The sequence below is a fragment of the Harpia harpyja genome, chromosome 16, assembly GCF_026419915.1.
Source record: "Harpia harpyja isolate bHarHar1 chromosome 16, bHarHar1 primary haplotype, whole genome shotgun sequence".
Lineage (NCBI taxonomy): Eukaryota > Metazoa > Chordata > Aves > Accipitriformes > Accipitridae > Harpia > Harpia harpyja.
Window position 1 is genome coordinate 29,104,811 of NC_068955.1, and position 530,570 is coordinate 29,635,380.

At 40.7% G+C, this 530,570-nt stretch overlaps 5 protein-coding genes and 4 long non-coding RNA genes across 19 annotated transcripts in view; 4 read left to right on the plus strand and 5 right to left on the minus strand.

Annotated features, from left to right (window-relative positions):
* DBX1 (developing brain homeobox 1) overlaps positions 1-2,395 on the plus strand; it is a 4,667-nt gene extending 2,272 nt beyond the window's left edge. Inside the window, exons 3-4 of the mRNA XM_052811315.1 lie at positions 444-646; positions 1,022-2,395. Of these exons, the coding sequence (XP_052667275.1) occupies positions 444-646; positions 1,022-1,396 (578 nt within the window). The 3' untranslated portion in view covers positions 1,397-2,395. The remainder of the gene's footprint in view (positions 1-443; positions 647-1,021) is intronic.
* Positions 2,396-13,780: 11,385 nt separating this feature from the next.
* On the minus strand, positions 13,781-441,113 carry NAV2 (neuron navigator 2). 9 transcript variants are annotated; one of them, XM_052811152.1, is made up of 39 exons: positions 440,513-441,113; positions 182,650-182,767; positions 175,880-175,932; positions 159,809-159,881; positions 151,996-152,263; positions 150,384-150,452; positions 146,976-147,133; positions 127,176-128,274; positions 124,298-124,410; positions 120,644-120,752; positions 118,295-118,684; positions 103,110-103,232; positions 70,101-70,239; positions 64,538-64,829; positions 62,911-63,613; positions 58,494-58,961; positions 57,371-57,436; positions 56,160-56,204; positions 53,812-53,972; positions 51,515-51,703; positions 46,332-46,384; positions 44,192-44,215; positions 43,998-44,072; positions 39,378-39,461; positions 38,663-38,774; positions 38,023-38,168; positions 35,216-35,388; positions 32,322-32,475; positions 31,629-31,788; positions 31,033-31,133; positions 29,166-29,261; positions 28,839-29,007; positions 26,602-26,837; positions 25,338-25,492; positions 24,777-24,848; positions 24,096-24,292; positions 23,536-23,654; positions 18,663-18,866; positions 13,781-17,544 (listed from the first exon to the last, which is right to left on the minus strand). In XM_052811152.1, the coding sequence occupies exons 1-39, from the start codon at positions 440,585-440,587 to the stop codon at positions 17,419-17,421; spliced, it is 7,167 nt and encodes a 2,388-aa protein (XP_052667112.1). In that variant the 5' UTR covers positions 440,588-441,113; the 3' UTR covers positions 13,781-17,418. The 9 variants fall into 9 exon arrangements, with proteins under 9 accessions (XP_052667112.1, XP_052667107.1, XP_052667110.1 ...); XM_052811147.1 differs by lacking the exon at positions 440,513-441,113 and adding an exon at positions 248,390-249,490; XM_052811150.1 differs by lacking the exon at positions 440,513-441,113 and adding an exon at positions 191,063-191,157.
* LOC128152643 (uncharacterized) lies at positions 329,492-333,008 on the minus strand. Its single transcript, XR_008238721.1, has 2 exons — positions 332,897-333,008; positions 329,492-329,799 (listed from the first exon to the last, which is right to left on the minus strand). It is a non-coding gene; the product is annotated as an uncharacterized LOC128152643 (long non-coding RNA).
* A 3,773-nt stretch (positions 441,114-444,886) lies between the features above and the next one.
* Positions 444,887-457,775, plus strand: LOC128152804 (uncharacterized). 3 transcript variants are annotated; one of them, XR_008238764.1, is made up of 4 exons: positions 444,887-445,218; positions 451,709-452,509; positions 452,637-452,697; positions 454,715-457,775. It is a non-coding gene; the product is annotated as an uncharacterized LOC128152804 (long non-coding RNA). The 3 variants fall into 3 exon arrangements; XR_008238762.1 differs by having other exon boundaries at positions 451,709-452,697; XR_008238763.1 differs by lacking the exon at positions 452,637-452,697.
* Positions 457,776-474,347: 16,572 nt separating this feature from the next.
* Positions 474,348-486,163, plus strand: E2F8 (E2F transcription factor 8). Its single transcript, XM_052811071.1, has 13 exons — positions 474,348-474,433; positions 475,115-475,390; positions 475,703-475,859; positions 477,046-477,351; positions 478,017-478,178; positions 479,648-479,785; positions 480,104-480,313; positions 481,195-481,279; positions 481,572-482,088; positions 483,359-483,577; positions 484,462-484,591; positions 484,706-485,022; positions 485,745-486,163. The coding sequence occupies exons 1-13, from the start codon at positions 474,395-474,397 to the stop codon at positions 485,916-485,918; spliced, it is 2,730 nt and encodes a 909-aa protein (XP_052667031.1). The 5' UTR covers positions 474,348-474,394; the 3' UTR covers positions 485,919-486,163.
* LOC128152621 (uncharacterized) lies at positions 483,338-498,929 on the minus strand. Its single transcript, XR_008238717.1, has 3 exons — positions 498,840-498,929; positions 483,549-483,638; positions 483,338-483,449 (listed from the first exon to the last, which is right to left on the minus strand). It is a non-coding gene; the product is annotated as an uncharacterized LOC128152621 (long non-coding RNA).
* On the plus strand, positions 489,899-505,166 carry CSRP3 (cysteine and glycine rich protein 3). The gene is made up of 6 exons (XM_052811072.1): positions 489,899-490,000; positions 496,302-496,433; positions 500,858-501,026; positions 502,352-502,487; positions 503,180-503,273; positions 504,451-505,166. The coding sequence occupies exons 2-6, from the start codon at positions 496,322-496,324 to the stop codon at positions 504,528-504,530; spliced, it is 591 nt and encodes a 196-aa protein (XP_052667032.1). The 5' UTR covers positions 489,899-490,000; positions 496,302-496,321; the 3' UTR covers positions 504,531-505,166.
* On the minus strand, positions 491,766-497,628 carry LOC128152622 (uncharacterized). The gene is made up of 3 exons (XR_008238718.1): positions 497,527-497,628; positions 497,342-497,401; positions 491,766-491,900 (listed from the first exon to the last, which is right to left on the minus strand). It is a non-coding gene; the product is annotated as an uncharacterized LOC128152622 (long non-coding RNA).
* A 914-nt stretch (positions 505,167-506,080) lies between the features above and the next one.
* ZDHHC13 (zinc finger DHHC-type palmitoyltransferase 13) lies at positions 506,081-523,869 on the minus strand. Its single transcript, XM_052811073.1, has 17 exons — positions 523,768-523,869; positions 522,847-522,989; positions 522,311-522,433; positions 521,755-521,832; positions 520,365-520,509; positions 519,010-519,074; positions 518,277-518,439; positions 517,135-517,260; positions 516,674-516,807; positions 515,772-515,872; positions 512,950-513,074; positions 511,839-511,901; positions 511,365-511,458; positions 509,876-509,959; positions 508,298-508,455; positions 506,798-506,895; positions 506,081-506,283 (listed from the first exon to the last, which is right to left on the minus strand). Exons 1-17 carry the CDS (start codon positions 523,792-523,794, stop codon positions 506,148-506,150), a joined length of 1,863 nt encoding a protein of 620 aa, XP_052667033.1. The 5' UTR covers positions 523,795-523,869; the 3' UTR covers positions 506,081-506,147.
* Positions 523,870-530,570: the final 6,701 nt, after the last annotated feature.

Consider the following 530,570-nt stretch of genomic DNA (forward strand, 5'->3'; position numbering starts at 1 on the left):
AGATTAATATAAAAAGATGAATACTGATTGATCAAAACTGCATCAGAAGAGGAGCGGTTTTGTTCGAATCAGAAAAGTCCTCATTTTCATCTCGAGCATAATAAAGCGCCTGAAATGATAAAAGCGCCTGAAAAAAATCAAATGCTTCTGAGCAGGAGGGAAAGCTTTTTTATTATACCTCTATCTTAGCCGGTACGCCTCGCTTTGCCTTTTCAGGCCGAAGACCTTTGAATCTCCCAACAAAACAGGCCACTATTGATCCATTTTACACGTCTGAGTTGATAGATCTAATCCCAGCGATCACTGGCTGAAAGGGGGGGCTGCTTAGTTAAGCCTAAAGCTCCTTTTCACAGCCCCAGGTTGATGGGTGCCCACCCAAAGGGCAGGGAGGGAGCAGCGGGGGCCAGTCCCGCTCCTCTCAGCTCCGTGTGTCCCCCCCACAGCCGCCTCCACCGTGGTCCCCATCCCCGGCACCTTCTCCTGGCCGCTGGCCGCCCGCGGCAAGCCCCGCCGTGGCATGTTGCGCCGTGCCGTCTTCTCTGACGTGCAGCGCAAGGCGCTGGAGAAGATGTTCCAGAAGCAGAAATACATCAGCAAACCCGACAGGAAGAAGTTGGCAGCCAAGCTGGGCCTCAAGGACTCGCAGGTGAGAAGGGGCACTGGGTGGGGAGAGCTGGGTCCCCCCCTCCACCCCTAGAGGCAGCTTGAGGGCAGGGGAGGAAGAGGGGACGGGAGCAGGGAGAACTGCCGACAACCAAGAGAAAGCCCAAAGCAAGTTACAGGGCCACGAGCATCAACGCAGCCAAAAAAGCTGCACGATTCCCAGCTGGGTGAGTAGGATGGGACGGACAGCAGCCTTGTTGCCCCCCCGACCCCTCTCCTAGGGTCCCCAAAGGTCAGGGTTTGCAGTTTCTGTTAGCTTGGGCAGGAGCAGGGTTCCGAGGGTGCAACCAAAAGGCCTTTCCTGGTCCCTGTTTTACTGAACCATTTCATTTCTGTGTTGCTTCGCCCCCCCCCTCAGGTGAAGATCTGGTTCCAGAACAGGAGGATGAAGTGGAGGAACTCCAAAGAAAGAGAGCTGCTCTCTTCTGGTGGCTGCAGAGAACAGACCCTCCCCACCAAGTTCAACCCTCACCCCGACCTCAGTGACGTAGGCAAGAAATGTACAGGAGAGGAGGAGGAGGAAGAGGTTCCCCCCGCGTGTCCACCCAGTCCCCGGCATCCCTTAACCTACCACCAGTCCCCAGAACACCTACACCTGAGGGACAGACTGGACTCCCAGATGTCTCCTTCTCCGTCCCATTCTAGCAGCCCCAGCAAACCTTCAGACTTCTCAGACTCAGAGGAAGAGGATGATGAAGGGGAAGAGGAAGAGGAGGAGATAACAGTCTCTTAGATCACCCTGCCTGCCCCTACCATCACATAGGGACATTGCAAAGATGTAAATAAACCAGAGTGCTATAAATTGAAGAGGTGATGTCCCACCCAAATGTCCACATACTTCTCCAGTGCAGGTTCTTTGTCACATAGCTGCAAGACTTTCTACTTATAGGTATTCCTTCCACCCCCCCCCCCGTGTAGAGGTTGTCATATTCATAGCATCCACTAACCTTTTCATAACTCTCTCTGCTTAACAATCAACATTTGCTCAATTAGCTACCTTCTCCTGAAGGCAAGCAACGGGCAGCCTCTTGCTTTATAGCAGGGAGGAAAGTATATAGGGGGAAACTTTCCCCCCCCCAGATAAGAAACAACAAAAACCCCAATATAGATGCTGTGGCCGATTTCACTACCTTTCAAGCAAATTTCCAGCTACTGTTAAGAGTTCAAAACCCTGAAGACTGGTCTGACCTAGCAGCCCTTCTCTCCAAAAGTAAATAACACTGAGGGACACAGACCAAACGCTGCCTCCCTCCTCACCCCAAACAGCACAGTAGTTGTGCAACGGATCCTTTGAAATCCCTGGAATGATTTCTAAGGTATAATGTAAGTGTGCCTTCTTCTGTAATGGAGACCTTATATATTTATATGTTTTTCATTTTAATTTATGCATCAATATTATATTCAAAGCACTGTCTAACCCACCTTTTTGCCCACAGGCTTGTGCTTATTTTCCACTTTGCTTCTGCTATCCATGGTGTGGACAGAGGAAAGTGGATACGCCTCTTTGATTTTTGACTGAACTTTGCTGTCTTTGCACAGCTTATATGAACTGTACACTATTTTGTACACTTACTCTGTATGGATGTTTTATACCAAGGTTATTGTGAATGAATATAACAATGGCTCAACAAGGTTTCTCTCCTTTTTTTTAATTAAATGACAGCTAAACTACAGACAAATGTAGCTGTTTAATTTTGTAACTTATAAAGAAACGCTTTTATTTTGTATTTTACCATGTACAGACTTTAAATATGTATATATAATAAAGTGAATGATTGTCAAATAAAAAAAAAAGTAGATTTCCAAGTTTGATCATGTAGTACTACTTGGTTCTGGTTTACAGGTTGTTGTAGGTTGTGTCTGGGGCCAAACAGGGAAAGAAAAGAAAACTATCTTTTGTCAACAGTGGAGTGATTCAATAAGAACTTATCAGCTTCCAATTAAATAACCTTACAAGAAGATCTACCTGCCTTTTAACTAGGGAGAAACTCAACCAAAGGATTAAAGATTTTCTGCAGTTAAAATGAATACAGGTTCTCCCTCCTTGCATTCAAATGCAATTTAATTTCTGCTGGTGTTACCCTGTGCTCCCCCCTAAAGCCCTTCTGACTCTCCTCCTTCCTTCAGTTATTGCCCAGGGAGGTCAGGGTGTGGACACTTGCCCTGCATCACCCTGCTAAGAAAAATACTACAGTTTGTAGGCTGGGAGCATGTGATTAGAATATTTTATGGGGTAGAGAAGCAGAATGGAAGAGATAGGCTTAAAAGAACTCCTCAGCCTTAAGTCCAGTCAAGGATCACTTCTACAAAGCAAGGCAAATCCATAACTACCTGCACATGTTTTTAGATGCAAATACACACTACAGAAATGTCAATGTTTTCCTCCTTGCATATAGGCATCAGAGTTCTGCTGAAACAGAGATTTCATTACAAAGTTAGCTTATTTTCTGCTCCACAGATTCTGACTAATGCCCACCACTCACAACACGCCAAAGCAAAAGAAAAAAATGCAGCAGACACCACCTGAACGGAACTATCCCTGTGTGCGCCGATTCACTACGCTGCCACAGCCACGAGGAAAAGCACATAAGGGAGAAGGGAATGATTCCGGTTGGAAGGGACCTACAACAGTCATTTAGTCCAACTGCCTGACCACTTCTGGGCTAACCAAAAATTAAAACATGTTATTTAAGGACATTGTCCAAAAGCCTCCTAAACACTGCCAGGCATGGGACAGCGAGCACCCCTCTAGGAAGCCTGTTCCAGGTCTTTAACCACTTTCCAGTTAGGTAATTGGACACACCTAAGCCAGGACACATCATCAGTTTAATCCCCTTCTACCTCCCTGACACCTTACAGCCATTAGCAATTGATAACATACACCTGAGACAGGGCAGAGTCTGGGTAAGGCACATATAGCATTTATCCCACAAAACACAGTGAAACAGCATAAGGGTTTGGTTTTGTGGGTTTAAAAAAAAAAAAAAAAAAAAAAGCTTTTCCAAAAAACCAGCACATCTCCCAAGCATACCCAAAACATCACACAAATGCACATTAAACAGTAACTGGCACAAACTACCCGAGTGCTCATCCAGGATCAAATAAAGGGGCTGTTACATGCATTATCAACAGCATATATACAGGAGGCTGTATTGTTATTCATCTATTGACTCTTTAAGTGATAGAGCACCCCATGACAATTATTTATAACTTAAATTTTACTAGTCCAGTAAGCATAAGACCATAGTTAAGTAACTTATAAAGACAGATCTAATTCAAACCACATATTTTCTTTTAAAATTCATAGGCTACTCTAGAGACCACAGGTACCATCACACATAACACTCAAAAAAAGAACATGTTCAAAACAAGAACAGGTATCACTTATACATAATCCCTCCTGATTCGGTGTTCAACAGAAGCTACTAATCATCTTACACCCTCTGCTCTTTACAGCTTGCCTGCACTTGTAACGTTAGCAAAAATAATTATTTCAGACTACTTCTTTCAGCATGAGTGCTATTGCATCTTATTCTGCTAGACAAATAGCCTTACTAAAGGAAAAATAACCTGGAATTGCCACTTAACAGGCAACCCTTACCTGAAATGTGACATTTGTTAATCTTTTTTTTTTTTTTTTTTTTTTCCTTTCAAGGGACTTTTTTTCGTAGCAAAAAGAACATTGTATGACCACCAAGCACAACCATTTGAGATTCAGGGATACCTTAATATGAAATTAAAGACCTGCTTTTTCACTTACCAACAGCTGCCAGACTGCATCTGTGACTTGCAGAAAAAGAGTTTCCCCCCCCTCCAAGGCTTCCATTTTATACTCTGGATGGCGAAGCCAGAGTTCACAACTAGGATGTGATGGCTCATGCGGGACAGCTGTGCCAAGAGAGGTCCTGCAGAAGTAGCTACCCTTTCTGAGGTCTTATGTCAGAGGCATTAAACTTACTCGCTTACCTCAAATGTGGAGAGATTCCAGTTGCTTTAGGAGGACCTGATGACAATTGGGTTTGTTCCTGCTGTGCAGGACACTGGGAGTTCAGCTTGGGTGTATTTGTAAGAGCAAAATGTTTCTTAATTTGCTGTTAATATAAAGACTGTCAGAGGCCACCTCCCCCTATTCCCCAAAACTAGCTAATCTTGGTGAGGCTAATGCAAAACTGCTGGCCCTGGAATTTATTTATTTATTTATTTATTTATTTTTTAAATGCAGCTCTCTGTATGCTTTGGGAAAGGAGGAAAGGTGACAAGAAGAAGCCTTTCCTGGCTCCATGGAGACGGAAAGATTTCCATATTGACTAGTAGCACCCACAGTTTTTGAAACTCTGGTACAAAGTAATCCCGTATGTCATGCACTCCCATAACAACTGCTGTTTTATGATATTAAAGTGCTCTTTTTAAAGACCCAGCGGCCCAGAGTGGGCTTGTATGTCTAGTCTTCCTTCTCACAGCCAGGGTGGAAATATCTGACACTGGGGGACGGGAAAGGCAGAGAGGGGGATTTATCTTTGGTGACCATGAGCTCAGGGCAGCAAATTCTCCATTATTTTATCCCTTAAGAAACCAGCTGGTTCAACATCTGTGCCTGCTCTAACTCTGATCTCCCCCAGCGTGGGAGAGTGGCTTTTGCACAGGGAAAGAAAAGAAAAGAAATCATTTTCTCAGGGAATCTGTGCCGTTGTTACCTGCAGAGCTGTACGGCAGCATCCTCCGCTGGCAGCCCCGGAGCGTGCCCGGGATGCACGGGGCCCCGCTGTGCCCCTCCGGTCCCCCTCCCTGGCTGAAAGGCTGCTCAACCAGCACCCTGCACAAATCAGGGAGCTGGAAGTATTTTCACCTGTGCCACAGCCGGGGCAGAGAGGGAAGGCAGCCTCCTGCACAGCCCCATACCGGGAGCACTGAGCCAATATTCCTGTATGCCCATTGAAAAAAGACTTATCCATACACGTAGAAATCATCTAATAAGCCACAGATATTAACACCAGATGTGGGAAAACATGTATATCCCATCTGTATGAAATACTGTCTTTCCTAACAACAGTAAGCAAAAAATTGTCACCAGCCACCCTGCATCTCAGTACTGCAGAGCTTGAGAATGCCACAGCTGAGCCAAAAAAAAAAAAAAAAAAAAAGAAAAAAAAAATTAAATTGGCTCTTTTGAAGAACACCAGTCCTCCAGGAAAGTTTGAACGTTACAATCATCTTAAAGAAATAGAGCCCAGGATGCAAGGCCATCGTTTCCAGAAGCAACCAGGGCACCCTGAGGCTCGTGAAAGATTAAACCCCCACCAGTGCTAAATCCCCATCCTAAGGAAAAACCAGACTTCTTTGACGACACCCAAGCGCAGTCCTCAAAAACACCGATGGCATTTAAAAATCTTTGCCTGGGAAGTTTAAGGCAGAGTTTGACACAACAGCTATGGGCTCTACCATTGTCAAGAGGAACAAGGCACAGTCTCACTCCTGGTTGTGTTTCCTCTTCTCCCCAGCCCACGCACATGCATTGGCACAGAGCTGGGCCTGAAGTGACCGGTTTGAGGAGCAGAAAACTGATCTGTTTTCTTGATTTGCTTTGATTTCAGCTGGTCTAGCACCTGGAACACCTTCACTAGTGTGTCAGAAGTGCATGTGGCGCAAATGCCCAGCGAGGATGGGAAAGAGGTGTAGAAGATCATCCCTTCTGCCAGCCCTTGTTATTAAATGATCTTAATTGTACATCTTTAGGGCTCTTTTGTATTTTTCAACCAAGACTGAACCTGATCTAAATAAATAAATCCTTCAAACTCCAAAACCCATATCAGCATCACTTTCCCAACCCACATGACAGGGATATAACACCAGGGAAAGACCAGCAGAGTAGCCAGGACCTCACAGGAGTGCCTTTACTGAACATGGGCAAGTGCTAGGTGTGCTGCTTTTACCTAGCTTTCCCTCCCTTGTAATCAGCAAAGGCTTAAAATACATAGAATCATAGAACAGCCCAGGTTGGAAGGGACCTGGAAAGATCCGCTGGTCTGGCCTTTCATGGGAAAGGGAGCCTAGATGAGAACTATTACCCTGTTCAATCACATCTTGAAAAGCCTCCCGCTTTTGAGGGCTCTACCACCTCCCCGGGGAGGTTGTTCCAGTGAATGATTGTCCTCACTGTAAAACAATGTCTTTCTTACACTGAGATAAAAACCTCTCCCAGTGCAACTTGTACCCATTGCCCCTTGCCTTCTCCATGTGAAAAGAGGGCGTCCATCCTCTCTGTAGCTGCCCTTTAAATACTGGAATACTGTGATGGAGTCCTAGCCAAGTCTTCTCTTCTCTGGGAGAAGAGACCTAACTGCTTCAAGCTTTCCTCATAGGGCAGGTTCTCCAGCCCTTCGATCATCTTCATGGTCCTCATTTGGACCCTTTCCAGTCTGTCCATATTATTTTTTAATTGTGGGGACCAGAACCGGACATAGAACTCCAGGTGTGGCCTCGCAAGAGCTGAGTAGAGTGGGATGAGCACGTCGCTTATCTCTGCTAGTAATCTGCCCACGCAGATGCAGCCCAAGGTGTGATTTGCCTTCATTGTGCTGCTGACTCATGTTCGGCTTGTCCAGGACCCCCAGATCCCTTTCAGCAAGGCTCCTTCCCAGCCACACAGCTCCTAGCCTGGGCTGGGTTCTTTGGGTTATGTCATCCCAGGTGCAAGACCTTGCACTTGTCTTTTTGTTAAACTTCACCCTGTTCTTGCTAAGCACGCTCTTCCAGCCTCTCCAGGTCTCTCTGTAAGATGGCTCTCTTTTCTGATGTGTCCACCTCACCACCTGGTTTAGTGTCATCACTTGGCGAGAGTGCTTTCAACCCCATCACCCAGGATATTTATGAAGAGGTTGAACATCACGGGGCCCAGTACTGATCCCTGGAGGACCCCACTTGTGACAGGCTGCCAGCCTGAGTAAAAACCATTGATCACCACTCTCTGAGTGCTGCCTGTTAGCCAATTTCCTAACTGATCACCCAACCAGTCTGTATTTTGTCAGTTTGTCCAGGAGATGACTGTGGGAAACGGTGTCAAATGCTTTGCTGAGGTCCAGGTAAACATGTACTGTGCTTCCTATGTAGACAGAAAATGTTATTTTTGCTGTAGAAGGTGATCAGGTTAGTCTGGTATGATTTGCCTTTGCCAAATCCACCCTGGCTTTTCCCAACCACTTGCTTTTTTTGGTTTGTAATAGTTTCTAGGAGGACTCGTTCCATTACTTTCCCAGGGATTGAAGTAAGACCAACGGGTCTGCAGTCTCCTGGGTCCTCTTTTGGGCCCTTCCTGTAGACGGATCCAACATTTGCCCTGTTCCAGTCATCAGGGATATCCCCCGATCTCCACAACTTTTCAAATATTATAGACAGTGGCCTTGTGACAATGATGTCAGCCACTTCTCTTAACAGCCTGGCTTGGATTCTGCCTGGGCCCATAGATGTATGTGGCTGAGCCCTTGCAAGAGGGTGCAGACCAGCCCTCCCTCCACTACTGGTGGGTCGACACGTATGTTGTTGCAGCTACTTGAGGCTGTGAGCTGGAGTCCAGCTCCACCAGTGAAGACAGAGGCAAAGACAGTCTTGAGAACCTCTACCTGGTCAGCATTATTTGTAACTAGTTTCCCTGCCCTGTTTAGCAATGGACCTATGCCTTCCCTCTGCTTCTGCTTACTGCCCATGTAGCTGAAGAGCCTGTTCTTGTTGTTCTTGACATCTTTGGCCAATTTCAGTTCTAGCTGAGCCTGACTACAGCTCTGCATGCCCCAGCGAGGTTCTTGTAGTCCTTGATGGGTGTTTGGCCACCTTCCCATAGCCAGTATGTGTCTTTTTTTGTTGTTGTTTTTTTAAGCACACCCAAAAGCTCATTGCTAAGCCAGGGTGGTCTCTTGTTCTGCCTTCTCCCTTTCCCATTGTAGGGGATGGGCTGTTCTTGTGCTTCCAGGAGGCTGTTCTTTAACTCCCAGCACTCACAAGCTCCTTTCCCCTCCACGGATGCTTCCCACGGACTATCTCACAGCTGAGCTCTGAGCATACTGAAGTTGGCCCTTCTGAAATCCAAGGTCTTTGTCCTACTGCTGGTCTTCAGTGTGCTTAGCAGGATCTTGAACTCCGCAACGTTACGATCGCTATATCCAAGGCTACAAGTTTTACTGGGTTGCTAGCAGTAAATCTAGCACTGTGCTGGTCCTAGTTGGCATGTCCAGCATCTGCAGCAGGAAGAAGATGACTTGTGCACCACTGTGCAGAAATAGATTCATTTAATAGTCAAGACTGATGGGGGGGCCAGGCAGAGAGCGGTAAGCTGAAAATGGTGGAATTACGTTGCCAGAAATACTGTTGTGGATGAGGCTCGCACAGACCTGAGCTTATGAGGTTGTTCCTCCCCCACTGGGTTTGGGCTTTGTGTCCTAACATCTGTTTTACACTGGGTGGTGCTGGTTCATTATGATCCCTGTAAGAAAGGCACTCGGCCTCAGTGCGGTATCAAAGTGCGATTTATTACAGCTAACACTGTAAGACGAGAATAGCCGAGGGAATCTTGTGCCCCTTTAGATGGTGGGAACCCCGAGTGGTGTTAGCATCGAAGGGGCCTCCAATCTACACACCCCACGCTAGTTACACCCCATCCATATGTGTGGTTATTTGAGCTATTATAGGATTTTTTTCCTTACAAGAAAACAACTCTATTCATCATTTCTGCTGTCAGATGGGAAGGATGTACTCATGAGAACTTCTTGCTGCATGGGTAGATAAAGGCAAGGACGCACGGGTGGCTTAATCCCCAGTACCCAGCAGGAGCTGCCTGCAGGCTCCTCGGTTGGAATGGGCTGGCTGAGTTTATCCTACGGACAAGGGATTTGTGCAGCACAACACAGGTCTGAAGGCCAGGCTGTTCTTGCAGCGTAGGGCAGCACAGCAAAGCACAGGCCGGGGTTGGGTTAACTGTTACGTGGATCACCAGCTCCTTGATGTGCAATGGTCCTTCAGTCAGGATTACTGCAAGATCTCACTGGAAGCACAAACTCTTCCCATCTGCCTGTGGATCCCATCTCATATTAAGGTCCTTCAGACCTCCCAATTGCCCAGTCCCACACGGGTGAACTTCTTACAGGAGCAGGAGGAGGAATTACCCATGCTTAGCCAGAGCATGGGCTCCATCCCTTGTAACTTACTTGGTCTCCTTGCGGCTCCAGCTGTCGTGGTTTGGGTCCAGTCGGCAACTAAACACCACGCGGCCACTCGCTCGCTCCTCCCCCCGCCTGGTGGGATGGGGAGAGAAAATATAACGAAAGGCTCGTGGGTCGGGACAAGGATGGGGAGAGATCACTCACCAATTATGGTCATGGGCAAAACTGACTCGACTTGGAGAAATTAGTTTAATTTATTACCGATCAAATCAGAGCAGGGTAATGAGAAATAAAACTCCAAATCTTGAAAACGTCTTCCCCCACCCCTCCCTTCTTCCTGGGCACAACTTTACTCCCAATTTTCTCTACCTCCTCCCCCCCAGCAGCACAGGGGGATGGGGAATGGGGGTTGGGGTCAGTTCATCACACGTTGTCTCTGCCGCTCCTTCCTCCTCAGGGGCAGGACTCCTCACACTCTTCCCCCGCTCCAGCGTGGGGTCCCTCTCACGGGAGACAGACCTCCACAAACTTCTCCGACGTGGGTCCTTCCCAAGTGCTGCAGTTCTTCACAGACTGCTCCAGCGTGGGTTCCTTCCCCGGGCTGCAGTCCTTCAGGCACAGCCTGCTCCAGCGTGGGTCCCCCGCGGGGTCACAAGTCCTGCCAGCAAACCTGCTCCAGCCTGGGCTCCTCTCTCCACGGGGCCGCAGGTCCTGCCAGGAGCCTTCTCCATCACAGGCTTCCCACGGGGTCACAGCCTCCTTCGGGCATCCCCCTGCTCTGGCGTGGGGTCCTCCCCGGGCTGCAGGTGGAGATCTGCTCCCCCGTGGACCTCCCTGGGCTGCAGGGGGACAGCCTGCCTCCCCATGGTCTTCCCCACGGGCTGCAGGGGAATCTCTGCTCCGGCGCCTGGAGCATCTTCTCCCCCCTCCTTCTTCACTGGCCTGGGGGTCTGCACAGTTCTTTCTCTCACATATTCTCATTCCTCTCTCCTGGCTGCAATTGCACAGGGGTTTTTTTCCCCCTTCTTAAATCTGTTCTCCCAGAGGCACTACCACCATTGCTGATGGGCTCGGCCTTGGCCGGCGGCGGGTCCGTGTTGGAGCCAGCTGGCGTTGGCTCTGTCGGACACAGGGGAAGCTTCCAGCAGCTTCTCACAGAAGCCACCACCCCTGTAGCCCCCCCCGCTACACAAACCCAACACACCAGCAAAGGAACAAATCAAAAGCACGTGTGTCTGAGCAACCTGATCTAGTTGAAGATGTCCCTGCTCACTGCAGGGGGGCTGGACTAGTTGAGCTTTAAAGGTCCCTTCCAACCCAACCCATTTGGTGATTCTCTGAGCAAGGAAGGAGAGAAGAACATGGATTTCTTTGTGTGACTAAGCAAACGGAGATGTCGATGGGGAAGTATTTGCCTACAGTCAGTCCCACTGCCGTTGGCAGAGATGAGAGTTGTCCTCAGCTGCTGTGCTCTGCTCTATCCCCGCCAAAGTCTTCTTCTGATAAACAAGGAAGGGGCAGGAATGACTGTGGGCTTATAGGGTCCACGGGCAGGTGCTCCTCTCCTGCCGACACACTGCAAATGTGTGCTATGAAAAGCAACCTCACATGGGTCCTCCCTGTGCCGAGGGGGGCTATAAATTGTGGAGCGGAGAGAACCAGACCGATTGTCCACATTAAAAGCTAGAAACCAAGGAAGAGTAGGTGTTTCCATACCACGAGCCCTCGGTTATCACCTAACAGAGATGAACATCAGGATCGTCAACGTCAGCGAGGTGGTAAAATGAGGCCGTGCACAGAAAGTGCGGAGGAGAGGATGGGAGCCTGAAGGGTTTCAGGAGGTATTTCCTCACCGGTTCTTGAGGCGACTACTTCAAGATACCGATGGAGCAGGTCAGTGGAAAGCAAGGGTGTAAGTACACGTGACAGGCTGCAGACTCAGTTCCTAAAATGACTCCAGGGAATTTCCCTTTCCATTGCAGAAAGGAAGTCAGCACCGATCCTACGGCACTGAGAAACGTTGAAGTGGATCCAGAAAGGATATGAAGTAAGAAAGAAGTAGGATGTTGGAAACAGAAAAGCAGGGCAATAAAGGTTAAAGAGAAGATGACTTAAAGGAAAACAAAATGTGAAGATGAGTGTACAAGACAGTGTGCACAGAGCAAAGAACAAGAACACAGGGAAGGGATGGGGCAGCAAAAAAGGAAAGAAAGGGAAGAAGAGCTCCTGAGAGATACTAAGCATTTTGGTGCCAGCCCAGTATTGATTCAAACATTGTCCAAAATCAGGGCTGGAGCGTTTTCCAGGGCCAATTCTAAAACACGCGGTTCTGTGAATCAAAAGAATTTTACAGAACACAGAAAAATCTGCTCGAGCACGTCCAAAACTATTCTGGCTCTGGAGGACTGCTGTGGAGGGACAGATGAAGCCCACATTAGAGAAGATCAGCTCCGAGTTACAGTTTGCTCTGCTGCATTATTAGAAGACAAGTGAAGAGTATTTTAGATGAAACTAACCTGAATGCAGATCATCATTTTTCAGCAGGATTTCTCTTTCAAAACTTTTTCTTTGATATAGGTGAAACTGTCCTACCAACATCGATAGTTCAAATCAGACAGTAGGGGACAAGATAACTACAAGGAACCATCAAAAAAGCAGAAATATGAATAGAAAATAGTCTCCAGGAAAAAAATTAGTACGTTGAGTATTATCCCTTATACTTTAAGTGCAGAGGGTTTTGGATTTATCCTTTCTGAAAAGAAAGCACTCCCCCCGCCCCTCGCCTCCGCCAAGTTAGAGCAGAGTATTTATTTGAAAGAAAGGAGGAGAATAGATCCCTACATGTTTTTCCTGACCAACGTAAATTTATTACTGTATAATAGTAGTGTCTCTATCAAATGGGTGAAGAGGAAATTGTAATGATGTGTGGAATGCGTAGGTTGCCCAGAGAGGTTGCGGATGCCCTGTCCCTGGAAACATTCAAGGTCAGGTTGGACGGGGCTCTGAGCAACCTGATCTGGTTGAAGATGTCCCCGCTCATCGCAGGGTAGGTGGACTAGATGACTTTTAAAGGTCCCTTCCAACCCAAACCATTCTATGCTTCTATGAACCGAATTGCTTAATGCCCTGAAGTTTCCTCCCTTTAAATCAATTCCGCAGAGAAGAGAATGAAAATAGTTTGAAAGACCTACCAGAGCAAGTGAAGAGTTGTACATGGCCTCAAACTTACGCTGGGGCACACACACAATCTGGATCTCGCCTTGGAGATCGAAGCGATGCCAACAATAGTCTGCCTTTGCAAAGTTACCTGAAAAATTCTGTCATGTTTTTTCTGCAGATGAAAAAAATGTCATGGTTTTATTCTAAGTGACCAGTCTGATCTGCCCAGGGTCACCGAATTAAGTACTCCTAGAAGTTCCCCATCCCTGGAAACATTCAAGGTCAGGTTGGACGGGGCTCTGAGCAACCTGATCTGGTTGAAGATGTCCCTGCTCATCGCAGGGGGGTTGGACTAGATGACCTCTAAAGGTCCCTTCCAACCCAACCCATTCTAAGAAGTTCATTCTGCAAAGCGTGTTCAGAAGAAGCCTAACACACTCAGCCACCTGCAGCCCTTGTGACCCACAGGGACTTCTCTGGAAACAGAAGCTGGTACCAGGATTTGTCCAGCCTGCTGGCCACGTATTGACTGACTTTTGAGATTTATGCAGAGACACTCTAAATGGACGGACCGGTCTTGCCTTGAGCAGATCTTGATGGATATTCTGTGCCAATACTAGCTATGGGAGAGAACAGTATTGGTGTAGTCCCTCTGCTAAATTTCCTCCTGGATGTGGGTAAGGGCTGTTGGCATCTTTTCACAAGTACTTACAAGAAGCCAATAAAAACAAGAAGCGAACCCCACAATCTTCAAATAAAAATAGAAAATGTTGACTAAGAAGGGACAAAAAGTTCCGGGAAGCCACAAATCTGAATAAATAAGCATCAATTTTATTGAATCATGAATAATTTAAGACTGGTACAATCATCAGCTTTATTCTCCATGACACAGGGGGCGGGGAAGGGGGAGAAACTGGAGGGTGAGAAAGGGGAGGCATGATCTCAAACAGACCATTCACAAATTCCAATCCTAAATGAGAACTGAAAATTAAATAGGGAGAGGAGCAAATGGAAAACATCATAAACGTACACAAAATACTCAATTCCTAGTTTTTCTCTTTAAAAATGGCTAGAAAAAATTCATCAAAATGCAGCACTTTTAATCAAATATTTACATTTCTATGTTACAATGAAAAAATGTACATCTTATAGAACATATTTCATAAACTGTTCCACTGGAAACGACTAGATCAAAACAGCAACCTTCCATTTAATATCGACAAAGAAAGATTTTTTTGCTTTGTTTTTTGTAGTTTTTTTCTTGAAAGGAAATTGCCACATTTAGACAAGATTTCATACACATAATATCGAAGTTAAGCATCAACAATGAAATATCAGTTTGCTTCTTTCAAAATGTACAAAAAGGTTAACCAACCCCCTCCCTCCCCTTCCCCAAATAAACCACATCTCATTTATGGCCTGTATCATTCTTGGCAGTTCTGAAGGAAAGAAAATGGTTTATACTTTCAATTTATAACTCAACGTGAATGTTGCATAGAATCTTGCATTTCTTTCTTGTTGATTTTTTTTTTTTAAACAAGCCAACTTTGCAAGGAAAAAAGGCAAAAAAAAAAAAAAAGGAAGCGTTTTGAATAAGCCTTAAAGGAGAACAAAGTCAGTTAAAGAAAGACTTAATCTATGAAAAGTCTTGATAAAAACTAAAAGACGTGTGCACAACAGGTAACCCTGCTTCCCGAAAGTTTCAGAAAGACGCTGAATATTGTGATGCTTAGAACGACTAGCCTACTCAAAATTGCCTCTCACTATAATCCAAGCTAGTGTCAATAAAAAAATAATAGATAACAGAAATTCCTTCCTGAGCTTAAGCACAGGATTAAAAATGAGAAAAAAAAATAATACCCCATTTCCCACAAATAAAACACCATTTTAAACATGTCTTATAGCACTCAGTTAAAGGTTAACTGAGACATTTTCTAGGATATTAAGTTCATTTAAAGCCCTAGCCCTGCAACTGTTTTTTGTTTGTGGGTTTTTTTTATTATTTTTTTTTATTTTTTTTTTAACAGGCACATGCTCTATCTGCATGGATTCAGTTGGGGGATTAGGTACCAAAATTCACAGTAGTAGCAGGTAAAGTCAGTGCTGGGAAGCAGAATTGTCAAGACTACTGGAAAAATTAACCTCTCTCAAACTCGTCATTAGCATGCTATGTATTTGATTCCATACAGATTTATTCCATTTTTTTACAGTACCAAGAGCTGGATTAGGAACATTGGCTGAGTAACCCCTGGTATTTCATTCAGCGAAATAATGAAATAGAGTTCAAAAGGTTAAAACAGTAACAACACCAAGCTCTTCCCCCCATCATTAAAATATTTAAATTTTTCTTTTACAATATTTTTCTTAAAAAAAAAAAAAGTCATCAGCACTTAAAAGTTGTAACAGGAGCAGATTCAAGACCAGCTCAGTAAGACAAAGTACAGTTATATTACAGAAAGTCATGAGGTATAATAAAACGATCCTCTCAAGCTGAGTCACAGAAGCAGGAACTTGTCTGTTATATTACTTTAAACCCACAAGCTCTTAAAAAAGTGTTTGCAGTAAGTTTTCTTTCTGTACATTGAAGAACCAGCATATTCCTGTAATTTATTAATGACAGCATTTATTATAGTTGAAAAGCTTTTTTTTTCTCCTGCATGTATAAAACAGCTCTTCAGTGATTTATTAGCTGCAGATTGATATGAACCTGAAAAGTTATCTCATTTCCCTCCTTTTTTGTCACATTTAAACAAATTCTAGTATCTCATACAAACAATATTCACAGCAACTTATGATATTCCAAGAGATGACTTTAGCCCTGTTTCTTTAAATAAAATCCCATAATATACAGCACTAATTTAATCAAACACAATTAGTACAAAATAAGGCATCGCTTTAAAAGTCAGCACCAAAAGACAGCTGGAAAGGCTAGTACAAATCAATATTGAGGAGTGATGTTTTTGCTGAGGTACAGCTGACGTTGTGGTGATGGTGGTGTAAGCATTTGCTGCCGTAAAAAGGAAAGTGCAATTCTTTGGGAGGTGTTCTTGTTCCCCAACAGAAGTACAAGCCTTAACACTGATAGTGTACGTGTGTGCGTTCGGAGAGGAGGAGAAATAAAACCAGGTTCACAGCTCTGCCAAAACTCAAAAGCATGGCCCAGCTAAACTTAAAAGATGCAGTACCTTCCCTCCTTTTTTTTTCCAGACCTGAATACTGCTAAAATACTAATTTTTTTTTTTTTTTTTTGCAATTAAAAAGAAAAGTCGTGGAAGTAAATGTTGTCACTAGAGTAGCACTGGAACTGTCACAGAGCTGAGTTTTAATTAACCCACTTATGGTTGTGCTGATTGGAACGAAACCTCTGAACAAAAGCCCAAGTTTTTAGAAAACGGCTGTAACATTTCATGGCAAGAATTAAAAACTGAAAGTCCGATTAATCCCTTTTCAGGGGTGTAGCTCACCTCCGCGTACAGGGCTCGCAACGCCTGCGCACTGCCGAAGGTCCTTTGGAGCTGAAGGACTTCACGGGGCATGGCCCTTTCGCTGACTTCTGCAGAGGAGGGAAACTCACTCTCCTCAGTGTAAATAAATTGGGTGTAACGCCGCTGAAGTCAACCGAGTTGGTCACGTGGATGAAAGTGGGAAGAGAATCAGGCCCTGACTAGCAAAGGGCTACCTGATCTTTCACTTGTAGTAGGATTGATTGTTACACAGTGTTTGAAAAAACCTGATTTGTTCAGACTGTATATATATTTTTATATATTCCTATTTATATATATATTTTTATAAACACACAATGAAAGAAAGCCAAGGTCTCAGACTGGCAAGGAGAGCAGCGCTTTTTCTTTTCTTTTTTTTTTTCTTTTCTCTTTTTTAATATTTATTCAAACTTCCCTGTTTTGCAGCTTTGCCTTTATTGAGTATTACTACCAAGGCAAGCGATATTGTTATAGCACCAGAACTATATGAAGCTGCGTTTAATCCGCAAAGCTGATTGGTAAAAGTCCAGCCCTCACCTAAATGTGTTTGGTCAGAAGCAGCATAGGCAAAAATTTCCTCTCCCCTCTCCTTCCGGACAGTACATGGCACAAAGCTGTTTGCTTCATAGCTGTGAAGTTCCCCCGCCCGCCCCTTCAACTTTTAGTCATGATGATTATTTTTAACATCTTCAGTATCTTAGGCATGAGAGCTTACAGCAACTAAACAGAAGAAAACAAAGGAATAGTGCAGTTCTCATCATCATCAAAAGAAAAACAATACAAAGGTTGCTTGGGTTGCCTGCACCCAGGTTCAAGACTGACTCCAAGTGTCTTGTTGTTCTTGCAGCTCTAATACTGAGATCCCAGCCCAGCCCAGGAACGTGTTCTTTTCGTGAGTCTGTGATCAGGGTTCTTGCCGAGTGGGAGAGAAATAATGGAAACAACCTCTTTCTATCCGAGAAAGATCACAGCGTCGACTCCAGAGACGAATCGAGGATGTCATCGTGATGGCTGTTGCTGTTAGAGTCACTGTCGTAACTCTGGGGACTTGAGTAGTTGGCTGCTTCTTGCAGTCTCATGAGCATGTTCATCTGCAAAGGCACAGAAGTTCACAATTATTTGTAGCCTGAGGTAGAAAGAGTACCAACTCCATATGAAAGCTACAATGGCCTTCACTTTGGCAGTGGGTAACAAAGGAAAGGAAGAAACCAGCGGGGTAATTAATATTAAGATTAAGCTATTAATTAATGTTAAGATATTCACTGGGATATTAACTGTAAATCATATTATAGTAGCATGCCAGTTAGTCATAAAAAGTATGCTTTTCCAGTAAAGGTGAAAATGAGAAGACTGAAGGGACTAGTCCACAGCCATACTCGATAGGATTCTGCAAGCATCCTACCCCTGTCTTCCTCTGACCCATGGAAATACGGACAGATCAGTCAAAAGAGGCAAATCCGAATGTCCTAATATCTAGCTTGATATTTGTACAGGTATATATGAGCGTGTAAACACCGTAACACGCAATCTATACTCCCAGCTGTACAGAAAAACGTACACCTCAACAGAACAGCTTCAGGGCAGGCAGTCTGCACAGCAGCTTCGGCAACTGTTTCCCATTGCAAGAAGATGCCTATTTAGTGTTACCTTCAAGCTCAATTTATACATTCTATACGTGTTGGCATTTCCCTATAGGCTTGTGTGGTATTTCTGATTCATAAATCAGACACCAGTCATGGAGATTATTAGTTCATATATTCTTGCAAAATCTCAATTTTCATCTGGTGTCAAGAATACAGCTCCTAAAAGCCACGTGAAGTAAAGCAACAAGCCTATTTTGCGATTGTGGCAAAACAGGCTAAATGAAACGGTTCCACTGTGTTATTCAAGTATGTGTAACAAGATCACGTATTTAATTCCGCAGTGTAGAAATTAAGTTTATTACACACATCCTCAGTCACTCCTCAAAAAACGAATCCTCAAAATATCCTCAACAAATGAATCTGAAAAGCTTCTGCCGCTGTTTCTTGCAAAACCGTACGGGCTTTCTGTGCGAATGCATTCCCCGAGCTGACTTGACGACTTCCCCAGAAACGCTGCCTTCTCATTCTAAAACACCCAGCCGTCCTTTACTCTTTTAATTCCTGTTTCTAATCCCTAGAAACAAGGGAAAGGAAGCGGTTCTGCTCTTTCCAAAATGACAGCTTACCAAAGGATCTCCTTCAGCATCGCTCACTGGAACTTGTTTGCTGGTCGAGCCTTCCCGAGACATCGAGTAGCCGTCAAAGCCCACGTCCTCAGGCCGCAGCTGTAGCAGAGGAGGCCACTCGTGGTGCTGGGGGGTGGCTGCCCAGGGGTACGTGTCCATCACCCATTTGGCAGGATCCTCCCAGGGCGCTCTCCTCCCGTACAACTGGAAACGCATAAAACAGGGGTAAAACGTTCCTATCAGCCTACCATTTCCTAACCAAAATGAACGTGGCATGAGTCTTGGATGGCAGAAGACACTTGCAAGCAGGGCTGAACAAAACCAAGCGAGATTTCCCTTACCCTAATGACATACACAGTTCTAGCTATTTTTGATGGCAACTCATTTGGAAGAGGCTGACCGCCGCCTCTGAGACTGCAGTGCCCTTCTCTCGGCACCAGTTGAAGAAAGGGAGACCTGAAAATAACCTCGCTTAATAAAGTTAACTTAAATAAAGTCAATACGCAAAAGAGGCCCTCAGTGTTGACACCCGGATCGCACCAGCAGCTGCCTGCCTTATCTACGTTTGCCGTCGTCGTGAAACCGCCATCGGTGGAATGCGTAGGAGGAAACGGGAGACCTGTCATCAGGCAGTAACGACGGATGTCATAGCAAAAGGTTTTCAAGTCAGGGGAATTTCTTTGTATTCAACCAAGAAAAAGTGCCAGCAGGATTTGTCTGTGGTCACGTTGCTATTTCAAGGAAGCAAGCTCCGTTTCAAAACCTTTTTCTGTTTTGAACAGACTGTGTTACTGAATCCCAAAGTATTCTTCTTGTTGTATTTAGTTAACATTGCCTTCGTTAGACAATAAATTAATTTTAATGCCACATGACTTTCAAAAGCATAACTACAACTTGAAGCCACTTGAAAACTTTTACTTCTGCTTTATAAATCTCAGCCTAAATATCCTTCAGCAACTGGAGTTCACTCCCTGCATTTTGAATTCGGAGAACTCTCCTGCACAACGCACAGGGGAAAAGCAGCGGTCTAAAAGAAATTCATCAGCTCTCTGACAGATCTATGACTATCTCGCTTTCCTCACCGCTATTTCTTCTTGGGTTTTTTGTGGTTTTATTTTTTGCACGCACAAAGTATTAAATGGCTCTGAATGAATACCAAGATCTGCTTTATTCTGAAGCAGAACGGAGCGAGTCCCAGGGCGGAGCAGAGGTGCCCAGCAGATGGTGCTAGGCAATCTTAAACTAAAATCTTAAAGCCTCTCCCACAACCCAAATACTCGGTCATCCTTGAGCTCTACTAGATTATTTTCCCAGCATAATGTCTCCAAGCTGTGGTAAACCAGATCTCCTATTTTAATCTCATGCTCGAATTTACAGCAATACATGTCAGTTGCTAAGTGGAGAGGATTTTATATTTTTTCACATCTTTGCTACCCAGAAGGTCTGTGTGGATCCTAGCTCATTTCTGGAAATCAGCTAGTAAGTAAAATTCCCATTTCAATATATGAAATCACATATCTTTGGCAGATGAGACACTGAACGACTAACTCACTATTCCCTTCCTCGGCAACCAGTTCCGTCCATCCCTTTCACACGCGCGTTTTCTAGGGAGCAATTACGGGGGCAAGGATGGAACAGGTTGCTTCACAAAGCACCAAAGAGGAATGACTGGAGTACGAGTGAGGGTGGCTGGAAGCCACAGGGACTCTGGGTCCTTTTTTTGCTGGTGCTGCATTCTGTATCGATACACCACGCAGGAAGAACTGGGGTTTTACATAACCCTCTAATTTTCACATCCCTGTTTTGAAGAACAAAAAACCTCAGCTCCAATGGGAGCAATTATTGTAAGGATCCACTTGGCTCGCTTGTCTTTGACCCAAAATAGTTCTCTAAATGAGAAACAGAAATATAAAAATAGTTCAGTTTAGATCCACAGAGATCAGAGTGAAATCAGCAGTCCACCCTTCCTTTCTGGCAGGCAATTTCATGAGAGAAGATGTGTTCTCGGAGGAGCCTTTGTGGGTGTGGGGGACAGAAAATAGCCCCAAATGAAACACACATTTCTAGCATTAGCTTGTTAATTAGCACAGCTCTGCCTACTCTTCGAGTACTGAAGTCTCATTCTTATCCACAGACTCGACAAAAGAGAAATTCTAGACTAAACTGAGAAATTATTTCAATGGAAATGAATTAGTGGAATTTGGGGAAATGAGACTGAAGCAGATACAGAATCTGCAGCACAAAGTGAGAAACTGAAAGCCTTACACTTGGAACGCAAGTCATTCAAATAACCTAAGGAAAGATGCAGATATAGAAGGCAAAACAAGCAAGCAAAAAGATGGTTTTATTAATTGTTGTTCTTTGTCTTCATTTCTCTTACTAATTTTTCAATGCTTTCCAAACCTACTCGTCAGCCGGTAGGAGAGCTTCAAAACCCAGTACAAGGAGCCCGAAAATCTCTGTGAGTATCAGTTTTCTCCTTTCCAGGAGGAAACAAAGTCACATGAAATCTTTACACTTGTTTTAGGTCAAAAAGATTATTGGCTCCCATTACCTTCCTTTATGGGAAGTTTTATGTAAAACGGGTCTGCTGTTCTATTTCTAGCAAAGCTCCTCTATGTGTGTTGTACTTTAGGCCCTATCATGTTCCTCATCTCTAAGAGCCCATCACAATCGTCCCAAAGAAAATGAAGCCTCCAGGCACCGACAAATTTCAAATGGCAAACATAGTTTGCACAAATTTTAACCAAAACTTGTTGAAGAATTCATGTTATTTCACAGATTTGTGAGAAGCCGTTAGTAAAAGCTGAGTTTTCTATGACAGGGTTGTCTTCTCTCTGTTAACATCTATAAATCTCTGCTGTATAGATAGCAAACGAAACCCAAGGTGGTTGTTAACCGGACAATGTGAAGTCCATGTCCCTGCCCCGCTTTTTTTTTTTTTTTTTTTTGAGTACTTCTTCAAGTACACAGGCTGATGCATTTTCATGACTTCTCCATTCTCTGCAGAGTACTCCATGCAGATGAGAGCTGAACCTCTAATACAGAAAGGGTACCGCATAGAAAAGAAACGTAACAAACAAGTAAATCAAAACAAACCCCCAGTATTTTCCAAGAGAAGTCTTTCATGCTTTTTTTTCAACATATCTTAATGGCGAGGCACCCTGACAAACACTGCAATGGCGAGCCCTAAGCAGTAGCAGAATGGAGAACTGTTGTTCACAAACATGAAGGAAGCATTCTGCAACACAACTGGTTCTCCACGGAGCTCATACTTGCAGTTATTTCATGTTTCGGAAAGACTTCAGACGCAGAGACATATGTGATGAAGAACCTATTACTTCTCTAAGTAACATTTCATAACTGTTAATTGTTCTTACTAATAACAAGCTGTGTCTTGCTTATAGTTTGAATTTTTCTAGTCCAAACTTGTCAAACAACCACTAGACTTTTTTTCCTTGCAAGCCTAAAGCAGAAGACTCCCACAGACCAAGTAATATTTTAGCTTCCTCTTGAATAAACTGAATAGTTTGAGCTTCTCATATCTGTCATTGACTAATGCTTCCTGTATCTCAATGATACCTATTGCTCTTTTCTGAACCCTTTCCACATTTTTATCTTTCTAATGAGTCTTTCTACATACAGAAGTACTACCTTCTTCCTACCTTTATCAGATCTAATTATAGGTTATGCCCTCAAAATGGCATTTGTCCTCTTACCAAAACACAAGCTCCCAACGCATTGCCGTAATTTCCTATTCTCCATGTACCTTTAACCCTTTTCTAATCTTCCAGACTCTCACTGTGATCCACCTTTTTATTTCTGTATGTGTGATCTCGTGTTTAGCTCTATGGAAAACAAAGTGACTTGAAAATCAGCCGTCTGCCAACAGACGCTGCAATGGGAAAGCTTCAGGTTCCCCCACCTATCCTGGCTCTTCATGTTACCAAAATACAGGGAGAGCTTTCTCACAGAAAAGGCTGTATCAAAAATAATTACTTTCATGTATGCAATGCCCAGAATTTACTGATATTTGATTACGCGGTCTCCAAATTTGTCTTCTAAACTACGTGCTGCCATGCTTATTTTGTGAACAGAGGACCGAAGAATAAAAAAAGGTCATTTTTTTTCCATAGTTGCGTGGCAAGTCAATAGCAATCCTCTGTGGAGTCCTCCTCCTGATCCCAACAAGCTTAATAGTCGTACAAACACTAAGAATTGCGTGGCAATGCATAAAACTATCCAAATTGCTAGAGTATGAATCAGTTACTAAGTACCAGCAATCAATGCTGATTTCACTATGGCCTCTGAAAGAATTATGAAGGACTCTGCTAAAAAATTCATCCTGTAGACTGAGAAGTAATCAAAATGTCACTGATACTGATCCTGTCACTCATTAATACGTTTCTCTCATTAATACGTTTCTCTCCATACACAGCTTTGTTCCTTCTCTGTTGAAAGATGTGATTTACAAAGGAAAATCCATTAACGAAGTTAATGACTACAAACACGTTCTTCACATGCACCGTACAATTTTAAGGTGTGCTTCTGGAACAGATTATTGAAGATACTTGGGTGTCTAACTCCCCCCATTGAAAAAAATCAGTAGTTTGGCATCTAAACACTTTTCAAAAAACTGATTTGGACTTTCGGTGCCTCCACTCCGTCTTTCAAAATGGTTAGCCCAGTGAAGAGAATAATTCTGCCTGAAATAAGTGACAATTTAGGCTACGTTTTCACAGACGTGCAGGTATTCAGCGTGCAAAGTTCTGTCTACAGAAAATGTTGCCGTTATTCAGGTTTGTCCAGTGCTGGGTTGTCTTTTGAATAGATACCATTCAAGACCTATGGTTTTTCACTTTTGCCTGCTCACCTGTAGCCCTTCTCTAACTGCCTCCAGAAGATATGGGATGATGGAGTAGTTCCACAAGTCAGTAAACCAAACTCTAGAACCATCTACATCTATCGGACAGGAGAGGAAGAGCCGTGGACCTGGAAAGGGAAATTCAGATATTACACTCAAATCACAATCACGATATGCATCGAAATAGGATCAAAGAAAAACTTCCAGCTCCCTGGAGAAGGAAGCCGAGGATGAGAGAACGTAAGTTGCTGCCTGGTGAACTGCTCTTCCTGAGCTCAAAAATCCTCTGAATCTAGTTGAAAAACTATAGCCTGCAAGGTGAGAAAAATTAACCAGATCTCATAACACAGTTTGTATCCAGGACTTAGAAAGAAGTCCTTTTTTCTTAGGGGAAAAAAAAAAAAAAGTTTAGAAACTTCTTGTACAGTTTGCCTGAGAGTACGCTGACATCTAAAAGCGAGGCTTTAAAGAAACTTTTTTTAGCTGATGTAGCACAAGGAAATGTACACAGATGCACCTGATATATAAGGAAATAAAATACATATATTTACATACGCCTGGGCACTTACCAATAGTAACATCAGAGGAGCTGTGAGCCTCCAAGAATTTGTTCAGATGTTGCCAGACCTTGGGAATCCAATCAATAATTTTAACCAGTTCTGCATTTCTCATCCTGCCGCTGATCTCTGTTTCAATTAGTTTTCTTCTCAAGAAACGGCCAAGAAAGCCTTTGACCGGCTCAGTGTGGTTAGCACATAGCACCCATCTATGGCAGAACAGCAGAAATGTCCATTATTTCTCTTTCATGCTACTGAACATAACTATTCTGGACTAAATTTCTCTTATGATTTCTAGATTACCATCATGATCAAAATGGGCTATCCCAGTCACATATGTTTCTTAGCAAAAATTATTTTGGAATCATGAGTTCACTAGATGAAACAATTTGTATTGTGTATTGTTTCAGCTTATTTCTCGTTCAGTATCTGCTTTGCCTATTACCTTATTTAAAATTTGTTAGAGGATCAAATATCTTAACGTTCCTCCGAAAAGGAAAAGTTTTATGAACTGTAGTTACTTTAACAACAGCATCATAACAAAGCTGCACATGTTAGGGCAGCAACTACTAGCGAATGGTATTTCTCTTTTAGTTTGCTGTTACAGCTGATAAGAACAATTTCAGATGACTCAGTAGCCATTACTGCTTTGCCAGCCCACAAACATAAATGAGAAACATGAATAAACAGTACCTGAAATTATGGTGAAGTTGAAGATTAGGTGTTGAGGAGGTGGCTTGGTTCATCGTGCCAATAATATACGGACTATTAAAAAAAAAAAAAAATCAAGTAAATAAAACTTGGAAATTTTGAGAAACAACTTTTTAGTAAGATCTCAACGTTAGAAAAGGTTATTCAAACCTCTTTTGTCAAGGAAGTGTTTTGTAGTTACTTATAACCAGATTCTCTACTGAGAACCTGACTTCAGAGAACATCAAATTCTGAAAGCAAAACAGAAATCTCAGAGCAGGATCGTTCACTAAAAATGGGGCTTTAGTATTGAAGATCCATTGCATGAAATGAATGTGAATTACCCAAACCCTCTACTACTTTTTTATGACTGATTTCAGAGGAATTGATCATTTTATGAAGAAAAAAACCCTCTGCAGTGCTTTCCATAATGTGGACTGTCTGGCCATCTCGGTCCACTTTACCAAATTAATCTCGAGTTTGGTTTTGCGATCGCATTTTGCAATGGCAGTGGTCTGACTGCAGTACTGAAATCCGGAGTGTGTTCTGATATTATTTCTTTACCATTTGTGGTACTTGCAGTTTAGAAGTCCATTAAAGATCTCTCCTAGGGAGCTAACGTGATGCAAATTATCCAAAATGATTACAAGAGGCATATCCACAGCGTTATTTTCACTGTTACACTGGTCTGCTAGGTTGGACAGGTATTGGCGGAGTTCCTGCGAAGCACATAGAAAGAAAAGAAAAGAAAAAAAAGGAAAGAGAATTTTCATCATATTCCTTTAAAATCCAGTGAAGATGAATAAGCTACTTTGTGATCTAAAGCAAAAGAGCCTGCCATCTTACAAATGCACACATTTTCCACGAGAAAACAGAAGAATATGGTTTTCCTTCTCTTTTGTAGGTTATGCTGAAGATTCAAAGACTATATCAGAAATCCTGTGTGAGATAAGGGCTTAAAGGGGGCTAAGATTTTGCCATTTGGTTTGTGTTTTTTTCATTCGCGCTGTCCTAATCTGACACTCAGAGGTCTGAAACGTATTTTAATTTCTTTTCGGGAACTTGTTCAACTCTCTATATATCAAACCAAACTTTGCATTCCAGCTAGGTTTGTTATATCTTCTTGCAACTGTGCTTCGATCAAAATACAGCTGATAAAATTTATCTGGAATAAAGCATCCCTCAGCAGAGCCCAAATTCGGATGCCTTCGGTGATGCTGTGAAAGAAGGGTGAGCTTCAGGAAAATGTGCCTAAGGCCAACAAATAGACAGCTTTTTTTTTTTTTGCCTTTTTTTTTTTCTTTAATCTAGACATTCACTGGAGGTATATTCAGCAAAACCAGCAGCACATAAAAAAGCAGTGACCTGCCTTACCGGCACAGGAATGTGTCTGGACAACAGTCACTTCAAACGCAGCATATGCAGATTACAACTGCTGATACTTGCAGCTGCAGAAACTCTTGATGGCCTAGAGATGCATTTGAGGGTTTTTGGAAAAATGCCCACGTGCAACAGGGATTGCTTAAGTTGCTGGGAATTTTATGCAGGCGTTTTAACTTCCTGGGCAATTCTCAGGCTCCTAACCACTTGAAAATCATGACACCTTTAGGTGTTTAAATATACACCTGGAAGCCTGCTATTTCAGGCCCCTAATCAGGTGAATCTGCAGTTCTGAAAACCTTCAATATTATTCCCTTCGGGATTAACATAATGCTTTAAAAAGGAAGGTAAGTTTAAAATCAGCTTTTGATGGATTAATAAACGAGGAGTCTCTCATTTTTGATACAGGGTAGCATGAATTGTGCGAGGATGATTTCTGTGTCCTCACCTTACTGGATTTATGGTCCACGTTGAAGGTTGCGATAATGCCATCGGCCAACTCCCTGCCCTCTCTAAGGACCATATACTCAGACAGACGGTTTGCTAGGTAGGTTTTACCAGTGCCGCTGGGGCCAGATAAGATAATCCGCCTGTGTTCCATCAGGAGAGAGACATAACGCTGCAGTATAGGCTTTGGGATCAGTGATTCAAACACCAGACCGTCCAAACTGTTCTCGCAGATACCTGCAACAGGAAAAGATTCCTCAGTTAGAGGGATTCCCGATTTTTACCTGAATTACCTGCATTTTTAAAAGGTTGGGGTTTTTTTTACTAAGTAGTTGCAAAGCTGCAAAGCAATCTCGTTAGTGGAGTTTGAGCAAATCAAGATTAGTTGAAATGACTAGATAGTCGAAGCGGAGAACTGAAAAACGTGATTTTGTGAATGTACCTGGGCCCAATAATAGCAGGAGAAACCCCCAAAATAACACTTAGAAACAGCAGATTTAGATCCCACCTGACCAAGCTGTTGCTCACGTCAGAGATAAATCCCTTCCCCACCGTGGTATCCCCCACGGTCAAGAGGAACACACATAAAGCTGGTAAAACAAGTGCAGAAGTGACCTGTGGGCTTAGCCTGGATCCTCCTTCAGCTTTCTGTTTTCCAAGTACTCAGCTGCATCCTACGGTGTCTAAGGCCCTATGAAAGTTGCCACACTAAATGACTCCAGGCCACGCTTTTCACGCACAAACCATCCATTTTGCAGTATTTCGCCGTGTACGGTACGCATTCATCCAGAATTTACCTGTTTACTTTTGAATCACTAGACAAAAAAAGCAGCTATCATCAACTCCCCCTACTTTCCCAAACGCTTGTAATTAAACTCCTTCTCTGTATGCTGATAGTTATCTCTTCTAACATAAAACTCCTACTGATAAGCATTTACGCAATGTCAGCAGTCACTTTAGGCGGAATTGGCTCAGGGAAAATACACAGCGCTTCAAAATAAACAGCAGAAAGGGAAGTTGGCAGATCACACAGAGAAATGTTTGCACCTCAGTGGTTACTTGGAATATTAAATATTTATATAGGCAGCTTTATAACTCAAAGGTATATGTGATTTTCCATAAATTGATTAAATACACTTCTATTTTATTGAAAACTGTTATCACATATGAACCTTCAAAGTACAAGTCAAGCCAATGCAAGTTAAATATAAAAACAGGTTGCAGCTTTATAGATATAGCTAGTCCTTAAGCAATATTTCAAATGAGATTATACTATTGGACAACGTATTCCAAGTAAGCAGAATACCCTGGGTTCACATGAAGCTTCAGCAAACTGAGATATTTCATGGCTTATTTTGTCTTCCTGCCCACTGATTTGCTACCCAAGGTGATTTGATTTTTTGTACCAATATTCAAAAAACCAAAATACTTTCAGTCAAATGGCACAGCCAAACTTTGAAGTCGAGCTGCAGAGTGTTTGGCAACACTCAAATACTCTACTACTGTATGCAGATCTATGCTCGAGATTTCACTGGTGTAACCTCGAGCAAACTGATGTACATTCAAAATGCAGCGGGTGAGGATTTTTTCCCTCAAATCTAGTTTCACAGTATAGTTTTCATATAAAAACGGTTCCCTGAGAAACCAAATGAGAAATATGAGCATTAAGCTCTTATCAGTATGATATAATGAAATTGATGAGATTTCTGAAAACCATATGTTTTAAAAAAAACCCCAGATTTTAAGGTGTCCCGTGAATTCTGGGATCCCTCCTCACTGGTGCCTAAGGAGGGACTCTTCAGGGAGACCAACCGAGCAAGTTAAATCAAGAATTTTTTTACTCTGCACGAATGAAATAACAACTATAGCTGTTACAAAGAGGTAACGAAATTCTGGGGCTTTATTCATTTGGAAGGTACTTTGCTGTTCAGACAACTCCACTACGTCCCTTGTGGTGTGAGGTCTTCTCCAGGACAACTCCAGGCATCAGTTCAAGAGAAAACTGCTGCGTGTATAATTATTCCTACTGTTACAGGTTGAAAATTTGCTGCATTTATAGACTTAGCATACTTTAAGTGCTGTCTTTATCAAATAAAAATAGAAGGACTAGTAAATAAAAGGCAGGGGCGGGAAAAAGAAACAATAAAAAGTTTCTACTCCTCTGAGTTTCTTGACACAGCAAGCTTTGATAAAACTGTAATTAGCGAGAACTACAGCAGACAGGTCAAGCGTAATTACCTTTGATGGTAACTGAAATAGTGTTGTTTTCTCCAACCAGATAGCCACAGGGCAACAGCTCAGGTGTCTCCGCACTATTAGTGCGTTTGATTTCTCCAATGCTGTAGCCCAGAACACTGTCTGAATTCAGTCCCAGCTGGCTCACGGGATCCACGTGAATGATATACTCCTAGGGTGAAAAAGGGACGCGAAAAGTCAGGCAGCGCTGAAGTCTCTGTGACTTTGTTCTATGGTATAATAGTAGTAATCGCAGCAAGTTAAATATTGCTTGGTACCATCAAAATCTAATAGAAGAATTCAAGCACGCAGCAAATTGTACTCACTAACCTTAAACAAGCGTCTTACGACCCCATCCAGAACATCCCATTTGGTCTTGCCACTGACTCCGATGCAGCCTATGAGGAAGGTGCGAGGCCTGGAATCCTAAATGCATAGAAATGTGAATTTAAGTTATAAATAAACCCTAACTGTACCAGACAAGCCCATTTAATGTAATTAAAATGATGGCTTTCTTTTTTTCTTCTTCTTTTTAAAATTATGGTGCATCTTTACCAGTCTATATGGTGAATTCCGAACGCTATATGAAATCCTTGTTTTCTACTGAACATTTTCTACAGTGTTGAGAGTCACAAATCTTAAGTGGTACTGATGTTAAGTAAAAGGTATTTATTAATCAATCCATGAACAATTCAAAAACCTCTGAGAGGATTACAGCTTAGCCAAAAGACAGAAGGACTCTTAGGAAAATTCTAGGCAGAAAAGTTCACGGCTTGTTTGTTTTTCCATGACTTCACAGTCAAATAGGTTGCATTTGCAAGGCTTATCCTATTTACTTCTAGAAATGCTGCTGTGGACATAGAAATCCAAATATATCAATAGAAATTATACATGGTTATATGTATAAATAGTTATATATAGAGAGAGTTTTTTATATATATATATTTGTATATAACAACTTCTGTGTTATGTTTGGTATATCACAGCATTTTGTTTCTGACTTCAAAGGCAGATTAAAAAAAAAACAGAACGCACCTCATTTTTCTATTCTATAGCTGCCCTCACTGTGAAACATTCATTGAAAAAACCCCAATTTCTATCATAAAACTTATAGTTCAACTAAAAGGTCAGGGAATCATTTCCACACGGTAACTTTATTGACTGCGTGCACAGTGGAGTCCAACAGAATTAGCAATTTAGTTTTACTGTCCATCTGCTTATCCAGGGCTGTAATTATTAATGCAAAATTGGCATTTAATGGAAAGATCTGCTGAGTCAGTTTTACCTCTAATTATTCAAATTTTTGTCCCCCTCTTACAAAACACATCAAATTATTTCTTAAATACACTTTTACAGATACTCATAACATGAGATAGCAAGGTCAGTGCTTGGTAAAGATTGTGTCGTACATTCATGCATGCATTACACACATGAGGTGGGCTGCAATTTTACTGTATCAGAAATGTATTTGGGTATTTAGGATTCTTTCAATTACTTGCGAATGGACAACATCTGAAAGATGTCATTCAAAATGGGATTGTTGTACCAGAGAGGACAACTTGAACTAGAATGATAAGGTATAGATCTCCCGGTCTGGATCGATTAAGTTCTTCCAGAATATCGGCGCTTCTAGCACTTCGGTGCGCCGTCTATCGACACATTGGATCATCTTCATTATTAGTTAAAATTTTACTGAAGTTTAACAGGAAGGCCCAAGTGCTTTGTGCAACTTTTAAGATACCAGTCTTAAACAGATGCTATACCAAGGTACAGATTAGTCTGCTAAAGTCCTCGACGCCGAAAGAGCAGCCTGGTTTTCAGAAATACTACTGAAAGGCTTGAACTGTAACGTTATCACCTACGCCGCGGACACACGGTCTAGTCTAGCAATCCTGCGTTACCGACATGGTTCACAGCCAGTGCTGATGGCACCAACAAGAAACTGCAAAGTAAAAAGCTATTGCAGGTGACTCCATGAGACAACTGAACTGGCGGTGTTGGCTCTCAGCAGTTCCAAGGAAGCGGGAGGGAGCCGAGTGCCTCGTCTATCACTAGCGATACACCAGCGAACTATTTTGCTGAGAAAATTTTAAGAAGTCTTTTGCAAATAAGAGCCTCCGAACCAAACCGGATTTGAATTCCCTGGCACATTCCAAAGTGACTTTTATTTCCACGCTGGGGACGAAACACAACTCACCTCCTTCCATTTCATTTCATCCTGAAAGTTGACAACTATTTTGACGTGCCTGCCTCCTTCTTTCCTGGCAGAGCCATCTCCAGTGTCATCTAACAGCATGTCTGTGAACAGAACACATCAACAGCTTCACAGCTGTATCTTAATAACAGTGAAGACTATTCTGGTTCACGCCAACACGTTTATTGCAGTCAAACACAACGCATCTGGGCTTCGCGTGCCCCGAGGTGAAACACAAGAACCAGGTTTACTGACTTCCCTACCAAGTATCAGTATCGCTCTTAAAAAGAGAAGGTCATTGAAAATTATTAGTCAGTTACTCTGTATTTTCCTTCCTACGATATATCCCCTGGCAAATGTACGCCATTAAATGGCTTTAAACATGACTCTTCGCAGCTGAGGTCATAATTGGACAACTCCGATCTAGGGTGTAGCAGACCTATGACGACATTTTAAAAGAAGGCTTCGTGCCAGCTCCTGACATATTTCCACACCTCAACTGTTAATAATTTTCATGCTTTCATTTTTCCATGGCTAACCAAACCAAATCTTCCAAGTGCAGGATAAAACCTGCCCACCGCCTTTCTCATTAAACTCACCGAGACTGGTTGACTCCGTGAGGTTCAAACTGTGTTGAGAGAGACCCACTGAATGTCTTGGAGAGGATGAAATGGAAACCTGAGACTGAGCCCTGCTGCAGCTGCCGTGGTTTTCAGATTTCAGCCGATCATTTTCTGCTTTTAATTTTTCAATCTCACTCTTGAAAAGACAAGTGAGGAGTTAGAAGGCACAGTGAAAACACACTTAAAAGACAGCAACATAAGTACCTTAAGAATAAGTAACAGTTTAGCAGAAATGCCATTTTCATAGCTTTTTAATCTATTTTAATAAATTAATGATTTTAATTATTACAATGTCCCTTCCATGAAACTTTTCAAAGTATCCTAGAAAACACAAATACACGGGAATTCACTAAACACTGAAATGCAGCTACTTTAAGGCAGAGAGCATGGGAACGTTTTAAGAGGTTGCTGACGGTCAACAAAACTGATCTCTCCATAGGTTTTTAGGGTTGAAACAGAGCTGCAGAGTTGAGGGCAGCAGAATTCATGTGTTCGAGCTGACTTTTAATGAAGGAACGAGGTTTAACACTGGCACAAAGCTAAATACAACTTTTAGTAAGCATTCAAAAACTTCAAATTTACCTTCTTTCAGGTCTTTACTGTGTGGCAGGTTGGCCAATCTTTTACACATCAACAGAGACTGCAATATTTGGGGTGGTTATTTCTTACCTGCATTCTGTTCATCGCCTCCCGAAGCTGGTCAAGCTGATGAGCAGAGCTAAGGGCTTCCAGACGAATATCGGTCAACTTCATCTCCTTGTCTCTCAGCTCATTTCGTAACTGCATGACCGTTTCAGCTTCACTGTCGGTGCATTCAGAAATACTGGAGAAGATTAAAAAACAGACATTGAACGAGACCATTTGTTACTTTTCGGATGGTGCTTCTCCAGCATTTATTAGTAAAGGGGGAATAAAACCCTTTTATTCTGCAGGAAGCAGGCAACAGTGTCGGCTTATTGGATTAGTGATACCATAAATCAGATATTAAATAGGTCATGGAAACATTAGAGAGTAGTGAAATAAACATGTCTGAGGGTTATTTTTCTTTAATCAGCATCTGAAACGGAATTCTGGAAATGACCCACTATTGGATAGTCTTCATTTTTTTCATGGTAGTTGCCATAAAGGAAAACTTCTAAAGCCAAAATCTAAATAAATTAAGGGGGTGCAGGCAGTAACAGCAGTTGGTTGGAGATTGATGAGTTTACAGACAGATTTAAAGCTCACCAGGTGCGCACAGCTGGGTTTCCCTGAACTGTTCTGGAGGGCTTTGGAACTCTACACCTATTCAAGCGTGATAAATTCCTGCTCGCTTTAAAGCACTCATGCTTAAAAAATTTTTGGTGGCGTTTTCCTTCCCTCCTCCCACAAAAAAAAGATTCTGGGTGAGTAACATTTCAGCACAGTCATAAGTGTATCTATATAAAGATCAACTACACAGCTGCATGCTTTGAGGGAGATTTCATTTAAAATGTCTCTCCCTAAATCAGGTTAATGAGAGATGTTTTCCCCATCAAAAAGCCAAAATACACAAGTCTTACTTGTGCTCTAGCCCTCCCTCAGCTCCCATATTTACTCTTTTCTCCAGTTTAGCCTTTTGGCTTTCATGTCAAGACGAGACGTACGCACACAGCATTTTGACTGACGATAGACGGGATCATCATTTGACAATTTTCTGGCCTTAGATTTCTAAAGCACAATTTGCTGTAGTCACCAGAAACTCACTGAGTGAGGCTCAAGAGACTGGAGAAGCTTTAAAAAAAATTCACGGGGGATTATCTTCTGCTACTAACATTTCATCGCTATTATACGGCTGGAAACTATTGCTATTGTTTTCACCTCTTCATGTGAAAACAAGCGATGGGCAAAACTTCCAAGTCTGGGTACTTACTCAAATGCATTTGATCTAAAATCAGGCTGGAAGCTTTGCATGACATCTACAAGGTCGTAAGGCTGTCTGTTAATTATATGTTTCACAATACTGCCTCTTACAACTTTCTGTTATTTATTTATCCTACGCAAGTGACGAAGCTACTCACAGAATTAACATAAAATCTGTTTTACAAAGTTTTCCAAGCACATTCTAAATGTGAGTTGAGACTCAAAACAGTGCGGTGAGACAATTACTTACTTCACAGGTGGCCAAAACGAAGCCTCAAGATTGCCTGTTACCTTCCCACGAACGTAAAATGAGTTAAGCAGCAGAGCAGAAGTCCTGACTTTTAAGTCTACATCTCATTCTCACACAAACACAAGCAAAAGGGTACGGTTTGGTCGTACAGATGAGCGTGTACGATAGCTTGCTACTACCCAGAGGAGCACATTTGTTTCTCACTCCTCTTGCCCAGCCTGCTCCGGGCTGTGCTGCTGTCATGCCCCCACGCTTACGCCGGCTCTGGCACCCAGCAGAGTCTGATCAGACCCCCGAGCTGAGCCAACCCAGCAACCTGGGGAAAAAAAAACGTTCACGTTTCTGTCAAATTATTTTTCACATAATTTAGCATGTGGCATCGGCTCAGTGGAGTTGCCTGAGAAGTAGCAGAGCCAGTGCAAGGGAAGGACCAGGCCCAGGTGACTGGGGAGGCAGAGAAGAAAAGAGGAGCGGATCGTCTCCACTCATCAGGCGCAAGCTGTTAGATGAGTTCAGCTGTATCGCTAAACTGTGCTGTTTGATTTCCAGTAAATCCTTACCTTATCTCAACTTGTGAACTTAACTGGGAACTCCTCATGGTGGATTAGTACAGTATGTACTGCCTTTAGCCAACAGAGAAACGAAATCTCAGGCTTGGCCTGGCGTGTTTCATTAACAGCAAGAGATCCAATTAATACTGCACTCCAAGGTCACTCTGGTTATAGAGACTCCTCACACTCAGCACGTTCTGCTGAGAGAGCACCCCAATGAAATATTAAATCATGCTACAGTAACGATGCAGTGATTTTTGGCTTCCTGGACACTGGAAGGTACTGTGTTGGGAGTCAGTTATATACCTTTAATTCCCTTAACGCATAAATTCAACTTCTCAGTCCTCTGCTTGTAATCTCCTCAGACTACAGAACATTCAAAATAGGCAGTAGGTGAAAGCGTGATCTTTGCTCGTTCTTTTGCCAGTATGACAGGGTTAAGGATTTCACCCAAAACACAGCCCCCCCCCAGCTCTGGGAGATAACGTAAGTGATGCTTGGGAGTAGGACTGAGCAGTGACAACACAGCAGCCCTGACCTACAGGACAATCCTGTTTGGCCCACTGTGTCATCTGCTGTGGCCTCGTGGCGAAGAGCTGGTTTCAGCAGCGCACGTAGCTGAACAGCTATCAAGCTCTTGGAGCGCTTATACAGATTTGCAGATTCTTACCCAGAGGAACCAAAAGGGACAGGATGGTGTGGGGTACATTTTGCCTCTGCTTGGTTCTGTAAAGCGGCGTAGAGGTGTCCTGTAAAGCTAGCATGGAAAACACTGGATCTCTCCAAAGCATGATATTTCTCTTTTCCTCTACCAATGCAGCAAGATGCCTTTCGCTCCATTTTCTATTTAAAAAGTAAAAAAAAAAAAAAAAATCACTTACAGAGAGTTGGAATGGGAAGCTCTCAGCAACGGTGTTGAAACAGTAGAGTTGTGGTGTGGTAGCTTTGGTGAAGAAGGTAATGAAGAATCAGTCATCTCCTCAATATCCGAATGAGAAGATGCTGACTTGGGAGATTTCTTTTTACCAAAAGCTTGCTTGAAGGAGCTGCGTAGCTGAAAAAACAAGACCACAACAGTAGGCACATCATTAAGAATGAAACCAGGCAAAAAAAGCCACAGAGTAAAAACTCTCACATGCAAATACTCCAAATGATACAGCCATACTCACATATATTTTAATATGGGTAAAAAAGAATAAAAAAGCTTTTTTTTCCCCCTTAACTATTTTATGAGATTAATAAGGTCAATAGGACTGGATATCAATGCTTCCTATTTTTAAGATAACTATTTTATAGCAAATTCTGTTCAGCGCAACAAGCTTTACAGCGACGTTGTAACAACTTGCAGCTATAATGTAACGTGGCTCAGACAAGGTTAATGATGCTGAAAGGGTTAGTGATGTAAATGGATGGGTTAGCTTTGTACCTCGTAGTTTAAAGTAGGTCTTCCTTACCTCATTGACCTGCCGGAAGAAGCGCAAGCAAAAGGAAGTGGGGGAAGGAAAAAAGACATGTTTTAACAGATAAAGCCAGTGATAAGGAAAGCTTCGGATTTCTGAGACAAACATGACCAATAATCAACAAAGACCAACAGTTACTTTAAAACTGGAACCCTGCATTTTCCAAAACCAGGTGTTTCAAACAACGTACGGTCATTTTTTGCGTTACTTGAGGGAGACGCCAGACCCCAAACTCTTAACTATTTAAATTATATTTTCTCCTTAGCTCCGACAGAGAGTTTTGCCTAACAGCCAAGTTAACATTGTGTTTTTCCTTGCAGGAACAGGTACTTCACCAGGTGAAAAGACTGAATCTTCTCTACCTACCTGCAACTAAAAGGACCTTTTTTAATGTGACTGCCATTTTTCAACCAACAAAAAGAATGAATATGTATGTGACTAAACTGACATTATCCCGAAGTTACAGTTCAACAGTTAGTGTTCAAGAAGCGTTTGTACAACGCTTTTAGATATACGGTTTAACTTTGAGGTTGCCCCGTATGGAGTCAGGGTTTGGCCTTGATGATCCTCACGGGTCCCTTCCAACTCAGGACACTCTATGAACACCGTTTAATGTTATCGCAAATTACATTTGCAAACAGCCTGGCTTAATATGAGATGAAACTTATTTTTAAACTAGACAAAGACTTCTACAGTGAGAAATGTTGAAAGTCTGATGTTTCAGCTCTGAATGGACTGCTGCATTGTTTCTACATATAACAAATAGATCTTGGCTGAGAACTTCATCAGTGTTTGTGGAATAAACAATGTGCGAATCAAACTCAACTTCTGTTTTCTCACTAAATGACTGATTTAATTTTCAATCTTCATTTTACAGCAATGATGTACTCATTTTTAATACCAACATAAAAATACTGTCCTGTTTCTTCTACTACATGGAAATCTTATTTATTTCTCTTTATAATAAGGAGATGTTTCTTTAACCTTCTTTAAAAATAGTCATCTGAGAAGCGTAGGCTGATGTAGGATAATAGCTACTAGGTTACAATAACAAAGAAGAGAAGCTAAAGCAAAAATTTAAAAAGTGTTTATCTTAACTAAGGTTTAATGATTACAGAAAGTTTGTGTCACAAATTAAGAGTCGCTAGCAATTTAAAACTTACAACAATTTTCTTCGTCTATAACTAATGTATAACCCAGCACAAGAAGGATTTAGAGATGACATTGTTTCCATTCAACCAATTATTTAAGGGGCAGAGTGGAAATACTGCTGTTATGAAGGAGCTGGCAAGATACCAAAATGAAACCACTGGGATAAGAGAGAAATAAAAACAAGAACCTGCTCAGGAAGCTGTTTCTTACAGTTCAGGAGTTTCATAAACATTTCTGAGAGGACATCGTGCAAATACAAATCAAGCTTTTACCAGCTCAAACCACATTTTGTAGCTATACAGATTTTTCTGTACACCCAAAAGACCCAGGGAGATTTAGATTCAGTGGGAAGGGAGGGGTGGATTGCTTTACTGGCTACGATAAAGGATCTAGGGACTTTAGTCCAAACCACAATCAGACTAGGTCACTAAGGCAGTTATGGTCTAATCCAAAATGGAGTTTAATATAATGTACCTTTCCTCCAGTACAGGGTACCTTGTACACAGTACATGATGAGCAAAGAAGGAAAAATGGGAAATGAAAGGTAAGCATTGCAAAATCTTGCAAAATAAACGTCCATCACAATAAATTTTTGAAGATTGGTATATTTTTGTTGTAGAACTCCGCAGTAACGTTCAAAACAGAGTTCTGAAAGTGTTTAACGTGTTCACTTAAAAGAAAGCCCTATGAGCCAAAAAGAAAAAAAAAAAAAGTAAGAATGATCTCTCATTGTGGATTTGTTTTACTTTAATGACAGACGTCGAGTTTTCCCTAAGGGGTTGGACACCATGTTACTTTTAGCCAGAATTGATCTTTGACAGCTATTTCTAATTTAAGAGTGGCCTTTTGGCTGTTAAGCTAAAATTCGATCCTAGGCAGAGTCAACATAAGCATATACATCACTTACGACTCAATTAAGCCTTCAAAAGGCAGTTTACACAGGATTTAAACAGTGCATAGTCCTTGTGCTGACCTGTTGCGTGAGGGGAGGAAGGAGGAGCCGAGCGGCTAGATTTCACCGTGCATGTTCTGACAGTTTTATATAGAACTCACGCAATCTGTTAAAATACACTCACCCAGTTCTTCCTCTTCTTTTTCTTTGAATCACTCTCAATGTTGCTTCCCACACTGGAGTGACTGGTAGCACTGTTTATACTGGAGACGCTGTCTGAAGAGTGCTGCCTTCGGATCCGCAGGTCTGTGGGTTGAGCAGCTCCGGGTCCTGAATAGGAACGGAGGTGGCGTCAAAATTATGTAAGAAATTTGATGTAAGTGTAAATTACTGGGATAAGTAAGGGAAGTGAGATAAGACAGGACCGCATTTAGACTTTCTGTTGGAAATTACTGAAAACGTCAAAGAAAATAAAGCCAAGCGCCTGATAGCTCCGCAACGGGGATCTCCGCTCCCTGCTGCTTCACATCAGTGTCTAGATGGGTGAATTACTAAATGCTTATAGTAAATTCAGTGAGCTCACACTGAAGGTGGACAAGCTTTGTGGAAATGCCTTCTCATGTGTCTAACACATGCACTTACTTCTGTAGAATTTATCACACTATTTACACAGATACCCATTTCAAATCCCCCCGATACCAAACACGTACCTAGAGCGCGGTCATGAGGCAAAGCTGATCTCTGACGGTTACATCAGCTATTACCAAGAGGACTAAAGTCTCATGAGCACGGCACTGTTGCTACACCTGGTGCTTGTTTCTCACCTTTGCAGTTGAGCTCAGGTGTGTTGATGACTCCATTGATGGCAGCCTGGGCAGCAGCATTTTGCTTCTTCAGTAGTTCAATAGTCTTCCTTAACTCATTCAGTTCTGAGTCCTTGAATAAGAAAAAAACCCGCGATACATCAGAAAATGCGGACGGTATCTAACTGCTCCAAAGGAGCCACATTTCAATCCGCGCATTGGTAGTCGATAGAGAATTTATGGAATATATGTATGTACGAGAAGATGAAAAATGAGGTTTCGTGTACCTGGGGAAGCACACTCTCGATAGCCTGCAAAATAGCTTGGTTATTAAGAGACAAAAAAAATGTACATGCTCTGTAATACAGAAATATGTATATTCAAGTTTACTGTCCAAAACCCCAATGTTGCCTGTCTTGCAAGGATTTTTCTTGGTGTTTCTCTTGGACATGCACATGTGTGGATGCATGGGAAAAAATTTATTACAAAAATATGCAATACTGAAGACGTGTTCCAAGTCACAATTTATAGGAATAACCTGATCAGTTGTCACAACATCCCAGTGAGGAAAGTGAGTCTTTTATATAAAATTTTTATTACATTTTACTCTATTACCACAATTGAGGAAGCTAAGGCAAATGGTATATGTGATCCCCCCCCCCCAACTACAGAAGAAGCACAAGCAACGATGCTAGAAACAGAAGTTAAGACTTCCCCAAATACTTTTCAAGCTTGCCTTTTGTTCCGCTGTCATTGTCAGGCTCTGCAGTCGGATGGTCATGTTCCCCAGGCTCTGCTCAAATGCTGCCACCAGGTGAGCCTGAAAGTTAAACCATATAGAAGTAGTTTGTCCTCTCCCCCCAAACAAGAATATTTCTGCAGGTGTTTAACTGGACCACCTAGTGCACTGCATTGTTTGTTGGGTAAATGATATGGAGAAAATAACGCTGATTAGAAAAGGTCAAATGAGTAGAGCATACGTTGTGAAAATGCTTGCAAACAAATTATCAGGAACAATTTAATTGTGGAAAATTAGAAGTGCCGAAGGTAACAGACCAATTTCAAAATTTTAGAAAATGACAGCCCTTTCATGTACAACCACAACAAGCAGCACACTATGAAACGATGCAGTCCTAGGCTATAAACCATGCCCTGCTCGGCAGCAGCTACTACCAAAAGCTTTAGAAAACACAGACATAGGAGTAGTACCGTGACCTGGTGCATCAGGAGGAGATTTCCTGGAGGTGGCTCCTCAGTCAGCTGCTACATCCACTTCTTTGATACCATGATTTCAATAGCCAGGACAGTTATCTCAAACATACTCTAACAGAGCAGCAAACAGGAATTTTTTTTCCAGTCGGGAATTCTCATTTATTCTGTAAAATGGGCAATCCTACGTCCAGAATACATAGAGAACAAAAACACCTCCCTAGGAGTTAAGGTCTTTTGAAGAACCACATCCCAAACTAATCCAGTTCATGTACTTTTCTCAGTTGTTTAAAGCTGCTTGGATTTTGTGATCAATAGAAAACACGTTTCGCCACTTTGTTGAAATAGACATATTAGATTCAATTTTTTTTTTTTGAAACATCTCACAGATTAAATAACTGAGGCTTTTAAAGGACGCTTTAGGGAATACACCTTGTCACCTGAAAGTATTCCTGAAACCAAAAAGGCGTGGAAGGACGTCCTTGGTTATCTAGCCACATCCCCAAGCTATTGCAAGCAATGACATGAAAAGGCCTCCTCTCACAAAATGTAGAGAGGAAAAAGAGACAAATCCATCCACATTTCTAAATATCTCCTGCTGTTCATTTTTGAAATCAGACTTGGTCTTTGAGTTTTGATGTGGGCCATATAAGGTTCTTAGTGATAGCTTTCAGGTACCCTCACGCAGTAAAGGTAACTCTCGCCACAAAGCTTTTCACAAAAAGTTTAAATCTTTTCCCAAAGAATATAGAAAACCCCCAAAACGTCACTCCTAAGTTTCAGAAGGATACCCTAAAGAGTAAAATGAAATAGAAAACAGTAAATAAAATACAAGGCAAGTTTTTAGATAGAGGAAAGCCAGGCAGAAACTTCCCTCCAACTAGATCGCTCTTTTCCTTGTGGATATTTAAGGCAAAAAGATGCTGGAAGTCACAGAGGTGGAGATTCTCACTGTGCTACCCCAACAGGAGAACTCTGAGAGCCAAGTCAGACAGTTCAGTCCAGAGATGCCTTCTCTGCAGAGAGGCGTAAGGATGGAGACAGGACTACTGCAGCTTTGTAGCCAGTCTGCCAGATGCTTTATCAGCTGATATACCCACCTCTAACTCAAAGACTTCTCCAATATTTGAGTGCACCTTGCTTGCAACCAAGGGCCCTGTGCTAAATATCATCCAAAACCTCCTGTTGCTTGGCCAATTACCTTTCTTCTTTTCCTATGAAGCACCGAGAACCCAACGTCGATTATATTAAGGACATCAGCTAGGAATTGAAAATGGCTGGGAAGTAACAGGAAGGAAAAGTAGATTGAGAAAATGGAAAGGAACTTCATAAAAGGGAACTATGTTTCAAGTGCCACGACACGGCACTGTATTATAGATACACATGTATATGTATATGCATGTGCACAAATAACTGAATACAGGCATAGGTCATTATATATTTGTCTCAGCCATAATAATCTACACTAACCATAGAAAATAATGTTTTATTTCTCTATTAAAAATAATACTATACACACCATGGCAAGTAAAGTTGTGCAAAATCTTTCCAAGCGGAAAAAGACATTCTCTCACCTAAATATATACAGAATAGCAAAACCTTTCACAGAGCTGTTCCAGACTTATTCATCGGCAGCACACAGCTGACTTATCCTAAATAACTGTTCTCACATCCGCAATGCAAACAAACATGAGCAGTACAATAACATGGGGATGCGCATCTCTCATTCCCATCAGCCCCTATGAAAATAAGCAGAGCTGAGACTGTGAGAAAATAGCAAAAAGTAATTTAAAGCCTCAAGCTACACATGTATGAAGATCTAAATATTTATTTTAAAAACACAGAGTGCAAAGCTTCTGTTGGGGCGGATGAACAGGGAGCAACAAAACTGATATTCAAGAATCCTCAGGGATACTTCGCAAAAGCAAAAAATAAACAGGCAAGTGGGACCGCACGGATTAATAATGGGACACAAACCCCTAATGCTTTGACCTGAACCTTAAGAAAAAGTTGCTCTTTCAAAACCGGATCAGGCACCTTGAAATTATTCCTATGTGGAAATTGTTCAGTGAGCTATGAAAAGAGTTATCTTCACTTCCTAGCTGGAGCAAAACCTTTCCAAATTCTTGCCCCTGATGGCCTGAGAGTGTGCTGCAGTGTGTATACAAGAAAATTCAGGGGGAAAAAAAAAAAAAAATTAAATAAAGAGATGAATTCAAATTGCCTAAGTTAAAAGCATTTCATCAAAAAAATCTTGCCTAGAGGAAATGTCCATAAAGCAGCATCTTAACAATCAGCATTTATTAGTCTTAACTTTTTGGGGAACAGACCTGGCCTTTTACATGGAAAAAGAGTATGTTCCCTGAAAAGAGGTGGCTAAAGACTGAAACATATTACTAGGACAGTTATAGCAACATCTCTGCAGCAGACTGTGGCTGATTTATGGACAAATAAGGGGCAGGTCCAAGTCTAAGAAGTTTAAATAGCATGAATAAAACAACCCTAAAATTTAGCAAAGTGAACGAAGCAAAAATGGAATATTATCAAAAGAAATGATGCTAACTGTTTTGGGGGGGAAAAAACCCCACACCAAAACCCACCAAAAAACCAAATGACCCCAAACCAAACCATAATGTACAGCAGCAGCATATATTAACAACTGTTCTCTGCAAAGACAGCGGTAGTAACCATACACAAATTCTTGGGCAATTTAATGGCAGCTGGGGCAGGCACACGGGTAGCCTGGGCTACTCACTACTCTTGGAGACACGCTACTAACTCCTGCGTTGAGTAACAGCCTACTGAATCCGAACACCGCATGAAGAAGAACGCAACAAAACTAAGGCAGAGCTAGATGAGTTGCACAGCTGACAAGTTCTCTGTTTGAAGGACACAAGCTCGGTTATTTAACGAAATGATAAAAAAGCTATGCAAGAGAATCTGGTTCTTACTGTCTCACATGTAAAAGAAGCTTCCGGATGAAAACCAACTCATGTATCCAGTCCCCTTTGTATTTGAAAGGCAAACATAAGATTTAGTTTTTGGAAGATTTTTTAAAGTTGTTCTTTTCTGCTTGGGAAAGCGACCGAGTGGTTACATGCAGTAAAAGCCCTTTTATTTGACTTCTCTACTAACTGTGTTCTTGGTTTTCCTTTTCCATTTTGCAAGCTGGATGAAGCACTGTGATGCCTGCAGTGAACACCCCAGTAGATTTCCCCCTGAATCCTTCTTGTAATAGGTGTTACTGCTCAGACGAAAGCTGTCCTTCACTGTGCCAAGTTTCGTATTCCACCTATTCAGAGAGCTGATGGACAGGAATGTCCTCTTCAGTAGCACGTGTTCTGATGTTTATTGATTCCCACAAACTCGGATGTCAGTGTGATCCGATTTGCTGACTATTCATCTGTAGCTTATTTACTCTAGAATTGCTTATTTTTCTAGCAAGCTTCTGTTTTGCAGATTTCTGTTATCTGCGACTACAGCACAGAACACACAAATAAACTTGCTCAGGGTCATACACAGTGTTGCCTCAATGCCTCCTGGCTTCCAAATCTTTTTTTCCCCCGAGTGTCTTACATTACATATTCATCAAATTCCTCAGAGGAAACAAGCAGAAGTATTGTTACACTAGTTAAAAACCAGGTATGTCCACTCTTTAGGCATAACTTTAAATTAGTTCTCAGAGCCCCTTAGGCCACTATTACCTATCGTGCCATTAGCCCACATCTTTATGCGATAGCAAAATATAATGCATTTCAGTCCACATTTCTACCAATTTTTATTCCTACCAATTATAACCTGTATCATCTGTATCTCGTCCCACCCAAATGTCAAAGCAAGACACTATGTACAAAAAAAGACCCCGTCTTCAATGATTTTCTCAAGATCTGAAGATGGTTTACATATATATAAAGCCAAATGAATATTATAATTCAGTAGGACAGAGGATGTTATTTTTGGAAGGGTCCCACATGCATGCAGTTATTTTTTTAAACACATAGGTAATGTGAACCGAACGTCCAGGACATTGAACTCTTGAATGAAATCTTTCCGACACGAAATCTTTTTGTCACTTATCAAAACTGGGGTGGTAATTGGTGCATTAAATGCATTCCCTGTTAGTGTTTGTTCTGAGAGTTGTACTCACGTTGGCAGTCAACTGAGTTGTCAGAGCTGACACTTTTTCTTGGGATGCATCCAACTCTCTTCGTAGCTTGCGAATCTATATATTTTAAGAGAGCACTTTACTGCACCATAATATGGAGAAATAAAATAGCAAGACACGGAACGCAGAGTGTCTTGACAGAACATTTATGCCTGTCAAACGTGATGTGCTCTTACCTCTGACTGGCACTTCTCTTCAGGCTATAAAATAAAAATGGAAGAAAATACATGAGGATATTACGACATGACCAGCCTGACAAATTTATAAAATTTTTCAATTTTTTTTTTTTTTTGCGTTTCAAGAACTCTAATGCCAGTTCCCTATTTTGGATTCCCACATCCATATTCAATCTAAGATAATCTCCTTATTTATCTACTCTTCAGGAAAAAGAAAACAGGCTGCTTGTACAGTACTTCTTCCTGCAGGAAAGAATTTGGGCTCCCCTTCCCAGCCTGCCTCCCAGTGCACCTCTGAGTATGAACCATGGAAGGGTGAAGTCCTGGCTCCACGCGTAAGAGACTCCACGAGGCTCTGAAGAGCCAGGACTGTCACAGAACATGGCTGATCCTAGGCAATTCCCTTCCTCCCATGCTCAGCTCTCCATGGGATGGAGATCACATTTTTGCATTCCAAAGTGACGTGGAAAAAAAAAAAAAAAAAATTACTCCCACTTGGGTGCTGCCTAGGCACTGCAGTGATGAAAAACTGAGGACACACAGCTAGTTATAGGAGGATGCCAAGTGGATGTACCGACCATCCGTTGTGGTCTGCATGATAAAATTGTGGCTATTATGGCTTGTTTCTAACCAAAGTTATCAGCTAAAGAGAAGTATATGGTAGGAAGTTACAGACTCCACCGTCCTTACGTAAACATGTCCACGACCAGCCACCATGAAAATTATACCCATCAAACCACACTATTAAGAGCCACTCGTGCTTGGGCAGCAAGCACAGAAACCAGAAGCTTAGACAGCAGCTGCTGAGTACTCTCCTTGTGGCTCTCAGGGTTATAAACAACAACCCAGAGGAAAAGGTCTGTTTTCCATCCTTCCAATATGTTATGTGTTTTGGCTTCATACGGACCTTGCTTGAGGCAAGGTCAATAATGAACGGCGATATTTTCAATTTATTATCAATGTCTTAAGGCCATGTTACACATGTAGCCTCCTAACAGTGAAACGTGTATGTGAAATAATGCTAAATAACACTATACTGGCTTGACAGACTTCATAGACAGTTATACACAACGTTCCAAGAGCAAGTTCTTCCACGTACTCTTGTATCACATATGCTTGTTTCAGCTGTGGATGTGTGGTAAGCATGAAGATGCACCATACTTGCATAAGAATTTGCAACTGAAGATCCTGTTCAATTAACACGTATTTCAGAAATAATTATTATCCACTGTTTTTTAAAAGGGTCGTGCTTTAAGAAACCCCCAAAATTGTGATCATAGCATGCCAGGAATACATGAGCCACCTTTAATCTGGCCAGCTTGGACATTAACAGCAGTGAAGCCACTGGGAATTAACCACCAGTGCCGAATACTTCTGTACAGTCTTGTGTGGGCTGGAACCGGCTGTGCCCCTGGCTTGCTCCAGTTAATCCCAGCTAGCTAGAGAAAAGCCAGGCTAGACAGGGTCTGCATGTTGCAGCCTCACCTCCCCATTACAGCACAGCTATAGTCTTAACTTACAAGGTCTTCCATAGCATATGCTTAAATGGAAAATCCTTCGTGAGACTATTAGAAGAAAATAAGCAAATGCAACCTGCATTTAAAAAAACCCTGTATTTTCAAACTCCAGTAAGCCTTATTTTAGAATCAGGTACCCTGAATGAATACGTACTTTTGGAGAAAATATTACTGGCATAGTGAACAAATCTCTTCTTTAGAATTATTAAAATCTGTGTATTAAAACCCCTTACTTCCTTAGTAGCAAATCATTAATACACAGCTGGAATGACTTTATTCAGCAAATTTTGAGGTACTTTTGGTAATGAAGTTCAAATCTCCTCAGATCTACTGAGTTCCTTTGTAGCAAAACTTTTTTAGTGTAGTTGTAAAATACTGACTCAAAAAATAAATTGCTGCTTTTAGGCCATTACCGTCTGTGTTTAATGAGGATACTGCTAAATATCCACAGGCATCTTTATGAACATAAACATTTCTTTCGTAGCTAGCATTCAGAACACAATCAAATGAAAAGCGTTTTTTTTCCCCTCCTCCTTGAATGGCAAAAATAATTAGCACAGTAAGACCAGTCAATTCAATAATTTTGATTAGTAAACCCAAATTGTTCATTTCGTTATACTTACTGTCGAATAAATAGACGACGTACTGGATACCAAAGAGAGAGAAGAACCATGCACTAAAGGAAAGAAAATAAACACAATGAATACAAATACAGTAACCACACAGTGGAATCATCATAGATCATCCACTGCCAATGACCAGCCTAGTGAAGAAATACTTTCACAAATTTCATCATCCGTCATAAACTTAATTACATTATTGCACCAATAACGTATGGTTTGAAGAATGCATGGCCAGGTAATACAATCCATAAACTTTGACTTGGTAAAGCTGTTTTAACAATTTAATACTACTTGGTTTTGGGGAAAATGAGGTGTGGTCAAGAAGATTAAAAAGAAAAGTTTCAATGAAGATTTGTTCAGAAAGAAATATTTCTCTGGACAGCTTATCTTAAGACCCTTGCAAAAGGGCTTACTCAAGATAAAAAAACCCGACAAACTAACTGAAATGCAGAAGAGATTACAAAAGTAAATCTAAGTACTTCATCTTCAGTTTTCGATGAGACTGAGGGGGCGGGTTTTCTTCTTTAAGCAGCAGACCAAGATGAAGATGTCCCGAGAAGACCACGACACCCAGCTCCAGTATGTAACCAGATGCTCCAGGAGAAGATGTGGAGCACCCAGGGAAGAAACCGTTGTCTAATTTTGGGGCTCTGAATTGTCCTCTGAATGCAGCTGTATCTTCCTTGGGCTGACTACGAGGGAGCCGTATCACATTCCCTATTCCCTGCAGGGTTTTTTGGTCTTTCTTTAAAGCAATGACATTTCTTTCTCAAGGCAAAGTTCATTCTCTCATAGAAAAATTACCGGAGTGAAAACATGGCTACAGAACCTTTTCTGGAAAAGAATCTGTTTCAGGCAGTTTTTACATTTAAACATACATTCAGGTAAAAGATATACATATACATTGATTCTCAAGGTTGTTACCATCACCCCGATGTTAGGATTTACATAGAACATCATTTTATTTTTGATTACGCTATTAAAAAAACTACCTGAAGCTATTCTTTCTGCTACTGAAACATGCAAAATTACCTTTCCTTTATTTTTATTTTTAGAAACAAAATACATTTAACTGAAACTTTCATTCAAACTTCAGGTAACTTCATACAAATCATATGAAATTGTGTTAAGTCACTTCTTTCATCTAAATCCTCCAGCCAAAAAAAAAAGTTTAGAAAAGCTGCCATTTTGCTCTAATTACCTACTGCAATTCTCCTACATTCATAATAAATGGGTTCTGCTTTCCCATTGACATTATATCCTAAGGCAAGGCTGGAAAGAGAAGTAAACAAAGTCTAAGTTGGCTTCTGGAGGAATTTAAGACAATTTAAAAAACCCACAAGAAAGTAAAAAAAAAACAAAAACACAACTCACACCCATTTGCTTTTTCTGGTTAATCATATTTTCAATTAAAATGATCTTTATAGTTAGATGTTAAGGACTGTACTGCATTAAGAACATAAAAATAACTAGCGTGAGTCAGACCCAGGGTCTGTCTAATCGTGCGCTCCATCTCTGGCTGCAACCGCAGCGCATGTTTAGGGAAAAGAATGCAAGGAGGAGGCAGATACTCAGTGATTTTTCCCCAGGTACACCTTTGCATCTTCTGGGAATCAGCAGATGGAAATTCCTGACATGGAAACTGCAGTCAGACCATTATTTTTCATAGTCGCTGTGACCTCTCTACCATTAACTTCTCTTCATATCACAGATGCTATGCACTTAAGATCTCCTCATCACTTTTTTTTTTACCTGCATTTTGCCCTTAGGGCCGCCTTTTTCAAGATGGAAAGCCCAAAGCGCAGAAATATTTATTGCACAAGGCCACCAATGGATTCATACAGAGAATATAATATTATTTTCTGGTTTGCCTCTCTATATTCTCCGTTGTGCAGTTTTTACTAATAGAGACGTATTCAAAAAACCAACCATACCAACTGGCCAGAGAAGAAAAGGATCTCCTTTCAATGGATTGGGACGCGCACATTTTTGACTTAGCATCAACTGGAATTTTTAAGATCACATTGGGACTTTAACGGAGGAAAGAAGACTCAAAACAAAAAAAGGGAAAGAACATATCACTCTGGGAATCATACTCCTGCCTTGTAAAACAGCACCACTGCATTGTTTGAATGTGTATATAATTTGAGATTTCTACTTTCAAGGACAACTAAGGAGTTAATATTTTTGCGCAATTTCTTTTTAAAGTATCTGCAGATGGCTACTTTAAGGCTATTTAATTAGGAGCCTGAAGGCAGTTATGCTCTTGATGTGATTCCTGGTTTTTGCAGTTAACATGCATCTGCACGCAGGCTACAAACCCAAATTGTTTTGGAGCTATTATTTTAAAGCACTATAAACGCATATGCAAGCATGTATCATTTTTAATGTTAGAAGAGAAACGGTCTAGCTGTGATCAGCTGTCTGAAGAGTAGAAAAACCAACATGTATTGCAGGCAGTAGCACAAAAAGGAATCAAAATTTATATCCCCATGACAATGAATTTAATTCCTTTCTCTCTAGGAGGTTGAAGTGTCAGGGTGGAGCCACTGGCAGCACAGCTCCTGGGGAAGACTGATGGCCAGGGAAGTGGGGAAACTGGAGAGCCAAGAGACCACTTCAGTTTTAGGCTGTGTTTTTTCCCCCTGAAGTTCTGGATAGTTTGGAGGCTGTTTCTGCTGGCACCTCCCCAGTCCTGAAACCCTTCCTGTCAAAAGAATTACGTTCTGCAAGGCTGACTAACATTTCAACCTACATGCTGTGCTGAGAGAACTTGACTGTACTTCACACTATGGAGACAAAAGAAAAAAAGCTTTCAAGAATAAATCCTGGCCCTGCTGAAGTTAATAATAATAAAATGTCTGGTAATCTTATGTGCTAATAAATAAAGAAGCAAATTGGTAAGCTTTATTTAAGACCTGCTTCATTGACACTGGCTGATTGTATAAAATCAATTTGTTCATTAACCACAAATTTTATTTCTAGAATACTTTTTGATCTATTCTCTCAAGGTGAAGGTGAATAATGTATTCATACTTTTTGATCCATTCTCTCATTCTGTGAAGATGAACTAGATCCACACGTTTGAAAGCACAGGACAACACATATGCTGTATTCAGAACCACTTGCTCACTTGTAACTTGTGATTCCCTGAGAAATAAGCAGGAGCTAATAATAATCAGGCTATCCCTGCCTTCTGTACAGCCAGAGAAGTGACAGAAGACCTTTAACCTGAAGACTAAAATACAGAGACTGCACCTAAACACTCATCCCATGTGGTAAACTATTATTATCCTTTTAGGTGCCAAAAATTTAGGAAAATCTGAAAGGGACTTCTTCAGCATGTCCATTGTAGGGTCAAATTCCTTCCTCGCACACGAAAGCGATCTTTTCCCACTGCTTTCAAGTCCACAACTTGGTAGAGTTTTCTTGGACTTCATTTTTATGACTTTTTTTAAGTGGGTGAAAAGTATGTTGTAGAACGTTTCACCTAACTCTTCCTTTTTCCTTTTTTTTTAAATGGTTCGTCCTTAAACATGTAATACTTATTAAATATTCTTCCAAACTAGACTCTCTCCTGGACAAGAATTTCTGAATTATGAGAGATAGTGTAACCTCCGACTTGCCAAAATGGATTTGCTGCAATCTTAAGCACACTTGAAAGACTAAGGTCACAATTTTTTTGAGGATGTTTTCAAAAAAAACTCGAGAAAGTTTTGCTTTCAGTAAATCAGCTAAGTGCAACGCAGATGCAGTGATTCAAATTCCTTCACAGATTGTATTACGGAACTCTTTAGTAAGAGCAGGACTGTTCGTCACAGAACGGAATTCAACTGACTAAGTATCTGGCAATCTTTGACCGATCACGACCACCTAGCTTTCTGAGAGCATGGCACAAACAATGGTTAATTCCTGCAATGACAGTTTTCAGCCCTACAGCGTTCCTCTAATAATTTTCAACCCCCAATGAAGACCATCAGCCATTGGCCTCTAAAATACAATTAAATGTAACGGAGTTAGATTGGCTAAATTCAATAATGAATTAGCCCTGAATCTTTCCGGAGCCATATCCAATATGAATTTTCTACCTCTTCCAATGGCAGAAAATGGATGGGATAACCAGTACCTCCAGGAAGGCACCCTGTGGCTCCTAAAAGCCCCTACAAGCACTTAAGTGTGGCTCCCACGCATGTCTGGCTCCAGGGGAGCAGCAAAAACAGGGCACTGGTATTAATACTGCGGAGTAAGCGCAAGCGCAGGTCTTCAGCGGTGGAGGAAGCAAGCCAGCAAAGGCTTGTGTGACCTGTAGGGATAAAGTACTTCATAGCCAAGCAAGCTCCCAAAGCTTGCCAGAAAGGAGATTTAAGACTCAAAGAGCTAATGCTGAAAGAGCTTCCTATGACCTTCCCATGAACCACTCCCAGAGCTCACCCCACGCTTGACTTCTCCAAGTGCAACACTTGAGGGTTTTAACGTGTGCTCATAGCTACTGCTGCTACAGCCGTACGGTTGCTTGATCAGTAGCAACCAAACTAATTATTTATTTATAAGTAAATTACTTTTTCTTTTTCTATTTACACAGGCTTCTTTTATCAGGTATGATTACATATTTGAAAAGATGACAAAGAATTAAAAAGAAGAGCCTAGATGTTTTGAAGAATTACTCGGGTCCCTTTGTGGAAGCGGCGTGATATCAACGCAAGACGTTCAGCAGAAATGAAAAGTAAAGACAATTTGAACAGAGATTAAATGCTGGAAAAATTGACCGGGATAGAAACAACAGTGTGGCTAACATCAGTTATCTATACTACAAACAGAAGTGTGGAAGCCCAGGTTCAGGAGAATAGCCCTCTTCAAGGAAACACTTTAATATGCTAAATCCAAGCATGAACTAGAGCCATTTTGAGATCACTAAAAATGAAGCACAGGATGTGTTTAGACAATTTCTTGGAGAGTGATGGCCTAGGTACAACCCTTACATGCTTTCCTATGTCCCGCCAGAAGGATCACGGAACGAGTATCATCAAAACAATGACGACGAGGACTAAAGTTTTGTCTAACACTGAGAAAACTGTGCTCTGAAATGACCCCTACGCTGAACTGAAAAGCACCAAATTTCTACTTGGTTTATGGGAGAATGCCATCTTCTGATCATTTCCAGCACCATCACATACTTTACTGACCTTCTTCAAAGCCATCGCGGAAAGAGCCAGACCGGCTCATTGTTCTGCTTTTCTCGTCCAGGGACATGGAGCTGTTCCTGAAGCGCGTATCGCTATAGGGGTCGTAAGGACCATCTGCATTGGAAAGGCTGTGGGTCCGTAGCATGGTTGGATTTGACAGGCTCATCTGGGCTGCAGTGGTTGGGCTCGCTATAAAGTGAAGAATAAAAACCAATTTATTTGCGCAACCACAAATTTTCATACCTAATTTTTGTGCAGCTACCAAAAAAAATTATTTTTTTCTTTAAGACACAAATTTTTGATGTCATCCTCTCCAGGCTTCATTATTTTTCTAAATTCAATGAATTCAAATAAGAGGTATGCAAATCAAGCTAGCGAAAGAAAAAATTCAAGTAAGTAAGGTCATTTTGAACACTGGGTGATATGTCTATGCTTCTACAGACAAGCTCAGTCAACTCACTAACACCTTGCAGGCATGAACTAATTAACCCTCATTTAATTTGGAACAGTCCTTCCTCAAAAAGGACTAAAATGCCTGAAGGAATTTAAACTAGTATTTTGCCTATATAGAACAGGCCTTACGAACTACCTCCTTCAAAGCCTTCAAGTTCTCCAAAAATGACATTTTTCTCTGTATTTAAGTCACAGATTTTAAGAGCTTTTGTTTCCTAATAGTTGTATATTTCAGAATTGTTTCTTTCCACTATGAGGTCCTAAGAATTACAAAATACCCATTTTGCCTCAAAAGCCAATACTCTCCCATCCACTGTTTAGAGTACAAAATGTCTATTCCAGTTTCACATTTTTTTAAAGAACTTTTGTGCTAAGATTACACCTGCTATTTACTAAGAACTAGTTGATTTGTGGAAAGAAGAGAACAACAAAATTGCTGTTCAACTGGCTGTTTCTATATACACCATCAACTGATACAGACTATTGTAGGAGATACAATAATTCAGTTTAAAGGTGCTCAACTTTCATTATCAACATTTGCTATTAAATTGAATGCAGTGTCCTCTCTTGACTCTGGTATCTCCAAGCTCTTTTCTCAAGGACACAGAAAAATACCTTGGTTTTTTTGTTAACTGCTTGTGGTCAAATAGCTTTTGAAGCTTATAAACGTAAATAATCTTCAATATTCTCCATAAAGAGTTAACCTTCTGGGCCTAAAACTACACCTTTTTTTTTTTTTTTTGACCATTAAGGTACTTTCATGAACTTTCATGAGTTTGTTAGCTGTTGGCAATATAATTACACTGTGTATATTCAGCTGAAATTTTGTTAAGTGTCAGTTTATTTAAAGCTGTTTATTTAATCTGTTTCTTTTCAGCGCACTCAAAGAAAGGCTCTAAAATGTCACTGCTGCAACTCAAAGCTGCACTAGAAATAAGTGACCGCGTACGCTGCTGCAAATTCACACAACGCAGGAAGTTCACAAGTATAGGCTTAACTATTTTGCATATTACTTCTGTACCGTTCTAGAAAAGATGGAGGGGCTTCTGAAAGTCAAAAAGAAACAGAAAACGTCTGTTCGACATAGTATTTTCCAAATGTTACTTAACTTAAAGACAATATATATATATACACACACTGTTAGGATTGCTTTACATACCTAAACAAATTGCAAAGGCAACTAAGTAACACTTAATCTTCACGCCAGAGACGAGCACTACTACTAGCGCTTTAAATTAGTTTATTTCAACTGCTGATACGGTCAAGTAAAATCTGCAGTGCTTTATGGGTCCTGGCAATCAACTTTTATTGTTTCCTTCATTTAAAAAGTGTTTACTTTTATCAACGTAATTAAGTGAATGAATGGCATTTTTTTCTGACTTAAAATTTTTCTGACTTCGATATATTATTTCAGACGGAGCTTTGTGCCCTTTTCCAACAAACCACTTGAAAAATACATACAAAGATAAAATATCTTAGACTGCACATACAGTAAGTAACATGCTTGGATTTTAAAGCAATATTACCAAACAGGTAGGCAATGTCTCAAGTCCTTTAAACACACCAACGTGTGATATTAACAAACAGCTCTGCTGAATAGCTCACAATTTAAATTAAGGCATCTGATTACTCCCAGAGAAGTATTTTTAAAAGCGTTACTGCAAGTATGCCACCTTTGGGCATACAAGATAATAATGCTAATTAGTCACACTCATTTCAGTGAAAGTGCTTCCTGAGGTTGAACCTGGGACTCAGAGCTGTTGAAAGAAAATTATATTGTGTAATACGCTATTTTCAAGACACACAATGTATTGCTGTGATTATCCAAACAGATAATTATTCACCAAGCTGTGAGAAGTTAAATCTAGTTCCAGAGGGTGATGTTATGCTGGATCCAGATGAAAATGGAGAATTGCCAGCAGTATCCTGAAGTCCTCCTGCTGAATGGGATCGTAGCCATTCTTTTGCGTCTTCTTGATTACGGAGTTGGGAGGAGGGAGTATACCTGCAAAACCAAACAGTTCTTCTAAAATGAACTTAAACATTTATTTAAGATTAAAAAACAACCACCATCAAATGTCACAAGACTTGGGGAGGGAGAGAGGGAAAGAAAGATAGAAGAACTCTCATACGAAATTTAAGGATTAAAATGATATAAACCCAATACAATTCTGAATTAAGGAGCTATTTCAAGCTGTTCCTAATTCATTCCACTTGTGTTTGGGGAAAAAAAAGCCCAAACCTCCTTTCCTATGGCTCCAGTGGTAACCAAACTAGCAGCAAACAAAAACCTACAGATAGAAGTTGTGTACTGTAGAACAAAATATAGTGTGTGTTACCTATGTATGACTGAAAAATAAAACCACGATTTGGAAATCCTTTCCTTTCTTTAGGTTATGCCAAATTTCTATCACTATTTTAATATTCCGGCGCATCGCTAAGCTTATCTGGCTTTTTGTCACATTACAACCAAATTCAAGTCAACAAAGCCACTACCAGATTTTTAAACAAGTTGTGACCCAATAATTCATATTCCAGAGATATTAATATAAAGGTCTGTGGAGGTGTATCCCATTTAGTTCAAAACTAATAGCATTAACTCATCATAAAGGAGACTATGTTCAGCCTTTTCGGAAGGCAAAGAAAATAGCGGAGACGTTGTCTAAGCCAACATCAACGGCAAAACACCCGCTGGCTTCAGCTTAAAGTTTTAAATCTGCTTCTGTATATGCCTGAAAAATAGGTATGTTACCACGGGTGTTATGTGAAATACGTGACAGGGTACAGGTATCAACAGAAAGAGCATCACGGAAACACTTGTCTGCTGATGGATTTCAGTGTCTGTCTTACCCTATGCCATCTGCTTTTGAGAAATATGTATGAGTTACTAGCTTTCCTTCCGAAAACGAAACACTCGGAGCCTATTATTAGTCGATATTATCTATTTAATTAATTAGATTCCCTCCAACTTAATACTCTACAGTAAAATATCACTTATTAAGAGTATTTTTCAAGCAATGTGAGCGCTACAATAAACACTGCAAAAACCCAAACTACCTTCAAAAAACACTTTCATTCTTCTGCTTATGCCTCAACATTTAAGTAACAGTGCCTAACTATCTGCATCTCTTAAAACTTTGCACATATATCAGTTTATTAAGAAAGGGACTTTAAACAATCATTTTACTTGATTTACTTGTACACACTAAGGACTTTTTTTTTTTTCCCCAGCATTAATACCTACCTCTTCAGCACTCAAATGTCTCAGTCTTAAAAGAGAGTCTTTATTAGAGACATACTTGAGAACCACAGAAACGTTTTAAACAAAATGCCATTTTAAGAAAGGCTTTTAGCACTCGACTTCATGTGACAAAGCTGCTGTGAAGAACAACGTGTACAGGACAGAATAAATTGCAGCTGCAATTTCAAGGCATCAACTCAGTGATCCTTGAAGCTGCATTAAGCAATTCTGAAGCCTTTTTGTCTAAGGTATCTTCTGGAAATTCTGAAACACTTAAAGCATTTAATTAATACAGCTAATGTTGATTATCTTGCTAGAATTGCTTGTACCAATGGAAAAATCTTTTTGGGTGCAGTTTTTTTATGTTATAAAAATCACGACCTTACAGCTATACAAAATACATGCGAAGACAATTGCCAAAAGTTTGTTTGGGGACTTTTTTGTTCTTTTCTAGAAAAGCAGAAGTTATCTCTAAGAGCCCTATATATTTAGGTATTCTGAGGCAAATATTTTCTGTAAATTAATATGTCCAATCTCATCCTAAAAGGTTTGGCATGATATTGAAAACCTTTTCTATTTGTATATCAACACCAAGGTTCTCTGGGTGAAAATGATCTCAATTCATTCCATGTAATAGCCACAGAAGCTGCAAAATTATTGTTTTCAAGTCAAGCCCAGTGATGGTTTACGAGATGCTTTTCAGCAATTCAGCCAGCAAAAGCCACAGTTCTTGCTCAAGCGGAGAAGCCACTGGATGGAAAAAAGCACAGTGGTCAATGGCCTTCTTTGAGGATTAAAGAAAGAAAGAAAGAAAGAAAAAGAAAGAAAGAAAGAAAGAATATTGTTGCCACCTCTCGCAAACTGCGACCATCACCACCAGCCACAACAGAAACACAAAGCAAACTCCAAAGCCACAACAAAAGCTGTTAAACCGTGTGGAAACACCAATACCTGAGTCCCTTCTTAGGCAAAGTGTTCCTATCAAGATGTGGGTCGCTGCAGAAAAGTTAAAAGAAAAGAACTTCAGAGAAGAACAAAAGGGAAGGAATAAGATCAGGACGAAGGACGGACAAACATCTGCATCACCTTTTCAGAGGAAAAGGTGCTGGGGCCTTCCTACAGAAACATGCAAAAACCTCCTTACCCAGGTGTGGATTTGCACAAACATGCATCTGGTACCATGCCAATGAATCTCATCTGTTCACAACGTGATCTTGATATTTCTCCTACCCACAATGAACAAAAATGGCTCTTTAAACGTCAAATGGATGCTTCTTTCAGCAGACACCATTTAGGGAATGCAGCTAATTACTGTTACGCAGCTGCAATGTATAGCAGTAAAAATGATTGAGCCTAGACTGTTTGAATTTTCAAATCTTAGCTTAAATTCCATTAGCGAAGTAAAATGAATCTATTAGTCCTCCAAAATGCAAATATTTATGTTTTTGCAACTGAGGAACTTGTGACCAAGCAGAGTTTGTTCATTTGTTTTTAAAGAAAATATCCACGTGCTTAAATGAATAAATTCAACGACAATCCTTAGAGCTAAATTACACCATGGGAGTGATTAAAATCAGAGCAATGAGCAAAAGTGAGCTAGAATGTTTAGATATGGGTCGTCTTTTCCGAACTTTAGCATTCGACTTTAGAAGGATGAATGTACCCAAGTCCCTGAAAAACACTCATGAGCCAAACTGCAATAAAAGACTGACGACACTGAATGACACGGGGACTTCACGACAAAAAGGACAGGCCTGAAAGGCAGTGAGAAAAGCAGCATGCCAGAGGAATGCTGAAATGCTAGTGAGAGTTCAGATTGGTAGAAAAAAAAAACCGGCAAGATTTTCAAATTGCCTTTGGCAAAGAAATGAGGGGGAGGCGGCGGGGAAATACCCCCCCAAACCAAAAGATGTTCCCAGTAACAAGAGCAACACCAAAAACATGCCAACTCTGCCGTATGCCATTCTCCAGATTGATTTAGGTAGATAGACGGGGTGTTTGAGGGGACTCTCACTGGCATGTCTTTGTGTCAGTTCACACCTGAACGATGAACACAGCAGAGGACTCAACTGAGCACAGTCTGTCACAAAACAATTTGCTTCACTGAGATGGGCAACAAAACCTACAGCCTTGTGCGCACTCCTGTCCTGAGACAGCATTACCTGTCCTGTCTCCTGGGCAAAGTATTTCGGCAGAATTTGGGACTAGCAGCAGGGGAAGAAAGAGGGCTGGAAGAATCAGTCCAACAAGACAGAAAACAAGAGAAGGAACATTAGAATGAAAAGAGGAGAGAACAGAAAGGAGTTATAATAAAACACAAACAGAAACCCAAACTGTCAGAACATTATAGTCAGCGGTAATCTTCTCCATGGAGATGCAACTACAAAAATTTTGCTACCTGACTACATAATTACACGTCAGGATATAGCTGATTTCCAACGCTTGCAGGGGTACTACCGCCTTCTACAACAGGTCTCTCGGAGGGCACGCGTTGCAAGTGATTGTGTGATTTATCCCGAAGTTAGCTCAATGTGCTGTTAATACAGCTCTGATACTGAAAAAGCAGTCCCGCTCCCTCCTCCCTGCTCAGTCTGTTCCCAGCTCCTACTCTGTGTCCACACGGATACTGATGATTCTCATCGTGTAAGGAGCTGGGGAACTGATCAGTCTGAAATACAATTCAGGTGATCATTTTTCAGTTGGATCCATCTCCCAGTCAGGTTCTCTAAGCATTCGCACGAATTCCTGTACTGAAACATTGTAGGGAGCAGCTGGAGATGGGACGGGGCAGCAGGGAGAGGCCGAGAAGGGATCAAGTGACTAAGCAGACAGGGACTTCTCTTTTCAGCATTTCTTTCAGTTTGAAAGCTTGTCAAATATTATAAACAAGAGGTTTAATAAGGAACAGTTGGCTTCTCAAATCAAAATGATAATAACGATGGAGGTTTTTTTGAATATCACTATCAGATCAACTAACAGGAGATCTTTGGAAGGACAATATATGATGCAAAATTCAAATATTAGGTATAATGTGGTAGCAAGCAAAGTTGTCACATTGGCTACCACAGCAAATTAAAAACCTCACCAGAACCCATCCCTCTTGCTCTGAACTGGGCTCCTTGCCTGGAATGGCTTCTTTCTACGTTCTAGTAATACCATTCAGTATTATCTTGTAAGAAGCCCAGCTTGATTTGTACACCTGCAGTGTTGGCTCCTGCTGCCAGGACTTCGTTCACATTTGAGACACATACAAACTTAATGGAAACGAGTGAAAAAAACACTAACCTTTCAGACAACGTAGTCTTAACGCTGTTGGTTCGGACAAAGGGAGTCAGAGAATCATCTTTAGAGGCTGGAATCAAGCCACTGGAGGAATTATGGCTCAGCCCACCTCCACTGCTCAGAGAGATATCAATGGATTCACAGCTGGTATGAAGACTGCTGACCGACTGATATCCAATGCCATCCTTGCTAACAGCAGAAGAGCTACTTGCGTTGGTACCCCACGTTAAACTGTTGGAAGGAGCTGAATGTGCTGAACTGGGACTAGAAGCTAGTGGAGATTGGTTCATATCTGTGTTTTTACTATACAGAGGACTGCTGCCCCCACTGCTTAGCATACCACTGCCAGATGGTGAATCAAGATTACCCTGCTGGTTCATAGTAGCGTGAGGATTGGAGATGACTACCGAATTTTTCATGTTTTCAGCTGTTGTGATGGGAACTTGTTTACTAGGCTTGCTGCCGAAAAGTCTGTAAAAAAAGACAACGTGAAAAATACATACAATGGAATATTAAATGCAAGGCTATTTTATATTTAGACCATATATCTTAGCTTCAGAAAACCAATATTAAGTAAATGATCCTACATTGGACATATGCAACTATAAATTTATGAATATCCTTGTGTTCACTCTGCCTTCAATAAAGCCCGGAGACAATTACGATAGCTTCAAATCTATCTTAGGTGTGTCTTCTCCAAATCATCAAATACTACTTTCACAAAGCTAAAATACAGCTTCACAGAACTAAAATACAGCCATATCGTCTTCTGCTCCTCAAGGAAAAAGGGTACCAGAGAAACACAGCATTGATTAATCTCAACCATGGAATATTAGAGGTCGAAAGCTTGTTGTCCAGGTAAATTCTGTGCAAATCCCCAAATGCTCTGCACAGGAGCAGCATTTTCTGGGATTAACAGGAAAGATATTTACTGATACCGAATGTACGTTTGTCTCATTTCAGGAGCCAAGCTGGCTGGAAACTATTTTTTTTTTGTGTACAATGAGATTTTACCTGCTTTGGTACCCGGAGCTGGCTCAGTAAAAGACTAGCTGAGTGCCAGAACTAGTGCAAGGGAGGGGATACAAAAGCGTGGTTGGAGGAGGACGACTGCAGCATCTCTAGTTTGCATCGTTGTTGCCTGTGATGCAACTGCACTGCCAATGAAGAAGAAACTTCACTTCCCTCATTAATAGTCAACGGGAAAGTTCTCAGAAGTGCAAAAGTGTCTTAGAAGTAAACGTGCTTAAGACTAGCTTATCAATCATTGTAAAACTGATCCTCAAAGTTATGAAGGAAGCGTATCTTTTGACTCTAGCTTTGAACATCCACCCCAAAACGTTGCTTCTGTTTCTGCCACTTAGCTCCTGCAACTGCCTTTGGAACCTTAGTTTTCCTCACACCCATCTATATGGATTTGCTTTTTTCTTATCAACAGTGTGGAATGTTGGGGATGAAATCTTTCAAAGTGGTTATCTATCGGACTGTAGTCCTCAGAATAGAGGACTACAGCACTTCTATACAAGAGCTCCTAAAGACTTACGGGTGGGTATGCGCCGAGCAGAACTTTCTCTGCTTTTGAGTATGCCCGGGTTGTTTGTACAGCACATGCACACTAAATCGCTTTGTCCAACGCTTCCCAGAAAGCCAGGCTGTGTAATATAGCTGGGCACCCAACAGCACACGTGCAGTAAGCCCAGTGATGCCCAGAAGCCCTGTACTTACTGCACGGGAGCTACCTGCAGCTCCAATGTACCTGTGCAAGATGCCCGGAACGCATCTCAACTTGGATGGCTGCTGTTGCATACTTGCCACAAAGCACCTGGACAACACTGCGGGATCAGGCTAAGATGCCCACCTACATCTATCTCATGATCCATCACTGCTCTGTGATCCTCTCGGCACCTGATGTAGACAGACATTCGCAAGCCAGCGCGGATCTGGCAAACTTGGTTCATCTGGACACCACATTACACCTCACTGATTAGGAGACCCTGACTTAGACGAGTCAGTCTGAATGATAAAACCCATTCCTACGGGGATTTAGAGACTATTTAATGTTATTAAAGCGAGTATGAAGAAGAACGTCAAATCGTACTGCAATGACATACGGCCTTCAGCAGCAGTACCAGCTCAGCGTATTCCTGCTACTACGCCATTGCATACCACCTCTTCAGTTGTACTGGGGGAACCGTACTCTTGGATGTAGGACCCTAGAGCTTAAAAAAACCCCAACCACCCACACAACAGTTTCACAAGCTGTTTTTAAGCTACGTAGTCTTCCCCAAACTGTTTCACAGCACCCTAATACAACTGAGAGGATGCTGCTCTGTGGCACGAACAGAACCATGTTGCTGCTAAAGGCAGTGTCTGGTTGAACCCCAACCTCCTAACAAATGCCTTCAGAAGAGGATGTGGTCTGAGGAGCATTCCTTTCAGTCCAGAGAAAATCCAACCCAGCAAGACAGTCACATCAATACAGAGATTAACTCTGGAAGGACATACCCTACAAGGAGGGACATCTGTTTACTCCTATCTACCATTATGGACAAGAGATTGACATATCCGAGCTGGTTCTTGGGTCATGCACGTCTCCCATCAACAGAGAAGCAGTGTATTATATACTGCTAAACATGAAGGCCCAATTTAATAATAAAATATATCAAGATAAACGATGGTTTCACTTAAGGGACATGCCAGATACGTAATACCGGAGCTAAAGGGAATACTGAGAAAACAGAGACAGGGATGGCCCTCATAGCAGAATTATAGAATTTCACTGTTTATGACAGCATAGAAGTTATGTATACTCACAGACTTACAGGTAGATCTATATCATTACAAAGGTATGGATTCTAATTTATCGTATAATATTAAAAATTTACAGGGCCAAGAGAAAATATGCGAAAAAAATGTGCTACTCGTCTCAACTGACTATGAAAATTAAGCTCAAAATCTTCTTTATTGTCATTCTAGAAACCAGTAATAAGCAGACGAGGCCCAATTCAACTCTGATGCATTTCAATACGTGACAATTTAAACAGTCTAGTGAAAATTCAAGAGCGGAATTGTAAATCAAATGAGGGAATAGTTAAATTGAGCCTCAGTGTCTTCTCTTTGAAGTTTCATGTATTTCTAATGTAGTATTTCAATTACATAGCTAGCGATGTGGCTTTCCACTAATTAAAAAAAAATTTCCAATCAAATTTCAAGATTAATGTGCCTGAGGCTTGCAACACCAAAAATCTGCATTTCTCGTGGGGTACACTACAGAAATGAAAGGTCTATTGGAGCTTTTCTTTTTAAGCAGCCATTGATGAAAATGAAATGTTCTAAAGGACATGGCTTATCTAATGAAAACCAGGAATAAAAGGGAGTGTCTTGAATTATCCTCACATAGGCTCTTCAAATCAAACCACCCATCTAAAAAGAAACAGTTTACAACTCTTTACAAGTGTTAGCCTAAACTGCCATCACAGCCATTATGCTTGCGCTGGTGCTTCAGATGGAATGTGGCTTTCTCACATCACTGGAAGCAGGATGATGTAGCATAACTGTATGGGTATTATGGGCGTCAAGACAAAATGAAATGCAAAACACTGCAACTTGAAAGAGACAAGCTACTCAATGTCAAATTAAATTGAAAAATAATATTAACGGAACCTTTCACCAATAATCAAGGCTTTGATGCACGCTGCATCAACAAATTAATTCCTGACCAACTCAACGTTCATGTTAAAATAACGTGTGGGGTAGTTGTGGAGAAATAGAAGACAGATAAGATTTTTGTTTAAAAAAATATTACTAAAATAAGAAAATTCAACCCAGCTTAGACAGTAACTTCACTTCGGGTTCTTCTACACAGGCGAATAACCTGACGTTGAGTCTCGCAACACACTGGCCTCATCGACACAACTGAAAGATTGGTTCCAGTTAGGCATGTGAATCTAAGCACGGCAGGTCGAATTATGCCGTCGTCATCGTGAAAATCTGAAATAACTCTCTTGTTGTCAATTTATAATTTGATCCACCATTGGAGTATTTCCAGGTTTGTTACATATACATTGGTGCGAGAACTCTTTGGTAACCTTCAGGTAAGAAAACGCTTACTCCTGCGATATCTGCACGGATAAAGCCTTCAGGTATCATTCTTTGTAACAGAGACTCGTATCACAATTGTCAAACTTTCTGCCAGACAGGTTTCTTTTTCCCAAATGTTAAATTTTTGCTGCTGTCACGTGATGTACTGAGTATTTACAACACTGGCCAACCAACGTGAAATTAAATGTAGATACAAAGACCTTGATGTAGGACACTAAATAGTAAGTGCTCCATAAAACACAGCCAGGCCTGGCTCGAAGAGTCCTGCTCATTCAGCTCCGACTAACATCATTGCACAATCAACGAATTTATTGCCTACCTGCGCAAAGTGGGAGAGGCCACATCGGGGTACTTGGCTCCTTGCTGGTGAGTACTCTGAGCTCCGCTAGAAGCAGTCTGTGATGCAGGGTTCACTTTAACAGAATTACATGAGGCCACGCTTTCGTTGTCAGACGAAATCCCTTTCTCTTTATCAGTCTGATTGACTAATCCTGGCAAAGAGTTTCCAAGGATTACCTTGGCAGGCTCTCTCATTTTAGGGACAGGCAAGCCAGCTGACTTGCTGCTTATGTTGGAGTCTATGCTACTTGTGCTAGATCTATTCCCAGCTCCACTTCTGCTACTGGATTTACTGGGCCGGGGTAAACTACGATACTGAAGATTAGTTCGGGCACTAAGCGCTAAGTAGCCATCATCCTGGTTCTGTGAGCCATCGACACTAGTCTTCCGGCCAGTGGTCCTACCCATGAGTCCAGATGACTTTGGGATTTTTCCCAGGGTAGCCGATCTACTGGTGATAGTTGCCCCACTGGCAGTGATTATAGTCATGCCTACGGCTGACCCGCTCTGTTTCTTAAATCCAAATGTATTAGCATTAGCAGCAGTTGTTCTAGAGTTACTTGTGGGAAGCTTTTTGGATTCATCACCACTGCTGCGTCCTGCATCTGATGGGGAACGTTTAACATGTCCAGCTTTAGGAGATAGTCTACCCTTTTCTGATACCTTGGCGTCATCAGTTTTCCCTACAAAAATAGAAAAAGAATTCTAATATTTAATGACTTGAAAACATCAAGCAAATGATGAAACTCAAAGCAGCATGAAAAGCAAAAGCGTGTTAGCCACCAGAGTGTGGTTAAAAGTTATGATCTAGTCTGCACTGCACTTACATGCCACTCTAGTGAGTTACACATGCAGACTTGCCAGAGAGAAGTATGCGGTGTGTTTGCCCTCAAGAATGTGAGAAGCAGACCAGTCTTATGTAATAGTGACAGATAAGAGAAAAAATGTTTCCCTCTGTAGCTACCACAGATTGGTCCCTTTTTATCATTAGACAGAAGTAGTGTTAGGCCATTAGTATAATTTTCCTAAAAGGCATTGTTCAAGAAAGTATCTAACTTCAACTTTTTCATGTACAATTGTGTACACGACCAAATAAAAGGAAAGGTATTAACTTATATTACTTGATTATGCAAATTCAATCATTTTCATTCACACATCTGCAAGTGCTAAAATCACTAATACATTTATAAGAAAATCCAGAACTAAATAGTGTTTAGTATAAATTAACATGCTGGTTTGGGGGGGGGGGGGGGGCAGGAAAAATCTCCTCAACCACACATACTGTATGTTCTTAAAGTTTACTGTGACTTCAAATGCTGAAATTACATTATTTATTCTTCATACGGCAATACTGTGCCCAGTAAATAGCTTGGCTTAAGTCTAGAGTTGTCACGAAAACAACTTTTGCAGTGTACTAATCCAAAACAGGCATTTTCAAATGAACAGAAATAGAAATGTGGACACACAAGATACTGCATAGGTCAAAACAATACCTAAAAATAAAGACAGGATTACCTGAAGTTCAGGTTCTGCCTCAGCAAAGTATTTAAACTGTTTTCATACCGAACACACTTTCTGGCTTGTTTATATCTTACACCTTTTCTCACCTGTTCCAGGTGTCTTTAATGTGCCTGAGGTGGTTGAAGGTTTAGTCCTTGGTGTGGTAATGCCAACCTGAGCCGACATGCCCCGTCGCCAGGAGCCCGTCTGTGAAATAACAGTGTTCTTCCTACCAGAAGTGCTTTTATCAGATTCATCTGACACATCAGAGGGATTCCGCCTCCATTTAGATCCTGGCTCCATTTTTATGCCGCTATCAGATCCTCCATCTGATTTCTTGACTTCATCACTGGACCATAAGGAATTCCGTTCAACCTGGGAATGCTTTTCTGCATCAGTCTAGGACAGATAAGGAATTGCAATACAACCTTCAGAGCAAGCCTTTCTTTTAAGAAGCTTCATAAATGAGAACCATCAAACTGATTAACCAACTCAGCAGTCATCTCTAAGTACCGACAAACCTAACATGCCTTTGATAAAGGAATGTCACAGCAAGAAATGAACCCCAGCAATGACATTTTTTTTTTAATACGCTAAGGAAAAAAATACACGAAACCTAAGAGCCATGCCCCTTAGAATAAATAAATGTAAAAAAACAACGAAAAAAACCCTCACTTGATTTATAAAGGACACATTCAGCTCCATGACATTTATAATCCTCCATCTCGAATTTCTGACAAAGCCTTTTACTGCGATGCCAAAAAAACATTTCAAACCTGTGCAGCCAGCTTTCCTTTGTTCCTGCTGCTTTCCTATCTCTTGTCTGGCAATCTGATCACCAGAGCACGAGGAGGCAGCTTTTTGAACAGATCTGAAGCCGTGGAATGCTGTTCATTCTAATCTAACATAGTAGAAGGACACCCAAGAACTGATGAAAAATGAATCCCCAACAACTTTCTAACAATACTCGAGACTGACTTAAATACATAACTTACCTTAGCTTTTAATTTATATTCAACCTATACAAACTGGGTTTTTCCCTATTCTTTGCACAGACTAATTGTGCTACCAGTCTTTTATGGAGAATTTTGCAAAGCTCAACATGAAATATAAAATATTCTCATTAGCAAGCCTTTGCCAAATTCTCAGAAATGCTTAAATTACATCCATTACCCTATATATATATATATGTATATATAATATATTCCCCATACATTAGCATTTTCTATGGCTAACGATTACCCTTGCAGAATTCTACTTCTCCTGTCAAATGCTGTTGATTACTTTGGGCAAATTTTGTAACACCACAACCGACTATTTTGTGATCAGGCACAAATGACGAATATCCACACATTTGGCCCTGATCTGGATAAAAAAAGTCACAGATGAAGCGTTCTCCAACCATCACAGTACCATGAAATTCAACATTAGATCATGAAGCTCCTGGGTATGTGTTGGCGAATTCTGGTAAGGTGTTGAGTGCCATTTCTTCCCTGCAGCCTCAGCAGAAGAGGGATGTGCTCAGCACTGTGCAGTAGTCGAATGGTAATCTCACTTAAAAGGAAATTATTTTACATACTCCAAAGCATTAGAAAGCCCACAACCTTTTACTCCCTTTGGATAATCAGAAAAGCACAGCACAGGAAAGGACGCACGATCGTTTACCACGCTTCCAGCAAAATGCTATATTTTATTTTTAAGTTCCTGAAGTATGTTTCAAGTTTATGACTTTTCTTTTCCTACCAGATCACACCATTAATATTAAAGAATCTAGGGGAGTTGTGGTTTAATTTCCTCTGCTTTTTATGGTACTTACTTTTTTTTTTTTTTTTTTTAGAGCCTGAAAAACTAGTCTAAGCGATCAGTATGTGAAAGCTGACACCACACATCACAATGGTCTTTCTTCGGTCATGTGAAATAGTTAGGGCCTGGGTTATTTGTCTGCATATTGAGTCATCAGACTAACAAGCATTCACTGAATTATGGATTTAGATATTATTTTCTTGTACTTTTCTCGTGCTATGCAAATGCCGGTTCCCTGCCTTTCCATTCGAAGAGAGCAACTCAGCATAGGCTTGAATGCAACACTGCTTTCTAGCTTCCTTCTTTTCATATGGCTGCAAGCTTTGGGGATGGTTACCTTTCTATTTATGACCATTGCTTGGCGTGCAATAAATTCACCGTGTGACTGCTTCTATGTCCCGTGTTTCTCTACAATCACCGTTTCATGCAAACATCTCCTCCGTTTACAGATCTTGGAAGAGAGCACAGGCAAGAAGTAACAATTAATTGACCAACAAAACCACCTCGACATCATCACTCGCATGCTCTCATGTGAGCGATGTATCTTGCTTCAAGTACCTTGTCTGGAATTGCGTATTTACACCGTTAGCGTTCCAGAGCAAGAAATACAGCTAGTTGCTAGTAAAGGGCTTATTCTACTTTTGGTTGACTATGAAATAAATATTCCTGTACCTTGTAGTTCCCCTCCTTTACATCTCTCAAAATAGTACGTTCTCAACAGAGAGAACAGCATTACAAGAAGTCCTCTTATCTTTGCTCTCTTCCATTTCATTCCACTACCACACTCACAGCCAAAAAGTTTTTCCGTAGCCTTTGAAATGCTGCACATCCACCCTTGAAGCCCTCTGGCCAGAGATGTTTCTGTTTAACGGTAAACACTGAGAACAGCATGAGAAACATGACTAAGGAATCAAAACCAAAACACGGTGAAACCTGGCTTCGGGATTGCAGCTGAAACTCCACCTGCCTGAAAGGCCTGGAGTGGGTGAAAGTGGAAATACTGTTTGCTGGAGGTCACGGCAAGACATAGCGAGCACGAGCGGGGAGCAAAGCCTGCCGCCCGACTGAGCTGGAGTAGCGGTAACCACCAGGATTTCTCAACTTATTCCTACAGTTTTGTAAATCTATTCACGAAGCTGTGAACAATCCAAAGCTATCTTTGCTCCAGCGAAACCAAGAAGTTGTCTTGATCCAACAGCTTAAAGATGCTGCTGTTTCCTATTTAAAGGAATCGTTTCCTTTCCGTCTTCTGATCTTTTTAGCGTTACATGAACAAGTTCTTTAGTTGATCTCTTCCTCTCCTCCATCTTATTTCAGTTAAATAAGTTATTTTCAAATGCCCACCAGATCTTAATCTCTCCTTAAAACACGTGTATGATGTGACTGTAAAGGCATACTATATGCAGTGCCGTGTAAAAGGTAACTTATCTAAGTCCGTGCAATGTAAGGGAAAAATATTAGGGCCCCAAAAGTTGTATAGCTACATGAAGTGGTTTGGTACTTGGCATAACCAGAGCAAGACGCGGGAACATGGTAAGGCAAGTTCTGGTTCCAATCGCTAGCTTGTTCAGATCCAACTTGCGAACATCTTCATAGCATTGTTACAAAAAGGGGCTACAACTATGAATGTCTATGAAGATGGAGTTAATATCATCTCTAAGTCCTGCTTCTCAAAGATGGAGAAACTACAGCTTCTGGAGTATGGGGTACTCGGCAGCTGAAAATCAGTTTCTTAGCAGAGACTTTTTTCCTACTGCAACCACATCTTCTTCCTTTGCAGAGATGATCCTGCATAAGTTACTGATTTTATCGGCAGACGCTGACATGTTAGGGCTCTCTCCCTTTGATGTTGCTGTATTATTTGTCTGGACTCCCAGCTGCACATGTATTAGCTTCAAGCACCCTCTTTAATTATCTGAAATCCAGCTTCTGTACCATCTCAAAAAGATGTGGCAGAATCGCAGCAGCTTAAGAGTTAAGTGCCTGCTATTTTGGAAAACCAAAGCAGGGGACACCCTGAGAAGAGAAGTCCACATCCCTCTGCAGATGTTTGCCAGTCCTTTGTGGCTCACCGCGCCCAGGGGAACGCAAACCTGGGCACAGGCCACCATACAGTACTCCAGGTAAGACAGAAAAGGGATATATGCGGCATTCACTGTGTCATGAGCTCTGGGCAGCAAAAAATCAACCCTGCAAGCTACGCGTGGTTCCATCACTCCGAGTTATTTTCCTTCCCTTGGTTAACAAGATTAGGATATTCTGTTCAAATGAAAACGAAGTATTTTATGAACAATAATTTGCAGGTAATAGTAACACCTAGAATAAATACTGTCAGCCATGAAAACTGAGGAGAGAAGCAGGTCACAGATGCATGTCAAAAAACTGCAAACACAACTTGTACGTCTTGGCTCCCAGCTTCCTTTGCTAACGACTACGCTCCACTGCCTGTACAAGAGTCAGCTGCCTTTCTTCTGGTGTATCTCTGCACTCTCTTGGATGCTGTAATAGTTGTGGAGGGGGAAGAGGAGTTCGTCAACACAGATTTTGATCTCTCAGAGGTGTTTCCAAGAACCTGATTCCATCGGAAGATAGAAGTCAAATGAGTTTCTATTTTTTTTTCTTAGGTTAATGTTTAGTCACGTCTCCCTTTTTCTTCCTTTTTTTCCAACAGTATTACAACGCTGAGACAGTAACAATTGTCAAAAAATACTTCCAGTTGTCTATGTTACTCTCTCTGTTACGTACTGAAAAACACACTTGATAGATCTTAACTCCTCTCAACTTGTATGGGACTTGTATTAGCAGTTTCAAGCACACATGCAGTCGCCGATACACAACCAGAGGCTAACTGGAAATCTTTAATGTAGGCTCAAATATGCACTTCGTGGCAAGGGAACAAAGACTAATATATGCTTGCACCACAGTCTTGCAGGCAGAGTAACACTTCACAGCAACCACAAGTCTAGATTAAAACTGATAATAAAACCAGATTGAGGGTCCAGTCATGAAAAGGACTGGAGAAGAATAAAGAGGAAAGAAACACAGGAGGAGGTCATACCTACATCCCTCTCCTCTACCTGCTGCAACGCCAAGTCATTGCATCCCGGTTGCTTTGACACCCAACACCCGAGTCCCTTGAGCAGGTGGGTGTACAAAAAGCAAAGCTGGACTTCTTAGTCTGGCACTTTTCCAAACAAAATTCTATACAACCGGGGAAAAAAGCAGTTCATATTACAGCAAACCTCTGTATTATGCAGTCTAACTGATGAATGAAAAACTGTTGGATACCTTCACTTGTTTTACCCTCTTTGGATGTGTGGTGTCTGAGCACAAAATGTACACTTATGCTGCCGATGGATGTAAAATTTATCCTCCTATGAAATGCTGCCAAAAATAGAAAGCCTGCAGTAACACGCAGCCCCGGAAGTTTGAAATAATCTATTTCATTTGCCTAGCACGCTTACGTTTCCGATGGAAGTGTAAATAATCTTCAAACTTTCATGTTGACTTAATTAAATTCTACTATTTAAGAAAAAACATAATACCTTTTCTAGAGCTAAAAAAAACAAATAAAATATCCCACCCACTGATGCATGTTTTCTGTACAGCAGCGCGGCTAGGTAGGCAGAAGCCATTTGTTGCCACACCACCGCAGCAGAGATGCCACGGATTCCACGCATAGAGGAAATATTCCTAATTGCCACATACGATAAGGCGGTTACTACTGCTCGACATTGCCTTTTCAGTGATACTGTCCGTAATGAAGGCTCTCTGCGTGTGCAAGTTCATCCAACCTAAAACAATTGTACGTATTGCACAGAGAAAATAATAAATATCAATGTTGCTTGTCTAAGCCAGAAATCTTACCTGTGCATCTAAGTTTTTGCGGGAGGAGGCAGGTGTGTTGGCATAGGAGCTGATAGAGGAGCTAGTGTTAATGTCATCGGTACTGAGATTATCTATGGTGTCACTGATCCCACTGCTGACAGAGCTGCTGTCATCCCAGCTGGAGAAAAAGCACAACAAAGGTAGAAAACAAGGGTCAAAATACAGAACATCATTCAAAAGGAAAAGTATTATTTCTACATGCCTTGTCCTACTTGCGGTTGCCAAATGAAAACGGTCTGCTCGTTTCCCTAAGTTATCTTCTTTGCACTTCAAGTCTAAATTCATACAGCTCATCCACTATATGGTTGCCACAAAGCCTAACGTATACCATCATTAAGCCAATAGCACCAATGATGCAACTCTTCCTGACTCAACCAAAAGTCTGTACGAGTAGACAAACTTTCAAGTGACCCTTGAAATTTATCCCTGCAGTCCCAGAGCAGGGGAAGGTGGTGGTAAGGCGGCATCTCCAGGTAGGCACGGCACTGACTCGCTAAGCCGTAACGCAGAGATGGAGCTTAAACACAAGGAAAAAATTTACCCTGAAGCAATCTTTTGTACCTGGTTGTTACATAGACCTGGGCGACGACCTGGATCTACCATCGACAGCATCACCGGTCTCGGAAATTTCTAGTAATTGAAAGTTTAGTTGTTCGGATGGTACATAACCCTCCTGAGCTCTACCACACATCCTTTTCAAGGAGATCTGTTAACAGCTTGCTGTTCAGGACTACCTTCTTCCAGCATGTGAGAGCTTCAACGTTTTCTAGTAAATGAGAAACGCATAACTGGAGGTTTAGGACACAGAAAGCACCAACAAAGAACGTCCACGCCTGAAGCGATTTGAGTGTTAGAACAGACAGAATCAAAACGATCCAAAAGTCAAGCCAGATGCTCCACTCCTAAAATGCCCGTAAAAATAAGCTGCTTAAGGAAGAGATTTATGAACTGGTTTACAAGGGCTCCATCTCCAAGAACGATAAAGCTGGGATTGAAACACTGTCCTGTAAGTAGCTCTGTGAAGACATTTCAGTCCACTGATGGATAACTACTGCTGGAAATGCATAAATACATATTTCACAGACCATTTGCGAAAGCTAATGGTGAGAGCTTATCTCCCGGCAGTTCTCTAGCTATTTACGACCACAGCCTCAGATTTTGGGAGCTCCAGACTCTCTTCCCTATTGCATTTCTGTTTGCTTTACAAACTTGTAACAAAGAGATTGCAGTGAGGTTTTTGGTCAGAGAGTGAAAGCCAGTCACAAATTGATACACCGCACATTTGACATATGCATTTAAAATGGAACTGCGTGTTGTGTAATTGAACTATGTAAAGAAAGGCAATTTATGTCCGGTTTCTTGAATTTTATTCATAGCTCCACCACTGATTTACTATATAGCCTCACTGTATAACCTTTGGCAACTTTGAAACGAAAAGCATTTCTTTTTTCTCGCTTAGCGCTACAAAACAGCTACCCGTATGGGTTTTAATGATGCTTTCATAATTTTTAACTGCTTTTTGCTTACTTGGGAGTATTTTCTTCACCCGCATCTACCTAAGGCCTTTCAGGGAATTGAGCACAGCTGAACCAGCAGCACAATTTGCTGAACCGCATGAGCAGTAGTGGCCACGGGGAAGCACTCCCCTGCGCGCCCGCAGAAAGGGTTATCGCTCGCAGCTGCTCTTTGCTACCGCTTTGTTCCCACTTACGGTCCTCATCAATCTGCCAGCACGGTCATTTGTGCCAGTTCTCCCCGTATCGCTGCAGACGAGGCCAGCTAGGAAGCTCAGATCAACAGTTTCGGCACGCCGGATTAATTTTGCCTTCAGGAAATTTGGGAGCGCTCAGCCAGGCTGCTCTGCTGGCAGAGGACAGGGAGGGACAGGGACCGACACCGGGACCAACCGCTGGCCCCTGCTGCAGCCTGCGATTCGTGGAGCCTTGAGGTGGCCCTTCGTCTGGTGTCCTCCAACGTATAAAAACACACTCCTGCCAGTTCTGATTGACTTCCAGGAGCGTCCCAGTTACAGGCAGGGCCCTGGCTTTGCAGAAGGATTTTCCAAACACTATTTGGTAAATTCACAGACACTCCAGCTCTCCTGATATAGCTATAGTCCACAGTGGTGGTGATGCTACAATTTAAAGGAAAGATGTCATTTTTTTTCCTAGATTTGCCTTCACCTGGATATTTTTAAGGAGGAATCCGCTGTAATACAAAACAGAAGTACATGTTAAAATGAAACTCCCTACACAATGTGAGACCCACTGAGTCTGAGCAAGCCAGCCAGCCAGATTCGACACAACAGTTTTCTCTGCTATCTTCCAAAGTCCTCCTCAGCATAACTAAATGAAAGATGTGCTGACCTTACAAAGAAATCCATGGGATGTGACTGGCGGGGGGAAATATTTTTTTCCCCCCAGTGCCTAGTATGGAGAAATTGAAAACTTGGAAAAGAACTGAAAGACTTCTCCGAAGCACCCTTTTTTTTTTTAGAGTAGGCAGTTAAATATTATAATGCAAAATATTGAAAGTTATATTACTTCTACATTTCAGTTTTTAAAAACAGGCCCTATAACTGATATTTACCTCTATTTCAAAACATGTAACAGAAATCAATTAGAATTCCTAGATTTTATAAGTCTATAAATAAGGTTACAAAACAGTTATTAAAATAACTGCATAAAAGAATACGCTCCTGATTTTCCAAAGTTTTGTGTAGCAACTAACATCTTTTCTATTTCTGAACCTATAATAAAATCCCACTAAAAATAATATCAGCAATGCCAATGTTATCCATGTTTAACAGTTTAATTTCCTTCTTATGGAGATATGGCAAAGCCCACCCCCCCAATGCAATAATGTTCTTGTGTGTGACTCGGTTCCATCTGTAATGTACAGAAACATTACCTTTCCAACCATTAGCCATTCTTAAACTATCACAGGCCCCAGCTCATCAGCATGTAAAGAATGCATCTAATGTTAATCATAAGTAGTTTTACTGGCATCAGCCAGTCCTGTTGACTTCGGTTGGGCAATCTAAGGCATTATGGAAACATTTGAGTGCCCTTCTGAACTGGGACACGTGCCTGAGGACAAAGGTAGAAACATGCACCTGAATACATTGATGGTTGTGGCTTCCCCTTAAATATATCCCGGCCTTTTAGTCTTTTATGTTCTGATGGAAAGTATGAACAACACAAACTCTGTATTTTCAGGTTTACTAATCTGTTACTAAATAAAAATAGATTAGCTATTCTGAGGTCCAAAGATAGAGGTCTAGCATTTTGGCTGCCAGAAGCTAAGCAACACAGCTCTTGTAGGCGCGCTGATGACACCAAGCCATGATACCGATGCACGCGGCTGTTCTGACAAGGTAAGGTGCTGTGTCAGCTAAAACTAGAAATCTCAGGTTTAGCTTTGTTTAGAAAAACCACTTCGGTAGCGGGGTGGGAGCGGTCAGTCTCTAGCTAGAAAAACAATAGAATGTAAGAGAACAAGAAAACACAACATCCTAAGAAATAGAAAATAATTTTGAAAACCCACATAAACCATTATTGACACTGTCATTTGGAGTAACGCTAGGGACAGTTTTAATGGAAGTGAGATGCGTGTAGAATTCACTGAAGCCTGTAACTTAGATGCCAGCGCAAGCAATTTTAAGAGCGTACAACATAGTCTGCTAAAAAAGTAACGCAATTAAAGCACATATACTGTTTACCCTGCTGTCAACGATGCATTACACTAAAAGCTCTTCCCCCCAAGAAGCCCACGACACCGTATGTGGTGTAATATCTAACAATATAGGACACGCCACTCCGTGTCTGTATCTGCACATGGGTGAAGATTGCAGCTTCTCGAGAGGACAGCATCTGTTAACAAATTGAGGTATCTCTATTTCACGTTGCTCTTGAAACAACCCCAAGCCCTCCACATAAATTAGTTCACTTTTACCTTGATCCAATGCCTCGATGGTTAAAGTCAAAAGCAAGGAAGCAGAATGGGGAATCTAACAGCCCTAATTACACTGTTCTTGGCTCCCAGAGCCAAGATAACATCTTTGTAATTTAGCTGGTGCAATTAATAATTTCTGATGTCAGCAAAAGTCTACTCAACCATAACCTGAAGCTGAAATGTTTGGGCTTTCCTTTCTCTATTTGATCAATCACCTGAAACTTTACTTTGATTACTGAAAATTACAAAAAAAAATGTTAAAAGTGTATTCTATATGAAAATTACACAACCACCCACTTAAAAACCATCACCGCCATCACTTAAAAACTCCCACAAAGCTGCCTCCTGCTCTCTATGAAACTGAGCACCCGAAGCACCCTCCTCTCCCTCCCCTTCTCAGCCTGCTCGCCCTAATGCGACGAACAACGTTGCTACCATAGATTGCCCACATACAGCACCAGGTCAACCCTTCAAAGCTGCTTTTTGAAACAGGTTTGCAAAGCGGTTAGGCTCAGACTTGTATTTTTCCACAGTCTATCAGCACTTTTCCATCTTGCATAATCATCATCAACGGAATTGGCTCTTCTTCGTCAACTTGGACAGCACAGCACACGAAACCATCCTGCAAACCCCAGGACAGCCCCCCTTGCTGCAGAAATCTTCCCCCTTTTCAAGTCCAAAGCAAAGGAGTCATTAAACCACTACTAAATAAAGCTATTGTTAAAGGCGGAAAATGCACCCTTCTCTACGGATGGGTGTGGATTTTAACTTTGCTGGATCTTCAGTCAAAACCAAAATTACAATGAGCTGCTGAAAAATACATTTGTCCAAGACAGGACCTTGGGGCTCTACAATAGTTCAAGTGGAAACATGGTAATTATCCTCTTCTACCTAAAAATTTAACTATTTATGAGTTGATAGGAGAACAAATAAAACCCAACAAAAAAAAAAAAAGGTCAAGGTGTAAAATGATTGAAACTTCACAGCATCTTCAAAGAATTAAATAGAAAAATAAAAAAGCCAGAAAAATGTAAATGTGCTATAAAGCGAGATACGAAATACTGCGATTTCCACTGTTTTCTTCTGGGATTTCCTACAATACTGACATCACTGTGTCAGAAATCCAAAAACCATATACAGACCCTTGCATGGTTTTCCTTTCAAATTGTTACGCAAGGTGACAAGTAACTGTTCGCAAAAGAATGGATGGAAATCTACTTCAAGAGAAGTGAATTTAATTAACGTGTTTTACGTGGTTATTATTCACCCCCCTTCTCCATGTCTTCAGTTACTCTCTTCTTATTACATCTCATTACAGATATTTTAAAATAAACCAGTTTGTTTCTAACCAAAAGGTGGAGCCCAGGGACAGGACCGTTACCTTGAAACACTTTGTAAAGCCAGACCATGAAAAAGTGAAAAGTAACCCAGGCAAAATGAATACAGACCACTTCCAGCTGTTCTTTCTGGAGCAGAATCTAATCCTTTTAATGACATTTTTTGGTGCAGAGTTAAACTGCTGTAAGTGTGCTGTGAGCTATTCAGACCGTTTTCATGTTCAGTGACTATTCGGTTTACCGCCAACAAGCTGAAATGCAGCTCTCTGTCAAACTCTGTTTAGAATTCATCCAAGATAAAGTTTCAGGATTTACATTTAAAATACCTATTTGTAAAAGAGAATAACTCACAGAAGAAAAGTATCAACTAGTGTTGAAAAACGGTGCGTAAGGAAAGATTTGTAGAAGCTAGGAAACTGCACATGCTCTTCTCATTTAATCTTTTTATATCAGTGCTAATAACCTTATAAAAATAACACTGGATTTTATTTTGTCCCTTAAAACCTGACCAGGAATTTGACCAAGCCATTGTCAAACTTGAAGTGAACACAGCTGAGCACACACACATAGGAGCTGCTAAACCTAGCTAATCTCAGGCAGTTTACCCTTTGAAACACTCTAAAGCTTCATGAACGCAATCGGACTTTCTACGAAACTCATCGTCTCCTGCTCTAAAGCAGAAATTCCACTGGCACCTTCTCCACCTGCACACGTTTTGCTCAGAGACCCTTCAGTCCTTCACTGTCTAGAGTCACTAAATGCAGCAGCCAGCACAACTCTATTCAGTTGCAAAAAGGTTGACTGGTGGAACTCGTTTTTTTGGCCGTTGTTCACGACAATGGTTCCTCTGGCATTGCACAGCCTCGGGGGGAGGCGAGAAACCAGAGCAAGGCATCGCCTTTGACCCAAGTGCTGGAAGAACACAAACTCCCAGCTAGGTCTGAAAAATTTAGTGTAGAGTGCTCCGACCAGCTACCAACCCCTTTTTCCTGGACTCACGACCTAGAAACCGTATTTTTGGTGTTCCCCATTTACTGTTCTGTCTGAAGACTTACTGAGTTTATAAAGCAGTTTATAGACCTGCCCTACGCTGGGTGCGCAGAGGACCCCTGCGGCCAGTGGCACCCTCGCCTCCCTTCTTTGAAGGCCATGGGATCGATACTCATCCCTGATCGCTTCGGTGTGACTCTATTGACTCCAACTGATTTGCACCAGTGAAAGCTAGAAAGAAAATCAGTGTCTTCCTATCACTATAAGGCCAGCGTTAAATCTTGGTTGTTACTACGTAAAAAAAGATGCTTTGTTTGTTATGCCTTTGTTTCCAAGACAGTAAGAAGTGCTGAGAAAAGTCTTCTAGTACAAGTCAGAAATCCTTGTTTACGTACAAGGTGCTCTCCAGAAAACAAATCCCCGTAAACCATACAGCCTGCATGTGACACGGATGGGACTGAACAAATCTACCGCGGTCGAGCCAAAGCCGCCGGGGATGCTGCAACAGACCGCCTCAGCTCCCTGCGCTGGCCCTGGAGCGAGGGACCGGGGAGGAGTTCCCTGGCAAGGATGGAGGTGTGGATCACCACTGCCATATGCCTTCTCCTCCCTCTTGGCCAGGCCCCAGCCCAAACACCTCCCTCCCTCCAGGCAGGCGGAGAAGGTGCCCTGCCCAGAGGATGGAGAGTTATGACAACCAAACACCCGATTGTGCCTCTTTCTTTCCCCTGCCTTACTTCCCAGTTTATACTTTCTTCTCCCCCAAAAGCAGAGACCTTCGGGATCACGTCACCTCCTCGTACAAAGGCACTATTTAAAGTTACGACTTAAAGAAGGGGCGGCACTCACTGAAAACACTGACATGGTTTCTGACACCCATCTCCCACCTGCACGCTCCTCCAGCACTGGACTGAACTGGTGAGAGCTCAGCAGCTCACCAGCACTTACCGGTACCTGGCAGCCTGCTTCACGAAAGGCTCCAATACACAATAAAAACGGGCTTAAACACAAGAAGAAAAAGAATAGAGGAGCTAAATTCTTACAGGACTGACGTAACTAAAACACGGAAGGAAAGGAATGAAGGGTAGTGTGGAAACAAAACTGCGCAAGATGCATTGAAATTCCCTGCTGCTGGGTGCGCTTCTGAAAGACTCGCGGGGCTGGACCCACCTGCCCCTGCGGCCGCTTGCCCCACGGCCAGGGCCACTTGCCCACCCGCTCCCCCAGCACAAATGGTCAACTGGGACCACTGGGCAGCCTCGCCCAGGGAAAGGTGGCTACTAAACACACCCACAGAGCCAAAACCTCCAGCAGCTGGCAGGTAGAATATGGCTCCTTTGCTTCCCAGTCTGGTTTTAATCCCTCCTGACACCATAACTCCACTAGTGACACCAATGCAAAACTTTTAAGGTCTGTGGGCTGCAACCCCAAGCAAGAAACATGCAGGCACAAAATAAAGAAGTCATATATATATGCATGAAGACTCGAAGCAATTCTCAGTCACCGTTGAAGTTCTTCCTCACTCAGAATACACTGTAAACTTCTACATAAACTGATCAAGGCAAAAACCTGTGCACAGCAAAACACAGATTTCACACATGACAACTGCTCCTCTCTCACACAGCAGTATCAGCTGCAGCTAAGGACACGGAGACAAAGATAATGCATACGCTTGCACACTCTTCTCCCAGCAGAAAAAAAAGGAGAAACCCACAAAATTTGTCTTTCCGAACGCATTACAGCCTGCTGACATACGTCTTAAAATAAAGCTGAACTTGGCAATAAAAGGTGTTAATTTGATCGCAGGGCACAGCACTGTCCCTCAGGAAGCCAAACCACTGAAAAACACCCACCGTTATCTTGCCAGTGATTTACAGAACAGACAGAAACATAATCAAGTGAAATACTTTATTCTTTGTGATACGGGGATGTGCGGAAGATGTCAGCTACTACCACTTCTGAAAGCTGTTTTTTTCCTAGCAGAACTGCAATATCCTAAGTAGTACCTGTAACTCCTGGTTTATGCCAGCCTTTAAAATTAGGCTTATTTGAAAGAAACTGTAAAAGGAAAAAGATCTTCTAACTTCACTCAGACAAATCAGGAAGCCGACAGAAATCTGCACAGGAGTGAGAACAAGAACTGCATATTATGTCCTAAAAAGCAAGTGCACTCTGGGCTGTGATTTGGCCTGAAACAGCCTCACGCACGCCTTTGTTTCCCTTCACAGTGAGCTCATTCCCATAGAGGTTCCTCCTTTGCACAGAAAGCAAACTTAGAGTGCTAAAATAGAACAAAGCCCCATAGTTTTCTGAGGCGAAAAGCCTGTAACACTAGTGGAAAGATAGCCGGTTCGATCGCAACCTGTGAGACGCTAGTAATTATCGATAAACCTCACAGAATCCTGAAGTTCAGCCAGAAAAAACAAATACAGTAATAGCTCTCAGTTCTCACGCGGGGAATTTCCTATTATGTTAGTCAAATATCTGTAATCTACTACAAATATACTGATTTCATGTAGCATACAGCGATTCAAATGAAATAGTGCAGGGAGAAAACTTCTCACATTTACTCCATCATCTAAGGTGTTTCCGTTGCTGCCAGCATTTACAAAGCTAAACCTAATTCCACAAAGGCATAACACAACATACTTCCATGCTTCCAAAAGTGCAGAAAATCTCTTACCTTGCAATATTCCCAGGCCAAAGCACTTCTCCACCTTGTTGCCCATGAAGAATTCCAGCAAAGGGGCTTAGATTTATTTTGCAGGTTGATACCTTCATTAGGCTACCATCCAACACCCCCCTAAATAAAACAGCTTCTAACTTGACTATCTAGGAAGAGACCTGAAAAAAATTTGGAGCAAGGCTGTTTTCCAACAGAGCCCTCAACATTCAGCAGCTCTGAAAGACACTGGAAAGTAAAGCCTAGCTGGAAGGTGATCATCAGAAACTTCCCCTAGAAAGAAATCTGATCCCTCAACAAAATTAACCTCTGAAGTGCTGAAAAAGTGAGAGGTCAAGACTTTCTGCTGGGACTAGGTCATCTGTGAAAAGCTGTAACCTGATGGCAGTGAAGCAGACAGACCGGGTGCCTCCAGATCACATACCGTATCGTGTGAAGTAAAAGCTCATGTCAGCAACCCTGTACTTGAAGGTACTAAATGACAGTATTTGATCTCAGCTAAAAGACTACAATCTCTAAAAGCACATTTCCTACTCTGCTTTTATAGAGGGATTCAACAACGTGACTGCTGAAACAACTAAAGTTTTATGAGAATGTAGCAGGAGACGTAGCCCAAATGTTCTAACATAAAATATTTGGAATACCGGTAAAATATAAAATTCTTTTTTGGGGGGAGGTAGAAAAACATTTTCAATACAAATGGTACTGAAAATAGCAATTTATCCACTGGTATTCCCCAATAAAGACCTTATGAAACAGGGACAAGATATGTAAGATTTATCCAAGTAGGGATTAAACACATTAATCCTTACTTACAGTTGTAAAGTAAGGGGCTTATTACTTCCCTTTATTTCAAGTAGAACAGAGATGGGTATTTATACGTATTTGGCTGATAAACATTTATGGTGGTCAGCATTCAAAACTCCTATTTTAGCCTAATATAAATACTTTCTGACAGGATTCTTCCCAGACCTCTGCATTCTGCCGTACACGTGGGATTTTTTTTTTTATTCTAATATGGGAAATTACACCAGCTCTCTTTACGGTGGGTAGCGGTGCTTAGAGGCACTAACTACCCTTACGCTAGCTGCTGCACGAACGTAACCTGTAAACATTAGAAAACCTGTACGACAGTGAGAACTGGAAAGCTGGTCACATCTAGCCCATATGGACTCCTCACTCATGGAGCATCCTGTGCGCTAACGGGCACAGAGCAGCAAACGATACAAGTACCCCCAAAAAGAGAAATACAACAGGCATGGTAATAATAACATAGACGATGGAAAACACAGCGGTGTGGGATAGCCTTGACTAGGTGGGCACGGAAGGCAGCACCGGAGCTTGGAGAAGAAGACTATTGCGAGAGGTCAGGCTGCCCATGGGTGGATGAAGAACCAAGAGACTGGTTCAAGGTCACTGTGAGCAGAACGGAGCCGGTGGGAGAAAAGCTACAAGTAGATGCGTGAAGAGTCTGGGGACAAGGAGTTGGAATGGGGAAACCGAGGTCAGGGGTGAGGTCTGGGAGGGTGTTCTGAGGCTGAAGACGGACATCTATCAGATGTAAAGCCACGGTGAGGAGATAAGATGAACCTGACAAACAGTTGAAAGTCAGGGAATTGGACCGCAAAATGGAGAAAACGGATCGGGAAAAGAAGTCTGAGCTCATGAAATTACAGTAACATGCACAAGGAGAAGGGATTAAATTCAAGATAGAGCCCAGAGTATTTATCTCATTTTGTTATTTAAATGGGGACACACAAAACACTGAGTCTTGCTGTAGCTGACACAAGTTACCAGCATTGACCAACACACTGACTTCCAGCCAAGTGGGAATACGCAAGTCCATTCCCGTTATTACAGAGAGATTTGTTCACTAAGCAAGAAACTACATTTCTAATCCAACCAGGGTAGATTTCCCTGGTTGTCCAGGTTACAGATGAGGGATCCCGTCATGAAAAGGAGATAGGCAGCTCTTCAGATGGAGGAAGTGGAGAAGACAATACCGCGCTGTCGTCTTAGCCTCACCTCAAGAAAACCATCAATCGTTCGGCCCAAAACCAAAGAGAAGAGAAGGAAAGAGTAGTCCGAAGTCAACTATACCCATGTATTTATTAACTCTGTTCAGCTTGGGTACCCTATCTTAAATAAAACACATCTTTTCACACAACACCGTATTTTTGGTTTAAAGAGTTAAAATGCAGTATTCAAAGGTTATAAAAGAAAGACTTGGTGGAGCTACTCTGCTGCCAAAACCTTCAAATAAATGAGTCGCAGTCTCAGCTTGCCTTTCTACGCCGGAGTCTATATTTTAGCGGCCACGGTGTTACTATAGCAACACAGAGGACTGGTAATTTAGAGGCTGGTGGATGTGACAACTTGCAATTTAGAACAACACTAATAATAAAAGCGGCTTGGGAAAAGCATCATTTAACACAAATGTTTGTGTTTTAAAATAAAAAAGGCCGTTGTTTTTTGGTTTTTTGTTTTGCTTTTTTTTTTTTTCAACTGGATGATTATCTATACTAAGTTAGTCTGGTGGTGAATAAAAGATAGAAACATGACTCTTCTGCTTTTTGGTACGTCTGCACCCTAGAGTGCAGCCAACCCACCCCCCTCGTGATGTGCATGTGTATAAATGCAAAGCTGCAGATGTCATTACCTTTGCTGGAGATTAGACAAGAATCACACAGCTTTTTAAAAACAAAAGTATGTGTTATCCGTAACGAAAGTGAGGGTGAGGATACTCAAGGACTATTATTAATCCCTTCTTGCCTCTGCTGAGTTTAACTGGTATCCTTTATTAACAAATCCCGTAAACTGCTCCTCATTCATTACTTTAATCACCGAACAGTTACTAGAGATAATTCTCAGATATTACAGATACTTAAAAGAATTACAACTGGAACAGCAAAGCTTCCTCTAATCTCTAACATCCTTCCTGTCTTCATCAAAATAGCTCCCTCAAACATGATGTTTCTTAATTATCTGCTCACAGAGCTGTATAGGAAATTAGCGACTGACTTGTAACTTAATGGTAAATAAGAACAGCCAGAAATATTCTGAGTCCAAGAATAATCAAATCTGAAATTGTAACCTAGGGAAAAAAAAAAGGATCTGAGCATCCCATCTGTTGAATCACCAGCTCCAAATAAAACCAAAATCACAAGATGAAGGTACAGCATTACTCTCTGTACACCAATCTACAGCCCCATTGTCCTTCGCTTTCCTGGCAGCCCTTACACTGCAAAGGAGGAGGGATTTTGCAACATAATACCCATAACACTAAATACAGAGGGATATTTCCAGATGAATTTTACATGTAGCAATAATCATAGTTTTATGGGTCAGGAAGTTCAGAAGATTAGTGTGTTATGGCTGCAGTTTATAAAAGTGTTTGTGTTAGAAGTTTCGCATAGCAATCGGGTGAGATAAGCTACAAACAGCTTTACATTAAGTTCTTTTATGGTAGTTTAAGTTGGGGAGAAGTAAAAAGACCCCAGGTATTAATTTACCTAAAGAACAGCTGCTTAGAAAAGGCTGCAAAGTGTCCTAATACTTGGCGTAATAAAATCATTGCACCTCCAATCGCTTGTTCTTTCTCCCCACACTCGTGTGCTATTCCCATTAACCTCAGTAAGAATCACGTTCGTGGTCTGAACTCAGCTAAAACTGTAGGCAACAAAAAAAGACTTATCAAAGAAATGTGCGGTTTGATTCTTATTTGAAAAGGCCCAAAACCGTAATTACGGGTTTGCGTTCTAGGTTAAAGCAGCACAAATCTTGCTGCATTTCAAACTCTCCCTTAGAGAACACCAAAATGCCTGAAAATTGGGGGTTTACGGCAATACGTTAATTTCCTTTGTATTTTTTTTCTCATTAGCTGAGATACATCAGTTAGGAGCTTATAAAACGTCTGCATTTGATGACTGCAATGATTATAAAAGTAACGCAAGCAGCATAGACTGTACAGACACTGCGCTTCCCAGTCTGTGTAAGCTGTTTTATAACGTGTGGTATGAAGTGTCTGCCACATTTCACCCGGGAAGAGACTCCACTACAACGGGGTAAACTGATGACTTAAAATAATCTCAACAGTAATTTCTTAAGCCTTCTTTTTCTTTCTTTCCTCCTAAAGAACGCTAAGTTTATTTAATTGAGGAAAAATATATTTGTAAAGCCAAAACATACTCTGAGCAGACTCAAACATGCTTTTGAACACACTTCTATGCTTCTAACTTGAGCACATTAAACAAAAATATACATTTTTAAAGTACTTCTATTGATTAAATATATGCATGAGAAAATAAAACCAGACTGCTGCACCATTACAACTGTTATGAATCACACTATAGGGCTACAATTCCATGTATCAACCTAAACAAACTATGTTTTCTGTTAAAGTAAATTTAGAAAAAAAAAAACAAACAAACCAACTTCTTGTATTCATATGTAATTGCCAATCCTGGGAAGGTATTTCTAATTAACTCCAGAGGAACATTGGAAGCAATATAAACCCACAATTAAGAGAAATGGTAGCAAATAGACCCTCGCTGCTACAACCCTGTGAAGTTGTGGCTTTTCATTGTGGTTCCAAAGGGAGCCTGGGAACCAGCAGAAGCGGGTCTGGAAAAATGAAGATGCGTTTTTTAATTCCCCTCAATCTGCTGAACAAAAGAGGCACTAAGTTTGCAGACTGATGAGAGATATGTGCTGTGAAATACTCTTCTTCACATTCTTAAACCTCGATGGTAAAAGTCCTCTCTTGCCTTAGAGACTTCCCTGAGAGCAGACAATTATATTATGGTGGTGCTGTCTGGATTTACTGATTTTTAGAAGTGAACGCATGAAGCGTGGAAAACTTTAGGATTTTGTTAAAATTACTCATACAGGTAGTATCCTACAGAAGAAAGTAAAAGGGAATCATCAGTGTGCGCTCCTGCATGGATACATATGCAAGGCACAGGAACTGGCCACTCACAGATTTAGGGAAAGATGGTGAGATTTTTCTAGTCCCCCGGCAAGTCCCTCGCCACTTAAGTCAACGGCAAAATTTCACCTGACTTGAAGAGTAGGGATTTCAGCCGTGAAAAGACTGTGCATACGCAGAAAAGCCAAATATGGGATAAGATTAATGATTTGGAATAAGATTCACGATTATTGCATTGATAACGCACTAGGAAAATAGCATGAGACAGACTTAGCATCTAACTCCTAGGAATTTCTTTTCATTGACCGACCGTTAAAGAAAACCACAGCTTCCTCTGACAAGGTGACATGCATGCCTGATGGAGAACAGCAGACTATTTATGTATGTGTAATGTATGATAAAAAATGGTTTTATAACATTTTATATTTGCTTCAAAGATTGTTTAAAAAATGCCACTAGCCTACAGGGAGCACTTGTGTTGACACAAGTGTGAGGCATACTTTTCACTACACCCACTTCAAACGAATAAGCATATCAGAGTGAATAAACACAAACGGCTACTTTCTAGTGGCAGTGGAGGAAGAAAAAGGCAGGCAACTGGAGATAATCCAATAAAAACGGAGGATGCTGAGCAGCAATGCAGATCGCACGCTATTATCCGAGAGGAATTCCAAATGAACGCTAAATCCAGGGGTTATACTCAGATGATCCAAACTTTTGTTTCTAAATTTAAACACGTTACCAAGTCTCAAACTCCTCCAGTGAGAAATGCTGTCAATGTATTTACTACATACACATGTATATGCTTTCATATCTATGTTTTCTATGCTATCTAATTTTTTCCAGATACAGCAAATAATCAAACAAAAATAGATATAACAGGGCAAATAGCTTGTTGGTAAGAACAGTCTATACAAAATGGAAAAAATCTGATCTTAAAATCCAAACAGTTAATGTAGTGAAACATAGGAATGAAATATCATTCCCGTTGTTTTAAATGCAGTTTTCTTTGTGTCCTTCTCCAAACCATAAAAACCAGTCCTCTTTCCAAAGAACACAACACTGCCAATCACAGATTTTAACACACACGCCACTGACCAAGGAGAAAAATTTAATTCTTCCCATCTAAACTGCTGAAGAGAATAACAGTTTACTTCTACATTGTTATAAGACTTTCTTGTCTTCTGCAACCGTAAAGATTTTGATCACAGCTTGATCCCTAACATACGAAGTTGTAAAAATAGCGTAGCTGGCACGATTGCTTTCTTCTCAGGACCCTGAAAAAATGCTTTGGGATGAATATATGACAGATGTCCTTGTGTGATTTACAGTTTGTTTTCGGAGCTTTCTAACACATCTTTGTCAACAAGCAATATAGTAGAGAACAGAAACATCAGATACGAAAGAAGCTATACAAATCTAGAGTCTAGGAGCAAAGTTCTTTATGGCCAATGAGGTAGAGAACAGCTCAGAAAAAGATAAAATTTGAATTACAGATTCTGTTTCAGCCAGCAGGACCAGGGGACTATGTCACAGGACGCATTCAGGCCCAAGAAGGATATGCCAAGCGTAGTATCTACAGAACTACACATATAGATACTTCTGGTTGAATAAGCAGCTCTACCGGTAGTTGTAGTATGGTTTTGAAAAGTCCTATAGAACTTGATTTACCCTCCCATGCGCCCCCAACAAAATACTAAAATCATTAGTGCTTAATCAATAGCCATCATTAATCGTCTCATTGCAGTCGTCAATCATCCTCATGGCACCCACTGTAAAAGCACTGCTGTCAACTACATGTATCTTAGTCAAATGCGGTTCAGTTATGATCAATAGAGTTTGCCCATCTTAATTGCTTCAGCCTCCCCCTAATCAGATATATCTCTGCATTTATTGTTGTTTATTGTTGCTGTGGCTGTTAAAAAGCTAATACATCCCACTAGAAAAGTAAGCTCATTTATCCTAATTAACGTAGAACTATTAAATCGAGCTAGCATCATTATAGCTTGATCTTTAATGTTTGCAAATCCTCTGTATTACTGAGTCTATAAACATTCAAACCACACAAAAACTTCAACCGAGTAATGAGCAAAGAACAAAGATGCAAACTCTCAACTTCAACAAAAATTAATTTTCCTTTATTTTGAGAGTCCATCTGCATTTTTCTAATAAAACAAAGGGATCTACTTCACCCTTACACCACAAGGATGTTCCAAAGATCGTATCCGAGCCAAAAGACATGCCTCCCTCAGATTACCTTGCAAAATCTTTCCACTCTTTCGAGCACGCTTTCCCACGTGAATTGCTTTTTTCTTATTCTTACTGGTACTGTCTGTCAAATAGACTAATTTGCCATTTCCAAATTCACAGTAGACAGTTAATGCAATATAGAACTTCAGACATTTCTCCTCCCTGCCACTGTTACCTATGCCTCGTTAAGAAAACCACTAAGTTTTCTTTAAATTTATAATCTTCCTAACACAAAAGGTAATGGAATCAAACCGCTTACCTACAAGACAGCTAGTGCGTACTTTTAAACAAAAGTCTTTCCTGGCTCTAGATTTTATGTTTTTGTGAATAATGCCCGCAACTCTTACGGAGTCAATATTTTTTGCTCATTTAGAGGTAGACATTCTTAATTAAGCAGTAAGAAAACCCCAAGCTTGTCAGATAAAGCACTGAATTTAAACTAGTATTTGAAAATTGCAGCTGATGAGAAGTATGCCCTCCATGAAACTCCTTACCTCACGAACACTTGTGGCAATCCCAACTTGCCCACGTGAACTTCTGACCTTCACTAGCCCTAATAAAATTGTATCTGTAGGTCACCTGAAAAGACTAATGAACCTTCAGATTAAAGTATTGCAGCATGCATTTCAGGTAGCTAACATATCAGCTTTATGGAAGCTTGACAGGAGGAAATTTCAACCGGTAGACTTGCTCTTACCAAAAGGTCAACATTTTATCTGCAAGGTCAGTAAACCGAAAACTTATTTTCCATTGCTCAAAAATTATTCGCCTAGAGGGAAAACACCCTTCTCCTTGCAAACCCAGAAAGCCTCTAAGAGTGAGATGTTCTGCTTTTATTCCACCAGAAGGACAAGGTGACAATCGACACGTCGTTTAGACTCCGCAGCAGCGTACCAATTGGCTTTGCCATGGTTGCCCGTGCTACTCAACAACGGCTCTGCTAGCTCAACGCTACCTAAATCTGTCCTTTCACAGATGCTCGGCAGAAGCTACCTCAGAACAACGGTAGCGACCATGAGCCTACCGGTGAGGAACGTAAGGCTTCCTCCCCACAGCAAGCTACTCGAAGCAGAGATTGCAACTAGTACACGACGGGGCAAATCCAGTTCACGGTTTCCACACCAGGGATGAAGGTTAACGTAAACACGGTGGATTGCTGCAATTACAGTGCAGAAGAGCGTGGGGCTTGGGAAGCAGAGGGTCTGCAGAAGGAGCAGCAAAGTTTAATGGGTGCATAACAACTGAATATTGATGTGGTGAGCTATTGCATTTAACAGTTATTTTCTTTTGAAACCGAACTACTAATTCCAAACATCTGTGCCTTCTAGGGCCCAGATTATCTGATATCCAATATCGTTATCTGATACCTGAAAAATTAATCTGGTAATAACTTGTAAATTATATTCTTACAGTTTCCTAACAGGTAAATATTTCTATTATAAACGTTATGAACTATGTTAAATATTTAGTCTGGAATGCCAGATAACAACTCTTAGATCTTTTCCCAAGATACTATAGGCTTGGTTTCTTTTTTTATTTCATTATAAAGTAATAAGCTGAAAGCAGAGCTCAGTGGTGTCAAAATCCTATCAGAAAAAATCAGTACAGCTATAAATACAGAAGGCATAGCTACACGGGGTTATGAAACATGGTTCAGAGATTCCTGAACTGGTGCTGCATTATGCTTCACAGATGCACATCTGAAGATACTAAAGTGGGTCTGGATGCAATGCAGATTCAGCATGACACAACCTCAGCTGTCACATCGTTACGTTTTATAGGGCGTCACTCATTTCTACCGCTAGGCACTCTCATCCAATGGGCCAATTTCTACTCGTCTTACTCATTTAAGTTAGTAGGTCAGGAGGACAAGTGGGAACTTTCTATTCGACCTAATGAAATGAGAAACGCTAGGCATCCAGAAGACGCGTGGGAAAGGAGGGAAGAGACAAAAGAATACGTGGAGATGCCCTTCAGATCCAGCTCACCAAAAGCCCAGTCTTCCTAACGGTCAGAAATACCACGGTCACAAGATGCAAAGCACAGATCTAATATAAACATGGCTCTGATTCACGTGTTCGAAAACTTTTCAGGGAGTAACTCTGCCCACGCTATTCCACCTCTCCCCAGAGCCAGGTCTCACCCGTCCTCCCCCAAGTGGCATGAAGTCAGTATAAAACTACTAAACTTCGTGCTAAGGCACAGCAATATGCACCAGCATGCACCCAGTAATTAGTCAACACGGGGTTAATTATTATCACGCATCATTGCATTATCATGCATTCGCGCACCCTTTTGTTTCATTTTATTTTCATTATAATCAGGTGCGAGGACAGATGTTGTCAGTGCCAGAAGTGCCACTAATCCTGGGCTTCTTCCATACGTGTGTCTCTGGTATGCGTGGTTATCTTCAGGGTCTATCAAGGTCGGTATGCTGCTGTTCATTGTATTAGCTATTTATTTGCACTCAAAAACTTTGCAATATTCATTATCGTGATGCATCATTTTACAAATGAAAGTGCGAAGGACAAAACCCAAGATGTGCATTATTGGCTATATGCACAGTGTAATTAACATGCATATGATCTGTATGCAAATCATGTTATTGAAAATAGTGACTATTAGCATAACAAGTGCTTATTATTTATTGAGATGCAACTCAAGCAGGCATCCTGCTGGGGTCTAAACATCCTTCCTTTAAACAGCACCATCTTTTCTTTCTTCCTTTACACATTCTTCTCTCCTCTTGATGATTAACAGCACAGAAAACAGGGAGACTCCCTTCTGTGCCTTTGTTTAAAGGGGGAAATCTTGTGTGTTTAATTGCCCTCAAGCATCTGATCCAGTTCAAAGCTCAGCGGAGCCTCTCCTATGGTGCTACATTCCCCTCCCACCCCCATCTTACTGAACTGCAGGCTGTTTAAATGATCTGGTAATATATGCAACCTCACCTACATTATCTCTCTCTATTTCTTAACTGATAACAAGTTAAAAGCAGATAGGCTGCTTTTTTCTTTTTTTTTTTTAAAGGAATAAAATGGGAATAAAGTAGGAGACAACAAAAGCTCAACTGTGGCAAAGCCGCAAACCTTTTAAATGTCATGCCATCCTTGTCAGATGAATTTAACCTTTTAATCATTCCAGCCATGAAATGTAACAGGAAAGCACAATTTTACCTTTTTTTTCCTCGCTAGATCTGTCTGAGCAAAGCTTTCTTGCTGGATCAGTTCTGTTAGCCCTGTCTGCTGAGAGGTCTGTATCACTGGTGCTGGCACTTGTTTCCTCGCTCCACTCCCTACCCTGCAGAAGTCTTGAGGTCCCAGGGTCTCTGCAAGACTCTTTAACCTTTCCTAGCATTTTTGTAAGAGCAAAAACTTGCAAAACACTTCCTTGCCCAGTAATTCCTTCCCCAGCCCCAGCCCTGCTGGGTTTTGTGCCGCATCTTTGTTCTCTCTGCGGCTACACCCTCAGCTTCAGAGATGGCTGCGTTACAGTAATGAAATAATTAGCAGGGGGAATGATTTCAATTATTTATCATTTTGCCAAAATTGAGCTGTTTGGCCTGAAGTTTTCCAAGCTGCATGCCAACCTAAGGATAGACTTTGGTCCCAGTTAAATATAGCACAACAATTCTGAGTATCATTAGACAATATACATGATTTTACTATTAAGTTATATCGATCTTCCCTGAGAAACCTTGTCTTGCAATATAAATTTTTTATTTGGTTCTGGAGGACCCTGAAGAACAGGGGCAATAAGTCTAGAAGGGAAGCTGAGACTGTATGCGGAGAGCAAGTGGAAAAAAAGAAAAGGAAAGGGAAAACAAATTTAGGTGGAAACTCGAAGTCGAAGGCTGGGACCTGCTGCACAAAAGCAACAGAACTGGCACAAGAAGCCTCAAGTGGGCTTAGAGAAGGAAAAACTTGGTGTGGGACAAATTGGAAGGCAAATATCAGAACTGAATTTGTCTGTAAAAACACATTTTGATACATTCTTGCATGATGGGATTTTTTTCTTCTTTTTTTTTCTTTTTATGACTCCTATTTGACTGCAGGAGACAGATCTGCTGCAGAGGGGGATCACTGCTCTGCCGCGATGATGGCTGTTACTTGGGGAACTCCTTCTGTTAATGCCATTTTTCATATGCAATACATGTATAGGCCCAACTTGTTCGCTACCACTCATTCCTTCTTTGAGATCCTGAGAACTTAGTAGGCCTACCTTCTAACCAAACACAACACCACAGCGGTGACACAAAAGCAGCTTAAAAGCAGTAATGGGAATCCAGTCGGAAATTTATTTTGTTAAAAAGAGATTTCAAGGCACTCTCTCCCCCCCCCTCCTTTGGCAACCTTTAGATAAAACTCTCAAACTGCCAGTTCTACTACTGCTACAGCAATGTTTTAGAGGTGGTTTGGAATTTCTTGATTAAATATCATTACATATCCTGTTGGTTTATTAAAAAAGTAACTCTTCACAACACTAAGAAGACTCCCTTGGACCCTTTGTTAATTTTCATAGTTAAATCATCTGGGGGGGATGTGGGAGTTCAAGGACTTCAACCTTCGTTCTTTCCATCCCACTTCCGTGACCTGATAGCTCCACAATAGCCAAGAGTCCAGTTAACACCTTTCAGTATCTTGTGTTGATATTATTTCCAGCAAATAATTTGGCAAGAGAGACAGAGAGAAATATTCTTAAAGAAACAACCCAAATAGGGCAGGCCAAAACTGAGATCCCTGCTCCAGTCAGGCACAGCAGAGACCTCAACTTGACTTTTTACATTAGAATGTTAATCACTGCATCACTACTCTGTAAGGGAAAAACAAGAACAACCCCCAAACCCTTATTTTCTGTTTTACCCCGGTGTAATAATGAAATGAAAATAATTTTAAACCAGCCTCTCCTCTCTCTGTCCTATTTCAGCGTTGGCAGAATGCGGCCATCTTGTTAAGGCTGAGCTGTGAAATGGTGTCTCACTTTGCTATCAGAGACTTAGCATAAACTAGTACTGATAAAGTCAGCTCTATTTCAGTGAATTCCTCTGGAATTAAGGAGCGGTCATTGGATATCTTTGTTTAGAGACTTTAATGAAGTGAGCTTCACAAGGGATGATAGGATGAAAGGATCAAAATCGCTAGACGTATCCCCCCTCCCAAAAAGAAAAAAAAAACAAAAACCAGATTACTAGTTAGATTAATGCAAGCATTCATATTTTGCATCCTAACAGGCACACCTAACAAACTACGAGGAAAGTCCTTGCCTTCAGTATGAAATAAACAAAGACTCATCTGGAAAACCCCTCCTTAGTTATTCTCACCACTTTCCCTCTAATGCGTGATTGTGCTTTGGTTTGTATAGATTTGTAAAGACACAAAGGGCAGACTTCCCAGAGACTAGTTTACAAGGCAGCAAGTGCCAGAGAGGTCTTGCTTATAATCACTCTATGTTTTCCTTGTCTCCCTTGAATCCATTCTACTTAAGTTATAGCTACAATTCACTACTATTCCTGAAAATGTCCAAAGAAAATTTTGTTCTCCTCCCATGATCTCACCCAGCCTTGCTTAGCCAAGTTGTAAGTTACCCTTGGCTCTCATTTTTCTCTTTCTAAAATAATCCCTTGTTCCTAAACGATTCGATAACATATACATTGCCATAATAAACTTAACCGCATCGCCATGTATTGCAAGCTCCCTCATTCCAACGGTGTGAAAATCTAAGAGTAAATTAGAGACTGATGTCATTAAATAAGAGGAGAACGTATCTAATGTGGGGAGTGACTTGAAGATTCAAACATGTTTCCTGGACAAAGTCAGGTTTCAGTAAGTCATTAAGGACACAGGTAGACACAATGAAAGCCCACCGCTGAAAGCACAATGCATCGCTTGGAAAGAGAAGAATGGCTGCAAGAGAAAACAACTTGGTAGCACAGAGGGGATGATGTAGGACAGATAAAATAACTGGGTCAAGTATGACTGGAATCGTGGTGGTGGAGGGAGGGGAAAACGTATTGTATGACTCACAGGAAAGAATGATTATTTTACCAGTCACATGTTTAGCTCATTCCAGCTAACCTAAGTTCAGCCCATAAAAACATGGTGAGAGAGAGAAGCAGAATGTCGCTAAAATCGAGAATCAGTCAGAAGCTATTGCAGAAAGGGACCCAAACTCTAAGCCACAGCATGGAAGACACCTCTGATTCTACCCTCTGGATGTTGGTGTTGGAGGCCAAACCACCAGCATGCTTTGACCAAAAGGAATGACAAGCAACTTCATGCTGCCACATGGCACATTTGCTTTTAATCTATATTAATTAAAAAAATGGCTTAGTGGTTATCATTAGAAGCCAACAAAGAATTTCAAGAGAAATTAGAGCACAGAACTCATACCCTGACTTCTGTTCAAAATCACAATCTTCTGATTTCAGAAAGTTTCTGTCCTCCTTTTGCACACACATTTAAGACATTAGATATGTATAAATGCAGATTCTTGCCACCACCTGATCTGTCGCATGAGTCCTTTGGTTCAGAAATCTCTCAAGGCACAGATGGATAAATTCTCTATCTAGGAGTAGACAAAGAATACACACAGTCCCAAATAAGGATTAAGTGCAATATAAGGCTTTCCTGGATGAACACAACCTCCGTGAACTTCAGTTGGCACAGGATACTCTTATTTTTTTCCCACAGGCTCGTGTTGGTGACGCCTCCTTCTTCTTTTCCCTCTCCTCTTTTTCCATAGAGATATACAGTTGTCTACAAATACATCTCTAGCTATTTCCTGATAATATTCTGTTCATCCCTTCTGCATTCAAAACAGTTCCAGTTTTGCAAATGCAACATTATGTTTCAGTCATCTCTGAAAGTAAAAATTAAATCTTTGCATAAAAATGCAAATGAAACATAAAACTATGCATGTGCACATCAGATAGTATCAAATAACATCAATAGTTTCAAAGAGATGTTTAAGGCATTAAGTCATGTTATGGAGAGTATTTCTAGCTGCAAGTTTCATAACAAGAATAAATCAATCTTGACAATGAACATGAAAGAGGGAATAAAACCTTTTTGAACACTCAAGGTGGTTTGCTCATTTCCCCCCAACCAAAACGAACGAATTAGTTGATATATATGAAAATTAACTTAAACTAACAACATAATCAGAGAAGATAAACTTTAAAGTTAAAATTAGATTAAAAAGATAAAAATATTACTTGGGGCTGATGAGAGCACATGGTAACTCCACAGTAGCTGCTGAGCCAAGCCTTTGTCAGTTAAGAAACAACAAAAAAAAATATCATATAGTTAAAAAGAGCTGACCTCAGCCCTTGGACTTTGCTCAAGCACTAATCAGACTTCCAACATTTAGCGCTGATCCTCTGGCTACTTATTGACCATATATACCTGGACACACATAAACGTAGCCTCTAGCAGTGTGGTAGTTACTCAGGCTCCCTGTGCTAACTCTGCACACAGGTTTCGCACTCTTCCCATGCCACTTACGTCAAATTAATTAGTCTCAAATTGCAGCAATCAGTGTTAATAAAATTAGATGTTTTATTTTTAGTAGAGAATAGAAAAAACTTTTACTAATAAAAACAAATTACACACGTTCTCATAAGACTGCTGTAACAGCACAATGTAGCTCCAAGAGTTTCCACCGTAGAGTGTGCAATTATTTGTCCTGGCCAAATGTGTATTTAACTGTATATACTTAAGCAACATAAGACTATCACGTGAAAGTCTTAATGCCTGTTTATATAATAGCAGAGCGTTTTTAAGCCCCATGGAGCTGCGTTAACACTGGGCTGTTTAAGCCTCGGGATGTCAGGGCTCAACTCGGAAAGATCAGGAGCAAAGCAACTACTTGTTCTGTGGAGTCTCAACTTCACTGTGAATCCTGTTAGCTGCCACAAAAAGGTCACAAAGGCACCTTATCATGATGCTGGAAAATCCCTATACCATGAGGAAGCTGAGGAATGGAGAAGAGGAGAGTAAGACTTATAGCCACGCCACTCCCTCAGCACCCCTACTGCAAAATGCAGCACAGCTGCTCTCCACAGCTGGAAAGTCCTTCCAGTGGGGACAGATGTTCATTCTACACGGTCCGTAGCCCTGACTTCTGCACTTCTGTCTGTTTAGACATACACGGGAAACGTGACATTCCCTTCTTTATGAAAACCCAGTTATAGTTGGTAGATAAGGTCCGTGAGAGGAGGGAAGAGAGCGCACCTCTTTCCGAAGTGCATGGAAACAGGGAGTGAACCTTCATTTTATTTGAACATAACTTCTGCCTCGATGAGCGCCAGGTCAGGGACGCTTTCTTTTCTTTTGACATCAGTCAGCCCAAAAGTATCCCTCTTACTTCATTACCTTCTTAACACAGGAGGTTCCATTTGGGACAGTTGAAGGAGATGACTGCTTATGAAATACACAGCATTTTAAATATGAGCTCAAAGTTGTGGATACCTTACAGCTTTTCCTGCTATGCTGCAGATGTGGACGTGTATTGGACATACAGGGCTATTAGCACCATCTAGCTTTAAACATTTTAGTTAGCCATCCAGATTAGGAGTCTCATTTCCCTGTAGATCCCAATGGATCAAAGCATCTGGATATCCTGAATTCCTTGGAGGGTTCTCACTGATGATATAGAGGGTGTCCCCTCACCCCATCTGCAGTACCGTGTTTGAAAGCTCTTCACTGGAGGGGACGAGACTGGGAATAAGTGACTGAATATTCAATAAACGTAATCAACAGAGTAAAGAAAAAGAAACAAAAAACTCCAGCAAAGCTCAGAAGAGCATGCGGGAAGACACGTGCATCTTATATTTGGACTCAGAATTTTGATATCGTTTTCAAAACAATACAATTACAGGAAACATTCAGCCACTAAACAGAAAGCTTAGATCCTGGCTATTAATATTCCTATGAACATGTAAGCTAATACTAATAGAATATTATTATAATCACAAAAGCATACATAGCTGTAGAACAGAAGCAAAAAAAAAACTAATGAAAAATTCTAATGAAATGTACAATTATCGACAACTCCAAAGCCCCAACAAACTAAGCAGGGCAAACAAAGACCAAAGGGAGGATCTTTAGGTTTTCTGGTAATGAGACATTTAGTAATACACACAATATTTGAAAAAAATCATCTGTCTTGAAATTTGCTTTACAGCCACCATGAGCTTCCACGCCTGTCAAACAGCCCCAAACTGGGATTCTTCTTTTGGAGTCTGACAGCTGTCTGCTATTAGTTTTATCTATTCAATCTCCAAATCCCAAACTCGGAGGTTACTGGTGTAGGTCAGCTGTGAGACTATGTTGACTCTCTTGCCATTCGACATGGAAAACCAAATAACAAAGTCTGCACTATGTCAGCAAGAATTTCACATTCTTCGGTTTGTCATGCAAAGCACAAAGACCCTGATACAGTTCAAAATGGTCTTTGTATCTACAATCTTGTTTACCCTTGGAATACAAGCTTAATTTCCCACATGCCTAAAGTGTTTTAAAAGCCACTTCATACAACAGAAGAGACAGTGCTAATCTCTGGCAATGGAAGCAGAAATATTGAAGGTTTCAGAAGAGCCTCCCAGTTGGCAGTTGTTAGATCAACTTCATACTTGTACGCACTAAGTGGATGTGTATGAAAGGAAACGGCACTTCAGAAAAACCTAGTTCCAGTGGTGTAGGATCATGATTTTGCCATCCCTAGATGCAAATTATTCAGCTGCTTAAATCAGGCAGTTTTTCCTATTTCTACAGGAAAATCAGTATCCACAACTTTGGAAAAGGTAGGGTCCCTCAGCTGTACACACGCAGCAGTGCAACCTTCTAGGGGAAGTGACAAACTGTCCGTAGTGGAATATATGGGCAAAAAGAAGGTCCTAATTTAGCCATGACGAGTTGCTTCCTTGAGGCACCTGCCACCTCCCATTAGCTTCGTAGTGAACTTCAGCTCCTGGCTTAAGCATTTTAATTAGATGCTAGAGCAGAGGTATAAACACCCCCTAAAATATAAAGGACCGCAGAATCAGAATCACAGCAACAGAAGCAAGGGGCATGACACGAGGAAAAAAGTTTCAACCAAAAATGCAGTTCCTAAAGCCAAGATCCAGCCTATCCCTTCAGTGTTTACATCTAAGCAAAACAGCAATTCTGAAGACGCAGTTTGAAACTAGTGACAGTCAAGCACGTAAAGATTGCCTGATCTACTGATTTTGGAGGGAACAGCTTGCAATTGCGGGGTGTTTTGGTTGGTCGGTTGGTTTGTTTTTAATGTCAAGTGGTCGAGCTCTACCTCCTCATTGGAAGGTAGTTCTTGAAAAAGGCAAAGAACTGCTCTCAACTGCCTTGTCAGCCTGTGGAGCTACGAAACCAGGTATTAGTTAGAAGAGAAGAATAGGGTAATTCTTGGCTTCTTGGATGCACACAGGTCCTAAAGGCAGTAAAATCTGCTTTTTTTTGTGGCCATGGATACATGGAAAAGGGACTCTCCCATACGAAAACAAATTGTGTTTTTACAAAAAGTCAGTTCACTAACAGGCACAAAACTGCTTCAAGTACCACCCCATCCCCCCATCAATCATACATCCACTATTGCTACCTGACGTGATAATCTAGAGCCTGGATAGAAACTTTTAAACAAACACAATCTCTGCTGAAAAAAGATCTACTTCCTTAAGTCATGCCCTCCTCAAAACTCTTTCTAGCCTTCAAACAGCTCCCAGCCTCACTACGTTGATTGCTGGAAGCAAAATCTTTGCTGACCATTATGCAATGAGTAAAATTAGACCAAGCCTGAGAAACAAACAAAACTTTCCAACATATCTCCATTCCATCATGCCTCCCTAAACAGAATCGACACTGTCACCAAATCCTGCATAAGTACTTCCCAGAATGTCGTATACTTCATCCAGCGTACCATATGCATCCCCAAAAGCATGTGCGTGGAAAAACCAACGAAACAAAAGCATTACTGCACCCACTGAATGAATTCACACGCGAGCCATGTAGTTGAGAAGAACTTGGTTACCCAAGGGGGGCAATTCTCACAGTCACTTCATCTCTGACCTCTTCCTTCTCATCTTCGAGGGAGTTCTACAAAGCATCTTCAAAGAATAAACCAGAGTATTAAAATAATAACTCTGCTGGATATTAAAAACCATAGATTCAATAAAGAGACAGCCTTTACAGCCTGTAATAATTTTCTCCCTCTCCCCAGTTAACCCCTCCACGCTACACAGGTGATAAATCATCCATCTTTCTTTTCTACAGCACACAAACATCGTAACATGCCTTTCCTTGCTAAATCTTCCTCTGCTTCATAGGTATTGTTGGTCTTAAGAGTTAGTCTAAACTACTAATACACCCTGGTAAATTTAGAGCAACTGTTCTTCAACTTGTATTTAGCAATGAAAATTCTTGCTTCTGTTTTAGACCTGAAGAAAAGCTTACGTGGCCAGCAGTCTGTCATCTTTAGCCCACCGAAACGGATCTGCCAAAAGACATTGCTTCCCTTGACTAACCTTGCCTTGTTTGAAAGTAAAACGTCTTTTTTTTTTTTTTTTTCCCCCTTTTGGTACTGCTAATTTCAGCCCTCAGGTATACCTTTGCTTTCAACTACTATTTGTTGCTTAACTTTGCAATTACTTTATGTAACCTAAAACCACTTTGGATTATAGCTTGTAAAAAGATCCCTTGGAAAATAAAAGTATATGGTATTGTGATTCTAATCAGCAGATCCCAAGGCCATAAACTTCAAAGAATCTTTGCAATGTGAATTTCCCTGTTTCTGCGAGTCAGTTTTCAACATCAGTGTGGGATTTTTCAAAGACAGAGAGATAGGTATCTATAGGCAACCAAGGTACAACTTGCATATTTAGAAGCAGTAGTATTTTTTCTAACTTAGTGATAAAATCCAAACAGATGGTCAAGCAGAGTGGAAGATCTGTTAGGCACGAATAATTTCGCCAGTCCTGTGACTTTGCTGTTGAGCAACTATATACGGGCATATATTTACAAATTGCAGAGACTCGCAGCACAGATACGGCGAGCGATGAATGCTCGGGTGTTGGCGCTTACTTTTTGATCTATATTATCTTAAAACAGTTTAGAGACTTTTAAATTACTTTCTAGAAAACTATGCTTATTTGGTATACAGGATCCTTATATAGGGGTGTTCCACTGTCCTAGCAAAGAAAAAAAATGGGAAAGGTAGAATTTATAAATTATTTTAATCGTAACAGCTGAATGCAAGTACAATAGCCAGGGCTTTCTGGACGTGAAGGAATTGTGAACTGATGGCCTGAAATCTTCGGGGTAGAGTGGTAACAGCTTGGCAGCAACTCTCTCAGCTGAGGTCTCCTGAGGTCTGTGGATGATTTCAATGGATACAGTCACTCCTCCTCCTGACAGAAAGGACATCCTCCCTCCACAAACCCGTTCACCCAAAATACCAGATGAATCTCCCTGCAAGTTCATTTACTGTGAAACTCCACAAACACTTATGTCAACACTCCTGAGGGAGCATTGCAGGAGCAGGAGATGCTGTGGGGGAAGGAGATGATGGGAATTCCACTGCCATTACAATGCAGGAATATCTATTTCTATGTATTTTTACAACTGTTGCGTCCATCTGAAGTTTTAGATACAACCCAGTCATGTTTTAACATTTAAAGACTATCCAGTCTATGTGTCTATACGAGTCTATTCCAGACACATTTTCTCTGTTTTTCCCCTTTTCTTATGCATCATGCTACCACTGCTAGAGTAGCAAAACTACAGTAATGATAAGATGGGTAGTAATGGGGTAGCATTGCTAACGGATATTCTCTGTGAGTGGAGGATTTAACTCCTCATCTGCAGAACCAGGAATTGCAGACCCCTTCACTTCATTTTAGCTGCATTGTCTCAGTTAAGAAGAAAAACTGAAAATACTCGCTCAGGACTTAAAGCTGTCTTATCCCACTACAAAACTACATGAAGAATATCTTAACGAAAACTTGCTTTTTTTTTGTTATATTGTAACATTTTTCCATTGTCTACAATAAAGTAGCACCTAAAAAGAAGAAAATTTGATGCAGCTTCTGATGCGATACCCATCACCACCATGTCTGTAATTCTGCTGTCAGTGGAATTTGCCTTCTTCCAAAAGCAGTGACATCTCCTTCTCTCCCTACTTTTCAGAACAGGCCAATATTGCCCCCAACTTGATGACTTGCTTCGACTTGCTTTTCAGCTCTTCTGAAGTGTGATCCAAGTTCCCATAGTTATGAAGGCAGTCCAACAATCTCCCTCCAGCACTGAACACTAACCCATCTTTTCAGTAATCTATCACTGTAGCAGGATTCAAGAAATTAAATTGCAGTTAGTGAATTTAAACTCCAGTCAAAGGGTTTTACTCCACGAATGAATGTGAAGTGTTGTCTACTACCTGAGCCAAGAGACATATAAATAACCTTAATCTGTTTTTATAAAACACAAAATAACAGCAAAACACTACTCTTCAGCTATTTTTGAAAGCTGTGATTTTTACCATTTGTAGAAATTACTATAAATCATAGCACCTGAAAAAAATCTGCACTCGATAACATTCTTATTAACAGTGATAAAAATCCCTGCTCTGCATGGCATGTCCTCTGGCTTTCTGCTTCGCTTCCAATCCTTTCCTGTCCACCTCCTCTCCTGGTTCCAGTCTCCTCTGGGATTATCCAAAAATCTTGCCAAAAGCAGGAAACGCTGCCGACTGCCAGGAGCCAGCTTCGGTCACAAGTCCTTCTAAGAGTTAAACTGAATACAGTCTTGTTTTTAACTAAGAGCGTGACAAGACTGTCATTCTAGTCATCATAGATCTGAACCATGATACAGAAACACTCTTGAAGAGCATGCTCCACACCTGAGCAGTGTTTTACCTACAGTCGACCGATGCCAAAGCTGTTGGAAGTACCAAGACAACGTAACCTGCTCTCTGAGGAGACGGGGCCTTATAGTCAGAAGCTGGGAAGACATTTTTATGCCTTACACCCTTATGCAAAGACATGTAATTCACGCAACCTCAAATTAAATTGTAAAAGTGAAACAATCCAAGTTAATCGTGCTTGCAAGTAGTTATTTAAGCACTGCATCACTGAGGATTTTTTTAAAAGTCACATCGATATTTCCCTAATAACATCATTAAAGTTACTCTTGACAAGCTCACGTTCATTAATATAGTCTCCCGTCCTATTCACAAGGATATGGTAAATCAGCACAGGTCTGAATTATCTTCCCTAAATAATAGGTTATAACAAGTAAGCAATTACAGAAACATTTACTCAAATCTAAGTTTTGAATTTCTTCCCTCTTATCTATATGTATTCATAAATGCAAGTTACATATATTAAAGTAAGGGCAGAATTTAGTGTCAGACCAAGCAGCTGCGCCCGACAATGTGAAATCAACTGAAATAACCAGATGGTACACACCAAGTCCATATATATAGAAGAGACAAAACCATAGGTGGCTAATTTGCAACCTTAAAAAAAAAAAATCACAAACTAAATAAAAAGGCATTTTTAATGCCTTTTTTCATTAAAAATGCCTTTGTTCTATGCAAACGCAAATTGTCTTGAAGTGCATAAATAAGCTCAGCTGTGTTGTGCAATGATTCCATTAACCTTGCAATCAAGCATTAAATTAAATTGCCTTGTTTGGATTTCCCTGCTGCAGGGGAAAATGTACCTTCTAAGGTCTGTGCTTTACGTTACGAGAGCCAACGAGTAAAAGCTTCACGACTAAACTTCTACAATTAATAACACAAGAAACCAAACAAGTAAGCATATTGCAAAAATGCCTCTGATAACTTTTTAATGATTAACCTTGCACTCAAAGGTTCATAGCCTTTCACACTCATTCTCCCATGCATTCAGCCAACATGTGCTTTGAACGAGTTAAATGTAATCTTCATACGTTTTCTAGGTGTACCAATAAAGCAACTCAGCACTCCTGCTTGCTGCCTCCGTTCACAGAATGAAGAAAGTGATTTATTACTGCGCCGTTTTATTCAACTCCTTTTCCTTATGCCAACTTTCACCCTGGAAAACTGCTGCTCAAACCAAGATTAATTTTTTGTTTAAACTGCACATCACGATCACCCAGCAACCAAAGAGGAGCTATTTTTAAATCACTGCCCTATTGTTAAAGTCTGATCTCCTGCGTAAGGTGAGTAGGCTCACATTCAAAAGAGAAAAGACTAAATCAAAACAACACATAATAATGGCACCAACTCCGAGACCATGGGTAATTTTTCTGTGATCCCGTGTTGCAGCTAAATTGCCAGCCATACAGAGTCTTTATTGTGTGTAAAGTCCGTCCCCTCCATGTGAACTGAAAGAATGATTTTTCAAAGCTGAAACAATTGACATAACCTAAGGATTGCATTTCAGCGTGTCACAATCCCATTCTAAGTGGAATATATTTGAACACACAAATAATCTCTCTTGTCGAACGTACGTAATTGCTCCTGATGTGTGGTGTCTTCAGGGAAGGAGCTTAGCAAATAAAATGAGAGAATAATTTACATACCAAGAAAAAGTGTTGCAAGCACAGAAAATATAGGACGGGGGAAGGAATCAATGACGAGGAACGCATCACTAGCTCTCCAGAAGGCTGACTCGTTACTTAAACAATAATATAATTTATATTAGACCACTTCTGTGTTGTAAATAGATAGCTTTTGCTAATGTGGCAATGTTCAGAAGCCGCAGGAACGGACGAGGGTGATACTCGATTAGTCTTCAGTCGCATCACCAGGCAACAACGCCTTCACCCACAGTCAACCAAGAGCGAGTGCTGTTGGCTGAGTACGGGTTTCAAGTTGCAAATTTCAGAAAGAGATACAAGCTCCTGAAAAATCCAGGCATATTTTACAGCTGGCAAGCATATGTTGACTTAGTAATTGAAACTGAGCTGAGATTCTCTGAGAGGTCTTAGTTCTTTTGTTTAGACTTACCATCCTGCTCTTTACTAATATCAAGAGAACACCAAAGCAAATTTAGTATGGCTTTCTTTGAAAACAAGGCTAGATTCTCCATCACTTGTATTTCCTTAGTAATTCATTCATCACTATCAACAAAATAACAGCCATATCAAACTCAGTCAACCGCATTATGTCCCAGGAAAGACTTATCAATAACAAAACAAAAAGAGAAAAAACCTTTAGTTCAGAAATTGCTTCAAACCTGTAACTCAAAATCTGTGTTTTATACTTAGAGGCCCCTCATGGAAGAAAAAGGATACGGTTCACTTCCTACATCAACCGTAACACCAGGCTTTGGGTTTGGAAGGGAAAGAAGCAGCTATAGGCCATTAAAAGCAAAAGTATTTAACCCATTTATCTCAGCTCTAACAGAATATAAGTCTCATTACTGTCCACCTCCCCAGCTTTCTTTATGATCGCACTCCCATAAATTATGGATTTTTAGTCCCCTAATTCTTGATCTTTGGCCCTGATCGTTCACACTGAATCACTGGACTTGGAAGAATCAGTGAAAATCAGAAGAGAATTAGGTCTTTTTTATTTCAAACATCATGAAAATAGAAGTTTTACATTTTCTTGTGTTGCGTCCTGTCCGCAAAAACCCAGGTGAGATTTCAGCAAAGCAATCGGAAGACATAAAGTCAGTATTTATCCTGACACCTCTGCGAACATAAACCCTAAAATACTCTGGAGAAGCTTATATGCACGTGTTCAGTATCTGAATTCCCAAAGCTATTTAATCTTAGAGATCCCATATGCATTAGATAGAGCGTGAATCAAATGCGCCACTATGTGTGAGCATTTGCTGGATGAGACTTTACCTGTCAGCATCTCCGAGTCCCAGTGAAGTATTACGCTGCATCGTCTCCCGCACCGCAGCCATGCCATCAGGCAGCCGGTTTAGCCTTCGAGTGTAGAGGCCCAGACCACCATCGGTCATATACCTTTAAAACAGCAAAACAAAATGTCATGTTTCGTAAAACAATAAAAATTTAGCTATTGTAGCTCCTATCGTTTGCACGCTTTTAACTGTATATTGCAATTTCCCCACTTTTCGCTTGAGTTAAGAATATTACTCAGAATATGAAGCAAGGAAAACTTTATTCTTGATTAGATCAGAGATATTTTTTGCCTCTCATTGCTCTCCATCACATCTTGCACTCTCTCTCATCAACAAGAATTGAATTTCAATGTAACTGTGACAAAGGAATACTACTTAAATTTCATTAAGGATGCCTAGATAGAAGTAATTTAATATTTGTGAATGCTATCATTAATGATCCCTTCCTGTCCCAAAAATGCACAGTTTATACCATCCTGAACTATTTCGTGTGGGCTAAACCAACACAATTGAAATCTCAAACTTTTTGCAAGTTAACTGCAAAAATCACATTGAATTCATCCCAGATTTTGTCAATGGTCCACGAACAATGAGTATCCCAAGATTTACTGCAAGAAATCAAAGTTGCAGCATGAATGAAAAGTTTTTTCAACCTTATTTTGGCTCCTACATTGTACTCCGTCTGCAACTGTGACCTAGAGACATCTGCATTTAGAAAGTATTACTATTCTTGGATATTAAGAAGCGCCAGGTATATATATGATACTTCGCAAATTGCTAAGATGGCACCTTTCTTACTTTCTAGTTTCGACAAATAAAAAAATGAATCTTAAATTGAACAGAAATGACACATGGTGGACAAGAATGGATAGATGTTGTTGATCACCAGGAACAACTCCTCACGATAACGCGGGTTGTGTCATCCAGCATTTTTTCTGAAGTCTACCAATACAGACAGCAATAGCCATCATGTAACATAACTTCAGGATGGGGGGGTAACCGAAAAAGAAAGTTTTAAAAACTTTACAACTACCCAGCACTTTGGTGTAGTTTATGAATAAAATCTTTTAATATATTAATGCTGAAATTAAGAAGTCACTCCAGTCTACCCTTCTTGAATAGCTTCTCAACAAGCTGCCCTACATCAATATCTCAATAAAGTTTTACGATATTTTGTGGCATTTCACGACAGTAGTAGGTAAACAAGTTCCAAGCGTCAAAATAAAACAGGAGAATTTTTCTCTTGGTTTAGCTTCGTTTCTTAAAGTATTTCTGACTACAGATACATACGAGCTAGCTTTAAACTAGAAAGGCAAGTCCCATTCGCCTCTCAAGATGCTGGCACAGAGTGAGCTCTGTGCTACCACCACCAGCTCGTCAGCCCACGTACATCTATCTATGCGAGCAGCACCGACAGTTGTGTAAACACGCCATAAAGATTTTCACACACCTGAGACTGAAATAACTTTAACAACTCCAGCAATACGGCCGCTGTCTCTGGCATACCACTGGAAACGTAACATACCTCACCGAGTTCGGAGCTGATGGGATTGTATCCTCTCAATCCTTTAGCCACTCTTAGCAAATCGACAGCAGCCCACAGAATAATATCCAGATACACAGGACACCTTCCTCTTGCTTAAGAAGGCACAGAGCTTTTTCCCTAACAGCGAGGCACCCTCACCCGCAGCAAGAAAGGACAGATGCTCCTAGCTGCAGCCAGCAATGCCTCTGCTGGCGAGGTGGTACTGCAGCAGATGTACTTTACCCAAGTCAAATTCGATTGCTACTTTTATAAAAATGGGATGGTAAAGAGTCAAGAAGCCTTGCACAATCTGCTGGTTAGCTTTTCAGTTAGATGGATAAATCTGTACGGGGCCTTCCCAGGAAGGACCGAGGAGTCTCTCTGGGGAGTCTAACAAAGAGGTTGCTAAGCCCATCAAGTCAGACACGAGAGGATTCTCCGTTCAGCAAATCCGCGGGGACACGATTCTCCAAACTCGTAAACAAAGACCGTAAAAAGCATGAGGAGCAGTTGCTCTGTAACCTACGTGGAATTCGCCTTAGGTCTAGCATTCTAACTTTTGTTTGACATAGTTTATAAATATTTTATCGTGGAAGAATATTTTTTTCCTTAAGCTACTAAAATAAAAGAAAGGGAAGGAAAAGGAAAGTGGAGCTTAAGACCATATTGTTATTCAAACACGCAAACAGCATTTTGCAAAAACATCTAATGTACATACGCTAATTGGTTTATTGCAGATACTTGTCTGCACACGAAACATGTTTCTGTATGAATACCCATTGGACACGTACTGGAAAATGCAGCTTTGGGCTTTGCCGTCAGATTTCTGGCATATGACGAGTCCTTTGATAAAAAAGATCACCTACAGCTAAAATAGATAGTTCTCCATACTTATTACTGAGAATATGTGAAATGAAATGTATTACACTTAAGAGTCAGCCATGCTGAAATCAACGGAAAGCCTTTTCACTAGCATCAACAGATTCCACCCTCTACGTAGAAGCTCAGCAAGCTGACAGATTAGAATAATTCTGCAGTTGCATCTAACTGAAAACTAACGGTCAGATTTTCATTGGTTTTAAGCACTCATAAATCTTACAGAAGCCAATGGAAGCCGGATGCCTTTGGCACCTTTGACAACTAGATCGTGAGTTTTTCTAACCAAGACCCCGTAAAAAAGCACAGACATAGACGATGACTTTTACCCGCTATACCAATAGGACAAGTTTCTTACATGCCAGAACAACACAAGATGGATTTTTGTATTTTGAAACAGGTTTGTGTAATCACGGATTGAAAGGTTTATATCTTATTTTTATTACACGCCATGTCCTCTCCCCAGGAATGTTTAATTCCAAAAAGGTGCCAAAACCAATGATGCCTGAAGTCCTGCATGCAACAGTGAGGTCAAAAGAAGAAGGAAAGGTACTAGTTTCTAAATTCTGTGGAGAAAAAACGCACCTACAATAAATACACTTTAAAATAAATGAACAAAAAAAAATTCTCTACTATCCATTGGTTAGTACAGAAAAGATTAAAAGTGACTGGTGCCACAAACCTCCAGCCGTTCCTTTCTTTTCCTTCCTCTCCATCCCTTCAAACTGCCTTGGCTGTCATCTCAGAAACCATCTTGCCTTTATAAATACAACATCATTATTGCTGCAGATTTTTGCTTTATGAGAAAGGAGAATATAATGAAAGTATATTTTTCTAAAGACAATCTTATAAGCTTTTACTCAGGGAGGAATAAAACCAGGAAATATTATCCTGCCTGTGTATAATTCTAACAGCACTCAACGCTATCTGAATTTATTGCCCTATCGTAGATCTACACAATGCGGAATGCCAGTATACTAGCCTCTCCTCTACAACAACCCACTGCAGTCCAGACTATTGTATTAGGCCAGTTATTGATGAGGTATAATTTTGTTGACTTTCTTATTAAAAAACCTGACAAATTTCTACTAGATGCCTTGCTAGATTCATGAATCGTAAGAACTCTGCAAGCACATTCAGTGCAAAACCAAGCACTTGGAAGTATTTTTCTACCTGCCCCAAAATAAGAAAAAGTTTAAACGTACGATCTGGGAAAAAGCGTAGTATCCAGACTCTGTAACTTTTATACAGATGGGTAAATTCTACATGTTCAAAAAATCTAATAGCTCGGATGCTTTAGGAATGGTACCAACAGCCAATGGGGAATGACTGCCTTTAATGAAGTCGAACATAGTAACACGTAATGAATGGACAGCGATGACACTGGTTAAAAGGCGTTTCTAATCTTTTTGGAAATTAATGCTCAATATTCATCTCTATAGTTTTACTCTTCATCAGCAAGGAAACAAAATTAACCAAACTTCTTTGAATGTGAAAAGGTTCAGGTTAAACAAGAGCAGTATTATGCACTTCTAACACACAACTGGAACTTGCAGCCCACTTTCTAAGTGACACTTTTTTTCTATAAGAAAGTGGCTCCCTGCCCTGTATTACAGGCATAAAGTAATTTGCTTTGGAGTTCCCTGGACAACCTGGACCTTGAAACGCCTCTTTTCTTTAGCCAAATACACCCTTTCTGTGCCTCTGAAATTTTGAATACCGTAATAAGTCCTTCCAAGTGCAGTATTTTTAGGGTATTTCTGATGCTGAAGTGATTTATTTCCCTTTCCTGAAAGGCACGCTGAGGAAACAGGAACGGGTATGCCAGGGATCAGTAAAATCCAGCAGTCTGAGTCACTTGACTTCTGTCCACACTCCCTACCTACCCACGTATACAGCCAGCCAACAGCACACCTACTTTTATGGTCTGACAACTCTACCACTTCATATATATTCATTTCACTCCTTAATGTATGAATATGAATTTTCCAATTTTGAAAAGAGATAGCCGAAGGACAGGCATTCTTAACTTAAGTATTAGGAAAAGGAGGAGCAGCAGGTAAATCAGCAGAGCACAACAGACCGGGCAAGCCTACCTGACCTGCTCAGCATCACGTGGCTCCATAATCCCAAACCCACAAGCAGGAGAGCAGCAACGTGCCCCAAACCCGGAGCTGACTCTGGCATCCAGGTGCTCCCGCCTTCCTCTTGGCGCTTTGGATTCAAGCTTAGTTTGGAAATAGCTGCCCAGGTGCCTCCTGGCAGAAGACTTGCCCAGCAACCCAAGTGAAACTTGAAGAAACAAAAAGCTTGTAGGAATTACAGCTTTTGGATTATTCCGTGCATCAACATCCTCTTTGATACACAAAGGCGTTCTCTTTTAGCCACAGCAATAACACTGTTATCCTTAATGTTTTCCTTTAAATGTTTATTTTCACTAGGCTTTACCTGCCTTGTCATTACAGTCAGTTAAATGAGATCAAGAGGCTTAACAAGCTTTGAGTTTCAAAGAAGGACTCTAACTTTGCCAGTCGCTAAAAAACAACAGCAGAAAATTCTCCACTGCTGTTTCTGAAATATGATAAATGTAATCAAAAGGATCCTGTTATTGCAACCAGGAATATGTTCTAAATCCGACTTAAAAAGAAATGCTAGCCTAACGGCAGGATGACAACAACCCCAAATTTCTCAGTTCAGCATAAATTTGGTCTGCATTTTCCATCATGACATTGGAATTAGACCATATGATCTTTCTCCGTGTTTCCCCCCCAAAGTCTTTCATCCATTACTCTTGTCTGACCACTCTCCGTTACAATGCCCACCGCATCGGCACAGTACTTGATATCTCTATAACCAAAGGGTTGAGCGTCTACCCTGTCTACAAGCCTGTGGCTGGTTTAAACGCCATTCTTTGACCCACCTGAATTTCAACAAAGGCGTTCAGGAACAGGATTAGGTCCCGAGCTTTCAGGTTGGGACTGCTAATACAATGCCCAAATCCCTAACATTAGACCAAATATTACATTTCAGGTTCATAGAAGCACGAACCTATCGCTCATTTCATTTAAAATTTTATTTTATATTTAAGGCAGCCTACAGTTTATATATTAATAGACTTTTACCAATAATCAGTGACTATTTGCAGTTAACATACTAATGAATGAACTATGAATTGGTTTGAAGATGCTCAAACCCAAACATGGAGTAAACCCCCAAAAAACCATAAATGACTTGCAGTCTCAAAAATCCTAATCACTGCTGGGAAGAAGGAGATACCTGTTCCACTAATAGGTAAGACAGGAAAAATGAGATTATGCAAAACTTAATAAGGATATTTTAGTTTCATAGTTTACTTGGAGAAACTGCTCACCTATAAACCACTAATAACGTGAATGGTAGCTGCTTATTCACAGAGTCCAAACTAGTCTAGAAGCAAAACAAGTTCACCCCCATTAACTACTTAATCCCCAGACCTTTTTCTGGGGAAAAAAGAAGAAATCTACAGAAAGAAGTGGCTTCTGTGAAATCAGTACTTTTCTATTTGGAGATGTAATTAAACTGCCTGGCACATAAGTCATTCAGGAGCCATCAGATAGCAATTTTTGGGCACTGCTGCTCAGGGCTAAATTTATTTCTACCTGTCTTCTCAGCTGGGTCTCCCTTTCAAGAAGTCTGCAGGCTTGTTACTATAAAACTTGCATTTGCTAAGGGAAGGAATTCCAAGGACAGCATAGCCAGTAAGGGACTTGAGAGGCTGCTGCCACTATGAGTCAAATCTCATACATGCCCCCACGTCTGTTCCTTCCAGGACAATGGTTTCTCATCGAGTGTCTGAAGAAACTGGTTTCCTGTGGAATTAGCAGTCTTAGATGTTGTTTAAGAGAAACCGTCAGTATGTAAGAGAAGAATATCAGATCGAAAGAAAGCATCTCTCGCATCACTGCATCCATTCCTGTTCCAGAGAAGACTTTTCTAGTATATGATCCTCTTTCCAACACTCACTCAGCCTGTCTGCCAAGTGCACCTCAAGCTTAAAATCACGTTCCTCTCAGGGAAAAGGCTTGCTCCACCATCGCTTTTAAAATTCTTTTACACATCTAGTCAGCCCATCCAAGATGACGACACGGATTAGGCACTGAAAAGCATCCATTTAAGGTAACTGGACTTTCAAAAGCTAGGGTTAGTAGAATAAGATTATATTGATATTTTTATATTAAATATAAATATTATTTTATGTTCTCCTTGCTTGCCTCAATTTCTCTCCCTTTCTTTAGGCTGTTAATGAGAAGAAAGGACAGGTTAAAACTTTACTTATTCCTCTTCATCTATCTTAGAGCTGAATGGCCCTTCAGAAATGAATGAAGCACTGCATCTTGAAAGAGAACTCTGGCTACGGCAATGAGACTTCAAATGCCAATATTAACTATTAACAGTCCCCAAAGCAGGCTTCAAAGAAGCCAGGTGATTAACATATGTACAAGAAGATAGCAAGACCTGAGAAAACTCATGGGAAGAGACTAGGACAGATCCTCCCCAGATTTCACAGAGGAATTTGGGCAGTGACTCTTCAATGACTTTGCTAAGAGACGCGAGGTCTTCATTAGAGCATTAGGACTTCATTAGGATTAGAAGAATTTTTCCCCTTGTAACCAAACGACCAGTAAAAGCTTAATTATTTTTAAGATGCAATTTCACTTAACTATATTTATTGACATTTCCCACATTTTTCCCAAATTATATCTTTGAACTAAACCTGCTCAGAATTAATCTGGTGAGACCATCAAGTTAATCCTAAATTGTGTGATTTAGAGGCCTTGGCTCAGAGCTGCGAGCATTGCCTGTACGCAGGAGTCAGGCCATAGCACATGTTAAGTCTGAGGTCTATGGCAAAGCCTCTCTAGCCCCAATCTATGTCCAGCATACCCACATTAAAGGTACAAAAGCACAAAAGACTGTGATGGGTTAACCCTGGCTGGATGCCAGGTGCCCACCAGAGCTGTTCTATCACTCCCCCTCCTTCTCAACTGGACAGGGGAGAGAAAATATAACAAAGAGCTTGTGGGTCGAGATAAGGATAGGAGAGATCACTCACCAATTACCGTCACGGGCAAAACAGACTCAGTTTGGGGAAAAATTAACTTGATTTATTACAAATCAACCGGAGTAGGGTAATGAGAAATAAAACCAAATCTCAGAACACCTTCCCTCCACCCCTCCCTTCTTCCCGGGCACAACTTCACTCCCGGATTCTCTACCACCCCCCCCCCAGCGGCACAGGGGGACGGGGATGGGGTTTACGGTCAGTTCATCACACGTTATTTTCTGCTGCTTCATCCTCCTCAGGGGGAGGACTCATCACACTCTTCCCCTGCTCCAGCGTGGGGTCCCACCCACGGGAGACAGTCCTCCACGAACTTCTCCAACGTGGGTCCTTCCCACGGGCTGCAGTTCTTCACGAACTGCTCCAGCATGGGTCCTTTCCACAGTGTGCAGTCCTTCAGGCACAGACTGCTCCAGCGTGAGCCCCCCACGGGGTCACAAGTCCTGCCAGAAAACCTGCTCTGTGGGCTCCTCTCTCCACAGATCCGCAGGTCCTGCCAGGAGCCTGCTCCAGCGCGGGGTTCCCACGGGGTCACAGCCTCCTTCGGGAACCCACCTGCTCCGGCGTGGGGTCCTCCACGGGCTGCAGGTGGAGATCTGCTCCACTGTGGACCTCCATGGACTGCAGGGGGACAGCCTGCCTCACCATGGTCTTCACCACGGGCTGCAGGGGAATCTCTGCTCCGGCGCCTGGAGCATCTCCTCCCCCTCCTTCTTCACTGACCTTGGTGTCCGCAGGGTTGTTTCTCTTACATGTTCTCACTCCTCTCTCCGGCTGCCGAATACCGCCGTCCCAACTTTTTTTCCTTCTTAAAAATGTTATCACAGAGGCGTTACCACTATCGCTGATTGGCTTGGCCTTGGCCGGCGGCGGGTCTGTCTTAGAGCCGGCTGGTATGGGCTCTGTCGAACACAGGGGAAGCTTCCAGCAGCTTCTTACAGAAGCCACCCCTGTAACCCCACCCGCTACCAAAACCTTGCCACACAAAACCAATACAAAGGGTAATTAACAAAAAAAAAATTGCTCCCTTCTCTGTCTGAGAGGATTAAAATCCACATTACTCATCTCACAGAAGAATTTGTCTGACAGCCAGACTAAATGCTCTCCAGAGGGTGGAAAAGGGCATCAGGCATCCAACTTGCTGAAGCTGGGCCAGTGGGCAGTGAAACCCAAATGGGTCACTACACTGGGAAGGGTCACCCGTATGAAGGAGAGTACATCACAGCACAGCACAGGCACTTGGAAGGAGGAAGGATTAAGCCCTGGGGTTCCAATTCCCAGATGGTTTCTGAAGTTTACCCAGTCTTTCGCTAACATAAAATGAATGACCCATCCTGGGAGAGGTGACCAGAGATGGTAACCTGACAAAATGAGGTAGACAGGACTGGAAAACACCCAAGAGGTCAATCCTCTCAGGTGTGCAAATGTCACTCTGGACCCCAGTGAAACACGGGTGGAAACTGATTACTTAAGGGAGGACAACGATCACACCCACCAAGCACGGGCGGCCAGGCTGGAGCAAGCTGAAGATCCACCAGAATCAGGCTGCTGTTCAACAGGGTTTTGCATATACCAAGTTTGATTTCAATGCCTAAATCCTTTCTCAGAATCTATTTCAATGAAAATCATAGAAATAAGCTATAGAATAAGCGATCCGTTTCGCGTCATCCTCTTCAATTTTGTTAGGGAGAGGAACGACACAGGACGAAGGAGTAGTAACGAGGGAGTGCTGCTTCTCCACAGGTTCTCAGCAAGGTCAGCAGCGGAGGAAGATTTACTCCACAGAGACTTTCGACTCCCTCATGCCTACTCCTTTCCTGCAGATGATCCACATCGACAAAGTGTGTATGATTGCATCTCCCTCTACTGGCTAGCCCCAGAGCAGGACCATATTTTGTCCTTCAGAGGCTGTCCTTTTGCTCTAATTACAAAAACCTGTTGGCACTGAAACAGCAGTTCAAACCCTGTGGAGGTGTTTATTACAGAAACAAGCCCAGAGTGGGATAATGGCTATTAAATGGTATTTTGGTAGTCATTGACAGTACGTACAAGTACGCAAAAAATACAACACACCACAACTTGTGAGTTCGTTTCACTGACAAACACTACCTATGACCCAACGTGGCCCTTTTTCGCAGTATACTGAATAAAAAGCTTGATTCCAGCTGACCTCTAAGGTTATGACTTATAGGCCTCCGATGTCTTCCTATACTGAATCCTACACTGCAAGAAAACTTCTATGAGAGCATGTTATCTGAGATTTCATTTATGATAAATGATCAAAAACTGTTTTATTGATGGAGCTGACACCAGAACTATTCCTGAACTGGGTGCAATATTTAAGAATATTTTAAATAACATACAACATTAATAATATTGAAAATGCTTATGGAATATTCTAATCATGTCTCCTGTAAAGATCTTTAAGTACAGTTCTTGGAACAAGAATATTGTTTTATTTTAAACACTGCCATCATTTTTTCTTTCCATTCTCACAGCACCAGGACATCCATGACTTTAAATCCAAAAGCTAGTTCTGAACCAGTTTCAACATAGTTTACTAAGAAGTCGGGTTAAGGTTTCCTAATACCTTTTCGTAAAAGTCAAAATTTTGAGTTTGCTTGCCTGACCTCTTCGTTATTTGTGTTAATTATCTATTTACCGTATATAGCTACTATTCTGCAACGTTCAAAAGATCAAAATGTAAGAAGCCTGTCCTAGCAAGACAGAAGGCAGTTCAAACAAACACTCTGCTCAAACAGAGAAGAAAAATAAAATAAACCTCCAAATGATTCTTAGTCACGTTGAAGTGTTATAGCCATATAAGGAATGCAGTTTTACCCATCCACTGTATTTAGATGGAATCTTATCACTGAAATCATACCATTTAAAGAGCACTGACCAGCAAAATGACTAACCCACTGTAACTCAAAGCGTACAGAAAAAATACAGTGGTAATCACCATGGCAAAAAATAGGTCGGAAAAGACTATAGCTACCATTGAATCAATGTACAGGGTGAACAGGTTCTCATTCAGACCATGATTAGCTCAGCCACTCTTGATTTCTAGCTAGCCACGCGTTACGGGGAGCAGCAACCATTCCTGTTGCTGACAGCTTAGAAGGAAATGGTTTCTCTCTACTACTGTTACCAAGAACAAATTCTCATTAGCAGCAAACTGCATAGTCCTCCTTTTCTTTCTCTAAAACCTTAGACCATGTGAAGGTCTGTTACGCCACATACGAGCCTGACATCTGAAAAAGATGCGTCGCTGTCTGATAAATAGAACAAAATCAAGCAACTGAGCCGCAAGAATCCTACAAATATCAATGACACTTCAACATTCAGTGAAATCAGTCCTCAATTTCAGCTCTTCATATCAAACTCTTCTTTGCCTCCAAACAGATGTAACTCCTAGATTTCAGCCTACAAAAGAACTCTATTTCAATGATGGTTTTGGTCCACGTTACTCAAGGGTAGACAGGCCTCCGCACCACAAAGATGATTTCTACCTAGGGCACAATGCTTTTGTGTGGGTTTGATCGACCTGAGCAGAAGCAGAGGGTAAAGCCTAAGCCTGATTCCCCAGCCCAGAGTGGCCTGCTCTCCCTTTTCGCATCCTTTCATCCATGTTCCCAATTCACCCGCTCGTAGAAAGATCCCTGGGGAGCACAAAGGCTTGAATAAACAAGCAGGAATCATAATCCCATGAGCATCGCGCACACAGACACATTAAGGCGTTGTGAAAACAGAGATCTGGAACGGGAATGTATCGGCCCCAAAGCATCAAATAAATGGGGAGGTTAATAAAACGGTAAAGTGTCTCCCCCCGCCCCACAACAGCCGCTGCACCCGTGGGAGGTCGCTCCAAGGGGAATTTTAGCATAGGGCCCCTGAACATCGTATGTAGGCTGAGCCCTTCTGTCCTCATCTAATAGCTGAGGGAGCAGTTCACTGCTAGGCTGGCTAATTGAGGTACGAGAGAGTCACTAGGTAACTTCTCTTAACGAGATACTCTCAAAAGAACAAGCTGGGCATGCCCCAAAGCCCAGCCTGGCATGCAGCACACCACGGTCCACGCACGGGGCCGCTCGCATCTGCCCTGCCTCGAAGTTCAGGCTCTAGGGTGGCTGAGCTGTCAAATCATCAAATCTACATTTTGTTGGAACATAGCTGGAAAAAGCCATGCTTCTGCAAAGAATTGTTTTGACGAGCTGTGTTTGTGGACCCAAAGCCGTTTCCTGAGAAAATTTGTGACCAGCACTAATCGGTATATCCACGCTGTTAATTCTGCATAGAAAGCCGAAAGCACTAGGGTAATGAAAACAGGGGCAGAGGATTAATTAAATTAAAAGAAAAGAATTTTAAGAGGCCTTTCTGACCAACAGCTCTGGCGCTCCATTCCAAGGACAGATAAAAAGGAAATTTAGGAATGTGGACGCTAGTAGCTAGAGGGAGACTGAAGCGGACAAAACCTTCCGAACAAACCCAAAAAAGCCATGAGAGTTAACGTCCCCACCTGGGACAATCTTTGGGGTAGATGGGTGAGACAATTCTGGGCTTTGAGGTGCCACTTTCTGAGGAGGCTCTGAAGCCCAGCCAGCCGCCCAGGGAGGTGGTTGGGTTGGGTGCGAGGGTTCCCACCTCACACAAATCCTAGTCCTGCTGCTTTGTCGTTCGGTTGATGTTTAAGCTCCCACAATAAGACAACTTCTTACCTTTGATCCGCCCCTGGAGACTTTCTTAGTTTAAGAGAATTTTCTGCCCGTTTGGAAAAGATACTCCTTCTAACCCTATGAAAGCAATCCTGGTGTCTGCCAGAGCTCTGCTTGAGCAGACTTACTGAAGAAGGCCAAACGAAACTTCCCATGACCCAGTACATTTCAGAGAAAGCATCAGGATCACAGGGCTAAAATAGTTTATCTTGGCTATTGGATTTATTTTGGCTGTAACAAATATTTTGGCTTCCTTCCCTATCAGTTTGCCAATGAAAACACAGATCCAAGGTTTTCAGACTGCAGGATTGTAGCAATTCTGAAAAATGACAAAGTGAAACACATACCAGCTAATAAAGAGCTATTCATGCTATAAATGCCCTCTTGTGCTGCTTTCCACATACTGTAACTCAGCTTCTGGAGACATCAGGCCTGTTCGCCCTAACATTGATCTCAGAGAGCTGTTCTGCAGCAAGTCACACGGATGCTTTCTTTACGAGCAACCTCTCTGATTTCTAAGCGGTGTATTATTCCTCTCCCACAAAGACACGACGCTATCCTCTTTTTTTTATCATTGGGAATAAACCGACATCGGGGACAATAACTTACGAAACAGGCTACCAAAACATCTGTTGATACTGGAGATGGTAATCCAGCATTATTAGGTGTCAGTGAGATTCACCAAAGGTAACACCCTCATTTTTTTATCTCTCTTCATTATATCCAATGCTGTTATTGCAATTCGATACTGCAATACTCCCTTCTCGGGGAATCCACACGCACGATTTGTCTGCACAGACTATGTAACCCCAACATTGTGGGGCTGCTTCCAGGAACGCTCCCTCCAAACGCCCACCGATGCAGCAACGAGAAGACATCCAAACCGCCCAACCTCCAAACCCTGCCCACAACCTGGAAACGGAGCTGGATCTTTCTGACGATGGATTGACCTACAATACACATTCTGCCCTTCCAACTTCGCCAACGACTACACGGTGCTATATAAATCAATAAACCGACTCGCTTCACTTAGCAAAAATAGGGTTCTGTAGTTAAAGGCAAAAGATGCGGAAAAGAAAAAGATACTTGTACACATAATTCTTCTTGTCCTAAGAACTTTAAATTGAGATCTCATTTCTCAATCTGTGGCTGGTTATATGAGTAAAAAACTGAAAGTCACCTCCCTCCTTTAAAAACTAGTAGGAAACAAGAGTCAGGTGCTCACTTAAAGATGTTCTAACACCCAAGACTAGGAGTGAGGTGTTGTGGAGCGTATGACTCTTCTGCTAAATGTTACGTTCACCATTCTTGGTACATAAGTCACTGCTTTGGTGACAGAGGTACCAACTGGCAAAAACATTTTATTACATTATTAGTCCCTTAGACCCAGAATCCAAAGACCACTTTTGTATTTTCAGACTACGGAGACTTCCGTTTTTTACCCTACAGGATGACCAGACAGACACAGAAAAGGAAAAGATACACAGAGATGAGTGAAGGCACAGATTTCTCTGGAAATACCATTCAAAAACTCAACAGCTTTCGTACTCTTTCCTTTTCCTCAGCCTGGAATCTGAACTTTATTCACTAAGTAAAGATCTGCAAAGACTGGGGCTCCTCTAGGATATGAGCAGCAGAAGCCTGAACTGACACAATTCTGCCAGCGATGCTTCTCAGCTCATACTCCAGGTGTTTTATAAAAACCATGGTGCTACTCAGAATTTATTTTCCTCAATTCTAGACCAAAATTACAGCCACAAGTCTGAATAAAAGTCATAGTCCAGAGGAAAAGCAATAACTGTTACTACAACAAACATTGCAAAACTCAAGTGTAAGTTGATTTATTTGAGGAAAACACAAGGCGCTTTAGTGATATGATATGCAGTATTAATGCAGCAACAGTTACTGGTGCTTTACCTGAAATCAAATTTTAAACTGGCTTTTGCATCAGCTTCTTTACTGTATGCTTCCCTAACAAAGAATTAAAAAATAAAGCGTCTGGCTTTACAAAAAAGACAGTGTGAAAAAATCCAAATATTCGCAGTGGACAGAATTAATGGACATTTCCAGGCTGCGTAACTTAACTGGTTAAGTTAGTGAAAAAGCAGCAGCTGGATTCCAAGCTTTCTATTTCAGTAAGCGACACTTAATCTTCCAAATAAGCCAATGCTACAAGAAATGTCACTTATAAACAAATTACAGAAAAGCAAAGGATGTAAGACGGCCTGACAGGGAAAAGGCTGCCACAAAAATAAATATGCCACTTACATCTCAAAGATCAGTTTTAACATCAATCTAACGCTGACGTACTTGAGCTAAGAAAAAAAATGACAGTACTTTCTAGAAGGAATTGAAAAGAGACATATTGAACACTGACTTCGGAGCAAAGAACAAATGCTTTTTCCAATCAAGGCAGAGGCAAAATAATGATGTAAAACCTTGTTAATAATTGTCTATCAGTTCATATTTCTGCACACTAACTTGTTCTTTAGACTTTATTTTGCCTTTACAACTATTTTACCCTACACAGCGACATACACTCATTTCCTTCCCGTGAACTGTCCCTAAAAGTTCAGACAGCAAAAGGCTTTAGTAAAAGTACAGAAAATGCCTCACTTTCTCCATCTTGTGGGCATAAATGAAAGTTGCAGCATGTGTCTGACTCGACGACAATGAACCCTGACTCAGGAAAACATTTAATCACGTGCAAGGGTGTGTTCATACATGGGAATATTTTCTTAACATGCACTTAAAACTTAAATCATGTGCTTGAATCCCACCGACTAAATTAACTGTGATAATGAGCTGTCCCTCCAAATGCTCATTAAAACTAGCAGAATATCTTTGGGCTTTTTGTCTTTGTCCAAAACAATCACGGGAATACAGCATCATTAAATACAACCGACGAATCACATAAAGTATAGTATTTAAGAAGACAAGACACTCACCCACTCGTGATGTCATCCGCTCTGATGTTCTTGCTCAGCACATCCCCATCGCTCATATAGCCAGTGGCATCCATGGCGATGCCTTCCAGATCGATTTCGTCACTTCCCTTGTCCGAGATGTCCACGTGGCAGACGCTGCTACCGCGAGACGCTAGCTGCCTCCGCAAAGGTGCCGAATACATGTAACGTCCTGCCTCCGCGTTGATGAAGCGGCTGGCGTTCCCTCGCGGAGGATACCCGTTTCCCATTGACGGAGCATCGCCTGCCTGCAGGCGAGGGCTGGACTGCCCCAGTCTCCACGATAAGGGGGTCGGGCGGCCCGTCAAGCTGAGGATGCTGCGGCCGCTTATCTCGGTAGTGACGTTGGTGTCAAACGTAGTTTCCAACGTGCTTCGAAAAAGAAATGCGTTCGATTAAGCGTGGCCTGCTATAGGGAGCGCCGTGAGATTTCAGGTGATTGCAAGACCCTACACCCTGAACACTCACCAAGTTACACACTGTAAGTAATAGCATTAACGGAATTTACCTGCTACAACGCCTTGAGAGAGTTAGGTCCGTTCCTCCAACACTGTTCTTAAATAACGATACTCTTGCACCCAGGCCAAGTGTTCAACATATACGTGAGAAGACTTAAGCAGAAACTTTTTAATGGGTTATCCACAGTATCAAAGCATAACCTTTCCATCTTCAGTCATATATAACTCTATTATAGCATGGTTTTGCCACTCCAGGCAAGGGAGTGGGATATTAAGCTGACTAAAGGAAAACCAGCTGAAGTACCATTTTTCTGATACATTTTCTTTTTTGGCTGCATTCATGAAAAGTCCTAATGCTCTGGAGACGTGTCCAGCACCAAGGCGGTAGCTATTTCTACGCTGAGGAAAGGATTAAATGAAAAAATAAGAAGAAGGGCAAAACAAATTTGTTTTTCAAAATATATTTTGTATATTCATGAATTGACTATATTTTTCAAAATATTGATAATATTTATACAGAGCTGTGGTTACAAAAGCATTTTAGGTCACAGCCTCGAAATACGGTTTTTGAGAAGCATCAGCTGTATGAAAGCTTCCATTTCCTGCGACTGAATGTGTGAATACATTGCATCCCTTCCAACGGTAACGCTAGTACGGTCTGCATATGGTCTGAGGACGCTGCGACCACTTATCTCGGCAGTGACATTGGTGTCAAAAGTAGTTTCCAATGTGCTTAAAAAAAATAAATGCATTCTATTAAATGTCGACTGCTATATGGAACCTTAAAAATGGGACTGCTACACCATGAGATTTCAGGTGATGCGCATCGATTGCAAGACTACACCCTGAACACTCGCAGCTTAGTTGCGGCTAATTTATTTGCAGCTAATCCGTAGCTGCAACTCCTCTTACCCACATGAGCTCCTCTTTTCCTTTCCTGCTCAACTGACATAGTGTTACTTTTTTTTTTTATTGTGGATATTTGTTAAAATAAGCAGCATTGTACTATTTGCAATATAATGTTATATATACGCTGCAAAAACCTTTGTATCCTCCGGTTATAGTAATCAAATCATCATGAGCTGTCACATTAATTGAAATGTGAAAAGAAAAAGAGCATGGGGAGTTCATCTTTGCAAGCTCTGCCTCAGTTTAGATACAAAGCCAAAACACAAAGTGTTCCCTCAGTGAACTCATTTAGGGCTGAAGTCTGTAGCACTGAGCTCTAAGTAGGACCCCGACCTCATTAGGGGCCAAACAGCTTATTCTCTCGAGCCTCCCGTTCAACACTGAAAAGATCTGAGTCACAGAATGTTTAAATGTAATAACAGCCTTTGTTTATTTAGAGCATATTTTAAATACTGAAGATTTCCAAATGCTGCTTTACAAAGAAAAAGCAGTTATATACATGGATGACTAATACTATTAGAAAAATTTGTTTGTCCAAAGATTGGTGAGGAATTCAAGTTATGCACTTGATAAAGTGGGTCAGGCACAGTTCACCTGCTCATTTAAACAAAATGTTACACATAGGGGAGAGGGGTGTAATGCACTGAAGTTGTTCAAGAGTAAGATGAAGAAACATTTTAAACTGTAACCTATATTCAAACATCACCTAACACATTTAACAAGCACTGACTATTCTCCACCTTTGATTCTATATACAACCTGCCACCACCAATTACTCATCATACAGCTCAATAAACACTGAACGTTATTCAGAATCTGTGCTTTAGAGACAAAAAGTACAGGATCAGTATCTTCCACTGTCAGCGTTAGCCATTTTTCAAGGACGCAACCCAGCCAGATCTGAGAGATGTAAAGTAAGAGCACCATGATTTCCATTTTCTCGTAAACAAAGTCATGCCATTACCTGTGAGTGACCTGGGTTCCCCGTAAACTGGACATCGTTTCCTCCAAGTTCTGTCGAAGATCGGCAATGTTTTTCACAGTTCGTAACCGCCGAGTTTCTGGATCCTCTCCTACAGGGAAAATCAACCATGAGAAAGGATAAGGCGGGAAACTGCACAGAACTGAGCTGTTACCTCTGCCTGAATCTGACTCAAACACATTTTTTTCCTGACTTTCTGTTATTTAACACTCTAAACTGATTACGATGGAGATACCATTCCCCTATGGCAGGCACTTGCCGTTGCCGCAGCCGGACTGAGAATGAGCTCTGCACTGTTAACTTTATTTCACAGACTGCCTTTGCACCAGATGTTTCTGTATTGTCATTTCCCTATATGACCCAATTTAAATTCTGGTTAACTTTCAACCTCATTAGAAGACACACTCCATCAATACCACCCTTTCCATCTCATATATCGACACAATTAACATCAACCCAACACAGCCAATTTCTCCAACGCTGTATTTTCACTAGATCTTCTTTTTACCATTTTAAATAGATCTCATTCTACAACAGCAGCTTTCCAATAAACTAAATTGTGTTGACTGGGTGCTCCATGCTGAGTGATATTTTAGATAAAATAGCAGAAGTTTTTGCTTGTCAACATCACAACACAGTTACCGTTACTTAAATGTGCTACGTGACACGAAGTTGGGGGATGACCTTTAGTTTCCCTTGCATTTCGAAATCCTCTTCTTTAAGTACTCTGTTCTAGAACACATTTATGTCCTGTTCTTTAACTCTAAGAGTAGAGTTTATATAGACAAAAAAAGTCCTCCCAGTGCCTCAGCATAATTTGTTTTCTAAGAATAAATAATTTAATTAGCGCCTCAGCATAATTTATGTACTTGCCTTCAGCTGTCCATTAAGAAATGCTTTGGTTGCTAACTCAGCTGAGCTTTATATGATTAAACCTTCTAAGAGGTTGAAGAGGAGTGAATTTCTAGTAGGGCCAAATATTCTTTGTAAGTTGAATGCTGAAACAGAAAACCTCCAAAAAGCCGTCACAAAGCTTCTGTCGGGCACAGAAGGCAATGATTTCATTCTAAAGGGTTTACAACTCATGACAAAAGGAAATACTACAGCCAATTTAAAACTTTTCAAATTTTGTATCTGCCTCCTCTGCGCAGGTGATGCATTCTCAAGCTGCCAGGATACTGTTCATCCATATGACTGCTAGTTTAAATGGCTATCTATATATTATGCAAATCAGAAGTGTTAAGGACCAGACAAATAAGCTGTTGTTGGAACTTTGCACGTTCTTTGCTTTAAACTTCACGTTTCCGAAAGATGCCAGGTTGGTGGCACGGAAAACTCAAGCCACATACTCTTGCCTGCAAAGCAGCAGTAGCACAAACTACTCGTCAAAGTGCTGGGGCCCCGACTACGGGGGACCTATCTAGGGAGGGGAAGATAGTCATTAATGTTTATACAATCATTAGCCCTTCTGAGACAAACAACAATGGCTAAGGTAGTGTCCACATTAGCAGTTTTTTATTAATGGGTCTCTGCTCCCTGGGAAATAATCTCCCCGAGATACAATTCACTTGGGCCAAACGGTCAAACAGTTATGATGTGGCTGGACTGGAAATAGCCGCCTAACAAGACTAATTCCTTTAGCCAACGGGTCTCTGGGACAGAAAACATTTTCTACACTCATGGATCTACAAATTTTTGCAGTAAAGAACATAAAATATTTATAGACCTTTAGCCTAACAAAGGTCGCAGTGCTCTTTTACAGATCATTTGTCTCATAGGTACTGAGGCAAACGGTAGGTAACTTCTTAAGAAAACATACATGAGACAAGCTAGACCAATTTCTGTTGAGATCACTCTTACGCCTAAATTGATACCAAATTTTTACTTGGATGACATTCAATTGCTTAAATTATAAGCATACTTAAAAGACCGACATTGCATAGTGCCACTAGAACTTAATTATTAAATCACTTAGCTCTTCGTGAACAGGCAGTATCATTAAACTATTCAGCTTCCAGTTTTCTCTACCTGTGCTCTCTTTTGTTTTATATGTGTTTTTCAATTAAAAGCATCGATACCTGCTGTGTAGACAGGGAAGAAATCTGTCCCTTATTTCTTCTCATTTATTTGGGTTGAGGGACCATTTTGTTTTGTTTGCTCCTTTTCCCCTAAGACCCCTTTATGGACTGCTGCTGCCTGTGGGGTTTGGCTGCACACAGCTGGGTTTTGCATCTCCATTGTTTGAGGCTGTCAGCTGTCTTCCATTTTTGGATCCTCAGACTTACATATTCTACTGGAATAATAGTTGGTATTTACATAACATCTGTCATTAAAGACTAAAGACCTTTTGTGATCTATAAACACTTCTCAGTTTACAGGCTGAAATACATCCAGGCTAGGCAATACGACGATTAAGAGGGAATACTGAAAAAGTTTAAGCAGCTGGACACTCTGTGTTTCTTACTTTGAACTGGCTCTCGTATTTAAATATGAACCCAAAAACGTTCTCAAGGATTTTATCCCTCGTGCCATTTATTTGCCTTTTAAATATTTAATCCACCTATACATAAACCATACACACAGATATGCTCATTTATGCATTCCTGCAGCCCTTTTCCTACCCAATGACTCTGTCTCTTGCCTTTGCCATCAATACACGTGCACACAGGTATAAACGCAGCATTGACAGAATTTGTAATGCGGTATGAAATTAATCCAACTGTGCAACTTTTAGCCACATGATTTTTCCAAGCAGGACAATCAGTTTCAAAACTCACATTAAGCTGCAAGACACCAAGACTAAGTAGATGAAAAAAAACTGAGGTATTCTACCGACGAGATACGCTGCAACAGCATGCAGTAAGCAAAGTCACAGACATTGCTGAAATTGGAATAGGAAGAGACTTGACTGTGACTTTAAAAACACAGTTTAGATCTTTAGTACAATATGGTTGCTAAAAATTGCTTTGTTATATTGATAAGCTTAAAAATTATTGCTAATTATCATACACTTCTTACAGTAACAGGAATTCTAGATAAACATATAAAGTACTTTCTAATTTAGACTGCTAGTATTCTAATCACAATCAGTTTCAGCATCTGCGTGCTGGACATAGTAAACCGTAGTTGGATTTTGGTCTCCTATTGCTGCAAAGATCACTTCTCAAATTGATCAGATTCACATGAGTGAATACGGAGCTTCCTCCAAACCTATAAATGAACTAAAACACCATGGAAATTAACTTAATCTCTTCTGTAAGCTCTGAAGCAAACTTTTAAAAAGTAAAAAATAAATATCAAATGCTTGGAAATACTTAGGATCCTTACAATAGCTTAATCCTAAAAGATGCTGCACATCTCCTAGAAAAACATTAAGTACCCAGCATTCCTAATGATTTCAAGAAATTTGGGGGGCACGCCGTTGTGCAGAACTTGAGCATCTAGTATTCAGATTATTGACACCTGGTTTCCATTGCTGAAGAGCTGAAACAAATACTGTAAGTAATAAGAACTAAAGCATTAGGAATAAAAGCAAATTAAATCCCCCCCTAAAGAGGGAGCTCCTGACTTCAAACTTGCTTTAGCCCATTCTTACTTAACCAGACCACAGTCAGTAGGTCACGTTGCAAGACATACCTGAGAGGTCTTCGAGAGCAGGCTGTCCAGTTTTGACATAAAGAGCAGAATCCATGCTGACCCCTCCTGTGCCGGCCTCAGCTGTTACATTCCCTTCATTGTCTGTCTGTGATCTGGAAGGCAAAACAAAATAGAGATGTGCAGTCCCTCGCCATCAAAAGTATCTCAAGTATAACAACTAGACAACTGCACCTGCCGTCAGCCACTCTGTCCCTCTCTCCAGAATAGACCAGCAGACTGATTTTACATAATTCATTACTCCCATGTTGAATTATGTCATAGAAATGGAAACAAGCACTCGGCTGTAAAAAATAAAAAATTCATAGTCAACAATAGGCTTCAGACAGGGTCTTAAGACACTTGGGTTTCCAGCTACATTGTAATTATCAATAACATCAGTTGTTGTGGCTAGTCTGATTCTCTCTAATAAAGTCTGTGTTGGATGAACGTAAAGCAGGTATTACGTGATGGCATGTTACGCTCCTGCTACTTTCCCTTCAATAACTACCAATGTCTCTCATTTGTATTTTAAAATGAATGACTGGGTAAAACCAACTTCAGACTCCAATTTATTGTCTGACATTGTGGCTGTCAGGTAATGAAAGGTGATGTTTTAAGAATCTCTTGTCAGATTTGAGTAACATTTCTTGACTCATTTCATTTTACTACTTGCACTATGTTTTGCCCGTAGAGCCACATCAACAAGCGGCCAGAAGTTCTCCCGACCAAAGGGTAAGTGCTGTATAAAAGTGAAGACGCACCAGGGAATTACTATTGCAATATGCTTAATTTCAGTTGACCCTATATGGAATGTAGAACAGTTTCTCATGTCTTTTACTTTTAAAAAAAACCCCAACAAACAAAAAGTAAGTCTACAGGCAGCTGAAAAGTTTAGAATAAAGTAACCTTAACTGATAGCAGAAAAAACCTGAAACTACTCCTGCAATGCATTAACAAGTGCATTTTGCAGATTCAAAAAGTGTCTGGATAGTAAATTTATAATAACGCTCTATGTTTGCCTTGCAAATCAATACAATTTGACTTTTCTCTTTCCTTTTAAAGCCAGCAAGATTACACAGTTTGGCCGTTCTTCCTCCAATGATGGAAAGTAAACATTATTTTTTCAATTTCTCAGCATTTTCTCCAGCTGCCAATAGGTAGTTTCCTTACTGTTTTTTGTAAAAAGCCAAATACATACTGCCTAGAGTTTACCAGTATGTTTAGACTATAGAAAATGTATGGATTGCATCTGCTTTTACACTTTAGATGATGATATCTATGTTCAAACTAAGACGAACACCAAGTAGAGTGCTTTTTACCTTATCTTTTGACAGGACACTGTAGTAATCAACCTAACAACCCAAAGCATCATGAACACGTTTTTGGAGGTTATGAGGGATAGGCAAGAAAGCAATCAGTTTGCAATCACAATTTTCTACTTAATTATGGATTAAAATAGTACAAACTGCACGCTGGCAATTTTTAACTAGAAACAAATCTCCGAAAATCTCACCTTCAGTAGATCCCACCTTCAGCAGATCCCACCTTCAGCCAAAGATGCAACAATAATGCTGATGTACGTAGATGAATGCAAGAGCAAGGGGAATCGAGAACATGTACTATTAACCCAAGTTTTAGTCAGATGAATTTTTCCCAGTTGGTTCCTTCTCATGTGACCGCATCCCAGAAGGACACTTGGCATTTTATTCCATACACACAGGGAGAACACTCAAGGGGTCAGAAGACTCAAGGGTCTCTCCTCCTATTTTGCATTCCTACATAGGCCTTTGGCATCCCTCTCCTTCAGGTTGACTCCATTTACATTCACTTTTATTTAAAAAATGTGGCCAACCATTTCTTACACTACATCTACCAAGAGATCAAAGGTAAAAATGCGTATAGTGGAACTGAAAAAATGATGGGAAAGGGCGACAAAGATGGCCAAAGCTTATGAACAGCATCTCTACAAGTGAAACCTAAACAGGCTACAACACCTTAGCCTAGAAAAGATACATCTTAAGGGAGGGAAGTATATGATAGAGATCTCAAATCATGAGCAGGAAGAAGATGATGAAGACAGAACAACCGCTTGCGTCCTCTTCCTATGAAAGAATTAAGCGGTGTCAAAGAAAACTAGGAGATGGCCGCCAAAGCCAAAAAGCCCACCATCTGACTGAGGAATTTCTTGCGTCACGGTCAGGCTCGGGAGCATGTCCTTAGGAAGCTTTGTTATCGATTTCCCTCTCGTTACTCTTCCCTACGTATCCTCTACTGCCATTGTCAAACAGAAGATGCTGGACTAGATGGAAGTTAGTTGAGACCCCACACGGCTGCTCTTTGGCTTATCTCATTCAGGGTTAACGCACAGAACGGCAGACTCTGTGCCTGGCCTTACCTATACTAAGGGATTTTCAGTTTTGTTTTATTTTTTTAAGATTTCCCATTACCACTTATAGCGAGGCAGCTCCGCTGCTGTTAGCCACACTGAAGAGAATGAGCGTATCTATGTCGTAAGTCGGCACCGCTACAGCTTTTAAAGCTACGATGCACAACCCAAACCTAATCCACGCAGTACAAAAACAGGTGAGAGCAGTACCTGGTCAAGAAGGTGTTAGCATTCTCATCTTAACTGTTAGCAGGGTCGGGTACAAGAACTACCCACCCTCCTATCTACCACAACTTCTTACACATCTTAGCCTGACGGCCCTCATCAACAGTTTTTGTGTAAATGTATAAATTCTCTACTCTCTTAAAGCAAGAAACTTTTACGTGACGTGGCATCCACCTCGCTGCCTCACCCCGCTGAAGGAGCGTCCAAACTGAAGCTTCCTATCTAAGCGTCAAGTTCAAAACGGTCCGTTGGAGAAGTTCACCATACCTGTACATGAAGGGAGCTACCGTGGCGGTGTTCGGGTGGCTGTATTGCTGTTGGGGATGAGGTAGCTGAACGCTCACAGTATTGCTCCCCGTGGTGTGTGTCGTGGCGGCAGGTCCGTTGACAGCTTGGCTGCTGCTGCTGCTGTTGAGGCCTCCTACGCCTTTTCCTTCTGAAGAGGCCAGGCTGGACGAGGAGCTGGAATGCCGGCTGTCCAGCTGAGACTTCTGATGAGAGAGCCCTGAGCCGGCTTTCCCGCTGCGGCTTCTCTCGCCTTCCTTTGCAGGAATGGGGGCACTTGAGGATTTCCCTGTGGTGTTTTTCATTCCTGGTTTTGGTATTCCACTGTGCGAAGGGGCAGAGGCCTCCTTCTTGGCACTATTCAGCTTTCCTCCTTTAGGGATAAAGCTTGCGATCTTGGAGGACTTTTTTGGCATCTCTGTTGTTGCTAGTGCTGTCTGTTCTTCTTTTGGTTCCTCTTTCAGGTCCAGCTTTTCAGTGATAGATGTTCTCTTCGCGATGTCTTTGCTTTTATCCTTTTCTTTCTCTTTCTGTTTCTCTTTATCCTTCTCGTTACCCTTTGGAGAACTTTTCTTATTAGTTAGTGCCCGGCTAAAAGTCCGTTGTGCAATTCCCTTGAGTGCAATTTTGGGACTACTGGACATCGATCCCGGATTGTTCACATTCTGATTCGCGGTATCAATCTCTTCGCTTTCCTCAAAGCTGAGAAGCGTCTCCAGCTTTTCACAACTGTTGTCCCGAGACCCCGGACACTCGAGCGTTGTCCCTCCTGCTTTGGAGCCTCCTTTGCTATTGAAGAGTTTTAATTTTTCAAGCATGGATTTTTGACCGTTGGGAGTTGTTTTGGCGATTTCCGAGGGTGGCTTTGGAGGCTCCGATATAGGCTGCTTTACGGACAACATGGAAGACGTAGCTGTGTGCTTAGCACTAAGAGACTTGCTGCGCCAAGGTTTAATAGCAGAGCTGGGCTGAGGGATGGCTGATGAGTTATTGCAACTAACGGTACTGCTGCAGCTTTGAACTGAGGATGAGACATTTTCATTCATTCCTGTGGGCTGGGAGGCTGTACTGTCCGTGGGCTCTGGAAAAAAAAAAAACCAACAAAAAAAAAACAAACCCAAAAAACCAACACAGTAGTACCTGATATTATAGCTAGTCCGAGATTCTTTCTGTAATGAAACATAAGGAACTTTACACTAATAACATTAAAAAGATAGGCACATATTAGTATTTTCAACATCGGTATCACTGAAAGAAAATAAAAGCCAGTTTTCTTTTCCTACCCAGCAGAACAGCAACAAGCTTCTACTATGTAATTTACATTTACTTGCTGTTTCAAGAAAAAACGAATCTCCTCCAATTCAAACCAAAATGTGTTTTGCAATGTGTTCTCCGTTATTAAGTTCATAATACTTTTTTACTAGCAAAAACACAGCACTATTTTCTAACTAAGGGTTCCCTCTGCTTTTGGCAAAATACTTGCTGTCCAAGTTCGATTCTTAGAAAAACCTCAAACGTATAAAAAAAAAATGTAGGAGTAAGGAAAAAATGAAAACTGAAGTCCTTTCAGTTATTGGGGGCGTGTGTGAGATCTTCATATACAAAAGGTATAAGAAAAACTCCATGTACAAAAATAAAACCAATTGTGTCCTTAAGCAATGAACCTAAATTAAGCATTACCGCATATCTTAATCCAGCTGTAAGAGCAACTAGTGGCAGTAACTGTACAACCCTCCCCCCTCAGAGAAAGCAAATCTTTTATTTATTTAGTTCCTTCTGATGTTATTTGTTCTTGTTAAGAAATTAGTTCAGAGCTTAAAGAGAGCTTGAAAAATCACACTCACCTACCAGTGGCCACTTCTCCTCTGAAGTTTCTCTTTGCAGAGTTTCCTTTCTGGAGACGTTACTCTCTCAATTATCACAAATATGTTTTCTGTTAAACTGCTCATGTTTCCAATTAACTTTTGTCATCTATGTCTGTTCGCCTGCCCAGCAGCCTGCTGGGGATTAACGGCTCTTACCTATATTTCCCTGCCCTCTAGCAATAAAGTAAACTGTGTATAGAGCTGCATTTTTTTAATTCAAAAATCAACAGCAGTTGAGAGCGTGCGTTTTCGGCAGCAGGAGCAGCCCTGTGAATTCAGCCCTGTAAATCATGAGCCGCTGCAACCACACAGGGACTGTTTTCCTTCACTTTCAGCTGCTCAGGGAAGATACGGCTCTGTTAACTTCCCTCCTCTGATCCAAACCAGATCTACTAAAGATTTAAGGCACATACATCTTCCTGACTTAGCCTAGAATCGGGTTTCTAAGAGTATTAGAGACTCCTTAATAACAAACTCAGTCATTTCACGTGGTTACGGACAAAATGGGATAGCAAGAATTAATGATACTTTTAAAAGTATTACTGAAGTCAGGAGATTTCCAGGACTCCGTTATTAACCAATAACTATTACGCTGGCCCGTTTTGCCAGTCCTTTTCCTATGGCAAACTACCCAGATGGGCTGGAAGGAAGCAAGAGCTGGATTAGAGACACTGAAAGGAATCGTACTTCTTTTAAGCTAGTGCCAGTCTGCTGACTTCCAGGGCATTACTCCCGTTTTACTCTAGTACAGAAGGAAAATCAAGCCACCAAATGTCCCAAACACCAATGCCACCTGGTCCTCTAGCTGCTCTGTTCAAGCCTGCTAAATTCAATCGGATGGGTTAAGGAGGACTGAAGAAGCGATAGCGTAGGAGTCGCAGTGACTCCCAGAGCAAGGGGAAGCAGTGACCCACCATCACAGCACCCTGCCCACAGACAGCAGAGAGGAATGAAGGTCTCAACTACTTCAGAAGCTGCTGGAAACGTTACTGCCTCTGCTTTCAAAAGCTCTGCAGCATTGCTTTTTCCTTCACGCCTCTTCCCATACACCGCTGCTTTGTTATTATTTTTATTTCCTGTAGCCCTCCTACCCATCAAAATCTACTTCCCATTGCAACACTGCACCATGCTCCTTTTGTAAACTCAGAACAAGCAAGCCTTTGTCTCAGCCTACCTTCCACAGAAGACGCCCAACAATGTAATGAAAGCTTCACGAAAATCCCAACTGTGCATCATTTACGATTAATCTGTATAGTTTCCTTTAAAAAAAAAAAAATTGCCCATCTCAATATCAGGATACTTCTACAGAAACCGGAGAGTCACGGTACTTTCAACACTAAGTTCCTAATCCAAATGCATTCTGGCCTAATCACGCTAAACAGATCTCAACACAAAGGGTACCCATGCCCATAAATCATCAGAACTGCCCGTGTGTGATTCATGAACATGCCTCGGATGAATTTACAACTGGGTCCAGGGATGAACCTAACGTACTAATCGATATGGGCAGGGAACCCTTTACTTCCTCAGAAAAAACAAGTTGCAAGGAGTAACGGGACCGCGACAATATAAGGGTGACAAAATGGAAAATTACTGGTACGGGATGCAGCTACAAAGCAGAAGAGCCGGTTGCGCACTCGGTTAGTACAACGTATGCAGCAACGTAAACCCAGCTGGGGGTGAAACGGCATTCACTCTGAGCACGCGGCCAACGGAACAGACTCGGAAAAGAAACTGCGTTCTTCTCAAACAGGTTCTTAACGACAGTTTGAAAAAAATACAGGCAACGCGCGTGTCGGTATGAACAAAGCCATCCTGCGTTCCCCAGAACTCGGAGCCTACGCGGAGTCCTCGCGTGAGCTGTGACCCGCGGGCCGAGGCACACGCCAGAGACAAGAGTTACCCGAGGACCGGGCTGTGGTCCATAACCTAGCCGTAAATTCTGATCCATCTCACTCCGCTAGCTGTTAACACACTGCAGGTCAGCTGTGGGAGCGGAAACGGGAGGCAACGCACATCAAAACAGGGTTCCTACCAGCTCTACAATGTTTTCCTGGTAGTGAATAGGAAGCGTTGGCTCATTTGGGACGTCAACTACATCCTAACAGCCCGGGTGAGTGCTCCAGTCCACGGACTTTTGGGGAAAAGGCTTTGCTTGGATCAAGTGAAATGGCTTGTTTTCCAAATCCAAAAGCATTGTTCAAAATTCATTTCCCAACAAAATCCAGAACTTATTCATTTCTCCTTTCTTTGAATGTTTTCAGGATTTTTTTTTTTTTCTTAATTGTTTGGTCATGGAACAAAACACACTTTTTTCAGTTTGTTTGTTTTTAAAACACAGCGTTCGCTTTATCCCCAACTCTCCCACATACACCCTCCTGTTTGGAACTTAATTTTGCTTCCATTGCCAGTGGTGTAGGATGAGTACAATGTAACTCCATTTACAGAGTTGCTCCTCGTTTACAGATATGTTAGGGAAATCATAATTAGGACAACAATACTATGACTGTAACATTTAAAAAAAATTATATATTGGGAAGCTAATGTAATTTTCAGAGTCTCTACCTAACATTTTCCAGGAAGTGAATTCTGTGAACATTGGATGTTACACATCCGAAATGAGTGAAAAATATTTTAAAACTCTTAAATGTACATGTTAAGCAGCTACACTTTGTGAAAGGACAGAAAATATTTTCTTACGTGAGTGCAGTGGATTTTGATTCACACTCGGGTCAAATACAGTGAAACTGGAAATTCAAAGTCCTGCAATTTGTTGGTACATTGCACCATGCAAAATTAAGAAAAGAAATAAAAGGTTCACCGTAAAACACACTCATGAAAAATGTCCTCAGCTTAAGAAAACCTCAGACTTCAGATTCTCCTCTTTTCTTACAAACAAGTCTGCTGGCTCTTTTACTCCTCAGACCAATCTTGGTAAACGAAAGGGGTTCTGCTGCCAGAATGTAGATTCAAATGCTAGGTTTCCTAATGAAGCAGTAACATCAATACGTGGATAACACATCAGCATGCAAAGGGGAAAGTTTTATTCAGCATAGCATAGGCCCTTCTTTCATGAAAAGGAGAGCAGGTTTCATGCATCCGATTAATAAGCTTATTATTTCCCATGTGTTCCTTTGTGAGGGAGATATTTTCTTTCTTCAGCAACCTCCATTAACTAAAACTGACCATAAAAGAAATGTTTTCAAACCCAAGCTACAGTCTACAATAAATAATGATCGCTTTCCTCTTTTCAAAGTCAAATCTTGGCCTGAAATCTATTTTGTTCGTAGTGTTCCTGTTAAAAAAGATGTTGGTGGTCTAGTTCCAATGCCAATACGCACTGTAGCATGGGTAAATCTGATTTCAGCTGCTCCTGCAAAGTCTTAACTGCATCTGCAAACCTACCCATTTGTGATGAAAAAAAAAAAAAGAGTCTGAAGGCTTATGATTTAATTCTTCCACTGAAGTCTTTGAGAGCTTACGTTATAATAAGGTCAGGAGAAAATATATGCAATTTCCCATCATTTGTCACGTTCACTCTAAGCAAGCGGACTTTGATTTGCTATAACTGAAAACTTTCAAAAACAATCATTATAAGCATGAAAGGCAACACAAAGACAAAGGATGTTCTCATAGTTACTTCTCCTTAGGAGGGTCAAGAACTTAACAGCATTTTTATTCATTTTAGAATGAACAAGCTGTCATTTTTTATTTCACAGCTATGGGAAAAATAAGAAGTTCTCATGAAGAGGGATATCTTTTAGTCCAGCCCACAGATTAGATAACCAAGCTTAAAGCAAATCCACAACCAAATTCTAATTTAGGAAGTAAAAGCAGATCTGCTCTATGACTTTATAGTGTCAGAACTGCAGAACCCACTGTGGCAGTTTCATCATTTCCCATCTAGAGGAATAACTGGTGAGTCTTGACCCTTCCTATCCACCCACCAGAAGACTCCTTCAAAGCACTACAAATAAGAGTCCTACTGGTTTGGGTTTGTGACCACGACACCTACAGAGGAAAGCTTTTTAGCCGAGCTATTCTCTTCTTCAGTAATGACTTAACACGCTCAGCAAACCCCTCAAGTATGGAAATGCCTGCATTTCTGCCGGGAGCTAACTACAAAAATCACAATCTTTCCATAACCCAAACCACGAGCAGGTAGAGCAGAACATTCCCAACAAGAGCAACCTGGCACACAGCCCTTCCTCAAAATAAGCACAATTCTTCTAGCCCCCAGAAGTTTGTATTTCAATTGTAACACTGTTGACCGGAGAGAACTATGGCTGCGTGGAAGGGACTGGCTCAGGGTGGGCAAGAGGCACGGCCTCCACCCGCAGAACGACTGAAGCTTCGTGTTGTCTCTTCTACTCTGGACCACAACAAAAAGCACCAAAAACGTTTTCTTTAAGCAGAGATTGCCAGATAGGGAAATTCTGCATAACCTGAGAAAAAACCCGGAGAGGAAACTTTTTGCTTTGCTGAGGACAAAAACTTCACCAAGCTGAGCAGAATTGGCTCCTTCAGCTTTTGTCCACTGGCTTTCCCTTTAGGGGTGATTTAATTTACTGTAACACGAGACAAAAATTACCTTTACTCCTTGGTATTTTTCTTTCCTTCCATCATATCTACTTCTTCAATCCCAGTGTTGCAAACTTTGTAGCTTCAATAGCAGTTCCGTATATTCACAGAAATGTGCCGTACCTCTGAAAACCTGCACTGAAGCCCGTGGATATGTCAGTAACTCAACTTCCACATTGCTGTAAAGTCGCCTTCGTTCACACGGAGCTCCAGTACGTGAAACAACAGTTCTGCTGTTGACTGGTTTACGTCGCCAAGACTCAGCATTTTTGCTGAGGTGAAAGGAAATAGAACTGGAGCACAGGCGATCCTTTTCTCATTGTCTTGACGTAACTGACTCAGACACTTGAATTCCTTGTTGTTTTTGTTTAGTTACTGTAAAATTCAGAATGCTGTCCACATGACTGCCTAAGAAAGAGGTTGGAGGGACCTCTATCGACCACATACCGGTTAGATGATCATATATATAATGAAACCAAGTTTACTGTGCCATTCAAAACAAGTCGCACTCTCCATTTAATACTAGACAATGTACCATTCTTGTTCATTGCTCTCCGTTTTCTTCTCATTATTTGTACAGTCAAATCCCCCAAGATTTCTCATGACAGAGTTATTCAAAAGCATTAATGAATTCCAGGCAGGGAGCTGTTAGGGAGTCTTTCATTAGATTTTATACATAGCTGGAGTGGACAATACGTACACTTAGCAGCCTTGATCTGACACGTCTCTCCTACAGGCAGGTTATATGAAAGAGGCCATATACACGCAAGTGGTCGGAGAACTGCACTTAGGGAATATTGTCCATTGGCCTATTTTGACTATTAGTAGTGGCTCCAATCGGGGCTTGGAAAGGCCATGGAGGTAGAAATGGAGGCAGATTTTTAACAGAGAAGGGACAGGCAATAGGAAAAAATATCTGAGAAAACTCCCACCGATCAGTCAATATGCCAAGCTAAACTACATTTTAACTCAGAAACGTCTTACTCTGCTCAGTGAGAAGTCATACAACTGCCCAGCTGTACACAGTGGTGAATACCAATGCACTCTCAAACATGGATATTTAATGTTTGAACAGCAGAGTCGAACCAAACCATACAGAAATACCAACACTTTACCATCATCTATATTTACACCTATGTATGAACACACATAAATATGCAGAAATCTATTACATTCTTATATCAAAACCAGCTGACAGACACATACTACTGTTCATACTGGGGTCTTCTTCAGTTCCTCTCTCTGGTCAATGAAACTACTCTACAATCTGTAGCGGCAGATCTTTCAAACCAGGCCAACACAGGTAACGATCTACAACAGTAACGAAGGGTTGGGCCACGGCTTTATGCTCATCATAACCACTTCAGAGGCAAAAGGCTCAGCAGAGAAGCCACCCAGGGAGGCCGGACGATGCTCTTACCCAGGGAAAGGAGGCTTCTACAGATGTGGTAGAAACATGCTGGCACTTACAGAAGTCTGGGATGTAGCACCACTGCCGTTTGCTTTCCTATGATTTAATAGTGAACTTTCATTTCCATGGCTGTTCTTCTGGCACAATTCGCTCAGCAATAAATTTACAAGAAATTGTAAATATTTATTTTAAAAGGAAACATCTAGGAACTGCAAAGGCCATGAAACGCTGAGCCAGATCTTCAGCTGGTATAAATTAACATGGTTCCACTGTCTCCAATGCAGCTATGCAGATGTACACTGGGCAAGAAGCTGCTTCTCAAGGTTACACTTTACTTCAAAGCTCAGGATTTTTATCCTCATGAACCGTATAGTTAGGAACGTGTCATTTGCTATTTTTTTTAGTTGTTTGTTTGTTTGTTTGTTTTTTCCAAAACATTATTTAAATACATTTTTGGCTTGTTTTAGATGTTCCTAAAGCTTACACCAACTACGGCAAAGTTCTGTGGTCTTGTAAAGCTCTGCTTCAGCCACGATGAAGCCTTCAGCCAGCCTTTGTTTAGGTAAAAGAGGACATATTTTTAAATGCCAAATTCAGCCAGTTGAACAGTTGTAAAATTAAGCACAAATATGATTTACTGCATATTTGTATCTTGTCCTATAAATGCGCCATACTGCTTGTTGTATTCTGACAGTTTTTAAGCTGTTTTATGGGCACATACCCAACATGAATATGTCACTAAAGATTCACTAAGATGAGCTAATCTTTCAAAAAATGTATTTGATTAGAAAAGTGGAAGGATGCAGGCAATACCCCAGCATCTCTCTCTCTCTCAACTGCCCGAAGGTATTTTGTTTGATGCTAATGACGTTCATGAGGGTCATCTTATGACATAAGCCAGTAACCTTACGTCCGGGGAATGTAGAGGCATTAATACATTTGGTAAATTGGAGAAATAGACTGAGTCATTAAGATTACATTCACTGAAGTTGGCTGAAAAGTTCTGTGCTTAGAAAGGAGAAATTGAATGCCTAAATATAAAAGGTCAAACAATCAGCTATGCAACTGTACTGCAGAAAAGAAATAGGAGTTACAGTAGACCACAACCGCACACCTCTCTAGTGTGACACTAAGGAAAAAATAACGTCATTCAGGAATGCATTATGAGTATCATATATAAGACACAGAATGTCATTATTCTACTCAGCGCTAGAGTAAGGCATCAGGTGGAGCGCTGTGTCTAGCCCCAGCACCCCTCTAAAAGAGACCGACAGACTGGAAAAAGGCCAGACAAGATCATCGAGATGTATACGCGATTTATCACAAAGAACCTGTGAGAAGGTGGTTGAAATAGTAGAGATTGTTTAGTCTAGAGGAAAGAAGACTGAGGGGAGACATTGTAAGCCTTCAAATATATGAAGACTATTATAAACAGGACAGCGATCAAGGAAGAGCAGCAACAATGTGCTTAATTTTTAGCCAAGTAGAATCCTGGGTTTATATTTTTTTGAAAAAGCTACCTTTAAGACCAAAGGGACACTGGAAGGGATACACTTACGGAGATCGTCAAGTCCCTGTCATGAGACATTTCAGAGCAGACTAGCAAACACCTCTCAGGTATAGGTACAGTTGATTTTCCTTCAGAGTTGGAGCACAGACTCCCCAGGTTATTTACAGATGCAATTCTATAAATGTATAATGCATGCTGCAAACTTGTCATAATTTTAAACACAGTTCTTTAAACAGAGGTAAAACCAGAAGGCATATCTACACTGCAAAGTTATGACTCAAATTTGTGTAAGGACATCAAAAGTAGTTTTAGACTAAGGGACGAGCAAAACCCTAGAGATTCTCCCGGGAAGAACAAAACAAACCACCAGGTTTCTCAGAGTATCTTTCTGATTATCCCACACTCCTTCCTTTCTCCTCCTTCCTTTCTCTCTCTGTTTTTATTTTTTCTCTTGGCCACATCAAATTCATGATCACTGTACTATATTCAAGGCAAAATAAATCACACTGAATATTTGGTAAATCTCTTCAATGCAAGTTATATTTAGAAAACTGGATAGGGTTATTCCAGCATCTGCTTTTTGGTAGTGCATACAGCAGAACAATAGAAAATACCAACTACTCTGGTTATGGATTTGTCAAGACAAATTATGTAAACTTATTTTATCATCAGTCTGACTTAGATGGAAAACCCTCAGTCAGTAAAAACAGAGCGTCTCTCAACCGCCAGCACAGATGAGCACGGAGGCAGCATCCTAAACACTGAGCAGAATATGCTGTTTGCTTCATACCTGACCTAGATGAAACACTTGTACATTTTTTTTTAAAGGGTGGAATGACTGAAATTTGTTAAATTATCATATTCTCAGTTTGTTAGGCCAGTCACATTTATTTCCCGGGGAAAATCTGAAAGTGTGGGTAAACTGGTTTCAAACTTTATAGACTTAGGCCTCTCTAAAAAAATAAAACCTTTTCCACTTCTGCAGTCCTTTTGATCTTAGTGACCTTTGCACAGTCTTACCAAGTCAACACTTCAAAAGTAAACATTAGATTCATTCAATTTTCTAAAGAAAGACAAACCTAAAGAGAAAACTAAAACTGAGATGAATATAGAACAGGAGTGAAAGTACTCCAAAAAGTCAAACGAAGGAACTTTTTTCTAAATCTATACAGACACAATTTTCAGTCATGAAGAAAGTTATAACTGCCAAAAAAAATTTAAAAAAAACAAACAAACCCCAAAAACCTTTAACTTACTGCTATCTGTTGCATGAGCCAACTGTTTCATTCTATAAAATCATTTCCCAGCTTTCTGACATCCATACACTCTTCATCGATATGGAGAGGAACCTTTCCATCTCAGGAACTCCGCGTATTTTTCCTAGTCTCTACTAAACTATTAAATCTTTCTGCTGCTGCTCCTGGTTTCAAAAGCCTTCCTCACTCCACTTCTCCCCCACCCTCTCTCAGCAGCCTCGCAGAACTGGGCGCAGCTCTAGTCTCCATTGGCACAGTTAAATCCGATTTCAGTAACGAGCCGGCAGTTTGTACCAAAAGGGTCAATGCCTTTTCAATATCAACTTCAGTATAGCAGAGTCCTCAGTCGAAAGTCATAGCCTATAAAGGACATTGGTCGAGATACCAGGCTTAATATTTCACATTTCTGCCTTATTTAACACCACGTCTGTGTGCCACCAGATGTTGCAGTGACTGACTCAACAGAAAGCACCATAAAACCAGGGAGTCCTCCCCATCGCAAATTAACTTTGTGGGCTTGCACGAACTCTCTCTTCTATTAGATACCGCGCACCTGAACGCTTCAGGACTTTTCAGTCTTTGATTAGTAAAAGATGTCATTCAAAATGCTGAGATTTTTAACAACTGTTATAGACACATATATATTATAATTATATCATATATATATAACAACTGTTATATGTTGTTATAACATATATATACACTATATATATTATATATATTATATAATATATATATATGAAATATGTTGTTATATCGTTGGTAGCTTCTATTAGCTCCCAGCATTGCAATGACTTTTTAAACAAACCAGGAGGACACCACAAGTAGTTTTCAAATTGGTTTAAAGACAGTGTCCCTACCGGGCTCTCCAAAAAACATCCCTTTGTTACTTCAAGCTAGTTTCTGCACATGACAGTAATCGACCGCAGACGCTGATGAAGCTTGAAAACCGGAGTTATTCAGTACAACGCCAACAAAAGAACTTTCCTCGATGCTTAAAACCAAGGAGTTGACCGGCACAGGCTCTGCAGTAAGCCACCTGTAAGACCAAATCTAGAGGTCCTGCTTTTATTTTAACTCTTCTTATTCAGCCAAACAATCCTGCCTAATAACTCCTCTAGCCTGATTACTAAAACGGACAAAACCACAGAGGACAACTGCTATTGTAGGCCCAAAGAGATCGATTTACCAACACTGGAGTGTTATTATTGCCTCCTACGGCTGAATGAAAAATTTTAGAAAGTGGTTATGAGCTGTAGATAATCCAGCTGGTATCAACTGGGGACAATAAAAGTTGTTTATTTAAACTTTTTTCTTCCAGAGGACAACAGTCATTTGACGTGAGTTCACATCAGCCCAGGTTGGTCATTACCACGTCCAGCTCTGAAACATTCACACCGTAGCTGACAACTCCATCATCACCGAACAGAAACAGCTAGTGCTTTTGTTTGCTTTAAATACAACACTTGTTATCCCCATCACCTCAACCATTACATATGGAAAGGAATGGCTTTTTCTTTGGCCAGGAAGAGGGGGAGACGAGGCGGCACTGAGCACTGGAACAGGCTGGCCATATATATAACTTCCACTTGGAAGAGACGGTTCAGCCATCCCAGTAACCTTTTGCCAGCCCCAAGTCAAGCTGGCTCCACGCCACAGGAATCGAATCCGATGTCCCAGCGCCCGGGCCAGAGCTGTCATGAGAGGTATCCCTCTACCTGCAGCCAGAAAAAGCCTTCGCTTTCACATTCAGGCTTCTACGCTGAATGCTACTATAAACGGGTAAAAAAAAAAATAAAACGTTAACTCTCTAACAGGAATTTCTATCATGCTTTACCAGTCTCGGATCTCTTTTATCACCACTTTTTAAAAATTCTTATGCTATTATTTGGCACAAAGGCAAAAGCCTGGGTTTCGTCTCTGTTTATTATTATTAATGTATTTGGAGTGGAAAAACTGCATGAGGTTAAAAAGAACATGAGGGTTCCAAGTGAGGAAGCTTGTGCAACATCACTTGACCATCCTGTACTCGGTACAGGAGCCAAACCCAGTCATGCAGAACATCAAATATTTCATCTGATTTTATGTGCAGCTACAGAAGAGGGCTTGCCCTCCAATTTCATGTGTTTAAATGAAAGATTTTTCATTCAAGAAAACTACTAGGATCATCTGAGTTGATGTTAAAGATAATATGGTTCAAGGAATTTAACTCAGTAATTTTTGAGCCAAAACTGTAACCTCTGTCTGAACATCAGCTCTGGGCAAATATTAAATTTTGACTCATTACGTCCGATTTAATCTCTTGCAACGGCTAATCATCCTCATTCTTAAAATTTCTATCCAGCTTGTGGTCTGAATTGGGCTAATTTCAAATTCCAAACAAATGGATACTCGTATGCTATCTGTCGAGGTAATAAAGAATCCTTATTACTATAAATGTCACTACCTACATGTATCTTGTAGATAACAAGGAAGTAACCTTTCTTTTAGCAAAGAACATAAATTAACCTTTTAAATACCTAACTGCAAAGGAGTTTTCCAAACCTCTAATTATGCAGTGCTCTTCTGTATGTTTTATCAGCGTCTCTCTTTTTCAAAGCCCATCTGAATACTGCTGAAAATTTTAGCATTCAAGATATTACCCACAAGAACTCTGAGTTCTGATCTCATTATGCACACTTCTCACCTTGCTGCTCGTAAGGACAAGAGTTTTCCCCTCTATTTCTAAAGTAGCATTTTTAAATTGAACCTGAGAGTTTGACATAATCCAAATCTGCCACTTTTTTTTAAATGACTTTAAGCGACACTTAGCTCAAGACAAGCTCAGTATCACGTAAAACCAAGCCATAAGAGTGTATTCCCACGTACTTTTTGTATCAATGCAGGAGTTAATATGAAACATTTGAGTCATTAGGAGGAAAAATTTCAAGTGGTTCGGTTCCAGATTTAGGATTTTCTACTCTTTACACAAGTGGACATTTAAATAAACAAATATGGATTTCACAGGAAAGTTGACATAAAAAACTATGGTTTGTATCAACTTCAGTAAAATAAAAGATTACCTTGTGGCCAACTCTGGACAAATACAACTACTGTCTTTTTTTTTTTTTTTTTTTTAATTGGTGTCTGCTATCTAATTCAGACAACAGGTAAGTACAAGCACCCTAGAGAATCCCCCGGCGGCCTTCTGAGCAGTGCACCTCCAGGAATCAGCACCACGTGGATTGTCATACGTCTAGTGTAAAAATCTCATTGCAGCTATATAGATTTAACTTTGAAGAGTCGTTCCTACTAAAGCTATGACAAGATATGCCATGCCCTCTTGAACTGTACCGATAAATATAACCGCCCACATATAAAGCGCACACATTTTTAGCACGCGTTTGGCATATGTAACCATACACCAATAAGGCTGATTTGCTCGGCGGAGTGGAGGTTACGTTTCCTTGCTAACATTTTACTAACTTGGTAGTCGGTCCTATTTTGATAACACGAAGTTAAAAAGTTATAGGAAAGAAATTCCTTAGCTGTCCTTTGAAATGCCTTAATATCTCTTCCTATTTAACTACTTTATACTTAATAAAAATTTTAAAAGGAAATAATATTTAAAGGTTTCTAAACGTGGTAATTTTATACCTGCCAGAGCTCAGAGCTGGACTCAAGTAATATTAGCCTCTTACTGCTGGCTCCATACAGTTCTGATCCATGCAAAATTGTCACTGCAATGAGACCCTGTCTCTTTGGGATCTGCAGGTCCCCGTACTTCCCTCTGTCTCTATGCCTCTGTACTGGAAGTATTTTAGCTGTGTCAGTAGGGTAAATATGTCTGTAATGGGTATAGTGCAGACTGGTTTGAGTATCACGGCACCACAGTGCAATACGCACACCTTTGCACAACAACAGACCAGAACTGAGCGTCAACATAAGGGGAAAACGTGGAACGTTTAAGGCAGGCAGGCATGTAGGACACTTACAAAATATTAGAGCTTCTTCTAAACAGGTAGAACTATCAGTCCTGAAGCACACTTCAATTTTGCTTTGCCTCCCCCCAACCCCCGTCACCGAGTCCCTTAAATAAATCACTGATAATTGTCAATGTCCAGTATACTTTTAACACTCTAAGAAACTAACCAAACATTTAAATTGTAGAAATCACAGAACAGTCTAGGTTGGACGAAACCTCTGGAGGTCATTCCTTCCAACCTTCGGTTGAAAGCAGGGCCTTAGATGAGGTTGTCCAGGGCTCTGTCAAGGCAAGTCCTGAATACCTCCAGCAAGGGAGATTCCACCACTTCTCTGGACAAACTTCTCCAATGTTTAATCCTTCTCATAGTGAAGAATTTTACTCCTATTGCCTGACAGAAATTCCCCTAAAGGAATGTGCGCCTCTTGTTCTGTCACTGTGCATCCTTGTGAATATAGTGACTACCCTTTACATGTTAAAAGACAGTGATTAAATATACACTGTGTTCCAAGTTAAAAGGGTTTAGCCAAGATTTGAAAGAAATAAAAGAAAAGGAGTATCAACCAGAGGAGCACGTGTTTTTCTTACTCTCCTGCCCGTATAGTATATTCACACCTGAAAATCGAGACATGCAGAGCTAAGATTACAGCTGAGTCAGCAGTATCTGGTTTCAGAGCCCTCTCATGAGACTTGTATCAATTAAGTTTGCAAGAATGCTGCTATTAAAACAGTCATTTATTTCATCCGAGTGCATGAATCTGTATATATATATATTTTTTTGTCTTTTTTCTAATACTACCTATTTAAGTGAAAGTTGACATCATTAGCATTGCCTTCTTCACAAATCTGAATAATAAACATTTCCTTTGATCTCATGTGGAAATGGTCAAAGCCTGGTAGGGCTTTTTTTCTACTGACATTTTACCTAACATTCAATCCAAAGGAAAAAGGTCATTTTTCCCACAGACTTCTACTGCCCTCTGTAGGATTATTTTAAATAAAATTTGAGGAACAAAACGGAAATAAAAACTAAAAAGAAGGCATGTAAGCCTGTCATTACTATATCACTTCATAAATATACTGGAGATGGCATATTAAGTTGATGTTTCCTACAGCTTCATAAGTTCAGGGATTTTATAGACCGTGGATACAAATCAGGAAGTACTAAGCAGTATATTCCCATACAATGTTACCAGACTTTTGAGACTGCAAAATGAAAACAGAGTGCCTGAAGATCAGTGAAGATAGTGCATATATGAGGGTGTTCAGAGCTAATCAAAAATACCCACCATTTTGCAGAACTGCAGACTGCTTTCAAAGCATGTCTCAAAAGACTCTCCGTTGTGTGTAGCTAAGCAAAACACAAAGAAATTCACAAGAAAATCTACTGTATCAAAGTCTTTACTGAAGTTGTATGCTCCAGTATTTAAGTTTCATTCTTCATACTACCTAGGGCACAGTTCTGCTCCTTCTTGCCATGGACAAAAAGTAGATTTCTTTATTCTAAATTGCACGCGCAAATAAAATTTTGGCTATTTTTTATTTGGTGATCATATTAGACAATTAGAAGGACATGGTAACGTGGAGCCTCAAGATAACCAGTAACTAATAATTTCCATACAGGCATAGAAACGCAAAGCTCATTTGCCTCTTTACATTCCTTAGAAATGTTTTTGATAATTCAGACGAGGTCAGTAGAGACCTTGGGAGGCGGCTGATAACTCTTCATGCTGTAGCACACTTAGTGGTGTTAAAGGATATTAAAGGACAAGAAAGTAAACCAAAGGTATACATACTTGCATATGCATGGACTAAATAACTGACAATTCAGAAGTGAATTAAAAAGCTCCAATTGTATGAAGGGATTATGATGACATAAAAAAATCACAAGCCTGAGTGGCTCATTATTCCCCCACAATCCAAAAATGCAATTAGATTTTAATTGCATTTTTCTTAAGAAAAAAAGCCTGTAACAGCAATTACACACATTAAAATACCCTGCCTAGAACGCTACTGCAATTATAAATGGCTAATCACTGTGACAATAAATAAAAAACTGTACCATAGTGCATTACCATTTTACGACATGAGGAATGCGGGCACCGAAATTCGTGTAAGTTTGAAGGGAATCTCGCATATAAACTGTAGGGCTAACTCCAAAAAGCAGGTTAAAACTATCAGGTTCTAACCTCAAAGAAGGTGTCCGTAGGACTGAACTAGGTATCTAAGTCATCCGTACTAGAGAAGACGTATCTCTTCTCCACATCTTGAAACTGGTTTCAGACAGCACGCAAAGACTGAGAAAGCAAAATAAAATGCTGAAGACACAGTGTAAGCTGTGGGGAAGTAAGACTCGCATCTCTTTATGTGTGCTCCTTTGCTAAGAGTACGTACGTATCTCACAACAAACGTGCATGCATCCAAGAATCTCTTCTTTTTATGCAACAGCGTAATCATTTTTGATGTTACATAAATCCTTTTCCCAGGATTTCTAGAAAACCAGTGGTCACATCATTAATTGATTAATGGAATCTTTCAAAAAATCTAGGTTATTTATTTTCCAGTAGCTAGCTATTCCTCCATGCTCCATTTACTGTCCTTTTCATTTCTGATGTATTCTGTTTCAATTAATGCACTTTCATTGCCACAAGACACAGACGATTGACTAACAAGACAATTTACATTTGGAAGGAGAGGCCGCAGATTAATAAAAGCTGAAAATTACAACCTACTTTTGTAAGAAATTATGCAAACATAATACACTGAAGGCTACCTTCCATCACAAAGTGACCACTCGCGCCAAAACAGTCTGCCAAAACAGGCAGATTTCTGTTTCTCCCGTTTCCTTCTCCAAAAACATGCAACGGAGCTAGTACTGGGTAAAGAGATGAAAACTTACCAAGACTGGCACACAACATGGTCATGAAAGTCTCATTTCCTTCGGCAAAATACAGGATATGGGTCAGAAAACTTGAATTGTCTTAGCGCTTTGACAATAAACTTTGTCTGGCGACGTTACAATTAACTTAAAATAAGCCAAAAATTTGTCAGACCAACTGCTTTTGTTTCTCATGGATGCAGACCAACTTTGTGTCATGATTATATTTTTAAGTTCAAGTTCAACTTACATAAGCCTTCATTATTTTTTTTTTTGAAGACTGTAATTTATGACTGGAAATTTTGACCAGAGCAAAAATCTGAGTATTTAATAATGCAACTTATGTGGGCTGTCAACCTAAAAAGCAACCTTGTTTCTTTCAGTCATTTGTAATATTCATAGGAAGCAGATAATCTTGTATGCTTCTTCAGCGACCAGTTTATCTTTCTGGAAAGATGGATTACAATGAGGAATGAGGGTTCATGGAACTGTCTGCCTAAAAGCAGTTGGTATTTAAGTTACTCAGTTGACAAATGATTGTTATTTCCCTGTATGTGTGAGGACTTTTTTTTTTTCTTTCCCTTTTTTTTTTTTTTTTAAAGACTGAAGCCAGTACCAAGATTACTAAAGAAGGAAAGTCAAGTAAACTGAGAAAAAGCCAAGATTATTCAAGTTCTCTCTTCACTGCAGCCTAACAGCACACCACCCATCCGCGGGTAGGGATCATCTAGCCAACCAGCACATGCTTCAGGACGAGACTCATCCCACACCGCGTCTCCCCGGTCCAGCAGTTATGGGACATGAGCAAAAGAGGAGAGTATGGACAAGGAGGAGACAGAGGGAGACTGGGAGGTGTTACACAGGAAAACAAGGTTTCATCAGTTCTACTGCTCATGCCATAACTTGTCAGCTTGTTCTTTTAACTGAAAGCCAGATCCAGCTCAGATTTAGGGATGACTATTACACGCTGATGTTACAGTTAAATCATTACTGTTTACATAGTGTACCTTCTAAAATAGTAAGCATGGATTTAAGAAGGTAGAATGTTGCTAATTTATTAGCATATTATGCTAAAGCATAATATAATTATAATAATTACGTTATTCAGCGGTGAATTCAATTTTCTTCTTATACAAGGTCTGATCAGGGTGATTCAGAAAGTCCTTGGAGGGTGCTGAGGACCCTCCACTGCCATCATCACAAGATGAGGTTTTGGGCTGTAATGGCTAGATAGGGTAACATTCCAAAAACTAGTAACATGCAGTCATAGGACAACAGTTTCTAGAGAAGGAAGAACACAATTTCCTGAAAAGAAACAAGCATGAGAACCACAGGCAAGTTGAACCAGACCAGGATTTTTCCCTCAAGCAAAATCCTCATTACTGTTAATAGAAGTTATGCACGGACAACAAGGAGACTTGAGCCTAAAGGGTGCGACTGCCAAGTCGCTGCAAGAAGATCATACTGAAACCCAACGCTGACCTATCTTCGTAAGCGCAATGACTTTATTAAGGATACAGAATTAGCTGCCAGCCCATGCCAACAATTTGACCGTATCAGACTAGAGCGATTCGCTCAGTTCTCACCAGCCGCATCCCCCCAAACTCCACCGGTAAATGCCGCATTATAGAGCTCAGAGCTGCAAACTCAAGCTAATGAATGCTGTCAGATTATTAGCTTAGTAAATGGACACAAAGTCAGTAAATGTCATTCAAAAAAGCACTGCTTCAGACAGAACACGGTACTTAGCATTTCTGATGCACTGCCACAGACACAGTTTCACTGCAACATTTATAAAACTATAACATGTTCCTGCCTTCAAACCCTACGCTATACGATTGTTGAGCTTAGATTTAAATCATGTACTTCTGTAACTTAAAAGATCTTCCAAAATAGTGGAGGAAAGGAAAGCAAATGGTACTATTTATCATATAAAAACACAGATGAAATCTTTAGTGGTCATTTTCCATTCCTGTCAAACTACTCATCAAAATGTCTTATTTTTTGATTAATTCATTCCCCCTTATCTGTGTTTGAAGCAAAATGAAAAAACATGTTTCACCAGTGCCAGCTTTTCTTGAAGCTATTTTTTTTGCATGTACCTCCAGGACAGCAAGTCACAACTTCAGTTATATTCAAGGAGGACTACACCTTTTTCAAGAAAAGCCAGCTGGTTTTTGGATTGTAAATGTCATGTTTACAACATACAGCTTGGAGATAGTCTTACAACTTCTGGAGCCTAATGGAAAATTCAATTTTCCCCGAACGAAGCCAGTATGAAGAAAAATCTGAGGATGCCAAAATCTCAAGTGCTTACCTTTGTCATTGCTACTTGTTGGTGTTGGAGGGGGAAGTCCAGGCTTAGATTTGTCATAATTGTTAAAGCTCTGGCTGCGTCGATTGTTGGCACTAATAGAACCACGAGCTTTGGCCTCACTGCCTGCAGCGGACACCCTCGTGGTGGGGCCTGGAAGTCTGATGAAAGAATTACAATTCGATTAAATATATTCAAAAAGCAGTCTGGGAAAGAAACTATGGAATACCATGCATAAGCTGAAAAAAAAAAGGATCAATACCACAAGTATGTACTCATAAGGGTCCTTGTTCTTTTATAAGAACAAATAAAAAAATCATCCTAGATGAAAAATACACATCACAGAAGCTACAGTCTGAATCGTCTTACATGAGAAAAAAACCCCTGAACCGAAATTAATGGTCACTTGCTATAAATCTTGTGAATCAGAAATAGTTGCAAGTAAATTTGGTGGAGCAATACCACTGGTACAAGGTTAAGACTAAGTGAGACATTACTGTTCTTAAACTAGATTGCTGGACACTTTATTATATGCTGGCCACATAAGGGCTACCCTTATTTTGGAAATAACAATGAGACAGAACACAGCTGCCTTTTCCCTTGTAGAGAAGCATATCATGTCTCTGCTCTGAAAGCTACAAAGCCTAGCAGCCAAGCCCAGTGAAACTTTAACTTGGTTTAATTATTTGAGCCTATAAACATCACACAAAGCTTAAGTGCCCCCTCTTAGGGCAACCACATTATCAGTGAGCTGGTATAAGCCTCTGGTTTAAACTGGGTCAATCTCTTCCAGCATTTCCTTACCGTAGCCTGTATTTACAAGATTTAGCTGTTTACTTAGAAAAAAAACGTAGTTAGGATCCCGGAGTAAGTAGACAGGGAGGGATACTACTTTCATGCTTTTCAGGCAAAAGAGGAGGGGGAAGACTTTTCTAAAAAGCCTGACAGATTTAGGAAAGCCACTGGCGTCGCATCTCAGAACAATATGTGTGCTCGAGTCCTTCAAAATCAAAGTTCACACATAAAGTTTCCAAGTTTGTACTATATTTTGTGCACTAATGAGCACATACTTCTACATTCCAAATAGATGAAATATTAAAAATTGAAAGATCCGGTAGTTATTCAAAATGCATACTGAAGAGAATTAGGGAAACAGCTCACTGTTTTGAAAAGCAAGGACATCACGTTAAAGACTAAAAGACAGAACCAGTTCACGTCACCTACAGTAGCACTGAAAGGGACCGCTCTTTGCCGTCCTTCATTTTCTGTATGGTAGAATCTCTTTAAAACTTCTTTATATAAACCACAAAAACCTAGCTGTCTTAAATAAGTTGTGCCAATAATAGGCTAAAGTGAAGAAGACCCAGTTGTCAGAGAGAATGGGGATGCAAGCGACCAAATCACCGTTGTGCCTCGGGGGAGGAAGAGAAGCCAAGAAGGAGTCTGGCAGGGCTTCCTAAATAAACTGACTTCTCCAAGACTAGTGAAGAAATAGGAAATATGAAAAGAAACGTGAAGGAAAAGAGCAAAAATGTCAGCAGCTGCATGCACATGCTTTCAAAGCTCAAACAAGGATAAGACATAAGGGCATCATTCAAATACAAAACCAAAAATTAATTTACAAGCTCAAACCACCACAGATCTGGCAGCAGCACATCATGGTTCTGAGGTTGACTTTGCTGAAGCCTTTTAGACGAGCCCCTCAATTTATCCAGCCTTTTTCAACACTGGGGGCTGCTAGGAAGTTGTACATACTCATCACTGCGGCAAGGTGTAAATGAGATCATCCCAGAGATGCTTCATCCGCTGTAGAGGAGACTACACGGGAAGAAGCAGAGGCAAACCGGGGACAAACACTGGTCTTGAGAACTTGGAAGTCACCAAGACAAGAAAGCTCATTAAGAGTTTGTTTTGCTTAATAGGAAACGAGCTAGGTTTTCTCCAGGTAGGACGGACGCACAAGATACCTCAGCTGAAAGTTTCTACCCAGTGATAAAAGATTGCGAGTATGGGCCAACCACCCCAGGAAGGCTACCAGAGCCCCCAGTACTGGGAGGGGAGTTTTCTAGCAGAGTCTGGCAGGAGGGAAGGGATAATGTTCTTGGACCGATGGGTAAGAAAAGGCTCTCCACACATGCCCACCCAGGTTTTGCAAATCTGTCACATTTTAAAGTAAATAAAGCTACTCAAGCCATGTGACCACTCAAGAAGTGACAAGTTTTCAATTCAAGTCAGTGTTGTCACTGCCAATAAAAACATACAGAGAATAAAAAAAAATAGGTGCTAAAAACGCTCTTGAAGAAGATATCATTTCTCCTAGACTTTCCCCCCCCCCCCTCTAGTTTAACTGACTGATTTTAAGCCCCCGCTTTTGGCATTAGGTCAAGATATTTCACAGCAGTGCCTGTGAAATCTAGGGAAAAAAAAAAATAGGTTCAGGGAAATGTTTCTAGCTTCTTGGTGTTAGAGACAAGGTACTGAGCTCAGAGAATGCTCTCCATTACTGCACTTCAGCACCTCTTCTAGGCAAATACAAACTGTCAAGCCATAATTATGAGCAAGAGAGAACATGAAAAGGAAACATGGGACATTTTAACAGGGGTTATACTGCAGACCTTCACTGTTGTCATAAAAGAAATAAGATGGAGGAAATAAATCCAAATTATACAGCAGAACTAACAATCTATACACACTTGCCAAGCTGAATAAAAATCCTAATAGTTCACAAGCCTAGCAAAAATGGTACAGTATAGTTTACCAACGTATAACTATATAAAAATTTCTAGTAAAACATTTTAACATATAATACTAGTAGAAATAAACATGATTAATAACTGCATTAATAACACAGCAACCCTTATGATCGCTGAGACGAGATGGTCATACGAGCTGGCATGCAAGTCATGCTGGGATTCAGGAAAAAAAAAAATAGACTGAAATACCTATTAATCATTTTTAGGGAGATTAGATGTGCTCAGCTTCAGAGCACTGGGGAATGCAGGAGCTCTGATGAGACAGACCCACACGGTGCTGTTTGGGCTTGCGTGGTTCACATGACGTTCCCCTTACTAGCTAAGGCAATAGCCTGATACTAGTTGTTTGAATAACGCAGATCTAAATACAACTAATACAGATGTGTACAGTGGGGAGAGAACTCCCAGAACCATGTTTTGTTCTCAAAAGCAAAAGCTCATAAGGACAAGAAAACCAAATTATTTTCTTGCGGGCCAGAATGCATTCCACACCTTGAAAAAAAAAAAGAAAAAAATTAAAATCCACCTCGCACTTCCAGGTTTCAGCTCTTTGTAAAATGCCTAGTTCCAAACTACTTTCAACAGGAACCCTAAACATGCATCCAGAAATATTGCAAAAGGATTATTCATGCTTTGCAGAAGATGAAGATATGCTAACCTAGAAGACTTTTTCTGACCAAGAGTGAATCGGATGATTTTGCTTTGAGATGAGTCCCTGGGAGATGCACTGTATGACAGGAAAGAAAAAGCGGAAGATAACATTGAACAAAGGAACTTTTCTTTTTTTAAGCCACCGAACTTAGTAACTAGTTTTAGGGAGGAAAGAGTTTTTATGAATTTCACAGGAAAAAAAAACAACTTCTTGCCTAGAGTATAACTTTATGTCAAAATTCCTAAAATCTGAAATGAATTAATTTTTATACAGTAATGAACATGCAATTCTGCATGCAAACCCCAATTTTATTACTCTTTTCTTTCTCAACCTTTTATTATATGTATTTTTCTGCAGAAGCTGAGCAATTTCACTTTAGTATATACTAAGAAAACATGACTTTTAAGACCTTCAGGTTAGATATTTTTAAATTATTTGAAAGCCAGCACAATCCACACAATGGACTGAAAATATCAAAGCAATATTCAAATGGTCCCATGCCTCTCTGCATGTTTTTGACAGAAAAGTCACAGAAATATTCAAATACATCTTTGTTTTACAGTAATTATTTCCTGTACAAGTTTATACATGCTGTAGCAACACTATGTTTTTCAATTACATGACAAAAAGAGCATGATTCATGAAGACAGACATAAGCAAAAAACAAATAACCTCTCAGTACCCTCACTTGGAAGGCCTCATTTAAACTGTTTATATCCCTCATAAAGCAACACTTAAGCTAGCGTTCACCTTAATATGCGTTATTTTAACACAAATAAGCCCTAACCGAATTTGAGATATTCATTAAAAAAAAAAAAAAAAGCCTTCAAACTTTAGTAATTATGCAAATATGGCCTCAGCCTTTAATCTTGCCCACTTATTCCTACTAAACCCCTCACTCTCTTAGCAGTGGAAGGGTCAGACAAGCAGAAGGCTGTACATGTATTCATGGTGGTACTGCCTTCATAAATTGCTTTTATTCTAACATGGAAAGAGCACCCCTAGGATTAAAGACATTCGAGGGACAAAGACTCCCTCTACTTCTCTGTATTCTGACCTAGGAGCACCAACAAACACCAATCGTGAAAATTATTTTTCATGTAAGCCAGCAGCATATTATTTTTGACCAATAAGCCTAGATTTGATTTTGACTGTCACCAGCCGTGATGAGCTCTATTTCTTTAACCGCTGTCAGAGCCCTCCACTCCTTAGGACTGAAATTCTTGTAAACTGAGAACCGAAGTTGGTTTTCACATGCCCCGAGTATATATTCTGTAATGGCAACAATATACACGCTTTGCGAGTAGAAAGAAGCAAAAGGAATACTGAGAAAAACAGCCTTATAAAATACTGTAGTTATTTGGTTTAGCAGGTATTTTACACCCATTGGACCGCGTATTTCCAGCACTGAGAACATATTTAAGCACATCTGTTTTGATTTCCAAAGGCGTGAAGTTAATTGCTACCCAGCATTCCATTTCCAACACACTCTTTATTCTACAGCAGAACTAAAGAAAGAAGGTTCTTTGGCTTTTGAAGACCTTTAACAAGAAGAAAAAAAAGAAATTAACAACGAAAAGAAACCCCAAACCAACCAACTTAAAGGAAATTTCCCCACCTGGACTGCATTTCTGGTTGTGCTTTGAACTGATGCGGCGCAGCTTGCGGGGGCTGTTGGCACAGAGTCTGGAGCGAAGCCGGTACCTGCTGCTGCGGTACCCCGACCTGGCACTGGGATGGAGGCCCTGCTTGCTGGGATACTGGGGGAGGTTGCTGGGATGGATGGTGTTGTGGTTGCTGTTTCTGTGGCTGCTGTTGCTGTTGCTTGTATCGAGATAAACTGAAGAAAAGGCCCAAGATGGCCTTTAGATTCCCATTCCTGATTTCTGTAAGGCAAGGTGCAGAAGTCACTCGTCAGCCACTAGTCATTTCTCTCCAACGGCACAGCGGGTCAGCCGCTGCACTCTTCGTAACGCCATCTGAACTCAGTTCCTTTAGGATACGGCAGGCTTTCTGCACAGCTAATCAGCATTACAGCTGATTACCAGTGAGCACCAACTACAAATAAATAACTAATTTCTCCCCTGCGGTGACCGCACGACATCTCGCTTTTTTACCATAGTGTGCGTTAACGCCAATGTGCTTAAAAAGATAGTTCCTTCAAACTAAGGTAACCAAAAAACCAAAACAAGAACCCCACAACAAGAAGTGTATTAAAACCAGCACACTGTAAATGATTTCTCAGTCCTCAATTTACATGAGGAGGAGAAACTACTCGGTTATCACACAGTATTATATCATTTCTGGAATATCAGACTAATTATTGCCACTAAGAAAATCTGATGGAAGTTTTGCACTAGAAAATATGATTGCTGGGTGAAATAGCTGTATTAGAACAGATAATTACTAGTTTGATACTATCACAAGCCGACACAGAATGGATACCCTAAGTACCTAAAGACAGCTTGACAGTGAACGAATAAACGTTTCAATTCCTAAAAGTCATCCTGCTCTTCTATGCAACATCAAATGTGAAAATGTAAAACCAAACAGAAATACGAAGATAAAGACATGTGTCAGGACATGCAGATAACTGCTGTATCATAATTAATATGCAAGAACGCCAATTCAGTCTTGCAGACAACCTTAATAACGTGCCATGACTTAATTATTTAGCATGTTTAATTTCCTAAATTAAAAAAGGGAATTAAAAAAGCTACGCTACATCAAACAGCTGAACTTTTGCGTGCACTATATAGACCACTTGAATTAATAAAACTCACTGTTGCCCTATGCTTTTAAATCCCTCTACGTGGATTAGTGCAAGGAGGGGAAAAAAAGGACATGTGGCAAGACAGTGGCCAAGCACGAAGGTGAGAACCAGAATTTTCTGTTTCCAGTTCTGACTGAAACATTGCTCTGATTTTGTAATGGGCCCGGCTCTATCCTTTATTCCCTCTTCAAGCCACATTTCTGCTCACATTGCTCATCTTTGCTGTATAAAAAGTTTCTGTTCTTAACGTCAAGCCCTTTACCCAGCAATTGTCGGGCTCACGGCTTAGAAATTTCGCTCCCCTTTCTACGCCAGCTTCCAGCTTTGGTCTCCTCGTCTACCTGCGCCTCAGTCTACCTTTTCTTCCTAGCCGCTAGTCTACTTTACTTTCTTCCTTAATTTTGTTTTGGCCCATGCCCATCTCCTCAGAGACTCCTAGACCTTATCTAAGTGGTCCTGGTCATCACCCAGACCCAGGATATTCCTTTCCCTTTCCCCTTCCCCTCTCCCCTTTCCTTTCCTACTTCTTGACTGAATTTCCTTACCCATTTTTTCCTCCCTGCAGCCTGGCCCCTCCGCCAGCGCTCTCTCCCATCACTGTCCCCATTCCCCCGTTTAGATGATTATCCTTCCCAGGGCCCTTAAGCAGCCATTTTCTGTCTTCCTTTGTTCTCTCAACCAATTTTAGTCTCTTCCTGGACAGTGGGGTCCCAAAGAATCCTGCCCGTTTCCCCTTTTCCCGGTCCACTCCTGCTCCCATGCGGCATCATGCCACAAACTTAGTCTTCTCCCACTGCCGTCAGCATCTCCATCAGGCAGGTTCCTTCTCTAATCTGCCCGTGTTTTGCAAGGGAGAACAGGGATGGAAATGGACAATAAAGTAAAACAGACACAAAAGACACCAAAGCACAGTAAAGGATCTCCTTATCTTCAGTAAAGAACTCAAATTACTCACGGGAATTGTAAGGAAAGTAGCACTTAATCACAGGCCGAAGCATAACGAAACAGACCCAGAGGCACTGGGAAGCTTAACTGCACAAATACGCGCCAGAAGATAAAAGAAATTACCATGGGTCTGCAGGTTTAAACTTCGCAAAGCTATACAAAATTGGAAATGGAGACTTGATTGCCATCTGAAGCGAGAGGCGAGTATAACAATAACCCACCTAAACCCTGTTGCTTTCTATGGCTGGCTGTCTTCTGCTGTATTTATCAGAAGAGTAACCTGCTTTTGGCATTTTTCTAAGGTGACCAAAAAGTAATAATCAAATGAACAACAGCTTTGATGAGTTTCAAAAGCAGCAGTCTCTCTCCCTCTGGATTTTCAGCAAAATATTTCAAACGGGACTTTCAGAGGTAGTTCTGCTTCTCTTATCTTAAAGATAGACTGAGGTAATTTGCTTGGCAGTTTGCCCCTGCACTTTGTACAAAAAGAGTATTTCAGAGTACTTCAACCTCACTGCGCTCTGCCCATCACCGCAATCTCAACTGCTTCCTGCTTTAAGTCCCCTCCAGCCCATGCGTCAGCTTAAATATACATATTAACTTAGATACGGACAAGCATGTCACCCACCCATTTTAAATTTGGAGCCAAAAATGACTCATCTTGTATATTTGAAACAAACACTCTAGACATTTGAGAAGAAACTTGAATTTGGTTTTCAGAGAATCCCCACAAATCTACCCTTTGGAAATTTCCATCCTGGAATATCTCCCTTGCTGCTTGTTTCCCCTACAGCTGGAACTTCTACCACTGGAGCTTGCCAATCATCCTGCTCTGTCTTCACAAAAATACACAGGACTCAGTGGAAATTGGAAAAAAAACAAACCAACCAAACCCCACTAAACAGCAAAACAGTTCAGGACAAAGAAAAGGTAAAGAAAAGAAAGGTCTGCCGGATAGATTAGTAGAGAAATATCATTATCTGATTCCTTTAACACTTGTGAATGAAATTTCTGCAAATCATAAACTACTCATTGTGTACATAATACAGATCAAAGGAAACCGATGAAGAAGAAGAAAAATAGTCTATCACTATTACTTAGTCAAGTTTGTTTGCATCGGTTTCTGTAAAGCACATGGGACTAGAAAAAACAGAACTAGTTCACGTGGACTAGACTGGTTAGCCAACTTGGCTAGCTGGAGTACAAATGAAGAATCACTGCACATTCCCTAGCTTGCATCTATCCTGCCAGAAAATCGGGCTGTCATACGCAGGTACTATTCACCCCAAAAGATAGTGGGTGTCTGCTTCTGTCGCTTTGCGCTAGCCTCTTTGGGTTGACCGCTGAGGGATTCTGCATGCAGTCCCCGTCAACCCTTCTTAGTTCATTTATGAGGTGAAGCAAGAGGGTCTGCTGAACAGAACAAAAAGAAAAAAAAGCAGGAAATTTTGTCCATAGTGAATGATGGGAGAGGAGAGAAAGGGCCAAAATAACCACAGGCAGGTCTGAATTTAAGACAAAATGTTGAGAAGTAGAAATACTTCACAGTTGATCCAGAACACATCATGAAGTACAGCCAGACTCAACCTCAGACAGCACATGCTCTAGGCTGACAGGGCTCTAAGCTGACTTTAGGGATTCAAAGCTCCAAAACCAGCTCTGGGATGAACTTTGTAGACTCTACTGAGGAATGTGGTCTGAATAGGAATAATACTGGGAATTTCACAGAAACAAGGAATGGAAGCGCAAGAAGGAATTAATTCCCACCACACACACTAGATCTGCAGGCATTTTTTGATAATTAAAGAGTAATTTTTTGAAGACTGTACATAACTGTACTCAGTGTGGTATCATCAAAATCTGGCAGCACGGTAAGCGCCCTACTCGGGTATGCTTAAACTAGCGCTGTTTATCTGTGCTGCGGAAACAAAAATTCCACCTTGGCACTGGAAAGGACCTAAAGGACCTAAAATACATGAACTGCAGTACTGCAGAGCGTGTACGCTGAAATTCATTTACCTACAGAAGTGCGAATGTCATCTCAGAGGCAAAAGTCTAAATGGAATTGCGGTTGTTCCAAAGTCTAGCGGGATTTGTTCAGCTGATCATTATCCAGCTAATCTGTTACCCAGAGGAGGTGCAGCTGCTATCTCTGACATCAATTTGAGTTTCTACTTCACATTTATGTCCTCCATAACCTTCAAAATCGTGGAGCGAGGAGATATTGTGTGAAGGAGGGCAAGCTTAGCTGGGCAGCTGCGATTCCAGGAATCTAAAACCCAGCTCGGTGTGGAAGCAAGTTTAAGAGCGTGGGTACGGAGAGACAGCTCAAAGCGATGGACAATAAAAAACTGCGGCAAGAAGAGAAAAGAATTTTCCAGCATCCCCATAGTTTTCTTTAATAACTACAAATGGAGATTTTAGGATTTCAAAATCTTTGAGAAGGGAATGCCTTTTTGGCTCCGTGTTGGTGGGGAAGGGGGCTTGTCTCTAGCATAGTAGGGCCATAACCAGTGATTGCAGTTCCTTAGCATCTGCACTGCATAAATCCCTAAAAAAAGCCTATGTCTAAGCAGCACGCACCTATCAAAGCAGGATTTTTTAACACTGGAAGGATATGACACATGAAGTCCCAAATTATTTCAACATTTAGGAGTCATCCAAATTCCAGTTTTGAATCACTAACTTCCCTTCACACTAAAACTGCACTATTGAAAAAGACGTGGTCTCAAGCAACCCAAGAGAGACTTCAACGTTTATTCCCATTTGGAAGCAATCACAATCTTCTCCTTCCTCCTAGATGAGGATCTGCCAGTGAAGTAAACGAAGTTATTTGCAGTTGACCTAGCAGGTCTTGGCAACTTGCGCAGAAACACTGGCTTGTTTGGTTACAGCACTCTTCATTTTAAGTGATTCTGTGTTCTCTCCTGTTCAGTTTCCTCCTCCTTCCTCAGCACAGTTAAGGACTGACTAAGAACAGAAATTGAATTTATTGTTTAATTCAAGTCGTTTAACTTCATTTTATAAAAAATGTTCCTTCCCTCCCCCTCTCTAGCTGTCACTCTTTTCCTTCAATGCTAGTGGTGGAGCCAGTAAACGTTCATATGCTGGCAGCAAACATTACTGGTCTCTTCTTGGCTTCCGTATGATTTAATATATTAATTCCTAGAGAGTGTAGAAGAAAGGAAGGAATGCAAAATCAGTGAAGCCATGGGATAACCTCTATCCTGCTGAGTCTGACTGGTGATATGGCGGGAGAGCAGTGAACATCAATCATGCGGTCCCTTCCCCAGCGTGAACAACACTACACTGCCAACTTTGCACACCCAGACAGTCTTCTCATCAACTAATCTGCTATTTTTCCTAGATTTTGTGTTGTATCAAGACAGGCAAATCATGTGAAATTTATTGTACGTTCACAATATTTACATATCATGTCAAGGTTGAAATTGGCTTTTCCAACAGACTCAGTTGCATTTTCTTTTTAACCATTTCCTGGTAAACAAACTTTCTGCTGTCAGAAGTTTTAGCTCATACTTTCTTTTCTTGACATGAGAATTCTTCTGATTATACCTGAGCTATTGAGGCATATAATGCAGGCAGTACTTGGGCTGACCATATTAAAGCTTCTTTTTGGAGGAAAATATTTGTTATTAGTGTTCTAACCCAGCTTAAGGATACACCATAGAAAGACAGCTAACCTTCAGCCTCCTCTTCTCCCACGAGTTGTGGCATATTCAGGTTAGAACAACATGTACTAAATATCTGCTACTTTGCTTTCCAAGCTTACAAACCACCTCAAAATTAATGAAATTACATTTCAAATACATATTTTTAAGTGGCTTGTAAGGTCTCATAGACTAGGAGGAGGTAGGAGGCTTCTGTTTGAGGACAGCAAGGAATTCTCCAAGCTATTTTCCCAACTGTCAAAATGTAATTTTAAATTGGAATTTTTAATAACAGTTTTGAAAAACTAATAGCTTTAATTTTATAGTAATTTTATAAAAGTTCTTATATTTTTGTAATTCTTTTAATGCAATGTACATATATAAAACCTGTGTACACGATGGTTTCACCATAAAGTTCATCCACAGTGGTTATCCGGCATACATTTCACAAACATCATTTACCATCAATAAGGGAAAGTATGTTTCAGCTAAGACTTCAAGTCATGATTGTAAAGCGTGTGGTGCTGGGTACTGGATTTGTGACTGAACCAGTGCTGATAAGGCACCCGTGTTTTGGCTATTGCTGAGCAACACTTGCACAGCGTCAAGGTTTTCTCTTTTTCCCACACTGCCTTCCCCCTGTGTACATGCTGGGGGTAGGCGAGAAGCTGGGAGAGGACACAACCTGGACAGCTGACCTCAGCTGACCGAAGGGATATCAGGTGCCATATGACATCACGCTCAGAAATAAAAATTGAGCTGGGTGGTGGGAGGGTGTTGGGGAGGTAGCTATTGCTCGGAAACTGGCTGGGCATCTGTTTACTTGTGGGAGGTGGTGAGTGATTGCCTTTGCATCGCTTGCTTTGGTTTTTTCTTCCTCTTTCCTTCGCTCATTAGACTCTTTATCTTGATCCATGTGTTTTTGCACTTTTGCTCTTCCTATTCTCTCCCCTACCCTGCTAGGAGAGAGCAAGGAGCCGTGTGGTGCTTAGCTGCCGGCCAGGATGAGCCCCACACCTACACGTCCTTTCTTGCCTTCCTTGTGTGAGCTACAGGATTCCTTCAGAGGAAGAAAATGTGGCTTTAAACATACAGGCAATTAAGTTATCCACACGCAAATAACAGTACATGCGTGATTCGATGCTATAACCTTCTCCTCGAAACTAAGTTTCCAAAGAGACGTAGTCACCAAGTCTAACTTGAAGTCTCGCCTGATGCCACACATTCAATTATTTGTTCTGCGAAGTGCTGAAGGAGATGTCATGTAATATATTAAAAGTTTGCCTTAGCCGCTACCGAACCCAATTGCTTTTCCAGCATATTTAAATGAAAATAAGTGAAAGCTGGTGCTGAGGATGACAGAAATCTGTTTGATCTCTTAATACAACAACAGTTAAACAGCTGCTGAGCCAACAGGTACCATACATCCTGGCAGATATCATGCACCGGCATAAAAGAATATAGTATGCTGAGTCATGTTTGGGTTTCAGAAAAATTCTGGTGCTCTTCAAAAGCAGAGTAATTACTCAGAGGTCAAAATGTGGTTTTCTTTTTTGTTTTGGTTCAAAACATTTGGATTTTATTGTTTTGTGCATTTGAAAACAAACTTTAAAACCAATAATCTTTCTTTAAAAAAAGAAAAGAAAGCAGGATATTTCTTCAGGTAAGATAATAACTGAAGAATGAGGAAATAAATTTCTCCCTCAAAAGGCAAACAACCACCAGCAGTCCACTTTAAATATCTGATCAATGTGCCAATTATAGAACTTAGAACAGAAATTTCTGGGTTTTAACAGAAAGAAGCAAAGAAGTGACTGAAGTCTAATTCAGTCTCATTGATTACTGTTACAAGTCAGCTGTGTGGAGATTAGCTATCTATGTTACCTACCTTTCATGCTGAGATGGGGGGAAAAAGGAAGTAAAGACTGTCAAAATTTAAATTATCCATATTAATCTTCCATTACACTCCATGTTCTAGTTACAATCACAAGCACTAATTCAGGTTCCTCATTTAAAATGACATTTTAAACAACCAATTGACTCACCTTCTGCTGACAGCCCCTGTATGTTAATTCCTTTAGCAGCCAAGAAACTCAGGCACGCATCTATGTTTTCAATCTGTTCAAGAACAAACAAAAAGAGACACAAAAAGAAAATGCATTGTAATAATTGTTTACTTTCATCTCCCGCCACCCTTTATCGCACTCGTCTTCGTATCACATAAAAAGTCTCTTTGCTTATTATGTGGAAACCATAATATGAAATGTCCTCAGTTACTAAGGTCCTAAATTGACTATTACGTGAATCAGGACTTGCCGTTATTTGCGCTTGCATGAAGCAAATTCGTTAATACTCTAACCATAAACAGCGATCACTACGTATCTTAGTAAAGGGTCAAGGATGTTACACCAGCATTTTTAACCTACAATAAGTATAACAAACATGAAACCGAAAATAAACGCAGAGGCCACGCTTGCTTCAGAAGGCAGATTGCCACTTGCTCTTAAGTTGACAGCTGGCAAAAGTTTCCAGCCACAAAAGCAGTCAAATATAAAAACTGTAACTGGAAACCCCAGCTGGAATCCAAAAAATGTTCACTCGCGACATTCTCCACGTGTCAGAAATGACAGGCAACTCCGGTCACTCACTGCGGGTCAAATCCAGCCCTTCAGAGAGATGGTACAACGGCAATAAATTGCATGGGATAAAATTGATTTTGACCAGCTAGGGTCTTCTGCCCAACAGGTCTGACTACAGCTGCTATATGCAGACTGCACTGAAATCCTACCTAACAAAGTCAACTCCAAAAAGGCTGGACAAGTTAGGTGTTTTTCCCATTGTATCTCAACATCAGAATAGAGATCCTGCAGTAGCCTCACACTGACTTTCCCACCAAGCTACCACCGAAGCTCTGCTGTCATATTCAGAAGATACAGAGATGCCAGCCCCCCACAGACGAAATCACTTCTACGCAAAAGCCTAAGCTTAGACGCCTCGAGAGGCTGCAAGGAAAAACACTTTAGGAAATACCATGTTTCGTGTGCGGTTACACATTAGACTTCTGGATAACCGTTGAGCAATTTTTTATTTCATCATGGTAATGAGTAAGTGATAAAATAGGGTCTTCACGTTTGAACGTCTTGCAAACATTAATTTATTAATTCCCAAAACATCGCAACCAAACACTGCTTCCACGTTATAGATAAGGAAGGAGATAGACACCAAGCCCCACACTTGCTCTCACATAACTACCTTTCTTCTGTGAAGTTTAGAGACATCAAAAGGGAACGTGAAAGATCCAGCTTCCCTGTTGGCTCCTGCCTGCCCTTGAAAAAATATAGAAGGGAGGGCTGTGTGGCATTCTGGAGGCTGAGCTCCCAGCACCTGACCTGCGCTTCCCATCCTTCTCAGAGTAATAAAAAAAGTACAAGGGAAGCTGCCAGAAAACCTCCAGCATGGATTTCTCTCAAGGCACCGTCAATTATTGTCTATAAATATAACGATAAAACCGTTCTCTTCTATCAGTGAAAAAAGTTCTTGGCGTTATCTAACTGTGATTTCAACAATTATGAACACTGATATACTCAAAACTTTTATCAACCTCATACTTTGAGATACACTATATCAAAGTACACAAGGTATATCGTATACTTTTGGTATACTATATACTTCCAAACAGATACCAAAGAATACATTTCCTGTCATGTTCAGACTGTAAAGCTCATAGCAGGGTACAGTTCAAAGGTTCATATATCCACAATTCAATATGATACGACAGTCAATCCCTACCCATTTCCTTCCTCAGTGCTCAACAACCCTTTCAAGTTTTCAACACAGCTCTTTTACTGAGGTGATTTGGGACTTTGCCGGAAAGCCAAGGTTCACCTTTTCAAGAATAAACACCACATAAAAAGCATCAGTCCACTTCTACTACCTGCACTTAACAAGCTGCATCATTCCAAGAACATTTCATCTTGCACAGCTGTGGGTAGATGCCTCCTCTCCTAATAAGGAGGATTCCTCAGGTTAGTGAGTAAAAATAAGCAATACCTCATCCCCCCTCCAGATTTGCAGTTGTAGAAACTCAAAGTAGCTCTTTCAGTCCTGCTTTGCTTCGCTTCCCAGGTCGCTCATCTTTGCTCAAACTCTCTTTTAGAACAGAGTGACCACAGGGTTAAGATTTACTTTTGGGTTGCCAGTTCCTCATTTGTGCCCTCATTCTTGGCACTACGTAGTAGTACGCAGTACTCCTTGCTGACTTCCTAACCTCACGCTCATTGCCGATCCGATGCAGAGTCAAGGAGCCCCCTTTAAAATCACTACCACTTCTTCCCTGGGCCAAAGCCCCAGTTTTTTTTCAATGAGCATTTTAGACACTTTATTAAGTCATACCGCTCCCACCCCCAGACTGATGGATGACCCCCCCATCACAGCACTAATGCTTGAGGTGTTTATTTAAACCTCAAGTTGAGTGACCTGGACCTTGCTGCCATATAAAAGGACAGTCGGGCTACCTTGCCACACCAGTTGTAATGCCTGGCTAAAGGCTGTGAGAAACAGGGGCTTTTTGGTGCTATACTGGTATGGAAAAAGAACGAAAAGAAAAAAAAAAAAAAAAAAAAAAAAAGAGTAATACAAAATGCAGAAAAAAGATACAGGATGTGGACTGTCAAAAGCCCATGGTGCATTACAGTCAAGAACGCGTAAGAATCAAAACATTATAGAAACAGGAAAATATCCTATTTCAGTACTTAAAACCAGGCACGATGAAATAAAGTGGTAATATAACAGAGGCTTGCAAAAGCAAACCTCTTAGGTTCAGAAAATAAAATACTACGATAAGATCTTACGGGGATGTACAGCATTGCACGTACAAGGGATTCGCTAAAATATTATAACTGAAGGATAAAAACACATCAATGATTCTGTCAGCATTTACACAGTGTCTGTGAAAATAACAATGTAACATGGTAGAATGACATGAATGGGAGTAATTTGTTGATTCTGAAGGAAAAACAGAGCCCAAAAAGGAGAAGAGAAAGGAATTTGGGGAAATTCAAGAAGAAAGTGAAACACAGAATGCAGGTCTATAGCCAAAATGATTAAAATTTAGGGTTGGTAGGAATTCACGGTGCTTCCCACACAGTGACTGGCTGGTGGCCCACATCAAAGCGATTTGTGACGGCTATCCAGCCCCAGTGGAAACGGGCTCACACTCACTTGGCACTCTGGAGTCTCGTAAGAGGCAAAAGCCCTGAATGCTCGACCAGGGAGCTGTCTTCTACCCGCCGAGGTGCCGAGAATGAAAACAGTGATGCTGGGATGCATGAGGGAAGCAATCGCTCATTTTTCCTATTGTAAAAACCGAAGATAAGAAAGCTACTGAAACCTTCGTATGTCAAATAGCTTAAGCTGTGAATACTATTTTGTGGCCGCTGGCCTGAGTGAAGAACCCTAAGCTTGGTTGATTTAGTCTAATGCATCAGAAATGGTGTTGCTTGTTTAAACAGAAGCGTTTCCAACAGTGTAACATTTAATGAATTTCATCTATAAAAGCTCTGAAGGAGGATTCTGACTCTAGCCCCTGTTGTATTAACATAAGAACTAACTATTTATAATCTTCAAATATTGTTTAATGGAGAAAGATCCCCCAGTGCATACAGGGTTGGAGATAGCAAGCTATTCTGACGTAGCAGCATGGTAATTAGACCATTTAGATGCGTGTACCTAGGACAGAAGTGAAGTTCCTGGATAGATCTAAACTAAACAAAAACCTAATGACCCTGCGTCGTGGTGACTTTCAACACAAAGTACAGCCGCCTCCTTGAAATTACAGCATTCAGCAGCAAATTCGCACCGAGACTCTACAGGCCCTTTCTTGGCCAAGTCCATGTATTGCTTAAACCCTTTAAGCAGATGTGAAAAGACTGGATTTGCCAAAGGGGAGCGTATATTTTTTTTTTTCACTATGAGATACAATTGTTTTTTGGCTGACAATTCTGATTTCTCATTCGTATTGCCAGCAATGTTTAACACAGCAGAAGCAAAGCAGGAAAGATGGCAGTTGGATGCTCTCATTTCCCGCCTACCCAAAATAGGGGAAAGCTCTGCAAAAGGAGAAGGAAAACCAAGGACAGACATCCACAGTGATTATCTTACTCAGACACATTACCGGGAGCGTCCAAAACGCTTGCCTTGCCTTGATATACTTCCTGGTCAAAAGCATCAAATGAATTCGCAATTTTGAACCATTGCATATAAACTGTTTCAGATATAGTCAAGTCAACTATCAAAGCGCATTATCAGTCCCACACCCTATACAATGATAGGTATTTATTCTGAAATGTCCCTAAACGCCAACCAAGGACTGGTGAAGCCCATACCAGAGGGGCTGCCTGCCTCCAGGGGCTCCTCCTCTATTCTTATAATTAGATTATATGAAAAATAAAACCCCTTAGAATTAAACTTCTGTTCAGACATATCAAGCGTCACAACTCCCCTTCTCATATTCACAGAAGAAAAAGCATGTTTCAGTCAGCTACCTGAAAACTTCCTTTTAACATGACTCTCTGGGTGGCATTTGCTACCTGGCAAGATGGGAACGGAAGGCATCATGGCTAAGAAACATTGCACGTTTATAACTGTCAAACACCAGATCACCAGCAGCTGCTTTGTTACACCAATAAGACCATCAGCCTCTTGCTGGGAAAGCAGGATTAAAAGCTAGTGGTCATACATATTTACTGATTTCTAAATACGTCTGTGAAGGACAGCATTGCATATCGTTGTTTACATTCCCACCAGACCTGCACACTCCTCGTTCCTTCCCAGCTTCTACACATACGAAACTCAAGTACACACAAATTTAACAACTTCACTGAATTCCTATGTGTGGATCAGAATACATTTATTTAATTCTCAGTCTACTATCACTTTTCCAGGCATATTACTCAGATTCCCCTCTATTCACATACGTACCTTACAGCACTTATGCATTTCCAACAACAGCGGCCACCAAACCCACACAAGTTTTTGCACTTGTCGTATAATAGCAATTTCAATTTCTATTCTTGTCAGTGCTAGAAAGAAAAGGAGCTAGGAAACATGCCCTGGCCTGTATGAGCAGAATAGGACACACCAGAATAAAAACAAACCCCAAACAAATATCCTCAGCCTGTAAATGGAAACCCATATGTGAGCACCAATATGTTGAAAGTTGACTATAATAGACAAAGACTTGAATATGGAAACTGTCTACAGCCGAAGCTGCATATCCAGCTCTGCCAAGTCAAATACACAGGGTAAATTGTAACTAGTGCTGCCCTTGGGACAGATACAGATGTTTTTCTCAAACAAAAATCGGAATTAAACTTACCGTAGGTTCCTTCACTTAGAAACCACGGGAAGTTTCTCACGTTATGATGCAAGACCTCTGCTGCCAACTTTTACAGTGATAGCTGTGGTGTTTTTATAAGCTTGTCCAGAAAACCCACTACTTAGATTGAAACCAGTGCTTTGCATTTAACTTGAGGCTCCACGTTATGGACAGTATATTAGTTTTCAAAGTAGGTGTGAAAAAGAAGATTGATTTCATGCGAAACTTTTTAAAGTTCCACAAAGACTTATGCAATATTCCAGCAGACTTCACATACAATGTAGAAACAAGGAAAGAGCCTAACACAAGCTGTTTTCAGCAAGCTGTTTCTTAAGGCAAAATGTATTCCTTGTCGTATTTTCAGATCAAGCTTTTACACTCAATATTTTTATATCATAAAGTTTAGGAAGAGCTTTAAAATCTTAAGTCATTACATTGACAATCCTTAAAAGCCTGGAGGAGTTTTGGGGGAGGGGGTTCTTCCCTCAAATAATGTCTCATTTGCACTATTTCCTAATCGTAATTATACATAAGAAATACCAAGGCAAAATTGCAAATTCCATTTTCCCCAGAAGGCTATAAATACTACCTATTATTGCTTTGTTTAAATTACATCTTCATTAGTAGCTGTCCCAATCAAAGTTTATCTTTATTTTTTAAAGAAAATAATACGTTGCTCCAAGTATGCATATGTTGCTCCTGACTATTTGGATAAAAATGTGTCCCAAAATTAAGACTCAGGTTTTTGACAGAACTTGGTGGATATCTTAGAAATGAAATAACAGATGCGACATAAGGGCAAACGAATCTAATCCATATTCTGAAGCCAGGTTGTAACAAATGTAGCCACAGAAACAAAAGTCTATGATCACAGGTACACTGTTTTCACATCCATGTGAAGAGTTGACCCTCTCTGCTAGAACTGCATTATTTAGGGTTTTTTAAAGAAAATGAGAGTTTGGGCACTAACCTAAGACTGGAGAACTAGCCTGAGCCTCATCTCTTGTATCCCCTTCTCTGTGACCTTGGGTAAAACCTTAGCTTTCCCTTGCCTCAGCTTTTCCTCTGGAAATAATGGGACAAACAGCATTTCTCTACTTTACAGTATGCCGTTAATATTCAATATTGACTCACAACATGCCTAATATAAACAGAAATGGGGGCAGTAAGCACCACAGAGAAAGCTCCCATTCACGATGGCCAAGATTTCTAATCATATTAAAGAGCATCCAAAGGGCATTCTTGTATCGTGAATGGTTTCAGGCAATCCTGTGTGACTCTCAAGGCTTGTCAAAGCTAATCTGGTCTGCGAGAGGCAGATGGAAGGGTTGTAGAAATTTTCCCAATTTATTTTGAAATTCAGCTTTTCAGGGTTTTTTCAGGTTTGTTTATTCGAAACTGAAACTTTCCTATGGAGAAAAAAGTAAAAGGGCAATTCCTCTGAAAAATATCCCTGGAGATATTATTTTTGGATCAGCTTTTCAAGATCAGGCCTTAAATATATTTGAAAAGTTGAAGTGGATAATTTGTGCGTAATTTGAAATCTTGACGCATCCTAAATTACAGTTTGTTAAGCAACAACAAGTTCAACTTTGAAAACAAATATCAACAGAGTATCCTGCCTCTGGAGAAGCATTAATTTAGGATATACATGAAACTCTTCGCTGGTCTCAGCAGACACTCGACTGGATTTTAGTATATACCACACTAACTGTACATTACTGGCACTATATCTCTGCTTATGTATAACGGAAGACAGGAACAGATGGGGAGAAACCATGGCTGTGCTCAGTTCACGATAGGTTCACGATATCTAGTGAAGATGGACTTCTTCCCAAAACATGCTTGAATTGTACATAAAACAGTATTTTTAAGAGAGCATAAACATTTAAAAGGAAGGACTGACACTAAAACCGCTCAATGCAGTAAGTGCTGACTCTTGAACGCTGTTGTATTTCCTCAAATACTAGCTCAAGCGTTGAGGGCTCTGTATATCATTAACTGGAATATGCAGTGGGAATTTAACACCACTCGTGTAGAAAGAACTACGCAGAACATTTTATCACAAACAGCTTTTAGCCCAGAAAAAAGTTTTGCATGAATAGTGCTGCACTCTATTAAATGATTAATTATAAAAGTAAAACAACCTACCAATCAAAAATTTATTTTAAGTACTGCAAGTAAACTACAGATTCTCAATTATTGCAAGTGAGATGACGGTACACCAGCAAATGATCTGGTTTCGTTTATTCAAATACACACAAGTAAAGAAGTAGTAATGGTCATCTCACGGCTGTGCCATGTGAAGGACCTCTTGCAATATAGTCCTTGACAGTTGTTCGTTCCTAAAAAAGATACTGGGAAGGGAGCTACCGCTGCAGCCCATTCCCAGGCGCAGCGTACCCGCTCCGTCTTGGCTGACGTGCGTACTTGTGTCTCGAAGCCTGAGGGTCACAGCTTCACCTGTTCCCAACGGATTTATCCTGGTGGCTGGAGGGACACCAACATGTACGTGCCTCCTCCTTCCTTGCACCTGGATAACATCTCCTACTGAAAAAGTCTCCTGCATAATTTGCTCAGGACAAGCACAACAGTACTGTTTAAATACATAAAAATAATCCCACATAAAAAAACAAAAGAACAAAATTTTCTGGATACGTATTACCTTCACAGAGTAATTAATGAAAATAGCCATTATCACATAGCTACAGCGTATAAGCAATGGCTGGAAATCAAAGATTTACGACAAGACACATGGACAAAAAGTTTATTTCTCTGAGCTGCATAATCCTTTGTAAAAGCTATGATCTGTTTCCAAAATTTAAGAGTGAAGAGCTTAGTACTATGTATCCTATGAAAAGAAACAAAGACCTAGACACCAGAAGAAATTGCCAAACAGCTTTAACTCTTACATCACAAACCTGACAGAGAAATTTGTCATATTCTTGTTCAATATATAGTTTCACGCTATAAACGGTTAAACAGTGCAGCAGACAGCGAGGTTTCTGTTGAGAAAGCAAAGCAACAATACACAACTTGGAAACAGAATTAATATGTAAGCACGAGCAGATACCTTTTGTTATCAACCTAAGCTTTAAACTCAGGTTGCTGTGATTTTGCTGCCATTTTGGAAGACTACAAAGTTTTCTTCGTAGCCAGGGCTCAGAAAAAGAATTAATTTCCCAGAAAGGAGAAGAATAATTGAATTATTACTTCCACCTGTCCTCAAATCAACTCAACCTTTTTCCCTTAGTTAAAAAAGGCTCAGATAACGTTAAACCTGAATAAAACCCATAATTTATCCCTGACAGACTCCACACAAAATTTAGTCTGAGCACAATTTTTGCTCATCGTACCAAACTCAACACCAACAGAATCTCGGTGAAGTTAATCCAATCCGCCGCACCTCATATGGCCTCACCGAGAATGCGGTTTCATACGTTGCATATGCCCTAACACGCAGGCACGGGAAGTTAAAGACTGTCATCCATGATTTTCCATTTTTCCCCATTTATGCAAAACACAGCAAGAAGCTATGTGTTTGCAGAGTGTTGCATAAAAGGTATATTTATGTAATAATTTTACATAAATAACAGGCATGGCAAAAAAGAATTATTTTTCTAGACTTTGGTGCAGGTGTAAATATGTAAGTGAAAGATAGAGAGATCTCCACATGCTTACGTGGAATGACCCTGGCCTGTTAATGCATTTGCTGTTTCACGTATTTAGTCCACATGGAGGGTAGAACCATAGGTATTTAAAAAGCGTTAATTCAGCTTAAATTAACAGTGAAATAAATGATCAAATAGAATCTAATTCTGTCTTTATAGTTAAGCTCACATCTTCCAGTTTTTCCACCAAAATTACTTTTAAAGTCCGTTCTCTTTTGCTCTTTATCGAACCTCACGCTGTTTCAGGAATAGGTGACGTCTAAGTTCTTGCATCGCTGTACAGGGCAAAGAATTGGAGCACACCGTCGGGGACCACGAAGACGATCCCTTATGGAAATGACAGACTGTCATCAGCAGCATCTCCCAAAGGTACCGCATACCCAACGGGCAGAACAGCGTGCACATACTGCCTTATCTCTTACCTCCTCCCACAGAAGAGTTTTGGAAGCCTTTCCCTCCAGAAACTAAACAAATATCCGTTTAGCGACACTTTATTATGCCTTGTGGCAGAGAGATGTATATATTGGCTTTTCCCAATCCAGCCTAGCTCTATTTATCATCTTATTTTCTATGTAGGATGATGGCAGGGGTGAGAGGGCGGCTTGTGGCTTTATTTAGACTGCAAGCTCTGCAACACAGAAACCAATGATCCTACCACGCCTGTCCCACTGATAACAATACACAAATGGTAAGAATAATAGCATAACAACAGTCTGGATCTCTGGAAAAAAACCAGAGACAGTAAAATGAATCTTACCTAGGAGCAACAGTCATTATAAAGTGAGAAAGAAGGACATCTAAGTACAAGCAACCTGGCAGATCACCTCTGTAGTAAATCATTCTTGTCTACATGACAACACAGGTTCATACATGATTAACAGAAACCCAGGAAGCCTAGAGAAAATGCTTTAAACGTTCCTAAACTCAATATTTGGCCAAGTGCCTCCACAGGCGGTTGAAGGAGCTAAGCTGGTGTCTGCCACTGGCCAGTCTGGCCCAGCTCCGGATAACATCTTCCCCTCCAGCTAACCTTCAGCTGCGAGGAAGCATACCACGGGTTAGGGCCAAAAGATACCCATTTGTTACTACAGATTAAATTTCTAAACATATACTGACAGTAAGACACAAACTCCCCGAGCAAAGCAGGGGGAAAGCCCACCAGAAGATGGAAAATTTCCCTTCACTACGTTGCTCACAACAACCTTGGAGTAGGATTACTTGAAACTACATGGCTATATTTAACCACCGGGATACGTTTCCAAAAAACCCACGCTAGGAATTCGCGGAGGAAAAACATGCTTGTGATGCTTTTGATCTTTCTGGCGGAGCTGCTCCCCTGAATTAGCAGCACATGCCCAGGCAGCAGAGTCCTCCTCGGCTTTGGGGAACGGGCAGCAGATCGACCAGACTTCAGCCCCACCAACCTGGTGGGGTTTGGAGCAACAGCCTTGCAGATTTATTGGACCTAGCTATGGCAACAGCCTTGCAGATTTATTGGACCTAGCTATGGCAACATTTAGGCAACACTGGGTGTAAAAAAATGCCCAAAATGTTTAGGGGAGCGGGTTAAAGTGGATGCCTGCTCTTGAAGACCAAAGACAGAATTATTTTCTGTAAGAAAAATACAAGCATCTAAGAATAGTTTAATTTTTTATTTTATTTTATTTTAAAACACAGCAGCCAGTTTTAGTTATTCGTACAAAACACATCAGCTCACCCACTTAGTGGGTATTACGCACACATAGTTAGCTGCTCAGGCGATGCAGATACTTTCAGCTTGTATTACACCTGCCAACCAACTCATTAATATGTACCCAGCTATACCCTTTAAAAATATTGGCCATATCACACCAGTATTCGTATTTATCATTTCAATTCATTAAAGTGCTCTTCAAGACAAAGAACACAGAAATACGTATAGCACATACCATACACACAAACAGTAAGGAAGATTTCAATGTCTCGTGCTTTTTCTTGCCAATAAAAAAAAGATTCATAGAGCAGAGGGTGGAGCGGGCAAGGGTCACACTCGGGAGGGAAGCAGACACCTGGCTTCAACAACCAAATTAAAACTTCCAACGCTGCTCGCTTCAAATCCAGGGTCCCCACCAGGCTGGAGAATTTCCACACAAACTGTTCTTTGACTTTGGGTGTCACATACGTTACAGAACAGCTCGTTTTCAGAATACAAGAAATCAGTCAAATATTAAAATAATAGTCAAATTGCCATCACTGGAGTAAGGTTTCCTTGTAAAGGAAGTCATCGTATTGAAAACCTGGCCTTCATCTCGACTTTCAAAAAGTCCTTGGGAACAAATGCAGGCTCTGACCCACGTTGCAGTACAAGATTCTTTATGTTTGCAAGACAAACAGTAGTAGAAAACCTGAGAAGTATTATTTTACTAGTACAGCTTGGTATCTGCATCAGAAAGAGATGATTCTTGAAAAACTTCTCGTCAACACACACAAAAAAACCTCCCTCTTTTTTTGTTATTTGAGAACACAGATACTTATATACGCAAAGTGATCATCCTTAAAAATAATAAAACCCAACCACAAACCCACATGAGAACCACAGTTATTTCCTCCTTTATTTATAGGCAGGAACTGTGGTGTTGGTTCAGCCTACATGCCTCTCTGTCGCTCCAAATTCTTGCATTGGTTGTCCCACAACTTCCCCAGGCTTAGCATGGAAAGATGAAAGAGTTTGCTGTGTCCACCGACAGATTCCCCCATCATCCTCCCTTCAGCACTGACGGCCTCGCTACTGCTTTACTCCTCCACGCTTCAGTAACATGGGTAACACACTATCCCTTTTCAGACTTACACACCTTTCTAGTTATCTAGAGTATCAAAATCCATGATTATTTTTTTACTTTACTTTGAACCTTGGAAATCAAATTTATTTTCTCATTAGTTTCTTCTCATACTTTTTTCTTAAGTACATGTAGAGACAAAGTCTTATGTCTTTCCAATGCCACATTCAGTACTTCTTACCTTTACGTTCAAGGTGGCAAACCCCCTCTACCTCTCCTAGAAAACACCTTTCTCCTACTTCTTACCCCTTCTCCTAGTCCCATCTTCACCTGCGTTTCAACTGTCGCCTGCGTCTGGCAACGTATCCCTTCACTGGCAAGTATCTCCTCTCTTCCTTGTCTTCAAATCTACATTTTCAAAATTAACTTTCTTTACCTGTCTCTCTCCCCAGTCGCTTCTAGTCTACCCGATATGGATCTTCTCTTTCCTTCACCTCGCTCTCCACTTTAATGCTTTGATCTTTCAAACATCTTGTGCTTTGCCTTTTTCTTGTATCATCTAATCTTTACCGTTATCTCATCTGCTACAGTTTATCACTTGCATGTAACAGGTAACACAACAACCTCCCTCCCTCTCCCTCCTTGCTGTGCTATGCAAAAAGGATATATTAATATACAAGCTAATAAAATGCTCAGCTATCACACTGCGCCAAAACATTGCTGTGAAACTTCCTTCAAAACCTGTGAGCGTTTTACACAACGTATTTCCTCACAGACAGAACACAGCCCCTGTAGAGCAAGATTTCCCCAGGCTGCCCTTACAGCCAGACTCAATATATAACATATTGCATATAACAACTCACTTAGGTACTCTATTTTTTGTTTACTTTATCATTTTACAAATATAAGTGGTATGAACCCTTTTATAATAGGTAACGTTCAGCATTTGCAAAGATACCCACATCAATAAGAATAATCCACGCTACCTAGAAGGGCAAGTACTAAGTGGTACCTCCTAATATAGTCCAGATGCTGCCAGATGCCAAATGTTGAGCTCTAATACCATCCCCAAAAGAACAGGCAGATTGAAAGAAGAAAAAAAAAAAAAAAAAAAAAAAGAAAAATATCTCTGTTCTTCTATAACCAAACAATATTAGCAGAGATAGCCCTACTCGGGCTTAGTGACCTCAGTCTTTTTTTCCGAAGCGTGTAGGAGAGGAAACTGGTCTTGTTTTACCCTCTTTCGCCCAGTTATCAAGAACTATGCCAGTATTTTCTGGGCCGTCGTTCTAGAAACCCAAATGCAGTTGTGGTGACCATCTCCAAATCTTCTTGGTCCCAGAGCCTGTGCTCCATACAACTACACCCTCTATTAACCACAGGATTTTCTGCATGCCAGCTGGAACTAACCATCGCAGTTACAGGGTTTTGTTTAAAGGAGTATCTACAGTACAAAAATATAGAGGTTTGGAAAAAACCCCCCACCCTGAAACTGGTCTTATGCAGAGGACAAGTTATAGAATAGTCTATAACAGATGATATAAAAGCCAGCCAAATCTTATCTGGAGCAAAGGAAGACAGGGATACTCCCCGCAGCAGAGAAACCCAGAGGAGATGACGAGAGAGGATAGGTTCTCACCTAAGTGATTTTTCATAGAGCTGGGGGAGGGGGTCCTTGCCATGTCATTTCTGGCATTGGGACTAGGTTGATAAGCCCTGATGGTCCCAAACGGTTCTGCAGTACTAAACTTAATTTGACAAGGCTTATTAGCACTGGCTTTGAGCCTGACAAACCCAAGCTGTCTCTAACGCTCAATTTGGGCAAATATGTACAATGCTCTCCAGCACTGTAGCAATGGGAACAACGACGCAAAGAGACCTGATCTGGCTCTGTGTTGCGCTCGCTAAGGTTTGGCGAGCTTTACTGGCTTAGGACTGTGCCACATGGAAGCAAATATACTTGCTTTCACACCCCCTTTAATGGGCTTGGAAGACAGAGATTTGCTCCAGGTTTCTAAGCTGATACATCTGGCTGGACAAGAGCTGGCTTTTCACAATTCAGCTCACATGTGTCTCTCCTCATTGCATTGCGACTCTACAAACAAGATAACTGCCCACAGGGGGAAAGATGATGGTAGAAGGCTTCCCTCTAAGCTCTGTCGTATTTTTATTTAATGAGCAAAGTTAAATCTTCATTTATGGTACCTAACCCCCCTCCCCAATCTACTCATCTGTGGTGCCCACCCTACAGACACTACAATATAGATATGGACACCTGTAACTGGAAGATACATTTGAAAAAATAAGACTAGATACCACCTGGTTGAGTGTTTGAACTGACTGGATAGCCTTGCTTCTGCCACCTCTCTGAAGCAGAATTACCAAGCACCAGTTCCCACACTCTGGAGAATGGTTGTCAGCTGTAGTAAGAGGAAAGTGCTAAAACGTAACGGACGAAGATTGCCGTATCTTCAAAAGAAAAAAAAACCAAAACAAAAAACAAACAAACAAACAAAGAACCCTCCCACAAAGAAACCCAGAACACTGTAACATGTGCATTTTTCCTTGAACACAGGGGACCCGGAGAAGGCTTGTCTCCTTAAACACTGCAAGCAATTGTGTGAACACCACCTCTATGAAGATACTTAAGTTCTTGCCTTAGTATCTTTATTGTAAGATGATAAAGAGCTCTGCCAGCACGCACACTTAATAAAAACAGGCCATAAGCATAATCCTTATTTTTCTCACGTGAGAAAAACCGCTGGGGATGCCTAGCTATGAGCGATGCACTAGGTCTCATGAACGGGGGACACAGTCCCACTCACTCCACTGTCCCGAATGAGCAACTGGAATAAAAGGAGAGCTTCAGGGGAGGAAGCGCAGAGCAAACACTTCTTTCCAGCACTCTTCACAACTCCTGACACAGCACGTGCTCCCTGCATGCCTCTGGTTATAAACAGATCTGACTTCATTAAGCAACCTACAGCGTGCACGTGACTATCCAACAGAACGACGCTGCTCCTTCATTGAGAATAATGACTTAAAGTGACTTTTAGCTACAGTGTCCTGGAATTTGTTACAGACTCCAGTCCTGAATGAAATTCAGTTCTTATGATACACTTGCGGAACATTAAATTATAGTAATTGTGAAAACTTCCTCAATTATTTATACTCTAGACAGCTGCTGTGGCTACAGCAAGAATAGCAACCAACCTCTTCAAAGCAGTAAAAAGTAGCAATGATAAACCTTTTACATGGCTTGCTTCTTACAGAGCGCCTGCTCCATGGGTTTAAGCAAGATTGATAACTTCCAAGAAACAACAAAAAGCCAAAACAGAATAGCAGAACGCAGTGTGGTTTCTGACTCAAGATGGCAAACTCCCATCAAATCTTTAATCTTTCATTTAACTACGTGAGTGGTTGTGTTCAAGTTGCAGTTGTGGAGGTAGGGGCAGTTGGGAACAGAGTCACAAAAAAGAAAAATATTAAAATAGCTTCACACACAGAACAGATATTCATGTATCAAAGCGAGCATTTGCAATGCAAGGGGGAGATTTTAGAATTTATATTGTAAAAATGAGGGTTTTTTCAAGATACAGAAGGAAATAACCTTCTTTAAAGTAGCTTAAATTGTAAACACTCCTCTCCTAGGATGCATTTTAAAAATCAGTTTCTTATTATTTCTGTTCTCAGTAAAGTTCTGCCTATAATTTTAGCTTCACCAATACTCATAGCAGACATACTCTTGAGGTACTACACGCTTTTAATTTTTGGTTCTTCAGTTTTAAATATTATATATAAGCAGGATACAGAACAACTTCTTCTACAAATTAAAAATTATCAGTCAAAACCAAGTTGCATACATAAAACTCCTTGAAGTTTGCAGTTTGAAATTTTTTCATTTAGTGCATTTTGCTCATTTATTTTGTTTCTTTTCAAAGGATATAGGAACTCTTAATCCAACTTTAAAATAAATATCTAATTCTGCTTTTGCAATACTACTGTCTATACAGAAACAACATTTAATTTTTATACATTCCTGTTTAACAATGTGATATTTCAGAAATGTAAAACACCGATGCAAGAATAATATCGATTCTAAGTATGTGCTAAATGACAAGGCCTAATTCAACTACTGTGGAGTACAACGGGGCAAAACCTGTAATATTAATGTTCTTCAGATTATACCTTTGCTCTCACTACTGTGAAAAACAAATTAAAAATTGTTATTAAAAGTCTCAGACATCGAAGTCACACACTCTTGCTCGATACTCAACCACATACACACAAACAACAGACCACTTTACTACTTACCATTTGAGACCTATTTTTTGGGCAGCCATTGATGTCTTCAATCTTTTCATTTGCTGAAAAGCAAAAAAGAGGAAATAAAGCAAAAAACTGTACCAAGGACTTGTATTCCAATTATTTCCAGAGCACTTGCTGCTAGCTAAATAAAGGGGTTTCAGATCGTAGTTGTCCAGTCAAAGTGAATGTGTGAAACAGAGACCCATCAAAAAAAAAAAAAAAAAAAAAAAGCAGCTAGAGTTTTCTAGTGGGTCGTGCCTCCAGAGACAGCTGGGCGCAGAAAACAGCTGGTCTGACAATATCTTGTACAGTGACGGGTAACTCCTTTGAACTACAAAAAAGATTTAAATTCTGGAAACTGAATCACTGCTAGGTGGAAAAGTGAACGCTACATACGTATAGATGTTTGCATGTCAATTGAATTGCTTGTAGAGTAAATATAGGTTTTAAATCTAGATAGGAAATTTATCATCAATAACTCATATTTTTATTATTAATTTTTTTAATAGCACAAGTCACAAGACTACTTTTCAAGCTTCTTGTCCATAGCTTACACGCAACCCTACTTGCAGAAAAAGATATAGTTTCAATCTTTAAAGTCCCAAGTGAAATAATTAAGTTGTTGAGGTGGTTAAACGTTTGCCTTAGAGTCTTAGTTGGCTCAGTTTCACGTTTCAGTACTGGACCTTGAAATGCCTTTTTTGTGCTAGACTGAAGAACCAGTTATAATCAAAGTTCAGTTTCCCACATCTTTTTCACTGTAATAAAGGTGGACGTTGACATCCCGTCTGATGAATTGAACAGATTCACCTCCCATCAATTCTTATATTAAAAGCTGTATTTTCTACCAGTCCCACATTCTCAGGATGTCACTCAGAAAACCATCTCATTTCGCGTTGTTCTTCAGTTAGGAATATAGAATTTGGCACAATATTCCAATAGCAGTCATAACAATAGCAAACAAAGTAGTAACATAACTTCACTCTTGCCCGGTACTCCCCTTTTTACACATCGAGGTGTCCCAGTACACACCTTTATGCCACAGTAATACATGTAAGAATTGATGCTACTATGAAAAAGATTGCAGCTAAATCCACCGTACTGTTCCCCAGAGTGGTCTATCAGCCTTTTATCCGTTTATATTTTCCTCAAAAAAGAGTAGTTTTTGCCCAGTAGTCCTCTAGAACTCCTGAAATGTTACACGATGTATTTAAAACCAATGGTAGCAAACCATAAAGCTTGTTACCTGGCTCTTTTTAACTCTTGTATGCAAACTACCTAGACTCACCTACTTGAAACTGCCTAAACTGTGCGTAACTTGTTCCCAAGTTTCTGCTGCAATACAGCATTTGACTTTTTCTGAGGGTTTTTTTAGTATGCAAATGTGGAACCAAAATATTTACTCAACACTTCTACACTTCGTAGGTATTGCTACAGGCTTGGAGTGCGAGCTTGGTTCTAGAGCTGTACGCTAAAGGTTAACCTCATAAACCCTATAAACTTAACAAATACACTGTTCTGTAACATGGGGAAATTAATGGCAAACCAAGATGGAAAAATATAAGGTGGTTTACATCAGGAGAAATTTACATCCAACACGCCAACTATTTGGGATGTTACCTCTTTATCTGCTTCCTTTTTTACACTGTGGTTAATAATATTACTACTCTCATCTAGAAATCATTCTTTTTGTCCTCATACTTTTCCATCAGTTTAAAGATATCATCAGCTATCCTTGTACTCTTCTGATCAACTGATTTGTAGCTGCTTTATTTCATTACTATCAGTTTCTTCAATTTCTTGTGCTCTACTTTTTTCTTTTGTTTTGTTTTGGGTTTTTGTTTTGTTTTTAAACAGTTGCTTTTACTTCCTCTGAAAAACTATGTTAAACCAAGGCAACTTCCCCTCCCACTTGTGAACCTGCAGTTTTTTGCCTACCAGTTGATGATTCTTCATCAGTTCCCAATTACTCATCACTTCCTTTTATGCTGTTGGCCTTCTCTGCTACAGGTGATTTAGGACGTAGATGACCAGAAATAGTTGGTGGTAATCAGAAGAGTAACAAGAACTGGAGTTTCTGGTCCATCGGGTGCTATTTCTGCTTACCCCCAGGCAATCCCCTTTCCCTGGGGCAGGTTTATGCCCTACCTTTACACCTTCTAACCCGCTCCCAACTCACCTACGGCTCTTGGTTACTCCTTTCATTAGATTAATGCAATTATCATCCCTTCCCTGCTGCTGCAGGCGCTATGAAAAGCAGGTGGAATAGAGACCAACCAGAAAAGCTGGTGGTGGGGCAAACTGGCAGCCGGGTTGAACTTCAACTCATCCCTCTGTATTGAACCCAGCAGGGCAAGACGTCGGATATTCAACCTAAGCTGGGGAGATGCATCAATGCGCCCCACAGGGATATTTGGCACTTTGCAGGAATCTGCCTAATTCACCAGGCAACTGTTTTGATGCTCCCGTTCCTCGGCCATAAGCCGGACCCTTTCTTTGACCCTTGCCCCTACCTCCAAGGACCAGCGCTCGCAGCAGGTACGAGGCAAGTTGCCTGTCTTGTGGAGATGACTGGAAAGAAAGAGATAGCAGTGAATGAGATAACAACGTGGCGTGCCCACAGGCGGCGTGATGGTACAGTTCATAGCAGGAGTCACTGAATGCTCGGGGACCTTGGAAATGTGTCCAATTTCACAGCTGCAAAAGCACAGCTTTCTGGCTGAGATAAATGGGCAACTCACAGCTACTGTTTCTATTTGCCACATAAGGATACTACATCATTTGGCATAAACTGGAAGTTACAGGCACTCATAAAGGCTTTAAATTGTATCTAAGCCTGGAGCAAGATGTAAATTCACAACCACAGAAGTGTGAAATGCAGGGGATTTTTCCCAAACTGACTGCGAGTCCGCAGAGCTTCCCCCCACCACCTGGTTTTTTTCCCTTCACTGTAAATACAGTGAATTTGGTTCAAATGCTTTCAAGTGCTTGCAAACTTTTCCCATTTATACACAGATTGAGGGGTGTATTAAGGTAGACAGTAGAAACCAGCTGTGCTCTATAATGAAAGTAGCAATGAGTGACACTGTGCTTTCAATTAGATGGATCTGAATCAAAGCTTGGAAAACGGTACCTAAAAGATTAGTTAGGTTTATGTATTTTGACAGGAGGCATATTATGAAACTGCAAGCCAAAATTATATGAAAACACGGGTGAAAAGGAAACTCCAGCATCAAAATTTGCAAAAAATTCCTTAAATCTATTGGCCAGTCAGCTGTCAGTGTCCCACTGACATAGGTACAGGTACGCATTCCTGGCGAAAAAAAATCTTCAGCAAATGACATTCCATCGAGTGTGTGAAAAATTAGTATTAGAACAAATCAGAAGTGTTTCCATAAGCATTACACAGAACAAAACTGGCTATGCATGGATGGTTTAACCATCCATAAAGTAAGTCCATGCACTTAATAATGAATTAAGCCCTCTGTTACAACCTTAGCAGCTATTCTGCATTATTCAGTACTTTAGGCATACCCTTGGACATTAGAGTACTTCTTCTTGAACATACGAATGAATATTGCTCCATGTAATTCCTACATTTGCGTAGGAATTCTCACCTGCAGCTTTTAACTGAACAGCCACTCAAATATTAGTAAAATGAACCTTTGTGTAATGTCCCACCCAAAATATGATAGGAGTTATCACTAGAGAGTACTGCTAGGCTTGATCCCAAGATTCTGGTTTGAAACATAAACCTGTAACCTTCCCCTGCAAATGTAATAGGATAATTTTCATAACAGCAGACAAAAGCTATACTGAGATAAGTCACAGTATGAATTTGAACTAGAATAGTTATCTGGAGTAATTGCAGATGACTTTTAAAATTAGAGCAAAGATCTATTCTGTTTAAGTCAGTGCAATTAATTTCAATCAGAACACAAGTTACCCAGAATATTTAGGTATACCTGTAAGACAATCTTGGCATATCCAAAGCAGCTACACTAAACAATGCGCCCGTCACCTCCTATAACGGTGTACTGATTGCCCAACACAACACTGATGTGCACGTTTTATTTCTTACTGAAACTATTTTTATGGAGCTGAATAAGTATTTAACATTAACACAACATCTGCATCCCTGTTTACAAAGCCACCGCTTTTGTATCTGATCTGACTTTGGTTGTATCTGATCGATTAGAATATTCCACAAAATATGGTACGCATCAGTAGGAAAAGTCCTATTGGACGGAGTTAAAGTTTAATTTTAACATAGATTCTAAGTCTTGAAAATTGAAGGTTCTCACAGAGAACCAACTGACAATTTGATGTATCACCAATTTCAGTGCATGCACAGACCCAGTATACCAGCATTTATGAATTTAAATATAGCTACTATGTTTACATGGCATTACTAAGGCATGTATTACTTACATATGCTTTTATAGACTCATAAATTTTGAGCTGAAATAAACCAGAACGCTATGAATGCATTTTAATTGACTTGCAAATAGAAAAAAATTGTCATCATATAATGCTTCTATATTATCATTAGTGGTTTTGAAGTCTGAAGATTATATCCTCTGAAGTCAAACGCAGCGATGCTTGGTTTCATGTCTTTTTAGATTTGCTCCTTGTCTGGACGCTAAGGTAAAAGAACTACCTAGTTCTTACTGATTTTAACATTTTCTTTTCCTAAATATATAGCTATTTCAGTTCAGAGAGGTGTAAGCAGAAAGGATTGCAATCACTGCCTCTGTAGAATCATTAGCTCTTATGGAGTATTCATTTAAAAAAACAAAACAAAACAAAAGCAAAAAAAACCCCTTCTATTCTTTTTTCCAGTTTTGGATATTAAGTAGTATTTCAAGATTCAACATCTGTGATGTAAATCTCAGATGGTGAACACAAGAAAAATTGTATCACTAATAATTAAACCTGAATCATTTTCAATGACTTTGGATAATCTCCAGATACTCCAGGCACATGACAAAAAGGAAGAAGGATCTTTATGGCTGCTTTTACACATAGCACACCATAACATAAAAAGAAAAACCTCTCCGACGCTGCATATAGAAGCTTTCTTAGTATGCAGTCTTGTTTGTTAGAAAAAAAGCTTGTATTTTGCAGGCTACAGTGAAAGCTGCTTCTAAGTGTGAAAGTTATCACCATCTTTGTGACAATGAGATGCAGCGTGCCTAAGGCCATACACAGCAGATACAAATTACTTGCTCTTCACTGTTAATTTGGAGGATTAAACTGAGAACTTTTAAATATGAACTTACTTTCACATGGACAACATTCTCTGAAAATGAAATCCTTCACTTGTATTTTAACTTTTGAAAGCTTGCAGCCATAATCTTAAATATTAGCCAAAAGGCAGCTCTAATAACGGCTAAAAAAACACAAAGGTGAATCAAAGCAAAATACAGTAAGCAATATTATTTCTGCATACTTTAGAGGGAGTAATTCCATTCCATAAGAGTTTTCAGAAGTAAACACTCAAACAACTACATTAAAATATTTGGTACAACCAGGTTCTCACACAGAAGTTTTCTACAACAGCGTTAACGCAGGATAGTTAGGTATGTAGGAAAGGAATCAACAGCTAACTGTTCCTGGGTTTCCAAACTTTTTGCCCTGTTAAACACACATAAGGAAATAGATATAGGATGAAGTGTGCTCCATAGTGAATACCTCTCGACACACAATCAATTCACGGCCTGTTTTTGTACATCTGTAGCTGCATGGTGGGTCTGTAGAACGCTACCGAGATATAACGTTGCTCTGCAACACGGAGACAAAATTCGTTTTGATGTGTTCCAGTGCAAGTCGAGTGCAGTCTTTGGAACGCTGCCTCACAATTTCAGCCGAGAACAGGGCTTGCAGATTTGTACCTTAAATCAAGGAACTAGCTCGTTTACAGCATCTAAACACATATAAATATGCATGCACTGATGTCTTGTCACTTCACTGCCGGCATCTTAATTTGCATCTCAAATCTGTCAGTTTGCTTCTGACAATAGTTGTCCTAATTCCCATTAGCAGGCTTTCCGATTCCATCAATCTCCATCGGCCCATGCATGTGTTTTGTGGCACCCCAAGTACCAGATGGATGAGCCTCTGAAGGAACTAATGAAGGATCCAGGCCCAAGGGAAGAGGGAGAATACGGAGCTTTACATGGGGCCAATGCAGAAAATTGTTCAGAACCTTCATTATCTACAAATATCAAATTGAGGGAACTAAAGGCTTTGTAGAACTGAGCCTATATTTGAGATTTGTCCTAATGATAAATGATTTTCCTAATTTGAAAACTCATTACGAAAGATTTTTTTCTGCCACGTGAAAATTATACCCCTTCTCCTTTCCTTGCTGCACATATGGATTTTTCAAATCCAACTGAAAGCAGGAGGCTCAACACAGTGGGCCGGTATCACTGTGAATTATGTTCAGACCAATCCCCAAAACGTATCAGAAAGAAATAGTGAAGGCTAACGGCATCCTAGCAGAAAAAAAATCCCTCCTCAGTTGCTTTTTTAACATTCAGCTCTGCGGAGTGATATTGCTGTGTCAGGAGATCTTATCAGCAACATTAAATATTTTTCCACTATGCTTTAAGACAAGGCTTTATCGAATTAATTAGCAAAGTCTCTGAAGGAAAATTATCTACATAATTCCATGCAGTTTGATGGATTCCCCGCCCCCGTGTTTATGTAGAAGATAAATACAGTGAATTTCTGAGTGCGTTGGTGGATACCTGGTACAGAAAGTCACTCACCTACAACCTGGATTATTTCAGCTAATAAGACTCCATCAGTCACATCTTGCTGTAGATCCTTTATCAATCTCTTGTGACCAGATTTTGCTAGATAGTGATTAGCCCAATCCGTATAAATCTGTAAGTAGAAAGATAAACAAAAAGAAATGTTAGTTATAACATCAACCTTAAAAATGAGAGGTCTTTGTTTCGCTCCGTATCTGGGATGCTGATTTAAGATCACTGCTTTTTTGCTCTTTGAAACAAGTCAACAACATTCAAATGCAAGGCACTGTGCAGATCAAGTATTCAGCTTACTACAGCATGGCTTTTCCTTTTTTTCAGAAATCTGACATGAAAACTCGCAGGAGATGATAGTCAACTCCTGAACATGTTACAGCTTGAATGGATCAGCAGGCGGTCAACTAAATGTTCTACAGCAGTAACAAGTGTGTAGAAGAGATTTCAATTTCCACCCAAGTATTTTTTTTTGCATTTTCCCTTTGAGATTTCTTCTTTATATCTGTTATTGAGAAATTCTAAAGATTCTTGTCCAAGAATCACTTCTGGTAGATATCAGCCATATAGTCATTTCATTCTGAGGAAACTCCTGTGTTATATTACTCAACAAGCCTTAAAGGTCTTAAAAATCTACCAATTCTAATAAATTCCATCTCACAGGTTAAATAGACCTATTAAATTGATTTTAACCTCTTATGCAAACTTGTAACTGTTGGGATTTATTTTAAAACTTATTATCTGAAAACTAAGCAAACAAAGCAGTCAAAATATCTCTTTAATATGCATTAAGTACTGCTCACCACATGCTAGCACAACTTATCCAAGATAACCAGAAAACTTATAAAATCTTTTCATGCTAAGTTATCAAAAAGAAGGAAAAATACTTGATTAGGAATTTCTGCTTATGAATTAAATAACGTTTCTTGTTCTTCGTGTAGGACCAAATTTAAGGGAAGACTTTTTTTTTTTAAATGATCTATTTATATTCCAAAGAAATAAAGTAAAAACAACTAAGTATCAGGATTTTACCTTTTAAATACCCAGACAAATATTAAGGTTCACCCATGCTCTCAAGAGTGTCTAGCATATTAGAAATACATTCATCCCAATTCAGCCGATCAGTAAGCAGGAGTAGACTCAACGTGCTTTTGGCACGACCCATGCCAATCCTCCACAGTCCCTACAAACCACCGCGTACTGGGGTTGGGTTTTTTTCTTTTTTAAATTAAAGCACTACACTGGTGATGAATGCCTCACACAAGTGGGGGAATCACTGACCTGGAGGGAAATGTCTGCACAAGAGTATTCAGTCCCCAGAAGCCCAGGGAAAGCTCTCCCAGAAAGTACTGTCTTCCTTCACACCTACTGACAGCCAGAAAAAAAAGAGAACAAGGAGAGGGGCCGAGCCCTCAGGGCTGCGATCACTGGGCTACGAAGATTTATATCCCCTGCCTTAAGGAAGCAGATGTAAATGACGGCAGCTAAAATCGCATTCTGTCTGCTGGCAAAACATTGTTGAAATAAAACACGGGTTTAGAGCCGTTCCCCCTCCACCACCCCGCTCCTGAGCTACGCGCCCCCCCATATCATTGTATATCAACGCAGATCCTTTAAATTACGGACTAATATCACCGAGCATAGCCATGGCTACTAATTTCAGAAGCACCTTCAGCAGCGCATTGAAAACGCAAGGCTTATGTCCTTCTCCTTCGTGGGAGTCAAAAGCCAACCGCTAAGTCTAAGAGTCAAGTATTTGCCACACGGGACGAAGGAACCTGGAACTAATACAAGGATTGTTATTTCACGCTCCTCTTGCATTTGCTGATTCCATGTTAATATGATAAAATGAAGAACAGATATTTTGACTAGAGTTATTTTGGTTATAAAGTCTTCATTTGTATTTTTTTTTAAACCTGTAAAACACCACTGGTAGCAGCAATGAACAAATTGCCAAAAATCTGAAACATATGTCCCTATTTTCCATCATTTATCCTCTACTTCCATCTTCAGAGCAGCGGGATGTGCCTTTCCTATGCCAACAGCGTCACGGACTTGAACAGAAAAACACGCTGGAACACCTCCATGAAAAAACACAGAGCTGAAAAACATCTCAATGAAAAACATCTCAATGAAATAAACGCTGAGTACAAGCGAGTGATTTCCCTAGCTGACCGAAAAAAGAAAAGGGGAAAAAAGCCCCCACACTTTGCACAAATCAGACATTGTGTTCCTTAGCTCCTTTTACAAGAAAACATTTTCCATAACAGGAAGATATTTTTAAAGATCCAATAACTTCAAGGAACTAGGACTGACTTCACTTATTTTTCTGCCACGCGGTTCTAGCTTGCTTATCTACAAGAAAAGACATATCAGGAAACAGGTTGAAAACTACTTACTTCACAAGCGCAAGGGTCCACACGCACCCCTACACTGTTACTGCGATCTAGCTGACGAGCAACTTATCAAACACAACAGCTAAGTTTATTTTAATGGGAGGGCTGTGACGAATGTTCTAGTTTATCACAGAAGGACTTTCAGCAAATACAAGATTATACTTCGATGCATCAGTTCCAGCCTGGCTTATTTCCACGATGCAGATCATCATGCAATCAAGCAAATACTTGGATGAGCCCTAGAGTTAAGACAACACAGAACAGAGGACAAAGCAGAGCAGACCCCTCCTGGCAGAACCTGAAATTACAGCATCAGCAAGACCCTGAGAGCTAGTTAGGATTGATTTTTAAGTCAAATAACAGCATGAGAATGCATGGCTGGCATTGCAAAACTGTTACTTCATAGCGGCTTCCTACAGCACTAATTCCTACTGCATCCAGGAACACTAGATCTTACATGCATACCCTGGAAAAAATAAACAGAACTGCATCAAAGCAGCCCCTAACTCCCTTAACAAATCCTCCTGGTGATGGAGGCAACTTGAAACGCTCCCAAATACCCGCTGTCCGATTCACTGTCTCCAACAACACATAAAGAAACTCTCTCTGTTGGCAAATTATTCTGGTAGCCCCTACTTTGTGTGCTAAAGTCAGTGCCTGTGTTTGGTATCCAAACGGCAAGGAGAGCTTTTATGCTCATTATAAAATATTCCATTAAATGCATCAATAATGCATATCAGTATGGAGAAAATATTTGTTTCTGGGGTATTTAAAGGCGTGGAATACGATTACATTCAACCACTTGATTAGGAAAGTCTTTTGCAGGAAAATACATATATAACAAATCTGTGCTTCTCTTAAGAACTTTATTATACCACATTATTTTGCAAAATGCATAACATGCAATTTTTTTTTTTTTTAAACTGACTGGGCTGTATATTTACGAGCTGTGAAGCATTCTTATGCACGCAGTATTATCCAGGCTTATTGTAGTAGCTCTTTATGGTCACTGCTCATTTTTATGGCATATATTAAGCTAATTATGGAAACTTTCCAGGATGTTTTCAAAAGCTGTTTGTTGCGAGTCTTTGTAATGTACTACACAAATACGATTCCTAATGTTTCTTTTCCTTTTCCACACAAACAAGTGAAAAAAATATGTGTACAATGGTTGCTATTTCTAGACACGTGAAAAATGTTTCAAAGCACATAGTGTTTTCAAATGTTCAAAACCAGGTAAATAATTGGGAAAACAATAATAAAAGAACAAGGAAAACACTGCTGAGAAACTTTCCATTCATACACGCCGATGTCTGCACATGAATTTTAAGTGTTCCTCAGGTATTTTCAGCAAAGAGGTTACAAAGTCACATGTTTGAATATTCACATGAAAATTACCTGAACAGTCGCCTAATTAAAAAATACAAACTCTCACGATTTGAAGTATTTGACCCACTACAACCAAACAGATACTGCCTTATTATATATACCACTATGGGCTATTAAAACTTTACAGCGATTTCACACAGTATGAAAATCATTGGAGGCAGCTTCATTATTTTAGTTAACAAAATCGGGCAAACAACATGATTTGGTATTATCACCATAAGCAGGTCTTTGTGCCTGAGACCAGTCAGTTTAATGTTTAACTCGGGTCCAAGTTCTGGCTTTTGTTAAAGGTGGACTCAGCTGTTAGGTAGGGGGGTTTTTTGTCTGTAGTCTATGATCTTAGGAATCCAACTATCTGGGAACAAATTGAAAACAAATGTGAAAGATTTTTTCCTTCTCTCTTCCCCCCCCCCCCCCCCCCGCCTCCTTCAATCCATCAGGTTTGAATTAAGAGTGTTACAGGTAAATATTGATTTTGGAAATACTCAGCACATTATGAGTCATAGCTAAAACACTATTGCTCAAAGTAGGAAGGTTTTGAGCAAAACCCCTCAAATCCCAAAGCTTTTCTAAGTTGCCTGTAGATCAGTAAGTCCCCAATCAGCAAGAACACTGCATTTTGAAATTCAGTGGGGTTTCTCCCCCCTCCCCTTTCCTTACCATTATACCTGCTTGTTTAAAGCACGTTTCAGATGAGAGAAAGGTCTGAAGGGCAGCGAAATCTTGCTTTCCAGCTAGAAGACTTCTGCACTTTCCTGTCACTGTCACTTTTGAGTCTCAAGTAACATTTCTGACCATACTAAGAGAGCACATCTGTCACACCCGGAGCACACCTCAGACCACCTGCACCATATTTGAATATTGAATCAGCAGAAAATGTGCCTTTTGCAGAACAGATCGTTTCTTCGAGGCCACATAGCTACCGCTAAGCACTTGGAGAGGGCTGGGGAATACGCTGACCAGTAAAGAGCAAAAACCCTGAAGCTTCTGTCCGCTTAAAAGTGATTCATACAGTCTTTTTAAGCTCGAAAAAATCAACCAAAAAGCCAAATAAACTCGAGCTTGTCCAGCTAGCCATAACAGTCTGAAGTTGGCATCTGAAACCACAGTATTCCTTTCTCCAGATACCGCTTATGGAGGCAATAGGCTGATACCTGGGTGCTCAGACATGGAAGAACCGGGCAGGTTCTTCTTGATCTGCTGGCAGACAGGGCCAAACACAGCATCTGTAGGACTATATTCCCCCGTTCCCGTAGTCAGTCAAACCCAGGAAACAGAGTGTGAATAAAGGCACGAGAGCAATGAATCCAAGAAGACCCTTTAGAGATCATAAAGGAGACCCAATATACCCATGGAGCTGCAATTAGATTAAGGTGCCAGGTATTATCATGTACTCCAGGGTCTCCTTGAAGTGGAATTTAGTCCCATTTAAATGGGAACCAAGAACCACCCAATGTTTTTTGCCTCCCCATTGGTATTCTGAAATACACTCATTATGAAAAGGGTTCACACAAAACTACTTGAAAAGAATTTCCCTCTTCTATGCAAGTAGAAAACACGCCTGAACCTTTTCCTTGTTACTCATCTCTACAAAAAAAAAAAAAATCTGATTATAATAAATGCCCAAGTACATTGTCAAACCTTTCTTTCCCTCCCTCACCATGACAGTTCCTAACTAATCAGACTCTAATTGTTTTCTTCCAATAATTATTGTGAATCAGGCTCTCGTGAATTTGGTAACAGCTGAAGAGTATCTTTTTGACATCATGTAGCATAATTAGAGCAGAGCGAGGCTTTTTTCATGATTGAATAGCAGGGTTAGTCACATCGGTGAACTCCATCAGAACACCCATTACAATGCAATGCCTGTGTTGCTGCTAACCAAACCACACCGCCTACTGAAGTTCACAGGGAAAAAAAATCCCTGAAACCTAAAAATAGACACAACATATTAAGATGATCATAATGGGAATGCCTGCAGTTGTTACAGTGCTATGGGGGGAAGAAAGCCCATCAGATACTCATTGCTGCCCAATATAACGGGGTTTACACATGCAGTCATGAAATTGCATTTTTTGACTGGTAACATTAATTGCAGTCTCATGCTGATCTGCGCTACACTCCAATACAACGATCTTATTAACAGATATCACACTGCAAAGCCCAGAGGTAAATAGCTAAAGCCAAAGGCTTAGCTGGAAAACTCATCCCTTAGAAGCATCTCTGGCTCCAAGGGAGCACCCTGAGGATAATAGCTATTTTAAAGGAGCATAGATATTATGGCCCTGACAATAACATGGCTGGTATTTCGCCGAGTTACTGGCAAAAGGACAATTAAGAAGCACATGGTAGAAAAAAAATACAAACCTATGAAGTTTAACAGCATTTGTCACAGACCTTTTCTCAGAGATTTCCTACAATCTGTGGCCTTACTTGCCCCCATGCACTTCCTAAATCCTGTGGGAAGTCTGTATCTGCACCATGACACAAATCCCACTAAAAGGACAGTACTGGCTCTTCTAGAATGAGTAAAGCTTTGTGCTGCTATCCAAAAGATTGTTTGGTTTTTTTTTTTTCCCCCAATGTAAGCTCTTGCAAGGAGGGGGGGGGGGGGGGGGAGGATGCTGAAAAAGCAGGGCACAGAATACCATATATTGTGTGCCCACATTTTTCCACATTAAATAAAAGGTATTAGTGGGCTTTGAGGAAAGAGCTCCATCTGCTCCTTCTTTTTAAGAATACTGCTTAAGTTTTGTAGAGAGCAGAATACGAAGCAAAAATAAAAATACGCCATCCTTAGGCAAGCCCGCGAGTCCCCAGCGATCCGCAACTCGGAGAGGGGGACACAGCACACGGGGTAGGCAGTCAGTGGGTAAGTCGGCGCGGACACACCAGCCTTCGGCTGCATCTGTCTCCTCTCTGCTCAGAGATACTGGAAGCACCCTGAAAAATCAGGATGGGAGCCTGGGGACCTGTTTACTCCATCCTACCAGAACTTTGGCACCAATACTAGCAAAAAGGGAGGCAACGGCCAGAAACTCCAAGTCTGAGGCGATGATGATGATGGGCCGGATTGCAGGTGGACTCCTTCTGATAGGCAGGTGAGACAGTAAATTGACCTTCCTGAAAGGAATGCATACATTTGCAAACCCCTAAAAATAGTTGTCACAATAATTAGCTACTAATTAGTATCTAATATGGTACCCATAACATACCATCAATTATCTAAAGTGCTGGAACTTTCCAAGCATCCTCAACTATTGGGAACGCAGCTGTAACAAACTGAGGTCTTGGTTCCCACTTCTCTGGGGACAGAGATACTCTGCTTTTTTAATTATTTATTAAGTGGAACTAAACAAAATGATTTATTCTCCTCACATGTGCAAGTGTTTGTTGGAACAGCTTTAAATTATTAGTCAGTCGGTGGGAGGTATTCCGCTGAATATTACATTTTACTGGACACTTACGTACATTAACTACCCTTTGGAAGTTAAATAGAGAAATGGGTAATTTAAACAAACACCACCGGGACTATTTATTTCTCTCTCTTTAAAGCCTTATTCTCGACTGGGGAGAGCTATTCTCATGCATATGACTACTATTCAAAAGCAATGGGCTGACTCACAGCACATACAGCCAAGCATGTGTGTAAATTTTAGCATGCTTGCAAGCCTTTCCAGTAATAGAGCCTTAGATTGTCCACACCTCAGGGCAGGCACTGCTGCCCCCGAATTTGTGTAAAGCAAATCCTTGGTGGATGCTAAACAAGTAATACGCTTTAAATTGCCTAGCCAACACCGCCTTTCTTACTCTTACCCTACTGAATATTTTACTACATTTAATATAGAAGAGGAAAAAAGAGATATTTTCCTTTTCTCCCCCCAATCGCACAGCTTCTGAACCCCGTTACTGACAGACGCTGCCTATACAGAGGGGTAAGGATTTCATACCAAAGCAACGTTTTCCTACACGCCAGCTAGAAGGTGCAGCAAGGCCGGCAATCGTGCTGGTATCCGGCAAGCTCTGCTCTCAATGCTCCCATTATACGTTTGCCGTATACAAATCCCTTGCAAGCTGGAACCACACACTAAGCCAAGCAGGTGGCCGCTCTCTTATTCCCCCTTGCAAAACATTTTAAGTCCTGAATAGAAATGAGATTACATTCGCACCTGCATTGATTCCTTTGCATATCCAAAAGTGAAATAGAGTTTAGTTCGCCGAGCTGATCGGCAAAACCCATTCCAAGTCATATTTGGCCACAGTGAATCAACTGATTTGATCTCACGCCAACAAAATATAATTGACCTCAGAGAACAAGAGAAGCAAATGTACTATTTTTTTCCCAGCGTTTTCTAAGAAGTTACCTCAAGTGCACACCAAATCATTTTCAAATATCACAGTTCTCATACAAGAAATAAACCCATTTACATCCACTGTCACACATGAATAGCAACAGAAAAGGGCTTATCTGAAAAGGTGATACATTTCTACTCCGAAGAGAAACCACTGAGAATCTTAAGAAGCTGCAAGCTGCAGAAGAAAGGGAAAAAAACCAACCAAACTTCTGAGGCTGACGTTAGTTACTGTTCAACAGCACCGCTGCCATTACCAAGGAGCCAAGAGCCGCTTACTGTTTTATAATGGTCACAGGAAAATTTACTTCTCCCACGAGCAGGGACCTGAAAAGTCATACTACTTATTGGCATATTTAACATGAACATATACTGCTCAAGTCCAGCTTGCTCTTCCTTCTCAAGGGGTCTACAGTTAAATGATGATATATACGCTGGCATGTGAAGCTTGGGTGGTTAATTTTAGCTGAAGACACGCATGCACGGTGCTCAGATTTCTTACAGTCACATTTTACAACTCCCACCCCTCCTGCAGCTCTTCCCTTACACCCCCACTGCTCCCTTCTCATACTACTTACTGTCTGTAACACGAAGTTTCAATGTTTGACATCTATTTCAAATAGGATAAATATATTTTATATACACGCTCTTATAAAATGAAGCTGTTTGCAGCAAGCATAAATTTGGCAGGCCTTTTGTGTTAGACGCTGTAAGCATTAAAAGACAAGTCCTAAAAAAATTGTTGTGGTTTTTTTGTTGTTTTGGTTTTTTTGCACAGTCAGAAAACTTTCTACCCACTAGGGAGACAACCCCCTTCATCTAAATGCTCCCAATGTCTGTGGAGATTTATGCTCTGAACAGAAGTCCAAAATTCTGCATCCCACAAAAATCCTGATATATCCTTTTTTTGATATTTGGAGCATTCACAATATCGATCGAACGTTGGAAGGTTGTATCTATCACAAATGCAAGCTAAAAAGCATAAGGCTGAATTAGACCTCAAGTGGACGCCCGCACAACCTGCCTATTTTCCGGAGCACGGCCTGGTACCGACAGCAAGGGCTCCCTGCCCTCCGGCAGGACCCCACCACATGCAAGTCACCCCAAATCCCACGGTCTGATCATGTTGCTGGCATCCCTTAAAAAATACAGAGAATTGGCCCTTGTAAGCTGCTCTGCTTGAATTTTTTACGTTAAAAAACTAACGTTGCCCGTGTTGACAAGGTGAGAAGCGATGACTGCTCCACCTCCGCTCTTGCCAAGTTGAAGGATAGATGTCTGACATTTTACCTGTTTATTTTTCAAAAGGCACACTTCTGCCAGAGTAAAATCTATACGGGTCTTTTAACTGCTCCGTGCAAAGTAAACAGCTTGGTAGCCACACTGTCTCCACATCAGCTCTCCCCTCCAGCAAAGCCCACTCACCGCCCGCAGAGGTGTGTGTTTATTTTGGGGAGGTGGGGGACAAACAGGGCTTTGATGGAGTTTGAAGAGAACATAACGTACCATGACCATCCAAGACACAAAGTAGCTGCTTTACGTAGGTAGCACCAAGTGCTGCACCTCTGACGGGCCCAGGAACACTCGACTGTGCCGTGAGCGACAACTCTGCTAATGCAAAGACAGGCAACGGATCGAGTGCGAGAATGGGGGACGTTTGCACGTGTTCCCCCCCCAAAACCACTGAAGAAGGAAGAGAGATCTAACTTCAGGCAGCTACACTCTTAAAGACAGCTTTCTGCTGTAAGCAGCCAATACTACGACGCTCAACGCGGTCAGTTCCCAACACTCAGCGTAATTTTGGCACGCTTGGCCTGGGATAGCAAATACATCTTCTAAACTTTTCTAATGAAGACAGGACTCATTTTCTCTATTTGGGAAAGGTGTAACAGACCGTTCCAAACAGCTGCTGTAATTTCATTGGTGTTTTTCACCTGGTGTCACAAATCCGTACAGCTTCAGTATCCTCTCCTCTGGGCAGAGAGCCCCGGCCGCACGCAGGATCAAAACAGACAATCACTGCCGTATCCAACTCTGAGAAAGAAAGGGTCAGGAAAAGTCTCCAAAAGATAACACCACTAATCTGGAAATGAAACCTGACTTGCCATGTAGCATCTTAAGCACAAACTCACTCCTCTATTCCATTTTCTCTTGATTGCTTAGAGGATTAATTCACCAAAACGTTCACAGTTGTGAAGCAACTCCAAATGAAAGCAAAATTGGTCTCAAAGGCACATGACTCTAAACCATTTCAACTCCTAGCTACGTGTGATGATGAAAGTTACCTGATCCAAATAGTGAGGCCAAAAACGTTGCAAAGGCTTTTCTTAATTTTTAACAAAATCAATTTGCTGTGGGGATTAGGGAATTACAGAAATTGGCCTTTGTCTCGCCCGAGAGACCAAATCCTAGCCCTCTTTTAGCCAAGAAGGACAACACAGCATTCCCTTTTGGGTCTACTTAGTGCTTGATTGAAAAAATTGAGTCTTCAAAACCAGGGGCTGGGTAGGTTCACTCCGTGCCAACACTCTGAAGTCACCGGTAAACTATCCTCCGCTCCCGTGAACAGGATGTCCAACGCCATTCAAAAACCCATGAATCATCTGCACTGCTTTTCTCACTCTGTAAAACGTGATTTAGTTCAGCGTCCAACATTTTTCACGAGAGGTAATACTTCTGAAGTTGCCAAAAGGTAGTGCTTTCTAACGCTTGGAAGGACATAAAGCAAACTGTAACTGAGACATGGATGAAAAAAATCAGTGCAGCTGAGTTATGAAGGCCAACAACCTATTCACCGCTGTATCTGCCAGGCAAGATGAATGCAAAAATCCGGAGATGGAAGGAACAAAAGAAGGAGGAAACAAGACCCAAACTTGAGGAAGCACTTGACCACACACTTACTTCAAGCATGTACTCAAGCCTCAATTACTTAGCACACATTTAACTCTTCTGAACAGGAATGCTGTACTGAAGTCAGCCATTAGGTAATTACATATTAATTCCATTATTTGTCAAGATTATTGATGGTAAGAGTAAGAATGAGAAGGGGCCAATTCTCTTTTTAGAAAGTTTTTGTATATTCTACCCATGCTTCTATTTCTAATGCTCCTGCTCTTGGGCACTGTCAGAAGTGGGACAGTTGGCTAGACAAATCTTAGGTGTGACCTACTTTTGAAAGACCTATTTTTATTTTAAGCTGCATTTTTAAGATAGTGAAAAATACTTTGTGACAGCTGAGCATTAATTTGTGTGGCAAAGACGCGATCCCAAAGATGCAGAAAAAGACTAAGAGTCTCAGAAGGGTTCAGCACCCCAATTAGAGACAGCTTATCACAAGAGCTCAACTTCTACATAGCCATCAAAATAAACAGACAAATTTTCAGACACTTTTTAAAAACCTAAAAAAGCACTCGATTTCCAGAACTTTAAAATCTGATCTTCACTTTTTGATGAGGAAGAGAGAAAAAGGAATACATACGTGTATATATTTGCAACGACAGACAGATGGGGCGACACAGCCCACACCCTAAATGTTTTGTTAATGTGATCCTGAGAGAAAATTCTTGCATTTGAAACTACTAACAACCATTTACCCATACGTGGCAGCATTTCTGGTTTTGTTGTGTCATTTACTATATTGAGACACATACTAGAAATCAGGCTACAGCACAAGGCTTTCTGAATACCCAGGGATCAACCAGGGTTTTGCCATATTTTACACAAAAGAATAAGGTGGTCTCCATAAATTGTTCCTGCTAAGCAGTTACGAAATCATCCAAGTTGTTGGTTTTGGGTTTTTTTTTTTTCTTCCCCAAAACAAACAAAAAAATAAAGTGCTGAATTAATTTCCACAAACATAACAAACCTAATCTAATCATCTTGCAGTTGGCCATCTGTTTCACAAACACGAATCTAACTGAATCTTCCACTAACTGATAACTTTCTAAATTGAATTGCCTGTGCTGACCCTGCTTTCAGCTTAGTTCCTCCTGCTTCCATTTAAAGGGTTTGGAGCGTTTTCTATATAATGATCTATATGCTAATTATATAGTTAGAAGACAATTGGTTAGAAGACATTTGGCACCAGATCAAACAAAAGTTCAGAGAAGGGCACTGTTCCTGTCTGTGATGCAGACCAAGGGAATATAGAGGATAAAGACGTTCTAGAGTACAGAAATTATAGCGACAACTCATTAGTTCCCCTTTCTCCACTATAACCTGTGTCACAAAACCAGAGACCTTTTCAGTCAAATGTATTTGTATACCTATGAAGAATTTAAGAAACAACCCTCCTAACAGGAAACAGCTAGCCTAAGTTATTAATTTATGGCTATATAAAAGGATGAGTATCTTTTTAATCCCTAAAGGCCGTTTACAGACATACCGGCCAAGACCCCAGTTACCGATTCACTGTCTTTGGGATGAAGAATGATCCTCTGCGCTTTATAAGAGGAAAATTCTGCTCCTTCAGTCCCGGCTGACCTTATGCATTATTGGAGAAGGAGGGAGGGAGGGGGAGGCAGCCGTCCATCAGAGAGCACAGCCAGCGTGGGCACTGCTGGAGGCAGGGTGCTGGACTCATAGACTCAGTAGACCATCAGCCTGATCCGCGATGGCAAATCCTATGCTCCTAATTAGAGAGGTTCACTGAAGTGACACCAGCCTATGCTTTCATTGATCTGGCAATTAAAATCAATACTGTAGGGTTTTACGAGAATTTCAGATGCTGAACCTCTAACATAACCTTCTACAAAAGGACAAAAAAAATCCAGTAAAGTAAAATTTATAGCAGGCTAGTGATTAATAATTTAAAACAATATTTTACGGCTGATCAAGAAATGCAAGTACAGGCACAATTCCCACAAGCGTAAGAGGTTCAGGCATCTCCTCTTGAGAGCTTCCTTGCATAGCTAGCGGCCACTTAAAGGCCTTCTGCACCTTCCTGAAAAAATCATTCAAGCAGAGGGAATAGTTTTTGCACTGCTTCTGAGGCTTTATTCAGAAATATATATATAGAACAGTCCTCTAATAGTACTGTCATGAGGCAGATCAATTGTAGATTTCATCTATTTTCAGCACAAAGGGTTTTAACATAAAGATACGTAGTGGGAGTTGCTGTGTCTTGAACAGCATGACCTACCACGCTAGGACTTTATTATTTTACTTCCTTACGATCTCTGTTGATACGTGCCTTTTTAAAATGCAGATGGTTGAAATATTTCTATTGCTATTAATAGTCTTTTAACAATTATATGGCAGCAAGGAGCTCGATCAAAAGACCTGCAAGCTCTGGAAATTCAGGAAGCACAATGCAGTGACAGCAGACTATCCTAGCAGGGGCCTCCATAACTCCAATTCCTATGTAATTTTATGCACACCTACATAATCCCTTTCTCAGTTTGAGATCCTGCTTTTAGTTTCCTACGTTAAGTCCTGCTTCTGCCTGAACACCTACGCCTAGGAAAGTATTACTGCAGCAAACTTATGTTCTTAAATTAGCTGAGTAACAGGTTTAATGAAAAGAAAAAATAATATGGAATTTACAGGGAATAAACCCCTGTAACTAATCCATTGTGGTCATTTTACTGGGGTCCATAGACATTAAACATTTGACTTTTCCCCCCCCCCCCCCCCAATTTGTAAACTCTCAGGATGTAGGTGAAAGCACATCTATGTATGAAACTGAGTATGGTTTAAAGTAACATCAAATAAGAACACTGCCATAGCTGTAGATAAAATCAGAGCAATTTACTGGTAATCATTTGGAAGGACAGAGCCTACCGGCATAGAAACAAGGCTTCTGGACATCAGCAAAATCAGTTTTTCTTTTTTGCCTAGAGCAAGGGTTGGAGCAATGTAGAACAACGAGGATGCAGCTAGTTGGTTTTGTGGGTTTTTTTGTTTGTTTAAAAAAAAAAAAAAAGAGAGCGCAAGAGAAAGAAAAAAATAAGGGCATATGCATACATATATCCTAAAATCTTAATTCAGAAATTAACCACAGAGATACCAATACTAGAAGGAAAAAAAAAAACCCAAACTATCAAGACTGGTTGTCTATTTTTCTGCTTAAACACAATAAATATTTATAGCATTACTTTCTCCAGTTCTTTGTCAACTACAGTTCAATCTGCATAATCGTAAAGCTTTAGAAATAGGCCAAAAAAAAAAAAAAAAAGAAAAAAGAGTTGCAATAGCCGTTGTAGTACAACGTGGAGATTTTAGGTTACAGGCAATTTTTTTCAAAAGGCAGTCTAAGACCAGCGTCTAAAACTTGGAATTGTAGCAACTGAATTAAACCACAGGCGGACGGTCGAGTTGTGAATGAAATCTAAAATTACTATTAAAACACCCTAAAAGAAAAAGGCAGCTCATTGGTTTTTGGTTTTGTTTAAAAAAAACAGTGGCAATTCTACCACAGAACTCCCTCGTACTATCATTTTTGCAGTGTTGTTTTTAACACCTTTGGCAACGCTTTTGTTGCAAGTTTTGTTTGTGCAATCTCTTAATCGCTAGGATGCTACGGATTATCCACTTTTATCTCTACAAATAACTTCCCAGATCTCTATTGCAGGTTTTCTCCTGAGCCATCACTGTTGGATTCTCGAAGAGCACGACTGCTGGGCATTAGACTTCCACTCGTGATCGCATTTATCGCTACAACACGTATGGCAGCCTCAGCAAAACGACAAATACATTTCAAGGACTATAAGCTGGTGACACCCTGTGAAAAACTGAAGGATAGATTCAGGCAACTGACAATTAGTGTGTGGTTCTGGGCCAGTTCCATTGCAGCTCGGACATGGACATCATTTTAAGGACCTCCTCGAGGTGAGTGACACTTATAGGCATGCATTAAAGGAGGGCATGCTTGTCTCTATCAGAGCGATTCTGACACAAAGACTAATAAAGAAAAAAAAACCCTACTGAACTGTATAAGAGCTGACAAAGGCAGCAGCTGCTCTGCTCCACAGCGCAAATTTATATTTAGAGTAGGAGTTGGGAAAAATGGATCCTTACAGAAATTGGTTTCAGTTCATCCACTATGGCCCCAACACTATCTAGGAGACCCAAAGATTCTAGGAGAAACCGTAAGTAAATCAGAACACAATTTCATTTTTGGAACATGAGAAGGATCTAAATTCAACAGGATTCTCACTGATTTCATTTATATAATGAAAAAATAGATTGGCCAACCTTTTTTTTTTTTTTTTTTAAGTTACATTATAAGGACTCTTCAAGCTTCAGACCACGAGGTCATCATGAAGTGACCATGGCCATAAAAAAACTTCCTTAATGAAATCTGATTTTAACTCAAAACACATCAACAACTTATCAGCTTCAGCAATAATTCCATTTAAGATATAAAGCAGCAAATCAATATAAGTTTTATGTTAAGTGCTCTCAAAAATTCATGAAACCACCAACCTTTCCGTTTAGTGCCATAACACCAGGAGCGGCTGAAGCACAACTTCATGCTCACTCGATGTTCTAGTACTCTGGCGAAACCGTCATCTTCTACAGGTTGACCAGGAAAATTAGCCTATGCCGTTCGATTTAAAAGGTACACCAAATGGCTCATTTGCAGCAATGACGACGACCATGCCAGACACTACCCCCGAAGGACTGTTCTTCTGCACTTAAAAAATATGTTCACGTTTAAGTCCACAGACACATCCAGAGGAGTCATGCAGAGATAGTTCTGATGAGCACGCAGAAACAGCAGAAACTAACATTTCCCAACACACACTGTAAAGAACACTGCTAAGCTGGTACAGTAGTGCCTACAAAAGAAAGAGACCTCTCTACTATGGTTCAGAAATTCCTAGAGGTTTTGAAGGATGGATGCATATTTTGGCATATGCCATTAAGTCCTTAAACCTCATTTTGCTAATGCATAAGGCAAAAATTTACTGCTGCTACAACACAGTTGACCTAAGAAATAATTATCGAATGTGAACTATCTTAGGTAATAACTGCTAAGAATTGGGATTGCTTTAAAATCAAGCAATCTTCGATGTTGAGACTGTAGCCAGAACATGAAAAAAAACCAAACCAAACCAAACAAACCCCAAGAGCATATGTGGTATAAAACAAGGCATGGAATTATGCTGATGCTTGATACTCTAAAGCAGATTTAACCCATCTCCATCAACTCATTAGCTAGTAAAGCCAAGCCACAGTCCAAAGGAGAAGTTGTTAGCACCTGCCTGTCGTATAACAGGCAAAGTCTGTGCAGTTTTATATGCTGACAATTCGTCCAGTGTTTTGCAAACCAGTAATGCAGAAAATAAGCTCTTAGCAATACAATTCTGAGTGAAACATTTACATGTAATATAACCGCCTTTAGCACATCTGTTTCTGTATTTCTACGTTATCAATTATTCCTTTTTTAGTATAAAAAGTAGTAAATGGCACATTAAATATTCTGACAATCTGAATGAGTTGGTCTGTGTAGTGTTCTAAACACTTTACATTTTCTCTTTATAAACTAGGAAGTCACAACGTTCGGGTAAGGCATAAGGATAAGGGAGGGCTTTGCAAATGCTTCAGGGACACCTGCTTCACTCTGCTGACATTTTATTTTCCCAACTCTCTGCAGATGCTTGTCTCAAAAAGCAAATAACCCAAAGATCAGATTAGCAGACTGATATTTCCATGGGCACAGCTAAGACTAACAGACCTCATAAAAGTACTTACTAGCCCTGGGACCAGCCTCCACCCCCACAGAAGGCTTAAACACAATTAGCATCAGTTGTGTCTAACCGGTAAAGCAGATGTCTAACAAAGTAATAAACCTATAATTTTTACATGGGGTTAAAAATTTCCCTTTCCTTTCCAATATTTAGCAAATGACCCGTGGGCCCCCACATGTATTGCATACTGCTTTATGCTATCTCGAGACTCCCTTATTCTCTAATGAGTCAATTCATCGGCAATCACTTGTCAGCAAAAAAAACCCAAAACAAACCCACAGCAAAAAAGCACGTTGAGCAAATGTCAGAGAACATTAAATTAACCAGTGGAAGATCAGCAATGAACAGCTGACACCAAATTGAACCCAACACATGGCCCCATTCACATTATTGTTAAACACATGTAGCCAAACCTCCAATCGCTCCAGCTTCAAAATGACACTAAAGGTTCTTTACTTTAGAAAACAAACAAAAAAATTGCTTGAAAATGGATAGTAACCCTAGTATTAAGTACTATCATAAAAAACAAGCGATTGCTTTCACGCAGTTTGGATTCAAGGTACTGTTTTACCTCTGAGTACAAACTAAATTTATTACGCATTTTCTCTTTAGCTCAAAGTGACCCTCAATATATTTCTGCGTACTTCTATTTGCGTACAAAATGTATAATCTTACAGGAAGGCCTCCCAAGCACCCACTCAAGTCTGTATTAAATTTCCTGCTTGCTTCATAGAGTCAGGCTTGTTCCCTCGATGAGGAAATAAGTTATGTTTACAGCGGTACCGTGTTATCCCCTCATTAATTGCAGCCTTCAAGCCTTCAAAATAGATTATTCATATACACATCTAAGAAGCAACAGCTGAAGGTACCAACTCAAACAGCTCTTCTAGCGTTGAAGTGGCCATCGTTCCTCAAAAATCACTCAATGGCTGAGGGCTGGAACACACACACATCATATACCTTGGAGAGCCCAAGGGAGGATGTCATCTCAGGTGCCAGGTAACAACAACTCTCCTAAGGTCCCACGACTCTTATGCAAAAATCTGACTCTTATGTGAAAATCCGCTACGCTTCGCAGTACAGGTGGGTCCCAAAACGACCCAATGATTAACAGCATCTTTGCGCTTGCTTCTCCCAAAACAATGATTTCAGATTGTCCCATCAACACCCATGTCAACATATGCCTCCCCCAAGAGGACGTGCATTCTTCAGCCTGGCCGTGGACCTCAGTGGAAATAGGATTGGGCCCAGCAACTGGAGGACTCCAGAGCAGAAAACCCGAGTACCATACAATATAAATGCATTAAAAAAAGCCAGAAGCCTGACGGCTTTCTCTCCTGGCAGCAAAGGCCATTCAGTGCCGTAGCTGTTAATCAGTTAAGGACAGGTTATCTGGGGACAGAGAGGTCCAGTTGCATGTTGATGGGGGGGCAGGGTACCTAATTACATACATTCATTCTCTCTCAACAAAGGAAAAAGCCAACCAGGCAGTACGTTCAGTATTTTCAACATAGGTTGTTGAAAAGACAGGAAAAGAACCGTATCTGCATGAGACTAAGGTGCCCAGAATGACAGGTGTATTTCCTCTTCTTATTCCTTGAAAATAAAGTTTTCAGCCCTGAGTAAATCTCTTTACTTCTCTATACGCCTGTCACCCCTCCCACCCCTCGTCTGTCTTATTTAGATAATACTTCTTAGACACATTTATACTACACCCCTCCAGGACAAGAGCTGCCAATTTATGTTTCAGTAGCACCTCATGCAACATGGTTGTGATCTCAGTAAACAAATCTAGGCAATCTCAAGATTTAAAAATAATGTTTTTCTAAAGGCCAAAAATTTGCCTCCTAAATCCACAGTTAGTCATGAAAATAAAATGTTTTTACAGAAGGTCAGAACAGACTAATTCTTCCCCAGTCATCTCATCCTTAAAAATCCCGGTCTCCTACATTGTGGATCCTCTCCTAATGTCTATTTTCCACTAGAATGTCTTAAACCAAAATCAAACAACAAATATTTCTACCTTCTAAATCCTAAAACACATATCACACCTCAGGAGAACAAGGTAGCACCTGCATGGTTTTGGAAGCCTCTACCAAAACCAAGCCAGAATTCAGGTAAGTCTTTGAAAGCGCAGATCTTTTCACGTACCCTGTACTGAATCCAATGGTAGTCTAATTCTTAGCCCAGGTTATTTACATGCATTTTGGTCATTAAAAAAAAAAAAAAAAAAGACTTCTAAAGATTTCTTGGGCAGGGGGGAGTAGTTAACAGCCCTTATGGCAAATCTCTGAATGCAAAGCACAGAGGAGAAAATCAACTTGCTTTACAATGCCCAACTATTTCATTGGTGACTATCAATCACATCACAACGTAGGCATGATGGTAAGATACTAAAACAGTGATAGCACTCAACTAATTGAAATTGGATACTCAGGAGTGCTCTTGAAGTTCTATAGTACTTCATTTAAAAAGACGCTGATAAAAAAAGATATACAACTACTTCTTAGTTCAGAAGCCTCTCTAAAGTACAATGCCCTTCCACACCAAAATCATCTTTCTTCCTCCACTTTCACAGTACTTACCCTGAAGAAATACTTAACAGAAGTTATGTAGGGTCATTTTCCTTAGACAACAAGATTAGGATCCTTATAATAAAATCTAGTAACTGCCCAGATAATCTGTAAGGAATTTATGTTTGTCAACTAAAACTGTGCACATTTCAAAATGAAAAAGCGGATCTATTATGCCAATAAACAAGCATATTGAAAGGGAATGGTGAATATTTGAAGCAAGACTTTTCAGACAGAAAGGCATCACAGAAAACATCTGAGCAGTCACAGCCTCACCATAATGACCCTAGTCATGAACTATCTGCTAATAAAAAAATGCAAGTACTGGTTGGCTGAGAGACTGAAAGCTTACTCACACGTAAAATTTTTATGAAAATTAAGACGTATTAAAGACCTTGTACAATGCCCCGGTAAGACTTCACCTGAAAAATCTCGTACGGTTCTTGTCACCTGTGTTCAAGGAGGAGGAATTCAGACCAGAAATGGTACAGAAAAGGACTTGGGAAATTAAGAAACTGTCTTGCGAAAGAAAACTCTTAAGAATTTGGTTTATTTAAACTTCACAGAGTAAGATGTCCTTTGCCTAGGAACATCGGGGAAGAAGAGCAGAACAGCTAAGAGACATGCTGGCAACCCCCCCACAAATGCATACGAATAGGCTATGCGTACGTCAAAGCAGATGAAGCCGGAGGAAAATTTTGGGGCAGCCTTCCGCAGAGTAAGAGAATGCAAGCTAATTAGTTTTAAGATTTTTATACCCACGAACATGGTGATATCGTTATGTTAATCAGTACATTGTCAGCCAAGTCTGACACTGATTAAAAAAAAATTGCCTCTATCTCACATGCTATTAAATATCCACCATCTGCATCTATCCCTCTGTGCTCCAGAGTAAAGAAGAGTTGGCACAAAACCACATGCCATCGGCAGTAAAAGAAATAATAAGGTTTTTAGACCAGTGTATCTAATTTTTAATCTTCCCTCAGTGTCCTGTGAGGGACAGAAGTAAATAAACTAAAATCAAGTTACACTCCCAAAAGGCTTCCTGTACCACAACAGGAATGCTCTTTGAAGGATAGCCTACCTCAAATCCCTTTCCAGTCTGTTTGCTGCCATAATCACAGAACAGAATTGAATGAGGCTCAAATCTCTACACCTGAATTCTAAATTAAGGCAGACAAACAGATTAATCTGGAATATTTCAGAAAGCCTAAAAGAAGCAACATAGAACACCTACATACATTTTTAGATTTGCACTTCTGAAGTTCCTTATATAAGTAGTGTATTTTTTTAATGATATCTGCACTGAAATGTGACAGCTTGTAAAAAAAGAGTTATAATATGGTGTTTATTTACATGGAGATATAAACAACTGAATATGCACATTAAAGCATTTACACATTATTAATATTGTTTTCTAGTTTCTTTGATTTTTGTAATGACGTCAACTTCTCAAAGAACTCTGCCTAATACGATTTTAGATGTTTAACATTCATACAATATTTAAATATCTATATATTGTACCGAACAAATACGCACTGTGGTGGGTTGACCCTGGCCAGCAGCTAAGCACACGGGTTGCTATGAAGAAGGTTAACTCCATCCCAGCCGGTCCCAGTACACACGCGTACATTCCAGTTATCGAAGCCAGAGCTCCTGGAGTTAAACAGGAACACAGCCTGGAAAGTACCTGTATATCTGGCAGTTTAACTAAGTATATGACACAACTGCTGTCATAAATTGATCACAGTCTCTCCTAAAAGGTATGTTGAAGTTTACCTCTTTGAAAGACAGCCTGTTTCAGTACCTGCCCACGTTGATTAGAAACGCTCTGCTGCGTTCTGATGTCTTTACAGAGAATATTCATATGCCCACATTATCCTTGTTTTCCTGATTATAAGTGTCAAGGAAGCAGATTTTTCTCTCTCTTGGTCAACCCAACAGCCCTTGTTTCCTTTGAACTGATCTTTCATAAAGGATACCACAACTGTATATAATATTCTGTACGAGGTTTCTCCTGCCTCCTGGTAGTTTCACCGCATTCATATTTCCTTATCTCTACTGAAGGCACCTTTCCTGATACCTCTTAGGAACAAATTTGCCCTTTTCACAGACTTATGACACTGCAGTTCGCAGTTGTGTTGTCCTTTCTTGACTGATGCTCCTCAGAAAAAAAGATGTGTGCGTCCTTTTAACGCACTGTATGCTCACAGGCTTCTGGGTCAAAAGAACATTTCTTTAACTGTGATTAAATAGAAAGGTGGGAAATGTACGATGATGTACAATACTGTCGTTCAGAAACATCCTAACCTATGAAACACCGAATTGCACTTTGCTATTCATTATAATCTTTGTAGAGTGCCAGCGCCTAAGCCTTCAATCTAGACATCTAACAACTGGCTGAGGTTCCAAAGTTTACGGCTTGGAAGAGCTCTGTAATGGTCTGTGATCCGATTCCAACATCAAGTCAATTATCAGCTGCATGATAATGCTATGACGATTCAAATAAACAGCTTATAAGTCACTAATATAGATGGCAAAAGCTTAGAGAACGGTGGTGATTCTTTCCCTTACTTACTGAAAAGTATACTTAAGTCAGTTAGCAAAAATAGTCTATCAAACCATAACTTTCCAAACCTCTTATCATCCCAGTCAATTCTTCTGTTGCATTTTTAAGTTAAGCACTTGAAAATCTCTTCCAGAACGAAGTGTTTCTTCCAAATAAGTATGTTTTCTTTGCTGTATGCTACACATTAGTCCAGAAGGCACATTGAGATAAGAGCATTAAAGGGAAATGTTTAATAGAAGAAGCCATGTGTAAACCAGGACAGAAATTTTATACATGGTGATAAATCTTTTAACACTCTCTTCACAGGGAAAATTCTGAATTAACTCATAATTTTACAAGAGCAACTTTTTTTTTTTATTATTATTATAAGAACATTTTCTAAAAATCCAGTGGTTTACCCAACTTATGGCTCATTAACTTCTGCAAAACTCAGGTAATGGTCTAGTTGGCACCATTTACCTCCTGGGACACATTCGGGGTGGTGCTGAGCTACGTTGTACGAGCAGGAGACATCATTCCTTCTTACCTAGCCCATATGGAGCAGCATTTTCCACCAGCCACGGGGGTCTGGGAGGAAGACATTGGCCCAACTCCTTCCTCCACCTCCTGACCCTCAGCAGTCATCTCAGCAGGAGCGAGTCTCCCAACTCCCTGCAGCTCAGGGTCTTTTATGGTGCAAGGGCAAGGATGGGAAAACCATCCTTGCTCGAAACCTCCCTCCCCTCAGCCCTCACGCTTGAGCAAATGCAAGTGCAAATAGTCCTCGCGGCGGTATCTCTGCAATAAGGATGAGATTCTGGCTGGCTGTACGCTAAGGTGTATCTCCACCAAGAGTCTGTTTGCTGCTATGAAAATGAGAATGTGGTCCTATTTGTAAGTTACAGGTGTCTTTTTATATAAAATGCTTAGGCAAAGACACACACGTTTCTTTTCTCTCATGGTATTCAACATGTTAAAATCTAAACAGAAAAGAATTATGGGGAGAGAAAAATCAAAACAGAACTCTATCTGCTTAGTAAGTACCATTTAAGTTTTATAGATTGAAAATAGAAAGAATAGAGGTGAACAGGGAAAGCTGAGCAGCCTTCTGTTCAATTTTCTCCAGCTCTGTATATCCCATAAACCTAATCTCAACTGACAAAAGACAAAAGCTACTTCCTTCCTAAAAAGGGAAAAAAAAAAAAAAAAGTTACAAATAAACTACATTAAATAAAATCCTAACAAGCTCAAATGTTTGTACATCTGAAAAATGTTTTTGAAACTGTTGTTTATGGTACCTTTCACAATAAAATGCTAGCTCCTGCTGACACTAATGTGGCTCTTCAATCAAGTTTCTTTTATTCTATCTAAAGAAACAAAAACTTTTAATGTGGGCTTATCTGGGGTCATTTATTATTCCACATCAGACCCAGAATATATCTTGTTGAAAAGACATACATACCATTTTCATTCATTAGTTGCCTGCAGGCTCAAAAAAACCCTAACCCCAAACACAAAACAAAACCCTGGAAAGGTTATCTATTGCCAGTTATATCCAGATGGGTTGGTTACCATGTTTCTACTGATACAGTAGTAGGGAAAAATCTTGTAAAGGGCCGGAACATTCTCAGACTTCATAGTTGTATACACGTTACAAGGCTGGGGGCTGCTCAAAACCAGGACAATTTAAACCTTGCATAAAAAAAATAAAAGGATCACATGCTTTTTACAACCACCTTCAATCAATCATCACAAAAACAATATATTACCCCTTGCAAATTCTCAAAGCCATAAAACAGTGAGTGGGAAAGATCCTTGCTTCGATTACATTAAAAAACAGGTGTTTGCGTAAGGCGTGTAGCTGACTCATAACAGTTAAACAAAAAAAAGAGAGGAAGATTTTGCACTGTATGTTGAAATTTTGTTCTGCCAGTCTCAAATGTAAAACAGAAAGAGAATCAGAATTAAACAGTTGTTTTTAAAAGCCCAGGAATAAGGAACTCTGGTGTCAAACTAGGTAGGTTAACACCCTTGCACAAGTCACTCACCATGAAAAGGAGCGAGATATCCAAATTCAATCTCTTTCTCCCGAGAGCTGGCAATACCTTAGAAGGTAGGCACAGTCTATTCAGCAAAAAAGCTATCGTGGTTACGCTGTCTGGCCATTCCTCTGAATGCCCAGGAATAATATCAATATGCTCCGGAACAGCTGGCGAGAAGCCCGTCACGGTTGCCCAAGAAATACATCCAGCAATAAAAGCAACCTTGCATTACGCAGGTAATTCAAGATGACGAACAGACTTGTACAAACATTTTGTCGGGGTTTTTCCCACCCTCCCAAACAGATGATTAACACAAACCCTAAGATTTTCAAAGTTTTCCAGAATCAAGCCTGGAACGTTTCAGGAACTAGATGCCAGTTCTTGCTAGGTTACAAGCAATGCAAGCGAGCGAGGAAAACTGCTAGGAGGAGAGGGAGCCCAGTTTGTTCCACCTCTGGAACACAAGAGGCTAAGGTGGGAGCCTCTGGTCCCTGTCTTCAAACATCTGGGGAGGGTGGTTGAAGGTGGCTGCACAGCAAGAAACAAGCAAGCATCACGGGTTGAATCGAGGGTAATTCTGGGGAGATTTAGGGACGAAAATTCTCCCAGTGGAAGTGGTGAAACACTAGGATAGAAGCCATGCGTTTCTGGAGCTTGGCAAAATGAATTGGCCCACAGCAACCTGAAGTTTTGTTGAAGCGAGCTCTTTTTGAACTTTGAGCAAGGGGTTGGCCTAGATGACTTACAGAGGTCCCTCCCAACCTAAATTATTTTGTGATTCTGTTTATAAAAAAAGCTGGGATAAAGTTACTCTTAAGGACTCTGTATGGATCAGACAGTCTTCCCCAGATCCTGGTTACGCTTCTTTTCCGTAACAAAAAACACAATTTGCCTTCTGTGTCTGTCTTTCAGAAGATGTCATCAAGTCATCAAGTTGGTTCCCAAGCTAAATTAACAGATAAGATGTCTGAATTTAAAATCTGGCTGTGAAGATGACACTATTCACATACAGCCTTATGTCTGCTTGGTTTACCCTCAGCTCAATAGTGTACAATGCTACATCCAACATAGCAATGATTTTCAAATATTTCTGAAACAGTTGTTTCCAAATATTTTAAATTATTTTCTTAAGTGTTAAGGAGCGGCACAATACATACCTAACAGAAAAGCAGCGAAGCGGTAGAAAGCCTAACACAAGCATCAACAACCAAAGCATCAACTCTCAAGACATCAGAAAAAATCAAATCAGAAAAAACCTAAGCTTCCCCACTCCGAACCTCATGCTTTCAACCACAAAAGTGATTCTTGCCACCACCACCCAGAACTCTCAACGCTATGCATTTGGTTATTTTTGGTATACCAGCCATAATCAGCTTACCCTAAGCAAACGCTGACAAGCATTTTCTCTTTCTTTCTTCCACAGAAACCTCACTGGACCAAAAGGAGGAGGAGGGAGAGAAAGCAGAAGGGAATCGGTAGGGCATGATGCTTTGCGGGCATCATTCGGGCCCTTTAAGTCCTCACCTCCATCGCTAATTCCAACCCAGCGCAACGTTGATTCAAATTCCTGCCCTCCGCTATTGCAAAAGCCCTGCTGCCCGCTCCTAAATGTTGACCGAGCCCGTGCCTGCCTTTCAGTAGTAAGGTAAGGAGTCATGACGTCTTTCTCACTCGTAGGGATCCAGCGGAAATTATTTTAAGACTCAGTGAACTGCTGGTGAAGTGCTTTGAAATCCTTTGAAAAGTTATGCCAAAGAACCAGGGATAACTGTAAGAAATTCTGTATTCAATAAATTTATGTCGCGAAAAACTTCGTGGCCGGAGAAAGAAGAGAAAAGTACAGCTTCACTGGTTGTTATAAAAGGCAAGTTTTCATTTGCAGCTAAATACCATGACAAACAGCTGAGGACGTCTCATTCCATCTTATTTCCTGCAAGATATGTGGTTATTTATTTTATGTTTTATTTATTTTAAAGATTTTATTCTGGTCTTCAGTTCTTCTTTTTAGTTGTTGCCAATTAAAAAACTTTTTTGTTTTGTTTATTCAGATGCCTAAGACATTTTCATTGGGCATCATCTGGTCTATTCACTTTGATACTCACTTAGCTGAGGATTCTTTTTAATAATAGTAGTAGTAGTAGTAGTAGTATAAAGCTGGCTTCCTTGGATCCATTTTATGGCTACAGACCAGCCAAAGCTTATGGAAGAGCTCCACCCAAAGCCCAGCTCATCCGAGCACCTCGGGCAGAGCCTTGCCAGGCCCCCGAGACTGAGGAGCACCCACAGCTCTCCCTGCCCCAGCACCCAGCAAACCACTGCCGCGCAGGAGGCAGCCGCACAGGAGCCATCTCTACAATTCCCTAATTACAGGAGGCAATAAATGTCTGCTGGTTTACAGGGAGAGGAAGTTGGGAATAAGGCACGGCATGAAGGTTTTTATACTTTTCTCCTCCTACCAAAGGAGCTGGTAAATCCAGCACTTTGCTAGCACTCTGAGCATCACTCGGTTCGATTTTGTTGTGCCTTGAATACTAGCAGCTATTTCGTTTCTCAGCTCCCATCTGCTTTTCTCTGCTTGATTTAATATGCTCAGTTCTCTACAGGTGCTTATTCTGTTTGTGAAGTCCATTTGCGGCTGGTTTAAAAGCCAATGCATATGCAAAGACTTTTTAATACACCTGTGTACACAGCTTGCCCTGCTTCCTAAAGAGATCCTTCTCTGCATATGAAAAGGGAGAGAGGGCTCGCTTTAACCTCCCTTTCCAAAATACTTGGCTTCAGCTGGAACCATGCTTGGGCAACCCCCACACTAAGCTGCACATTTTCACCGCCAGCTCGCAAATTCATTATTCCAGTGGCTACTCATGCGTGAAATATCCCAAACTATCTGATCCCACGTGAAGAGGTGCTTTTCTGTCTAGCACAGAATACTCCTTAACTAACATGTGTTGTCACCTCCTTGCAAGGGAAGTATGTAAAAACAGAGGTTGTTAAATTACTAGATGCACTATAAATTTCTGTGATCACAGAGCCCGATACAAAGAGGTGCTGGGTACCTTTGACTCCCACATGGATTTCAACAGAGTTTTCACATATAAAGGCTAAAGGATTAGACCTGCAGCAAGTCCTTGGTTTTGACTATAAATTTCTCAGGAAAAGAAATCTTTCATACAAAAACTGCGTAGAAATATAATTTTCTTTGTTTAAGTAATCTGCCAGAGAAACAGAAAAAAAAACAAATTTAAAGCTATCTCAGACAGCCACTGCCTTGATATTCTTTACATCAAATAGCTTTAAAAAAAACCAAACTGCTCATGGGAAGTCTCTCTAAGTTTTGACCAGAGTTTAAATCTTGGTATGGACAGTAATTCAAAGAGACAGGCAGATACGTGGGTTTCCTGATCTCATTTATGCTGGAGGAATGAAGCAGCCACACACTTTCTACTTACAGGGAACAGTGGGGTTTTTTTTACTTTCCTAGGAAGGAAAAAAAAAAGGGGGGGGGAGGTTTAAAACCGAACTGTTGAGCAAACCAACCCCCAAAATGCTCCCAGCTGACAAAATTATTCCAGCAGGACTGAAAGAGAGAAAACCCGTTTCCCAAAAGAAAAAGTGAAAGAGACAACAAGTAAAGAAAGGTGAGAGCTATACACATCGTTTCTATTCTGACTTTAAATGAGCTTAACTACAGAGCTCAAACACCACACAAAACAACCTAAAGCAGTCCAAAAGATGAACTAATGAGTAACAGATCCGGCTGCGACTATTGCAAAACAGCATTCCACTCGGAGAGAACATCCTTTCAGCATCAGCCCTTCCAGCCCACCTATTTCACTATTTATTCGGTATTTATGTACCTCATCTGGACAAAAGCTCCCGCTTGCTAACGAGAAACGTGCGGGGGGCAGAAACCGCCGTGCGAACGCCTTTTTCAGCGGTCAGTACGACCAGGCTTTCCAAGGTTTTGTTTCCGAAACCCTTACCAGCTTCATGGTGGTGTTGTTCTGTTCCCACCGCCACAGCATCACGCTCATCGTCCCCGCCGAGCACCTGCCGGAGGAGCCGCGACCAGGCGGTGCTACAAACCCTTAACTACCCCGTCTTCACCGCCCCGACGTCCCCTCCCTGGTGGCCGCTCATCGTTGGGTCGCTCTCCTCGGATGAGCTACGTCGCTCACGGGGAAGAGAAACGCCGAGAAGGTTAGGGCAGGATCTCCCGCGTCATCCCGAAGTCCGGCAGCCGCGGGGATGGCAGGGACTGGGAGGCAGCGGGCAGCCGGCCGGCCGGTCTCTCCTCCTCCCACGGCAGGCTGCAGCCGCCAGCTCTTGGAGGAGGATCGCCTTTAACCCCTTCGAGGAGGAGGGTTCCCTCTGCTCTGGCTGGACCAAGCAAGAAAAACGGGAGTTTGGTGGGGTTTGTTGTGGGTTTGTTGCTATTTTTTGGGTTTTTTTAAAAAAAAAAAAAAAAAACAAACGGTTGGGGGGGAAATAGGGAATTAAGCACACAGTGAAGGTGAAAGGGAGTATTTTGCAAAGAAATATTTGACAATAGAAATGAACAGAGTTCCAAGTCAGCTACGGTTTAGGAAGACGCCTAAGGGGATCGGGCGCATTTTAGAGCAAACCAGTAAATTTACAGCGGGTTTCTCCCGAGTTTGACAACCTGACGCTGTTAAGAGCTCAGATTCTAAAGCTGGCTGGTTTTATCAGCATTTAGTGCAATCTAGGCTGCTTCACTTAGCCTTTCATTTATACTTAAGCCTGCTGGATGGGAAAGGACTAGACTTTCCCTTAGCAAAAAGGAAAGGGGAAAACAGAAAAGAATATACTGCCTTAAAAATACTTCAACACACGGAACATGACAGATCAGCTTCAGGAGCATAAACTTTGCATTTCCAGAGATTAGTAAGAGTACTTAGAATATCCAGAACAGCTGTATTTAATGGCAATAAGTATCAGTTTGCCACAGGGTCTGTATTTAAGATACAGCTATTAAAGATGTATGCAAATGCCAGGCTATTCTACAGCTTCTCTCTTGCATCCTTCTGAAATCTCTCTTCTGTTCCCCTGAAGCATCTCGCCCTGCCTAGCAGTCCAAAAAGATACTCAACTGCGGAAAGATTCGCGTCTGATCTTGCCCCAGGTCCTACGAAATCACCAGCGGGGAAGGAAGCTTGGCTGTTGCTCCTCACCCTTCTGCTCTGGAGAAGATAAAGAGGGGTCCGTGGGGGGACAGGAGACCGCAGCGGCTCCAGCAGCAGCTCCACGCACCCCAGGCGCATCCCCATCCAGCGCTCCCCAAGCCTGGGTTTGGGAAGTGGTTCCTTTAGTGGCTTTCGTTTTGCCGGGCCACAAATGAATGATGGAGGACTCTGGGAGAAAAATACCTGCGTTTGAAGAAATTGCCCAGGCTGCCCTTTTCCCGCCCTCTCTCCAAATATAAATTGTGAGGCACATAAAGAGAACTTTGCCGGCTGCAGGAGGGGAGGCAAGAAATGACCACAGGCATAACCCATGGTTAACGGACCGGGAGCCCAGGAGCAGCTCCTGTCAGCTTGCCATCATTTTTTAAGTGTTAACCACTTTAATATTCCCATAAAAAGATACAATCCTTATAGAAAAGCACCCAGGACTCTTTCTGCTACCGAAGCATTGGAGGTTTCAGCCTTAAAGTGGCTGCTGCTTAGGTAAAGCGCTTGAGCCTCTTTTTGAGAACGCGGTTTATGCCTGCAGAACTTGAATCCATGATCCTGTACTTGTAACGGCCCTTCTTAAGGCCCACAGCTGGCTTCAGTAGCCAAAAGGAGTAATTATAACAAATTTGTTCTCACAGTACAGCTAAGACATTTAAAAAAAAAAAAAAAAAAAGGACCAAATTATACCCAAACCGATCACTTTCTTAGCTAAAAATTCCCCTATTGTATGATTTTACTGGCTAGGCTGTTTCATGTACCCATTCAGTACATTGCTGAAGAAATACTGCAATAAATCAGTAAATAAGCATCTGAAACTCTGCATATACACATTTCCATAAGAAAAAAAATGCACGCATCTCCTTACTGAAGTCTTTTCCCTAACAGTTACGCTTCTATGACTTGGATTTCATTCCTTAAGTCTGTAATTGTTATCCTGTTCTAATTTTTTTTTTTTTTAAGTGATAAGGAAGGAGGGATAATTATTGAAACAAACAATAATCATTTTCCTTCACTGTAAGAAGAATTCCCCTACCAATTTTGGTAGCTTGAATAACTATGCATAGAGAAAGAGCTGAATGTTGAAAACATTTAAAGACTTTATGCATACAGGTTACATTTGAACCATAGAAGTAAAATTTGAATCCCTTCCTGAGAATAAAGAACTCTTGTTCTTTCACTTCAGTCCAACATGGACCAAAGCCCTAGCACAGCCAAATCTTCCCGGTCAGCCCTCTACATAAGCAAGTACCCTGCTGAAAGGTCATTCCTACAACATTCAAAAGAGGAGAAGGTCACAGCCCATTTGAGGCTCGAACATAAAGATGTATGGTCTTCAGGAGGGTCGCAGGCGGACACAATAACCTGCTGACAGACCCAGCAATGAATGACTGCGTGCACGCACTCGGAGGGAAAAGCCTGGGTGTGATGCCAAAAGGATTTTGTAAGAGCATCTTACCAGCACCTCAGAGGAGCTGCCGGTGCCTGTAGTGTGTGCTCCTTGCCGAGCTTAAATTCGTCCCTTCCCCGCTGCTGACACAGTGGAAACATCCCAAGGCCTCCCCATCGACGTGCTGGCATCTGGCTAAATATCATGACTCAAAGATTGCGCTCTGCTTCCAAAAACCACACCAACTTCAGACAAAAAAAAAAAAACCCAAGGGAGCTGAGACACAAGGAGCTTTGCGCTGGCAGGATTATGGCCCATACAAAGGGCCAAGACAACCCGCAGCACAAGTCAGGGTAGCCTCAGACATCTCCTAAGCCTCTTAAAAGGTTGTTGATGATCTGCTCTGCCAGTTCGAGTGGCCAAATGTTTTCATTCAACCCCAAACCTGGCACCAAAACCAGGGCTCGTGAGAAGGAAAGAAGAGGTCTCAGAAAATGGCAGGTTCTTGTCTACCATCCCAGGGGAAAACTCTATCTTTGGGACTTTTTCGTGCTGCTTTAGCGTCCAGAGAACAGGATAGAGCCAAACCTGCCCCTCGGAGAGGGGCCCAGCTACAAACAGGCAGATTGAAAGACCAGATATGGGTGGAAGGACTTAGGCTTTAATTAATCTTCAGCCGACCAGTCTTGTTTCTTTGAATACAGTTTGCCATCTGCTTTTACATTAACTGAAGCGTGGCTCAGATTTGGACTATTTTCTCATTTTACCCCTTACGGGCCAACTGAGGGTGCTGAACACGGACAGAGAAGCTCGCACGTAATCAGTCTGAAACTTTAATGAAGCAAAGCTCCTGAGGTTAAAGTGTAAGTTCTATGCTTCCCAATCACTTCTTGAATTAATTAATATCCTTAATTAAAATCTGTGTTGCTTTTAGACACTTTTATTTAATGGATTTTCCTAAGCCAGCCTTGATTTGGGATGAAGATCCCCTGAGTTCTGATAGTGTTGCCAGGTGTAAACGGAATTTATTTCTTCCATTAAGTAGTAAGACTTTCGAGCTGCCTTTCATCCTGCTATCTCACTTTTAGACTCCCTCGACAGAGTGAAAAGAGATAAGATTGGGATTGAAGTTGGTAAAATCCGTGCATGACCTCTTGCCCTCGGCAGCATCGCGGCGGGAGTTCTTCCCCGATTGCCGTGCCCCGGCTTTGCCGACAGATCTGGGAGATGCCTTTCACATACAACGCCCAATTTCAAAAGAGAGCAAGGGTGGGATATTTGCTTGTATTTGAATTCTTCACCAATAAAGCATTAGGAGCTCTTTAGAAAGCTTTATTGTGAACTTAGACAACATCTACCTGATGGCATGGAGATGATATTAAGTTGAACCTTCAGAAAAGGCTATTATTTACAGCTCTAATGGGCATCTAAACATCCCTATTAAAGTGCTAAACAATACACTTGTTATTCAGTAGCGAGTCTTCAATGACAGAGAAACACGTGTCCCCAGCATACCCCGCACTCTAATGAGACATCATTTCAGTTCCCAACACTTTCCAAATAAAACTGTTGGAAAAAACAGGAGGAAACAGGTGTTGGAGACATTATGAATGAACTCAGTGTATACAGTCATTGTCTGTGCAACATTTACTATAAAGAAAGCTTGGGGAAATCCGTTCACTAATAATCCATTGTTTGCCTATGAAAAATAGGTGTGCTAACAGCTTGCTCTGCAATCATTAAACAAAGTCACACTCTTGTACTTACCCATTACTTTTGCTTTTTAATCACATAACACTTTGTTATGGTTTTTATTTGGAAAAGGGAGCATATTATTAGAAAATTTTATTATTGCTCTTCAATGCATTTGGGTCAAAAACACAAATATTTTCTATTCACTGAAAGCTGGATTTTTATTTATTTTTACTAAATGCCAACAACCGCTTAGGTTTTTCTTTCGTGCTTTCCAAAATGGAAGTATCTACAAAATTAAAATACTGGTTAAAAATCTCGAAGTTGTCAACAATGATATTTTGCTATGCATGATGTGGGAGTGAAGGGAAGACTAGCTCACAGAACCATAACAGGTGCTAAACAATAATTTTCATTCAAAAAAAGCTCTTAAAATGGTGTTGAACAGCAGCCTCTGAACTAAACATTCTCTAAACCAGCAGGTAAGATACCTTGTATTGAGTAGTGTTAGGGGACCCAACCAAGGAGCTACCCAAATGGTTAATCTTGATTTTTAGCAGTTGTTGGGAGGTTCTGGAGGACAGAGAGACAGCTCGTGCTAGGTACCAGCGTTCAAAGAGTGAGAATGAGATGGCCTTGATAGCCACGGGCCTATCAGCCTCCCACCAGTCCCAGACAGAAGTACAAAATGAGGCAGAGAAACTCAATTAATCAACAGCTGAAGCTGATAGTATTATTACTGGCAAATGAGCATCCCTCTCTGGAAAATGTGTCTTGTTAAACCGGTATTTTCTGCTGAGTTTACAGAAGCTTACGAAAGCGATAACGCAGATGTGGTTCTGCGAGAAGGCTCTTGCCTTCACATCTCCTGACACGTTGAAAACCAGCACAACAACAAATCAACCTGGCATACATCAGCTGGACTGAAAATGAGCTAACTGGTTTAAAAATACGTGATAAATGGGAAATTACCCTTAAGAAAATAAGCAGCTTGACTGTGTTTCACAGGAATCATTTTCAGCCCTACTTTTCTGAGCAAGCCCTAGAAGGGGGCAAGAAACAGTTATGAAATTTGCAGGTGGCTCATCAGTAATGGGAGAAGTAAATGATAAAAAAGAATAAGAGCAAAGTTAAAGAAGCTCATATATGCTGACTAGAACCATGAAAAAGTGTTTCAATATAGCAAATATAATCTTGTAACAATGAGAAACTAAGAATATCACAGAGCAAAGGACTCTCCGTGAATTCGGTGAATCTGAAAGGACTCGGGGATTGGGAAAGAGCATCACTGACGCGCCATCACGATACCGGGGTTTGTGCTGTGGTTATAGGGGTCATGCAATTCTTGTACATAAGAACAGGCGGTTATCAAATATGAATGGGCTTTATCACCTGCTGGTTTTAATGCTAGTTTGCATGCAACAGTTCAACAGGTTTATTAACCTTTGGAGGGGCTTCAGAGAAGAGCCACAAGAGTGACTTCGGGACTGGAAAATGCATATCACAGGACAAGATTCAAAAGCTCTGCTTCATTTGTCAGAGAAGAGTAAGGGCCAATATGAGATCATAACATGAACTAAATAAAAAATGAAAGTAATTCAGGAGAAGTCATGTGGACTATTTTATGGAGGAAGTCATTGAATTATCACATTTATTGTCGTCTGTCTTTATCATCAAAGGCTATTTCTAAATTCCCCATGGAAGCGTATCAGTTAGTTACAGATCTGTTCCTGCCAAACTTTACACATATTTGTATCTAACCCGTTTCAGAAAGACTCAAGGAAGTAAGCGTAAGCAAAAACAGCGTGACAGCAATAAGCCTTACTGGCAGAAGAAACCACTGACCCCATGATCGGTTAAGACTGAGATTGCTTCTGAGAGGGAACACACAATGCGATAACCTACCCAGCAGCCCAGTCTCTGATATGAGAATATGTTTCCAGGTAAATTTTAAGCCTCTTGAGGAACAGGATGCTTATAAAGAAAGCACCGCTACGACCATAACTCTTGCAGAGAAGGGAAGCCAGACAAAAGGATGCACTCCTCTATACTCCTTTAACAGACTCTGGAATAAATCACACACACCTTCCCACCATCCCCCCAAAGGAAAATATTTTTAAATCACCAATTTAGTTAGCTTTTGATGTCTGCTTGATAATTCTACACTATTAGGGCCAGATCACTAAATGTTTTCAACGCACTTTGGCCTCTCTTCCTCCCATGCGTGTGCCAACACAAGTTAAAGCAGCGTAAACACTGCTAGAATCTATACTATCACCTGGCTCCGTCCAGCAACCTGATGTAACGTGCAGCAGCCTTCAAGGATTAAGAACAACATAAAAGCAGTGGAAAGCTTCTCGTGCTCCATCCCAAGTTCCAGCCTGATTGTACTCAACAGCTCACCAGCACACCAAGAGATAGGTGGGGTTTGTGGTTTTGGTTTTTTTTAACATTAATTTCTCAATTCGGTACACAATGTGATGGAAAAAACTGCTAAATAAAGTAACAAAAATAACAGTACACTGAATAACCACTGGTTAAGCAATGCTGACATTATTAGCTAGGCTGCCCGGTGATGGAGAGCAGTAAATTCCCACTGCGGTCTGAGGGAACCGAGTGCCGCAGCCACCACAAATGAGTCAGTGACGGAACGGAGCCTCGTCCAACCATCCCCGCCTCAGGGCCCTGGCTCTCCACATTCCCCTCTCTTCTGCTCGCTACGCAAGAGCACAAGTGAAGACATGGTCTACAACAGCATTTGTGTACTTGTAGGAGTTTCCAGACAGGATATTTTGTTCACAGGACACGCTCTCTGTCTGCAACATCGCTCACGCAATTGAATGTCAGTGAGCATCCAGTGGGGCCCAGCCCGTGAGCTGGGGAGATAAATAAGCAATTCAGTTTTACCCACTGTGGTCCAGTATGTGAGAGCAAAGGAGAAAACCTCTTACTTAAACACTAATATCACCAAACACGTTATGCTGTTTCTACAAATGTTAACAAATCCCCAAGGCCACTCGCTATTCACCTTTAATGAGTTATTCCCTTTAATCAAGGCAGGTATTTGTTTCCTCACTACAGCCAAAGAAGGACAAAAAAAAAAAAGGCGAGAAGTGAAAAAGGGTAGCTTTCTTGCTAGCTTTTGCCATAACACAACACTGCTAGAGAAGCACAGCAACTGAAAATAAAATCATTAGAAACTGATCTCATAAAGGACTGAAGAGAACAATAATCCAGGGGTCAGCTTTGCCAAGGAAACCTCCTACAGATCCTACTCCAAAAAACTCTTAGGGCACTGCTATATTTGGATTATGATTTTCTGAATGTAATCCCAGCTCACGCTGGGACCTGATATACCCTGTACCCAGTTTCCCAACATGTAAAAGCACAGAATAATTACCAAGTTTTAGAGATTTGGTGAGCTTTCAACAATGGAAGGAACAGGATGCTGAGGAACACCATTGACAGGCAGCTCGTCCCAAAGACATTGTTCTACAAGTGATATAATGCACCCAAGATGTTTAGATCTCATAATTTCCACATCTTTTCATGAGCCGTATACACCATACATCCATACACACAGCCCTATTCTGCTGGCCAAAAGAAAGAGGCCAAGAAGTTTTCTTCCTCCTTTAGCAACTCTCTGTGGTTGCCTCCAAAGGCCAGAGACCTGGCTATAAAAGGATGGGTTAGTTACAGAGGATTAAAAAACTTCAAATATTTTCTGCAGCCACTTGACGTGAGAGAGATACAGAACTAAAACTCATCAGTGAAGCTGTATTTATGAAAGAAGATGGGCAGACCTAACTATCATCTACTCTAAAAAAGATGAGTGAGAAATCAGAGTACTAGTGAAGCACAGCATTGTTCAAGCTTTTTGCTGTTTCACAAATGCAATAAAACCTCTGCTTTTCTTCTCAGATCAGTGAGGGCGGAAGAAAAGAATAAAAAGATATTCTTAAAGATACCAATAGCATTTGTGAAGAGAGCCTTGTCCAGCTGCATAGACAGAGCCACCATCTGCTTTCTGCGCAGTCGCTTCCATAATAGATCATTCTATATGCCATCAAAAGCTATATATACCATAAATGCTACAGTGCACAGAAAGTCATTTAGCAACTAAGCACTTTCTTCAATCCAGCTTTTTTTCCCAGGAGATGGCACTCAATAAAACTTGCATGAAAGCACCCCTGTTACGGATCCCCTGTTTAAAAAACTATTGGTAAACATTTCCGTAGAAAAAAAAAAAAAACCCCTTAATGATATGAAACAAAAAATAGATTAACTTACTATATTTGAGACTAATTCTTGATTCAGGTTATTTCAATAGAAAGATTAAAATACCGCCAAAAAAGCATTATTTGCTCTGTTTCTGCTGAGTTTCTGCCAAGTGCCCTTAACACCAACAATAATTTAAAATTAACTAGGCAATCCTTCTCAAGCAGATGCACAACAGTATGAGAAAGTATTTAAATTACCGCCTGTAGATAAAGCTGCTCAGTACTAACAAAGCATCCCTCATGAAAACTTCTGAAACCTGTCCCATGAAAGAACGCACACTAAAATTTAATTAAAAAATAGCTGTTACCACAAGCCTTGATTAGCTACCTGGAACACTTGATAATAACTGGCATCCACTAGTTCCTCTTGCCAAAATCTCTCCCTTTATACTCTCCATTAACTTAAATGAAGCAGTTGCCAACTCAAGAGCACAAAATTCCGTGAACGAAATGGCCTATATGGTAGATCTGTGCAGAAATGTATATTCTGAATTATGTATGCGTACATACATGGAAAAATATATATATACATATGTAGTGACTTGCACTAAACTAAAAGGCTGCATTTGGACTCGAATCCAGAGAGTAGTTTCCCTGTAAATGTTGTAGTCAACTTACTATTGATGGAAGTGCCATAATCACAGTCTTCCCAACTGATTTGATTTCAAAGAAGTATTCCTGGTGTCCACAGAAGTTTCTGGGTGGGGCCGTACTCCTCACGGCTTAAATTTCCATCACTGCCTTCTGAACCTGCATCTTCAACACTAAACAATAAGTACAATGCCCAGGCTTGTTTCAATCTTGTTGATGATGGCACAGAACAAGGTTAATGGATGAATAGGGCCATCCCATTAATTTTTGGTTGTTTATTAGAGCACTATCTTGGAAAGCTTTCAGCATTGCCCTGCTTTCCTCATTGCGAGGCTCAGAGGCAGGGGCTGCCATCAGCATGGGCAGCCTCGGACGGTTCCCCTTGCCTCCCCTGCTCAACCAGAGATGGGGCAGAGCTGCTGCTAGACAAAAATCACCCTCTGTTTGCCCCCTTCCCCAGCCTCTAAGGCACAGATGACGTGTTGTGGTTTAACCCCAGCCAGCAACTAGGGTCCACGCAGCCGCTTGATCACTCCTTCCCCCTCCCAGTGGGATGGGGAGGAGAATCGGAAAAAAAATAAAACTCATGGATTGAGATAAGAACGATTTAATAACTAAAGTAAAATAAAATACTAACAATAATTTAAAAATATAATTAAAATAATAATAATTGTAATGAAAATTAATATAACAAGGAAAAAAAGGAAAAAAATAAAACCCAAGAAAAGACAAGTGATGCGCAATGCAATTGCTCACTACCCGCTAACCGATGCCCGAGCAGCAATACTCCTTTCCCGGCCAGCTCTCCCCAGTTTATATACTGGGCATAACGCCCTACGGTATGGAATAACCCTTTGGCTCGTGCAGGTCAGCTGTCCTGGCCGTGCTCCCTCCCAGTTTCTTGTACACCTCCTTGCTTGAAGAGCATGGGAAACTGAAAAATCCTTAACTTAGGATAAGCACTACTTAGCAACAACTAAAACATCGGTGTGTTATCAACATTATTCTCACACTAAATCCAAAACACACTGTACCGCCTACCAAAAAGAAAATTAACTCTATCCCAGCTAAAACCAGGACAACATGTCTTCAGGGAGGCATCATCTCCATTTCAGTCATTAGCCATAATCAGTCCCCTGAAGACAACGATCTGGAGATATAAGCATAGGCTATGAAAAGCAGCCTATATTTTCATGAAAAATACTTCTTCTTACTCTGCAAGAGTGCTGGTCAAGGACCAACACTGCCAAGGACAGCAGAGTTGAGGTAGATCTGATCTCTTACCCAAAACGTCAAGTCACATGAGGAGGGAAAGCTCTTGGTGCAGGCTTGTAACTAGAGAAAGGCACATTCCCAGCTGCTGCAAAACAACATTTGGTTTTGAAAGCCCACACATGATAAATAACTGGACACATGGAAACAGAGGAAAAACCCTGGTCCTGTGGTAGAGATGCTTAAATTGGCAACAAGGATGCTACGGTCCTCCTCTCTCTCCTCAATAAAGTCACGCTTCATTCAGCAGCCCAACCAAAAAGGATTTTAAAAAGTTCCCATAAGCTTTCTGTACCCTCGGTGAACCTTTTACCTGAGCTAAGAAATTAGACTATAGGGAGAAACTGTGAAACACTTGGGTATTTTAATACGGCATTACTGTTGTGAAAAACACAGCTACTTGATATAATCATATGCAGCAGGAACGATTTCTTCTTCCTCCGCGTACCCAGAGCATTCAGAATTAAATGCACCGATTCTTTCTCTTTACAAAGAGAAACACGAGTTGTGCCTGTCATGGTGGTATGGCAGGCTGCAGTCACAAGAGCACCGATTTGACATTACAAAACAAAGATACAAGGAATTAAATAATTAGAGCCTTAATGACAGAGCACAATGCACGTCTGCTTTGATAATCTCTTGAACTCTAAACATAAAAGCAGTGTTGAAACCTGCATACAAGATGTGCAGTAACTGAAAGTTTCAAAGTGTAGCGAAACACGTTACAGTTCCATAGTATTTCAACATCTTCAAAGATTAGTCTGTTAAAGCACAAACTTCTCTCTCTAGCTGTCTGGGCTACTTCTGCTTTTTCGTGTCTCCTTTCCAGCTGTTTTTCTCTCGCCTCCTCTGCCAGCCTCCCCTTGGCTCACTGCACTTCTGGGTAGTTGGAATTTTCCTCGCTGTACTACTCCTCATGCAGAGAGGCAGTTAGATAATAGCAGATGTAACAAGGAATTAGTACTTACCACATGTTTTTCCCTACTCTTCAAGTTCATTTTTTGAGATTTTTTTTTTTTATACATCATAGATTAAGTCCAATGACTGGAAAACAAATTTTGCGTAACAATTGCCACACTTCTCTCTTTTTTTTGAATATTTGAAATTCATCCTCGTCACTGGCTTTCAACTTCTGTCTCAAGTTTCATCCTGCCATATCATCAATCTTGTCAACTAAGAAAACATCGAGATAGCTCCAAGCTCAAAAGAGTTTGCAGCGGACTACAAATCAACTAAAGACATTACTTAGCTGCCGTGGCTCTGTAGGCTGAAAGGCGTACATGCAAGGAACGGTATTGAGGACAGAAGCAGAAATGCTAATGACAAAGAAAGAAGCAAAGATGATGATATTTCTTATGAAAGAGTGCTCTAGGCTACATCAAATAGAAATGCAAATTCTAATTCATGATGCTGCATACACACATCCAAATCTCAACATATTCTTACTACTTTAAGAGAGGGAGATTTCTCTAAAGTGTAAACAAACGATGAGCTGCCTAGGTGGGGGTCCTGAAAACAACTTTTATCTAAGCAAAGCTTTTCTAGTCACTGAAGTTGATGCTGAATTAATGCTTCTAGTCTTCTAAAGGGATTAGCACTTGCTTGAAAATAAACATAAAAAAATTCTACTGTAAAAGTTAACTTGTTTTATGGTTTTGGTGGATTATTAAAATAGCACGGAGCTATGAATATAGGTTTTAAATATAATCTTATTTTCCCATCTATTATCATCATTAAGGATTACTCCCATGGCTTCCTGGCATTGTTATTCTTCTGTATCTCAAAATACGATAAAGCAAATAAATATGAAGAATCTACAGCATGCCCCATTGTAAATAACTAAAGCATTTTGCTAAGTTCACTTTATACTGCACTAGTGAACAGAGCACAGCTTGACCCATGAATGTCAAAAGCAGTTTTACTACTGTTTTCAGCCTACTTCAAATCACTCTAAAATGAGTTGGTCTACATTGACATGACAGTGGCAAAAAGAGTGCTAATTACTTTAATCCGCTCCCTACATTGGCCAAATCTAGACTACGATTTGCAGCCTAGTCTAATTTGAGCAAAGTAATTAGTATTTACTAAGATAACTTATTTATCAACACCAAATTGAGATGCCTCTCCAGGAACATAACATCAGCATTTTGTCTGGGGTTCACTTAAACAGTTAATGGGTTTTTAGTTATAAAGTCATATTGGAATACAAAGAAATTCCCCCACCCCCCCTGCCCCCACCAATTGCACCATTTCACATTGCTTGCATGGCTAATTAGCTATATACCTTAGTACCAAAATTGTTACTGGTCTGTTCTGAACGTACCTTACTATGATGATTAAAAAGAAGAATAAAACCCAATTAGGATATATTGGATATGACTCTTCTTTGCCTTGAAGTTTGACCGTGCAACTTAGCATTTGACCTTCATATTCAACTTGTGTAACTAGCAATGACATAAGCTACGAGGCAGAAAAGAATCAGACCTGTTTTATTACATAAAATTAAACATTTCTTATTTTTATTAAACATTCTTTCACAGATGTCAAGCCATGCCCTAAGGAGGAGATTCTAATACTAAGTTTAAGCTATTTAGCAGATTTTAAAACAGCGTCAAACTATGCTTTGAATATCCTAAAATGTGCTAGTTGTGACCACAATGTTATTTTTTAAAGTTATTTTTAGTGTCAGATAAATAATAAACCTTAGGCTCATTGCCTGGTAAGCCTTGCATGCTACAGTGGTATTTATTGCGAGATGAAGCAAGAAACAGATCTCAAGGTTTACACCGAGCAAACGTGTCTATCCAAAAAACACTCTCTTATGCCAGCGAAAGACTTGGCAAGACAACAAGGAAAGTGCCCGCAGATTCCAACACCAGGTTGGACCTAATTTCTATAGTCATCTCTGCCTCAGTTAGAGGATGTTTCTCTGACTCAGTGTTTTTTTCCCCAAATTTATCATCCAGCAAAGCTTTGTTTTCCTTACAATGTGAATCTTTCACCTTCCCAAAAGACTAAGAAGAAGTACATATAAACTCTATGTAGAAACCACAAGATGACCTCAAGTTCTCCACTCATCAAGCCTGCTTTTACTGTTGGGCACTCTTGAATAGACAGCCAGAGGGACCTTGACAAGCTTGAAAGGTGAGCCCATGCGAACCTCACAAAGTTCAACAAGGCCAGGTGCAAGGTCCTGCACATGGGTCGGGGCGATCCCAAGCGCCAATACAGGCTGCGTGATGAGCGGATTGAGAGCAGCCCTGAGGAGAAGGACTTGGGAGTGTTGGCTGGCGAGAAGCTCAACATGACCCGGCAGTGTGCGTTTGCAGCCCAGAAAGCCGACCGTATCCTGGGCCGCATGAAAAGAAGCGTGACCAGCAGGTCGAGGGAGGGGATTCTCCCGCTCTGCTCCGCTCTGGTGCAGTTTTGCGTCCAGTCTGCAGTACTGCGTCCAGCTCTGGGGCCCCCAACGTAAGAAGGACATGGACCTGTTGGAGCGAGTCCAGAGGAGGGCCGTGAAGATGATCAGGGGGCTGGAGCACCTCCTCTATGAAGACAGGCTGAGGGAGTTGGGGTTGTTCAGCCTGGAGAAGAGAAGGCTCCGGGGAGACCTTACAGCAGCCTTCCAGTACCTAAAGGGGCCTACAGGAAAGCCGGAGAGGGACTTCTTTTTCCAAGGGCCTGTAGCGATAGGACAAGGGGTAATGGCCTGACACTGAGAGAGGGTAGATTTCGATGAGATGTAAGGAAGAAGTTCTTCGCTGTGAGGATGGCGAGGCCCTGGCACAGGTTGCCCACAGAGGCTGTGGATGCCCCATCCCTGGCAGTGTTCAAGGGCAGGTTGGCTGGGGCTTGGAGCAACCTGGTCTGGTGGAAGGTGTCCCTGCCCATGGCAGGGGGGTTGGAACTGGATGATCTTTAAGGTCCCTTCCAACCCAAACCATTCTATGATTCTACGACAGCAACAAGGATGAAATTGTACGCAAGGAACCCAGTAAGCAGAAAACAAATCATGGACTGAAATTTGTTCCTGCAAAGACAAAATTCTAAGGCCTCATCAGCAGTGTTTTGTATTTCCAACAGGAGGTGGCTTCATGTGATTGATGAATTAACTTTTAATAGGCTAGTTCCCTGTTCTGATATTGAAAATGAATAAAAAGCTTTAGCTCACAAATTGAAGGCAACACATAGCTTTTTGGAGGGGTCTCAACATTATCTTTGCGCTCCATTTTTTTTTTCTGTTGACATCACACCCGAGAACTTTGAAGGGTCTCAATACAATTGTCTAAATGAAAATAACCCACATGAAACCAGACTGCCTAACAGGAATATTCCCACTGAAATCAGTTGTCTGAGTCTGACATTATTAAGACAGGATTTACATCGATTTTAGTGGTGCTGGTGTTGCTGATAAAAATATACCTTCATAATGCGCTCAGACACATTCCCTCTTCTCTGATACACTTCTTGTCAATAAACCCATTATAGTGATGGTACAGAATCTGGCCACCAATGAGGTATAAAACAGACTAATTATTTGTTTGGTTGGTTAACTTTTTAAACTCCCTTAGCCCTTCATAAAGTCCACGTCAGCATTTACATTTTGTACCTCTCTCTCTGAAAAGGTCACCTATGGAAATAAAACAAAGCAAATATTTTACCCAGTCCTATGGGGTATGTCCCGAATTGTACAATCCTCACGCCAGTAAAAATACAACTGCAGCAGTTGGCTCTGAAAGCTATCTTTATTACCAGAAGGGCTGGAAACATATCTTCCTTTCAGGTTTACTTCAGAGGGGAATATCAACCTGCCCAGAAAGAGCTTCACAAAGCTCAGTGCGCTTGTGATCTTGAGCCTGTGATTCACAGTGACCAGATCTTCATAAGTGACTATGTAACAAGGCAGAAACAAAATGCAACTGATGAGTTTTCCAGTGCTGTATAACAGTACCTAAAATATTAGAAAGTATTATGCTAGTCGTAGGTCTGATTTTAAGAGTGAGGTTAGAAATACATATTTTGTGCCTGCTTTATCCCTAATCCTTTATCCTGTTTATGCTTGAGAAAAGGTTTTTCCTCTGTATTTCTCCCCATCAAAGCAAGAGGAACATCCGTGCTTGGGACAAAGGCTAGAGGTTGGCAAGACAACAGAATTCTCACCCTGAAAGTGCTGGCGGGAAGGTGCCAAGTAGTCCGCTCACAAGACACAGTGGGTTAGTTCACAGACTGAGCAGAAGTAACTCCTATTTGTGCGTTAACATCTCACAGAAGCGAGACAAACCACATCAACACGTACCTCTCGTCGTGCTATAAGTTAGCATGCTTCCTTTGCACAAGCTAGGAGCAGGCTACCAGTCTCTGCAAACAAGATTAATTTCCAACCCTCCATGTAGCTACACAGAGTTCAAATTGTGGACCAACAAAAAAATAGGAAGACTTGTTACTGCTACTGTTACAGCACTTCACTAGCGTGACTAGAAAGAATAAATAAACCTGAGAACGAGCTATTATTAGTTTCCCTCTGCAGATAAATATTATTAATGTTGCTTGGTTTACTCTCCAAGTACTTCGCCCAAAAGCAGCAGCATTCCACTGACCCTTGCTCTGCAATGCAAACAACCAGCATAGAGACCTTCTCCGGCATGATACAGCACAGCTCTCCCAAACCCACAGCTACGTGGGAAGCATTCTTGCAAAGTGCACCACAGCATTACCAAGGTTTTGGAAACCTTGAGTTTTGGTTCATCAAAGTCTAAGAACTGGAAGGAGAGGGGTAGGGAAAAGAGCTAGGTAAAAAGGGACATCCGCCACAGGATGCCTCCCCAAAATCAGGTGTTCTACTCCTACGGTTTGGAAACACGTTGTACTTCTCTCATAGACACAGAGCGTTCTTAGACAATAAAAAGTTAGGGTCCTCTTTGGCTGAATTGAAACATGCAGGTAAGATTATACGGGCTAGGGAATCGAGGCTTTGTCATCACGCCACCTCCAGTCTCCATTTGAAACATTCCAGTCAGACACTGTTCCCTTAAGAAGGCTTCTTTGAGTGGTTTTAAATCTAAAGGGCAAGCACGCCAAAAGTGTCTTTAAGTTCATTTCAATCTACTTTTACCCGTTACTAACAGACAGCTCAGCTAAACATTTCATCTTGGGCTTTCAGCATCCTCTGAGCATTGCCTAATAGCACCAGGACAACTCTTACTTGCCCTGGGGTGCCCGTACTCCACTCGTTGCCTGCCTTTGAGCTGAGAAGCCACACACTCACAGGGGAGATAACAGCCACCTAAAAACCCGTGCTGCACCCAGCTCCAGCAGCCACCTTCGTGCCACCGCCTTTCGCCTGCTGCATCCAGCGGGAGCAGAACCTGGGATGAAGGAGAGCGAGAGGGTGTTCACGGGAGGGCTGGGAAGGATGATGCTCTTCAAAGGCCCTCTGGTGTGCTAGCAGAACCACATAAAAGACTAGAAATGTTCGGTTACAGACAAAAATCTTTGCTAAAGAAAAGACGCCTCAAATTCGATATATTTGCTTTTATCCATTTTCACTGCACGTTACAATCTAGGATCGCTGTAAGCAGCATGTGTTGTACCGCTGCGATCCAATTCATTTTCCAAGTACTGCAGGGATTAGGCATACGTGAACCAGAAAAAAAACCCCAAACACCATCACACATGAGAAATAAGGTCTAGCTTCTATTTCAGGGAATATTAATAACTGAAATTGTTAACAACTGATGGACAAAAAGACTGTTCTGCTTCCTGCTGGTTTAACTGCTTCTAGGCGAAACTATGATTATTGCTAATAAACCTAGAAATCAAATAAGCCTTAGTAACAACACAGAACAGCAAGTTACAAAATAACTACGCTTTCTAGTCAGAATGGTCTCCTGCAGCCTAAAATACAGCGGGAAGGCCGCTTGAAAGAGCCGAGTGAAATCTGCATTTGACATTTGTGAGGCAAGTGACTTTGTAGATAAGGCAAACCATTTAGATGTATTTCAGGTCCCGTAAAATCAGCTCACTGCCTTATTAACTCTATTGGTAAACACAAACGGGGAAAGGACTTTGCTAACAGGAAAAGAAAAGTCAAAATTACTGCAAGTGGCCCATGTAACCGTCTTAGGAGTCTATACATTAAGTCCAAGTCCTTATATCTGGTTTGCTGCCAGCACAGATTTGCTCAGTCGCTACTGGGCAGTGCTCTGTTGCGGTCCCATGGGCTGTTCATCTGGTACTCTTGATTCTGACAGCGTTATGGGACCTGATGCCTCTGAAACACAAAGAGTCCTGGGATGCTTCTTTGGAAGCCCAAAGATGATACAAAGACAGTATAGCTGCTTCAAATAAATCCCCCCCCCCCCCCCAATTATTTTCTTTCACTCTGAAAGATCTAACAACGTATTGAATTTCTCAGCCAAAATCCCAAGGAAATACTTGCGACTTCATTTTTCCCTGAAATACAGATTTTGTGGCATAGTACAGAGCAGCTACAACAGAGGGAAGGAAACATTTAGGTCAGACCCCTACCATAAGTCAGACCAAATTTCCATACACAACAAAGATGACCTTAGCTCCTAAGCGCTGCCTAAAAGATTCATAGCAAATAACCTATGCTAGTACTTCACTAGAAAACATTACAAAGCTCTGAAATACTCCAGCAGATGCAGATGTTTTGTAGAGACAGAGCATCTACAGATTAAGCTACAGAGTGTGGCTTTGTCACTGGACAGGAGGGGTTGAACAGGGATCTCCTTTTTTCTTGGTAACTACAACTTAATCTGTATTCCCCTACTAAAAGGATTGCAGTAAAATTCTATATAGTGAAAGGACAATTAAGTCACTTACGTTAAATGCAAAAAGTAATAATTTGATAATGATCCACTAATTTCAGCAAGGTAAGACACTAATCACTTACGGAAATCAAATTTGCACTGGTAATGCAGTGACTGGACCGTGCTGAAGCAATTCCGAGATGTTCATTAACTCTGCTTCCATATGCCACTAAATCACAGCGTGTTTCTGACAGAGATGCTCTGAGGCTGGGAGGACATCGCGTTATCTCCTGTTTGATTTCTGTCATCTCACCCTGTACCAGGAAAGGCAGATTCCGGATTCACAAATCATACTTATTTTATGGGTTTCCAGCCAGACAAGTACTTGTCTCTGGCAATTGAAAGGAAATCAGGTATTTCCTGAAGCTAACCACTGGTGCTGAACCTGATACAATTAAGTATGAGGATCAGTTAAGAGAAATTGAAATGTTAACCACCGGCTGCCTCAGCTGCACCAGAGTGACAGCAGCTATACATGCCATACGTTACCCAACACAGGTGAAAACCTATGGACTTGTAACTACTGCCCAGCCCGCTCAGAGCAAAGTCTTTCGGCACAAACAAGGCAGAGCTTCCCCCACCAAATACCAACTCGGGCAGTTCGTTTCCTACCAGGAGCAGGTACTCCCGGCTGCTCTTTTTTCCTCCTTCTCCAAAGGGTTGCCTGCACAAATCGCCTCTCACACATTGCAACCAGCTCCCCCCAAACTTGCCGTTATTCAGAGTCTGATGATGCTCAAAGAAAGGTGCAAATTTTTAATTTTTTAACAACATTGTCGACACCCAAAATACTTGTTGGCCATAAAGTACAGTGGATTTTTTTTTCTTCATTGAAAGAATGATCTGTGGGTATCTACAATAATTCTAATTGATACCCAATAGCTTCTTAATCCCATGCAACTAACCCGAGGAAAAAATGAGGTTTTGTTCGGTTTTGTTCAACACCACCAGGTGGCAATAGCAGCCCAGCTAACCCGTCCAACAGCAAGGCAGCTGCAGGAACTGCTTATCACCCTTTTTCACTCAGCCCTATCCTAAGCTTTTTTAATTTGCTAGTAGTTAAATTCAGCGTCGCGCTAACCATCTATAATAAAAAGAACACCCACAGCTATTCCCATTTAATGAGAGAGTCCAAAGATTGGGTCAAACCTAAGTAGTTCCCAAGAATCCACGAACGATCGCTTCCAACCTTGCAAATCCTGCTCTTTCTGCGCAGAAGGCATAGCTGCCTCATGCAGGCTATCCATCACATACACCTACTTCTGCAAACCCACCCCCCTTTGGTGTATTTTGGTTCAGAGAGGGAACCACGTGGCCCCGAATCTCCCATTACCTTTAGGTCACTTGATTTTCTGCTATGGCAGCACACCATTACTTCGGTTTTGTAACTTCCTAGAACTTCCTTATGAAACAATGCTATGTACTTTCACGTAATAGCAGGCAACAGACTACTAATTCACTATCCAAAACCTTCATATATGCCCCAAAACACACGACATCTGAAAAGCAGAAGGAGAAGATGCTTTTTGATGACCTGAGAGCGGTAGAAATACACCAGGCCTGTACTTAGACAGAAAGGGTGCTTATGTTCCGCAGTTTTCTATATAAGTGAGTTAGGACCTGATGGTCTTATTTTACCAATTATTTTATTTTAAGTTCGATCAAGAGGCAGAGGTGGCTTGGCATATGAAAATTAATTCCCATTGCAAACACAAGTATAGTTGCAGGCATCGCACTGGATTATGACGCTGTAAATCAAAAAACAATCTGGCCTCATCCAGTATCCCGGGACTACAGTTTCTAAACTTAGGCAGTTTAGTAAACAAATCTGTGGGGTGGTTTGTTTTTTTTTAAACTGAGTTGGAAGAAGGATATATTCCTAGGTAAATTGACATATAGTTACATCTCTGATCTGACCTCACCAGTATCCCATTTGGAATTACAGTAAGGTAGGCAAAAATCATAGTCATTGATCTACATCTGCTTTTCAGACTTACCTACAGGCTGATCCCGAGTGCTGAAGGACTTCAGACTGCCAGTGGCTTCCACCTCCAGCACCACAAAGCTCAGCAGTGCCTCCTCTCCCTAGCAGCCATGCTTCTGGCCTGCACGGATTAACTCACTGACCGTGTCAAAAACCATTTCACACGATCCTAAAGCAAACCTTGAATAATTTGCATTGTAACCACTGTTCTCTACTAAGATTTTTCTGTTAAAAATGAGCTGGATCCACACCCGTACCTCTTTCCACACCAGCTACTGAAGAGATGGCACGAACACCCAGGTCTCCATTAGCTCAAGAAGGACCGATAACCCCCAAGTTAGAAAAAGGGTTTTAACGAAACACGAACGACTGATTATTCGAAACCAGCTATCTGACATAGACAATCTCTCTCCCACGTCTTGTTTCACCTACAAGATATTAACCAATGTAGATGCACGTGATAAACCATAAAACCCCGCCAGTTCTATACACCACAACGATCTAGAAGAGAAGTCGGACCTCGGTCCCCCTCTGGAAGGAACGCCTACCTGAAGGCTCCCACTTCTTCCACCACAAACCCATGCTCTTCGCTGACTTTCCCTGCTCCGGAGATGCACTGGGAAGCAGCAGGGAGGCACCCAGCTCCCATGTGCAGCTTCTTAAGGCTGATTAGCAACAGCAGCCAGTCCCACCCAGTTTAATCAGGAAGAGCTGAGTTAGCTGACTGGGAGGGAAAGAGAAGCAGCCAGCTGCAAAACATTAAGGCATGTCCACTAACTAGGGGAGGGGTTGAAGCATTAACACTTTTTATCAAAAGTCTTATTCCGTGACTAGGAAAAGAAACATGACTGAAGACAACAGAAGGTGGTGGAAGAAAAGAAGGAAAGGGAATTATATTTTCTTGGTTTCCACCCATCACTGTAGACTTCTAAAACTGAGCGCGTTCATCCTTAGGATGTAAAGGATTTATCTTCTGGTAGGCAAAACCCATTGCCATCTTCCTGTCAGAGGAATAGCTGTTCAAATGCGAGTTACGCACCAGGCCTTTTTGTGCCAAGTTGCCTTGGTCTTTAAAACCAGATCCAGTATTGTCTGCAATTTTATTCATAAAGCTAAATTATGACTTGAACTGCAAGATATATTCTAGCTCCTTCAGAGTTTAAAACAAAAAAGTCAGAATATGAAATTACCCACTGCCTCCAGCTGCGATATGCTTCTTATTTCACACTTTCACCCGCGCTCATTGGAAATTCAGTTCAAATATGACAACTTGAAAATTGGTTTTGATTACAACTAATACATGGAGGCTTTTTCCCCCCTCTTTTTGTTCCTTACATCTGGTAAGCACCGAAAACAACGATGTTTGGTGTGGCAGAAAGCGAGTCAAATACCTCCTGAAGGTACTCCAGAGCACCACGCATCCGAGCGAAAGGCGTCAAGCTCTGCAAAACGAAACCAGATACCAAGAAATCCAAAACACACTTTAATCTGAACTATTCTTCTGGGCATTCAGCCTCAGGCCTAATAACGCTGCAGCTATTCACAGCACCCACTAATACTTCTGCCATTTCTAAGCCAGAGGACTAACATTTTCCTTTCAGTCTCTTGAATGGAAGCGATGCAATGCAGTATAACCGGCCGGACCTCCACATAAAAAGACCACATAAACAGGGTTTCGCTCTGTGTTCAAATTGGTAAAATTTGCAAAGCTAAACACAAAGTCAACCTGCCGCACACAGCAATACGGTAGCTCTAGTTCTCTAGAAAAGAAGCTATTTTTAAACCGCAGTAGCAATGTGAACTGCATAAATTAGCATAATTTCAGCCTTCACAGATAGTTCTCAGTTGACTGTGTTACATGCTACGAATTAACACTCTGCAAATTCCTTGCTTCTACTGACACGGTCAGTCCTGCAATTCACGGGGCTTAAAATCCCCTTTTTTAGTCCTCCGAAATCTCAAGGGCCTTTTTTACACTTCTCTTTTCCTTTTCAGAGCAGTACCATCAAAGGCTTGGGTTTCATTACAAATCTCACAAGGTCTTCGTGTGTAACTGGTGGTTATGTGGCTTTGTAATAGCAGGACATCCTACTATTTTCTCCACTGGTGCTTTTCTCCTTGTGGGCAGATGGCATCGAAGTGCAGTGCAGATGGTAACCCACAGCCCACAAACTCCTCATTATAATGTGAAATAGTGTGTGCAGCTCTTCAATTCTTATCTTCTCTTTAAATTATTTTCAGCATGAAAGGATAAATTGCTGTTTTCAGAAGGCGCAGCCAAAAGTAATGATATCTGTTAATAGTTGAGAACCTTCTCCTAACAAAGAGGTAATGATGTGCCTTCTATTTTCACAAGTTTTATTAAAAGCCATAAATCATTAGTGGAGAGGATTTTAAATCAAGTATCTCTTGCTTTGACTCAAGTATTACCTTAAGAAAAAAAATCAATAAGGAAAAAGCAGATCACACTAAAGCACGAAGGCTTAAGAGTCACACAGTTAGCTATTTAAGGTAATTTCATGGCTCCGGGTATCACTCTACCTGAGCCGCTTGGAATTATAATGGATTTATCTCTGCAGAACACCTGTGAGATAAGGGAGTCGCTGCTGACAAACTGCAGCAGGCAGCAACAAGGTGACTCATCTGAAGCTATGCTGATGGCCGGTGGGTCTTCGGGACTCCCACGCTCGCCCCTGCATCCTCCCTGCCCTTTAAGGACTGAAACCCTTCCTGGCAAAAAGGCGCAGCTCAAAAGGAAGGTGCCGTAAAAACTAGTTTTATCATTTTTTCAAGCTTTTTCACAGCATGTCCAGTCTGGTGGAACTGGCTTTCCTAACCCTTTGACCAGTTGGAAAAGTCCTAAAAACAGCGAGTTAAAAATATCTGTGGTGGAAAATAGCAAGGAATGAAATAATAAGCATTAGAGGTCAAGCCTGGATCCCTGAAAAGTTTGTATTAACCAATGGAAAAGCATTAAAAGAAATAAACTTATCCCTTAGTTATAAAAAGAAAACAATACTTAAAACACCCAAGTGACATGGTTGATGAGGATTTACTAACTCACAGTCAGCTCTCGCACACAGCATAAATGAAAAGTTGGCTAATTTGCTCCCCTTCCAGAAGCCTAGAGTCAGACTTGATAATCACAAATAGCATCATTTGTTGGAAGTTTTGACCTGGTGCCTGACAACCGATTACTAAACCACACTATTCTACCTCAGCTATAATGGAACCTTCTAAACTGTCTCACAAAATGGTTTTTTGTCTGTTTAAAGGGTGGATACGTGTTGCTTAACTAAATTTAAAGCCTTTAACAGTAACCGTTAGCAAGCCTTTTCCTCAAATGGCTGAAATTATTTGCGTATTATACATCAAAAACATTCAGATGTTCAACTGAGTTATGGTATACATACACTACGACATAAATAATTTGACTATATAATACAGGGCTATAATCTTCCACAGCATGCAGGCATGCTAATGATCTTACACATGGGCAACACGAGATGAAATAATGAAGTATTTCATCACTGAGGGCAATTTGTCTTGTCTACGTTCACGGAAGAAGATTATAGGACGTCATCTTCTTAGTGGTTTCCCTTTCACAACAAAAAAGACAATAATCAGTTTTCATTAGGGAACACTTGTCCTTTCTCTTGTACCGACGTGACTTTGATGTCCCGAGCACCAAATACAGCACTGATGTCAATTGAATAACTACATGGTATCTTCTAACACAAAGCTTTATAAAGGGTAATAGAAATGCTTAAACTTCAGATGCAATATTGAAGGATTTACGCATGCCAAAAGAACCTAATAGATATGTTTTCTCTCCAGTTTAATGACTTGTGCTTGAAACTAATAAGGGTCTTCAGAACTGACCATGTGAAACCGCGGTTCCATGAGAAAACTCAGCTCAAGTCGTGACTCGAGAGAATAAAAAATTTCCGGAGGAAGAGAAAGTTCCATCGCAAGTGCCTTAGGGAAGCCTTGACTTTGTAAAGCCCATCTTCATCGCACAATATCTCACAGTTCATCCAAAGGCACGTTCAGAGCTCTTTGGCATGAGAGAGGCCCATCGCCCATGGAAAGGCAAGAGAATTTTGGCAGAGGATGAAACACTGCGCCAGCATTTCTGATGCAGTAAGAGTGACTCTATCACACATCTGTTCCCCTGTGAGAAGCTGAATCTGCCTGTGACAAGGTCAATTTTGAGAAGGGTTGGTATTAAAAGATTATGCTCCCTCCATCCTCTCGCTGAGGCTGTGCTAATTATTTCAGGGGAGCAAAGGAATTCTTTGATCCTCCAACTCTTCCTTCCTTCGCAAGGTGACTCCGGTTGCTGGCACAGCACCCAGAGGAATGGCACGGCAACGTCCTAATTCCATAATTGTGGAATTAGCCATTTTCAACCTTGAAATCTAACCCTAAGAAATTGAGTATGCAGTAATCCACATAATCCAGGCCTCTACACCTGTCCCTCTTTCAACTAATCTCGCCATCCTTCATCATGTCACATCTTAATTTAGAGTCCTATCTGCTAAGGTCAGTGTAAGTGGATGCTCAGGAAGTCGCAACAAGTATTTGTCACACGGTGGGACCAGTTACTTCCTTTGTGAACTCTGCGAAATACAGAAATATCGACAGAGAGCAAAGCCCTTCCCCTGCAACGCATAAATGATCTCTACAAATGTTCTGGGAAGCGGCGAAGAGGCGGAATAAATAAATAAATAAATAAATAAATGTAGCGTAGCCCGGGATAATGCGATCTGTTGGTATTAAGTTTTCTCCTGAAGGAGTTAAGTATATACCAGCTGCTCTACATTAAACCGAGCTGGCATTTTAAATCATGCAAATTAGCTGAGCTACCATCCATTTCAGCCCAGCGTTTAACAGCATTGCTATAAATGATGCAAAGTACTGGCCAAACCAAGCCCTGCCATTTCAGCTGCTGTCAGAGAAGAAAGGAGGAGGGAGGGCAACAGCACTGAGTGATGCTGCAGCTATTCACAAGATGGTTTACAAGAGATTCCTTCTACCACAGGTATTGTTCACATGACTGAAACATGCACACGTGCATGGAAAGCCTGAGGCTTTTATTTGTCGAAAATCCCTTTACAGAGGCTGCTAAGAACCACTGCAAAAATTATCTAAAAATAAATGATTTGCCAGTGGAACACCAACATTTCGAATCTCTCTTTGCTTAATGCTGCATAATAAACACTGAGTGGATCTGACGGGCCATCAGCTCAGAAATGCTGACACAGCAGCCTACGGGGAGCCCGGGGTGGCATCAGTCCCCACCATAATGTCTCACACCAATGGACATTTCTCAGACTATGAAGCTAATAGATAAAAATTTGTGTTTGTTCAATGCAAACCCCTTTTCTGCTGAATCTCAGAGAGCTCAGGAGGCAATAAAGAGGACTAAATCTTATCCAGTTCACATGGTTGTGGCCAAGAAATTAAGTTTCAGCACAAATCTGAAACTGCGATAGGAGAGTGAAGGATCTGCTATTAAGTAGTCTACGAGCTTTGTAGACTGTTTCAGCTTCTTTCATATACTTTGCTTTTTTTTTTTTCCTTCTTTCTTTCTTTCTTTCTCCTTTTTGCAAGTGCCTACTGCAGCAAGCAACCTGCTCAACAAGGGAAAGCTGGAATTGATTCTTGTATTAAAAATAAGGTACAGCTGCCTTGCTATCCAACCTGATAAACCAAACCAAACCACCGGTGGGTATGACCCACAGGAATTACATCCCACTGCACAATACTGCGTATGCATCACAAATAACTCCATGTGGTCCAAACCCTACCAGGTAAAAGGCCGAAAAGCTACTCTCACAAGCAACCAAAAGGAAAAATCTTAATTGCTGCAGCGAGAGAAGTTTGTATCTGACTGCTTAGAAACGGGATCCTAGGCAACCGCTGCTCTTCCCTCTTGAAAAGCAGAAAGTGGTTTTGTTTTGTAAATTAAAGCAAATTCATTAGAATTCCCCTGGCGAGGTCGTGTAGGGATAAATAGGACGCTGCTGCTTCCCCTTTCCAGCTCCGCGCTAGAGGACAGGCACCTTTTTGCCAGCTTTCTTTGGCAGTGCTCGCTTGGCACGTTACCCTGGAGGATCAGACCCCTGCGTGCTCCAGAGCCCATCCCGGAGGAGTAAGATGTAGCAATGCCAAAAATACTCCCTCCCAAAATAATCTGTCCCAGTTAAGCTACAGACAAGTCTGGAATACATATGGCTGTCCTGAGAAGCAGACTGACCCGTGGCTATCAAGCAAGAAAAGAGAAACCCGTTTCTAAGCTATTGCTTCAAATGGCCAATGCACATTTGATCTTGAAACACCCATGACATTTTTAAAATTAGTTTTGAAGACTTAAATATCCGTAAGACTCCTTGAAATAAGAATAATTTATAACTGAATCAAATTTGTCTTACCAGACCAATCCATTAATTGTTGGCTCCACCAGCTATAATCAAAGTTGCACACTGATCTTCGTGGATGCAAATGTCCCCTCTACATCTGTTCCAGGTCTTTAGCCGCCGACACACACATACAGATGCTGTTCTCAGATCAAATTTCTCTAAGAAAATACAACTTTTCATCACGCTACACTGGCGTAAGGAGGATTTCTGACTGCAAAAGACATGACACAAATCTTTGCATCTGCTTGACCTTATGATACTATGCCTGATAGCTGTCTATCTGCCAGAGGAAGGAAATTTGCTAGACCCCTTGCACAAGGTGGTTAGAAATGACTTGCTGGTAATTAACGTCATAATCTGAGAAACTGCCAAAATAGCTATGACGTAGAAAGATAGCTGTTACAGTCTTTTAAAAATACTTGTACAAAACCAGTATTTAGCTTATCGGTATTTAAGTTACGTATAGTTTCTAACAGTGGACATGGCTCATGTGGATGTGGCTAAAGTAAAAGGAATCTGCTTCTAAGTATTTGTTTCAAGATATACAAGTGTAACAAAGTCTCAGTATCCATGTTCACCATAAAATGTCACACAAGCTAGATCAGCAACATGAAATCCCACTAGGGTATTCATTTTGTTCTACCAATGGGCAAGTATATAGGATTAATAGATGGCAGAAAAATACAATATAAAAATAATTTCTGGTCAGCACTTTCAGCAGAAGATAGGTGATCCTATCAGGGAAGATTCGCTGCATCACGTGAAACAAAAGGGTATTACTACAACAGTCTTCGCAACTGAGAATGTCTCTCCATCGTCCCAATGGCAGATCCATCAAATGGGTTATAAGGAGGCCGAGTGCCAGGAAATGTTACAGATCCTCACATGTTATGGCAATGAGACTACCACACTCAAAATCCTCTAGGTTTGAAGAACAGCCTCCAAAGAGCTCCATGACAGACATAAAATACATAAAATTACAATTTCAGCCTGTCGTACGCCTCTTCCACTTCTTCCAAGAGCAAAGCACGGGTGTCCTCTGAAAGCCATCCTAGAAGATTTTCTTCCTATACTACTCTGAAAAATGTAGTTGCCTATTAGCACAAAGGCGTTGTCAGCTTCCACCGCGTTATTAGGGAGGTGAGGAGGAACATGGAAACGATTGAGGAAGGGAGTTGAGTCCTTCCACTTGGAGAGAGCATAACCAAATCAACAAGATCCCAGCACTCTGAACAGCTACTTCTGCAGCCATGTAGTAAGTCAGCCCGTCAAGGGTTGTTCTGGGGGGTTTTTTTGCTTGTTTTTTTGTTTATATATTTAACGAGAAAGCCTGGATGTGTATAACTAGGTAACTTTGTTGTCAGGGAGGTGAGACAAACATCTCCGGGTTTCTCCGAGAAGGTTTTACGGCCCAGTTCTCTATGCCTCTGGGACCATCGTGTCTAAGGACCCGTCCTTCCCCACCCAAGGCAGGGAGGGAACAGCACGTCAAGTACCTTGGCCTCCACTCCTGCGAGCTCCCGGAGCTCGAAGGAAGGGCTAACAGTATTTAGAACTCTTCTGAACGGGCAGACTTCCCCTTTCAAAGAAAATGCTGATGAATCCATCAACTTACTGCCCAAGCATTCATGTTTCACAGATCTGACCGTGTTTTCTTGTCAAGCGTAGCACTATCGCTACCAAACCAATACCTGCTGATCCCTAGTTCCTTGGTCTCTACAGTCCATAAGTTTTCCTTCTTGCTTGTATAAAATAAAACCTCAACAACTACTATTGGAAAGTAGCCCACGGGACTCTCTTTACAGTTGCTCCAATACAGCCTTGCTACTGTCTGCTACCTACAGGCCAGTTCTGAAGTCTACATCGTAAACACGAACTCACCGCTACACACTTGGATTATACCATGGTGGTCATTACGGAAAGGACAAGACAGAAGAAATGGACCGATATTAGTGACAGGACAGGTAAAATAAGGAGATTTAGGGACTCCTTCCAACTAGGAAAGAGGGCATATGGCAACTTCTAGCCGTAGCTGTAGAGAAAAAACCCACACAAGCTGAGAATAGGAAGAGAACTTGAAGAAAGATTCAAGACAAGGGACAGACACAAGGTAAAATGAAAGAAGAGGCCATGGGAGTAAACAAGACATTGTCAAAATACGGTGATATTACAGTCCAAAACTGAAGGCGCACAGGGGAAAAAGTCCTGGTAAAAGTGTATCTTGAAATCCAGAAGTTAGATATTTTTTCCTTTCATGTATTGTTTTCCCACACATTGCTTCCAATTCTAAAATAACCCAAAAGTAAAATGAAAAATAATCCAAGGATAACACACCTAAAAATACGTTCAAGAAGACAAAAAAAAAAGGTGGAATCAGAGTAAAACTTCATATCTCAGCCTGTTTTAAAATAAGAAGTGACCTGTTTTCTCAATTATTTATTTTAATAAATGGTTTATTTGTTTTATGTTTTAGCAGTTATTTCCATGCCCATGCTTTGCAAAACTGAAGAAACTGAGAATGTTTCCACAAACTATTTCAGAAAAAACAATTTACAGATAAAATTAGAGGCATACAAGTAAGTGCCAAGTGTTTGACTGAATTCCAGTTCTTGGTGAATGGAAAACCAGCAGCTTCCTGTTACAAAATGTACCAACAGTTCATGACTAATAATACACATAAAATCTGACCATTTATATACTTCAAATATAGATGTTTCTAAAAATAATATTCAAGCAGGGTATTTTTAGCCAGGTGAACTTCTCAGGAGAATGAGATCCTACAGTTTGCTGCAAGGAAAAAATAAATGAATGGGTTAAAATTTAAGAGCATCTCTTGATTTATACCAGAATAAAAGAAGAAAGTTTAGCCCGAAAGCTTAAATAAGCAGAAAGCAAATGGGAAAAAAAAAAAAGGAAGAATAGAACAGACATCGTTCCATTAAAAGCCCAGCTATCACTTTATTCAAAACTGTATCTTCTTATACAGCACTTCTAATAATATTTATTCTGTGTTGCAAGTTTGGGAAGTTCAAACAAAATAATTATTGATTTAAGTCCCTCCTTAATTTCTTCCACTCTGGTAGAAAAAAAGGACTTGGAGGCTAAAAGCATTAACATACTCTACAAATTAAACAGAGATTTAAATGTAGTGGTGAGATAATCTGGAAACTGAAATTACAGAGCAGACAATGTTTCTCAAAGGACTCTTCAAAGGAAATCAAAAATAGCCAAAACCAGCCCTGAATTTCCAAAACCAAGAACTGAATCCACCCTTCCTATCTCAGTAAAATAAAGGTTTTCTTTTCTGATACCCTCCGGATAGGAAGAAAGAGCACAGGTAGTGTTGGTCTCATAATTTTCTTTCTTTTCGGTACTTCTCAGATACTTGAAACTTGGGAAAGGTTCATGTTTTGTTTACCAGACCCCTTCTTTATAATTTGATTTGGTTTTTTTCCTTTTTTTCCTTTTTGCTAAGTAAAGCTCAGGTTTAGTGCCAGGAGTTTTAAAAAGCGGTATCTGCTGCTCTCCTCTACTGATATCCTTGTACCTCTCTGCAACTCCAGGAGATTCCTTTAGGGCAAGTTTCATATTTCATACCACCTGATTTTTGATGAGAGTATTTTGCAGAAGGGTGAAGAATGTTACTTTATGAAGAGCTCCATAAAGCACGCCAGCGTGGTTTTCACCCTCTAAGAACACTTGTACAGCTCAAGTGGTGCCTGTGCTAGGTCTATGATACACACAGATGCTTTTGTCTTTCAGTTTCCTCACGTTACACTTGCTTGTCAAATTACAATTATTTTATCCATATGTGACCATTAACAAATTAGATATATCAGCTAGCAGTTGGATAGGTAGAAAGACTTAACCCTTCTCTGTTGAAGCCAATTTCAGTTCAAACAAGCCTCCAGCAGTCTAACAGAACTGAAATACAACACACACATCCAGAAGAAGTTCTGTGGAACAAACAGTGAAGAAACAACCTAGGAAAAGTAAGAAGGAAAACTCTAAAAGCTGTCAAAGAAATTCACCAACGCAGCTAGGGAGGCAAAGGCAGGCAGGGAGAAAGAGAGCAAGGAAAAAAAACTTAAAAAAAAAAATTTAACCCGTTTCTGGTTAGAGGACAGCTGGACCAAAGTGTCCTGCTTGGGCGCTGCCGTACTTCGAGTGTCAGAGCAGAAGGTGATAAAAATTACTTGATGGAACAGGGACAAAGAAAGTGAGAGTGTTCGCTTCAGAAATACAATTTTACGGAGTAAACTAACAGTTTCAAGGACAGAGGGAGAACACATGGACACCATATGCATAAGCATTTTGAACTGATTAACAAGTAGCAGCAAAGGAGAAAGATAATCTAATAGTCAGGGGACTAGCCAGTAATTTTCTATAGCACTGCAGACTTTATGACCTTGGGTAAATTTCTTTGTGCCTTGGCCTTTCATTTCTAAAATAAGAACACTATCCCTACCTCTAAGGAGTGCTCTTGAGTATATTAAAATTTGGAAGCCTCTTAGAGATAATCTATTAGCAGAGATCAGAGAAATAGCATAAAAAAAAATAAAGAAATCAGAAGCAGGAAAAAAGATCATATTAAATGAGCGTTTCAAAAACATTGCCATGGACCGTAAAAACTTGAGTGAATTCAACAGCAGCGTTATTAGCTCAACAATAAACATCTCTGGAAATCCCATCTTGGGCAATTCGACAGTAAAGGTACTGAACTTGGGAAGGAACATTACACGATGACCAAACGCTCTTTTACTCAAGAACTGTCACAATTAAACTGAAATCAGAGCAAAAAACATTTGCATTCATTATCCAGTACAATTAAAAACAGAATGGAACTTTGAATCCAAGCGACCCTTTGCATATTCTAGATGAAAACCCAATGATGAAAGAACATCCTGAGTTTATAGTGCCATCTTACATCCTTTGTTCAGATGCCAGGCATTAAAAAAGGGTAGCTCTTTATATTAAAAGGCAGATCACTGAAAACTCCATGTTAATAATCACAATAATCCAACTGCCGAATTGTTTTCTTGTTTTCTATCTGGTAACGTGTCATTTGGAACAACTCCCTGACAATTTAATATTTACCAGTATGTATCTATAAACATATTACCAAACCCACTGCGATCATAAATAGAAGAATTTAGCTACTTAACAGCCTCAGATTGCTTACAGCCTGTCAAAAAAAAAAAAAAAAAAAAAATCCATCAGCAAGATACAGCAAGGTTTTGTTTGTAGGAGCGTGCTTAGGTGCATAACTATAATTATATAAGCAACCTCATTAATGCTAATCTAAAATTATTTTTGTGGTTATATATTTTGATAGCCTGAATCGATAGTTTTTCTTAGATTTTCCCAACTCTTCAGTAAAATTTCTCCTTTGTACACATCCTAAACGTGACCTCATTTGGTTTCTTCCAACATTGCAAAAAGCTATCTTTTAAGGTTATCAGCATTACTGACCACATTGCTCATAATTTCTTTTATAATTAGCTCAGCAGTTGTAGTGAGACCAAATTTTGCACCACTGAGGCAGCTCACATAATGGCACTGAAACGAGTTGATGTACATCTGACTTTAAATTGGGTGCAGATAAAGATTTGCTTGATTCCTATCCCTTCTGCCAGATGGTTCTGTAGTAAAATTGTGAAGCCTGGTGTCATGTGTAAAAACGGCTAATGCATGTGAGAAAGGAAGGCATAATTTCTATGCAATATGCTTTATTAATCTTTCTCTCTATGAAGCTTTACATTAGCAAGACATACGGATACGGAAGTATAAACGGCTTCTGATAAAGTTAATTAAAATATAGAAAAGTAATTACTAATATCTGAACTATATGGCTTCATTGGGATTGCTAATGGCATGGGAACAGGGGTAGCGAGGCAGAGAAGGCTAACCAATAGCCAACAGATTGCAAGTCACACGTGGCTCATCAAACAGTCGATGCGAGCCTAAATCGGAAGCGTGGAAAAATACTGGACCAACCTATTAAGTAATCAATTTGTGAGCAGCTAGAGTACTTCAAGGCAGCGCACAACTGATTGAAACTCCCTGAAATTTGTCAGTAGTGTGCCATCAACCTGGGAATGGCTACCCAATAGATTTTTTGCAGGGACCTGTAATGGAGCTTCTCTACCAATTCCATTCCATACCATTGTCATTGACTTGGACTGCCGAATGGCTAATGAGAAAAAAACAGGGATGTTTCTAATCTTGATGGGTATTGCAAATGTTTTTAGAGCACACCGCAGATCTAGAACACCCCAGATGTAGACGATCTTCACAAGTTGGGAAAGAAGAACTAAATCACTAGAACAAAAATCCAATGTAACACTAGAAAACGGGAAGATCTAGAACACCCCGGATCTAGAACGCCCAACGCAAAATGATCTTCACGAATTGGGAAAGCACTGTGAAGAAAAATCTAGCCAAGCAAGGTAGTTTCATTGCACACAATGATACCTCTCCAGTTTTGAACTGAATTCTTAAAAAAAGGTCTAGGCAAACCGGAAAGAGTTCAGTAGATAGCACGAAGAGTTGTAAGAGTTCTAGAAATCCTGAGAGAAAAGGTTAAAAGAATTAGGTTTGCCTAGTGTAGAGAAAGAGAAAAGTGAGGGAGAACATGGTTAACACCTCGTGAGCATCTGCCTTCCACGTCCACCAGGAGAGGATAACCGCCTAACTTTCAGCAAATGAATATTGCAGAGAAGTTTGCAAAGAAATAACAAGTCCCACCCCTCCCTGCCAAACATTAAGGACAGTTATTGCTGAATACACATACTTTAATATCAGGTTAAATAGATGCCTGTCAACTTGAAGTGTTTTAGTGGAAGGGTGGGACCAATGGCTTTAGGACTGCTACATTTACTTAAGATACAAACAGTAATTATTTTTCAGGTTCTCCAGAGAATGAAAATCAAGAAGCTAGAGAATACAACACAGCAGCAATAAACACAGTAATTAACTCCATGATCTCCTTCGGTGGCTTTCACATTAACATGGCAACAGGCTGTATTCCTGGAACGGTATCTTCCTTCTTGCATCCTGCACGAACAATTTCACCATGCCCACGGACTTCTAATTGGCAGTGACTTCTGTCTTAAATAACTAATGCAAATTTAGTAGCCAAATACATACGACTTTTTCAGAATAACTAATAAATACCATTTCGTATATGAGAGATCATTATCTTGCCATCCACTTGACGGAAGTTTCTCTGGTAACAAAGTTAAATATTTCCAAAACAATGCTCTCTAAATATGGCTACAATTTATTGGCGGTGTTTTCAAATTAGACAAAATAAGCACCAGTGCAACAGTAGGATACTGTTGTGCACAACACAGGGAATTTAATATGGAAAAATGAATAGTGTGTGTATATCAGCAACAATAAAATAGGAATGATACTGCCATGATTCATTGACCTCGGGTTTCCGACTAGCATTTAAAATGGGCTTGATACTAAAACCCTCAGACCTTTCTTTGGAAAGTGCCTCTGAAATACTCTGAAGAATGCTTTTTATAAATTGCACAGCATTTTAAATCACACATTGCCCTTATATGGCCTTAAGGCACAAAACTTCCAGTTACTATAAAATCTAGCTTACATATGCAAAACCATATCAAGAACAACAACAACCAAAAAAAAAAAAAATTGAGAAGTTTCCACTGATACCACATTTCTCAAGTGGGACACCTTGATTTTCAGCAGTTTTTGAAAAATGAGTACTTTAATGAATACCACCTGCAGTGCTCACATTCTTTGAAGAATCAGGCTCAAGATAGGTACCACCTGGCACCAAAAAAAAGCTCATGAACCTACCACTGGCGTGCAAGTGGCTTGAAACACGCTAAACCAGCATTAGAACACGGTCTAGTATCTTCACACTGTGACTTCTGGTCTGTGCACTAGGCACAGCCTCTCTGCCAGTATAATCAGTAAACTAAGTGCAGGGAAAAGGGCATACAGAAATTCAAAGTGGAAGCATATATACACCATGACAGGAGAGAAAAATTCATATGCACAAATAGTTAAAGGTATCCCATCTATCTGTTTCATCCCTCCCATCACCTCTTTCCCTGTAAGCAGATGTCCTAAACACGAGGTCACGTTGCTCTCTGTCCTTACTCTGTACATGCGACTGAATTCTGTATTATGTAGTGCAAAGAGGACCAACTTCAACAGGATTAAGAGCAACTCCCTAAAATACTCCCAGAACATCCTGTGGCTTGTTGATTATGAAACCCTTCAAAGATACGATAGGAGCTCGAATGCCCTCGTGTTGAAATAGAAACTGAACTCAGATAGCCCGCGCTCTGAGCGAATGCTCTAACCGCTCCACAGTTGTACAAAAGCAAGGCTTCTCTGCCACTTGTGTTGAAAGTGGCCTGATACCACCTTGGGTGTTGATAGAAATAGCTTGCGCCTCTAACTCCAAGAGAGAGTTCGGGGCTGCAAATTCCAAGTTCAGCCTCAGCAAGGGATAACAGCGCAAGTTAAATAGATTTCGGTCATTTCGTATTTCTTCTCTTCGGTTTTTGAACCAAGCGTCGCCATCTCTCTTTAATCCTCCCTCCACCCACACAGGAGGATACTATGTCCTTCCCCGTGGGCTGCAAACTCCACGCGGGGACCAAGATCTACAAAAGCTAGGTGCCAAAACATTCAGTATCGGTCCCACTTGTGGATCTCAACTCAAAATGCCACGATAAGAACGTCACTTCCCTCCCTCACAGGGGATGCCAGGTGCCTGCACAGTAAAATGCCGAGGGCCACATTGGTGCTTAAGAGAAAGTATCCGGAGAAGCAAGGGATCACCCCCACAGGTCACGTCTATGATTCTTGAGATATTTAGTCCTAGCGCAGTGTTTAAGACTAAACCTTACTAGGCTTATTATCAGAAAGCACTTCTACACCTGAATGTAGCTGAAGGTTTTCCAAGAAAAAAATGCTTCGGCTGCTGACATACCATCTGGCAGCTGTCCATCCATCCTGTTCCTCCTCCCCTGGGAGGGAGGGACGGGTGAAAAAGAAAAGAACAGTGCCCTTGATACAACTGATCTGGAAAAATCTCCCTTTAGATATAGACCGACGTTCCAAAATACTACCTTGAATGGCAAAGACCTGCATGCTTATGTGGGCAGAGGGATCAAAGTGGGATCAATAAGAATAACAAAAAAGGACTGTGTTTATGCAAGATAATGGATAGTAAAACAAACCTTGCTAGTTCACACCTTAAAAGGTGCTGGTCATCTGCTAAGACTGCTACCCAAATGAGGTTACCGAGAATGACAAACCTTAGGATTTCTCCCCCCGCTGAAGTTATTCAAAATGCAAAATTATCTGAAATTCCTTTGGCCAAAATCACTCCCTGTTTAAATATAACAAGTTAGCATGAAGACCCTTTCATCATCAGGATATAAAAAAATGGGGTTTGTTCCATGTCTGTGTAAGGGTTAAAAACACCCTAGTATTCCCCTTACTGCTGCAAACGCCTACCACTGGCAGGATCTCTCTGATTATAACCTGTTATAAGATCAGAAAGTATTTATGAATAACAATCACTTTTGCAGGAATGCAAATTTCTATGCAGAAACCCAAGGCGTGTCTGAGAGAAAGAGCAGCGTATAATGAGATTTTGCTGACGATTCATAATCACAAGGACAGACTCTAGCACAAGGAAAAAAGAGTACTTGTTTCTCTCTTAAGAACAAGATGTGATGCACAGGTCGGTCGGTCTGCTGCCACCACCCTGCCACCAATACTTGTCCGTCTCCTTTTCCTGCTCTCAGTCCCTCAGGAACTGCTACAGTTGTATTTGCCTGGCCGGAGCAGCCCGATACGTCACCCTGCCTACCGGCGACCAAAGTGCAGCGTATCCTAAAATTCAGGGCACGAGGCCAAACGTGCCCCATCAGTAGTCACACTTGTCTTAAGAGAATAGGGTTACGAGGGCATAGATGTCAAAATCTAGATGGTAGGGATGATCCGTTATTCCTTGAGGAAGGAAGAGAAAAACAAAAGATAAGTATCTGTTATGATTTCCCTACCCCAGTATAATGCTATCACCTTCTCTTGGGCTCAGATAGCGGTGGAAGCAGCTTGTAACGTATATGACTGTTGCCAAAATACCTCACGCTGCTATACAGCAATCTCTATATACCGTTCATCCATTCCGCTTGCTGCAGCAGACCATCTGCTTCGCTCGCCCCGTAGTACGCTAACACATACTATCTGCTTACACTGCTGTTGAGCACACTGGGGCATCAGTGTACAAGGCAATCCGAGCCATGCTGACAAAAATTAAACGAGCTGAAGAACGTACGTTTCTCCTCCCTATACAGGAAGCTGCATGCACAAAAATAGGTTAGAAAACCGACACACATTAAAGGGAAATCTAAAAAATGCCTATTGATAATGTGCTGCATCTATGATGTCACACACATATAGCATTAAACCAGACAATTCCACTTCGGTATTCATTTCCTACATAATCTATTTAATTTAGGTGCACTGAGAATGACATGCGTGTTGCAATTTAACATCAAGCACTGCCTCCCATTCACTCCCCACACAACTACGAATACAAAATGTTCACACGACTAATGCTCCAGCACAGTACAGTTACATGAGCAAACACAAAACACATTGATGTCAACCAGCAATCTTTCCCCATCCCAGGCACACAACCCAGCCATTACAATTAGCACCTACAGAAAGAACACAAAGAACACACGCCACAAACAACACCTCTACCATCTCCCTTCTGTAAAATCCCCCAAGTTCAAGCAAAGGCAACAGAGAAGGCAACGGAGGCAAAGAGCACGCACAGCACCATCCCTCACCACCCCACCATCAGCTCCACCGTGCTGACAAAATTACAGAATCGTCCCTTGGTAACGCATGCCACTATGTGGAACATAAAACATCCCACCACTGTAGACAGATGTTATTGCACACACACACACCCCCCTTCTCTCACTGCTCTTCACACCACTATCTACCTCAGAAAACCTGCTGCACACATTCGATACAGAAATAAATCTCACATACACCTCCCCAACATTTGGTGCCTTCTAACCTGTGTGTCAAATCCATTCTCTACCGAGCTACTCTTCCTTGGTGGGAGTCCATCTCCTGCGTTTTCTTGTCCATTAGGAGATTTGAGAGGAATCTGGCTGGAATACAATGGCTTCGTCACCTCCACCTTGTTCCCAAACTTCAGGTAACAGGGCTGTGGGATGGTCCTGGCCGTTGGGACATGCAGGATTGGAGCGGCGCTGTGTACGGGTTTAGGTAGTCCCGATTTCATTTTGGAGGCTACCAGGATGGCTGGCATTTTCTCTTTCTGCTTTCCTAACACGTTTCTGTCAGCAGCAGCAACAGCAGAGACAGCAGGCAGGGAAAGAGAAAAGGACACGTTGGGGAAGCTGCTCTACACTAAACCAGCCTGGTCTACTGCAGGGATCTCCAAAACCAGCTTAGAATTTAAACCCAACAATAAACTGACCAATAAAAAAAAAAAAATAAAAAGGGAAAGAAAAAAAGACACAAAAAAAAAGCCCACACCACTTTCAGCCTAAAATATCTCCTAGCTTTATGCCAGCCTTCCACCTGTTTCCTCTAATTTTATTTTCAGTTCTTCACCACTGTCCTCCTTCCTATTTCTGCTGTTATTTAACTTGCTCCTTCCTTTCTCTGGCTGACTCCTGTAATTTTCTTCCTCGGAAATGGGAGACTTTCACTCCATTATCTTGTCACTGCATCTCCAAAGTGAGGCAGCCTTTTGGAATTAAAAAAAAGGAACCTGCTGCTGCATATGCTTCCCCTTCCGTATGCACTAGAGAGCGAGCGAGTGAGCAAGCAAGCAGGATTTCCAGCTTAAGATGTCTTTCTTCAGTCTTAGCCAAGAAGCAGATGTAGCTCAGTGTGTTAATGACTGATGCCCTTGGATACGAGCCTTAGAGAATCAAGCTTCTTAAGCCTTAATAGCTGTGAACAGGACAAACGATGCTGGAGCAGAAGGAGAAACGTCCACTGACAGCAGTTTTAAAGAAAAATACGCCAGTGGCCACAAAATTTCCCGGCTCCCCTAGTGCTGATCATGAAAACCTGGAGGGAGGGGAAAAAAAAAAAATAATAATAATAAAAAAAAAAAATCATTCAGCTGTCAGACGGAAGGGAAAGCAGCCGCCACCTCATTTTCCCCTCCCGCAGTGGAGCGGGTTCCCACCCGGCGCTGCTCAGCGCATCCTGCGCCGCTGCCGGGCAGCCTGCCGCGGCGGGGGCGGGCGGGGAAGGGGGGGCCAGGCCGGGGAAAGGAGGGGGGGACAGGCCGGGGAAGGAGGGGGGCAGGCCGGGGAAGGGGAGGGGGGACAGGCCGGGGAAGGAGGGGGGCAGGCCGGGGAAGGGGAGGGCGGGCAAGGCGGGGGGGAGAGGGCTGCTGCCTCGCCGAGCGCGGTGCAGGCAGGGCGGTCCCCCCCGGATTGGTCCTGCCTGCTGGAAGCAGGAACAAAAAAAAAAAGAAGAAAAAAAAAAAAAACAACAACACCCCCCCCCCCCCCCCAAAAATCCCAACGCCAACCAACCAGCACCAAAAAAAAATAAAAAATAAAAAATCTCTTCTCCGCAGGGGGAGGAGTGGCTTCAAGTCCTGCAGGGAACTCCGCGGCAAAGCGGGGCGGTGGGGAGATGGGTGTTCCGTGGGAGCTTCGTACCGGTTTCTTTTTCAAATTTCAAAAAAAAAAAAAAAAAGGAGCTTTCAAATAAAACCACCTGGAGATGACTCATTGTTCGTTGCTATTCGGGAAAACTCCCGCTGCCAGCGTCAACAGGAATTTGAATAAGCGCAGTGAGTAATCCAGCCCTATTATAGCAACCCTTGGCACTTTGCTTTTAGGAGTCTTTCTTTCAGTGTCACAAGTTCCTCCTCATGCTGCTCTGCAGATGCCATGATCCGTTACAGCCCCCAGATCCCTCGTTCCTGCTAAGCATCACACATTTCAGAGCTGCACATATCCCTCTTTCTGCCCACAGAGCATCATCCTGGACAGCGGAAGATTACCAGCGTGGAAACTCAAGGTACCGAGAGATGCCTTCAGACTCGTAAGGGGGTCTTAGCACCAGGATATATATATACAGTGCCACAATGCCTAATTTTCAGGTAGCCCGTAATGACAGCCAAAGGCTTTGAGCTCCCACATAGGCTTCTCAGATGATATACAGGGAGGGGAGGGTGCCTCGGAATCATATTCACAAAGCCAACGCGAAACATGGAAGAGAAAGGTGCCTTTAAATCGCGTCCTCGTCACAGCCCCAGGTATCAGATTATTTCCCAAGGAGGGGCACTTCGTCCCGCTCCTTATTCTCACCTCGCCCGTTGCCTGAAGACCGAATCCCTAGACCACCGCCTGGGTGGCAGGGTCAAGAGCGATGCCAGCAAGCAGAGAGAAATAACGAATCTACCCTTGAAATATCCGAAATACACGCTGAAGTGAGCGTCCAACCCACGGAGCTACTCGGCAGGACAGAGGAAGCACAGCCCCACCGCCCTGCCCCGTCTCGAAGGAAGGCTGGAGCACGCTCTGCGACCCATTTCAAGGGGAGCTGCGTCCTGCTGGGCTCCCATCCTGACTTTGGGGAAAGTTTTAAATGTGCGAACCCCAGCTTTTTACACCTGAGACTCCTTCCGATAGAAAAAAATGAGGCATTTCTGGATTGTAGGTGTCTCCAGGATTAGGCAGCAGGATTAGGATAGCATTTTAGGAAATGGAAATCAGATGAGACCTGCATGCTGGATCCTTCCGTGGATGACATCTTAAATGACTTATCCGGGGTTATGTAGCGAGCAAGTGGCAGAACTGGAAATTAAAGTCAGAACTTGTCTTCTCTTCATTATAAAGTACCATTCTTCCTTAACACTGCAACATAAAACAGTCTGTTCTCCATTACCAGAACACAGTTTCAAAAGACATTAGCTGTACTATGTGGGGGTTTGTTGTTGTTGTTGCTGGTTTGGGTTTGTTTGCCCTTTTTTTTTTCCTTGAGATCTCTCACATTAACTACATTATTTAAAACCAGAAGCAAAGACTGGACACGCTATCACTGCAGTCTGCCATCTCCCTTGCTTAGCGCTGTCCCCTGATTGCATAATTCAAGTTCCCACAGTACACATGAAGCTCACGTGTTAACTAGAGTTTTGGTGGTTGCTGGGATTTTCCAGCACATCTGCTTTCACATACACCAACTCTGCAGGCTGGTTTGTATTAACTCAAAGAGGGTGATTTTTTGTCGTTGTTTTCACGAGTAACTGCTTTCACCCTAGTCTCATATCCACTAATCTCAGATTGGAAACTGCACATCTCTGTTCATCCATCTCACTGAGACGGATCTTCTAATGTTTACTCCCCTGTCATAACACCAAGCACAGTGTCAGCTTAAACACAGCTATAAAGAAAATTTCAAAGCCCAAGGACCCGATGAAGAAAGTCAGATTTACCATATGAAAGGACTGGTAGTTATGGAGCAGAAATGTGTCAAATGCTCCAACACCATTTCCATTGTTCAGTGCCGAAAACTCAGCCTTGCTAGCTAAAAGAAGGTTGGGCTGAAGTATGACAAACTTGAAAAAGATCCAAGTCTGAAAACAAGGCTAATTTTAGGTCTGTAATAAAATATAGTAATGTTTAAAAGCTATTAGAAGATCTAATTGACAGCTTTATGTTCTGTTCTTCACTTACACATTTTATGAGGTTCAGGCCACCAATCCCAGATGCACAGAACTTGCCAGTTTTTGTTGTTCTGTTTTCATCTTGGAAAACTGGCTAGGTTACAGGATACCAAAACAGACACAAAGTTAATTTGAGCAAAAGAAAAGGATTCCTTTCATTGCTCCTTTAACAATTATTGAATCTAATCCTTTGATGACGGTGGCTTAAATATTCCAGAGCCAGAGGAAACTACTTTATTTCTTGCTGTGCAGTCCTGCCTACTGAAGCGAAGATGGTGTCTTCTGAATACACTCAATCCATGCCCCTGACAGTTATTTTGCCAAATCAGTAACACGGACCCCTTCTTTACCAAAGCTTAATGTGAATTCCTGATAACACATTTGAAGAGTGGCCTAGAGTTACTGCTTCTCTTATGGATTCAGTAAAAACCAGCAACTTACGAGAAAAGTTTGAATTAATAATCCATTGTCACCTAATACCTGGGGGGAGTTATATCATGCATATTTCACTTTATATATCCAAACACTACAGTATAATGCCACTGAAATGCAACATATTGTATCCAGTGGCAGTGCAGCCATACCGTAAGGTCATAAACTGTTAGCATATCCCATCACAGGCTGTATCTGCAAAGATGGGCAACATCAATTTTGGTCTATCTTTGGAAGTGACTAGGTGTGTTCGTTTTGGGGTTTTTTTTTTTATTATTATTATTTTACCTGTTTTTAAGGCTAGGATTTTTAAAAGAAACTACTTCTCTCGGACAGTTGATGGGATCTGGGAACATATCTTCCTTATCTTTGAAAAGCCCAACCAGTGTTCCCTTCCCCTGTGTTGAATCACCCAAATTTCTGTATCTAAGCTATAAGATGAGTAAGTAATACTAAAAAGCAGGCAAGTTATCTAAACAAAAAGCAAGAGCTTCCTTCCTTCCTGCCACAAATGTCAGATGAGCCACTAACTAGAGGAACACTCCCTTGCAGCTTTAAGTTTGATGAGTGTCTTTGCCTGAATAATCACAACATCCCCCCTTATCTGTCCGTAGTCAGCGAGCATCCACCCGCTCCCCAAATGGGGGAATATGGAGGGAAAAATGCTATAAACAAGCACTTTACTTCACTGTTAGGAAAAAAAAAAACACAAAACAAACGCAACCCCCCCCCCAAAACCCTAGTGACTTGGCTTATAGGACTGATTTTTAAACTCAGGAGATGCCATTGCTCAGGATTCAAGCTGTGGCTACTTAGCACCATGTAGCTTCACATCAAGTGCCAAGACTCCGGTGTCGAGAACTGGCTTAATATTCTCAAAATTTTAGTGAGCAGACTCATGGGAACTGGAGACCTTAACACACCAGTGGCAACTATTTGAATACTCTGTAGTTCAAGAGCTTGTAGGCAAGTCAGCACATTGCCCAAAACAAAGCCAGTAAACAGAACAAAAACCAGGGTTGACTGCTCTTGAACAGATGATCTTTGTGAACGAGATGAATGTCTCTGGAACAGTAAAACTATTGAAGCTGCCTTCTTTGCTCATACACTATCAATTAACTGAACAGGGTCTCTAGACCCAAGTGGAAAGAAAATGCCTACATAGATTGCATGTGGGTATTGCAAGTAAAATTAAAAGCTTTATGAAATGTAGCAAAGGATCAGAGAATCAGACCTTCCTTTCAACTTGTGGTTAATATCCATCCTCAGTGAAGCCAAATGTTACATTAGTGTAAGTGGAAAAACTATGTAGAATTATTATATCAATTAGAACACCTCGTTAACTGGTCTGGTGATTCAGAACTGCTGACGGAACTAAACTTAAGGCTTGAAAATACCTTGATCAGTGCTATCCTTCTCTTTTAGGCTTTACAGCTATATCTGAAATCTCCAAGAAAATCGTTTTAAGCCCAGGTGAATATTCCTAAAATGTCACCATGTACTGTCAATATCAGAAGCCTTAATTGTTCTTACAAAACCATTCTCGTCAAACTTTACTGCTGCCAGGCAGCCAGCTGTCCTATAGACTGTGGGCATATTCAGCCTTGGCACAACTCAGTCAACTTAGTGAAGTTATGACAGGAATAAATATGGACCTATTTTTGGTACTGCAGGCATTTTGCACATTCACATCCATCTTTTGTCCCCTATCAGAGTACCGAATATGAAAAAGCCTGATCCCGTCTACAGATTTACGTTACCATTTCATGAAAGAACCCACAAAGGTGTAAATGGGATCAAGGTCCTGATTTTTTTGTTGTGTTCCCACAAGAGGAACGGTAGAGGTTAGAAAAGAGGAATGTGGGTAGAAGCATTATATAATTTGGCATCCTCTCACCACAGCAATTATAATCTGTACATGTGAGTTCTTTATATAGAGCAGAGAGAAAAGGAGGAAACCTTGGTTCTGTTCCCAGTTCTTTTCACAGAAATCTTGTCTGCATTACGCTAATTCTGACCTAAAATCCCTTTTGTAATCCCCTGACATGTTTCTAATTCACACTGGGTTTAATTCCACTTCATTTTATAACAGTGTCACGTTTAACACATAGACAAGCTAAGTTCCACCTGGACAAGGATACCCGTTAGACTCATTTTCAGAAGATACACAGAAAGTTTCACAAGCCGCACTAGTGATACAGGCAGACACTTTTGCATGGCGACACAAAATGGCAGCATTTTAAATGAGCATTTTCTGAACAACGCTCGTATTTAATCCTGTTTCTGTAACCAGAACACTTCATGGTTTTGTAATGTAAGCATGAACAGTAGGAGCTGTCATCACGACCGCACTGAAATGCTTTCCCCACCTCATTCCAGAGTGGTATTTTTTTATTTCATGATGCATTTATCATTGTACTACATGGCCATTTTACATAAATCTAACTCTGGTAGTGCTTCACTCAAAAGCTACATAAGTTTCTATTCTCATAGCAAATGCATTTTGATCATCATCCACGTCTTTGATTTCATTATGTTCCCGTCGCTTTTGGATCTGTAGCCATATCAGTTTCTCAGAATCTAATAAAAATCAGGCTCAGCTGGCTGGAGACAGACATACTGACAGGGGTTCTGTGATGGGCTTTGAAAAGGTCCACCTCTCTGACTCTGCATGTAAAGTTCATTCCTCAGACTTAAACTCATCAGGAACAGGAGTGAAAGGGATGAGGAATGCAGGAGCTTATTTCAATTAATGCTTTATGCAGTGTTGGAAGATTTAGATGCATATTGTATGTCTATACATACACGCAGTCACAGCAGTGACCACTGCGTAAAACATACACGCGTGAATAATCTTTACAATCCTAACAGACTAGCTTTGTCATGCCAACCTATAGCTCACCTCAACTTACATATCTCTTAACGTCTGTGATCGTAAGAAGAGACATCATCTTTCCATGCCACTAACAGCACCTGGAATAAATATTTCAATACCATTTTAGAAAGATCCTTGCAAATCACGTCTTCCCAACAGAGATGTGCATCTGGGTATTCTTGAGCTATTCATGCGTCCTTTGTTTCCACAAGGTTAATAATACTAGCTCCTATATTATTTTATGCCTGATTTGACATTGCCTATGGCTTCATGTATTTGGAAAAGCAAAGAAAACATCTGTGACTAATGAGAATATCGCAGAAGGAAGGTGATGATAATCCAAATATCACAAACTACTCTTGACTTTAAGAACCCTCAAGTTAAGATGAAATACAAACAGGACATAAAAAAACGCTCTCTTCCCTGTGCTGCTATTCTCCCTACCTTCTCAAGAAGTGGCAGGGGAAAAAAAAATCCACTACTTAAAAGCTAACAATCCCACATCATCAGGTAGTCACCTTCTGTAACCTTGCTGTTCCTTACTGGCACATTTCAAATACACCAGCTCCATCATCTGAAAGAGTTGTCAGAGCCTAAAGGTAGAAACCATCTGAGAAGCGGATCGGAAGAAAAGGCTGTATTTCAGAGCCTTTTTTTCAACTGGATCTGCTTAAGCATTCCAACCCAGCCTCAGCTGCCATCAATCTCTCCCACATCAGCAGTTTTGAACAAACACAAATTGGCCAGATTATCATTAAGCAACTTCAGCTATTTTGTAAAGAGCAAAGTATCACTATTCAAACTAAATGGTGAGAGTCAGATTTTCACCTGCTCTAAATCAATGCAGTTTCTCTACAGCCGACATCAGAATTTGACTTCCAAATTAGAAGTATTTATCAAAATCTTCTTTAGATAACTATTCCAATCCTATCCTATACTCACATTACCTCCCTTCCCATCAGTACACATTACCGATCAATTTGTATTAAAAAAATCCTCTTGCATACTGAGCCCACGCATCCAATTCACTTGATGATGCACAGCGCAGTTCTGGAGCCATGGAAGCAGTGCTTGTGGTGCTCACCAACTGCCAACTAGATATCAGAGAACAACAAAGATCGTCCCACACTTGCAGGCTTTGCCAAGTACACTTCACGACCAAAGTCTGCAGGCAGCTGCGCTTCCCTAGAAGCCAAAAAAAGAGAGCGTTCCCACAGGGCAACCGTTCAGGAGCGGTTCGCTGCTGGAGGTCACCTGCAATGCACCATATAATGTCACAATGATTAATTGCAATGTTGCAAACACCAGCTATTTCCGAACGTATTACTGGAAAAAAATGAATATATATATATATATATATAAACCTAGATTGTTCACAATGATATAAAAGGAAACGGAGAAAGTGCTTGACACAATGCCCCGATATGAACGTTGCCTACCTCCACAGCTCCTTTAAAAAAAGATTAGTCCTGATTTGATATTTATGGAAAACAAAAGCTAATCCTTAGAAGCTAAAATGTGGGGGTACACTAGTGGTCCCACTGAAATTCTTAAGTCAAAAATTTCAGCAAAACTTCTTCAGATTTACACAGACATAACTCAAGTCAGCCTTCAGCCCAACAGCCATGACCATTCTTGAGCGTCAACATCCAAAAAAACCAATCTGCCACCTCCATCTCCAATGTGATGATCTATCACAAGGCAATTTGATGAGGTTTACCCCATAAACTGTGGAAAACCAACAGAAAGTAATGATTTATTTTATATTTTAAACTCACGTGTAGCTTTGAGGGAGAGGTTTACTTGCACCTGCCAAACATCACGCTCAGTTTTAAACCAGAAAGCTTCAAAGATCACTTTGCAAGGAAATGTACAGGAAACAGTTATTCTTTCATCCCTCTATTAATCTAACACAGAATACCCAAAACTAAAGTGCTGCAGGGCCACCATGCAGCCTCATGCATGGCAGTATCAAGCTCCCCTTCTCAAATTTCCTTATATTTCCTTTGTTCTCTCATTATCCCATTGGCAAACTGATAACTGACCCTCCGACTGTTTTAATACTGATTTTTCAAGCTTGTGTAATATCCACCACCCAAACATGACATAACCAAATAACTGAATGTTGTCCTAATATTTTGTTTCGTACCAAAACAAAGGACGTTCCCAGCATAATGATTAATGACATGTTTGTCGCCTTAAACAGCTTTGATATTTCAACATTTAATCAATTTTACTTTTTTTTAAGGTGACAGGGTATTATTCCATCCTAAGGTTTCCTGCCTCCCTGAATTTTACCCATGATGCTGTACTGAACTCACACTGTTTGAAGCTACAGTATAAACAGCTGACAGCATTGCATTTACCTTACACACCCCATCATATGATTTTTAATAACGCTACTCTCAGTGTTTGGAATATTTTGGGAAGGTGTCAGTGTCAAAACACCATACAGCCCTAATATGCTGTACCACCCCCAAGGAAGATCTGGCTGATGTTTATCATTGGAAAACAAACAACAAACAGAAGGCATAGCACTGAGAGATCATTTTTCTGTATTTCATATTTCCTCTTACCATTTTAATAGTAAGATCATTGTAATACACAACCTTTTTTAAAGATAGATGGAATTCAATTGATGGAACAATTTTCTGCATTCTGAGACACAATCACATCCCGTATGAGAATTCACATGAGCTTTGTTTATTCCAGCAGTAAAACAACCTGTATTCAAGCTAGTCCAAGATTTAAAAAAAAAAAAAAAAAAAAAGACAACTGTCTGGAAACTCAAATCGCTCTGCTGTAAAAGCAGTAGCAGTCAATCATTCCTGTCACAACATTGGTACATTATTGGCTGTTGGCAAACGGGTCAGCTTGTCACAGGCAAAGTACTTATCGGATGCTCTGTTTCCTTCTCTCCCGGTTGGCACATGAAACGACGACATTACAGATGCTGAAAGAGATGCTGCTGAATTTCATAATGCATCCATCTGTTTAACTTCCTAAAATGACTTTAAAGAGTTGGATACAACAAACACATCTGCTACCTCAGCACATTAAAAAAGATCATCTGGAAAATAACTGGCAAATCATAAACCTTTTCCGATAGTAATCCACAATGAAGTTTCAATACACGTGTAACATCTGTTCCACCTTCAATTACACCTCGAGGCTTTGCACCTCCGGCTTCCTGAAGAATCGAGGCAAGTCCTGACCTCAGTCATAACCAGCTCTGTATCTTCTTATCTCACTGTTCGAGTTTGTTTAGGAAAACATCACGGGGCATCCATCTATTCAACCCTGTCAACCCCCAAAAGAGCCTATAGTACACCTACTCTCAAACACAATCCAGTACGGAGCCATACAAGTCCATTTGCTAACAGAAGGTCTTCAGACAAACACCCCCAGCGGTGGCACGGTGGCAAGGAGTTCTTAATGAGCCAGTCAAGTATAGGAGATGACAACTGCATTCCTAAGAAGTGAAACAACGTTAATTTTAATTGAGAAGAAACTGCTCTGTTCCACTTTCACTATACAAACTGGCGTGAGTTCAGCGAAGGTCAGCAGGACGGTCACTTACCCTGGGAAGAAAGGCTGAGGCATGGGACTCGTCCAGCCTGCAGAAGAGATGGCTTCGGGGGCACGTAGCAGCAGCCCCTGCTACCTATAGGGAAGGTTATCGAGAAAACAGAACCACGCTTCACGCAGCAGTATCCGATGGGAGGACAAGGGACGACAGATTGCAACAAGAGGTTCAGACCGGGTGCAAGGAGAACCTTTCACCCTAAGGACAGCCAGGCAGCGGCACAGGTTGCACGGAGAGGTTGCGCAGTCTCTGTCCTTGGATGTTTTCAAGACCCGACTGGATGAAGCCTTGAGTAATGCGGTCTGATCTCGTAGCTGACCCTGCTTTGAGCACAAGGTTAGACTGGAGACCTCCTGAGGGCCCTTCCAATCTGAATTACCCCAGTGATTCCTGAATAAAATAAAAGGTAAAATAAAAGATAAAATAATAATCCACTGGAAGAACCTAAAGTGGAAATCAGCTATAAACAGTAATCTGGTCCCTCACAAGAAAATGCTTAGGCAGGAGGTCCAGCAGAAGATACCAGTAGATCAAATTTGAGGCAGAAAACTGTAGCACATGTTTAAGTGTGATTTTTTTTTCAGTTCTTCTCCCGCACCTCTCACAAACACAAATGTGTTATCACTTTGAATTATGTGAACAGATGCTTACATTTGCAATTTACATTAACCTAGCCTGCATTAACAGCGATTTCGACACCAAATGCAAACCACAATGCATTTTTTCACCCTAGGGTATAACGTATGTGTAAACTGCAGCACCAGGACATCGCAGTAAGCTCCTTCGCTACCCACCGCATTCTCAGTAATATTCTTAAGGCATCCCGACTTCATCTGCAGAGCGCAGGTAGAGAGCTGGTGCAACATAAAACAAGAAACACACAGAAGCATCCTCCACCGATCGGTGGCCGCCAGAAAGGCTGGCAAGAACGGAGTGAGATACTAGAGATCGCACCCACGGAGTCTGCCATATCCACTTGAGAGGCGAGGAGAACACACAAGGACACGCAAGAAAGGCAGCCACTGGGGAGCAGGTTAACAACAAGCTGGTAAGCAAGAGAGGTGCTCTCACTAAGTGCACGTGAAGTATGTAGGCTGGGACAGGCTTCCAGTAACAGAAATCGGTGTTTGATACACAATACTAAAGCCAAACCTTGGAAGTGCATCACTTTGCAGCGGCGCTAACACTGTTCTAGATGTATATAAATGAGAAACGAAATTTTCTTTGCTGTAAATAGCTTGTGCAATTAATAGCAGTTAGCTGTTCCTGCCTTTTTACAATTACAGACTCAAGATAAAATGGCATATTAAGTTACCTCATGCAATTCTGGACCCCCTAATGTTAGAAGAGCAATTTGAGGATGAGCTGCTACTGCTAATTATCAGAATTAAAAACTGAAATAGCAATGTTCACTTTTAAAAGTGACGTGATTTCCTATCACAGGCATAACTTTCCATTGCTCTCCCCTGCCAACAGTTACCACTTTTGTCTGAGGATTCCTGGACCGAAACTTTGAACATAGAAATGCCATCATACAGAAAACCTTTCAAAACATTTTGGGTCACCATTTTGGGGTCTTTCAAAATAAACTCATTTATTTTTCCTTGGCTAATTACCTTTTAGTCCCTCTGCACAGACGCAAAACATTTGTGTTTCTATTTTGTCTTTTTCATGTTCAGACAGCTGCATCTATTTCCAAAATCATCATCACGTTTCCACCGTGATGTTAGGAAAAAAAATTATTCTGGCCAGTATCGCTGCTAGTACAACAATAAAAAATTACAACTGTGTATGCATATGCATGCATGCACGCGTATTGTGAGCTGAATAAAAATGTGGTGATGTCTAATTTGGCCTGAGAAAACCAGAACGGCACTTCCACATAAACAGGAAAAGGTTCGACACTATTTGCAACACAGCATCACAAAGCCAATTCCAATCTCTCTTACACTGTGCTGAACAAGCATTTACCAATTCAAAAGAGTAATTAGCATACCGTATAAAAATTAGAGCACTAGCAAATACCAAAGCTTTAACCTTGCATTAGCAAAGATCAATGAGAATTCAGCACCGTAAGCCCACCACAAGCACTTGCTGCTCAAACACACTGGGAGTGCTGGGATAGGCAGCACTGTGCCTACGCCACTCGTGTTGCTCATAGGAAGCTTCAAACCCCATTAGGGAATAATTAAATAGCAGGTATAATTTTTATAAACATCATCATCATTTTTTTAAAGCTGACTGAGATTTCCGACTCTACTACCTTGTTCCCAGCTGCTGATCATTTTGTCAAACTTTAATACTCTGCTATGAAGCGTGCAATGCCAGAGCCCACCTCAGGTTGAAAATTTTGGAATGTTTTAGCCAAAATGCCAGAACCAAGGTAGAACAATACGTCGTTACTCAACCACGTAAAAAAGCACCAGCAACCTTTGCTTTAACAAGCTCTGGCACTCCAGAGCTATGAACAACGAACTAGCAATTAGGCAAGATAGTGAGGTTTGTGCCAGAAATAAGTTTAACACGGTTTCTCTGAAAACGCGCACAGCACAGCCAATTTAAAAACCACTTCATTTTACGCATGCTCCGTAAGAACATTTATATTCAGCTGCCCACCAGACCCACGGCTGAACTGAGCACACCCCGGCCCCGAGGGACCAGAAGAAACACCCTTCTCTGGAATTAGTATTTGGGGGAGTTGTATATAAAAAACCCCTCTCCTTGCAGTAGTGCCAGTGACATTCCTGTTGGTTCAGTGCTATGAATGACAACGCTACCCGTGTCTAACTCAAAAGCTGAGCTGGACCCCAGCGGAATGAGCAAAAGGAGGAATCTAATGAGAGGGGAACATAACGAGGCTCAAGGAGGGAACCTGTAAGCAAGGCTGAGAGCACGGACTATGGAAGAACATGGAGATGGAAACTGGTTCCAAAGAGACAGCATTAGGGTATGGAAGCTCTGAACCTATAAAATACTACACAGCGTATGCCCCAAAATCAGGTTCATATTTTATGCACAAAGTTAGTAAAATACTCGGTTTCGCTTTCCCAGTGTTTCAGTCCCTTCATTACATAATAAGGGATTATACCACCCCCATAATCCACCAAATCTCACCCAAAGATGCGGTGAAGGTACATTACTGCCAATACAGTATTTAGGTATTAAACTGATCACCACTATTCACGGTGAAGAACCCAAGAGGAAAAATCCATGGGGGCACGAGGAGGGAGAGAAAATAAGAATTCTGTGTTTAGAGAAGAATTTAGTGAAGTACAGTAAATAAAGCTTAGAGTCTCACATACCGTTCTTTTTCAATAAAACATACTATTAAATAACTGCTTGCTAACTCGTTGCTGTATAAGGCCAACATCGGAAAAAACAGTATATGATCATGCCCTTAAAATCTGTATCATCATGACAAAAAGACTTTATGTTACAAAATGCAAAAAGCAGACACCTAGGACACGTTGCTTCTGGCATTTCCTAAACTTTGGATCCTCAACCTTTGTATTTCAGCAATCCCAATATTCTTTTAACACTTTGTTGTTGTTGTTGTCGTTGAAGGCATTAGATATTGTTTCCCAAAGGGTACCCTGTGCCTCACACAAGCACCCCCGCAGCCGGCCCCGACCCTTTCGGCATCGGCGGGACGCTCAGCCGCAGGCGCAGCAGCACCCCTAAGGTCGTCACCCTACGGCCACGCCGGGCTAAGTCCCACGCACCTCCCTTTCTCCAGGGAAGGAGCAGGCACGAGACCGACCGTCACAGCCGAATATCTGAAGAGAGCGAGAACATATTATCAGCTCAGCTAGGATCACCACCCAGCGGCGCAAAGACGCCAGCTGTAAAAGGCGCGCTCCGGCCACCATCGCGCCCTTCGCCGCAACTCCCCTCCGTCAAGCGGCAGCCGAGCATTTTCCACACGTACGTACGATGTCGCCTGCAAACGGGTCCCCAAACCTCTGACCCAGTCCCAGCAGCAGCCAGGCCAGCTCCGCGTGACAGCCTGGCATCTAGTCAGCCCGGCTTGGCCGTCACGTCTGGCACCGGCTTTCTGAATAGCGAGCAGGCAGGGGGAACGAATAGCAGATGGCTTTCCCTATCTCCACGACAATTTAATCGCAGCGGTCTTGACGACGCTGACGTGCTCCGTGCCATCGCCAGCGCCTCGCCAGCCGCGCTGCGAGGTGAGCGAGATGCTCTCTTCCAAGGGCAATCCTCGCGACCGGCCAGGCTGCAGTGCTCAAGAAGCGTTTTAAGGGTCTGCAGCCAGGACACAAGCTACGCTTACTCAGCTTGAACTTCAAATCGAGAACGGAGCCAGATCCGACCAGTTCAGGAAAAAGGAAAAGTGCTTTATATTGCAGGAGAGTTGTGACGCTGGAAGTCAAGAGCGTGGGGTGAGCGCCCAGCACCGCCACCGAGCTCCCCCGCAAACGGAGGCGAGCTGGCCTGATGGCTTGGCAAACGCCCAAAATCGGGCTTCCCAAAATAGGAACAAGCAAAATCAGTTGCTGCTTTGGAAATTTATTTCTTCGTTTTCTTTTTATGACCTGTAAAACCAGATTAAAATGTCTTCACACTGTCCAGGGAAATGTGACAGCTATGTTAACAGGAGGCCCTCAGATACTGAGACGGTACCAGATAGAGATTTCATTTAAACATGGAAGTAATCTCCACTGTGTAGTTAATGCTGATCTACATTTGTGTAACATACCTAAGGCCAGGCTCCTCTGCATTAAAGGGGAGGTGGAGATGCCTTTCCTGATACGTGGGCAAATCCAAAAGGAAGGCAAAGGCAGCAACTATTCTCCTAGTAAAGAACAGAGACTATTAGATGTGTCATCTTTTACCAGCCTCAATTCAAATTAGGAAACAAACAAAAAAAGTTTAAATTTGTCACGCTTTGGGCTCCTTAGCAAGACGAAACTAAAAAACTCAGAGCACCAGCGCTGATTTTATATTTTCTGAAGGGTACAGCTAGTCTACAAACTCAGTTCTCTAGGTTAGTCTACAAACAAGGGTTCTTGGACGTATCCGGGGACTTACATACGCATGGATGCAGCAGCAGTTAAACAAAGCAGCTGTAATTATTTCCAAACCTGTATAAATCACAACAGGGGAGCAGTTGTAAGTCGGGCTAGAGTGCCGAAGTTTGACAAATGGAAAAGACAAAACCGTTAGAAAAAAACTTTGGGACGTGTAAGCTAGCTAATGAAGAGTAGAAATAAATAAATAAAGTAAAATAAATAGATTATATGTAAAAATATATGTAAAGCAATCTAAAATCACAGCTTTCTCTTTTGATGTGAAAATCTGTTTTGGTTTCATGTTTACAGCACTACCGAGTCCCAGACAAATCAGATGAAAAGCGGAGAGGGTTGTGCAGATAACGTTGCTGAGGGAAGGAAGAAATAAAGGAAGGTACTGTTTATCTTTCCTTTTACTCTCAGTATTTTGATTCCCTGCCTCATAAACAGGAGGGTGAGGGAACTCTAATGCTATTTGCCACTTTGAAAACTTAGTTCTCTTCCCCTGATCCAAAAAAACCACAAAATGTTCATCCTCCCTTCCGTATTACGCTTTACCACCTAGAGCCAGCGCACAAAGGGCAGCGGTTTCCAATATGTGTGTGTGTATACAGGCACACACACATGAACCTTTGTGTGGCAGAGCCGTGCTAGGAGCAGATAATTACGGCAAATAGAAGGCATCTCTGAATATAACAATGTGGAAGCAAATTCAATTGCTAAGGACGTTGGCCGAAAACAGTCCTCGGAAACAAAGAACCAGCCGCATTAGAGCAATCTTTCATACTTGTATAAAATAAGTAATTGAGTCATGGGCCGGGTAAAGCCTGGGAACACAAAGAAAGATCACAAGTCGAAGCTGGAAACTGTCCCAATGGTCCCATATTTCAGCTCCCTCTTTGCTTGCTATTCTTCCCACTCAGGGTTTAAGCATGGCACCAAAGCTCATTATTAGTCTGTAATCAAGGTCATTAGAGCTCTTGAATTCAACCTGAAGACGTACTCAGCAAAACCTGGCAAGGCAGCAATAATGATCCCCTTTGAGTAATCAGAGTATTGCTTCATAAGATGCTGATAGAAAATGGTCCCTTTGTGCCAAGGGGCCTGCAAGAGGGCTCACTTGAGAGAAAATGTTATCTTACACACTATAAATACATGAAAATAAGATTAGAGGTAACTGTTGTGACAGCAATTAGCTTACCCTGTCAATACACCCCCTCACACTCTGCCCAGATTTTTAGCTCACTAGTGACTCAGAAGCAAGAGTGACATTGCCAAACCTCCTACTTCTGTGCATTTCCCATCCACTTCTGTTATCCAAGGACTGCCCTCGCCCTCACCTGACTTCACTTTGGCTATCAGATATACAACCAAGCATCCCTCCAGTATTTGTGAACCGGTGCAGAACAGGATAGCTTGTTTACCGTTCTAGTTTAATTCTACGACATCGCAGCAAATGTTAATCAGTAGCAATGTTAACACAAAGCTAGACATTTGAAGCATTTCCACTGAAAATTAAATGTAGTCACTCGTCAGTGTTAACTCCTGCCCTATTACATACCATTAATAATCCTAAGCATTCCGTAAGATAATTGTCTGCATTCATTACTTCCAAGTAAGTAAGAAACCACTGAGTGGGAGAGAAATAACCATTTTTTATATTACTCTGGGTTTGGATATCTGATACAGTTATTTCCCAGATAACCCAGTGGTTATTTTTATTTATACTGTGCGTAGCTGCCTTAGCCATGAATGAAGATCCAAAACTGGTGCCAACTATAAAGTAGCTGCTGCAATATGCAAGAGATGCATAAGGACACGCTGCAAAATGTGACTACTAGCCATAAAGCTATTAACAGGCAACGTACGGTCTACTTATGTCTTAGAGAAAAACAGAAAACGTCGGCATGTAGCTTGCCTCATGGTCAAAATTAGGCTGGGCACTCTCAAGAGCTAGGGATAACGTATTTCCCCTGGGATACAGTACTTTAAAATATACGTAACAGGCGACAAATCCCTGGGCAGTAACTCCCAGATTTGAATGAGGATGTACAGAAAACCTAAATTGAGACCTTTGTGCTTCCCTTAGTTCTTTCAGCTCAGTCTCTGGCAGCACGTCACAAGGATGACTGGGTATCTGCAAAGTAATTACTCTTCCCAGAGATGTCCTTCATGAGATATAGCAAGTACTGAGTGATGGGGTGACAGAAGCCTTACATTCTTCGTACCTGTTATGAAAAGATTGACCTCTGCTGAGATTCCTAAATTACAGGGACTAAAGAGGTCTAGCTGCTGCCACCCTTGAGCAGCACCGAGTAGCCCAAGGTCCCGGTGAAAGGGAAGGAGGCAGCAATGCCACGACCGGGTTGCGTGCCCATGTCCCAGCCACCCGTGCAGAGCAGGGGTGGAAGGCTGCACCCTTCCAGGGGACAGCCCTGGCACCCCGCCGTACGCTCCCACGCACACTCCCACTCCCAGATGGCCTCCAAACGTCTCTTCCAACATAAATTATTTTAGGATATTAGTAATTAGGCCACAGAGCCCAAATCTTTGCCTCCAAGTCAGGCGTGCAACTCCCTGTCTTCTGGTAAAAGGCAGAGGAAAAAAAAAAAAAAACCAGACAAGTGTCCCTCCCCAAACAAAAATAATCATAATAAAATATTCCTGTTCCTACAGCGAGTCACCTAAGCATTCAAAATACCACCCATGAATTTGTTCTGCTGACAGCTCTGTGTTCACACCTGCTGCTTTTCCTTGCTCTGAGTTTGGCAGGCAACAAAAGCGGGAGTGGAAATCATCTGTGAGCAGACAAGCAGCCGAAATTAACAGGAATGAGAGAAGCAACAGTGCAAGGAAAGGCACAGGTGATGTCACGGGCAAATGAAGAGCTAACGTTTCCAGCTCATCGGACAACAAGCTCTCATGTTGGGATTTGTATTTTGTTGTTTGCTTACAATTTGGAAGATGGCACTGGGACTCCAGTAAATCAGACGAGGGGAAAAGACAGCTACAGAGCTTCAGCCCAGTTTAGCAATGAGTTAAGTTAAACTTGAGAACCTACGGTTCATGACATTTTCTTTCCAAGATATTAATTTTAGGGTACATCACCGTATCTACCCTGCAAATCTATGCACTGAGGAGCTAATTGTTTTCCCTTCAAACCTACTGAAGTGAGGGAAGAAACGCAGTGACCTGCAGCAGAGAATTCTCTCAATTTCTGTCCTTCCTGGAAAGAGAAGATGGGGCAAAATGATTCATCAGATAAATTGAACTGTGTTAGAGACAGGGACCGGAGCTTAGTAAGCCCTCAGGTAACCACTTGCATTTAAATGTCTGTAGCAACTCAGTAAGCTCCCAGCAACATAGACATTAAACAGTCATTTCTGAAGCCTAGCACAGAAAGACAAGGGCTTTTTTGCTTGCCTGCTTGCTTTTAATAATGGATATACAATCCTTATATTCTATAATTTACAACTTTCTTATCAAGATCTTTTACAAGAAAATTTAATAACAATCTGCGTGTCCATCCCATCACATGATGCTGACTCACAGGCAGGAATGACACACTGGAAAGACTGACAAAATCACTAGGACCTGCTGTGTGCCCCATCCCTCATGCATGTATGACTCCAGCTTCCTATAAAACAGGCCTTGAGTTGCTGCAGTTGACAGCAAGCCACACGCAGGCAAAACAAAAATCAGTGCCGCTCCAAACTGAAACAGCCTGCTATGAACTTCAGCGGTCCAGCCTCTGCCCCGCTGCAAGCCAGTCCTGCAGTTGCGACCCTCTGCTTCTCCCAGAATAAGTCACCCCATGAGTCACAACCCTCCCTTAGCTGGTAACATGCCCAAATCCACCGAAACGTGACCTGCTGTTTTATGAGGCTGTCAGGTCACCGTGACGAGTTACTGGAATAGCTGAATCACCCATTTTCCAGCACACTCGCTGCTGTCATTGTCCCAGGTCTGAAACTGCCCTTGCTTCAGTGTCTCACCACGTCCAGCCTGCGCAGAGCCGGCATCGAAGGTTCTGGCACTTGTTAAGGCTACATTACTGAGAGAAGGCATTCGGAGAAAGGGTTGTGAGCAGAGCTTTATGGGCAGAGGGCATCCCCTGCAAAATAAGAAGTCCACCAGACTCTGAAGAAGTCAGCAGAAAGCCAAACTTTACTATGAGCACAGATACTCCTCCAAGTCTGTTAAAAGCAAATCCTTACTAACGGCCCTGTTAAATTTAATAATTAAACCCCTCAGCCGGGCTTTTGGGAAGGAGGCAAGTCCTAGTTATCATGCTATCTCAGCAGCCTATAGTACTGAGAGACGAGGAGCAAAAAAAAAATCTGATTCTGACTGACAAGTCTCTGATTCACATCTGAGGCTGACATCTAGCTATAACATCAGGTAAGTGCAGGATCAACATGAGAGGTTATCAAAGGAGATGAGATATTGTTGTACAGAACTGATTCTTTTCTCCCTCAAAGGCAAAAGATATTTTAAAAAAGGATCAAGAACCAAAGGATGAAAAATCTAAAATATAATCTTTTTTTTTTTTAAATTATGCTTTTAAACCAAACCTTATGCCGAGGAATAGTCTCATGGCACTGAAATGACTGCAAATGGCACAGCTGATAAATATATGCAGATGTCCCTCTCGTACATTCAGCTCAACCCCACAGTTCTGTACCAGACCAGAAAGGTTTGTCTTCTCCTACCTCTAGTCCATTTGCTCTTACTCCTTAATCCCCAGATAAATCTCTGATCCTCGTGCTATGCTGTCATTAACGAATGGCATGAGGCTGGGTTAACATTTCTTTTCTTTCCTGGCCGGCAATAATACAAATTACACCTTTACAGACTCCATCACAGTTTGTTTATTTCTCAATGCATTTTACCCAGGCTTGCCCAAAGGAAACAGTCTTCCCAGTTTCGCTTCCCGGCAGACAGGAATAGTGAAGCGATTCAAACATCAGGCTGTGAATACTGTAAGGAAATGTTTCAATACCAGTAATTTTTTCACCCAAGCTGAAAGAAATAAAAGGAAAACCACTTATTGCTAGAGTTTTGCAAAAATCATGTCTTCTCTCCACCACCTCGCTGCAAACCATGTATTTTGGGCCCAGCCGGGTATTTACATGGCTCTCAGTGGGTATCTTCTAACCTCTGCTGAGAAGCCAGCTGATCTCACACCCTGTGTTAAAGCAGTCGCTATGCGAGTCGATTGCTCTCATCGCCACGGCACAACAGAACCACCGCCGTCACTTTTTGCAAGACTTCTCCTTCCTCCCTGACAGCCACACCAGCACACTTCTTCCAGGGGAAGACCAATGTTTCTACAACTTAGGAAAGGATGATTTCTAAACGTTAAAAAAAAAAAAAAAAAAAAAAAAGACCATGCCGTTATAAATAGACATTTTGGGGCATAAGCTGGAGTTGGGCACATCTTATCTTCAAAAGCAACATACACATTCTAGAGAAAATCCGTAAGAGATACACGAGTCTGGCCAAAAGTAGGGAGGGCCTTTGCTAAGATGACAAGATGAGGCGCTTAAGCATATGTATTTGAAGATGAGAAGGCTACAGGGGGGATCTTCTTGCGCTGTATAAGTACCTTAAGGGGGATCACAAGGATCTGGGGGATGGATAAATTTGAACTAAGCAGGAACAGAAAAACATGTGGACAATCCCAGGCTTTAAAATAGAAGGAATTTATATTAAACAAAATTGTGGCGGTTTATCCAAAGTGGGCTGCTATCTAGCCATGTGGAATTTTTTGTCCAGGAGACCTCTGCAGCATATAAATAATGCAAGAGCCAAGAAAATAAAAACAGATTGTTTGGACACCAGCGATATCTATGGATATGTATGGGATTAAACATGGTAATTTTGCTTATGCACAGGGCTTATGTTTAGCATCAGTAAGGCATATCCTTGTCTCTTCTCAGGTTACTACAGGGGGTTGGGGAGATGGTGACTCCACAGACACGGTAAGAAAAAAAAATGGATATAGTCTTGATAAATTGTGATGATGTGGAATGTTTTTTCTAGCGCCTAGCTGCACAGAATAATTTCTAACACACATGCAGAAACATCAAGGATGTACTTATTGCACCATTCTTAAATGACAGATTAGGAGAGCGAGAAGTTAAAGTGTCTCTCGCCTGCCTATCAAAGTCTAACCTAAGGGGCATAAGGACCCCTCCTGGTTCCCGACCCCTGCAGCTACCTCTCTGCTTTCGGCCCTGCCCCAAAATTCTGCGATTCTGTTCCCAACATACTCTAAAAGTTAGAGCAGCACAGGTTAAGTGCTTGAAATTCAAGACTTTGCTTTGGTCGGAAAAGGGAACAGAGGAGAGCGCTAACAGGCATCTCCCGGGGTTGGTGTTCAATGACCTAGAAGCTCTGATATTTCTCTTTTATGGGCAAGTTTGTACAGGAACAAGAGAATACATTTCAAAGGGAACGGCTAGATCTCAGATGGTGAGAATTCATGTAAAATGTCTCATATGAGAAGAGCCAAAACCAAATCAGGTCTAAAAACCCCCGCAAACCCCACAGAAAGTGAGGCCAGTATGAACTGGTGCCAAATTCAGCCAGACCCCAAGTTCACTCTCTTCATTACGACCATTTGCAATACAACCATCGCCGAAGTACACGTAAGCCACGCTCAGAGCACAGCAGAAAACATCCCTCCCCATTTCCACCATCTCAGGTGCCGACCGCCAGCAGAGACAGAGCTGAGCCGACATGGAGGACTGCTCAAAGTTACGCCCACCCGCCAGAAAACTATAAACCATCCTGCCTCAAACCGTCAGACTCTAAATACACGAAAGAAACAGGGGAAAGGAGAGAGAGAAAGATATAATCCACCAGAAAGCAACTGCAGCGCGGTTTTGTACGCAATCTGCACGGGGTGACGCTGGCGAGGTGCCGGCCGCGGGGGCTGTGGGGGGCTCTGGGAGGAGAGGCCGGGGCTGCCCCGTGCTGAGCACGGCCGGTGTCGCCCTGGATGTTTAACGGCAATTTGAAAACTAACCCTCTTTCAGAGAATCGAGAAATTCGTCGGAAATTATAGCTACCTGCATCACAGCACATCCCACGCAGCGAAGCGCACGCGATGAAGAATACTGCTCCGGGGCCGCTCGTTTCTTCGAGAAACGATCTTAGTTTTAACTTCCAATTTCCCAGACCGGAGTGCCACGCACACCTCGGGCCAGAGAACACGTCTACCTCGTTACCGCTGCGCACCATCGGCCGCCGCTACACGTTCTGCTCCGTATTCGATTTATTCGGAAGAAACGTGCTGCTAACGGAACACCACCAGCGCTGGAGCCCGCGGCGACGGCGGCGGGAGAAGGAACACGCGGAGCGGTGTGACGCGCGTTACCTCCAGGAGAAGCCGTACCCCTCAGACGCGCCAAACCCTGCCTGTCAGCCTCGACTCTTGACGGCTCTTCGCCTCCTCGGAGACGGCTTCTGGCCTGGCTCGCCACAGCCACCGCCGCGGAACTCGGGGTGCAGGGACCCCGCGCCCCGCGGAGGAGGAGAGGGCAGGCCTCGGCACCCGCCGCCGGCACGACCCGCGAGCGAGCGGAGCGCTGCCCGCTTGTTGCCGAGCGCTCGACGCCACGGCTTCCTCGGAATACGCCTGGCCTTTCTTTAATGGCACCTCGCGAACGCTCTCGACGCGTTTTTACCGAACGCTACGCGTCCAGCCGGCGTTGTTACGGAAAAGCAGAAGAAGCCTTTAAGCTTCGCATTTTCCCTCGCAAAAACCCAAATATTACATGCCGCGTGAAGAGCAGCTCTCTGGATAGCTTTTTTAAGGGACGCTCTCGCCCGTGGCCAGAAGCTAGTGTTTTGTTTTTGTTGGATTGGGAGTTTTACATCGGCTCCTTACGCCCGTCGAGATGAAATCTGGATCTGCTGCTGCGGTTTCATCTCGGGTGCCTCGACGTTCCCGTACTAAGCAGGAAGCCCTTGTCAGGACAATACTATTTAAGCACTGGCCTAGCTAGCCTGTGCTGTGTCTAGATAATTCAGATTAATGAGGGATTATTTCCTGTGTTCGTGGCTGACAATACCCAAAGACATTCTGGGATTGTGCAGTGATAAAAAGCGAGCTATATTAAGTCAACAGAATGAAGCTATTTATTTTGAATAGAGAGCAGAAGAGAGAACGGATACTGCCCTGCACTCCCCAACGGTGACTGAGCTTTGAGTCTGAGCCAGGAAAAAAAATACAAATACAGGTTTTCCGAGTTTAGGACTGACATCGTCGCTACATCCACTGAGCTCCATAACCTTACCTATATGTTAAAAAGGCCGACGGATATCTGAAGCAACGGACTAGAGTGTAAGCGTGATTACAGGCTAATGGGAGTTCTGCTTTTGTCCTCAGTGGCTGGACTAAAACTAATCCTATTCATAATACACAACAGCAAAGGTCAGTCCAAACAAAAGATAAGGATCAAATCGCAGGCAAAACCAACAGAAGCTCCTTGGTAGTTTCAGCCCCGGGGAGGTGCTGGTCCCTGGAAGGAGCAGGTACGTCAAAGGAGTGACGTACACTCTCTTGCAGTCACCTGGTAGGTACGAGGTAAGGCACAGTGTTTCCTCGCTCCACCAAAGGCAGCTGAGCCCAGACGTGAGCCAGCGGATTGTTAGTATCACAATTTAATTTCTTTTCCAATTTCAGAATACGGGCCACAGGCTTACTTCTTCAGTTATCCAGCATCTTATGTGGATGTTATGGATGACTGACTCACTCACCAGCAACTAAATAAAGGCTTAAGCCAATACGCTGTAGACTGTAGCATATTTATAGCCTTTGGGATATAACAATGAACTATCCCTCTATGGAGAAGAAACACTGATGTCCACGGTGTTCGAAGAAGAAACACGTTCCTGTATAAACAAGTCTGTATGTTCCCGATGAAGGAAATGAAGAGTGGCAATGCAGCACATCCAATAATTCTCAGCCAGCTGTCAGTCTAGCTAGGAAAACAACAGATCAAAAGCAAACTATTTTTTTTCCTTGTACGTTCAAGCACAGGAGACACTTTCTTATCATCATTCTTTCCATTTTATAATATCATCATTTAGATATGCAGATTATAAAAGCCAGACCAAATACTTCAGTTATTCTCAGACTGCATATCCTCCTCACTGGTCTTTACTGGGCACAGTTTGAAACCTGCCTGCGTATCATTTCTAGCTGTAACGCTATTCACTTCTGTAAAGAAGGAAATGCAGAGCTGCGTGAGACATGGGTTAAAAAAATAAATCTAAGCTTTGCAATACAATCTAAACTGCGTTACTGGGCCACCTCTTTGTACCAATTACAGTCTTTTTCAGACTTGTATGAGCATGATAAGATCTTCAGGTATACTTAGAAGGGAATCAGAGCGAGTCTGATGGCCCAGCCTACAGGCCAGCAGCCAGGCAGCCCTATTTAAAAAGATACGGTTTCCTTGAGGAGAACCTAACAGGTTAATTAAGACAGGAAAACTGCAACAGCCCAGGCACACATATGATTTCATCTAACCTACCATCAGCTGTTACTAGGCAAAACTGACACTAAAAATAAAAAAGCACCATACAAGCTTAATTTCTTCCCATATTTTTGATAGATATGACTACCTCTTTCAACCGTGCAAGGCATTTTTTCTGACATTTCTTCTGCGGTTTCTACACATCATTCTCGATTTGCTATTTCCAAGGCAACCCCACAGTAGAATTTCAATGGTTTGCAGGGACTTGCAGGGTTCAGTCATACAAGGCAGACTGAGCTGGTCTAAACCTCCTGTTGCTGAAGGAGCATGCAAGTGTGGAAAGCAGGCAAGTATTAAAAGGTATAAAAGAAGAAAAATAGTACTGATCTTACTGTACTTGCAAGCACAACAATAGATGCCCAAGATGTTTGAAGGCCGTATTAGTCAATAAGTTAGCTTGACAAAAGATCACCTTGCACGTAACAAAAATCCATGTAGGACACAGGATGCACAGAAAGAACGATTACGATATGCTGAAAACCAGGACCAGCTAGAGCTCCCTTTGCCATCAAAGGGGAGAAACAGCACTGTTACAACATACTTGAGCTCATCCCACAGCATGTACCTAAAATAGTTCAGGTGAATCACTTCCTAAAAATGCTTATTTCTGTTCTTTAACTGTAAAAGGAGCCTAAGGCAATCAGTTCAAATGTGTATGTCTACACTGAAAAGGTCTAAATAAAGATTAATTAATTTCTCATTAAAAGAGATTCTCTGCAGAATCACAGAAAGTTCCTTAAAATTATGCAGTGGTGAGATATCTGAGGAAATTACTACCCTGAGACTGGAAATGGGGTCCACTTTTTTGATAATACAAATAGCCATCCAACCCCTCTCCCCATGTTTAAAAAATTTAAGTTATCACAGTATTACTGTACAAAAAGGGCAATCGCCAATATGCAAGGAACCGGATGACTTGATTCTACTAAAGGGAAATTTTCACAATGAAGTTACCATTTCCACTCTCCCAAAATAAACAACAAACAGGAGTCTTAACGGAGAAAATAAAACAACGTTCTAGAAAGCTATTGACTATTTCTTCAAGATAAATTCGGTTCTTAATGCAAAACCGTCCACCTCACGATAAATACAGACTGATTAAAGGCTAAGAAGTGAACAGCACCCAACTTTAAGCACTTAGCTCTACAGTGAGGTCAATGAGCGTGACAAGAACATTGCTGCTGCTGCTTGTGCTGCATGTTTCAATCCAGTTTCCAGAGTTTCCAAGCCTGGTAACTCTCACAAGCATTAAACTTCCTAAGTACTAGCATAATTAACAACTACTACTAGGAAGAAAAAAATACACTGAATTGACTGCACATGCTTGGTTAATTCCCAGCAACTCTGCTTCTCTCTATTACTTTTTGGATACTAAAGCATATTCCTGTAATTCAAAAGTAAACAATTATTCAGGAAGGCTGTTCAGACAGAAACTGAACTGGAAACATCTGAGAAGCAGGCACTCGGTTTGCCAGTTAACCAGCAAATCCTCTGACTCATCGGAGGAGTCACCGCGCCGAGAGGCAGCGCATGCTTTCGTTTTCATAAAACGCACAGGACTTGCGCAGATCAAAAGCATTAACCTTGAAATGATGAATGGCCACCAGCAGCCTTCTGACAAGTCAGTCGGCCTACAGATATTAAGTCAGGCTTACTAACTAAGCTCAGCCCGGGGATCTGCTCAAATCTCTACCATGAGCAAGGACTTTTCCCTTCTAAGGACCTGTCTCACCTTAAGCAGTTTGCTTTATGTTTTTCCTCACTCGGGGGAGGAAGGAAAGGGTGGAAGAGGCTTTCATTCCCTCAAAACAATAGACTATGAACTGACCAGAATATCTTCTCTTTTACCAGAGTCATTAAAAATTATGTCACACGAAGACAAACAGAAAGTCTAGCTTTCTCGCTTCAAGAGTCTGACAGAGCAGGGACACGGACATTTTGCTCTATCGGGCAGTCAGGATTTGGGGAGCCTCTGCCAAGTTCAGTCACATCACGTAAAGACCTTATTCCCAAGAATTCCCAGGCAGCGGCTGGCTGGAGAGCACACCGACACTAGGCAAAGAAACAGAGGTGAGATTCCCCTGGCATTGCTTGCACGGGCTACGAAGCAATAAGCTCCTATTTCTATTTTGAGCTCTTCCAAACCCAACTTGTCGTGGGCCGCTTGTAGAAATCGCTGCCAACTGCCCAAAATCGTGTGAACCTCTGTCATGCTAGCCCGTGATTTTAGGAAAAGCCGTGACTACCACTGCTCTGCAAAGGGCCACAGTGGAAGCCCTCACTGCAACGCAGGAATTGAGGGTCAGTACCCAGCACTAGTGACCGGCACTTGGCGATGCTGCATTTTTAAGTACCGATGAATTTCCATCTTGAGCAGAAATTGCCCATTCACTTAGAGCCGCTTTCTGTTTCCCTGGGGACGAGGAAAAACCAGACCCTGCCAGCTTTATCTCCGCTCGTGAATCACGGCCCAATCTTTCTAGTCTCCTTGACTACAGCTAAATAAAACAGGGCCAGGAATCATTCGCTGGCCGTTAAGTGCTTGAAATAACGCGATGACTGCATTGCAGTCAGTAAGTTTTATGGCAGGGAATTTGGGGATGTGTGTTTCATGCCCTGGGCTGTGGCATAAAGGGCATCAAGGGGTGCCTGAGGTTTCAAAACGCATTGAGGTAGTGCTAGAGGACAGTGCAGAACGAAGGGAGCCAAGGAAGAACGGTCCCTGGCGTATGTTGCCCCAGCACATCGGAGGAATAAACTGCCCCAGGACCTGCTAACAGGGGGGATGGACAATCGGCAGTACCATGGCTGAGTTCACTCCCTGAATCTTATTTAGCAGTACAAATGTAGTCTGTGTGAGAGCAAAACAACAGACCATCTCTCCCAAGTGCTAAATCTGAAGATAAGAGCTGATGGACACGGGGACGCAAAGTCCCACAAGCGAGACGGTGACGGTCAGGATGAAAAACCTGGATTCTGAATCAACACCTCGCGCTCCAAACCCCAAAGTTACCTTTGCTTACTGGGTTAAGTAGCTCCCATTGTAGAGACAGCCTCATCCGATGCCTCAGTTTAATTTCAGCTACTTAAAGACACATCAAGAACAGCCTCAAAAACTTGAGGCGACAATACCCTTTCCCTCAAGAAACAATCACCTGAATCAGTTAAAAGGGAAAAAACACTGACTGTATTTCTTCCTGTTCTGAAGCTCAGTAATTTATTCCTATTTCAAATAAATCCAGAAGTGCAAACCGTGTTTTTGCTTAACCCCTAGGTTTCAATGAATGTGAACTGAAAGAGAAAGAAAAAAACCTACCGATGCATTCTTCCTAACCATCCACATCAATAAGTCTTTTTATCCAGACTAAATAGAGTATGTAAAGCCTCAGAGCAGGAAAACAGTATTATAATGGGATTTTGGAGGAAAACGAATTCCTAAGAGCAAGTTGCACATAACTTCCCTACACTGTCCTTGCTTAATTAATTCGGTATCCGTAGAAAACTAGTACTGCACGAATGAAGCAACCTCTTGAGAAGCAACTACATGAGAACTAATAAAACAGGACACGTTAAAATTATTGCCAGGAAATCTCTAAATCTTTGCCATATATTTTCACAACGTGCTTGCCTACATTTGACCTCGGTGCAATATTTATAAAATACAACTGTCAGAGAACAAGAGCACTTCCTTTCAACAATCCCAAGGTGGTATGCAAACTGGTATTTTTCATTCAGCGTTCAATCTTGGGACTTCAAACAGAGAATTGAGTTGACCTGCAACCAGAACAGTAGAAATACATAAAAAAGCCTCCAGCAATAACAACTTCCTCCCCAGGAACACTTGCAAGTTTTCAAACTCAGACCTAAGACTGTCAAGGCTGTACTTTTATCAGTCATCATTCTATCGCAAAGAGGCTGACACAATAATTTTGAATACTAATTGATTCCTCTCTTTTTTAACATGAGTTTAAATCCACCCACTCCAGAAGCAACAGATCACGTGGTAACATACTGAATTATTTGCTCTCAGCCAAGCACCTGTTTCTATAAAGGGAAACAATACTGCTTAAATGTGACGAGGAACTATATGTGACTGGAGCTTATTGCAAATCTACAGATGGATGGAAGTTAATTCGATCCTGAAAACTACCCCAGAACGCATGCAGGCTGACAGCCACTTTTGGCACCTGAGATGGTCAGAAGAAATGTACTGCCTGTATAAACCAAGCCTTGCTTCCGGATCACAGTACTTTTACAAGTGGAAGCAGTACACATTCAGCAGAAGGAGCTCACTGTTACAGCTGCTGTGAACTAAGTTAACAAAATTTTCTTATGTAAAGATGGGGTGCATCAAATAAAATACTCCCAAACTCTTGCAGTACAAGTATTATCTGCAATGAAAGAAACAAGAAAGTCTTTTCTTGCAATACTAAAAGATAAAATGTTCTGGGATGTCATTCAGAGTGTTTGGAGTGATCATGTATTCAGATTACATGGATTTAAGTAAGGTCAATTAGTTTCAAAAAAAGTCAAGGATGATCCAAAAGAAATACAAATTTCGTTAGGGTTGAGCTTCCATGCTCCTGCAAGAAATGCTGAAAAACAGGTATTACCTCAGCCCCCCATAATTCTTACACTTCTTACAGTACAGCATCGACTTTTATAGATTCAGAGATTTTTAAAGAGGAGGAGTGAGCATAATTATGCCAACTGTAAAAGACCAACTGCAAAGCACAACTCAAATCTCTGCACTGAACTAAGAGCTCTGTAATTGGGCATCTTGTATCTCGCTGTTCAACTGCTTAAGCACTGTGACAGTGAGAGTGCCTCACACAATATTCTCTCCTTGTCTTTTCTCGTTGGTTCATTCGTGATCAGGTAGGTAACTTTCAACTTCGTGGTAAGCCACCCAGTGCCAACGCTTTACCTGGAAAGTATCTTTGTAACACTCTTGTTCCAAAGACCAAACTCTTCTTCAACTGATATTTTCCAAAATCCACCGCATGTTACGAACTCATTTTCCACACCGTACTGTGTGTTTCTGCTGTTTGTTGGGAGATCATAAACACAACAGCTATAGCTATAATAATAGCTATATGTAATAGCTATATAATAGCTGTACAGACCTGGTTAAGAAAACGCAGTCTGAGGGACTCCATTCTATCAAAAACACGCTTGCAAGGTGCACGCCGCTGAAATTTTTCGGCAAGAATTATTTGGGTTATCAGACTGTCTTTTTTTTTGCTTGTGGATTTGATTGCCGTTTTTCCCACAGAATATGAGAAAATCATCAACCATCCTGTAAGTGAGAAAAACACCAGGCAAACACACACTAATCCAGGCCACATGAGGTATTCGTCCCTCTCTCTTGGGGGTTCGTAATGCCACCCCTTCCTCTCCTCCACGGCGGTTCACACGTGCAGGCTGAGGTGTCCTCCTAGAAGGCTCCACCTTTATTTCAGCCAGTGCATGCAACAGCTGAATTAAATATCTTTACAAAGTTCTTAAGGTTGTCTGAACAGTAGTAACTGTATTAAGCTGAGCCCGTTTTGATCGGTACTAAGCGTGAAATTTTGTCACTCGATTAATACCTCACTTTGCCACAGGCGTGAACAGCAGAGCAACTGAAAATGTTTCCTAGAGACCAGGCATGTTGTCTCAGCTGCAAACTTTGCTCTCTCCATCCACAGAGCCAGAAACTGGAAGTGTTTTCTAATGGAGCAACAGGGACTTCTAAACACATGGTTAGCCGGGTCATCCGAGGGCAAGTCTGTTTCAATTACTTTTTATTTTAAAACCCCAAAGCCCTTTGCTGTACAGTGCTGTACTTTCTGACTTTGTCAAAGGAGAGCCGCTACAATTTCTAGGTCACTAGGTCTCCAGTACTGCCCTTTGGGTATATTTTCACAAGACTCAATACAGTTAACGTGTCAGACATCCCCACAGTAGATCTCTCCTATTGTCTGCTGCTTTAGGGAACCGCTGGTTTCACATAAAAATATGACGACTTTTATTAAAAGATATTTATAATTTTTTTTTAATAAAACTTTACAATGATTTACACATTCTAAATGAGTCTGTAAATGGTCGTTCATAATCTGAATTGCATCTCCCTTGCTCTGACAGTGAGAAACTAAGAAATTAGTGGCTCATGCTATAGCATCTGCTTGACACTGTCCTCGTGCAAGCAAGCCGGACTGATAGACTGCAAAAGCAACGGTGTTGGTGTAGAACAAGGTGAAAACTCCAGTTCCTCAGCACTGCCTTCAACAGACACCGTATCTATCCTTAGGGCTGAGTTGACAGCATAGGATATGAAAAACATTGTCTTTATGCTATTGCCATAATTTTTGTTCTCCCTTCTCTTCCTTTTAAAGTAGATTAAACTAATGGGCAAAAGCCCTCATTATAGGTGTCATGCCTAATAATGTGATTCCCACAGTAGCATCAGACTTTTCCTCCCTAAAGAGAAAAAAAAGCACACATTGTGCAGGATTTAGAGACAATTCCTTTGTTCACTGTTAGCACATTTTTAAAATTGGACTTCCCTTTTAGCTACTTCATTAATTTATCATAATCATTGCATGGGACCAGACTCCAGTCAGTTTAGATTATCTTTCAAGATCTCCACAAAGCACAAACTCCCAAATCCCAAAGAAGAAAATTAACATTTCATGTCTCTTGCTGAGCCACCTGGAAATATGAGGAGATTGTTCCTTAAAAGCTAGGACACTTCTCAAGCATTTCCCTTCATTTCTTTCTGTCCATTATTACCTCTCACCTGTGCAAGTCCAAAGATTTGAAAATGCTGAAAAATAACCTCTTCCTTTAGTGGAGCTAAATATGAAAATGTATTTGGAGGTTAGGATCATTATAATCATCCAGACCAACAGAGACAACCTTCTCAAAGCTAAATATCACAGTTTCAAGGGAAGCTGATCTCTTGATAGAGGGAGTCCAGACAGTAATTCATGTCAGGCTTGAGTTCAGTCAGGCTTCCGTCCGGAAACATCAAAATTATTAATTATCTCACGTACAAAGAGTGACAAAAATACTCACTAATACATGAGCACTGACAAAGATCTTTTGGTAGGAGACTAAGTCGGTCACATTCTATTATCTTGAAGGTCTTTTCCAACCAAAATGGTTCTACGATTCTATGATTCTATTGGGGAGGAAATAATTTTTTTTTTTTAATTTATTTTACTTTCTGATTAAAAAGTCTAGGCAAACACATTGTGTTAGTATCTTCATCCTATAGAACTGGCACGTGAGATTTTAGAGAAGAAATTCCAACAATTGTTTGGTTTCCTTTCTCTCTCCTTAGCTCTCCATTCACTCCTGGAAATTCCCAAAGTGATACGGGACCATTTCCAGAATGAAGTTCAACAGCCGTGTAACAACCCACGTCTTTCTTGAGGGTTCCATGACATGGAACACAAAGTAAAGAGAAATGCTGTATGTACCTGGTCAAAACTGATGCTGTAGGAAGGCAAAATGTCACTATCCCTATTCCAAGCTGTGATATTGGTTCCCTTTAGATCTTAAGGAGAACAGACCACAGTTAACCACTCGCTCCACTTCCAGCAGCCTCTGAAAGCTTTGGGCTTTCATCCTGTTCGGCTTGCTAAAGGCAACGCGTTCAAAAGCCAGAGTGACATGTTTGTATGTATGCAGTCGAGTTATTAAACAGCTAAATTTCTTTAGCTCAGCTTAAGTCAGTTCTTTCACAGAATCTCATTCTTACTTTGAAACTGAGGAGCACTATGTACTGTCTAATTTACTAAAACACCTCTGGTTCAGATGTACAGGGCTTTCTGGTTCATAAAGCCGCAGGTTTAGATCATAATACCTCACTGATGTGATAAACTGCTGATCTGTAATGCACACTTAGGTAGGAAGATATGCCAGAGGTAGAAATCCCCAGCTGCCGGTCCTTCACACATACTGAAGTAGAAAGGATGAATTCCTGGTGCAAACTGATCAAAAATGCATGTGTTTTGCTGGAAGAGAAAGAGAGCTGATATCCTAGAGATGAAAAATAAGCAATAAGGAACCACAACCAAGTCTAAGTCACTATCCCTGCGCCATGCAGTACGCCAACAGCAGACTCTGCTTTGTGGTTTTGATCTTCAGAAGATGTCTCCACCTGTGTTTCAGGGAAATGTCAGTAGATTAGTAAAGTAAAAGACTTAACGAAGAAATAATTGTCTGGTCTGTTAAAGCAACTACATCAAAGTGTCAGATCGTTTCGGCAAGCACATACACACCACACATTCTCCCTCCAGTCACATTATATGTACACTGTGTATATTTACATATTTAGAGATAGATTTATTACATACATGTTAAAGGGGAAGATGTGCCTTGTATGCTGTATCAGTTGACTTCAGCTAAAGCTGTTGAAGACCGTGGTTCCTATTTAATGGCTGCAAGAGATTTGGATAGTCAAGCGTCTGGATGAGGAAGCAATGGTATTTATAAGACTAACAAATATTTGGGTTCCTCTGGTTTTATAATCACTATACTATAATAGGACAAAATAGAGGAGTCAGATGGGCAACTGACAGCAACAACAAACAGAAGCTTTCACAATTCAGGCTCTAATTATGTGGAATGCACTGGCTAGAGAGGATGACCCACAATGTCACTAAATAGTCTAGCACATCACTCTTTCTATTCCGTGTCAAAAAGGTTATTCCTGCTCCTCGACATACAGCAGCGCCAGTTATTTTCTGATTACTTCAAGACAGAAATTTACTGAATCTGATCGATATTCAGCTTTTCAGCTTTTTTTCCCTCCAAGATGTTTTGTGTTTACTTTGCTTATTCATTAGTAGTTTCCTTACACGCTGACTAGATTATAAACTGGAGAACGGTAAAGCAAATAAACAGAGATTAAATAAAGCTGCAGCAGAGTTATAGCTTTAAGAATTAAATCCAACCCCTAAACTGCAGAGGCAACTCTTCAAAAGTCACTTTAAGTAGAGCATCTACATTTGCAGTCCAACTTCCATTTAAAGTGGATGACAAGTTTAGCAAGGATAATACCCTTCAAATACTAGCCGATTGGGGAGGCAAGGACATTTGCTCAATTTACCGATAGTATTATCCTCCTGGCTTGCTGGGAGTTGATCCCCCGCTGTGAGCTAACAATAAGAGTTTTCCTTCTGAAGTCCCTGATGTGGGAGCGTTTTTCTTAAAGATCATGGGAAAGTTTGGGGGTTTTATTTTAAACCACTGCAGCAAAAAGTAAAGATTAATTGGGTTTGCTGCACAATTCATCTCACTGGTTTTGGCTAATTCACAGTCAGCACATCCTAGAATATCGTTTTAAAATCTCAGATAATTCTTAAGTTAAAAACTATTATAGTATATAATAGAAGACAAACATTTTACGGTGCTGAGAAAAGGAGACATAGTATTTTAACCTGTATACGCAAATTTTTTTTTTCAGAAGACTAATATTAATCTACCTGCAAATCTGTATCCAAAGATAAAATATCCTGCTATTTTTCCTTCTGCTTCCTAAATACTTCACGATCAAGATGCACAGCAAAGTCTTGATCTGATCTAGTACTGTTTCAAGTGTAAACTTCCACTTGCAGCAGAAGGTTTCAAGCAGATGGTGCTTGGATATAGCCAATTGATATAGAAGTTAACGGGGACACCCTGACAGCTATGGCCAACAGGCTGCATTACAACTCCCGGAGAGCTTATAAGGCAAAGCTCAGTCTTACAGAAAGGCTAACGCTTTCCAGGGAACTTGTTAGGACTGACATGCTTGTGGTATTAAAAGCCCACTTGCACTGTGACTGGCAAAACACAAAAGATTTTTTCAACGTGACCCATCAAAAACTTTCCTGCATTAAGTAATTAGGCATTTCATTACTTGGCCGTGAGAGAGATCAGATATTTAATTTTCCTGAGCGGTCACAAAACAGGTTAGTAATTTTTAAAAATTCCTAATGCTACACAGGAATACGTTATTATTGTGTTGTTATTTTTTTTATTTGCTGTAGTTTTTTCTATACATAGGATTTACTATTTTATTGCTCTACATCTCACATGAACGAGAACATTTTCTTCTTTTTACAGACGAAATAATTACGTGCTGGTTTTCAGCAGAACACGATTCTTCACTGTAAAAGCAAGTGGTGGGAGAAAACCAGGAGCAGCCTTCAGGCACGGTGCTGCTGCCGTGACCGAGCACCCACACCTCACCACTGCAACCACCCAGCTTCTCTGCAGCAGATCCAGGGAAGGGAGGTCACCAGGGGCCACTGCTTTACTGGGATGGGGATGAGGTTTATTGTGCTGAGCTGCTTTTTCTACTGTGAAAAGGGAAGGAGCATTACTCCTCTAACAAGGAAGGGAGCAGGGGTTGCTTTTTACACATGGGAGCAGAGAAATGGCCCACGGCCAAAGCCCAGCTTGAACTCCCCCCCTCTGCCTCCGCCAAGGTGCAGAGGCAGGACTTGCCGGGCATGGAGGACCTCCCGACGTCCTCAGCAGGGTATGAAACCCGAAAAATTGTGAACACATTTATTGCATTAGTCTGAATGATCTGCTGTCTGCAGTACACTTGTTAAATATTTTATCGCTTCTGATTAATTGATGGATTTTGAATTTTTAAATATGCTCACATATAATTCTTAATTCTTGGCAAGAAACAAAGGACTGTAGTAGTTTAGTAACCTACTCTCTACAAGTACTGTACCTACTTCTCCTTACAATCAAGACCATCACCTTCCAAACCACAGGAACAATTTCAATGAATTTAAATTTTCATTGAAATATTGTAAGATCTTTGGCATTTCTGAGGCACAATTCACCCAAGATTTCTGTGTACGTTCCAAACATTAAAGAATGTCTGCAACATCTACTACATACCGTAGCTTGGGGATCTTCCAGTCCACAGCGTGGGGAAGGTAAGATACAACAATCCTGCTTGTATATCCTTACACTGCACAATTAATGAGCTGAGACTAAAGCCCCTCTTAATCCTCAGTCTTGTATCTGATTGAAGTATAATGGGAATAACTTTTTTTTAAATTTTTTTTTAGTACATACAATTAGGATGTATCTTTTCTGAAAAAAAAACCAACACAAAAACAATACCAAACCCCAACAACACAAACAAAACCAACCAAACAAAAAACCACAACGTAGCACATGGGATTCAGTTTCCTCCTGTTTACCACCTCACTGTGTTCCAGAAGGACTGAAAGAATTAATTTATTCTATGGTTTGGGGGAATTGGAGTTGGCTGTTGGTCCGTAACCATATTTGTGTTGACAGCTATTGGGAACTCTCTACAAGGTCTGCTGAAAAAGAACCAGATTTGATAGATAACCACATTTACATATTTGAGCATCATCTTTTTGCAGGGGTTTGTTTGCCTGTTTTTACTAAGACAGTTTCTTCATAGAAAACAGACTCAAAGGAAAATTCAGGTGTTGACAGCCTCAGAAATGGTTCCGATCAGCCCTTTTATTAGCATTCAGCAGCCCCAGCCAAACCTGGAAATCCAGGTAGTTTTGTATGCACTCGTAAGAGATTGCATCTGTCACAACAGCACGCAATATAGACAGACACAAGAGACAAAGTATGGAAAAGCAAGGTATACGTCCCCACTACACGGACAAGGAACGGAGACACTGAGAAATACAGCGACTCGTGATGTGCAGAAAAGCCAGCTGAAAACCATTCACCTTGAAAAGTTCATGCTAATGGACGAACCAACCATTCATGCTAGCGTTTGCCAGACAGCAAGCACGACCCAAAGCATCATCGAAAAGAATTTACGCTTTATACGCCCAGTACTGTAACTTCCAAGGTATTTACACCCAAGTTCTTCCTCTGAATATTTTTACTTTGTTGTTACTGAGAGGAGACCCAGGGAGACTCTCCCCATTTCAGTGATTGGCACCAACCCACATCGCGTGCTGAGCAAAAGCATTCCTCCACAGCACTCTCTCCTACTGTCATGAATACCCAGACTGATTTAAAGTGGGCCCCCTGGGTTGCAGCGACTCTGATCTATACTAGATGAATAGAGAAATAGCCTTTGACTGATAAACGAAAGCTGACAGTCAGACTCCTCCTGTACTCAGCTGCACAAGCTTTCACATCCAATAGTACTTCAAATGCAGAAATTTAACTACAGGGCTCTTCACTTTCATTTGGAAAATAAAGCTGCAGCCCTGTATCTGTGTTCTTTATTTTGAGGCTAGATTTGTCAGAGGGTTTTTTTGTTGTTGTTTTGTTTTATAATAGTACTCAGGGCCTCAGCAGCATTCTCTTGATGAACTGTTACAGATACAACAGCATAGACTGAGCAGGTGATTTACTTCCAGCAGAACAAGCTGCTATCATGGAGAACAGTGGTTTCACCTCTCTGAGTTTATAGTGGAAGCACTTTGGAGGCGATTCCTTATGTCCCCGAGGGTAGATGAAAATGATTCATTTTGCAGAAGTACCGCTATCCCACTGCTACCTCCATGCTCTTATTTCACTACTAATTGATGCTTGGAGCAGTGCTAATGAACTCTGGAACGAGCTGTGTTCACCTATCCCTTGGCCAGGACAGCTGGAAAAAAGTCTCTAAATGGAAAGACATAAGCAAACAGAGTAATGCATCCAAGCAAAGAACATCTTTGTGGTCTCCTCACCTGATGTAGAAACACTCAGATATTCAGAAGAGCGCTCACACCAAAGAAAACTCCAAATGGCTAAGAAGTCTCCGTCAAGTAATACAATGACTCCTTGGGCACGCTACCCTGCTGAGATACCAGTGATACACATCCAGCTGCTAGGAAACAAGTTCGGTTTGCTGCACACTTAAACCAAAGGAGATAGGAAGCAGAAACATATGCTTCATCAAAACCAGATTCACAGCAGGACTCAGAAGTAACCATATGGTAACTACTTTTAAATATGAAGTGAAGGGCATTTTATTAATACTAATGTAACGCTGTAATCTCTAGTTTATACCCTTAATGATCTTGGATGCTTGCAAAAATAATTCAAGTAATGCTGAATATCTTTCCGATTTTGTTGCTTATTCAGTTCTGTTTCATGGTTCTTTGTAGGCAGGCTACAATTTCTATGCATGTATTATTTATCAGATGTATGCTTTTCCCATTTGTTCATCAATTACGTGCATTAACTACTTCATGACTTGCGGCTTGAAATCAGCAAGTCCTGTTTGCCCAATTTTTAGTTTTGACTGACACAGTCAATGAAAGAAGCTTCAAAATAATAATATTAATGAAGATTTATCAAATCTACAAGATTAAATTAAGTCATCACCAAATGATACCTTTTTTACTGGACTATATAACATACATAAAGTCTTAGCACATTCTAGAAATACGTACTGCAGCACAGTTATTCTGTAAATGTAAACTGACTGAGCACGACCATCTTGACTTTAATACAGTTAAGCTCAATTTTACTTAATTTTTGCATGCAGAAGATTCGCTGGCAGCTCATCTTTATATCAAAATGCTTTAATCAATATTTAGCAGCTAAAGCAGCCACTGCCATGAAAACATATAAAGACTGATTTGTACAGCCTACGAGGATGATGCAGTACCTGCAATAATTTCAGGGAAAAATATATTTTTAGAAATCTTACATCCTAAAACCAGCTGTGTCCAAACACTTTTTTCTTTGTAGCAGTAAACTGTTTAGAGAGAGAAATCATTTCCTGATTTGCCAACGTAATGCTTTTGTACGAATGAAGCCGCAGGCTGACCTAAAGTGAAAAAGTCACCACGAGTTCACTTCCCAGCTTTTGAGAAGAAGACCTACTTGCACAGCAAAACTGCTGGTTTGAATTCACAAATGGCAGCCAGACGCATGCTAACACAGCAGTTTTGTGAGACAGGAATATATTAACATTTATCAAACAGAACCACAATTAATTGGGTGCCACCAGAAAAAAGTTTTCCTGCCCACACTGGAACGAGAAAGCATCTCCTGTGGATTTGTGCCCTACATCCCATACACACACCTCCATCCATCATTAACAGTCCTTGCTCTTTGCCCTTCCCAGTGACGTATTCCCACTAATCACTCGCACTGCCACATCCCCCGTTTCCCCCAAGTCCCTGAAGACTTCCCGCTTCACTACTACCTTACTACTCCTGTTGCCATCCCTCTCCCTGGCAATATCTTTATTTCCCCTAAACTACCCAAAGTTTCTTCCGTATGTTCTTGAACAACCTCCAGCGTCCTCACCACAGCTTGAGGTTGCATTTCCCTCCACGAGAAGATCAGTGTGAATGCCTTCCCTCTAGACAGCCAGCAATTTCCATTAACCTCACCGAGCCATTTATGGAGAGTCAATGCATCTACTGTTCCTGTGGATGTATTTGAAATTGGTAAATGGGTTCAGAAGGTACTGGAAGGAGGTAGAGGAGAAAAGATGAACTAGCAGACAAAAGGAGCAACAGAATTATCAAAACCATCTCAGTTCCTTACGAAAGTAGCTTAAATACGCAAAGGGGAAGCGAACGAATAACACACTTCCCAGCGTAAGAAAAACACATCAAGCGAAGGGAGAGTCCCTGAGCACAAGGCTAGGAAGAACAGAGAAGTTCTCAGAAACACTCTTTTCCGAGATTTCAAATCCACAGCCCTGAGCACTGTGGCTCCTACTGCATTCCACCAGATTTAGCAACATATTGCTATACTTCCATACATGCAAAAACCCAGAAACACTCAATCTGAGTATTTGCAATGACTAACTTTGCAGGTTTTTTTCTACTCTTACTTAGAAATACTCAGCTTGTTGTGCCACTTTTTTGTCATTCAAGCTTATCTGTTCTGCAACAGGGGACTGTGCCTATCTTACATCTTTTTTTTAATCTTTGCAATTATGCTTATCAATTGAGGAGAGGATTTTTACCCGAGGAGACATCCCACAACTTAGCAGTCCCATACATCTTTGTCAAGGTGCAGTACTAGTAGGAAGTCGAGCTCTTGAACCTGTTTCACATCACAAAATGCAATTGCAAATAAGAGGAGGGCGAGAGAACCGTTTTCATTCTTTGCTTACTGGCAAGTAAAATACAAAGGCTTATCTACAACTTATCGGTCTGTATGATTCTGTGTGCTAGCAGATGTGTCTGTTGTGCGATCCAAAGGCAGTACTGGAGTCACCTCAGGAAACAATTCAGCCTTCGCTGGCACTGAAAATCAAAACCCATGAAAACAATGGGAACGTTTTTGGGTGTTCACAGCAGTACAGGAAAGGGAAATGAAATCCAAAAATTAAGCAGAGTTTCAACTGGAGCGCTTGCCGCTTTCCCTGTCCGTTTGACTTCAGAGCACAGACATTCACGCTTTGAACTCCAAGGCAGAAAACCACAGCAGAAATTCTTCCCTGTTAATGGCAGGAAGCCATTACTGATGTTTGATAACTGCTGTCTGGGATTAAAGCTGGGGTCCTGCACATTTTTCTTAAAACTACCTACCTATATTTCAGATCTACATCTAACGTAGTCTTCAGAAGCAAACCTTTCTATGAAGTTTGAAAATCAAGCATTAAAATGCAATAAACTTACTACTTTAACTGTATTCCCAAATCGCATCCACTGACTGTTTACTTCTCCCGGTCTTAGATCCCTATCGCAGTCTTAAATTAAGAAGGATTTATCCAGGTAAAAATGTTCCCACCATATTGACGTATGTATATCAGGAATTGACGTGACGCACTCTACCTTTAGGGTGCACTGAACTTGGTTGTTACCCTGAGGTCCATATATATCCCTTCTATAGCACCCCGCGTTCCCCAGCAGCAGCTTGTTTTGCTAGGCAGACTGCATCAAACTATTTTTTCTCCCATCGTTGAACAGTTATGAGCCAGAATAGATGGGAGACTTCTGCGAGCACAGAAGTATCACAGGCTGTGAGACTGCTGGCTTCATTCAGGAAGTTATCACCGGCTTAACATGCTAATCTAAAGCAAGGAATATATTTTTTCTGTAGGAGGAGTTTTTAAGACGCTAGCTTCTGAAAAGCAAGGCGGCTGTTGATGTGGTTGGGGTTGTATGGGAGAGAGGGATGTCAAAGGCAAGAGTCCGAGCTATGTCTTCATTCAGTCGGGATGCTCTCTTCAGATGTTATCCTGGGAGGTGGCTTTCTCTGTTGCATTAGCAGCTGCTAAATACAGTCCTGGAAACAGCCACATTCTGGCAAAAGATGAAAACACTGTTCCTTCAAAAGACATTTTTGTCAACCTTCGGCTCAGCCTCTGCAGAAGTACCCTTGCTATTGATTCTTGCTTCTTGCTATTACTACTGTAGCATGGTTAAATTGATTCTTAGGATTATTATCTCAATACATGCACAGGTTTATATGATGAGAGGGTGGGGAAAAAAAAGCAAGATAGGAATTATGGAGAAAAAAATGTCTTTTCATTGATTGGATTGTTAGCTTACTGTGAAGATAAAATATGCACATTCTGTATTAGGCCTTTGTTGGCCACTCATGGAGCACAAAGAACTAAATTAGCACTAATTACCAGGAGCTTAGATTAGTCTCTCCTAGCCTGTGGAAAATACAAAGGTGAGTTTTAATAGCAGAGCAAGGAGATTAAGCAACATGAATTCTAACAAGAGCCATAAGAAAAGGGCAAGTAAATTATCCCTTGTGATCTAAAAATATAAAATGAAGTTGTACCAGAATTCATTATGGCTTTCCTTGAAAAAAACACAGCTCCTTTCTTCATAAGAATTTAGCGTAGCACAAAGAGGCACAATCCCATATATTCTACAGTTGTAAAGAAACTACACACAGATCTCCAAAATTCCCGAATGCTATTTACTTGCGATCAGGAAAGGCATTTGTTAAGTATTAGCATTGCTGCCTAAGTCAACACCCTCTGGAGTTTATGATGTCTATTTTCTTTAAATACCTCAGTTCCACTGACACCAGCTGCTGTATAATCGAACAACAATGCCATACAAAGAGAAAAGCACGTGGCCCACTTCAGAACATTTTCTTTCTAAACACTTCTTGTTTAAATTGAAAGGACTCCATCATACAAACCAAATATAGCTAAGAACAACCATAAATATGCAAAGGTCTCAGCAGGGAAAAAAAAAAAAAAAAAAAAGGCATGTTATGTGTCTCTCCAACAGTTCTGGTATAAGGAATATATATATATAAACAGATATATATATAGAGAGAGAGAGAGATAAAAAATATACTTTAGACTTGAAAAAGTGTCTTGTTTATACAAATTACCATGTATGACAAAGTTCAGCAGTTTTAGAGAGGCTGAATTGTGCCAACGTCACCTAAAAGCAGACAGAAGCAGGCTCAGCAGGGTAGAAGAGAGGAGAAGCAATGAAGCAGGTTGCAGAAGGGGAATATTATAATTTTCCAGTAGCAGAAACACTTTTTAGTATCTTCGCAGATGTTGGCCAATTTAAACAGCTCAAAAAAAATACAAGTTAGAAACTAATCTTGAGCATTTGGAACAGTATTCAACTCTTGTGTATAGTGCTCATTTCCCTTTGAGTCTGTTTAGTAAAGCTAATGAAGCGCTAATGAAGCTGGTTTGCTATAGCTTTTTGTCTAGTGGTTGGAATTGCTGGAGTTCAGTAAAACATGAGCTTCCTTTGACTTTTTTTTGGTTTGTTTTTATGTGGTAGATGCATTGACAGCATTTCTCCTTTTGCAGGTTTAAGAGAGAATGGGCTCCCACTGCAAATTTTTTGTTGGCGAAAGAACTAATCTGATTTCTCTCTTCCATCTGGGTGGCAATATTCCCCAAACTTGCTAGAACCTTACAGCCCACTACCTAGATAATGGTTAAAATAGGTCAGAAGATTCAGAAGCTGTGAGGAGGAGACTGGGGCAATGAGGCTGGAAAGGGCAGGCAAGCAGGGGAAAAGAGCACCAATAAATCGTGCAAGTCCCACTCTCTAGATTACAATGCATGATTTTGGAAGGGAAAAAAAGCTATCATGGGGAAAACTAAAGGAGACACACCAAAACCACATGTAACTGATGACTACAATCCATAACAAGTACAGAAAAATGTTTTCTAACTCATGATTATTCATAGGCTAAACTAATTTCTCTCTAAATTTGTCAGTTGGAATACTGCTTTTTGGAACTGGGCCGTCATTCAACAGAGCAGCATATTAAATACTATTCTCCAAGCTTTAAGTTTCTTTCATGTGGCTACAAGAAATGGATTCATTACTTCTACAATCCCTCCATGGCTTTGCTACTGACTTCTAGTATAAGGCAACAAAAATTAAATCCTTTCTCTCTAGAGTTCCAAAAGCAGTTTTCTTGTCTAAGTCTAATAAACCTCCTTTAAAAAACCTGTTAGCTTTGCTTCATTTTCGTTCACACCAACATGAGGTTCCTCCGAGACAGCACGCAAAAGCAGAATGCAACTACTCAAGGGAGAATATTAAGAACTAGTGGAAGACCTCAGCCTGAACCTGACCTAAATGTTTACGCCCTTGCTAACATTTTAAGTGTAATGCAAAAGGCAATAAACACACTACTTAAGAAATACCAAAGAACCCCAAATGCCAGCCAGCTCAACACAGCCAGCAGGCCAAAAGACAACGAGCATCTGGAAATGAATGGAAGAAAATCTGTCTTTCTCATGGAAAATAAAAACAAATTAAAAAAAAAAACCAAACCCAGAAAAACTACTTTTGGTTTTCTCAAATATATACTAATAATGCTATATTCTCTCTCCTTAAACGGAGTGTCTTTTGTATATACTCCCGTTACTGATGTCCTGCAAAACACCTCCCTCCTACAGTACAGTCCTGCTCCCGCTTCTCTCCCCACCTGCAATCACTGTAAAAACTCACCACCTGTATGCCATGAATGATTTTGAACCTCATAGACTTGAGACAAAACCACCTCTGCACAGTTGTCCACTGTGCCTACCAGAGAACACGTCCATCAAGTGTTTGCCAGGCACACCCGTTTCTTCGGTAACTTTAACTATCACCTGCAATTAACTGTCTTGCAGGTATTTCCAATCAAAATAAAATTACTGGGTCCAAAGCTACATATAAGTTACTTTCTTGGTTCACTGAGATGTTTTTGATGGTCATAGGTAACTTTGCAAGTTAATTCCACTTCTGCACCTCTTTCCAGTCATAATTTTCCAAAGCACATGTAAACTGAAGTGCATTCATTTCCATACATTAACCAGCGTCCCCTAGACAGTATTCTGTATCAATGAAATTGATTTATTAAAACTCGATATCAACATTTTAGTATAAGAAAGATGCATTTGTGGCACGAAGAGGAGAAGCAAGTAAGAGTAGAATAATTCTGCCTCTTCTTCATCATACCTTTCAAAAAAACTATAGCATTCATCATACAAACAACGTGTCTTTCCAGTAATGGCACATTCTTCATATATACGCACACTTATTCCAGACTATAGATAATTATTTCCCCAATAAAATTATTTCTACACAACTTTAAATAGTGTTCATAACTTAGTAAAAGGAAACACATGCACAAAAAGTAACTGTAGTCCCAGACATCTGGACCAGATGCTAATATTTTTCATTTGCTATGAGAAAAATTGAAAGTTTATTGCAGGAAAATAGAGAGAATAAAACCATCTGCGTAACCTCCATCACAGGGTGGTTCCCAAACTCTGCCTCTGAGCTACCACCAGATAACCCTGCCCAAAGGGCTTCACCTCTGGTACCAACCCTCACACCACCAAAGTTTGGGTGTAGACCTCGAGGACCACAGAAGTTACAGTGCTGTATGTTTCGTGAGGAAAAACACGCTTGCTGTATTTCTCCTGAGTTTTCCCTTCTTCTGGGAGAAGCTGCTAGAAGCTTCCCCTGTGTCCGACAGAGCCAACGCCAGCCGGCTCCAAGATGGACCCGCCGCTGGCCAAGGCCGAGCCCATCAGCGATGGGGGACCCACGCTGGAGCAGGCTGTGCCTGAAGGACTGCAGCCCGGGGAAGGGACCCACGCTGGGGCAGTTCCTGAAGAACTGCAGCCCGTGGGAAGGGCCCACATTGGAGAAGTTCGTGGAGAACTGTCTCCCGTGGGAAGGACCCCACGCTGGAGCAGGGGAAGAGTGTGAGGAGTCCTCCCCCTGAGGAGGAAGGAGCAGCAGAGACAACGTGTGATGAACTGACCGCAACGCCCATTCCCCGTCCCCCTGCGCTCCAGGTAGAGAAAATCAGAAGCCAAGTTGTGCCCAGGAAGAAGGGAGGGGTAGGGGGAAAGTGTTTTTAAGATTTGAGGTTTTTTTCTCATTATCCTGCTCTGATTTGATTGGTAATAAATTAATTTCCCCAAGTTGAGTCTGTTTTGCCCGTGACGATAATTGGCGAGTGATCACTCCCTGTCCTTATCTCGACCCATGAGCCTTTTGTTATATTTTCTGTCCCCTGTCCAGCTGAGGGGGACGGTGATAGAGCAGCCTTGGTGGGCACCTGGCATCCAGCCAGGGTCAACCCACCACAGTCAGTGCTTGGGATAAAAGCTAGATGTTGGCATGAGACCCTGCTTATACAAATAAGGCCAGTATTTGGCATGCAAAGATCCGTTTATGTATAAGCTCTATGCCTCACTAGATACAGAAAGCCTTGAACCACACAACTTGGGGGATGGGGGGAATTAAACCACTTTCTTGTGAGGTATTTGAAGGTGATGCCCACATTACAGTTCCTAATAACAAACATAAACCCAAGGTCTCCTCACTCCTGAAAATCCCACTGCAAAGGTAAACCCGAAGGAAATGACAAAGGAGAAGGGCAGCACTTTGAGAGAAATCTCAAATTATGTGAAACATTTTTTCTTGTATGTCTCCTTCAGACAGGTGCTCACAATTTCACCGTGGTAAGCATAGCCTACGTTAGAAAACACTGATGATGGCTGTTTAAATATGTGTTCTTATAGCAACTGCAATATGGGTATTTAAAGACAGAATTCTTCAAGTGATTTATGATTCATTTTTGCATCTCAAACTACAGCACTGAAAAGCTTCAGTCCTCATCTTTCTCAAGAAATGTGCAATTTGATGCATAAATGAATATTCAGTTGATGAAAGTCCTTTAAGTGAACAAAAGCATCTTAGTGAAATACCAAGCTGGAAATCCTGCTCCATTCTGGGAACTGCAGAGTGGAAGATAATGACTGTCTTTTTCAGTTTGTCATCGCTGGGGAGCATGGAGAAGGCCAGAGACGACACAACACCCACGCCAGCGACTAACACAGGGCAAAAATAATGCCTTACAGTTCAAAATGCCATTATGTTAAATACCACGGCATCAGTCACACGTGACAGTGCCAGCCACATACAAAGATGTGCGTTTAACTCGGGACTTCCGATGAAAATGTTAATTTTTAAGCTAATATCACAGTGACTTGGCAAAAGCCGCGACGATCCTGATGTTACCCCTACAAGGCAGGGAACACTAATGCCAGCTCACACACGCTGATGGCAAATTAATAATTTTAAGCAGGAACTCCTGTACAAGTATTTCCAAATACAACTCCATACATACTTTTCAATTCCTGCTTGACTGCACAAAAATGTTTTTAAACAAAAGTCTGACCAGAGACACTGCAATTCTTTACAATGTACAGTTATACACAACATTTACACCTAAGAAGTGAGTACACGGCAGATACACAGTGCAGGTAAGGAAAAAGTAGAAAGTGATCTTTTACTAAGAGGCTTAAGACAAAATGATTCTAGCTGCTGAAATAGGATTTAATTTTATTTCTGTCATGCTGCACTGGATTAAATGGCTTGGAAGTGTTCATATAACAAGGTTAAAACACAAAAAGCTTGCCCAGTACAGTTTGGCTTCGATTCTTTGAAGGTATCGGTTACAAAATCGGGAACAATTTTGTCTCGTCAACTCTTCTCTGTATTGTGCCCTTTGTCTTGAGGAATCCCCCAGAACACCACCCACCGATGAGCAAAAACATTTAGAAGGATTACTTCGCTTCATGTTGAAAACCAACATCCTTTTGAATTCTAAGGGCATCTCACGTACCTTAGGAGACAACATAATTAGTGGGGTTTGGTTGCTTCTGGTTCTAATTTTTCAACTTGCAATACCTTGAAAATGCAGTTCCAGGCCACACGTAGAACGCGCTCTTGATCATTAGGACTTTTAAAAGCAGCTCAGATTAGATGCCCAGAAATGAAAACAGCCAAAATTATTAGACATTGCAAAAACATTTTATAGATATGAATGCACTTATAATGTACTGCATATTTAAACATCTTCTGTCAGCCAAAGTTAAGAGTTTTGAATTGACAAAACAGAATTAAATTTTATTAGGTCTAGTATCAGAGCCTGTATGAGTGTTATTTGGATCATTTAACAGTTTCAGAGTGACTAGGTAATTATTTTTTAATAACATTCTCTAGAGGGCCTAAAAGTCTATTTTTAGAAGCACAAAGGCAGAGTTTATTTATTTATTTGAACTCACTATTGCTAGATCTACCTTATTCAATCACTACAAATGAATTAACCTTGACTGCTAAGTGATGATATCGATATTAAAAAAAAAGAAAAAAAAAGAAGAAATAAATCAAACTTTGATCTAAATCCTTGGAGTTATTTAGCTGCCTAACTCTCCATGAATTTCTTAAATGGTGTAATTGCCATTGACCTTCCCTGTCATTTAGGCTCTTAAACATGCCGGGAAGGTCACAGCCAGTAAATTGCCAGCACCCTTGACTGAAGCACATTGATCAAGGCCAGTTTAGTACTTGCTTAGTTTAGCAGATAAAATGTGGAAGTCAGCATTTCTAAATAAATTACATGATTTCTAGGTAGTGATGTACGATTTTGATAAACATGATGACTCATCATCTAAGAGAGGGGAAAACAAAATCTCAGGAGTTTTAAGAGAGACCAAAGCATAATTCAGCCTGTTTAGTACGTTAAAAATCCCCTTAAGAATTGGGTAAATACGCCTTGAAACAGCACTGCTAACGAGTACCTTTTCTGGATCCCAGCTGCCTTGGTTGTAATGGAAGATGTCTGAAGGAGGAGAAATTTAAGATAAGCGTGTAGAGTTCATACTGTAATCATATTGCCGGGGGTCTACAGTCACGTCTATCTTCTACACAATGTAGAAAAGCACTGCCAGTAGCCAACAGCTGACCACAAATGCTCTATTTTCATTCCCTAATTAGTCTTCAGGCAGTTATCAGCTAAAAAGACACATCCCCTCCAGTTGTCTGTTTCCCTTTCTATAAAATCAGAATTTTAGCTTAGGCACTTAAGAGCTGATGTATCAGGTTAGACCACAGGTCAGTTTAGTCCCATCTCCTGTCCCAAACGGTGCCAACCGCAGTTGCCCAGAGAAGGCTGTAAGAGCAGGACAAGGATACCGTCATATCTCCCCAGCGTACCAGGGTCTGGAGCTCATGGACCCTCCTGAGCTAGGGGTATTTGCTATGTATTTAGTAACCCTGAAGAGATTTCTGCTGCATCATCTGGCAAGGAGTTCCTGAGTTTCACCACATATTGTGGCTAAAAACCATCTCCTCCTCGTTATTTTAAAACTCTTACCTGCTGACTCCATTATTTCACATCCCCTAGATTTTGTTTTTACCATTTTCCTTTTAAATTAATTAATACATTAGCATTTGTATTTGCATTTAGAAACATTTGCACCTCTATGAAACTACAGAGGTCTGAGACAAAAGCTATTAAAATGTACAAGCCCATGCAGAAAATTCTGGTTTTAAAGATCGGCCTCCACGTTCTGGTACATCTTCCCACCCCGTTATCCCTGTTTTGGTAATGACATCCAAAGACTGTCCCAAGGATGCTCTACCCAAAGGACAGTTTAAACAATTTGCCAACGGTCAAGAGTAATGGTAGTTTATCTGCAAAGCCTGCAATACACCATGAGCCACATTTTTGACTAGAGCACCTGGAAAAATGAGGTTATAATTTGATACCACCAGAGCCAAATGACCAGCCAGAAGACTATTTTGTAAATAAAAAGCATTGTTATTAGTAACACATTTTGCACAGACCAAAGACACAAGTTGTATAAAAGCACAGGAGACTGAAGATCGCAACACTGCTGTGGAAACACAAATGCTCTGCTCAAGTATTCCATTTGATTAAAAGCTATTTATTAAAAGGTGAAGGTCTGATAAACACATTTCAACACTCACTTGCTTTACAAGCGGCAATTTGTTTTTCTTTTGAATAGATGAGCTTTAGGATCACATGGATTATCAGAAACGATTACGGTTTCTAGTTTTATTAGGCATATTTTTGTTAGTGTTTCCAGTAGGTGTATCTCCTGTTACCTGTCACTGCGTGATAGCATACTCTGCTATTTGTTATGATAGCCTGACCCCAAGTGATCTCTATCTAAAAGTCTTTTTTTTTTTTTTTTTTTAAATTTAAATAAAACCAAAACTTGCTATAACGTTTGAAAACAGCTGTGTTAGCACTGGTAGCCATTACTGGCTGGGACAAACCTGCCCTAATACACACAGCAGTTCACCAGCTCCTGAATTTTTGCCTGAATTAAAGGAAAAAAAAAAAAAAGGTGAATCTTATCACTCACTTTGTGCATTTGTTTCGTCTCTGACAACTCTGAATGCCATCAGCTAGGTTTAGCTGCTGTATTAGCAAAGCCTCAAACATATCAAGGTCCAACAGGGTTCATGGACTGCAGTAACGCTCCCACGGAGGACAGGGCTGCAGCTGGAGCCACTGGTACCAGGCACCAGAATTTAGTCATGAAGGCTTCAAAAACAGCAAAGCTGCAAGTGATGTCTTATTTGGCACCAGAAAATCCAAACATGAGACGAATCCAGGGAGAACCAGGCATTCATTGCTCTGCTGCTCACAGAAGGGCTTGTTTTAATGGATATTTGAGCTATTCAGATGCAGTATCCCTTTTGACCTTCCTACCCCACTAGCCACAAATCAGAGGACGTTGGGAACATGATGTCCCAGCATCTCTTCATCGAACGAAGGGCACTGCGGTGGGGATGGCAATGAGAGGCAGCAGAGCTCACTAATAAGACTTTATTGATTTGCCCATCACAAGCAGCAATTTTACACTTAAGCACTGCAGCCATTTAAGAGGAACAGAAGCCAGCTGGCAAAAAAGGTTTTATTGAGAATTGAACCTGGTAAAAGCCAAAATATTTTACTCTTTTGTATAAAACTATGTAAGTTATAGACGGAAAATGTTATTTAAGTACACGGTACATTCTTATGCTTTGCCATGACTGTATGCTACTCGCATATAGGTGAATTCAATAGAAATTGTTTCTCAGTTGCTCATCAAAATCCTAGTATCTCCTTATTTCTATGGCAACGACGGCCATTCACTCTGCAAAATCCAGTACTTTCCTGCTTGTTTTACTTGTTCATATGAAAAAACCTGCAACTTTTACTATTCAGGTAAAGGAGCAGTAATCCAGATATAAAGTTTATTTACTGTGTTTCATACTTAATTGGGGAGACTTAACTTGATCCTTCTAACCTAATGATGTATTACTCCTATCCACCTGCAAATGATTTATTATAATTTCCAGAGCTTATGACAAAGTATTATGCAGTTCAAATAGCAGTTATGTAGGAAAATTGAAGCTGAGATAGCTGGGCTACTTGGGTTACCAGACTGCTATGTTTCTACATAACTGGTATATGATGTAAAAAATACTGCCTCGTATTTATTTACTGTGACTTGATCTGTTCCTACTCACTTGCAGTTTCTGCATCATATCCTTCTAATAGCGTCCTCCACCAGTTGTACTTGCAGTAAGAGTTAACACATGACCAATAACAGCATGTAACTTTAGGAAAAGAGTAAGAAAAATTAGATCTTGCTTACAACTGGATAAATTACGCAAACATTTTGCAACACAGCCGTGTCTCAAGAAGAGCGTGTCCAACGGGATGTCTGGCCAAACATACGGGCTCCAGGCTCTGCCTCGTCCCACTGTTCTCCAAAACAGATTGTCCAAGAAATACTTTCGAGATTCACCTGTCTGCCAGGCAGGAAAGCCAAATATTGCTTTTGCAGTTAGGTGTAGCATTTCTATGATGGTTAGAAAGGTCGATAGGCAAGAAGAGAGCACTCTCCTCTTTCTGAGGCAGAGATGAGGCCACGATTCAGGAATGTATTTGAGCACGTGCTTGCTTTTAAGTGTATGCTCAAATACCAATTCAGTCAGGAGGAAGCAAAGGGCGCAGACAACGTGCTTCATCAAGCATGGGTTATATTTCCTTCCCAGGCTCAGCCAACCTGACAAAGGTCAGGTTTGGCCCTTTTCATGCTTTTTTGCTACACTAATACGCAATGTTTTTTCAGGCAATTGCATTTAATAATTTCGTAAGGTGAAGAGCTAGAATACAAACTTAGCATATCTGCAAACTTCTGTGAGGTGCCATTGCTATTGCAATTGCAGATACCATATTATTTCAGATACAGTAATCTGAAAAATAACGTTAGTATTGTTAAGACACATACAACATAAGGCAGTAGCACAGAGGCGTGTAAGCAGAGCCCTGCCATGACAGGCGCTGTATCACCCCAGAACACGGGAGGATAATCCTGCCCTCAGGGAGTTTTAAACCCAATGGTTCTCAGGTTTCACAAGCATTTTAAGTCAATGTAGTGCAGGCTGTCATGAAAAGACAAATTCTGTGATCCCAGACCCTCTTTACAGCTCTTACCAGCAATTGTGCGTCTCGTGCAACGAGCTAGATAAAGGCACTAAATCCAGCTGAAACGCAGCCTAGCAAGGGGACATCATTCCAGTTTACCACGTAGTCACACTATCACCAGAAATAGCACAAACATCTCATTGGGGACCAGACCACGTTTTTCAAAGGTAGCCCACGCACTTAGACCGGCTTACCCCAACTACGAAGCCACAGACGTAGTGACTGACACGGGACTGACGCTCTCCGCCTGGCTGAACGCGGTGACTTAAGGGAAAGAAGGGGCAATGGCCACAAGTCCCTGCCTGGAGCAGCAGCACGTCTCCTCTGCGACTGTCCCACCTTCCCAGGTGCCCTGGCCTAACAGGTATGAAGCTCTGCAAGTGGAACCGAACGAGGACGATGGTTCGTCTAGCGTGGAGGTGTCGCCGAGGCTAAGTCGGCCTATGCCCTGCGTCAAAACTGCTTCCATAAAGAAAAAAAGATGGGTCATCGTCACAGGAGACTCCCTTCTGAAGGGAACAAAGCCCAACGCGCAGACAGGACCCACTTCTCAGAGAAGTCTGCTGCCTCCCTGGGGTTAAAGATGTGAAGAAAAAGCTTCCTACGTTGATACGGCCCTCAGATTATTATCCATTATTGATTTTTCAGGTAGGCAGTGATGAGTTGCAACAAGAAGTCTGAGGGCAATCAAGAGAGACTTCAGGGCCTTGGGACAACTGGCTAAGGGATCAGGAGCACAAGTAGTGTCCAGTGTCCTCCTCTATCCTTCCAGTTGCATGGATTGATGAGGGAAGAAACAGGAAAAGCCAGCAGATCAATACCTGGCTCCGAGCCTGGTGTCGCTGGCAGAATTTTGGGGTTTTGGATCACGGGTCAGTCTACACGACACCAGGCCTGCTGTCAACAGATGGGGTACAGCTCTCTCAAAGGGGGAAAAAAAATCTTTGCACAGGAGTTAGCAGGACTCATGGAAAGAGCTTTAAACTAGACTTGAAGGGGGAAAGGGATAAAACCAGGCTCACTAGAGATAAGCCTGGGGGCAGCATGCCAATGTTTGAGGGACAGCGTGCTAGCGAGATCCTTCGGTCTGCCGTCTCAGTGGAGGTAGGGGATGGAGATCCCTGTGGCAGCAAAGACTCAAGGGATGTTGATGTGTTAGAAACCATGGAAGTGCCTGAGAACGAATGGCACATAGGAATTAGGGCTTCTCCCCCCAAAAAGGCGGCAGGATCAATAGCCCAGCCGAAGTCCATCTACCCCAATGCATGCAGCGTGGGCAACAAACAGGAAGATCTGGAAGCCATCGTGCAGCAGGAAAACTATGACATAGTTGCCATCACGGAAACATGGTGGGTTGACTGGCACAACTGGAGTGCTGCAATGGATGGCTATAAACTCTTCAGAAGGAACAGGCAAGGACGGAGAGGCGGTGGGGCAGCCCTGTATGTTTGGGAGCGTTCTGATTGTCTAGAGCTTAATGATGGTGATGATAGGGTTGAGTGTTTATGGGTAAGAATCAGGGGGAAGGCCAACAAGGCAGATAGCATGGTGGGAGTCTGTTATAGACCCAACCAGGGTGAAGAGGCAGACAAAACATTCTGTAAGCAGCTGGGAGAAGTCTCAAAATTGCTAGAACTTGTTCTCGGGAGGGACTTCAACTTACCAGATGTCTGCTGGAAATACAATACAGCAGAGAGGAAACAGTCTAGGAGGTTCCCGGAACACGTGGAAGATAACGTCCGGACACAGCTGGTGAGTGAGTGAACTAGGGAAGCCACCCCACTGGACCTGCTGTTTGTGAAGAGAAGGACTCGTGGGTGATGTGATGGTTGGAGGCCGTCTTGGGCACAGCGATCATGAAATGATACGAGTTTTCGATTCTCAGAGAAGTAAGGAGGGGGGTCAGCTGAACTGCCACCTTGGACTTCCAGAGTGCAGACTTTGGCCTGTTTAGGAGACTGGTGACATGGTTTAGTGGTGGACTTGGCAGTGTTAGGTTTACGGTTGGACTCAATGATCTTAAAGGTCTTTTCCAACCTAAACAATTCTATGATTCTATGGATGGCCACGTTTTTCCTCTTTAGAAGCAGACAACATCCCCTGCTATCAACCCCCCCCAAACATTCTACAGCATGTTTGAAATGTATTACCAAATTAAAAATGATCTTTGGCATATAGAACAGAAATTCAGAAAATGTTATTGCAAACATGCCAAGCATTGTTAATATAACTTCTAATTCTTCCAAAGTTAATCTGATTTTGAATTTACTGTAATGTTAAAGCACAGGCTTACCGGCACAGAACAGTTAACAACCTTAAGCAGAAAAGCAAGTCAACATAGGTTAGGGGTTCATGACAAGAAACATTTATTTAGATGCTGCAAGATTTATGTCCTTACCGCTGATGGATTCAAATTAAGTGATTGGTAACTAAAAAAAAAATTAAAAAAAAAATCATTAAACCAAGACATTTGCCTCAAAGATTGTATTTCCTCCTTCACTGTCATTTGATGGGACGTTCCCTGGCAGATGATTAAAATCTGAGGGATTTATACCAGATACTCAAGGTTAAGAATTTCTCCCATAGTATGTCCTAGGGAGTAAACCTAAGAACAAAAATCACGACCAGAAATTTGCAAAACTATGAACTTTCGGTTACAGTATTTGAAGGAGAGGTTTGCTTTTATAAAAATCCATTTAATTCAAATCTAGATGCAAATCATTGATGTTGAAGTTTCTCAAAGTTTGGATTTTTTTCAGAGACTGGTTTTGTTCACTGTGTTTGATCAGCCATGGAATTTACATACTGGAAGATGACATTTTTCAAGACAAACTGACCACCTATTAACCATCATAAGTGGATTTTTGCCTACAAGTGAACACCTTAGTTGCAATTTAGGGAAAAAATAGTTCAATTACAGCAAGCAATAAAAACTGAATTTTAAACTATTAAGATTTCTCTAACCTTACAGAAAGAAAACCAGTATCATTTTTCCCTTGTGGAGGACAGAGCATTAGTTATCGTAACAACTGCCGCTGCCTCTCTGTCTCCTGTTCTGAAGAATGTAAAAGCTACAGCTTTCCATCCAGCAAGTGATGGACTTCAGGAGAACCCCAACCCTTCAAAAAAAATTATGATTTACCAAAACAACAGAAAACAGTCTCATTCAGAGATGAAAAAGGCTCAATACCCAAGTCAGCAGCTCAAACCCATGGCACCTCATCACTTCAAATAGATCACTAAGCATCAAGGACCAGTCAGCAATGCAGACCTGGTTGAGCTGCCAGTTCTCTCCTTGTCAACATCCAGTACGTGGATGCTCGAGGATTCCAGATAAGCCATGGGGAACATCAAGATAAGAAAATGGCTGTTTTCCCGCCTTGGAAACCTGCTGTCATTTTGACCACAAAAAGAAAAGATTCTCCATGAACACGTGAATATAAACCTTTAACCAGTTAGCAAATTGAAAACTTAACAAACAGATCTGAATATTTACATTTGGATATATACACCCAGTGTATATGTATCTTGGAACAGATTTGTAAATGTTTCCACTGTGTACTGCTTGTAAAATTTCAGAGTTTGGAAAAGTGCCCCGAATGCTACATCATTGCATTTGCTGCCAGAGTAAGAAGAGGGGTAATAAAATAAGCATTAGCAGGAGAACACAATGTGAGAAGCAAATTTTTAAAAGGGAGGCCTTCTTCAGGTTTATGCTTTCCAGTATCAACCTCAAAAGAAAATGAGTGGGTAAGAGTAGAGAAAAGGAAAGACAGGTGGCTTGCCAAATGATGTATTCAGACTGATGACAACTTTTCACAACAAAGACATCATAACTAGAAACGTAGATGTTGAAAGCCCAGCTTGTATTTTATTGAACATCTGCTGCGAGAGAAGATGCTTCCAGTGCAATTAAGATCAATTTCTAAAAGCTGGTTTTTAATTAAATGGACATAAACCACAAAAGGTCTAAAACCTGAAATTATTCTGAAGTTACAGCCTCAGGCTCATTCTGTGTTTTGATTTTTGTTGCATTTATCCTCATAAGTGTTCTGAAAATTTACTGTAGATGAAGGCAGTTGTGCAGATGCAGGAGGTGGCACTGGAAGTTACCTCCATTCTAGGGAGGATTATGGCTGGGAAAAGGCCATCAGCATCTGTTCAGTCCCCCCCTAACCCAACTTGGCATTCTCTTTTCCCAATAACATTACAAACCACAGTTCCCAAGCTGTAACACACACACGTAGTATGTCGAGCACTGCAAAGTGCTCTGCTTGCGCTGGGTGGAAGTTGTAGCAGCTCCTGATTCTCACCGGGGCAGGGAGGTTAAAACAGGCATTAAGAGTTGACCGGCAGTAGCTTATTCCTGCAAATAAGAGGAATTCCCGGCTCCAGGGCTCCCTTACTGTTTTCCAAAGTGTCTGTCAAAACGAGGTAGTGGGTGGACTGACACTTCTGACACTGGTCAGAGAAATGAAATGAAGTCCCTTGGAGATAAGGAGATCAAAACAGGTAACAGCAAATGTTGGAGGAGCCAACAGGTTTGAGAGAGAATGATGATTTTTTTTCTTTTTTTCCTATTAAGAAACTCCTCCTCCACACCTCACAAAACATCCCTCCAACACTATTCCACAGCCTCCCTTCTTCTTCTTGCTGCTGCAAAGCAGCTCCAAGGGAGCAAGGGGATCACGAAAGCAGCAGCAAGAAGGGAGCAGGCACCCCGGGGCCACTGCCGAGACCCCCCCGTTCTGCATCAGAGCTGTCACAAGAGGGGCTGCAGGGGACCCAGGGACCCCACAACGTTTTTGCCTCGAGGTGGAAAAGGAGGTTGCACTGGCCACTTCAGGGAGGCTGTGCCCAGGACGTGGGAAGAAAGAAAAGAAGGAACGGGGATGAAGAGAGGCATCCTTCTGCACGCGTGGGATGTCCGGGGGCAAGGCAGAAGCTGCTGTCATCATCAACAGTGGTAACTGAAGAAATCACGTACGGGAGCACCTCTACTAATTAATATTTTACTGACTGCCTTTTTTTTTTTTTTTTAATGCTGTTGAGAAAAAGCAGAGGGTGGGTTCACAAGGACAGTGAAGCTGCATTTTCCATTCATCCCAAATGTGTTAAAAGACATTTTTGTCCTCCATTCAGCTACATACGCAAATTATGACACAGTATATTGAAGACCACACAGTTGTTTATGAAAAGGATACTTAATTCAAATGGATGACAGATAGAAAAGAGATTTTAAAGCTTCTGAGTTGTTTATGATAAACAAATATGTGCCTGTACAAGTTCACTTCATGATAAAAAAAAATATTGGACAAGAGTCAGTAGAGTTGCACAAGGAAGCAAACATCATCCAACACATATACAAAGGCCTATCAGAAAATTTTCCTTGGCTTCTTTACACCCACTCAACATGCAATTCACTTTGTTTTCTTTTTAACCAAAGAGAAAACAGCTTCAGAGATAGTATTAATCTTTGCTCGGCTAATTCAGTATCTTAGATGACCCCTATACGTACTTGCAGTTAAAAGTAGTGCATCAACTCCATTGTAGAAGCACTAAAAGTACTTTTACAGAGAATTATACACCAAAATAAAAACAGAGGAAACCTATTGAAAAAAAACAACTCTATAAAACAGAGAAGTTTCACTGTCCGCAGTATAATAGGATCTCATGTACACCACCTACCCAGAAACAGGACATTAAAGACTATTTCATACAATGATAATTTGCAAGACCATTGTGGAGCATTATAAAGACATTGGGAGCTGATGACTCAAATATAGAAAAATAATAATGCTTCACACCCTTGCACCGTGGCAGTTTGCACACTGGTTGCTACTAATCTTCACTGTCCTGCAAAACATGAGACTTCAAACGTGACAAATCCAGGAACTTCACCTTTTATCTCTTTATTCTCCCTTCAGTTAGGCCAGCACAACTCTCCCGTGGTGCCACACTGTCACCCAAAGAGCAGAACTTGCTCTTCTCAGTCCCTCGCTCCCGCCCCGTGTTGTTCCTCCCATCGCACCGGCACACACGGAGCCAGGCCGCGAGCTGGAGCGGCTAACTCATCTGAGATAAAACCGTAATACAAAAATCCCACAATTTCTCTTGGATTAACGTTACCTTGCGTCGGTTCCTCAGCCCATGTCAATGCACAGCTGCACATACCCTCGCGCTGGCACAGTGGAGGAGGCAACGGTGGAGGAATGTGAACAAGCTGCCAGGGGAAGGTGGGACTGTTTCTCTTGGCAACAATGCCAACTAATGCCAGTTAAAAGCAACTCTTATTTAGGGCCATAATAATTGCAAGTTGAAGTATTTTTTGTTATGTGTTTATGTGGTTTTTCTACTTTTATTTTAGCCAAAAGAATACAAAAGTCAGAGTTTAATAAAAAAATAATCCATCGGAGTCCTTTCTCCCTTGAGTTACTCTAAAATCAGATGTGATCTTTCAGCCATCGTCATCAATCTTATGTCCCATACAACTTCCTCGGTAGGATGCCTTGAAGATGAACAGCAAATCTTCCCAGCTACTTTTTAAATTACTTCCAATACCAAACGGGACCCTTCATACCATATTAAACATGAAAGCAGCATCTCAGAGTTGTTAACTGTAACTGTTCAAAAGGATTAATTTGGCATCGGAGTAGTGACAGAAACTGATCCCAGCCTTAACCTGGATGGGACTACAAAACAGATTAACAAGGTTCTTGATGTTCTTGATATTCTTTCTGTCTCACGTACATTTTATTCTGGGTGTTGCCGTACTCTATCATTGCAATCACTGGTAGCTACCTATCTCTAGCTGGAGCGGTTGTATTTTGGAAGTAAAGAATACATGTGTTTCACAGGCCAAAAATTCTTACGACTTTCCTCAGGGACATAATACATTACAGAGTCATTTTTAAAGCTATATATCAGTTTGAATAAGGATTTGCTCAGCTTCCTGACACTAATATTTCCTATGCAGACATGTGTGCAAGAGCCATTCCCCTGCAGCAATACAGACACCATGACCTCAACTTGTCACGATCTAGCTAGATGCCCACAGAAATAGGCACGTTTGCTGAACTGCCATAGCAATGAATGTAAACCTCCTGCTGCAGCAGTGAAGACGCCTATTTTGTTTCCTCAGATTGACATAGGCTTTTTTAGGTGGCAGTAACAGGGAGGTGAAGTCATCATGTAGTCTCAATCGCAGTTGAGAATGACATTAGTGGCTTCAGAAAATCGCAAAGAACAGCAGACATGAACAAGAACAGGATCCACCAAACCTTCTCCCTTTCTAATTCTTTTTCTTTCCAAAGTCTTCCAAGGATTCAAGTCAAAGGTCACAAGTTATCTGTACAGAATAACGAGTTTCTCATGAATCAAGAGGCAAATACTCAACTCTTGCGGTAATAACGCTGCATACCGGTGAGCCATGGTCATGAAAAACAAGAAAGGACTATAAGCTTGCAGCCAAAGTCTCCAAGAAGAGGATGGGCTGGCTGTGGGAGATCTCTTCTGCCACCAGAGTCCTAGAGATCTCAGCGATCTTTGTCTTCCTTTACTTGCAACCCAAACTGTTCTCATTAGAAAAATCTTTTGTAACGTTCTTTTAACAAGACTGAAACTCTACCGTCAGCAAGACCTTCTGAAGAACACGGGTTTGACACTAGCGTACCAAGTACTACCAACAGACATAGCTCATCCCGGTCTGAGGCCAAGCATTCAGTGGGCATTTAGCCACAATAAAACCCTTGCGTACAACAACCCGTCAGGCTCGCACGTGACATACGTGCCTCAATCCCTGCCAGAAAGGCAATGGGGATGCCAAAAAACTGAAAAATACAGAAGCAATAAAGAAATTCAGGAAGAAATTGCTAAATTCTTCAAGAAATTCTCTGCCTCCACAAATGCTGCTACCTGCAAAGAAAACATGTTTTCTGTGCGAGTGCTCTCCAATGTTTTTGTGGTCCCAGTGCCTCACCCAGAACATTTTGTAGCTAATGGGAATCTGGAAAATCATGCCCTACATATCCACAATATATAGATATGGCACAGCATGTGGAGAGGTCAGATAACTGCAGCAACTCTAGTGTTTATGTTCTGTTTTGCTTTTAAAAACCTTCTCAGTCTTCCATTAGATAATTACAGGTTTCATATTCTCACTTTCAAGGTTTATTTTCAAAACACTTCTGTCACTAAAGCAATTTCTAAGTTATCTACTTGTCAGAAGCAATTCAGAGACTTTCGCATGACAGAAGCGAAGCGTACAAAATATTCTCTTCCTGCATATAAAATAGTGCTATTTAACTACTTTTTCTCTCAATATTATAAAAATAAACATGTAAATCAACCTGCCATTTTAGAACTAGCGTGAAAGTGCCTTAGTACTATCATGACATTCACCTAACGTAAGTCAGGGTAAATAAGAGATTTTGCACATTCAGTACAAGGGAAATACAGGCTTCCGTATATATGAAAACATGCATGATGCTGACAAAAGCAGATAACAAGATACAGAGTTATCAAAACCAATGTTTAGATTAAAAAAATGCATCAGAGGCACAAGACAAATGCTGTAATTTTGTTCTTCTCCTCATGATGTTTAAGGAGTAATACTGAGATACTTGTTTAGGTTCCCCCCCCCATCTCATCATTTACCATAGAGATATCAGAAATTGTAAGTCTAGCCTACCTACTTTTTCCCTAGAAACCTTAGCAGAAACCTTTCCCGAAAAACCTTGAGAGAAGTTATCAAACTGAACTGCCTTCATACTCCTCCTTTAGCAAAGCATTCTTCAGATGCTAATACTAAATAGGAAAAAATCCCTCAGTTAAAAAAGCTATCAAAATAAAGACCTTATCAACCCTCAGATGATTTAATTTCCATTATTTTTAGAACAAATTTGGAACTGACTAATATCTGAAGTATATCCCATTCGGTTTAGGTCATGGCGCACACAACCAATCTGATCAGGTAATCAATATTAAAATGGTATTATTAAAGAAAAATCAGTAGTTTCATACTCGATATGATGCTTGCCTGCATAACTCCAAGCAAGTTGTATGAAACAACACAGCAAAATTTCAGCTTTTGATGATAGTGAGAGTGCTCCATTCATCTCCTTTTTTTAATAGAAGATGAATGCTACCTTAGGATTCAGATATTAGCAAACGCAAGACTTGTTAAAACCCATCTTCAGATAATTGTAAGGCTTAACTTTAATTGTTAAGAGGACAGAGAGGATAACTGAAGATGTTCCATGTCAACAACTTGTTTTAAAAATAAAAACCAGGGTATTTCTAAAAGGCGCACCTAATGCACAAGGCATGTTTAGGTTGATCAGTTGTACCTAATCCATGATACATCAAATACAGACCCACTGGGGTTTCGTGTGTGCACAGTATGTGTATATATGGGTTCAGCATTATCATTTCCCTCCGTTAGGGAAACAAAAAAATTGCGAGCTCATGGCTTTGATGGCGGACTCAGAACATGGGGTTATGTATGAATGCCCAAGAGCCCACCTCAAGAAGATCAGGTTGGGCAAGTTCAACAGCCATCAACTACAATCTCTAATCTGGCTGAACAGAACAGCTCTACCTGGGAACCGTTATATTTAAAGAATTGCACTTTTTTTTTCCTTTTTTGCATCTCTAATCTGGAAAGCAATTCTCCTCGCAAGTTTAATACACATGCTGGCCTGTCTGTTGGGCGGGCTGAAGACCAAGCACTTGGGAAGAGTATCTGATAGACAACTGAGCAGTCCTCTCCTGCTCCACCTGCACCTCTGAAGGGAAGGTTGTTTCTGGGAGGACGAGGCAGCTGCTCCTAACGCGAGCACGGCCAGGACAGGAGCAGAAAGCCTGAGCGGGCTCTCCTTGAGCTCAGGCTGGTCCCCCTCCGCACAGGCTCTCTGCGCACAAGCCACAGGGCAGCTGAGCATCCCCTGAAAAAAAGGGAAGATGGGCAAGCTGCTGTAACTTCTATCAGCTGCCCTTGATGCCCTACCAGCCCTCTAAGAGAAATGGCAACCATGCAAACCCTACACAAACTTGAGCGCAAGAAGGATGCAGGGAGTAGCCACCTTGTGCGCTGCCTGATGAGCAGGCACAGACCTCAGAAGAGGACGGAGAGCCTTCTCTCCCAAGCACTAATATTGCCCCTTTGCTAAATAAAAGTGGTGAGGACCGAAGACCGTAGGCGTTAAGTAAACGCTGCTGCCCCAACCCAGCCTGCTACTGCTCCCGCTGAAATCAAAGATAATGACTGTGACAGCAGCAGGGGACCCGGCCTTGAACAAACATCTCTAGCTGAGTGGAAATGGTGAATCACATTTTCTGTATTTTTAGGTGATATTTGTTTCTTTTTATGAAATGATTTATTTAAAGCTGTTCTTCAGCCTAAACTTTTCCAGATATTACACTAAAAAAAATAAATAATCACCATTCTTTTTATAATGTACATCAGTTTTCTTTTGGCTATCTTGTTTTTAAAAAGCCACGAAACTATTAGTTTTTGAAGTGATGCAAAACTAAACATGCTGCTCTGAAAAAGCCCGTAATTAAGCAGGCTGTAATCATTTTTCACTATCTGGCTCCTTTTCAAAGCATACGTCATTCTTTTGTTCCTCCTGCAGTATATTCTCATGGCAGCAGCAACCATGCTGATCCTAGGCATTAATTACTGTTTAGGAGAATGGAAAGGAGGAGGGCAAACAGAAAGGAGAGAGCAAAGAAAACAACGCTATACAATTCCACAAAACCCCTCACTGTGATACTGAAAAAGTAGCTTACAAATACCTACCCACACAACTCTTGTTAGAGGATTTATCTGTTCCTTTTAAGGACCTAACCTTGTAACAAAGATCTTTAGTTCCTCAGTCTAAGGAAGATACAGACATCTATTTTTAGTTAGCCAAAAAAAAGCAAAATCATCACTGGTAAAAGAAAAAATACATATATTTATGGGAACTATTTGCCTGGGCTATTTCGAAAGTGCCTCAGAGAGGTCTAGTATTAATCTAAACTAACATTTATTTCTACACAGTAGAAAGTAATTAAAATTAGCCTGGGTATCAGCGAGTTTCTCATGTAGCCTCTTTAGGTGCTAGTGACACCTTTTAGACACCGAATGACAAGGTGCCTAATGTATGCAATGAGGAGAGCCACACGCTTCTACCATGATCTTCCACCTATAAGCTACACGCTAGAGATTTTCACATGAAAAAGTTGGTATCTGTAGAGTTGTCCTTTTTAAAAGGTATTAATAATTCAATAATTATTAGTGCAGAACAGTAATTACGCAATCATTCAATAATTCCGTTTCGAAAAACATCCACAGCAACCAATGTTTCCTATTCTATTTCACACTCAGAATTGCTATTTAACTTGTATTTAGTAATATTCTTTTTGAGGTGAAGGTTGGAATCAGGCCTGGTCAAAAAAGATTTTCTGAAGGACATAAAAATGTTATGTGTTTGGCACTCAAAAGAGTACAGAATGATCCGAGGCCCCACAGGGTGAGATTTATGCTATCATCAGTGTTTGTGTTTCATATTCACCTTATGTTCAGAGCCATATCTGCCTGAGCCAGCTGAAGTTCAAAGCTAAGAGCCTTGGCTTACTAGCTCAGGTACAATAATATGCTAATGCGGCTATATATAAGTTTCAGGTTGGATCTGCCTCATGCTTAAAAAGCTCAGAGCAGGTGCAAAACAAGCTAAAGGTTATCGCCAAAAAATCATTAAATACATAACTAAAGTTATTTACACAGATGGTTAGCAATGAAGACTTGATAACCTTTTCCATTGGAAAAGAGCTGAAATTTTAGTGACTGTATTAAAAAAAACAAGATAGAGCACAGCCTTTAGTTTTCTGAACTATACAAACAGATGCACGTGGATTTTTTTTTTTTTATATATACACACCTATATCTGTCTATATATCTATCTCCATTCTATTATTCTATAACTTGACTGGCAGTAATGAGAGAGACCATTGGCACAAGAAGAAACCTGGGAATTCAGAACATCCAGGAAAAAAATCTGAAGGAAATATCATCCAAAATTCTCTCATATCTCCAGCTGTTTTCCAAGGGACACCACATTCCAGAATCTGGATTAAAAAAGAAATCTAGATGTTGCACAGTGTCTACATATATATACACCTCAGAATTTCTTCTTGTATATAGTTATCATAGATAGCATCCAAACTCTCAGATACTATAGGCACATACGTATATAAGCACGTATGTGCGAGATCACATACGGCCTTTAGAACAAGAGTTAAACAGCAGCTTTGTACTCTTTTACAGGCTTGCTCGTTCCTGATCTCGAGTTTCACACATCCTGCTGTTAAGCCTAAAGATGCATAAGCTCTTGGTATCTCTTGAATTCTGATGCCTCTTGGACTTGCCAAGCTCCTTCATTTTACCTCCAGTAAATTTAACTGTGCCTGTGGAGAGCACTACAGTAACAAGGCTTGCAAGGCAGATGACAGAGTTTGTGAATTTATATCATAAGTCAGCAGAAGGATTTTTTGCACTTCCTGATGTTTTTTTATATATCTAGATATCTTCATTTATATATCTCTCAGTACTTTTAATCTGAAATTGATTCTAACATCACCATAGCATAAAGCAACACCTGATTTACAAGCTGAGGTATTACTGTGACATGACATCCATCAAGAAAAAAAAGACAGACATATTTCCTAGGAACAACAGAACAGTTAATAAGACCATAAATTGTAAAAACATTTAACTAAGCATGCTAATCTATCATGCTAATCTTGAAGCATTAAGTATAAAATACAACGCTTAACAGGCCAAGAATGCCAAACATGCAAACTGATAATCCTTTAAACTGGTCTAGCTATGCCAGATCGAGCTCTGCCAGTTTTCCATCAACCATAGAACACTGATAGAAACTTAAATAATCATGGCATGAAGAAAATACTGTATTATTTGTGTGCCAATAGATTATATATTAGCATAGGAAAAAGTGTAAGGGATAAAAATTTCTGATGGAAAGATATTCAAATTCGAAACAATTCATATCTGCTCTAGTCTCCTAAATCAATTCCATCTGGTACATACTATCACCAGCAGTAAAAAGATACCATAAGGCTTTGTTCTGAGGCACTGAAGCCTGCTATTGTGTGAGAACGCATAATAAAGTTCATCCAAGAATACGGACTTCAGAAGACAAAGAAAAAGTCAACATTTACCTTCACGAGGTGCAAAATCCTAGAAAAGATATGGTGTAGCCTGGTATTGTGAAGCAAATTGATTTTTTCTAATGGGAGTTGCTTCCAAGTCTTCCTCTATAAAGGATGCAACATATCATCTCACTTGTATTTCTCTTCCTCCTTGATTCAGATGGAAAATTCTCTTCTTACTGCAGGAAACTCTAGGCTAGGCTAGTCCATCTCAGTCACTTACAGCTTCCAGCAGTTTTCTGCCCATTTATTGTATCCAGACTCTCATTAAGTCTGGGTATGAATCAGCATTTTAAGGAAGGCACAGAATGAACATCATTTTAATGATTATTTGCTGAAAATTCAAACCTTCGCATAGATACAATGACATGCAGGGAAAAAAAAAAAACAAAGCAAACCACAAAAACAGTATTATTGGAATATCTCTGAAGTCATTGCTGTTGAGAAAAGTTTGCTATTCCCACCAAAGTGCAATCACTGTCTTAGTCACCAACCTAGGGACAGACTGAAGGGGCCAGACAATGCAGACAACTGTATTCAGATTAAAGGCCAGTCTGAACCCATTTGCCCATCAGGATTTGGTCCTATGAGTCAAAATTACATCTTCATTTCCTGCAATGCAAGTTATTAATATTGGAACAGATTATCGTAAACCTGATAATTACTCTTCTTCTCCACACCTCCAAAAGAAGCCTCCAAGGACTCAATGTGATGGATTTTCAGATTAAGGCTCGCAAGAAGCAATAATGAAAGATGGGCAAGGCTGCTATACTAGGGGAACTAAAAGCAAGAAAGTTCTGTGTTTGGGGTTTGATTTGGGGGGGGGGGGGGGGGTGGCAGGCTATAGAGGGAAAGGGAAGTTAGTAAGACTGCAAGAACTTACTTTAGGTACAAATATAGTTACAAATAAGATTGGAGACTTGTGAAACACCACGAGGGTATCCAACTCGCTTGTGGATTCTGTCCCTCTGCATCCCTTTTTTCTCATCCTGGGTTCTTCTCACATTTGGTATATTAGAATTTAATATGTTGCCTCTTAACATTTTAGCTATATACTCTACCAAAAAAAAAAAAAAAAAAAAGCAGCAGCAACAACATTAACTCAATTCTTGTTTGTCTGATTGCTTCCTTGGTGTAGTAAATTGAACTCCAAGAGATCTCCAAAAGGCTGAAGAACCTTTCCAGAAGCTATACACATATAAAGGACTAGGGCTCTTCTAAGCCACAAGCAAGCAAAGATCCGACTGAAGGTTTCCTTAACAACTTGATACCGCTCCTCTAGATGAGTTTCACGGGTGCATTACGGATAAAAATAGATCATACACCACTTTGCTGCTCACCAAAGTGCTTCATGTAAAGAGGGAAGCACAACTTCCAGGGATTATTTCAAAGGGTCTGTGAGCTGAAGTTGCTCATAGAGCTCATCAGTACAAGACCACGGTGCCAGACGCAAAACCTTCACCAACAGAGCTGCCCTTTTATTTCAGAGAAATTGAATCAAAGGAATGCGTGTGCATTAGAAGGGGCTGCTGAATCAGAGCATCAGGAGAGTAATTACTCCATTAGGAAGAGTCAACACGGCGAGTTAATAAAATGAGATGTACTATCAATCAATAGTTTGGAAATGATTCAGATTGTTGGGGTAGAGGAAATAAAAAGGCCTCTTGGTCTTCTGATTAAAACATTTCGCTGCTTTGGGTACATGCAAGCTTAATACAAAAAGGTAGGAAAAAGAAAATGGAAGCTTCGGTTTATAACTCAGGCCATTATAATAGCAAAGTGAAATTATGTTTCACCATAACTTGGTATTTAAGAGGAAGCAACTAAGCATTGCTTATGGATAGAAACCCTCCTATCACAACCAAATGTTTACTTTAAATGTACTGCGTACATGCCTCACGTTCTCGACAGACCGTGTTCTTCAACTATTACGTGTCAACTCTAACCCTCATCAGAAAACAACAAAAAAAATTTAATATTATCCTTAAATTATTTTCAGACAGTAAAATTAAACTTGACCTCAAAATCTTCAGAAGACCCTGCATTTCGTGTATCACGTGAAAAGAAAGCTAAAGGAGATTGAACCAGCTTTGCAAATGGTTTGAGGATGACTTAAACTGAAAGGATCACATCTCAACTGTTATTTTATAAATTTACATATTAGAAATATTCTCGATTTGCCCTTTTTTTTTTTTTTGTAATTTTGATTTGGGTTTGGGTTTTTTTTCTTCTTCTCCCCCCCGCATATACACACCTGCCAACTTAAACAGGAATATGGGAATTACATACAACGTCTGCTTGGCAATCAGCTGCGACTACAGCTCATGTAGACGTGCCCAAACCGGCTTTAAACCAGCATGATAGCGATCAGTAGCACAGAGCTAGGTGTAGGCTACAATATTCACCCCACAGCAGCAGAGATGCTGTGAGCCTTCTGCCGATGGTGCTCTTCTTGAATCAGTGGGAAAGCCGCAGAGCATCGGGTTAGGCTGGGGTATGTCTACATGAATCTACATGTCTGCAAGGAATATGAAGTCTGTTTACATATTTACATTTAAATTCATGAAGTGATAGATAGTCACTGCTATGCCAATTAAAGTGCTTAATTCCATCGTTCTGTCATTTCCTGTATTTAAAGCAGAGATAGCAAAACATTTTCTCTAAAATCCCTTACAAGTTATCATAAAACACATGATATATTGCTAGGCATTGGGAAGCTAAGAAATTCATACATTTTCATGCCTGATGAATAAACAAGAGGAAAATGCAGTAATGAATCAAAACATGTAAATGACAATTATCTCAAAGGTCACTGTATTTATGGTGCTCGTTATTTATTAATGGCATATGCTCAATGAACATCCTTCCAATTAAGACTGCGTGATGTCCCACAGCAAATGCAGCAATCACAAATGTGTGAATAGGATTAAGCCTCTCCATAACTTCCCAAATTAAGCATGTGTGTGAATATTGTATCAGATCCAGGCCAGAGCATTTAACACTCTGTAAGTACACTCAAGTCAGCATTACAAAATACTAAATGAGTCAATAGTATCAGTGGGTCATAACTCAGAGTTATTAACTTATCCTTTCTTAAATCATTAGTAAAATGTGACATTAATAAATGCCTCAATGCCTCTGCAAACAATAAATGACTCATTATGCTTGTTATTAATTATAGTTGAAGAATACTCTGGATGGGTATTTTTCTTTAAACTTAGATCTGCAAAATTTATTTGAAACGTATGTGGCCCATTAAGCAAGACGAAGGAAGAAAACGGGGCGGGGCGGGGGAGATTTTTATCCCTTCTTCCCTCACTCTACCTGGAAGCCTGGTAAAGCCAACATATGCCTTTGAAGGTATTAGTAATGCTGCTCTATCCCATAGGGAATTATTGTCCTGAGAGCAAAAAAAGCAAGTAAATCTGAACTACTCACACACTTTTTAACCTGTGATAAATTTACAAAACATTCATCAGAGCCCACAGCAGATCTTTTGAACCTACATCATCTAAGCTTATTGAAAAAGGCTCTCAGCAAGAATCAGATTTTTGTGCTTAATAAGATACTCCCCAGTTGGCGTGGTGGTGTAGCTGGTTGGTTGGTTGGGGTTTTTTAAATGCAATTCATTTTTCTAAACATCTGCTTTTCTACCAAATGAAAAACCTTTCTAGTCCAATGTTTCATTTGCTGTGAACTGCACAAAATGTCAGTATCAGTCACTAAGTCTAAATTAAAAAGAAATAAAGTGGAAAGGGCTGTAAGAACCCTCTTCTGTGAATTTAGTTAAAATATTAGTGGCAACACTGTCATCCTCAGCCTCAACCAGTGACTTTTTACTCATACTGTATATCCCATTCTAAGAATTTGCTATTTAAGATTATACAGGACTTCCTTACAGTCTTTAACAGATGTTTGTCATATGTAAGACTTCTGTTCACGTCATCCATGCGTAGTTCAAGGGAGGTTCATGATAAAACTATACAAGTGAAACAATGCACAAGTGTTTGCTTAATAGAAAAGGACCTAAAATTCAGATAAAGTTTCAGCTTAACATAAATCAAAAATAGCTCCACGGGAAATCTCCCCCTCACGTGAGACCGGAGTTAAATAACTTAACTAAGAAAAGACTCTTATTCACCTGGTCAATTGAATTAATTCATAAAATTTCACAGTGAAGAGAAATATACTCATAAAATTACCATCATTTTAATGGAAAATAGTAGCTTCTTTAAAAAAACCCACACTGTACTTGCTGTAACTTTTTTAAATTGGAGGTTGTATAGTTAAAAGATCTGGTCTAATCCTGTAGAGTTTTCTTCCCCAAGACAAAGTATTGTATATACTGAAACTCAAGAAAAAAGTTCTTGATGAAATTTGTTTCTTAAGGTCTCATTTTTTTAAAACAAAAAAACCCATTAGCTTCAGATAATTTAAAAAATATACATTCCCTTTATCACTAGGTTTATTACCTCTTTGAAAGAATACTTAATAAAACAAACACTTGGGTATAACCAAAAGGACAGAGACTTGTTTGAATGCTGCAATAATGACTGCAAAAAATAAAACACTCACTGTCTGAACACTGATTCATTTTTCCTTTGTGCACTCATGCTCTTGCTTCCCTAGCGCGCAGCTGACTACGGAGAGATTAATTTCTGGTATAAAAAGGTTCAGCACCAATGATGCTGAGCAACCGACTATAAATTAAGCTAAGAAAATTGCACATATATTTTGTCAGGGATGTCCATTTAGGAATCATAACTAAAAGAAACAGGCCAAACTCTGAGGGGACTAAATGGCAATTTAATTTTTTATACAAATCCTCTGATCCCCAGGCCATATAATTAGCTACTTTTAAGCACGCTGGGTATGTGGTTTACTCACACTTTTTTTAGTAGAATAATACATATAATAACAGTTATTTGGCTCTAGCCATCACCCCTTTCCCCCCCTCACCATGAAGGAAGCAAACCAAAGCAGACGGCCACACGCAACGAGTGGTCAACACCTTCGGACGCGGCTGCTGCCGAGGCGGCCGCTACGGCAAACGCCCACGTCTTTCGGCGGTGAGCTGCGTGCCAGAGCGGCACAAGAACTGGACAGCCATCCCTGCCGCTCGTCTTGAGCTCTCCAGCTAGCTGAGACAGCCTCGGAAGCTAAAAGACAGAGCAAGTTAAAAACACGACAGGTAAACAGCAGAAATTGCTATTTAAACTACCAAGTACTGAAGAATACCTCCAGGTGGAATGTGCTAAAAACATGCATCTGGTATGTTGCATTGATAAATGGAAAAAGACGGGATGTTTCTTAAATGAATTATTCTTTTCTCTTCCTCCCATCCTTATATATTATAAGCAGTACCCTATTCCCACTTTCATTATCTGGCAAAGTCCATAACTGGAAAACAAGCTGCACATTTTATGACCCCCTAATCCGGCTCTATCTCAAAAGGCAGCCATACAAATCCAACACGAGACCCGCCTGGGATATTTTCAAACAGCAAACACCCCACAGCGCTTCCACCTGTTCTTTCTGCTGCTTTTACACACACGGTTCTGTCCTCCTCGCACATCCATTGCTCCCATTAATAGTAAAAGCATTTGTTATTTGGTGTTGATTGATTAACTCTAATGGAATATTTGTACACATCGTGGGAAGAACACATGTCAAAGCTTTAAAAAAAAAAACCAAACAAAAAACAAAACACCAAAACCCCCAAAAAACTAGAGCAAGGTCTTCTCAGGACATTGTGATGGGAAACAAACTAAGAGACCTAGTTTGAAAACAAATACACTGATGGCAACCAGGAACTTTTTTAATAACTTGTTTACCCAGCCTCTCTGGTTGCCATCTTTCTTGTTAAATTGTACCTGAGATTAAACACTGCTAAATATATTGCCAAATTTAGTGAGAGTTGTCAATTAAAAGAGTTGAAAACACATACTGGAGGATCATCATTTACATTTTTACTATTAGAGTACATTTCTGTAAGTCCTTTGGTCTGGTAAGGAACCTTGGGAATCTCTACCCTATAACTGCAACTCTTCCTTTACACAGTATTTTGCTTGGAATTCAGATGGGAGGTTGAAATCACTCATGATAGCTTGGCTCAAGTTACTATTTTTACCTACTTACTTTGAAATTAATTTCTTATCCCGAAGCAGAATTGTTGCTAACTTGATTTTCCACAACTTGTTGCTAACAAACAACGGCAAAAACCCCCACTCCCTGCTAATGTAATGGCTTAATAACAATATCACTCATTTTACTAAAAAGGCAGTCAATAGGATGCACAGATAATTTCTGCTCACAAACCAGAAGTTTGGTCTTGAAGTGCAAAACTTTGGCTTTTACTAACGTTAAACAGTAAGTATATACCCATTCAGGTACTAGCTGATATTTTTCTACTAAACAGTGGTATTTTCTGTAGTGTTTCCTGTAGTGCTAAGAAGTTAAGAACACCCCGATGCACTAATATGCTCCATTTAAAATAGGATTTAATAGAAAGACTAGAGTTGCAAACCTCATACGTAGTGCTGCTCTTTCACCCCACGGCATACAACACAGCTGTGATACCTGCAGATTTTCTGGCAACTGGGAAAACATTAGCCAATATCAGTGCCAGAAAGACAAACTGGATCACTCAGTCGCTTCACAGACCTTCTCATTGCCACAAACATTTTACCTAATGATCACTGGAAAATTCCGATTATCGAAGCGGCACGATTTTTTTCAGCAAATAAATTATCCATTAAAACCTAATTTTGGTTAACCCATCCCTGGTAATGAGTTTAAATTGAATATACTAAACAGCATAAATTAAAACCCATGTTTTTTCACGGGCAAATCTGGAAAATGAAAGATGAGCCAGTGGTGGTTTTGGACTCCGCAGCAGCACCGTGGTTCAAACCCTCTGCTGGCCTCATCCCAAGCTGTTACTGGAACCAAATCCTTGCACAAGCCTGCAGAATGTTGCAATCGCTAGCTCTTACGGCATGGCAAGGTGACTCCTCTTCTGTTGACAGTATTTCATTTTGTACAAAATTCCTACCGAGGCTTTGGGCAGAAGGTAGCGAGCGACTCGAGTGTCTGCTGGCTATGGCACTCACCTGGAGGCGAGGCGGTAAGTTCCCGTGCCAAGGAGCACCTAGGATTTTTGCTTGTTTTACAAAGCTGTAGAAAATAAGAGGTCGAGGTAACCCTATCCTGAATACTGCATCTGAATGCTCTTGGACCACTCCCAGGTTCATACCTCATCGCCTGAGGACGGGGATCCAAAACCAGGTTCTCTCGCATGTTGGGTAAGCATCTCGATCCCTAGAGTAGTGACTGGCAATCTCCTGTTCCACCTCACTGGTTTTTATGAGAAACGGTGGTCGTACCGTCATTTGTTTAGGTTTCTGGCGTGGAATTGAGGCAACGTATCCAACAAAGTGAAAGCTGAATCCTGTTCTCTCTTCTGTTCATCCCCTGCTTTGCCCCTACTTGACAAAGCAAATTGAAAAGTGTTTGCTTTAATTGATACCCCATGGTACAAGTAACATCAGCTTTCTTTTGAACAAGTGTCATTTGTTTTTCACGCTCTAGATGAGAGACATGCTCGTGCAAAACAGCGATGAAGTTGGTAAGTCAGCCTCCGTTAGTTACAAGCACTAGCATAATGAGTTTTAAAGTGGGATTAATGCTGAAATTAAAATAAAGGGAAGAAATATCCAGATTCCCCATAGTTTTGCTAATTAATTTGATTCTTACCACCCTCTAGCTTGGCATGTTTCATGATGTGAAAATGTGAGTGACCACTGTGAGTCGTAGGATGCATTTGGGAAGTAGATTTATAAGTTTAACAGCTCTCTTTGGTAACACTTTCAGGTCAGGTATTGGATACAGAGAATTCTTTTTGGTATGAAATACAAACTAGTCTACATGACAAAGCACCCAAGTATCAGTAAAAAAGGTAAACACACAAGCAAAGGTTTCAGTCATCTGACAAAAGAAATCCCACTGATATTTGAAGGTTAGTCGAATTGAACAAGGGGCAGATCTTCAGATGCAGCTTACGCAATAGCATTCCAAAACCATCTTTGATTTCTCCTGGGGCTAGGGTGTTGTTGGCAATCTGGTGCTCAATGCAATGAGAAGCTCTGTAATAACCAAACTTCTTGCTACAGATGGAAGCTTACTCAGTGGTTAGTTCAAATTTGTTTAAGATTGATCTGTCCTGCTTAAAGGAGAGAAAAGTCTTAATATAGCAGCGTAACTAGCTGGGAGAGCTTTTCTCTCCATTTTCTGCTCCGAAGCGTCTGCCATCTCCCTGCAGCACACCCAGACTGATTCACTACGTGACGAAACCTGTTCACGCAGACCCTTAAATAGCCATTTTACCCTCTCTACTAATAATCTCCATGACTGCAGCACTGGATCTTTGATCAAGATGTAGTAGCAGTTTCAAGTCGGGGGAAGGGGGGGGGGGAAGTCAAGTAGTATCTGAAAGGCCCTGCTTTATTTACTTCCAACCATGTCAGTGCTAAACCTTCATTTTCTGACCTAGTTAGGAACATCTGTGGATACATACCATAGGAATTGAGCCAAATGCTAAAAAGAATGAGGACTCCCTATGCATTTTGAGGTTTAAAAATCATTTGTCAGTCTAGGGTTTAACAAGGACAACCACAACCAGCCTAGAGGCTGGAAGGTGAGCGACACTTTAATATTTGAATGTTAAAGGGATTCATAGTCCTATGGAGGCTGATCCCCAAGCGCCCTGATGTCAAAGCAGAATACTAAGCCCGGTTACCTGTGTTTCAGCATGAATTTCTGGGGCGTGGTAGATAAAGCAAGCCTACCTTTCTGGCCATCCCCAACCCTATGGAAACAAAAGGAAATATAGGGCCGGTGCAAAAGTCATGGCATGCATCACTTCTTTGTATAGATGAAAATGAGGGAAGAAATGAGGCAGCGACGTGTTAGGCAAGGAAAGCAAGAGGGAGGACAGTTCCTGTAGCTGAAGAATAATGATATAGTTGGTTTAGAACAACAAATTGAATATACTAAAGAAAACGAGACATCTTGAAGGCAGTACTCTCAACGGGGAGTTCACCTATGCTTCTCTTCACTCAGTGAACTGGACAAAATCATGTCTTCTGTTACTGATGGCTACTTCCTTGTATTAGTCAACTGATTTAAAAAAAGCTTTGCAGAACTGAAGCTACGATGGCCCTACCTACACACACACCACATTCCTATCCTCCCTCCTGAAGTTACTGTGTCTGCCTCCTTCTACCCAGAAGGTATGATCTGGCACGTCCAGCTGCTTACATCTGCCCCTACAAACCTCATGTTCACTATTATTTTAAACCAAACATCAAGTTAGAACATCATGTCTTATGTTAGCGTAATCTAAAACATGAACAAGTAACTGAAGATTTTAAAATGTCTTATTTACCATCAGTGATAAAGTTATTTGATCACTTTTCATCACCACAAAATTTCATATTTTAATAATTATATTTATTTAATTTCTCATATTATATGAAATACGCTGATTAATTTGAATAGCATCAAACTTTACCCCCTATTCCTGTAATAGAATTCAATAATGCTAAATGGCATCACAGTATAAAAGGCAAACTAAAAAGAGAGAAAGAAAAAATAAAAAGCTATAGATATACATGAAAAGGAAAAGCCTCCAGTTTGATTTTAAAATAGCTATATAACAAGGTGATCACTTTGGGAAGCACAACCGAGTAAAAAGCACCTAAACAAGCCAAAGCTGTCTGCTTTGAAAGGACAAATAAAGTGGTAGTTAGGGGCAGGTACAAATGCTTGAAAACAGTTTCCAAAATGCTAATGCAAACAGCTTTAATAACACCATGGGGATATGAAACATCTGTGGTTAAAAAAAAAAAAAAAAAGAAAACAAAAACCAACTGAACAGATTTAGCTAGATGTAATAATGATACTAGAACTGACCTGTTGTTTTGGAAGAGGGTGTGCTCCGCTGGGGCTTTATAGGAAACAAGTGCAATATACTGTGCTGAGATGTCCGCTCTGAAGGGCATCAAGATAATTCTGGATTTGCTTTGTCGTGCCAGGTTTTGAGGGGTTGTGTTCTGTCGTCTTTGAAAATACCTTCTGCCTGCCATGCAGACATCACAAGCGGTCACATCCCTTTCAACCTCACTGTACACACCCATGTCCATACCCATCTTGCTGCCTTTCTAGAAAAGTTCTTTATTTTACCTGGAGTGACGAACGAAGGCAGGAAAATTCAGATGAAGAAACTGATACACAGCATAATTTCGCCAAATAACAGAAAGACTAAAATCTGTAGGATATTACAGCTTTTGAAAAAGATGGGCTCTAGCTGTGCTGTTCGGACTAGGGCTTAAGAGCAAGCCTCAAGTTTCTTTAAAGTTTTCAGGGAGATCTTGGATCTAATCTTTTATCCCAGGCTCAATTCAACCCAGCTCTAGCCACATACAAACTTCTAGAAAGAAGAATCTGCTTTTCTGAAGATTCTTCTGAGGATGATTGTGCACACCAGCACCGGTGCTCTCCACAAACCCAACCCTACTTGCTTTAGTTGTGTCATTCAACACACAATGTCCCAACACAAATTCATGAGTTTAAGGCTTATGTAATCCTTAAAGTTATTTAAATTATTAAAAGGTAATAATTGAAAGTAATTTGAACAATAAGCCTCACTGTGGTTTCTTGCCATTGAGTATCACGCATTTTCTTCAAAGATCCATAATATCCTAAAGGCTTGATCAAAGAAGAGTTTGGCGTGCCTGCTTTAGCATTTAAAATAAAAGCTTTGAGTTCCCAAAGCAGTTACGTGCTACCGAAGCCTTAAGAGACAGCAAGAGACAAGGAAGCCTTCATTTTCCTTAATGGTACTTGCACTAGAAAGAGATCAACAGGAAAAACAGATTTGACCCTAACCTACCTGCAGAGATTTTGTGAGCCAAACATGACAGTACAGACTGAGGATGCTCTTACTCCTAACACTCATTATTAATTGTGACTGCTAATTACAGCAGAGTAATTTTACAAGTAATAGTCCTTCAAAGCCATAATCCGATGGCAATCAAAAACATGCAAAGACAATGTTGTGGCTCGCATTTCTAACATATTAGTACATTTAACTTACTGGAATGCCAAAAAAAAAAAAAAAAAAAAGGCACCAAATGGTAGTAAACCTAAAGGCAAAGAAGTGATACCTAGACATTTGCAATGAAGAGTTATTTTTAAGTAACAATCATTATTTCATTAAGTCAAGCCAGGTAATACAGGCTATTATATCTAGAAGAATAGAAGACAAAATTAGTAAGTGAAACCTATTGTTAAAAATCCAATAGCAAAAGCACAAAATGGATATGAGAATGCTGTGATCAAAGATAAAGGTGAGTTATAAACCTTAATTTTGAACAGTAGGAGCATGGCATAACTCAAAAGCATGAATCGAGGAGAAGAAACAAAAAACAAACAGCAACAGAGTTCTTTGCACTGTGGGAATAGATCAGGCTGAACCCTGAAAAGAGGGGAACTGCAGTAACGTCATACCAGCACCTTAGGTTAATGATGTAACATTTCCAAAGTCAACATCAAGTTACAAAATAAGGTAGTAGTAAAATTGAAGTCACAGTTTAAAGGTGGATACGGTTGACTATCATCATGGAGAAGTATTTCACTACACCACAAATGCAACCACGTTTTGCTGAATAACAAAGTTCTCATTGAAGTTAACATACGGTAGAGATCTAATTTTCAGTTTTTCTCAAAAGTAATTCCATCTGCAGCCAAATTATTTCAAATTACCTTCAAATACAACCACAATCAAGTTAACATCTGTCAGATTCACAACTCCACTCGTAGCTCAGTTGGACCCACACCTTTCAGTTTGGTAACTCATTTTTCACAGGTAGCATTTATTATCAAATATGATATACCTTGAAGCTCCAAGGAAGCTACCAGACAAGTTCTGAAAAGCATTTGCCCCATCTATTTTTCAATTGGCCCAGAACATTTGTTTGGCTAGAAACATAGGGGGTGAAAAAAAGGAATATCAAGATTGGCTGAACAACTGCAAGGGTGATTTAAAACACAACAAAGGTTGGATTTCTAATTCAACAATATTAAAGCTTCTATTACATAGGAGTCTACATTCACTTCGAGGCAGTCCTTTTCAACAACAGAGGACCTAAAAAACTTGCTTCTGTCTTAAGGAAGCTTATTAGTTAGCATTTCTTCGGGTTATCTTCTGTGTGTTTAAGGAAGTCAATAGTATTTTTAATATTTTAATTTTAAAATTTTTAATATAGCATGCACAAGAAATGACCCAGTAACAGAAATGAGTAAAATGCCATTACTCCAATTTAATGGTAAAAAGTCACATAGCCAATGCATTTCAATGTCAGTTTAAGCCCTAACAAAGTGTTGGGTTCTTTGGGTTTTTTTAGGAGATTAAAAAAAGTGCTTATGTATTTTTCTTCCCTTTGCATCGCAGTTTGACATATGATATGCATTCTTTTAAATCAGCATCTCCTCTGCTACTACTTCATGTAGTGAGTTTCTATAGAATCTAGGGAAAATGATGACATTTTCTAGAAAAGGTTTTCAAGACTTAGAGAACTGCTCATTCCAGTGATGTGCAGACACCCCTGTGTAATTCCCTCCTCCACACCCCTATTAATTTTTGAGGGATTATAAAGTCAGTAAACCATAGTAAGAAAGCAGAACAAATGCTCCCAGGGAATCTTGATCAAAACCACCCCCAAAAAGGTACGTGAGGAAACAATTACTTTTCTTGTGTATGGAATAGTATGCAAAACCCCTCAAAATAATTGCACTGAAAAGACCAAGTCAGAATACACTCATAACAAATAGCACATAAAGAGGCACGTATGGGATTGCATGCCTGTAGGAGAGCTTGAACAACAGGTACCATGGTTTCCATGCTCCTGCTGTGCATAGTGGAGATTTTCAGTCCCCACCTGTTAATGCTGATTTTGTTAGACAAAATATCAGAACCTGTAAATACAGTAATCAAAGGTCCATGCTACAGCCTCCACCCACGCCCTCCAACCTTCTCCCCCCAGGTACTTTGATAAGAGACACTGTCACTCTAACTCAGCTGCAGGGATTAAAACATATCCAAAAAAATAGCAAAGAGCACCCAGTTGATTGCACAGCTAGGCAAACTGGAAAAATTAGTTATTCTGCCTTTCGACTCCTTGAATATATTTTACATCCATGAAGTTTGAGTAGGTTTTCTGGGTTTGGTTTTTTTTATTTCTCTTTTTTTTTTTCCCTTCCTTCAACGGCACCATTCTGCTGACGTGGGAGCTGTTTTATTTGAAGCGGGCAAAAAAAGAAAAGGATTGCTGAAGCGCTGCCTCTCATCTCCCACACAGCCCGTACCTACTGTACCACATCGCGCGTTCCAGCTCCCAGCAGCATACGCCAGCAGCAACGCCAGGAAACTACTTACCCAAGGAAATAACTATGATAAGAGGATAAAAATAGCCTGAAATGATGGAAAGCATTTCAGTGATAGATATGTTGAAAAAAAAGGAAATGAAGCTGTTAAAAAGATAGAACATGGAGCAAGGCACAGAAGGGGGGAAATATTCCTTTCGTTGCAGCAGGAGATCTGGCAGAGGCGATGCATTTTTTTCCTCCGCTGCACTCACGCTGCAGTTTACACTGATGGCTGGTCCAGCTCCAAAGCAAGCGAACTCCCCTTGACAGAAGGCCTATTGCTAAGACTTTGCCTTACATAGCTCTCCCATTCACTTCGTTCCCAGAACCAGTAGGTCAAAATAAACTACACGTATACCTACCTTTGGGACGCACAAAGAAACCCATGTACGTGCTCCAGTCGCTATCGCAGCCTGAGAGCTTCATGAGGGAATCTTAGGCATTTCAAATAAAACATATTCGTGGATCTGATAGCTCATGGAGAAGAACATTAACACCCTTCTAGGCTATTTTTGTTGGCATTCAGGCCCTCCGTGCAGGGGAAAAGAATAAAAACAGAGGGGGGGGGGGGGGGGAAAAAGCCCAGCAATACAGGGACAGAGAAACAGGTGCTTCCTTTATCTGAAATTAAATCACTTATTTTGCTGATCAAATAATATCCATGCCCATATTAGGCAACCACAACAGATTATTTTTGCCTCTCATTTTATGAATATTGACTTTTTAAAGGTAAAAATGAAAATGGTGAATTCACTGCCTTCCACAAGCAACAGCAACATCCATTTACTGCTGTAGAAGAGAAATGGCAAGGCGCCTTCATATTGCGAGGGAAAATTAAGCGCATAAAATACACCACCTGCTGACTGTGAAAGACTTCTAAGCAGACACACACAAGAGAATAGGTAATACTGTAAGGTTTGCTTTCTTCTCTTATTTTATAGACCTACATATTAAAGTCAGAATCAGTCACTGAGTATTGGTTTTGAGATTCTGTGAAAACAGATTCTATGAGTTTCACTTATATCTGCATCAATAAACACTGTCTGAAATAAAATGTATTTTTAGAAAGGCCCAGCATTATGAATGAGACATTTTGTATTATACAATATATGCTACGTGCTCTGGTAAGACACAAAACCAGATGAAGATAGTTACTCCTTTGAAGAAAGGAGTATGCCAACTCATCAGAAGCTACTAAATGAAGCTGTGGAAACACCCCCCGCACACCCCTTCAGCCTCTCCAGTTTGCCCACACAGTGAGATCAACCCTAATAAGTTATTCCTTAACCTCCACTTATTTTCTGATAAAATCCCAGGTGCAGATAGCCACATCTTCCAACACTCCACTACCAAAAGACCAAGGAAATAACTAACAAAGTGGCACCCAGGTCATGAGGAAGGTAAAAATTGTTTGACTTAAGAGTATTGAGGGGGAAAATCAGTAAAAAGAAAGCTCAGACTTAATTTTAGGAAACACGTCGCAATGATGAGATCAATTTTTCGCAGTTACGTATAGCGACAATCCTTTTGTGTGTGTGTGCCCACTGCAAGGCATCTGCTCCTTTTGTTCGGGGCGATGACGGACCCAACAGCCATTCGAACACCATGATACAACAGTGCCATCTTGCTTGCTTGTTTTCAAGTCGGTATTAGCCAGATTCAGCTGCAGCTTAACAAGACAACGCAATAACAAACCTCAAATGAAGCCCAGCCATGCTGAATCACCAGCGTAGCAAGTTACGAATCCACCGAAAACTCACAAACACATAACCGCGTCTTACCCAAACCGTGGGTAATTGATTCACCTGTGACACTTAGAGTTTTACTTCATTTTTTCAAATTACCCCAACATGAAGTAATGACACAGGCAACAAAATCTATAACTATCAAGAGATCAACAGCAGAAATAAAAGCTATTCTCACCCAGTCCTACTAAAAGTTGCTGAGAACTTTTTTAGTCTTCCTCAGAAGGAACCCTGTGAGCAGCAGCACAGTGCATCTGAAAATAAAACCACCCATTTCCTCTAGTTGCGTTTGTCATTTCTATTTCAAAAGCAAAAATACACATTGCATTTTGAAGTAGTTTGGCATAGCATACGTTAAAAATTCACAGCTAAGTCCGTTAATATTTAGCGACAAATTAATGCTTTATAAGAAACCTTTTCATGCAGCATTGTCTTTGAATTAAAAATGACCCGAGCTAAATGTACGAACTCCAAGGATACAAGTTAATGGCTATGGCTCTGTAGAACCAATTCTGACAGTTTACCCTTACCATGCAATACAGTACATATCTTTAAGCCACATTTGAATTTTCAATGTGTCAGTGGATCAATAAAACAACATAAAACTTGAAACCACTTCCCGGACAAAATTAATATTGGAGTGAAAACTGAATGAGAACTGTGGGACAAGCAGCTCTTACCTACACATTAAATAGCCAGCATGGCTTTACTTGCCTGTAGTCATTGCAGCTATAGAATAGATACTGCTTTCTCTTACAAGATAACTTTGCCTACATTAGAGAAGCATTCCTATCCAGGGAAAACCTTAAGCACATACTAATTCACGCCAAGGTCGGTGATACTTCGGCATGTATTTATTTCAAATACGTTAATGTTTTTTTATCCGTATGTGAGCTGTAGGAGCTGGCGCAACGACTCAACTCAACGTACATTGCACTGATTTAACGAAGGTTCACGGGGCATCTGAAGTAGCCGGGTACATCGGCGGTGTGAATGCAGAAAGGCGGCCATCTCATAATAGGGGAAATGGAGAGCTGGGTACTTGACGGTTAAATGAAGAGAATCCACGTTTGGTCAGCGCATGTGGTAGCTAAGGTGGATAGGCTGTTTCCATTTCTCCTTTAAAGTGAGAAGGAAATACTGGAATATAATGTAGACTAAATTATTTACATCACAATTACAAATATTACAGAAAAAGCATTCTGTTGTGCTGCCTTTGTCTTCCTTTCATCCCTAAAAGCAACTGTACGACAAATCGTTTTAGAATAGATTTTTTTTGAGCACATGTCTGTAAGCACAAACAACAAAGATGTTTGCAATTTTTATTTGCAGTCATTTGAAACAGTAAAACTTATTTTGGGAAACACTGCATCTCGGCCGCTGCAAAGAGACCATGCAAAAGTTTAGACATTAGATGAATATTGTCTTCAGGAATTTATTATTAGGAGCAGTATTTTAAACAGCTACTACACACACTATCACCATTTCAAAGTGATTTCCCTGTATTTTTTGCAACGTGTAGAAGAATTTTAATTACAACTTCTAAGGGATAGATTCGTCCGTTTATAACATGTAGGTAATTTGTCTCCCTCCCATTTCAAAAAATGAGCTCTGAGGCATTCAAATGTGAGAGCTAAACATCCTACTGGGGGGTAGGTAGCTATGTGATACAATCTCCCCTTAAAAGGCAGGAAATGAAAGGACATCTCACATGTGGTTGAATATATATAAATATATATTTTTAATATGTATATACATATACACACACACTGCTTACCACCACTAAAACACTTCATCTATTGTCTGGCATGATGCATTGTATGGAGAGACTGTCCAGATGAAAAAGAGTTGCTTTACTAAGCAGAAGTTTATATTGTATAAACATTTCCATATAAAGAATGTACATGGAATTTCCAATGTCTTACTCTAAATGAAGACTACCTTAGCCACTGGCTTAACAATGCCCCTAATAATTCAGCTGGGGTCAGCTAAAAACAAAGAAGTCTATGTTCTCTCTGTACATCAGAGGTACTGGGAAACCCAAGTCCAACATTAAGAGAGAGAAAATTCAAGACTGTGTATTATGAAGTACTGAGTTACCTGTGAGCTGTTATTCCAGCTCTGATGGAACCTGCAAGTGTTTTCCATAGGTGATTGTTCGTATACATATTAACATGAAACTCAGGTCAGTAACACTGAATCCACAGTAAAGAACTAATAATTTTAGAAAAAGCCTTCAAAATATGAAGTTAGGATTGCAGTCTGTTCCGGAAGCAACATGTTACCTTATCAGATAACTATGAATATTTGAAAAACATTACAATTATACCCTCTAATCTGTGCTTTACCCCTTTAAATAAAATAAAGTAATAATTACAAAGACAGTTTAGGATGCTTTTGTGCCTTTCTTTAAGTGCAACAGAAACCAGGTCGCACTTCTTCAGCATCAAAGTCCAAATTAGATCAAGACGTGTGGAGGTAATAACGGCAGCAACAGATTCCCTTCCTACTCCTTTCATGGTTAAGTGAAGTTTGTTCCTTTTTTATTTTCTAAGTATGGTTAGGCGCCTCAAGCATGCTTGTTAGGATGGAAAAAGCGTGCAAATCCCAGACCTAGGACCCTGCCAAAAGTCTCTTTAGACAGTCAAGGCAGCCAGAAGTATGCTGAGAGCTTGCCAGAGCCATATTGGGTGGCTAAAATTAAATAAACAGTTAATAAAAGATTTTGAATCAACCTAAATAAATACAAACTTATAGATTAACTGCCTTATCTGCTTTATAAAAGAGGATCTAAGATAGCAACCGAGCCCTTGAAATGCTTAGACGTCTACAAGTTCTGCACAGCACATTTAAACAGAGGAGTACTTGCCATTATCTCTTTCAATAAGATGAGGCTTACATTTGTAAAAAAAAAAAATAATCATTGACTCCTCTGACAGTGATTGCTCTTCCTTTAAAACATAAACTCACTCTGCCCCCTGTTGTCAGCAAATTACAAATCGTACCCTGCAGCAGCAGGCAAACAGCAGGACCCGAATGACTGAAATATCAAGAATAATTTAAAACAAAAGGCAGCATGCCGCAAAGGTATTTTAGGAATATGTTGCCACATAGTGAAAAATGTTCCTGAATTATTATCTGCATACTTGAGGCAGTTTATTTTCTCTCCTCGGTATATTATTATTTTTGGAAAATATTACCATGAATATGAAACCAAATGTATACAAGTGGCCAGTGTTTTGGATATCAAAAAAGACTAGCTGCTCTAAGAAGAAAAAAAAAAAAAAAAAAAAGAAGAAAATGTTTGAAGGAATTAAAGATAAGTTTTATCAAGGTTCAGAAGCCTTTTCTTTCCCTTTACCTCTGAATGCTTATACCGAATAAGGCAAAGATCGATGCTATGAGTTCAGCCATTTAGCTTTTTAGCTATAATGTGAGTTTATATCCCAGTTTTGGTAAGCGAAATGAATGCAACAATTTGTCACTGACATTTTTCCATATCACAAAATCATGCAAATTTGCTGTAGCCAGCCTGTGGTGAGATTAAACTCAGGTCCGCACCTATCAGGACAACCTGGGAAGCTCCCCAGACTTCTCTCGCCTGTGGAGCTTCTGAGCTCCTTAGACCTTCCCCAGCACCTGGGGGAGAAGACGATAACCAAGGGGGAAAGAAAACTTTTTAGTGATCAAAACTGATCCAACAGAAAAGGAATAACCAAGATCTTAAATCACAGCAACCGCAAGGCATTCCTAACCAACACGTTGCTACCCCTCCAAAAATGAAGTGGCCGATAAACTCACCAGCGATAGAAATACACAGTTCCTGTCTCCAAGTACCGTTAACAATAATATTTGCACTCCCGTGTCCTTCTTAGAAAAAAATCATTTAAGCAGCCAGAAAGAATGGCTTAGTGGTCTAATCTCGAGTAAAATATTCGTTAAATCCACAGGTTTAAATGCCCAGGGGGTCAATTTGCTTTTCTCCTTTCCAGGACAGAGCAGATGTAAGCAAGCAGCTTACACTATGCAGTTCAGGGATAGCTGTGGCTTTCAGGTGGAAATGGAAAGAGACCCTTTTTATAGCTCACTTGAGCAATTAGAAATCAGTTATAGCTATCCTAAAAATCAAGGTTTGTCTGTTGCCCCAGAATCTATTTTGCAGTTGGTTGGGTTTTTTTTTTTTCCCCTCAGCTACCATTCCTTCACCTTGGAAGCAGTTGCAAGTTATTTTACTTACAGTATTCAGCCTCCGTTCTCTGCAAACCCTTCTAAATTTTGCTGATATATTATTTTAAAGCCACTGGAATTGCTTGCTGTGAAATCATGCATGTGCTCCAGAGCAGGCCTAGTATCTCCGTATATTTATTTACAAGCATCCTCACTAGCTGCCCTTTGGCCAGTGACTTTTGGTCAATCATACTTTGTCTGTGAAAATGTACCTAGCAAAAAAAGAAATAAAACAATCCTGGAAAATAAAACAAAATGATATCACATTGGAGAAGTTACCGGTATCTACTTTCTATTCACCTATATAGCTGCTTTTAAAGAGCTTATTCTGGGTTTGAATGTTTTCTCACGTGAGAACAGGAACAATCTCAAGTATCATCAAGAAGCGTATTTTGGCTTTTCCTGTTGTATTAGAAGTGTTCGTAAATATGAAAACTATTGTTCCAAGTCTTGCACATAATTTTGCCCTTCTGAACATCTGGCATTCAGTAGCAGTTGTGGTGTTTATTTCCCCCACCCTGAAATAAATCCTGGCAGGAGACAGAGGCCAAGCACCTTCTAGTTCACTGACCAGAAAGCAGAATGGAGATGGGACACATATATTAATGTTCAAGCCCACTGTTTAATAAGAACTAAGGATTTTTTTCCTTTATACGTTTTTAGCTAATACACTCTTTTCAAGTGCACATTTAGAAAACATCTACAGTCTAACAGGCAAGAGCTCCTCTACAATTCTGCTCTCTTACTCCGTTCATTTGCGTGTTATAAAACACATGTACAGCAAACTGTGCCTGATACCCATTATAAACATTAGTCTTTCCATATAAGCCTCACTTTAGGAAGCTGCTGCAGAGGAACGGGAGGGTTTATGAAGGAGAATGATCTAGCAGATATCCCTGATTACATGCAGTCCTTACCTTGAATTGCAAACCATCTGAATCGTCATAAAATCTGAATTGCCTTAAAATATGTGTTATGAAACTCGCAAGAAAGCATTCACACACGTCACTGGCTGGGTTTTCTTTTTTCAGACACTTGGGCTGAAAACTTGAATGACACACCGTTAAGTAGGGAATGAAAAAGAGACATTTCTCATTTTGTTACTGTTGCTGTAAACCACATTCATTTGCACATTTTTAGATGAAAAAATAAGTTTTAAAATTCTGTGGCTGGTTGCTATAATGTTTCTCACGTATTGTCGCATATATCACATACGCTGATATCAAGACCACCGCTACCACTCCTTTAACTTAGTTTAACATGCTACTACTAAAACATGCAAATCGGAACTTTAACAAGAAATCTATATGTTTCCACACCAGCAAAAGCCAAAAAAGTGACATTTTAACACTTTGGCAGCAGTTTTACAACACAACTAAGCCGAGTTAACAGTTTCCAGAGGCGGGACTGGCACAGGAGCTGCCTCGAGCTCCTGCTCCCACAGCTGCATTTTGCAGCTGGTTTTCTGCTAGTTTAACTTCCTACGCTGGCTCATACCTGAGTTGGACAAGGAAAAACATCACTAGAAGGAGCGGGAAGAGCTACCCTTTCCTTCGAGGCTAGCGATGAGGGTGGCTCAGTCCGAAGAGCCTGCATTCCCTCCCAAAGGAAAAGCCCCAGAGCTATAAGGGATGCTTACGCCCGGTTTCCTTAGCAGTTACATCCACTCATCGTAGGTTTCAGGCAAATTCACTACAGAAAAGCAAAGCGCACATGACGGCTTCCAGAATGGGGAACGTACAGGAACCATATATAATGCAAAATATGGAAATGGTTCTTGAGAAAAAAATAAAGTAAAATAAAATAAAAACAGACTTTAACATTGGTTCCAGACTGCTTGTTATTACATTTCATGTGACCTACAGCTACCACTCCAGTAATCCTGGGAGTCCGGGACAAATCGTAACCATTTCAGGAGTCTACAATTCAGGTATTTCCAGTTGAAGGGTTAGTTTTGATTAGAAGCATTTTAACCAAATATATTTATTCATTTACTTGTTCAAAACCTTTCCTCAACGTTTTCATCTTACTTTGATACTCTTATTTAAACATTTCTAGCGCCAGCTTGCCTGGCAGGCCCTTCAATCTCATTTCTGAGCCACTTCAGTAAATGGAAAGGAAAACCGAGCCGAGGGCGCATTTTTGTTCCTGTAGCTGCCAAAGGCAAACAAAGAGTCAAACCCAGCTCGTTGTGTGTTGCTTAGAGGCATTAAGCATACTGTAATTTCCCAACTGTAATTGCCTAAAGTATTTATCAAATTAACTCAACAGAATAGCTTTATATGGGATTCCCAACAGATATACACAGGCAGGACTTCTACATTCCCTTTCCCCTGCGATGCTGTTTGCTAGTCATTAACTTCTGCCCTGGGAATAACACAGAAGCAAGCGGAGGAAATGACTGCCTCGTTATTATCCCTCCCCACAGCTAGATACCAGAAACATTTGCGCTGCTATTAGCAAATGCTGTCTCAGTCCTGCAGAGATGAGCATTCATCCTAAAGAGGTATCGCCAGTCAAACATCTGCATGGACCACTGCAAAGATTGAGGCATCTAACCCTATAGACACAGGGACAGATGTACATAAACGGTGCACATCAGTTTAATGTAACTCTAATAATGTTGTAAAGAGACACTGATTTAATGAGTCGTTTAAAAGATCTCTTCCGAGATCAACTAAACTAAACTAAATACATACAATGCTGTTCGGGGAGCAGAAAAAAGTGCGATCCACTCAGGAAAGCCCCTAATCCTTCCCATCTTCTATGTAAAACCAAGTCTTAATACGTAATACCATAAATCAGATGGCTACCCACAGATGTCAGCTGGTTGTTTTGTACCATTTGCCTGGTTGCTTTCCATCTAGTAATATGGGGGGGCAGGAACAACCAGAAAATTGTTTAGCATCTAGCGTCACTGGGATTTCAAGTCATTGTAAAGATCTATGGTCAAATTTGAACAATTGCAACTCACCTCAGATGTGATGTGACCAGCGACATGCAACTACGCTAGGTCCTGGCATCCCTGACCAGTCACCTGCCTTCCACCACAAACCTGCAGCCACTCATAACCTTCTGTAATTCCTCAGGAGCTTAAATTTACCGCATTTCGCAACCAAAGCTTTCTTCTCTAAGGTACCACATCTTCCAAACCCTGTCAGGGAGATCACGCGAGGACATGCTTAACCTTCACCATATGGAGGTCCTCGGGTTTGGCTAGACCACAGCCGGAGCACTTGTCTTCAGGACCAAGCCCTGGGTTGCTTCCTGGGATTTCTGTTGAACAAGCACTATCGAGCAATTTGTGAAAAGCCAAGGAGGACAATATTGTGTATGAGGTTATAGAAACCGTTTAAAAATTATTTTATCAACTGTAGTAGATGAGGAACTAAAATAGCTATTTAACTTTAATTGCTGCCACAGCTATCTCCTAAACCTACTTGACAGGGACTCCTCTCTGCTACGCAACTACTGAAGCAGACCAAAAACTGAAGAGCTAAGCTACCTTGTAGGGGTCTAGGTTTTATTAAACTAAATTTCTTTTGTTATTAGGTCCTATGTAACAAGCCTAATATAAAGATAATGCTATTCTCACTGCAAATCTATCTTGGCAACTGGGATTTGAGTTGAAAATTTCCATTTAGGATGTAGCAGAGAAGAACTATTCAAGCAGTATGTCCCTCTGCCAAGTAGCATGCCTCAAGAACCATGCAACACTGATTAGCATCCCCAACTTGTCCCCTTCCTTTTACGAATCATTAACCCCTGCTCACAAGATCGATTTTTTTTTCATACTGAGGTCCAGCACAGGCTTTTGTCCCTAGTTTTAATGGATGATAGATAATTTTTGTGCAACAGTAACACCTTCCGCTACTGAACCAAAAGTTCAGTATTGATCATAAGTATGAAATCAGGCTGGATTTAGCTGCTGAGATCTATTTCTTGGTTTTGATTTTAAAAGGTAATTTCTGCTTAGAAGTCAAGCAAGCAATATGATTCAGCCACTTCTGGAAAAAGAGCACCTCAAAGAGACAGGGGAACCATCCACTACGGGTTCCTTTTGGAAGAGAAAACCTTCTTCCCAGAAAGAATACTTGGTATTCAAGCCTTTGGCCAGTCTTCCCCTTCTAAGCCCTTTTCAGTTTTCAATGGCCTCTATCACTCTCAGCAATGACTCTAACCCAAGTTTTCATGTAATAAATATAAGCCTGCTCACGCAAACGACTTACTGGACAGATAACGCCTCAGGATGGGACAAAGACCAGCCCAGATCTATTTCCAACTGGCTTTTTGCTCTTAACGCTTCATTTATATGGCAGGCTCTGCATATCCACTCCTTTGGGGTGGTTTTGGTCTGTATAAATTTTTAAGAGACTCTTAACTCCAGTGCTATACAACACCTTTCAATCCAAAACCACATTAAAAACTCACCACTGACTGCTGTCTCAAGTTGCCATCAACACATTCTAGTTAAAACTCAAATATCCAGATTTAATCTTCGATTTATAACTGTTTAGAGCCACCTTTCAGGCACCATGGTGGTTTTTTTTTCCTGCTCATTTTCAGCAAGTTCGTTTAATGCATTTTTAAAGAATCAGCATGCTGAAACACAGAAGAACAAATCGGTAGCTTTGGGACAGACTAACAAAAGTGGATTAAAGCTAAATATGCAATTTTAACAGTCTTATGTGAAGCTCTGTAAATTATCAGTTTCCTAATACTTGCAGAACCCAGCAGAGGGCAGGTTCTGCCCTTCCAAACAGCAACCAAACCCTATCGAGGACCATCTCTTGTGATTCAGGCGGAAAATGCCCTCGCCAAACAGATCGGCATACACACCCCTCAACAGGCGTTGGAAAAAAGCTAGCAATTTAAAATTTCCTCTTATAGGCAAATATCCACCTGGAGCTACGTTCTAACCATTTACAAGACAAACTGCTTATCTTCAACCCACTTCAGTGGGCTTGTGAGTAAAACCAAGCAAGAGCTACAAATGCAGTTAACCGTATTATTTAGCTCTGATATACAGACAAATTATACATCCAAATATGCATTATAAATACATTCACCAAATATTCTTTCCAGCAAGAATGCTGGGGGGGAGAGGATGAAGGATATACACACTTCCTTGCCCCATAAACTTTAACAAGAAGGTATCATCTTTGACATGTACCATCACAATTAACACATTTTTATTAGGTAACTAACATATTTTATAAGGAAAGACAATGTCCAGTTAGATACCCATAGGATGTGTGTGTGGTGAGGGCAAAGACAATCAGCGCTTAAAGGGTATACACCTCTCCTCACAGCCATCTTTGGGGAGTCCATCTAAGGATGCATTTACATATTTCAGCGATGCCTGGCACGCCACAACCTATACTATGACACAAGTAAAGCAAACACACCAACAGGGCAACTTCATCCAGCTTGTTCAAGTTACCTGTCTCGTACCTTCTCTCTGACACACACTGCTCACTTGGCTTTGCCTGTATTAACCTATTTGTGCACGTATAAAGCACTGAACATCCTGAGAGCAGTATTATTGAAAAAAAGCATTCTATAGAAAATACGAAGATGTTTTACAAATCCACTGGCTCAAAATTGCCACTCTAGTTCTTTCTTTTTTTGGGTGCCTGGGGCATTCTCCCAGAATCAGTACCATGCAGCAAGTACTCTCTTCTTGAGTTAGTATTTATTCTGTAATTTCAAATGCAATCGTCTCAGTTTGACAAGAAAGATTTGTAAAAAATGCTCAAATATGTATTTGCATACAAATTCCAAAAAGAAACAACTTCCATTTAAAAAAAAAAAAAAAAAAAGGTGCCAAAGTATCCGCAAATACCTGCAACATTACTGAAACGCAGCCACTACCAGGGCTGGGGGGGAAAGCGATAGCGCACGGTTCAGCAGACAAGTCAGAACATTTTGACTCCTGCTTCGAGAAGCCTTGGGAAGCATGCCAGGACAGTCACAATAATTATGTTGAGCAAACAAAAATCTTAGTTTCAATACTGAGAATAAAATCCTATTGTGGTGGGATACCCTCTGGGGTATCTTGCCCTGGAAGAAGGAAGAGCTGAGTCAGTCTTCCTGGGCACATTTCCTCCTGAATCAGCATATTTTGGAAAAAGAAACAGCTCTAACCTGAGATTATGCCTTTTAGCTATGATTTGCTGCTGACTTTTTTATTCCCCTCCCCACGTAATAGCCAAAATGACTAGAAATTCAGTGCTAGTACCTACAAGAGCGATGAGGGGGAAAAAAAGCCTCCCTCCCCTTTCCTAGGAGATTGCACGATAAACTATGATACTTTTAAACTAAAAACCACCCTTCAAATGCATTATCAAATGTTAACAGCTTACCAAGAAGGTCTCTAAATTTATAAGATCCCTATAGCATTAAATAATTCAGTAAGCACTGTCACTCTTTCTCTAAGAAAAGAAAATAAAAAAACCATGCAGTGAATATTGCTGTTTGTTGCAGCTGTGTCTCACATACATGAGAGATTTCTCAAGGGTTTTATGGCAAATGAGCAAGCTGAGGATTCTGCCAAAGGTTGTATTTATCACTTTTGGGTGGGTGGAAAGAGACCCGTCTCTAGATTACCTCATCATTACTCATGAATCACAGAGAATGCTATATGTCAATAAAAGACATTAGCACTACACAGCATCTAAACCAGCATCCAAGTATTAAGCATTAGATGTGTTTCCCCCCACTGCTTTTCTATTAATTTTGTAAGGGGAGACTCCAAAAAACAATTCAATCAATTTTCAGGGGCTCGAATAAGAATAAAAAGATAAAGAATGTTAAACTGTCGATATCCATAAAGTGCAAATTCTCACTGCCACAAGCTCTTCTCGCATATTCCGTCCATCTGTTTTCTTTCTGTCATTGCTGTTGGAAAGTACCCTTTTGTCCTGCCCTCAGGCAGAAAAAAGCCTCAACGTGGGGAAACCTGGCAGTCACCGCTCTCTGCGTTCCTGCCATCTGCACCCCCCATCAGCTGCCTGGGGCTCCCCCAAATTCTCCCTGCCCATCTTCTCCTACCGGCACCCCCACCCATTCCGCCTGACCACCCCGCTCCTCTTTAGCGGCTTCATTAATAATTTACCAGCTGCAAGAGACAAAGAAAACAGTCTAGTAACACTACATTGGGGCTGATAAGATTTTTGCCAGGATGGCGAAGCCGACAAAAAAATAAACACAACGCAGAGCTTATGAATTTGGTACATAGCAAATAGTAAAACCACAAAATTAGGAGAAGACGTAGCCCTTTAATCGGCACTACGGATCAGGAGAAAAAATATTAGCAACCAGACCTGAAACAGATATGTACTTAGGAGTGCAGCTTGTCACGGCTGTCAGGATAAAATAAATTTACAGGGCATATTTTTTTGAAGCAAATTACTGTAATGTAATTTACTACTTTGAATGCCTTAGTGCTGGGAATTTGAAAGATTCTCAAAGAGCAGATTGCTTTGTAGTTGTTATTTTGACAGTAAGTCTGTTATATTATTATTTATAACCAATTAGAACACTAATTACTGTTTTTACTGCTTTGTTAAGTTCTGGGAAATACTGGATAAAGGAATGAGAACAGCTATGGAAAGGGAAACAGCAGTTTTGATTATTTAATTAGGCTGGCTAGGAGGTTCTTACAAACTGCCAGAGATGACAGTCCAGGGAAGGGAAAATGTGACACCTCAGTTGCAACTAGAAACTACAGACAAGGCAAATGTTTAGTTTTTAATTACATGGGTTTGGAAGATTGCTACAGGCTATGACCTGCAGATCCCATTAGATCTGCTGTACTAAGTAGAGTTGGACTCAACTATTACGTGCATGAGAGACCATCAAGAAAACCTGGAGGAATTGGTTTTGCTTTAGCAGATGGCACATTTCCCCGAGAGCGGCGACCAAACGTCCACGCATGGTGTTAGTATGTGTTGCATCCTTGAGTCGAACATCTTTAAGACGCAAATTATGAAGAGCTATAAGGAAGCTTTTACAGTAGTATATTCACATAGACATACCAGCAAATCCTTCAAGAGGAAATTATTCTCTAATCTCTATAGCAGTCAGATCTTTCAGCTCTTGCAGATAAAACTGATTTGGTCAAGAAGCAGTTTTCCATAGGAAATGGCTTGCCGCAAAAGAGCAATGTTGCATAAAACTGACAGACAACCAAATCATATACTTTGTTTGATTTTATTTGATAAAGCCAAAATCCGTCCGCAGCACAAAGGAATGCAATATCCTCTAAAATGCCTCCTGATTGATGGGATGGATGGAAACGGATATTTTTTCAGATTCCTTACTACCTAAGTCTTCCAAAAGGTTAGACAGCTTTCTCAAATAGCCTGCGTTGGCAGACAGACAACAGACACAGTCAACATAGTACTGCAACAAGACGTTCCTCACAACACCCTCAAATTAGTCAAATAGTCAATACCTGCCCCTTAGGATTTTAATGGATTTCAGATTTAAAAATTGTACTGAATAAAACACCTACGGTGCATAAATCTAAACTACCTTTGGCAGCAATACCACGTTTCATGCATATACTTTCTCCACCCAAGTGACTCATTCCAGACACATCCACTGTCAGCCTTTGGTCACACAGCTTTTCATAGAATAGTTTGGGTTGGAAGGGACCTTTAAAGGTCACCTAGTCCAACCCCCCTGCCATGGGCAGGGACACCTTCCACTAGACCAGGTTGCTCCAAGCCCCATCCAACCTGACCTTGAACACTGCCAGGGATGGGGCATCCCCAGCCTCTGTGGGCAACCTGTTCCAGTGCTCACCACCCTCACAGGGAAGAGCTTATTCCTTACATCTAATCGAAATCTACCCTCTCTCAGTGTAAAGCCATTATCCCTTGTCCTATCACTACAGGCCCTTGGAAAAAGTCCCTCTCTGGCTTTCCTGTAGGTCCCCTTTAGGTACTGGAAGGCTGCTGTAACGTCTCCCCGGAGCCTTTTCTCCAGGCTGAACAACCCTGAGACTCTCAGCCTGTCCTCACAGGAGGGGTGTTCCAGCCCTCCGATCATTTTTTGTTCCTTTTATAAGGAACCCAGTCCAAGTCAACCCTTCGGCATTAATAATTAATTCACTCCGCTGGGGATAGCAAAACAGGCAGCCTGAGGCTGAAGATGGAGATCTCTGTGAAGGTCATCTGCAAAAGGACCTGGAGTGGTAAGCAGCTCTCTCGTCCCCTGACTCGCTCTGGTGAGCACCCCAATCAAGGACACCCACATTTTCCCCGAGCACAGGAGGCAGGGGTGGGCAGAGATAAGCGCCCACTGCTGGTGTCACCTCATCCTTCCCTTCGAAAAGAGCCACAAAGAGTTAGAAACTTCAGTACGTATATAAAATCCCAAAACCCTGCGGTGGGAACTGGATCTTCCTGATCATGCCAGGATATACCTACCTGGAAAGCCTTACTCTGAGTTGGCCACTGGCTCAGGCATTTTACTAGCCAGACTCTGGATCTTCGGTCTCCCTGCAAAATATTCATGCCTGGCTTGTCCTGAAGGGCCCCTCTAAGGAACCAGGTAAAACACTCCCTGGGAGGTTTTAAATACATTAGTCTTCTCCTGGTGGCAGAGCATCAGGCCAAAAGAATGATCTTGAATATCTGAATATTTGCAGTCATTAAACATGTATTTTTAAAAACAAGTGCAGCACTTTTAATCAAGTCTGTCTTCCGCAGTTTCCAGGTAACTTGAAAAATTAACAGTGCCAATATAAATTAGTCTGACAGCATCAACCAACTGTTTTTGGTCTTTGTATACAATGATGCCGTGTATATCGTTAAACACATGATTAGTATCAGTACGGTAAGTAATAGACAGATAACCACTAAAAAGTCAGTCAGTGATTGTTTCTTTACGCATCCATTTTTCCACAAGATGTATTGTTTTTGCATTAAACTAGTTCAAAAAAAGTAAAAGGGAATGGAAATCACATCAGGAACTCCTTGGCAGGAGATAAGCATGTGAGCTAATATTGATTGCATCGGTTTCCAAAGCCCATTAACATCAAATGAATGCAGCTGACCTTGAGAGCCTGCAGGAGCCATCGGAAGGAGTTGCTTTAAGTGTAAGATTGGGTAAGTGCTATGTCTCAGCTCAGCAAAATGCCTAGACAATTTTATCATTATATTTCTTTTACTTTGTAGCACACCAAGTGACAAAGCTTTTGGTTTGTGCTATACAAGACAAAACCAGTAATTGCTTCTAGTTTTACTCACAGAGGTTTCTACTTCAATGACCGAATGCTGCTATATGCCATACGCACATTAAGAGAGAATACCTGTAAAAGGAATATATTCCTGTTTATTGCCTTTTAAAGATTATCTCTTTGTATTTCCTGAAATTATTGCAAGAGAGGAAGTTAAAAAAAAAAAAAAGAAGAAAAAGAAAAAGCTCTTCTAATCCATCTGCACGTTTGGGTCATCTACTTTTGCCTCTATCTTTAGAAATCCATAAATAAGGATTTATAACACAAAGAGAAAGTGATGGTTGCTGCAGCATGCACTGAAGACAGGGAAACTGTGGCTTAGGCTCATTTCTGGAAGTTCATTTCACAGCTGAATTCCTTTTTATTATGAAGTTTTCATTTGGCCATATCTGAAATTGTTTAGATCCACATAAATCTGCAGACTTGATTGCCACTACAGCTATCTAACTACTCAGCTGTGTGAGAGCTCGGGCTGTCCACTGCTTCAGCCTACACATACAAATCCTACTCTTCATCAATTAAAAAAAACTGTTTTAAAAAATGTATCATGCCGTTTTTCATAAGCAGCATGAAGCCAACCTTTTCGTGACTTACTAAGTCTTTCTGTGATTAATAAGTATGACGGCTTGTTAATTAGTTAGTTAATCACTTTCCACATCTATCATCATAGTGTCAAAGAGCAAGTCACTTATTCGACAGCAGACCAAATCAAGTCAGGCAATGTTAATCTGATTCTATGACAAAGTTCACTGATTTCAGCATTTCTTTAAAATCTTTACTTCTACCCCTTTTTTCAGAAAAAGGCTACTTTGCAAGAACAAACTAAAGAGGCCTGACATCAGTGGAGAAACTGTTCAACCAAGGTAAAACATAATTTCACATGGAGCTTCAAGACGAGACAGATTATTTTTTTTTTAATATTATATTAGAGCAAGAATAGCATTTCTGTGTAGAGCGAAAACATTCCAAGAGTGACTAAAGCCATACAATTTATATTTTTTATATAAAGACAATTTTCTTAAGAGAACAATAAGCTGCACAGGCATTTTACATAAGCAGTACTTTCTCATATACGCTAACCAGCTGACTTCCAGGAGTCTGCCCAAATGGGAAAGATTGTGTCATCTAAGACAGTAAACGTGGTCCTTAAGTAAGATACCAGGTGGCTTGCTGCTCAAATCAATGATAGCATCCAATTATTACAAAATAAAATGACCCACTGAAGAAAATGGCTCCCATGGGCACCACAAATTAGAGGGACATGTTTTCTTCTGGCATGTTCTGCATTTTAAGTCCCTACAAATGTTACTATGAACCTGTCATCCTATTCCTGCACGAGAACAGATGATACTTATCTGCTGAAAGCACCTACGAATTCGTGAGTAAGCATATTACACATATTTGTTATGATTTCTTTTCGCCATCTCCAAACAAATGACCAAATTGCAGGTTTAATAAATTACTTTCATTATTACAGCACATCCGCTTTTTAATTTCATTTACAAATATGAAAAAAGCTGGTAACTCCCCTGCATGTCTCTGTACCAGCTGAAATTCTCGGAGATAAAATATATACAGCAGGTGCTTAAGTTCCTGGGATACTTAAATGGTACGGGCACATTTCACAGTTTGTTCCTCCACTTTCCAGGAAAGTAGATGATCTTTCAGTAATGTGGTTCTCTCTTGCTTCTGCAGCTATGAAATCCCTCTTTGCTGCAGGCACGTAATATGAAATGCTTCAAAGTTTTATGTGGCTATGCTATAAAGAGATGGGCAGTTGCTCAAATAGCCTGAAAAGTTTCATGCTTATCTACAAATTGAAGAATTCATGCCAAGGTACAACACGAATAAATTAAATGAAAAGGGCCTTAAAGCCCTTTGCAGCAATGTTAAGGTTTGGTAGAAGTTGATTGAGAATCAGGTGAGGAAAATAATTATCATAGGCCACAATTTCCCTTTGCTCGGATATTCAGAGCTAACGATCAGGATATCACATCTGTACCTTTGGGTCAACTCAGCTCATCACTGGCGTAGCTAATGGCCGCTGGCACTAGTAAGATTTTCCTGACACAGACTGGAAAGAACAGATTTAGAATTTGATATAAAGAGGGGAAAAAAAAGCAGTCCCACTCCTTAAGTTAAAAAAAATTATTAAATCAGTACAGAAAAAGGTTCCTCTTGCTACATGGCAGGGCAGCAAGGCCTGGTTTGTAGCAAATTTCAGTATCTTAGTTCTACCAGGGACTCACACCGTCTCCCAAGGGGAAATTTCTATCACCAGATAATTTGATTCCTTAAGTAGTCCCAGTGAAATCTGACTGAGGAAAAAAAAAAAAAACCCTGAATCGATTGCTATTAAAAACAAACAAACATACATTCTTTGGAGATTACACATGCTTGTTAGTACTTACATTTTTTTATTCTCCAACAATAAATAAATCCATTAAATAGCTAACAGAAGTTCCGTGACCCAGTTCCCGTTTAGAAGGCAATATTGCAATTACACTGAACTTTCTCAGTATCCAGAGTCAAGCTAATCTTTTTTCACTCAAGAACACATCAGCTCTTACTGCATTTTATGGCAACGAACACTAACAGTTCAATGATACAAACAAGTCTTATCTCGGAACCATTGCCACTGCCACTGGGAATGAGTTAATTACAAGAACAAATTAAACATTAATCATTTAAGTGATTTAAATTTAAGTTGTGCATACTGTTCCATTGCTCATTTTAGCATTAACATATGAAGCTGCTCAAAGCCATTAAAACACAGGCAGCAATGAGGCAAGGAGATTAAAACAAGGCTGCACTATTTCTTTTCTTCCTGCTCAGCTACAGATATTACAAAACCTTCTCCTCGCACAGAACGTGCTACTCAACGATTTGAAATGCACCTTCGATGAACTGTACAAATAGCATTACCTGCTTGCGTATGGATTTGTGCTGTACGTGCCCTTGCCTTTTCACCTTGTCTTCCTTGCGTCCTCTAACAGGCACCATCATCTGTAGCCAGACACGCACGCACACACACACGTCATTACAGGTGAGCCCATACCCTTGATTTCTGCTCCATCAGTACAGACAAAATGAATGGCAGCTGAACTCTCCCTGCCTTTCTTCAACGGAGGGACTGATTTGGGTCTATTTCTTCTACCGAGCCACTAACGTACAGAGCTTGCATAAACTTAATTGAATTTTGAAGTTTCCCCTACCCTTCCAGTTATGGCTGTGGCTGGCTAATGGGATGCAGAAGTTAGAGTTGATGGTAAGCACAATTACCTACATTTTACTGCAGAAGTTGGACGACAGTGCCTTGCAATAACTGTACGGGAGACATTACAGATAACTCCCTTGGCTTTCAGGTTACCCAATTCGCACAAAAATCAGATAGCACAGACGCAGAATAAGCAAGAGGCAGGCTTCATGAGTGCTTACTGCCCTAATATCCCTTGATAAACCTCAACTCTCACACTGAAAACATGAAAGGTAGCCCCTGCATGTTAAGAATATTTATACCTATGGTTTCAGGCACCTGGATACAGTTACAGTGTTTGTAAACTTGTTTGCAGAAAATAGGTTTAACAGAAAACGTGTAGGAAGAAAGGCATGTCCTTTGTGTCCACACATACAAACCATCCTGCACTTGCTGCAGGTTTTTTCTTTGATCAGCAGCATCTCTTTCAGAAGTATTTTTATTTCAACCTCTTTCAGAAAAACACCTACTTCCAACCCGGTTTTATACCTTTGAACTGTAATGAGCTAACACATTTTTGTTCAGCTATTATATTTAGGCTCAGTCCATTGAATAAAGCATATTATAATACAATGTATATGTAACTTTCCTTCTCCTTCATATATGCAATATATAAATGCCAAGCAGCTTGCAGTTCTACTGTCTTCCCTCGAGGGATCTAAAAATGTTTTATAATGGGGAATTTAACTTCAAAGTGCTTCTGTGAATGAGATGCAGCACTTGATATTTTTCCCCGTTCCATATACATTGAAGCTATAGCAAAGAAAGATTACATCAAAGGTCAGACAGAAGTTCATTGATGTAGGACTCTCAGCTACATGTTCGTCTTGCCTCAAGTGCAAGAAGTGCGATGAAGCAATCGCTATTAAGTACGGAGTATATTCAGGTAAACAAACCTGATCCCTGAAGGATTTATAGGCCTTAAACTATTCCAAGCTAGAGACCTTTTGACGGGAATGATTTCTTTCACTAGAAGTGCTGGTATTTGAATCTAAGGAATAGATTCAAATTTCTACTTCTATTATCTCAGAACGCATACTGAGAAGATGGGCCCCTCTGTCTACAGCAAACGGGAGGGATGTTTCAATCACATACCTGGCACCTCTGTGGGACCAAAAGGGATAGCAAAGAAACTTCCAGTGGTACAAGGCATCCTATTTCCACTGCAACCAGTTTTCTTCAGAGGAGATTTCAATCCTATATATTGCAGGCCATGAGAAGCACCTCAGATCAGCTAACCGTAAGGAAAGAAGATGGGTCCAAAAGAAGAGGCTGAAATTCCAGTGCTCCAATATATAACTACCTAGGACAAGTCAAAGCACATGTAAAATTATTCATCAACAATCAGTGTTTCTCATTAAGTTCTTTGATTCCCATGAATTCTCTATTTATTGTTTTTAGTTTTCCCTCTTTAGAAGAATGTTTCCCAAATTGCAGTTTCCTAGAAGCAAAATGTTTGTTTCCTTCATCCTTGGTTGAAACATCTTTCCTGGAGTTTAAAAAATAATAGTAACAAAAAAATCAATGGTAACAGATGCCATAAAGCACTGATATCCACTGCCAGAGTTCCACCGTGAGGTCATGCCACCAGGGATTCACCAACTAATGACCTCACCTCGCTCACTTAATGAACAACCACATACGAACAGGAGCGAGTCATTCATTAGGATGTTACGATAAGCAGAATTGCTAATTCTTCAAACTGTAGCCGTGCGTGCTTGTTTGCATTGCCACAACGCTGCATTTTAAATGCCAATAGGGAATGAAACTGTTTGTGAAGCACCAGTCACTGCGATCAAAGTAGTTGGCTGAAACTGCTGAACCATGATTTATTAATAAGGAATAAAGACAATGCAAATAAACTAATTATAAAATGGAGCTTGTAAGAGCCAAATTCCCAAAGTAAAACTTTAAGCAACGTTCAAATGATTATCCATATAATTATGAACACATAGCCAAATACAAACGGCCTGATGGCCAACTTCAGCGCAGTTAACATTTAAAATACAGACCGCCTGCACGCTTGATTTGTCAGCAGCAGAGGAGTCAGGTGGCATGTGCTGAACCTAAAAATACAAAGCATCTAAAGCAGTTTAGACAATTCCCTACTAACCATGGAGAATACTAACAGAGCCCATTTGACACAGTGCCCTTGCACACGCACACACTTCTCTCCAGTGGGCTCTTCGTGGATCCCACACGATGGTGCATAAAGTCCATTTTTCAGCTGTATCGCTTCTATTCTTTTTCATAGATCAGACAATGATTTACTCTGCACTCACATATTCTGCTTACGTTCAAAAATTCACAAGTTCATGTAAGAATCCGCTTCCAGAAGCAGCAAAATTATTTAAAATACTTAGGTTTTATCATTACAGAAAACAGAAAAATTTCTCAGAAGCTGTTGAACCTGTGCACTTAGGGGATGCCAGCAGCGCTAAATCATCAGAAGACCATGTTGCTGCGTCGTCTATGCGTAGAAGAAAGTTTTATCTACAAGGGTAACGTAGAAGTGATTTACATTAGAGATTTCAACATCTCTAATTTTTCCACCTTTAAGTGGGAAAGTTCACTGAGCCAGCCCTTTAATTGCTGCAAACCTGCTAAGACCCACTGAAGTCTTTTCTCCATTTTTGTGGCAGCCGGCATGCCAGTTCAGTAAAGTTTGTAGTTAGGCACCTAGTTTTACAGGATAAATCCCTCCAATTTCAGCAGCGTTTGTTAGTGATTAACAAAGGCACTACACGCATTCAGAGCAGCAGCAGATCTCTTTTAATATTCACTGAAACACAGTACTTTGAGGGAAAACAAGTTCAACCACATATACTGCCTCATTCAGGAAAAAATATATTTACTGATTGGAATTCCACCAACCATGTATTGACTGAATGAGATATTAAGGCCTGCATCTAATTTTAAGCACTCTACTAATTCATAAAAGCAATTGCTCACCCGGTCAGGCTTAGCACGCATCTACAGAAACGAAGACAGGCATCTTGTACGTTCCTCTCACGTTCAGGTATTACTGTGGAGACACTGGGCCCCAACCGTACAGAACAAAGATGGGAAGAAATGAACAATATACAGCAAAATATCAGAACCCGAAGAAATTCCCTGACAACTGCAGTGAACTCTGTCTCAGCCCAGGATGGTTTAAAAACCACAAGATCTCCAGTGGTGGAGAAACACTTCAGTGGAACCGAGTAGACCAAAAGAGCACATGTAGTGGACTAACTTATACTAAATTAAGTTTCTTTCCCTTATATCAAAACTTCTTTCGTGAAGAATTCTGCAGCAGTATGTACCTTTTAGCAAAAACACTAGCTCCCCAGAAGACTTTGCCTTTTGCTGAATTACAGACTAACCACCAGATCACCACGGCTGCGCCTCTTGGCGGCCCGTACTGAAAATGCTACAGCTTTTATAGATGATGCTGTTTCTTAGTTGAGGGGCACAGAATCGTTTGCCAGATTGCAAGTGTTAGACTATATACAAAGGATACATATTAAAAAAAAAAATAATCTTTAAACAGATTAAGTTTAGTGGAAACACAAACAGTATTTACTAGCTTTTAAAACTGTTCACTGAATTCTTATTTACAAAAAGATGATGGGGATCTTCAGGGTTACAACACACAACAGCTGTCTCTATAGAAGTGCCAGCCTTGACGTTACCGAGACTATAAATTGACTGATTAGTGTTTAAGTAGTCTTAAAATTGAACTGAATTATACTGCGATTCAGACTTACAGTTTTTATCAGTTTTGTTACTGTTGAGTAGAGCAATTGGGCCAGAGGGTGAGGAGAGAAAAGGAGAACCTTCTGTACTTTAGAGAATTTATTCTCTTTTTTTAAAAATGCAGAATGTGACAGTACGACCACATTTCAACACTGATTTCACACTCAACTAAATATCCATGACAAGTATAGGCTTTATTTTCAAGAAAAGAAACTTGCCACTCATGTTTTTCATGTGGCTGACATGGAATCAGCTGTGCAAACACTTGAAAGAGTCTTCCTCTTCCAACTGATGGACAACAGTAGGGAGGAGGTGAGGGACACAGGCCAGCACAACCACCCTAGTGAGGGGCAAAATAAAGGGAGTCCAATGGGTGATGGATGGGAAACGTACCCTTACGCTTGATAAGGATCCGACTGGCTAGTCGGAGACGTGGCTGTGTCTATAGGGTAGCTGTAAAACACAGCTGGAAGTGGGAGAGACCAGCACTGTGACCACCGCTGATCGCCGGGACCTCATGACAGCGCAAGATTTGGAATTGATGGAAATCAAGACATTTTTTCAAATAAGACGAGAAAGCCAAGACTGGCGATACCGTACCCAGTTACTATGTACAGCTGAAATAATGGTGACACGCCATGTCCCCATCTACAAGTTTTGCCTTGCAGAGAAGAGTTACGTTACGACAGGACAGCATGCTTGCTTTCATAGGCACTAACATCCCACTGGACTCAACCAGAACTGCAGGCATCAAAACATAATCAGTGGAAAACAACCTGCTTTATTAACATTGGACAAGTTATATAAAGTTAACATTTATGCGTCATTTTTTAAATGCCTGAAATATCGTAAATGTTATTATATTTGACATTTGTGATTGACTAGAATCACATTTACAATGTTATTGGCAATCTTGCCTACCCTGTAGTAGAGGTAAGCAGAGATTTTGTACCTATTTAACGCTTCAGTGACGTAGAAATAATAAGGGTGCCAACACATGATAAAATTGTTCAACCACCTTATTTTTAATTAAAGCACAGTACAGCTGACTTCTGTGGAACAACATCCATCTTCCACAATTGTCCAGACTTGCTTATTTTACTAGCAAAAATGCCCACTAATTTAAGGCCATTTGGCTCTAACAGATTCATCTTAGATAGCATAATGGCATTAGACTCCTTTTGCAGTACCCTTTTGCTGGGAGAGACACCTTTTTCTTTCTTTCTAAAAAGACAGCACTTAGAACTACACTCCAAGTAAATAATTAAGACAAGGAGTGTAAACTGACATTAAAAAAAAAAAAATGCTGTATATAAAAATGTGTTGTGCCCTGGAATTTACAGAGTTACCCATAGTAGAGGCATACCTCCCAAACAAACAGCTAAGCTGGGCTTCCAAAGCCTGACTAAATCTTCAGCCTTGCAGAGTAATGACAGAATGAAAAATATTTGCATAAGCTTTAACTTGAGCAAGCATAATATGGGTGAAGCATGGGAATACAAAGCAGTTTTCACTGAGACACAGTTATTCTAAAACACAAAGCTACGTATTAATTGTAAAAAGAAGATACATGTCCCGAGAAGTCATTTAAGCTGATGGAATTTAAAAAAATACATATGCCTGCTACATGCTTTAAAATAATTGTCCTCACCTTCCAAAAGCAACAATCCCACAAGGCAATCCTAGTGCAGTTGGTGCTGGGAATAGAATGCTAATCCTAGAAGCACAGTGTCTGCATATGAATGAGCCCCTCTTTGGATCCCTAACATTTAATAATCTTTGATAAATGCAATGAGGAGTAGCATTTTCTTTCAGCACTGCTGAAATCTGAAACATGTTTTCAAGTGCCGGCAGTTTATACTATAAAAATTTATTTTGAAAAAGTGCTGTAAAAATGAATATTATTTGTCTTTCTCATTACAGGCTGGAAATTTGAAAGTGTATTTTAAGCTAACGGCAGGTCTTAGTATTTTCCATATTAAAGAAAGAAATTCATTTTGGAGCTCCACAGATCACGAGTTTGTGCAAGAATTAGGTTGGCTATGGCCATGAAGTAAAATCGATGAGTACCAACACTGAAGTTTCTCCCTGTATATTCCAGATCATCACTAAAGAAAAACCCACCACACTGCAGCATCTTTCTCCTACTTTCCACTGCAATCAACTCCATCATCCAGGCTGCTCGTACGTAGTAATCTGTTCTCGAGAACTATAATTGCACAGTGGGAAACTCAATAAACGTATATCTTATCTGAAAGAGAAGCCGGTAATTGCCTGAAAGAAATGGATCTTGTTGCGGAAGGATATAAGGTAGTATCAGATATATTGTTAGCCACTCTGTTAAAAAAAAAAAAGAAAAAAAAAAAGGCATCAGTTTTCTTTTTTTGTTTTCTTTTTTAAGATTAACTTCTAGCAAAGATTTACAAAAATCCCGCACCATTTCCCTGAAAAAAAACCCAGCTTTTTTTTTTTTTTTTTGGTCAAAATAAAACCCTATTTTTAAAGTTATTAAATATTTTGGAAGCTCAACACTGCAGAAAGAATGCTGGCAGATCAATACATACTCTCACTATCAAACTCATCTTCACTGGCTTCTGAATAATTCAGGCTCATTAGACTTCCAAGCTGTCTGGCCTAAAGGTTACGGGAGACATGCATCAATCTGTCAGATAGGTGGCAAACATATTTTCATCCCTTTTCCATCCACACACTCTGTATTTGTACAATAATAATACTTTCAAAGCCTTCAGTTAAATCATAATTAGTCTGCAATCTTCTGTCCCAAATATTGAATGTACTTTTTAAAATAAAAAAAGAAATCTACAACGCACACATGGGGAGCAGGGGGAATATAAGCAAAAGATCCTTAAACGTCATTTTGCACAAGGCTGCAGACTTTTTTTTTTAATAAAAAATACACCACAGGCTAATTAGGTGAAATAACAATGCATTCAGAGAAATATTAAAAGAAAGCAGAAACACTGATGCAACTGTATCTGCTTTACCAACTGTATTCCTTAAATCTTGCATTTACCAGGGGACTTTAGCTATTCTTGCCTTTTGTTTCATCGCCATCTTACCAGATGATTCAATTATCACATAATAACCACAGGATATTATTGTTTTGGTTCCTTGAACTAATAGCAATGATGACTGCCAGGTAGAGACACCTCCTCTGCTCTAGCGAGGCAATCCTAAATCACATCGCTGTAACTTCTTCTTCTGTAATATAAGGACACATCACTAAAAAATTACTAATGGATGTGGTCCGAGTATTTTTATTTTTCAAAATGTCACCACATCAAAGCCAAAAATAATTCCAAAGCCAAATATAATTCAGAGAGTATGTGGGAGACGATGTCTGAGCTACAGCTGTCGTTCAGCGGTAGGAAGTTCAGTCCTGATCACCCCCAAACCCTGGTTATTCGTCATATTCGGGTGCCCACTCCTGATAAGATGCTTTCTCATATAGCATTGCATATGTAAAGTCAATTTTCCAAAAAGTATTTCTGAAAGAGCAAACTTCTTTATGTGAAACAGAAAATAAAGAAGGGAATGATGAGAACATACACAGCACCTTGGGTACAACACATAATGCCACCGCTCATCCTCTTATAATATACAGAAGGACATTCAGTAAAGTCAAAAGACTGTAAAATTGAGATTTTAAACAACAGGTTCCACCTGTACTACTCGTCTCCACAGTGGGTCACTGCGATCAAAAACTTGATACACAGTGCTGAATTTGATCATCTCCCAGGCTAGACTCAGTTGATGTACCTCTATTAAGAAAAAAACAAGAGATAAGCATTTGTGGCCAATAATCAATTAGCTAACGAACTAGTAGGAATACTATATGACAAAATGCCTTCAATTGTGCTTAGTAGGGCATTTATCACTGAAAATTAGGATCATCAAGTATTTTGAATTATCAAGTTCTGGTAACATGGGTGTAAGGAGGTAAATAAACAAAGAAACATGGGTTTTCAGAGATTGATCATGCAGTAATCTAGGTGCCTGTTCAGCAGAGCTTTCTTTACAGAAGGCTAATTTGGTTACCACCGTCTCCAACTAATACAGAAGATGAGCACTTTTCTCATTGTAGTGTGAACTCCTATTTGATACCGAAAAAAATCGATCAGATCTGGAGCAATTTTAAAAAGAGTGCTAACCTTGGAAAGCAGAGATCTTGTCTCCAGTGGATAAATCGCACATGATTTCAAGCTATGATTTGAGTTGAATGCAATAAATGACTTGAAAAATTGAACCTCGCATCATTGGTTGCCAAAAGAGAACTGACAGTGACAAGTTCCTTCAAAACCATGTATCTGCCTCCCTAAATGAGAATATCCATGGTATTTTAGCATCCGCTAAGCTTACAGTACAGACCAACAAGGGTACTGGCCAGTTATAAATTCAGCCCATGCAAGATAAATACTGGTCTGAAGAAAAAAAATAGAAAGGAATGAGTAAAGTTAACAGCTGTTAACAGAAATGAAGGCGTGCATCCACATATCTGCTAAGTGTTCATATTTTCGATGGACTCTGTGGCTGCAAAACAGTTAAAATATTCAAAAATACTTTCTTTTCCCTCATAATTGCAGGAACAAACTTTTTTTTTTTAATTACTACAAATGCTTAGCAATTACATAGGTAGAAAGCAAGATAATATATCGTTAATGTAGACCTTCTCCAACTTGTCACTGTAGGACATTTAACATTCTTGCCCTTGCTTAGAAAACAAAACTTCATACAGCACTTTTTTTTTTTTTAAATTAAGCATTTATTTGAAAATGTTTCTGTTGAGGTCTATGTAACCCCCTCAATGTAGGGCTCTGGTTCTGATTTTGCCTGTATTTCTACCTCTTGGGCTTTGCAAGCTCTGAGCCTCCTGCCTCCGTACAGCCCCCTGATTCAACGCAAGGCTATGACCACAAGGCTGAACTGTCTCAACCCTATAAACCTGCCTCTCAAAATCCTCTACAGCTGTCTTTTCATTCAAGAAGTATCTTCCAATCCCATTACTACTTAATCCCTCTATAATCCAATCAACCTCGGCAGCATCATGTCAACTCCCTCTGTCAACACTGTAACCCTGTAATATTTCATTCTGGGAAAGAATAGCACTACTTCCCGTTTCCAGAAAAAATATAATTCCTACCCTTGACCCAGCTTTGTTCCGGATTCAGCTTCAATTGGCATAACCACATTAGAAAGACCGACACTATCTTCTGCATATCTTTGTTTCACATGGGGTAAAAAGAAAAATTAAATTTCTCCAGCTATTTCTAAGGAAATAAAATAGCGGGCATAATGCAGACAGTAATTTGGTTTGGTTTACACCTCTATTTTCACTGAAAAAATAAAATTCAGTTGGGTTATCAGTGGAATAAACTGTAAAGACACTCCCCAGAGGCCAACAGTTCTGCAATTTGGTTTCTTTTCAAAGCTATCTTTTCTTTTTCCTCATCATCCACCTCCCATATTTATGGAAGTAGTAAATAGCCCATAAAGCAAACACCCCATGGTACATTTTCTGGACTACACAGCTGATTACATATTACTACTGTTTGTGCATATTCCTGGCAGTTTTGAAGGCAGTAATCTATGGATTTGTGCTGCTGACATCTTCTCCATCTTCACGTGAAACACGCTTGGGCAGGGAGAGACACAGCTATAAGCAGGCAGGACACCAGATTCTTTGCATTTTTGCTATGTGGACACAGCAACTATCCAAATCCTCCTGAACTAGCTTACATGGCGAAAATTTTCATCTGCACTGGGCTGCCTTCCAATGAACCTTCCCTGAGCGCGTTACAGGACTGGGTACCCACACACAGCGTTATGCAGTTTGTGGCTCCAACTTATAAGTGTCCCGGCTCCAATCCTGTTTTTTCAAGCCAAGTAGAAAAAACATTATATTCGAGCAGTGAACTCTATTGTCTGCAAGACTTCATTAATTGGAAGTGTAACAAATACCATTTGAATTTCAGGCATGAAAAATTAACTAATGTATCGTGCAGAGCTAATTGACGGACCGTACCTGATAGGACCAGCCAACAGTGTATTCCCAAGCCCTGAAACATTGCAGCCACCAAACAGAAGTCAAAAAAGCTTTAACTGCTAATTCCTTCTGCCACTATCAGCCTATGAAAAAAAGATCATTAAGTAGATTGTAACCAATACATTCATCTTTGGAGGGCTAGGAAACCACTACGAGATATATGAAGGAGGTAAACTTAAGTTTTCCAAGGTTCTGATCAAGTTTTCATCATTTCTTCTAGTGATTTTTCTTCATTTCACTTAAGCTAACAGCAAACAAAATAATCTCAACTTTTTTTCATTTAGTTACTGAAAATATGACCTTTCAAGAACAAAGGCATTTATTAGTTTTTGTTATTTATGTGCTATTTTTTCTAGTTATTAGTTTTCTTTATTTAAAGCTCCTACTTTAATGTAGCCCAAGAACAGCAGGGAGGTCTGAAGAAGCTCCCTGGTCCAAGACACCAAGAATTTTGTAAATCTGTGACTTGTTCCTGCTTCCCTTATGACATTTCAGGTGTAGTACGGGATCATCATACCCATTTATCACCATCCTTACTGGCCACAGGAGGACACAATCCTGTAACCATAGAAACATGGATGTTCCTGTGGACATTTTCTGCCTATTATATTAAAAATTAAAAAAAAAAAAAGAAAAGAACCAAAAAACTCACCAACTAGCCTTGTTTGCTCTCTCCACAACCTTGTCTCAACGCTACTTGAACAGAAAAAATCCCATGTTCACTTTAAACCGGTGCAGTAGCTTCAGCCCCTTGCCTTCTCTCTCTTCCGAGATGAGTACCGGAATACAGCACGGCTTGGCTTTGCATTTGAGCCCCTTCCTTGTGCTATCTGCCACCGATCTTGTTTGCCACCCATCCAGCCAAAGAGTCGGCAGCGATCCCAGTCACACTCAACAGCATTTGTGACTCAAAGAAATGAGTAGGGTTTTCCCTAAAAAGTTGGGGTGTACCTATTCCTCTCTCCCAACACACAAGACATTTCTTCATATCTTCTATTTTTCCTCTAAGTGCTGGCATTTCATGGATGGATCTGGGGTTCAACAAAATTGTCATTTACCACAATTAACAGATGAGCAATGAAACAGAGAGACCGCAGCCGCTGCCACTTCAGCCACCCGACCCCTGTAGTGAGCAGCCAGATGTAGTCCAGGAGTGACCGGGAACGCTGTACCCATCTTGGTCAACTGGCTTTTTCCATCTTAAAGAATCACCTTCTTAAAATAAGCACAGTGCAGTTGGATAACATTAGGGCTTAATTCTGCCAATATTAAGAGACACAGTAGATATGTCTAACACATAACAATTCTCAAAAAACTAGATAGTTTTTCACTGTTTGAAGATACGTATTTATTTATTTAATCATGAAAAGCTAGCACATTTAAAAAATATTTTCATACTATCCATGGCCAAGCAGTAAGAGCCAAAACATTTTGACAGTCTTCAGTTAAGACTGATATAGAAGGAGGTTTAGCTACTATTCAAAAAGTTAACACATCAAATTAGATCTGGGAAAATTAACGGTTAACAGTTATTTTGTGTATATCCAGAAAATACTTTTACTCATGTAATGCATTGTGAAATATTCTCAGCATCCTAAATGCTGTGCAGTCTCTTTAAATCTCTGAAAAGTCAAGGTATTCCCTGGGCAAAGGGTGAACTGCTCCGCTGCATACACAATTACACATTTACTAAGTCAGATGCTAGGAAGAATAAAAACCTTTTCCTCGCCTGGCAATATAATTTAGTAATTGTAAATCAGTAAAGCATTATAAACAATTTCAGCACTTACAACGCAGGCTTTACTGGGCATATTACTTCAAGACAACTAAAGATAATGACTGATACAAACCTCTAGTCGCAGATATTTACAAAAAAATGTACATTAGTCAACATTAACGTGAAGAAATTAGGCACAGAGAAGTTAAAACATTAGAACTATGAAGCTCCTAGAGGAACTTTAATCATGCCTATTTTATCTCATGCAATATACCATGCAACTTTGAATATTCCCATAAATTCCTGAATGTGTATGCAACATAGCCAATGACAAAACGTGCTAGAGGAACCCTTGTATCTCATGAGCTTTGCAGTTCTTCATATTTTCATGTTAAGTTTTTCCACTAGTGTACGTTATAGTTAATTTCTTTTTATATACAAATAAAACATACAATCCCCCTCTTTGGTACTGAGGAACCATTTAGTTCTTAAATCAAAAGCTGTTCACTGCAATTCAGCCTTTTTAAACTCTGCTTATTTCATCTTAAAGAAAATCTTGTACATATTCATTCCCAAAGTGCCTAATCAGTCATTACTAAAAAAAAAAAAAAAAACCCCCAACAAAAAAACCCCACAAATAGTTTTTTAAATTCAAATATTAATTAATTATCCATCCTCAGTGAAGAAAACTCTCTTATGTTTCCAGTGACTGGTTCTGGATATTGAGACAAGGGTGAAATTTTATTTTTACTTCATATTTTAGTTCTGCCCATTAGATGCAAACTCTTAGGTGAGAAACCAAACAAAATACCAAGCAGCTAGTTTAAATTGCTCAGTAAAGTTGAATTGCAATAGAGCATAAAATGCTCATTTATACAGTTGCCACCTACAGATTTGAGGATAGCTACTCACAGGCAGCCCCTACATAACAAGAAAATTTCACATGTTTAAAAAGGTTTTGGGCTGCCTGTGTAAATTGCCTCTCAGCTAGACAAACAGGTGCCCCCGGTCAACTGAAAATCAACAGGGACAACATCTAATTAAGATTACAGTGGAACTGCAAATGCCATAAAGGGACAAAGATTCTCTGAAGTCAAAAGGCTACAATACATGGAACCAAACCTTAAAACACACACACTGCCAAGCAGAAGCAGTTCTGCTTAAGAAGTCTTATGTCAATGTTTTATTGCTTCTAAAATGCCAAATAAATTATTTTTTTGGTTTTCGTTTGACATTATTCACAGTATTAAGGAAAAAAAAAAAAAAAGATGAGCCAAGTGTTTCACAGATATGCTGGTAAGTAGTGAGGCTGGGCATTCGTCAACTTCTTGTTCAGAAATTAAAGTTGATGAGAATAAAGAGACTGATGCTGCAGTCAACCCCACCTGCGATCAAACGGGCTTGCTCCTCAGCCATAAGGAACCCTCATTTTCTCTACGAGCTCTGGGTTATGCTCAAAGAAAAGACTCTATGGTGCTGTCAATCATCCATCACAAATATTTAAGACAATGCTATAGACTGATGAAGCTATATTAATTTACAGACTTAACAGCTGATTATGATTTAATTTTTGTATTGAAACAATATTCCCTATCTTAATAGAAGGCATTTAATACTAAAACTTGTCAAGTCGTCCAAACAAAATTAATCACAGAAAGAATAGGAAAAAAAAAAAAAAAATCAGTGATTTTAGCTATTCATCTACCTTACCAAAATAAAGTTAGAGCTCTGCATTACAGCTTATGTCTCAAACACGTTTCACGAATGGTTTTGTTATCCCAAAATTTCTTCAGTGCCATAACAGATATCTAAAAGCTATGACCTCAAACAAATGTGCTTTTTGAGACAAAAGCCCCCACTCTAGCTTAATAAACACGAGTCAGAATGCAAATACATCATCAAGAGCATCACCAACTGCAAGCAGTTGCACCCCATGAGACAACAGGAACTTCTCCCATCGGATTTTGGCCTAAACACTTGCAGCATGACTACTTTCCTCATTTTCATAGGCTTAACCATACAGTTTGGAGGTTTCTGGGTTGTTTTTCAATAGCACAAAGTAATTCCCATTTCACAAAGATGTAGTGAATACCGTCTTTACGATACGTCATTTGAGCAACAGCCTCCCCTGAGTAGCTGATCCCCTTTCTGAGCAGAACGAAGGTCAGCACACAGTTTCCTTCCATCGTTTAGAAAGAGGATGCCAGCAGATGTAGAAAGGATGAATTTCTAACAGAAAGCACGTACACAGTACTGAGCAAAAAACTAAAGCTCAAAACCATGCTATGACTCTCAGTATGGGGTACAAAATCAAAGTGAGGAGAAAAGGCTTCTCAGAGTTAGAGGACAGAAAAGGATCACTGGCCCATTTGCCTTCCCTCTCAAATGTTGGCCATTAAGTTTCAAGCTAAGACCAATAACTTGAAATTGATTAAAACAAACTCTCTCAAAACCATCCAAGTACCAAAATAAAAGCACCAAGAGAAAGGTGCTGCAAGTTTTGGGAAGACTTTTGCAATGTTTAACACCCTCACTTTTGAAAATGTTCTTTATTTCACACTTAGGTTACCTGGCTTCAGCTTCCAGGGTTTGATTTTTGTTACAGCTTTTCTACTACTCAGTATTTTCTCACAGTGAAGTTAATGTACTGTAATCAAGCCACCTTTATTTATTCCTTTTGATAGGCAGAACATCAAATCTATCTGACAAAACAATCCACAACCATCACTTCATCCCCAGCATTGACTTAAGTCTTAATATGTTAGAGAAGAATAGATTTTTATTGCTTTATCTCACACAACAGAGCTAACCACCGTGTTATTTCCATACCTCAAATCTGAAGGTCTAAATATTTTGGCCTAAAATTCACATTTCCTTTTTTATTGTGATCACAGTGAAGCTTTTACCAACTCCTTTGTAAACCAGTATCTCTCATATTGCCATTTACATAAAATATTTAACAATACTCACAACGGTAATGAAGGGTAAACCGCTTATGATCATATAAATGTTCACTCACACCTTGGGACTGCAGAGGAATGCAAGCCACTCAGGACAAGAACTGGGAACAGTAATATTTTATTACACTTGTAAGCTTCCCAGCTCCAATTAGGATAAATGCAGATACAGAGCTTTGTCTTTTTATTGCCCATTTATACAAGGTGACATAACAAATGTCTCAGACTCCATGGAGTCAGATGGAGCTACGAAGACCACCGTTGTGGAAACCCTTCTCCGTCCCAGGCGCAGGTGGGACACCCCTGGAAGAGCGATGGAAATGCTGATGGTGGGGTCTCAGCACTAGAGCAGCTCCAGGCGATGCTTCCACTCACACAGCAGAGTAGGAGACTAAAATCGCACCAAGCCACCTAATATCAGGGTAAGGAGCAAAGGTGACAAGATCAGTACAAGACATGGACATGTTGGAGCGGGTCCAGAGGAGGGCCACAAAGATGATCAGAGGGCTGGAGCACCTCTCCTATGAAGACAGGCTGAGGGAGTTGGGGTTGTTCAGCCTGGAGAAGAGAAGGCTCCAGAGAGATCTTACAGCAGCCTTCCACTACCTAAAGGGGCCTACAGGAAAGCTTGAAAGGGACTTTTTCCAAGGGCCTGTAGCGATAGGACAAGTGGTAATGGCTTTAAACTGAAAGAGGGTAGACTGAGATTAGATGTAAGGAAGAAGCTCTTCACCGTGAGGGTGGTGAGGCACTGGAACAGGTTGCCCGGAGAGGTTGTGGATGCCCCATCCCTGGAAACATTCCAAGTCAGGTTGGACGGAGCTCTGAGCAACCCGATCTGGTTGAAGATGTCCCTGTTCATTGCACAGGGGTTGGACTAGATGACCTTCAAAAGGTCCCTTCCAACCCAAACCATTCTATGATTCTCTGATCTCCCTGACCTGCCCTCCTGTTCAGCAGCTTCACTAACACTGGTTATTCAGGAAGCCATCACACCTGAGGCCCCCCAGTTCCACAGGTGAACTCCTCACCCAGAGGAACACCTACTAGCTATTCACCTCTTTCATTAATCACAGAAAAATAACCAATCTATCTTTTGCGGCACTGTTTCTGGATGCCTCTTAACACATCAAACAAGGTGCATGTTCTTATTTCATCCTGAAGCCTAAGCAACCAGTAGCACTTGGCTAGGAAGTCACTCTGGACTTCCACACACTCAAGTAGCCAAGCGGCCATGCCACAATACGTAACAAACTTCATAAAACAGAAACTAAACAGCTAGAAAGAAATACTGCTGAGATGACAAGCAGATACAACAGTAATCTGTTTATTGGTTTGGCCTGTCCTGTGAGTATAGATTTCATAAAGGAACTAATCACTTTAAACATTAAATGCTGGCTGGGACAAGAAAGCTTAACTGCTCCTCTCACCATTAGATGATGCTGTTCATGAATTGAAGAACAGGCAAGATAGGAGTGGGAATTTGGTATTGGCACAGTGATGACCAAAACTTACCACTAAGCACCACTGCAGATCTCCGGCTTACGCTCGAGTCCCCAGTGCTTCAGTTGGCAGATTTTAGTGCTTTAGTCGGTAGCACTGAGGCTATCGGACAAACAGGTATCTTCGTGGCAACTTCTGCATCCAGAAACACCGAGCCAAGAGCTATAGCAACACTATTATGGCTTACACCTCATCAGATGTCAACCCACCTCTATAAAACAGTAGTGTATCTAAGCAGAGATGCGCTACGTGGAATAAATTAAATCATTTCATTACCCAAATACTATGAAGAATGAGAATTGCCTGACCACCTAGCTGATTCATAAAGTCCCTAGTCAAAGTCACTAAAGGAATAAGGTATAATGCTTAAAATCTGCCCAGTGCACCCTAATCCCACCTGACAGGGACAAAACGTTCCCTGGATGCAAGCTGCGGCCATGACTAACCAGTTCTGCTTTAGGATACGTAATGGTGTTTATGTGGTGCCTGTATTACAAGAAAATTAATTTTATATCTTTTATAATTGAATTCAAAAACCGTTGATATATTAATACAAACGTGCTGATATTCACTCACTGCGAACTGAGCTTTAACTTGACATGTAAGACATGAGTTTAATTCTTGCAAGGGAAAGGCATAATTCCTCTATTTACTTTCATTTCAAAGGGTCTCTCTGGTTTTGTTTCAGTCTGTTTTGTTCAGTTTACATCTATCTACAGCAGCTGTCAGGTAGTTTCAAATGTTTCCTCAAAGCTCTGGTTGCAAGCTTTCCACAGGTAATTAAATTACAGCCACACTTGCATGGCAGCTTTTTGTAATAAGCACATTCACAGTGCAGGCTTCAGTTACAGGTACATAAGAGTTCTTTGATACAGCAAAACATACCCAAAATAGCTGACTTATGGACAGAAAAGCTCCAAAACATGAGGAAAATTGAAACACCATAATTACTTGCCTGAAACTGCAGCAAGGAAAAAAAAAAACCCAAAAAAACAAACAAAAAAAACCACTAAGAGGGGAATGGTTACGATAAACCAAATTGCATTGCAGAAGCACAATGAAATGCCCACCTGCAGATCTCAGTCGCTTACCTCCTTCCCTGACCCCAGTGGCTCTTCTACAAGTATCAGTAGGGAAGGAAAATTTACATTCAGATTGATATTAGGAAGAAGTTCTTTGCCGTGAGGGTGGTGAGGCCCTGGCACAGGTTGCCCACAGAGGTTGGGGATGCCCCATCCCTGGCAGTGTTCAAGGTCAGGTTGGATGGGGCTTGGAGCAACCTGGTCTGGTGGAAGGTGTCCCTGCCCATGGCAGGGGGGTTGGAACTGGATGATCTTTAAAGTCCCTTCCAACCCAAACCACTCTGGTTCTATAAAAAGCTATTTTCACCTTTTACATACCTTTCATTTACAACCCCTCCCTGAGTCAAACAGTGACCACCGAGGAAAAGAGAGGCACCCCAGGTTAGCGAGGGTGGCCTCCAGCCTGCGGAGTTCATTTTGCCAAGAGAAATAAAGAAGGGACAATCCTACTGCCGGAATCACGCAGCAGGGAAAAAGCTAAAGCCTGTAGGCAAGACTGAAGCTGGATATAGCTGCAAAATTAAGGCAGAGCCAACAAACCAGGTACTTCTGTAACTGTGCTTGGGCTAACTGGGGGATGCAGCAGCAGTACAAGACAGGACAAGCCACAAGCAAATAGCGCAGAACGACTGTGCGTGACGAGATGACAGCACGGGTGGCAACACGATGGGGTTTTTTGTCGAAATTACAGCTGCTTACAGCACCAAAGATTTCCTTGCTACCAGCCCCAGTAAGAGATTCTTCTCGACTCAAAAGTTTATACATACTTCATCAAAGGCAGGAAGACCAACAACCAGTCAACAGGGATATTTAGGTTTCCTTCAGGAGAAGGACACCAGCCAGTCACAACAACTAGTAGACAGTGCTTTCAGTCATCAATCTTGTGTTGTCTGGGCGTTTCTACACTTAAATTCCAGTTTCGGCAATATCTGAGAAGCAGAGAAAAGTTTGCAAGTTTATCTATATGCACTTATGGCTCAAAAATGGTAGGTGTATTTAAAATAATAATAATTTTTTTAAAAAAAAAAAAATCTTTCTTTCAATCAACCTCACCTGAAAGGAGGACAATGTGTTCTTTTGAATGCCTCAGGATTCAGCCCAAGGAGAAACATTCCCTATACTGGGACTGGGTAGTCAAGTCTAAGCAAAAATCACCATAATGAAACATGAAGGTTTTTGCATTCTCCTTGCAAGAAATACAATGCTCATTCCGATTCATGGAGTATAAGATATTTTCATCTAAAGTTGGCTCCCCCCCCCATTAAAATCCTATAGGCTTGTTTAATTACTGCTGATGAGAATGGATTTTTACGTACTAACCTGTTCATTTATTTTCAAATTTATTTTTAATATCAACCCATTCCCTTTGGGAAAATGACCATCATTACCACACAGTCCTCCAAGAAGCACAAAATAACAGCTGTCGCTTTGGGTCACCATAGCAACACTACTGTAACTACACCTAATTTGGTTCAACAGGAGAATATATATATACACACACATATACATATACACACACACAGGTGATGATGATAAATTACTCATAGCATAGCTCAGGGAATTCTCATTTTGACAATGATGTGCTTCCCCCTCCTTTCGCCAAACTAACCCAGTTAGCCTTAGTGCATCCCGGAGCGGCAGTGGGTGATGCTGCAGATCACCTCATCCATAGCCTCTATCACCCAGCAATCTCTCAACCTCATGGTATTGTAAAATATCACATTCTCTCTCATGGTGCTGAAAAAAAGCAAGTTTGGGGGGATTTTTCCACCACCCCCACCCCCAGATTCAGCTGTGTTGCCTAGAGGCTCCTGCTGTCACATAAAGCCACTGCTGCTGGGGGTCCGGCAGCCAAGCCAAGGCAGCACGGGCCACCACGGGCCACCACTAGTCACCTCTGCTTTCTGCTTGTCCACAGGCGAGGAGGCACCTTGTCAAATAGGGATGCAGTCTTCATTTGGTACGCTAATTTAAAGAGACTGCCAGATACTGTCAGAAACACCATCATATCACAAGCTAGCAATTAGGTGATCTACTCACACGTGGCAACCAGCATCAGTTCCCAAGGGATTCGCCCATTTAAGTCACATTAACATTAATAGGAATTATGTGCAGAGCACAAAGACATCTGAGCGAAACAAGCTTGTAAGAGCAAATCCACTGTCAGAAGCAAAAATTAAAAGTTTGCCATTATTTTCGGTGGGAGAAAGGTTGGATCCCAACTCAGTTAAATCAGCTAATCCATTTTTATAGAAACAAAAGCTCCAAAGGTAAATGCTAAAAATTGAATATCTGGTTTCTTAGTCTTTTCTCAACAGAAAATACTGCCTTCCCCCCCTCCATTTTTTCTGCTACGATATATTTTTTATCTGGAAAAAGTCAAAGTATTTTATGAATACTAGTTCATTAGTCCTCACAAGACTAATGAATACAGGCATCCTAACTTGCTTGTGGACAAGTAGAATTTTGCCACAGTCACCACGAGACAATTTCTGGGCCACCTTCTCACAAAAAGCACAACAGCTATGGGGGAAAATCTTTAGCAGGTTTTCTTCCCTTCTGATCTACACTGTATACTTTATTTTGCATGCAATCCAATGTTTAAATATGCAGCCAAGCTTAAATGGAAGCTTGTTTTCCTTCTTGTCCACCATCACTCCAGTAGAGAGAGGGTAAACATTAATATCTATGCATCATATTCCTGATAACAGACTAGTAGTCTACAACAGACAGTGTACTTAAAAGCATTATCAGGCACTTTGAAATCAGTAAGTTTAAGCTTTTAGTTATTTCTCATTTGTGAAGTCACATTTTCTGCCTGTAATTTTTTTAGCCTTTTTTTGTAGTGTCAAAAAAATTCTACGATATGACATTCTTAAGAAAAATAAGCAATTTTTAGTTTCATAATTTTCTAAATTCTGTTGTAGTCACTTTTAATCATCAAATTCACTACCTTCACCAGCAATTTAACATGAACAGAAAAAATCATATGCTCAGATAAAGGTATCAATACTGTTCAAACTAAAGAACAAGGAAAATGCTATGGTAGATAACCCACTGATAAAAAGAATGTGAAAATGTTTTCTGATATTTTATATCCTTCTTATACATTATCATTTTTCCCACCTTTCTAGATAGAAAAACAGACCAAAGTCCCTGTATCTCTACACAGAAAGAAGCTGCCTAGGAGTATTTTATTGTTTGAACTGGAATTGAATGGACATCCTGAATTATCCAGGGCAACACGCCCGAGAGAAAAACCTCCTGGGGCAGATCATCTCTTATAATGTTATTTTCTGAGCTTGACAATGAATTCCTCAAGCCTCATAACTGGCTGCAAAAAAGAACTACCTCCCTTTATTTGTTTTGAAGATCCCACCACTTTATTTCATTGCTTCCTTCTTTGGACCTGTGTTGTGAGAGGGAGAAGCAGAGCTGCTCAATTTACTTTCCCTGTAGGATTAGGTGCCTCGTATACTTCTCGCAGACACTCTCATTTCCAGCTTTGCAAAGAGAAGCATTCCAGCTTTCACCAGTTTCCTCTTGAAGGGATTTTTCATGTCTTTGATTATTTTCTTCAACTTTTCTTTATTCCTTCTAGCCGTTTTCCGAGAGTTGTGCAATAATGAGCATCCAACTTCATCACCCATCACGCAGATGAAGCTTCATCACCCGCCCACACAACAGCCCATGAAACAATAACCATACTCTTCCACCTCCCACAACTTCACATCTTATTTGCTTTTTTGATGCCAGGTTCCTCTAAACAGAAGCTTTAATGGAACAAGTTATAATAATGCTCTTGCTTTTCTTTGAGCAGAAATAGGGTTTAATATCATTTCACCATAGGGCTGATTTATAACCATCTTGTTTGTGCTAAGTATGCAATATCAGCATTTATTTTGAAATCAATTACAGTAAAACTACACCCCAAACTGCATGTTAACCACCGGTTCAGAGCTTAGCAGTAATACCAGTGTAAGAAATACCTGACCTGCCTTCATCCGCCCCTTTGTCCTCCACCAGACCACATAGCTCACCACCCCCTCAGCTGGGAGAGCACGGAGTGTTTGCGGGGCCGTGCTCTGAGCCAAACATCTGATTTCTTGGTACCATCCGCAGCGTCATCCCTGAAAGGTGTGCTGGCACAGCAGAGAAGACAGCATTTCATGAGCTGGTAGTGGGATTACTTTAAACCCCAGCTGAACATTTTACATGTTTCCATTACATTTTTAGTGGCAGTGTATTTTAAGACTCCAGTAATCTGCTCTTCAGGTACAATTTAGCATTTTTACACTCCACAATTCCTGCACCACTGTGAGTTACATTCAGTCTAATCTCTCTTCTTTTCAGTTTCTGTAAGGCTCCTGTTTCTTCAGTGATGTAAAGAGGACTTAGCAATAAACAGTTCTGCACCAATTTAACTCAATTCATTTAAAAGAACCAATTTAGTTAAATAAGAACAAGTCCCCGGTGAAAATACAGATTAAACAGTACTGGTCTAAAAGGGGAAAAAAAAACAAAACACCTCTTGCTCTTCACACATGTGGATTGGTGTTACCACTATTGAAATAATGAATGACAGCTCCAAATCTTTTTTCTTGCATTTCTTCCTGACCATCTCTGGCATGGTGCCTTGTCTTTAGTTAAGAAGAGAATAGCACAGCTTGGGGAAGGGAAGTCTCTGCAAAGATGAAGCTGGCTATGAAAAGCTGGCTTTCCTCAACCCAAGCCGACTGAACACGAACTCAGCCGTTCTGATGGCTGCAGGGTATGCTGGCAGCGCCAGGGGCCAAACACAACTCATAAAAAACAAATTATTCTTCCTGTCCTCTTATTCACGACCACCCTAACATCCATAATCATGGTGACCCAGTCTAGGTTCTGACATTCTGTAGCCTTCCCCTGGGGTCACAGCTTCTGTGTCCTGTTTAACCACATACACATGGAAGATGCACGTTAATTGCTTAAAAAAAAAAAACAAACCCAAAACCAACAACTACTTTCAGTTTAGTCTGAGAAGATGACAAGAGATCAGAGTGAAACATCACCGGCCTGGATTTGGCCTTTGGGCTGCAAGGTCTTTGACTATCAGCTGTCATGTACGTCTACCACTACATGTAAGACACGGCTGGATCAGCTTTGCCTAGTATATTATGAAAGCTTTCCCATTAGAGTTTATAAGCCAAATCAGAGCCAGGAACCAAGCTTATGTATGCTGTATTTAAGGCACATTACAACAAAAGTTGCAAGGATAAACCTTCAGCCAGGAAGAGATGTATTAGCTGTAGTCTCCATGCTTTCACTGATGTGCAATAATTACGGTTCATAGTTGCTAAAAGGCTTCTAACAAACCTCTCAAAGTAATTAATCACAATTAACATAACCTTAGATATGTTTCAAGCTTTTGGTCCTCAGCTCATTATTTATGGGCCTTTCAAAGTTGTTCCAGTTCATTAATTTTTCTATTTTTACGCAAATCTATAAGCAGAGGCTATCAAATGCTAAAAGAATTACACTTCCCAGTTTATAAATGTGGGTAATATACATGCACATTAATAGCTTAGACCTTTTTTAAGCAGTATTGAGTCATTAATTCATGATCTACAGAAATTATGAGAGTCGGGTAGGGCCCGCTTCGCAAGAAGGACATTATGGATACCTTAAAAAGGAACAGAATTTGCAGTCAGTGCAAAATCTGCCAAATGTAACACGCATTAAAAATATTTTATATCTAAGTTCACATTAATGGTACTCTCACACTCTTACAGCTCAACATTTTTCTGAATGCTCTTCCAACACCTTCATCCCACTTTAAGTTCAAAAATCAGCTACAATAACAAAGTTAGAAAAATACACCTAAAGTGAGGTCAGTTTCATATGGAAATACAGAAATCAATGTAAGGATGCTCAAGTCAAAATTAGCAAGATACAGATATGTCAGATTCAGAGGATTGAGAGTATGAAGTTTTAGGGGGTTTTCCACCCCTGCTTCAATTTAATCAGATTTGTCATTCTAGCACGCAGTACTACACGAAGACACCCAGACTAGGAATGACCAAAATGAAACCAGCCCAAAAACATCCAGAAACTACCAAATCAACTAATAATCCATCTGAACAAGTATGATACTGAAAATACATTTTAACCAATTTGATTACCTAGAAACCTAGGTAAAGCATTGGTTGTGTTGAAAAGTAACAAATAAAGGGACATAAAACGTGAAATTGAGCTTCCCCTGTCTAGCACACTTCTGACAGTTGTGTGCAGTTAAGGCATTAGGATCCTAATAGCTCAGTCCTCTACGCTCTGTACCCTGCGAGATGTGGAGGAAAGATGTCAGCAGCACGTTAATGCCAGTAGCAGCAAAGCCTGCAGAAAAACAGAGATCTTCAGGTACGAGTGATTTCATGTAACTCCCTACAGTTTGGGTCAAACTTCTACCAAATGTTAATTATTTCCATCACCATCTCTTCGTATCAACTGTTTGCCATACCTGTACTTTTCCCATTCCAGCCTCATTAAAACATACTTGATCCAAAATACGTCATCCACCTGTCAGAGCAATTAAATACCTCACGGTCAGAGCCTTAGAGCTAACAACTAGAGCAGGCAGAAGCTAGTCCTGGTCCTTACTCTGCATAATTCAGATCAGGAAAGTTTTCCTCTGCCTGCCCTTACATAAACTAGCTGTAGGGTGACCACTACTTACATTGCGGAGCAGACGCTGGCCAATACACGTAGCTGGCTGTAAGCAAGCCCCGTGATAACGGCATCTCTAAGTAAAGACTGCCTTCTGGTGGGACAAAGTACCCTTACACACTTATTTACTCTTAGATAAGTCTGATTTACATAGGTTAATTACAAATACCAGCATGCTATACTTAAATAGCAGACGGCACGCGTAAGGCAATGCATGTATCCAGTTATCAATCAAGCGAGTTTGTTCACTCAGTACAGTGAAATCTCTGTAAGAAGGCAACCCAAGTTAGAGGAAAGCTGTTCCCCACTACAGCAGTGCACAAATGCTCGCTGGACTCAGTCCAGACTACACAGGACCCCTCCCCAGTGCCATTTTGGAGCATGAAGCTTTAGCTGTAAGTGGAAGACACTGTAATAAGGAGGAGAGTCCTTTCCTCTAGTCAACACAGAGATCCCTCCATCATCTCCATCAGAAGCAATATAGCTATACCTACCCAAGCAAAATTGCCTTAGAAGTTGTCACGGCCTCATTAACAAAAAAATATTAAGTGATCTTTCCAGTCAATAAAGACCACAGCCAAAGTGAACTCTTGGTTCCTATTTACATTTAAAATGTCTAGAAATACATTGATTAATAGGGAATGAAGAGAAATTATTGTCCAAAAAGAAGAGCAGTCAATCATAACCTTTGTTAACATGACTGTAATTGGAGGTCCTGACACAGTAAGACCTCTTCTAGCTCCTATTCAAGCAGCCAAATGGCCCCTGGAGGCATCTGAAGAACAGGGTGGCTAAATCAGGCAGTCCAGTTTATCACAGCATAACAAAACAGAATTAAACTCTTTGTCTTTTCCCGATTACAAAGCACAGTGCTGTTCTGAGAACGAAAGACCTTAACATGCTTTGTAAAGCAGACATTTCACCAGGAGCTGGCTATTAGCCAGCATATATCTCTGTCACTTTTTAAAGATAATCTGGTTAAACAGCTACATCTTTCCTTATTATGTTTTTGTTTCCACTATACACATGAAAATTAGCTTAGAGACTAAGGGGGCTAATTTACATTTTTAGGGATATGTTTTATCATTGTGTGCAGATAGGATTTGCAGTCTTTGCTGAATGTGTTGTGTTACCAACCCAGACGCTTTTCTCTGCCCAAAGCAAGAAAAAAAAGGACATTTGCATCGTGTAAGCAGAGAATATAGTCCAGCTTTTTGTCGAAAGAAGAAAAGCCTGGAATTGTCACCCCTACCTAATAAAGCCAGGCAAAACTGAAGCATAATAGATGCTGAAAGCAAATTTTCCCCAACACTAATAAAGTGGCAGGACAAAGTACAAACTTTCATTTTTTGGTCACTGCCTTTGAGATTGCGCTTTTGTGAATGTGAGGTGAATCCCACATGAAAGAAACACAGCACAGAATTTTTCACCACAATGGTAGGTATTGGTAGCTGTAAATAAAAATGGATAATTTGCAGAAGTCTTGTTGCCAATCTTGTCACTACCAGTAGCAAGTGTATGAAAATTGTACTTGGTGCTTACCTTCAGGCAAAGCTTTGAACAGGGGGTCTGAGATCTAAAACAGCAAAGCACCAGTGTATATTTACCCCTCCTGGAGAGAAAAAAACTTTAAGGGAGAGGATAAAACACAAGAAACCCTGTCTCAGTATTATTCCACTCTATTTACTTGAAGAGGGAAGGAATATGGAAGCAATTCTAGGATATTGATATATTACCTCCAACTCCCATCACTTAATAGCTGTGACCAGGAATGGGAAAAGGTACTGATAAAAGATACAAATGGAAGAAAGTAGGAACAGAAATAGAATTTTAAAATACTAATATAGTTGCATGCCTGATAAAACAGAACTGCCCATCACATTCAGTACTGTGTACTCTGTTGGATCAAATGGCATCTCAGTCCTTTTCATAAAGGACTACGATCACATCACCAGTGCAGTATCAGTGTCGATGGTTTTTATATACGCACGCATCCAGTACTAAATTATATTACATTGGTATTTACTACATATGTAGATATTATCAAGCAAAATGCCTGTACATATACACGCATCATAAACAGCACGGTCAGTAATTTGATCTATGCTGAAGTTACACGACAAAACGCAAGCGCTGGGAGAGCCGCTTCTTTTGCAGAAGAGAGAAGCTGAAAGAACAAGCAGTTTTCATCTTGACTGTATATGCATGTTAGACTGGCAGAAAACTAATTCTATTTCATAGACATGTTGTAGCACAACTGTTCGAGTTTGCTCAGTTAGAAGCAAAAGCGCAACACTTCAGTACTCCTGCAAAAGTCAATGGAGCTGTGGCTTTGGTGCAGCCCCCCTGCGATGCTGCCCAAGAGGACTCTGCAAAATCTCCCACTTGCCCTATTTCACATTTAAGAAAGAAAGTGGAAGCAACCAAACCATCGGTGTCGGGAATCAGAGAAGCCAACAGGTACAGGTGCTGGTAGGAAGACAGGACCTTTTCAGCCTTGTGCCTGGGTGTCATCAGATCTTTATTGCAATCAAACAATGCCAACAAGAACCCTGCAATTCTGAGAAATCAACAATTAGTGTCATAATGAGTTATGGGCGGATATTTTTTAATCTTTCTCCTTTCTACATATTTGTCACGAAACCCAGGAGTCCATCTTTTTCTGCAAACTTTGCTTTCAGTGGAGCATCCTATGCTGACGTTTGCCCACAACTCCAGATGCAAGATGTTAGGGCTATTTGTTAAGTTTTGTGTCTCAAAAAGTCACACTTCATGCGTTCTTACTGTAAGATTAATAAAATAATACTGGAAAGCAAGAGTTCTGTCGTCGTAATGATTTAGCGTACATACCAGAGATGTAAGTATAAATAATTAAACCCACCGATCTGAAACACACATCTGAAAGTCAATCCAACTGCCGCCAAACACACAATTTCAAGTTCATTCAACATCTAACACTGAAAACACTGACAATGGTATAAAACAGTACTGAAATACAGGAAAATTACTTATTCATGGAGTTTGATCTTGCACGTCAAATGTTGTCATTTAACATATCATTGAGCTATCTCACACTGGGTCCCTCTGCATTGCTTTTTTCCAGTTTCATAGTGATATGGAAAAAAAATTTACCCAAGAAACAGGTAAGTAAAAAGCAATTCCCACACGTACCATTTAAATGCCCCATTTTGTGTACTATTCTTTCTACACAATCTACTTCCTAACTCTATTTGCTTTACTGCTGTGAAAATGCAAATAGACTAATAGGCTTCTCCATCTCTGCTAACAAGAGAAGTTTATTTTTAAGATCTTATTTAAATATGATTACGGTATCAGATTCAATGCTTTTCACTCAGCTGTTCAACGTATCCTTTGAAAAACTAAGTTACATAGGAAGTACATTTCAAGCTTTATTAAAAATTAGAAAGGTGCTACGGCTAGAACAAGAAAATCTTTTTTAAACTGAGACATAATGAAATATTGACTGATAAAGTGGCTTTGTTCAGCTTTGAAAATTACGATCTAGTTCACATGAAAGCCCAGAAAAGACATTACAATAAAAACAACTTCTATAACAAAGATAGCTTATGCTCCTGTGCATGTTTTGCCTATTATACGGGCAACACAGCATCAAAAACATAATTATACAAAATACAAAAAAAGGATATACAAAAAAGGTATTGACCTAATTCCAAGCTACAATAACTAAAATACTTGTCAATAAAAAAAAAAATCTAATTACACAAGAATATCAGCTACAATTCCTTTGCTGCAGGTACAAGGGGAATGCAAGACGTAGAAACACACTATTTACAGCTATTTGCATCTTGCTTCTTGCAGTGCCAAAATTGAATTTAAACCGTATATCTTGGGCAACATCCAAAATACAGTTTTCTAATTAGAGGAAAGAACATCGAGCCCAGATAAATGAAACAAGACTCATCCAGAGGAATACTACCGAAGGGATGCACACAGCAGCAGGAGCTGAAGAGGGAGGGTGAAGGAGGACCTCAGAAGGGTGATGAATACTGGAACACAGCTACAATTTGTGATAACATTTAACCCTCTGCCCTCAATTTAGACTTTCTAAGACATTAAATGAATACCAATATGTCAATAAGCCAGGACAAACACAAGCCCAGACAGAACAACAAAACCCCTGCCCCTAACAGCATCCATCCCTCTTTGTCTTCCAGATTACAGGAGAAGCCACGGAATCAGAAGTCTTTAATCCGCAGGCAAAAGCTGCCGGGGAAGAGTTAAAGGAGGCAGAGCCACCCGCACCTGCGGCAGTGGCTCATCTGCTCTCCCTACACAGCAGCCCTGCAGGTCACTGCACTTAAAAAAAAAAAAAAAAAAAAAAAAAAAATCTGTCTGCTAGCACCAAGCCAATATCTGTCATGGCTGCAGCTGTATTACACAGCAGTTGGCGTGGATAAAATAATTCCTTGTTAAGGAAGGATTTATAAAATATGCAGGACATTAACTGAACATACGCAGCTACTAGTTTGAGATTATAAAATCATTTACCAAAAAACAATTGCTGGGTAGAAGGCAGGCCGGAGAACCAGTCCAGTTTCCCTTCGTTTTGTCAATGAGTACACAGCAGAATTTGTGCAATTCAAGACAAGTACTAAGACCGTGATATTAGAAGGAAATTCTCAGAGTGATGGGAATCAAGGGTGAAACATCAGTACACTGAACAGGGTCCAGAAAAGGGAAAAAGTTCAGTTAAGTGTTGAATCGCCTTAACATCCCCAAGAGTAAAATTGCTAACACCTCCAACATCCATTACACTAACCATTTGGCCTGCAAAACTCCCTAAGGAAGGGACAGTGCCAAATCTCTTCTTCCAAACGTGACTATTAGAAGCTACTTCAACATCTATCACGCCACTGCCCAAATGCTGCTGTGAAACAACCAGGTCTTCTCAAACTCCTCTTTCATCCTGCCACAATCAAGTTTTCGTTCGATCTGCGATGCTGTGGCAGGCCAGGTCTTAGCATCTTCTGCACGGGTGGATGAGAAATGAGGGAGGACCAGCAGTTGGCCACTGGACTTTGGGGACAGGAAGGAAAGTCGCCTTTGTTTGATCCAAGCGTCAGCCGAGAAGTGTCCAGCTAGAAAGAAATCACTGTCTCCCAACCTCCCTTGGACACCTGGACTGAGAGATGACAGCCCTTCTCAGCAGGGCTGAGGAGCACGCAGCTCCTGCTCGCAGGCACCAGTCCTGCAGATACCTCTTACTACTGCTTAATTAGCAGTGGCAATTTGCTCCTTATCACTCCTAGTGCTGTGTTGTCTTGGGTTTTTTTGTTGTTGTTGCTGTTTGGTTTTGAGGCGGTGTTGGGGTTTTTTTGGTGTTTTGTTTTTTGGGGGGGTTTGGGGGTTTTTTTTTAAAGCTGACTTGCCTTGACATTCAAGGGCTACATTTTATTTAGCTCACATTAAAGGCTGCCGAAATCCATCATGGTCTCGCCTCCCTGCATCAGGAGTCAGCTCTTATCTCTCAGTGGGGGGAAGTGAAAATGGGCTCGGTTGCCTAGAAACCTGAATGAGCATCTTTTAAGTGAAAAGCAACTTCTGGACTGTTAATTCAGGAGCAGAGAGTCCAAGCAAGAGGATGGTGCCAGTCAGTCACTTTGCTTTCAACATCTACAGGGTGAGCCTTTCCTGGGAGAATGAAGGGTAAACAAACACTAGTCTAAGACTGCCTAGAGTCCAGGGTTTTTTAAAGCAAGTAGTTGCAGACACTGCGAGCAGGGCATCAGCCTCTTTGGGTCAAGACAACTCCTTCCTACTGGGTCACAAGGGTTTGCGCAGCCCACACCCACCAAGACTCGTTCATTCATTTAATTCGCGTGCGGCACCGCAGGTACCTATTTGCTGCAAGAGAATCCAAGAATGAGCCAAGGGACACATCACTTAGCTGAAAGTGGATATACAGTAATAACACATTACATACACTATTATTTATCTTACAAAAAGCATGGGTTGCTCTGCCCTCGGTAAGAACGAATCACATTGTACTTCATGCAGAGATCCAATCTATTTTTTATGTAAGAAAAAATATACACTCTCCTCTCATCTAAATTACAGCATTTACCATGTATGTACTGAGTATGTTTTCTTTTAATTTACAAAGACACCCATGATTAACAGCATTTTAGGAAAAGTCTTCTACAAAATTTAGTATTACATCTCAAATCCGTTCCCATCTGAAATGTTTTCACTACTGCAAGCAAAATCTTCAAGATCTTCCTATAAAGTTAATCATACCTTACATATTGGTCATGCTGATAGCTATGCCCTAAAAGAAAAAAAGAAGTAAAAAATAGTGTTTTGAACATTAGCTGAATTTTAAGACTACAAATATCAAAGACTAAAAACAAGTAGTGCAAGACAGTGAAGTACCAAGGCAAAGACTCATGTCGAAGAAGAGCATTCGGGGTAAGACCCCATCTCCTCGAGTAGCCATTGCTGAAATTGGTGGGGTCAGGCAATCCCCAGGATAAGTACCAGGTCTTACTGTACTCCTCCATCGGAGTTGAGTCAACACATGGCCACAGAAATCCCAGATCACCTGGGAAGCAGGAAGAGAGCTACAAGAAGGGGAGCGAAGGGCTGCGGCAGGTATTGCTGCACCCAGCTCTTCTCCGTAAAGTGGGTGTCCCCAACCAGCCTTGCCTGAAGGCTGTGCCAGCGACAGGGAGCACCTCGAGATGCAGATACGCTTCTGCCTGCTATTCTTGCCTTCAGGTCTTAGCCAAGTGATTTAGACCATACTTTCTTCAATGCCCAAAAGCACGCTACACAGGAACAACTGACTGGACTTTGCTACTTTGCATTAAAACCCAAGAGGATACAAGATACATTATACTTCTACTAAGTTGGGCAACGATAACATTACAAGCACCTACATCTATACTAACTACAATTCAAGTACAAACCATTCATGCTTTGTCTCCACTAGGACTTGATATTAAATTAAGTATATTGAAGTCTAGAATCATTACAGACCTACAATATTTGTATTTATTTATGGGAAAATCAAATAATTTGGCCCCCATTTGCACAGACCTTAGTGTCCCTCTGTTTAAAAAAAAAAAAAAATTATTTCTTTCCCTATCTTGCAGAAACACTAAGGAGAAATATACAAAGGGTTCTGCAGTGTTCACATGTTACAGTAAGTGATCAAACACAACTAAGGTGAAAAGGAAGAATTCATAGGCACAACCAAAATTTCTGTCCTGCTTGCTCTTCTTGTCTGCCCACCCCCCCCCTTTTTTTCCCCCTTTCTTCTTAAATCTCTTTCTCCCTGCTCCTTTCCTCGAGTTACTTTATTCTAACATTTCTCTTGATGCTACCAGTTCAGTAATATGCATGTAACTAAAGAAACCCACCTGGTTTCCCTCCCTTCCCTGGCTTCAAGCATTGGAAACAAGATCTACCATCACGTGCCACTAAACCGCTGACCTCTGGTTTTTAGAGCTGGTGAAAGCTTAGATCATGGCAAACTCAAGTCTATGGTAATTGTTGCTCCTTGGCCAAATGTTTTATCTACCATCTACCCTGAACACCAGTAACCACAAGGCGAGAACGCTGATATTAAATACTACCATCAGCGCTCTGACAAAGCAGTCAAAAGACGACAAAGCTTATAAGCACGGATCCTGTTCTGATACTTATTTTGCATTCAGCTATCCCTGTCTTAATTTAGAATCATGGAATGGTTTGGGTTGAAAAGGACCTTAAAGATTATCCAGTTCCAACCCCCTGCCATGGGCAAGGACACCTTCCACTAGACCAGGTTGCTCAAAGCCTCATCCAGCCTGACCTCAAACACTTCCAGGGAGGGGACATCCACAATTTCAATTTATACCCGATTTGAAATGATCTGCTTGACGTGCGAGGTCATACAGGGAAGACAGCAAGCTTTCCCTCAAGTCCTCACTCCACCTCCAGAGACAGAGCCAAAATTAAACCCACTGCTCACCGCTCAGCCTACCGCCCCGAACATCCTCTACGCTTCCCCGCAATACAAAGAACAATTTATACTTTCTCCTCTCCCCTTCCCTCAAACTTTAGGGGGCCACGAGCAGGAGCTACTTAAAAAGAGCAGCGCATCCCGGGTTTGCTCTCAGGATTCAGTCCCAGCTGCACGCAGCCGATTCCCACCCCACTCCCCGGAGACGGCATTATCAGCGCCTTGCCAGCCGAGAAGGTGAAAACAAGGGAAGGGGACTGCTAAGGGAAGGAAGGAGAAATCGAATGAAAAATAACGCAGCAGCTGGCCAGTGAGACTCGATTTTCAAATCTAATCTCAGTTTGTGCAGTCAATGGGGGAGAAATGCCACAATTTGCATGACAACAGCCAAGTGAACTGAATAGTGGCAAATCAATTCTGCAAGAGAAGATAAAGCAGAATATACCTAATATATTAGCAGCAAGGTAGAATTCAATTCCCATCATGTCTGATGATATTGATTAACACTGACACTTTTTTTATTATTATTATTATTCCTTTTCCACTTAGGACGTGCTAACAATCGAGCCATATAAAGATGCAGTTGTCTTACACAAATGGAAACATACTTGGCCATAGAAGAAAATAATGTAAAGTCCACATTCATTAGGACTAACAGCCATAGAAAATATTAGGGCTGGCCATTTTAGCATGTTACAAAGAAGCACGCTCACTTGGGCTCAGGCAGGGATTCAGCAACTTTAATTTATACCCATCAGGAGAGAAGTAAACAGTATATCTGAAAGGAAGTATTAGGTTTTATTTATGGCTTAGTTTAAAATAATCAGCAAACATGATATCTGACTTCCTTCCCACTTATTTAGAGATTTGACTATCAATGTTGTCTTGCTGTTAAATTTAATAATCCTCACAATCACTACCGGGTTTAATATGAAAACTTCCTGAGAATGTGCACTTGTCTATAATTAAAAACAATTCTTTTTAACTCGGACAAAATCCTTTTTCCCTTTCTTGCTCACCAGTGTCATTCTCTCATTTAATAATCTCATTCTTAATCTCATTCTTAAAGATGACATTACAGCTGAATGAGAATTGCTGGTCTGACAAGGGAAGCTCACTCACAGCACACTGAAAAAGAAAGTACCTACCAGTGACATTGCTGCCTGCATCTAAGCAAAAGGTAATTGGGGAGAAAAAAACCCATGAAGTTTGGATGCTGAAAAGTCCACATTACTTTTAAAAAAGGAATTTGCTACAATAAAAAAAATCATTTTCAAGTAAAAAAAAATTAAATACATTTTTTGTGGGTTTAACTACAGTGCATGTCATCATAGACATTGGAGACAAAGACTGACGAAGATCTCAGCCAATATTTCTTATGTCACAATCTATTCCGCATAGCACTAGAAAAGGATAGTAAACACATCTGAATCTTGTCAGCACCAAATCTTTTGACTTTGTTACCAGCTAAAAGAGAACCCTTCCCATCCCACCACGGCAGATTTCGAAGAAGTGTCTCCCCGCAACACACGGAAGAGAGCCAGAAGCTTCACCTAGTGCCTCCTTGAATACTAAACGCTTCCACTGGTCTACGCGCCGACATTGTCCTTGGACTCAAGAAGATAGCGATCTGCCGCAGTAACGTGCCAAGAAAGGCAGACAGTTGATGCTCCTGGTTTTGAGGGTGTCCTACGGGGTGCTGGAGGGAAGCTGGAGAAGACGGGGGGCTCTCGGTTGTGTTTGGAGGGGAGCAGGGTCCCTCTCTCGCCTTACAGTCGTCAGGGGAACGGGCAGGTACCACCCTGCCCTCCGAAATCTGCCCCGGAAAATGCTTCAGTTTACTACCTGCCATGCATATATTACAGATCCCAGACACAGACATGTCCAAACCTGCCCTATAATAACATTTCCTTCAACAGGCAGCAGCCTGACATTAATATATATTAGTTTTTGTAACCAACTCGAGTTGAGATGTAAGTGACATTTGCTCCCTGAAGTGAAATTATACGTTTATATACATCCTATCATGTTTTGCCATCTCATTTTTTTACAGCTGTCATAATCTCTCTCACTCCAGCGTGAAAAGAAACAGATCTTCTGGGTTTAACAATGAGAAGGCAAAAAACCCCCCAAGAACAAGCCAATGTCAGTAGCAGGGCACCGAGCCCAGTTTATGGATCAAAAAGTCCAGGCACGAGACTGTTTTGAACAAAAAGAATTGTGCTTTACCAGTTTGCTTTCGACAGTTCCTTCGGGGAAATGAGCCTTCACTAAATTATCCCTCAGAAGACTGGGTGGTAACATACAAAGATTTTATCTTTTTTTTGTTTTAACTAGAGAAAAATTGTATAAATACAAGGCCTAAAATTTGGGTAACATGCTAATGTAACTATGAGGCTCCACATTTAAACTGATTCAAAAGCAGCTTGGAATACACATTTCATACATTCAGATCTTTCCACTCTTCTGATCTTGGTTATTCACTTTTTCTTTTTAAAATAAAAGACCCCAGCAACTCCCAGCACTGAGCTATACAGTAGAGGATAGGAGCATCCCACTACAGCTCAACCAAACAATTACAAAAGTCCATAAGAAGAAACATGAAATACTACTTGCATTGCACTTATGTGGGCTACAGTAAGTAAAATACATTGAAAAACAACACTTCTAATTGTGTTAAAATACGGTGAAGAGTAAACCAGTCTGAACAAAAGGAATTAAGTATTCAGGTGACTTTTTTGTTCACAGAACCTGGATGAATAATTTATAGGATAAATTTCTAAGTTACCGAGAATAGATTTTAGTTTATCCACAGTTTGTAGATAACACCACCACAGATCCTATCTGAACTATTAGCAGTTCCTAAATTAAAAGTATTGATTAGTACGAGTAACAAAAATTCAACCAAATTTGTTAATTCAATTGGAACATCGCGTGGTTCCCCCCCCCCCAGATTGGATGAGTTCAACTTTTAGAGTGCATAATCACTTTTGATTTTAAGACAATATAATAGTGTGCTGACGCTGAAAAAAAAAGTTTTGCCTTTCCTCCAAGTCACCTACACTGTTACCATTCCCTCTGTAGTCATCATATGCACCCAAGTCCCTGAGACAGATCACCTTCCCCATCCAACTAATGAGGAAACTGGAAACTAACTGAAGAAAAATGGCTATATAATGGATCTGACTTACCTTGAAGTTACTGAAAAAGGCAAAAATATTTGATCAGGTTTGCAAAAGGGACAGGACTGTTCTGGCAAATGGCAAGCCATGGTTTTCATAACTCACGCTGACGAGTAAACTGCCCTGCTAGGTAACAGCACAGCTTTACTTTCCTCTGAAAGTCCTGCAGGTTTTTTACTCTGCATCTAGCACGGTATGAACACAGTGTAATATAACCTCATGCAATATGCATAATCTCATACAGCATAGATTCAAACATTAATGATGAAATTTGTTGAAACCCTACTCCTGAAAAATATTCCTGCCCTCAGCAGCCTTCATTCTTTCCAAGAACATAAGCATGTGACTGATTATAATAGAATGATTTCTGCATAAGTAATTAAGAATGCATATAATAAAAGCACAAATAAAGAAAAAAATTCTCATAAAGATCTAATTTTAAAAAATTGAAAGTATTATTATGTTTGTTCAAATATATGCCCACTTCCATTCATAACACTTAAAATGACAATTCTAAATAGAGTGGCTATTAAGATACATCCCAGATTACTTCCCCAGCACCCTACCTCCTGGGAATTAACATGCTTTAAAATTATTTTAGGTTAAACGAGCAGAGGCACTGCAGTACCGATCCCACGGTTTGCAGGCTGCTTAGTTGTCATGGCTCTCATCCTATTGCTGGTCTGTTAGCAGGAAACTGCGCTCTTTCCAGAGATCAACTTTAAGACTTCAAACCCATTTATAAAATTAGTACTACATAAACATTTAGGAACTCAATTCAATGAGAGTAATTCCTTTCTATGCCACAACCAACCAAGCCACTAACAGCCAGAACCATAAAAGACTGGAAAATTTCTTTTCTTCATATACAGAATTTTAAAATGTATGCATACAACATATGAACACACGTCTCAATCTTCCATGTAGCGTATTAAAAAGAACAGTACAGGTTAACATGAAGCTACAGCTTCAAACAACATTATAGCTCATTTTAAAAAGTGTTTGTGAAAATTTACAGATAAAGATTCTCATTTCAACTCATTTCAACCAGTTCTGCTCTTAGGTCTTATATTTAATTAATATTAATAAGTTGCCCCAAAGAGTTAAATTCTCACTGGACTAAAAATAGTACAGTTAAATCTGTTTCTGACAAAGAAGAGGGAAGAAAGAGTCAATCCTCTTGTAGTTAATGGAGTTAAATTGGGGTAAATGAAAGCAAAATGAGGCCTATTTGCTTCTGTTTGTGCAGGCACAACAAAGCCTGCGTCACCCGAACACTAACAGAAACTATTCAAGCACCTTGCTACTGGGAAAATTAGATGCTTTCAGCAAAGCCAGTGAAACCTCTCTCGTAAATCGGTCTCCAAAGATGAGAAAGATTAGAGCCATTAAATGAATGGGGAAACAAGGAAAGAAAACCAACACCGAACAATTCCACATCGCCATTACTCTTTTCGTACCTTTGATTTGTAAAATGAAAAGGTTTTTAGCAGACAGGTATGAAGAAGGCAGGACCAAAACCTTACTAACTCCTGTTCCGCTCACACCACGGTCCCCCGCGGGACAGGGGGCTGTGACAGCCGAGACCCCTCTTGCCCAGAGGACGTTTAAGCAGGGCACAGGACCCTGTCCCCATCCACTGCCAGGCACATTAAGGAGAACATCACCCTTGTTAAACAACTCCACAGCGCTATTAGCAGCGCAATCAGACCACAGGACAGCAACGGCTGGACTTCAGAGAATCTGAAGTTACGCATCTGCTTCTTCCACCACCTAGGTGATTTCATCAGATTTTCATAATAACCTGCTCCCGATTCCTGCCCTTCCAGGCCAGTGGAAACTCAATATATTCTGGAGGAATAATTCCATCTGGCTGAAAACACCCATTTACATTGCTTAGTGACACCAGAGCAGCTGACAAAGGGAGCTCTTCGCTCTCTGAGATGGATTAGGGGACCTTTTACTGGCAGCTGCACAGTGAGCAGTAGGTATGGGGCTGTCTGCAGAGAAGGAAATACTGAGAAAGAACGTGACAATTCAGAGCAATAGACAGGAAGGAAAAAAGTAATAGATATCCTTCAGCGTCAGTCAGGGACTTAGCTAGAAATACTCCTTAGCTAGAAATACTTAGCTAGAAATGCCTCCTGCCAGATTAGTTTCTGCAACGCCCTGAGCCATCAGCTTCCAAAAGGATTGGTTCACTGAATACGTTCACCACAAATAATAATCAGCTTCTCAAATTCTTATGACTTGTCCTTAATCCTGTACCAGAATTCATCAAACACATTTTTTCTGTTAACATGGCTTAAAAGCGAGTATCCCATGCAAACATGAAATAATGCATACGTAAGAAACGATCCTCATGGTAGGTTTGAGTAAGTGAAATACTAGTAAGTGATACTAGTGACAAGTGCAAAAGAAGTCTACTATACTTGTGCATTGGTTCTTTTCCACTGGCAAGTCTAATGAAAATTGATTTTTCTGTTGTTGTTGTTTTAAACCCCACAATACAAGAAACTGTACTTCCAAAGTCTTCCCTCCTCTCAATTCAAATACACTGCACCAGTTTCCCTTTTAAATTATACATGTCTTTATGGCTCTGGCTGAGCTTATTTTATTGAAGGTTTTTTGAGCAACAAAACAGTCAGACAGGTAAAATTGAAAAGTTAAAATAATCAAAGCTTTGAAGGAGTCAAAGCATGGTCCCAACGAATCTGCAATTTTCTGGTGCATCATTCTGCATCAGATGAGTAATCCATCGTTTGGGACAGTTTCCAAGAACGGACCATCTGCTCTCAGCATGACCGTGCTCGTGGAAGCTACGGAGTATCTTTCACCTTCTCTTCGACAGCTCTAAAGAAAAATAATAATAAGGTCTCTAAAAAGAACAAAGCCAATAAATTGTAAGCTGCTTTGCCTGAAATACTATCTCTTCCCAGGTTCAGTACATCTAACTTGCATTAGTGGCCTTCTGCCACACGTAAGTGGCATTTGACATGGAGGAAACAAATGATACTAATGGGAGAAAATGGATTTTTAGCCATGAGATCACAATACTAAAACAGTAAAATCACAGATAAGCGATTGAGGGAATTTGCATATGTACAGTTTCTGAATTCTTCCTAATTTCACGCACATGCTCTGTCACAAATGCCTCAAAGAGCAGCAAGGCAACCACAAAATGAAAAACCTCCCCATCTATCCCCTACCCAGCATGCAAGGAAGGCTACAGGACAAAAGCCCCTAACTTGAATGTTCCAGCAAGGCAACTCCGTGGAAGGAGCCAGATCTGAAAGGGAAAAAGAAACAAGCCAACCACTTTCTATGAAACTGTCCTGCAAAGTCAAATAAAGGCAGCTGGCTAATGGGATAGGAAATCAAATTCTCACATCAACAAACAGGTGGGTGCTGCCAAAAGAGGTGGTCCTCTTCCACAGCTTCACATCCTCCCCAGTGCCAGCACAGGCACTCACCTGACCCTTACGGGAGCCAAGCTTAAGAAACTAAACCAGCACAAGGCTTCAGGTTTTTACTCATGAGCAAAAAAAAAAAAAAAACCCCCCCCAAAAAAACCACACCCTCACAAGGAGTCTGTAGCCAGGGGGAAAAGATCAATACCAAAATATTTGGCAGCAGCCTGCCACTAGGTCAGTTCAGCTGTACTTTAAAAATCCAGCCATGAGTTGGTTCTTAAGCAGCTGAAGTCACTTTAAGATCCCACATGGATTTTAACAGCACATGGGTTCTGGCTGTGGCACAAGGGAGACCATGCGATCATGTAGTTGACAAGGAGAAGGCTCGACTGCCCTCTTTGGTGTTGAGTGGTCTTAGATGCAGTATCTTGCTGCCATCAAGAGGGTGAGGTCCCACTGCCTCCCCGCTTCCCAGTTGCACGCTCCCACTCCCTCTCTCATGTGAGGACCAGTGCTCTTCCAAACCTCGACTGAGCCACTACCCCAGGAGGAGAGCTCTCCGTGGGGCTTCATGCTTCAGACTTGAAAGTCAGAAAGTCAGGCTGACTGAAAAACAAAGGCAGGCAGGTAAGAATGAACGGTTTTACTATGCCTTAGTATGCACATGGTATTGCTACTGCTTCGTTTAAAGACCAGCTGGGTTTGGGACTTCCTAAATAAGCTGATCTCATGTCACCAAAGCAGCAAACTCTGAACAAAACCCACAAAGGCCAGTGGAGAGGGACTAGAAGAAAAGGTATAACTAAGATATTATAGAGCTCTTTTAAAGAGTCTGAACTAGTTACTAAAGCTGATAGAAATGGCTTTGGGTCTCAATGTTTGAAAGTGCAAGACAGAACGCTCCACGTGCAGGAAAAATATCTCTAAAGTATGCACTTGGAAAACCAAAGGCAATGCCCATGTTTTGCTCACGTTTTGGAAGTTCAAAGTTGAACACAAGATCACTGGAACATAACACAGCAAGAAAAAAGCATGCAAGAAGGAGATCAGTTGTCTTTTGGGGTTTTTTTTGTTTGTGTGGGATTTTTTAAGATCAAATAAAGCAAGTACAAGATGTCCTTAATTATTTGCCCTACAACTATAAAGACTAAAATTGAAAGGAGCAATTGCAGCATCACACTTCTCTTGATCACGGTAGCAGCTCTCATTTCAGGGCTGGAGGACCCCAGACAGGTGACGCAGCCAGCCAGGGCCTCATCCAGCCCCATGTCTGCTCCTGGCCATCGACACGAGCCTTCTGCTGCGCCACTCTGGGCAAAACGACTGGAAGTGGTTTCTTCCACAGCTAAAGTGAAAGTTTGCAATCTCGCCTTCCAGACTACGCTACAAAGAAGACAAAAAGCCATTCCCAGAACAGCCTTCTCATATCTTTCTTGAGACCACAGGGATAAGAGATGCACCCCTCCTGCCCTTTGGCAGAAGTGACAAGAGAGCACACCACAGGGAGGAGCAAGGAGATGTGCATGGGAAAAGGAGCTGTAAGTGTAGGAGTCTGGGGTGTAAGGACGAGAATACAAGGGCAGTGAAGGAGTAAGGGTAAGAAGTGCTCTAGGACAGACATGCAGCTAGTGCAGGAATGGAGTGGAGAACAAGGGAGAAACCACAGAGCTATCCGTGTATGAAATCAGGCGCTGCAGCAGCAGGAATATCTGCACAGGTGGGATTTAGTGCTTGATTTAGAGAGATGATGGAGAAAAAACACAGCTCTAAGTTTTAGGGAGTTAAGCTGAATCTTACAGAGCATTTCTCTGGCTCTTGTGCCACAAACAGGAAAGAGGAGCTGGTCCCCTTTGTGTCTACACGGGGCTCCAGGCAGGGCAGCGCTTCTCTTCCAGACCAGCCACAGCAGCGTCACTCAGTCTCCAGCTACGAGGATCCTAGAAGCCTCGGCCCTTACTACCGGTCCTTATTCCAAATCACCTTCAGCAGTTATTGTACATCTCTTAAGTATGGCTCCAGCACTCTTCTTTTGCAAAATCCAAATATTTTAGGTGTTAAAGGAGAAAGGAATAATTTGACATGAGAAAGGAAAAATTCAACACAGACCTTTGCAGACATATCTGGCCTGCTCATCCCTCTCCTTTACCCTCTTTCACAGACATTTCCAATAGGCAGATTTTGAGCTGCCAGATTAATTGCTCAGCTGGCAGGAGAGCAGGCCACCAGATTCCCCGAGGTACCAGCTGCTCCTCCCCTATTACTATCAGGGCTCCCATTAGAGGCAACATATCCTACCCTGATTAAAATGTTTCCTACACAAGTCTTACAACGGCCTCAGTCTGCCAATTTCAGAAGACTTACTCTTGACTGGTATCAAAGTAAATGAGAGGAAGAGGCTTTTAAGAACTGAAGAAAAAAAGCAAAACAATGATGGGGTGGGGAAATATCAGAAATGCTTAGTCCTTGAGCTGCAAGACTACCTTTCAGACCTAAAAGCATTGGCCCTCAAAGATAATTTGTTATCACAGGAATCTAAAATAACTATTTTCCACAAAGAAAAAAATGTTTTAGTGTTTTATAAACAAATGTGCTCCATTTTTGGATTAATATCAAGCTACCAGGATTAGCTATCACAGAATCAGGTACAGTCCAGGTACACAGCTGCATCATTTCCAAAGCACTGCAGAAAGCAAAAAGGATGTAATAAATACACAGAATCTGTGTTTACAGTTAAGAGCAACCATCTTATTTGCCCTTCCTTTTGTTACAATATTTCAATATAACATTAACACTCATTCTTTGTGCTCTTCAGCAAGACTGCCGAGTCTTGATTGATGACTCTTGTAAATATTTGTTTAGCAATTACTTATCTGTTTCTACCTTTTGGACTTTAGTGAAAGCATCTTGATCGCAAAACAAAACAATTTTATACCGAGTACTCTAACTGCCTCCAAACAGAGGAGAAAAAAACCCCCAAACCTAATTTGGATCACTGCAGCTCCAAGGTCTATGCTATTCACACGTGGCAGCGAACAACCACCTCCTCCCAGGCAAGGGCTCAAAATAGATACTATAAGTACCAACAGTGATCCTTTAAATAGGATGCTATGGATTATTGAATGGCAGTGTTATAGGACATTAGTTATTACTGCTACAGAGCTGGTGGTTGAGTTTGTTTTTTGAAGGACCACAGCTAACTACTTCCTATCGCTCTTCTCCCCTTAATAAATAAACCATCTGAAAGTAACAATAAACTATATTTGACCAGTGTGATATCTAGTTGTCAGGTAACTATTTCCCCACAGATATTAAGGAAAGAAAACTTATGGCCTTGAAGCCATACTCATACTGAAAGAAACACTCAGAAGGTAAAAGAAAGCCTCATTGCCAGTTTTTTGTTCATTTTTTAAAGAAAAAGAAAAAGAAAATATTTTGCATCCATCACTCATCAAGTGCTACAGAGCAACAACATCTACAGCATCCAAGGATACCCTTACCCCCTAGGTAAGGCCTCCTAATCTAAACCAGACCAAAACAAAAATCACACTCTAAATGACACCCTACAGCATGGAGTAAAACAGCAAGAGGCAGGATGAGAACCTCAAGTTTATGTGATGTTTCATGTCGTACCAAACTTGACACCAGAGTACAAAAGTCCTTCCACAACTTAAACGACACATTCTTATTCAGTCAGTCACATAAGCAACACCAAAGAAACCGAAGCTTATCTGCTTACACTGTTCCACTCCCTTGCAAGCAATACCTTTCCTGCACTCCTTCCCCTTGCAGCTGAACTACAGCATATGGTATACGTAGATACTGATACTCCGCTCCCAACGATACCGCTGCTCCAGCCCTCGTAGCTGCCCTCAACTGGTAAATTGGCTTTTGCCAGCCACATTACCGCTGCTCTCTTGGCAGCGTTTGCCACGGCTGTGGAGCAAACGTGCTCCTGTTCCATGTGTTCCCAAGCGAGGATGCCAATCTTTGGACACCAGCCTTTGGCATCAGGCCAGATGGATGCTTTCTGCTGTTCCTCTGCTTTATGGACTTGAATAGCAAGAGACTACGAACTGTAAAAACACAATACTGTTATCTACTGAAGAACTAAACGTTGGTCTGCCACGCAGCAGTAAAACAACCTCAGAGTAGAAATCAGAGATTTTAGAAAGAGGAACGTGCATGGAAAAATGAAAAATTTAACAGGAAATCGAAATGTAAAACTGATCTAGAGAAATAAATGTAACTTACCATCAAATACACACACCTGGGGTAAATGAAGAGACACACATTGCCGCACCCTCTTTAAGAAAATAAATATTACTTATGCCTCACATTTGTGGAACAGAGTGAGGGGCTGACAGTTTTAGCATCTCTTTTCAGAGCTGGGGAATTACCATCCAAAACCTCTGAGAAAAGCTGCGACATTGCCTTTTCAGCAGTTCCTAAGGTGGTCCCCATAAGCAGGCAGCATTTTCTGAGCAGAAACGTCTCCCACTTCTTCCCACCATCCCATACTTACGCCCACACTCCAAGCTTAAACCATTCCCCCAGATCTACTTCATCCATCAGATGAACGGCTACTGTTTGTTACTTGACTAAGAAATATTAACTTACAGCAAAGCAGATAATTCAAATGGATTAATTGCGCTTCCCAGGGCAGCCAGGCACAGACACAAAGGGAAGAGTAACCTTTTTTGGACAAGCAACGGATCAGCAGTCATGCAGCCTGCTATACCTCGATACTATCCTATGCACAAATAACAACAGTCTGCGCCTGTCTGGCACATTTACCAAGAGAAATCTGGCATATGTTTTACTGTGAATAATTAGGACAAACACACAGAACTCTGTTATTTCAAGGTAGCTTTTATCAGGGCTCCATTCCTCCAGACTTTTAAAAGGAGAATAAAGATGACAAGCTACAAGACTATCAAAAATTAATTCAGCAAGAGGCTGAAACAGATGATTGGGTAGGAATTGGAGTAAATAAAGTCTCCACACAACGTGAAGAAAACCAAACAAAACAGATACCAAACTGCACTTTGGAAATCCGTTCATCTGTAAAAGTATGGCTACTTCGCAGTTTCTCCCTGCTTTCTTCCTAAAGTGATTTAGATGTGAAAGCTTTACAATATAACCTGAATCCAGTTTAAATATTACATATGTAAATCTTGATATATGTTGTAAAGACCTGATTTTTGAAACATATATTGGTTTTCCTTTTTAGCAAAGGATTTTTAGTTGTAGAAGAGATGTGTCCATGGAACTGAAAAATATCCACAGAAACATCTAGGGAATATGCCTGATTTCCTATTTGGTTACTTTAACACTGAGTCACCTGATTTTAAATGCAAGTCCTGCCATATTTAGAGGTTTCACAAAATCCCATGCCAACCCCACCCCCAGCCCCCCCCCCCCCCCTTTTTTTTTTTTAAACAAATCCTAAGAACACACCAGATTTCACCCAGGGGCAGAGCTAGGAGCCAGGCTCACAGGCCTCCTGGCACAAGCTCACACCCCGAAGGCACACAGAGACTCCTGCGATTCACAATTCGGAAGGCAAACAGAAAGACCCCTGGATGCTTCAGTGTTGGTTTTTTTTGGTTTTGGGTGGTTTTGTCTTTTTTTTTTTTTAAATAACATTACAGTATCATATGGTACTCTTGAAAATAGTGAGATATACCACATGCTACGAACAGTCACTTTCAAAAACCTGGCATTAGCAATACCTTTTTTTGGCACGAGGTGCACCGAGGGTGCAAAAGCCACAGGGAGCTGCAAAAGCCACAGGGAGCTACAGAAGCCCTCAGCTGCTCATTTCTGCTCCTCCCACCCTTTGAACACCAACGTTCACACGGACAGGCTGAGAACAAAGACCAGTTCTCCATATGTCCCCAAAGGGTGGCTTGTGCCCACACAAGGGAAACGGCAGCCAGCCCAGCATCAGCCACAAAGAGCCCAGCAGCAGGACAAAGCAGAAGCACCTCCACCAGTGCCAGTCACAACAGCAGCGCATGTTTTACCGTGTCTTGGGGACTTCTACTTGGAAATTCAGGGACTGGTTTTCAAGAGCTTTCATTTACATAAACTTACATTGAAAAATACTTTTATGCATAGGCTGGGGAAAAAAAAACAAAGAAAAGGAAAAAAAAAGAAAAATCCTGGTTGTCCAAGTGGGCTTGCAGATGTCATTCTTGTACGGGGATTCAAAACCAACATAGGGCCAGAAACGTCAAAGCCTGACCAGGACCAACCACCATAAACACAACCAGGTAGGAAGAAAGTGATTTGATTAAACTAGTTTAATAGAGAAAAGCAGTGGTAGGAGAGACATAATTTAGAGAAGAAACACATGGAACTCAGGCATATTATGTTTTTCTACACCAAAAGTTTACACTTCCAGGCAGTTTTAAAGTGTGGTAATGACTGGTGCTGCAAGAACTCACCTTGTTCCAGCTGAGTTTGGAAAGGGTTTAATCATCTCATTCCGGACAGCTATGATGGAAGCAATGAGTTACATGAGTCAGGGTTGGTGTTAATCAGCACAATTAATCTAATTTGAAGATTAACCCAAGGAGGGAAGAGCTCCTTTAGGCACAGGTAAAATAACACATGAGTCAGTACTTGGCAGTGACGGTGATTAGTTTGAAAATTCAAGTTGTGGTTTGTTGGAAGGTTTGGACTCAGTCTGAAAAGGAAACACACAGATTGTTAGGTGCTAGGACAGAAACTCAGGCAGTCTTTCTCCGACCACCAGAAACAAAGACTCTACTGTCACTGAAAACATCTGTTAATTTGTCAAACACTAGAAAGCGTCTCGGGACCCAACACCCAAGCTACAACCGTACACGAAGCACTGCTCTGACATGGGCCCGTTCTGTTGCAAGTACTAATGGCAAGGGCTCTTTGTGGACAGTTTTATACATCATGCTACATTTCGAGCCTTTTTTGTAATTGATTCCCCCCACACCATGGAATTACCATAAAAAGGCTCTCATTAATATCCATACAAAAAGATATGGCTTTCACAGTGCCAGGACCCATTTTTAAAGCATCTGATGTCTCCTAAGCAGTGCTTCTGGTTTCTTCACATAGAAGTTTCAGAAATCCCTTAGGCAACTTCAGAGCTGCACCTCATAGAATACAGTCCACTTTCAGCACAATACAAACAACAAGCTGTTTAAGTATTGCCATACATTCCTACAAATTTAGGGCAGCAAAAGCTAGCATAGCCACCAAAGGAAGCGGCCTACCCTTGTTGCTACACTCACACCTTTTCCTTTTCTGCGTTACATGGCTGAACAGCAAATTGGGTGGGTGAATTGATCCAGGGTAAAAACATTTTGAAGGTAAGAAAGGTTAGTTCTAAGTTTATGTGATTTTAGAGTATACAGGAAACTCCACGGTTCCTTCCAGAAGCATAAGAAACTGATGGAAGAAAAAACTAAGTCATGTCACATCTGACAGTTGTCCAGCCCCGATTTTAAGCAGCTGTTTGCCAAGTAAGCCAATTGCCATGGCACTGGAAACACACATTAGCTAGGGAAAGGTTCCTAGAGCTCCCTGGCAAGGTGTCACTCCATACATAGATTTAGCAGCCTGCCTGTACACTCAACAGCCGTGAAGACTGTTGCCTCAGAAGAAGTGATTTATCCCCTTTGACCTGATCTAAAGCCAACGGAGCTCAGCTGCGGCATCCAGCAAACTTGGATAAGAGTATTTACAGCTGTCACTGGCTAATGTCTTACTGCTGATAGAAGAGCCATCTTTTGTTTCATATTCAGAGCACTAAGATACAGCACATTTCATTTTTGTTTCTTGGCTTCCACTAGGGAAGATGCAAAAGTTGAAACTCTTCAATAAACTACCATCATATAGCATGCAGCTAAGGAGAGAACTGTCCCCATTTTATCCAGATCAAAACCAATTACTACTCCTGTTATGAAATAAATCACTACTTACATCTGTATCAACTATTAATTCAGGAATGTGCTTACCAACTTCTTAAGACTTCTCTGAAGTACATAATCGCTACTGCACAAAGCAGTATCGAGGGAAGAGAGGAACAAAATCTACTAAAGGTTTACGTTAGCATTACCAGAAGTCATGACAGTTGCAGAGACCCCTATTATATATATCATATGTGTTGTTGAATGTTGCATATCAAGATGTGAAGACCTGTTTCAGAGTTCCTACATAACTCCAAACAAGAGAGGTTCAGAAGTTCTCAGCGTGAACTAGAAGTGAAGTCTTATCACTTAATTCCTTCGTTTTCTCCCCCCAACTGTAAAATTCCTACTGAAAACTTAACAAAACGTTTTGTGTTAATAGTTCCAATTAAGTCAGTCAATAGAAGCACAAAAACATTGACAAGGACAGTTCAGGGAGGCAAAAAGTTTTGTAATAGCTTAAGTTCTGTTCTGGACCAAATCACAATATTATTATGGGGTAAACATAATAATGAGCTATGTGGGCGAGTGCTTTCTGAGTAGTCATTACCAAACAGTTACAATCTTTGGTTTTTTCCGGCATCCTGGTGGGCAGCTTTATTACAATGGACAAGGAATACATGTTTATAGAGAACATATTACTTTTCACCTGTGAAAGAAAACTCTCACCAAGTCACAATGTATGGCAACTGTTATGCTCACAGTAACAGGCTTTCACCAGCACTGAAAAGGCACCTACCGCAGAAACCCTGCTCTCAAGGCCTGGCAATCCACTGCTGCTACTCCTTCATCTCTCACAGAGCATCGCTAACAAAAACAAATGTGCACGCATGCCTTCCTGCACACACACACTCTATAATAGTCATGTTTTCCGTTTAAGCTTTTATACATCTAAAAGTTTTCCCATAAGGTCACAAAAGAATTATTAATGTATCTCGAAGAACAAACTCATCCTAAAGTCATAACAATGTACACCTCAAGCAATTACTACAGAAAACTGCACAAGGAATCATTGCAACAACCTGCCAACCAAAAGACTGCTCTGCTGCACAAGAGCGCACATAACTCAGAGAACTCCATATTAAGAGAACCTGTGCTCAATGTGGCATTTTGAAAGCATTTTTCTCTTAAGCGAGACCATGCGGCTACGCCTGCCCCTTCCAAGGAAACAGCCAAAGCTAGACGAGAACTAATTTGGAGTACTTAATGAATAAACACACAAGTATAAGGGATTATAACTGGCCTTACACTCACACAAAAGAAGCAGGGCAACGTGAACAGGAGCCCATGGCAGGCATGAGAACAAAGTCAGAGCATCAGGACTGCTGCTGGTAACGGGCAACCCAAAGGGTTCACGGCAGGTAAGGCTACTGCCCTGCAGTCAAGTTGCAGATTCAAGCCAGAAGGGCAGAGACCACAGGCTGTCCTCCAAAAGCTATGTAGGAGCTATCTCTAAACATGATCCTCCGTCCCCTGGAGATAAGGCCGACGAGCAGTTTCACTACAGTCAGTACAGTATCACTGGAAAAATCTCTAAATAAAGACACAATAAACCCTTCATTCTCAGCAGCCCCCCCCACCCTCCCCCAGCAGCTCTCCAGTGTTTCTCATCTGGGTATTAGAAATGTTTTCATCTCTTCTGATGGGGATTTTATTATTTATGTTTTGCATTTTCTTGTTTTATTGATAGGAGATGAGGGGAAAGAAGACAGCAGTCGTGGAAGTTTAAAAATCCCCATTGTTGATGCCAGAGAATCCAGGAAAATTGACGCCTGTCTTTGTATCATCATTATCCTCTCCGTAGGTGTGAGCATTTGCTCTTCAAGGACTGCGAAAAAATACAGCTCCCAACTGGTTGTACAGTCTTGAAACCCTAAAGAGGATTTTTAAAACAACAGCCAAGGGACATGGAGAAGCAAAGCAGCAGGACCAGCTGCAGGGGACAAGTATGAAGGAAGATGATTATTCAAGCTTAAAAAATGAAGATTAACTGTCAAAGAGGAAAAAATAAAAATAGTTTGTCACTTATAACTCATGCAAGGCCACGTCAGAGTGTACAAAGTCATTTAACACATTCCCAGCTTCAAGTAACTTTGCAAGTGACAGTGCTGGATCCGGGGCTGCATCATCTATAGCCAGGCTCAGAGGTTGAATAGTCACTGATGGCGAAAGGCAGCTGAACCACCTCGGCGTGTTTCTTGTTTCTGTGGAGTACTGCCTTTGATTACAGCAAGACACAACCAATCTCAACCCGACCACTGCTTCTTTTTTTGATGCAATTGCATCAAAAGAGAAAACCCTAAAAGGTATGAATCGGGAATGCCTGTGATGTTTTGGATTCACTATCTTAAAGTCCTGAAAATTATTTTAAACTGACTGGGATTGGAATGCTAGCAATTAGACGAGAAACGGATGCCTCACTACAAGCAAGAGCAATAACAGTAACAACAATTACCATTTTGTGAGATGGAGTGTAATGCACACCAGAAAAATGCATTTTTAATTTGTCAGAGCTAATATTTATCCAAGGTAACAGATGATTTACTTTGTTGATTGCAAACTTCTGGAGCCCTGGGTTGAATCTGTACATAGCATAAAGCTCCCTTCAGCAGCAAGCGAATCTTTGGTGGCAACCAACAAATGGAAGGAGAGTCAAAAGTATAAAGAAAAGAACTGAACAAGAAAGTGAAACAACTGGTTTACATCACAACCACAGTACAGGGCTTTGTTCTTCCTCCACATGAATTCTCTCAGTAATCTCTACAGTTATAAAAAAAATTAAAATAGATAACATGCCTTTCTTCTAAACAATTTCTCAAATTTTCTGATAAAGTTCAGCCACATGCAATCATGATACTATCAACACTGAATTGATTTTGCCTGCGTAAGGTTTTAATTTACACTGTTTATCTTGTGAGCATTACCTACTGTACTATCTGTCAGCGCAGAATAGGTTTAGGTTTAAAATTACCGACCTCTTAGTCTTTGGACTGTGAATGTAGAGAGGCTAGTTATATTATGGTACAATAGCTGTAATGGCTAGTGTGCATTGAATCTTAGATTAAAATAAGACACGACAAGTATACGTGAAAAAAAAATTCTGCCCCACGGAAAGCATCTGCACGCAAGCATTACTTTTGGTTGTTATTGCACAGGCACCATTTTCTCTCAAATAAATCTGGAGATTAAGGTGTTGGGTTTCTGTCATTGACTGTTTTCAAATCAAATTATTTGCCTTTTCTAGTGCACATTTACTAATCTATAAAGTATGTATTATGCATATACCTTCCTTTCATAACAGGACTGCTGCAACACTTAAGCAATTTGTTTGTTATATGGTTCCCTATCATTGTATAATCCCCCCCAACTTCTATGCATCCCACTAATAACTGTTACCTTATGGATTTGTGTAGAACATGAATGAATCCTGTCATCAAAACAACAACCAAACAGCTGGGGCAATGACAACAATAGCTTAAATCCCTTATCATCAATTTTCCACTTCATTGGATTTGATACCACAAGCCAGTGGCAACCCTCTGAAACCAAACAGGGTCATGCAGGTGCAAGCCCATATTGAATACAACATATGCAGAGGTCATACAACTTAACTTGTCCCATTCCTTCTCAATTTGACACAAGCTGTTGTACTATTGCTTGCCCCCATTTTTTAAGAAATTGACACCTTCACTTTCTGCAGAGCCTTGAACAATTTCAGCTCCTCAGACATAGCATATCTAAAAGAATGCTTGACTTTAAGCATGCATTTAGAGGCATTAAAACAGAAGAATATCATAGCTTGGAGACTACATCGCATGCATCGTATATGCTATTTATAGACCTGTATGGATACCATGCGTTATTACATGTACTTCACGAGAAGCTTAATCATGCAATATATCTTTTAACATCAAATTACTGACTTTAGCACAATTGCTACCTGCACTAAGTAAAACAAAGTGACATGAAAATTAGCATTCGCTCCCTTTAAAGTTGCATTCAGGTCATTATCCTTAATGTGAAACAGGTGTATTGAATTTAGGATGCTTTTTTGCCAAATATATTCAAATGACAACCAACCTATGCAAATCTGTGAAATAAAATTCTTCAGATACCTGCAGGTTTTCTTAAAAAAATCCATCTTAAAAAGACATTTCATAAAGCAAAAAATACCTACTCACACTGCAAAATGTCACAGGTTCAGCAGTTCAACTGATTTCTTCAGTGTCTACTTGGTTTTAAGACTTTTACACACACATGCACACCATATAATCGTAGGTAAAATACTTCCCCTTATTATTTAATCCCCTGAAGCTATAACTGAAAAATGCTAATATTACCCTGCATGCTTGAAGCAGCTTGTTAAAGAAAGGCAATTTTCTCATGTGTCAAAAGATTCCAGTCCCATGAGATCCTCTGGTTAATTCATAAAGTAATTTAATCATAATTAAAGCAAAATTGCATCTTACCCAACCATCATATTTTGCAAGACAGATTTAGCTAAAAAATAAAAAAAGTGTACATTGCCAGCAGGAAGAAAGTATAAGCACATTACAGGAGATGGGGGGAATTAAAGGTTAGAGGCTGTCAACTCTGGTAGAGGTAATAGAGAACTTCTGCAGGTCCAGGTTCCTCCCCAGGTCTCGGCAAGCCCATGGGTAGATGGGCCATACTCTCCTCTACAAGACTGATGACTTAATTTTGCATTTCTCCCTCTGACAAATTATTTACTTCAAAAACTCACTCACCCCCTACTAATTACAGCAACGCAAAAGCACAGCTTTTGCCGTTCACCCACACATGGCCATCAGAAAATAATGTGGACGTTTTGTTTTCTGACGGGTTATATTTAGCCACAGAAGTAACCACATACCCAACGGTGACATTAAAATTAAGATAACCGGAATTAGACTCTGCAACTAATGTTGGTTTCCTGGATGGGCTGAATTAACAATAAATACAGCATGCAATGCAGCAAGTATCTATCTGCCTCTGAATTAAGCAACAACAATTCATGAAGGAAAACAGAAGTCTTTTGTGTTTGGATTTTTGTTTTGTTTTGTTTGTTTGTTTCGGTTTTTTAAGTACTGAAAACTAAGACTGATATCAAATACAATAACTATCTATAATCTAGTTTATAGAAGTTGTTAGGAGTCAGCAAAACTATGTGTAAAACACCATGTTACTAAAAATGATGACATTTCCCTCGCTAGTAGTTACAGAGCACTTCGATGCCTCAAGGTTACATTAGAGTCCAATGAAAGTCAGTTCAAATGGGGTTCTCAGGAAAATAATGGCTAGATAGGAAAACTCTCCCTAATTCCGATACAAACATTGCAGGGGGAAAAAAGAAAAAAAACAAAAAAAACCCCCACACCACCACACAAACCCCAAAACCAGGAACACACACTAGAAAAGCGCTGTCTTACTGCGCTTAAACAAAAGAAACAGCTACATCGGATGGAATCAAACTTTATCCTCACTACTAGAAGGTCCTTGATAGAGAAGCAGCAGCACAAGAAAAACTGTATTCTATTCCAAGATTCAGCATTTGTTAAAGCTTGATTTTATTAAATCTTTTTTGCAACAACCCAAACCTCAAGCCTCAAACCACAAACCTTCTCCTGGGAAAAAAAACCCAACCCAACACTTTGCGGCTGTGGCACCCATGGCTGCGTCCGAGGTAGATGAAGAGAGCTTACTGCGAGCGCTGAAGAGACCAGGTCAACCGTGCCTTCCGAAACAGAGCACTGAGACCATCTCCTCCGGGTCGGTCATGCCCGAGGTCTCTCGCAGCCTATATATATTTCCAAAACCTCCCAACAGCAGGCTGTGCTACCCACACACGGACTAGCTCATGCACCCGACGCTCCAGTTTAGAGATACCCCAAGGTATCTCTTAAGTTGTTAAAAACACCTTGTACGCTATCACAACAATGACTTTAATTCACAAGTAAGACTTCTGCCCAAATTTGAATATCTATTTATTGGTCCATCTTCCCTTTATTCCTTGCTAATACATGCAGGAGTGAGGGATGTGTAGAAGGGGTTTAGTTTTTTTTTTTAAACAAGTACTTTTAGATTTCCAAGCCATTCTCTATAGAAGCAACACCAATACCAGTTACTAGGGCTTCAAACTACAGAAGGGCCTTACTGATATAAAAAAGAGCTTTGGACTTGGAGAATACGTTCCTGCTTCTTTGAGAACAGGTTGTATGTTTTTCTTCTCTTCTGACAACCCAAACGCTGCATTCCACAAGCACCAAGATCATGAAAGGTTTTGTCCACAAAGAATTAAATGGAAAAATAACACAAGATACTCTTAGGCTTGCACAGATTGTGATACATGATATGGACTATGGACGACAGTGAAAACACCTTTCACATTTTAGGTCTTTTCTTAAAAAAAAAACAATCAATGTAAATATTTAAAAACAAAACAAAAATCCCTGTTGTGGTTACGATTCAGAAGCATTATTACAATCCAAGCCAGAAGGTCTCACTCTCTTCAAAGATTTCACTATAAACCATAACTTTCAACTACAACTTTTAAAGTTTTAAGTAGGCCAGTGAGAATTAAAGTCAATGCACTGTTCAATGTTAAAATTATTCAAATTATGCTTAATTTTTTACCGCAATGTTCAGAGAGCATGTTCTAGATCCTTCAAGAAAATCCTTTAGATCTCTTCAAGAAAAACTAAATACTATGGTTATATCACCTGTGCCATCTGCAAGGCTACTTTCAGGTAGATGACAACATTTATGAAAAAACAGTTAAAATATTTACCATTATTACCCCTTTTAGCATCAAGATGATACTTAAAGAATGGTGGCAAGCAGACACAAGGGACATGAGGTCTCCAGCGCATTTGCTGACACTGTCACTGACCCACCTGTAAATGTTCTAAAGGGGGATCAGTCCACCACCCTATGGGAGATTATTAGCAGTCTACTACACTTGAAGGTTTAATAAATCACTGCCAGGATATTCCTATAGATATTAATCTTATTTTTGTTGATGTTTGTCCCATATATTACTTAATAATCTCAGTCAATCTTGAATAACTGCTCTAATTAGTCTTCACGCTCTCCTGCTACTAGCAAGTATAATACTGCATTCATCCCAGCTCCTTTGAAGGCATTTTAGCCTGACATGTACATTTGCTGTATCGCTGAACAAGGGCAGAAACAAGCTCTGCCTACCTTAAGAAAGGAAAAGCACAGGCTCTATCTGACTGAGACACAAATGTTTTATTTTAACCTAAATGTTCTCTTTCGGATCAAGGTCACTAATTAGAAGTTAAAGATCCCAATTTGCCTCACTGGTAGATCTGTTAAATCAATTGATAATTTATTAACATTGATTTTTGACCCTGGTATGCTTTACAGGGCACTGAGCATCTCTTACTTCTCACAATGCATTTTGTAGAGAAACCACAAATAAAGCCGACATACACGACAGACCTACCTTGCCGAGTGCTTGCAGCGGAGAAATTTAACACAGAAACCAGGGAATAAAGCAGAGTTATCTCAGTGATTTACAGTATGAACAGGCAAGAAGCCAGTCCCACCTTTGACATGGTATTTAGTCAACGCGTACAGGATTGTTATTTCCAAATCGTAATAGGACAGCATAATTAATCTCCAGGTACTTGGGTGGGAGTTACAGGTTTTCACATGCTTCCAGGCTACAGGACAGTTGCCTCCTTCCCTTCAGGAGAGAAAATTGTAAGCCTAACCATGACTTTATAATACTATGTTAACACGACAGCCCCTCTTCACATAAAGTACTAGTCCCGTAACGTTCAGCGGCAAAATCGCCAGGTTATTATTGCTATAATAATACGCTAGAGTAATAAGCCGGTGTCACCTTAGTCACAATCAGGCACAGTAAATGAAATTATGGCTCAGCGGTAGCCTTGTCACCGACTTGGGAGCAGGCAGGGCTGAGCTGCCTGCCTCTGCAGGGCAGGAGCCACGATGGCAACCAGCAGCAGATCGCCACATCCGACACTCACCGACCCGCTCAGGAATATATAAAGCATCTACCGCTGCAGCATAAAGCCAGCTCAACTACTAAAGAACAAAGCTACGTTCAGTATCTTTACCCTTCCATTTGTAGATGCATTGTTTCAAATGCTGAGCAGTTGTTCTGCCTTTATAGCAGCCTAAAGTCAATTTTAAGCCTCTGCTTCCCTAGCAGGGAGGCTCTTCTGTGGCTTGCTGTACCAATCTGAAATTATTTCTCTTGGGCGGCGTGAGGATACACTAAAACCTTTAGTCCACTATGCTTCTCAGAAGCTGCAGTTGCAACTATCAAAAGGACCAAATAAAAAAAAGATTGATGCGGGTGTCAGCAGCAGATGACAGATGACCTAGACGGGCTTTCAAATTAAGGGCTGTTCAATATGTTCATCTGGAAATGTACCACCAAATTATTATCAAATCTATTACCAAGAAGATACTCTGAAAAAGCAATATTCAATAGGCTGGTTTACGTTGTGAGCCAGAATTGTGTCAAAACACAGAGTGTATCAGCAACATCAAACAGGTAACAACAGCAGTGAAAAATGCATCTTTTGAGAAAAAAAAAAAAAAAGAAAAAGAAAAGCAATGTACTTCCCCAAGGATAGGGTATGTAAGCACCAGGAATAGCCAGTGCCCAAGCACTCTAGACAGTACTAAAGCAGGTGAAGATTGCAGATTTCTGTTGTTCATAGTTGTTTCCCACTGCCGGCTATACTGAAGGCCAGGGGCAAAGGGGGTCTCGGACTGGGGCCAGAAGCGATGAGGCACTGATAATCAGTGACAACATATCCCCCAGCCAAACAGCTCGCAATATGTCGCAATGCATAGAAGCACGGGAAAGTCGGTGTTACACTGTGTGGTTTGCTTACTAGGAACCAAAGTGCAGAAGAATAAATCACTTTATTCAGCCACACAAGAAGTCTGCGACGAAGTAGGAAATGCAAGCAGATACCCCGAACCCGCATCCACTGGCCAAACCCTGACAACTGAAAAAACACGCTGGGACAGATGTGGAGGTCTCCAGTTTCTTACACTGAACTGAAAACAAGAAGTATAAGATTTGAAAAGGAAAAATTAAATATTTTCATTTAAAATAAACATCTTTATAGTTTAGGCAACTCAACTGAACTCAGCAATTGAGGGATTAATCAAAGGATTCATTGACCAAAGAATTAATGAACTGAACGGTCCAAATGCTTAATACAATCTAGTTTAAAGAGCATGACTGATGTCCATTTTTCATCTTTATGGAATGTCATTAATATAGCTGTCATATTTAATCTGAAGTTACACAATGTTTCTAAAAAAAAGGTTATTTTTAGGTGCAATTTCTACTCTGAGTTTTAGTCCCAGTCTAAAATACTGATGCCAAGCACTGCTCTTCAGGCATGAAGGTAGTCCATGTTTACAGAAAATGGTTTGACCAAACTGAAGCTGAAGACTCCGGACTCAACAAAAACTGTATCACTTCATATTCTGTAAGTAATTTTAATGATACTTCAATGTGAGAATGTGTCACAAAACTGTATTTTTTCCTATATAAAATACAATTTGACAAAAGTACAGGAATCCTATAAACAAATCCGTAAGTGCATGAGGCTTCACAGTGGTCCCTACGTACCAGGGCCAGCCAGTGGAGACTGAAGAGACAACTTTTATTATTCTCATTTACAAAAACATCCTTTCTTATTAAAAAAAAAAAATAATATTAGAGAAAGGAGAATTCCTATTAGCATTGTAACAGTTTATGAACACCCTGTCACAAACGAAAAAATTTAAGCTACATTTAACAGGCTCAAGAGCGGCCAGGCGATGAGCATGAAGCAACCTGCAGTACGGTGGTAGTGTGACCTTCTCATCAGCCCTTCACTGTCAACACTGGCATCTCACAACAAGAAAGATGAGCCAATGCCTCTCTCAAGACGAGTTTTTCACAGGTATTTGAAAGAGATATTGAGAAGATCTGACTTCTCTGGGTAAAGATTTAGAATAGTTACAAAAGTGTTTTGGTTTTGTTAACCTCAATCTAGACTACTGTGATCAAGACAGGCTTTCGGTCTATAGTCGGGAAGCATTGACGAGTCCCATAGCAGCCACACAACGCTGAATATCCTGGGACAATTCTTGAGATTTTGGTCTTTGCACAGCAAGGGTAAGATTAATTTTTATATTCACACATACGGCAAGCTGATGACATCTGCATAATAAATTAGTGCCTAGCACTGACTTAAGTGTTCCAGTTGCCAAAGCACTTCATTAAAATTAAAGCATACAAGCAGGAACCTGTGGATCAAGCGAGTGGCTGAATCTCCAGCTTACAATCGGGGGAAAGCAAGACAGATACAGAGCACAAGCCTGCAGAACGTGCAGAAAATTATCATCATCTCCTTGTTAGGATACCATCCCATAAAGTCCCCAAATCTATAAAACACCCATGCTAGAACACAATCAATTTCAGGACCAGAACTAAGACTCCAAAATTATATCATTCAAAAATAAAAATCATTAAATGTCATACCTCCACGTAGACAGGACTACTTTTCAAATACAATCCCAAATCACTGCTCAATGTTACAGACAGCCTCTTCCTCAGTATTTGCACCCACATTCCTGCAAATGAAAATCTGTTTCCCCAGATTTTCCTCCTAAACTTAAATGCTTTGTTTTATTACAGAACAGTACATCTGTAGAGCAATTGCTTCCCAGCCCTCAATATTTCTGCTCAAAACTTCAGGCAGTTACATCCCATCCCCATCAGCAGTTATCCAAGAAAGCTAAATCGATGGGTTAATAACTACTAACTATCCAGTATTTATTCCTGCACCAAGGCAATTCCTTTCTAATGAAGTAAAACATTTCTGATCTCAACCTACCCATAAGAAATCCTGGTTCTGGTAACTACAGAACTTAAACAACCGCCCCATTTAATGATCTTGTAATTTTACAATCTGAAAGTCCCCCAGAATCTGTGCAGTGGCAGCCTTCATCTTTGGTTAGTGTTCCTTATCTGGAAAACACAAAACTCACCAGTATTTTTAGAATGCTGTAGTCTTAAAAAAAACCACCTGAGCCCCAGCAGTGGCAACCTGGCCATCATATCTCCATTCAAACACATGTGCCATAGGTTGCCCCAGATGAATTGGGCAGCTCACCTGCATAACCCTCACTGCATATGGATCTAGCCCCATACAAAACTTCAGGATGTATGTTGTAACACGCCTTGTTTCGCAGCTTAAATACCAGGCTGAACTGGAAGATGAGAAACAGCTGCCAATTCTCCTCAAACAGTGGCACAAAATAAATAACTGGGGATTAACCTGTTGCTCCTCAAAAAAAAAAATTAAAAAAAAAAAAAGACACACACATACACACAAATACACATTTGTGTGAGCATGCAGTTTTCCAGTGCTGATTTATACCTTAAAAATAAGAACCCGTTTCTTTAAGACAACACTTTGAGACTTTAAAGGTCTTGTCTTTACTGCTTGCAGTATATTGAGAAGCATTTTGAGAAAATTACCCTTAAGAAATGCTGCTGTACCAGTTGGGGCTTTTCCAAGTGATTCTGTAATTATCCCTGCACTAAACCTTGCTGAAATCTTATTTTCTGTAGGTTGGTTTGCACTGGTGCATCTCCTGACAATAGAAAAGCAATTGAGGTTTCAGAAGTGAAACAGAGAACCTAATTTAGCCCCAAAGACTTTTATTACTGGTTATGATGTGCAAAAATGAGAAAACACAGCTTGACTTTCAGAACATATTGCAGCTTTGCTCAATTGGCAGTATCTGAAACATTTTTTTTTCCTAATTTGCAACCACAGATGTCCTCTTTATAGAATTCCAGTGGTATTTTTACTAAAATAAGTTCCAGTTATTACTAAAATAATTGTCCTCTCCAAAGAATTTTCTTCAAAAATCCTCTGATGATCAGGCTTTTCCTGGTCTCCACGTAAGATGAAGACGCAATACAAATGAGACAGAATGGAAGTTGCTGAGACCAGTTCCAAATTTACAGTTATCCCAAGGTCTCCAGATGGTGAAAACCACTAAACCATGCCAGAGTAAATAGATGGTGGAAAATATAACAACTAATATTTTTTTGCTTATCTTTTAATCAGAAGATAAAGGTTGGTTGTTGTTGGGTTTTTTTTTTTAAACTAAAAGTTGAACTTCTATAACATTTCCGTAACATTAGTTCTGTAGACACAGCTAAAATAGCTAATCAAAGGATGGCCACATTCCTGTTGGGATACAAGACGGAGCATAGCTACCCACATTTGTGCTCAGTGCCTTGAAGCAGTTTAGGAAGCCCTGATCCCTCTCGGTTACTTATTTCTGCACACAGCGGTGCACTGGAGCATCCCCTGGCCACAGCATTAACCGCATCTGGAAGCGATCCCAGTGCCAGGTGAGGAACTCCATATTCCCAAGAAAAAGATTTTTAAACACACACAGGAGCGGGCTCTTTTTCAGCTGGTATTTTCTAACCTTTCCCAATATAGATGCCAAGGCAGTTGCAAAGGAGCATCTGCTGATGGCAGAGGGCAGGGACCCGGGGTGGGTGGCTGCAGCCTGACCTCCAGCTCACGCAGAATCGCTGCAAATATCCATCCGTGAACGCTCAGGTGATTTTTTATCTTAGAAAGGCCTGTGTGAGGGTGTTGTATTTTGAAAGCTTTCCCCCATTATTTGGATGAAAGTTGCTTGCAGGGGATAGGTAAGTGCTGAAATGATCCTTTTTAGTATGCTGTTGAGTATTTTGTTACAGATCACACCATCTGTCCAAGCTTGTGAATGCAAATGAATCTATCGATTTTTAAAATATAAACTTAAAAAAATATGCATGCGATAAAAAAATCCCATACAAGCACCTTCTGCTGCACAGCTATTATTTGAGATCTACCATTGAAAATGCAGGATTTCAAAAACATGTTCTGAGTTCCTAAAAAAAAAAAAAAAAAAAATCCCCATTATTTCTAGCTTCACCAGTCTTTGTATGAAAACAATACTTCTAGCTTTTTCATCTGTATATTAACAGATACAGTACAAAGTATTTTGTTGATATTAATGTCCTTACAGCTTATTACACTGCGTTAATTAAAATCTGAATAAGGCAAAATCTGGAAATTCTGCATGTCTAATTTGTCCACTAAAGCAGCTTGGGTAATAACACACAGCTCTGTAAGAGCATTAGGCTATCACAATGCAGCATATGATTCCGTTCCAGCTCTATTCATTTCCAAAAGAAATGGGAAAAGCTGCATGGCTTTGTGGACAAACCATTAGCTTGTCATCTCTAGGGAAATGGTTCATCAAAGCATTTCAGCTCCAGCCAGATTAGATCTCAGCCTGCTTCTCCTTCAGCAGTATCTACCGGCATGCAGCAAGACCACGGAAGGTATGTCCCATTTGGACAGCCGAAGCCACCCCACAGCCCGAATCTGAATTTTTGAGGTGCAAGTCAAAGCCATTAGCCATTTACTGCAACAGCAAGTAAAAATTATGCACAGGGTGCCGTCAGAGAGTAGGCATATATAGCAATTCCTACAGCGTTCAGCCTGAAATGTAGGCTTCAGGAAGCACTATTAACATTAGGCTCTTTTTCAAAAGGTCCAGTGCTGCAACAGGGAAAAGCAGAAGTGCACCAGCCAGGCTAGAGGTTCAAAAAAAGGCACACGCAGCATCCCTTCTGCGCTGCCTTAACACCCTGCTCGCAAAAATCCTTGGACTGCCCTTCTGCGATGGTACGATCACGCAAAGTCTGAAACTCCCATCTTTAATACGTTACACATGCATACGCATGAACACGCACACAAACACCGAGCCATACTGTCCACCGAAGGTTTTACAGCCACAAGGCTGGATCGTCAGCTGGGTACAGCCTGACATTCCTCACTTGGGCTAATGAAGCTATGATAATTCACACCAGCTGAGGATTTATCCCCTGGGAATCTAGATTGGCATAAGTTATGTCAGCTGCCTGCATCCTCTCCTACACTGCTCTCATCCAGCATAAGCCCTCGCTACTGCCATGCCAGCCCCACCTTGCTTCTAAGACAGGAATTTTGCCAAAAAAATATAAATAATCCAAAAGAAAAGGTACAAATTAACATCAGGATAGTATTCAATTGCACCTGTATCATAGTCACCTGAGAATGAGTTTCATGAAATTTAGTCCACCCAGTTTCTCCCCAAATCTCAGTTTTGTTTAAGAAGTATTTGACTTTTCTCTTAAGATCCCTGTCTGTAAGCTCTTGTGACTATTAAGAGAAGTTTTAAATCTCCCTTAAAGTAGAAAAAGCAAAATAAGGAAGGTTCTCATGCTGACTGTCATAGTCAAAGGAAAAGAATATTTGACCTAGGCTTAAAAAACCCAAATTCAATAAATCCAAGTTTAAAAGCCTTGGAACATTTAATGCTTGGGTCACATTCCTGACTACTTGAACTTTTCTCCTCCAAATTTTCAGAAATTAAAAAGGAGAAAAAGGCAGAAGCAACTGTGGCTAAATGACATCTAAACCAAAGTACAATTAGTACATTTAATTTCTCCCTAAGTTCCACTCCTGAGTGCTCCTTCAGCACGCATTGTGGACATAAAATGAAAATCCTGCTACATTACTTGGGGAAAGCTTGGTTAGAGCTTTTCAGGAATATGTGGGCTCAAAGAGTGTCCACACCAATAACAGGTATCTTTGCTGTCAGAGAGGAGTTGAAGGCCTAACTCTGATCTCCAACAACAGCTCCCAAAAATTTCTGCCAAGATGTAGTCCCTACGCTCCAGTATGTGAAAAAAAAACCCACACTGTTTATAAACAATGGTGAATTCCCAGAAAAGAAAAAGGAAGAGCTGCAGTAAGGGCCTACAAGACATGAGCATAAATATTCACACACACACCCATATTTAGTTTCTTACCTCTCGTACTTCTTGCATCGGCTTACCCAGAACAACAAGTTTACGTGACAGCTCTAGAGAGTTAAGCTATGTGTTTTCTCAAATATATATTCCACTATGCATAAAAACGATCAGGAAAAGCTTATTCAACACTAGCTTCTAGAAAGCGTATACGTAACAGCAAGGTAGAACTTCAGGCATTGCTCCTTCAGAAAGCTACTTGCGGGTTTTGAAACAGCCACACCACAACCTCAGTGGAGAACATCCTGGGATCTTGGAAGGCATAAGGTGCTTTTTGTTTATGTTTTTAACCACTTCTGCAATTATTTCTTGTCTTAATAGCTTTAAAGAATTTAAGCATTCTCTTACATTAAAAAGATCCATGGATCGGATCCATTGAAAAGCACAGTAAAGTAAGTATACAAAAACAAAGGATGCTGACAAGACTTTAAGATTTCAAGATCAGCATCAGAAAGTTTGTGGAGAGCTCCAAAAAGGAATAAATGAAGGTCCAACAGCAAGCGCTCAAACTTACTGCAGTGACTTTTCCAGTTTGAGTAAATAATGAATGGTATTGATATCCATAACCCTTTGACAGACTGAAATATTAAGATGGCAACATATGGCAATATTTTTGGTTATCTAAAAGGGCATATCCATGGGACATGCATCACAGAGGAATGCCCAGCCAAATGTAGTACACTTGCCCCAGAAACTCATATATTTAGGCTCAGTCACTAGATTCCATTTAAACTAAAGTGGACTAAACATCCAAAGACTGGTACAAAAATCTCTCCTTGCCCAGCAAAGGACCACCTTAGCAGTTTCGCCAGAGACTGGGCATTTGGGATTCATTCCCTAGACACTGTTTGAAGCAAGAAACGAAATCTTCACGAATAAACATGACACCTAAACAGTAATAAAGGACCAGCTCATTCACTATCTATTTGTTCTCAGGTCAGCGAGCTGGTAGCATCCAGATTTTGACCTCTGTGCAGGGGGGGGCACGAAGAACTCTGACAGGCTGATGATTATAAATATCCTCTGCAGCCACATCTCTCCACCAGAGAAACGGGCAAAGGGTCCAAACAGGAACAAAGAGACAGATACTGCAAGTTGCTAATATCCTTCTGAAAGTTGCCAGTTGCCATCAGCTTCTCAGCCTCAGTCCCCACTCTTGCCATTGGCAATTAAGGGTTCTGGGATCCTGTAGACTCAGACCCAAAAGGCAGATTCGTATTCTTAAATTGCTTTCGATTTAAATGCTGTACTGAAAGAATAGTGAAATCCATCAGAGCCTCCTACTGGTAGTTCAGGTCATTCTGCTGCCTTGTCCCGCATCACTGTTTTTTCTTTAGGCACTATGCTACTCATCATGCATGAGCTCCAGATTAAAGTTACAGAAAGGTACATTTGCCAAATATTTATTCCTTAATTTCTCCTCTAATAGCATCAAAACTTTCCGCAGTCTTTTAGATGCAACCTCATGGTAAAGCCTCCTGCACGCAGAGGTTCAAGCAGAAGTACAACTGGAATCTTTGGAAGGTGTTGTTCAACAGGACTTAGCAGTGGCCTCTCTGAGCAGCTGGAGACTGGCACCAACAGAGCAAATTTTCCCTCCAGGAAAACTCCAGGAAGGTACTGATGACCGTATAAAGCCAGGAGAAGATGGGAACACAGAAATGAGTGAAACTGAAACAAGGACAAAAAGTGGTGAATGCACTGAGATACATAAATCAGTGACAGGCTTCAAGGACATTGGAAAGAGTCCCTGGACAGCTGTTTGCTTCTAATATTTTAATTTTTAAAAGCACACATATTTCTACCTGAAGTGTCTACCAAAAAATCATTAGGTAAAAAAAATGCTTCCTTTAAAGCAAACTAGATAAAAACCTTTTGAGCCAGCAGGATACCAAAAGATTCCTGGAGCGTCTTAAACTGTTATTCACTGAAATATTGATATCCAGCTGAGAAGTAACACTTCTGATCGGCCACAGTACAAAATCTTAGCTTGATGCACTATTAAACCTACAGTCTAGAGCAAGGTTTATGAAGCAAAATGTCACCTGACTGGTAAACAAAGAAACCCCCAACTCTCACCCTATGAGAAATGACTCAAGATGGTACATTCAGTCTCCAAGTTCAGAGCTCTTCAGCTACAATTACAGTTCATTTGCATTTTGGAGCCAATTGCATTGCATTTCTATAGTAGATGAAGTATGTGTAAAATTCAAACTCAGCATTTGGATATCTAATCAACCATGGGAGAGTTAGGTATTGATTACCTGTAGATGATTAATTTTACCATTTATCATTATACTTATACTGTGATCGTACTTTCCCTTCCTCCCCCCAGTCAATAAGATACTGTAAATCTAATAACTCATGCCACAGAGCAAGAAATACACAGGGAAAGGAATAAAAGAACAAAACACCGTGCTGCCTCAGTATACAGTCTGTCATGTCTTCTATCCTAAGTGTTGATCCCATATTACTTGCAAGATGAAGTCTAAAGACTAGTCCTAATGATTTTTTTTTGCAAGTCAGCGTAATAAGGGCTCGTAAGGCGAGCTGAGAACCCCCTGTGGCACCCTGGGAACCCCCCAGCTCTGCACAAGCAGTCTCCTTTCTCCAGCACAACAGTAACAGCAGCCCAGCATTTCTAGACTCTTCCAAGACAAGACTTGATCAGGAACAAGCTGGAGCTCCAACTGCTTGGCTTGAACACAGTGTTTAAAACAACAAGGCCAAAAATGTCAATGTCGAGTTCTGTTGGTTAACATATATCGTTTAGCTCAAGCCATTTCAACCAGCGAGTGGAGAGGAAGCCTTCCACGAGCCCAGCAGAGGCAGGAATTGACGTGCAGTGACAGTGATCCCCTCGGATGAAATTAGAAGCTATGACCAGGACTTCAGAGGGACAAGCAGAAGGCATCTGGGTGGTGCGCTCTATCAAAGCGGTCCTTAGTCACATCTGTCTTCACTAGTGATGTGCAGATAGCTCATGTATACAACGACCAGCTGCAAGCTGTCTACCACAGCAGACGTGAGGGATACTTTATCTTGCTGCAGGTATTTTCCACAAATCTTCCGTGGTCCCTGTGTCTCACTTTGCTTCAGAACAATCAAGACAAATCTGGGTCCCCTATTTCTTATCTGGAGGGGGCAGGTGGGGTTGTTCATATTATGTTCAAGATACAGTACAGGTTTATTTCACAACCAAACAATGCGTGTCACCTCTCTGCTCAGTTAAGAATATCTGAAATATAAAAAATGTAAAAAAGAAATAAAAAGATTACAGAATTCAAGATCATGCAGTTGATAAATGCCTACTAATTCTTCATATGAAGTTTTTTTCCCTCCCCTACGTGCACTATCGTTCTTATGTTTAAGTTTTGTGGTCAAGCTGACTTTTTAAATTTAAAAAGATCTGGTGGTGTTGAACTTGACATCAAGTCCACACAGGAAAAAAAAAAAAAATTAAGATATCGACATATTACAAATGCACAGGCACAAACAAAATCAAGGCAGAACCTTCTCACTTACACCACGCTTTCCAAAATTAGCTTTGTTTGCCATTAATGTAGTTGATTTATATTCGATGTCTTCTCTGCGCTACTCTGATTTAAACATAATTTTAATTTAACTACCCTTTTTCCATGGGGATGTCTTGTTTAAATTCCATTCACAACATAGCTATTTCTCTAAATTACATTGATGTAGGGATGAACCGATCTTATCAGAATCATTAGACTAGCATAGCACTTAATACAGGGTTTTTCATTATTTTTACTGTGACATGACTTACATCAAGCCTATTTACAAACACTAAACTGGTCTGAAGGAGATTTTCATCAGCCAGACAGGTTGGCAGAAAGACTTGACAGCAGAGGCTCAAGCAACTGCTTATATCTCTGCATTAGGAAACACAAGAAAAGCAGCAGAACTGAAATACACAGCACTACCATGAAAAGCTCAAGTGGTTAAAAAAAAATTACACAGTTGGGGATGCACAGTTATCCAGCTAAACCACAGAGTTTAAAAATAAAGATATTTAGTCAGACAAACCTGAGCCATTTGCAGAGACCTTCCTAAAAGAGAAGAGGATTTTCTCAGCAGAAATATGAGCCAAGGCCTCCATCAAGCATTACGTACTATCTCCTTACAGGTACAGAGAGGCAAACCGCAACATAGCGGCAAGAACAGTTAGGAAGGAAGAGACCTCCTTAGGTAACATGAAATGGAGAGATGGGGGTTTATATTTTGTAAATGTTTCATACAAGTACTGCTCTTGAACACCAACAGAATAGATTGCAGTGCTTACTACTATGCTCCAAAGATGATGTTTGCTCTGCACATCAGTCAGAAATGAACCAATACACAAGAAAGGAAATTTATTAGAGGCTTTATTTAATCCATTTCTGTATCACACATGCAGGAGTTTTCCTCTATCTTTTTATTTTCTTTTCTTTTTAAACTAGGAGAGCCAGCCTTTTTCCTCCAAAGCAAAAGGACCGCCAGATCTAAGGTAGATAAAGCAGAACACTCTCTCAACCTCTGTGCTCCAATATTTCACGGTTCACATTTTACAGTCATAACAGGATTCTCAATCTCGACAGCAGCCAGCATCGTGCTGGTACTATTTAAAACCTCTCTAACAGCACTGCCAGCAGGAGGGAGATCACAACCACCCCGGTGTTTACAATCTGGAGCAGTGAAGGAAGCATTACAGCAGAGAGAAATTCAGCTGACAGAGTAACCTCTTTTTTTGCCTTAAGTGGGAGGGAGGGAGGAGAGATTAAACAAAAATTGACTGGTGCCCTTAAAGTTTCCTAGAAACAGCTGCTCAGAAGCAACTTGGCATCATGACTCCTGCTGCATAGCCAAGGGACTATGTTTTAAAATATCAGACTGCCTTTCAAAATAGACTACCCTTGAAAGATGGATGGGACAGTCTTTCAGCTCCCCTCTCCTATTCTTCCCATCCAAGTGCAATTCAATATAAATAATATTATGTTGCTTAAGAATAAAAAAAAAGGTAAAGCTTAAAGGGTATATTGGATTTCGATACAAATCTGCCACTAGAAAAAAAAAATCTTTCATCTTGTATGCAGGTGACATTTGAGAGATAGGTACTCACTAGGTATGCAAGTTAAAGCTCACTTCATTAAATTTCAATTTTTGGCAGCTCCTGACTGATGGTCTCTGACTGTTTCTATGCTTAAACTCAAGACATCCAGTTCAGCAGCAATTTCATATCACATGCTCCAAGTAAAGGTCTTCAAATACTCCTGCAGTCAAACCATGTCTGGCAGGAGTTCTCAATTTTCTTTTTTTTTTTTTTCCATGCCCAGTTCCACCTTGAAAGGAGTTGAGAATCAATGAAACAGAAATATCATAATCACTTTCATTTACTGTACACAGCATGAAGATTGAGAGGCCGTTAAATAAAAACTGCTAATGTAACTAAAATATCTGTTACAGTAATGCAGAAAGCCAGAAACATCTTGCTCTTTTGATCAATAGCAATTTCCCCTTGAATGTTTATGCATGCATGTTTTTAATGAAAAAAAAAAAACCAAAAACCAACTTTGAGATGCTCAATCTCCAGTACAGAAAACAGACTATTCCATTTTAGTAGGGTATAAACAGTCTCATTTTAGACATGGGATGCTAAAAGTGAATTGGAAAGTGTTTGAGTTCATTGTAGTAAGATCTGAGCAGACCAGTCACCTTGACTCCGTAACACAAAGTCAAGACTCACGCATGTTCCTTGTAAGCTCAAGTCCTTAGTTTCTTTTTTTCTCCCCTTAAATACATTTTGGCATCTACCCTTTGAAATGAAAGCTAACAAATACACCTAATGGTAACACGTGCCAATCCACATTTGTTTTGCCCATTCTTCTGTAGTACTTCTAGATCTCTCATCAGTTTTCTTTTCATACATGCACAGACAGGGAATTTCAAAACAATTTGTTTCTTACTTCTGTTAACTTACATGCCAGGCATATACCATTCAGCTTAGGGTAAATAACAACAGAATACAGCAAAAGTAGTGGGAACAGCAGACTGTTTCTATTCCAAATTACTCTGAGAAGTTGTCTCTGCATCAAAGTCAAACTTCAAGTCAGCTGTCTGCCAGCGGTAGGGTACCACGGTCCTGCAACGAAGCCATCACTTTTCCTAGCATCAAAGGGGCCAGCACAGCACCACTGAATATCTACCACAGTCTCCTTTCCTAAATTCCACTTGAAATTCTAATTTCTATTGAAATGTTTGATAGCTGCAACAGGTTAATTCTGAGTTGCTGTGGGATTTCGGAAGTATACCCCGATGTCCATCAACCTGCACTCCAGCTAACACTTCTCTTCCTACTCCGCTCGTAGTGCCTTAACCAGCTACAGGTATTAACCACACCATGCCCTCAGATTAAATAAAATTTAGTTGAACAGATATTTTTCTGTAAACTTGTCCAGTAAGTGTGCTAAAGAAATTCTTTTAGGTGAGAAATATTACGTAGTTTCAAATATAAAGACTGCAGAAAAGTGACATTTTTTAAAGATGTAGCTTACCGTCCTGTAGTAAAACGAGCCTGTCAGCAAGTCAAACTCAACATCGAACTTCAAAGTAACTATGTACTTCAACAGAATGGAAATAGCATTTATTTACATCGATACATAAAACAAGCATCTTGTGCTTGTTGTAAGCATTTTAACATCATTTAATAGAAGCACTTTGCAATCTTAGCACTTTGTAATGTGCTAACAATGCTGAGTAGATTCTTAAAAGACAAATATAAAATATTTTATGTGCCAAGATCTTCAGAAGTCTTTGGGACTATTGATTACTTAAACCCATTAAGTGCTATTTTGACCTTAAATAGCTAGAGATATCTGCAAAGAGATTCAAGCTAAGTGGTAATAGCTGTTTTGCGAGCAAGCAATTTTCAGCAGTTATCATTACTGATAATGAAGTTTGCATTTTAGAAGCCGCTAATCAGTAAACAATAACTGATAGGACACTTTTGTCCAAAAGATTGTGTTTCATCTTGTATTTGCTTTCCCGCCCCCCAATTTAAACATGTTTGAGTCCAGTTCTTTACCAGGAGTACAGACCAGCAGACCACAGAATTTATGGCATGAGTTTTCTTACTGTGTCATTTCTGCTTACTTTCTTTCAGAAATAGCCATTTTTATACTAGTGTATAACACAGAAACTTGAGACATCTGAAATACTGGGTAAAAGTCTGAAGATGACAGTTTTAAGTGCTCTGAAAGCGCAAAACATTATTTTCTAAAAAAATAGCTAAAGGAAAAAAAAATTTTAAAAATTTTTCTAAAAGATCAGGCAGAACCACATACTTTCCAACAAATCAGTAAGCATCTAGACAGCAACAAGAGAAAGGAAATTAAGAATAATTTCTTGTACAGAGCTAGGATTGCTGTTTTGCTTGACCCACAGGAAGCAGGAAGAGGTATTTATGAAGCAAACATCATCATGCACGAGCTCCAGAAAAAAAATTTTTGAAGCCAAGTAGTACTGCTATTTCCTTTTCTATTAATATAACGGACATAAATTTGAGATATTTAGTGAATCACTAAATGCAAGAAAAGAGGCAGCCTACTGCTCCAAGCAGCAGCCAAGCAGCAGTGCTTCCCTAGAGCTTGTGCCAAGCTGTTAAGATAGCAGTGAATTCAAGTCCTTTATAAATATTTCTGCAGGACTGTAAATACCCAGTTCAGTGGGAAATACCTACGTACACATCTGAAATACAGAAGGTAACACAGCAGTAAATAGGAGAAAAAGCTCTCCGTTACCCAGAAGTGCCTCTGTCTCAAATGCTAGCTCAGGTGTCCATTATGCATCTACTCTGCACAAATAAATAGTAGATACTACTGGGCACTAGCACTAACTTAATTCACATAGAGTATCCTCAATGCCAAGTCCAGCTTCTAGTCACGTATCCTCATCAACCATTTGGCACCAGCTTCAAAATGCCTCAAAACACTTGGCTTTTTAAATGCCAATATGTTCTAGGATTCTTCCTTTGTCAGCTATCAGTCAAGAATGAGGGGCCAGGTTAGGAAGGACGATGCTAAAGGCCAAGGAAAAGTACCAGCATTTGTAGGGCTTGCACCTATCCATCCACCTGCTTCATCACAGCCAAGGCAGAACCAAAAAAGCACAAAATAGCTTTAAAAATACGTGTTTCTCAAACTAATCCTTATTTACACTGACTAAAATGCATGTGCTTTAAGATTCTTTGGAGGTGATGGGTGGGGGGAAGGTTAGAAGAAAGACTGGGAGAAGCTGTTCCATAGGGATATAGGGGTCCCTTCATCTGGATTTGCTAACTATCAACACCACAGCCCATTGAATATCATCGCCCAGCACTGATTATCTACCCCCTAGCATCAGTATTAGCAGCTATATACCTGTGCATCTCTGTCCTGGGGTAAACACGCACAAGATCTTTAGATTTGATTTTAGATATTCAAAGAACAGTCCTAGTCCCACACATCATGCTGCCTTTTCCCCCAGGAAATACATCTTCCACTGGCTGCCAGCAGAATCATCGTGATCCAGGGCTATGCTGTGATTGATCATACTCTCCTTCGTATACCAGCAGGCAGAATCTTCTAATGATGGTGATCCATACCGACCTCTCCCCAGAGCAGGACATCCCATCACTTCGCTCTCAAATTATGTTACCACTCCACAGGGAAAACCATGTCAAACAGAGACCACATCTTAAAATTGCAAGTGTGATAGGTTTAAAAGGAAGTCAAGGACAGCAACTTCATGAAAGGTGTACATTGGACAGGAAAACCAGGACGCCCACGGTCCTATCACATAGACAAGCAAAGAACCGGTCAGGAAGAGGCCATGCCAAAACCCAGCAGCATGCAGCAGGACTATGTGTTTCCGATATTATTGCCAGGTCCCTTGTTTCCAGTTTCTTTTTACCTTTATCTTTAGCTCCGAATATCATTATTATTTACAGTCCTTCCTTGACTACTACAGTGTTCTGTTAAACTTTTGCACTCATAAGCTATTGCTAACATCTTCAAACTTATCTTCTCCTTAATCAGTTGTTCTGGATTTCAGATGCAACTCACTACATGAAAATAGCTGTACGAAGTGATAAAATTTTATCTATTTGTGTTTACACAAAGGACTATTCATTTCACATTCAGGATCTAACATACCGATAAGCCTTCCTGCACAGGCATAACTGGGAAAGCTCGCTAAATAAAAGACCTCCAGGTGCCAAACCAATTATATTGCTCTTGCTCACAGTTTTTCCACCAGCAAAGCTATTTTAACTCCTGTGAGGAGAAATAATTATTTTAACTTGACAGTTGGAGTGACTACAGTTACAAAGTTTAAGAGCAGCTGCAGAGGTTTCTTGAATCTGTGCATTTGATCTTGAAGTCCTCAGTTCTGGCAGAGAGAAGCACAATTTATCTTAAATAAGCATAAAAAGACAAAAGTAAGTGGGGCACTTACCCTACTTCAAATCACTGTTGTGCAAAGAGGAGTACTGAAGGTGTTCCAAATTCATAATTCAGACCATATTGGAAAGAGAAGAAAAAATGCACAACAAACGCACCAGTCTAGTTCTCACTAGGAGTCTCTCTCACAAAAGAAACATTTTAGATAAAACTTGGATCTTTCAATTATCTCCAAGGCCAGTCCCTATTCCCCAATCATAATTATACGATTAGTTATCAAAAGGGTGGCAGTTTCCTCCAGAAGAGACATCCAGGCGGTAATGTGTTATTTTCCCCTACGAACAGGAAATTCTTCACTGAAGGGGCAAGATGAAGTCTTACCCCTTGCTGGGGGCTGAAATAAATGTGAGCTACTACAGGTATTTATAACATAAACAAAAAAAAAAAAGGAACTGTGAATAAAGATGCTGCAAACACATACATGTAACTGCAACCAGAAAACAGGCATGGTGGTAGCCACATAAATGACTCACACAGACCAACAAAAATCCAAACAGCCTCTGGACCTCCTTAAACTATCAGACAGACCCTTACATAAACAGTAAATCAGTGTCACAGCACAAGAAACATCACAGGAAGACGCTACCAAAACAAGTCACCCATATAGGTTTACTTCCTAGGCTGTTAAGTAGTGATCATTGACTTTATCTTCCAGGTTCTCCCATCTCTTCATATGAGCATCTACGTATTTTTCTGTTTAGAGGAAGAGCACGCACACACACTTCATTAGCAAAACTATCAATGACACTATTAGTTTGCTTCTACAGCTAATAATTTTGTTTGCAACAGACCACAGACTAACACTGAAAGCAGGAGACCAAGTAATGCAGCCAGCCTTCACGCTTTTGTTAATAGAAACAAGGAAAATACTGAGGAAAAGAACCACCCCGCAAACCCTGAACAACCTCAAAAAAACCATAAAAACAGTATCAGCAGGAACAGAGATGTAACTGCTTGAAAATAGGAAAAAAGTTACTGAAATAATATTCTTTACCTTGAACTGCCCATAGCGAAACACCTACTCTAGAGACACTTCTCCAACTTGGTTCAAGTGACTAAATGCATTTATACAAATAAACTTCACTATCTGATTAGATGTCTATGACCACTATAATAAGACTTATTTTAACCTTTTAAACTTTGGGTTTACTATTCATCACTGAGAACATGACTGAGCTTAATTTGAAGCTTAGGAAAGTGAATATTAATCCTAAGCTTCCCATTACACTCAGTCATGTTCTCAAACACTAATACAGCTGGTGTTAGTATTTAAAATAAGGGGCTGATTTAGTATGGAAGGAAGTTTCAAAAAGCCACAAACTTTTGGGAAGCCACAACCCAAACATCCCACCATAGTCTCTAAATTACAAGTACAAGCCAAGAAGAGGTCATAGGACAACATCACTGCATTTCTTCGCAAAGGTGGGCTCCACTGCACATATGCTTTTAGGACCCATCCTGGGGTCTTAATTAAAATTAATGAAAACAAAGCCTCAAGAAACTGACTGCACAGTAGAAACCTATGAAAAACTACCATTAAGGATACTAGATTTTCTTAAATTTGGGGGGTCAATAGGGTCAATTTGAGCATTTTTCTATTTTTAAGACATAATATTTGTCTCTTAACTGTGTATATGGTTTACATGACTGCAGATGACTGTCTTCCCTCAAGAGAGAGGTGAGAGATTTTGAAGTACTAATTCAAATGGCTAAAATGTTATTTTTCACTGCAACTACAACCTTTAAAATAAGTAGATGCTTAACTACAGAGCAACTGTCCAAATCTTCTAGTGACACTTGAATGAGGAAGCAACAAGCTACTTTTTTTTTTTTTTTTTTTTTTTAAGAGCTCATTATTTCTTCCAGTATTTGGAACAGCTGGTAAAAGTAATCATTTGGCAAGGTCTGTCAAGGGCTAAAAAAAATAAATCAGTGTATTTGCTAGGGTAGATTACATCCTTTAAACCAAAATGAAAGGCTGAAACATACAAATATTTATAAAATAGGGGGTTTTATACTTCCAAATTGTGCAATAAATATGTATTTGTGTATATAAACACACATCAGACACACAAGTTCAGTGTACTCTAAACATATCCCCTCCATTTTATACTCCACTATTTAACTCTTTTCACAGATCCATCTTCTTTGCCCAGACAAAGCCGTGTACCTGCACTCCCCCAACTCCAAACTCCCACCCAGAGCGGCACCAAGCCTAGTGCGCAGGCGTATTACAGCTACGCCTTAGATATCAACTGAAATGCTAAGGACACACACTACAGTTCTGTATAATATCCATATTGGTTGCTTGTTATTTTCTGTGTCAGTAAACCACACATTACCCACCACCCAGAACATCTCAGTAACGTACTGATCTTCTATATTTGTATGAGAAAGACCTGATGTACACATCACACATACCATCCGATTAGATTGTTATGCTCCTATGTCCATGCAGGTATGGACAGCCTTCAAGACTTGCTTGTATTGTTTGAAACGCTTTATAAAGCAAGTCACGTAAATCAAGTGAAAATTCAGCATTTTTTTCTTCTAGAAAGCCACCATTTTAATTTCATCTGGGAAATTAATTTACACAGGCCAAACAATTTATGGTGCATAGGGATAACACACTGCTTTGTAACAAGAGGGAAAAAGGTGACAGAAGTTTCACCAGAAGTCATTAACCACTTTAGAAGATACAGCTGAAACCACACACACAAAGAATTACTGCAACCCTTGGACGTGCTCTTCATTCAACTGCACTAACAGACGCAGACAAAATGGGATACTTGGAGCCGAGTATCATTAGCGTTATTGACAGAGACCTTTGCAGGACCCAGTGTAAGAAGAACATCAAGTACGGAAAACAGCTGCTTGGCAAGACCTCTTATTCAGAGGAGAAGACTGAGTTTAGTCGCTTCAGCACCAGCCCATTTTGCCTTAGGCCATTGCCGCGACCACCACCATTTCAGCTTCTGGACGATACCTGGCATGAAACACACCACAATGAGCCTGGGAAGCCTGAAATAATTGGTAAAGTCGTCTCAGAACAACCTTTTCGATCGCTTTCAACCAGAATGGACAAGGGGCCAAATCTCACACTGAGAATGAGGAGTTCCAGCCCAAAAGATGCAGCCCCAGGTCTACTGACATTTGTTGCCAAGATTTTCTTTTTTCTATACTATTGCAAAATTATCCAAACTTTAAAAACCAAACTTTTATGCTTCTACTTGTACCTAAGTGAGTATCACTACACAGTTTGAATCAACTCATCCTTCAGCGGATGGTTACAAGCAAGATGTTTTCCTGCTCTTAGAAATCCATTGGAAAAAAAATATTTCTTCAACAAATTCTCTCCAGGAATACATGCTTGTCACACCAGTCAAGGAAAACACAGTATTCCTAATGACACAATGTTCGTTTTGGAGCTCCCAGTCTTGTCTCATTAAATGATGAGCATTAAAAAGTTTGATCGACTTGGATGCACCACTGAACAAAATTTTTCAGGTTATTTCTTGCAGAAAGACGACTTCTATAAGCATGTACTCAGCCTAGCTTGTCACCCTTCCTTCCCTTAATAAGTTTCTAACCCTTCAGTTCAATTTTAACCAAAAAGAAGAATAAATGTCTCAAAGGACAAGAGGCTTGAGTTTCACTACCAAAACAAAGACCTAGGAAAGATCCCAACAGAAGGCAGTAGCGGTTTGTGATGCTTAGCCAGTCACCCCAGAGATCGTCCAGAACAGAGGGCACATCGTTAGAGGACGTGGAAAAGAGCTGGGGAACTGTAGGACAGGCCATGAAAAGCACACAGCCTCTCAAGTACACCCCCCACCCTGCTTTCTGTAAAAGGCAAAAGTGAAGAAAAAGGAGATGAACCACCTTAATGATAAAAGGTCTCTCTCCCCAAAGCCCAAATAATTCTCACCTTTAAGCTTTAGACAGGAAATAAATAATTCGATGAGAACATCCAGTTTTGAAAAGAGGCATTTCAGAGACGAACCTGTTAGATGGGTTCTGACCCATTTTAAGTACATTTATCTTCAAAACTTTTAACTTGACCTAACATTAACTCGACCAAACGAGCCAGTCATTTTCACTTCAGCTGGAACTTCACCAAGTCATCTCTAAAAAGAATAACTGCCATTACAGCACTCCAAATAACTTTACAGATGTTTCTTGAGGAGGCGAGAACCTTCCTTCAGGTGGCACTAAATTATGCAAAGGTGGGTTCAGAACACGGTCAGACTGAACGACAGGGAAGAGTTAGATTGGCACAAAATGCTGGTCAGAAGAGCTGCTTCCAACCCCGACCCCCGTTCACAGCTGAGCCTTGAGTCTCAATATTTTCACAACATACTTTATTAACATTCATGAGCAGAAGCACTACAATCATTCAGTTTCCCACTCATTCATATTTTGTCATTGACATTTCTAGTGTTCAAGAGGTATAGCTGTGGCTGAAGCCTTTTGCAGAGGTAAGGCACTTAGTCTTTCTATCTAGAAAACATCTGTGAACACTTTCAAATTCTGTCAAAATTACTTGATGCAAAGATGAAAGAGATGCTGTCCATCAGTCCACAAATGCACAAATATTACTTTCATTATGAAACCAGGCCAAATGCACTTACGAGCCTGTCCTCTTGAACACAGGACCCTGGCACATAGAAAGCATCTACCAGGCTTAAATGAAAGGATGTAGAAAGAGAAGCACTAATAAGGTCTCATGTGGCTCCTCCTTGCCATTACCTAGCCATGGAATTACAGATCTGCTGACCTATGGAATTCAGAGGTATTTCAAAAAACCTGATTTCAGACTGTTTATACACTTAAACCTTGTAGTAATGGTTACACTGTGAACCTGAGTAGCAACAGTCTCAGATGAAGTGGTTCTAGATATGGTTCTGTATCTTCATATACATCATGCTAGTATTTTCAATGCTACTTAGTCAAATATTCATTCTTGTCATTCAAAGGTCTAGAATGAGGATCCAATAAAACCAAAATACAATTAAGGAAGAATTTGAGGGGTAAAGGTTTTAATCTAATCTCAAAATATCCAATGTTTGCATCAAGCAGTGTAACAGATGGCCCAGAAACTACTTTTTCGGGCTTTCTCCTAGCAGCCCACAACCGCTGGCCCTACGCCTAGACTAGACTTCATCACTAAACAACAGAGGTGCAACGACTGCGTGTTAAAGCAGGAGAGAATAGCCACAAGAATCTGATGGGGAGCCTGATGCCAGTACATGATCAAAATACGCATTAATTCATTAAACTTTTAGGCTAACTTGCAAAATGCATGTTCAAGGACAAGTCATACAGGTTGTTCTTGCATAAGACAGGTATTTCAGCTACCAACCATACAGGTTAAGCAGGTAGAAAACACTTCTTTGTCTCTATCTACTGGCTTTTGCATTACTGTCTCACCAATGTATATTTTAAATGAACTCGTAGTACTAAAAGGGATTCCTTTATGTGGTGAAATAATACAAACAATAATGCGCATAAGTTTCTCCGCTAGGAAAGTTGCCTCTAGTGCAACCATTTGAATGCTCAAATTGGCAATAGACACAGTGCTCGTTTTCCAGTGGCATCACACCCACTCCTTGAATTCACTAAGAAAACAAAGAATTATTTTTTTTTTTAAAACCTGTCAGAATCAATATCACAAATTAGCAATTCCCTATGTGATAGGGAATCTTTTCAGCTCAGTACGAGTACGTCAGACTAAGCTATTAACTTGAAAAGGTTAAGAATTGCAAGCCTCCTAGTATCACATTCAAAGCAATGCGACCATCGTGCAATTTGCTAATACGGTGGGATAGGCCAATTCTGGTTTCCAAATCACTTTCAGACTTATTCCTGTGCACAAGAGTACTCATCTCTCAGCAATTTAATGAAAATCTGAATATTTCTTATGAAAAAGACATGCACTGTTTTGTGGCTGATATTCATAGGGCTTCTCACGTTATTCTGCGTTTCGCTCCTTGCCTCTAAGCTATTAATTGCAAATGACTGTACTGCTGGGGAAAGTACAGCTTTGGAAAGTCAAGACTGGAAAATCCTAGTGTTTTATGGAAAGTATTTTTCCTGTTTGCATACTAGCAGGTCTTCAACAAGCATGACCACTGTGCATCACCTTCCTCAGTATTCTCTACATTTCTTTTTGGATCTTACCCTGGGTCTAAAACGGCAAGGATACTTCAAGTACAAGTTTAAAAGGAACAAAGAGCAAAATAAAGCCCCTTATGCAAGGCCTCAAATGAGAAAATCCTTTCTCCTTTAGAGTGTATTAGCATAATCACAAGACCTTACTTTTGTTAAACAGAAAATTCTTCTATTGATCACACAGGGAAAGTCACCGCAGAATAGGAAGAGTCGAACTTGGACGTGTGAATTCCACATACCTAGGGAAATAACGCAGGCCTTAATATCACCACCGACGGTCTCCAGTAAAATGCAAATTAGGTTGTCAAAAAGACTACAAAACCCTTCCCTCTACTGAAAACCAACTAAAACAACACATCCCCAGCTTTTTTCCATTTCTTTCACTAGTTACTGTGCTTCATTGCTCAGTGTTGGTTGGAGCACTAAGGTAGTGCAGTATCAACCCAGCTGATGTACCTTATCCAAAAATTGGAAAAAATATACCCAGAAATACAGTAAGCCATCACAAAGCTGTTCTGTGCCAAGCTTCTTGCTTCTCCATTTTCATAGCCTCAACGGAGAAGGAAGGAACTGAGACAATTAATGTTACAAAAAATGTTACTGCATCTTTATGGACAGAAAGATCCAGGCCAAACCACCATCTTTTGTTTATGGCTTAAGTTCGCTATGTACCTTTCCACAAAGAAATAACAGAGTCCCTGCCCCAGAGATCCTACCACCTATTTAGACAAATGTAAGGATGAAGGTTGTGGGATGTAACAAAATGCAAAGATGCAAGCTGTTGCGGGTGACTGTTCAACAATTTAATACAGGTTTTCATTCTCCTTGTGTGTATACTTTTGAAATATAGGTCAGAGCCAAATAGAGTAAATAACAGTTTGTATCATTTTTAGTGAGACCACTGCATTGTTTCTCTGCTGTTACTGTGTGTCTGCAAAACCAACTTGTTCCAACTGCATTTTCTCTCCACGTGGCACAAGATTTGTTGTTCAACAATCTTTCCTTTCCAAGGCTGCAGCGAGAAAAGGGAACAAATTTATATAGTTTTTCCTTGTTGTTTGCATTTCTTTGTATAAAGATTTTCACTGTGCTCTTAATTTTGTTTAAATTAATTTTCAAAAATTATTTCCTCTGTTCCTGTAGCTCTATGCGAGCATATATCCCCGCATACAGCAACTCTAGAGCAAACTTTTAGAATACGTCACCTTTAGTACAATATTCATAATAGGTTCAAAACACTTAAGAAGAAGGAGCAAATGAAAGGCTTTTAGGCAGCCACAATCCTGTTTCATTGAACTCGCATCCCTCCCGTCATCATCCCACGTTATTTAGTTTTACTGAAATATTCCTGCATTTTCTCTGTTGGCCCCTGCTTTTATCCACAGCTTTTCTGGATAAAAATCGCCACTGCTCCTGAGTGAACAGAAGTGAACAGATATCCCCCTCCTGCCTAACCACTTACATCACCAAAGGAATCATCCCCTTGATTGCCCTAACAGTACATTAGCAGTTAAAAACATATATATTCTACCACTTAAGCTTGCCTGCCCGAAAGAGCAGATGATGCCCACTCAAGCAGCTTTTCCACACTCAGATCCCCCATCTATTTCAATGCAAATTCCCCACAGAGAATGACTACAAAGACTGGGCTCCTGCAAACATTTATGGCATAATTCAACATGGTTAATGAAGTAACCATGACACAAACCAGAAAGAATACCAGTTAAATATGTCAGGCCTTAGCCACATGAATACAAATTAATATATACACATAGATATTATCTAAATCATGAAACAACTACAAACTCTGCATTAGTAAATAGTGCAGCTGTAAGAACACAATAAAACCCTTGAATCTTGAAAGGTGAAGAAATTTAACAGTTATACAAACAGTAGAAAAGCTACTGCTAACTTCATTTGAGGAAAAAAAACTGGTGTGGAAAATCAGCATAGGTGACCTAACTTACAGTTCAGTTTCTCCCGAGTACATACACTGAAGTGCAATCTACTTCAGTACTATCAGAAAGAAAAAAAAAGTTAAGCTTCAGTTTAAATGCCATCAATGAAAAAAAAATATTATAGCAACTGAAGGAAGTGTAATTACATGAAAGGTACCCCAGTCTGAGACTAGTACCCATCTTTTAATTTCCAATCATCCGTTTTACACATCGCCTCAGAGATAAGTATCTACTATTGGGTGCTTATCAGTGCACACACTGGCAATTTCAAGCAGTTTTGCCTACAAAAACAAGACTTCCGAGCTGCATCTCATTTTTACAAGCATTTGCTAATCTTTATCACTTTATGATTTAACACTAAAAGGGTATATGAGGCATCTAGTGATTTAAAAGAAGATTTTCTTCCTCACAGTAAAATCCTTTAAAAATATGCTTCTATGTTCATATGCTCATGTTTCAGTCACTATACACTGGGAAACTGATAGAAATGAACCTAACAATTTCATACTCTACTCCCGTAACTACAAAAAAATCGTACTGTGAACTACTACTCATATCCTTGGGTTTCCAAAAGCAATACTCGAATTATAATGTGTGAAGTGAATTACATTAGTTCCCTAATTAGATATTCTTTTCCCATTATCCCCAAAATTGTTATTTGATGCAATGGAAGTGTGCACAACACATTATTAATCACTGTCAACAATGTGAAAGGTTGCAAAGATAACTACTCATCGTTATAGAATCTGGGCAGGTGGCCAAAAAGAAAAAAAAAACATGGATATTAAGTTATCATCAATCGTTATGAATAGTTTTTAGGTTCCAAAGTTCAACGAAAACATCTGACATACTGCCTAGGTCTGCCTCATGAAAGCCCTGATTTCAAAAGGGTTTAACTGCACAATGTTCTCTGTTAACATAGCATATGTGGCAATGCATTGTGACTGACAACATGCTTGGATTGTAGACACACAATAAGTTAAGATATTGGAGTCCAAGACTTGATTTTGAACAAATTGCTAAGGTGCACAGTCATTGTTTTCCTCTCAAGAGTTAAGGATGAAACTAACCTATTCAACAGTCACAATGTTGGTTTATGTTATCTTTGACATTATCTGCAAAGGAGAAGACACTATATTACAAAGAAAAACAAGCAGTATTTATCCAGCCATTAAACAGAAATCAACTTTGACTGTTTTCATTATTTAGATGCCACAAAAAATCCTAAGTCGGAATCCACATTCTAGTTTAGTAAGAATAGAACTTAACTGTAATAATGTAAAAAGCACTCCAGGTTACTAATCTTAATTGGCAACAAAAGATACTATTAAAGTTCATTCTAGGAATTGACTTGCAATAGAATAATTTCAGCATACTATTCTCTTGCAGAAGAAAAATCAGTCATTCCAAAATCCCAAAAGAATTTGGGCATGATATCTGGACATCCTTTAAGTTTGCTAAAAACACATGCAAGCTTTAAGGAAACATAATTACATCCTGTTGTATCCTCCAAGGACCACACTAACAGTCTTTGTATTACCTCTCTTCAAAATGCACATCCCCAACTGGTCAACTAGGGCAGCAGTTACAATACACTCTGGAGCACTTCATGCAGCATGAGGCTGTTAATAGTATATATTGAGGTTCATCAGGGATGGGGGGGTCGTCTTCCTGACCCCAGGAACAGATGCAAGCCTGATAAACTATTACGTAAATGGAGTACATCTACCAGCATTAACTGTGCACGCACACTACTTGCCAAGGGTGAGAAACAACAGACTGTCCCCCCTCTAACCACTCCCTAGCTTAAGCTCTCCCACTCAGACAAGATTCACTGCAAAAAAAGAAAAATAACTTTCCTCTGCTCTGAATATTTGAAGTACACCTACTGAAAAGGCTTACCGTAGAACTTGCAATCGTAACTGCTACTGTAGTTCATAGAAGCAGGATGCAAGAGCCCTTTACGCTACTCCCTCATCCAAAAATCACGAAATCTATGAAAAAAATTAGAGGTTTACTTTGAAGACACCTAGTAAGATAAGCTAATTAGCATGCTTAATTGGTTTATACATGCACCTCTTCAGAGACTTTTCAAAACAACTCGGACCAAAGCCTTGATCATGAAGAAGTCCTTCTGCACTTCGTAGTCCCTAGCTTTTATCGCACAGCAAACGTTATTAGTCATGATACATCACCTTAAGGCAGAAGAAATCAAAAGGAAGAGAGAAGCAGAGAGGTAGAGCGGTTACTGTTTCATCATCTTTAGCAACACGTACAACTGATGCAGATTAGAGAAATTTATTTGGCTGTCCTTGCTCCCCAAGAGCACAGGCCAGCGGGACATCGGGCTCGCGCCCGTTTCCACACACACCTCTGGTTCCGTGTGACATTTCTCTCAACGCATCCATCGCCCAGTCACTATTTTCAGAAGGCATCAAAACTTTGTACAGACAGGAGTTATTTGTACTTCAATACACAAATGAAAAGCCATCTATGAAACAGTAACAGTCATTTATGAACTATAAAGAGAGTATTTTTGGTTTGGGGGGCTTTTTTGTTTGGGGTTTTTTTTTTGTTTTTTTGGTTTTTTTTTTAGAAATAAGGACAAGTATATACTTCAATTTTTAAGGAGATTTCCTCATCTGAGGTAAATGCTTGCATCATATTTGCTTTCCTGTTACTTACCTTGTGTTCTAGCCTGCAAGACTAGAACAAGTATTTCTCACCATTCATAAAGATTATCCATTTCTAACTTCCATTTACTTAGAGCAACAAAAAACGCAACCAAATAACAAAACCAGCACTGCAAGAACTTGCAGGAACAAGAGGAAAAGCAAGAACAAGCCACTTCTCCTCCACTTTCCCATCTTCCGTCACCCTCCCATTCTCCCTGATCCCGAGATCAACCAAGGATCTTGGAGCCACATTGCCTAAAAGCCACAAGGGGCCATGCTGCCAGCTGGATTCATTTGAAAATAGTGCCCCCTTCCAAAAAAAAAAAAAGTTATCTTAATCCAAGGGGAATCCAATACTGGGGCTGTGTGTCTCAGATATTCTCATCTGCGTAGGGCAACACCAAAGGAGTCATCCAAAGGACACGGTAGCCCTTGAAATGCAAAGATGCAAAAGCAAGACAGCAGCAGACCGAGCAGTCCAACCCATGTTACACACACTCAGATTCTTAAGGGGGTTTTTTTTTTTTTTGAACCTTTTAGTAAAGCTCCAGAGATGCCTCTTGCTCTTGGAACATACACAGGTTGGGCCAATTACTACAACCCAACTGCAGCACTTGCCAATTCAGATCCTGCAATAACAATGCAATGAGCAAGGCAGCTAGGTTTTTCTTTTATAGCTCAGCACTTTACACAGTCCTCCTGAACCGAAGAGCTACGTCTTTCCTCCTATTATTTCCAATTACCAGAAACTAATATTCTCCTCTGTAAAGAGATATGCTTATACACACAGAAAAATCGAACAGCTACATCTACAAGCTGAAAATATATTACCTGCAAGTCAGATAAAGACAGGTAAGTACACTAAACTATCAACACAATACTGTGTTTATGGCATTACTGATTACAACGTGTGTTAAGAAACCTGGGTTTTCTGCTAACGTCACTCAACTCTGTCCTTTGGAGGTCCCAAAATGATTTGTGAAGTGAATATTACCCCATGCTATAGATAGGAAAAACCAAGAGGCAGAAGTCTTCCACATTATCTTATGAACTCCCCTCACAAAAACATGTTGTGGACTAGGAGAGCAAGGAGAACTACGTAGATTTGTATTTGACACCTTATCTTTCAACAACATCGCCTCCCCAATTACATGAGCAACAGTTATGACACTATCATCATGCAGTATGCATCTTCTGGCCCATTTTGATTCTATCAAAAGTATTAAACACCTTCACTTCAGATTCAGCTACTGTAAATACAATGAATGACATCAGACCACCAACCATCAAGATTTAAAGTTCCAGACTCTCACAAAAGCAATCATCTGCCTATCTAGAAGGACGCTTGTCTGTACATGCTTCCATCTATTCTAGCGCTTCAATGTACTGCACTCAAAGTTCATAAGTAGTTTATACAAGGTGAAAAATCTCCCCCACACTCAACTTTCATCCTCTGCCAGCCGGTCTATTAAGTCATATCATTTGAGTTTTAAAAGGATGCAGCCATGTATTTATTTTTCCCCCCTGATAAATATTTATGAAGATTTTATTCCAATCCTAACACATACATACTATAACTAATCTTCCTTTTATTTAGTCAAGCATCTTAAAGGAAAAGGAGTTTAAAGACAGGCTATTCCTATTGCCGAGCTTGAGCTTCAGAAGTCAGCATATTAAGCAAAAAGATGCCGGTTTGGAAGGCAAATTAAAAAGACAACAACAACAAAAAAAACCCAGCACACGAGATTAACATGAGTTTCGCAACAATAGAGTGAAGTAAGTACATAACACCTGCAAAAATTAAATGTTTGAAAGAAAGATCTTTTCTGGTGTTTGGTGATGGTTTTCCTATTTACTAGGATGTGAGCTATCAGCCTAAATAACATTAAATCACTACTTTATGCAACTAAGAGATAGCTGATGCAACTTCCACTCATTTCTAATAGCTTATATGGATTTTGGTCAAGGCTGATATGGAAAGGACACGCTTTCAATAACTGAACTAGCACCATCTAGTTTTTGTTTGTTTGTTTTGACATTCATGTTATGGACCAATGGAACAATACTGGAACTGAAGCCCATTTCCTGCCCATCTCACAGAAAATTTAACTACAATTCAACTTCCCTTACCTGAAGTCTAGCAATCCTGTGATGTCTCCAGTTTCTAACCTCTCTTATTTCTACGGTGTTCACAGAATTTACTTAGAAACTTTGAATATCACAGTACTAAATTGAAGACATTTAAAAAATTCATTACCTTGTTTGACATGATACAGCAAAAATCAATGAAGAAAACCAGGCATCTGGATTAGAAAAATTCACACCGAAATAACATTGGCAATTCCATCTGCCCTGTTACATTTTTGGAGTAGTCATATCAGATGCATGTTGTTTATCCAAGACAAATCCTCCAAGTTACTGAAGATCTGATAGTCACTGCTGTCATCACAATGAAGAACTGAAAGACTTTGGAAAATAAACTGCAAACTGAATGCTTGCAGCACGTAGAGTTCTCGTTTTCCACCTATAAATGAGGTTTTTCATAACAAGCTTACCTTGTCTCTATCGATTTCTCAACTTACTCTATTATCAGATCTCAGAAGCTACTCCCCTGCCCCTCAGCTCCCTTGAATACAACTCCTTTTTTACTGCAGAACACTTGAAAAATAGCTACACGAGCCTGAGTACATATTTATTACCATCAATGTGCAATAGCCTCAAGAGACATCCACGCATCATATTCTGTTAGCAAGAAAAGGAATCACAGTCTTCAATACCATGCTATTTTTTCCTAATGCTGCAAGGACAAACTAATTTGTAAGCCAGATCATTCCTTTCTAAAGGATGAATGACAGTCCTCTGTAGAGGAAAAAAAAACAAAGACCATCCTCTCACCAACTTTTACTGCCATGGGAATGCTGCAGGAGCCTCTCGGTAGGCTCCCAAAGGCAGATCTGGTTCCCATGAGAAGCTGCAGTAACCTCCTGAAGAATGGGAGAAAGGTCTAGGTGGCTACACTGGCTCCATGTCCCCTATAATGCTATACACATGTCATTTCCATCTCAGACTATGGTTCTCTGTCACGTCCTACCTCTGGGTGACTTTGCATCGCCGGAAAAAGAACAGAAATGAAGTGTGAACTGTCTGACAGGCAAAAAGCTCAGTGCAAGAACAGGCAAGAAACTCAGATACACTATCCCTTCCACTTTTTCTCTGCAAAGAAAATGGGAATTATGACTTGATCTAGAAAACAAAGAAGAGTAAAATACTGCACCACCAGAGGATTTCAAGTTGGGAGATTAAGTTAAGATAACTTAGTCCAGCAGTCTCCTACCAGTTATTTTAGAGTTAGACCAATGTAACATTGAATAATTTTAGAAGAAATTTATCAGCTTTCATCTGTAACACACCTATTTTACTACCAGGTTATGTTACATCCTAAATATTCCTTTTAGCAAGCCTTTGAAAATAATACATGAACTTGAATGCATACACAAACATATGATGCTTCTCAAAGAGAAATACATAGCTAGGAAACACATACATTTCTCACGCTCACTAAAAGCTTCTTTACCTGCACTGAAAGCTATTATAGAGCCACAAACTGCACCAGGAAATATGCTTTAAGTTGTCGGTAGTACTGGATTTACACCTTAACACAGAAATCTAATTTCTTTGTTAAAGAATATACTATAGCTTTACCGTTACTGGAAGTTGTCACTAATATTTGTTTCTTAAAGTTGTTATGAATTGCTGTAGTATGCAAGCATAAATAAATCTATACCACATCTGTCAAGCTAGACTATAATCAACCAGAAAAAACCTAACACTCTGTGCCTAAAAATAAATACTGACAAATGCATGTCTGTCTCTCCCTAATGCCTCCCTTCCTGAAAGACCCTTGAGGTACTCTTAGCTTTGCAGTATGCCCTAAAATTAGTAAATAAGTCTCTGTGATAATTCTGACTATCTCCTTTATACTCCTTCCCCCTTTCCCCATTCCCTTTCCTACCAATCCCTTCACCAGGAATATCAAAATAGGTAGCAGACCTCGGGGATATCAAATTTGCTTCCAGGCACAGACATCACGAGACAATATCTGACTGTCCAATATGAATTTCCCAGCTATTTAGGTTTTGAAGAATTTAATATCACGGCCCACACATTATTCTATATGACAATTACTTCAAAGCCAGAGGCTAGCCATTTGCATAATAATGAACATTTGTCTAAAGAGGTGAAAGAGGCATGAAGGAAACTACACATTAATGAGTTCCAGCGTATATTATCTGAAAGTCACACTTGCTTTATAAAAATAATTAAAAACATAACCTCTAATGTTTACCTACTTGTACCTTTTATGTAACAGAGACACCTGTCCTATTAAACAAACAAAACCACATAGGTCTAATTTTTGCAATACTAAGTCACTTGAAACTCAGTAATTTATGTTGGACTGTTTACCTGCGTAAGGATTGCAGGAGTGTGCTGGCTTCTGAAGCTGTGCATCAGGGGAAATGCATCCTATAGCACAGAAAACATGGTTTTGCTACATCTCAATCACAGAAAGAACGACGGAAATACAGCCATTTCTGCTAAACCACTGTAGAAGAATAGAAGGATAGATAAGGTGCATTTCTCGGCTGGAGAAATATTTCCAAGAACACTTTGGAATCTGACAAGTCAGAGATAAATTTTTTGCCATCTAACCAGGAACAGAAGCAAATGGCTTATTAGGCAGGGAGTTCTCCATAGCATCCTATAACCCACATTTGATACAAATGTAGCAGGCTTTTCCTTTTTGAAATCAAAAAGTCACTTTATTTTGAAACAAGTATTCTTTGTACTATAAAGAATATATACTATACTACATAGCACTTAACTGTATTTACTGCTTGAGACTTATGGTTTCATTAGCTTTGAAATTAGACTGATGAAGCCATTAGGATCTTAGCTATCAAATCCTCATTTATACCACACGATGTGCAAAACTAGAGTAACAGGCTCACTAATGCACTGCGACACAGCTGCAGCACCAAGTCCCGTCCTGGGTCTTCCACTCTTCAGCCCACACTCACGTTCACCAGCCCCAGACAAGGAACCCCAAAGCCAACTAGAGAAGACAGCAGTCAATGCAGATTACTACCTCTCCCTACAATCCACCACTGGCTGGAGATTTTCCACAGAATCAAGGTGCCTGGCTGAATTTTAAAATATCCCAGCTAATTTATGACCACTAATACTTGTAGCCCTCCAAGATAAGAATGATAATCATATCTAATGCCTTAGGGTTTAAAGCCCATTGTCAGCAGCAGTTGGAGAAAGGGCTGGATTTCTTCCCTTCACACAAGGCAACCAGCTGATGCATCATACTGTTGGGTTTCTCTCCAGCTCTGAAACATCGGATATTGATCAGTGCCACAGGCGGTACAGCGTACCAGACAGACTGTTGTAGGATTTGTCTGAGCAGATCACACCAGAGTATTCTTAATCTACCATCAGAGAAGGGGGGGGGTGGGGGGGTGGGGGGGGGTGGAAGCTAGTTTAAAACTAGATGCTATGTAGGTACACACATATGCAAACAGGGAAGTTCTTCTAGGCCACAGCAGCGTTAGGTGTGCCTTATATAAAAAGTACCCATCAGCATTAACCCTCACTCCTTTGGGACTGGAAATAATCAACTCTTCCATATTGTTCAACACAGATTCAGCAAACAGAAATCATTTCTACCTGATTTTGTACAGTTCCCTTTAATGGCATCTGTACTTATCTACTGTGTAAACACTCTTTCTTCCATCCAAGCATTTTCAGAGGCATGCTTTCCAGGATTTTGGAATAAACCCACAAGAAAAATTGTTCTGCATTTGTGCATGTGGGGGAAAGTGGGTGTCAGGTTCTTCTGAGCATACTGTAATTCATCCCCATGCTCTATTTTTGCTTAACATAAAGATCCAGAACTGGGCATTCTGCTAAAACACTGCCATCAGCAAGTTTGTAAAAGGCACTATAAATGCTTTGAACAGAGACTTCCAGAGTCCTATGCTTTGTAGTGTAATGCTTCATTCATAATTGTTCCATTAATACCTAGCCACAACACAAGCAGCAGTTGTTTATGAATCTCATCACTTATTTGGTTGCATCTCCCAATCAACTCTACGCACTCCCTCTAACAGAGGCTTTAAGTCGCTCTTCATGTGGAAAGCCGATATTGTCCTTCATCATTTAACCCACCCGTAAGATCAGAATTTTCTAAGTACACCCGAATGATTTAGAAAGCTACACTGCCTTGCAATGCCATTGTGTTTACACAAGGATGTTTTTTCCACATCCTTAGAACTTCAGATAAACTCTTTAGTCAAGGCAAAGTTATTTTCAAGATCATGAACTTCACTCGGTGTAAGTGACTACAGAATTTTTTGTTCATTATTTTATTCTTGTTCAGTGAAAGAAGTGGTGTGCTGGTTCAACCAAATGACTTAGAGAGTTCAATTTAGCATTCTGAGCCAGAGAGGATATAAGTGTGCAAATATACCAACAAAGAGGAATTTTTTAAAGCTAGATTTACTCTGATGTACATGTGATTTAACAGAAATTGCATAACTTAGCATTATCAACAACTGACAGATATGAGATAGCCACTCCTGATCAGGCAAAAATCATTATTTGAACTTGGTTATCTACAATGAAATCTCCCCTTCCAATGATATCACATAATTAACATCATGTAGGATATCTTGGGATGGACTCCTTCAGGGACAATTATTTGGAAGCAGGCTCCAGAACATTAACAACTGAAAAAGACAAAAAAAAAATCATACCCAGTATAGAAGATTGAACAGGTTCTGACACTGTCACAAAAGTAGCCTCACTCACTGGGAGAGAAAGAACAATTTCCTATCAAGTATTTACCAGGAAGCTTAATTCCAATCACAGATAGAGAAAAAGTATAATTTAAAATGAATCAGGCTCAAGAGCAGAGATCATGACAAAATACACAGCAATGAGTCCATATAAACCAATCTGGATACTCTTCTGTGAGATGGGAGAAGGCAAATCAAAACTTTATTTAAATCAAGGTTATACCTCACATATCCCACTTAAACACCTATATCACTAGGATACAAGTGAAAGTGACTCCTGTCCCCTCCAGTTTTGCAGTACTGTTGTAAACTTAGTCTTATTTTCATACTTGGTATGCCAACGCTCCTAATCCCTGAACATGAACAGATCTGCTTCAGTTCAATTTGAAATGAAGGTAGCTTTCTAGATAAAAAAAAGCTACCTGCACAGCCATAGAAACACTCAACTTCTTAAAAGTCTTAGTGTTCAGCTGACCACTAATAGGAACAGAAATAAATAACCTAGCACACCTGCCTTACACATCCCATCCACACATATTCTGTCTGTTTGTTTTAGAAGCCATATATATATATATATATATCTGTCTCTATCACTGCTGAACAAGTCATAGCATACGTACATATGCTGCGTATGGTTTACTCACTTTACAAAACAGGTAAAACCCAACAATTTGTGCAAGTATAAGATCTCAAGATATCATGTACAAGCTTTTTCATTGTACGGTAACACAGACTTGGGGGAAAAGAACAGGGCAAAAAGATGAAAAACTAACAGAATTACACTTGAGTCAATTCTAGATGAGAGTATACCACAGAGACCTCAAGCGCATGAAGTTCACCACTCGCAGTCTAATCTTCGATTGGTCTACATCATCACAGATCCTTTGTATCACACCCTACTGTAAATTTACACAAGTTGGAAAAAATCACCCCCTATTTTTAAAAAGCTTGCAAAATTTCTTTATTAGACAAATATTGCAACAGACATCAGCAAGACTCACGGTTTACCTTATACAAACATTTTCGACAATCATAGCTAGCCCTATTTCTTCATCCAGGAAATGTCTTAAAGACCAGAGTCTGACTGGGAAAGGACTGGCAACAACAACAAAAAAAACCCCCAACAACCAACACCAAAACAAAACACACTCTCTCATACAACTCTCTCCTTAAAGCCACTACAGAAAGAACTTTTAACAGAAAATAGAAGAAAAACAGAATACCTTGTAACAATCATCAAGGTGCAAATCTGCATCACTGAAATGAACAGAACTACCCGTTTCTTTGAGCCAATTTCTTAGCAAAGAGTGGTTGAAAATGGTCACAGACAGCACACCCCCAAAATGGGTTTCAAGAGCATCTTAAAAGCAGAAAACTTATGGCCTTAAAGCAGAAGCCAAGCCTTGGACAGATCACCAAGGCCCATCCATGTAACCAAGTCTCCCAAATCCGATTCTGTAAATATCAGGTTTAAAGTAGATTTATTAACAACCTTAATTACAAGAATGAAAACATAAACCCCATAGCTAGGAACTAAAATCTTACAGAGATTGTTGTGTTTACAGAAGGCTTTAAATATTTGCAAAATGAAGGAGAGGTTATGACATTTTCTCAGTTCTCTTGCTCAGTGGATTTTTATTGCATCTCTTTTTCCATAAAAGCCCAGTTAGTTACATTATCAAAATACCACACAGCAGCTTGCTGTAATTTCATAAGGGAAGCCTTGCTGCAATTTGTAAGTGGTTATACTTGAGTGCTTTCACACTGGCTCAATAGCACAGCACCCACCAACTGCATTAATGTCTCAGCACAAAAATCTACTAATAAACGTGGTACTCAGCCAACATTACCCCACTTTAAACAATACAAGTTTGCAATATGAGAAGGTTAATACATGCAAGACCACTTATGCTATTTAAACTGATTTTGATAGAAAGGTAGCAGCAAGTATCCTCAAGCAAATCTGAAGTGTATCAGTAATAACCCAGGAAAAACATAACACAAACCAGAGAGAAAGCTATAGCATATGGCTTCAGTCATGTGTATTATGATGAATGTTTCAATAAAAACAAGTCAAGAGATAAGATGCCCCACAAAAAAGCGCTAGTCTGTTTTTAACACTATAAAACTGCACCTCGCACATTCTTCATTAAAAAAGAAAAAGCGATAAAGAGATGAGGAAGTTTTCCATCAAGTAGAAAGGGGCGGGGGGGGCAGGGAGTACTGGAAGACCACCATCAGTTTGGCTTTATAAGGTCCAGTGCCAGATCCCCTGTGCATCTGTGGTAGCACGTGCAGGTAGCTTGAACTGACACTTGAAAGTCCAGGGGGACAATTTTTCTGTAGTCAAAAAAACCCCACAAAGCCACACACAAGCAACCAACCACCTGCAATATTAACATGCTGCTTTCTGTGCCGCTGATGACAAAGACAGTCCTTCCTAAAACCTGCTAGCCCAATATACCAGGCAGGTACACATAAATCTCTGCTTATCTTGTGACGCTGAGTTTTTATTAGAGCCAAAAGTTTAGTTGGGCAACAGAGCATAAAATACACATTTACAGAGATCCTTCCAAAGTCTAAATTAATTTCACAATTATATTTTAATCATTGTTCAATCCAAGAGGGTTCATTCAGGCAGAGCAGAAGACACTTCTGTCACTATTACACATACACATTTCTTTACCATGTCACACTAACTTACAGCTACCGATCTGAATGAGAAATCAGGAAGAGTGGGAATGAAGGATAGAAATCAACTGAAGAACTATTCCATTTTACTCATCAGCAGAAAATGGATTTAATCAGAACACAGGGCAGTACTAAATTTTTCATGACACAGGATGATTGAAATGTACCCAACTAGATTATTTTAGCAGCAGTTTTTACCTGCTTTACAGTAATTTCCTCAAGTCTCCTCTTCAAGAAAAAGATCTGTGAATTTACTGGTCGTGAGCAATCATCCATTTGTGGTATCAAAACAATAACCTACACACAAACTTGACAAGTCTGTAGCATCACCTGTATCACTCTTGTATTTAAAGACTTTGTTGCCAAGGTCATATATTGGCATAAAGCCTGCTCACTTTATTCACATTAGTATTCACGTTAGTAATCCTACTACCTTCAGATGGTCCACTTACACGGTTGTTAAACCCGATCAAATTTTTCCCTTGTATATTACAAGTTGCACGGAATTTGGCTATGTAATTCCCACTAGAGCCAACATAAGTTATGCAGATAGATGGGATGCTATCCCAAACATTAATACTAGAGTCCTCAAACTCAGCCTGGAAAGCTAACACAGTGGTGAGTGAAAAAAGCCTGCTTCTACTGATTTCAGCAATGTCAGACGCAGCCCAGTTTCTAGTTCTTGAAGATCAGCCAACACACAAAAAGCAAAACCCCATACCTCTAAAAAAATAAGCACAAATACTAAATCTTGTCTTGCTTTAATCAATATATCTACTAAGTAGATACCTAGAAATACACTTGCCAAAAAAAAAAAAAAAGGCAAATTAAGCTTTATTTCTACACCACAAATGCAAACCTAGCTTTCTGTATTTTACTTGGGAAGACATACCAGATGCATCATTGATTGGTGTACATATACACACTGATTTCTTACCGCTTCAAAAACACTGAACAAGGGTTGACTTTATGTCCATAAAATATATTGTTATAAAAAGGAGAATGCACTTGCCCGATTTAAAATGAGCTTGGTCTTATTTCTTCCAGCACAAGCCTCATTTCCACTAAAAAAAGTGTCTACTGATGATTTATTTTAATGGCCCTTGATCACACACCCACTCTTCCCAAACAGAAACCTCAGAATTTTAAGCTTAAGAACACCAAAGTTTATTTTACTATTCAACTCCACAATAACAACTGAGTTGCACCAACATTTTTATTCCAAACTGATTTTTCCCAGTACACATTAAAACTAAGCAAAGCTCTCATCAGTAGCCTTTCCCTGGAAAATTCTATAGGAAATGAAATGTAATACTCTATTAAGACTTGTTTTGCAAACAGAAGTGAGAGAGATCACCCAAGCATGCAGAGTCATTAAAATGGATCTTACATATATCATTATAAATTTAATAATCTCCATGACGGCTAGAGTTCAAGTTAAAATGAATGTCAGCAAAGCATGACCAATTGATGTTATCCCAGCTGCCACTGAGCCTCACTTGGGGTTATATTATACATTCAGAGGCCCCATACTACATGTGCACCAAATACCCAGAGCCAGGAGCAGATGGGAGATGTAGGCTTCTATACCTATCAGCAAGGAGACACAGACATAATTGCATGTTAATTTTGGTGCATCAGAACAATTATAGTATACTTCTGTGTCACAGGTCCCAAACATTTTTCCCATCATACCCTATATGCAGTATAACACTGTATACTTAAGGAGAAAAAAAGTGTACTAGCAGCCTCCAGAAATTAAGTCAATAGAAGGATTTTGTTTCAACCCTTATTGATTTACTTCGGTCCCAAAATGCTTCCTTGAAAAAAGTAGGACCTTGGCAGCTTTTATCAGTTAATAGATCATGCTCAGTGCAATTAAAACACATTTAGGACTTCTATTTTGTTCCCCAAATAAACGTTCCCTAAATGTCATTTCTCTCTAAGGAAACAGCTGCATTTTATCCAATTTCTGAAAGTTTTCCAGGCTGCTTAGATTTCTAATGGGGTGACAGGAAAACCACTTTTATTCTTCAGCAGACTTGATGAAATTGTGACACAAACCTCCCTCTCTCCAAAATTAGACAGCACTGTTGAACAGCAAAATAATAGCCGACGGTCAATTTTTTTTCCCCCCAACTCGCTTTTCAACTGAAATAAAAATCATATGTAAAAGCTACAAGAAAAAGGAGCTCTCCACACAAAGCTGAACACACAGTGTTTTCTATCACCCATCAAATCTGTGTGGAAAACAATATAAATGATTTATACACTAGAAACATGTCAAGTTTTACAGTTTGCTTGACTGGTGCCAAGAAAACAACTCTGAAGTCCCAATTGTTCACAAGCCACATTTTGCCTGAGACAGCAACTTCGTTTAGGTCAACTTAATGCGCCAGTCCATTAGTATTAAATAATACAATACTACCTTGACACACAGACCTTCCACAAAGCACTTGTACAAAGTAAGGTCTGCCAAAATAAGGCCTGACACTAAGCACATTGCACTGTGCATTTTGTTTTGTTTCAAGTCAAAGACACATCTGGAAACTACAGCAAAACGCAAGTGTTACCATCAGGACAATGAGGATATTGACAAGTGTACAACAACATTTTCCACAAATTTAATCACCAAATCCCAAGAACACAATTTTTTAACCTCTCTAATGGAATCAACAAAAAAGTTAAAGTTACAACAAATCAATAATCCGACTGGACTCAGTAAGAGTCAGCATACTTCATTTACACTGCAAGTCTCTTCATCAACAACTATGCAAAATTCTGGCTTTTTTTCCCTTCTTTCACTCATACTACAACTTCCCCTTCCCTCAGCTCTTTGCTCCATACATTGGAACAAGCCCGAAGAGAGACACAAACATTTTTTTAAAATATATTATCAGGAGAAGAGATCTACAGCTGGCTAAGCCTGGCGAGCAGCAACTGCAATTGATAAAAGAGTTATAAGGAGCTCTTCTGCCTCTTGTATCTCACTCAGCAATTTAAGCAGAAAGTGCTTCCGCCTTTTGTCACTTACCCTTTTTTGATCTTCCAGTCCATGTGTCACAGGCTTTCTTTTCTGATGTTGGCTGGATTCAGAGCCAGGTTCCATTTCCCAGCTACAAAGACTCTTCCGGCCTCTTTAAGCTTTCCCTAAAAATCCATAGTATGAACAACAAAAATCTAAAAATAATAAAAAAAGGCAAGAGAATTCCTTCAAACCTCGTCCATGTTTTTTATCATCCTTCTAAATTCTTGTTTGCCATCACTGCTCATTATCTTAACAAGCAGCCATTCTGTGAGCCTCTATATCCTATTTTAGCTCAGATGAAGGTTTCCATTTACGTGCCTTACAGAAGGATGACAGAGCTGAATCCAAACCCAGTAGTTTGTGCCACATTATTGCTCCATCAGTAGCCTTTTCAGTGCATTCCTGGCACCGATAATTTATATGTCAATAAAGGTGTAAATGTGCATTTAATCCACTGTGTTGATATTATCAGCATCCCTCTCTTGGGCCACCTTCCTCCCATAAATCAATGTAAACACTTCACAGCGATAATTGCCTTTTGCAAATCTAGCAGGTGTTAATTACGTAAAATCATCCATGCACGCTTGTCATCTTCTTCTATGTATTCAAACAAATACCTAAAAGGAGGGGGAAAAAAAGCAGGTTTTACCAGCTTGAAAGAAAACATAGCAACTGATAGTCTTCGCCCACCACCAGGAGTCGCAAGTCAGAACCGATACAATAATTAGATATTTTGCACATACTACAGTCTTCACCCAAGCCTCTCAAAATGTTTTGATGCCTATTTAACATATTACTTTACCTTTGGGGCTTTTGCATAAAAACACCCCAGAATGACAGCATTGTACATCAGAGTTGAGCCTACTGCCATGCCGACTAAAGCCTGCAAGGATCAACTCAAAACTCAGTCTCCCAGGACTGAAGTTCAGGATATAAAGCCAAATTCATTATTATTCTGCGGTCTCTTACCCAGGGAACTTTTTCCACAGTTTATAAGGTTATTGTGTGCCACCTCTCAAAATCCTGGGCACAAGAATACATGAATGGACAGGTTATAGTATTACTTGGGAAAGAAAGTGGCACCTGAAATCACAGGTTAGCAACTCAACCACCTTATAATACTGTTCTTTTTGTACTGAGAAGCACAAGTTTACTACAACATAGATAAATAATTTCCCGAGTTAATTTGTACAGTGTGATCAATGCCAGCAGGCTTCAATATGCAGGCACCAGAAAAAGCACATTTATTAAGCTGGATTCCATATCTAAAAAGGCTAAATTTTAGCAACCTTAGCTGAGCATGGTATAAGACCACATACTTAAGCTGTATGTTGTTGATACAAGCTCTGGTCATGAGACAAGCACCAAAATAATCCAAAGCTAAGTGTCCTATGTAAACAAAGAAAATAATAAAATCATCCTAACAATCAGACATTCTCCCATCACTAAAGGATGAGTAGCACAAAAACCAGATTTTTCCGTACACATAGTAGAAACTGGATATCTGTAACCCACTCGCATTTTTCTACAAAGCTTCAGCACTACCTGAACTGAATAACTGAGTCAAATATCCAAGTTAGATATAAGGTAGATTCTTGGTCAAATGCATGAACAGGTTTGTTCTATGTGCTGAGGTACCTTGTTATTCCAAGGCAAAAAGTCACAAGGCAACAGGCAGAAATACTGCTTTTGCCTATCACTTCAAATGCTCCTCACCATGAAGGAATAGGTCATTAATCCAGTTCTTTTTCTTCTGCTGAGTACGGGAAAGAACACGACTGATTGCAGTGATGCTGCTATGCTTTGCCACTTAGAAGTAATCCAAAAACACCTCTAACCCATTTTATAGATAAACAAGAGGTTTCAAATTCTATTTTGAACCACAATCTCCTCCTGATCTGTGGTTTTACACCTGCCGATATCCACGGAAATCACACAGGTAGCTTGAAGGCAGTAAAAGGCCTTTGACCTTAGCAACAAATATCACACAAAAAACCAACCCCAACTTATATAAATATCCTTAAGTCCCACCGACGAAAACTTTTTCCCTCCAGTGATTTCACTGTGATGTGACACATGAGACTGCATCAGTCACATCGTGTAATGCCATGCTGGAATAGCATGACATAACCAGTGCAACTAAGGACAACATCTCTCTGCATGAGAGGTCCCCTGAACCAGAAAAAAAAATTAAGAAAGAAGAAAAAGTGCAAACTCTCTGGAAGTTCCTGTGCATTAAATGTTATGGCTTTAACCATCGTGGAGCCAGACAGACTCTCTTGAGGAAACATGCAAATTTCTATTTGTATATAGCACTTAGTATACGCGTGTAACCTTAGAGCATGCATTACTGGATATTTAGTGTCACTGCATGAGTTAGCTACATTAAGCTTCATATAAAAAAAAAAATTATATGAGCAAGAAAAAAAATTATCCTGAAGCTCGAAGAACCGTTTAATTCAAATCAGACACCAAACAAAACATTTTACGTATCTAGATTCAGTTTATTCTTATTTATTCACTTTTTATCTCTGCGCATTACCTAATTGCGGAGATGGATTTCTTAACAGTAAATTGGCATTCAAAACAAAATAGAAACTTTAAGAAGAAAAAAAAGTAAGATTTGCTGGGGAAATCACCACATAGCCATCAGACACGCTAAAACCAACAAAATGCCAATTGACCAAAACCCTCTCTTATCTCATTCTCCTATTACTGCAATATCCAGAGGCCCCAGTCAGGCTCCGGACCCCGTTGGGCTACATACTAAAAAAACTCCATGAGGAAACAGCTTTAAGAGCTCAGAGCCTAAACCTGACCATGGCTTAAGCACATAAGCGATTTCAGTGAACCTCAGATGAATTAATATTCTTAGATTTAAAGCCTCAAGGGCTGTAACGGGATGTGTCCTTCCAGGGTCCATCCTCACGCGCGGCCCCAGAAGGATCCACACCTGCACAAAACGTCATTCAGAAATATCTCGCTCGGTAACCAGATCCCCAACAATGCCTCCTGGTCGCTATTCTTTCATTAAAAGCAAAGCAGATCAATACAACTTTGCCCTTTTTTTTCTCCTAAAGAAAAAAAAAAGCGCAATCTCACAGCACTGGAAATTTTTCATTCCCGCGATTGACTGTGTTTCAGAACAAACAAGTAAACCAAAATATACTCGCGGGTCTTCCTCCACAAGTTTTTTGAAGGGGTTTGTTTGGTTTGGTTTTTTTGTTTGGTTTGTTTGGTTGGGTTTTGTTGTTTGGGTTTTTTTTTCACGGAAAATAAAAGCACAGCAGTAAGTTTCCCCAGCCTCTAAAAAGCCCGAGGTGAAAGACAAAACCCCTGCGGGGACACCTCCACCACCTGCGGCTGGCGTGGGCTCCCCGGGAGGGGCGACCACCCCCCTACCCCAGCAGACAATCAAAAAAAAAAAAAAAATTAATATTAAAGACCAGCAAGCAGCAACACCCACCCTGTGGCAAACCGCAGGCTCGCAGCACGGGGAGGCTCCCGCCCAAACCCGCCGGGCCCTCCGCCGAGGGAGAGGGGCTGGATGGCGACCCACGGCCCCGCACACCCCACACACACGCAGTCCCCACGCACACCCCACACCCCCACACACACCCCCAAGTTGCGGCCCCGCCACCCCCCCGCACACACGCACACACCCCCCCACACACACCTCCCCTCGCCCCTCAGCGACCGGCGGGAGAGCGCTGAGGAGCCGCTCCCGCCTCAGCACGGCGAGGCGGGCGGGCGGCGGCCCCGCCGAGCCGCGGGGCGGATGGGGCGCAGCCCCGCCGGGCAGACCACCACCACCACCACCCCCCCCCCCCATCCTCCTCCTCCTCCTCGCCAACCCGGCGGGGCACGGCTCAAGCTGCCGGTTCCTCACCGCCGGCAAGACCGCGGGGCCTCGCCCGCCCCCGGTGGCCGCGGTTTACTCCCGCCGCCGGAGCGACCCGCCGGGACAAACTTTCGCATCCCTCCCGAGAGCCGGGCGGGCTCCCCAGCGCGGCGGCAGGTTCCCGCCGGTACCTGCTGCTGCTGCTGCTGCGGCGGTGACGGGCAGGCTGGGCACTGCTGCTGCTCCTCCTCCTCCCGCGGGCCGGCGGCCCATGCGCCCGGGGCTGGGCGAGGGGCCGCCCTTGCACGCCCGGCTCCGGCTCCAGCTCCAGCTCCGCCGCTCCGCGCTGCCGCCGCCGCCGCCACTACTCACTCTCCCGTTACCGGGGCAACCTCCTCCCGCCCCCTCGCCTCGCCCCCTCCCTTCTCACTAACACCGCCCTCGCCGGCCAACCACAAGGGCGCCCGCCGAGCCCACGTGGGTCCGGTAGACCAATGGGAGACGGCGGGGGGGGGGGGGAAACGACCGCGGCCGGCGAAGTCAATGAAGAGCCACTTTCCAGGCGGGAGCGGGGTGTTGAGGGGCGGTGGGAGGACCCGGCCGCTCCCCGGTGGCCCCGCCCCGCCCGGCCCCGCCCCGCCCCTCTCCCCTCACAGCCCCGCGGCGGAAGATGGCGGCGGGCGGCCCCCGGCCACCTGCCTGAGGCGGGACGGTGCGCGGCGGCCCCGGCTAGGCCAGGCGCTGGGCTGCGGCCCGGTCTGCCCGCCGAGGCGGGGTGAGAAGCAGCAGGCACCGGCGCCCTTTGGCTGTCTGGCGTTACCCGCCCCAGGAAACCCTCCGAAGCCATAAAATCGCCAGCAGAGGAATACGGGTAGGTTTTTGGTCAGGGCTGTCACGTAGCCTATCCCCTCACCCCCCCAAACCGTGTGCCTTGGGACGTAGGAAGCATCGCTGCGGGAGCGGTGACGGGAAACGGGCGCACGGGTCCGGGGGATGCCGCTCCAGAGGTGCCCACAAGGCAGGGTTGCTCATACAGCACTATTAATGCAATATATCGTTGGTACCAAACGCATCTCGCTTAGGTACGTCTTCCAAAAAACCACTATCAACGTGGTATCGGCCTCTCGTTAGTGCAGATGCTGGATTTCGTTGGAGCGGAGCCAGCCTGCGCTGCAGCCTCGCAAGCTTTAACACGCCAGCGCTAGTAAGGCAGCCTGGATCGAAGTTGACTCCTCGCAGAGCCGCTTCGGCAGCTCCGCACCCTCCGGTTCTGGAAATGGAAGCGTGGCTGCGCTCCGGACGGCTCGGCAGAAGCCAGCTCCGGTCCGACGCGACTTACCGGCCTGTGCCGGTAGCCGTGCTAGTAGTAGGCGCCTGGGCCCCAGCAGACCTCAAAAGTAGCAACGTATTCTCTTGGTCACCCTATATCTGAGCTAGCCCTGCTTGACCCACACAACGTCTGTGGGGAAGAAAAAGAAAACCACCAAGTATCATCACAGATGCCAAATATGTGGGGTTTACATTGAAAGGCTTAGCCTCAAAGTGAAACACACTTTTTATAGCGAGAGGCGGTGCTGTAACACACGGTGTTTAGAGCAGAATATTCCCGTCAAAGTCAAGGCTGGCTGGAGGCCACAGGAGTAGGTAGTGTCGAGGGATTGTGGATTTCTGAAGGCAATCAGCTGGTCAGGCCTCACTGCCTGCTCTGTCTACAGGCCAAGAAATCCAGGATGGCTACTGCCTAGCACCTTTTGAGAGAGGTCAGCGTGAAGAGAAATGGTACCTGGTACTCGAGAGGATATATCCGGGAGCAGCATCAGCCTTTACCCTTCCCATCCCGGTACCAGCCCAGGATTTCAAGGCATTTTCCTCATTTTCTGTCTGAACTTTAGCGAGTCCTATACGTGACTCCTTCTGTGGCACCTCGTTCTTGGGGAAAGAAAATTCAGTTTCCCCCCAGATAAAATTATGACTACAGTCTTACCTTGCTTTTAGCTTTCTCCTCAAGGTTGTTGATTCAGCAGAGCTACAGCTTTCAGCCCAGTATTGAGGACATCTGCTGACATGGAACACCAGAAAAATAAAATTAACATCTAATTTAGACCATTTATTTAATTTAAATGTTAAAGTATGTGGCCTGTGTAAAAAGAAGTCTATGAACTTAGGTTGCCTGAGGTTTTGTTTAAACTTACCTGGAAGAACAAGATGCCATGAACGCCTCGGCTGCTGTGGCTCTTGGGACCTTGAAGGACAGCGTGGGTTGCAGAAGGCTTAGCCGCGACACTTGGTCTCACCTGTGCTCAAAGGCCTTTGCAAGCATTTGGTGCACTTGCTGAATGCCAGCTCCTGCAGAAAATGACATTTCTGTCACTCCGTAACTCAACTGCTGTTTTTCATATCTAATCGATGTTTCACACGCAGACAACAGGAATGAGAAATTAAGCCAAATCTGTTCTTTGGCAAATTCAGGTGGCGTTTTAGTACAGGAAGAGATGGTTTATAATACATTAGTAAGAAACTCTGCTTCTATTGTAACATTTTTATATTTAGAAAATCTTCTTTTAAAATATGTGGCTAGGGGTAGAAAAGAAGATTATAATAGCCTAGTCTGTGATAAAGGAAAATTTCAATTCAATGGGACTGCTATAAAGGCCCTTATTTATTTTTCTCAGCAGTTGCATTTTGCCTTTCACTTGCTTGCCTGCAGCTTTGGTTGCTGTGGAGGTTTTCTTCTGTAAATTCTTCAAAGTGATGGATTTTCCCTTTGAAAGAATGCTTGACTGTAGAGAACTACAGACGTGTAACCTTTTTTATTTTTTTCCTGTGCATGTGTGATGCTTTGAGCTTTGAGAAGACAGGTGTACTGCCACCTCTTTTGTTAATTTGCATGCCGAGAGAGTGAAAATTTGCATTACTGGTTTCATACTCCCCAACTGAAAGGCAAGGACGGTGATCTTCTACTCTTTCCAGTTAAAGGTCATCTGTAAATACATGTTCCTCACTGGCTCACATTAGTCAGACATTCAGCACATTATGAATCGAATAAGCATAAGGCATATTTTTATTGATTAAATGTTATGGTTGTAGCAAGAAGCACTAACGAACAAGGCGTTGCACTTATGTACCCTTGCCAATGCTTACAATCTAGACAGACAAAAGCCAAGAGAAAAAAAACTCAACATTTTAATTTCTCTTTCAGAAACAGAAAGCTGTGGCATAGAGCTGATGAGAGGAATGTGCCAAAATCTGGTCTCCCAACTAACATCAGCATCTTAACCACAAGCTATTCCCCTTCTTGTTGGTTCTTATCCTTTTAATGTGTTCCAGCCTGTTAGATAGGTAAAAGTAATCATGTGTTAAGTTACCGGCTTGGACTCTAAAAAGATAATGATCAAAGCCCAAGTTCTCATCTCAGTGATGAGAACCGAAACCGGGAGCAATTTGATTAATTCATCAGACATGAACACAGTAATAATTCTCTTATTTTAAGAGTCGTTACAGAACAGGTAACGGTCCTTGTCCTATAAAAATCAGTAACAAAACACTTTAAATGCACACCTTTAGTCTAGGGATAATGTCATTCAAATCCCCATACTATTCCTATGAAAAAGCCATTTAGTATGTTCACAGAAGTAAAATGATGGTGGGGTAGGAGTGCCAGCCTGGGACTCGGGACTCCTGAATCTGTCAGCTTGCTGTCATCTAAGCCCACACCGGGTACTGTGGAAGCACATGAGGTTCCCACAGGATAAAATCTAAATGCCAGCCATGCATTGTAAATGTGTTAAATCAAAGATTGCCTTTTACCACATATTCCATAGAAATTCTAACAAAACGAGCCCTTGATCTTGGCTGGAACTTCGAGATACCAGGTCCACAATGATTAAGTGCACACTAATACCAAACATGCTTTGGAGCTGTGATCTCAGCCAGGACAGCAGGATCTGGCCCAATGCGTTTTAATTACCACTGCAATACAAGGCTACTTAAATGCTGTGAAAGCCGTGATGCCATAATCACACTCTTTGCCATAAGCATTTGAAAATAGGAGGCGTCCTTTGCAAGTGCCATTTTTCTGACACTACAAAATGTCACAAAGTTCAGTTGTAAAACAGTAAAAGATGCCTAAAAATACTGAGTGTTACTCATATTCTTAGAGAACTAGATTTTGCAGTAAGTGAAAAATAAGTTTCGTAATTAGAAAACAAAACATTCATAAACAGCAATTCATCATCTAAAGAATTTAAATCCTTTAACGTAAGATAATTCAGCTTTGATCCTTAGACTGTAAGAGTCAACATTTCCTGAGGTGTTTTCATAGACCTTTCAAGACAATCTTGAGTTCATTTGTCTGTGTGTCTGCTGCAGGGTCTGGTAAAACATTCTGTTACGAAACTGATGGCTGCAATGGTAGGAGTGTTTAGAGAGCAGAAAAACGGGGATGTTAAACTAAAATAGCAAAGCTTTCATTAATTTTTTAGGCTCTGTTATGTGCCTTTTAGCTTTTGGCTATAGCTAATCAAATTGCATGTTCATATAAGTTCTGACTTAAGGCAATGAATTCTTAAAAATGTCTTATTTTGCATTTTTAAGATTTTATTGTGTAATGCATGTACATTAAGAAAAGTTGTTGCTTTTGGGGATAGAATGCATCTTGAGACTCTTATTTTACCTCTATGAAATCCAATATAATCTTTGAAAGTTTAACTCTTGAGATAGCTAATAGGTTTACTCTAGGACAGCCAGATGCTGTCATTCTTTGTTGTATTCTTTGGCAGGTGGCGGACTAGGTTTTTTTTAAATATTAAATACTTCTTTAAATAAAATTTAGGTTTGGAAAATGAAATCAACTGCTTATTTGATCAGTGGAACGAGACAGGTATATAATATCTCAGAAGCTGCTTCACCCATTTACCTCTCCTGTGATCTGAAAACCATTAGACTAAAAAGAAAGTTCAAATGCTAAATTTAAATGACAGTTTTAAAAGAAAAGGGACAGCTGTTGTCTAAGAATTATGTCCACCCTGTACTTGTTAAAAGGTGGGTACCCCTACCTCTTTGGTAAGAAATACATAGATTCCTCACTCGTGGCTCATAAGGACAGCTGCTTAGGTGGACTAAAATGTCACAAAACCGTGTCTCTACTGCAGTTTACCTGAACTAAGAATTTCTTCACAGTGCCTTATATTTACAGTGTAAATATTCTAAGACAACCCTCTGTCAACTATTGTTATTGTTAGCTAGCATCTCTTTCGTCCTCAGAGTTGTCACTCTGTATTTCCATGGTTAGAATACGCATCTCCTCAAAGTAGCTAACTTCATCCATGTCTTGGATCCATGGACAGCCAGCATCTGCCATGGTTACTCGTCATTACAAGAAAAAACCTTTGCAAGGGTCAGTTAGGATTGCAGTGAGCCATTGCCCCGAGATTTTACCAGTACTCCCATACTGCCGAAGCAACCCGGTCTGTCCTTCAACCAGTATGTATGTTCTCTCAGGATATCAGAATTTTTTAGTAAGTGACATCTAGCTACACTATGATTCCGTCGCTATCAAGTACTTACTTTGCATCATGGCATTAAAATCTTGGTATTGGCTTAGGAAGGCCTAAGGCCTCTTAGGAAGAAGCAATTTGATCACGCTTGTTTAATCCTTGCTTTGGCAGGTGAGGCTAAGAGCAGACCTCAGTTGTTTGTCTTCCCCGAACATCTGCCAGATGTGGTGGCATTCTTAAAATTCTCTCTGCTGTTAGTGTCTCCGTGGCTTCTGAAGCCTGGCTGCCTAATTGGAAACAAACCCGTTCTCAGGCTGCCAAAGGAAGTGGGACGTACTAACCCGCACACCATGCTCGCCTCAGCCTGCAACTGCTGTGCTGTAACCAGAGGTTTCCTACTTGGCCATAGGGACACCGTTAACCATGGACGACTTCACAATGCAAAATGGTTGTATGTGTTATTTGGTGGAAAGCCCATCTAAGAGAAGCCAACCTGACCTGTTACACACCTCACAATTTTCAAGATTTGAGATCTTTGTTTTGCTTGAACAGGACACCTTGAGAGTATCTCGGGAGATCTATATTCAGGCGAGTTCTCCAAAAGACATTTTCCATGTCTTCTTTTATCTGAGTGGAATCTGTCTTACAAGTTAGTCATGTATACTGTAGGAGGTTATAGACTGCATATAAACATGTTTAATGAAGCTGAATACTGCAAGCATAAGCAGCAAAAATATTTTGTTTACTTAACATTTATACACACTCAAGTAAAAGCTTGTTAAGTTTGGTTGGCTAAGCTTGTTTTCAAAAGGGACCTAGAAGGCTGAAAAAATTAAATAAATCAACATATGCATAACACCACAATCATTCGTATTAGCATTCTAGTTAAGTCAATGATTAATTCTCCTTTGAGGAAGAAGTGGTGGTAAAACAACTCTAATATCTAGTAGCAGTATTACAATCAACTCAAAATTCCAGATTATATCAACACATGCATATGTAATACAGGAGAAACTTTCAGAGCCTAAACTTTAAAGAGAAACCTGAATAAACATATGCTTGTTTGAGTATTTAAATATAGATTCAAACTAGCTACTCTCCACAATTGGCTTGTAGATATCTGCTCTGTCTGCAAATAAAGAGGTCACTAGAGTTTTCTACTGACTTTAAATGGCTGAACTGGAAGAGCAGGACAGTAGCACAGCAGCCCCAGAAAGGACTAATTCTGAAATAAATCAGCTCTTGTCAGAAGGGTTCATATGAACTCCAGTGGAACGACAAGAGACACTACAATGGTTTCTTCTTAAAAACACAACTAGCTGCTCTGTCTTGGACAATCTGAACATCATGAATGTTATAACTGAGCTTTGAATACAGGTTTGGTGGGGATTTTTCCCCACTGATAACGAGTTCTCAATCCTATTTGTCAGTAAAGATTGCAATAACACAAAAGCATTACCCAGCTGGGAGCCGTAAGACCAGCACTGGAGGGAAAACTGAAACCTTCTGCAGAAGGTCAGTCTTTTCACACTGACTCAGAAGACAGGAAACTGAGCCTTTCCTCTTGGAGACAGTGAAAGATCATATGGGATGCCCAGTATGGATTAAGAGGGCAATCATAAATGCCTGAGAAAAGCAACTTTCTACAGATTTTAAGTAGTGGCTACAGCAGAGAGGGAATTTCTTATCTTAGCAGGCCAGGAGAGGGGGACTTTCAATATCCAAACCAAGCAGCTGAGATGGCAGCCCTTGTTTCCTTTAACTCTGTCCTTAAATATGCAGTACTCCAATGTTTCAAAAAGGCTGTTGGCTTACCTCCCGCAGGCTCATTAACAGTTCTTACCCTCTGTCTGATTTTCTTTGCAGGGAAAAAGAAGTTACTGGGAAGGTCCATGGACAATCTTGTGGCTACAGAGATAAATTGTTAAGATAGGGGAAGAAAAACCCTCCTTGTGTCCCAATAGTAACACCTGCATCAGTTTTGTGAAGGTTATTCTGGGGTGTTGGATTTGGGGGTATTAATCTCAGTAATATTACTAAAGGCTTCTATAGGTTTTAGATTGTAATGGAAACAGAAGCAGCTGGGTTCATGGATGATGTAGTAGTTCCAGGTAGAAGCTGGTAGGCTAAGATATTCTCTGACTGGATAAAGCCCTGAGAAACCTAGTCTGATCTCATAGCTGACCTTGCTTTGAGCAGGAGGTTGGACGAGAGATCTTCCGAGGTCATTCTAACCTGAATTATCCTATCATCCTATGAAAATAGAGAATCTGCTTTACTGAAACTAATGCAGGCATTAGGACAGAGAAGATGGTTCCCATCTAGAAAACAAATGACGCATTTTGAAAAGATTGTGTTATGCCAGTTATTTTACAATCTGAAGTTACATATACCCTATAGAGGAACTTCTGTTTTCCCAATATAAGCCTATGGAGAGAGCAGTATGAATCTTTCAACGCTGATGCAGTCCTACAAGATTCAGCTGGATTTAACCAGGACCACATTTTAATTGGGGAAGCACAGAGACTGTGAATAGAAGATTAAAAACATTGCTAAGAAGTTTTTACATTAACTTCGTTAATATGAAGAAGATTCTTTAAAAAATGGGCATTTACAACCTCATGTTATCTGTACATCAAAGGAAAAAGTATTTGTCTCGATTCTAAGGTAAGTTTATATGATTACAAAGATCTTTGTGAATAGGTGAGCTAAGGGGGAGAAGGACAGATGTTGTGGGTTCACGTTTTTGCTTTAATATTAATATTTTGCACTTCTGTAATCTCTTTCATCTAAGGGTTTCAAAGCCCTCTATGGACATTAATAAATTAAGCCTCACAGCAGTCCTGAGAGAAAAGGTAATGATTTAAAGATTGAAATTCAAAGGCATGAATGGATATAAATGGGAAATAGCATTCCTAAAATTTCATATAGTACTTAGACCATATGGAAAATCTGCTATTTTCCTCTTCATTTATATCCTGTGTGCCTTCAAGGCAATTCACAGTACTGGAAAAATTGTTAAGAAGTGTTTACAACTGCTTACATACAGACAGTTTGGATACAATGACAAAAGTAGTAGCAGAAATAAACAGGGAATAGATCAGATTGCAAAAAACAGGGTTTGTTTTGAACATGTTAAACTTAATTTCAGCCTATAGAGGTAACAGATTTTACAGAATACTTTTGTATCAAAGCAGATTTGCTTTACAAATTACAACGTTCAGGATTGCATGAAATAACTTAACCAAGACAGTAGAGTTAGAGAAATGCTCTCCTGCTCAGAATCAAATCCAAAATTTCTGAACACAGAGGCCACAGCAGAAGGAAGGAGTCTTGGCACTCACTGGAATAGAGGCAAGGAAAATGCACAGTATACAATACATTAAAACGCACTTACGTCTTTAATGACCAGCCAAATTCCTGTGCCTTTGCTAACCTGACAAGTTTCGTATATAAATAATTCTACTGATAGTTAGCAGAATTCATCCCAAAGGATGCAATATCGTGTGCAATGATAAAAACAGCATCTTTCAGAAAGCACGCGAAGCCTTTGATGCATGGGGACATGGCATTTCAGGAGGTGAGCAGGTATTCTGTGAAGTCTTGCAACTTTTCTTCCCCTGTTATGTTTCCATTGGTCACAGACACACTTTCCTCTCAAGCATATTTGCAGTTCTCCAAGCTGTAAGAATTCATAAGTGGAATCCAAAGGGAAAGTGCCTTGTATCTTCCAGGGAGAATATGTGCTGTAATCATGTAATGAGAGATCTCTCTTGATGTACAGCTTTCATTCAATGGAAGAGTCAACAGTCGTGTTAAGGGCATGTAATTTCCTAACTCAGAAGTTCTTGCTGTCCTGGGGCATTAGGAAATGAGCCTTTTTGCAATTCAATTTTTTTTTTCCAAGTTGTTTTTTTTGTAATTGATTATTCATACTTTGAACAGAGCTTGAAACTGAGAATTACCTGCTTACAGAGAAAATAGCTTCACATCAATCAAGAAAACCTGCAATTACAAGTGGAAGCTCATTTCACACTCTATAAAAAGCAAGCAAGACCTGAGTTATAATACATGCATATTAGCCTTTATTTACAATTATGATAAGCTTCAAAATAAACATCTAGGAGCAATTCTTTTTCCTGTAGGAGAGCACTATTCCAAGTGTTCGACTGTAAGAGCTCCTGAGTCGCTGTGGCCAGCAACCATTTGGTTCAAAAGAAGAGCATCATTTAAAGGCCATCCTCCCCTTTGCTTTGTGCTGCTACATATCTCTGCCTCTTCAGAGCGTATGGCAAGCTGAAAAAATGTCCAACCCCAAAATCAACATCACTATGCAGATTAACCAGGAATAGCAGTATTGTAGCAAAGCCAGCTGCATCTGTCCCTCTAAAACTACTCTAAGGTCTTAGAAAGTAAAAGCAGATGTACCAAGTCACGCCAAAAATCAGTTTTGTTCAATATCCTATCCCTAGCAGTAACCAAAGTCAGTGAAAAGATGTAAGAACAAACCAAGCACCGTTATATTTCTGTACTGTATCCTCTCAAATTTCAGCAATTTGTGGCTCATAGCCTGAGCCAGGCGATGCCTTCTATTTCTTGTATTAGAAAAGAGAGTAAATGAATAGTCCCAAGTCTCCTTCCAAAAATAAACAGCTGGGCAATCATAGGTACCCAGGCATCCCACACAATTTCCTCATCTGTTTGCATTAAAATAGGTAAAACTGTGTAGGAATTCTCATAGGGATGTGGGGAGAAGACAAAGCAAGACCCTTCTCAGTGATGCCCAGTGAAAGGACAGGAAAAAATGGGCACAAGGTGGAATACAGGAAGTTCTGTTTAAATATTTTTTAAGTCTTTTTTTTTTTTCTTCAGTTTAAGGGTGATCAAGCACTGGAACAGGTTGCTGAGAGAGGTTGTGTAGTCTCCATCACTGGACACAATCCTGGACAACCTGCTGTAGCTGACCCTGGTTGGGCAGGGGGTTAAACTAGGTGATCTCCAGAGATGCCTTCCAACCTCAGCTACTCTGTAATTGTGCGAAATACCCTTGATTAGCAAGTAGTACTGTGTTGCAAAAGATCCATGTCCAAAGGATTTCTATTCTTCCTGGCTTGAAGCAAGACTCGAAACTTCATCTTTTATAGCCCAAACTCTTGTATTCTGTATGAATAACTGTCTGCTGTCAGGCCAGAAAGAGTCATATACACTTAGTTCTTCTCCGTAGCTTAACGGTTACGACATTCGCTCAATATATGGATAAGACAATTATCTAGTACATTTATCTTTAGTTGTCTTGTATGAACAATGTCTCTCATAAGTCAATAGCAAAAGTGCTACCAACTTTAAAATGTGGACTGTCCCAGCAAAAATATATGAATTTTTTTTTAACCTCCTGAGTTGCATGTGCTTATGCACTAACAGTTTATCATCAACAGAACCTGAATTTTTCAGCTCCAAAGTACAAGTAAAAACTTGAACTAACAGTTGTAATGACTGGTAACAAATATAAGAGCAAAACAATCTCTCTGGTCCTGCACTATATAAGCAGGCAAAAGCATACATTTCATCAAGGGGTCATGCATGTCAGAGAAGACATTGAAACATTTGAGAGGCCTGCAAAATTCAAGCTCCCAGACTGGGCTTCATCTCAAAAATCTTCACACACACATCATTAACAGATTAAGAGCTTAAACCTCCAGTTTCTCAGCACAGGCTTCTCTCATTTGAAGGTTATTTTATCTTTTCTAAGTAGCAACAGCCCTTATCTTGTCTATGGCTTAGCCATTAAGACGTGGCATTTATTTCAGTTACCATTAATGCATCTGGATGAACAGCAGAATTTTACTTTCTAATCCAAACTCTAAAATGATGTGCAGCATCAAGATACATATAGTCCTTTCCTTTTGAAAAGCAGAGGCAGTAGATTTGCAAACTTCTATAGAAGTTGTCAGGAGTCTCTCAATGTTCTTTACATGCTGTACACATACCACTGCATTTTACTTTGCAGTACCCAAAGTTTTTGGTCAAGATACTGCTTATCCCAGGCTGAGAGAGCTCAGATACCCTCATCAGCTCAGGAAGGCTCTTTAATCCAGAGCTGAAAAACATGAAAGGTAGAAGATTTTTAGATCTGAACTGCAGTTTGTTTGTTCTCATTATGTGGAAACGCCTTTGGAGTGTGTAAGTGCTAAATTCTTACTTTCTGACAAGCTGTTCCCTTACCTATGTTTTTCACTTTCAAAATCTCTCCCCTAGAGCACTGAAGTTAGAGTATTTAAACTGTGCATCTAAACTGAATAATGTCTATGAAAGAAGAAATGTGTAAGGAAGCCTAAGGATGGCTGAATCTGTCTGTCTTCTGACAGAAGCTACTTATATCCAAGAAGTCAATGTTTCCTCTGACAAAGTGCAACATGTTTTTCCTGTAGTATTTGTTATTAAAAAAGGGTTTAAACCAAATTCCCAAATCCAAACATGCAGATACTGGGAAGATCAGATTTCCAGATTAAAAACAGTAAATAACACCTTATCTTGTGTACATTCAAAATTGAGCTCTAACACCACAGTTCATGCTTCTGTTCATTTATTACTAAGATTGGCTTCACTGTTAGCCTATACTTTTAGGGAGCTGATGAACATGGATTGGCTTTGCTCATATTACTCAGAGAGCTAATGTTCTATTATAATTTAATTATTTCCATAACACTGACACTACCAAGTACTAATCCAAATACTAGTTCTAAAATACAACTGACACTAAAAGCTCCTCTGTTGTCTTGGGTGCCCCAAGCTGGCCAAGCAAACTCAAGAACGCAAGAATAAGGCTAAGATTAGGATTCAGGTGGTTCTTAGTCCAAGCCGAGGCATTCAGCGTCTCAGCGAGGCGTGCAGCTTGGCCGCTGGCTAACTGCGTGACCCTACAGTGGCACGTACAAACAACAGCAGTGTTTGGTGCACACCAAAGAGAGTGTTAATAAGATTTACAAAAACCCCATGAGGAATAAAGGAATCGTGCTTGTTCCCAAGACAGGTTAGCACAATACTGAGTTGTCTTGTTCACTTCTACTGTTGTCAAATTAACTTGCTACGGTCTCTCCCCATTTTGCATACTGTAAAACTATCAACAGTTGCTAGTTATCACATACTGTCCTTTTTAAACACCACACAAATTTTCATTTTAGTAAACAGGAACTGTCTTTACTTTGTATGCAAGTATCTGCCCCCATGCTAATTTAATCAGTTCAAGCAGTTACAGAAAACTAAAATCCATCCTAACATTAGCCAAAATTTACTGGAGTGGAAAACAAACCTAATACATTTATTTCATACTGGCAGTCCTAACCTGACATATTTTCCTAACCAAAAATATTTTCAGGGGAAGGAGAAGACAGGGGAAGAACAGTTGCAGATGAACCACAGCTGCGAAGCCTGCAGTAACACCTTTGTATATAAAAGTCGTTACCACAACTGCTGAATGAACCAGGCAAGAACAAGCGTGAGCCAGCCAGGCTGCTGCGGATGAGCCAAGAGAGGCATCAGTTTGGTGGCAACATACACCCCAGGTGAACTTCTTTCTGCCTTTTTATGAACTGTTAAAATAAACCTGAAGGAGAGTAGAAACAAAACCTAAAGAACCAATATCCAAGGTAACCACAACTGGATGATGTTTATTTTGGCTATTACATTCAATGTCTCCTACACTTCTTGGAGCAAGGAATCTTTTTCTTGAAGACTGCAATGAAATTGATACCAATAAAAGGTCCCTATGTTTTTTGGTAATTTCACCTGAAACCTAGCTGCTACTGCTTATGCCTTGTAGGAGAAATTTCTCTATGGGAATTGCGTGCAGAGACCACGTACTTGTAAAGAAAAGGAAGGTTCCATACCAAAAATACTGTGGATCAATCATGTAAATAAAAACATCCCTTTCGCACTTCCAAACTTTTTTTTTTTTTTTTTTTTGGTCTGGGTAGGGGAGGGAGTTGAGCGAAGAATGTTACGACTATTGACCTGAGACAGTCTCCTGGAAATAATCTAACAGCAGGGAACAGCAAGTCCTTTTCAAAACCAATGAAGCAAGAAAACACTGTTGACCAAGCTATTGTGAGTGATTTGACAGAGGGGAGAGGGGAAAAAAAGATGGAGAAGAAGGAGGAGAAAGGATGAAACTATGCCTTCGACTCATACTTACTATTTCCTTTAAAAGAAAACCACGTATTTTCAAGGCCATCACTTTTATGCCACCTCTACCATAACTAACCCTCGTTCCAAGAAAAGACGCTTGTTTTTAGCGGCAATCAGACGGTATGCTTAGGCTTATGACTGCAGGATTTTTGCTCACAGCATGCAGTGCTACATAGCCTTGGGTGTTCCTTTATCTGTCTCTCCTTATAATGGCCTATGGTAGCTTTGAAAAACAAGACAGTATTTCTGTAAATTTAATATCAGTTTACATCCTTCTACGGGGGCTGTGTCTTTTCAGTAAAAGACCACTGTCTGAGACATAGGAATTCTGAAATCTTCATGTGTTCATTTAAAAAAAAGCTAGGAAAAAAACCAAAACAAAACCTATTCCCAGTCCTGATGAGATCATCATCAGCCAGCATTGCCAGGACCACTTTCACTGTGAAATTATGGCCGCATAGGGACCCTGAGGGTGAGGAGGACCTTGCTGCGATTATTTTGTGTGTGTTACTTCAAGACGCTACTACCAGCACCAGATGGGTCAAGCACTACAGCAAAGTTGGCCCTAGGAACGCAGATAATGCACATATTAACTATTTGCTTTCTACAGATGCTTTTTCTCTACAAAACCCCTTTTGTCTCAGAATTACAATGGACAGTATTGATATATTGTTGGATCTGCACCTAATGTACTCAAAAACATAACAAAGCACCTGTATGCTCTCTTGAATAAACAACATTCACCATCTTAAATAACTTAAGAATGACTGTAGATGAGACATGGTCGTGTTAGAGAAACTTCTCACTCAGGATTTGGGTTTTGTTTGTGTTTAATGATCTTTGGTTCTTTTTGCTGATCTTTCATTCTTTTTGTGCATGTGTGCAGGCACACAGAGTGGTTTCTCACTGAAATACAAACCCTTCAATGTTAATTCATCTTTTTGAGTTAATCCGTTTACACTGAAAGCCAAGAGACTGAAATTATTATTGTTGTGGACTGACAGTTAGGGGCTCCATCAGGAAGCCGTAGCAGTGGATTTGACTTTCCTGGTTCCTCATCATTTTCCCACATCAAGTCTGCTAGTCTAAACTGTATATAAACAAAGGGGGTTTATTGTCTGTAAGTGTTAGGAAAGTCAAAACTGAAGGTGTGTATGAACTCTGGCTTTTATTTATGGCATTTATTGGTGAAACAGATGCTTCTTTCCCACCACATCATAAAGGAGAGTGGAATCCTGCTCTAAACCATCAGAAATCATCTATTCTTATTACTCTGATATGTGTAGCTACTATTCACGGAGGGCAATTTCATGAATAAGTTAGTACATATTTACACTTTTAACCATGATATCACACTTCAGAATTCTTTTTTAAGGAAGAATTCCCTGGTTATTTCAAGAAGTAAAAACCAAAACAGAGCAGGCAGGTTTTAAGAATTTTGAATAGTTATCTATAAAAGAAATTTCCTCTACTGTATCAAAGGCAGATGTTCTTCAGAAGCACCAATACCAACGTGCAGAGGGAAAAAAAAAAATCTGAACCACTGATGAAATAATGAAGATACTTTTCCACATATTTAGGTATCAAATAAATAGCCAAGAAAAATGTAATGAAGGAATACAGAAAAAGACTAAACAAAAAAGCCACAAACCACCTTTTGGGATGAAAGCAAGCATGTGTAATGGGAGCTCAAAGGGTAATATATTCAGAAAGCTGTAAGTGCCTGAAAATGAAGCCTTAGAACGAAAGCACCTCTTCAGCCATTAACTCTAGTGTCACAAATGTAAAGCTGTAATCTTTTTTCCTGTGTTCTCACTATTATCCAAGCACTAAGTGTCAGTTAAGAAGATGTAAGAGAGCAGGAATTTTCAGTGGGGTGGAAACCTTTTGTCACCTGTTTTCTTATATATAGGAATGTTAAGAATAAAATTACAACTTTGTCATGGCTTTTAACTAATCTTTGGTTTACTGCTGCCATGACAACCTTTTAAGGATGTAGACTGTGAAATGAAATGATACTTTAACACTCTAATAGACTGAAAGTATCATCTTGGGGTTTTTTTTAACCAAAAATAGCAGTTTCACTATTAACACTGGAAAGGTTAAAGCCCCTATCTATGACAAAAGTGGGAAAGAAGCAGATTTGTTAGCAAGCAGGAAGGGATACCTGTTCTGATACCTTTTTTGTATTTTGAGGGCTAGTAGATAAAATGCAACTGCCTGGAGTCAAAGAATTCCTTTACTTTACAAATTTTCTTATTAGTACCAGGAAAAATATAGTATTTTCACCTAACTATTTTACAGAAGAGAAAATAGAAGCATTGCAAAGGGAAATGATTTATGAAAAAGGTCCTCCTCATCCACAATCTGTCATTCTTTCATAATATAGCTCCTGTAAGAATAGTCACAGTGGTGTTTGCAGCACTGTTTAAAGAATAAGATACTAATCAGAGCAAGCAAGAAAGCAGAATACATCTGTGAGTTGGCAGTCAAGCTCAACCTCCTGTTCGTTTCGCTTCTTAACTAGATATTTACAAGGTTTCAGACAGAAACTATGGATTTGAGTGGGAAATCTGAATTTTGAACTGACTCACTCTCCAGAGAAGGAGCACAAAGAAATTTGGATTCACTGTATTCACTACTTCCTCTTAAAGTGAAAAGACTCTTTGGCTGCAATTTCTAGTATGTGTACAACGTTTTATTCTCTCTTAAAAAGTAATTCATGTAAGTGATAAATACATATATTGAGGTACTTTAGTTTAAATAACATTTGTTCATTGCTTCCATAAGACATAAATGTAGCTGATCGGACAGGGAAAAAACAGCTATGCCTATCCTAGAATAATACAAAGTTGGGTTTACGCAAAAATTTGTAGCTCATAATATACCATAGGTGGCTTGTTGATATAGGCAAGCTATAAATTGTCTTTGGGGTACCTTCTTACCAAGTTGCTATATTCAGGGTCTTCTACCTTGAATAGCTGCAAGATCAGATACAACCCAGCTCAGCCATGCCCTCTCTTCATTCTCTTCCTCTTTTGGCATGCTGACATACGGACTGCTGAACTGATTTTCCCAGTTAGAAAGGGCTCTGCACACTGAGTCATTTTCAGGAAACAGTTTTCATTTTTCGAGCTATTATATAAACACCTTACTAACACAAAACAGTCTATTACCTTTGAGTACAGATACTAGATTTTCCATCCAGTATTGAAGAACCTAGTGCACAAGAACTAATATCTCATTGACAGGAACTCTGTTTGTTGGGCGAACTTACTTAGTGCTATTTTACATGGCTTTTAAAGGGGCAAGGGACTCCTTCTTCATCCCTCTCCCTACAGCTGGAGAGATGATTAATGCAGGAGACAATTTCCAGAAAGAAGTTCCTCTATGTGGGAAGAGCTCTTCAGCCACTGCTCAGCGTGAGCTGGAGAATGAAATAACCCAGTCCTCATTTAACCACAAACATTTTCTTAGGGAATAGCCCAGATGATAGTATTCGATTTTTTAAACTGTATATACATCATCACTCATACAAGAAAAGTTACACTACATCTCTTCCAGAGAAAGTAATTTAAAAATATCATCAGCACAGTTTCAACTATGCTAATAGCAAGACCTAACTGCTTATTATAGCATTAATAAGTCTTCCACAGGGCTTTGAGGGTTGGGTGGTTTTTTTGCTAACAGTAAAATGAAGAAGTAAAGTTCAGGATCCAAAGTGTTCTCATCCCAAAGCGTTTCTGTACTCTCCACTCTGAGGTAACTAGACAATAAATGCTTCAGTCACCCACAAGGAAAGCACTCAGACTGCAGTCATGCATCCATGCATACGGGTACTGTCTTCTGGTTCCTCAATTTCACACTTTGCTAGAAGCACACAGTAGCAGCAAGTTTCAATTACTCACATCTAAAACACTTACCAATATCGATGAGCCTGAACTGCAGCATTTGGATCCCCGCTTCTGATGTAGGGACAGTATCTTTTTGAATTTTCTAACGCTGTCTGGTTATCATTATTTTGAACATAGCTTTCTGCATCCTAAAGAGACATATTAAAGCAGGAATATGGCAACTGACACATTACTTATACAAATCACATAAGCACGGTAGCTTTTCTTAGCAAAGAAAAAGCATTTCTTCCTTTAAACTTAGAAGAAATGAAAAGCATCCCCTGCTGCCATAAGTAATGACAGAAAGCAACCTTTTAAAATACTAAGTGGTTGCTCTATTTATTCATACCCACAGAAATTACACGTTAGCTTGCCACGTGCACAAATGGATTCACATCTCTAAATCTCAAGTAATTCAATAAAGTTTACTGCAGTGCAGTTAATTCATTTTTTTAGCTTGTCGGTTCTGTGAGCATCACCCCCATTGCCTCAGAAGAAGATGGGAATCAGTCCAAAGGATTGTCTAAGGAAGCACAGTCATATAAGGTATTACTACAGCAACTCCTCAGTTGATACAGCAGCAGTTAACTAGTATAGACTTCCACCCTGGAGCCATTTCTACATGAATACAGGTCTGAGTTATTACAGTTCAAGTTAAACTCGCTCTCTTATCTCACTCAGAAATAGCTAGTGACCAGGAAGTCTTAGATCCAGGGCTAGCTTTTCTCTTACTTTATGTTCAGCGAAAAGAATAGCCATAATCACTGTTTAACGGTCATCTATTTTCTCCCATTTGCCCCCTTAATCCAGGAAAACAAAGAAACCCTGAAATATATCTGCTGCTGGAGTTCACTCCACATTTCTATAATTAAGCCTGCTGAGAAACTAATTTTAGAGAGGGCTTTTTTTTTTTTCTTTTTCCACAGAGAAGGGAAAACAGATTAATTCCTTGGCAACAAAATTCTAATTAATCAAAAATGTGGCTCTATTCATTCTTAGCTTCTTCATTACAATAAAATATCAGATGTTTACTGCTGAAATTATAGTCTTGATTCAATGCAAAATCAGGTGGCTCTTAAGATTTAATTATAAAAATAAAAATTAGGTTTATTGACTCTGCACAAGTGTTTATCTTGATCTGTGATTCACTGATTACAGAGCTAAATGATTTAACGTGAGGCAGGACTTGCAAACAACTGGAGAAACGTGCTTATCTCCAACCCGATAGACTGTCAATCATCCCAGCAAACAGTCCCCGTGTCAACAGCAGAGAATTGGCTTTGTACCTCCTCAGCCTCATTCAAGCAATTATGTGAAGGAAAACAAAATTTTCAAGAGCAATCTGGCCTGTATATAAAGGCCACTTAGGGCACTACTCGCGCTGCCACCAAGGTCGTTGCAGAGAGGTCTACTTTTCAATACGTACAAACTTCCATTGTGTCTTCTCCGATATAAAAAGTAGCTTTCCATGCCAATACCCCGTCCATCGTCTGACTCCATTTTCTTTGTGAGCCACATCTCTCTTCTGTTAACGACAATGCCAATATTCCCCGAATAGGAAGCTTTTGTCTTTTTGTAGTTGAATGCACCTGTCCCTGCCTTCTGAGTCCACCCAAATCTCCCATTCAAATCGGGACGTAACCCTGGTTTTGATTCATGTATTTAATTGCTTAAAACTTGTCTGTCAATGCTAGCTTGTGCATACTGTAATTTCTAAAGGAAAAATATTGAACCTTACTTACCCGATAGTGTCTCTCTCACTCAGGTTTTCATATGAAAGGCAGCTGTTGAGAAGTGAACTAAAAACCAGCAGTGGTGCTGGATTTTCTATTTTTCCATAGATTTCTTGAATCTGGGGGAATGGAGAACAGAGAGATGTATCTGAACCTTGCCTTTTTTTCCCCCTCTAGATAAAAAACACCCCAGATTTTACCTTTACCTAATGTAAAGATAGTAATTTGAATAGACTAAGAAAGCAATGGATATGCAGGCTAAATGCATAAAGGGGACATATTCTTGCTTGTACAAACTCAAGAGACCACGAAAAGCTGAGTTGTTAACATATTCAACAGCCTTCACCCTCACCCCTCTCAGACCTCTGTAACTTTCATAAGTAGCATCTTCTTCCCCTCAAAATTTTTTAGTCTACACCATTTTCTAGAATTAAGTAGCTACCTCTGCTCTATCCCACAAAATTCATCGGAAATCCTCCTTAGTAAGACAGCTTAAGTTCTCCTCTACGCAGGGAGATTCGAACTTCTCTGTCCTATCTCCGTAGCACAGCCTTAACCACCAGGAAAATATCCCCAATTCTTCTGCTGAAGCTCTTTCACTTGTAGAGCATAACTGACTTTTTATTAGGCCAGAGAAAGACAGACATCGCAACTGAAAAGTGAGGGCATCCACCTGCCATTCTTGCCCTACACCAAACAATATACAGGTATTTTGTGTAAAATATTCACTGGAGACACCAGGAGTACCTTCTCACAGATGAATGTGCTGTGACAGACTCTAGTTCTTTTTCACTCTTTGGCCCAATAAATGTTTGCTTATCTATAATATTCATCATGCAGAAAATTTAAAATAATTAAGGCTATTTGGGTGCCTGGGGAAACCGGAATGGGCCTGGCTCGAGGGAAGGGACTCAGTAGTTAAAGTCTGCAATCAACTGAGTCGAGCAAGGATTTCAGAAAATCTAAGCCCAGTTTTCAAATGAGCACCCTAATTACTGGAAAATCCTTCCTTGCGTATTTTGTGGTTGCGAACAGCATATCAAAATAGACTCTTTGTTTCAGCCGATGCTCCTGGATGCTGCTGTAATTCAGATAAGAAACAGCAATAGCAAATAGGTGTACAACCAGCCGGTCGCTGTCCCACCCTGTTGACAAACCTTCGCCCGCAGCCTCACACCGCCACGGAGAGCTGGACCTGCCGGGTGCGCGTCCGCAGCACCAGACATCATTTCACATTATGAAGTTCTCTAAAGAAGAGGCTTCCCTTGTTTAAACTAACAACGAAAAGGCGTCCCTTACTTGAGAGGAGGCACAGCAAGCTTCCTTCAGGATAAACGGCCCTTGAAAAAGGTGCCTATGTGACCGTTAACAGTCTATTACACTTCATCTCACGAGTGGAGCGTGCCCAGTGCCTGTCCAGGCCCCTGTCATTTTAACCGACAGCTCTCCATTGTGGCTAAAGACTGTATCAGTCCCTTCAGGGGAAAAAGGAGCAAACTCTGCAAATCGTGTATACCTGACTGACAGGCCACATTTTGGAGTACAGCCGGGAGGTAATTCACGGTGAAAACCCCCGTTCATCATAATCTTCACTGGATGCAAAACTTTCCCATGTCAGATTATTCGGAAGAAAAAAGGCTCTTTGTTAGAGCACCACACGTTTTCCTTCATTCTCCAAGGGGGAAGACACAAAACAGAACAAGGTAGCTAAGAAATGAATATTCAAACACATTTAAGTTTCTTTTTTTCCTTTGTATCTTCACAAGAAAATATCCTCAGAGAATTATCGTTTCTGTGAAGAATTGGTGAGGCTGCCAAGCAAAGCAAACTGGATTTTATTTTGATGGGCACACCGCAATGTACATTTATCATCCTCTGTGCCTTCTTGGAGCATGAGTATTACTGCATTGTACTGTCTACGCCAACAACCTCATCTGGGATATTGTAATGCCCAGAGAGCACCCTAAATGTATTTGTCTAGTTATTAGCCTTAATTACTAGGCTTTCAGCAGGAATACAGTGAAAAGGTAATAAACTCAAGTTTCCTTTAATAATAGAGGACTGTAAGTTACTTTCTCATACAGTTCTAGGTTAATGTATATTTGACTACATACTTTTTTCCAATAAAAATATTTCAAAAGAGTGAAATGGGGCTTTAATCTTTTGGAAGAAAAACCTTGCCCTTAAAAACTTGATATTAACAAAATTTTTCATTTCTCTTGGCTTCTGGGATATTTTAATCAAAACCTTTATTGTCAGGCTTTGGTAAAAGACATTTTACAGGCATGTAAAGTAACAAAAATTGTTACTTGATCACAACATGAAATTAAATCTATTTTAACAATAAGAATTACAAATAGGTTTTGAAAAATAGCACTTAAATATTTTGTCTACAGAATACTATTCAGTTATTTTATAAACCGAAACATACAGGGCTCAGGAGCCCATTGCTGGGGGGTGGTATATCATTGAAAAGTCTATGGAACTTAAAAATCAATTTAGTTGTTCTTCTTGCTTGGTCTCTTCTCTTCACTCACCTCTGCCAGTTCTTCTAGCTAAAAGTACAGCTCGACTGTCATTAGAATTTAAAGCACTAAGTATTTTCTATTAATAACACAAAACTTTGCAAAAAATCTCAGTCCTCTTGTAGGTTAGAATCACTTTCTAGCAGCAGCCTAACAGGCTTCCAAGCAGAGCGTAAGCTCAGCTGGGATTTCAACTAGAACAACACAGACGAGAATTTATGAGTAAAACCATCCTGACCATCTTCTGCTTGCAAGAGTGGACACATGTGTCAGCACTTGCTATGCCAGCAAATGATACCTTGATAGATTTATGCGGCAAGAGATTTAGTGAGAAAGTTATAATGAACCTCTGAGCATATTTAAGGAAAAACAACTGCCAGAGAATAATGCAAAGATAATTACTGTTGACATGTTTAATCCCTTTGTGGCAGATGAAATATTTCAGCTTGGTTAAGATGCTATATACAGAATAGAGAGGAGTGTTTCAATAGAGATGGCATTTGGAATAGGAGATGGCAGGTGCAAGTAAAGTTTATTTCAGATATTATGGGCTTTGTGGTGGATTTACTGCACTCAAGCAGCATTCTCTTAAGGGAAAAAAGAAAAAGGTTATCTGTGCAGTGCTGAATAACTCCCTCTCCACACAGAAAAGACAGAGGAAAACTAGCTAATGGAAAGAAAAGTGTTTTCAACTCAACAGAATTTTGCTTTTAATTGCACACAGAAGAAACACAGAATCCCCTATTCCCTTTATGCCATTATAATGCATGCTATTTCCAAGAAATTAGGAATTTTTATTACCCATTCCACACCGTGGAATCCTCAGCACAGACAAACTAAGTCTGACTTTCGGATGTACTTACTACAAGGAAGACTGGATACAGGGCATATGGTGCCGAGTACCTTTGAAAAAGCCAGACTTCTCAAATAGCAGAAGGTCGTTCAGTAAGTAATCCTATCAGCTAGAAAGATGGCAGAAAGGAGGAGAGAGGAATGCTGAGTCCTTGTTCAACGCATTCATCAGTACATCACAAACTTCGAGATAATTATTATGCACGCTCATGTCCCAGTGCAGGTGCCTATTATGTACCCGTCATTGTGGTACCTGACAGCCTGCAAGAACACACCTCTTGTGGATAGGATTACCCAAGAGCAGGCTTAAAAGAAAGTCGGTATGAAACAAATGAGATATCAGATGTTAGAGCAAGAGAAACTACAGAGCAAGAAGCGTCTTAAGATGAAAAGGCGGCTCAAGTTAGAAAGACAGAGCTGGCCAGAAGGTTTAAAGCCAGACATGTGAAGAGCAAACTCAGAGAAACAGCTTTCAAATATAATATGGTACAAAAAATCAGGGAAAGGATAATTTCATTGAAATAGAGAAAAATCTTCATATACAGAATACTATTAACATTCTTCAACCAAATTCATTCCTGATATAAATCCTTTGAAACCAGTAAGTTTACACTAGAGGAAAATTTATTCCTTGGTGCGAATGCAACATTCTTCCAACTCGATGAGTTAAGCCAAACAATTCAACACAAGAATATTGTGAATCTATTCAGTTGAACCAGAGGAGTAAAGTATGTCTGTACAACATCAGTGTAGTCTGTTTTGTTAATCCTGCAGTACAAAGTATTCAGCTATTGACATGCCATTTAACATTACACATGTCATTTCTCAGCTAAAGCACTGAGGGGCGATGGAATCTGTGTAAGAATCTGTGTTTTGAACAAACATTAACTTTTGGATGTGTCTGTGCAGTAGGAATCCTTTTGAATAAGAACTTAGATGCTGCTTGTTGGCAAGAACCTAATGAAATCAGGTCTTAAGAAAAATACTTCATAGGCTGCTTTAAGAATCCATGCTAGTTTCCACTATAAATATGTAACAGAAGAAAAACAAATTAAGCAGTTTCAGTAGCACAATCACTTAGGGAAATAAGATGTTCCAAAGGCTCCTATAAATAACAATATAACAGCAAAGGTTTTTTTACTCCACCACATAAAACATTTTGGCAGGGAATTAACTTCTTTTATTGTATAGTCATTCCAAGTTTTTGGTTGAACAGTAATATCAGATACCACTAAATACTATCATGTGTGCTTGATCCATATGCAACAGTAACCTCTGCGATATCGCAACAGAGCTTGTGATGTTATCCGTAACAACACTGCCTAAGTAGCACTAAAAGAGCACACTTTTTAATAGATCCCAGCTGAGAACAAATACCATTGCAGCCCCTCGTAACTGCTTGGTTCATACGCAAGCACTACTGACGCTTCTTATCTCTTAGACATTTATCCGCCCCTCGTCCTTACGTCCTCTCTGAGCATTCATCTTCTCATCTTCCTTTCCATCATCAGCAAAAGGCAGTGTTGGGAGAGTATCTAACACAAAGAAGCTTGGGCTGATGGACACTGAAGCTTGCAGTTCAGATCCCTGTGAGACCAAGGCATGCCAAGTGCAATGGATCTGCAGGTTCTGTAGAAATGCCTTTTTTTTTTTTCGTGTGTGTGGGTGTGGGTGTGTGTGTGTATGTAATGTGGGTTCTGTCACTATTATAATAATCTCTTTTCAGGAACAGAGTTGACCCTATATTTTAGCTGGCCTATGAACTTCTGACTTCAGTGAGTTGGGTGGAAAGCACACAAAGTAGTAAAAAAAAAATAATATAAATCCAATCCTCTAACTCAAGGACATGAAGCAAGCAGGCCTTTGCTCCAGCTTACACTTCAGATTTGGATCAGGAAATAACATTTCAGTGAAAGACCCGTCTGTATGTTTCTCTTTGGCAAGCAAAATTACTCTTCATTTCTCAGAAAAATTGATTCACTTAAATGGCCACGAGTCTCAACTCTTAGTAGAGATAGCTCACCTCTGAAATGTTGGAAGAACGAGATTTAGAATACACAAAAATAGTTTAGATGCCATTACCTGTAAAATGTTTGACTGCAAAAAGTAGAATGCATTTGAAGTAGAAACATGCTCTTTACTGAATACTCTTAAGTCTTAGCTCTATATGCTCAGCACCAGTGCTAAGAAAGTGCGCTGTTGAACCTCAGGTGTGTTTGATCTTGAATATACACACATTTCTGTGCTACTGTCTTCTTTTCCTAGCAATTCATCTTAACAGAAAAGATATACCTACAGAAGTGAAGCACCAAAACACTACATCTCTATTTCTCTTTGTACCATGCTATCAATATTCTTGCAGTGTAGTTTCTGATGCATGCATTAAGTTTTAATTAGCATTCCCTGAAATTAGCATGCCTGAAAAAGGCATTTGTTTTTTTAGGAATCCAGGTTTCCATAACATTTTTTGTTTGTTTGTTTGTTTCCCAGCTTTCACCTCAGAGTTTGACCAGCTGATTTAATTTGCCTAATTTTAAAAGATAATATAACAGCTGAAAGCAAATAAACTGAAGTTAAATTTAATCAACTCGTTCAATAATATGCCTTAATATGATTTAATTTTATGCAGACTAATGAATACAAAATTAGGTAAGGCTCAAGTAAAGCACGCCGCAGCGCCTTCTTGACCAGGGACTGCCACCTCCTGACCCCAGTGCTGTGCCCTGCACCAAGCTGCTGCTGCTCCCATCCCGCTGCTGCTGCCACCGAGCGCTGCTCCTGCACCCACATTTGGGGCTGCCACTTATTTCTCCCCGCAACCGCACCGGTTCCCAGGCCGGCAAGCGGCAGCAGTGATTCCTTTGGGTACTCACATGCAACTAAAGCTGCATACGTCTACTGCAGAGCTGATCTTACTGACCGCCCAGGCTATGCAGAGTACATGCTGCTGTCTGAAGAGATATCGGATGGCAAAAAATACGTGAGATCACTTTTAGACATTGTGGTTTTTTAGCCTGCCGCATATCACTTTATTTGCCATCATCTCCCTACTGTATATATTTAATCTTTAAAAGTATAGAGTTTTTTTAATAATTTAAAAGACATTTAGTGCTGTTATACACCGTACAAAATTACACATGTCATTTTGCTGGGTAAATAATATGACATAAACACAGCCTACAAGCACATCTCCTTGTCTTAAGAGTAGTCTCATCTTGTAGATACAAAGGAGTAAAAGAAGTCTGACCTCTAGTGAACCCAAGTGCTTACACCACTTCTGCAAGAGACAAGTTATTCTCACCCTCTGGAAAACTTTATTCATAGCTCTGAAATGAAGATATATTTTTGTTACAATATAACCCTGAGCGAAAATGAGGACAACAAAAGGAAAAATATTATAATCCTAATTACTGCAGAATTTTGAAGTGACTGGAGACATTAACATTACAGAAGCATCTGAATAAGGAAAAAGCTGTGGTTTCTGACTACTACATTGTACTTCTGAATCCACTCCACCTTCTCTTCATTTTTATTGGATAAAATAATTTCATTATCTATACTTAAAATATATCAAATATTGAACCGCATCTACTGAGAGATTTCTGAGGTATTTCAGGGTCTGCTTATACAATGAACTTCTTGACTAGAAGTACGTACATGTAGAAACCTGCAGTTTCTCCTCGATACCCATCGGACATTAGAATTAAGGTATAATAAAAGAGGGATATCTATTGCCTTCAAAATTCCCTTGAATAAAAGAAGCATTACAAGAAACCATGACAATTGAAAGAGACATACGCAATAAATAGCAGCACTCACAGGGATTCCCACAAGCAGCGTTTCAACAACAGAACCGGATGGCTAACTTGAGGCACTTTCCTGCAAAGCTCCTTCAGGCGACTATCACTTAAAAATTCACAATACCATGCCTAGAAAGAGTAATCGCAAAGTAGCTCCTTGAGGAGAGCAGCCTAAAATAGTCTGAACAATGAGGCAGCAGGGCAGAAAGCTACGGAAAGTTCAGTTTTCTGAAGGTTGTACAAACCACAGAATCTTTTAAATTCACATACCATCACTGACTTTTTTTGAACTTTACAACGGACTACATTCAGAGATGTTGTAATCACTATACATCTCACAGAATGGCTGAGGTCATCTTGTCCAACCCTCCGCTCAAGCAAGGCCACCTAAAGCCCCTTGCCCAGGACCACGTCCAGACGGCTTCTGAATATTCTCCAAGGATGGAGATTCCACCACCCTGGGCAACCTGTAAGTGACCTTATACATGGAATTACCTGCTAAGAATGATTTCAGTAAAATTCTTTATGCATTTGGGTTTACGCGAGCCATTAATTACATTTCCGCTTGACAGAAGTACAGCGTCACATCCATGAAGCACACAAGCACAAGGTGTTGAACTTTGCTGCCTTGTGATCACGCTAAAACAAATCCATTATTGACAACATGTGTTCACACAAGAAGTACAACTCTGAGCAAAGCATGCGAAGCAAACCAGATTAGTGCTTTCTTTGGCATAGCGCATAGCTAATGCTGTTACAGGAAGAGGAAAATATCTATGGCCACGACAATGAGGCATGCTTAACTAGAATACAGGCACTACAAGTACTTCAATTTCCATATTCTTGACTTACATACCACCTTACATATAATCCTAGCTTATCATTCATTGGATTTGGCTAAACCACCAGGATGTATCACACATACTCTTTAATCCACATGACGATGCTTCAAGTAACTCTTTAGTTGAGCTAGCACAGATAAAATTACTTATCACTCTCCAACACTGATTTCTGGCATCAGGTGGTATCTTGATTCAGCACATTACTTGAAACTAGCAAACATCCCCCATGAGAATCATCATGCAAAAGGCTTCAAGATTATACATTAAAAGACCTATTCTTAACTTGGTATTGGTGCCTCTGCTTCCCGGTCAGGGCCATATGACTTGTAATCCTTATGCTTTTCTCCTTAAAAAGGTACCTAGCAGAGAACATAAGCGCTGTTTCTTATACCTAGGGCTACAGAGGGTAACTCACACAAGAGCAGAAGGAAATACAAACAGTTCAAATTGATGGCTACAAATGAGCACGCTGATTGATTGCTCTATGTATTTCTACAATCTCAAAAAGGCAAAGGCGGTAGCGTAGTAAAGAAGACCACAGAAGAAGAACACAAGTTACCAACACAATAATAATTTCAATAACTGTAACAAAGGTAGCAATTCTTTTAACCTTTACTTTAAAATACTGGATGCTGTCAAAATGGATAGATTTTAAGGTTAACTTTGAGACTAGGAAAGATCTCCCCTGAACAGAAGGCACCAGAGATACTACAATGTGTTTGAACAGAGATAATGGCTTCTTGATTAGGGGATAAAGGTAATTTTCACAGCTCAGCATAAATGAAAAAAGTAACAAAGTGACAGCTTGAATGTAAAAGCCTGGTTTGTTTGGGTTTTTTTTTCCAGTTTAATTTCTGAAACACTTCAATGTATTTGCTCCTCATTTCAGTAACTCAAATTCCAGCAAGCACGGTATTGTATGTGATCATCCCTGGGGAAAAAGAACAAAAACCAAAACGAAACACAAAAGCCAAAACACACAGCCACCATTTTTTAGTATTTATAACTGTACTTCTTGTGAGTCACACACCAATTCTGGGTTACCACAACACCTAACAATCACACCTTCTAGTGCACCTTTTACAAAAAGAAGCCAATACACAGTAATTGTATCAGCACGAACAAGGAAAAAGAGCAAACGTCCACCCAATCCTAAACCTCGCTTTTTAAGGTGAGGCACGTATGTACTGCAAGGGAATAAACTTTGGCTGTTCCGTGGTTGGCGATACCAAGGAGTGAAGGCTACCTGGGTAATTTTTCGGTTTGAATTTACGTGCTTTCGAAGACTTCATTTCAGAAAATTATACAGTTACATTAAAAGGTCTTGTCTTTATGCAGTCCTAGCTCTACTATAAAAAATGCCCAAAGAAGTTTTGAATCCCAAACATCTACCTGCAAAACAGAAGTGTTGCAGCCTCCGTGATAAGCGGTGCAGCCCGTCGTAACACCAGCCAGCTACCGAATCCTGTCTCAGGGCGCAGTAAGAACACCCCTTCGCCCGAAAGTCAACAGCCAGCGATCCCATCCCACAATACGCCGTGCAATCAGTGAGCTATTAACCTTTTTTTTTTCTTTTCGCGGAGTGTTTTTCCTCACAGTTAAGAGCACACGAGTTGCTGGAACCTGTTTCCACAAGCTGCCTGCCCCCCCCCCCCCGTCAGGTGAAGAACCCTTTCCCCGGGCCAGAGCGCCGGTCCCGTGAGGAGAATGCGCGGGGCACGACGATCTATTTTCTCGTTTTAAAGAGCGTAACGGCCACGGGAACCCGAGGACGGGCGGCGGCCCCTGACAAACGGGGAGAAGCGGCGGCAGCTAATTAGCTCCGCTAAACCAATTAACGCCCCTCGCCCAGGCTCACTCCCGCTAACCGCCTTCCCGCCCGCTCGCGCGGGCAGCCGTTGGGAGGGAGGGGGGGGGGGGGGGGGAAGGCGGCGCGCGCCCTCCCTCCCCCGCGCGCCCCGGTTCCCGCGCCGCGAACCCGCCAAACCCCGCGCCCGGCTCGAGACACGACTTCCCCCGTCCGGCGGCGGCGGCGGCGGCGGCGGGAGGAGGAGGAGGGAAGAGGCGGGGAACGCCGCGCTCTCATTGGCTGCGCGGGACGGAGGGCCGCGAGGCGATTGGCTGGGCCGTACCACCCTCCCCTCGGCGGCTCAGCGGGTTGAATTCAAATCGGCACCGGGAGCGGCCGCCGCGCGGCGGGACGGGACGGGACGGGACGGGACGGGACGGGGACCGGGCGGAGGCGGGCAGCGGCACCACTCCCGGTGGGTGCCGGCTCTCACGCGTGGCGGGGCTTGGGCGGCGGAGCGGGAGCTGGAGCGGAGCAGCTCCCTCGGCGCGACGCTGGCGCCAAATGTTTAAACCGGATCCCGGAAGGGCCCCGCCCGGCGGCGGCGGCGGCGGCGGCCCAATCGGCGGGGCTACGCCGGTCAGCGGCCGGTGGGGCGGGGCCGTTGGGCGGGCGGGCGCGCGCGGGCCGGGCCCAGAGGCGGGAGGCGACCAGACGTCGCCGGCGGCAGCTGAGGGCGGCGGGAACCGGCCGAGGTGGGCGCCGCCGCCGCCGCCGCCTCCCGTCCGGTCCCGTCCGGGGTGGGGGTCCCCGCCGCCTTCCCTGCTTAACGCTTCCCTCCTCCCTGCCCCGCAGAACCGGCGGGACCTGCGATGCGGAGCGCGGCGGCGGGACCGGCGGGTGTCACCTCCTGAGGCTGCGCGGCGGCGGGAGAATGCAGCCGGCGGGGGGGGAGATGGGGACCGGCGACAAGGTAACGGCTCGGTTCCGTCTCGCTTTCCTCCGGAGGCAAACCGAACAAGCGGGCAGCCCCCTCCCTCAACCCCCCCGGGGGGCCGCTGTCTCGGGGGGGGGCGGACGGGGACCGGGAGCGGTGACAGCCCCCCGGGGGGGGGGGACGACCCGTTCCCAGCCGTTTGCGGTAGCCCCGGGTGGGCGAGCACGTTAGTCGGAACGAAAGGGGGGTGAAAAACGTCGGCTGGCCGTCATCGGGAGCGTTTTACCGTCACTGCCATTTTTATCCTTAACAAAAGTACCGAAACCTTTACCTGGACACCCTTCTCCACCGATTTGGTGACGAGCAGTAACTTGTTCCCGGCTCCCCGGTTGCTCTTTTTCCTTAATAAGAAGGTGTCTCAGTCGTTCTTTACAGCTTTCTGCTACGGATTAACATTCACCCTGTCTTTTCCCTAGAGGGAAAGAAAAGGAAAATTACCTCAAGGAGACCACGGGGCCCGGGCCTTAACCCGAAGGCACCGTCAAAGAAACGGTTTCAGGGAGGGGGTTCGCTGGTTCAGAGTTAAAACCGCAAGCTTTGACTTCGAGCGACCCAAAAAATGCCGTGGATCTCTATCCCGCTTTGCCTGTTACCAACACACGGATCGCAGTGCTTCTGGTTTTTAACATCACGGTTTTTCTTTTTCTTGGTGCGTAGGAAAATCATTCTTCCGAGCCATACAGAAGCATGTTGAAAACCCCTCTGAAACAAGCAGCTACCTCACATTCCATATTGACAGAGATACAGCCCGACTGTCAGCCGCTAACCACACCCCCAAAACCTAAAGAAATCCTTCCAGCAGATCCATGGACGCCTACTTCGAACCTGAAAATGCTGATTAGCGCAGCTAGTCCTGAGATCAGGAGCAGAGAACAGAGAAGGGAGCTGTCAAACAACTCAAGGGAGGTCCTACAGGCGAAACACTGTTTGCAGGTATGTTGTAAAGGTGTCGTCTTTATTTACTTTTAAAAAAAGTTAGCTGAAGGCTGTTTATTCAGTATAAAAAGTTATACATTAACATACTGCAACTTTTTTAAAGTTTTGATTTTGCAGTGTTTACCAAATATAAGTAAGGATATTGTCTAGTTACATGCAACAGGTAATGTTTTGCTGGTTTTATTCCACAGCTGTTGGGGACAAAGGGAGAACACTGGGCCTTTGACAGTGCTCACAGTGAAGCTGTTAAATACCTGCGTTTACCTATTGTCAGAAATTTCAAATTCTCTTTTTCTTATTCCCGTGTAGGAGCACTTATCGGGAGATGAATATGAAAAATCTCAACCAAGTCGCAAAGAGAAAAGTCTGGGATTACTGTGTCATAAATTCTTAGCTCGATATCCTGATTACCCCAGCACTGCAGAGAATAATTACATTTGCCTTGATGAAGTAGCTGAAGAGCTTAGTAAGTTGGCGTATAGGCTATTACATAGTTCTTCATTCAAATGTGCCAATAACCTACCATTTGTGTTAGTACGTTTTTGCTCCGTAAAATTTTGAATGCTTGCTGTGTACTCTAAAACTTATTTAAACCCGGCTTTAAACTCTTCATTCTTAGATCAATTCTTTTAAAAAGCTAAAGTTTCTTCAGTGAACTGAATTGAGAAACTCTGAACTTTGTTTAATATTAAACATCTAAATTATTGCCGACACCACAGATAACCAGTTGCAGGTTTTTGGATCTAGAGATGATGGCTAAGATTAGGGGTTGGATTTTTGTGGCAGGAACTAGAGTGTCTCAAGCTGAACCCACAACTTCCTGTCCAATCATGACATCAAAGCAAGAAACTACTTTCTACTCTCTATGATAACTTAACTTGCTCATTTTATATCACTATTTTTGTATCACACCAATGATCTAGCAAAAGCCTAAGTTGCTAAGTTAAGCTGAAGCTTTTTTTTATCAGTTATGAAATTACAGTATTCTACAGATTATAACACTGATAATCATTATAAATCAGACTGCTATAAAATTTTTTGGTGTTATATCTTCAGAATATGTTGGGGGACACAGAAGAGGGATGAACTGCAAATTAAACAAAATTATTCTATTTATACTTTGTACAAAATAACATCTCTTTTAGAAAATGCCTAGTCAAAACCAAGAATTTAACAGACAAAAGAGAAAAGGACAGTGTGTTAATAACGTATAAAAACAAGTTACAAAACAGTTGTCTACCATGAGTTTCCAAGGTTATTTAGTGAGAGGATCTAAAATCAATGCAATGAATAATTAAAAATGCTTTGGGTTTTTTTAAAGCTGTATCGAAACCCATCTAATGGCTCTTTTGGCAACAGTAAGTTTTATTTCTTAAGGAATGCTGTAAACCAAGTATAACTGTGGAAAAGCAAGTCCTTCCATATCTAAAGCAAGAACTGTTTTCTCTTCCTTGCTGGCAAGATCTATGAGGGCTATTTTCAGAAACCTTTGTAACGAGGAATTGGCGAAAATGGCTTAGAAGTGTATTAAGAGGAGGGGGAAGCACAGGAAACTGATCCCTTCTGTGTGCAAACCATGTTTTAGGTAAATGTCTGACGAAACATATTTTATGTAGTAGAGATACCATGTTCGTCTGTCTTTATTTTTTCAGATGTTGAACGTAGACGCATATACGATATTGTGAACGTCCTAGAGAGCCTACACATGGTGAGCCGCCTTGCCAAAAACAGATATGCTTGGCACGGGCGACATAATCTCTCCAAAACCCTGCAGGCTTTGAAAAAAGTCGGAGAAGAAAACAAATATACACAACAAATTCAGATGATCAAGAAAAGAGAGTATGAGCATGAATTTGATCTCGATGGTGAAAGAAATGAAGAAATGGCAAGATCTTTTGGCTCAAATGAGCATTCAGAAATGTCTTTTGTTGAGCTTCCAGGAATGGAATTTCGTGCTGGTAATAATTCTCTATAATGCCAAGAATAATACGTGCTTTAATGATAAGTATCTATGAACTTGGAAAAAACATTTATTGGACTTTTTTTTCTGAAATGCAACTGCCTGAAAGGCACCACAACTGTTTGTGGTGAGAAAAAGTCCTCTGTGCTCTTTCAGTTCTCTTATTCATTCAATTCTTACACAAGTATTTTGTTTTTACAGTGCAAGAACAAGGGGGCATCGGCTGAAACTATCAAACATACCCGACATACAGTCCAACTGCAGGATTTGTTACCATTGAATGTTATAGAAGCCAAAAGTATAAATTACTCAATTTATTTTTTAATTTAGGTTTGATTCATGGAAGAAATGTTAATTAACGATTGTTGCATTCATTGTATAACCTGCAGTTAAGCATCTTTAAGACTACACGTTGTCAGACAGTAGGAAATGTATACAGGTGGAAAAGTAGCATTCTCTTCTTTGTAGTTAGACTTGGTATTCCCCTTATTATCTGATTCTTGCCATGTAGAAACATAACTCTGGCGTCCACAGCGGCCCTGCCTAGTTGCTGTGTTGTTTGTTCTTATAATAATTGTTACTGACGAATTTCTTCAGTGTTTTAAAAGCGTCTGTAGCTGGTGTGTCACTTAATACTTTAATCCTTTCTCCTGTCTGCTGCAGCATCAGTAAATAGCAGGAAAGACAAGTCGTTACGAGTGATGAGTCAGAAATTTGTGATGCTGTTTCTCGTATCGACTCCTCAAATAGTAAGCCTTGAAGTTGCTGCTAAAATCTTGATTGGAGAAGACCAGTTGGAAGACTTAGATAAAAGCAAGTTTAAAAGTAAGTAAAATATCAAGTGTAAGCTAAATGAACTATTCCAATGCTAGTTTATACAGTGTAAAATACCACCATCTTTTTCCTGCCATAAATACATTTGAGCCTCCAAAAGCTCACTAAACACCTTGCAGAGTTTTTAACAGGGACCCACTTGTGCATAGTCATTGATACATAATGACCACGTAAGAGAAAAAGTCCATTAAATCTTCTCTCCTGAAGTAACATCACAAGGCTGCTCTTTGGTAACAATTTCCCTTTCTCTTTCCTCAAGCAGTCTGTCAAAGATTGCAGCATCATTTCATCAAAGATGCCCCAGAATCATGCAAATCTGTGTTCTGGTCATGTAACTTACTTGTTGGAAATCTAAATAAATTCTATAAAAGTCCTGTCAATAACTTACACGTGAGAGGAAGTGAAACCCAATGCTGTAACTGCCAATTATTTCTTCATTCTTTTACCCTGTTTTCAGTTCCTTGCACGCTTCCTCATCTCCCTCTCCAGTCAAATGAAAAGGTACTTCTAGGTCTAGGCCTATGTGTCTATAATAATAAAAAATGTGCCTGCTCTTGAGGGACCAAGAATTAATTGTGGGTTTCATTGAAAATTACACCCGTCCTTGATTCTCAGGCAGACTCCATTGCTTTTTTTTAAGGAATTGTATCTATGCAAAAAGAAAACTGCTCCTTGCTGGTTTCACTTCATAATTGCCTTTCCACTGCTTCATGGCAACATAGAGAGGGTGGGTGGGTAGTCAGTAGAGGGGTTTTTAATTCATTTTTATTCTTTCTTTTTCCTCTGTAATGTCTGTCTCACAATAAAAGCATTTTCAGGGCATTCCATCCATATGTCTGTATTTCAGGTATCACATGTTTTACCCTGTTCTTGGTTAAGAAGCATAGTCCCGAGTTCCATGACTTACTAGACTTTAAATTTTCAGTAGCAGAAGCATTGGCCTAATCACATTCACTTTGCAGTCCAGAAGTCACTGGTAATTTGACTGCTGCCTAAAATTTTTCCCTAATAGTTCAACCTGAAAACAGTTAAGAATACACAGGATGATTATCCTGTTGGATTTTAGCGTGCCTCTTCCCCCTAGTTCCCATGTTCGCCATTGCATTATGTACCTGCCTTTTAAGCTACTTATTTTCACCCCAGAATTCGTATAGGTTTGGGCATTGCACAGAACCCAACTTGTTTTGAAAATTTTTTCTCTATATTTAGCATAATATACTTAATTAGCAGTATTTTCTTTTCTAGATCTGTATCTATGTCACTCTATTTTACATATGAACTTTATATTGTGATGTGTTATTTCATAGTATAAATACCTGTTCCACAAAATTGTTCTAGCAAAAAAATTATAAAGGTTTTTCCTTTTAGCTGCTAAAAGGGCGTTACAACATTTTTTATCTGCTGTATGTTAATTTGTCAATCAGAATTGCTATACTTTACATTTGTTTATTTTATTTCAGCCAAAATTAGGAGACTTTATGACATAGCAAATGTTCTCAGTAGCCTTGAGCTTATCAAGAAAGTTCATGTTACGGAGGAGAGAGGTAGAAAACCAGCATTCAAGTGGACAGGACCTGACATCTTGCCAAATGTTCAGGGTAGGTGTGTGTGTCACTTCCTTTTGTTCTGCTGATGATTTTGGTTGATTGTTTTCTCCGCTAGATTATTTTTTTTTACCAAAAGACAGTAAACTAAGAAAATCTTTACTAGTCACATCACTGTCCTTAGTCCTTGACAGCATAGCACACCCGTGTGTATTTCCACGTAGTGGGTGTACTCATACTGAGACTCTGGCATTTCCATTTTTGCTGCTGCTAGTACTTCGATGATTATAAGCCATGCTCAAATAACTGCTTTTAATGACTGAATCTGCACATGATATGTATTTACTCTTTTGGGTTTTTTCTGCTTTTTAGATACAAAACTTGAAACAACTTGTACAAGCTGTCCCCCACCTATTTCAGAATCCATCCCTTCCAAAGAGCAGTGTTCAAAAAACCTTTTTCCTTCAAGAGGAAAGCAAAACTTCACTCGGCATCCTTCTCTAATAAAGTTAGTTAAAACTATAGAAAACGACAGAAGAAAGATCCAATCTGCTCCAACCAGTCCAGTTAAAATGAGTGCAAGTAAGTAGCTGAAAAATACATTTCTCTATCTTTTTCTAAGTGTGTGTTTAACTCAGCTGTAGTCTTACATTAAATATTCAGGCTTGCCATCTCCTCGTAGGAGATGCGGGTGGGCAGGTATGCCTTCTTAAGATGTGTTTGTTGTAAGAAATGTCAAAAATAGACAAGATGGGGAAAATATATGTTGCCTGTAAATCTGAGGCCTTACAAGACTGCTCACTGCGTAAGCTCTGCAATTACTAGAAACTCTTTCCAGTTTGGTGGACCAAATCCAGTCACAGCTTGTGCAGTTGCAACAAAATAAATATATTCATTGAGATCTGGACCAAATTTGGCACACTGTAGGGAACTCTAGCCTCCTCTTTCACACCAAATACCCAAGCAGTGGCATATTACTGCTTGGGGTTTAAGAAGAATATTATATTGCTTTTTACATATCACTATCTTGACTTTGTGCTATGTCTTACCGGCTACAAACTTGTTTGTGTAGTATAGCTGATTCTCTGGATATCGTATCTTTCTCTATGAACTGCCCTAACCCTGGTTTGTTGTGGAAACTGCTTTAGATTTCACTATCTAAGCAGTTCTGTATCCTGTAAAATTGCCAGACAACTACCTATCAATGTTCATGTTCTTGTTAGGTAGCCTCTTTGGAGGGAAAAAAAAAAAAAAAGGAGCTGAGGCTTTAAAGTTGTTTTCATGGAAGCTACCATCCAATTGATCAAATCAAGTCTGGGCTGCAGTTTGAGGATAACGTGGAGTCTTAGTGTCTTCTCATTAAATGTGTATGCCACATAAAATAACGCAGTCTCCTCAAGACAAAATTTAACTTCTGTGTTTGATGTACTAACAGTTTTGTTTTGTTTTCCCCCTCCAACCAGGTACTGATCAAAATTTATCAGCTCTCCCAAGTAAAATGGCTCAGGTTCCAGCAATTGCTAAACATCAGCTGGAAGGACAATCAAAGTAAGTTTGCACAAGTGTTAAGGTGAGAAGCTTTATTTTGTCACTGGCCATTAAGTTAAAGCTATGCTTAGTTTGAGTTGGGCAATAGTCTGCGAAGAACGGTAACCCCTGATACTGCAGGCTATTTTTTTCACTTATTTTCTGGTCAGTGGATTGAGAAGTACAAGCTTATGTTAAGTCTTTGTATTGCAGAAAATAATTTGTCGGGGCATTCGTTTCTGCACAAAGGCATTAAAATGTGTGTGGGTTTTTGTTTTTCTTTGGTTTGCGTTTTTGTTTTTTTTTTTTTAAGGAAAGCAAAAGAGTTGAAATTGTCAAGATCTGCTTTGGAATCTAATCAGTCGTCACCTGAGGTAGTCCCCAAGCCCGAACCTCCTCGCATCGCAGCACCCTCTCAGCAGCCAGCTCTTGCACAGCCACTGGCTGTCTGTCCTCCAAGCCACAGTTCAGTCTCACCAGTAATACTACCTCATACTCCTGCTGGTGTTTCGTATGCAATATATCTGCACCCTTCCCAAGCCCACACTGTGACGACATACAGCCCAAGTTTCATGTTGCAGCCTCTACCATGTGCTAATGTAACTGGAATTAAGAGTATTAATTCAAAAGTATTAAATAAAACAACCACTGAGGAAGGGGACAATCAGGTGACTACAGATGATCCAACAAAATCCTTGACAGCTAAAGAAAGACCTCCTATAAAATCAGAAACTTCATCACAGAGGTGCCTTAAAAGATCACAAGCATTACAAGAGAATAATTTGATTAAAAAGTGTAGAAGTGATGAGGAAAGCCTTGATACTTCTCTGGTAAGTTAAATTATTTTAAAAATGCCATTTTATAGCTTAGCGATGTTGCTACCTACTCGTTTTCAAAGTGGTTTAGGAGCCTACCAGATGTTGTCAAATTTGTAAATGAATTGTAAGGAAGCCTGCCAGGGGAGTAATCTTGTAAACACTTAAGCCTTTAGCTTACTCTAAGAGCATTTGTACTGCAGACTTGCAGAACCTTTGCTGTATGAAACAGTATCCACGTTGGCGTTTGGAAGACCAGATCTTGTGTTCTTCTTCATACCCACCCTTCTGGAGGGTAAGAAAACAGTTAAAAGACAAAATTGAAGTTGTCCGCTGTTCCTTGCTAAACAAGTGTGCTTAGGTGTTTTAAATAACATTACACTTGAAGGGATGATGTTCATTTGTTTTGCTTGCTAATGTATGGGGGGGGGGGCTGGTTTTTTGTTGTTTGTTTTTTTTTTATCTATATATCAAATATCACATAATCTTGCTGGTATTTGCAAAGCATCAGGCAGGATATACAATATACAATATAACATATATCCTTGAAAAACCAACCTAGGATCAAGGCTGTATTTTTCTCCTTGTTCCCCTCCCTTCCCCCTCCAAATATTTATTTCCCAGAAGATGTGTCAGAGTGTACAGATGGGAGTTATTTTATTTTGACTAATAAAACATTATGTCAAGACTTACCTATTTATACAATGATTCTGGAGTAGTTCAGGTTGCTCATCTTTACACAATGGCTGGCATGCATTCTTGGTTTTAGAGGTGTTAGGAGGGAAAGCGGACACATAAAAGTTGCTGGACAGGGAATGTCCCAAAATCCAATTTCTATCCAATGTTGTACATTGTTAACGTTGGATCATTGTAGGTGTAATAATACAGCACACGAAGAGAGTAAGAGGTTCAGATACACTTGATGCGTATGGAGAAACTGGGTCTGGATTGCTTTCTGCTCCTCAGTTGCTGAACGTTTTAGTGTCTCTGTGAATTACTAGGCTGCTTTAAATTGTGCTTGCCAAAACGGTCATGAAATGTTATCGGCGTTTTGTGACAACGTGTGGCGTCAAACATCCACTAGCTGTGAAGGAGCAAGAGGGGATAACATGGAACTGGTTGTCTTATTACCTAGGAATTTTTATAGCACAAACTTGGTAATCAGGAGAAAGGAGAAAGCTTGCTTTCCTAATTTTTAAAATGTATAAATATCATTGTAGATCTGTAATTGAGAACGTGAAGTCTTACGATGCCTGCCTTTGTTTTCGTATGTACTTTTTTAAAGGGAGGATCCATGAAAAATGAAAGACCACCTTCCAGTAGCTCACAAATGAATCACGAAACGGACAATTTCCAGGAAGAGAGACAGAACAAAACTGAAACATTAGATCAAAACACGGCAAGTTGCTGTGACCAACGTAAAAGAGACCATGTTCTAGAAGATGAGGACAAAATCAAAACTAAACAAGACATACCTGTAGCATTTGCCATTCCTGCTCACGAGGTAAGCTTTGTCAGACACCACAGCATGTCTTGCCATTACCTGGGAAAACACCATGTGGAGTCTTTGCAAAAGAAACAAAACTATAATGAACTACACATATATAGATTGTCTTTGGTTGGATATTTTTAGTATGCTTTTAAAACCTTCTTTTGTAGGAATGTAGGACTTCTATTTCTGCATTAAGTACACAGATAAGAGGACATGAAGTGACTTTCAGGCTTCGATTGGGATGAAGATCACAACTAGGACTAAGTACATGAAGGCAACATTGAGATCCCATACCTCCCCAGTCCTCTGTGCATATTTAGTCTCAGATACTTTGATTTACAACAGAATCACACGAAACTCTCTTCATCAGTAAAATCTGGTATTACTGCAGTTAAGACTTACTACTGTAGAGAACCTGAATAAACAACAGTTCTGTTGACAAAAACAGAACTTGTAAATGCAAAAGGATTTCCTTCCAATATTTGTCTTATGAAAAACACAGTCCAAGAATGAGGTGACATGACGATTACTGGGTCCAGATGTTTCTTCTGGGCGGGAAAAGAAAAGTATTCAGTATCACGATTTCTCTTTTGTCTAGTCTAACTGCACTGTGTTAATCCCAGGTGGATTTCCAGTTCCTCACTGAGGATATCAGCTGGAAATGGAGCCAGCTGACTTCCGCACAGTAGGGCAGTCTTATTTTAAAGAGCGTGTCCTTGAGTCAGTTGGGTCTAATTCCAGACAGAAGGTAGTACAGACATGGAATATAGGATCCTAGGGATACGGAGGATAAGGAATAAGAACAAGGCAAGGGGGACGCAACTTTGGAGAAAAACTTTATTTTTTGTTTATTATGTGTTTGGGGTAAAGGTGTATTGTCTTTGTTTCTTTTTCAGACTTTTTTTCCATCTGGTTATCTTATTCCTCTTACTCAGTGCCCCCATGGCAACAAAGCAGGCTTTTCTAATAAAGAGAAAGCTGGGATGTGTTCATTACAGCACACTACCTACAGCTCACCCATTGCTGGTGAGTATTAAATAAAATAGGCATACAGTTGTCCTACTGAGGTAATGAAATCACAACGCAATGGCTTGAGTCTCAATTTTTAATCCCCTTCATCAGTTGATTTGTCTGTTGCAGGTGTCATTCCAGTGACAGCATCTGAACTGAAAGCAGTTAACATTCCTGCTTTTCAAATAACACCCTTGAATATAATGCTGTCACCAACTTCTATAGCTGCTGCACCTGTACTGAGCAACTCCTGTCTCAATTCAAGCAATACCAGTTCTGCCCAAAATCCAAGTTCTTCAGTGCTGAACTTTACACTGCAACACATAGGACTAATACCTGCTGGTGTGCAAGTTCCTGCAAATCCTGTTCTTCAGCACATGCCAGTCTCTTTACAACCAGAAAATGTTAGCTATAGCTCAGAAAACATGAACTTGCAAGAAGAGAAGGTAAGTAAAAATATATTGCAACTTTTTGACCACGATGGGGTGAGTGAGAAGTATAGCGCAGTAATTCCTTTACAGCGGGTAGAATTTTTAAAGAAAGATTATTTTTTTTTAATCTTTATAAATCAGCACTGCCCACAGAGCTGGCAGCGAAGGCTAGCAAAAGTACAATATAATTGAAAGGTTAGAAAGGAAGAACAATTATCTTATCTGTTGTGGAAGTGGAGCCAGCTGGAAGATGACAAGATGTGAAGAGACAACTGGTTTAGAGGGAGGATTTTGCACAGATCTGAGATGACTTTTATTAACAAATTATCCATTTGTTACTTTATCTTTCCTTCTTGTTACTCTCCTAATCTAAAATTCTTGCATTTAATGTTAGCTTTTTTTAATAGGATGAGATTGTAGAGGATTTTTAAAGAGTATTTTTTTTCCCCACGGGAAGTTTCTCTGTATATTTTGTGTAATACTGTACTGCCTAAGATCAGTTTGTGTTAAAAAAGGAGATAGGAGGGGATTAAAGAAACCAGATTTTTTTTTTTATACATATATATTTATAGCTATATCAAGGAATACAGGTGTATTCTTCTCAGTAAAGAGTTGTTAAGTTTTTAAATTTCAGGAGAAAACAGTATTTTGCTAACATCCTGTAGAAACCTAAAACTAGAATTCGCTTTTTTTTTTTCTTCCCCTCAAATGAAAGTAACTTTCTCTCTTCTCTTTAGCCTTCTGTTCCAAAGGAACTCCAAGAGCCCCAGACAGTTACAGAAAACTTCTTCCGCACACCAGGAGGGCCTAACACAGTATCTTCGCTATCTGCAAATTCAGATGGTACCAACAGAATCTCTCAAGGAACTCTGTATATTCCTCAACGCAAACTTGAAGTGTCAGAAGACTAATTTAGGGATATCAAATTGCTGAATGTGTTAGCAGGCATAATTACTGGTAACACACTGCACAGATCTTGGATTGTATGATGGACAATGTGTGTTTTGGACATGTATTGGCAAGACCTCAATACTGGAATAGCCTTAATTAATGCTTTAGAATTAAACCTGGCTCTTAATGAGAAAGTTAACGTCTAATAATATTTTTCCAAAAGGTTTACCTGAAGTATTATAGCAACAAAGTTATGTATCTAGTGGGTTTTGTGTTGCTTTTCTGCTATGCAAAGTAAGCTGAAATTATCTTTGTACAGAAAGGTACAGTCTATCAGTCAGTACATATTTTGCACAAAGAAAAGTACTGTGAGTGTGTACATATTTTATGTCTTAACAAAAAGGCCACAGTTAAAAAGTCTTGCTCCTATGTTCAATAATGCTCTTTTGTAAAGTTAGTTAAAAAAAAAATAAAACAACAAAAAATGAATTCTTAATCAAGTTTTATATAAGTTAAGAATTATTTATACTGTATTTTTAAATCAATTTGTTCAGATTAAACTTACATCAAACTCACATTTTGACTTTTTTTGTTTGATCAAATTAAATCAGCTGAGTTAAGTAATACATTGTATATTCACTGGCATCTCTTCATTCTTATATTTGTCAGACAGGGGTGTCTGTCTTCTGAAGAAAGGGAAAATGTTATTTCATGAGAAAGGGATTTAAGTAACTCGATCTAACTTCTGAACTCTTATCACTAGAGATTACATCTCCTAATAACAACAATTAGAGGAAAACACAGTTACGAAGTTTGGAATTCAGAGTATCTTTATCACCCTGGAGCATTCTGGAAAGTGCTGTCCAGATGTCGCAAAGGAGAAGTTACATGGTTTGGGCCTCAAACTGAACAGACAATCTTGGTAAGAGTTGAAGATGAACACTCACTACCTTGCCTCTCTTCTCCTATTAAACTCAGAGTTTGAGCCAGGTGCCTGCTATGCTATACACACTCTATCGGTTGTCCTGACACTGGAGAGGTTTCAAGCCCCAGAGATGGTTTTTGTAACATTTCACCTAAGGTTTTGTAACCATCTAAACCAGTTTGTGGCAGAAATCCCGCGTGCAGTTACTGAAGCGCTAGCTGTTGACCGCTGCAAACCGCGTAAGGTCTGGCTTCTAGAAGGAGGGAGCCCCGTGTCTCCTGGGCATACCTACACCATACAGAGGCTGTACTGTTAGTTTCTGCTTTCTAGCAAAGATCAACGTCACCTTCCAACTCTGTTGTTTCTCCCCTCTTGCAATTTCATATCCAACAGGTTAAGTTAAACCAACTGAATTTGAATACGTACAGCAGAGTCTCTGCTACGCTAAAGAGAGAAAGATGAAGCCTCCTCATACAGCTCACACTCAGATAACAAGGAATAACTAACAAATTAAAGGAAAATATAGTGTATCATCTACCTTCCCAGGTGAAATGTGCCTGGCTGTCCGAATTAGGACAGGAGAACTGCTAGCAAAGCCCAACATTCAGGCTTGGGCTGGATAAAAAAACATAGTTAAAACAGCTAACGCAGTAAAAGCGCAACTGGCTTGCTCTTTAATAATGCAAAATTGTAATAGAAAATACACATGACAGAATATGATCACTATTGAAATACTCCTGCATGAGAGAGAGAGGAGAATAAAAGCTGGAAAATGGAGGAATTCTTACTGCAGCGGTGAGTAGGGGTTTTTTTTTTTTTTCCTTCTCCAAAGTGGTAATTGATTGATGTTCCTTACACATGCTATCAATTTAATTCTGGAAGTATAAAGGAAACAAACTACAAACCTTTCATTCTTGGACACCGCAGTTGACGGAATAAGAAACTACAGTAATTAGGCTTGGAGAAATGGTTTTCTCACAAACGGTGCTCTGTTCTGAAAAGCTGAACATATATTCTGACTTGCTGCCTAGTGTCCCTTGGCTCCTGTCAGAACACAGCTGCTTGTTTTTTCACGCAGCCTTTATAACACCTAGCACTTTTAACTTGTTCATTTTGCGGGCTGAGAAGCTACCGCTTCTCTGCTCAAAGTACCCTATTCCCCAGAAGACTTGCATTTCGCTCCGACTAGCTGAGCTCAATGCTCTTCCCACCTGCGTCACCCACCCTCGAGCGTGACCCGAGTACCCGATGTGCTCTGCTGCCAAGCTCTAGGGAAGTCCCTCTGATCCTCAGGCTCGCTTCGCTTTTGATATGCTGCGTTCCAGTTCTCGGAGCAGTGTTTTTTAATCCCTACCTTTGATTTACAGAAAACACTAGCTTCCCGCTCCACCAGGAATATAAAAATTCACCCATGTGTATGTTCCAGCTGTATATTTTGAGGCTGTTCTTCCAGTCTCAGGTCCCGATAACCACAGCGGACCAGGGATTATATGAAATGCCAACTAACCCACAGGGGTCTGACTGCTCCTTTGAGCTGGAAAGAGCCTCTCAACCAGACTCGCTTCCTTACGGGAGCACACAGTATCCGGGGTAGCACAGAAGTACAGAAATGAAGCAACACCCAACACCAGGAAACTGAAGGTTGTTCCCTGCCTTTTCCCCTTAAATTCTCTGACAAACCTAAAGGGAAAATACTTACCGACATTTTGGGGTAATCTCTCCACAGATTTCCCTGCAGTTGGTTACCGTGCAAATCCACCCAAGTACATGATGTACATGATGCGAGTGAGGATCAGTGAAGAAGATTCAGTTCCCTCAAATGGCAAGGGTCCTAACTTAGAAATCACCGAGGCTGCAAACACAAAGCGGTTACAAGCTGCTTAGCACTTTCCCTGTACTCCAACAACAAGCTCAGTCCTGCCCCAACCCCTCCTCGCTGCCATCTTACAAGAAACGTTCATACCACGTACGCTGCTCCGTCACCTCTGCATTTAGCCTTATCTGACATCGGCAGAAGAGTTCCCTTAACTATCCAGGGAGAACGACCAAGGAGAGATGGAGTCCAGCTCTCCTGCTCAGGGAAAAATAGTCCTCCAGCTTGACAACAAGAACCTGTCTCTGCATTATAAAATTTTTGCTGGACTCAACAGTCAATGATCTATAGGCTCCCAAGAGTTTTCAAAGTAGCCTCAGTGAACAGACCCCTAAAATCCTGACATGGATTTGGCAGCTAATTTCCTTACGCTCCCATGAAAGTCCCAGAGTTCAGACTCTCCGCTTCAGACTCCTAGTGTTTAACCCTCGGGCTGTAAAGGCTTGGCCCCTTCACGCACAGCTAAGTCCATGATACTGAACAAAGTTGCTGAAGTCCCTTTAGAAAATGAGAATTAGCTTCTAAATCTTTAAAGCACAGAAAATAAAACCTTGTAAAAAGTGAACTTTAAGAAGTGCTTTATACTTTATTGTCCACATCTCTAACATGTCTGCAGCATCATCCTTTTCCAAGGTAGGCATGGCAAATGCAGCTGCAATGATCAGACATGCTAAACGTTATACACATTAACTAGTCATCTTAATGCCTAAAACCAGTAAAAATTTAAATATTAGAGTGAGAAGCGTAATCCTCCGAACCCTAAAAGACAAACCAGTTGTATCTATCAAATCATGAACTGCAGAATGAAATTCTATTTGGTTTGAAACTGTTGAGTTCCGGAGGTTCCCACAAACAGGTTTGTTTGGGGGATTTTTTAATAATTATTTTGGTAGATTACTTTTGGCAATGTGATTATTTATGACTAAATCCTCGTTTCAGGAACTGTTGTTTTATGATTCACATTCAAGCAATGCAGTAGCAACTATAAAACTTTAATCTTTATTTCTGATCTATTAGACGGCAGTTAGGAATGCCCTCTAGGTGTAATCTGAGGGGCTGCATTGTTGTCCACCTACTCACAAGTGGACATAAGGGGACAAAATGCCAGGCTTTTGTCAGAGGTTATTTTCAGCTTGGCGATAGCAATGGCATTGCTCAGATCCCTGAAACTCTCTCTCATTCCCCTCCCCTCCCAGCTTATAGGGCCGACAGCGGCGGCCACTGCATTTAAAAGAGCGCAGGAATCCCTCACGTTCAAACCCTTCGAGGCCCAAGAAGACAGGGAAAAACATCCAGCGACTCCGGTAAGTACGGTATATCGGGTTTTGCCAAGACTCTGACATAAGGGTTTGGGTATTTTTATTTTTTTTTTTTCCTAACAGGTGGTAGAAACAGCTTGTTGCTTGACAAAGAAATAGATGTAGGTATAGTACAGAAATGCAAGTCCTATGGAGCTGAGAGCAGTGTTTTAGGTTTGGAGTAGCCAGCCGGTAAGAGAAATTCTTCTGGGTTTCTCAGCCTGTTGAGTAGCTACTAGTGTTACAACAACGGGGCTGTGGGCATCCTCGTTAATGAGATACACATTTTGACTATATGCAAGACTGGATAAGAGAAGTTTCAGAAGCTTTAAAAAATTTTGTTAGAAAGCTACAGAATTATGTTTTCCACAAGTAATTTGTACATACACTTTTTAAAGCATACAAATTTACGTGCTTTCATAATTTTGCAGAGAAAAGTATTCTACAAGTAAAAAAAAAAAAACCCCAAACCCTCAAAATATTTAATGTCGGTGACCAATTGGTTTTGTATCAAATGAGAAGAAAACTTCCATGCAGACTCAACAGAAAATGGCTAGGTAAGAATGCAGGATCAAAGAATTCCCACATCCATCACGCAAGCATTAAAAGACAGCACGGTTGGTCAAGTCTTCAGAAAAGCACCAACAGTTAAAAAAAAAAAAATTTACTTTGAAAAGTTTTCTACCTAAAGGTAAAATTATTTCAAAGAATAATAAAGCCTTGTATGTAGATAAAATAATTCTCTGTCTGATATCAATCATCACGGCACCGTTTCACAGTCCTTAACAGTTTTGCTTGGCACTTAAAAGACTTAGTGCACGGATAAGGATTTAGAGAAGGATCTTGTGGGAGGTAAAGTGAAAGTTGATAGCCCAGGATTAGGTCTGGAAAAAGGAACAGGTCATTTCTACAGCAGGATGCAGTTTTGCACAGCCACGTGAATCAAACTGAACTCTGAGCATGTATGTGCAAGTATGGGGGTGGGGTTCGTTTTTTTTAAGTCAGAGCCGAGTACCTTGTTCTAGCATCAGGGTATTGTAGTTTTTGAAGGTGCAATCGTAATTTCTGTAAAAGTGTTCATCAAGAAGTTTTAAAAGAAACGTGGCATTACTACGCTAGAAAATAAGAGGTAATTTGGAAGGACAGAGATGAAAGCAAAGGACTCAGACACAGGAGTCTGGGTTTTTCTATCAGCTTTGCACATCACGTGCTTCGTATCAAGTCACTTAAAATCTTTTGTTTCAAAAGGGCTTGTGTAACTTAGAGTGACCGGTGTCAATGAAAAAAAATCACTATTTACTTTCCTGTGTCAGTGTGGAAATTCCCATCCCTTGATCTGTGTGTTTGTTTACTGCAGAAATAAAGGAAAAATGCTAGTCATATAATGAGATTGTGGTGGAGGGTAAATGTATGATGTTAATAAACTTAAAATTTACCTATATCCATAGTCCATTGAATGCATCAGAATATAAGAAATATGATTATAAATACCTAACAATACTGCATCTTCCTTAAATGAGTTCAATCTTCAAACACAAACGTTTTCTCTGTTGTGAATCTATTCTGCTGAGAGAGAACGCTTTCTGCAATGGATTGGATTTTGACAAAAACACCTTCAGGCTTTTGGAGATGCAGTGGCAGGAATTGCGCTTTACGCCGCAGACACATCGAGATAAAACCTAACAGTAAGTGTTAGTTGCAGAGAAAGAGAAAAACCACAGCAGCATTTTATTGCTACTTTTATAAAGGAAGCTATATATTCTCACCCCCAAGGTGCTGGTGAGGCGGGGTAACAGTAAGGACAGTCGAATGAGTCACTGGTGGTCACAGGACAGGTCAGCAGCGGAGCTCTGATTAGATACCAGAATGAAGTCCCGCCTGCGTTGGCATTTCCCACAGACTTCAGCTGGGAAAAGAATTTCAAACGTAGCCTTGATACTGGCATTTCAACGTAGACAGTGATTTAATTTTAATTATTACTGTTTATTTATTAGGTAAGGAATCAGTATTCTTATACTTTCAACTGATTCTAGACCAAACAGCTAGCTGGGTCTAAAACAGAGCGCGATGCAAAGCACATCCTATCTGTCAGTCCCCATTCAGCATTCCTACCACCATTCCTACCGGTGGTCACGAAGACCGACAATTCCCATTCCATTTATCCCCTTCAAAGCCATCCTGTAGCACATGTGGCACCCTGAAATAATCCTCCCAGCCACACAAAACGCAACTTCTGCAGTCCATTCAGATATGACCCTGAGCTCTAGACTGTCAAACGCATAAGCATATAGGAGGGAAAACCTCCTGTTTAGCTAAGAAACACCAGATTTACTTTCAACATCGTTTTCACCTGCACCACACCATCTAGCACCAGCGCTGGCTTTTACTCCTCTACACAACTTCATCGGGCCAGTACTGCATCCACTTCCCATTTAGATCAATGGATCTAAATATATTTTTGGATTATATACTTATCAATAGCACTCTGACTCGAGCGGGACACACTCTGCGATAGCTACGTGACATCCAGATTTGTACGGTATGACTAACAGCACAACAGAAGACAGCTCACATTTTTTCATGCCTGGGCAGAGCACAGAAACACTTCAAAGGCTTCCTTGCTCCGAGGCTAGCCTATGTGGTAGTGTTACAAGCTCTAAATAACGAGAAGCACGTATCCTTGGCTGCACATCTAGTGTGTATAAATTCTACTCCATGTAGTAGCTGCATTTTGAAGCGGAACGATACAAGCTGCTGAATACTATTAGAGCAAGTCCAAGAACACTCCTCCAGCTTAACAGTACCGCGAGTGCCTGCCAACGTGTCGCAACACTAATGCTCCAAAGTTTCTCCGTCACATGTTTCATACATTTAGAATGGGTCCACTCTATCTCCCAGTAGATCACCAAAATGTGAGAAGTACCATGTGGTTAGCAGTCACTGCAAGTTAACCAGATTAAGACAACGAAGTTCAGGCAATTCAAGGGGATTTGGAAACTGAAACCTAATGAAATTAAGTGAAATTAAGACTTTGGGTATATTTTTTCTTATGACAAACAGAAGACCGAGTTCTATTTGCATCTTGTAAGGATAGAGCTTTATCCACTGTTATAATTTAGATAAGAAGAAAATGATGAATGCCATATACCCTGTAGAATTTACTTGCTCGTGGTAATACTGCTGCACAGGCAGCGTCCGCAGGGATGGCCGCTGCAGTTCAGTGTTCGGAGAGAGGAATAAAGCAAGGACACGAAGAGCACGGACTTGCCTTGGTACCTCACCCAGCCGTTAAGGCAGCCAGCGCAGACATCACGGCATACGCTGCCATTCTTACACCGGTATCCTTATGGGAAAGTTTTACTGTGACTTCTTTCTCCTACAGCTTCCCATCAGGTGATGCCAAAAAAACATGGAAAAAGTGTATGCATGCCCAGTCATGTCACTATAATTAGCCTCAGGAGCAATGGTCCTTTTAAGAGCTCTAACCACAGCCTGTAACAGCACAAGGTTTACTATCACGCATTATCAGACTTTTTCAGAGATTATTTTTTTTCCTTCAGCTAATGATGTAATTGGAGCTACTTTCCAACAAGTATCCCATTGCCACAGGTTGAGATGCTTGGTGTGCTTTTGAGGGGAACTGAAACAGCAGAAGCAGTTTTATAGAGACCGGAGGTACAAACCGCTCTTCTCCCAGGCAGTTATCGGTGCTGCTCCAGCTGGGAAGGGATTCGACTGGAAACTTGATTTGAAAGGGAGTATTGTGAACACAGAAGTCTCATTTTAATTTTCAAGAAAGTGTCACAAAACCGATTTTTATCTCCCGTCGCTCTTCCTTCCCTTAAAATGTTTGAAGCATTACTTTAGCTATTTTTGCAAGAGAAAAAAATGGCACTGATACATAAGTACTTCAAAAATAGGAGAAATTACAGAATGGCAGAATAAGACAACAAGATTTTACCTACGTGAAAGATTTCTCTCAGTTCCGTTATCTCCCATTTAAAAGCAATGGAAAAAAGATTTTAACAGCGCTGTTCAGTAAAGCCTTCACTGAGTAAGAAGGGACCAAGTTCATAGTCTGTTCCTTGCGTGCAGTTATTTTTGTTTCTTATTTCAGCTACATCAGATTTTTGCTTCCTACTCGTTACATTACAGATAAGCAGAGTTAGAGGCAAGGTTAGAGTTTTCCTTTTTGCATCATTACTGTTCTCTGTCAGAGCAGTTCGGCTCGTGAACAGCCTCCCAAGAGAACCAACAGGGTCTGAAAGAGATGAACGATGCCGTTGCTGTATGACAGCAAAGGACTAGGCTGATTGAGCTGGGGAGGTTGTTCAGCTGAGCATAAATCAGTGTCACAAAGAGAAGGAGAGATTGGATCTTGCATGAGGATGACAGGTATGCTGTCTACTGCAAGTAAGAGTCACAACAGTGAATATGTAATTATACAGGGTTAAGGACATACTAATACCCACAGTACTAAAGCGGAGATGTTTGGATATGCTGGCATCTGCATTGTTAGCAAACACCGATTGTTAAAACGTGCCCACGTTGCTATGTCTTCAGTGTTGTCGCTTCAGCATGTGCACACGCTCCTATGCTACCTTCCTTTTGCTGGACAGACATGTCTTTTATAGCATTGCATGATTTTTAGCATTAGTTGCCAGAAATAATTCCCTCCAGCTTCAGTTTCAGCTTGCAGAGGTGGCATGTAGAAATTGTTCATCTCACTCTGAAATTCAGAAGATACAGTATAGAAGTTGCTGAGATGACAATAAACACGGGACACTAGTGTCCAATGTACACACACAGTAAAATGTTAGTCTAAACTGCAAGCATTGAAAATACCAACTATGTTACATCGCTGCTGTGATGAATTCCCCTCTCTCTCTCTCACTTGACCTCAGAATAAAATTCTCAGGTAGCAGGCCTGATTCAACCAAGAAAAGGATTTTGAATGCTAAGAGTATCTTATGGCAAATTTAATCAAACACAAATAGCACAAGCAGGCTTCGAAAGAACTATAATAAGAAAGTGATTGGTTTTCCAAGAAGGAGATGGAAGGCCTGTGCCAGGAGTTTGGAACAACCCGATAATACGATGTGCAGGTGACAAGATGACGTCCCAGTCTTTCCAGAAACGATGACTCAAACAAAAAAACAGAAGGGCAAACCGTAGGTTGGGGTTGTTTCAGATGCATGATAGCGCAATCACCAGGAAGGGCACTTACTGAGCCTGCCATCAGGCGACCTACGCTGGGCTCCTGCCTCCGACACCGCTCTCCTGTGTGACCTTGGGCAAGTCACTTCAACAATAACTGGAACAGCAAGAACTGGAACAGTAACCACGACTCTTTTTTTCTCCGATGTTTAGATTTTAAAAACAATTGACAATGAAAAACATGCTTTAAGCACCTTAGGAACCTACCTATTATTACTTTGTAATGGCTGTGCCGCACAGTGATCTTGCAGCTGTCTTAGGAGGAATTCAGAAAAGCAACAAACAACTTGCTTCTATTAAAGTGTCCTCTGAAGCAACATCGTACGTCTGTTAAACTTCAAGGTGGAATTTTCCAGGTGTGAATTGTATAGAATATCATCATACTGACACAGAAAATTACCTTTATACATGTCACCAAGGAAGCTCATGTGGCACTGGATGAACTAGCACTTGCTTTGGAGATGTATAAATAGTACTATATGCTGTCTCTTAACAGAGAGTCTAGGTAGAATACTGTTCTGTAAAAAATTTAATGCCAAGTACTGTCCACACTTTTGCTTAAAGTCCAGTAAAGCTTTAAAGTGTGTGTTAGCCTCCGTTAAAAATTGCCTCGCAAAACCAGATCGACACACATAAAGCAAAAACAGAGGGGAAAAGGCTACACTTGGGATACAGGCGAGGGCAGGATTGAAAGAAAATGACTATTTGTTGGAAAATAAATCCTAGATCCACTTCTCCAGGAGAGGTTTGAGTTATCCTGGCACCTTTTCATTGAAACACCTCACAATCACTTCACATATTTACCATCGCAATATGCCAAGCTAAAGAATATCCCTGTTTACAAAAGAGGGTCACACAGGACAGAGGATTTAAACTGTCTCTGCCCCCCCAAAGCACCAGGCTAGCACCCTCACCCACGGATAGGATGCATTCCTGCTACCGCATGGGTATGTAGTATATTGCGGATATGCAATAGCAGTTGACTGGAGAGGGAGGAAAAAAAGTAATTTAAAAAAAAAAAAATCAAGCTGTCTTGTTTAAAATAATTCACTTTTGCTGTTGTATTCATTTATGTAATTTGATTTTCCAGGTTACCCTTCACATATAAGGATGCCGAACTGGGGAGGTGGAGCCAAATGTGGTGCCTGTGAAAAGACAGTGTACCACGCTGAGGAAATCCAGTGCAATGGAAGGAGTTTTCACAAGACATGCTTCCTCTGCAGTAAGCTGGGCTACACTGTTTTAACTTTACAGTATTCCCATAGCTCTGTATAAATCTTCCATTAAAGCTAGTAAATTTACTTTTGTATTACTTTGCATGCAATAAAGAAGCTTCGTAGTTTCCCCAATTCAACATGTTTGCTCACGAGACACCTACAGCAGACTTTTAAACACCCTAAGCAACATACAGGACGGTAGAAGCAACCAGCATCAGACTGAATTTCACACAGGGAAAGTTTTGTAAAGCTTACGCACCTTACTCCTGGGAAAGCTCGAAGTAGAGGGCAGTCACATCTTAATCATCCTACCTAAACTACAGCACAGCGAGATGGATTCTGGTCCAGCGCTCACTAGAAACCTAAAGATGAAACCTGTTTCCCATGCTTTTAGTAACGGAAGGATGGAAAATTACTGTAACGGTTTTCAAAGCAGAAGCCAGCTTTCTGAAATGCCATTGTGCTACTCCACAGCAGGTCTTAATAATCAAGCCCAATTTTCTAGTCCTTTACCCTGAGCAATCTGCTTCTCAGGCTCCCGGCTTTTCTTCTTCCAAACATGCACTGGATGATTTTTGTTAGGGACACTAGAGTGCTGCAGAATCACAGTATCTAGGTCCATCTCCAAGAAACCCTACCTTCTGTCTCACAATGTAGCATATTATGGGTTTGTTTCAAGCTAAAAGAACTCAACAAACAGCACTCATTAGACAGAAATATGTCTTATTAGGATATTACAGGAGATGATTACTTTTATGGTGAATCCTAACATTAATTCGTTTCACACAGGAAAGCTAAAAGACATTACCCTGGTGTCATCAAAATCTCCCACCAACACCCTACAAGTACCTCAGTCTCCTCCTTCCCCATATTTCATATAATCCCATTTCACTTACTTTTTTACTCCATGCACCTCTGTAATGTTTGGCAGATAGCTTCAAGGAATTTTGCTTTCTCTGCCGTTGAGCTAGCACTTGAAAAATTAAGAGAGAAGGTATCGATTCAGCTGTTTGCCCTTTGCGAGGAGAGTAAACAATTCGATAAGAACTAAAAATAGCTAAATACTTTATTTTGCAGAAAATACTTGAGATTTAGCACCTTTGCTGTATGAATTCCAGCATGACAGCTTAGCACCCATTGAATGCAATTTTTCACCCTGCTTTCCTGGAGAGATAGAAAATTCTTATTTGGAGGCATAAGACTGATATTACATGCTTAGATAACACAGTACAGCGCTATGCAGAATCAGTCCAAAGGATACACTTGAGTCGTCTCTGCCTTTCTCTGAGTGCCCTGCAAGTGATGCCTAAAAGACTAAGAAACAATTCCCTCAAAAAGTTTTCTGTTAATTGACAGCCTTCAGCCAATTCTTACAGAATGGCAAACACCTCAGTTTTGTGAGAACTAGAGACTTCTTATTGCTTCCATGTGCTGCCTATAACAATTAATACTCACTATCTGAGAAACTATAGGGAGAGGGACATGAATGTGGTAATTATGAGAAAAGCTTTAACTGACGCTTGTGCTTTATCAAATGCTTGAAAATGATAGGGCAGAAAACAACAAATGAGTAGACTCTCCAGTATCTAACAAAAATAAACAGCTGTCCTAATAGGCCATAGTTAATAATATTGCCTTCCCACCTAATACTGGAACAAGTTTAAGCTTCATTCTTAGCATAACTGATTTTCTTTTTTAGTGATTCACGGTAAACAACATGCATCCATTAGCTCTGCCAGCTGTTTGTTTGGTTTGTGGTGGGCTTTTGTTGGTTTGTTTGGGTTTGGTTGGTTGGGATTTTGGGGGGTTTCTTTTGTTTATTTTATTTTATTTCTTTGCCCCTTGTAGTCATAAGTCTGAACTAAATTATTAATAGGTTAGATACTAAAAAAAGCATTTCCAGCAGAAGCATGTTTAAGGTCAAAAACTAAAGATGCATCTAAGCCCAGCTGGCATATGAAAGGTATGTTAATTGGCTTTACTTTTCCCATGATTCACACACGCTAATCAGCAGCTCTGGACGACTCAGTATCATGTTCATGGGCTTTTCAATGAACCAATTATAGGATTTCATTTCTCAACAGAAGAAAAAGAATCCTCCCCAACCTAATCTCGGTTATGGAAACAGTTAACCTACTTAGCTGAGCTTTTATATATTTTTATATTAAATATATTTTATATTTTACATTATATTTGAGCAGACACACAAAACACACCAGTATTTTTTGACCAAAAAGTTAAGTTTGGGCAAAATTATAAACAATTCAAACCAACCTGTCACCACAGTAAGGATGAGACAAGCTAAACTATAAATCACAGTCTCTCCGCTCCAATTTTTCCCTACAAATGTTACGAGAGAGAAAGTTCTTTCCAACAAACCCTCCTTCCCGTGCAGAGTGCCATTCACCTACCTTGTTTTCCCGTCAGCTTTTACTTAAACCGCAGCTGTGACGGACATTTGGCAGGATCTCACGCCACCAACCTGAAACTTCTTAGTGCCGGCTCGCAAACAGTATCTGTTAGCAGATGACAGGTCTCAAAGTTATTTCAACAATAGCACTTGAAGGGCTTTTGCTCCATCTGTTGTGGTGAATTGATACTCTATCCCCAAGGTGCCAGAAATAGAAACACTTTATCTACTGCTAGAGTTTCCATCATCCCTTAACTCCCTTAGCAAACATAATTACCGTCTCAAAGCAGAAGAGACTGTAGCACGACGAGATCAGGTTCACACATTTACAGAAGCCCCTCGTTTTATTTCTATTAACTGTAAAGGTCCTTGCAAATTATTTTCCCCTCTACACAGGACAGTGACAGATTTAAAGCTGCAGTGGTTCCAGTATCAGCTTTAAGTGCCCTGACGTGGATGAATTTTAGTCTCACAGCAGGACAGTTAAAATAAACATGGGAGAAAAAGGACTAGTTGAACACTCCGCTAGCCCTTCTAGAGCTTGCGCTTCCAACCACTTTCAATACTTCTGTATTTCACAGGTTTCTGTTGTTTACATGAGCTAAACAACTTTATTTTCCAAGTTGTCAGCAGCCCATGCATGACTGCAATGCCCTCTCTGGGGCACGCGCTTGTTCAAGGGAAGTTGTAGAGAAAGTTTTTCCCTACCTTCCCCCCCGTCCCCCCCCCATCAACCACTGTTGATACAGTGAACAATTTGTAAGAAGTGTTTAAATTTGGGGTTTTAAGCATACTACAACCCCGATTTTTTTTCTATAGGCACTCCAAACTGAAAGCTCCATCCTCCCTCGATGGGGTGGGGACTGCATCACACCGAGTTCCCAAAGCAGCGCAGCGTACGCAGTCACCAAGCAGATGAGGAGTGTAGCTGCTTTTTTTTTCCCCCATTCATTATTGCTCAGTTTCCACGCATAAGCAGCAAGCAGATGCGCTGGATAGCTAACAGAATTCAGCCTCTAAACGCTGACCATTTTTCAGATGGGCAAAGAATTGGGGAGAGAGTAACCCAGCTTCCACAGCCACTTGATGAGAATAACCACACGAGACTGGCCTCAGCAACGCTCATTAGCTCTAGGTGTGACTTCTGCTTCTCAAAACACAGATACTTGCTTACAGAGATCCCCAAATAAGCAGCTGTTAGCACTCAGTGGCTTTTGGTCCTTCCAAGCTGAGGCTTGGGTTAAAGTAGTGCTGTAAAGGATCTAACTTGTATTCCATTATGAATGTTCGGCATTCCTATGGCACCTCCTGTCCAAAAGTCTCCCAGACCTTTCCTAGTGAGCCAAGCCGAGCAGCATTTCTCTGTAACAAACGTGACTAGGAAGAGGTCTCTGGTTTTGAACAGCTGTAGTCATACTCTTGCCACACTGGCAGAACTCTAACAAAGCTGAGACTACCAGTTATTTGGGATCATTGGTTTGCTTTGCACCACAGCTCTAATAAATAAATAAAAAAACCCATGTCCTGCTTGACTGTCTATAGTATCTACGTTATATCCTCTTTTAGAAACATGCCACATTAAAATAGTGTGGGCTGAGAGGAGAAAGCCACCACAGACTCAGAGTGACTATTTTGAAAGGTGCAGATGCACAGTAGAGTCAACACCCCTGCAACCTCCTTTTTTTTTTTTTTTTTTTTTTGATATTTCGGAGTTTAGGATGATGATCTCCACTCCATCTCAGGCTTTACAGATCTAGACAAATTGTCTCGACAAGCCCATGATTTTTGTAGGGTTAGAGTATAACTTCAGAGTGGCAAAAGAAGAGCACGTTGTGTGCGTGCACAACCACTTCGGCAACAGCCCGGTGAACTTTCATACTGATTACAGCCTAACACCATCCTTTTCCTGTATTTTTAAAGATAAACAAAAATAAACACTAATCATACTTATTCTGAGCCATATAAATTCAAATTTGAAAACACAAATGTTTATATGTGCCTCTCTTTTTCTGTTTTCAGTGGCTTGCAGAAAAGCTCTGGACAGTACCACAGTAGCAGCTCACGAATCTGAAATCTACTGCAAAACTTGTTACGGGAGAAAATATGGCCCCAAAGGTATTGGCTTTGGACAAGGGGCAGGATGTCTCAGCACCGATACTGGCGACCACCTAGGCTTGAATCTGCAACAGTGAGTTAAATCCTACTGACAGCACCTTTTCCTGGTACTTCTTGTCACATAGCAGGGTATTTTAGACATTTTGTTCTGTTTCCATAACAACATGTAGCCTAAGTAGTAGAGCAGACATTCCTACAACCTTTCCTTCAGTGGACACAGTCATTTACCAGTTTTTAATGGCGTTCAGTCTCTTTAAGCCTTTTTTATAAATCATCTCCTCCTTCAATGGGCAATCATTCTGCAGAAGCAGCCTTTATAGGCCATCACAGACATATATAAACATTCACTGCAATTGTAATTTGCTACTAGTAGCACAGTGGTTTACGCCACAGAACGCGAGAATATTTTTTTTTCCTGTGAGCGGCTAAAATACAGTTAGGTTTTACTGTAAGAGAAATAATCACACTACCACATACTGTTAGCTCTCCTCTCAATGGGGGAAATAACATTTCTAAATCCTCCCTGTGGCTCGAATAACACTTGCAAACACACTGAGAATATGTTTGAACAAAGAAATTCTAATGGGATACCATCTTCCAAAAGCACATAATTATCTCTGACAGTACATTTTTATAGTATTTTTCTACGACTCTCAAAGCTGCACATTTCCAAATCAACGATGCTTTCTTCTGGTATAACTAGAAGGAAACCAATTAACCAATATGCTGTGCAGGAAAGAAAAGCTTAAATAATGTATTCAACTGTAGCTCCTTCTAAGATACGAATCCATTATGGGCAGAGTTCTGCATCAAGAACTGTCACGTCCTGTAGATTTACTGACCTGTTGCAGTCCAACAATCAGATAATTCAGAAGTCATTCTGTGAAAGGCTTTAAGCTAGCACAGAGACATAAAGCACAAAGTCCAGAAATCCAAAGCAAAGCTACTTTTCTGATGTGCTTTTGACCCTAGGCCAGCTAAGAACACCAGTTCCCTGTCCAAACATTCCAGTGACTAATAAATCATCTGGATGCAAAAACTAATCTTTATTTTCCACAGAGTACCAGCAGATAGCCAGTTACAAAGAACAGAGGGATCTTTTGCTTGTATTTTCCCTCTTGCCTCTCAATAAACCAAATTTTTTTTACTTTCACTTTTCATTAAATATAATCTTTTCTGCATGTGGCTGCTGTCAGCTCCATGTACTCAGCCCCAAACAGATACAATATCAGCTTTTCAATCACGCAACACAGAATTCAATAGAATGCTTTCATTTCCCCTTTTTTCCCCCCACCCTTTTGCCTGTCTAAGCCCAATAATTTAGTACTTTTTATCCTTTACCAAAAAATCACGAAATCTTATTTCTAGAATGAAGATAACATTTAACTTCTGTTTTAGGGGGTCACCAAAGTCTTCTCACCCTTCTACACCAACTAATCCTTCGAAGTTTGCCAAAAAGATGGTAGATGTGGATAAATGTCCCCGTTGTGGCAAATCAGTGTATGCTGCAGAGAAGATCATGGGAGGAGGAAAAGTAAGTAGTTACTACAGCACTAGAAACAAAACACACTTTTATAACGGTGATAAACTATAGCTAATAGGTCCTCGATCTTTTAAATTTTTACTCATAGTCTCGATGAAGAAAACATCAGGATGAATTATCAAATTGCTGGAGAGTCTGATGTACTTTCAGGTTTAAAACTATGTGCTCTTCGTAAGCTGCCTTCAACTTTTTGCATCTTGTCGATGTCTGAAGAGCAACTCCTGGCTACTGTACAGGCTGGCTCTTTTAACCACTGTTATTCTGTTACCATCTCTGGGGATATTTATAATTTAAACATTTATTTGTAGTGGCAATTGCAGATATGTTGAAGAGATCCTGTGACTAGAAAAACAAAAGCCTGTCTCACATGGCATGCTAGCTCTCTGCTCTAGGAACTCTCACTAAAATATTATCTCTGCGCATCAAAGTGGCCAAAACAAGTATCTATAGATCCCTGCTTTTTACTAGACCTCCATTAATAACAAAGTCACTAGGTAAGATCTTGATATGGGATAAAGTAATTGAAAAAAGACTAACCTAAAATGACTAAAAATGGAAGCCGTAAGACCAACAAAAGAATGTTAACCTTTTCACACCACAAAAAAACCAATAGTTCTTTGTTTCTTGTATCTGCTACCTGTGCACTTTCTGGAATGCACAATGCACTGTCTTAACTTCCTCAGCCTTGGCATAAGACGTGCTTCCGCTGTGCTATTTGTGGAAAGAGTCTAGAATCTACGAATGTTACAGACAAAGATGGAGAGCTCTACTGTAAAGGTAAGAATTGTAATGAGCTGAATTGGGTTATTGAGTCAATCTATAATTAGTCTTTTTAGACCTAGTATTGCCATCATGATTTACCTTGTTGCATGCTTAACAACTTCAAGAAATTTCATTTTATCTTCTTTTAACAACTTTCTGAAGGCAAAGGAAAGAACTATGGTAACGCTGCAATTGCATCTTCTACTATTAACATTTAAATTTTAAAGTTCTAATTTTTCTACAAATATGACATCTTCTCAGACCTGTCCTCAGACCTTCTAACAGGAACACTGGCTGTATCTGCCAGGCAGACTCTTGTACCTGCACAATCTCACTCACTGGGAAAAAAAAAAAAAAAAAAAAAAAAGAAAAAATTCAAAAAGATACAGATCTTCAAAGGTCATCTGTTTAAGGTCACAGTCTTAATTTGAATTCTTGCCAGTAGAAGTTAAAAGATACTTCCACTATATTGGTAGCACAGAAGATAACGCATTAATGCTAATTATACATCCAGATGTTCTTCTCGGATCAAGAAAGTTCACAGACTTCACTTGACTCTTAGAAATAGCTTAAGGGGAAAAATATGCAAAGTTTTTATATCCTAGGCTAAACTTTATAAAGAATCCTGAAGAAGAATATTTAAGTTCTGTGACTTTGGGTACAGTCTGACAACTGCAAGTGATGAAATTAGCATATTTAGAAAAATATGCTGGCCATTGCTACTTCCTTCAGAGTTGTGATAACTAACTACGCACACACTTAGTAATACAGAGTTAAAATGGAATGGTTTAAACTACTATCAATAGTTTCTGGACCATGTTCTAGTTGTTTTAACCTCCTTTGAAAATCTCCAACTTATTACTCCGTCTGTATTACTCATACAGACCAAGTTTTACTGAGTATCTTCAAACAGGAAAGTAGCTTTAATGAAAATGTTAGTTAGATCTTAAATACATACAGTTTCTTAATTTTTTTTTTCTTTTTTTGAGAAAATCAGACGTGACTTCTGTTTTAGTCAAACATGTGATACCGGTTTCACTATTACAACCTGTCGACACTTCTGGGAAAGACGCTATTTCAAATTTCCTTCCTTTTATTAACCTAAAATTTGATAGTAGTACTAAAACCAAGTGTCATTTACTTCTACATGAAAACCTTCAGAATGCCATTTACCTCCCTCCTTCTTTTGCAGTTTGCTATGCAAAAAATTTCGGTCCCAAAGGAATTGGGTTTGGTGGCCTCACTCAAGTGGAAAAGAAGGAGTGTGAATGAGAAGAAATGGATGCAATAGACTCAAAGTGCTGTTGAAGCCACAGAGTGATAGCTGTCAAGTAAAACGTTAAACATCACATATTGCTAAGAACCTAGGGCATTTGTTTAATATTTTCCACCTTGCAGGAAAAACTTGTGAGCTTATATCTTAAGAAATTCTTAGAATAGCTTAAAAAGGTACAGCAATAAAACAAGATTCATGTTTGTTTTACAGTAAATAAAGACAAAAACCCTCAAGGAACATTATTCATGAAACATTATTGCTTCTTAAACTAGTATTTACCACATTTTAGACTGGAATTTTAAAGACTCAGCATACGGTCCCATTAAGATAGAAATACCTTATGGAGCGCAAGGGTCAGAGCGTTCTGATTTAGGCTGCATTTTCCTTCATTCAGAATGTTATGCCATCTGTATTTCTATCAATCTCCTAGTGGCATTTTGAACACGTTGACATTTTGTGTTACGGCAACATAGATGTTATTTGCTTTGAGACAATTAAAAAGGATTTGAAATTCTTTCTCTCAAAGGGAGATAGTTCTGAAGAAAAATAACATTTTCTTAGAATACAGTGTTGTAAGTTTTGTTATTGTACGTTTTCAAGCTACAATAAAGTACTGATATTGCTTCACATTATTTTTACTTGAATTTGCTTGTGCCTTTATGTTCTACAATGTCACAGATTAATGCATTTCACAAGATGAATGAAATCTCCCATTTCTTAACAATAAGAATTGCATTTCGTTACACTACTTCACTCTTATGTTGTCAGTTCTAGATGATATTTAACCTTAATTTTCTGATCTTGATCTGTTTCCCTGCTGGTTTTCATTATTACCTACTTTGACTTATATTCAAAATCACACTACCCAGCTGGCCGCTCCAGACTGACGTTGTAGCCTTTTCTTGGGAACACGGCTGACATCTAGCTATTAAAGATCTACGCATGCGGCTGGGAATAATTCCCTCTTTTTATATACATTGCTATTTTCCATGATCAACTTACCCATTTGCATACACTAACAGGGCATGTATATGTGCAAAACATAAGGCAAAGAGTCAGGCTTTTTCTTAGGTTTTGTGCGTACCTGTTCTTAAATACCTCACTGGTCACGTATCCCTTGAATCTATTTCAGTCTGTAAAAATACACTTAGAAGCATGAAAGCTCTGTTTTATTACATGTAAATCCTCCAAATACAAAGATTTTATAGAGGTTTTCACAACATAAGCAATAAAATTGCAGGGTAATTGTAATATTAAATTTTTAAATATGAACATTCCCCTTAATTTTCAAATGTAGTTTTCTTTTATTATCTGCAAAATAAAGCAAAGGCTACGAAAATGGGTTTGAAGTTCTGCCCTAAAAAACTTACCTTTAAAAATATGCATTCCTAGTGTCATCTCATCACATAAAATTTCAAATAGTTTCAGCTCAAACTATATATACACAGTGATTGTTCCATATACAAACCTGCTGTAGCTTGTGCAAGATAGGTTTAATATTTGAAACAATAATAAAAATAAAACCAAGCAACTTCAGAAGAATTCGTAAAAATTAACAAAATATCCAGTTTTATTTAGCTTTCAGCTCAATGGTTTTAAAATTAAGCAAAGCTTCATACAGAATGAACATTTTTCTCCTTAGCCAGATGAAAAAGGTTGTATTGCTTGGTCCAGTCAACTACATTGGGTTTGAACATACCAAAGCAACTGCACTGAAAAAAGTCTGCAAGATTCTGGAAGCATCCAAGACTGAAAAGGAGAGAAATATCCATTAATAAACCTAACAAAAGAAGATAGCAAGCATCAAAAATACACATTCATCATGAGGGAAACCTTGGTACTAATTTCTCTATTGAGCTAAATACTGCAAGAGAAGCCAGACAGGGGCCAGCTCATACCTTAATTCTCTTTCTGAACCTACAGAACAGACACAGAGACTGATGAACAAATTAAAGGACAACACCCCCTCAGCCCCAAAATAGTGTCTACTGATTAACATTACGGACTGATTTTGACACATCTTTCTCCTATGTACACAGCCATGCAGCAAGAACCCCAGTAGCTCTTACGCTGGGTGTTTATTTCGTAGGGCAAAGGAAGATCTCAGCAAGGAAAATGAGGTCCATTTCCTCCTCTTAACACAATTCACGACAGGCATGACTAGCATGTCCATAGACCACCACTTTTTTGCATTTATGAAGCAGTGAGACAAATCACTGCTGAAAAGATACGTGCTTAAAATACACTATTCATTAATACTCACTTGTATGGAGTTCTCCTGAGTGAAACAGGATGCTTAGAAGATCTTCTCTGTATCAGGAGGCTCCTTCTTTCATGTGAGGTCAATCCCAAGAATGCAATCTTATCAAAAGGAAAATGTAAGTAATGGTTAAAATGTGAACATCACAAATTAAAATTCCGGTGATAACAAAAGATACTATTGAGAAGGGAGGGAGGGGAAGAGGTTGGCCATATCTAACAAATAAGTAACTACGACTGAGAAGTATGTTTTAAATGTCACTTGGACTAAAACAGAACCCAGCAAGCTGTAACATTAATGCTTCCACTGAGAAGGCAAGCTTAATTGGGATGACTGTAAAGATGGTACTTTTACAGATGTGTGTAGAAATATAAGATCTATAGCAGTTAAGCACCTATCTCCTCAGACTTTGTCTATATACTACCACACAATTTAGTAGAAAAAATTCCCCTGAAAAAGATGAAGTAGCTCAGCAAAAGAGACGAAGTAGATGTCAGAGACTCAACAATAACTTTTCCATTTTCTTGATTCCATGTCTTCTTTCACCAAGTTCTACAATGAAATTTATGGGGGTTTTCTGCATTTTTGTTTACCTATTCCTTTTTCCATTTTCTTATTTATCAACATAAATCTTATAAGCCCTTATAAATGGCTGCAAGGGTCCTTTGCTGAATGACACGCTAAGTATCATAAAGCAGTACATTTACAAATGACTGTGTACAAAACACAGTAGTTAACTGTAAATATCCTACCTAGATTCTTTTTTTTTTTCCAGCATGATATCTCAGTGTCTTGGACATTACAGAAATCTAGCAGTACACATTTAAAATTGTGGATTATTGGGGTTTTTTTTTAAACAAGATGTAAAACAAGACTTTAGCTCAGTATGCTCAACACATATTCAAATAACACATCTTTCCTAAAAGCTGCTAAACAAGCTGTTTCCTAGATGTTTTAAGACAGCTCTTCTCAGTCCTGTTTGCATAGCCAAGCTCTCTCTGAGAAAAACATAAACAAGAAATGTGACAGTCCTCATCAGGATAAAATCCAGGTCATATATTTTTATTATAGCAATAGGATTTAATACAGTCTAATGATGCATTGCTGACCTCTGCCATAGCATTTTCAATTCAGGACTAATTGTGCTATTGAGCTTTTTTGCCGTTTTGGGGGCAGTAATACCAGTTCTATTAGTCAAATAAGTTCTTGCCTTACATACATCTTTTTATAGGTCTGGAATTTTTGACGAGTAGTAAACTGAGAACTCAGCTATAGGAATGATTTGCAGACTGTGATCCTACTTTTAATACGGGAATGCTGAGTGCACAAGTACCCATGAAACTTAAAGGACTGCCCTGAGATTTAAGAAAAGCACCTAGCTGTGACATTATTAGTCAAGGAAAGCAGGCATAAAGTTTTTATGGGAGCAAATCATCTAAGGAAAAGTTTTAATATGATGACTCTTAAATTAAGAGAGGAGCATAAACCAAAGCAAAATAATACCTGATAAAGTTGAACAGTTAGCCACAATGAAGCCCATACAGTATGAAAACAGGCTACTGCGAAGATGTAGGAAACCCACGGAGAGCAATGCATTATCTGTGTGAAGTACGCCCATGCTCCATCTTGATGGTAACTTGTTGCACAATGGCTTGACCAATCTGACAAGATGCATAATCAGTTAATTATGTGTTTAATATAGGCCACTTAAGAACTGAACAAAGATTATTTGCATAGAATGCATATTACATAGCAATATGCTCTAGAAATACCACGTTTAATGTGTCACGTTCCCACTTAAAAGCACCCACATATATGCGTGACTGCTTGCTATTCTGGCTGCATGATCTTTACATTATGCGTTCATAATCCACAGTAGGAACATTCAAGGCACTAGCTAGGTACTTTTTTTTTTTTTTTTTTTTTGAAGTTAACCAGCAATACTGAAATAAGTCATCATCTCTCATTGTCAAGACTTCTGAAATTTTGCTTCATGCTTATTTGTAATTTTAGGACAAGAATTTATCAATTATCTTAAACACAACCATCAACAAAAGAAGACATTATGGTGACAATGCCAAGAAAGCAGTATTTTACCACTATTAAATAGACGTAAACTGGAACATCCAACTTCTGTAGATTTCTTAAGAGATACTTAAAGCCTACCACACATGTCTTTAATCTATAAAAAAACCCAAACAACTAAAAGCAGAGCAACTTTTTTTTGCCTCTATGTCAGTAGAACAATAAAGAGGTTTTCTTCCCATGTTCCTTCACACACAGGAAATGGAGAAAATAACATGCTTTTTGCATATGTTAAGACCACCACTGAAACACAGGAAAGCAACTCATGTTCACAGCAGTGTCCTGTGTCCTCCACTGCCATCGCTGGCTCGCTTCACTCTATGTTGAATATTGACTCATTTCAATATAATGTGAAGTAATGCAAAATAAAATTAACCCCCTCTACTTTTTAGTTAAAAGATTAGTGCTATGTTAATTCATCCTAAGGAACTACATAATAAGGGCTCTCCTCCATCCTCCAAGAAATTTCTTAATTTTCCAAAGTAACAGCTTGGATTTATTAACGAGATACACAGTTCTCCTCTTTTCAAAGTTATCACTACATTAAAAATAAACAAACAAAACTTTTCAAAGTGTTCAATACAGATACTTCCAAATAGTAAAATCAATAAAGCCTTTTCAATAATGTATTTACAAACTTATTTTCTACTGCAGTAAAGAGTATCCAGACTAGAACTTGCAACCTGACCTTCCTCCCCATGGCTTCCTTATTTCATCTCTAATAAATAAGCTTTCTGATACCGTATTTTCCAATGGACATCCCACCAGAGCTGTATCTTAGTTTCTACTCAACACAAACGTAATCAGATATTTGACCAAAGACTCGGTTACGATATATTTTCATTTAAAGACAGAATTACAACATAACATCATTGCTGAAATATGGTATCATTTGCACCAGTGTAATTACACTTGCTGGAAATGAAATGCTGAAAAATAAAGATCATACACACATGTGCTTGAAAGCTAAATTAAAATAAATTCATGGATACATACACAGAAGAGTTCCATAAAGCAGCCAGACACCGGTCATAGTTAGGAAAGACAGGAACAATAGGTAGTAACAATGGTTCCCAATGCCTGTATTTAAGGCAAGGAAAAAAAAAGTTTGACATTTTAAAATCCAGCAGTACTTGCATTTCCCCTTTAGTTAATAGGAATAAAAAGAATCAAACCCACTTCTTATTATTACCTCTGCTATCCTCAAGACAGTTTGACAAGGCTGATCTCTTTCTCAGCTTTCTCCTGTAAGTCATCCCAATTTATAAAATAGAATTAGTTCTGATAAAGTCAACCAGGATTTGTCTCTTCAGAGCACGCCTTCAGCTGTTTTAGCTATACGAGGACTAATTATGCAACCACAACTCTCCCCATGCACAGTACAATTGTCTCATATGACTGAAAAATCTAAGCTATTCAATTTAATTGTTTGACCTTTGTGTGCTTCAGAATTGCAAACATTTACAAAAAAACCCCAGACTTCTGTCAGAGAAACTGTTACATGAAGATACACAATTATTTTTCTTTAAATGACAACCAGTATTGCGCAAAGCTTTGAAACAATGCATCAGAAGGATGTCTCACCACCTTGTAAATAGCAAACACTATAAAAACATTTCCAAGTATTTAACACTACAAAAAAGCTATTGGCCAAATATGCTAAAAATATATTGCTACAGATGTAAAGCTCTAACCTTTCTATCTTGAGCATCACCAGTAATGAGACAGAAAGTGAGAAGGAGGGAGTTTCTCTAAGGACACAAGAACATAAAAAAATGCCCTATGGGGTTATCTCAGTGGTCCAGCTGCTCCACTTCACGGTCTCTAACAGTGACAATAGGCAACATTAGTTCAGGAGGACAAACGAGCCTGGCCACTTTCTAGAGTTCGTTCTCTTCATCCACAGCTACTGCACTAAAATGTCAAAGTATGCACACTTGTCTAGTTCTTTCAGTATCTGCTTTTGGACACATTGTCCAGAAGCTTGTCTAATCCCTTTCTGAACCTTCTGATACTGCCTGTATCTGCAAACCCTTACAGCAGCAAGTTCTAAAATTTCACTACCTGCCACGTAAAGACATTTATTCTTTATCAATTTTAAATCCAACTGCTATTCTCACTGAGACTCCCCTAGTTCTAGTATGATGTACTTGGTGAATAACAGTTCTGCATTCACTTTAGCAACCACCTTCATTGCCTTTTGTTTGTTTTTAAAGTCTCCATCATATCCCCCATTCCTTCTTCGCTCAAAATAAAAAGTCCCAGAGTTTTTGGTCTCTACTCTTAGGGTGACCACTCCATCTCTTTAAATCATTTTAGTTGCCTTTGTCTCTGCCATCTAATTTCTCTCTGGCACCTACCAGTAACACCTTCAGTTATCAACTGTGTATTCTTCTATCAGATGCGCTCTCTCTCTAAGGAGATAAATGTTATTTCTGCAACTTTTAAAATATGTGGTATTTTCAGATTTGATAAACACTCTTACCTATGCACTGTCCAATCCACACAGAATGGTGATCGTATCTGGCTACACATGAATCACAAGCAAGACAATGCAGAGATCTCAAAGGCTTCCTTACCTAGTTGAGGATGAAGGAAAAGAACAGTCATAGCAAAAGCATCTATTTTGCTCAAAGTTTAGCCCATCTCACAGGCACCATCATATTTTGTACAATTACTATATAACAGACCCCACAACACAGAACACAGATGAGAACTATCCATCCTAATTTTACAAAAAAGAGAGATGGAAATAATTAGTATTTTATTAAGACTAGAGTCCAAGGATCTCAAAGCATCTCTTTTGTCACTCTAAAAGAAAGAAAGAAATTTAAGTAATATAGGACAAACCACACATGTAACACTTGCATGCCAAGCAAGGAGGAAAAAGTTTTTTACAGCAGTATTGAGTAAAAAGCCAGGTTCAAAAAGAAAAAAAAAACCCCAAAGCCTCACTTACAAGACACGATGTGCAAAATGTTCTGAAGTCCAAGCAACCGGCTTCTGCAAGAGCTACAATGTTCTGAAAGACAAAGTAATTTGTGCTTGCATTTGGATCACATTTTCAGGGGGATCTATGAAGATTTTTACATTAGGCCTTTTGCAGTTCATAAGCATTTTGAATGCCAAGCATTAATAGGAATAAGTATGTGCCATTTAAAAAGGTCCATGAAAAACATAAAACAGCAAAGACTAATACAACTTCATGCAGGATTATTCAGAAAAGTATCTCTATGTTGCCAAAATTAATAAATAATGTGAACAAAATATTAAGATACAAGGTACCTCTGATATAGTCAGTCAGACTTCAGAGAGATGAAGAGAGCTGCTATATTTACTGTTCCTTTAGGAGTACTAGATACACAATGGTTACTAGTTCTGTGGTAACAAGTTAAAACTGCAGTTTATTCTCCCTGGCAGTCTGAAGAAATACAAGCTCATGGAAAGTAATGAGATGACAAACAAAATGCTTTCCTTAATCCACAGGCTGGGGATTAAGGAAATACTAAATTCTCTACTGATTGGTTGGCCATGATTTCTTTTCACCATTCTAAAATAGAGCTAGAAAATAGCACGATGTGCTTAAGCACAAAAATCAAACTATTATAAGCATCTTCAAAGCATCTGACAAAATTTAAGTCATTTCTAGCCTTTGGTATGTCTTATGAGCATGGAAAATTGTAGGAAAGCACTGCGAATCTCTCTTTCTAACCTTAAACAGCTGGAGTGAAAACCATACAAAATTCATATTTAAGTGAAGTTCTATGTCCATTTATATCACAAACATCAGTGGGTCTGTACAATGTTTGTCCAAAGCCCACATTTCAATGAGAAGATGGAGGCAAGGAAATTCTGGCAGGATGATGAAGATAAGTAAACAATCAGTAGAGGAGAAAACATCTACAATCTATGTTGTTCAATGACAATGCTAAAAACTATTAAAAGAACGAAGAGTATTTCATTGCTTTCAAGTTTAACGAAGCTGAACATGATGACAAAACACATCAACCAAAAGTACGTATGTGTCACACCAGGTTAGCCCTTCCATTTGTTTTTACAAAATCACCTACCTCTTTTCTTTCTTTTTCTGAAGTCTTAACATATCCAGGATCAGTTCTCCAAGTTTTATAGAAATAATAAGGAAGACCCACCATGCTGAACACGACAGCGATTTCCAGAATTGTATTGGTTACACGTAATATTCAGGTTAAGGAATATATTCTTATACCACTATATACAGTTATTTGCTGCAAGTTCTCTAGAAGACAAATTCCTATTATACATGAGAGAGGATATAGAGTCATTAGGAACATAACTTTTATGCTATGGACTAAAAAAAACCTCTAAGTCAGGTGAAAGGGGGAGAAAAACATGTCAAAATTAACTATCTCCATACAGCAACAGAGGAATGTGGAATGGGCCAAGTTTTATACCAATTAAATTCAAACATTGAACTGGAGAGCTTGAATTCCTAAAAAACAGGCCATGATGCCATCAAGGAGCAGTCAGAGGGCCCAAACATGGATTCCACCTCCAGTGATCATTCAGCCACTATATAAACTGCAGTGTGCGTAACTCTCAAAAAAATAAAGTACTGCAACCTTAAGGTTGTTTTGTCTTACAAACTAAAACCACTGTAAAGTAGCTCTAATTAAAATCAAGATACTGAATTATGAAATATTGGCACTGTCTATTACCAGTCTTATAGCTGTGTTTGTTACAATGCAATTGCAAGGTGCACCTATAATAGATTCATAGAATGGTTTGGATTGGAAGGGACCTTAAAGATCATCCAGTTCCAACCCCCCTGCCATGGGCAGGGACACCTTCCATCACACCAGGTTGCTCCAAGCCCCATCCAACCTGGCCTTGAACACTGCCAGGGATGGGGCATCCACAGCTTCTCCGGGCAACCTGTTCCAGGGCCTCACCACCCTCACTGTGAAGAACTTCTTCCTTACATCTCATCGAAATCTACCCTCTCAGTTTAAAGCCATAACCCCTTGTCCTATCACTACAGGCCCTTGGAAAAAGAAGTCCCTCTCCGGCTTTCCTGTAGGCCCCTGTAGGTAGTGGAAGGCTGCTGTAAGGTCTCCCTGGAGCCTTCTCTTCTCCAGGCTGAACAACCCCAACTCCCTCAGCCTGTCTTCATAGAGGAGGTGCTCCAGCCCCCTGATCATCTTCACGGCCCTCCTCTGGACTCGCTCCAACAGGTCCATGTCCTTCTTACGTTGGGGGCCCAGAGCTGGACGCAGTACTGCAGACTGGACGCAAAACTGCACCAGAGCGGAGCAGAGCGGGAGAATCCCCTCCCTCGACCTGCTGGTCACGCTTCTTTTCACACGGCCCAGGATACGGTCGGCTTTCTGGGCTGCAAACGCACACTGCCGGGTCATGTTGAGCTTCTCGCCAGCCAACACTCCCAAGTCCTTCTCCTCAGGGCTGCTCTCAATCCGCTCATCACGCAGCCTGTATTGGCGCTTGGGATCGCCCCGACCCACGTGCAGGACCTTGCATTAACACTGACGTAAGTCAAAATGATTTCCTGTGGATTTGTCTATTTGCATTTCTATTGTTTTTTGGAGCTGAGAGTAGTCCTTAATTAGAGTGGCTGGATTTCCATTCAGACGTAATATAGGAAGCTAAAATACTGAACACTTTTACAACACTCAGATCTGTGACCAGTTCCAGAAGGAAAAGGTATTAATGAGAAAAAGGGTTACATAGTGAAACAAAACTACTCACCCATCTCACCAAGCTACGGTTAGACCTTCAAGAATACTGCTATGCTCACTATCTTCAGCAAAGCATCTGACTCAAAACCCTATTTTTGGAATTTTTTTTCTTTTAATTTAGATGACACCAGGAAAACCTTAAAACGTCACAATGCAACACTGAATAACATGATTTTCATTTAGACAAGCATATGCATGTATCCCCAGCGGGAATAAACTTGATCAGTTCATTGAAGTTAATCCTGATAATTGTATTAAGGACATCTTAATTGGGAACAGTACAAAAGAAAATGCCACTTAAAGGATGAAGTAATTAAAAATTAATTAAAATTGTGTAGCAATATATTATTGCTGGTTTAGTAGAAAATTATTTACAGTTCTAAGTATCTCCCTAAAGGCCTTTTCACAAAACTTAATCAATAAATAAATAGATGCCCCCGTGTAACTAAAGAGTAGGGCACTGAAAAGCAAGCGTAAACTACTAAAACATTTTTGTACTCATCAGTGCAAAGCCTCTTCAAAGAAAATAAATGAAAGGTAGACGTTAATGCCCTGTACACTGAGGATGCAGCATAACCTGTGAATAAAGATAGATAGGAGACTGGAAGTTCTATTTTGGAAGGACATCAAGAAATGTGTTCCCTGTTTTTTGTGGGGGTGGGAGGGTTTTGTTGTTGTTTTTAAAAGCAGAAGCATGAATACCACTAACTGTCAAATCCTTGTCATTTCAGAAAGAAGAGATGCTTTGAAAATTATTAATGCATTTGTTATCCAGTTATACTACATGCCAAAATACATTACTGTATGAGAGTCTCAATGAGGAAGATTAAAGAGTCACACGGAGATGGTAACAGGGACAATTAGGTTTATAACAAAGATGTTTTCATTTTGATATTCCAGTAGCATAAGAAGTAGCGCAGAATTGTACACAAATATCTGCTAAAGATAAAAGAAGGTACAGATGTTTAGTCTGTATATAGCTTTAAATTAAACTCAAAGTTATTTCACCCCTGCCCAATGAACATATACCAACCTACCAGACATTAACAGTCACCTGGAATTATCTGGGACTGCTTGTTGCTATTTTCATGACCAGGCTTAGATTTATTAGCAACTGTAACGCGAGTACTACTGCATTTCTTGAGTACAAAGGATATCAGGCAGCAACCAGAAAAACCAGGTCACGGACATCCAAAAAACTGAACTTAGCAGAAATGCTGTGGGAAGATACCTCAGATTCTTGAGCCCCACACATTGCCTGAAAGAATATTCAAAAGTATTTTTAAAAAATTTATTTAAAATGTAACTCCACAGAGTATAAACTCTCTGTTCTGTTATTTTAAAAACTTCACACACAGAGTATACTTCAAGTCTCTCTTAAAGCAATCAAGAATTGTCACTCAAAAACATTCTTTAGCCAGATGCATAGGGGGTTAACCAATACAAAAATAAAACCGAAGAGTGCTCTGTTCCAACCTAATATTATACATCAGAAAAGCTGTAGCACTGGGTGAAAAGTGTGATCTCTGTCTGTTTGCACATTGATAGCATTGCTGTTTCAAGGAACACTGACTGTTGCAGTTAACTGTTGAAAAAAGCATAAAACCTGCAAAACAGCTTAGGATAACACTGGGAGGTCTGGGGAGCAGGGAAAGGAATGGTTCATTAAAATTCATTCTGTGTCACAGATACAGAAGGAAAAGTTGAGATAACGCACATTTCTGAGCATTGTGCATAGGTATCTCAGTGTCTACCAGGTGCAGACCTTCAATAACACTCTCTATCATTAAAATTAGCTAACAGACTGCTTAAACACTTTAGTGTTTTTTCAAATCTTTCAGTGATGAGAAACTGTTATTTTGCACACCTGAAGACATTCAATTTCTATGGTCATTCTAAAAAGTACATACATTGAAATCCTTCACACGCTCTGCAACCATTTCTCAAGAGGGTTTTTTTTTGCCAAGTGAAACTTAACTCTGAAAAGAACACTACATTAGATACCTTATATGGCATCTATAACAAATAAATACACGTACAGAGAGAAAATGCCACAAACCTCACAAACAGAGCCATTCCAAATAGCAGGAAGAGAAGCAGACCTCCTTTCAGAAGCCAAGAATCAGAACTTAAGTTCATTACGTATCCTATGGCCCACATCAATGTCAAGGAAGACGCCAACAGCAGGAAGAGCTATTAAAATTATTATTGTTAAAATATGACAAAGTATTCAAGCAGGACATACTTCACAAGTATTCAGTTAATGTAATAACAAATGCTGAAAGACTCAAGGTGGATAAGACAAACTGACAGATCAATACACTGAAGTGGGGTGGGGGGGACACAACACAAAAACCCCCACCCAAACCACTGCTACATGCTTTTAAAGAATTTTATTTTTGTGCACCCAATTTCAGAAACCTTAGAAGATCCTCTTGGTAGAAAATAGTTAAACTGCTTATTATTCTAAACATGGAATGCTGTAGCTTTATTTCCATTAGCTATTACTCAGGAAGTTACCTCATATTTCTCTACTATTTTCAGTAGCCTGTTATTTCTTCTGCTTCTCATTCTCTCCTCCTCTTTTACCATATAAACCATGAAGCGATTCAGACTTTGATAAGCAAGGTCAAGCGGTGTCTCTCCCTTTAACAACAGAAATATTTATGTTAAGTGTGTAAAGAAATAAACGTTTTACTTTTTAACAGAAGCAAGAAATAAATACAGCTAAACCAAGAATAACTTGGCAGTTACTTCCTGTGTCCCCCCCCCCTTTCTTTTAAGGCAAGGGTAAGCTAAATTGAGAGTTTTAACGTGCTTAATCTAGTACTTTGTAGTTCTAAAAACTGATACTTTCAACCAGATTGCATCCATTTGAGTTATCTGTTGGACTGTCTCCAATAACCTGAAAGCTAAACTGTCTGCTAGAATAGTACATGCTTACTGAAAGGGAAGGTTTCTTGTTTATGTTAACTTTTTAAAACCAAACAGCAATACGTCACACATACAAATAAAAAAAAAGCAGTAGATGGAAAAGCTGCACAGCTTAATATGCAAACCCTGAATAACTACACTGTACAAACATATCTATATAGTCATAGGAATCGACAGTTTCAACATTTATACTTCCATCAGTTTTTACAAACATTAGGACGAAGACTTTCATATGCGACTAGCCCTTTCGAACGTACAAACAGGCATTGTCAAACACTGGTTTTCACAGGATGACACACATAACTTTTGAAAAGCTTTAAGAGTCTCACGGGACACCAAGACACTATTTTTAAAAAACTGGCCAAAGACATTACTCCTCATGACAATGTTTTGAAATGGAAAACAGATAACTTTAAAAAAAGACAGGTGTCAGGTGGGGTGGATGGGTAAGGGGTGGAAAGAAGAATCTGCAAAGGACACAATTATGTTCAGAGTGACCAAAAGGCTTGGCTGTTCATTAAATGAAAGTTGCAAAGAATCTCTGCATTGTTACTTCGTGCCACACCACAAGAAAGGTGCTAATTCTTTTTGGGAAAGACTAAGAACACCTGCTCTTAGTCAACCCCTGTTGCAAAGGATACCCATAGTAGAGAGAACTCAGGTTTTTCTTTAAATTCGTTTTACTCGTTCATGCCACATGGAATGAAGTATCATGAAAGAAATTGTACCTTGGCATTTTTTACGTCCAGGCTAGCACCAGCTTCCAGCAACAGATCCACTGCACTAGTATTTCCTGATGTTATTGCCCAGTGCAGTGCAGTATTCTTTTGAACATTGTCTACAGCACTGAGAGAGGGGTTAAACTTTAAGAGAAATCTCGTGGGCTCTGGTCTAGATGAAAATAAAGTATAAAAGTTAACAAACAGAAGATAACCTATACTGGAGATGAAGTTTTTGAACACCTTATAAAAACCCCTGTTCCCATCCGTGAAATAACAGCTGATACACAATGCCTTGCCTCAGAACAAGCTTATCAACGATAGATCCACATTTATAATTCAGGACCTGCCACAAGAGTTTTTCTCCAGACTACGTTATCTTACCATTTTAACAAATATGAGGTATATACACAGATTATATCTTCCTACAACACTGGATATAAGCTTACATCTCCACATTTTGTGTATTCTAAATGCATTTTACTGCATCCACCTCCATTTATTTTCATTTCTGGGAAAGCACAATAACGCTGCAGCCGGTTCAGCCGCAAAGCTAAACTTCTTTTCTTTGCTATATCCAATCAGTTACTTCCTAACTCCTGATCTCTGAAATACTGCTTATTGTAGCGCAACTAAAAAGGAAAGAAATACCAGTTTAACAAAAAATTTCATAAGAAAAAATTCACCTCACTGCTTTGTGGGTACAAAAAAATAGAGTCTTCTTAAGTTATTCACTACTTACCCAATTGCTTTTTGTGCTGATAACATTAAAGGCGTTTGTCCATTGAAGTCTGTTGTGTCTACGTTCTAAGTATAAGAAAAAGATAACAAGCAAGTGATTACCAGTGATTTCAGGAAACAGAGTAAGATGGTCAGATTTGGAGCTATACAACTGGCTTAGCTTCACTAATGGAAAGAAAATGGCAAGAAACCAAATTATACCAGCCAAGAAACCAACACTCATTTAAGGATATTTTTAAGGGAGAGTCTCCACTAAGCATATTTTTAAGGGAACCATGTTAACCATATTTCTTGTCCCCTTTTGCACAGAAATGCTATAAACAAAATGTACCTTGTAAAGCAATGTTAACCATCTTCCTTGTGTAAAGGGACATACATAACAGAATGTCTGAGTACATAAAACTGGTTTATTAGAACAACAAAAAACGGATTGATTGATTGTGTATCTCAAAACATAATTATTTAAACATCTAACTTGCATCACCTAATTTTCTTCCTCCTTCTTCACGATGAACGTTTCCTTCTTCCCCACCTCCACCCATCGTTACTTTAGAGCAGATTTACTTAAACGAAATGTTCAATCACTTGGATTACTTAGTAGAAGAGAGGTGGTCTAAAAGCTTCAAGTTGGTGATATATACCATCTATACCTACATTCCAGAAGTCAGTTACTCTACTAGAGAGAGCTCTATGAGAAAGAAAATAAACTTACCAAATCTTTAAATCTTAATACTCAGTGTTTCAAACAGTCTTGATCATAGAACTGTCATTTTTATTAGCAAATTGTTACACTTGTCATTAATTCTACTTACTTCAGATGTAAGCTAAGCAGACATCAACTAGAGTGGATACAATGTAAAATTACAGAAAATATAGAAATTTCTAATAAAAATTTCAGACCTAGTCTGATCATCTATTCTGCACGCTTCAATTGATGGACAACTGCACAGATTATTAGTTGCAAAACTGTAATCAAATAGTAGATACTTCATGATGTACATACTTCATATACTGCTTTTTGTTATCAGGTTTAAAAGCCAGTTGTTACTTAGGCAGCACCACAAATCTGCATAGTCTTAACAACTCTCCTTAAACACTCTGAATTGTATGTGAAGGTGTAGGGGTAGGGATGACAAGGACAGGGGAGAGTATGAAGAAACCCAACAAATATATATACACACACACACACACAAAAAATCTAAGTTTCTCTGAACTTATGGCACAGGGAAATAGTTGTCAAATACCTGCTTATCATCCAGAAAACAAAACAGTTAATTCTGCAATCTATCATACATACAGACAACCGTGTTTTCTACTCATAAGTAGAAAACAATACTTGGGACATCAACAACATACCTGGCCTTTTGATATGAGGTAAGCTATAATGGGCATGTGTTGAAACAGCACTGCTAAGTGAATGCTACTGAATCCTTCCCCATCAATAAGACTGGGATCCGCTCCACATTTCAACAATAACATGACCATAGGTAGGTGTCCTTGTCTATAACGATACATGAAATGAAATTAGAGATGACAAGAAAGATGGAAATTTTAAGGAAAGCATTGCCTTAATAATTCTTATAGATACCCTGCAAAAAAAAATGTCATTTCAGATTCTTGTGGTTTTATTCAGGAAATGACTTTTTTTTTTTTTTAAATTAAAAGTTCATCTCAGAAAATTATTTTAAATATATACCTTAACAAATCAGCCTAAGGCAAACTGTTAATTTAGAATACAACAGTTATTCTACAGTAATTTCTGCTGTGAGCAGTCTCTCTCAGAAGAAGTATCTAACTTTGTTTGGCAGAAGACTAAGATAGCCCAGAAGAAAGCACTGATCTTCCAGTGCGAGGATTTGCACTCAGAGAAGTTATCCCAGAATAATTATTTAAGGTTATGTTTTTTCCAGACAAGCAGTGCTTTGTTCTTTTGATCATTTTACTCAAGTCCTGTCCTAGAAGCCAAAGTTGGATGACTTTAAACTATATCAGGTTGAACAGATGTAGTCTGGATCAGATGTAGAAAGAGCAGATTCAAAGAGGCACTAAACATACGCAAGCACCAATAGCTACTGTCACCCAGGAAGAGACATGCACATTTGTGGTGGCAGCTATAAGGAGCACAAGAAGAAAAGCTAATGCCACTGGGAGATGAAGGCCAAAGACCCCTCTACGTGCCCCTGAACAACAAGATGTCTTACACCAGTCCTACTGCTATATGCTTGTGCTCTACAGTCCAGGACTGGCAGCATTGAGTCTTAAAAGAGCACACCAAGGGCATCTAGTGCAGAAGCTAGAACAACTGAAAGCGTATTAGCTAGACAGGCTGAAGTCTGGGGAAAACAGTGACCACAACTTCTTCTGACTTAAACTGTACCATAATAAGCATCGACAGCTAACTTCAATGCCCTTACACAGCCAAGTCTTCTTTGCCCGGTAAGGCAGAACTTACGAGGCACAATCGGAACAGTACTGTTTCATTCCTTCAAAGGGAAACTTCAAAACGTGAGTCCCAAGTGACGAAAACACAGGTACTCACATAACACAACTTTGTGGCCTGCAAAGTTGCCAGGAACCAGAGAACAGATTTCAGCATTATTATGGACATGCTGTGAAATTCCTTATACCTCAATAAAATAAACATACCACAGAATTTGATGTAAGATGACCACTGCTGTGCTACACAAAATGCTACTATAACTGTTAATACTAACAGATTTACAATTAGCAGTTGCAAGCAGCCTACCTAATGGCCCAGTGAAGGGGAGTTGAATTCAAGTCTCCACCTAGCTGATCCACTATTGCACCTTTGGAAATATAATATCTGTGTAACAGCAACACAATAAGATTAAGAACAGACATAATAAAATATTAAAACATTATACGAAGGATAACATAGCTCTAGTAGTAAATAGCTCATAATAAAAAAAAATTCACTAGAAAAGCAAACAGACAAGAGTATTTCTGCAGTAAAGGATGCTGTTCCGAGGAAACGTTTAAGAAAAAAATATAGTAATTAGCAAGGCACTTACAAAATCAGCTTTAATCTTTGTTAAAGAAAATAAACCAAACCCAGGAAAATCTAATGATTTCATGTACTGCATGATTGCACATATAAAGAAACGGTGGCAACTTCACATTTCAGTGACATTTTCATAAAGGTAAGTGGGTTAAAATTTGAATTTTATGCTTTTCTTCTCAAGCAGCACGTTCCTCTGTTTTGAAGTATAATAGCAACAAAGTGATTATAAGTAACAGTGGCAGAATACTTGTGTTACTTTCACAAGGACTCTAGAGCTTACTTAACCAGCTCCTGTCTGTTGTTTATAGCCGCCCAGTGAAGAAGAGTCACATTTTCTTTGTCTGGTTGTCGAACATCATATCCTGCTTCTACCAGTTCTTTGCACCGCTCTACTATTCCATACCTTAAATGAGGAAAAAAAAAAAAATATTGATTTACTTATCATTCATTTGTTAAGTTTTGTTAAGAATCCTCCGGTTTAGAGACAGCCACATACTAAAGAAAAAGTAAATCTCAGTTAAGCATCACGCACCAGTTCCTACTTGAGCAAATTCCACATTGCATTTGATGGAAGCCTTGCAAAAAGAGTTGGGCTGAGCCTTGGTGAGTAGAATTTTCTACCTAACAAACCTGGTTGAGATACCATTGTTTATGATAAAAATACTTATAATAGTGCCTTTAAGTGATTTTTCTTCTTTCACTCTGGGGAGAAAAGGGAACTGTAAAATTTTGTTTTGCAAAAATATCCAGCCTGGCTCACATTCGAGGACGCTCACATCCGCTTCAACATTTTGCACACACAGAACATACACTTACTGTGTAGCCTTGATAATATCACAGGTGCTGGGGTCTTCAACAATCGGATACGGTCCCGGTAGCACCGGTAGATCTTTATCCCCGTGGGCACTATGACAGTTGTGCATATGAGGCCGATGAGGTCCATGGCAATGGTTTTTACACTGTTGGTTGACAAAACATCTATCAACAAACGTTATTTATGCACTGTACACCAAACCTCCGTCTTTACCAGACCCACACGCTACACTTGTCAAGCCGCGTTAATACAAATAAGGAAATTAGTTTACAGCACAGCTAAAACCACCCGACAAGAACCTAATCCTTTCACTCGGCACAGGGAGACGGAAGGACAGAAGGGATGTGGTTAAGGTCCGTCAGGCCAAACTGCAAAGGCGTTAAACTCCTTCCAGAGCTGGCTCCCGCCACAACACCCTTCCCCGCAGCAACGCCGCTCCACTAGAAATGACAACCTCCGTCCTCGAGTGGGTTTTGAAACGCGAGGGCGCTCCCCAGCCGCCCGCCCCTCAAAACCAGAGGGGAGGCCCTAGTGAAGGCACAACGCCAGAGAGGACGCAGGCCTCCCTTCTCGCTCTAACGCGGCCACCGGCAGCCGCAGCCAGCGGACCCCAGCCCCGCCGGGGCCGCCTGCTTCAGCCCCGCGCCTTGCGGCGGGCTCTCCTCCGGCCACCCCGAGGCAGCCTGAGGGGAGCCGGCCGTCAGCGAGCGAGGCGCACCCGGCCCGCCGCCACCTTCCCGGCCGCCGCCAGCCTGCCCCAGGACCCCCTCACCGCCGGCCGACCCCCGCCTCACGGGGCGCCGGGGCCTCCGCAGCGGCCCCAACGGTCAGGCGGGGCGGTCCCGGGCACTTCCCCGCCGCCCCCCAGGACCGAGGGGAGGGCCCCTCGCCACCCCGGTGGTGGCCCCGGGCCTTCCCCTCACCGCCGGGCCGCCGCTGCCACCGGCCATCCTCCCCGCCCGCAGCTCGGCGCCAGCCGCAGCTTCCTGCTCCCGCTTCCTGGTTACCGGCTCCGGGGAGCCGCAGCGGCGGCGCGGCGGAGGCGGAGCCGGGGCCGGGCCCACACGGGCCGGGCCGGGCCGGGCCGGAGCGGATCGGATCAGCCGCCGCGGCCGGGGTGCAGGCTGCCGCGGAGGAGAGCCTAGGAGAGGCGTCCCTCACCTTCCCCCGGGTGCTGCAGAGCCCCCGCGGCTTGTACGAGGAGCCCCGCGGCTTCTAGTGTTCTTCAGTTCCGTCCCGAACTGCTCCTTCCCCTTTTCACATGGAAAAAAGCCATTCGGTGCGTGCTTCGCCTTTCACACAGGACACCCCCCCCCCCCCGGGGTCCAGGACAAGGACCAACTCCTCCTCTGTGACCTTCGGGGGGCTGCGCCTCCGGCGGCAGCAGCGAACAGGTTCAGCTGCAAGCGATCCCAGCCCCACAGCTCGCCTACAAACCCTTTCCCAGGGTTTTAATCTGTCCCACCCGCGCCGCCTGGGACACGGGAGGAGCCGAGAGGACGCTTGGAACCAGTTCAAAGGCTGACAAGTCGATTTTAAAACACGAGGAGGAGTTTCCAGTCCTTGTCAAGCTTGTAAACGTTTCGACACCTGATAGTGTTGTAAGCGAACATTACGGTACGAAAGGCTACCAAGGAATTATCCTAATGCTGAGCACATGCCAAAAAAAAAGCAATGCCTCATTTATGACTGCCCATGCACCGGTTAAAGCAGGGTGGGAGAGGAGGAGCGAGCAGGCTGTATCATAAAGCACGTACAGCGGGGCAGAATAAGAGTTATTAAGGCAATCGTAAATCCAAGCTCTGATGCTCAAGGGTGTGATGTTGCAACCATAATAACATTCATTTGGTGTGTCTTTGGAGCTTTCTGCAACTACTTTTAAGGGGGGAAAAAAAGTATTTTCTCTTTGTCGAGTCGTAGCAAGACTCTCATTTATCATTAGAGCGATATTTACCATTTCAGTCACACCCCCCCCCCCCCTCAGCACACAGCAAATTACCAAAATAAGTTGTTACCAGCTATCTTAAAAGAACTGAAAATGCTTGTTGGTTAACATTGTGGGCTGGTGTCAGCTGGAAGCTGCCCTTATTCCTTCCTCCCTCCTCTTCATCTTTGACCCATGGAAAAATCTCCCGCTCAATGCAGCGTCAACCGATGGAGATCTGAATAGGTTTGGAGGGCTGTGTGCGGGGAATTCTGATCCGGGAAGAGGAATCCTGGCCTGGCACATCACGCATACTTTCAGCTCAGTGTTGCTGCCTTGGAGAAGGGATGACTCTTCATCACATTCTTTGAGAAGTTCATAATCTGTTAGTAAGTTTGCCGACTAGCAAAGTTTCTCTGAGGCGTTCAGGTCTGAATGAGAAGATGGAAAATTTCAGCAAAAAAATTCACATGCTTTTTCTTCTTTGTTTGGGTGCAAGAAATAAAAAGAAACTTTTCACCGTCCTACAGGCCTTGGGCTTGTCAGATCTCATGCTGAAAACAGCAACAGTAGCAGGGATTCACAAAAGTCACCAGAATACTGTAGAGTGCGCTGGTACCTTACAATAGAGTGGCTATCAAAATCATTTAGTCATGAAAGCTGCTTTGTTTTTTTATGACTGCTGATAGCGCCTTGTACTTTACATGAACTTCAGCTGAGATTTTCAATTATTTTAAATATGGTAGTAAGCTGTTTATGAGGTAGGTAAACATTGCTCAGAGCACTCCTCTTACACACTTGGTTTTTATTTGCTTTTCCTGATCTTTTTACTGTCTGATCTTCCTGTCTCAGGCTTCGTTCTTCTACCCTCCCCCCTTTTTTTTTTTTCAGTCGCAATCCCCCTTTCATCCTCATTTGTTGTCTGCAAGGAAACAAGCATTACAGTGGGATCCACAATAACTGCTGAAAAGACGACTCAAAAAACCATATTCCAGGAATCTCAACATTCATGAGCATGCTAAATCAGTATGGGAAGCTATTCCCTGTGAAGCTCTTTTCATCGAGTACTGCAAGGTTATTTCTCTGGCCTGTGCTGTGCTCAGTCTTGTGGATCACACACCTGCACCTGCACCTGCACCTGCACCGCTCTAAGTCTCCTTCCACAACCTTGCAAGCTGAGCACCTCCTATTCATGCTGCGTATTTAGTGCTGGAATATCCAAAATTGTGTAGTTTAGGCCCCCAAGTTGACTGAAGGAAAAAAAATAAGTGTGTTTTTCCACTATCAGAGAAAAGTCTTTGTATTTCTAAATTCTTGTTCATTTTGGGGTGTTAAAAAAAAGGATTTAAAAAATTATCTGCCATGGAACACGTTCACATCACCAAAGAAATAACAACTGTTATTTGTTGTTGTTTAAATCAGCTGAAACTTAAGTGTTACGAATTTTTCTCTCAAAGCTAGTACCTTAAGGAAGCAGTTGCAAATACCGTGGGCAGCTGCTGTCCTCCATGGCTACCGAGAAGTGAGCAAATAATAGAAACCTGATGCAAACAAATACAAGAGAGTTCCTTCACAAGAATACTTGGAATGAGTCCGGAAAAAATTAATTCTGAATGTGGCTACTGGAGGCTGCCCTCAGTACATTGGGAAAAATTGCTTTATTCCAAATAAACGACAACTTGCTTTCCCAGCGTTACTGTGGAAGAACAAACGTGGTTACTGATAGTCTGCAAGTTTGGCCAGCAATCAAGATGTTGCAGAATAAATGCAAAATCAAATTCCAGTTGATGGGGTAATACAAATTTTCCTTCCATATGCAGAACTGCTACACAAATAGATATTAAAGCAGCTCTAGTTGATAAAATATTGAGAGCTTTAATTGGGTTCAGTATCACAAAATGTTTTATAGGATTTTTAATACAGAAATCACATTGGGGAAGCTTAGGAAAAAGACACTCTAAGATACCACAAAAAGATTTGGTAGGCATTTCGCTGCTTGGGTATGTAATGGATCCCCAAAAATGCAGAAATGCAAAAATAAAACTGAAGAAGCGTTAGCGTTTTCCAGTTTGAGAGTTTGTTTGGCATGCGAGAAGTTAGAATTTGTTAAAACAGAAGTTAGTTCGATAGAGATTTTCTGCATTATCTGAGACTATTTCAAAAACCTGAAATCACTTAGTATGGTATTGTATGATAGTATGACAGTTGGTAGCAGTAATTACAGTAGTATGCAGGCAATTTTCAGCTTGGTCTTTTTTGATCTTTGTTACCTGTGGATCTCAACTCTAGTATCCTTTTTTTAGTATCCTTTCCAGAAGTAGGAAAAATTAAAGCTTTCCTTCTACTATATCTACAGCTGGCTTTACAAAAGAAGCCATATTTGATATTGCTGAAATCTAGAGGAAAGCTCCTAGCAGAAGGCAAGATTTGGTCCTCAAAGAACAGATGGGCAAATTTGCATTTAAAACTACATACTATCTTTATCGTGTTTGTGGGTTTGGGGACTTACAGTGGTTACTGATTTATTATTACTATTTTTTTAATAATCAGCCACTATTATCTCACAGTATCTAGTGACAAACCAAGCTTAGGCAAAAGGCTTTGCTGAAATAGCTGAAGACAATACATAGAGGCTGAACTGAATAGCTTTTTAAGTTTTTTTCAGCACTTTGCTGTGCTATTAATACTGCACTGTTAACACACCTCATTTATTTATACTTAGTAAATTTGCTCAAAGTGTTTGCATAAGCAAGAACAACTTCTAGTCGTTCACAATCCTTAAGAGACTAAAAGACATAGATTAAGTGCATTGTCTTCAGAAGTTCTCAAACAATCATACTCCCTCCCAAACAGCCTTTTTCAAGTGACTATGCCTGTGATTAGTGTCATTTCGATTAGATAACCGTAAAGAGATACTTAGCTGTTTAGCAGCTTTCAAATAGCATTTTGCATTCACTTCACTGGATAAATGACAGAGAAGCAAGTATTAAAAAAATGCCATTAAACCAGATCAAATTACATGAAAATTGCAATTTAAATAGTATAATGCTTTTTTATTATGGCAAATCATCAAATTATGCATTATACATTTTCCCTTATTGCTTTCAATGCTGTTTTACGAAACAGTAGAAGTAATAAGATTTTGCACATAAATGTATCTTTTTCTGAAGAAAAAATTAGAGGGCACAGATAGCTTCTAGAAGTAAACTGAACACTACTTCCTTATTGTATCGCTCAAAAAAACCCAGAAAACAAACCCAACCACCGAAACAAACACCCCCCCCCCCAAATCCAACCCCAAATACTTTCTCCAGTTCTGCTGTACAAGGAGTTTTTATGGAGGCACAGGAATAACACCATAGTCCGATAGATCACCCCTAAAATAAATCCATGAACTGTGTCTGTGAAATTTGAATAAGATGGATTGTATGTATCCTGAGAATGATTCAAATTCCTTTTCTAAATTATTCATGCATAGCCACTCACAGCCAGAGGTGGTACAGAGGCACTGAGGTACGAGACAGCAAGTGACATACTCCAGTTTGCACGTTCTCAGAGGAAAAAGAAGTCCATGAACGTTGGCCAAGGGTTCTGCATTGCCGCTCATGAAACTGAGCTACCAGCTACGTGGCAAGGTACAGATTGCCTGTGCATATTACTCCGAGCCAGATTTCTTTTCAGGGAAGGGCATCAAAAACCAGCATGCCATACCCCCAAGAAAAGTACAGTTTGGAGATGCTTATGCATGAAGTTGAAATGCTGGGGGTTTTATTCTCAAAATGTTTAATATATAACTCCCTTTTCCTCTCATGTAAAGAAGAGCACCAAACAAAAAAATGGATTTTTATTAAGCTGTTGTCTATAAGGCAGTTAAAAACCAGGACACACTCGATGGCACTCAACAAGTGAGGAAAAGTCACACAAATAATGAAAGCACTGAAGAAAACTAGATGTGTTGAGTACTGGCTTGTGGGTACAGCTTTCCCAGCGTTTTGTGAACAAATCTAAGCATGTATCACAGTGCTGTCTGAGTTTTAACTAATAAAACCATCTTTTAGAAGAACTGACATTTTCATGGTTAGGGAAGTCCTGATCCGATGAGTGTTTTCAGCTAGAAAGCAAGAGAACTCAGTGGGACAAAGCAATTTCTTTCCTATGCTCTCCACAGATAACAAATAAAGACAATGTTGCCCAAAGAGACTCGGATCATCCCAGAACCGTCAGGCTGATGTCCACGCAATGCCAAATGGCACAACTCTTCTTTCTTCCTCTTCATTTTTAGATTCTCAGGACTGTATGTTGCATTAGAAGCACGATCCTTCAGGTACTTCTTTTTTTTATTTTCAAACACAAAACTGCTGGCATGAGGACAGAACAGTTAGCTGAGAATGTAAAAGTTTTACTTCAGAGCAGCCTCACTTCCTTGTGGCTGACCACAATGGATCTTAAAAAAAATAGGAGAAACATTTAGAACATGTGCATAGTCTGCATTTCCTACAGCTGTGGCTTATGTTCAAATGGTAGGACTTCATCTCATCACCACAGGGAGCCACTTCATTTATCTCATTAACTACAAAAAGCATAAAACCAGCGTAGGAGCAATCAGTCAGTTCAGCCTCATGCAATTCCACTGAAGTTACACAACAGATGATATTAAACAATAGAAGACACGTAGTTCATTGTTACTGGTCAGAGAAGCTTTGCTAATCCAAAATAAGGAACTGCATAGTATAACCGAGGACAGAATTTATTCTGTCACATCAGTTTGAACTCTAGGGGATAGAAATACATGTATGTTTTGAAGTGCCAGACTCAGGCTACCCAGCTCTGCTGGAAGCACTGACACAGCTGAACAACTAAAAGAATAGAGCTATGCTAAACAGAAGCAACTCTGGGAGGAGGAAAAAAAAAAAAAAAAAAAAAAGTATTTACTGGTCTTGTCTTAAAACATAGGCGAAATCACTACAATAAAACAGCAAGCCAAGTACCATCTTCATGGCATGTATGATACAACCCAGAAGACAGAGTTTTAACCAGGAATTGTAGAACAATGTACTTGCTCCTGGTAATTTGTATTAAACTGTGCATTTCAGCTGCAATATTTTGAATGTTAACATCATCAAAATTAATTTATCCCACCTTCATGCTTGATTTTACTTAATTGCCATGAACTATCTTCTTTTAAGGTGCATTCCACATATTCTTTTTGTTGCTTTTTTCTCTTCCAGAGAGGGTAGCAACAAGCATGTGTTATACAATCAAAAGCTGACACTTGTTTTGATCAGAGAAAAAAAGGGGCCCTCTTCACTGACAGGAGCTGAGATTTTTACTAGTTAGTTTGTGGTAGTACAAACCTTTCAGCTACAACTGCGCAAGGGTTACTCAAGTTTCCCATCTCTGTTTTGGTGTCTTTCTAACCCTGGCGTGTCTTTTTTGTCAGCTGGAGTTTTACATACTAAAACCTACAAAACTTTCAGGCTAATACAGACCTAGAAATGCTTAGAAAACTATTTCATACATAAGCAAACGTAAGTGTCACAAGAGGAGGCATCACTCCAATAACATAGTTTTATAAAGAAAACACTTAAGTATGTCAGAAGCAAGTGACATTTCAACATCTGATAATTGTCCTCAATGCTAGAGCATCCATTTCCTTTCTCTTCCTCTCTGTCTCCACCTAATTACACCACAGTTGCAAACCACTTCTCCTTAGCCACCACACCTGGGCTCAGGACTGCCTAGTACACTGAATGACTGCATCAAAGCCTTGCTTATATTTGACTTACAGGGGGAAGGGCTCAG

Bases quoted from the DNA above. Each gene is read 5' to 3' on its own strand.
- NAV2 (XM_052811147.1), bottom strand. From the start codon at position 248,647: ATGCCAGCCATCCTGGTAGCCTCCAAAATGAAATCGGGACTACCTAAA. The intron at 56,205-57,370 runs GTAATGCTGTCT...ACTTTTCTGCAG, and splicing joins TTGCCCAGGAGACAGGACAG to CGACCCACATCTTGATAGGA. The intron at 24,849-25,337 runs GTAAAGAAATAA...TTTTTTTAATAG, and splicing joins AACTGCAAGTACCACAAATG to TCCGTATATTATTGGCACGA.
- E2F8 (XM_052811071.1), top strand. From the start codon at position 474,395: ATGCAGCCGGCGGGGGGGGAGATGGGGACCGGCGACAAG. The intron at 479,786-480,103 runs GTAGGTGTGTGT...TCTGCTTTTTAG, and splicing joins CATCTTGCCAAATGTTCAGG to ATACAAAACTTGAAACAACT. The intron at 482,089-483,358 runs GTAAGTTAAATT...ACTTTTTTAAAG, and splicing joins AAAGCCTTGATACTTCTCTG to GGAGGATCCATGAAAAATGA.
- CSRP3 (XM_052811072.1), top strand. From the start codon at position 496,322: ATGCCGAACTGGGGAGGTGGAGCCAAATGTGGTGCCTGTGAAAAGACA. The intron at 501,027-502,351 runs GTGAGTTAAATC...CTTCTGTTTTAG, and splicing joins CTAGGCTTGAATCTGCAACA to GGGGTCACCAAAGTCTTCTC. The intron at 502,488-503,179 runs GTAAGTAGTTAC...TAACTTCCTCAG, and splicing joins AGATCATGGGAGGAGGAAAA to CCTTGGCATAAGACGTGCTT.
- ZDHHC13 (XM_052811073.1), bottom strand. From the start codon at position 523,794: ATGGCCGGTGGCAGCGGCGGCCCGGCG. The intron at 511,902-512,949 runs GTAGGTGATTTT...TTTGTCTTTCAG, and splicing joins CAGAAAAAGAAAGAAAAGAG to AACATTGTAGCTCTTGCAGA. The intron at 506,284-506,797 runs GTGAGTATTAAT...TCTCCTTTTCAG, and splicing joins CTCAGGAGAACTCCATACAA to TCTTGGATGCTTCCAGAATC.